Source organism: Ictidomys tridecemlineatus, chromosome 5 (assembly GCF_052094955.1).
Source record: "Ictidomys tridecemlineatus isolate mIctTri1 chromosome 5, mIctTri1.hap1, whole genome shotgun sequence".
NCBI lineage: Eukaryota > Metazoa > Chordata > Mammalia > Rodentia > Sciuridae > Ictidomys > Ictidomys tridecemlineatus.
The window spans coordinates 6322865-6892232 of record NC_135481.1 but is presented as its reverse complement, the minus strand read 5'-3'; the positions used below and the strand labels follow the sequence as shown (position 1 = coordinate 6892232).

At 44.4% G+C, this 569368-nt stretch overlaps 11 protein-coding genes, 2 long non-coding RNA genes, 2 other non-coding genes and 1 pseudogene across 31 annotated transcripts; 7 read left to right on the top strand and 9 right to left on the bottom strand.

Annotated features, from left to right (window-relative positions):
• Window positions 1-58649: 58649 nt before the first annotated feature.
• Window positions 58650-65692, bottom strand: Crabp1 (cellular retinoic acid binding protein 1). Its single transcript, XM_005316853.5, has 4 exons — window positions 65504-65692; window positions 64798-64976; window positions 62751-62864; window positions 58650-58932 (listed from the first exon to the last, which is right to left on the bottom strand). Exons 1-4 carry the CDS (start codon window positions 65571-65573, stop codon window positions 58882-58884), a joined length of 414 nt encoding a protein of 137 aa, XP_005316910.1. The 5' UTR covers window positions 65574-65692; the 3' UTR covers window positions 58650-58881.
• A 30989-nt stretch (window positions 65693-96681) lies between these two features.
• Window positions 96682-116139, top strand: Skic8 (SKI8 subunit of superkiller complex). Of its 3 annotated transcripts, none has more exons than XM_013360073.4 (11): window positions 96682-96772; window positions 99846-99896; window positions 100566-100593; window positions 102715-102820; window positions 103318-103490; window positions 109004-109152; window positions 109375-109468; window positions 110500-110593; window positions 113054-113146; window positions 113864-113942; window positions 115851-116139. In XM_013360073.4, the coding sequence occupies exons 2-11, from the start codon at window positions 99885-99887 to the stop codon at window positions 115938-115940; spliced, it is 918 nt and encodes a 305-aa protein (XP_013215527.1). In that variant the 5' UTR covers window positions 96682-96772; window positions 99846-99884; the 3' UTR covers window positions 115941-116139. The 3 variants fall into 3 exon arrangements, with proteins under 3 accessions (XP_013215527.1, XP_005316911.1, XP_040131989.1); XM_005316854.5 differs by having other exon boundaries at window positions 96712-96842; XM_040276055.2 differs by lacking the exon at window positions 96682-96772 and adding an exon at window positions 96855-96878.
• A 1007-nt stretch (window positions 116140-117146) lies between these two features.
• On the bottom strand, window positions 117147-161530 carry Dnaja4 (DnaJ heat shock protein family (Hsp40) member A4). 4 transcript variants are annotated; one of them, XM_078049161.1, is made up of 8 exons: window positions 161373-161528; window positions 132645-132783; window positions 126830-127010; window positions 124790-124894; window positions 123673-123900; window positions 122402-122632; window positions 119193-119293; window positions 117147-119096 (listed from the first exon to the last, which is right to left on the bottom strand). In XM_078049161.1, the coding sequence occupies exons 2-8, from the start codon at window positions 132774-132776 to the stop codon at window positions 118881-118883; spliced, it is 1194 nt and encodes a 397-aa protein (XP_077905287.1). In that variant the 5' UTR covers window positions 132777-132783; window positions 161373-161528; the 3' UTR covers window positions 117147-118880. The 4 variants fall into 4 exon arrangements, with proteins under 4 accessions (XP_077905287.1, XP_077905288.1, XP_005316913.2 ...); XM_078049162.1 differs by lacking the exon at window positions 132645-132783 and adding an exon at window positions 152744-152991 and having other exon boundaries at window positions 161373-161527; XM_005316856.5 differs by lacking the exon at window positions 161373-161528 and adding an exon at window positions 133139-133463.
• A 4618-nt stretch (window positions 161531-166148) lies between these two features.
• On the top strand, window positions 166149-221280 carry Acsbg1 (acyl-CoA synthetase bubblegum family member 1). 3 transcript variants are annotated; one of them, XM_040274675.2, is made up of 15 exons: window positions 166149-166445; window positions 186800-186898; window positions 187810-187910; window positions 202419-202639; window positions 203076-203164; window positions 203461-203581; window positions 212630-212710; window positions 212804-212953; window positions 213270-213446; window positions 214218-214399; window positions 215754-215984; window positions 216670-216887; window positions 218852-218991; window positions 219540-219786; window positions 220646-221280. In XM_040274675.2, exons 1-15 carry the CDS (start codon window positions 166315-166317, stop codon window positions 220729-220731), a joined length of 2274 nt encoding a protein of 757 aa, XP_040130609.2. In that variant the 5' UTR covers window positions 166149-166314; the 3' UTR covers window positions 220732-221280. The 3 variants fall into 3 exon arrangements, with proteins under 3 accessions (XP_040130609.2, XP_005316914.1, XP_040130610.2); XM_040274676.2 differs by lacking the exon at window positions 166149-166445 and adding an exon at window positions 183930-184082; XM_005316857.4 differs by lacking the exon at window positions 186800-186898 and having other exon boundaries at window positions 166153-166445.
• A 282-nt stretch (window positions 221281-221562) lies between these two features.
• Idh3a (isocitrate dehydrogenase (NAD(+)) 3 catalytic subunit alpha) lies at window positions 221563-241159 on the bottom strand. Of its 2 annotated transcripts, none has more exons than XM_005316859.4 (11): window positions 241032-241159; window positions 236171-236233; window positions 233492-233575; window positions 229222-229336; window positions 228340-228527; window positions 227728-227861; window positions 226670-226772; window positions 226516-226580; window positions 225355-225439; window positions 224291-224443; window positions 221563-223063 (listed from the first exon to the last, which is right to left on the bottom strand). In XM_005316859.4, exons 1-11 carry the CDS (start codon window positions 241056-241058, stop codon window positions 222980-222982), a joined length of 1101 nt encoding a protein of 366 aa, XP_005316916.1. In that variant the 5' UTR covers window positions 241059-241159; the 3' UTR covers window positions 221563-222979. The 2 variants fall into 2 exon arrangements, with proteins under 2 accessions (XP_005316916.1, XP_040132232.1); XM_040276298.2 differs by having other exon boundaries at window positions 236195-236233; window positions 241032-241153.
• A 10647-nt stretch (window positions 241160-251806) lies between these two features.
• Window positions 251807-257525, bottom strand: LOC144377691 (uncharacterized). Its single transcript, XR_013438676.1, has 2 exons — window positions 257316-257525; window positions 251807-253828 (listed from the first exon to the last, which is right to left on the bottom strand). It is a non-coding gene; the product is annotated as an uncharacterized LOC144377691 (long non-coding RNA).
• On the top strand, window positions 257256-277649 carry Cib2 (calcium and integrin binding family member 2). 3 transcript variants are annotated; one of them, XM_005316860.5, is made up of 6 exons: window positions 257708-257822; window positions 262313-262347; window positions 271728-271839; window positions 273495-273642; window positions 276351-276546; window positions 276962-277649. In XM_005316860.5, the coding sequence occupies exons 1-6, from the start codon at window positions 257772-257774 to the stop codon at window positions 276981-276983; spliced, it is 564 nt and encodes a 187-aa protein (XP_005316917.1). In that variant the 5' UTR covers window positions 257708-257771; the 3' UTR covers window positions 276984-277649. The 3 variants fall into 3 exon arrangements, with proteins under 3 accessions (XP_013214342.2, XP_040132233.1, XP_005316917.1); XM_013358888.3 differs by lacking the exon at window positions 262313-262347 and having other exon boundaries at window positions 257256-257822; XM_040276299.2 differs by lacking the exons at window positions 262313-262347; window positions 271728-271839 and having other exon boundaries at window positions 257684-257822.
• Window positions 277650-280521: 2872 nt separating this feature from the next.
• Window positions 280522-288118, bottom strand: Sh2d7 (SH2 domain containing 7). Its single transcript, XM_040275405.2, has 5 exons — window positions 287943-288118; window positions 286474-286563; window positions 283026-283191; window positions 282567-282767; window positions 280522-281433 (listed from the first exon to the last, which is right to left on the bottom strand). The coding sequence occupies exons 1-5, from the start codon at window positions 288116-288118 to the stop codon at window positions 280723-280725; spliced, it is 1344 nt and encodes a 447-aa protein (XP_040131339.2). The 3' UTR covers window positions 280522-280722.
• A 15826-nt stretch (window positions 288119-303944) lies between these two features.
• Window positions 303945-375229, top strand: Tbc1d2b (TBC1 domain family member 2B). Of its 4 annotated transcripts, none has more exons than XM_078049156.1 (13): window positions 303945-304365; window positions 322208-322361; window positions 330053-330221; window positions 343123-343286; window positions 346226-346455; window positions 347130-347513; window positions 352443-352553; window positions 354169-354362; window positions 356278-356772; window positions 360065-360182; window positions 365973-366104; window positions 368066-368187; window positions 371888-375229. In XM_078049156.1, the coding sequence occupies exons 1-13, from the start codon at window positions 304009-304011 to the stop codon at window positions 372081-372083; spliced, it is 2826 nt and encodes a 941-aa protein (XP_077905282.1). In that variant the 5' UTR covers window positions 303945-304008; the 3' UTR covers window positions 372084-375229. The 4 variants fall into 4 exon arrangements, with proteins under 4 accessions (XP_077905282.1, XP_005316920.2, XP_077905283.1 ...); XM_005316863.5 differs by having other exon boundaries at window positions 365973-366158; XM_078049157.1 differs by lacking the exon at window positions 365973-366104.
• A 2355-nt stretch (window positions 375230-377584) lies between these two features.
• Window positions 377585-424238, bottom strand: Adamts7 (ADAM metallopeptidase with thrombospondin type 1 motif 7). 2 transcript variants are annotated; one of them, XM_005316864.5, is made up of 24 exons: window positions 423863-424238; window positions 414508-414863; window positions 412649-412814; window positions 411215-411411; window positions 404525-404608; window positions 404086-404210; window positions 402622-402771; window positions 401291-401434; window positions 392785-392929; window positions 392035-392127; window positions 391500-391645; window positions 390108-390277; window positions 389655-389788; window positions 388672-388792; window positions 387207-387451; window positions 386756-386897; window positions 386161-386287; window positions 385536-385749; window positions 383835-385244; window positions 382781-382933; window positions 382198-382371; window positions 381963-382109; window positions 380789-380951; window positions 377585-377974 (listed from the first exon to the last, which is right to left on the bottom strand). In XM_005316864.5, exons 1-24 carry the CDS (start codon window positions 423960-423962, stop codon window positions 377832-377834), a joined length of 5049 nt encoding a protein of 1682 aa, XP_005316921.2. In that variant the 5' UTR covers window positions 423963-424238; the 3' UTR covers window positions 377585-377831. The 2 variants fall into 2 exon arrangements, with proteins under 2 accessions (XP_005316921.2, XP_077905281.1); XM_078049155.1 differs by lacking the exon at window positions 386756-386897 and having other exon boundaries at window positions 387170-387451.
• Window positions 424239-463770: 39532 nt separating this feature from the next.
• Window positions 463771-463843, top strand: Trnak-cuu (transfer RNA lysine (anticodon CUU)). The gene has a single exon. It is a non-coding gene; the product is annotated as a tRNA-Lys (tRNA).
• Window positions 463844-472321: 8478 nt separating this feature from the next.
• Morf4l1 (mortality factor 4 like 1) lies at window positions 472322-496148 on the top strand. 3 transcript variants are annotated; one of them, XM_021728834.3, is made up of 13 exons: window positions 472322-472521; window positions 477660-477706; window positions 479901-479968; window positions 483893-484006; window positions 485101-485187; window positions 486926-487006; window positions 489899-489924; window positions 490423-490511; window positions 491290-491391; window positions 492558-492646; window positions 493110-493282; window positions 493655-493739; window positions 495383-496148. In XM_021728834.3, the coding sequence occupies exons 1-13, from the start codon at window positions 472482-472484 to the stop codon at window positions 495465-495467; spliced, it is 1086 nt and encodes a 361-aa protein (XP_021584509.1). In that variant the 5' UTR covers window positions 472322-472481; the 3' UTR covers window positions 495468-496148. The 3 variants fall into 3 exon arrangements, with proteins under 3 accessions (XP_021584509.1, XP_005316922.1, XP_005316923.1); XM_005316865.5 differs by having other exon boundaries at window positions 472323-472521; window positions 483890-484006; XM_005316866.5 differs by lacking the exon at window positions 483893-484006 and having other exon boundaries at window positions 472333-472521.
• On the bottom strand, window positions 481217-481324 carry LOC120886990 (U6 spliceosomal RNA). Its single transcript, XR_005730166.2, has one exon. It is a non-coding gene; the product is annotated as a U6 spliceosomal RNA (small nuclear RNA).
• LOC110598504 (small nuclear ribonucleoprotein G pseudogene) lies at window positions 486503-486860 on the bottom strand (annotated as a pseudogene).
• A 37813-nt stretch (window positions 496149-533961) lies between the features above and the next one.
• On the bottom strand, window positions 533962-554872 carry Ctsh (cathepsin H). Its single transcript, XM_005316867.5, has 12 exons — window positions 554712-554872; window positions 550612-550643; window positions 549979-550084; window positions 548721-548791; window positions 547928-548032; window positions 545425-545511; window positions 544531-544586; window positions 541341-541422; window positions 540133-540201; window positions 537442-537548; window positions 535358-535483; window positions 533962-534410 (listed from the first exon to the last, which is right to left on the bottom strand). Exons 1-12 carry the CDS (start codon window positions 554800-554802, stop codon window positions 534335-534337), a joined length of 1008 nt encoding a protein of 335 aa, XP_005316924.2. The 5' UTR covers window positions 554803-554872; the 3' UTR covers window positions 533962-534334.
• Window positions 554873-554962: 90 nt separating this feature from the next.
• On the top strand, window positions 554963-566273 carry LOC120886302 (uncharacterized). The gene is made up of 3 exons (XR_005729184.2): window positions 554963-555431; window positions 562095-562230; window positions 565889-566273. It is a non-coding gene; the product is annotated as an uncharacterized LOC120886302 (long non-coding RNA).
• Window positions 566274-569368: the final 3095 nt, after the last annotated feature.

Genomic DNA, 569368 nt, shown 5'->3' with positions numbered 1-569368 from the left:
ATCATGGGGTAACATGAGAGCCACCAGCCCTTAGCACATGTGAAATCAAAGGGAACCATTATACATCCAAAGCAGGTAACTGTAAGTTCTGCACATCTATTCAAGAGAAATACAGATAGAAATTTTTGTCTTTTCACCAATAAGAGTAGACAAAACATTAAAAGTTTTTAGAAAGTCACTTAAATCTCTACTACCAGCAGGTAGTTACAAATGTTGATGTAATCTTGGCGTGGTGGTACATGCCTTTAATACCAGTTACTCTCCAGAGGCTGAGGCAGGAGGATTGCAAGTTCAAAGCCAGCCTCAGCAATATATCGAGGCCCAAAGCAACTTAGCAAGACTCTGTTTCAAAATAAAAAAGGGCTGGGGATGTGGCTCAGTGGTTAAGAGTCCTTGGGTTTAATCCCTGATTAAAAAAAAATTTATGTAGACATATAGTGCAGAATACTGTCCTCAGAACTGTGTTAAGATAGAAAATAAATAGAAAAAGCCTTATTCCTTGCTTCTTCTTCCTCCTCCTCCTCCTCCTCCTCCTCCTCCTCTTCCTCCTCTTCTTCTTCTTCTTTTTCCTGCACTGGGGATTGAATGCAGGGTGCTTTACCACGGAGCTATAGCTCCATTCTTTCTATTTTCTATTTTGAGCCAAGTTCTCAAAATTGCTGAGAGTCTTGCTAAAGTGCTTTAATCCCAAATCACTGGGATTAAAGGCATAGGCCATCATGCCTGGCCGTTATTGTTCTTTCTGAGGGAAAGGATGGAAATAGGAAATACCATCAGTAAAATGATATAGGAACATAAATTTCACAAATACTGTTTGCGTTGAATTGTACCCCCCTCCCCATTCATGTATTAAAGTCCTAACCTCTCAGGATCTGTGTATATGACCTTATTTGGAAATAAGGTGATTAGTTAAGATGAGGTCATACTGGAGTAGTCTGGTCCTAATCTGATGACTGGTTCCTTATGAGAAAACAAGCACATAGACACAGAGGGAGGTAGCCACGTGAAGAAACAAAACACAGAGAGAATACCACGATCCTGAAGGCAGAAATTGGGGTAATGCCTCTACAAGCCAAGGAGAGAGGCCTGGAACAAAATCCTTCCCACAGCCCTCAGAGGAACCAACCCTGCAAATACTGTAATTTCTGGCTTGCAGCCTCTAGAACTGTGAGACAGTAAATTTTTGTTTATGTTACCCAGTTTGTAGTACTTTGTTATGGCAGCTCCAGGTTACCAATACAAACACCTTCTGGGAACATGCAAGGTGGAGCAGAGAGAGTAAAGCGGAGCAGTCAGGAGACCTGGATCAATGCCAGCTCTGCCCCAAATTTGCCGTGTGGCCATGACCAAATGCATGAATGCATCAGGCTTCTGCTGTGAAATTACTCAGTGGAAGTAAATCTTGTAAGTTCTGGAATGACTTTATATAGTCTACGATTGCATATTTCTATTTTTCAAGCATATTCCTTTTGTCCATCCCTCTCATCAGAGATGATTATGGCGTCCTATCAAATTAGAATTCACAAATGTCTCTTGGTTTCATCTCCTTTACTGATGCCTTAATTTACGTTCTGATCATTTCCCACCTGGACCACTATATTCAATTAAACCCTATTAAATTGGTTTTGATCTTTAAAAAATGGTGATTATATGTGCTTCAATGTAATATTCATTTCCTAATTGATCTCCCTCTTCCTGCTTGCCTACCTCTCACCATTGCTCCAATCACCCTTTACAACCTCACCAGGTTATTCTTTCTCAAGGCAAATTTGATCATGTTTGCTTAAAATCCTTCAAAGTCTCCCGACATTGCCTTCAAAGAAATCAGACTTCAGCATCTGAGGCCTATTTGGGACTGAACTTTGCCTATCTTTCACTCTTTTTTGAAATAAACCTCATTCCTACCCAATACTGGACCCAAACAGAATAAGCTTCTCACTGCCTCAAGCTTCACGTTCACTAGCTAACTCCTGGCTGCCACTGGGAAACAGCAGCTCTTTTTGTTGTTGTTACTAGGGATTGAACCCAAGGGTGCTTAACCACTGAGCCACATCCCCAGTCCTTTTAGAAAATTATTTATTTAGGTACAGGGGATTGAACCCAGGAGCACTTTGTCACTGAGCTATATCCCTAACCCTTTGCCTCTTTTATTTTGAGGTAGGGTCTTGCTAAATTGCTGAGGCTGGCTTTGAACTTGTGATCCTCCTGCCTCAGACTTCCGCATGGCTGGGGTTACAGGCATGTACCACTACGCCCAGTCAACAGCAGCTCCTCTTGATATAATTTTGCTGCTCTCCTCCTTTCCCCACACCCAACTGCGCTCCCTCTTTCTTCCCTTCAAAGCCACCTAGGCTTCCGCTTTCCTCTTAGAACACTTAGTGCATTGTGCTGTAATTCCTGATTTTTCTGTTCATTCACTAAACTGAGAGCTCCCTGAACACAAGCACTAAGTTTTCACTTACCTCCCTAGCATATGGCAGTTGCTCCAGAAAGTCTTGTTAAATCAATGAATGGATGAGTGAATGAATTAAAACAAACAAACAAAAAAATGTAATCCTGCATGCAAGAATTTCCAGATCTATATAATAGGCAAATTAGATATAAACTATTTTAATTATGAAATGATTCATCTTTCAAAAATAATTTTTCTACAGCTGGATACAGTGGCATATGTCTATAATCCCAGTTTCTCAGAAGGCTGAAGCAGGAGGATCACAAGTTCAAGGTAACTTAGTGAAACCTTGTCTCAAATTTTGAAATAAAAAGAGCCAAGTATATATCTCAGGGGTAGAGTGCTACTAAATTGAACCTATAGCACTGCAAAAAAGTAAAAATAAGTTAAAAATAACTTTCTACATGAATTCTATAAATAGCAAGGTATCCTTGAAAACATGTCTTGAATTTAAAAATTCAATATATGAAAACTTGACCCCTGTCAAATGGCTGGGTTGGACACTTTGCTTGGTTCAACCACCAAACCTACATACCAGAACAGTGAGAAGAATGAGACCTGTCCTTCAGGAACTCATAAAAATATGTCAGTATAAGTGGTAATAAAAATAATAATAGCTAACACCTGCTGAACTTTTGTTAAATGAGATAATATTATGCAAAACACTTAAATCCTCAAAGCTGTATTGTACCAGTTAGGATGCTTTCACCTCCAAATTAAAAAAAAAAAAAATGAATGCAACTTCAACTGGCTTAAATACATGCCACTGATGTTACCAACCAAGGTACAGTCAGCCCTCGTTGAATTGAAAATATTTAAGGAAAAAATGCTTCCGTAAGCAACATGAACAGGCTTTTTTTTTTTTCTTTTTTCTTTTAATTATTCCCTGGTCAGGATTTTTGTGAATATTTGATATCAAATTTCCTGTGTCTTCTGCCCAAATACTCTCAATTTTCTTTGGGCAATTCAACCCTTCTCTAATTCCCATTCTCTGGACCACCATTGGACCAGTAATTGGTTCAGGAATTGGAGTAATAATTTACTTAGAAGCAACAAATCATGACAAAACTTTCTGGAGCTTCTAAGAAAGGGAACCTTTCCTTTCTCCTCTGCACATAATAGGAGTGAGGTTTTGACATCTAGAACTGCTGCAGCCATGTTGCACCACAGCAGTGAGTCTGGAGCTGTGGAGTCCACTTTGTGGTAACAGAATAAAGCCAAGACTGTCGACAATAGAGACAAGGCAAAGAAATGCTGGATTCTTGGTGTCATTCTTTTCGCTTCCGAATGAAGCTGGGCTGTTCTCTACTAGAACTTGTTCTTGTTATGAGAGCCAATAAATCCCCCTTATAGTGTTAAATAAAATTTATAGGATGCCATTGGCTTGGGCTCTGTGCCAGGCCAAACAGACCAAATCAAAATGGAGTTACTCATGCTGATGTTTCCACACCGTCAAGTCAAAACCAATCTTTCTGACCTTCCATGAAATCAGGAGAGAGAGAGAGAGAGAGAGAGAGAGAGAGAGAGAGAGAGAGAGAGAGAGAGAGGATAGCCAAATCCCCAAACTGCCATTTTTTGGTTATCATGATAAGGAAGCCCCGATGCTTTAATTTTACAAAGAAAGCAGTTCTGAAACAACCAATCCATACTTTGCTCTCTGTTTTTGCTTTCTTCAGCCCTTTTGTGCCTATAAAGCCTAGTTCATCTGCTCAGCTCATCAAAACAGTCTACTTTTTTTTTGAGAGACAGAGAGAGAGAGAGAGAGAAAGAGAATTTTTTAATATATATTTTTTTTAGTTTTCGGTGGACACAATATCTTTATTTTTATGTGGTGCTGAGGATCGAACCCAGCATGCCAGGCCAGTCGGTTACACCCCCCCCAACCCCCCCCCCTTATCGCTTGAGCCACATCCCCTGCCCCACTCAATCTATTTTAAAGAAGGAGCTATTTCCCAATTTTAGAATCACAAATAAGGCCAATTAGATCTTTAAATGTGTTGCAATTTTGTGTTTTGACAATAGTTTAAGTCAACTTAAGCTTTTGCAATTTTTTTAATCAAAAGAATCTAACTGATATTGCTATCTACTAGCTATGCAATTTGGGGCAAATTACTTAACTCTCTGAGCTGCAGTTTCCTTCAACTGTAAAGCGGGGTCAATAAACACTGCCTACTTGGATTATTATTAATAATAATTTTATTTTTAATTTTTTTGGCACTGCGATTGAATCCAGAGGTGCTTTACCATTGAGCTACATCCCCAGCCCTTCGTATTATTTTTTTTATTCTGAGACAGGATTTCATTTAAATTGCTTAGAGTTTTGCTAAATTGCTAAGGCTGGCCTTGGTTTGTGATCCTCCTATCTCAGCCTCCTAAACCACTGAGATTACAAGTGTGCGCCTCCATGACCAGCTGCCTACTTGAATTATTGTGCTAATTCAATGCATGTGAAGGGTTATAGTAGTGCTCAATTGTGTGTATAACAAATTATCACAAATTTAGTGGCTTAAAACAGCATGATTTTATTGTCTTATAGTTCTGAAGATCAGAAATTTGAAACAGGTCTCACTAGACTAAAACTAAGATATCAGCAAGGCCACAGTTCCCCTCTGAGGCTCTAGGGGAGAATCTATTTTCTGGCCTTTCCAGCTTCTGGAAGCTTCTCTCATTCCATGGCTTGTACTTCCCATCCTTCTTCAAAGCCATCAATGATATCACTCAGATTTCTGCCTCTGTCATCACATCCCTTTCTCTGACTCCTTGTCTCCCTCTTTCACTAATAAGGAAACCTGTGACGCAATGGAGCCTACTCAGATAGCCCAGGATAATCTCTGCCTCTCAGGGTTAGCTGATTAGCAATCTTTTTCTTCCATCTGCAGACTTAATCCCCTTGCCATTTAACCTAACATATTCACAGGTTGTGGGAACAAAGACAGGGACATCTTTGGAGAAGTGGGAGGAGTTATTTTGCCTCCCACGGGGTGTATCCTAGTATGGACTTGTACTTCATACTCTATTAATCATTTTCATTGCCTCTGAAATGAGATGTAGACTACTTCACCCCACGTGATGAGAATGGAAGAAGGTTTTTTTGGAGAAAACAATGTCTGAACAGAGTCCATTTTAAAATAACGCCTGCCATTGGTTGAAGAGCTCAGACACTGTCCAGTTTGAATAACCTATTTGCAATCCTCATAATAATCTTGAAGATAAATATGATTATTAGCCTTATTGTACAGATACAAAAACTGAGGTTCAGAGATGTGGAAAATATAGTCCTTTGTTAGCACTCATTAGTTGGTGGAATTAGAAGTCAGTTTTAATGAGAGCAAAAGAAAACAATAGGTCTAAAATGTGGGGCACCATAGAGAAGGCAGGCTCAGAAGGGGCCTTGTGTTGTGGATTCCCAGATGGCCAAAGGATTGTGCCAGGGGACCTAGAAAGATATTTGGAAAGAAAGTGTACAAGAATCTGGAAGAAATTTGGGATGATGTGGAAGCTATAATCCATTTAATTTACAGATTTTATAAATACTTTGAAGTGTCAGAACAAGAAAGAATATGTGAACCACCTAGCTTAATGTTTTATATATGGGCCCCATTATGAGTTATGTTTTATATATAACTCCCATTATGAGTTATGGAATGAGATAGTAGCAGAGCAGAAATGGGAGACCAGATTCTGGGCTCCAGCCCCACACCCTCTCTGGGAATGCAGGCAGCTACCCAGGTTCTGAACAAGGTGAACCCTGGGAGAAGTTCTGCATTCTCAGTTCTATGAGAGAAATTCTCTCCTCTCCTGCAGACCAGCAGTTTGTGCCGAGAAATACAAGTTACAGCGTTGGCTGCTGTTAGACACAGTGGCCTCTTGGGGGCAGCAGCATGAGGCAGTGTCTCAGAGATAGCTACAGAAGGAGGCTATAAGAACAATATCTAGCCTCTGTTCCAGTGGTAGTGAAGCACTCAGGGAATGATAAAGTAATGAAGTTCCCAACTGAACTGTCTCACATGATAATGAAAACAGGATTTGTTAAATTTTATTTTATTTTTTCCACTTAAAACACTCAAATGGTCCTTTCAGAGCAATCATCCTATTAGGTTAGATAAATATCTATTCTGAAGAGGCTGCCCACACTCAAAACATTACAGTCACTCTTTTTTTTTTTTTTGTCAGAAGGGCCTTCAGAGCTGAGGATGAACCAAAAGGATCAGGCTCGAAGTACTGTTCATTTAAAGCCCGTAAGATTAAAATCTGAATTTCCCCTGTCTCCTAAAAAATTCTACTCTCCCCCCACTAAGATATATCATCCTAAAATCAGGCATGGTGTTGCACTCAGGAGGCTGAGGTGGGAGGATCTCTTGATTCCAGGAGATCAAGAGCAGCCTGGGTAACATAGCAAGACTTCATCTTGAGGGGATATGTTTGCGCCTGGTCCTAGTCACCATCCCCTCTGTCCTGGGTTGCAGCAACTAAACTAGTCTGAACATAACCACCAAAAGAATTCTGTTACAATGGAAGCCAGCTCACATCATCCTCGGCTCAGAGCTCCACACTGGCTCCTGTCTCCCTCAATGTAAAGCTCAAGCCCTCACCAGGATTTCCAAACTGAGCTGCCCCTTCCTCTGTGACCTCATCTCTGACATACCCCTTGCTCACTCTGCACTAGCCTCATTCTTGGCTCTTTGCAGCTCCCTGAGCACCAAGCGCAGTCCATTCTCCAAGCCTTTGCACTCTGCTAGGAATGCTCCTCCCAGCCCCCAACATGGGCTTGCTCCTTCACTTTCTCTAGGTATCTGCTCTAATTTGCCCTGCTCAAGCATGCTTTCTCCAGACACCAAACATATATGGTGAACCCAATGCTCCTTATACACATTATTCTATTTTATTTCTCTCGGCAGCACTTACTATGATCTAACATGCTGAGCATTTAACTCCATTATCGTCTATCTCCAACTAGAATCTGGACTCCTTGAGGGCAATAACTTGGTTGTTTTGTTCGATATTGTATCCCGGTGCCTAGAATTGGTACACTATAGGTGCTCCATAAATATTTATTGAATAGGTGCATAAATCAAGTCGCCCAAAGACAAGTTCAAAGAAAGACTTGTCTCTCTGAAGCTCAAGTGGAGAATATTAGAGGAAAAACATCTCTACTGATTTTGGTGACACTGGCCTTTCTGACTTAAATGCAAGGGCACTTAAATGTTCAAAGAGAAAAGGTTCTTCTTTGCTGAGCGTGTACCTACTTTGTTGGCAGAAGTGAGGGTAGAAAATTGTTTAAGTTCAGCAAAAGCAGAAGCCAGACGACTGCGCTTCCTGCAGCCAAGAGCCTCACAGCTCTAGAGAAGACGTCTCATTCCTGGGGCAGTTGTCACATAACCTCATGTTTCCATTCTTAGTTTTAGGACTTGGAATACCTTTGTGTATTGTTAAAGCAAGAAACCTTGTTTCTGAAAATGTGATGGCTTGGTCCTGGCATGTAGAGACCTCTGGAGGTCAACAAAGAGTTTCATGGAAGGAATTGAAGTGAGCTCCTAGGTCATTTAGCTCAGAGCCTGCCACATCCTTCTCTTCTGATCGAGCTCCCTCCCACGGCCTATCTGCGTCAGGATTATGCCTGGCTTCCTGACTGGCACTCCACCTGCACCCCTCTGCCCTGCTGGGTTTCCAGAGGCACCAATTTTAATTACAGTCACTTTCCTGTCTAACACCTCCAGCCCATGCACAAAAGGCCAAAGTCCAATCTCACTAGCCTGATATTTGAGCCATCTGGCATCTGACTCCAGGGCACCTGTTTCCATTCTTGTTAATGTCTCACCTTCCTTTATCTTCCGGGTCATCTGACCTAGTCATCTAATAGGTCCTGAGCTTCTCCCCAGGCACTTAGGTTTCAGCTGTCTCTATGACAGAATGCCACCCCCACTCTCTCTGGCTATGCAAGCCACATATTTTGGTTTTTCTGAAATCTTCTCAATCTTCCATACCCAGTGGCATGGCTTCTCTCTCGACACAGATGACATCATTATCTGAGCCTACCTGTAGCTCTTCTTGAAGACCCAGGGAAAAGCTCCTTCAGTTCAGGAAGAGCTGAGCAGGAGAGCGGTTAGGTTGGAAGGACTCAGCAGGGCTACAGAGAACCCTTCAGCACCAATGCTTCACACCAGTCTCATCTCTAGAACCCCTCCCCAACCTTTTGACCTTTGGCCTTTCTAAGCCCCACCCTTCATATCCCACCTGCTCCCTATATCAAGGATTGTGTTCTGTTGTTGGCATTGCCCTTCCAGCCCCTCTTCTCTTCATGGAGCTCAATCTTTCACAGTATGAACATCTGTCTCCCAACACTGGATGTATCTATAGCATTGAACATTTTGTATTTTTCAAAAGCACAAAACCCAAGCACAAGCCCACTACTGCTTAGCTAAAGAAGCTGCTACTTGTCCCAACTGGAAGAAAAATGATGTCTTGATCCTTACTGAAAGATATTATCATACAGTGTGTATGCAACCTAAAGGATTTTCAAGAGTCATTTTGACTAAATAGAATTTCTACTTTAAGTGCTAACTCTAGAACCTTTCTCAATATATGGTGTAATTCCATTATGTTTATTTCTGAGATAAGTACAGATTTCATTTGGACAAAGAATGATCTACATAGGTAGAGACCTTTGCCCAAATGATCTCCTGAGTCCCAGGATGTCTTCCTTTGCAGGGGGGCGGGGGAGTCCATCTTGAAGAATTCAAGCTGTGGATCTGAGCTCTGTGTCAGAGCTGGGGGCTGGCTCCAGGATGCAACAGTCTTCTAATCCTCAGGTCTGAGAATCATAGAAAATGACTCATCAGACAGCATGAAGAAGAAGAGGGCAGGTCAGATTCAGCTTCTCTGTGATTTTTGAGGCAGGAATCTGATTGTGAGATTACATGAATTGCATGGGGACATGGGCATCTCTTTTTCTGGCATAGAATAGGATAGAGGTGGCATAATTCTGGAGCAGTAAGGTGAAGACAGTCTCCTGATTGTCACATAAATAATAGTTCCCTTGGTAGCCCAGTTCTGCAGTGTATTTTGTAAATTGTTCTCATAAGCTCAACCTGGACAGGCTTCTTTGAGCTCTTCATATCAACCATGGATCAATTTCAAAAGATAAAACCCACTTTAGTTAATTTAAGCAGGAAAATGTTTCACTACAGGGGCGCGAGGGACCTTCCTTGATAGAAGAGGTGAAAAAATCAACTAGAGGTAGAGGTTGCATGACTGACCCCCTAAATCCCCAAGGGAGCTGCTTCATGGGTCATCAGGAAGCCCCTGGCCCCAGAACCACACCATTGCTGCCACAACCCTCTGTACTGAGAAACTAATGTGACTCCATTTTTGAAAATAAATAATTAACAGCAGCTTCTACCTCAAGGCCTGTCCTAAGGAAGGGGGCATGACCCTTGTCCTTGGAAAAACCCACAGAGCCTTTCTAGGCACATACCCACCCTGCTGAATTGTTTGTTTGCAAATAACAGGAGAGATCTGTGGCACCAGGTGTCTGACTCAGTTAGGCTAGGTGAGGACCCATAGAAACCCCTAGCAACTACCAATCAGCATGAGCCAGGGAAAATACCTGGGATGCCAGATGACCCCCCAGTAGTTTATGGTGGTCGACAACATGTTGGGAAACAATGTAGTTTAGCACATACACCCCTCGTGGCTTAAACCAATCAGTTCAAAGGAATCCCCCTCTTGTACTAACCAATCATCCCTACCCAACTTGTTCCTGCCAGTGAATGTGCTAATCAATGTTAAGAGTTGTTGTTTGATTTTCCCCGGAGTATGGAATGATTTGCTGTGTGATGTTGTGATGCATAGAGTATCCCCCAAAACATATAAAATCTCACTGAACAAAGGACTGGAACTCATTCCCTGGGACTGCTGCGTCGGAACGGTTGTGAGTCCAGGCTCAAGCTTGCAATAAAGACTCTTGTGTGATTGCATCAGATTCGGCTCCTGGAGGTCTATTGGGGTCCCACAAATCTGGCATTACAGTACCACAAGTCTCCATGATTAGCAAATTGTCAATAATCAGAATGTGTATTAATCAGCTTCCTGACACTGTGAAAAAATATCTGAGATAAATTAAAAGGAGGAAAGATTTATTTTGGATCACTGTCTCAGAGGTTTCAGTCTATGATCACTTAGCTTTTTTGCCTTTGGGCCCTTGGCAAGAGAGTACATCAAGGCAGGAGAAAATAGCTCACCTCCCAGCAGCCAGGAAGCAAAGAAAATGAGGAAGGGGCTAGGGTCCCAATATCCCCTTCAAGGACACATCCCCAGTGACTAACTTCCTTCTACTAGGACCTACCTCCACTACCCCTCAGCCATACCACCCGCTGAGGACCAAGCCTTCAACGTATGGCCTTTGGGGAACATTGATGATTCAAACCATAATAGGATGCCACCATAATCCAACACCACAACCAAGGCTCTAGCTGCAGGCTCACTCTGTACCTGCTACAGGCTCTCTCTGTACCTGCTATAGGCTCTATGAGCTAATGCTTCTAGCTCTGCTTCTTGATGTCAGAAAGTTAGCAATTGAACATTGGCATTTCTGCAACAACCACTAAAAATTAGCAGACCTGGAAAAAGTGTGGCTTCCTCCTCTCCTTCACTTTCCATAAAAGCTCCTCTGATCAGCTAAACCTAATCACACTGAGAATCCTGCCATAAGGAGGAGAGAGAGCGAGGCATGATGGTTCATGCCTATAATCCCAGCAACTCAGGAGGCTGAAGCAATTCAAATTTCATCACAAGTTCCAGCTTCAGCAATTTAGTGAGATCCTGCCTCCAAAAAAAAAAAAAAAGGATTGAAGAAGCAGTTAACCACCCCAGGTTCAAATCCCAGTACCGAGAAAGGGAGGAGAATTTTAGCTTTCCAGCTTCTTGAGTGGAGGAAGGGACACAACAGAGAGGGTGAAACTGATGCTAAGCACCAATCCACCATTATATACTCATTTCTGTTACCATTAATTGGAGGAGACTCAGATGTTTATGAACCAAGAACCCTGGCCAGCGCAGGTTCAGTCTCGCAGGGAGTTCACCACATCTAGAAGATGCCTATACCAACGTGTGACTACTACAAAAAAGTTTCCTTTCATTCTGAGCTGAAACCCATGATCATCTGGCTTCCACCTGTCCCAGCCTTACTTTCTTGGACCAAACAGAATCTTGTGTCTCGGGTATGATAGAAGAAATAAAGATAGGTGGAAAGGAAACAATTGGGAGGAAAGAGGGACTGTAGCTTTAAATTTAAAACTCGAAAAGTACCCTCACCTTCACTCCTCAGGTCCAATAAAACTTGGAGTACTGTAAATCTGGTTAATTAGTGCTTCAGAATGTATTTTTAAACTAAAAGAAGCCTAGATGCTGGGCACGGTGGTGCACGCCTGTAATTCCAGCATTCAGGAGGCTGAGGCAGGAGGACTGTGAGTTCAAAGCCAGCCTCAGCAACAGCAAAATCCTGTCTCAAAATGAAAAATGAAAAGGGCTGGGGATGTGGCTCAGTGGATAAGTACCCGTGGATTCAATCTCTAGTACCAAAAGAAAAAAAAAAGAATTGAACTCATTAGGCCTATGCCACCCACTTACACTTCTCATGATCACTTTTACAAAGTGTCCTTTAAAATAAAAAGTCTAAGGGGCTGGGATTGTGGCTCAGAGGTAGAGTGACCGGCTAGCATACTTGAGGCACTAGGTTCAATCCTCAGCACCTCATAAAAATAAAATAAAGATGTTGTGTCCACCTCTACCTAAAAATTAAATATTTAAAAAAAAAGAAAAAGAAAAAGCCTTAGATCCCCTAAAACGTATCTCTACTCCTTCTCCCTCTGAATAGATGTCCTGCTATATTGTTTGCTTTCCTGAATAAATCTCTGCTTGTCCTCTTTTGACACATCCTGAAATTCCTTTATGTGGTGTCAATCAGGAATCTGCCAGGGCTGAGTTGGGGTCCCCTTTTCCCTTCTGGGGGATCTCCTCATCCATTGACATTTCCATTTATTTGCACTTTAGAGATCTGAGGATGGTGTTTTAGAAACTGATGCTCCCAAAACTGTGCTGAGCAGGAAGCCCTGGCTCCAAGGAAAGACGTTGAGGAAGCCAAGCACCCATATAAAAGTGAGAGAGCCCAGGAATAAGGAGACAGCAGGGGCTGTCACTGTCACCCCACTGAGAGAAGAATATATTCAGAGTATCTTAGTGAAGGCAAAAACCACAGCCAATTCGTAACTCCCAGGCCACTGAGAGGCTGTGGAAACCAATTAATTCCAAATGTATTATATACAGTGTGCTAAATTGGTCACCAGAGGGAGTCTAGATATAATAGGATCTTTGGCCAGAACCATCATTAGAACAGTTTATATTTGGAGAGCTTTTTCCTCCTTCTTTCATCAGAAGGGCTCCCAGCACCTTGCCACCACCTGTCTCATTAACGAACACAGGACCTCAGTGTGCCAGGCAGGTGGCCAGTCTCATTATCCCACTTTTTAAAGAAGGGCACCTAGAGGTCAAGTGACTTTTTTTTCACATCATTCTAATTAAAACCTTCTGTAGCTGTTATTTGCAAGTTCATGGGCTCCTTAAAAGCTTTGTCAGTGGTTTCAAAAGCCTAATTCACTTACTGACTGTTTTGACACTCCCATTAAGGAGTAAAAAATAAATGGAAAAGGGTAGTTTTGTCCTCATTTTGGTTATGTTTGAAGGTCAAGAATTTAGTTTAAAAGGAAGAAAGAAAATTACCTCTGAGGCAAGATTTATTTATTCACAATACTTCTGGTTTCCTACTTTGACTAAATATTACTGAATATACAAAGACTGAGAACTTGACCCCAAGACCCACAGCCTAGCTGGGAAGGACCATCAGGGTGGCCCAGAGGAAGATAAACCATTTCTGGCTTGAGTAATATGGAAATGCTTCACAAAGAGATGGCAAAGGACAGGAAAAACAAAACAAAGCAAACATTGGGCATCTACTCCCTCCTGTGGGGCATCCTGAGGACCTGGCCAAGGAGTCCTGGATGCCCAGATGGGTCTGGTGCCTGCTCTGTCCCCAGATTTCCAGCAAATGCTGGTGCAGCCCACTACCTTTCCACAAATATTATTTTGGCTTACACTAGTATGAGTCTAAGGTTGTTAAAGAGACTTTCTGGGCAAAAGCAAAGAGTGAAGAATCCTGGAAGAAAGGAGAACCAAGTGTTTCAGGGAGCTGGGTAGAGGAGAAGATTGGCAGTGCAAGCAAAGCCTGAGCTTTTGCATTTTCTTAATGTAGTTTGTTTTAAGTGGCAAGCATACTTTTTTTTCCCTCTCCTCAGTACTAGGGATTGAATCCAGGGGTGCTCTATCACTGCACTACACCCTCAGCCCTTTTTATTTTTAATTTTGATACAGGGGCCTCTCTAAATTGCTTAGGGCCTTGCTGAGTTGCTGAAGCTGGCTTTGAACTTGTGATGCTTCTGCCTCAGACTCCTGAGTAGCTGGGAATACAGGTGCTCATTGCGTGCCCAGCACAGACACACATTTCAAAAGTGTACTTCTACTATATAAAATGCTATCTTTCAAGGGCAATGGGCAGAGGACACACAAGATTTTCTGTACCTGTTTTGCAATTTTCTTTGAGCCTATAATTATTTTAAAATAAAGTTGTTGGTTTTTTAATGTGTTGCTATTTACTTGGCCACTGAAGACTGGTGTCTGAATCCCCACCTCCTATAAGGTGTGGGGTTGGGGAAGGTTCAACAGTCAGGGAAAGGAAAGGGCCAAGTGGGGGGGGGCATAAGCTGAGCCAAAACTACCCTGGAGGGCTTGAGGGGCGGAGGCAATGGGCAGGTCAGGAAGTGGGGGAAGTTCAGGAGCCTAGGGCAAGGATCAAGTTAGCTAAGTGTACCAGGCATTCAGAACCTGAGAGGAGGGAGGGAAAAGGGAAGGGAGGGAGGGAGAAAAGAAGGAAAGAAGGGCAGAATGGAGCATGAAAACTGCCTCCTGGGTCTACTGCTGTCTGAAGTTAAAAGTGCCTGGCACTGGGCTGGGGATGTGGCTCAAGTGGTAGCGCGCTTGCCTGGCATGCCAGCAGCCCAGGTTCGATCCTCAGCACCACATACAAAAAAACAAAGATGTTGTTTCCGCAGATAACTAAAAAATAAATATATTAAAATTCTCTCTCTCTCTCTCCCTCTCTCATTCTCTCTTTAAAAAAAAAAAAAAAGTGCCTGGCAGGTTTTGGCCCCCTGGCATGTGTTAACCCCAGCTGAAGAGGGCCAGGGGAGAGGTGAAGGCACAAAGATCATTTCATTTCTCCGTTCCTTTGGGCTGCTGTAACAAAAATACAGTAAACTGCATGGCTTAAACAATAGGAATCCAATTCTCACAGTCCTGAAGGATGGGAAGTCCAAGATCAAGGTAGATTCCAGGGAGGGCCTGCATTCCAGTTCATAGATGGCACCTTCTAACTGTGTGCTCACATGGCAGAAAGGACTAGGCAGCCCTCTGGTGATTCTTTAATAAGGACATTAATCTCAGCCTTTTTTTTTTTCTTTCAGTGCTGGGGGATGAGCCTTACACATGCTGTACCACCAAGCCACATCCCTGGCCCTACTGGCCTCATTCTTCAGGGCATTTCCCTCTTGACCTGATCACCTCCAAAGGCCCCACCTCCCACATGACCCATCAGTGGTGATTAAGTTTCAATGGGTAGATTCTGGAGCTGCACAAATATTGGCACAGCAGATAGGAAGAGCAAGAAATGGGTAAATGGGAGAAGAGCAAATCTTTGTCACTTTCTGGCTGTGTAACAGATACTGAGTCAATAGTCACATGTGGATTTCACTTAATCCTCACATAACTCAGTGACAGATGGCATCATCTTCAGTTTATAGACGGAGAAAGGAAGCTCAAAGAGGCAAAATGACACCTTGGGCCATACAACTAACAGGTGGCAAAGTTGGTATGAATGAGCAGGTTTGTTGGCTCCAAACCAGTGTCCCAGTGCCCCAGTTCCCCCCTCAACTCTAGTGGCACAGACTGTTCACAACATTCTGGCCTTATTTTGAATTACATCTGCATATCAGAGAAAACATTCAGCCTTCATTTTGGGGGGGATTGGCTTACTTTGCTTAGCATGATAGTCTCTAGTTCTATCCATTTACCAGAAAATGCCAAAATTTCATTCTTCTAGAAGGCGGAGTAATTTTCCATTGTGTATATATATCACATGTTTTTATCCATTCATCTGTTGAAGGACATCTAGTTTGGTTCCATAGTTGAGCAATTGTGAGATGAGCTGCTATAAACATTGATGTGGCTGCCCATATCCTTTTCTACCATTTATTGTTAGGAATTCTGATCTTTACCAATCTCGGGGTAGTTTTTTTTTTTTTTTAATCAGCTTTATTGAGGAGCTAAGAATGGAGCTCAGTGCTAAAGTACTAGCCTATCACCTGTGAGGCCCTGCGTTCAATCCATAGCAACAAACACACACACACACACACACACACAATCAGCTTTGTTGAGGTATAGTTTACATATGATACCCAAGATAGTTTTGACTCTATCCTGCTTGGCTTCTTACCTTAGTACAAATTCCCTCTTTGTGCAAGGCAGTCATGTGCCCTCTCTATCCCCACTAAGATCTCAGCCCCACTTGGATCTTTACTGATTTTAAGCCTCAGAGACTTTCCTATTCATGGCTTTACATGTACACCACCTATCTGATGCCCACACAGTTCTATGAGATGACTATATCACCATCCTAGGGACGGGGAGGCAGAGGACACACCAGCCAGTGGGAATGCTGAGTTTAAATTGAGGTTGTTTCAAGTCCACACCCCATAATCTTCTGACTTCCTCACTCAGACTTGTTGGAGTCAGACCACCAGTACTTACCTCCCAGCTCTGCCATCAATTGCTGTGAGACATGAGAAACTCCCTTTCTCTTTCCAGGTCTCTGCAATGTATGGCCAGAATTGCCAACTTCCATGAATTGGGTGGAGAACAGGGCAGGAAGTAATCTAAGACACTCTGGACCCCAGTCTTCTATTCTGGTCAGAGTGAACAGAGAAGCAGAAGAAAAGCAAATTCTTGCTCCCTGAAACACAGACAGTATTTCTCCAGGCACTCCCGGGTCCTGAGCTGGGGGGGGGGGTTGCAGAGAGAGTTCCCCATTTCAAGCATTTATCCAACATATGCAGGGCAGGCCTGCCTCATCAAGAGGCTTCCCTTATCTCAGGAACAAATTACAAAGGCAGGTGGAAGTCGTTATCCTTGTTGGGAGGAACAGGAACTTGCCCAGCGGCCTTGAAAGATGATGAGAATGAAAACCAGATTTCACAGGGTTATGGGAGAAAGGAAATTAGAGTTCCCACTTGGTTATAGAAATGGGGGTGCACATTTTTCAGAAGGAGAAAACTGAAGCATAGAGAGTCAAGTGACTTGCTCAAGGTCACACAAGCTTTAAGATCTGAACACAGGGCCTGGGGTTGTGGCTCAGCGGTAGTGCACTCGCATGAGCGAGGCCCTGGATTCAATCCTCAGCACCACATAAAAATAAATAAATAAATTAAAGGTATTGTTTCCAACTACAACTAAAAAGTAAAAAGTAAAAGTAAAAAAAAAAAAAATGTGAACATAGATCTCTGGAATTCCTGGTGCAAGGCTCAGCATCTCCCGTGACTTCTGCAGTGGGCCAATCTGCCTTACCCACGTGACAGAAAATTGGGGAAGCCCCTGCTGCTGGAGAGGAGGCAGTCAGTTGGAGTTAAGTCTTGATGACACTAATAGGATTCATCTGCTGAGCTTCCTAATTTAATTGGGCTTTTATTATTTGCACATTGATGATGCTGTTGCATATATTACCTTTGGATATTTGGCTAAAACGACTCTGTTTTTGCTCTACAATTTCATGGAATCTGCAGAGATGGAAATCTATAAAGGGGATACATGGAAAATTCCAAAGGTGTGTTTCAGCCTGGGAACACATTTTTTTATCCAAACTTTATGAAACATCTCCATTCTTTTAAGCCCTTCTCAGCTATCACAGCACATGAACTTTATTTCCTTAGGGAAGCTCAGACATGGTTCTCCATGCTGATTGCAGTTCTGGCTGTGCTCTGACACTGTGCTGGGGATGGTCTGTGGTGTTGAGAAATGGGGGAAGGCAGTGATAAGGAAAGACCAGCCTACACATTGCTGAAGATGGTTATCTCAGCCACCTTTTGTCATTAGTATCCCTGTCCTGGGTTACCCCAACCCCACTCAGAAAAAAGAATATAGTCTTTTTTTTTTTTTTTGTACTGGGGATTGAACCCAGGGGCACTTTATTACTGAGTTATATCTCCAGCCCTTTCTGATTTTTATTTCGAGACAAGGTCTCATTAAATTACTGAGGTTGGCCTTGAACTTCCAATCCTCCTGTCTCAGTCTCATTGGGATTACAGACATGTACTACTGTACCTGGCAAGATACAGGCTTTGATTGTAGTGCTAAACTAGGATGCAAAGGCTTTGGATTCCAAATAAATTGGATTTGAGTCCCAGCTCTGCCTATTAGCTGTTGCCTTTGGGTAAATTCACCTGTCTCTGTTCATTAACAAAGTATGAGCAATTATATAGGGCTGTTGAAAGATTAAATGAGATAACACATAGTGACTAGTTTATTATAGGGATTCAGTGAATGGTAGTGAATATGATTATTAAAGATGGTTCATCAAATATGACATCATCAGTTGCAGGGCACCATCACTTTATGTACTAATAAAACAGAGACACATTGTGATTAAAGTAATTAAACTATGGTATAAGTCTTTCTTATCATGTAGGATAAGGAGAGTTCATGAAAGAGCTCTTGCAGACTTAGACATCAATGCTTATTAATATGTCATGTGCATAAAATATTTTATACGTAAAAAGGAAATGTAAAGAAAATGAATGCATTTCAGAATGGTGCATGAATTACTTTTTGAGTTAGCATCACTAATTATCCTATTTTCCACATAACATTGTCCTCCAACTATCAATGGAATTCATGATTTATCTTTTTTTTTTTTTGTACAAGGGAATGAACCCAGTAGTACTTAACCACTGAGTCATATCCCCAGTGCTTTTTTTTTAAGTTATAGATGGAGACACAATACTTTTATTTTATTTTATTTTATTTTTTTTTTTGTGGAGCTGAGGATCAAACCCTGTGTCTCACATATGCTAGGCAAGCATTCCACCACAACCCCAGCCCCTCCCAGCCTTTTTTTTTACAGAGTCTCCCTAAGTTGCTTAGGGCCTCCATAAGTTGTTGAGACTGGCTTCAAATTCACAATCCTCCTGCCTCAGCCTCTTGAGCCCTGGGATGACAGGCATGCACCACCACACTTGGCAGTGATTCCCCATTTCTCAAAAAGGATCTTCCCTGCTGTTTTCAGGCTTTCCTCCCAAGCCACTGATACCCTTAAGTTTGATAGATGACCACATACTAACCATAATTGTAAGATGTATTGAGTTCCAAGATATCAAAATGTAAATAAATAAAATTGGATGTTTTAGAATTGCTAAAATATGATATGATGGTGTTACAATCAGACGTGAAGTGCACTGTGTAAGTGTATTTGAGGATTTTTAATGAATAATTATTAAAACTTTAAAGTTTGTGAAGAACCTACTTAAAGAATTAGGGTCTTCATTATCCTCATTCTTCATGGCAGTTACTGCTACATACTATTATTTCTAGTACACTTGTGTAACATTCTCCAGGTGCCATTCATAGACAAAAATGCTGAACATGAATTATTAACACACTAAACTCACAAAAGTCACATGAGGTAGGTATAATAATGACCCTCATTTTACAGAGGAGGAAGCTGAAGTACAGAGAGGTAAAGTAACTTGCCTGAGGTCATGCAGCTAGTCTGTTTCTAGAGTCTTTTTTCTTTAATAATTTTTAGTTGTTGATGAGCCTTTATTATTTATTTATTTATATGTGGTGCTAAGGATTGAACCCAGTGCCTCACACATGATAGGCAAGCGCCCTACCACTGAGCCCCAGTCCCATTCCTAGAGTCTTTTTTCTTAACTACTACACCAGGGTGTCTCAACTTTGGTGTTACTGACATTTGAGGCAGATGGATTTTTGTTGTAGGGGTTATCCCATACCTTTTACAATGTTCAGCAGCATCTCTGACCTCTACTTGTTATCCTGGGTTAAAAACCAAAATATCTCTAGACATTGCTGAATGTTTTCTGGGAGTGGAGGTGGGCGAATCATGTTAATTGAGAACCACTGCATTATGTCCCCTCTGGGGGAAACCAGATCCCAAGTCCAGCTCCAGAGTGTGAAGTTCAAGTCCAGAAATGATGTGAATAACCTAAGTTTTGGTCATGTGGCTGGTCGGCCGGCCTCAGGTGGCCTGTAGGAAGTTAGTGGCTATATCAGTGTTTGAGGGGCTCAAGTGATCCAGGGTTCAGGAAACAGGTGAGGCCAAGAGCATCTGGAAGATGTGTCAGATGTGTGACATGATAGGCTTATAGAGAAAGTGACTTTCCTTTGTCCCTCAAACCCATCTCACTCCTCTTGTCCCTCTTCAGGGACAATTACTATCATGAATATATTATGCATCTTTTCATTCTGTTTCTTAGCTCTTACCTTTATACGTGCATAGATATCTATGATAAATATATAGAACTGATTTTTCTAATTAAAATAATCAAATTAGGATTTGATTTTTGTAGTATACAATATTTTTCTGTGTTCACTTAATAGTACATTTTAAGATTCATTCATAATGATACATACACCTTTTTTCCCCAGATATTTTGTTGGTGCATTATAATTGTACATAATGGTGGAATTTGTTGGTATACATTCTACATGCATACAATATGACAATAATTCGGCCAATATCACTCCCCAGCACTTCCCCCACCCTCCCCTTCTCCCACTCGCTGGTCCTTTTAGCATTTTTAAAAATCCTTTTTGGTTCTGGGATTGAACCCAGGGCTTTATGCATGTTGAGCACATGCTCTACCCCAGAGCTACACAGCCAGCCTCATTATAGAATATTTTACCTAGCCATTTTCCTATTGGTGGATGTGTGAGTTGTTTCCAGTTTTGCATAATTACTAACATCCTGCTGTGAGATCCTTGAATATGCACACGTGGAACTTCTCTTGACATTATACTGAAAGATGGAATTGCAAGCTTGTAGGCAATGCAATTGAAAATGAAATGTTCCATTTCATAAGATACTGCCAAATTATTCCCTACTGGGTCTACATCAATTTATCCATGTGTTCTCTCACTAGTAATATACAAAGTTAGCCTTTTGTATTCTCTTTCCAATATTGTCTTTCTTTAAAATTTTTGCCAATCAAGGGAATCTATTCCATTGGGGTGGGTCAAGGATGTGAATAAACATCGTCCATCATGTGTGTCTCAGAAGGCAAAAGGCTGAAAGTCACCCAGTCTGTGAGAATTGTCATGTTTGACCACAAACATTATCCGGAGGTTTAAAAGTTGATGGATTGCTCAACAACTCCTCCGAGTAATTCACCTTAGCCAGTGAAACAAACTGCTCTTAAAACAAAGCAGTCATCAAATTCACTGCTGTGATGAAAGGACTTCCCCACGGACCTCATAAATGTGGTCTCAAGTCTGCCAAGCAGGTCGCTGTGCATGTTCCTTGGTGACACATTAACATCAAGCCTGGAGGTCTTCCCTCCATTCCACAAGGCTGCGTGTGGGCAGGGTGGACTGAGAGCCAGAGCTCCAGTACTCCCCACTTCCCAGTGCCTGACCAAGAACTGGTAAGGCAGACAGGTGAGGGTCTGCTTCTCAGTCTATTGGGGGTAAAGCCTGGGTTTGCCTGGCCACACTGCCTCTAGAGGTGAAGTCAGCCTGTCTCAGTCCCCTTCTGCCCTGGGAATACTTCCTGGCCTAGGCCTTTCAGACCTTCCTGGATCACCTATTCCCCCCCAGTTATGCATCTCCCCACCTCCAGAGTCTAGGGTGTTAAGAAAACATAGCCGGCACTCCTACCCTATTGCCTGGGGTCTTGGCAGCTGGGATCGCATCTGAACAACAGAGTTGACCCTTTCCTTGGAGATAAGGGAGGTTAGGATGAGGAACAGCCTACGCAAGGACTTGGGAGGTCTTTGAACACTACCAAGTGCCACAGTAACAGGTTAAGTGGGAGGTAATGTGGCTGAGTGTAGGAGGCTGCAGTTGGACTGTTCCACAGCTTTGTCTCCATTACTTACCTAGCTGAGTCATTTCAGGCAGTCTCCGCTTCTCTCTGGGCCTCTGTTTCCCCAGCTCTGACATTAGAGCATTGGACTAGATTGGCACATCCAAAACTGTACACTACAGAAGTCTCAAGACATTCTGTGAAAAAGGAGTCCTGTTGTGCATTTAGTCTGGAAACACTGAATGTGAAAAGTATTACCCGGATATCAGATAGAAAGGCAGCAATAAATGTTCTGAGACATTTTACTGGAAAGAAATTTAGTGTTTGTTTCCCAAACATCTTTGGATTTGGAACTCCTTTTCCTGTTGCATGAATGATACATCTCTGAAGTCAGGAATGTTTCTTGTAACTGATGTATCTTAGAGACTCTAAAATATGGCTTAATAGTAGCTAACCATGTTGGGTGACAATTAAATGCTGGTGCAAAGTATTTAATTTAATAAATCCGTATTTATGTAATTTAGTATTTTATTCATTTTTCCAGTAATCCTGCAAATTATGGACTATTATAATTTCTACTTTGTAAATGAGGAAACTGAGACACAGGTTAAGAAACCCATCCAGGATAATACCACTGATAAATGGTGAAGCTGGGACTTAAGCCCTGATAGTTGAACTCTTTTTGTTTTTTATTTTGAGACAGGTTCCTCCTTAATTTCTCAGACTTGTCTTGAACTTGCGATTCTCTTCCCTCAGGTTCCCAAATTTCTGGGATTACAGTCATGTGTCACCAGGCCCAGCTTGAAGCTGAATTCTTGAAAAGTTTATGTTGACCTCTCAGGTCTCTTTGGAATCTAATCCGAGACACAGTGACCATAAATGACAAAAGGCAAGGTCGTCAAAGGCCTTTTGAAAATACCATGTCTGGCAATTATCAAGAATACAAGCAATAATAAATGTTGCCAAGGATGAGGGGGAAAAGGTACATTCAAATATTGCTGGTGGGACTGCAAATGGGTGCAACCACTCTATAAAGCTGTATGGAGATTCCTCAGAAAACTTGGAATGGAACCACCATTTGACCCAGTTATCCCACTCCTTGGCATATACCCAAAGTACTTAAAGTCAACATACTATAGTGACATGGCCGCATCAATGTTTATAGTAGCTCAATTCACAATAGTCAAGCTATGGAACCAACTTAGGAGCCCTTAAACAGATGAATGGATATATATTCCATATACACAATGGAATATTACTCAGCTTTAAAGAAGAATGAAATTATGGCATTTGCAGGTAAATGGATGAAACTGGAGACTGTCATGCTAAGTGAAATAAGCCAATCACAAAAAACCAAAGGATGAATGTTTTCTCTGACATGTGGATGCTAACACATAATAAGGGGGCAGGGAGAAGAGAAGTGCATTGGATTAGACAAAGGGAGAGGGAATTAGAATAGGAAAGACAGTAGAATGAATTGAACACAACTTTACTATGTTCATATATGAATACAGAACCAGTGTAACTCCACATCATGTACAACCATAAGAATGGGAAGTTAGACTCCATGTATGTATAATATGTCAAAATACATTCTATCATCATATATAACTAGAAATAATGAGAGAGAGAGAGAGAGAGAGAGAGAGAGAGAGAGAGAGAGAGAGAGAGAGAGAGAAAACCATGTTACCAGATGCAGTGACACATGCCTGCAATCCCAGTAGAGGCTGAGGCAGGAGGTTCACAAGTTCAAGGCCAGCCTTAGCAACTTAGTGAGACCCTGTTTCAAAATAAAAAAGGGGCTGGGGATGTAACTCAAAGGTAAAATGGCCTGGATTCAGTATTAGAGAAAGAAAAAGAAAGGAAAGAAGGAAGAAAGGATGGAAGGTAAGGAAGAGAGAGAGAGAGAGAGAGAGAGAGAGAGAGAGAGAGAGAGAGAGAGAGAGAGAGAGAGAGACCAGTTTGAAAAAGTTATATCCAGTTAGAAAAAGCTGATTCATAATTGGGCAGAACCCTATTCTGGCACTGGGATTAGAAGCCCCTCAGTGCCTCCAGGGTTGGAGAGTGGTAGTAGAAGGGATCAGTCAGACAGGTACAGAAGCACAGCGACCTGGATCTGTCCTTCCAGCGCAGGTCAGGGGGGGAACCCATTCCCTGACCCACCTAGAAATAAGGCCTGAGCCCCAGATTTGGATCCCACTCTGAAGTTCACAAACCTTTTCCCCATCCTTACAATCCTCAGGAGAGGGGGGATTAGGCAATTTAGGGGAGAGTCAGTGATTTGGGGGAGAGATAAATGGGATCTCAGAAGACTAGGGAGCAACCTGTGATGAAGTCCTTCTGGGCGTGGTGTCAACCTCCAGCCTCCTCTCCTGTCAATTAAGCTTCCCTGGTTGACAGATTCCCAGGAAGGGGATTCATGATACTTGAGTCCCTTTTAGAGGATTGTCTTTAGGCAGATAAGGGAGCTTCAGCGACCACCCTTTCTAGCATTTTCTGTTCTCTCAGTGCCCTCCCTGAGTTTGAAGTCCAAAGCAGCTATTTTGGGAGGCATTTTGTGAACTTCTTCAATGACTATTGCAAGACCACATACTTTTCTTTCTGTCTGTCACTCTCTTGTGTCCTTCTCCAACCTTGTGCCTCCTCCCTCACTGGTTTCCTAATATCCTGCTTCCTAAAAATCATCCAAAACTCATTTCTGTTGAAGTATCTTTGACTGTTCCTCGTGTGCGGGGGATATGCTTCATTTCAAGGGAAAGATGCACTTATAATCAGGCATGTTTCTTCAGCTGTCAAACGTATAGCAATCCTGGGGGATTCTTGTTAAAAATGCAGCATCTGATTTGGTAAGTGTGGGTGGAGCCTGAGATTCTTGCATTGCAAGTTCCCAAATGATCCTGGAGGTGCTGGTTTGGATAATATTCAAGGTCTGCACTATAAGCAACAAAGATATTTAGGTTTGATGGAGTACATGGGGTCAGGATTTCTGGACTCCTTCAATACCACTTTTTTGGGGGGGAGCACCATGGATTGAACCCAGGGCTGCTTAACCATTGAGCCACATCCCCAGTCCTTTTTATATTTTATTTAGAGATAGGGTCTCACTGAATTGCTTAGGGCCTCATTAAGTTGCTGAGGCTGGCTTTGAACTTGCCATCCTCCTTCCTGCCTCAGCCTCCCAAGCCCCTGGGATTACAAGCCTGCACCACCATGCCTGCTTTAATGCCATCTTTTGGGAAGGTACTTAACTTCTAGCGTCAGTTTCTCTATCTGCAGAATAGTAAATGCTTGTTAGTAGTTAGTAAATATCCAAGTATTAGTAAACACCTAAAATAGTGGTACCTACCTAATGGAATTGTTAAAAGGATCAAATGAAAAAAATTCATACAGGGTACTTAGTCCAGAGCCTGGCACATAGAGGGATCTTCACTAAATGTTAATTAGTTCTTACTGTCAAAGGGAATGGAAAGGCTGGTCTAGTAGAAACCCAAGCGCCAGGAAGCTAGCAGGGAGGTAGGGAAGGAAGCCAGTTCCTTCTGATATCATGAAGGTAAAGACATTCTTATTTGGGCCTCAGAGCCCTTCGAAGGAAGCTCCCCTCCTAACATTCATCAATGCCTCCCTTCTGGTTTCCCTGGAAAGAATGGGAATCCCAGGTCTTGCTGGGAAATGTGATGTCAGGCCACAGGTCCAGCCTCCCCCACCCTGGCAGCTCTGTCTTCCCAGGAGTGTCCTTTGTGCGTTTTTCACTTGCTTGCAGCCACACTCGGCTGCTTCTCCTTAAATCATCTTCACATCACAGGGTGTTGGGAGCCTGCCTGCCTCTCTGGGGCTCCAGCTGTCTCCTGTGGAATATGAATAGTGCCTGTAGGGCTGTTTGTCTTGTTGCCCTTGCAATCTGCCTTCTGCGTGACGTCTAGGTTGGGCATGTTTGCAGGCTTGATGAAGCCATTATTTTTCTTGGTGACATTTTCTGGGAGCAGTCTGGATTCATGCAGAGCTGAGGATTCATGCTTGTGTCTGGAACTGTGTGGCCCACACAGTGCCCATTGTCATCTGTGTCTATTTGTTCCTGGCGTTAGATAATGACCTACCCACATTCAGACCAAAGAATCTCAGGGCACTGAAGCCCAGGTGTGGCCCTTGTCAAACTGAAAGGTACATGGAAACCCTCTGAGATCTTGTTAAACTAAAAATTTAGTAGGGGATAGCCCTGAGATTCTGCATTTTTAACAAACATTCAGGTAATTGGATGGCGCTGGTCCACAGGCCACACTTTCAGTAGCTAAGTAGTTCTCAAACTACACACATTGAATTACCTGCAAGTTTTGTTAATTTTGTTAACTGATTACTGGGTCCCCACCTCCCAGAGTATCTGATTGGAAGGTCTAGGGTGGGGCTTGATAATTTTTATTTCTAAGATTTCTGGTGATACCAATGTTGCTGCTGATCCTGGGACCACGCTTAGAGAACCAGTGTCCTAGTTTCCCAACCTCTCATTCACCTTTATTACTATTCCTTAAGATCTCTGGTTTTAATGGGTAACCACAATTTAGTCCTGCTGAGCACTTCTTGTCTGTCATTTCTATAGCTGGCAACACCCTGACTTAATCGATAGCCCTCTTGCATTCTTTATGGCCTCTGTTTTGAACTGGTCACTTGCCATGCTTCTCTTTCCGGAGGAATGCTAGCCTCAATTTCCCACTTCTGGCCTCTTCTGGTTCTTTCAGCCTGAGCCCAACATGACATATTCAGCCTTAGTCTTTGCCTCACTACTCTGCCACGGCCACACTCTCTCCTCTGACTGCCCTGTGCAAATGGTCCACTTCTGTATGCACCTTGCCCTAGGGCTTTTCCTCTTTTCCTGGATCTTCTAGGGTCATGAGGCAGCTGCAGGGGCCTGGCACATAAGGCTGTCCCAAAGGAAGCAGAAATCATGGTACTAATTAAACCAACATGGACAGGAGGCCCCGGAATTCAGGCGTTGGCCCTATCCCATATCCTCCATCCAGAGCCTCTCAGGGGCTGGAATGAGTTGGTTTGATCTTCTGAATTGATGCAATTAACAAGATGGTTGTGAAATGCTTTGTTAACTGGACTGGTTTCTGGGCATGGCCCAAAGCTAGACAGGACTCTGGCCGCCTTCCATACCCCTAGCCCTGCCTGCCCCCTTGAGCCTTACGACAGCCAGTGATCCTTAGGTCCCCAGGGCTAGTATGTTATTTCCAACTACCCTATACTCCTCTGCTTCCCCTGAAGAATCTAGTGACTTTTCCCTGCCAGCTCCATCTCGGTAAAACTTTCTTTCTTACAAACTGGCCTCTCTGGCATGGAAATCTTTTGTTTGCAATAGAGCAGAAAAGTTGAGACTTTTCTGGGCCTTGCCTGCCATCATTAAGTGATGGTCTGAGGGGCGGGGAGGCCATATCTCTCTAAGAATCTTTGGCCTCAAAGATGTAATTTTATCTCTCTTCCTTGTTATGGGTTCCCAAGTTCTTCACCATCTTAGGCACTCCTGTCTCAACTGTTCCAAGCCATATTCCCTGAGCACAGCACACTGGGAGAGCAAAGGTTTGATATCAGACTGCCTCTACCACTTTCCAGCTGTTGTGACCTTGGGCAAGTGACTTTACCTCTCCCAGCCACTGTTGCCTTGTCAGTAAATTAAGAAACATATTCCCCATCAAGGGACAGTTTGGGGAGTGAGAGAATGTGGTCGATTATCCAGCACAGTGACTAGTATATCGGGTCTCGCTGTTCACCCAACCCACCCGGCACTTCCTAGGGGCAGGGTATCAAACAGCTCAACTCTTTAGACAAGAAACAATGCAAGGGTGATTCTAAGCTGGCTTGGTTCTTTCCTGGCTCCCACTTGAGAATGGCAGGGTGGACTAACTCATAGCACCAGGGGCAAGAAACCTGAGGCCTAAGTCCAGCCCAGTCCTTTCCAGACTGAGTGACCCCAGGCAACTCAACTTCTATCTCTCTGCCTATAAATGGGACAGTTCAATTGTGAAACTCTAATTCTCTCCAGAGCCATGATTTTAAGATAGAGAAGATCCATACGCAAGTCAGGGAATGGAAGGTGGCACTTAAATGAACGTGTGAAGTTGCTAGAGCCTCCTTAATCCCTGCCTCTTGGTGAATGTTAAAAACCAAGACCTAATTCCTTGTACCCTAGGGTTGCCCTTCAGCGTTTCCACCTGGTCTCAGAAGTCTAGACCCTTCCCTTCTGAACCGTGCTGCTGGCAGTCTTGTTTTTCCTTTCTCATCCCAGGTTAGTTTCCTGATGAGCCTGACACGTTGAACCACATGTGGTCCAGCAGTGAAAGTTCCTGGGCCTGTAGGTGGTCCCTCCCCAGTGGGCTTGTAATCACTTCCCAGATTCCAAAGCCTCATTATATGAAATCCAAGCTGGAAGCCCCATCCTAGTCTGCCTTTCCCATCTTGGCTGTCAGCGGGTGCTTGGATTGTTTACAACTGTCTTGTGGAAAGATGGGAGGGTGGAGGCTCAGGAAGGTCTGTTTTCAGCAACCCCCTCCTTTCCTGCTTAATGCTGGTCCTACTGGAGTCTTATCTGAGAGCCTGGGATCTCTCTCTGGTGCATTAGCTGCAGGCCCACCAGCCTCCCTGGACTCAGGGTTGTAGCATCTGGCTGGGGCTGAACCCTCCCATTAGGGGTAGGAGCTGTGGCCCAAAAAGTGGGAATCGTCATGGAAGAACTATTTTCCAGCTGGTTCACAACGTCAGAATTGAACTTGAAATGGGTCTAGACATTCCTCTACCGTTCCTTCCATTTTCTTCCATAAAGGTTTGAACACCTCCTATAAACCCAGGGGCAAGGTGCTATAGGGGCTTCAAAAAATTATTACACATTAGTCCTGCTCTTAAGGTATGCAAACTGTTGACAGAAGCACCTCTCCATCATTTTCCCAGGCTGGCCTTGGAATTGCCAACTTGCAATCCACCTGTCTCAGCATCCCAAGTAGCTGGGATTATAGCCACCTGCCACCATGTCTGGCTTGGCTTCCAGTCATTCTTTCATGTGTTGGATAAGCAACCTGTCACTGGCTCCTCCTCTCCCTTGTTTCTCAGGCACAACTGGATGTTTCTGAGGGAACAGGGAATACTGAGACCAAAGAGATTCTGGTTCTTTCCCGAGACTGGTGCAAACGGGATATTGAGATGGAAAGATGTAGCCCCTGCCTTTGGGTTGCACAGGGCCTGGTACAATAACCACAACAACCAATATATGTGAAACAGATTCCGGTCAGTGCTTTTAGAAGGCAGAAAAGTGGGAGTTCATAAGAAGGAAGGATCCTCCCAACTTGAGCACCCCTGAAGGTTTCCTGGAGGTCATGAGTTGTGCCTGGGAAAACGAGGGGATTCTACAGTGGGAAATAGAAAGAAGGGAATCATAGGTACAGGCATGTGTGAGAAAATCCATGGAAAGATTGGAAAATGAAGGATGTGCTCAGGGAACAATCATTAGAAATCAACCAGAAGAGTCTCCTCCTTCTACTGAATAGCTATGTGGTCTTGTTTAAGACACTTAACTTCTCTGGGCTTTATTGCTTTGTGAACACAACGGGAAGAAGACAGAAACCTCCTGGGAAATCCTCTTCTTCCTTCCTTCCTTTCCTTTGGCAGTGAACAAGACAATGTCCTTGCCCTTGTGGAGTAGGGAGAAAGAGAGTAAAGAATAGGACAGATAGTGCTAAACGCCTTTGAGAAAAAGCAGCTAGGGAAAGAAGTAGAAAACAAGAAGGGGTAGGATAACAATTTAAAACAGATGACCAGGAAAGGCCTCATGGATAAAACAGCATCCATCAATTGTGAAGGAGATGAAGAAGGCAGCAATATGATTATTTAGGTGAAGAGCTGTCTTCCCAACGCAGGATGGCAAGTGCAAAGACCTGAGGGGGTTGCAAGCTATGTGTGTCCAAAGTCCAGGAAGGAGGGCAGTGTGGCTAGACTGGAGAGGAGTATATAAAACTGGACCTCTTTCTGCCAGGTTAAGTTCCACTGCATAATCAAATAGCTTGGTTGGGTTGGTTAATGGGAAGTAGTTTCAGTGCTGGCAGCAGCAGCTGGCAGAGAGCCTGGGAAACCAGGTTGCAGTGGTCACCTGGGCAGGTTGGCTGTGAAGAAAGCATCCTTCCTGACACACTGACTGGAGGGACTCACAGGAGCCCCTGCCCTCAACTCAGAAGACTTTGCAGTTCTCATTAAGTGTATTAGGATACAGCATGGAGCAGGCCCTGCACTGTAGCTCAGGCCTCCAGCACTAACACGGCCACCAGACTCACTCTGTGTTGGGTCTCCAGTAAGGAGGTAACACAATATGAGAAGGAAACTTTTTGGTTGTTTTTTTTTTTTTTTTTTTTTTTTATACAGGGGATTGAACTCAGGGGCACTCGACCACTGAGCCACATCCCCAGCCCTATTTTGTATTTTTTTTTAGAGACAGGGTCTCACTGAGTTGCTTAGCACCTGGCTTTTGCTGAGGCTGACTTTGAACTTGCGTTCCTCCTGCCTCAGCCTCCTGAGCCTTTGGGATTACAGGCATGCGCTACTGCACCCAGCAGGAAAAAACATCTGATACCCTAACTGGGTCTCCTTTCTCCAATCTCCATCATTTCTTTTGGTCCCTGGCATGGGAGGCAATTTCTTCCCCCCATTACCCTAGTCAAAAGATTCCTCTCTTGCTATTTGAGGGAAGAAAAGTCAAAGTCCTAGGAACAAAAGAGTCATTTTGGTTCTTTAGTCACAGATGTCTGGGAGTGGGGTGGGGGCCTGGAGATATTTATGGGACTGAGGATGAGGCCGTGGGGTTTTCAGCTCCCTAGAGAATAATGGAGATTATGATTGGGAGGTAGGAGAGAGGCAGAGGAAAATGAAAACTGTGGGTGCCGGGGTCGGTGGAAGGACTTTGTGCTCTGCCCCCTCCTGGTCAAGTGCCCAGTGTGAACCGGGAAGCAGGTGTATCTGTGGGGCTCCCAGAAAGCATCCCCAAGCTCCTGGGTGAAGCTCCATGCTGGCGCCCCCTTGTGTTTCTGTAGCTCAAGAATGGCTTGGGTGTGAACCCTGCATCCTAGGACCCCAGTGAACCCAGCGCACTGGGGACAGGGGAGGTCAAGGTCAAACTGGGTGCTGAGAGGAATAAATATTTACCAAGTAAAATGTTTATTATAAAGCACTTCACTTGAATTAAATTGTTTAGTCCTCACCACAACCCGGTAAGGTAGGTCCTTTATTCTCCCCATTTCATAGAAGGGGAAACCGAAGCTGTTATAAGATTAAATAATTTACCCAAGGTCCCAGGACCATAAAGAAGAATGTCTGGGATTTGAAGTCTGGCTCCAGAATCTGTTCTCTTTGCAGAATCTCAACTCTTAATGTTCCCCACACTTGTTCTCCATAAACCTCCCCAGAATTTAGGTACAATCCCAGATAAAAGAGTAAGGAAAAATTCCAAATTGGCTGAGATTAAATTTCTACTACCCTCTAGAATAGGGCTCACCAGGGAAATTTCTTTCAGTTTTCGATTAATGCACAGTGTATGGACTCACATTCTTCCTGTTAAGACAACTGCCCAATACTAACACATGGTTATTATTGTCTCTGCCCCTCCCCCAGTCACTGCCATCAAGCCATCTATGCCGGGCCACATTGGGATACTGAGCCACCACACCTAGCCTAACGACAAAAATACACCCATAGTTAAGACTATGACTTCCTCTTCTGTGGTAGAAGTATCCTGGGTCCCAGGTTGAGCCATTCCAAGTGGATGAAGTTGGGCACTTTTGACTGACTCCCTTGGAAGGCTCCTTTGGATTGGCTGGAGACGCAGATCACCCCATTCATTCATCCTATCAAGCCTGCAGTTCTACCCTCATCTGGAAAGAATGAAATCAGAACAGCAAAGACCATGGTCCCCTAATGCAAACCATTTGCATAGTCAGAAGGCAAACGGGATGTGATTCACATGGACATTCCAGCTTTTCTTTCAAGAGACCAGTGATTGGTGTGGAGAGGGTGCCACGTTTTGTAGAAAAGGGACCTTCCAGGCCAGATTGGATTCATTCTCCCATAACTGACCCTGGACCTTCTTGGGAATCTGGGTATGCTCGACTCTTGGTTCCCTGCAGATGTGCTATGTGCATGCATTTAAGAGGTCAGCGGTTTTAGAAATTCTAATTTGGACAAGTTTGACCACCACCTAATTTCTTACAGGTCATGATCCAAGATGCAATGGTAGACTTTATACACCAAAGGACACTGGAGGGAAACTCAACTTTTATTCCTGTTTCAGTAGATCAAAAGCTACTGAGGTTTTTACATTGTTTGACCTCCATGAGGTTACAGTGCCCCTGGGAGGTGAATGCACATAGTTATATAGTTTTGTTGTTTGTTTTGAGAAAGCAAGTTTTATTTTGTGGTTTGAATCACAATTAAAATTTTGAACAATACATAAAAATAAACAGAATTGAAAAAAGTTTTTGAAAGCTATCTTTAAAATGCTATACTCTTGCCGGGCGCAGTGGCACATCTATCAGGATTAACTTGATTCTTTGGGGTGGATGGCATCAGACTTGCAAGTAAGTTTACAGACCTAAGGGCTGTTGTTGCATTCTGAATTAGCAGAGCCCTGGCCTGAAGGTGGTTCCCAGTCCACTCCCTCATTGCCTTAACTGGGACAACAGACCCCACTCAAACAGCAAGCTGCTCTAGTCCTTGGGGCCCTTCCAGCCTGCTGGGCCATGAACTCTGAGGGTGGAGACACAGGCTCCCTGGCCTCCTGGTTATGGTTGTATGCTTCTCGGTTATGTGATTTCTAGAGCAGGCCACATGCACACCAACTGCACTTTGGGAAATCGCCCCAGGTCCTGGTTCACAGCATTGCCGGGAAAATGACAGCTCTGGGTCCACATGAAAGGCATTCTTGGAAAATGTCTCTCCACCCTCCCTCCTTCCCCAGCTGGAGAACTTTCTGCTGTGAATTGTTGCAGCAATTGCAGGCCTCAGATCAGTTTGAGAGGAGGGAGCTGGGTTTCATTTTTTTATTGTTCCAATGTGTGTGGAATCAACTCAATTCTCTAGCAATTTCCCTTCTCTCCATCTCTTTGTGGAATGAAGATGCTCAGAGAAGTGGAAGCACTAGACAGAGGTCCTTAGTTTCCCTGGATTTTCTTCTGCAAAGCTTCCCTGCCACATTCCAGACCCTCTAATATATACAGAGTGGGGTGGGGGTGGGGGAACTGCGGGTTAGGGTGTAAGCTTCCCCCTGCATTGAATCACTGGGAAATACACAAAGAGACAGCAAAAAAAAAAAAAAAAAAAAGGGGGGACTGTTTCATGCTTCTGACCAGTTCAGGAACAATAGCCATGGCCATTATTGACCAAAATGCTCCCACAGAGATGGACATGAGGAAAAGGAAAAATGCAACTTCATTTATTATTATTTTTTGGTGCTGGCAATTGAGCCCAGGGGTGTTTTACCACTGAGTTACATTCTCAGCCTTTTTATTTTTTTATTTTGGGACAACAGGGTTTTGTTAAGTTGCTGAGGACCTTGCTAAATTGCTGAGGCTGGTCTCAAACTTGCAATCCTCCTGCCTCAGCCTCACATGTCACTAGGATCACAGACCTGTGCCACTCCACCTGGTGAAAAGTACAGCTTTAACCTGAGGACTTCATGTGATATATATATATATATATATATATATATATATATATTTGTAGATGACAGTAATTCTATTTTATTTATTTATTTTTATGTGTGCCGAGGATTGAACCCAGTGCCTCACGCGAGCTAGGCAAGTGCTGTACCACTGAACCACAGCCCCAGTCTTTCAGGTGCTCTTAATGTCATGTTGTATTTATGCATTTGCTCCTGGGTGGATTTTTGTCTTTCCCGAGCAGCACTAAGGGGACCGGGAATCATAACACAGTACACTTTGGGTTTATCTTCCCAAGAACTCCAGCTCTGTGTAGTAGCATTCTCCAGTTGACATTTCCATGATGATGGTAATGTTCCGCCTCTGAACTGTCTATGACAATAGTCACCAGCCACCTGTGGCTACTGAGCACCTGAAATGTGGCTAGTGCAATTGAGGAACTGTATTTTAAAATTTCACTTAGTTAGCTAAGTGAATTTCAGTGACGTGTGTGTGGTCAGTGGCTATCATATTGGACATTGCAATAGTTCTAGAACAGTGCTACTCGGAATGTGGTCCAGTGACCAGCAGTACCAGGATGCCTGAGAGCTTATTAGAACTAAGCTCCAGTCCAGGCCTTTTGAATCAGATTCCTTTTAACGAGATCCCCAGATGATTCATGTGCACATTAACATTTGAGAAGGAGCCAAGAACAAAGGAGCTGGAGGTAAAGGGAAGAAGGGGAAAAAAAAAATTAGTAGACTGGAAGAGCCATCCCAAGGTCTCTGTACCCTTCACATGGAATACCCTCAGCTCTCATTTACGGCATAAGAACCCATACCTTGGACCCCATGCTAACAGTTTTGATTACAATGTTTTCTTTTGAGCCTGCAGCAATAGAGAAAAGCACTACAGGCACAATTAGAACCATCTCTGCCACTGGTAATGCAGTTTGTTCCACCCCCACAAAGTGCTCTTCGAGTGGAGATGCTGATTACCACCGCCTTTTCCATAGGGGAGCACTGGAGAATCTCTCTCTCCCTGGATCACGTTAGAATCTCTTTGCTGGAATTCTGCAAGCCAGGCAGCGTTCCAGAATTTAATTTTTAAATACATGTCAGAGTCTGGTGTAATGAAACCCATGCTGCATACCGATGAAATTTAACGTTGAAGCTGAATAATAAAATGTTTTATTTATGGGCAAATTTTACGTCTCCCTATAGGGAGATAAGTTAGTGAGCAAGCCCTTCCCACTTCTCCTGGGTCTGATGTGAAGCCAGCTCTTCCCCGACGCTGCAGGGAAATACGGGGGTGGGAAGAGAGGTGAGGAATGGAGCCTGGGAGAGGAGGCTTTATACTTACTAGCCTGTGGTACCACATTGCTGAATGGACGGCGATTCTCTTGGGTTTTGGGAGTTGAGGACAGAGAGCAGAAACTCCACAGGACCACCTTTTGAGCTCCACAAAGTCTCAGAGTAGTGCAGTGGGTTTGACGGGGAGGCTGCATTTAAGAAGTCTAGTTAACTCTAGAGAGACGGCAGGTACCTCCCAGACCTCATCTTCTAAGCTTGCTCTGTCATTTCAAGAATCAATCAGCAAACATTGATTGAGCTCATATTAGGTGTCAGACACTGTTTTAGATGCTGGGGTTAAAAATGTAGGGATCTCGTCCTCATGAAGCTTGCGTTCCAGTGGGGTGTGAACACAGACACATGTAAATTTCAGGAACTCAGTAGGGTTGTAAAGAAAATAAAATAGGGGGCTGGGGTTGTGGCTCAGTGGTAGAGTGCTCACCTCGCATGTGCGAGACCCTGGGTTCGATCCTCAGCACCACATAAAAATAAATAAGTGAAGTAAAGGTATTGTGTCCAACTACAACTAAAAAATAAATATATATATTAAAAAAAAAAAGATAAAATAGGTAGAGAGGGATGCCAGTGATCAGACAGCGCTTAGAGAAAGGGACTTTTTTTGTTTTTTGGCACTGGGATTAGACCCAGGGGTGCTTTACCATGAAGCCATATCCCCAGCACTTTTTATTTTTTATTCTGAGACAGAGTCTTGCTAAGCTGCTTAAGGGCCTCCCTTAGTTGCTGAGGCTGGCCTAGAACTTGCAAGCCTCCTGCCTCGCCCTCTGGAGTCACTGGGATTACAAGTGTGTGCCATCTGTGCCAGGTGGAGGATGGCATATTTGAGTTGAGTCCTAAAGGACTGGGGGAAGGTCTTTCCAAGGTTAAGGACCAGCATGGGCCAAGAGCATTTATGATTGTAGTCTCTAGGGGATTCAAGTAGGAGGCTATAGAGGGAGAGAGGTACTTAACATGCAGGACCACAGGAAGGGGCAAAGTGGGAAGCCATTGGAAGTCTTGTGTCTCAAGCACAGAAGCCTTGTCAAAAGTCACCCTGACTGCCTCGTGGAGAAATAACTGTGACAATGGTTGGGGGAGGACAGATGGGAGCTGGGAGACAGAGAGTGGCTGTTATGTAATAGGTGGGCAATGATGAAGCTGGGTAGGGGGTAACAATGAAGGCGTAAGAAGTAGTTGGATTCAGGATATGTCCCAAAAAGGAGCTGACAGTTCTGTCTCACAGATTGGATGCTTGTATGAGGGTGGAGCTCCATTGTCTGAGCAAATTTTACCCCCCAGGACTGGGGATGAGCTACATCTCAGCCCTTTTTATTTTATTTTATTTAAATTACCATCCTCTTGTCTCACCTCCAAAGTAGCTTTTGGTAGCTTTTTTGGTTTTTGGTTCCAGGAATTGAACTCGGGGCACTCAACCATTGAGCCTCATCCCCAGCCCTATTTTGTATTTTATTTAGAGAAAGGGTCTCACTGAGTTGCTTAGCACCTCACTTTTGCTTTGAACTTGCAATCCTCCTCCCTCAGCCCCCTGAGCTGCTGAGATTATGAACTGCCCAGTCACTCGTTCTTACTCCATACTCCCTCAGCCCACATCCAAACTTCACCAAGCCCTGACTTTCCACCTTGCGCTAGCCCTCCTCCCATCCCCACAGACACTCTTTTTGTCTGGGGCAGCCACTGTTGCATTCCAAACCATCCTGCACGCTTCAACCTGAATGACTGTCCTGTATAAATACAGCCACCTGACACTTCTTAAATATCTCTGATTCGCACAGTCTTCAAGATAAAGTCCAAATTCCACAACAAGGAATTCAGAGTTCTCCGCCCACCTCTCTTTCTACCACTGTACAGATCCTGCCATGCCTGCTGCCCTCCCCTTCCTTGTGTCTGTTGAAATGCCTGCACTTCTGCTTGCCATGTTCTTTCCCCTCCAATCCTTTAGGAGCTTGGTTCTGTGAGGCCTCCCCTGACCCATCCCACTGTTGGTGTGGTTCTCCACCATCTCTCTTTCTTTCTTTCTTTTTTAAAATTCTTACAATGCTGGGGATTGAACCCAGGACTTCAGGCATGTAGGCAAGTGCTCTACCACTGAGTCATACTCCCAGCCTGACCCTGCATCTCCTTTCCACTGTGTACCTACTCTTGTTCTCTGGCCCAGCTGTGTGCCCTCAGGAGACTATGGGCCAGGCTCAGTGTGGGTATTTTCAAACATCGACTATCATAATCTCCAACATGGACTCAAGGAAGAAGATCTGGTATTACCCTCATTTTTTCAGCCAAAGCAGTGGGGACCCAAGGCTGCTGAGTTACATGGCAAGAAAATGCTAGAAGCAGGATTAGAACCTTGATTCATCTGCCCCCAAGATTGCCATTCTTAGAATGCATGCCCTGCTTATGCATAAGGAGAGCCTGAGGGGTGTGGCTGGCAGAGCAGTGTATCCTACATGAGGGGGTAGGCCACCCAGGCTGCTTGGCCCCTGGTCCTGGGGACAGTTGGGAGCAGGCAGCACTTTGAAGTTGGAGAAGACAGGGCCTCCCTTTCTAGACACCCTATTACAACATGGTGCAGGCCTTCCCCACCCCTGCCTCTGATGATCTCAAAGCTGGGAGTGAATTTATTTATTTATTTATTGTTGATGAATAATAATTGTGCTTAATAGCAGGATTCATTGTGACATAGCCACTCATGCGTATGTTATAATTTGGTCAATTTCATCTCCCAGTACCTTCCTTCCTTCCTCCTGATCCCTTCCATTTTCTATTTTCTTTTTTTTCCCCTCTCACTTATGAGAGGACACATATGACTCTTGACTTTCTGAGTCTGGTTTATTTCACTTCACATTATGCTCTTCAGTTCCATCCGTTTTCCTGCAAATTACATAATTTCATTCTTCTGTTACGTCTGGGTAGAACTCCATTGTGTATATATGCCACATTTTCTTTATCCATTCATCCATTGATGGACACCTAAACTGGTTCCACAGTTTAGCTCTTGTGAATTGTGCTGCTGTAAAATTGATGCATATGCAGGTTATAGTACGCTTTATGATAAATACCAAGGAATGGCCCAGTTGGGTCAGATGGTTGTTCCATTCCTAGACTTTTGAGGAACCTCTGTACTGATTTCCACAGTGGTTGTACTAATTTACAGTCCTACGAACAGTAAATGTTCCTTTTTCTCTGCATTTTGGCCAGCATTTATTATTATTCATATTCTTTTTTAAAAACTATTTTTGGTACTAGGGATTGAACTCAGGGGTGCTTAAACACTGAGCCACAGCCTCAGCCCTTTTTAAAATTTTTTAAATTTAAAGACAGGGTCTTGCTGAGTTGCTTAGGGCCTTGCTAAGTTGCTGAGGCTGGCTTTGGTTTTGCAACCCTCCTGCCTCAGCCTCCTGAGCTGTTGGGATTATAGGCAGGTGTCACTGCACTCAGCTCCCATCTTCTACAGAAATCTTGCCAGTTGGGGCTGGGGGAGCAACTCAGTTCTAGAGTGCTTGCCTAGCACATGCAAGGCTCTGAATTCAATCCCAGCACTAAAAAATAAGAAAGGAAGGAGGAGAGAGAGTGAAGGAGGGAGGAGGAAAGGAAGAGAGAGATGGAGAAAGAAAGAGAGACAAACAGAAAGAAAGAATGCATGTGCTGCTACCTCTTCTAAGTACTAATCAGATTGGACCCATCTGGGTAATCTGATAATCTCCCCATCCGAAGATCATTAATGGAATCACTGACATCTCAGAGCCTCTTTTCCAAATAAAGTCACATTCACATGGTCTTGGGTGTGGACATTTTGGGAGGCATGATCCAGTCTACCAGAGTCACCATGCCCCCCAGTCTCTGCCATCCAAGGCATCACCTCTGCTAAGAGAGACTAACAATGTTCTGTGACTGTGGGGAGTTTTACAAACCTCCCAAACTAGGGTTTTGTGCTGAAAACAGTAAATATAGTTGGGATCAAGGAGTTGGGAGGAAGAACAGAGAAGCAGCTCTGGGTGGTCCAAAAGCAAGCAGGAACATGTGCAGTGACCACACAGCCAGGTCACCGTGACTGCTCTTTAGTAGCAGTCTTCCCTCTGGGCTGCAGCTTCATTTACTGTTGAAATCAAGTTGTTAAAAACAAAAAAGCATTCCTCTCTACTGTATTTTATTATTTCCATAGATAATAGGAACTAGTTAAGATTGTTGTAGTTATGTCCCCATTAGGTAATTAAAGTCTAAGAGCTCCACAAAACCCATTAAAGAACAAGCAGAAGGTTTGTTTTCCTCCCTCCATCTGAATATGGATTCGGTTTGCAAGGGCAAGTGGGGACACTGTGCATGTCTGCTACAGTTCCACCAGGGTGAATGGGGTTGGCAAGTTGGGCAAGGGTTTCATATCTGGGAAGCAGAACAGGGAGGCCAGGCTCCCTTGAAGAGTGAACAACTTGCACATCTGTACACAGCAGCCCTGAATTCCCAACTTCATCCACATTCTCCTCACTATATGTGAATTCGTTTCATAAGAGCTCAGGGTTTACAAGGCTTCAAAGAATCTCCCATAGTCACTCATTTGATTCTCACAACACCCCCGTGAAACTGGCCAATTTGGTATTATTGTTCCATTTTAGAGATGAGAAAACTGAGGCTAAAAAGCAAGAATTATATGCCAATATCATCTGGCAAGTAGGTGATGGGACTGAACACAGTGCCCCTTTCTTGATAGCCCTCAGTGCAAGGTGGCCCTGCACTGAGGCATGCATTTTATTGGGCAAGGTTTTCATCTGACCACCTACTGTCAGCAGCCAGACTTTAAGAAGCTTCTAAGAAAGCTCTCCACTTCCCACACCTCTCCCTGCCCTCTCTGATCCTACCTCTAAAATACTCTGCAAACATCAAGCCCCTGAGCATAATTGTATCTGCTTGCACATTATAGGTTTCAGGGCAGATAGATCATAAGTATTTATTCAAAGGAGTGAGGGAGTTAACATGCCCTGAATGGAGTTTGCTTTTAATGATTAATCATCATGTTTGCTGTGGGTCCAGACTAAGGGATGTCCCCCCAGGGTGGAAGCCTATTGGCCTTTCACCAAGCATTAGGGCCAAAAGCAAATGAAGCCCAAGCCCCACTTAGAGGAGGAACAGGCAGCCCCATCTGAGGGCTTAGAAAACAATTAGGCCCCTTGTTTTTTATGTGAATGGAGACGGGGTCTAAACAGGAAGCTGGAGTTTGGCCCAGGAGCACATGGGCTCTGCCACGCTGCTTAGCCACACCCCTGCTAAGCCTTGTCTGTCTGTGCCCATGAAGGGCAAGGGCTAGAGATGCCCTCCAGCATCCCAACCACTCTTTGTTTAAAATGCTTCTGCCTCGTGTTGGCAACAGTGCCCACCTAGAGATGAACAGGAACAACACTTACTAGACCAAGAACTGGCCACAGCAGGGTACCCACTGGAACAGTGACTCACAGGTAGAATCCAGGGGGTCTGGGACCTGGACAAGTCACAGAAAGAAAGGACATCTTGTTTTCTCTGCCCTGTAACTGAAATTCAGTCTTCCTCTCCCCAGCGAAGGCAGGCAACCAACCCCATGGATTGGGATTCTATCTCAACAAAAAACACCAATATTTTCATATCACATTAGAATTGTTGCACATATCCTGAGATATGGTTTACACCCCTCACTACTTCAGAATTATGGTAGTTATTACATACAATACTGGATCTTTTTTGAGGGGATGTGTGTACTAGGGATTAAACTTGGGGATACTTGAGTTTTATTTTGTTTTGCTTAACCACTGAGCCACATCACCATCCCTTTTTGATATTTTATTTAGAGACAGGGTCTCACTGAGTTGACTTAGCACCTCACTTTTGCTAAGGCTGGCTTTGAACTCATGATCTTCCTGCCTCATCCTCCCAAGCCGCTGGGATTACAGGCATGCCCCACTGCGCCTGGCACAATGCTGGATTTTAATCAATGGGTTAATAAAAACATACTACTATTGGGCTGGGGATGTGGCTTGCCTGGCATGCGTGCGGCCCGGGTTCGATCCTCAGCACCACATACAAAGATGTTGTGTCCACCGAAAACTAAAAAATAAATATTAAAAATAAATAAATAAATAAATAGATAAATAAAAACATACTACTATATCACAGTTCAAAACACATTTTGATAACCATATCTCAATATAATTGCTTTCCTTTGTAATACTAAGTGTTTTGTTTTATGTATTTAAAAACATTTTTCAGCCAGGCACAGTGACTCAAGATCCCAGAGACTCAAGAGGCTGAGGCAGGAGGATTGTGAGTTCAAAACCAGCCTCAGAATCTTAGTGAGGCCCTAAACAACTTCCCTCACCTAGGAGGGAAAGTCTTATTGAAAATGTGTGTATTTTGAGGGATTGAACCCAAGGCCACATATGTGCTTGGCAAGTGCTCTACCACAGAACCTAGTCCCCAGCCCTTTCAAAACTTTATCTTGAGAAAGGGTCGAGCCAGGCATGGTAACCTATGCCTATAATCCCAGCGACTTGAGAGGCCGAGTCAGGAGGATTGTTTTCAAAGCCAGCTTCAACAACTTATCGGGGCCCTAAGCAACTCAGCAAGATCCTATCTCTAATAAAACATTTTAAAAGGCTGGGGAATGTGGCTTGGTGGTTAAGCGCCCCTGGGTTCAATTCCTGGTACCAAAGGAAAACAAAAAGAAAACAGCAAATGAAGAGAAAAGGTCTTACTCAGTGCTCTGGCTGACCTTGAACTTGTGGTGATCCTCCTGCCTCAGCCTCCCCAGTGGTTGAAATGGCAGGTATGTGGATGAAAATGCAGATTTTCAGGACCCTGTCTCAGATCAAGTTCTCCAACAAGCCAACTCTGGGATAGAATTTAGAGTTCAGAGGGTTGATTAGAATTGGTTTTGGGATCAACACTTGTGGTTGATGTGGGGAGCAGATTTGGGTAAGTAAGGAGAAAAAATGTATGTTTATAGAGATCTAGGCTGACCCTATATGTTTGGAAGCTGGCATGACTCTTCAGAGTTGTCTGGAGTTGGGGAGAGGGACCAGGCCTTCACACCCCCATGAGCATTAGTCTTAGATGCATTCACCAAGGAAAGGGATTGTACCTTGGGCAAGGCTGCTGTCTCCAGCAGAGAGGCACAGGAGGCTGCCACTTAGGAATTTCTGCCAGCAGGCTCAGTCCTATTGCAGCTAAACACTGGGTGGAATCCAGCATCTGTCATTTCTAAAGTCCTCCTAATTGTTCAAACGCCTGGTCTGAAAGCCCTTGATCTCCGGTAGTCAGAGCTGGAGAGGGCTCTCATATCCAAGGGATTCATTCAAGGCTTTTCAGCTGGTCAGTGGCAGGGTCAAGAGGCTACTAATCTGGCCTTGTCCCCTTCTATTTTTAAATTTCATTCAACAAATATTTATTGAGATTCTTCTACCACACCAGACACTGGGGATATACTAGTGAGCAAAAGAGACAGGGTTCCTGCCCTCAGGAGACCTGCAGCCCAGCCTCCCATGATTCTCTCAGCTGGGCCTGCTTAGGCTCACCTGTTGCTTGTGGGACTGAGTTGGCACAAGTTCTCCGCAGAATGAGTTGGCAACATCTATCAAAGTAACTATGTCAATTCAGCATTTCCATGTCTAGATATTTATCCTGCAAACAAACTTCCATATGGGCAGAGTGGCACATGCACAAGGATATTTACCAATAAATTAATTTATCATAGCAGAAACCTGGAAACAGCCTGGATGTTCCTCAATGGGGACTAGTTGAATAGAGTGTAGCATACACAAAGGAATCCTTTGTAAACGTGGGGAGGGGGATTTCTCTCTATATTGACAAAAGAAAATAAAAGGAAAAAGAAGTCCTCTAAGTTGTACCTGTAAATAAAAATCAAAACAAGAGAAAATAGTAGAACCATGTGTAACATGCCATATGTGTGTGGAGGAAAAAAAGAAAGTGTACCTACCTGAATTCATGAAAGTTTTTAGCCGACTCAGATTTTTGAAAAAGAAGGAATTTAATCAGTCTGATTAGAAAATCAGAAGCCACTCAAGGTTTTCAGACAGATAATTTAATTCAGGAAATTGGTTAGACAAGGAAGAGGCAAGAACTGAGAGGCCAGATGGGGGAAGGCAGGGCAGCCCAGAAACTCACAGCTCAAGGCAGCTGCTTCAGTCATAAACTGAAGGACAAAGGAACGGGGCTGTTCCTGAAGCTGAGGGGCTGCAGTCACCCAGAGGATCTGGGACCAGGCAAATACATCCATCCATCCATGGAGGAGACACAGCTGCAACCAGAGAGGCCACCCAAGGCACACAGGGAGGGGAAGAGGGCTATTTTCCCTTGTAACTTTAGCTTTGACAGGTACCTCCCATCAGTTGAGCCCAGTCTGAAGGCAGTTGACCTTCAGGAAAGAGGTAGTCTGTAAAGATTGGCCTTCCGAGATACAGAAAAGAATAGGCAGAGAGAGAGAGAGAGAGAGAGAGAGAGAGAGAGAGAGAGAGAGAGGAGTGATTTGTGGGCTAGCAAAATAGTACCTAGAATAATAAAGCATATGTTCCTAAAATCCAGAGTATCTTTTAGACATGCCCATGGTAGTTGCCTCTGGGCATTAGAAATTGGGAAGGAGACCTCATTTATGTTAGGTATCCTTTGGCATTTTTAAATTTTGCATCATGAGTATATATTGCCTATTGGGAATAAGGTGGGTGCCTGTCATACATATATAGCACACTGGTAAGGGCAACATTATATTTCTTCATTGGAAAACATCTTCCTGGGGAAAACAAACACCAGCAAAATCTCCCCGTGCAGCTCCAGTAATTACACCCCCCACCCCAAAGACAGCACAGCATTTTTCTCCCAGGCATATTTTTCATGAGTGCCTTCTTCAAACCCTCCTCTGGACTGCCTTGTCCTGGAGAGGAGGAAGCACAGACAGAGAGAAGGCAGAGGGCTGGCAGAGCGTGTGCTGGAGAGGGGAAGAGGCTCCGCTCTCATCAGCAGCTGGCCTGCTGGATGATCTCACACCACATCTGTAGCCACTTAGAAAACTGCTGGCCGGAAGCCCTAAGCTCAAAGCCCGGATCCACGTCTGCCTGCCAGAGAGCGGGCTTACCACCTCCCTGAAGGAGCGGCTGCTGCCTCGGGAGCCACCCACCGCTCCAAACCCCACGAAATAGCACACACTGGTTGCCACCTGCCAAAGCTGGGACTCCACAAAGGAGGAAGATGGGGATCAATTGACAAATTCTGTGACCCTATAAAGAGGATGGATAGTAAAAGAGGTCCAGGGGCCACCTCTTCTCATTGAAAATCAACCCTATCTGTTGGACATAGTGGGACATGGCTGTAATTCCAGTGATTTAGGAGGCTGAAGCAGGAGAATCACAAATTCAAAGCCAGCTTCAGCAACTTAGCAAGGCTTTCAGCGACTTAGTGAGATCTTGCCTCAAAATAAAAAATAAGGGCTGGGGATGTGGCTCAAGAGGTAGCGCGATTGCCTGGCATGCGTGAGGCCCGGGTTCGAGCCTCAGCACCACATACAAACAAAGATGTTGTGTCCGCCGATAACTAAAAAATAAATATTAAAATTCTCTTTTAAAAAAATAAATAAATAATAAAAAAGGGCTGGGGATGTAGCTGAGTGGTAAAGCACTCTGGGTTCAATCCTTAAGACCTCCAAAATCAACCTTGTGGAATTCTAAGAAGGACAGGTGAGGCACAGGAAGTCTGACTTGCCCAGAGTCACACTGCTACTGAGTAATAGCGATAATTCAATCCAGATCTGGGTGGAATTATGAATCTGACTTTCTCACTATGCAGGCCACTCAGGGTCACGGAAGTATCAGCTGAAGGGGTTCTGCCTTTCCTTCTTGTCCCCTTGTCCCAAACCAGCCTTCAACATTCCTTGCTAAAACTCCCTGAGCCTCAGTTTTCTTGGCTATAAAGTGGGACTTCACTAGTGTACCTAAAAGCTTGTCAATGAGGGTAAAGCATCTGGCACATAGTGAGTCTGAATATATCTGAGTCCACCTCTTCTTCTCTGCATGCATCTCAGTTTCTGCTCACCTTGAAGCCTCACAGAATTGCCTAAGACTCAGAACATGGACTTCTCACACAGTCTCAGGCTGTCCAGAGTTTCCCCCAGAAGTCCTGGGAGCTAACTGGTCTTTGTGTCCGAGAATCCTTCTGCTCTAAATCCCTTACGTGGATCCTCTTGGCAGGCCATCGCCCCTCCTAACTCAAGCAGCAAATTCAAGTCAGGTTAACTCTCCCTGCTATTAACATTTCCATGAATGCCTTCCCAGCTATTTTCATCATTTCTGAACAATTTTCCTAAGAAAGGGAAACGCCCTCTCAGTTTCAGCCGTCTGAGAGGCGGGCTTTGGCAGAGGAACCTCTGCACATCTGGGGCTCTGCTCAACTCCCCAATACCTGCCTCCCCAGAGCACAGTGATCTAAATTTGCAGCCAGGTCCACCACCCAGGGGGCAGCTTGTTCCTTTGTTTGTAAGATGAGTCTCTCAGGTAAGCGCCCCAGGCCTGACTCCTGGCGCCAGAGCTCTCTTGTCTGCAGGGTGGAGGCCACTTGACATTCTTTGGTCTCTGGCTGATGTTGCCCATGGTTGGTACTGATGAAAGGAGCCTGAGGATAGCATTTATCTCAGCGGCTTAATTTCAGGTCATCATTTTTATGGGCTCTACTATGATCTCCAGCCTAGAGTATCCACTTTATCTTGTGTTACCTCCCCTAGGATCCTGTAGATGCTCATCTGGCTGGCCTTGTTACCTCTAACAGTTGGGCCAGCCAAGGGCTTCCTCAAGATATTCTTATCAATTGAAATCACAATCTCTCTCTCACACCCATCCCCTGTCTGCTAATTCTCCTGTGCTGGAAATACGGAGATAAAGGAGACACAACTCCTGACCCCCTATCTCCCTAGAACTTCATAGTCTAGCAGAGGATATAGGTTTGTAGTGGGACAGTCATAGCCCAATGTGGCCAGGGCTTTGCTGGAGCAATGCATAAGAAACTCTGGAAAAACCAGAGGAAGAAACATTGAAGTTTTCCCAGGGAAGTCAAGGATGGTGTTCCAATTATCACTTACTCCAAAACTCAAGGGCATAAAATGACCACATGCACTTGGAGATTCTGTGGCTCAGGAATTTGAGAAGCACTCTAATGCCTGGGGTCTCACCCAGGGTGACTCTAATGGCTGGAATTGACTTAAAGAGTTAGATGTCTGGTTGGGTGTGGTGGCATACTCCTGTAATCCCAACAGTTTGGGAGGCTGAGGCAGAAGGATCACGAGTTCAAAGCCAGCCTCAGCAAAAGTGAGGCACTAAGCAACTCAGTAAGATCCTGACTCTAAATAAATACAAAATAGGGCTGAGGATGTGGCTCAGTGGTTGAGTGACCCTGAGTTCAATCCCCAGTATGAAAAAGAAAAAAAAACAAAACCCCAAAAGAATGAGCTGTCTGGCTGGGTGCAGTGGTGCACACCTGTAATCCCAGCTACTCAAGAGGCTGAGGCAGGAAGATCTTAAGTTCTAGGTCAGCCCAGTAAACTTAGCAAGACCTTGTCTCAAAATAAAAAGTAAAAAAGGCTAAGGGTGTAGCTCTGTGGTTGAATACCCATGGATTCAAGCCCCAGTACTACAAATAAAATAAATAAAAAGATTTAGTTGTCTGGGCTGAGCTGCCTGAAGAATTGGGCTCAGGTGGGACTGTTGTGAAAGTGCCTTCTCCAGCATGGTGGTCTCAGGGTAGGTGAGCTTCTTACATGGTGACTCAGAAGTTCAAGAATGAGTGTTCCTAGTGAACTATGCAAGAACCATATGACTTTTTCCATAGCCAGAGGACATATAGCATCACTTCCAACACACTCTATTAGTCATTACAGTCATAAGACTAACCAGATTCAAGGGTTAAGAGCATAAAATTCATCTTTTGATGGGAGAAGAGGAAAAAAAAAACCATACAGCCATGTCTTAAAACTTCCACAAGAGATTTTCCAGAAGTAGTAACTCTTGAGTTTTGAAGACCGAATTGAATTTCAGTCTCCAAAATTCTTTGGAGAGTGTCTGAGATTGAAAGATAGACATATGCAAAGGCCCAGGAGCCTAAAAGTGAATTGCAGTACAGGAAATAACTCTCCCCAGATTTTGTAGGAGCTCAGCAAAGACTTTCTTCCTGCGGACTCACCGGACAGCCATGCCTGGCTGGTCTTCCATAGAGGGCTAGGACCCTGCTGTGGCCCAACTCAGGCACCAGCCCCTCAACTGAGGGTCCATTTAGATTAGAGGCTGAGTGGCAAATCCATGTACCAGTGGCCTGCTCCCACCCCCAGCTCCTGTGGCTGAGGTGAGCACTGAGGGAGATGCCACCTAGGAACCGCTTTGAATGTAGTCTAGCCAGTCCCCACACCCAGGTTTTCATCTCCAGTTCTTGATTTAGAAAGCCCTGAGGTCCGGCCAAAGCTTTCCTGGTTTTTCAAAGCACCAAAGGCTCTGTGTCTATTGGCTTGACTCCCAGCAGTTCTTTCCATAATAGTTCTTTTTTTTTTTTTTTTTTGATGGTAGGCATAAAAACTCAGACTAGATTAAACAAAAGAGGGGGGAATGATTAGTTCATAGAACTGAAATATTCCAGGAGTAAATCCTAGAGTTTAAACAATTCAGAATTTGATCTCTTTCAGTTTTTCATTTGTGCCTTTTTTGGTGTTGGCTTCATTTTCAGTCTCCTGCAAAGTAACGAGGATGGCCTGACAACTCGAGGTTTATCTAATCCTAATAGTCAGAAAACCCAGCCAAAGGAGAGTTCCTCTTCTCCGAATGCTCCAGCTGCAGTTGCCAAAAGAATTCTGACTGGCCCTTCCTGGACCACAGGCCCTTCTGAGAACTGTCACCATGAAGCTATGGTACTCTGATCAGCTATGACTGAACCAAGTGCTAAACTCTGGTAGGGGTGGTGGGTCAGCGCCACAGTAACAGCATAGAATCACTTGATTTCAGGGAACACGAGTTCTGTAGGAAGAAGGGGAAAGAAAGGTGTAGAAAGCAGACAAAATTAAGTTGTCATAGACTCACTAATGGGGTCACTGATACAGTCACACTGTGCATTTTGCAAAAGCAGGATGGGGTGCCTTTAGGGCCTGCCTAGATATGGTCCCTTTTTCTAATTCATGCAAAAATGGCTATGTGGACCAATGCAGGGCCTTGCAAAGTCTGACACACTTTCCCTAGTCCTTCGATATACCTAGAAACCCTCTCTGCATTCTTCAAGTCCTAGTTCAGAGGCCTGCTCCTTCATGAACTGGTTAGGATGAATCAGGAGTTTCCCAGGTACCTTCAGAATTATGGCGTCTGCCTCTATTGCTGGTCCAGTTGTCCAGTTACGCTTCCTTGTCTGTCTTCCTGTCTAGCTTCAGACAGATTTCATGAGGATAGAGAGTGTGTCCAAGCTGCCCTCCCACATTGGGCAGAAGAGATGCACAGTTCTGATTGGCTGTGTGGATGGGAAGAGAACAGGGTGGCTCTCCTGCTGCCCTACCTTTCCCCTAACCTTGCCCACAGAAGTCAGAAACAAACCAATGTGAGCCCTGCATGTCCACAGTGAGAGGTAGTCCCCTGCATCTTCTGTCTATTGCACTTTGCTCCCTCTGGAGACATTGTTCAATAGGAGGGGGCTTGAATGGTGCATTCACAAGGCCACTACCCAAGACTGGGCTCTAGAGATCAACAGTCCTTCTCAGGGGGCTCCAGGGAAGAGAACGTGACTGGGCTGCCTGGGCCTCCCTGAGGCTGCCAGGCAGTTGCTCTAGGGCTCAGCTCTAGTTCCTGATTAAAACCAGATCTGGGAGCTTGGAGCCTTTGGTGAAACTGGATACCTGTCAATGCAGGCAAAGGAAATATATTGTGGGAGGGAGGCTGGCCAGCAGCCCAGCAGTGTTGAGTTTTCCTTCTGAAGGCCCTCAGGAACCCCTTGCCATGTGGGGTGATGACAGCCTAAGAAACAGGAGCCCTGTGGAGAACAAAGGGGCACACCCACCTCTCTGACACTATCTTCCCCCTTCCCTTTCTCTGCTTCTTTTCTTAGGTAGAAGACCTGAGTTCAATCCCAATACCAGCTTTTATTCACTTGGAGTAAATTATTCAACCTCTTGGTGCCTCAGTTTTAACTTCTATAAAGTGGGAGTGAACACAGACCCTACCTAGTTGAATTATTGCAGAATTAAAAGCAATAATATATGAACAAGACTTAGCACAAGACCTGAAACAGAGTAAGCCCATTAAACGCCAGTTATTGCTGTGTTTTCTTCCTTTCTCTTTCCCTACGCACACACAAAAACTATTTGATCCCATTAAACCATAAACACAATCCTTGATAGTTGCAGCAAAGAAAACATTTTACGTCCCTCATGACTGATGGGGTAGAAAGTATTGGCTCTGGGATCAGAGAGTCCCATGTTGTAACCTTAGCTCTGCTGTTTGTCATTAGGGTGACTTACTCAAAGGACTTAGCTCCTCTGAACCTCAGTGTTCCTGTCTGTAAAATGGGGATGTCTGCAATGCTTGTCCTGCCTGTGGCTGGGGTTGCTGTGTGTTTCACATGGAATATGTGCTGGGGAATAACTGCTCAGTCTCACACCACAGTAATCATGATTTATGCTTCCAGTGTGTGTTTTCTTCTTGCTGTCTCCTTTTCTCTATTTTGGTCCTTTTCTTTCTTTTCCCCCATATCATGAATCAAACAAACTGCGGGGTCATAGAGGAAAGGCAGAGATGAAAGATATCTTTGCAACCATTGTTCAGTGACTATCGGAAGTCACCTGAGGTGTGCAAAGAGATTGATTCCTGGGCTCTAGCCCAAACCCAGACCATCAGAATCTCTTACTTTTTAAAGGAAATTTTGTTTGAAATTTAAAAAGTAATGCATACTCATTACAAATACATTCTAACGACCCAGAAAAAAATGAGAGTAAAATGGTCTTTCTTTAGAGATGACTGTTAATAATGGTTTGGTGTGTGTTCTCCAGGGTTTTGTGGTTTTATGCCCCTGGAATGAGCTGAGCATACAGTTTTAATTTTTCCCATTCAACTAGATGATCACTCATTTTTTTCTACTTATAACTTGGATATCTTTCCACATCAGTGCACATGTGTCTCCCTATTACGTCCAACAGCTGTGGAGAATTCCATGGTGTGGCTTGTTGTGGTTGACGTATCCATTTCCCTATTGATGGACGTTTGGACTGTCCCCAGTGATTCATATGCAGCTTACCCATCCTCTGTCTGAGTTTGGCAACTTTCCCTTTGCACAGATGGGCAGCTGGAGACCCAGGGAGGTAGTACAGCCAGATTCACAGAGCACATTGGTGGCACAGCCGGGACGTACATCCATGCTTTTGGCATGTTTTATGGTTGATCCATACCATCACATTCATACAAATGAATAAATAAAATGAGCTTAATATTTTCCCGAACTTTTTCTTGATAGTAGGGAAGACAAAAAAATATATTATTCCATATATTCTGAAAATTGGATCCTCCCCAACTTAGAGTTTTCACTTTGCATTGTGCTCTTTGTGAGAGTTCTTGACTCAGTACATTTTTCTTACACATTGTTTCTGAAGCTAACTTTCTTTTAATAATAGACTTTTAATTTTAATGCCAGAATGAAACCCCACTTCCCCTGAGGATGGCTGTTTATGAGAGATCTTGGTCAAATTTCCACTTTATAGACCCAACACCCCTCTTCACCATAATTGATGAGCTTTCCTCTTTTGTGGAAAAAATGGAATTATGAAATTATGACTGTCATCTATTTTTTTAAAATTAAGTAAATTGCTCCAAGTCCAGTAAGTAACTTTCCCAGAAAGATAAATCACCCAATTGTAACAAATATATAATGCTTGCAAAATCCTTGGGAGAGTTTGCTTGGTCTGGAAATTATGCTTTTATTTTTCTACTAACGAATGGGCCCTTAACCCTGCCTCCAATGAGATAATAGATGTTCGACTGGAGGTGACCTATGCCCAGCAAGTCATGTCCTCCTTGAGGTAGTTGCCCTAACTTGATGCTGAGTTGCAGACATATGTTTCCAGTCCATGCCCCTGACTCCATCTCCTGCCACAAAGGGATTGGCCAAAATCTGCCCAGATTTCTGGATAAAAGGAAGAGATGTGTGGGGCACACATGTAATCCCAGGAACTCTGGAGGCCAAGGCAGGAGGGTCACAAGTTTGAAGCCATCCTGGCTAACTTAGTGAGTTCCTGTCTCAAAATAAAAATAAAAAAAGGCTGGAGTAGAGTAAAATAATAATAATATTAATTATTAATAAAATAATAATAATAATAATAACTCTATGATAGAGTACACTGGGTTTAATTCCTAGTAACACACACACACATACACACACACATACAAGAAGAAGAGATATCACCCTCAGATAACTAAACACAGTGTTGTCAACAAAGGAATATTATTTAGCATTGTCTTGTGTGGAAGAGAAAGGAGACAAAGGAGTATAGAGTAACTTTGTTGTCCGTAACCTGCCTCTTGAGTCCTAAAACCCTGGCATCTATCCATATGCATGTGTGAGAGGGAAGATACTTGGGATTGAACCTAGTGACACTCTACCACTGAGCCCAGCTCTTTATATTTTATTTTGAGAGAGGATCTTCAGACTGTCCTTGAACTTGTGATTCTCATGCCTCAGACTCCTAAGTTTCTAGGACTACAGGCATGAGCCACCACACTCAATTTATGGCTTCTATCTTAAAATCAAAAACAGACTCCCCTCAAGCCAGGCATAGTGTTGTGCTCATATAGTCACAGCTATTCAGGAGGCTGTGACAAGGAAGGGTCACTTGAGTCCAGGAGTTCAGAGTCAGCCTGGGTAACACAGCAAGACCCCATCTCTTAAAAAAAAAAATGTATGGGGCTGGAGTTGTGGCTCAGTGGTAGAGGGCTCGCCTCGCACATGCGAGACCCTGGGTTTGATCCTCAGCACCACATACAAAAATAAACAAGTGAAATAAAGGTTTTGTGTCCAACTACAACTAAAAAATAAAATATTAAAAAAAAATACATTGGCCCCTATACTGTGTAGTTTCTGAATACTATTGTCTCCTAAAAGGAATGGCTCCTTGGAGAAATGGATTCCTGGTCAGGAGCAAGAAATGTACAAAATAAGCCAGGAGCATCATCATACTAAATGGCCAGGAAGTCATCAAAGATGACCAGGGTCTTACCAAGGACTCAAGGGCCAATAAGAAGAGGTTCCCATTGTCCAAAGATGGGCCATTTTTAGTATCAACTGGGATAATAATTGCAATGAATCCATAAATTCACAGTGACATTCAAAATGGAAAAAAAAGTGAAAACCAGAATAAAATACAAACATGCATTGGCCATCTCTAAAGAATACCAGGAGAATCCATTCATTGCTCTGAAAACTTGTAAAAATAGGGAAAGAATCAAGTATTGATCTTGTCTTTCCTATATAAACTGTAGCTCAGGATAACCAGGAGGGCAAGAATATCTTTTTAAGGAGATATTCCAGCTCATAAATGAAGAAGGAAATAGAAAATTCCCATGTTTTAACCTTCACTGAAATCACAAATCCAGGCAGTGCTCACCAATGGCTGCTAACATTAAAGAGAGAGAGAGAGGGACAAGCAGATGTCAGGAGTCTTCCTAAGGGCAGTGTGGCAGGCCACTACCTGTGAAATGGTCTTGTGAATAAATCAACCTGGAATCGAGATGAGCTTTCAGATCTGACATCCGATTCTCAATTAACCAATTTAATACATTAAGCAACACAATAGAAATGTTATTATCAAAATCCAGACTGTGAGAAGCTCTGCAGGACAACCAAACAGTATCTCCAACAAATACTTACAAAAAAAAAATAAGGCAGAGGGGGACTTAGAGATTAACAGAGACTTGTGGGACATAGCAACTGATCATAAAGTATGATTATCTCAATGCCAGTCTAAACAGGTTAAGAAAAAAAGCTAAGAGACAATCAGGAAAATTTAAACACTAGCAAGATATGTGGTGATATTAGGAATTATTGTTAATTTTTAAGATGTGATCATGGTAGTGTAGCTATTTTCAAGAAAATTCCTAACTTTTAGAGATACATACTAAAAAATTAGAAGTGAAATCTTCAAATATTTAGGACTTGCTTCAAAATAAATTGGAAAAGGGCAGAATAGATGAAACAAGATTGGCCACCATGGTTGTTGAAGCTGGGTGGTGGGCACATAGAGAATCATTATATAATTCTCTCTGTTTTTGTGTATTCTGGAAATTTTCTACAATAAAGAGGATTTTTTTTTCCTAAGATAGCAAAATCCAGAGAAGGAAATTATCTTGACAATGCCAAGCACCTAAAATAAGGACCCTCTGAGCAAGTCATTTCCTCTTTCTGGGTTTTATCTGCTCTTGGCTGGAGATGTTTATGAGAGAAGAGGCTCTGATGGATGGGATGAGCACAACTGCCCACTTGGCTTAAGGGTTTGGCATCAAAGTTGATTTTAAATCCACTCTGACCTCCATTTATCTGGCCCTTTGGGGAATTTGGGAAGATTCATTTTTCATCCAGTGACATCCTGCATTTCTTTTATTTTAGAGCACAATTTGCTAGAAATTGAATATGGCAGATATAGATGCAAGTGATGTTTTTGACAAGATCTGAGGACTTTACTGACACTAATGGGTAGTTACAGTAAAGTGCCAGGAAGGAGGGAAGATCCCTGGAGGGTACTCCCAGAGGACTGGTGCCTCCAAAAGGAGTGGGTTGGGTTAGGCTGGGGGTGTAAAAGCTGCATTTGCAGGCTTGCTACTCCACATTTCCTCTGATAACATCCTTGCAGTACACGATGAAATGTTGGCTGTCATGGTGACAAGAAGGGACTGAAGTAAGAGACTGAGAAAGCTACTGCCATGTGAATAGGGTCTTAATATCTATGAAATAGTTTAACATGATCTTTCCCTTGAGCAAGAGGACATTGTCTAATTCCAGAAGCCATCATCAAGACTGGGCGGCTTCTTAGAAATTAGCAAGCCAGACAGGTCTCTGTCCTCCCTTGTGCTACCTTGGTGTATCAGTTGAGAATGCTTTTAGCTGCAAGTATGGAAGCCACAGAATAGCAGGCTTGAACAAACATAGGTTTTCTTCTTTAAAAAAAAAAATATCACCTAGCAATACATCTAAAGAGAAGCAAGGGCTGCACTGTCTTAACGACTCTGGGCTGATAGCTCTGAGATTCTCATAGCCTTTTATTTTTATGGTCATAAAAATAGCTGAACCAGCTATAAGCATCTGTTATGGTTTGGATAAGAGGTGTTTCCCTCAAAGTTCATGTGCTAGTTAATGCATGAATAGTCACAGGTGAAATAATTAGATTTGTGAGAGTTGTAATCTAATCTTTAGATTAATATCCATTTAGATGAATAATTTGAATGGAATACTTGGTGGTAACTGTAGGCAGATGGGACATGGCTAGAGGAAGTAGGTCACTGGGGGCATGCTCTTAGAGATTAGAACTTGTCCATGGCCCCTTGTGTTCTGCTTCCTGGCTGTCATGAGCTGAGCAGTTTTTCCCACTACACTTTTCCACCACGATGTTCTGCCCCATCACAGGCCCAGAACAAAGAGTCAGCCTACCATAGACTGAACATTGAAACCAAGCCCCAAGTAAACTTTTCCTCTTCTAAGTAGTTCTTGTCAAGTATTTTGGTCACAGCAAGGAAAAGCTGACTAACATCATAATCTCATACAATATTCAGAGGCATTGAACAGAAATTAGCTTCTTAGGCTCTCCTGGACTATCAGGAATAAAAGGTCTTTTCCAGAAACTCTTACCAGACTTCTCATGTGTTTCTTTGCGCAAGATTGGGTCACATGGACAATCTAATTACAATGCAGGCTGGGAAAATAAGCATTGTTTTCCCTAGACTCTACTGTTGGAAGTGGGCAAGGGACCACCTGAGCAGAATTTCCCCTTAACTCACATTCTTCTTTCAAATGGGACTTGCAACTCTCTGCCAGATAACATGTAACATGTTTTGTGCTATATCACCCAAGGCACTACTCCTGCTCTTGGCTGGTGCTTGGACTGGGTACCAGTTTGCTCCCCTACATTTGCTTTCTTCAAGGCAGTCCATTCAGGAAGGCTTGAGTCTCAGAAAATGTTGGCTCTCTATTAGTCAGATAATCAGCACATGTTTACAGAGTACCCCCCATTTGCCAAGCATGCAGGGATGTGTAAGCAGCCATTCCCGGACCACACAGACTGGCTGACAGAATTTGATGGAAATCTAGAAAATGTGGAATGACAGCATAGGACCACAACAGAAGCCTGCGTGCACAGGGCAGGCTGTAATTGTGAGCCTCTGTGGGGAGCAGACAGCAAAAGCTCCTGCCTCCGGGGTCAGAGAAGATGCCTTAAAGGAGGTGGGTGCCTCTGAAGAATCAGAGACCTGGAGGAGAGCCTTGAGGTTTTGGACCTGTGGGGTTTCATGTAGTTAACATGCCTTCATTCATTTAATTTCTACACCAACCATGCCAGATTATTGTCCTTACATAGCAAGGGACCAAGGGTCAAAGCCTCTAAATTATTTCCTGAAGTTTTCTAGCCAGCCTGGTGGATGGCAGCAACCCCAATATACACTTACCTAGTTTATTTTCCCCCAGTCCCCCCTCATCTCCTTATCTCAGGCTCTACCCCTGATTAGAGAAGAGGGCATAAGACTCATGCCTGACCAATCCTTGAACCCCATTCCTTGGCCCAGGGGTGGTCATGCGACCTGTGCCAATTGCATAAGGGAATCAAGATGGAGTAGTAGGAGATAGATGGAGAGAAGGGCTTCAGAGGACTGTGAGTTCAGATTCTTAACCTTGAAGCCTAGTTCCTGCAACTCTTCCTTCAGTCCGGAAAGCTTCTCCAGCTTTCTCACATCCAGGGAAGTCAGTCTATTCCTTTAAACAAACCCCACAGCTTTATTAAAATATCATTCACATAGCACACAGTTCACCCTTTAAAATGTACAATCCAGTGATTTTTAGTGTAGTCACAAAGTTGTACAACCACTACCGCATCAGTTTTAGAACATTTTCATCATCCCCAAAAGAAACTGTATTGGCCGCTCCCTAATTCCCCCACCTCCCTGCCTTAGGGAACCGGCCTGGCTACTTTTCTTTAAGAATCTGCCTAGTCTCCACATGTCACTTACACGGAATCACACAATGTGTGCCCTTTGTGACTGGCTTTTTTCAAATAGCATAATATTTCCAAGGTTCATCCCTGTTGAAACAGAGTAATTTCTTTTTTGCTGGGATTGGCTGTGGTTAGATTTCTAGCACTTAACTAATGGAAAGTAGCTCCAGGATTTAAAGCCAGATCTGACAGACCTGTTCCTTCTGTTTTACCTGATGAAGCCAAATCATGGAGGACTTTGAATACTAGGCCAAAAATTTTAAACTTTCTGCTACAGACCATGGGAATTGCTGAGCAGAAGAATGAGAACAAGATTAGAACAAGTTCAGAGTAACAAGTTTAGTGAGATTATTCTGGGACAGTGATATTTTGTGAAGGTTTTCGTTCTGCATTACATATCATATGTGGTATATGTACACACAAATATTATAGGGCTGAAGATTATATCAGCAATTCCCCAAACTGGGTTCCATGGAGCACTAATGTCTCACGAGAGGTGTTCTATAAGGGAATGAGAAAAACTGTGCCTTTTATCTGGAAAAATGGGGAAGCGATAAGATTGAAGACAACCAGGCTGTAGTTGACACTCTCTGTCTAAATGAACTACTGATGCTGCCACCACATCTTGTTATCCAAATGTACCCACCCATGCCCACTGGCTGTCGAGCAAGTGAGATACTGCTGGTAGCCTCCTTCACTCTTGCTTTATTCTTCATCCTCTGTGAAGGCTTATCTGAAGGAAACAGGTGATCCATGTACCATGTCATAAAGAAGAATATGTTGGAAATAACCAAATTTCCAGTCAGAAAAGGAGAATGGCTTCTTGCATACTCTGCACAACTGGGCTGTCCTCCATACAGGGGTCACCACAGTATAGTAGGGAGAGATGGAGAAGACAGTGCAGCAGTGGAGGCAAGGAAGGGGTGTAGACCAAGATGTCTGAGGCCTCACTCAGTCCATCTGCAGTGGCCATGAGCATCCAGCACTCACGAGGCAGAGGCAATACATCTCAGCCTTATCCACCTGGCATGACCTGCTGTGCCCACTTTCTCTTATGTGGCCATCTTGGTCCCCTCACTTCTAAATCTAGTACATTCCCATGTAGGTGGTCCCACCATGTTACCTTCCTCCATACCATTTACCAACCCAGGATCTGCCATCCTTAGAGGCCCTGTTCCACCTCCCTCCCACAATGAGCACAGGTGACTCCTGTATCCCTCCACACTCTGCTACAAGACTCTCTGTTTTGTAGGACACTGAGTATGAACATGGCTATGTCTGGTAAGCAATCCAGCCCAAAAGGAGAAACCAGCAGAATGGAGGGGATGGTACGGTATCTGCACCTCCTGGTCTCAAGGGCTCTGGGGTAGAGTCAGAAGTTGAGAAGCTATTTAAAAAAAATTTTTTTTTAAGTTGTAGATGAACCCAATACCTTTCTTTAAATTTATTTTTATGCGGTGCTGAGGATCAAACCCAGTGACTCACATATGCAAGGCAAGCGCTCTATTACTGAGCCACAACCCCAGGCTGAGGAGCTCTTTTCACAAGTGACTTTGGGAAGTTCTGGACATAAGTAGAGGTTCTTTGTTGCCTGAGGAGAAAGGGCAGCCCAGCGTCAGGCTTCCTCCTGTCTCTGATGCAGAATTCAGTTCTACTTGACACACCAGGGCCTGGTAGCTTTGGGACTGTGGGAAGCAGTGGTGTTTCCATAAGGGGCACCAGAGCAGAGGCAGCCAAAGAGCCCCAAGCAGGCGCAGGGAGATGCATGAGATACCTCCCCAGAGTTCCAGATATAGGCAGTAGAGTCTTGGAGGGGGCCAATGTCCCCCAGGAGCACATTAGGGCTCTGGGCTGGGGAAATGTGAGGACTCAGGTAATGTGTTCTCACTCCCTCAGGTAGTGCGCCTGGGCCTTGTGTGCTCCACTAGAGTGTGAGATCTTTGAGGGTCTTCTAGCCTTGCCCAGCCCCAAATACTCTTGACCAAGAGTCCATATGTCTAGAATGGCCAGGAGAGAAGCCAGGCATACAAAGTAAATGAGGTCTCCCCAAGAGTGGGGAGCAAGAGGAGGCAGAAGGTTCAAGTTCCATCTAAAAAAGGCTTACTCTCTTGCCCTCCACATTCCAGCTGTATTTAGCCAATGTGTAAAATAGGTGAGGACTGATAGGTGGGAAGTTAGGATACTTACCTACTCTTTCCAAGCCACTTCTCCCCCAACCTAATTCACTGGAGCCATGATACTGACAGTGGCTGTGTTCTCTATTTATTGCCACAGCTCCTGCAGGGCAATCCATCTCCCAGATTATTGCTCCCATGGTTTGGTGACCTTGCTGCCCTCTATCTTCAGATCTAGGAGTGATAAGGGCTCATTCTGTTGCTAGTTTTTGGGCGCCTCACCGTCCTTTGTTGGTTCTTTTTCATTCTGACCTTGTTAATACCCATATAAATAGTCCCTCCTTTGTGAGTTCTCCTCAATTAAGCCTTTTGAATGTGCCCTTTCCTGCCTGGAATCACCAGTAGCAATTAATTCACTTAAAAACAACATGATGAGGTCCATTTGCAGCTGGATCTATGGCCTGGACCCCACCAGTCTGCAGGAGCCCAGTTTGTGACTGCTGATGCTCGCTCAGAGCTCAATACCTAGGCAGCAGGCTCAAGCTGAGAACACCATACAGATCGATGCAGTGCTGGGGGCACCAGTACACAGTAATTTGAAACCCAAGGAGCAGTCCCCAAAAGGAAAAACACTCAAGATGTGTCCAACCAGTTTAATGACTGATGCAACCATGCATTGCCAAACTACAGAGCACCAGGGGTACAAGAGGCACAGAGACCTTGAGGGGAACACTACAACATTGTCACAGGGAAAATGGGATCACCTAATGTTGATAGGAGGGAGGGTGGCCCACTGGCAACTCAGACCTATGACATATTCCTTGGGGAAACCTGCATCCTGTCCCAAAAGTGGGAACAAGTTGGCCGCCTTCACTCCCGGACATAAATTCTTGTGCAGACCACATCATCGGCGCCGAATGTCTGCAGAAAAGAAGAAAAGGAAAACCAATCAGTACAGATGCCTGTGCAAAAAATGTTTAAAGCATATTGCTAATAAGGCCAGTTACTGCCCTGTTAAAAACTGTTTGTAACAGGCATTCAATTTCCTGTTGTGCTGATGCTAAGTAAGCACTAATAGTTTGAGGTTCCTCCCCAAGCTCCTTAATGGCAGAGGCAACTGGGGTATTGACATAAGATATGCAAGTTTCCCAGCTTTAGTTTTGAAGTTATATCAAAAGGGGAAGAACTTCATACTGGACATTTCTGAAGGGGTTCCATCTTCTTTCAAACCACTGCAAGAGAGCAAGGGGCTTGGACAGCTGGGGTCACAGGGTCCAATACCAACAAGTGAGATGAGATTGCTTTGGAGACAGAATAGAATTGATTTCCAGGAAGCATCTATGAAGCCTGGGAGAAAGACTCCAATGTGTAACTACAACAGGCCTCTGTATCCACAAGCTCTATATCCTCAGATTCAACCAACCACAGATTGAAAATACTCAGAAAAACAATGCATCTGTATGAACACATACACACTTTTTTTCCTCATCATTATTTCCTAAACAAAAAAGTATAACAGCTTCTTACTTAGCATCTACATTGCATTAAGTATTACTAGTCATTTAGAGATGATTTAAAGTATACAGGAGGATTTGCATAGGGCATATGCAAAATAGTACCCCATTCTACAGAAGGGACTTGAGCATCCATAGATTTTCCAAAGAGAGTCCTAGAACCAATCCCCCAATCATGCTGAGGGAGAATTATAACACTCAAATCAAACCAATGGCAAGCTAGGAAATTGGTCTCAGCTGCAAAAATGCAGCACTGGCACCCTGATCTAGCTCTCCAACTCACAGATGGGTAAACCTAAGCCATTCTCTTCCTCTCTAGGCTTGTGCGGGTGGACAATAGGGAGGGGAGGACTTGAACAAAATTATCCCAAAGGTTCTTTCCATCTAAAATTCTATGGCTCTTTGTTAGTTTGTTTGCTGATGGGAAGACACGAATCATTGCGCAGACAGAGAACATTTTTCTTCTGGCTCCTGAAATGATATTGCCCATAAGTAAGTTGTCTCAACTTTTCCAAAAACTAGCAATTACTCACATGCCTGTTCTCCTGGGCCTCTCACAGGCAGTCAGAACAGAGAAAGCAATGTGTATGTTCAAAAACCAAAACCTTCCCAAGTCATTAGGCCTGATGTATGGGTATGTTTGTTTGCAGATGTAAAATTATCTGCTGAAAGGTCCTTATCTATCAGATTTTCACACTGGCCTGAGATTCAAAAGTTAAAATCACTGGACTAAGAGTTTAGTTTAAAAGGACTTTAGAGTTAAACAAATTTTTAAATCCACATAACAATTGTACAATTATGGGGTGTGTAATGCAGATTGGTCATGAAATGCTCTCAGAGAGCATTTGCTAGGGCATTATCCCAATACATATGCTTCATAACAATACGTCTAATACTTAGCAGGAAGCAAATGACCAAATGATCCCACTAGGGATCCTCTGATTTCACTTACCCACTCTGGACACCTATCCTCTTTCCCTAACAGTGAGGAACAGGGATGATTCTGTGTCCTGGGGGTATGTGGAGGTGGAGTTCCCATCATAAATCCACTTCTCAGATATTTGGATCCTGCAGACCATGTTGGTTTTCCAGAACTCTTTGAGCTCTGTGGCCATGGAGTATCAAGTAGAATGCCAAAATTTAGGAATCTGACTCTTTACCCATGTAGTAAATATTCTGGTTCTCTGAAAGCTCACTGAGGCTAACAAATGGCTTCAGGACACTAGAAGAAATCCCATTTCCAGCCCCATTTGAACTTCTCAGCCTGAAAACTATGCTTAGAGGTTGCTGAAAAAAATTCTCCATAAAATATTCCAGAGCAGTTTGAAGGAGTATACTCAGTTTTCAAAGAAACATAACTTACAGCTCAGGGGCAATTTATGGTTGGCACTGGGGGAGCTTATTTCAACTTAACCAGAATAATTTGCCTCTTGTTATATGGAGATTGCATCTCCTGATGTTTTGGATTTATTCATGATAATAACTCTTGAAACAAAAGCCCACATTTCAGATTCCAAATGTCAAGAATTAATGCTCCCTTTGAGGCTTATATAGGTTTGCTGAGCCAGGAAAGGATGCTGGGGTGGAACTATAGTGTGGGGGGAATGTGGGATTCAGAGGTGGTACAGTCCTTCTAGCAGAATTTGGTCTATGACTCTGGCTGCTCAGGTTCTGCAAAGGTTAATAAAATCACACCTTCTCAGAGCAAATTGATCTTACTTAACCCTTGGCTACACTTCCGAACCCTTAAAATCATTTGCTCTTTGCTGTCTCTGGTCCCAGTAAACCATATGTGCCTTTTCTCTGATGTTTCCAAGTCTCAGCCTCAAATTGCTCCCCAACCCCATCAAGTATTCCTTCCCTGGAAACATTAACCAGGTTGCAAATTAAGCCAGTCCTTTCTCTATGAAAGGAGAAAAGCATGCTAAATCATCCCAGCAAGACAAGAGGGGAGAGAGAGGAAGAGATATCAACGCAGCCTCAGTTAAAGCAATAGAGACAGTTCAATTTAGGGTCTTCTTGCAGAACAAACATGTAATTTCAGGGCTGAGAGGGACCTCAGGGACCAGAAATCAACTCAACCCCTAATTTTACAGCAGGAGTATTGAGCTTGGGAAGGGAAGGACAATGCCTAGATCACAGAGAGAGTCTGTTCTTTTCCCAGGACACTTTGCCATCTCCTATTCCCAGTATTTTGGGGTAACATTCACTAAGATGGGGCAGGTGGAATTTTAGAGGCGAGATGTTCATAAATGTCTGATGGAGAACAAAGAATGTAAATTTCTTGTTACTCAAAATGGCTTTTCCTTTTTCTAGTCTTGGGGGTGGGATGGTTGCAAAAAGTTTGATCAGTCCTGAAACACAAAATGCTTCCTTGGGGAGTAGCATGGGGGTGGTTTGCCTCCCAGCCTTCCTTTGTTCCTCTACCTTAAAAGGGAAGAAGGGTGGGTGATTAAACTATAGGGATTTATAATTTGGCCTCATCAGGTAATTTTGTTTGTCTGAGGGTGTTTGTATGTTTCTGCCTGCATACTTTTAAGGTTAGAGTTCACCTTCTCCAGTTCTAAAGGCCCTGTCCATCCACATTGTTACATTCAGACATTTCCCAAATTAGCATTACTTCTCTGTCTCCCAAAGACCAAAGGAGTTTGTGAGTCTGGAGGTAAAAAAGTTCTCTATGGCTTTGAGTGCTGATGTGATAAAAATTTCTAATACCTTTCCCAGCCAGCAAAAGCATGAGAATGGCGGGGTGGGGGGATCCCTTCTGTAGTAGGATCCTGGGGGACCTCACAAAGCCCAAGTATTCTGAGCCAGGGTGGAGGGGAAGTTGGCTTAAAAGAAGTCTTCCTCCCACTACCTCAGGGACAGTTTGGATAGTGGCAGGCACCCCAGCCTGTTTCTAGCCTCTATTTTGCCACTCCTCTCTCCTGCCAAATATTTAACGATGACTTCCTCTGACCTATGCTGTCATCTTGGGCTTTCTGCTCCAATTTTAACCCAGGGGTCTGGGGATGCAGCTCAGTGCTATGTAGAGATGCTTGCCTAACAGTGAGGTCCTCCACCCCAGGACTGCAAAATTAGAAAAAGAAAAATGAAAAAGCATACATTTTAATCCAAGGCAAAAGTCTTTCTTTGAATGAGAATATGAGAACAACATTTTTGTGCGGGTCACCTCAGGATTATCTGGGGAACTTTGGGATCATTTCAAGGTCAAAGGGCCCTCACCAGGATGAGCTCGTCGTTGGCCAGCTCGCGGGTCCAGTAGGTTTTGGGGCCATCCCCCTCAAGCAGAGTTTGCGTGCAGTGGATTTTGTTTTCGTTCTCCCAAGTGGCTAAACTCTGCAGGCAGGAAAACCATTAGTGACATTAATTACAGTCTCGGCAGCAGGAGCAGAGACAACAATGAGCACCGGAGAATAATTGCTGTGCAGAGAAGCAACACATGGTCCTTGTCACAAGCACATAGAATCTTCTCTGCTGAGCTACATAAAGTCCAAATTCAGAGTGCTGGTCAGGGATTTTATGGGGTATAAAATACACCTTGTATTACACACACATACACACAGACTCACTCAAGCAGCAAAGCCTTAGACATGACATACATCTCTAGGAATAAAATTCAGAGCACGCAATGATTCTTTTATGTCAAAATAGACTACCTCTTCAAGCAATTTGAATTTTAAAGGCAAGAACCTTCACGTTAGAACCACAAAATTTTACAATGGTTAAGATACCATGTTTGTAAGTACATCCATAGCCAGCAGATCAGGAGAAGGATTTCCTGTAGAGGTTTTGGGATAACATTTTCCTTTCTGTTTGCATTTCTCATCAGATATAGCACACAGCCTCTTGTTATAAACCTGGATGTCTCTGACAGGATAAAAATGCTTCCATTTTGCAATTTATAACCTTCTAGAAAAATTTTTAAATCAAACTGATCCAAAGATTCTTCATGCTTTTGGAGGGGAGGCAAAAGGGGGAATTCTTTGCAGCTTTCCCCAGTGTCTGCACAAAGTATGGTACAGCTGGGCTGGGGAAATACTGAATGTGCACATAATTGCTTTTTAACTAACACATGGGACATCTTCATCAGGCAAGGTAGGGGCTGGGGGATAAATAAAGCCCTTCTCTCACAGTCGTTTTGTGAACCTTTGATTTTTTAAAAAATCAGAATTACTCTCCCTGGCACTAGCTACCCTTGGTTGTCCCCAAATTAAGCCCTGTCTATTATCAAGCCTTCTCCCTCAAGACTAACAATCCTGTCCTGATCTTTGGTTTTTACAAACAATGTGGTGATTTGGACCTCATATCCCACCTGTTCCAAGCCTGAGCATCACTTTCAGACTATGTCAATTTTGAGGGCCAAAGATTGCCTTGTGCATCCTGCTGGGGATGGGGGTGGGGGTGGGGCTCTGGGTTTTTCAGTCCTTCTTCCAAGCCTGGTCCAGACTCCCTGGGCACCAGCTCCAGGAAGGCAAAGGAAACAATTCCTCACTGTTTGTAATGTTTTTACTTATTTTCATTTTTCAAAAACGTTGAAGAAAACCAGGGAGACAGATATTCTGTCACTCATTTAAAATAATAGGCAGCAGCAGTACTTATTTTTCCATCTGCTTAAACGAATGCAGTTTTTTTGCCCATGCAAAAAAGAAATGTACAATTGTTCATCCCTGGGTCAGTGTTTATAGAAATAAAAACCGTCTTGCCCTTGAGGACTTAGAGAGGGCACTTAGTCTACTCCCTCAGCCAGAACCTGCTGTTGCTTTTGGAAAGATTCTGCCTTTCCCTGGTTGAGGGCGGGGAGGGATACCGGAGTATTGGGACTGCTGAAACTGGATCCAGAGCTTTCCCAGACGGCCCAGGGACCCAAGGGGCGGGACAGGAGAGCTGCTGTTCCACCTGCGACAGGAAACATGGCAGCAGCACTGCCCTGGAGCCAGGCAGCCCCTGCAACCTCTTCCTCCCGGCGCGGCCTGCTATTGCGCGGAGGGTGCCCCAAACGGCTGCAAAAGTCACAGCTAGGAACGCTGAGCAGACCAGAGCCCGCGCTTTAAGCGTGCCCGTTAGCACCTCAGGGTGGTTCAAGGATGGGTTCAGAGAGGGGGTAGGACATTTTCTTTTAAGCCCAGGGCAACCAGGTTTCACAAACCCTCCTGCAAACAGCACGAAAGCACGCCACAGGCTGCTAAGAGAGACATATTTCTACGGAGGCAGGAGTCCATGGGCCGCCAGCGGGAACCTGGGAACACTTGCGCGGGCTATGAAACCTCACCCTGCACTTGCGTCCGTCCACAGTTTCCTCCTCGAAGCCTTCTCCGACCTTGAAGTTGATCTCAGTGGTGCGCACCGTGGTGGAAGTCTTGATGTAGAACTGGTCCCCATCCTGGCGGATCTCCACGTGCGGCTTGGACGCGGCAGCCACGGCCACCTTCCTCAGCATGGCGTTCACACCTGCTCAGGAAAGGGCGCGTGCACCACCGTCTCGGGTCATAGGATCTCACCATTCACCCCTCGTCCACGGACCTGTTGGGTACTTCCCGAAATCTCTAACTTTACCAGCCTTAAAATCTACCTGTCCTTGCCCTAGATTTCGAGATGAGAAACAGGCTAAGAAAGGTAAGTGGCTTTCCCCAAGTCACCCAGTGAATTCGCGGCAAAGCCTAGTCTCTAATTGAGTTCCCAAATTCCAAGCCCCTAACTTTCCAGTAATCGCTCCTCGCCATGATCTAGCGCGAAATAAAGGCGGAACCGTCGGGTTAGACGCCAAACATCCAGCAAACGTTTTCCTGAACGGGTAGGTCCCTGGCACTACTCACCTCCGGGAGGAGAGATGCCCATGGAGATGGAAGCGATTTATCGCTCGCTCCCTGGATTCTCTTCTGCCTGAGGTTCCCCAATGTGCACCCTCACTGGGGCCGGGACGCCGCACCTCGAAAGCCGCTTTTCCCCGTAGGGGAGCGCCCTTCTCCCCAGCTTACCCAGTGCCTTGAGGAGCTCGTCGAAATTCTCGCTGCTACGCATTTTCCAGGTGCCGGCGAAGTTGGGCATGGTGGCGGTGGCGGTGGCGGTGGCGGCGGCGCTAAGGTAGCGGCAAGCACGGACAGCGGCGGCGCAGCGGGCACACTCGGAGTTGCAAGGCGGAGACTGGCGCTCTGCGCCCAGCCGCGCGCGCCTTGAGTCACTGCAAAGGTGCCCCCCCTCCCGCTTGGGCCCCGCCCCTACCCCCCGCGGCCCCCACTCAGTGTGATCCCAACTCCCGCCCAACCCTTCCCCCACTCCGCCTTGGCGTCCCAGCCTCGGGTGGTGCCGGCCTGAAACGGGTTCTCCAACTTGGGGGGCACCTCCGTCACTCCCAGGCCACCCTCATTCTGTTTTAAATGAGTGATGGGAGGTTTGAAAAAATGAGACTGGTCCTTGTCGAAGCTTGGCCTTGAGAATTTGACATCATTCTACTTTTGCATATGTTTGAAATATCCATTCTATAAAGTTAAAATGGGTAGTGGGGGTCACTAAGGGAAAGGAGCCACTATCTTCCCTTTCAGTCGTGCCTTCTGAGTGTCACCAGACAGTCCGGTCCCCTCCCTTCCCGCGCGTGGGATCCTGTTCCGCATCCCCACCACATACCTCTCGCCTCTGCCGCGAGACCATAGGAGTGAGTGGCGGGAAAGCCCCAACCCCCAACCCCACCAGCCTGGGCACTACTAGGCTCGCGCGAGATTGTCGTTCTGCGTGCGTTCGTAGGGAAGGCCTTCAGGCCTTTGTCGTTCGCCCCAAACAGACTTTGGGTTGGGAGGGTGGACTGAACAAACTCCAGAACATGGGATAATTTCGTCCTGTTTTGCAGAAAAGCAAGGCTTTGCGTTCTGTAGTCAGGTTGGGAAGGCCAAGCGGAGGAAGACTCCTCCCTTCTTTTTCTCCCAAATATGTACCATTGCCAGGGAGTACACTTTCCCGTGGCTCTCACAGCTCTTCACTGAAGACCTCAAATTTTCCTTCCTGCCTTTTTCCACTGTTTCACCATCTGTACACCCCAGCCAAACTGCAAAACTCAAGATTCTAGAACCTGCTATGCATCTGTCCGTCTCTAAGCCATTGTCCATGCTGTGCCCTCTCCCAGCAATGCTTCTTTCCTCTTCAGGTTAATAAAACCTTTCTCATTCATCAAAGCCCATCTTTATGTAAAATTAATTACCTTATCAAATATGAATATTTTTCTTTGAACTTACACATCCCTTTTGGTTCTGCTCTTATTCAGGTCTTAACTCTGTTGTAATCTGAATTTGTAGAGGACAGTTATTGAAGTTTACCAACCTCTCCTCCTTTCCTCAGGCCCCATCAGGAAGGCTCAATAACTATGCATTGATTTGAGAAGGATGTAAGTGTTCCATGGCCCTCGGGTGGTGTGGGGGTAAAGATTCCCCAAGGGCCTGGGAGTAATCTGTGCTGAATGCTTGCTGAACAGGGCCCTGGACTTCTGGATGTGACTGGGTCTAGTCTCCTGCCCAGAGGCCCTAAGAAACTAAGAAAGCAACTGAACACAAGAGCATGGAAAGGGACGGTCACCAACTGGAAAGGAGTATGGGCAGGGCTGGCTTTATGCACATGCAACTGGTATAGTCACACAGGACCAAGCACTTAGAAGGCCTTGGTGATTGGATTGGAAAATGAAAAAGCAGGAATGATCTGCAATTGCCATTTTGAAATTCTTAGTGATTTTTGAAAAGGGATCCTTTTCGTTTTGCACTGGCAACTGCAAATTGATTTTTGAAAAGGGATCCTTTTCGTTTTGCACTGGCAACTGCAAATTGAAGTACCTGGTCTTCAATGTGGAAGGAGGAAGATGAGGCTGTCATGGAATCATACCTGCTTCACACAGGGTCTAGTATCTCTGTAGTTAGGGAACGTAACACAAGTGCCATACAGCTGAAGCAGGTGTCTGCCCCCATCTAACATACCTACAGCAAGGGGTCAGTCATCTCAAGCCAGAGTGGGGAGGTGCTGGGGGTTACTGGAGGGGGTAGCAAAGTTGGAGTTAGTACTATAATTAAGGCTCAGGGAAAGTCTGTGAAGATAGAGGGCTGTGGAAGAGACATGAAAGTGACTGGCAGGTCTTGCAGCAAAGGCACTTGGTGGACAAAGAGGGCAGAGGGAGAGGGAGAGAGTCATTGTAATAGAGAAGATGGAGCAAGATAAGCCAGGTGAAGGGTCTACCCCCCAGGTTGGTGCTGCCATGACAGGAGGGTAGTGGTGTTTTTGTCCAGGCACAAAATGAGAACAAAGGCAGAGGCAGGGTCCAGGAGGGAGGAGGGCACGGCCAGTTCAGCATTAGAGTGTGAGTTGGTCCTGGAGTCTTTGTGTGCCCACTATTGTAGTCAATGGAAATCCAGAGGTGGCCAGCATAGACAGAAGGAGTCAGATGTCTCAGAAACCCTAAACCTCATCACATGGTACATTGAAGGGAAGGTCAGGGTACCATTTCTGGTCTGGCTACCAGGGGAAACCCTCAGCCAAGAGGGGAACAAAAATACCACCATCAGAGTATTTCTTGGACCCAGCCCCAGGTTTCTCCTATTAGACAGAGGAGATCCAACTCTTGGCATGGACCTCAAAACAGACTGACAGAACCATCCCAAACCCTGTAAGCTTTCCTGTCTTCTTTCTTCTTTTCTTTACCTTTCTGTTTAGTAACTCTTTCCAACTACCCCTCTGAGCCAGGAACTGGGTGCCACTCTAGGGATAGTAACCAATCAAGATCCAGGTCCTATCCTGATGCTTGCTATTTAACTGGGGGAGAAACTTAGAACTCTGTGATCACTATGTGGGCTAGTGCTCAAGTGGCAGGTGCTTGGAGTAGATCTGGAGGTACTGAGAGAGATTGTATGTGTGTATGTGTGGGGGTATAATCAGAAGGAAAACACATGCAAGGACAGAGGTTGTAAAACAGGGATGTGTATGTTGGACCCTATATCTCCCAGCATGGCTAGATTGCATAACTCTAAGAGGGTAAGGTAGGAGGTGACGCTTACAATGTAGGCAAAATCACTCCACCAAGGACAAAGGGCTACAAATACAGTGTTCCAGACAGGTACAAAGGATTTAAGTAGGGTTGAGCCATGGTCCTGTTGCATTTTTTTGAAAGTTGCCACTGCTGCAGTATGGAGAATGGATCAGAGGGACCAACATATTTCTTAGGGTCACAGGGAGGAGGCTGTTGCCCTGAGTGAAGCAAGCAGTGGTAAAGTTGGCTGTGGACAGAAGAGGGTAGGCTAGAGAATGGCGGTTTTCTAAGACTACTCTGTGCTTTGAGCCAGACCTCACAAGAGCCGTGGGTAGGGGTGAGACTTCTAGAAATTGGATTCCTAGGCATGAATCTTGGGGATTTGGATTCAGGAAGTAAGGCATAAGGCCCAGGGAGCTGTGTTTGGCAAAATTTCCAGATGATTCTCCTTGTGCAACCAGGCTGGCCCGGTAATATTGTAATGTAATGTAATATTGTAATGACTGGTAAGGTGGGGAGGTGGGAGCAAGAGGCTACATTGACTCCCAGTTACTTCTCATTTGCTTTATGGGGCACACAGTGGTAGATGAGTTCTGTTTGGGGTGTGTTGTCTGGGGTGTCCAGGATCTAGTGGGTCGTGGGAAATGTAGTTCTAGAATTCTGGACTGAGATCTGAGTGGAAGACATATTTGAGAGTCTGCTCCGTCCAGCGAACAGTTGAAGACCTGAGTATGAATGAGATTTCCCAGGAACAGGACACTGAAAGAGAAGAGCAGGAGGCCAAGAGTGGAGCTCAGGAATCTTAACATTTAGGAGTGCAGTGCATCACGGGAGATGCAAAGGAAGTGGAAAAGGAGAGGAAAACCTGAGGGTGATATTCTGCCTGCCAAAGGACACATCATATATACAGAGATATGAAAAATTGTGCTCTATATGTATAATAAGAATTGTAATGTATTCCACTGCTGTCGTGTATTTTTTAAAAAATAAAATCAATAAAAGATAAAAAAAAAAGGCACATCATGTTTAAAAAGGGGTGGGCCAACAGTAACAAGTGCTCCAAAGTCATGGAGCAAGGCCACCAAATGTCCCCTGGATGAACAGCAGGACAGTTTTGGTTACTGTGGCCAGAGTAGTTTCAGGAGATGGTAAAATCTGAAGGAAGGCTGCTAGGGGTTGAGATTGGAAATGAAAGTGAAATTAGAATGAGAAAATGTAGATGTCTCTTTTGAAAATCATGTAGAGGATAGGAGAGATCAAAAGCTAGGAAAGGAAGTAGAATCAAAGGACCATTTGGACCACTTGTTTGCTTGCATTTCAGACAGAAGAGATTTGAACATTTCTGTGGAATGAAGGCAAAGACTAAAGGACGGGGGAAGAAGCAGGAGATGGACACAAGTGGGAGAGGTGGGGGAAGAGGAGACCCAGAGTGCAGGTGGAGGTGTCTGCCTTTCCAGAAGTTAAGGGAGTTCCTGCATATGTCCTCTTCCTGTGAAGTGGGAGATGGATCTTCTGCAAAGAATGAAACAGGTGCAAGGTGGAACTCTTGACAAAACCTTGGAACACCCCTTTCTGAAAAGAGAAGAGGTGACTCAGGATGCAAAGAGATGATGCTGGGCACCAGCCAGGGGTCCAGGGAGGTCTGGGACTGGCTCCAGCTCTCACCATGGAATATGCTTTTCTCCAGCTGCTCTGGGATGCCAGCACAAAGGCAACATGGTGCTGATCCATTGTGCCTGGTGGTGAACTGAGAGAAAAGTAGAGTAAATGAAAATGGTGGCAAGAGAAGGTCAGGGCTTAGTAGCTAGGGTTAAAATGGGGGAACCCAAAGGTCTGAACGTGCTGTGAGGTAGAATGACTGTTGTGCCCGGGCAGGCAGGTAGGAAGGTCAGAGATCAAAACACTGGAGTTTAGGATAACGATGAAGCCATGTTTAGGATGCTAATGTCACTGTGAATCTTAAAAAGGAATATTGGATGTGCAGAATTTCCTAAATGTATTGAGGACATATATGTGGAGTATATGGCAGAACTGATGTTTCATAGAATCCACTTCAGTCAACTTCACTGAGAGACAGTCGGAGCCATGAAAGTGTTTTTTTGTTGTTGTTTTTAATTTGTTATACATGACAGCAGAATGCATTTCAACTCATTGTACACAAATAGAACACAACTTTTCATTTTTCTGGTTGTACCCGATGCAGTCACACCATTCATACAGTCATACATGTACATAGGGTAATAATGCCTGTCTCATTCCACCATCTTTCCCATTCCCATTCCCCCTGCTCTCCCCTCACTCCCCTCTGCCCAATCTAAGGTTCCTCCATTCTTCCCTTGCCCCCCCCACCTCATTAGGGATCAGCATCCACATATCAGAGAAAACATTTGGTCTTTAGCTGTTTGAATTGGCTTAGCATGATATTCTCCAACTCCATCCATTTACCTGCAAATTTCATAATCTCATTCTCCTTTAAGGCTGAGTAATATTCCATTGTGTATATATACCACAGTTTCTTTATCCATTCATCTGTTGAAGGGCATCTCAGTTGATTCCACAGTTTAGTTATTGTGAATTGAGTTGCTATAAGCATTTTGATGTGGCTGTGTCACTGTAGTATGCTGATTTTTAAGTCCTTTGGGTATAGACAGAGGAGTAGAATAGCTGGGTCCCATGAAAGGTTTTAAGGACAAAAGTGACTTGGTCAGGTTGTGCTCTTTTCAGGGGTGGGGGGTTCTGGGCATCCCCAGAAATGCTCTGTCCCACTGTGCTACATCCCTCGTCCCTCAGATTATATTTTAAATAGACCCCGCTGGTATGAATGGAAGGTGACTTGAAGATTGAGAGTTGATACCTGAAAACCAATGAGGAGTCAAAGGGAGGAGAGAAAGAAGGTCTAAGCTTGAAGAGAGACCAGATTTGAGAACTATTTAGAAAGTAAAATTCATAGGAGGAGGTGGAAGAGGAAGAGAAATAGGTGCTGGGTTTCTAGGGGGAATCCGCATGGAAGGTGAGACCACCAACAGATGGTGGTTGTGGTTTTCTAAGGAGGATACTGAGGTCTGCCCTTGGATATAATAGCTTTGAGGTTCATGGGAGCAAACAGATAGAACTGTTCAGAGTGTGAACTCCAGTGTATCAGGAGGGAGCACCTTGGAAAGTCTTGAAGACAAGGGAGTCAATTTGTCACATTGTGGGACTTCAGATCTAGAGAGAGAGAGCACCTGGTATAGGGTAGTAATATGGATCAACACAACATTGGAATTCGGGAAGTTATTTCAGACTTCAGAGTGGACCTCTGATGGGGCAGTGGGAGGGACGTGCATTCCAAATGAAATTCTAATGCCACTTGGTCTGAGAGTTAGTTAAAGTGGGGGAACAGACTTGAAGCCCTTATTGCTCACTAAAGAAGATTCGACTGGTGCAAGGCACAGTGGCATACGCCTGTAATCCCAGTGACCCCAGAGGCTGAGGCAGGAAGATAACAAGTTTGAGACCAATCTGGGTAGCTTAATGAGACCCTGTCTCAAAACAAAAAATAAAGAGGGATGGAGTTGAAGCTTAGTGGTAGAGTGCCCCTGCATTCAATCCCTTGAATGGCAAAAAAAAAAAAAAGAGAAAAAAAGTTTCAACTGGCATTGGCAGGGAGCCAAAGGTGATTTCTTGGCTGAACACAACTAAACAGAGTGTCAATTAATTCTATGTCTGTGGGACTCTAGTGTTTTCCAGAGAGCCTTATGTTTATGCTGTATACCCAAGATGATATGTGCCATGTGCTTACATTTAGGATCTCAATATTGTTTTGGCTGGAAACACTGATTTTTGAGTCCCTGGAGCAAAAAGACTTTTGGAATATAAAATCCACATAGCAGGGCTGGGGGTGTAGCTCAGTGGTAGAGTGCTTGTCTAGCATGCATGAGGCACTGGTTTCAATCCTCAGCACCACATAAAAATAAATAAAATAAAGGTATTGTGTCCATCTACAACTAAAGAAAATATAATAATAAGTAAAAAAATAAAATAAAATAAAATCCACATAGCAGCCAAGCATAGTGGCACATACCAACAATCCCAGTGATCTGGGAGGCTGAGGCAGGAGGATCATAATTTCAAGGCCAGCCTCAGCAATTTATCAAGGCTGTAAGCAATCTTTGAGACCCTGTCTCAAAATAAAAAATAAAAAAGGGCTCAGAATGCAGCAAGGTGGTAAATTGAACCTTTGGGTTCAATTCCCAATAATGGAAACAAAAATTAAAAATTAAATCCACATAGTGGAATACTATGTGCCAGACATGGGGGTTCAAAGGTGAAGCTAAGGTCAGAGGTAAATTGACCAAGGTCAAGGAGGAGTAAAATGGGCCAGGAGTTCACAGGCTGGTGGGGAAGGCAAAGACATTGAGACAAACTTGGGACAATATAGTGATGGCTATAAAGGGGGAGGTACTTTGGAAGTTCAGGAGACGGGTCTTACCAGAGGCAAGTCTGAACTTTCCAGAGAAGATGAGTTTAAGCCTAAGTAGGGACCTGAAGGATGAAGAGGAGTTTAACATGCAGACAAAGGGGAAGGCATTCTGGATGGGACACTGCAGAGGGAAAGCAGGCTCCAAGGCCTCTCCCAGCTCCAGTAATCTGCAAGGAGCTCTTTGTAGAAGGGACTCTCCTTGGAGTCAGGTGACCTCCCCTAGGGATCCAGGGATCCCAGTCTCCTCTCCTCCCAATAAAAGGGTCTCTCCTCCCCAGCTGGCTGATGTGTCTTTCTCAGGGGAGGAGCTCCAGGCTGAAACTTCTCTCCAAGACCCCTTTGTTTTCCGGCTGGCCGCCTTCATGGACTCCATGTTGCTAGCTCCTCCCAGGCCACTGACCTGCCTCCCTGTCCAGGACATTTCTGCTGAGCTTTGCTACTTTTGCCTGGAAGCAAGCCAGGGCCTCAGCACCCCCACTCAGGGCTGCTGGCCTGGCCCCACGCCCTTAGGCAGGCCCAATTCATGCTAGAAGAATGGAGGTCAGAGTTCAGTCCCTGAAAGCTGGGGCTCTGAAGAGGGTCCCAGTGGGGGTCTTCAGGGTAGCTTTCTGTAGTGGGGGCTGGGACCACTGTGCCCTGCCAGGGACACTCTGGGAATCAGCAAAACAAGACAAGGAAAAGCTAGATTCCTAGGCAAGAGTGGCGTGCAGGCTGCGCTTGCCCTGCTTGGTGGGTTTCTTCTAGGTTAATGGAGTGGAAGAAGCACTGGACTGAGAGTCAGAGGGCAGTCAGCATCAGGACTGAAGCGATCTTGGGGACTGTGAAGTCCCTTAGTAGAATAAATACAAGTAGATAACACTTTTTGAGCTTTTGCTATGGGCTATGCACTATAGCGAGTGCTTCCTAAATAGTCATTCATTTATTCTTTATCACTGACCTATGAGATGGACATCTATTTGCAGGTGAGGAAACTAAGGTACAAGAGATAAGTACATGACCAAGAGCATTCAACTAGTAAGACACAGAGCTGGGAGGTAAACCCAGCTGGTCGAGCCCCAGATTCATGCTCTGACCAACCCACTCTTCTGGTTTATTATACAAAAGGGGACCTGGAGGCCTGGTCCCAGATAACAGTAGAGCAAGGGCAAGCCCTTGTCCCTTACTGCCAGCCTCAGAGATCTTGAGTTCATGGGAGACTTTTGGAGCCTGGGATATCTGGCCACCTGAATGCTAATGAGGACAATTCTCTTAAACCAGAGCCAGGAGAAAGGGATGGGGCAGACCTGTTTTCTGACCAGCTGGGCTTTAGTCCTGGGTCACCACTGAGTGACCTTACATCTTGAAGCAAGTCATAATCACTGTGAACCTCAGTTTTCTCCTATAAAATGGGAGTGAAAATACCAACCACACCTCTTTGAAAAGGTAAAAGGAAGCCAGGCCCATAATCTCAACTACTGGGGAGACTGAGGCAGGAGGATCATAAGTTTGAGGCCAGCCTAGGCAATTAAGCCATACCCTATCTCAAAACAAAATAATATTTGGCTGGGTATAGTGGCACACGCCTGTAATCCTAGTGACCAGGAAACTGAGGCAGGATGATCACAAGTTCAAAGTCAGCCTCAGCAATTTAGTGAGGCACTCTTCAACTTAGTGAGACACTGTCTCAAAATAAAAAATAAAATAAAAAAAGGGCTTGGGATGTAGCTCAGTGGTAAAGTGCCCCCTGGATTCAATTGAAAAAAAGAAAAATAAATAAATAAATAAACAATAATTTTTAAAAAAGACTGGGGAGGTAGCTTAGTGGTAGAATGCTTGCCTAGCATGTGCAAGGCCCTGGGTTTGATCCCCAGACTGGAAAATAAAAAGGCAAAATGAATAAGTGTGAAAACAAAGGATTGTATAGTTATGGCATTAGACTCTATGCTCAACTTATTCCTGGCTTGTCCACCAGCTCAAATGAGAGTTCTGTTTTCTTCTTTTATTTCACTTATTCACCAACCTTTTTTTTTTTATGTCTACCATGCTCCAGCCTTTACAATCCTCAAATACTGTATCCATTTTATAGATTTAGAAACTAAGGGTTGGAGGTAAAATGACCAGCTCAAGGTCACAGAGGAGTAATAGGCAGAGCCAAGATTCAAATTCGTGATTGTCTCAATCCAGGATCCAAGCTTCCTGAGAGTTGATAAGTAAGGCTGTTTTCCAATTCTGTGGGTGGAGGACCAGGGAGAAGGCAGAGCAGTAAGCAAGCCCTAATTATTGTCTTTTAGCAGATACAGTTACTGAAGAATGATCTAAGAGGTTTAGGAGCTGGAAGGAATGACTGTGCTGGGATAGACCAGGAAGAACTGGGAACTTGTCAACAGAATCCCTAGTTCCAGCCCAACCTGCTGAATCAAAATCTGCATTTTAGCAAGCCCCTCAGGTGACCTGTATCATATTTAAGTTTGAGAAGCACTGGTTCATAAACTTGGCTGCACAATGAAATCACTTGGGGATGCCAAGTGACTATCAATAGCTGCTGGGTGCCACCCCCATAGACCCTGACGCATTTACTCTAAAGTGTGGCTTGGACAATACAATTTAGAAAAGCCACCCGAGTATTTGTAATGCACAGCCTCTGCTGGTCTACTGTAGGTATTTATACTAACTCCCCTTCCCATCAGAAAACTTTATTAGCAAAGGGAAAACTAGAGCTGGTGGTTCCAGGTGGAACCCCTCCACCCACCACAACTCAGGCTGTCTATAGAGGGGACCTGTGCAAATGATCCCTGACAAATTAAAGGCAAGGTCAGAGCCCTGATTGGCTGGGTTAACAATGGTTCTAGTCCTTGGATTGTGGCATTGGAGTACTGGGAGGGACTTGGAAATTGAACCCAATGCCCAAAGAATCATGGCCTGATTAACTTTCACGACTAACATGAAATAATGTGTGTGAAAATATACTATTAAGGGCAGTACCTATATTAGACAGATGTTCCTGCTCTGTATACTGTTAAGAGCAATGCTTATATTGTATTAACAAATCCCACCATTATGTACAGGTATAATACACCAATAAATAAATGTGAGAAAAAAGAATGAAACTAGATAAAGAATAAATGGCTTCATGTTAGTTCTGGTGTGGTTTTGTCTCCTAATGGGAGGAAAGGTTTCATTTTCAGAATGGCATTTTGGAGTTACAGAAAAGGGACTCCAGACATGTGTCACAGTAGCTCTACTGTATTGAGCATACTACTGTCCTATGTGCCCTGCGTGATGCCAAGGTGCCTCTCATGCTCTTATTCATGAAGCTCCTCCACTGTCCAGTGAGGATGAAGGTGGTGCTGGCTTCATGGGAGCGAGGTGTGGAGGGGGTGCTCTGCAATGGACTTGGCTGTGGTCAGTTACATTAGTCAACAGAGGGGGGCTGGAGATGCTTTCCTTTCTAGGACATCCTGGCTATGGGACTCCAACCAGTGTGCCTGCCATTGTCTGCTCACTCCTATCTCTCCACAGCCCTGAAGTTTTTTTGTACCAGGAATTGGACCCAGGGATGCTTAACCACTGAGCCACATCCCCAGCTCTTTTTAATATTTTATTTAGAGATAGGGTCTCGCTGAGCTGCTTAGGGCCTCGCTAAGTTGCTGAGGCTGGCTTGAACTCAGTATCCTCTTGCCTCATCCTCCCAAGCCACTGGGATTACAGACATGGGCTACTGCGCCTGGCACCCCAAGTATTTTAAACATCTAAACCAAGACTGCAGCCATTAACCCGCTGATTCAATAGGCTGCTGCTGTTCATCCTCAGATCTTTGTTTGAATGGCTTGGCTTGAAGTTTGGTATTTTGCTCCATAGATATGTGTGTGTGTGTGTGTGTGTGTGTGTGTGTGTGTGTGTATGTGTGTGCGCGTGCGTGCGCGCGCATGCGTGTATTTGTATCCCTAGATGTGTGTGTTTGTGAGCTTGGTCTCTGGGGTGGGGTGCACAAGGTATGACTTGCTTCTGTCTGCTCTGTGTGTGGGACTTGGTGTGTCTCCCACATGTGTCTATGCCTCTGTGTGTGCAGAGGCCTGTGTGTTAGTGCTCTGTGGACTCTGAGTTAGGGTGACCAAAGGTCACAGTTTGCCAGGGACTGAGGGGGAGTTCCCAAGACATGGGGCTTACGGTGGTAAATGAGAAACCTAGTCCCAGCTAGTCCCAGTTTACCTAGTCCCTGGGTAAACTGGGACTAGCTGATTGCCCTACTTCCAGCGTAGGGTGACTATCTGGGTATAATGCTCTGTGACTCTCTACATATACCCTTCCTCTGTGTTTTCTTGTGCATGTCTGCAAGTTGTGGGTGAGTGCTCTGCATGTGGTTACTCAGAGAATGTCTCTGTGTGTCAGACTTGTACATCTGTCCCGTGCTTCTCCTGTGTGTGTATTTGACAGTGCAAGGGTCCTCTGCGTGTCTACATACACAGGTGTGTCTCGGTCTCTGTGTGTTTGAGTCTGCGTGCTCTGGAATGATCTGTGTGGGCCTCTGCACAGCACAGCAACCTCTCTGTATTCTTCAGAGCAGACCCAGGGCTTCTCTGGGTGGCCCTGTCTGGCTTACTGTGTGTCCTTGCTGTGGTTAAGCTGGTGGTCCTGAGCCTCAGCCAGATTCCCATTGATACCTCTTTCTGAATCCAGGCCCTCTCCACCCTCAAGCCCGATCCCCATCCAGAGTCATTACAATAGATTATTCACAGTCCAAATCCATCCTCTGTGTAGTTGGTACAACCTCCAAAACTCCTCTATGATCCTGTCTGTATTCATCTCAGACCTGGGGCTTCTCCTCACTTCCCAGCTCTTCCCTCCCAACACCCTCCATCCTTCAAGAGTTCTTTCTCAGTCTCTTTGTCTTTCCCTTCCACCCCCACTATCCCCCTAAACCCTATCCTTGAATCCTTCAATATCTGCTCTGTGAAAACGCACCCCTACCCCCATGCAGAATGGAGCATTTCCATCTCCCTGCCTCCATAGCCCTAGGTGGCTTATCACCACAGGTGACAGAAAGCCAGGGAGAAAGGGACCACTTCATTTATTGAACCCTTCAGGTGCTAGTCACTGGGCTGTGTTGCCATTAAATTTTACAACCATCCAGTGAGATAGGTGTCCTCATTGCAGCTTTTCAGTTGTGGGACTAAAGCCCAGAGAGGCTGAGGCACTGGCCAAAAACACACAGCTAGGAGGTGATGGAGCTGGTCCAGAGTCTGGACTCCTTCCACCAGGCCACCTCTTTGCTCCCTTTTGTGGGAGCATGCCTGGTGTGTATATCTGCCTACCTCACTCACCTGTGGGCCTTTTGCAGGCTGAGACTGCGTATGATTTGTCTTTACATCCCCAGCGCTCAATGCAGGCATGGATACCTAGTGGGCACTCCATAAAGGCTTCCTAAATGAATGCCTGCTCTCAAAAATGACAACTTCAGCTTTCATTAGTCTGATTTATATAAGTGCTGGGATCCTCCTGGCTGCAAACCTGGGGAATGGGTGGCTATAATTTATCAGAAAACTGTTCCAGCTTCCCTTTCAGTGCAAAAAGAGAAGGTAAATTTATGGCCAACAGCCCCGCACCAGCAAGGGCCTGCAATGTTGGATAACCCTGATCCTTGCTAACAGTGCAAAGCACGTGACAGGGAGGCCCTCCAAGTGTCCCCCACGTGGGCTTTGACCACAACTGCCCATCCACCTGCTGCCTGGAGGTGGCCACAGGGGGGTCAGCTGCCTCTCATCGATCGCCCTACTCAGGATGCCAAATGGTGCCTTTGAAAGTCCATAAAGAAAGAGACACTCATTCATCCCTGATCAATCACTTCTTACCGCCCCTTATGCGGCACGTGCGGGCGCAGCACAATGCCGGCTCGTCACGGGTGCTCAATCACCATTGCAGGATTAATGGCTTTTCAGATGAGCGTAATGCCCACCTCCTTTCCCCTCATCTCTCAGCCAGGCATTTCCAGGACAATGCTGCAGTAGCTGGAGGAGCCCCAAGCTCCCTGCAGCCCTCCTTAATCGAGATTGACGGATGTGGGACGTGTGGTCTATAGAAGCCCCTGGGCTCCTGCAGAACGCTGAGCCTGCTCCTCCTGGGGGTGGTGAGCTGGACAGCTGCCTCAGCCTTCCCAGATGTCCAGGGGAATCCATTCTCATCTGCCGATCAATGAGGCAGCTGACTGAGCCCTGAGAGCCCCACCTGAGGGGTCCCAAGCCTCAGGCCTCCACCAAGCCAGGTCATCAGAACAAATGGCCCCAGCTCAGGAAGGCCTTGGAGCATTAGAGGATGGGGACACAGGGGCTTGCTACTCCTTGTCCCCCCTTCTTCCTGAGGCTGCCCCCAGCCTGGGCCGTGAGTGATGAAGAGGGTTTTTCTGGCCTATGATGATGATTGTATTAGGGTTGATAACTCAAAAATTAATCATCATAATAAGACCTGCCGGGCTGCTGATCGAGACCAATGACTGCCCCACATTTTGGAGGCACCGCGCTTCCTGCTGGGCTGCGATCATGTCCTCATCTTCACAGCTCCCCAAGGCTCTGCAGGATGTGAATATTTAATTAACGTCCCTCTCCTGCTCGCTGGAGTGTTTGTAAATATGATTCATGGGCCATATTTTACCTCAGTTGAGGGCTCCCCGCCCCCTTCCACCAGCCAGCAGCTCGTGGGCAAATAGCCTCCTCTCACGTCGCCCTTCCAGGATTCAGCATCATTCCAGGTGGCTTTGGACCTGGAGACAGCCCACCTTCCCTTCTACAGTACCCAGGCAGAAATCAGAGCCCAGTTCCACCTTGTCTTTGGAGCACAGATCCAGCAGTTAGTTAATGGACCTTTGAGAGGGACCCCCCAGGACAGACACCTAACTCACACCAGTTGTTCACAGGGAGTAAGGACTGTCTCCAAGGGAAGAAGCACCTCCCCCAACCACACACACACACCTCTGAAACAAATATACATGAGAAAACTGGACAATTACAGTGAGGAGGCACATGCCAAGGCTCTGAAAGAATGACTTTGGACTGGGGAGCAGGAGCCCCACGTTCTCATCCAGGCCCTGCCACCAGTGTGCTTGGGTCATCTGGCCTCACTTTAAGCATCTGCATTGTGAATACCATAACACCCATTCTGTAAGGTCCACATCCAGATGCTGGGGAACCATAAAGTTCTACATCCACTGGAGAAATGGAGCACAGAGCCGGGAGAGCCGAGTTCTCTCACCATACAGTGGGGAAACAGGCCCTGAGAGGGAAAAGAACTTGCCTGGAAGCAGTCAGAGCTGGGACTGAGGGTGGGTCTGCTGCCTTTCACCTAGGGACTTTTTCTGCAGTAGAATTTGGAAATGCATTATTTTATTCTTTCATCTTGATTCTGCATTCGCTTTTTGTCACTGTAGGGAGAGCATTCCTCCCCAAGATGCAGTAGCCTGGGACTATTAGTGGGTTCTCCTGGGGTGCTGCACCTACAGTTGTGACAAAAGGCTACTGGGCTGTCTGAGGACATCCTCAGTCTTGGAGACCTTCCTGGAAGACTCTCAAGCTGCTTGGTACCTCCCTTACAACCCATGCAGGGCTGATCTTACATACATGAACAGGACTTAGGGACGCTGCTGGGAATGGATCTCTACTGGGTCTCCCAGTCTCCAAGTTACGCAGCTCAGACACTTGACTGTGGCCTCCCCTGTCTAAAGTCCTGGCTGTAGTGCCCCCAGCTTCAGAATCGAGCCCTCTCCCGGGTGTCAAAGGCCTTTATGATCTGGGTTGCTGGGTTGCTGCTTTCCACCGTGCTTCTTCCCTGCATGGACAACCCCTGAAAACTGCAAGCCTTTGTACATTCCTCTTGCTTTGTTCTGCTCTCCCCTCTGCCTGACAAAACTCCCTCCTCACAATTCAAAATTCAGCTCACATGACCCCAACTCTGGAAACTTCTCTGATCCTCCAGGACCACACCCCTGCCCTTCATCCCAGATCCCTGCCATACCACCTCCACAGTGCTCACTGTAGGTATTTATACACCTGTCTTCCCCCCAGTCTCAGAGCAGCACCTGGTCAGGTACCAAGTCTGGCTTATCTCCATGTTCAGAGCCCAGCCAAGGGCATGGCCCAGAGTGGGCATGGGTGAAGTCAGTGGGAGTGACACAGAGCAGCTGGTGTAAGCTGTGTTCTTCCCTCTCTCCCCAGGCCTTTGTCTGACTACTCCTCAGGGTTAGGAGATAAGGGGCTCTGGCAGATAGAGAGGATGGGGACTAGGGAGGGGAAGGGAGAGATGGAGGCAGAAAGCATGGTACATCTTGAGCCTGGTCCCAATCAATATAGCTAATCAGTCAGGGGTCCTGGGAGTTCCTGAGATTTGACCAGTTTAGCAGGCTCCCCTGTGGGGTAGAGCAGGGACTGAGTATGAGGTCTTTGATCATCCTGTGTGTCCTTCTTTCCCATGATGGAGAGGAGCAAAAATAAGATGCAAGGAAATTCGGTGGGGAAGCAGCTGGTATTCCCTCCTTTACCCAAATGGAAGGTTCTTCTGTGCCCAGGTGACCTCATACCCAGACTGAGGAGGCCTTTACCTGTCTCCTGCCCTCTGCCTGCTTTGAAATGCTACTATTATTGCTCCTGCCTTTGGCTCCTTCCCGATGAAGCTCTGATGCCTCTGTGCCTACCTGGCATGGAGGCCTCAGAGATGGGAAGAGAGGGTTTTCTAATGGGAGTGGAGGTTTCCCGGCCAAAGTCATTTCGTGGGGGGGGGGGGCACAAATGAAGGATAGCAGTGGTTTGGCTGCCTGTCTTCAGGGAGATCAGGCCCAGTGGTCATTAGAGCCACCCGCCCCCAGCCCATGAGGGGGGTCAGAGTCCCTAACTCATTAACCATTAGCCATCCATCTTGTCTCTCTGCACTGACACATCCATTGCCCCTGACAGCTGACACAGCTCTCCTGGAGGAGGCATTACCCTCCAGGAGAGGTAATGGGTGGGGGAAGGGGAGTAGGGGGGGGCAGGGGGGCGGTGGGGGGGGCAGGAAACATCTGTTTGGGAAATTTCTTTATTGTTTCAACCACAGAATGCTGTGGGGTGGGTTTGATGTGGGCTGCTTCACTCCCCTGCTGAGGTCTTCAGGCTCAGGTAGGTGCAACTCAGGAGGCTGAGGCAGGAGGATCACAAATTCAGGCCAGCTTCTGCAACTTAGAGAGACTCTAACTAAAAAAAAAAAAAAAATTTTTAATGGAGGATATAATTCAGTGGTAGAGCATCCCTGGGTTCAATTCCCATTACCACCACCACCACCACCAACACCACCAACAACAAAAACAAAACAAAACAGGCTGGGCCAGCCTGACCGGGCAGCTTAACGTCCTAGGCCATGAGTTCTTGTATGTCTTTGATGAAGAGTCCTTGGAAACCAAATTAAGGCATTGCCAACATTCTGGAGGGCAGCAGAAGAGATCAGTAGTGCATGAGCTGTTTCCTACTACCCAGACATCTGGTTCTGCCATCTGGATGGGGCTTTGTCTTGTTTTCTGAGTTTACATATGCTGGATCTCTTCTCCCCAGCCCACACCAGCCCTCAACAGTGCTCACTAGGTACCCCTAATGAGAAAGTTCCACTCCCTGGTCATATGTCATGTGGACACAGGGCAGTTTCTCAGGCCAGTGTCTGGAGTCTAAGAGCCACAGACTCCCAGGCTGGACTAGACTTGGGCACCTAGGGGAGACCCTCTGATCACATGTGCACTTTCCGTGCAGCTGGAGCCACTGAAGGCCTGTGAGAGAGCCCTTCCTCAGCCATCTTGCCCTGCTCACTCTGCCTTTGGGGTCCTATGGCCTGGGCCCATAGCTCCCATACAGAAATTGTCAGAGAGAAGTTGAGTGGCCTGTGTTGCCTCCACACTGAGTTTCCTGTTCCCCAACCTTTCTTGATGGAACATATTTGAGTTATTTCTTCATGCTGGTCTCCCTTTGAGGATATGTTCTGATTTTTTTTTTTTTTTAGTGTCCCTCTTCTTAAAAACGAGTGGTGTGTGTGTGTGTGTGTGTGTGTGGTGCTGGGGGTTGAACCGAGGATCTTGTGCATGCAAGGCAAGCACTCTACCAACTGAGCTATATCCCCAGTCCAAAATGAGTATTTTTTTTTAAGTAAAAGTAATTTGTAGAAAAATTAGGAAAATGGAACAAAGAAAAAAAATCCAGTGTTTGCATGTTTATATTTCCTTCTAGTTTCCTCCTCCACATCTGTTCAGGGGTAATCACATGGTAACACAATTATGAACCACATTTTTTCCTCTTAGTTTTATAGCATAAGCAGTTTCCATGTGGCTATATGATATTCACTCTACTTTTTTAAAATTAATTTTCAAAAATAATACATTGGGATGAGTCACTATTGTAAAACTTTTCATTCCCTCCCCCTAAATACTCTATAAATTTAATTCAAGCCCAATCAAAATGTAACAAGATTTTTTTCATATTTGGCAGATTGGCACTAAAATTTTTATTGGCAAATAAATATATGGGAATGACTAAGGCAATTATGAAAAGGATAAAGAGAGGAAATTATCTCATCAGATATAAAAAAATTATCATAATGTTTTAGTATTTTAAAGCCATAGAAATTGTGGCTGGGGATGTAGCTCATTGGTAGAACACTCGCTTAGCAGACACAAGGCCCCAGATTCAATCCCTAGCACCACAAAAACAAACAAACAACACACACACACACACACAAAAAAAACAAAAAACAAAAAAAAAAACAAAAAAACCCAGGAATTGGTTTAGGAGTAAACAAAGAGATCAATAGAACAGAACTGACAGTTCAGAAAAGTATCATCCATGTATACGTAGAAATGGCTCTTCAAACCTAATGCACTTATAAAATGGTCAAACATTCCAAAATTACATGTCTCCTCCTCCCCTTCCCTACCAGCTTCAGGGCCTTCATTGTGGACAATCCCATCATAGGGATGTATACACATTTGCTTAACACAGTCCCCTTTTTTAGACATTTAGGATTTCCCAGTTTCTTAACATGATTAGAAACACTACAATAAACATCTATGTCTCTGAAGTTTTTTCCCCTCCTGTTTTTGGATTATTTCCTTAAGGAACTGCCTTAGGAGTGTGATAGCTGGGGAGGGGCCATGGGAGGGCTCTTGGCAACTATGTCCAAAATGTTTTCCCAAAGAGTAGAGCCTGTAGGCCCTTCCTTCCTTCCTTCCTTCCTTCCTTCCTTCCTTCCTTCCTTCCTTCCTTCCTTCCTTCCTTCACTGAGTTACTAGGCTGGGCTATGTGTCAGGACTGGGGCCCTAGGTAAGGCACATAACATACAATTCATCAGAGAAGAGACCTGGAAATGAGGATCTTTAAAATCAGGCAGAAGGCTTGGGTGGTAGTGCACTTGCCTGGCATGTGTGAGGCACTGGGTTTGATTCTCAGCACCACATATAAATAAATTAAAGAATAAAGATCCATTTATGACTAAACATATATTTTTAATAAAAGGGCCATCTTAAAAAAAAACAAACAAACCACCAGGCAGAGTACAATTACCAGTATGGTAGCACTAGGAACAGCATACATCGAGAGTCCTCAGGAAGACTTCCCAGGGCCAGTGATGTTTAGACTGCACTTCCTTTTACAAATGGGGTGGGGTGGGAAGTGCACAGAGGCAGATCACAGAAGGCTCCAGATGCCAGGCCAAGGAATTAGGATTGTGTGCTGTGGCCATGGGGAGCCACAGAAGGTTGATGAGCTGGAGAGTAATGTGTTACTGGTGTTTAGGAAGCTTACCGGGGGGGGGGGGGGGGGGTCACCTGGGAGCAGCTCCTCCAAATTTGGGTCCTCCACTTCACATCTGTAATGTGCCCCTGACTCTGCCTGATGCTCTGAAATAAGATAGCCTCTCACACATCCAGAATGGGTCAGAGCCCCCATTTGACCTGCCCTCAGGAACCCGCACCTTGTCTTAGAGTCATCAGAGATATGTTTAACTGGATCTGTGCTAAATGGGGGTAGAGGTGCTGTGGGAGTTTTCCATATCAGTTCTCATCCTGGCCCTGCTACTAAGTCTGAAAGGGATCTTGGGGATGTCCCTGGCTTTCTTGGGCCTTGGGTTCCTTACCAAAGAGTGAGGTGTTTGAATCTGCTAGTCTGGGAACCATCAGCCTGCATTTATGACGATGCAAATGGACCCCACAAGACCAAGCATCAGTTTTAACGGGGGTGGAGGGGCCACTGGCTTAGGTGAAGCAGAAACCCCACCTGACTCACATGGCTTTCTGGGATTCCTCCTCACTATTGCCTCCTCTCAGCTGTCTCTAGTTAGGCCTGTTTGCTCTGTCTGCAGAGGCAGGCACAGGCTGCTTTCTACCCCACAAACACCCAGCCCAAGGTCTGTTCCAAGCCCCTTATGTCCCCCAGGCAGCAGAGGCCTAGCGACAGGCCTCATTCATCTTCCCCACTGAGGCCAGAGACAAAAGGCCTAATGTGTGTGCAGATGGGCCTGCCCCTCCATCATTGCTTACAACCAGTGGCTGATAATGTGCCTCCAATGAGTCCCCCGTGGCCACTCGCTGACCAGGGGGTGGCCGGGCAATGATGCATGCAAACACTGGGACCGGATGACAAAGCAGGGCTCAAGGGGAGGTGGAGTGGAGGGGAGAAGAATGATCACAGCCCCGTGGCGAATCCCATAACTCATTTCTGACGTGGATACATTATGCCTCTCAAAGACCACTTGCCCCTGGACACTGAGCTGCCAAATTAATTGACAAGGTGCCCCAGAGCAGGAACTCCCATCCCCAGGGACCTGGCCTAAGGAGCCATCATTATCTGGGAAGACAGAATTGTGCCCTGCCAGGCCAGACTTCAGTGCCCTTCTGGGCTGAGACCCTGGCCACGCAGGGTGTCCCAAGTATGTGTGATCAAGGACACTGGATCCCAGGGGAGCTGTGATGTGATAATCACACAAAACAAATAGGTGGTGGGGCTGAGGCCAATTTAGAACCCAACTTTGTTCTGCACAATTCTGTCTTCCCAGAAAATGATAGCTCCTTGGGTCAGGCCTCTGGGGATGGAGGTTCCTGCTCTGGGGTCCCCATCAACCAATCTGGGCTGGGGATGTGGCTCAAGCGGTAGCGCGCTCGCCTGGCATGCGTGCGGCCCGGGTTCGATCCTCAGCACCACATACCAACAAAGATGTTGTGTCCGCCGAAAACTAAAAAATAAATATTAAAAATTCTCTTAAAAAAAAAAAAAACAATCTGGCAGCTCTGGCTTAGGAATAAGGATAGAAGGGACCAGAGAGCAGGGAAGAAGAGAATTCCAGAATTTCAGGGAAGGTAGGTCAAGGTGGGTTACAGAGTAGGATGCCATTATCCATCAGGCTGGAGAGGAACGATGCAGAAAAGGGTGTGGCTTCATCATTCTGAGCTGTCTAGCCCACCTCCTAGCAGATCTTGCTGAAGACCCTCTATCCCTTTCCCACAGCCAGGACTTCTTGACTCTTTACAGGGTAGTCCTCCCAAGCAGCCTCAACCTGTTATCATGGGAATTTTAACCCCCTAGACCCAAAACAGCCTTCTTTGGCCCTGCTCCCCATGCCCCTGGATGCTTTTCTAGTTACATGTCCTGGAGCCATGTCACAGGGCTAGTTCACCTCCTTTAAGTACAGCTCTTCAGCACCCTGAGGCCCTGCTGGGCTATCAACTAAGTGCATCCACTCCTGATGCTGTCTCCTTCCTCCTTTCAAAAGGAGTCTCTGTGGAGGCTAAGACACTGAGGGCTGGGGCTTCAGAGAAGGATGCCTGGTATGGCACTGAATGACCATCTGGATTTGGAGACCCATAAGTGTGGGGGCATGGGAGGGCAGTGCTTGAGGAAACCAGATTGTGAGGTGTGTAGGGAGGGCTTCACTCCAGATCACAGCCTTTGAATCCCACAAGGACCTTGCCTGATCTTGCTTGCTTTGCATAGCAGATTCCCCCAAGATCTGGTTGCTGAGAGGGAGAGGTGCTGGGGGAGAGCCTATTGTGGGCTGGGTGAACATTGGAAGTTGAAGGAGTTCAGTACTTAGAGCCTGCTGTGGTTCTAAGACTCCTGCCAACTTTTACAGCGCCCCTGAAAACAGCTTGGCAATGAGGAATGATCTTGAAATGATAGCAGGGTGGTGGTGAGAAGTGGCTGGAAGTCCACCGTGGGGCCTGGAGTCTCATCAGCCAGTCCTACATTTGGCCATTCAACTGCAGCTTATATAGCCACCCTGGACAGGAGGTTTACACCTCTAAGGCAGCCCCTGCCCTGAGGAGTAGAGTTCTGCCTATGAAAAAGTGCCTTCTCCCTGTGGGTCCAGGCACTTCTCGGTGGCTAGTCACTAGGTTATGGCCTGGCTTGAGATCAGAGCCCATATGTGTCCCCTCCAAACCAGCTTCGCCCTGCAGAGGTCTGCCAGTGAGCTTCCCACCCTCACCGCCCAGGTCTCTGCAGGCTGAGATGTTATTGGGTTTTGGCCATTCCCTGAGGCACAACTTCCTCACTTCATCCCAAATACTGCCTTTTTGAGAGACCTCAGTCAAGAATGAGTGTTCAGAGAAGATGTCTGTAGTGTGGGGGCCTCTTTTACTTGATTCCTTGCTCCTGTTGATTCTGCAGGGAGCTGGAATTGGAAGTCAGTGAGGACCTGGGTCAGTTTGCATCCAGCTTTGTTCAGGATAACTCAGCTCTGCAGGCTCAGGATGAAAGCAAGGGAAAACCTGAGTAAACCCTCTGGCCTCAACCTGCTTCTTCACCTGCTTTTAGTTACTTGCTTTTCTGGACTTAACCTCTTTTATTTGCTTTTGTTTTGAGTTTAAAAATCACCTATTTTAGAGCTATAAAAATATGGTAACAGCTGATGAAATTTGATTATACATACAGACCACAGATTACTTACTAACCTCTAATCACCTATCCCCACGCCTCAGCCCATATATATCCCCAAACCCTATCCTCAGGGAGGTGGATTTGAAACTTGCTCTTTTGTTTCCACACTTGGCCACCTTGTGAATAAATTTTGTTTTGAAAAACTCGTCTTTCAATGAGTGGCATGCTGCATGGTGGCAAAACTGACCTGGCTCAGTAACAAGAACACCTTCAATAGCAACCAACTTCCTACACCAAAGTGCTGAGTTTCCACAGACATCTCACCAGCAGAGGCTCCTCACTGATCTCCAGCCTCCATACAGATACCCTGGTTCCTGGCCTTCCAATACTCCTCCTTAGGGTAGAAAAAGGCCCTTCAGAGTGTTCCCATCCCACCAAGCCTTCCCGCCACTCAAGAAATCATCTTCAAATACAAAAGAGCTGGAACTTAATTAGAATTAATCGTCCCACTCTATCAAGAGTAGATTATTTACAGTCATGGTCACTTAGAAACTCTCTTAGCCTGGACTCCTCCAAAACAGAGCCCATGACAAATATCCAAGCAGGGAGCTTATTTAGGGACATGATCCCAGGGAGTAGGAGTGAGGGATAGGGGAAAAGAAGAAGAGCAAGCCAAATCAAGGATGCATTGTTGAGGTGGCCACCAGTGCTGTACAGTCTTGTATCAGGCATCTCAAGGAGACAAAAGGTGAAACACTTGCCCATTGGGTAGATTCCCCATTGTTCAAGGCTGCCCCACTGGCAATAAATCCCCTATCCTTTGGGTGAATGTGGACTGGTTCCTAGGCTGGGAAGTTAGAGGTACAGATTGGTGGTGGTGGTGATAGTCGGGTGCCCTCAGTTTACATTTGGGCAGAACTGGTGGAAAACTGTGTAGAATAGATCCCAGGGTAATGGCCTGACTAAAGCAGAGAGGATCCAAAGGCACAAAAAGCATCCTATACACTACTTGCTGGTGACACAGGCAACTCACAGCCAAGGTAACAAGTCAGTGGAAAAACATTGCCAGTTGAGGACAGCTGAGGCACATCAGAGAAAAGCTGGAAGGGAATCCACAGCCAATGGCCTCATGATCAGACAGCTGAGAAGCTGAGGCTCAGAGAGGGATCAGAAAGAGGCAGGCTAGAGACTCCTTCTCAAAGCCAGGGATAGCTTAATGAGGCAGCGTAGGTAATATGCCCAGCTTTGTGCCTGGCACACAGTGCTCAGAAGTGGGAATGATAACAACAGGACCATCATGATAATGGCTCCCAGTGTGAGGATCTAAGTGTTGTGCTGCTATGCCACATAGCCTCCTAGGCACCTTGGGTATCACTGCACAGCAAGGTCTCCACAGGCTCCAATTCTTCTGCTCTCCATGTTAGCACAGCAGCAGTTAAAGAGTAAAGGACACAAGCTTGGTCGCCAGTTGGGGGTAGGGGAGCTTTGCAGTGAGGCTGTTCTAAAGCCACCTTTGGCTTCTTGAATTCCCTTTGTCCTTCAGAAATCCACTCAATACAGGGTCTCTGGAGCTTTCCCAGCCTTTCTGGCTTGGCCTTGGCACCTGTTCTTCCTGGCAGGAGTCTCTACATATGCTGCTACCAGAAGGGGCTTCCAGGTTCCACCGGGAGCCTCAAAGCAGAGAATTCTCTTCCTCGAGCTTGTTCTGGCCCCAGCTTCTGGAGTGCAGGCCCTGCGCTGCCCTTAGCCCTCTGACTGCCCCTAACTTTGTAAGTTAAGAGTCTCTACATTTTCAGCTCTCTCAACTCCAACTCTGTTATCACTGCACCAAGCTCTCCATGAGGACACCACCTGCTGGCAGGCTCCATAGTGGATGCAGCAGAGTATGTGTGCCCATGAACTCTGGGTCAGTGTGACACCGTCAGCAATGTCAAGACTACTCAGGTGTGCTGGAGCTCTCGAAGGCAGCTTACAAAAGCTGGCTGCACACATCAGTCAGCAGCATCAGGTATTAGTTGCTTGAATCACCCACCGGAGCTGTATTTATACCAAGAAAATTGGCAAATGCTATTGGCAAACCAGGTTTTGTACCCCCACCCCTCAAGAGCCTTTTATTAAACATTTACCAGCACACTATAGGAATCCCTGTTCTTCTTCCCTTTGCTTCTTTGAGACCCTCACCATGCATGTAGAAGCTGAGGCTCAGAGAGGAATCAGGAAGAGGCAGGCTTCTTCATCAGACTGACTCACCAACCTCTCCTACTTCATCAATTGTAGGCTGTAGCACCTCAACCCACCCTCACCCACCACTGCCATTCCTGCGACCTTTTGGGGCTGGCAGGCCCATAACTCTGGACTCCTTGGCCACTTTCCTACTCTCAGTTTTTTTGGTACCCTGTTTTTGCAGCCTGACTTTGCTGCTTCCTAAGGAAAAAGGTAAATGCCAACAAGGTTCAGAATGTTCTGGTATGGGCCCCAGTTACAGCAGAATATTGTACACTGCTAGGCTTGCCCAGTGCCCCCAAATCCCCAGCACGAGGCCTGGTTCCTCTAGCTGTACGGTTCCTGGCTGCTGCCCATATTTGAAGGGTGTAGCTACTGAAGGCTATGGAGAAGGGTCCAGACCCTGATAACCCATAGTACCTCTTTGGGTCATGCTCACTGAATGCTCAGGAGCAGAAAGGCAAGCTGCGTGGGGACTCAAGAGGCCTGGGTTCTAGTTTCTATTCTGCCACAGTTTTATCAGGTGCTTGGGATTAACCATGTGCAGTCTTTGGGCCACCTTTTCTACAACAATGAGAATACATAATTCTTAGACCTCTGACAGGGGGAGAATCAGATGGATGAGGGCTTTTCTAACCAGAAAGTCCATTCTTGTTGAAGGTGGCTTCAGTCCTGGTGAGATAGAGTCACTGTGAACTCGTTGGGGGCAGGGATTCCATCTGATTCCATTGATATTCCCAGTTTAGCCTCGCATAGGCCTATTTGGTGAACAATAGCAAAGTAGCCATGCACAGAAAGTGACTGCCAACCTCTGGCCAGCAGCTGGTGAATCAAATAACTGAACCTCACCCTGACCTGTTGCTGGGTACTAAGAACATCAGGCCCCTTGCCATGCCCATGAGTGGCAGCCCTTTAGTCAAGTGTGTGCTAGGCATGGGGCGCTTCAGCTGCCCCTCCAAGAGCTCTCTATCCTCTGTCCTTACCTTCTTTGGGGGACCTCACTGCCAGGATCTGCAGGAAACACAGGTGGGAATCTCCACAACTCAGGGGATGTGGGGTTCACTATCTCCTCACTCCAGGCTTTATGGGCACCATCACCCGAGCTTAGCAACCTGAGCTCACCCTGGCGGTACCTGGGTTCCTCCTCCTCATTTAGTGGGACAGTGGTCATCCTCACACATCAGCCTGCACCAGGGATGTTAAACTCAGATTGTTGGGCCCATTCTTTGCTTTTCTTGTTGGGTAGTTTGGGGATAGAGTCTGAAAGTTTTGTATTTTGAATAAATTTTCAGGTGATGCTGATACTGCTGGACTGCGAACCACATTTAGAAAACAACCAGGGGTTAAAGCTATAGTGTTAGGACTATGAGACCCTTGCTTATGGTTCCATAATGACTCCACAGGAGACATTCACTGCTTCTGAGGATCTAGAAAGGCTAGGAGGGCAGGTACTCCCATTCCTTCAGCAGGCACAGGCCAGGGGGACATGCACAGGCAGTGACTGCCACCCTCTGGACAGTGGTGGCAAAGCCCCTGGCTGATGGCTCTGCGTCTGTAGCCCATTTCCCTTCAGATACAAGCCTGCTGCTACTGCCCAGGGATCCAGGCTACAAGGTAAAAGGCCAGTCCCAGGAGGTTCTCTGGTTCAGTCTGCCTGGACCAGCTACAGAAAGGAGCCATGTGTCCCTGTGGTTTTGAACTAAGATTGCTACCTCTGGCCCTATAACAACACTGCCCTCACCCTCAGTCACCCCTTCCCTTGCTGGAACCTCCTGTTCCCCACCATCCTCTCCCCTAACACTGTGGAATTAGAAATGAAAAGAGAAATAGCCATCTGCAAATGCAGCTTGGGTTTCCATTCTCACTCTGTCTTTCTGGTTCAGTAACCGTTGGCCTTCCTTAAGGTCAGTTTACTCTTTTGTATAAAATAACAGTTAATCTCCATCCCACAGTATTAGCTCCAGTATTCTGTGTCATTGTTTTTCCCAGTGTACAAAGTTCAATCCATTCATTCACCACTGCAGCTCTGCTAAATTTTCCAACCAAAACAAAAATTTGGAGACATTAGGGTCTCCAAAGTATGTTTTCTGCATCCCAGGTGGTGAGCAAGATCACTCACTGGGGTGTGGGAAGATAATATCAGGCCTTTTGATTATATATATTTTAATCTCAAAAGTTCCATTTTTGTATTTGTTTTATAATGTACCTAAATATATTAGTAGAATAGTTCACATATATGATTTAAAAATAATATACACATATAAAAATGGATGATAATTTTTAATCAGTATGTGAGTCACTGCTTTTGGAGGGACATAATTTTCTATAAAGGTCCTTGTGAAATACCCAGAGTGCATCATTGCTTGAGCTATAAGTTTCAGAGAAGCACTTACACTAAACTGTCCAGCAAGCTGGTGAGGGAAAAAGAACTTGGGGCTTTCAGGGTTTTCCCTAAAGCTGGGCTGAATGTTTGTAGCTTCCTAGGCTAACAACTGTTAGGAGCAATAAGTTGGCATTTGAGTGTTTTCTTTGTGCCAGGTACTATTCTAAGCATCTTACATACGCTAACTCTTTTAATCCTCATATCAGCTCTGAAAAGGAAGTTACACTGTTATCCCCATTTTAGGGATGTTCCTGTGAGGTTACCTGTGGATGGGTTAAGTTACCCATCCAAGATTGAACCCAGGCATTGTGGTTAGAGCCTAAGCTGTATAGCCCTATGTGCTCAACCTAGAAACAATAAAAAGGGTCTGGGTTTGGTCTGTGTGGGCATGCATGAGAGAAGAAGGTGCTACTAGGTCAAAGAAAAGGGAGACACAGGGGACAGAGTGGCATCCACAGGAGAGAGACACTATGGGAGACACTGAAGTAGCAGAAAGGGAGGGAGAAGACAGGAAGGAGAATAGGGTGTCATCTGTGGGGGTCAGGGAGAGTACCTGGAATCAACTTCAGAAAGATGAAGGGGTCCCTAAAGAGGATCTCAGAAAAGTTCGTGTTAGAAGACCTTGAGACCATATAAGGCAGATGTCACCCAGGGAGCTCCCCTCCCTCTACCTGTGCTGAGCAGAAATTAGGACCAATGGGAGTTACCCATCTTGGATGGGTAAATTACATAACCTCACAGGGACATCTCCAAAATGTTAATAGTAACAGAACTTTTATTTTAGACTGATACCAGAATTAAAAGTACTTGTCAACTCTGACAGGAAAATAATTATGTCTTTATTTTCCTTAACTCCTAACTGGAATTCAATATTTTATCTAATTATAAATATATGCAATAAGCCCAGGAGTATTAGCAATAACTGACTTTATCACTAATACAAATCACAGATATTTTCCTATAATATTACAGTTGGTTATAGAAAATTCAAAATATTGTGGGCTGGGGCTGGGGCTCAGTAGTAGAGTGCTTGCCTAGCACGTGTGAGGCACTAGGTTCTATTCTCAGCATTGCATATAAATAAAGGAATAAAATAAAGGTTCAGAAACATCTAAAAAATTTTTTAAAAGAAAATTCAAAATATTGCTTATGCTTATTGCTACTTTGAAATTATAGGTTTAAATCTGCTACATTAACATAAAAGTACATATATTACAATTTTACAAATATTTTGATAACTTTTTTGTGGGGGGTATCGGGGATTGAACTCAGGGCACTCGACCATTGAGCCACATCCCAAGTCCTATTTTGTATTTTATTTAGAGACAGGATCTCACTGAGTTGCTTAGTGCCTTGCTTTTGCTGAGACTGGCTTTGAACTCATGATCCTCCTGCCTCAGCCTCCTGAGCTGCTAGGATTACAGGTGTACACCACCATGCCCAGCTTTGATAATTTTTGATATAACTGTTTTCCTTTGAAATCCTATGAGTTTTGTTTTTATGCACTTAAAAACATTATTCTGAGACAGGATTTATACAAAAGACATCTATGGCTCAAAAAAGGCCAATTATCCCTGCTTCATGATCCCAGTGCTAAAAGCTGCCAGTAAACCCCAGGTGCTTGGTGCTCTGGGGGCATATGGGTGAAAGTAGATGCTTACACAACTGTTTTAAAGGAAGATTTAGAGTTCTTATCAAAATTATAAAACTATACACTTGGAAAAATATTTTTAAATATGTTTTTAGTTGTTGATAGACTTTTATTATTTTTCTACTTATTTTTATGTAGTGCTGAGAATCGAACCCAGTGCCTCACACATGCCAGGTACTACTTACTGCTGAGCCACAGCCCCAGCCCCCATCTAGGAAATCTTTAGAAAGCTTTTTTTTTTTTTTTTTTTTTGTGTGTGTGTATTGGGGATAGAACCCAGGGCCTTGCACTTGCACATACTAGGCAAGTGCTCTACTACTAAGCTACATCCGTAGTTCTAAATAGCCTTTATGGCAATCATTTTTAAACCTTTTAGCCAGAAGCAGATTTTCCTTTGTGACCTAAGACCTGTATAAATGAAACAGTTTTTACAAAACATGACAAATTTATTATACATGATGCACTCTTAACAACTTTACAACTTTTATTTTTCTCAATTTGGTTTAGTTTGTTTTTTAAGATGATTAACTTAATTTTTATCCAAAACAACTTGATTCATTTGGAAATTAATAGTAGCCAATTTGAAAGCAAGTACACCAAAGGGGAACATCATGGTATATGAATAATAGATAAAAGTCATGAGTCATTTATTTTGGCCTGGGAGAGGTCACATAATAATTGGTCTATTTACAAAACCCAGAGGAACCCAAACATTTCACCAACAAAAATAACAGGCAGATTAGACTGGCAAAATTAAGGCAACCAGTTACACAGGAAGGCAGCGGATTACTAACTGCTAAAAGCTATTACTTTGGAGGACTTAAATTCTTTCTGTACTGGGCCCAGCCATTAGCAGGATGAGTGTGTGTATTTAGCTCCCTGGAACGTGTCTGAAAACACAAGAGTTCATTCAGCCATTAGGTCAATGTAAGGGGAATTACCTCTAGTTTGAAGGTGAACTCCCTGTCCTCACAATGTAATTTGTACATCCTTTCTTAAATTCAGGAGCAAATACCCTCTGGGTCAGATATGTTCAAAATGGTTACAAGGATGTCTTTTAGGAGGCACCACATAAGAATTTAGACAATTCAGAGTGCTCATCCTAACTCACTTTGTAAGCCATTGATATGCCAGTGATGTTCTAGGGCTGGATGAAGTTTCCATGGACAGAGTTGTCACCCAGAGAATTACTGAGGACCAGATAATGTGCCCTAGAAGATTTTAGAGTATATTTAGTAAATTCCTGAATATGAAAACAAATGAACAAGAAAAAAAACCAAAGAAAATCTCCTAAAAATAAGATAAATTTTATTTAGTTGTAAGTGGTCTAAACAGTTTTCTGAAATCATCATTGACCTCAAGATGGTCCTAATAATCTGGGTCCTGTAAAGAATTATCTGGAGAGAGATACTTAAGGGTATGCATTTACTGAGACCTTACTTTTTTTTTTTTTTTTTTTAGTTGCTGATGGACACAATGACTGTTTATTTTTTTAATGTGGTACTGAGAATCGAACCCAGTACCTCACACTGTGCTAGGCAAATGCTCTACCACTGAGCCACAACCCCAGCCTGAGACCTTATTTTTTTTTCTAAATCATTTTTAAACAAGAGAAGCTGTACTCTCTCCCCTCACTAGCTGAAACAGGGACCCTTCAGGCACTTCCCCAGACTTTCCACTCCCCCAAAACATCTTTTCCTTCCCACCCAGGGCAGAGACCAGCAAGCAGGAGCTGCGGGGCAGCTTCTTCAGGATGGGGAACGGGTCTCCTCCCTTCCATGTCATTGTTTAAAAATGCTGGCCACAGAGCTGAGGCTGCGGTCAGAGGTAGTGTTAAGTTGGAATTCAGGACACCAAGATGGTTTAGGCAGGTATAAGAAGGATGCCTCTGAGAGGAATCATGTCTCTGTTTGGGACAACTCCTGACAACCCCCGCTACAGGTTCGGTAGTTTAAAGTAACCAATGGGGGAAAGTTGGACAGATATTCTAATCAGGTATCATAAGGAAACCAATGGGGGCAGATGGGGTAAGTCTTCACCTCACAGCTAGGCATATGAAACACTAATTTCCAGACATCAGGCCTTGAGCCTCTCTCTCTTGCTCGGCAAGCTCTGTTCTACCTCTGTTCTTCCACTTTCGGCTTCAATAAAATCTGTACTTTGCCTGTTACTTGTGTGTGTCTTGCTTAATTCTTTGCTCGGGACACCAAGGACCTGGATACCAACTGGACACCCCACCAATAACAGCGGAGCACTTGCCAGCATGTGTGAGGCCCTGGGTTCTATCCCCGGTATGCAAAACAAAATTTAAAAATAAAAATGCTAGTCTCGACCTAGTAAATTGATACCTGACCCACTAATAAGTTGTGACTTGCAGTTCGAAAAACAGAACCCTAGAACGGATCAGGAAATTGCCAGAAACTAAGAACCTACGCTCCCAGGAGCAGCTTCCCAGCCTCCACCGCTCTGGGGAACTGCGGGTCTCGGCTACTCCTCTCCCCGCCCACCCTCTTCCGCGTTCCCCCAGAGGCGCCGCCCCGCGACTGCAGAGGGCGCTGCGGTGTGCACGCGAGCCCTGGGGCGGGGTGGGCAAGATGCCCCGCTCCTCCCCTTCATTAGCTCATCTCGGTGCGCCGCGGTCACGCCAAGCCTGACGTCAAACGTGCAGCCGGGCCGAGCTGCCGGTGAGTTGGTCCTCGAGGCTGTGGGGGCTGGTGGCTGTTGGGGCCGGAGACAGCTGGAACCGTAGGACCGGTGAGCGAGAGCGGGCAAGAGGCAGCCTTTAACCTGGTTTGTTCAGAGATGCTCCACGGAGTGGGACCCGTGGATGGCTCCCGTGACTCCATTTACCCCGGTAACCTGCGGTGTACGGGGATCAAGGGGAGAGAGAAGGCCCTCAAGTGGCCTCATCTTGCATCCTGAGAATGTTCTGTGCAGCCCGGACATTAGGACCAGCTTCGCTGAGGGGGAATTAATTTTTCCGTAGATGGAAGAACTGTCTTAATTGAAGTTTTGTAGTATTGGGCCACGCTCTTAGGGATTGGACACCTACAAGCAGAGGCTGGATTTATTCTTTACATATCGTATTGTATGGTGGATAATTGACGTGTCTGAATACCTTAATAGAGGCACGTGTAATGCTTTTGGAGCAATGAATATCCGCATGGGAAAATTAGGGGAAACTTTCCTGAAGAGATCGTGGCAAAAACCGCAATCTCCAACCCTGAAAAGATACTGGAGTTTAAAAAAAAAAGTGTTGTATCTTGGTAGCTTCTTCTGTATAGCTTGATTCTGCCTTTTGGTGTAGGAAAACTTCCTTAACCTCTGTAAGCCTCACTTTTCTTATCAGGAAAATAGAGCTGATAATAAGAATGCCCACTAAATGGGTTTATGAGGGTTGAGTGAGACGATCCCTTGTGTAGAACTTAAAACAGGGATCTGATTCATAGTATATCCTCAAATGTACATTCATTGACAGAATCACACCTTATCTTGGCCAGGCTGGCATTTTGGAAGTTGGCTTTCTGCAAGACTTCCTACCTTTCTTGTTAATGTTTCTCTTTTGTTTAATGTGAGGCTTGGACAGCAGGGAAGATAACAAGCTTGTGTTTCATTGGGCCTAGGGCTGGTGCTCAAGCAGAGGTTGCATGCTTTTTGTTTTAGCAAGATTTATTTGGGTTCTTTCTTTCTACCCAACAAGAGCCTTTCCTTGGGTCACAATTGAATAAAAAGCTGTCCACCTGATTAAGATCTCTGTTGGCAGGGATTATTTTTAAATCACTTATTTGATTTTTTTTTTTTTTGGTGGTTATTCTTGGAAAGTCTTTGGTAGCCTTTTTGGGTTTTCAGATTTAAAGCAAGTAAACTGAACTTTATATTTTAGCTGTGTGGTCTCTTAAGCTGTCTGTGGGTAAAATTGAGGGGGCCATGAATTTGAATGAGAAGAAAAATTGCATACTTCATTCCTTAACCTCTGACGAAAATTTGGCATTTTCTTCCATTTCAGATGTAGGCAACAAACCATAGTATTCTCAGTGTGACCTTTTTTGTGAATAGAAATTACATATACTTTCTTATCAAGCTATTGTAAAGTTCATCACATTTTGAAATTATGGTAGTTATTAGACTTGCTGCTAGATCTCGTTATGTAATGTGTTAATAAAAAAGCATATATGTTATGCTATCTTATATTTAGTTTTTTATTTTTATTAAATTATACTTCAACATGCTGTCATGCCTGGGTTCTGTACTTGTGAATTTGCTTGCTAAAATTTATTTGTAACCCTAAAGGAATCCTTGCAAGGCTTTTGTAGTCTTTGGAGGACATTGTGCAAAGTGGTAAAAAATTTGAGCCATCTGATGGACAGGTCTCAACTGACACTTTGCCTTTTTGTTTCAGCTGTCATGCTGTAAACAAGTGTCCTTTTTGCAGTCTTTGTTGCCATACTTTTCACATTTTTGTGTTTTTTTGTTGCTGTTGGTGGTGGTGATCCCATATCTAAAGTAGCCTGGAGCATTGTACTGAAATGACCAAGTTCCTAAGTGCAAAAAGGTTATGATGTGTTTAATGTAAAAATAATGTTTGTTAAATAAGCTTTGTTTGGGCATGAGGTCAAGATTAATGAATTCTAATATATATTCAATAAGGTGCCTTTAAACAGAACTACACATTAAAAACATAATTACATGTTGATCAGTTGACAAAGATGTGTCCAGAGGCTTCTAGAAAGGTAACCCTTGTGCTTTCTTAAGGAGCAGTAGTTTACTGTTAGCTAATTTAGTGTTTGCAATGACTTTATAGAACATAACTGCTGTGAATATTGAATACGCACCATATTTGTTTTCCTTTCATTTTTCATTTTCTGAAGTGCCATTTAGACTCAGGGCCTTAAGCATGTTATGCAAGTGCTCTACTGAGCTACATCCCCCCACATTAATTCTAGTTCTTTGTTTTTTCATGTATTTAAAAACATCCAGAGAAGCAGTATATAGGCTTTACAAGACTGCTAGGGGATCTTTAGTGCACAAAGATATTAAGAACCCTTAAAGTACCCTGTGAAATTAAATTTACTTAAAGTAAGTTAGGTCTGTGTTTAGCCAAGCTAAGTCCTTGAAGAGTTGGATGAGTTTGAGGAGACATATATTTCCCTTCAACTCTGTTCATAGTTATATGCCTATAGGCTTTTTTTTTTTTTTTGGCAGAGGGGATTGAACTCAGGGACACTTAATCATTGAGGCACATCCCCAGCTCCCCTCCCCGCTTTTTTTGTATTTTATTTAGAGACATGGTCTCACTGAGGCTTAGGACCTTGTTAAGTTGCTGAGGCAGGCTTTGAACTTGTGATCTTCTTGCCTTAGCTTCCTGAGCTGTTAGTGCCTATAGGCTCTTATAGGCATTTTTTATTGAGACCTGCCTGGACTGTAAGAACTTTACTATCTTTGGACTCCTTCATGTTTGCTTGCTGAGTTGGATAAAGTTTAAAATTTATTTTGGTTTTGTTTCTCAAAAGGGTAGCTAGGGACACAGACTGGTCACCTCTACAGTCAGACTTAGGGAAAAGAATCTATAGGATGGGGGTAGGTGTTAGTTGAGTCCCTGGGAGAAGGAAGGAATCTCCAGGGATCCAAAGAAAGGTGTCAGGAACTCCATAGCAAAGGGTTACTTTATTGCCTTGGTGAAGAGGAACCTCCTGTAACCCTTTTTGTCCTGATGATTCCCTACTTCACCTTACTAAAACCCTGGTGTTGTTTCCACAGAGCTGTCTGGCCTTTGGCCCTTCATCCCTGGTTAAGGAAATGACCAACCAGGTAAGGCCTATGTTGAGGGAAAGAATATCAGTTAGTCTACTCAGCAAGTTCAAGCCCAATAGGTTGGTAGTCAGGAAACTAGCATCTAATTCTTGACCTGTTCCTAAAGACCTGGGTGACCCTGAGCACCTAGTCACATAGAATTAGGTAGCACTAGTAAAATGCACACTAGTAAGAGCAGAATTGGTTTATTTAAGCATTTACTGTAGTTTAAAGAGGCATTGAAGAAACTAAACGATTTCATACATAGACACAGATCAAAACAGAAGATGAAACAGAAGAAACTTTAAGATTATGGACAAAGGTAACAGGTTATGCAGGTTGTATGGTCTTATTCAACTGCAAAAATTAAGCTACAAATCAGACTGAGCTTCCTGGTGATCAGAGCAGAAAATGAAAACATAATTTATTGGTCACCTGTTATTGGGGGGTGGCAGTAAGGGAGGGAAGAATATCAGTTCCTTTGGGTTCATTTTTTTTCTCATATGACTATACAAATATTGCATGAGCAAGAATCAGGAAGATTGCAAGTGGTCAGGGCCACAGCAGAAGGAGTAGCTGGTACTAGTCACTGCATCTGCTTTCGGGAGGTGGGGAGGAATAGGGAGGGAATGCGGGATATCTGAAATCTGACTATCCATTTAATGTGGCCTCTGTTCTTTTTTTTAGTACAGTATTCTCTTCAAACAAGAACAAGGTAAGCAATTCAGTGAGAGCCTGCTTGTTTAAGCAAATTCATTTGTGAAAAATGTGTTCTCCCTGGTTTAAGATTCTGTCGTGCCAACCAGGCATGCAGTTCCCAGGTGTATTCACATTGCAAAGGAATTGACAGAGGCAGCCAAGAACAAATATACTTAGAAACAAACAAAGCTGAATAATTACATTTTTTTTTTTTACATTTTTTTTTTAATATTTATTTTTTAGTTCTTGGCAGACACAACGTCTTTGTTTCTATGTGGTGCTGAGGATTGAACCCGGGCCGCACGCATGCCAGGCGAGCGCACTACCGCTTGAGCCATATCTCCAGCACCCCCCCTTTTTTTTAATATTTATTTATAATTAAATTTTTAAAAAGCAGCAGGAGTCTAGTGATAGACTGGAGAACTCTAGGCTGAGGAAAGCGCTCCCACTTGAGGAGAATGGAACTCTGAACTTCTCAGCTGCAAGGGTGGGAGAAAGAATTACCTGGAGCCTCAGAACTCTGTTAGTAACCACTCAGCTTCAGAGGTGGATTTGAAACCTGACCCTGAACTCAGAATTTGCCTTGGGGTCTCTATACAGGGTTCTCTACTTAGAAGTGCAGACTCAAGCAGTGAGATGAATTTCTGTCAAGGTCCCTGGAGTGTATGGGGAAGGTTGGAGCTATGCGGCTGTGGCAGGGATGGGAATAGGAGCGGGAGGCAGGTCATAAGTACATTCTGGGACCCTAGCTCCCATACAGGTCTTATTCCTGAAAAGGGAACAATGTTTATTCATGAACTAGTCACATGTCTCTTTTCTCATAGCTTAGATGAGTTAGGGAAAGGCTCAGGGATTTGTGGGATGCCAAATAAAAGCTCTTCTCTTAATTATTTTGAAATTTGAGCCAAAAGCTTTCTTCCTAGCTAGTTTAGGTAATTAGTTGTTTGTTGGGCATTTGCGAGTCAGCCACTTTGTATGGAGCTAATGCCATCCAGGTGGCAAGCTAACTGGTGAGGGTCAAGTGGGGGATTATAAAGTCCTGACTCTGTGTAACTCAAATACCTGTTTCAGTTTAATGCCCTTGTAGTCATGTTTTGGGAAGATGACCCTGGGGAATTGCTACCAGACATGGATAAAGCCTCCATCCGCACTTGTCACATTTATGTACCCATACCCTGTCTGCAAGCCCAATAATGTGGCCCATTAGATGTGCAGCTTACAGACTTAGATTTAAGGTGAACTTCAGTTAATAGATTGGGTTTGAGTCTTAGCTGTGCCCCTTTTTAGCTTTATGACTTTGGATGAGCTCCTAGGCTTCTCTAAGCCTCTAATTGCTTGTGTCTATAGTGAGGATGGTTTTAAAAGTACTTATTTCATAGGGCTGTTGTGGGTGAGACAACATTTATAAAAGGATTAATGTAATAACTGGGTTAGTAAGCATGACAGAGACATTCATGGTAAAAGACAGCTCATCTGTTTTTAGACCTATAATGTTTACAGTTGAACTGCTCATTAGTTTCTGAATATGTTTCATTAATATGTATCTCAGAAGCCAGGCACAGTGGCACACACCTGTGATCCCAGTAATTTGGGTGACTGAAGCAGGAGGATTGCAAGTTTGAGGCCAGCCTCAGGAACTTAGCAAGAGCCTTGTCTCAAAAAAATAAAAATGACTGGGGATGTAGCTTAGTGGTAAGCACCCCCGAGTTAAATCCTCCAGTACTAAAAGTTGGGGGAGTACCTCATATCAAGTTTAGGCCTTTTTTTAAGAAGTGGGGATGCTCCTCACTGTCTTTACTTATTTAAATAACTGTAAGTCATTCCAGTTGCTGTATGCAGGACAGCATGCTAATGAAAAGGATGTTTAATTTGGAGTCTGAAGACCTGGATTGTTCTGGTTCTGCCTTCACACCTGGTAAACTTGTGGTTCAGGGCAAGTGATCCTTCAGAACCTTCAGCTTTCATATTTGTCCCTACAACTCCAAAAAAAGTTTTATGGGAAAGTGCCTTATGAAACAGTAAAGTAGATAGAAGTGGATATAATCTCAGAACTACAGTATTATAGCTCCTTTTTATCACATTAAATTTAGAAGTTGCATGCATGGAAACTTTTTAAACAAAGCACTTTCTATTCTAGCCCATGATGATGCCATTTGGTCAGTTGCTTGGGGGACAAATAAAAAGGAAAACTCTGAAACAGTGGTCACAGGATCTCTGGATGACCTGGTAAAGGTCTGGAAATGGTAAGTACTCTTCCCCTAACATACAGCCTTAGAAAATTAGAGGCAAAACAAATTATATTGTTATATTGCTTGCATGTATGAATATGCAAATCCCACCATTATGTACAATTAAAATGCACTGATTAAATGTGAAAAAAAACATAGGGGTAAAGCTTTTGCTTTTAGGCTCCCAATTTGCAATCAGGGAAGTGTTAGCTTTTTTCTAGGCAAGAAAGCAATAGCAACATGGTAGCATAAAACAGCTACCATAAAACAGCATAAAAAAGAAAAAATAAGCTTAATTTTTCTACTTATTTTCCTATTTGGTACTAAAGCCTTATTAAACAAACAAACAAATAAACAAAAACCCCAAACTTAAAAACCTGACTGCATTTGGTATTCTGTGGTTCTGTATTTCATTGACCATTGATAATGCATAGTCACAGGGATCCAGAATTTCAGATGCCAGGTACCGTGTCTTATGTGTGAAGAAATCCATTTCTCTGTCCCCACTGAAGGCGTGATGAGAGGCTGGACCTACAGTGGAGCCTGGAGGGACATCAGCTGGGGGTGGTGTCTGTGGACATCAGCCACACCCTGCCCATTGCTGCATCCAGCTCTCTTGATGCTCATATTCGTCTCTGGGACTTGGAAAATGGCAAACAGATAAAGTCCATAGATGCAGGACCTGGTAAGAATTTTACATTTAGGGGAAATAACAGAGATCCACAGTCCCTTTTCATTATCCCTATCCTTTAGGGATAGATGTACTTAAAATTCAGAATTTTTCACATTTGAGAGGGCTATGGGTTATGAACTGTACATTATTTAATGCCCTCCGTGGGGTGGAAAGGGCTCTCAAACATGAATATCACTGCAACTAAATGTGAGTATTTATACTGAGAAAAACAGGCTTTACTGCCAAATAAATTTTGGTACTAAGGAAAGAAAGTCATAGTTTTCAGAATGTTTTGGGTTTCAGAATTGCTGGTTTATGATTCTAGACTCATATTTGGATGGTCTGGTGTTTCTCTATTTGCCATATTCTGCCTTGTAGAAGCCTAGAAACACAGAGCGCTGTGTCCTCATTAGTTTATATAATGGTGTACCTGGTTTCCAGTATGTGATAGAAATGAAACTTTTTAAGAAGCAGATTTGTCGATTTTTTTTTTTAAATACTGTGGGACAGCATAACAACCTTGATAAACATTATCAAAGTTGATGATAATAGATGGCTGGATCACTGTAGAATAAGCATTATGACATTTCAGGATTCCCTTCAGCTTCCGCCTCCTATTAACTCATAAATATCTGCCTGGCATTCACCAGCATAGCCTGTTCTGCTTTCAGTGGCTGGTGACTGCTGGAAGTGCAGATAGCTTGCCATGTCTCTGACACTCCCCTTTGTGGGTTGATTATAGAAGAACTGCTTAGGTTTCAATGGCATGATTCCCCAGTGGGTTTGCTAAGTAGCTACTGTAGGCTGCTTCTATATTGGAAAGAATGGAGATCCCAGAGTTTGTAAGGAGACTAGATGATTTGAAAATTGAGTGTGTTTTCCTTCAGAAGCAATATTTCTTGTCTCTGATTCTTACTGTTGGTGCTTTGCATGCCCAGTCTCTGTTTTGGGTCCACTGAATTAGTTTTCAGAGTGTGTGGACTGAAATATATATTTAGAAAAAGCAACCCAAAGTCTCTGACTTCCCAGATGGTTGTCTTGTCTTTGTGTGGGCCCTTACCCTACTTAATGTTACTTAGAGACCTTGGATTCCCAGATCATCCTGCAGAGTCTATTTGGACTGAATATAAGAAGCATCTTAAGAGAGGATGATGCCTTTTCATTGTGAGCACCTGTGCTTCCCACGAGACATGACACCGGTCACTGCATGGTGGTTGTGACCATGTTCATATTGCAGCTGAAGAAATGAGTGCTACCTTGCTTCCAAGTAAAAGGATGGCATATGTATCCAGCTTGCCCTCCCCGACAAACAGTACAAATGTTTTCCAAGGGCTGCAAGGTTCTAAATATTGCTGTTGTAAGCCTGATTGCAGTGGCACACACCTGTAATCCCAGTGGCTTGGGAGGCTAAGACAGGCTTGTGAGTTCAAGGCCAGCTTCAGCAACTCAGTGAGGCCCTAAGCAACTTAATGAGACCCTGTCTCAAAAAGCAAAAGGTCTGGGGATATAGCTCAGTGGTAAAGTGCCCCTGGGTTAAATCCCCAGTACCAAATAAATAATAATAATAAAAAATAAAGGTTACTGTTATGAAGATGCTGAAAAGAATAAAGGGTTTGGTTTGCTTTCTTTTTAAATAGGAATCTGAATAAAACTATACCAAGGCATTTAACAACAAATATTTATCTGGCCAAGTAACAAAAGCTGGTATTGCTGTTGACTAAAAAGCAGCTGAATTCATTTGAAGGACCAACTCCTTTGATAAGTCTAGGTCCAGTGAGTGTAGGGAAAAGGGACACTTAGGATATATCTATTTTGAAAATATGCATGAACAATGTGAACCCCCACAAAAAGAACAAAAAAAGAGAAGAGATAAATTCATTATCCTGAAGAACATAATGAGGAAGTAGAAAAAGCAAAGCTGAAGGGGAAGACCCTGCATTTGGTACTCCGCCAAGCCATAGCTTTCTAGCCACTGACCTTGAGGAAGAACAGAGGCCTCTCAACATCAGACATTCACAATTCCCACTACTGGTGAAGAAAAGCAACTCTTTGAGTGAGGAGGTAGAAATAAACATTGATTCTAAACATATTAAAGTTCAATCTTTTATCAATTAAAAGTTCAATAAAATCAAATAAATCAATTAAAGTTCAATACAAGGTTTGATTGAGGAATAAAAATTGTTCCTTCTATTTTGAAGACATTTGGTAGTAAGATTTGTGTATTGCAAAATAGTGAATAAGGGAATGTAAAAATAGTTTAGAAGAATCATTTTATTAAGCTTTGAGAGACAAAAATTAGGTTTTCTATTAGCCTTCTTTCCTATAAGCAGCTAATTATAATAAGAATAAGAAAACACAGTCTGAAATGAGCTTGACTATTAATGTTATACAGGAGCTGGCAAAGACTTGATGACACAAAGGTCTCTCAAGCCTTTTTTTTTTTGCATCAGATTGCCTCCACATGTGGAAAGAAAAAGAAAGCATAGTCTTTTTAGATTAAATGCCACTGTCACTTAGGAATAAAAATACATAGTGAAAAGCAGCCTATGTAGGCTGGGGATGAGGCACAGTGGTAGAGCACTCACCTAGCAAGGCCCTGCGTCTGATTCCCAGCACCCCACACACACACACACACACACACACACACACACACACACACACACACACACACACACCCCCCAAACACCACACTACAAAAGGGTGGGGGTTGGGAGGGAGTTGGTACAGGAAGGAAGCTCTTTGAGAGGTTGATTATAAAAGTTTTTTCAGGTCTTGGCTAATTGAGTACTTTTGAAGTAAATTTTGTTTTTGAATGAAACATAAGAAATCAAGTCAAATGAATGATTTTTTATTACTTTGGATGTATATATGGAAAATTTCAAGGAATTTTATTTAAAAAACACTCTAGAATGTAGCGACCCATCTGGTGTAAAAGCCTTTGTCCACCAAGAGACAAGCTCCCAGAGGCCTTTCCTCCTTTGCTGGCCTATGAGTTAAGTAAAGGGTAAGGGAGCTTACCTCACCCCACATGTGAGGAAGGTGGCTTGAGAAGGAACCATTTCCTTTATAAGTATTCTTCCTGGGAAGGGACCCAACTTCAGGGGTGGGTGTTCCCATGTAAGACTGGGATGGGAAAAGTGACCCAGGCAGTCAGTGGAAACTAGACTGTTTCTTGGCCTGTAGGCCTTGACCCAGTTCCCAAAGCTCTTTAGGATTGCCTTTGAAGGGCAGAGATGCCCATGTAGTTGGAAAAATAAATGCTAAAATGCCAGCAGTGGTCCAGATGGAAACACACAGCACTTGTGCTTATCCAGGCTCCACAAGAGTCTGGAGACCTCCCACATTGCTGTGGTTCAGTAATGCTTGAACCAAATTATTATTTTTTTAAATTAGAGCCTTTAGTTCTACATAGTGGTTGGGTTCATTTTGACAAAATCATACATGTATGGAATTTGATTTTAATTTGATTTTAATCCCTCCCCCCTCCCATTCTCCTTCCTCTATCTACTGATCTTCCTTTTGCTCATTTATTTATTTTTATTTTTGTTTGGTTCATTCTACTTATACATAAAGATGAAATTACCTGCGGTACGTTTATATGTGCACATAATATGATTTTGTTAAATTCATTCATTTTTTCCTCCCCTTTGTCAACTCTTTCCTCCCTTTCCATCTCCCTTTTTCTCTCCATCAGCCTTCCCTATGTCTTTGTGATATCCAGTCTTCCCCTCCTCCTTTCCCTTTGTTGCTGTAACTTCCACATATCAGAGAAAATATTTGATTGATTTTTCTGAGACTGGCTTGTGATGTTCTCCATTCATTTATCAGCAAATGCTATAATTTCATTCTTCTTTATGGCTAAGTAAAATTCCATTGGGTAATATCCCACATTTTCTTAATCCATTCTTCTGTTGATGGGCATCTGGGCTGGTTTCATAATTTGGCAATTGTGAATTATGCTGCTATAAACATTCAGGTGGCTGTATAGCACACTGATTTTTTCCTGGATTAAATGGGATAACTGGGTCATATGACCGTGCCATTTCTAGTTTTTTGAGGAATCTCCTTACTGCTTTCCATTGTGTTTGTACTAATCTGCAGTCCCACCAAATGTGTACAAGTGTATCTTTTCCCTACACCTCTCCAGCATTTATTATTTGGATTGAATTCTTAAGGTTTAACTGAGATGTGTAGTGTAACTTCAAAACTAATTGATTTCTTTAATGGTTCTTCAGTCTCTGTTAATTTGTGGTAACTATTTCATCATATTGCATTCTGGTATGTCTTCATTTTTTCACAGCTTAATTTAGGTAAAATTTCACCTGTGTAATTGCACCACGAAATTCACCACTTTAAATGTGTAGTTCACAGAGTAGATTTCTGTAGTTGTGCAGTTTTAGAACCTTGGTGCCCAAAAAAAGTTCCTTTATGTCCACTTATAGTCAGTCCATGCCTCTACCCTCAGCTTTAGGTAACTACCAATTTGCTTTCTGTTTCCATGGTTTTACCTTTTTCAAAATTTCATTTAAGTAGAATGTTATTCTTATATATCTTCACTGTTTCTTTAGCATAAAGTTTTTAAAGTTCATCCATGGTGTAGCATGGATGTGTTCCTTTTTATTGCCAAGACATGTTCCATTATAAAGATGTACCACATTTTGTTTATCCATTCACCAGTTGATAGACATTTGGATTATTTCCAGTTTGTGCTATTAAGAATAACGCTGCTGTGAACATGAGTGTACAAGTCTTGGTGTGGACATGTGCTTTCATTTCTCTTGAGTAGCTGCCTACAAGTAGAAATGCTGAGTATTATGTTAAGTGTTTGTTTTCAGTTACGAAACTGTCAAACTGGATTTCAAAGTGGTTGTCATTTTACCTTCCCACCATCGTATAAGAATTCTGGTTTCTCCACATCCGTTGATTTTGTCCTATTGATTTTTATTAAAAATTTAAGAAGCCTTTAACTAAATTTAAACTTGGTAAAGAATTAGCATCTTGGGCTGGGGATGTGGCTCAAGCGGTAGCACGCTCATCTGGCATGCGTGCGGCCCGGTTCGATCCTCAGCACCACATACAAACAAAGATGTTGTGTCCACCGATAACTGAAAAATAAACATTAAAAAAAAAAAAAGAATTAGCATCTTTACAACATAGTTTTATGCTGGACACAGTAGCACATGCCTGTAATCCTAGCACTCAGGAGGCTAAGAAGGGAGGATCACAAGTTCAAGGCCAGCCTTAGCAACACAGCAAAAACCCTAGCATCTTAGACCCTATCTCAAAGTAAAAAATAAAAAGGGCTGGGCATGTAACTTGGTGGTGAAGTCCCCCTGGGTTCAATTCCTTGTATCCCCACCTCTAAAAAAACAAACAAACAAACAAACAAAAACATAGTTTTCTGAATCAGGACACTGTTTCTCTAATTTAAAAACATTTGATCACCCCTTAGTTTTTCAAGTTAAAGTCAAATCTTTTCTCATTGTTTTTTGTTTTTTTTTTTTTGTCTTCCTTTTTCTCTTCAGTGGATGCCTGGACTTTGGCCTTTTCTCCTGATTCCCAGTATCTGGCCACAGGAACTCATGTGGGAAAAGTGAACATTTTTGGTGTGGAAAGTGGGAAAAAAGAATATTCTTTGGATACGAGAGGAAAATTCATTCTTAGTATTGCATATGTAAGGAAACATTGCTCTTTTTTCTTTCTGGTTCTTTAAGATTACACTCTTCTAGCTTGTCGTCCTTGGCACAGATTCTGCACTGGTCTTGTCAGGCAGCTATATCTTGCTGGTGTGGTTTGCCAGCCAGTTAGACATGTAGCCAGCAAGAGATTTGCTTGTGTTCAGAAGGGTAGATTAACAACATGGAATCTTACAGTGCTCCTTTCTCTGTATGTACAGAGTCCTGATGGGAAATATCTGGCTAGTGGAGCTATCGATGGAATCATCAATATTTTTGATATTGCAACTGGAAAACTTCTGCATACGCTGGAAGGTATAGCTCATCATCTTATTTTGTGCAGACTGGATTATCAGATCACAAAGGAAATATTATTCTTTCATTAAAATGCTGTTAAATGGGGCTGGGGTTATGGCTCAGCAGTGGAGTGCTCTCCTAGCACGTGCAAGGCCCTGGGTTCAATCCTCAGCACCACATAAAAATAAATAAATAAAGTAAAGGTATTGTGTCCATCTACAACTAATTAACTAAGTAAATAAATATTTTTTAAAGATGCTGTTAAATGGCAAATGGGCATTAGATTTACAAAATATTTAAAACTCAGTTGGAAAACTCAAAGTTTTAGACTTGTCATTATAGTTTTAACCTGGACATTTTAGTTCTTGTGACAGTGATAAGTGCTTGTTTTGATGAATTAGCTTACTTTTATATGTGTTGATATACCCCAGCCATATGAATGTCTTGTTTCTGACATTTTGGGTTCTAAAGAACTTTGTGATTGGAAGATAACTTCTTTTTGTTGATAATTTGATAGTAGATAAAAGTATTATGCCCACTCTTCACATTGGTAGACTCTGGGGAATACGACTGGGTAGCCAAAGAATGGGGTGGGATAGGAGGGAGATTTTATGAAATGTTCTTTTGTATTATTTTGAATTTTAAGCAAGTAGGTATATTATCTCCTCAATTTATCCTTTGCCCTACAACAAAAGATTTGGTAGGAAAATAACATGTTATTTGTTCAACCTTAAAAATCAGAAGCAATGCATATTTCCATGTTTGTCCATATTTTTAGGCTGAGGAGTTTTTTAAAGCAGTGTAATGTTGAGGCCCAATTGGTCAGAGAAAGAAACTAAGGAGAAATATCTCCAAGGGAGAGGCTAGAGATGTGGATGTTTCAAGAACTTGGGGAGGAAGGGCCCAGTCAGTACCTTTCTTTCTCTAATCAAAGCACCAGGGCAATTCCAGTTCTGTTACTAGTGGTCACTGAAAGGGACATAGTCAGTGGGAAGCTATATGAGGCGGCACTGCTTCACCAGATTAACAAGGGCCTTTGTGAATTTCAGGCCATGCTATGCCCATCCGCTCCTTGACCTTTTCCCCGGATTCTCAGCTCCTTGTCACTGCTTCAGATGATGGCTATATCAAGATATACGATGTGTAAGTTATCATGTCAAGACTAAAGATGTCTCACTTAACACCAGTGTCTGCTTAGGGGGGAGCTCCCTGGGAGTGTGCTGCTCCCTCTCCTGGTCCTAGTAGGGACGTGCTCAGGTCATATTAGATTCCTGGTCTTCCCAGTCTTTGAGCTTAGCATACATATGTCCTCAAGGGCTACATGGAGGAAAATGTGCATAGGATACCTGGTAAGATTAGATTGCTACTTTTTCTCATACAGCCAGGATTTTTTTGTTTTTTGAGGAGGGTTTTTGTTTTTTGGCTCACAGGTGGTTTTTTTTGTTTTGTTTTGTTTGTTTTAGTATATTTTTTAGTTGTGGATGGACAGAGTACCTTTGTTTTATTTGTTTTAAAGTGGTGCTGAGGATCAAACCCCGGTGCCTTATGCGTGTTAGGCAAGTGCTCTACCAATGAGCTACAACTTCAGCCCCTTGGCTCACAGATTTAAATTCTTTTGAGTAGATTAGTATGCAGTTGAGACAAAGGAGCCCTGGGCTTTAGCTGGTCTAGTGTGACAGTACAAAATTATAGCATATCCGTTCTCCAGCTGCAGACATTTTGGTGTCCTAGTTAAGGAGTTGGCGGTTTATAAACCATCACACTGATGGTCTAAGTGGGAGACTTTTCGTCTTGACTGCCAGTATAGAAGTGAGTTAATCTTTCTGTTCAGTTCATGGCTCTGACACTGTGAGACTGATGTTTTCTTCCATCATCCTCAGTCCCCACTGACATATATACTATACTGCAATATGTTCACTGTGTGTCCTTATTACTGTGACTAGGTATTATGATCAGCTCTCCCTCTGTGCTTCTGGTTCCTTGCTCCCCAAATGTGACTTTGCAATCCACTGCAAACATCTATCGCACCTGCAGGCACCATATCCCTGATCATCCGTGTGCATGTTCTGTATTGGGCCTGTGAGAGGTTTTCAAGAGTTTAACTTGAGGGTAGTGACACTGTTCCTTCTAGCCTACATCTGGCAAAAAAAAAAAAAAAAGAAGAAGAAGAAGAAAGTTGAATAGGAATACAGCTTTTGGTATTAGAACTTACTGAGGGTGCTAGTGTCCAGAGAAGAGGTCTCTCTAAAGTTATGCTTGGTTCTTAGCAGAGCCAGCATAAATAGCAATTCCTTTAGCTTCTGACTTTATGATTTTTAGTGCTTCTGTTGTATTGATCCTCCCAACAACTGGTGTGGTAGTAGCTCAGCCTTGTGTACCTATTTTGTTGAGGAATCCAGGCTGAGATGGTGATTTGCCAAGACAGTGATACTGAATGAAGACCCAGAAGTTTTTTTGTTTTTGTTTTTTAAAGAAACCCAGATCATGTAGGATTTTTTTTTTAATATCTTTATTTTTATGTGGTGCTGAGGATCGAACCCAGTGCCTCACATTACAAGGCAGGCGCTTTGCCACTGCCACTAAGCCACAACCACAGCCTGACCCAGAAGTTTTTATCCTCTATGGTCCCATTGCATGCCCTGAGGTTGCTTTTGCTGATAGCCAACTAAGGTCTCTTTCCAGAGGTGAAACTGCTGACCTCAGGCCTTAGAGTTGTTCTCCTGACATAGGTGATTTGGTTTCATGTTTTTCATCTTTTTGTTGATACTGGGGATTGAAACTTCGGCTTTACATGTACTAGGTTAAGTGGTCTACCACTGAGCTACATTCCCAGCCCACCCCGACTCGGCCTTTTTTTCAAAACAGGGTCTTGTGAATTTGGCTGGACTGTCTTCAAATTTGTGATCTTCCTGCCTCCCAAATTGCTGAAATTACAGGCATGTACTAGCATGCCTGGTACTTGTTTTTTTGTTGTTTTTTTTTTCCTGTCCTGGGATTGAACCCAGGGCCTTGCACGTGGCGGGCAAGCATTCTACCAGAGTTACACCCCCAACCCTTGGTTTCATTTTAAAAAGTAAAAATGGCTGAGTATTAGATCTGTCTTGTTCTTGGTTAGGTTAAAAATGGTCTGCTCAGCCACATTTGTTATAAAGAGTATATCTTGATACCTGGGTGGCCTCTTGTGGAAAGGGTCTTGGTATAGATAGGCAGGAAGGGGCCAGCCCTGCCACTGTCCTACAGTAGCTTACTCACCTCTTTCCTCAGCTTGGAGTTGACTTGCAGAGCCTCTGTAGGGTGGTTTTTAACTCAGTGGTGCATGATGCCACTTCATTGAAAAGGGATTTTGAGTGTGTGTGTAGTTTTGGGGACTGAACCTGGGGGTACTTTACCATCCCAGACCTTGCACTTGCCTTCCTCCTGCTTTACCCTCCTTAGTCACTGAGATTATAGGCACGCACCATCTCATTCAGCTTAAAAAAGGAAATTTTGATGTAGCAATATGTTCATTCCAATTCAATGAGCAGAATTAATATATTTTCCACTTCAGTGATTATATCCTAAAAATTAACATCTGCACTTTTTAAAAAATTTTTCCCATTTCAGACAACATGCCAACTTGGCTGGCACACTGAGTGGCCATGCTTCCTGGGTGTTGAACGTCGCATTTTGTCCTGATGACACTCACTTTGTTTCCAGGTACTTATGATTCTTAGCAATTTCTAAAATGCTAGGAAGGTGAAGACCATCTTTCTTCACAGGTTGCCATAAAATTTGAAGACTGTATGATCCTCTTGTTTTTCAAATTGCCTTTATTTTCTGCAGTTTTTAAAGTTTTTATTTAAGTAATGAAGGTAGTTGTCCTTAGCTGGAACAAATAATTGAATAATTAAACTTAGATTTTTCTTGTAAATCTAGGGTCTCACCTACTCTGAGGTGTATCTGTGTTCAAATGGTAACTTAAAATATGTAAATTTGTTTGTAAAATATTGTGCTTATAGACTCCAGTGGTGTTCACATTCAGGGTGACCAGGATGGTTGAAAAGCGTGAGGTGGGCAGCTTAAAGGGATTGCACAGCTTTAAGGCATTTGCAGAGGTATCCAGAACACCCTCCTTTCGAAGCTTTAACAGGCCTCCCTCACATCCAGAAATAGGTGGATATGCCTGAGATTCCTGATGACAGCACTTGATAGGAAGGCCAGGCAGATCAGAATTTTGAGAGAATGGACTGCCCTTTGAGGAGAGCCACCCACCCAGTGATGCTGAGACCCTGTCCATGTCCTGCATTGAGGGGGGTGGCTTCTGAAAATAGAAGAGTATGAGTCAGTGAAGGAATGTGGGATTTGGGGTCAAGTTCCTTTCAACTTCAAACATGTCTGAAACTGCTAATATTGATGTTCATTTTTTAAAAATAGTTCATCTGACAAAAGCGTAAAAGTTTGGGATGTTGGAACGAGGACTTGTGTTCATACCTTCTTCGATCACCAGGATCAGGTATGTATAATTAGCATCTCAATTCCTTTGTCTTTAGATGACTGGTATTGTTTGACCCCTGGGCCAAAGTTTTCTTTTTCTAACCTTACTGAGTTGAGAATGTTAGGTTCTAGCACCCATCTAGCCATGTCCCTGTCATGTCAGTTGGGGGCGGAGGCATCCTCTGCATAACCGGAATACAGGAGTCTGGCTACATGACCTTCTTTGAAATTGCAGTGGCAAGTGCCTGTGGCGAGCATGGAGTTTTCTTTTGGGTATCTCCTGGCCATGACCGACTAGCTCACGAAAGACTTTCTTCAGGAGCTTCCATTACTTAAACATAGTCATCATCTGTTGTTTCTGCAACTGTTCTAGATGTGATTTTATTTATTTATTTTTATGTAGTAGAAACTGGAAATTCTTAGTTGTTTTTCTTTAGTCAGAGTGCTTTTGTTTCAATCTTTAAAAAGAGTGTCCATCTTTATTTTTGCCAAGGTGAATATAAAATGCTAAAGGTAGGGGCTGGAAATGTGGCTCAAGTGGTAGCGTGCTCTCATCTGGCATGTGTGGGGCACTGGGTTCAATCCTCAGCACCACATAAAAATAAAGATATTGTGTCCACCTAAAACTAAATATATATATATATATATATATATATATATATATAAAAGGTATTCAAATGCAATATTTTTTTTTTTTTTTTTTTTGAGCCAGGGTCTCACTATGTTGCCTAGCCTGGTCTTAAACTTTGGATCCTCCTGCCTTAATCACCCAAGTAACTAGGATTATATATATGCACCACTGGGCCCAGCCACTGCTCTATCTTAATTGTGCACATGAATACCCTAGGCATCTGCTTAAAATGCAGATTTAATTCAGCAGGTCTGGCATGGGCCTGAGACTCTGCATTTCTAACAAGATCCTAGGTGAGGCCAAAGCTGCTGTCCCAACCACTTAGTAGAATGGTCTAGGGGAACCAGTTAGCATAAAAAAAATGGGTTCGTAGGAATATAAAGATGGTTTTTAATATATTTATTTAATATACTTTGAATGTTTTTGAATGTTTTAGATGATCCTTCTAGATTTCTCCTTTTAGAATACAACTTAACATAATTGTACATGTAATTTTATACTTAAAATTGTTTCCAAAGTTGAGTAGATCGAATCTTGATAATCCAGTCCTGGATTTGAACATTTTACTTAAAGAGTAAATCTACCTTGTGTTCCCTTGTGTGTGTAGGTTGGTGTGGTACTGTTGCAGAGGAAAGTGTTTGGAGTGGGAGTGAGGCAATCATGTGGCCAGTCTCCACCCTAAAATCAGGGCTAGACACCCAACTCAAGGCTAGGGTGACAGCCTGACCATCCAGAATTGCCATTAGAAAGTTATTCCTGATGAGAGAAACTCTAGCCACATCAATTCTGTCTGGGGAGGAGGTGTGAAGCCGTTAATTCAACACATAGTAAATAAAATCAATGGTGTACAATGTCATGTTGTCCAGTTCCTGGGTCTCTAATAACAAGTGAGAATTAGTGTCCCAGGGGGGTTTGGAGCACAGGAGGTAGGTGAGAAGCAGTTTACAGTTTTCCCTGTAGGCAGTAATTTTGGGGAGGTTGTGGGGCCTTTTACTTCTAGAACATAAATGTCTGTTGCTATGGGTTCCATTTTTGTGGCATTAGATTACCCCTGGATTCTGAATCATTGAAAGGACTGTAGGTTATTTTGGTTAGTATTTATAAATAAAATTTTCTGATATAGGAGAGGGGAGAGGAATGATAATTAAATTGCAGCCAGATGATGGTGCCTAAAGAAAAGGCTCCATTCTCTGGACTCAGAATAGTGGAAAGTAAGTAAAGATATGCACTCCTTAACATTCTTCAGAAAGAATAAAAGCATTAGAACTTTCTTTTTTCTTTTTTTGTAACTTATAGGTCTGGGGAGTGAAATACAATGGAAATGGCTCAAAAATTGTGTCTGTTGGAGATGACCAGGAAATTCACATCTATGATTGTCCAATTTAAACCCCAACATCTACAGGACTAATGCTGCAAAGAGAATGTACAGATTGATCATGACATTCCTTTTTAGGCACATTTGAAAGAAATATAGCATATATTATAGCAAAGACTTAAATTTTGTAGATACAGTATAAAATTTTCCTGTTTTATTGGAAATATTGTTCATACTTTAACATAAATAAAGCATTCTTAATGCAAAACACCCATGTTTGTGAACATCTTTTTTCATTTACCTTGTCACCAGAGAACAGTGAGCAGAACTAGCATTGTTAAATGCAAGTGAATACCTGTGTCTGGAGAGGTACGGGCACTTACTGCATTAACAGCCTAGAAGTGCAGGCCTCTCTTCCAGGGGGATTCGCTGATATGGAGAGGTACATAGCAGTGCACTCCCACGTGATGTCCTAAAGAAGCTGCTCTATTTTAAGTGGGGTCTGAAAGACACAGGTTGCCTGACTGGATGGGAACAGTCTATGGTTTTACCTACCTGGGGATCCTTCTGTTTGGTATATTCAAAATGCCCCTTGTCCGCCCCCCCTACCACCACCTTCTTATTAATTTCAGAGAAGTCTATAGCTTGCCAGTAGGTGTCAGAAGACAAGCTGTGTTCTTGTAGTGTTTGCAGTGCCTAAGCTCCAGACTGTACCCATATACCTGAACTCTGTTGCTGCCTCAGGGCCCTTGCCTCCGAGTACCAGGCTTTTCTCTTCAGCAGTCTGCTTGAGACTTGCTCTGCATGTTAATGGGGAAAGTTTAAGTAGCTAACATGCTGATGCCTGTTACTTTTTATTGATCATATCTTCATGTGCCTGTGAAGCCATGCACTTTTCCTCCACTCCTCCCTACTCCCTATTTTCGAAATGAAACTTGTGCTCTTTATTCATGGGCCCCTGCTCGCTCTCCCATAATCACATTGTCTTTGCCATTTTCTCTGCCTACATGTCCTCCCCAGGGCCTTCAGAGGTCTGCTCCCTCACTGGTTGGGGGCTGCTCAGATGTCGGCTCCCCAGAAAGGTCTTTTCCCTTTTTCCCACTACTCTAGCTCTTCACCAAAGCTATCACTACTCTACATCTGTACTCACCCTTACCCCCGAAATATAAGCCCCATGAAGTAGAAAACCTTGTTCCTTAAATCAGCAACACAACGTAAGCTGGCACTTAATCCACCATTCATTTGGGTGCTCAAGAAAAAAGAAGTAGCAAAACCACTTGTCTCATACCAGCTCAATTTTAATTTTAAAGTGACAAATGTACAGGTGGAATAAAATTTTAAGCAACACCCTCCACTTATATAACAAGGAGGAGCTGATTGTAATTTTGCTCCATCACCAACTAAACAGTTTTCTAGCAATAATTTATTAGGAAGTCACAGCGCAGAAACAACACCCTGGAGTCGTGGTCCATTTATAAACTGATTTTCACACAGGCTTAGTTGAAAGAATGATTTTAAGTCTGTCCTGGCCAATGGTCAAAGTGGGCATAGGGGGGCTCTTTTTGTACTTTGAGCAAATTATGCCTCATTAGCCAGCAATGTTCTTTGGGAGCCTGGTCTATCCAAGCTGGCTTGCCCTGTCTGCCTTGGGTCTGATCAGGCCTTTGACCCTCATAGGCGAGGTCCCTGCTCTGAGACAAACTCTCAAGTACCATATAACCAAATAAGGGTGGATCTGAGCCCAGCAGCTTAGAAGGTAGCAATTTTTATTCATGACTTGTAGAAAAGAAATGAATAGTAATGGCTAAAAGTTGAGGTAACTCCAATTCAAAGTGTAGTTTACCTGCCAGGAATAAAGTAATGACTACTGTTCCTCTAAACAGGCTATCATTTACAGTGGTAGTCCATTCAGACTAATTCTTAATAGAACTTAGTGCAGTTCTCAGCAAATGTCACTTGAGCAGGAAGCCCTTTGTAGTATGGCTGTGCAATGAAAGGAATGATCCTTTGGAAAGGAGCTGAATCTGGGAAATGAGGTGGAAAATACTGAGACATTCTATGCCTTTCCAGACCCTCAGGTCATCTAGGGTCACCAGACAGGAGAATGTGTTGTGCCATAGGGCCAAATGACCAGCATTCTCCCTTGGCTTCTGCTGCACTGAGGCTGCTGGGCACATGGAAGGGTTAGTTTACAAGTAAGCACTTTGGTGGGAGAACATTGCAAAAGTTGTCAACAGAAAATCATTAAAACCACAAAGAACAAGGTGCAGGGGTCACAGGCAAACAGCTACATCGGCACATCACTTAAAACACTGGTTCGTCCTCACTAGGGCCTGGAAAGCTCAGAAAATTTCCTAGATGATCAGACACTTAAGAGCACACAGCAGTAGGAACTAGGTGGGCCCTGCAACTTTGGAGTGCAGCCCACTCCATATGAACCAAGAATGGGAGCCAAGTCCAATCCACACGTGTGCTTTTATTCTTTAAGAGGTTCATCTGGAATCTAGATTCAGAAATGTCATATTAGCAGCCCTGAGATCATGCCCTCTAACTTTGCCAAGGGAGGGAAAAGAGAAAAATCAGAATAGAGATAGGCCAGGACACCCACTTCGTGCCTTGGGAGTTTGCTAGGGGCTGAGTGCTGCTCTCTGGGCTGTGCTTTACTGTGGAACCACACTATATCAAAGCCACTAGAAGCACAAAGTGTCATTGTGGTCACTGGCATCTCCAATGTCCTGGAAGTGTAAATAAACAGATTCCATATGCAGACTAGAGGTGATTTACACTTAAAACATTTAAATATAAATCAAGCTATAACTTAAATTACAACCAAAAAGAAAAACAGAAGAAAAAACCAAAAAGACACTCAGCAATGGAGAATGCTGAACACATACACAGGACACCCCAAACACGAGGCCATTAAAGCGATGCCATTTTTCATTGTGCCAACTTTACATTCATCACGTGCTACTCTGGCCAGGCTGCGCTGCATAGTGCCAAGTCATGCCACATCATGCCGTCTGGCACTGTACTCCGGCCCGGGGCCCATCGTCATCCTCCTCATAGGCCTCCCTGTGTTGGCGCCAGTTCTGCTCACTGGGATTGAACTCCTTCAGCTCCACCTGATCCATGTCCTCTGTGATCCTCACCTTCTGCCTGGGAGGGAGCAGAGCTTCCAGTTGAGGAAGCTTCTCCTGAGACAGCCACTGTTTTTCAGGGAAGACTACCTGTAAAGGGTAAGGGGCGACACAGGTGGTGCTTTCTTACCCTTTCAGGTAAGGCATTTAATATTATGTACTGTGAGGTAAAATAAGTGCACTTACTAAAAACTGTATGATCAAAGTTCCCTTTTCCAGGGGAGCTTTGTAGATGGGCATTCCCTCGTTGCGCACACATTTCAGGTCCCCATGCTTTATCACCTCACCTGCCACAGAGAAGGTTTAATTATCAAACAGGGAGACAGAGGAGGCCTAGATTGATTGGCCTCTTTTGGGGAAAGCTGGGCAGGCCCTAGAGGCCCTGCAGCTGTGGTGAAAAAAGAGGCTTCATTCAGTGGGCACTGGGTAAGGGTTTGGGGGTGGGACTGGCCCACTCTCGCCAGTTCTGGGCTCCAGCAGTATGTCAAGGTAGCAACATCCTGACGCCTCCATCTTAAGGTAGAGGTTAAAAAAGGGAACTAGAAGTCAAAACACCCCAGTGCGCCTCAGGTGGGGCTGATACCTTCCCACCTGCCTCTTCAGGTGGTCTGGACATCCCTACCATGAGCAGATGAGTGCTCCCAAGACTTAAACAAAGCTTGCAGCAGAAAGTCCAACCAGCCCCCACCACCTGCAGGTGACAACCAGGTTCCTGGGGAGGGAACTCCCAAGGTGGCTTTAGTCACTGCTGTCCCCCTCCTGGTTCCAAAACACTTGCTCCTCACTGGTGAGCTGGAAAGGTCTCAAATGCACCTCTGGTTCTTCCAGACAAGATTTCAAGAAGCATTCGGATAGCTCAGCATCCCACACCCAGCACCAAGCCTCTCCCACAGGTCTAAAAATGCTATTTCTCCCCAAGCAAGGAAAAGGAGAGGGACAAAAGGGCCTCTTGATCTCAGTAGTGAAAACAAAGAAATGTTAGAAAAAAACAGGGACAAGGTAGAGAGGAAGCCAAACTCTAATTTATTCAAGCAGCCTCCTCCCTTGGAAAACAGTAGGTCACAGAAGGGGACTACTCAAAAAGCAAAATCTCTTCCAGAGGAAATCTTTACAGTACATCATACACGTTTTTAAAAATACACTGTGCCCATGACTCTATCCTAGAGGTCACTCATGGTAGGACTCTGACTCAGACATGTCCCCCACAGTCACTGCCTGTACAGCACAGTGACCTCTTAAGCTCTGAAAGGCTGCTGGGTGTTTTGCATTCTTGGTGGTTGTGTTTTTGAAACACTTGCTTTGTCTTCTAGTTCCTATCAGGTCCCACTCCTTACTAGTCTCAAGCCCCAATTCCCACACTTTCTGGAAAGCAGGGAAACCAGTTAGAGAAGGAAGACACCACAGTCAGGCCCTTCCAATACTAACACCCTTGTGTAGCTCCTAAGTTTTTCCATCACTACAGATTTTTGGTGGTGCTGGGGACAGAACACAGGCCAGCAACCCCCACCAGCCACACACCCCTGCCCAATCTCCTGATTCTCAGCAAAGCTCAAGCCAACTCTGCAGTTCAATCCCAGAGGAAAGGAGGAAGATTAAGAGGAGGATATGAAGGAACAAGAAATAAGCCAAAGTAAGAAAAGGAAAGAAGAAAGAACACACACAAAGGATGAGAACAAAGAAAAACCAAACCCCCCCCCCCAATATCTCCAGCAGAAAGTTTTCTGGATATCCTGCCCCTCCTTATGCCTAAGCAGGGGAACTGCTTTCTTGGGATTTATCACTCCCCTCCCTTTAGGGTTCTGTACTCAGTAGCTTCACTTCTGTGCTTGGCTCCAAACTCCCTGGGCTGGGGTCAGCTGAGAGGCAGCAGGGCCCAGTGCCAGGGAGCTCTGGTGGGCTAACACAACCTTACATCGTCCAGTGTTGGCCAATGATGGGCTCTTCCAAAGTTGCACTGGGATGCTGCCTGCCAGCCTGGGCTCTCAGGAGGCCTGGAATCAGGGCCTCAGTTTTTCTCTTCAAGTTGGGGGGTCACCTTGGGAGGGCTATGGAATAGAACTATTATAAAGGAAAGTATTTAATTTTTAAACTCCACACAAACTTTGTATTATGCTGCAGCACTTTCTGCCATTTTCAGATGAAGTAAGTGTATGCATGTATATATACTCACAGAGAGCAAATGAAAAATCAAATCAAACTTACCTGTTAACAGGCAAGTTATATATGGGTGGGCCTTGTATTATTTTTATACAGATTTTTCTAAGTTTGACATTTTAAAAAAAAAGTATTTCAAAAACAAACACAAACTCTGATAAGGCTTAGAAATATAATTTCTAATTAATTAATAAGAAATATAATTTCTATATAATTCAATTTCATATTATCCCCAGAAAAGGAGGAACTAGAAAAATGAACGAGGGGAAAGGGATAGAAAAAGAGCACAGGGCCATAAAGAGGAGAGCATTCAGAGAGGAGAAATGAAAAATGGGGAGAGGCACAAAAGGTGCAGAAAGTTGGCCAGGAAGGTGCACTGTGCCCCCTCCACTGGACTGCAGAGTCTTATCACCAGCCACCACTGCCATGGACAGGCTTATCAACTGGGAACCTCCCACCCAGTCCTGAACCCACCCCACTACCCTTTAGATGGACACTAGCAGAGCTATGATGGCCAGGAGCAGACTAGAGCAGCACTGGCTTCTTCCTAGCTCTCAGCCCCTGTAGGCAGGTGCTATGGAGCACACGTGAACATCCTGATCTGCAGTGAACATTAACCCTCCCAGGAGCAGAGCACCCTGCTATCTATTTAGGTGCCAGAAGGCCAAGCCCAGCACCCTGCTATCTATTTAGATGCCAGAAGGCCAAGCCCAGGCCCTCAGGACCACTTCCCACCCACAGGTGCCTTCTTCAAGCAGCTTCCTTTAGCTCCCCATGGGTGTGTGTGGACAGGCAGATCCTGTGGAAGCCTCTGGGGATAAGCTGATTAGCAGGGTTTTTTTTTCTTTTTTTTTCCAGGAAAGTTCTACTTTAAAATGTCTCTCTATGTAATTGACAATATAAAAGCTAGAGGAACATGTGGGTCAATCAGCACCAATCCCACTAGATAGAAAAAGAGCTCCTATCATCAGTTTTGTTTTTTATTACACAAAAAATGTTCGAAATGTAGCAAATTCCAACTAAGATTTTAGACCCCCCCCCAAGATTCCTATTTGAGATTTCTTCCAGCTCTGAGGGCTTCCCCTCATCATAAAATTTTTAGTAATTAGTGATGACTTTCAAGTTAGAGAAAACAAAGTCAACAACTTTCATAACAAAAGTCAGCCTTAGATGTGAAACTCGGCTCATGCACTGGGTTATTACACCACCCATGCACAATGGAAACACATTGGCAACATTACCTGATTTGGATGTAATAACAAGGGTTCGCTCATCCAGTGTTTTTATCGTCTTCTTGAAGCCACAAAGAGCTTCAGAAAGCTGAATTTTCATTTTCATGATCAAGTCATGGCCTCGTCTCTGAAAGACACTATGATCCTTCTGATCAAGCACAATTATGACATCACCAGGCTCCAGCTCAGGCTCCTGATCTCCTTCTCCATGAAATAGTATCTTTTGCCCATCTTTCATACCTATGAAACATCACCCCTTTCTGATTAGCCATTTCTCATAAAAACCATGCTTTCTCAAAGCTTTTGAAGAAGGGGTGCAAAGTCCTCTGGGGGTTCTTTATTCATCAAATCTCCCAATCTTGAATGGGCATGGGGCAAGATGGGATACTGGGATTACCCAGAAAAGAGGGCCCTGGGCCAAACATGCAGCAGGAAGAGGACAAAATGAGGCTCTCTGTCTGGTTCACTCCCTACTCCCCAGCCCCAGGCCCTGTGATGCCAAACTGAGACTGCACTTGGAGCATAAGTTAATCACCCAACTTTCTGATGCTACACATGGTATATGGCTCTGGGGACTTACCGGGAACAAGGGAGCTAGCCTGCCCCTTTCTAATGCTTAGGTACACAGGCACAGAGTTCAGGCATGTTTAAATGAAAAGGCTTTAACAACACCTTTGACAGTCTGGGGTTGGATTCTTTGGCTTTGGGTCTCATCTCTGATATGTTTGTTGGATTCGAAAGCCACAGAACAACCAGAGAATACTTGGAAAACAGTTGGGACTGTAACTGGCCTTCAAATGATGGCAGAAGGTAAAATGAATAGCAAGGGAAAGCATAGTACTAGGTGGATCTGATACATCAGAAGGAAAGTGTGGGGAGAAGGAACACACAGCTACAAAGACTTCACAAGCTCTGGTGGCTAATGGGCAATAGAAATCATTAGGAGAAACATTCCAAAAATTTGCAAAGGAATGTTTGAGAAAGGCAGCAGAGACAACTAAACACATCTGGGGTTAAGAAAGACTTTCACAACATCAGAAAACCTTAAAAAGAGGTTGTCTTCAGCAAGAAAACTTTAGCGAGTTTCATGGGATGAAATAATGACAAGCAGGGTCAAGAGAAGATGACCTGGAAATAGGAGGAATTCTGATACACCCTAATATCTCTTAAATGTGTGACATGGCGTATCCCACATCTCTGACACCTAACCCATGTGCCCCATAATTGGCATTAGGTAGCACTTCCAGCCAGTATGGAGTGCTAGTTCTGTACAGCCTCACCTTTCTCCACGTGTACCTCGATAATCTTCTTCTCGCGGACCACCTTGGCACCACTGCAGCTTTCACAGCGATCCTTGGGGTTGATGCGCTCACCCTGGCCCTTGCACTCGATGCACACAGTCTGGATCTGCTGCACCATGCCTGGTCCAATCTGCTGGATGTGGATTTGCATCCCACGCCCCTTGCACAGTGGACATTTCTCCACTGATCCCTTCTTCCCACCAATACCTAGGGGTGGAGGAATGACTAGAGTGAGAGCTGTGTTCTTCCCTTATAGCAGTCCCTCCCAGCAACGCAGCAGAAGGGCAGTGACCCATAAACACTGGGTTGGGATTTTGACTCTTCACAACCATGAAAAGCAATGTGGAAGAGTCTGTAAGAGTCTAGCAAGCATCAAGTAATAATATCTAGATGATGATATCTAATCTCAAACAATTGTCATTTTGGCTGTGTCGATCCACATTTATTACCTTAGCTTCATCATGTGTGTTTTCTTAGATACAAAAACACTCATGCCCACCAGTGGATAAGGAGGTTGGGGCTACAGAGGACCGAAGGATGCAAGCTCTGCCAATGGGAGCGACTACCCAGCTCAGCCAATATTTTGTGTGACAACATGGGTCTGGGGACACCAGATTTGACTTGACTTGGAAATTCTGATTTTTAAAATTATGTCAATTTCATTTACATTTAACTAAGGTGCCCAATTTAATTTACATTTAACTAAGATGCTCAGACTATTGGATTTTATAAAATAAATTTTACTGGAACCCAGACATGTCCATTCATTTATGTACTCTAGCAATTGAGTGGAGTATTTACAACAGACTGTGTGACCCACAAAGCCTAAAATATTTGATATCTCACTCATTACAGAAACTTTGCCAACCCCCAGTTTAGGTGAACTGTCTTCATTTCAAAATGTTTGAAATAATTGTCAATATATTAAAAAAAAGTGCAGCTCCAATAAAACATTCAGGTAACCTGTTTGTAAACTCTGCTTGACCCTCACATTTTAGAAGATAAATTAGTTTTTCTCTTAACTATGATACAAGCTGACTTATTTCTAGATGCAAGGGATAAGAACTATGAGAATCATTCAAAAATTAATTTTTACCTTCACATTTCTCACAAATTACATTTTTCTGGAGGGCCAATTTCTTTGTGACACCATTATATAAATCTTCAAGAGTTACAGACAATTGATGTACCACATTCTTGCCTTACCAAGGGAGAAAAAAACACAGTTAGTAATATTATATGAAGTATACCACTGTATTAACGTCTACCCACATGACCCCTGATTATAAGAAGTCTCCCGCACTAATAGCTGAGTCTGGGCCATTCAAGGCTTCCATCATGGCATCCATTGGTCCTCTGCCAATTATAAGAAATAACGCCCTGTCTGGCTATGAGCTAATTACTCAAACATTTATAGAGATCAACAAAAAGACTTTCTAATACGAGGATAGGGAGAGATCACTAATTGAGAAACAGAAGGCAATGTTAACCCATGAAACTGGTTGACTGAGTCCTCCCCACAAAAGAAGACTTATCCTCATAGAGGAATGTGTGACAACCAGAGGCTCTGGACCTTTTGCTCTCTTGGGCACCAAGCTCTTTACTTTCCAAGCCCTTCTGTCAACTGGGGCCAAGTTGGAATTCTTTCCTCTGCCTAAATCCTGTTTCTTCGTTCAGGACCGTGGGCATCTGGTCCTCAGGTGGGAGTCTGTCTGCTCTCATGCTCTTCTAGTTCATGAGGCCAGACAGTAGACAGACCCTCCCTGCTGCCAAAGTTCTTGCAGTCACTGGGACAAGGTGTCCGGGTTTATTGGCTGTCAACTTTGAGAGATGACTTAATTAAGGGCGTGAAGTTTTTCATCTCAAGACAGTGAGAGAGCTGGACAAGAAAAACCCAAGGTTTTAATCACGTCTACACTGTCGATTATATGAGCAGGCAACATACCCAGAGGACAAGGGAGGGATTTTTTCCTAATAAACACTTTGTGATTTTCAGTACACTGTGTTCATGGAATTTACGCCCAAGCTTTTTAAAGCTCAAAGTCAATTATAACGTGAGAACAAATAAAGCTTCATTTTTCCAGGAGCCTCTCATTGACCAGAACCACACTTGTTGGAGCCAATACAGAGCTCATTTTTTCTGATTTTATTCATTATTGCAAAAGCTTAGTTATCTGGTTCCAAGATCCAAACAGACTGTCAGCAGTGAACTAGACAAGGGGAGGGGACTAGTTGTCATAGACTATAGATATCGGGGTGACAGCCCACACAGGCGGCAAGAAGTGAGATGTAGAGAAACAAGAGCAAACCCTGGAAATCCAAAACTGTGGCCTGCGTCCACTCAGTTTAAAGTCCCTCATTCACTACCTGGGGATCTGATTATTATATATTTTTTTTCCCTGAAAAGAAAGGCTGACAGTCTGTTTAATAAGGATTTTAAAACATAAAATGTGAAAACCCAGAAAACCCCCTGAGCAGACTGGGAAAATGAGTCCACACTAAGCACCATTGAGCCCAACAACCAGAATGAGAGGGCCCACAGGTCTGGCTCAGGTGGCAGGACCAAGAGACAGGGGATGGTGGGATGGTGGGTGGGCGGGAATTGACAAGACACTCTTGGTAGAGGCTTCACCAGCAACCTCAGGAGGGGTCATTTATGTCTCTCAGGCACTTTGGTGTCTGACTCCACAAGAGAGGCAGAGACAGCAAAATGAATTTGACACTCCCTACCACCTCATAGTGGAGACTGAGCTCAGGGGCACTCTACACCTTTGTTAAGTTATATCCCAAGTTCTTTAACTTTGAGTCAGGATCTTGCTGAGGCTGACCTCAACCTCAAATTTGTAATCCTCCTGCCTCAGTCTCCCCAGTAGCTGATATTATAGACCTACTTGATCTCTTCCTTTCTATCCACAACCCCATTCGCTCCTTCATATGTTGTTTGAAGAGTGTCAGATAAGTACTAAATATAATAAGGGATCCAAGTAGCCTACATATTAGACAAGTGATAAACTAAAGTTAACAATCCCCAAACACAACAATTGCACCATTTTAAAGCATGAGCCATACAGATTATAGCAACATGTACAAGTTTGGAAACTAAAAATTTTGCTTACATTTCTTTAAAAGCATTTACCTCTTCTCTCTCTAGCCATCCGTCCTCCACCACCAAAGAACATGTCAAATATGTCCATGGGTGAAGAGAAACTGGGGCTACCCGAGCCTCCTTCTTTAATTGCCTGTTCTCCGCCCTGGTCATAAATATCCCTTTTCTTTGGATCTGAAAGCACTTCATAGGCCTGGGATATGAGTTTAAACTTTAAAAGAAAAAAAGAAGAGAGAAATATTTTAAAAGAGAGGCAGAGAGAGCAGAGGTTTGAGTTGTTTTATTAAGCAAATGCACCACAGAAAATGTAAAACAACCCCAGGGGCCCCTTAGCTCAGTTCAAGTCCGAACATTCTCTGTTGGGACTCTGGTTTCATTCACTGCCTTTGCAAAGTGGGACACACAGGACAAACATTATGAAGGGACTGGTGGCAGGGACACTGTAGGAATATGGACAGAACGCAGAAGGGAGGAAAAGTCTCTTTCCCACTCTGGTTGCACCTGACAGGAGGAAATGGAACCTGGCTGGGTGACCCAAGACTGGCTAGAGCTTCATTTGTAACTAGGCACAGCCCAGGACTCCAAGTGCTATGATGGCCTTCAACTCATGGGAATCACTTAACTAGTTTACAAACATGATATTCAACCACAGACATCTGTGAGCACTTAACCACAGGACAGATTCTTGCTCTTCCCCACAACTCCCATTGACACTACTTCACATTTGTGTCTCTAGTACCCCACAGCAGACACGACACCCTATGTGTAGCATTCTTGCCCAAAATTTGTCACTGGAATTCAATTGTAAGGTAAGAACCAGGGAATTCTCCAAAACTAAGACAGGAAAATTAAAAGTGGGTGCTCCTGGAGTAGATTTTACACAAGGGAAAAAATGACTAAATAGGACATTATTGGAACAAGTGGGGGTAATTCTTGCATTTGGTAATTGTAAACTATAGATACCGAAAAGGACCCTAGGAAAAACATGCTGAAGTATTTAGTGCTGAATGGTTATGACATATGCAAAAATTTTAGCCAATAGTAATAACAATAAAAGAGAGACTAAACAAACATGGCAGCTTATTTATAACTGGTTGAGCCAGGTGAAGAATATGCAAGTGTTCACTGTGCATCTTTAAAATAAAATCAGAGTACTTAAACATGCATGTTCTATCCCTTCTTCCCAACACCGGCATCCACCATGGCTGAGCCTGTCTTCTCATGCCTGGACAGCAATCTCATCATCCCAGCTTTCAGCCTGTTTTCTTTCCTTTTTTTTTTTTTTTCTTTTGAGATATGGTCTCCTTAAGTTGTTTAGGGCCTCCCTAATTTGCTGAAGCTAACTCTGAACTCACAATCCTCTGCCTTCATTTCCTGAGCCACTGGGATTACAGGTGTGTGCTACTGCACCCAGTTTTCAGTCTGTTTTCTATCCAATCTAGTGAACTATATCAATCACAGGTAGGGTACCAAGAGCCAGGAAAAAACAGATCACCTCTGGAAGATCAGAGATCTGGCTCCCAAACCTCCCCAAGGTGGTCCAGGTCACTGGGATTAAAGCCAGTCCTTACTATCACCTAGAAACCCAAACACTTTACCTTTCTCTCCTCCTGCCCACCCCCAACCCCCAACTCTGCTTCAGCTTTGCCAGCCTCCTTGTTCTTTGTCACTACTCACAGCATGTGCCCCCATGGTCCCTTGGCTGAGCACAACCTCCCCCATTCACCTTGTTCAAGTCTTCACCCAAAGTCTACTTTCCCAGGGAGACCTCCCCAACAACCCAGCTTTAAAACTGCAAGTCCACCCTAGGTCCTCCTGACCCCTTCCCTGCTTCATTTCTCTACATGATATTACATTTCTACCATGTTTTGTTTATGCTGTACCCCCCAATGCAATGCAAGCTATGAGGACCAGGATTTTTGTTAGCTTTGCCCACAGCTGCATCCCTGAGCCTGCAACTTGCAACTATGTCTGCTATGTGAACAACATTTGATAAATATTCATTAAATGAATGGCTCAATTCTGGAAATTCAGAAATTAATAAATGAGGTTAAGACGTGGCCTCTGGAAACTACAGTTTAGTCTGAGAGCACATATCTCCTACAAAACATACAGGGGGAAGAATGTGCCATGAAGAAAAGAGTACAGAAATTGACAGAAATACTAGGTCATCCCTTATTATACAGATTCCTGGCCAAGATCTAATAAATAACTAATACATAATAGCCAATAAGTAATAGCTAACAAAAAAACTGGACAATTAAGTCTGATGGACAATTAAGCATCAGGCTGGGGTTGTGGCTCAGTGGCAAGGCACTTGCACTTGCGGGGCACTGGGTTCAATCCTCAGCACCCCATAAAAATAAACAAAGTAAAGATACTGTGTCCATGTATAACTAAAAAAAAAAAAAATAAAAAGACATCAGCATCATACACTTGGCATTTAGATATGTTAATTCTCATAGTATTTCTGCAAAGTTCTCATACACAATCATCCCTTTCTTTAGTTTACAAAAAAAAAGAAAAGAAAAGAAACAATTGAGGCATTGGGATAAGGTGCCTGGCTCAGAAGATCAGAAAGCAAGTAGGCCAGGCTGCCCCTAATGAGTTTCTGGGCCTGTATGTATAGGTCAGGGACTATGGAAGTATGCTCCACGGGAACTAGAAACACTCATCAAATACCTGGATACTCCCAAGACACTTGGATTTAATAGATGCATCTAAGAATGGGAAAGGAATGCCCTGTCGCTTAGGACACTGAATCAAAGGCCAGATGTCACATGGGAAGGGGCCTCCAGCTGACAGCAGTGAGCCCTCCTACCTACCCTTAGGGCACTAGCACTCCAGGGTCTAGTTTGGCTTCTGTCTGGACCTCTCCTCCCAGTAGGAGATTAGGGGTTTTGATCAGCTCACTTTTCAGACTATGGTCTTTGGCCACAGAATCTTAAAGGAATGACTATACAAACTTGGGAAAAATGGCCTTGAAGATGACACAGCAACTTGGAAAAGTACTTATGATAAAATTTTAAGTGAGAAAAGAGAGTGAAAAAAGTTCATGTACCAGGATGACCATGTATGATTACTCTGTGAAAATCTTCTTGGAAACCCTCAAAGGGTAATCAGGATGTGTTTTCTCAGTGGCTTTTCCTCTGTATTGTGAAACTTTCGGCACTGTTAGAGTTTTTACCTTGAAAATCTATTACTCAAACTCAGTGTTACAATGAAATTGATTAAAAGACCAAACTCATCTCAACAGGGTAACAGCCAAGAATACACCTCTTCTAAAAGGGACTATTTTGCTGACTTGCCATTCTCGACCCTGTCTTGCAGAAAATCAGCCACAGAGAAGCAAATACAGACTCCATGCAGAGCAAAGCATCTGACAACAAACACAGGCTGCCCAATGCTTAGCAACACAGGACAACAGGGCAAAAAACAAAGACCAACACCCCAAATGGCCTTCTCAGTTGGCCCACAGCAAGGTGGAAAAGGACTGGCTTAATCTATTTTTGAAGAGACATTAATAATACAGTGAGAACAGGTGAAAAAATAAAAAGATTTCACCTGTGGTTGATAAAGTGGACAAGGGCTACATATAGACTGCACCAAAAAACAAAAGGTCTGCACAGTGTACCCAGCACACAGTAGTACCAAAACAAGAGGTAGTTGGTGAATAAATGAATGAATGAGCCCTTTCTGGGGAACCTGACAGCAGAATTTCTATTAACTGTGTCCACAGTCTCCCCATCCCTTTTGAGTTCTAATCAAAAGTCCACTGGCCTCTCAATCTCCCTTCACTACAATTTCCTTTCCAACCTGTGCCTTTGTAGGTATCTCTCTTCTCCAACTTAGAATATTTTAAAATACATTTCTTCTCATGACATTGTTTATTCATTCAGCCAGGTGACAAACACTATAGCACCTCCATGGCACATCTAGAGGTAGTGGGTAGTTATCAAACAAGTTAATCATCATTATATGAGGAGGAGGATTGGGCCACTGCATCAATCTGTAAGTCAGAGACAGTCCTCTGGAAGATGACTTAGCTCAGAACTAAAAGAAAAGGTTTTATTCCCTTCATGAAAGGTAGTGAAGGGGCAGTATTCTTGGCAGTGGGCACATCAAAAACACTCCCCCTACCAAAAAAAAAAAAAAAGCCCAGAGGGACCTTGCTAGACCTCACTGCTAAGAGCCTCATTTATGTGACACTAATTCAGGGCATGGCTATAAATAAATATTAGTTTCAAACAAAGCAAATAATCATCCTGGGCAGGTATATTCAGGGTGAAAGCTATACACAGGTAAAGGGCAAGTCTAATTTTAGTTTTTAAAAAGAAGCTTCAGAACACCAAAAACACACTCATATCAAACAGCATATACACCACCACTGTGAGCACTGTGAGATTTGACCTGAAACCAGGGTCAGAAGGCTTTCCCTCACATTGCTATTAGTGAGATGGCTGAAACATGAAATTAGAAGCCGAGAAACCCTCCTTAAAGGAGACTGTCAACAACAGACTACAGTGAAATTAGAGAGCAAGTCTGTGAATCACCGACAGCATGTAGAAAGTCAGTGACTTTAAAAGCTACAGTAAGCCACCTAAATATAGACAAGAACGCAAGTGGGTAACAGACAAATGGTCTTACAGGGAAGCATTTTCAACTTGTGACAGCCACATTAGGCACATGTGGCTAAATATAAATATTCTATCACTGTTGCCACCCAGCCAACCTTCTTTAAGAAGCTTGCTCCAGCTTGGAATTAGGAATGCAGACAGGTATTTTGGTCTGAGCGTCATTTCCACAGGTCTAAATGCTAGTTGGGTGACTGGAGTTTCAAAAGTGGCCCAGCTGTCACTGCTATCAGCTACTACAAAGCACCCACTCCCAAGACCCACCAGGAGCATACAAAGTTTTGTAAGAAAATGACAAGAAGTGAAGGGAGAGATGGGAAGGCCAACAAGCTTTACTTGCAATGCCTGATCCTTCAAGTTATCTACACAGGTGGATCATATCCTCCTTTAGGAAAACAAACAGAATGTCCGTTTCTGCAAACAGGATGAAAAAGTTTAATTTAGATCTCTAATATGCACACCATTTTCAGCATATTGTTGGTATTTATGGTCAACTGTGGGTCATGTGCCACAGGAAACCTGAAATATGCATTTAGGTGAATGTGACAAACTACAGATCTCTCATCCTTAATACAGAAAAGGTGATTGACAGCTAACAGGCAGGAGGTAGGCTCATTGGCCAAACCCAGTCCATTATCAAGAAACTCATCCTTGGGGTTTGTGTATCCATGGGGAATATAAGCACAGCAATACTTCAAAGCCGGTGGTGCCCAGCAAGCACACAACTTCTGGGGATGCGTGCCTGTTTTCTGGGTTTGCGGCTGCCTCTCCTACAGAAATGTCCGCAAATCCCATGTGAGCAGGGCCCCCACGGGTCAATCCCAGCGCCTCCCCCAGGTCCAGCAAACATGGTGGATAGGGGCTCCACAAACACTTGTGGAGTGAATGGAGGAATGAATGAGCTGTGCAGTGGTTCAAGAGTGATACTAATCCCTCTGGCCCCTGGACCTCCCGCATCCTCAACCTAGCAAGCAGGGGCTCCGCCAAGTGCCCTCCACTGACTGCACCGCGTTGCACGCCTCGGCCTCGGGCCACCTCCCGCCTGGCCCCGGCCTGGCCCCGCTGCGGGTGGAGCGGCGCCTGGCAACAGCCTCCCCAACGCGGCTCGGGTTCCCCGCCGCCGTCAATAATTCACAGCCCAGAGTCTTGCAGGGTTGAATAATTCCAGAAGACCCCAGCGCCCCGCGCCGCCCCCTCGCGCCGCCCCGCACCTTCTCGCCCTCATCCGGGTTCTTGTCCGGGTGGTACTTGAGCGCCAGCTTCCGATAGGCCTTTTTGATCTCCTCTGGGGAGGCGCTGGGCTTCACCCCCAGGATGTCATAATACTGGGTCTCCTTCACCATCTTGTCTCTGCGGGGCGGGGCGGGCGAGGCCGGTTAGCGCGTCCCGGACGCCCCCCGGGCCCCTGGCCCGCGCCCCCACCGCCCGCCTGCGCGTCACGGTCACGGTCACGGCCGTCGCCCGGGGGCTCCCTCCCGCGCGCCCGCGCCGGGCCGACTTCCCCGCCGGGTACCGCCGCACTCGAGCCGCCGGCTCCTCCGCGGCGGGTTTTATTCGGCGCCGGCGGAAGGTTCCGCAAAGAGACAGTGACGCCACAAAGGCCCAGAACCTTCGCGGAGGTTCCGGCGGCGCCTGGGGCTCCCCAGCTGCGCGACTCGGCGGGTTCCCGGCCCGGCCCTCCGACGCCCAGGCCCCGCGCGCTCACTCGCTCTCCTCCGGCGCCTGCTCCTCAGGCGGTCCACCGTCCGACTCCCCGGAACTCCAGTTTTGACTGCCGCCGCGGGCCATGTTGGGGGACTTTGAAAGTGGCTTCGGCGTGGAGGCGGCCCTCCGACGACCTTCCCGCCGCCCCGAGGCCGCCCCCTTGCTCTTTCGTGGGTCCGTGGGGCTGGCGGACTGTAGGATTGCGTGGTCTGGAGGGCCGCGGCTGCGGAAACCTTGGGCCGAGCTGTTGGACTGGGAGAGCTGCGCCCTGAGGTCCCCACCCGACTTCTCCCCAGGGGTGTGGCCGCCCTCTGTTCGGTCATGACTGGGATGCGCCCTGAGTACTGCCTCGGATTGTTGCATTTTACGGGGGGCTGGAGCGGGAAGGGGTCCTCTGCCATGGTAGCGCCCCCTTTGCCAAGGGCCTGAAGCTGCTGGGTCCCCCTGTGGCATCTTCAAGGATAGAATAAATAGCCTTTCCAAATATATGCAGTGGTCCTTAGGTGGTCCCAGGTGTGAAAGGTGGCCTCTCTACTGTCCACAACTGGGAATCAGTCCCACAGCTGTGAGCAGTGACGCCCATCAGATGTGAGCAGCAGTGTCCCCCAAGCCTCCCAAGGATGGGCAGTGACCTCTCTTTTTCCAGCGGTGGGAGACCACCTCTTCCCTCCTCACTTGTTAGTGTACAAACCACTAAGGCAGTGGTTTGTACTGGGCTCAGTGTTGGGTATACAAGGAAGACTCGCAGCTGGACCCTGACAGTGCTGTACCACAGGAGACATGACCTGGCAGGGTGCTGTATTAGGTCCTCGACTTCTCTAGGCCGTTCTTAGCCTGTGCCCCAGGGGCCATGATGAAGAGCTGCTGTGGAATCATGGGTAGAGAGAGAAATAAGGCCCTCTCTTCTCTGGCTGGCCTTGGTTTCTGCAGGTTTCTTGGTTTCTTCCACTACCCGGGAGTGGAAGGCCCCTGCTTCCCTCACTGAAATCCCCTGGCCTCCTGTGGGGTCTTATAGCTGAAGCCGGTATTACCCCCTCTTACACGTGTACAATGGTAGTGACAAATGACCTAATGTGCAGAAGAAATCAAGCTACTAGTTTCACTTGTTGACTGTGTTGTTTTCCTTTGAAATATGCCCCTGTATAGCAGTTGCCTTTGGACAAAGACTCAAAGCTGTTCATACGGAATTTTGGATTCCATACTGATCTTATTACCTTCAGGAGTCTCAGCCTCTGAGTTTGTTTCTTCAGGAGCAGGACATAGTTATTGCCAACTTCTTGTCTTTCTCACAAGGCTCTTGTAAGGATGGTATAGAATGATAGCTGTGGAGGCTTCTAGGGAAACTGGCTGCTCAAAGGGATCACCTGGAAACTTCTTTAAAAATGCCTATGTTAATCTGCACCCCAGACTAATTAATTACTTAAGGGCATGTAGGGGCGGGATGCAGGCATCCTATTTTCAAAGCTCCCCCAGGTGGTTCTAATGTGTAGCCAGAGCTGAGAACCACTGTGCAGCCCCATGTACTTGTCCAGGTTCAGTACTGTGAAACAGAGTAGCATGGACATGTGGGAGAAAGGAATGGCTTAAAGGTGGTCAGAGCCTAGAAGCAGAGAATGGGGCTATGAACTCTGGGAGCAGCAAGACAGAGTTCAAACCGCCCACACACACACAATTTTTATTGGTGCATTATAGTTTTTTATAATGATGGGATTTGTTCTTATATATTTGTACATGCACATAATATAAAAATATAATTTTGGCCAATGTCACTCCCCTGCACTTCCCCCTCCCTCTCCTCCTCCTACCTCCTGGTCTCTTTCCTCTATTCTTCTGATTTCCCTTTGATTTACATGAGAAGTGCCCCCCCCACACACACACACACCTATCTTTTCTTTCTCTAGCTTCCACACATGAGAGAAAACATACAACCCTTGACCTCTTAGTTTGGCTTAATTCTGAAGGTGCAACACTATGAGGGAGTGGAAGGCCCCTGCTTCTCTCCCTGGAATCCCCTGGCCTCCTGTGGGGTCTTACAGCTGAAGCGGGTATGACCCCCTCTTCCACATGTACAATGGGAGTGACAAATGACTTAATGTCCAGAAGAAATTAAACTACTTGTTTCACTTGTTGATGGTATTGTTTTCCTCTGAAATATGCCCCTGTAGAGCAGTTGCCTTTGGACAAAAACTCAAAGCTGTTCATCGGGAATTTTGGATTATTTCACTTAACATAATGGTTCCATCTACTTTCCTGAAAATGACAAAATTTCATTTGTCTTTATGGCTGAATAAAATTCCATGGTGTATATAGACCACATTTTCTTTATCCATTCATCTGTTAATAGGCACCAGGGCTGGTTTCATAGTTTGGCTATTGTGAATTTCCAGCACTACTCTTCTTTCTAGCTATGTAACCTTGGGCAGGTGTTTGGGTGTCAGTTTCTTCAGCTGTTGAAAGGGGATGATATTAGCGTACCTACTTCAAGCGTATCAAGCACCTTGTAAGTAGTCTCAACACATGTTGATGAACTTTTTATTTTTACTTTTTGCTTTTGTCTAAGCTAAAAGCTGACATTCTCTCCTTGACCAAACTCCAGTTAGGCTCTTCTAAGCCTTCTTCTTGGTCTAGACCTCAATCTATATGTATGAACACTAACATAGTTTCTAATAGCTCAAGACTACATCTCTAGATGACTCTAGTACCCTGCCCCCTTAAAGTTCCTGCCTGAGAAAACTCAAGGCTGGCAAAAGAATTTACTGTTTGTTCCAGCCAACACCTGAGGATAGGCCTCTGTCTCCCAGTCTCATGGGACAGTAGAACCCTAACTTTGATCATTGCTAGCTAGCACATCCAGCTGGCTTAATATTAATTACACTAACCTAGCTTGTAATTTTTCATTTTCCTGACTCTGCTGAACCCCTGCTTGTCTCTCTTCCAGCTCTCTCATCCCCCTGTAAAAGACCCAGTGGCTTTTGTTCAAATAGAAGTTGAGCTCAGTTCAAGCTGAACTCTCTTCCCTAATGCAATGCTCATTACTGATGAAAATTGGTCCTTACCATTTCGACTAGTGTCCACTTTTGTTTATCTCTGACAAAGATTTTGGTGATCTAGATTGTTTCCCAGAATTCTACACAGGATTTGAGACATTATACAAAAATTTATTTATGTGTTTATTTTCGTGGTTACTTTAGTTTTTTTTTTTACTGTAACCTTTATTACAAATGACCTTTGTTTTGCAGTCACAGTAAACAACATAAAGTATAATTTTAATTTAGATTTTAAAAAGATAAATAAGCATATGATAGTACTGGTGGTTCAAGAATAAAAGCAAGCATAGTGGTACTCAAATGAATTTTGAGAAATGCTGATGTGGTCCTATCACTTCATTTTACACTGGGGAACTCTTAGATGAATAGGTAACACGAAACAGCATAGAATGAGCCTTGTTGCCTGACTCCTAGTGCTAGGCTCCCTTTCTGACTCAGGGTGATAGAATCAAAGCAAGCACAGAAGTAGGTGTCACCCAAGGAATGCTGGCATGGTTTTCCATGGAGTCTCCCAAAGAAAGAGAAGGCACACTAGGTAGGGAAGGGTGTCAGTAAGGACTTCTTGGAGGAGGAGCATGTACTTTATAGACCAGCAAGGTAGAAGTACCTTGAGCAGAGGTCGAGGGAGGGAAGCCATATTGAAGGGACAGCAGAATAAAGGCAAAGAGCACAGGGCTCAGATGGAGGAAGATTCTGAATTGGGAGGAAAATGAGGGCAGGTATACCAGAGCCCTGAATACCTTGGGAAGAATTTTGTTCCCCTTTTGTTGACTTTGGGGAGCTAGTGAAGGTCTGAGAGCAGAAGCTACATTCTCAGAGAGAGAATAACCAGCAGCAATCATCAGGGCCTAGGTGGTTGTCTCCTGGAGAGGTCTGAGCTGGTCATAACAAGTATGAGAGACTGTCCCAGAAAGAGGGTGTAGAAGGAGAAAGAGTGTCAGGGAGAAGCCTTGGGGAACACCTGCCCTTAGCAAGTGGGCAGAGGAAGAACAGCTAACAGAGAGGCAAGAGGAGAGCCTGGAGAATGGAGAGGGACTGAGACCATGCAGTGCCAGAGTGGCAAGAAAGAGCAGAGAGGACAGTACCTGGACAGCAGAGAGACCAGGGACAGTGGGGATCATGCTCTGAGGGGAGAACATATATAAGAGAGTATAATTTATTGGCCTCCAAAACAGCAGTGGTCATCCAGGCTATTATTTCAAAATCTTGAAAGATGACTTCTTGGAGAAAACCAACCTCTTAATGACTCAGGCAAATTACTTCACCTGTCTGAGCCACCATTCCCTGCTTTGTAAAATGAGGAACACCTGTTTCAAAGGGTAATTGTAAAAACAAATGAAGACAATGTGTCTTTACCAGGTACACAGAGCAAATCCTCACACAATAGAATTCACCAATTTCCCCACAGTGAGGTTTTTGGGCACCTGCTCTGTGCTGGGCACTGACAGTACAGTGCTAGATTAAGGTCATACTTGTCCTTGAGGAGCTTGCAGACTAGCCATGTCTGAGCACCCTGGGTGATCCCTAGTGTGGGCCAATTTTATCAGCACTTCAAGCCCTGGGAATTTCTAAGAATAAACATTGAAATAGTTGCCCAATTGTAACTAACCTTGCTTGAACAGCTGAAACCCAAGTGACCTGTGAAGCTTCTGTGGGTTTGGGCCTATTCTCTGAGAGGACCATTCCTCCTAAAAGTTGACCTTTACCCAGAGCTGCTGCCACCAGGGGTTGGAGGGACTTCTATTTGGGAAGAAAAAACTATGAAAGTGAGAGAGTGCCATGTATTTGGTCTTCATGGATAGAATTCTGAGGTTTTCTGGTCAGGTACCCCTCTCCTGAGTTCCAGAGTCCAGAGGGAGGATATCCAGCCCCTCCCAGTGTTTCACAAACAAATGCCTTTAGAGTCCCAACTCTGCAAGAGGCACTGTGGTGAGATGGGGCCCATTGCTGCCCACCCAGAAGGCAAGAATGAGTGGAAATAAAGCTCTAACTCCATGTTTCCATAAAGGAATAGTATTCTGTTGAGTTCTGGGTGGTTAGGGAGGTATTTTGGAGTTGGCAATCTTCATGTAGAATACTGGAGGCTTATTTTAACAAAAATCACTACATTGTTATAAACAGCATCTTTGCAAATTTTGTGTTCTATTTTCAGCAATGCCAGATTATAAAACATTTCTTGAGTCATTGTAACTCTTAGTTTTAATTTAGAGACTTTTTTTTTGTTCTGAGGCATAGCAAAATTCTCAAAGAAATACACTCAAAAATGACCATGAATTTTGAATATCATACTTGAACAATGTAATGGAATCACATAAGACAAAGTCACTATAGAGTCACTGTAGATATATTACAAATATTTTAATTGCATCACATAGTTGCTATTTTAAAAACAGCTCTATTAAAGTATAATCAACACACAATGAATTGCATATCAAGTATACCATTTGAGAAGTTTTGATATTCAAAAATACCTATGAAACCATCCCCATAATTGAGATAGTAAACTAGCCATTGCTCCCAAAAGTGTACTCATGAGGGAACTTACATTTTAAAGATGACCCACTGAGGCTTGTACTGGTCAGAAGCTGAGCCAGGATGACATTGTTAGGTTGTCTCCTACTGTGTTTGTTTGTTTCACAGAAAATAAGTATCTTGAGTACATGATATTAACTCTGCCACTTCCTAGCTGTGATTGCTTCAGTAAGTTACCTAACTTTTCCACCTCAGTTTCTTATCTATAAGAGGGTGCCTACCCTCTTACAACCTCATGAGATTGTGGGGAATATTGAATATTAACAATAAAAGCCTTTAGACGGCATTTGGCACAGCATTCAGTAAATGTTGACTACTGTTATTTGATACAAAGAGCTCTGTACATGAATCTGCCTAGAAGTATTATATTTAGAAATAAAAAAAGCTAGATAAGATGGAAGGCTGGAAAACTGGCTGAGACATTTGTCTCAAAGGTGCCACTGTTCAAGGATGCACTCTGCATGTGTGTATTAAAGCTACACTTAAAGGTTTCTTCAGAATTTTCTTCAGCCTTGGTCAGTCCTATCTCAACAGTAATGGTCTGTGTTAAGGATGGCACCTGGCAAGTTACAGACTGGTGTAGGTTAGGAGAGGAGAATTAGCCTCCCCCTCAGACCCTGGGGCTCATCCTTCAAAGCATCTCTTATTTTCCTCTTTCTCTCCTTCCCTATTACTAAAGCCTGTGGATATTCCTCAGAGTCTCCCAGACCTGTTTTCTGCTTTAAGTGATTCCTCAGCATCCTCTGCCTATCCCCCTCCAATCATTGAGCTGCATTCCAGATTATGGAATCTCCAGAAGTTCCATTCTGCTAAGTCACAGACCTGCTCTAGAATCTTTGATGGATTCCCAAGTAGAATAATCAAATCCAAATCCTTCCCTCAGCATGCAAGTTTCCCCCATCATCTGAGCCCAGCTCACCCTTCTTGGCTTCAAGTCCCACTCAGAAGCCTGTTTGCCCTGTCAGAATAGTGCAGTGCCGTTTGCCAGCCCAGGAGATAGGGAGAGCAAGTTTGGAATCTGTTCAGAAATAGAGTTGCAGCGGTCCTGTTATAATGATGGTGAATTAGCATCTAAAACTGTGTATCTAAATTGCTGGCTTTGAGTTGTTCTTAGAATGGAAACTATCTTTGGGAAAATATGTTGATAAACAGTTCAGAGAGGAGTTTGAGATTCTAAGGGCAAGGCCTTGGAAGATGATGGTAAATTACCTGGCAGGATGCCAAAGAGGAATCTGTTATTCCATGAGGGAAGAGAAAAATAAGAAACAAGGAGAAAAGAGCTTGTGGGATGAGCAGAAGCTTGAATTAGGTGGAGCTGTCTCCTTATTTCCACCCCACTTCATCTTCAGACTCCTCAACTCACAAATGTGTACACAAGTGTGTGCTCATGCGTGCATGCATTTGTGTGTGTTGTACCACCATAGAGGAGGCCAGCAGGGACCCTGAGTCCAAGTCCAGCCCCTGTTATCAAGGAAGAAGGAGTAAATCTCCCTGCACATCCAAAAGCAGGGGACTAACTCTGGGGAAAGTATGCTTTTACTTGAAAGGGACTACCATAATCCAATAGGGATTTTTAATTTTCAATTTTTAAATTTAATAGTATTTACTTAAAGTATAAAAGTAAAGTACACAACTTAAGTGAACTTCTCAATGACTTTTTATGCACATGTATACTCATTTGATCATTACCTGATCAAAATATAAAATATATCACCCTAGAAAGTTTGCTTAATATTCTGAGTTTTACCATCACAGACTGAGTTTGTTCCTGAACTCCAAATAAATGGAAACATACTGTACTAATCTTTTAATGTGGCTGATTTTGCTCATCATATTTTTGAGCTTTATCTGTGCTGGTGTCTGTATGTAGTTCATCATTTTGATAAGTATGATGTCAAATGAATACCACAATTTTGTTTATCCATTAACCTAATGATGGAGATTTGAATTGTTTCCTGTTTTAGTCTATTATGAATAAAGCTCCTTGTATAATTCATGTGTGAACATGTAGCTTCGTTTCTCATCTGTAAATACATGGGAGTGGACACAATGCGTCATAGAATAAGTCATAGAATAAATTAGTCTGTTTAACTGCTGGGTGTGGGTTTCTTCTCACCAAGAGTCAAGCAAGCAATTCTGCAGTGGACACTAGCTGGGTGTTCTCTAATTTAACGAAGTTCTGACACTGCCTACCCAAAGATAGCATCAGATCTGCTGCCTGGTTGAGGGCTCAGTCCAAGACTACCTCTTACTTAGATGTTCTTTGCAAGTTCAGGTTTGTAATCTGGGAAGAAAGAGATTTATAGCTCACTGGATATAAATTGGGGTTGCAATAACTCTTCCTTGTGTTTGATTAACTTATCAGAGTGGCTCACAGAATGCAGGGAAATACCTTATTGGTTTATTATAAGGGAAATTACAAAGAAAACAGATGAACCTCTGGATGGAAGAAACCCATAGGGTAAGGCATGTGTGGAGGGGCATAGAGCTTCTGCCCCCTTCTCTGGAATCTTCACAGTTTCGGTTACCCTGGAGGCCACTGGAGCCCTGTGTTTGGGGTGGATCTCATGGAGGTTTCATTGTGTAGGCATGACTGATTACATCATTGGCCAATGATGATTAACTCAACCCAATGGTATTGGGGGATTGTTCCCTCCCCATAGGTCAGGAGGGTAGGGCTAAAAGTTCTAACTCTTTAATCACATAGTTTGTCCCCTGGCAACCAATTCCCATTCTGAGGCTATCCAGGAGCCCACCGAGAGTCACCTTATTAGAACAAAAGATGCTCCTGTTGTCCAAGGAATCCCAAGGGATTTAGAAGCTCTGTGTCAGGGACAGGAGTCAAAAACCAAATATTACAATAAAAGGTTCTCTTAGCATCTCTATTGCTCAGGAAATTACAGGGGTTTTCAGGGACATATTGGGCAGAGAGCAATATGCATATTTATTATTTCATACCTGCTAGACAATTTTCCAAAATGGTTCTAACATTGCATGCTGCTACCAACAATGTACATGAGTTCCAGTTGCTCTGTACCCTTAGTAATATTGGTGATATCAGTCTTTTTCATTTTAGCCATTTCTGGTAAATGTATAGTCACATCTCCTGGTTTTAATCTGCATTTCCTTGAGAACCAACAACATTGAGCATCTTTTCGTGTACTTCTTATTTCAAATGCCATTTGGTTCGTCTCAAGGACTGGCAGTTGTGGACTAGGGTTCCCTAAAGACAAAACATCTCCAAATTGAGGAATTGAAGGTAAAATTTACATTTGCAGGCCTTATATTTCCTGTCCCTCTGGCTGCTTTTATCAGTTGTAGGTTGACGATGGGGAGAGTTGGACAAGTTGTCCTTGTGTATTTGAGGCCTTAACCTTGGTGATACTTTGCTACATCAAGTGCTTGAACTCCTCATGGCTCTTTTCCATGAGGCTTTTGGGCAATTCCACTTATCTGATATTCTGGCTTTTCTCCATTGCTGTACAAATCCTGTAATGGCTATGGCCACTCAGTTGTGGGGCCTGGGAGTGGGTAAGACTGCCAGAAAGGGCAGGGTCCTGAGCCCAATAATAGAGTGATATAAAAATTTGTTATTTTGACTACCTAGCACCAATCTTCTTTCTGAATAGCTTCTAGAATAATGGTCTCTTTTTTATCAGTATTGACAAATACTGCATTATCTTGCTCATATGTGAATCTAAAAACATTGAACTCAAAAGCAGTGTGGTTGCTGGGACTGGGGAGGATGAGCAGGAACAGAAAGAAGTTGGTCAAGGGTACAAAGTTTCAGTTATAAGATGAATAAGTTCTTGGATCTAATGCATAGCATGGTTACTATTGAATAATAGTGCATTGTGTACTTGAAACTTGCTAACAGAGCAGATCTTAAGTGTTCTCACTACAAAAAAAATGTAATGTGACAGATGTGTAAATGAGCTTGATTATGATAACCACTTTACAATATATATCAAATCATGCTGAACATTTTAAATAAATACACGTTTGATTTGTCAACTATACTACAATAAAGCTGGGGGGAGAAAAATTGTTTCTCTGTGAAGCAGGTGGAAGACCCCAGCAGGAGGAAGAGTCTGTCTCCGCATGCTGAGGTAAAGGTGCCAAACCCAGCCTCTCCTGTCTGAGGGCATGATTGGGCTTCCTCAATCAGATAGATGCTCTCTTCTACAATGTTGGATCCCAAAAGAGTGACACCAGAATCCAAGAAAGAATTGCAGACAATTTTTGGCAGATGGGATGGGGGTCGGGCGGTGACAGTGATGGGCCCAGTTGCTATGGGGTACCCCAGCCTCCTGTCAATTTTGTGAGTCCTCTAACAGTCTTTTTGTTAAGTATATCCATGTAACTGAATTCTGGCAAATAGAAATAATAGTATGGACCCCACTTTAGGCCCACAGTGTCCTTCTGCGTGGCCTTCCACTCTCTCTCTTGCCCTATCTGCTGGTTTCCTATTGATTGGTAACTTAGGAAACCATGTATTAAATGAGCAGAGCCACCTTTGGCTTGGTTCTCTGTAAGACTGTGTAAACGAGAGCAGCCTGCTGATCCATTTTTTGTTGCTATAACTGAATACCACAGACTGTCTCATTTATGAAGAACTGAGATTTATTAAGCTCACAATTCTAGAAATTGGGAAACCCAAGAGCATGATGCCAGTATCTGGTAAGAGCCTTCTTGCTGCATCACAGTGTGGTGGAGAGTTTTGCACGGCAGTGTGCCAGCTCAGGTCTCTCTTCCTCTTCTTATAAAACCACTATTGCCATTTGGTGTGAGGAGGGGCCAACTTTATGACCTCATCTAATTCTGTTTACTTCCCAAAGGTCCCACCTCTAGATGCCAAACACATGAATTTGGGTATTAATTTTTCAACACATGAAATTTTGGGGGACACATTCATATCCTAGCACTTCTACATCTCTCTACCCAGCCTTGTTTGGAACTTAGGTGAGCAAGGAATAAATTTGTGTTATGTAAAGTTGTTGTTATTTTGGGATTTTCCTAATAGAGTAACTAAGTATGCCTTAAGTAGTGTAGTTGCTTACAACAAAAATCTCCAAGTGATCAAATATACCTGGTGATCATGAATATGAATCTGAAGGATACACACACAAATGTTAACAATAGCAATCTCCAGATGCTGAAATGATGAGTTTTGTGTTCTTTTGCCTATGTGTTTCATTTTTTTCCACATAAACATATACATTACATATATATGTAATGAAAACATCATTATAGTGAACACATTTGGATTCTCTGAAAGTCAAGGTTAGAGGCACCATAGCATCCACATAATCAGTCAGAAAATCCAGAATCTATCAGATTTACAAAAGCAGTGACCCGCCAGGCGCTGTGGTGCACACCTGTAATCCCAACAACTTGGGAGGCTAAGACAGCAGGATCGTGAGTTCAAAGCCAGCCTCAGAATGACAAGGCACTAAGCAACTCAGTGAGACCCTGTCTCTAAATAAAATACAAAATAGGGCTGGGGATGTGACTCAGTGATGGAGACCCATGAGTTCAATCCTTGGTACAAAAAAAAAAAAAAAGCAATGACCTGCAGACCTCTGGAATCTTCTCTGAACTACCTGCCCTGCCTTCAGCAGTTTTCCTAGCTGTCCCTCTTATGACAAGATTCTTCTATATTTCCATCCTGAACCCCGCCTTGGAGTCCAGACTCTTACATCACGGGGCCCAGAGCTGAATAGAGCATGAAACTTTGGATCTCCTTCAGCTCAATAAGATTTCCCTGGCACCTGCTGTTAGCAGGTCTTCAAGGCACCAGGAGGGCTACAGAGAGTGAAGACAGGCCCCAAGGGCACTAATTTGTGCCCCTCCCAGGCCAGAGAGCAGCCCTTTAACTCTGTGATCCCTTCTAAGTCCATACCTTCCAGGGTCCCAAGGGCAGGGGCAGGCCTGAGTCCCCTCAGTAAGGTGAGCCTCCTCTCCCACGACGAGGTAAAGAAGGGGTCTACTCTCTGAGATTCTCCCAGACACCCCTGCTTTGTTTAATTTGGATCAACAAAATATCAAGATGATTAAATATCTTTTTTGGTCTGGTCCCAGCAAGGGACTCAAATCAAGGGCTTTGACAGGTACATCATCCTTCATTTTCACATTGCCCATAAGGGCGATTGTCGGCTTCTGTGAGAACATAGACTTCGAGAGGTTAAGAAACTTGCTCAAGCTCACACACAATTAAGAGGGGACCCTGCCAAACTTTAATCCAGACTGAATGATCCCAAAGCCCACCACGTTCTTTCCAGTCCACCACACACCTGTCTCTATAACCGAGGTCAAATAACTGGGTGTTTAGTAGTACAGCCAAATCATCACATGATCACTCTAACAAAAGGACAGGAAAATACCTCCAGTTCCAATAAAATCCTGGGCTTGCTCTTTTCTTCTCTTTCTCTTTCTCCCTCTCTCTCTCTCATAAAAGTCAAGTTGGATACAGTTGTAGCATTCTGCTAAGTTTCTGCAAAAATCATATAATCCAATACTACCCTCCCATGTTTGGGATGGAGGAAACTAGAACCCAGAGTGGGGTGAGAGCTTGTCCAGGGTCACAAAGCATCTTAGGCAGATTAAGGTTAGAACCTGGCCTTTGTAACGCCAAGTCAATGTACCCTACATCACACAGCCACCAAAATACCCCCAAGCATGTTTATTAATAATCTAAAAACTAGATATATTGTAATAGAATGTATTCATGGAAAATGGACAAATCACAAGTGTACAGTGTGATAAATGATCAGTGAACACTCCTGTTTAACCCATGCCCAGAGTTAGAAAGAGAACATTGTCAGCACTGCAGACCCTCTGTGCCATCTCCCAATCCTTGTCCTGTCCACTCCACCTACCCCCATCCTGACTTCTAACACATAGATTTGTTTAGCCTTTTTGTGAACATCGTGCACATAGAGCCATGTAACAGGCATGCTTCTGCATCTGGCTTCATTTGTTCAATATCAAGTTGGTGAGAATTATCCCTACTGCTGAGGTAATAGTCCATTCACTCTCAATGCTGTTTAGTGTTTAGGTTCCATAGTAGGAATATACCACATGTTATCTATCCAATCTACTATCAGTGGGTGTTAGGGTTGTTTCCAGTTTGGATTGTCATCAATAACATCTTGGTCTATGTCTTTTGGCAACAGCATGCTCATATGTCTCTGATTTACCCCTAGGAGTGGAATTACTGGATGAGTTAGGGTGGCACTTTAATGCCCCTCTTGCTTTCTCCCAGGACTCTCCCCTAATCAGTGTAGACTCCCACTTGGTACTTTGGAAAACCCTTTGTGGCCCCCATCCCTTGTTGCCTTTGAGACCTTCTGACTGCCCTGCTGAGAAAAGGCAGTGGGCATCCATGGCACAAATATTTTATAGCAACTACTACTGGGCTGTCTCTGCATGTTGGCAGAGAAGAGCTCCCCTCTAAGTCCTTCAGATAAGCTCCTTTTCAACTGGACAAAGGCTCTGCAGCTGCCAGTTGGGAGCTGTTTCTATTCAGGCTGCCAGTTAGTGATAATCTTCTCAGCTTGCACCCACCTGTAATCCAACATGGCAGTTGGCATGCCCTCCAGTGACACTGTAGCTCCACCCAAGGCAGGAGCTGCATCTCTCCTTACTTTCTCCCCATGGTCTAGTATAGCTCCTGGACCATAGAAGGTGCTAGAAAATGTTTGTGAAATTGAATCCAGCTTTCTAAAATGCCAGTTGAAGAATGTTGCTTGAAGCCCCAGTGCCCAAGTTATGCTCAGGCATTATGCCCTGTATTAGTGTCCTGTGGCTGCTATAACAAATGGCTACATGCACAATGACTGAAAGCAACACACACCAATTATTGCACAATTCCAGTACTCAGAAACCCAAATTTGGTCTCACTGGGCCAAAGTCAAGGCATTTGTAGCTTGCATTCTTTAGTAAGGCTCTAGGGCAGGATCCATTTCCTGCCTTTTCCAGCTTTTTGAAGCCTCCCTTGTTCCTTGGCTCATGGCCTCTTCCTTGCTTCCTAAAGCCAGCAGTGCAGCATCTTTAAATTTAACTCTGCTGATGGCCACTTCTCTCATGCTACCCCTCCTACCCCTGTCTTACTAGGACATTTGTGATTACACTGGATCCCTGGTCAGAATACTCATCCCAGCCTGAAATCCTTAACCTTATCCCATGTGCAAAGTATCTTTTGAAATGTAAGCTAACAATCACACATTTAAGGTAATAGAGATGATACCTAATACCCTAATTAATTAGGTGTCACCAGGGGACATAATTCTCTCTACCATAGTCCCAAACCTTTAGCCCAGCTGCAGCACCTCAAACCTACAAACTTGCACTTTCCATTCTGTCAGTCCATGTCCACACCCTCCTCTTCTGGCCTGCATGTGCCTCCTTGGTCCTGTCCATGCCTTGCACTTTCTATCTTGTTCCTAGAATTCTCATGGCCACAAACTCAGTATCTCCCATCTGATTCCTCCTTCAAGGACCCACTGAAAAGTCATGTTTACCAGGGAGCCATTTCAGACCCTCAGGTGAAAGTGCCTCTCTCCTCAGTGCCACATGCAGCCAGTGGCTCTGATAGGTAGCACTGCTTGGGTGCAAAGCCTGCTCCATCACTTCCTGCCTGTATGATCAACCTTAGGCAAGTTAACGTCTGTGTATTAGGTCCTCATCTGAATAATTAATAATAATAATAATAATATTAGTGGTTTGATTAAGTTACATGAGCATTAAATGAGAGAATGTGCATAAAATGCTTTAGTACTAAGCCTCATATTCAATAAAAGCTTCATTTAAAAATGCTAATATTTCCATCATTGTTGGTGTCAATGGCTCACTTCCTAGCTGGCTGTAACTCCTTACAAGTAGGCCCCCAAGGTGTCCACCAGTACAATCACAAGTGCTTGTTAATTTTTACTGGGGAATAGAGGGATGGAGAGATGGATTATGGCCACATTTACTTACATTCATGCAACTGACTGGGATCAGAGCATGCAACCAGTAGGGACACCCCCACCCCCCACCCCACCTCCCACTCCCACTCCACTCCTCACCTCCAACCCCCCATCACACTCCCCACCTCCCATCCCCATGGCACCAGGCAATTTAACTGACAATGGCAGAGGGAAATCTCCATGGAACAGACAAGGAAGTCAGAGAATGTAAGGTATCTGGCCTCCAGAGGAGCTGAGGGAAGCCAGATGGGGAGGAGGCAATGGGACATCTGCCCTTTCTACCTGACCCCATGCCTCAAAGGTGGCAGTTTGAGGACCTATGGTGTCCCTTCACATCACCTTCTTCGTCTTTCTGAAGCCCTGCAGTGAGACTCCTCTTTATAAATGGTAAAGTCCTAAGAGAAGCTGGTTATAGATGCTGACAAGGTACCTGGGAATGAGGTGACTTGTGCCCTTGGGGTCCTCAGAAAGGGTTAATCAACACTGACCCCACCTGTTCTCAAGGAGCCAGGATGGGTGGTTCTTCACCCCTGCGAGGATTTTGCTTTGCTTTCTTAGGGACAGGGGAAAAGCTTGTCTGGATTTTGCCTCTGAGAAACCCCCACAAAGAATGAAGCCCCCTGCTAAACATGGTGGTGCACACCTGTAATTCCAGGGATGGGGAGCCTACAACAGGAGGATTGCAAGTTCAAAGCCAGCCCTGGCAATTTTGCAAGACTATCCAAAACAAAAACAAACAAACAAAAAGATTTTTTTTAAAGGGTTAGGGATATAGCTCAGTGGCAGAACAACCTGTTTTAACCCCTAGTACAAAAAAAAAAAAATGCACTCCCAAAGTCCTATCAGGCAAGAGTGGTCTATTGGAGCAGCTAGATTTTTATCTGAGAAAAGGAAAAAAAAAAAAAGACTTTTAGATTCTCAGGTGATAATTTATTCAGCTTTGACCCTGCACTGTGAGTTCCACTGGGCCCCCTCAGAGAAGGCTTGTGCTCTGGTCAGTGCCACCATCTCACATGCTCCCCAACTGCTGGCCACAGAGCCCTCCTCTGAGCCTCCACAGCACACCATAGCTTAGGAGGTCTTGGCATGGGAGATGGGGACCTGGGCCAGAGGTCAGCCTTCCTGGGTCCTAGTTTCACATCTGTAACTGGCTTGCTGTGGGACCTCCGCATGCCTACCCGTCTCGACGTCCCCATCCATACTATAGGGATTATAATAATGCCTCCTGGCAGGTCTGATGTGGGCACACATGAAGTCTTAGACATGAGTGCCTGGCACCGTGGCTGTAGGTAACACCCCTCCCTCCTTGTTTTGGAAGTCCAGAAAATAGGCAGTCACCCTGAGGGTGAAATTCTCTGGGAACTTCCTTTCTTTGTCCTCTGGACATGAAGGAGCAGGAGGTAGAAGAAGCAAGGGTCAGCTAGAACCTGAGAGCACTTGGATCCACCAAAGATGCCCCCCTGCTTGCACACACCCCCCCCCCAGCCTGGTCTGAGAAGTTTGTCATTAAATAGGACATGGAGTTGAAGCAGGGGAGCAAATTCTCCATGCTTAGGTGAGCAGCTCCCAGATAGATGCACTGCTCTGCCCCAACCAGCCTTGGCCTTGGCTCCTGGCTCTCTGTGCCTTTCAGGACTCCTGCACCTTAGTGTCCCCGCCCCCCCCGCCCCCCCCCCCCCCCCCCCCGCCGTCCCCACCACCACCCACATTCATTCCTAGCCACACCCACCAGCCTAGACAGAGACTGGAGAGGTCCCCAGACTCACAGCAGACACAGATCACTTCTGGGATCACTGATGTTGGGGTCTGTGCCAGAGGAAGGCATTCCCAGGCCAGCTCTTAGGCCCACACACTCCTCTCTCTCTCTCCAATGCCACGAGCCCTTTCCCTCCTTCTGGCCAGGCTATTGCCCCTCTCTATGCCACAGCTTCCTCATGTTCAAAGTGAAGGCAGAGGGCTGGAGGAACTTTCTCTAAGCCTTTCCAGTGCTGACACTTTCAAACCCCATCTGGGATAAGTGCTCAGTAAGTTTTTGTTTAATCCATGTAGTCATTTGACAGATAGGAAACAGGTTTTGTTTTGTTTTTGTTTTTTTCGAGGCAGGATCTCATTAAATTGCTTTGGGCCTCACTAGATTGCTGAGGCTGGTCTCCAAGTTTGTTGATCCTACTGTCTCAGCCTCCCAGGTTACTGGAATTACAGGCGTGTGCTGCCACACTGCTTGGAAACAGGTTCTGAGTCAAACCTTTCCCAGGCCATAAAGACTGGAACCAGGTCCTGCTCACTCAGTGCCCTTTCTCCAACCTCTGACAACTTAAAGGGCAGCCAGTCAAGGGGTGCAGCCTGGGGAAGCACTCTCAGTCCCAAGGCTCTGTCACTATGCCATGGGAAAAGTCATCCAAGCCTCCATTCTGTTCTTGATGACCTGCCTCTGTCCCAGTGCCCAGACTTTTCTTGGGCACCAGGGTGCTAAAAACAACAAATGCCAACCATATATATATATATATATATATATATATATATATATATATTTTTTTTTTTTTTTTTTTTTTTTTTTTTGCTCCAGGAGGTCTCACTATGCTGCCCAAGCTGGCCTTGAACTGGGCTTAATCAATCCTCTCATCTCAGCATATTGAGTAGCTGGGACGACCGGCACATGCACTCATCGCCTGGCAACACTAACTTGTTGAAAGTTTACACACGGCTTTAAGTGCTGTCTGTGTATTTAACTCCCTATGACCCCACAGAATAGGAATTATTATGACTCCATTTTACAAGCAGCTAGCTTATCTTGGATTCCCTAGAAAATAATACCCAAGGCAAAGTTTATGTCCTAAGCCTTTCTGGAGAGTACAATTCTAGGGCACAGAGTGAGGGAAAAGGAGAATGAGGCAGAAAAGAAAGGAAAGCAAATAGAAGGTAGTGAGTGATGTTCAGAGCCATTCACCACTGCACAGAAAGCAGAGTCTTTTCTATGCCATGCAGGACCTCTGGACAGGTCCTGTGCTCTGACTGTGCTGCTGAGGGGAGAAAGGGAGGGAATTTACTGTTGTCTCTCTCCCATCTCTGTGTCTCCACAGCAGGGACCAATGCAGAGTGAGCTATGAGCAGGACTAGGAAGGAGAGCAGCGGGGGTGGGAGGGGTGGGAGTCTGTTCAGGTGGCAGACGACCCCTCACCTCCCGGGTTTCAGCTTGCTTGAGTCATTTAATTTTCCTTTTCACTGAAGCTGGTTTCAGCTAGAGTTTCTGCCCCTTGGAATTGGGAGTTCTCATTTTACAGATTTAAAAAATGAGGCTCAGAAAGATGAAGTGACTTGGCCTGAATCTAAAACCTAGTGAGCTCAGCTCTGCCCTGAACTGTCAAGATCCTGAGGACAGACTTCAGTGCGCCCAGTCTGCAGAGGGTGGGTGGGTATGTGGGCCTTGCTTCCTCCCATCTCGCTGCTCTTTCTTCCTCCAAGGCTTGATCCTCAGTGGTTGGTGGTAATCCCAGATCTGTCCCCACTGGCCAGACTCTCACAACCCAAGTTTTTCTGTCCCTGCACAGGGAAGTTCTGCTCTGTTGAAAGAGCTATGATCCTAGGAGAGGTCTTGGAGCTCCCCCAACGGCTGGGTTCACCTGGAGCTGGAAGAGACTTGGCTTCCTATCCTAGGACCTGAACCCCACCCAATCCATGTAGACAGGGCCAAGAGGACTAGAACGCAGCTGGGATCCGCGGGGCCCTCGGGACTCAGGGTGCAGTGCGGAGGCCCACCGGGGCATCCTGGGGGCAGCGAGAAAGCGGGAAGGCAGTTTCTGAGGTGCAGGCCAGGTGGCAGTAGAATGCCGAATTCTTGGGCAATGGCTGGATGGAGGCACTGGGCCAGCAGGGGTCAGCAAAGGCCAGTAGTTCTCCTGCTCCTCCTGGTCGCCACGGTAACACATGCGCAGAACAAAAAAAGTTACCCAGAACTGATGCTGGAAATACATAGCAGTGCTCCTCCTGCCCAAGCTCCAGAGGCACCTTGAAGAGAACAACAAACCCCAGTGCTGTTCAAAGCTGCAGGGTTCCATGGGTTTGAGGCGTATGCTTCTCTGCTAGATCCTGGTTCACCCACTGAAATGGACGCTTGCCTACCATTTAGCTCGTGGCACTTGGCTGACTCCCTGTCTACCTTCTCCAGTGATTGATTATTACACATTTTTGGTTCTGTCATACCTTCTGACCTCTAAACACGAGTCCCCTGCACCATGAGGACTTGAGCAACTCCACTCCCTTCTTCTTCCCACCCTTTCTCAGCAGTTCCTTTATTTTGAATTGTCAAAATTAATAACATTTACATTCTTTATTTTTAAACTTTTTTTTTATTTGTATGTACTGGGGATTGAACCTGGGGCCCTTTCCACAGAACCACATCTTTAGTCCACCCACCCCGCCCCACTTTTGAAACAAGGTCTCACTCAATTACTCAGGTTGACCTCGAACTTGGGATCCTCCTGCCTCAGCCTCCTGAGTCCCTGGGATTACAGGCAAGTGCCACGGCATCCAGCCATTCTTTACTTTAGGGAAAACAAAAAGATTTTTGACTAATTAAAACAAAAATTTTAAGTTTTCGGAGCTCTTTCTGTAGAAGATTCCATAAGTGTCCTATTATACAATATTATCCATCAAGAAGCATTTAAAAAATGACCTCATGTTAATTTCAATATACATTAAGAAGTGTATGTGTGTGTGTGTGTGTGTGTGTGTGTGTGTGTGTGTGTGTGTGTGTATTCATTCTATTTATTATTTCACAGATAAAATTGCCCGGGATAACTCTAGAGTCCATTTTTTAAATTTTAAAAATGAATTGAGGTGAGTCAGGCACAATAACTCATGCCTGTAATCCCAGAGAATAGAAGGGCTGAGGCAGGAGGATCACAAGTTCAAGGCCAGACTCAGTAACTTAGTGAGACCCTGTCTCAAAGTAAGAAATAAAAAGGGTTGGGGATGTAGCTCAGTAATAAAGTATCCCCTGAGTTCAGTCCCCAGCAGGCAAAAAAAATTTGAGATGAATAAGAATATTAAATGATGTACCTGTCAGGATACGGCAAAACTCATGAAGTTGCTTAAGAATTTGATTGGGAAACAGTGGTCTTGAGTCTTAAAGTTGAAAACCAGTGAGCACAGCAATCTTCTGACAGTATCATCCAATGCAGAGCAGAGCAGAGCAGACCAGACATTGGCAACATTTCCTTCTTGTGCAAGAAACAATGTAACAAATGGTGCTGGGAAAACTGGTTCTCCAGATGCAGGAGAATGAGATCAGACCCTTATCTCTCACCCTGCACAAAATCAACTCAAAGTGAATCAAAGACCTAGGAGTCAGACCATAAATTATGCAGCTTCTAGAAGAAAATGTAGGGTCAACACTTTAACACATAAGCACAGGCAATGACTTCCTCAACAGGACCCCTAGAGCTCAGAAAATAATGCCAAGAGTTCATAAATGATAGAATCAAATTAAAAAGCTTCTGCACAGCAAAGGAAACAAGAATGTGGAAAGAGAACTTACAAAATGGTAGAAAATCTTTGCTAGCTGCTCTTTTGACAGAGGATTAATTTCTAAACAATATTAAGAACCAAAAAAAAATTAACACCAACCCCCCACTACAAATAATTCAATTAGTAAATGGCAAATGAATTAAACAGATACTTCTCAAAAGAAGAAATACAAATAGCCAGCAAATGTATGAAAAAAGTGTTCATACATTTAGAGAAATGCAAATCAAAATTAAAACTGAGGTTTCATCTCACACCAGTCAGAATGGCAGTCATTAAGAATACAAATAATAATAAATGCTGGAGAAGATATGGAGAAAAAAGAATACTTTTACACTGTTGGTGAAATTGAAAATTAGTATAACCATTATGAAAATCAGTATGGAGTTTCCTCAAAAGACTAGACAGGAAACTACCATATGACCCAGTTATCCCACTCATTCGTGTGTATCTTAAAGAATTAAAATCCCCATAGTACAGTGATACATGCACCCCTAGGTTTATAACAGAGCAATTCACCATAGCCAAACTATGGAACCAGCCTAGGTGTCCATCAATGGATGAACAAAAATAAAGAAAATGTGATATATATGCACCATGGAGTTTTATTCAGCCCTAAAGAAAAATAAAATTATTTCATTTGCAGGAAAACAGATGCAACTTGAGAACATTGTGTTAAGTGAAATAAGTCAAACTCAGAAGGTCAAGGGTTGTAAGTTTTCTCTTATATGTGGAAACTAGAGAGGAAAAAGGAAAAGAAAGTTGGGTGCAGGTATTGCATGAAAATTAAAGGGAGATCAGTAGACTAGAGGAAAGAGACCAGAGATGGGAGGAGGGGAGTGGTGGGGGTGGAGTGCTGGGGAGGGATACTGACCAAATTATATTGTCATATTGTGCACATGTACAAATATGTAACAACAAATTCCATCATTAGGTACAACTATAATGCACCAATAAAATGACCACCACCACAACAACAACAACAAAAAAAACCAACCAAACAAACAAACAAAAAAAAAAACCAGAAAAATGAAGAAGAGAAAACAATGTGTCTTTCATGGAAGACAGGTGGATTCAATTGCCTTACAATTGATTGTTGTTCATAATCACGCCACAGTCACACCTATACCATGACTTATTTTTGAAATCTTTTTCTCACAACCTTTTTTTACGCTTACTAACTTGTTGAGAGCCACAGCCAAAGGGGCCCCAGCAAACTTCCAGCTGCCAGCAAGCTTCAGACTGCCCCAGCAACATCTAGCTGATTGGCTCCTCTGCGGTGATGTTCATTGGGCTGTTTCCCTGCCCTTCAGACTGCCAGCTGATGATTGGCTCACAGCTGCCCCAGCAACATCTAGCTGATTGGCTCCTCCACGGAGCTGCTCATTGGGTGACTTCTTTGGCTCTGCCCACGCAACCCAGCCAATTGGCCTCAAGAGGAGGAGGATTGTGGGAGGAAAAGGCTGGTGTGGGAGAGAGAGGCTTGTGGAAGCCGGTGGTGGCAGTTGGGCTCTGAGGGTTTTTCCCTGGAGCTGTTTTGTTTGGCGTTAGTAGTTCTAAAAATAAAGTTAGTTTCTTTTTGACAAGTGGCTCCTGATTTGTGCCAAGCCAGACTTCGGCATTTGGTGGCCCGTACGGACATTTTAAAAGGAATTGCCCCATAGGAGGAGGGTTTAACAAAACTAGGTATCAAACAAGTAGAATACCGGGTATTTGCCCACGATGCCGTAGAGGGAGACATTGGGCTAATGAATGCCGTTCTCAAACCACCATAGAGGGTACTCCATTATATTGGGCTAATGAATACCGTCCTCAAACCACCATAGAGGGTACTCCATTATCAAAAAACGAACAAGGACAAGGTGTTTATCCACAATATCGTGGACAAAGGCATCGGGCTCCGTTGCCAAAAAATGGACAGGGGGCCCCAATGCTCCGGGGCCCCAAACCACAAATATACGGAGCACTGGAAGAACCCAGCAACCCCAGCAACCCCATCAGGGTAGTGCCCAGCACATCAGATCCCTCATCAGACAAACCAGAGGGAGCGCAGGGTTGGACATCTGCGCCTCCACCAAATCAGTACTAACTCCAGAGATGGGAGTTCAAATCATTCCCACAGGGGTAAAAGGACCTCTTCCCAAAGGAACAGTAGGCTTATTATTGGGACGCAGCTCTTCTACTCTAAAAGGACTTTTGATAAGTCCTGGGGTAATTGATTCCAATTATGAAGGTGAAATAAAAATTATAGCCAGTTCTCCAAAGGGTATATCAGTAATTTCACCAGGAGATAGAATAGCACAGTTACTAATAATACCAAGCCTACATGATAAATTTTCCAGTCATGTTGTAGAAAGAGGTTCCAAGGGATTAGGCTCCACAGGTGTAGATTGGGCTATGCTTTCTTTAAATTTAGATTCTCGCCCCATGCTAAAACTAAATATTCAAGGACATGAATTTAATGGGCTACTGGATACAGGTGCAGATCTTAGCATCATCTCTCGTCAAGAATGGCCAAAACATTGGCCATTACAACAAGCCACTCAATCGCTTCGAGGCCTAGGAGTGGCGACTAATCCCGATAGAAGTGCAATGCTATTAGATTGGAAGGATCCTGAAGGATGTGAAGGAACTATACAGCCATATGTATTGGATCATCTTCCCGTAAATTTATGGGGACGAGATGTCTTAGATCAATTAGGTTTGACATTAACAAATAATATCAATCAAAATGCACCCACTATTATGGCTAGACAAGGTTTTAGGAAAGGAAAAAGATTAGAAAGACAAGAACAATGTATAGCAGCACCAATACAAATAGATCAAGGAACAGACAGACATGGGTTGGATTTTCACAAAGGGCCACTGAGACAATAAAAATTACATGGAAATCAGAAAGACCAGTATGGGTTCCTCAGTGGCCCTTGACTAAAGAAAAGACACAAGTAGCCCATGATCTGGTCAAACAACAATTAGCGGAAGGACATATACAACCTTCTGTATCTCCCCATAATACTCCCATTTTTGTCATCAAAAAGAAATCTGGTAAATGGAGATTACTGCAAGATTTAAGAGCCATTAACAATGAAATGGTCATTATGGGACCTGCTCAATCGGGGATTCCTCAATTGTCTGCTTTGCCAAAAACTTGGTATGTTTTAGTTATAGATATTAAAGATTGTTTTTTTTCAATTCCAATTCATCCTGAGGATAGTCCACGTTTTGCATTTACTATCCCTGCACTAAATCATGAAGGTCCTGATCAGAGATATGAATGGAAAGTACTCCCTCAAGGGATGGCTAACAGCCCAACTATGTGTCAAATTTATGTTAACAAAGTAATCCAGCCACTTAGAAATCAAAATCCTGAACTACAAATATTTCACTATATGGATGATGTGTTATTGGCACACAAAGCTAAAAACACATTGCTAGAATGTTATGCCACACTTACAAACTTATTAAAAAATTATAATCTAGAGATAGCAATAGATAAAGTGCAATTAAATTTTCCAATTAATTATTTAGGAGTTCTATTATCCTCAACCATGGTCCGTCCACCAAAAATTCAAATACGAGTAGATCAACTCAAATCACTTAATGACTTTCAAAAGTTATTAGGAGACATAAATTGGATAAGGCCTTATCTAGGTATTCCAACAGGAGAATTGGGACCTTTATTTGATATCCTAAAAGGTCCATCAGATCCAAATTCACCCCGAATGTTAACGCCTGAAGCAAGAAAGGCATTAAAAATCATTGAAACATATATGGAAAATATGCATTTGGATAGAATTGATATAAGTTTGCCTTTATTATTTATTGTACTACCAACAAAAAATATTCCTACAGGAGTATTTTGGCAAGAAGGTCCATTATTATGGATACATTTATCTTATTCTCCTAACACTATTCTTACTAGATATCCTGAGGCTGTAGGACAATTAATACTCAAAGGAATAAAAACAGCAAAGGCAGTGTTTGGAATTTCTCCCCATAAAATTATTACTCCATATACTATGAATCAAATTGATGAATTAGCTAATGAGTTAAATACTTGGGCAATAATAATGTGCAAATCTAATGTTTCATTTGATAACCACTTACCATCTAATCCTTTATTGTCTTTTTGGTCATTGCATCCTGTAATTTTTCCAAAAATGACAAGAAAAACACCTATCATGAATGCTCCAAATATATTCACTGATGGGTCAAATAATGGTACAGCAGCAATAGTTACACCTGATCAAACTTTTACATTTTTAGTACCCAAACAATCAGCTCAAAAGGTAGAGCTTAATGCAGTATTACAAACTTTTGTGATGTTTAAAGATTCTGTATTTAATTTATTTTCTGATAGCCAGTATATAGTTAATGCTATAGTATCCCTTGAAGATGCTGGTAGAATTTCCCCTTCTTCTACTGTTTTCTCTTTGTTTTCCACTATACAAAGTTTAATCTGGGACAGAAAAGATCCATTCTTTATAGGACATATCAGGGCACATACAGGATTGCCTGGAGCCCTTAGTTTAGGCAATGATTTAGCAGATAAAACTACACGTGACATACATATTTTCTCTGTACTAGAAGAAGCTATAAATTTTCATGAAAGATTCCATGTCAATGCTAATACTTTACAAAAGCGTTTTAAAATAACTAAGGAACAAGCTAGACAAATAATAAAACAATGTCAAAATTGTGTGACCTTTTTACCACAAGTTAATCTTGGAGTCAATCCTAGAGGATTGATGCCTAACCATATTTGGCAGATGGACGTCACACACTTGCCAGAATTTGGAAAATTAAAATATTTGCATGTTACAATTGATACTTCTTCTGGATTTTTGATGGGCTCCCTTCATGCCGGCGAAAAAACTAAAGATGTTATAGCTCATTGCTTACAAAATTTTGCCACTGTGGGCATTCCAAAACAGTTAAAAACAGATAATGCCCCTGGTTATACGTCTACTTCTTTTAAACAATTTTGCTCATCATTTGGCATTACTCATATAACAGGAATCCCATACAATCCACAGGGTCAAGGCATAGTTGAAAGAGCTCATCAAACTATTAAAATGTACTTATTAAAGCAAAAAGATGGAATTGGGAAGGGGTATATATTCCCCAAAGATAAACTTAAAATAACGCTTTTTACTCTAAACTTTTTAAATTTGGATTCATCAGGACTTAGTGCTGCAGAAAGGCATATGTGTCCAAAAAATGTACATAAGCCCAAGGTACTTTGGAAAGATATTCTAACAGGACAATGGAAAGGTCCTGACCCAGTAATTGTCTGGAATCGGGGGTCTGTTTGTGTGTTTCCACAGGAAGAACAGCAGCCGATTTGGATTCCAGAGAGATTAACCAAGGTTCTGACCCAGAACAACAGCCGATTTGGATTTCAGAGAGATTAACCAAGGTTCTGACCCAGTGATTGTCTGGAGTCAGGGGCCTGTTTTTGTGTTTCCACAGAGAGAACAGCAGCCGATTTGGATTCCAGAGAGATTAACTAAAGCGATTTCTACAGACCAAAAAGAAGATGATTTAGCTCAAATCCATAATAGCTGATATCCAAAACTCCAATTTGGCTATCCTTACATCTGCGACAGAACCAGGATGCTTTTTTCAATATCTATTTTATTATTGCCCTTTCCCATATCATGAAGTTCTATTTTATTTTTTTGAGCTCATACAGACCTAGGTTAATGTTTTGCTGATCAGTTCTATTTTTTTTTTTTTTTTGACTATAGAGTTTTTAAACATTGCAATAGAGATTTTACCTGTAAAAAGTTATAAGGCCTTTACTATTGTGTTATGTGTTGTATGTATTATGTTATGTGTGCACACTTGTGTTTTGTGTTATATGTTTGAATGTACGTATGTCCAATGTACATATTTCTATATATCATATATGATGAGCGCTCATGAAAAGATGGATCCAAATATTTTTTTTTTTATTCACGTGATTTAAATGGTTTAATTTAAATTGGGTAAATAACTGTTAAGAATTGTTTTAATATGTAAACAAAAAAGGAGGTTAACAGATCTGTTTGTTTACTCTCACCTTTAGTTTTCATTATATTTAATAATTCTCTTCACTATAATGTAAATTGTTAAGAAAATTGTTTTCTTTTAGTGTCTTCTGGAATGTTACCTAATTTTTTCTTTAGCCATTATTGCCAGAATTTCTATCTTCATCCCAGTGCCGATGAAGATAATATAAATTGTTAAGAAAATTGTTTTCTTTTAAGAAAATTGTTTTCTTTTAGTGCCTTCTGGAATGTTACCTAATTTTTTCTTTAGCCATTATTGCCAGAATTTCTATCTTCATCCCAGTGCCGATGAAGATAATATAAATTGTTAAGAAAATTGTTTTCTTTTAGTGTCTTCTGGAATGTTACCTAATTTTTTCTTTAGTCATTATTGCCAGAATTTCTATCTTCATCCCAGTGCCGATGAAGATAATATAAATTGTTAAGAAAATTGTTTTCTTTTAGTGTCTTCTGGAATGTTACCTAATTTTTTCTTTAGTCATTATTGCCAGAATTCCTATCTTCATCCCTGTGCCGGTGAAGACAAAGATAAAACTAATCTACAGTTTCTGCAATAGCCATCACTGAACTGCTTACAGAACTTACACTGAACTGCTTACAGAACCGTCAATTGACTTGGTATATCTTCCTCCCTTCTGCTTGTCATGATCATTCAGCTAAAATTTGGGGGTCAACAGAGGTGAGGCAAAGAACCTCACCCCCCCCCCCACCCCCCGCTGAGACCTCTCCACAGGTGTGGCTGTACTGGACCGGTAGTCAATGACGGGTAAGATCCAATTACAATGGTACCAACCTAAGACAGGAGGCTGACGCCCTGAGGTCAGCTCATCCGAAGACGGGTAAGGACCATATGTATTGGACAACCTAAGGCAGGCACGGTCCATAAGCCACATGCTTGTTGTTTAAACAGAGAGGAGATGTTGAGAGCCACAGCCAAAGGGGCCCCAGCAAACTTCCAGCTGCCAGCAAGCTTCAGACTGCCCCAGCAACATCTAGCTGATTGGCTCCTCTGCGGTGATGTTCATTGGGCTGTTTCCCTGCCCTTCAGACTGCCAGCTGATGATTGGCTCACAGCTGCCCCAGCAACATCTAGCTGATTGGCTCCTCCACGGAGCTGCTCATTGGGTGACTTCTTTGGCTCTGCCCACGCAACCCAGCCAATTGGCCTCAAGAGGAGGAGGATTGTGGGAGGAAAAGGCTGGTGTGGGAGAGAGAGGCTTGTGGAAGCCGGTGGTGGCAGTTGGGCTCTGAGGGTTTTTCCCTGGAGCTGTTTTGTTTGGCGTTAGTAGTTCTAAAAATAAAGTTAGTTTCTTTTTGACAAGTGGCTCCTGATTTGTGCCAAGCCAGACTTCGGCACTAACTGAAAGCCATCACCTCAGGTTGAGGCATCATCTCAGTCATACTGTATATTTCATGCAGCTCCCTTTTTAGTTGGAAACACTCCAAAAAAATTTTTTTTCTTTTTTACAGTGCTGGGGATTCAACCCAGGGCCTTGAACATGATAGGCAAGTGCTCTGTCACTGAGCTGCATCCCCAACCCAGAAATTGTTTCTACAAGGATACACTTATTGTGCCACACTGGGCAGGGCTCTGCGGCTCACCACTTTTACACCTGGGTTACAGGTCCTTCATTTGACAAATATTTATTGAGAGACTCTTCTGTACTAGGTGCTTCTTTGGAATCAGTGCCCTCCACCCCATCCACTGAGGATCCATCCAAGACCTTAAGCTGAGGCCTAAAACTTTAGAACCCTATATAGACTATGTTTTTTCCTATGCATATGTACTACAATAAAGTTTGATTTATAAAGTAGGCACCGGGTTAGGGATGTGGCTCAAGTGGTAGCACACTCACCTGGCATGTGCGGGGCGCTGAGTTTGATCCTCAGCACCACATAAAAATAAAGATGTTGTGTCCACTGAAAACTAAAAAATAAATATTAAAAAATTCTCTCTCTCTCTCTCTCAAAAATAAATAAATAAATAAATAAGGCACCATAAGAAATGAACAACCATTAATAATGAAATAGAACAATTATACTAATATATCACAGTAAAAGTTATGAGAGTTTGGTTTCTCTTTCAAAATATCTTACAGCACCATACTCACCTTGTGACGCTGTTAGGCAACAGTGTCTACGGGGTGAGATGAGGTGGGGTGGGTGACAAAGGCTCTGTGACATGGCATCAGGCTGCCAGGCTGCCACTGATCTGCTCCATGGATCCTCAATAAGCCACTCTGAGTGGTGTAATGAAATCCTGTCATCCCTCTCCCTCTGCCCGGGAGGTGAATCATCTCTTTGTCCAGCATATCTATACTATATCCACTATTTGCCTGTTTGTCACTTAGCCATCTCAGTCATCAGATTAATTGCTATGGCGTCACAGTGCTTGTGTTCAAGTAACCCTCAGAACAGAGCACAATTTCGAACGCATGAATTGTTTGTTTCTGAAATTTCCCATTTAATATTTTTGGACCATGGTTGACTATGAGTAAATAAAACTGGGAAAAGGGAAATCTAAGAAAAGAGGGGACGATTGAAGATAGAGAACAAAAGAGACAGAAATCCCTGCCTTTCAAGGAGCATGTGCTCTAGGACAGATAAATGACAAAACATACAGCATATTAGAATGAGATGATGGGAACAGGAATGGAGAAAAATAAAGAGAAAGTGGTAGGAGAGCTGGGTGGGTATGGTTCTTAGACTGGTCAGGGAAGGTGACATTTAGGTAAAGACTGAAGGAAATGAAGGAGTGAGTCTGCAGATACACTTGGAAGTGTGCCCTAGGCAGAGGGGGACCACCAAAAGAAAGGCCCAGAGGCAGGGGTGTGCCTGTGAGTTTGAGGAGCAGCAAGGATGTAGTGTAGCAGCAGGGGGGCCACTTTGGAGGGGCTGAGGGTGGGGCCAGATTGCAGAAGGCAGTAGCCCAAGCAAGGATTTCAGCTGTTATTCAGAGAAGGCAAACTTCTGGAAGCTTCTGGCAGAGGAACAGTGTAATAACAGACCTGAATTCTAAGAGGTCCTTTGTGGCCTCATCCCTGCAAAAGGGTCCAGGGCCCCAGTCTGTTCTGGTGGTTTACACAGGCCCAGGGCTATGAAAGCCAGTCTTTCGTGGCTGAAGGTGGGCAGGGACTCAACCCTCAGCATGCACTGTCCTCTGAGCTGATCCTTTTCTGGCTTTTCAAGGACTTCTCATTTCCCCTTGCCCTATGTGGCTCATTTTCCACTTCAATTCATACCCCACCCTCCCTCTTCTATCTCAAGCCCCATCTTAACTAATCCTCATCTAATGGTTGGAAGAAAATCAGGCTTGGCATGCCCATTTGTCACCAGAGTCCTCCGGTCCTGACTAAAGGAGAGCCAACAAATCAGGTCCAACCACTTGCCCCAAAAAACAAACAGGAAAGGTAATAGTGAAGATCATGGAAGGAACTTTAATCAGTGCAGGAGCACCAGGAAGACAACAGGACCCTTGTCCTTACCCTGTCTTCGAGGAGGTGGCAATGACTTTGAGGTTTTATTGAAAGGAAATCTAAGATAAGGAAGGAAGAAGGCAAGGGATGGAGGCTTTGCACACCTGGCGAAGGAGGTGATCTTGATCAGGTGTGGTCTGTCCACTAGCTCAGATTAGTCAGTGGGGGGGACCTTGTCTCCAACAAGAAAGTTGCTCCTGTCCAAAAGTGTTGCTGTTGCCTGGGGGTAGTTTCAATTGTCACAAGATATTTATCTATCAGACCTTATTCGGGAATCCAGGGTGCCTCAGAACAAAGCAGATGGATATAAAAGGAAGGCAAAAGTGCCAAATCTTTAATTCTACTTTTAGCTACCCACTGGACATTTCCAGGCAAAAGTGGAGTCTAAGTCCCTGTTATACATTTGCTTCACCCTAAGTTAGGCCAGCTATTTCTGGTCATAATTTTTTCTGCCTCGGTGTGGAGTAGAGAGGACTTAGGACTCCTTGGAGTGCCAATGGGAAGGAAGGAGGCAGAGAGGGTGGCTGAAAACCACGTGTGACAATGCTACAGAGAGCCCATCCCAGCAGGTGGCTCAGTCCAGACACCTTCTCAATCTTCTTCTGTTCAGTCCTCACCCACAACTTCAGCCCACCCTCATAATGACAAACCTCAGGTTCAGAAAGGTAGGGTCCCTTGCCCAAGGTCGTTCCATTCATAAACCAAAGAGGTAGGAGGTGAACTCAGGTCTGTGGGGATCTGTAGGAGGGACACTTATGTCCTGCTCAAAGCCAGAGTGGGCTAGGAGAAGACAGAAGCTGCAGTTATGAGGACAAGGCCAGATCAGCCAGCAGGGACGGAGCAAGAGGAACACACCCCCACCTCTCCTTCTAGCCACCTTCTGCTCTCCTGCTGCCACCCCACATTGGCCTAACTTAGCCAAAAGCCCGAGGCCTGTTTTCTGGTGAGGAGACCCTCATATGGGTCTGCTCCAGGGGCAGAGCCAGAGGAGAGGGTGTGAGGGACTCTGGGCCAACAGAAAAACCAGCAAGTTATTTATATTTACCTTCCAAAAAGAAATTCACCATCTTTAAAGTCAGCTAAACCAGACTCCCCCATTCCCTATCATTTTTGGCACCATGACCCAGCATTGACCTTTTGTTGAGATAGATGCACCCTTTGTCCTGGTCCCCGGGTGACTGCTGAGAATCTTGTTCCCAAGCCTCTGTTGCCAACGTGCCAATTCTCTCCTCAACTACCTGTCTTCTGTGGCCTTACTGGGCACTCTGTGGCCTTGTCACTTTCTTGGGTGATCTAGGGTCCTCACTACCCCCAGATCACACTGACCTTGAAGATCTACCCAAGGGAGGTCTTCTCCAGAGCCGCTTGGGTCTTTCTGCCCTTTCAACTTTCCCCTTGCCAGTTCCCAGGATCTGTAGGAATCTGAGGGTTGCCGGCAGAAGAACTTGTTCTGCCTTATCACATAGCTTCCCTGGCTTTCATCTCGACCAAGGCTTCTGAAAAGCCAGGAATTCAACATCCTTTTCCCTCTGATTCAGCTGCCTCTCACATGGTGGCACACTGGCCTATCACTCATCTTGATGGTCCTCTTGGTATAACCATGGCTCATGGGCAAATCTCTCTCCATCATCTCCTCCTGTCCAGTTGGAACTGGGAGTCACTTTGGCCAGATTCCAGGCCTCCACCCTTGTGACCCAAACAGTTTAAAAGGAAGCCCAGAAAGGGCCAGGGACCTTCCCAAGGTTGCAGGGAAGGTGTAGTGGTCTATGCAAGACTCAGGTCTCAAAGCAGACCCCAGGCCTCCTGTGCACACCTCTCCCAGCCCCTGAGCTGGAGGCTGGGCACCCAAGGAGGGCCCCTAGCTCCTGCTCTCTAGGAGCCCAGACTAGGGGAGGCAGCATTCAGGGGTCTGTGGTTTGTACCCTGAATTTTCTCAGACACAGTCCAGCTTTTTCTCAATCACTTGCCTTCCCCTGTTAAGACAGCACACTGTAACCCAGGTAGACTCACTGACCCTCTTGGGGATATCTTAGAGGAATCCCCATGGACATTTCTTGTATACAGTTGAATTGTGTGTCCCCAAAATTCACATTCACTCAAAACCTCAGAATATAATCTAATTTAGAAATAGAGTCTTTGCAGATGAAAGTAGTCAAGATGGGGTCATGCGGGAGGGTGTTCCCTTGTCCAAGGACTGGTGTCCTCACAAGAAGAGAAAACAGAGACCTAGACCCACAGAGGGAAGACAGACATGTAAAGAGAGAGGCAGAGACTGGACTGATGCCTCTATAAGCCAAGGAAGACTACGGGTTGCTAGGGGCCACCAGAAGTTAGGAAAAGCAAGGAAAGAATCTTCTCTAGATCTTTGCGGGAAGCCTGGCCCTGCTCACCCTGCTCACCCTGCTCTTTTCTTTTCTTTTCTTTCTTTCTTTCTTTTTCTTTTCTTTTTTTTTGTACCAGAGATTGAACCAAGGGGTATTTACCCACTGGGCTATATCCCCACCCCTTTTTTATATTTTATTAAGAGAAAGGGTCTTGCTGAGTTATTCAGGGCCTCACTAACTTGCTGAGGCTGGCTTTGAATTCACAATCCTCCTGCCTCAGCCTCTTGAGTTGCTGGGAATATAGGTGTGAGCCACCACACCTGGGCTTCTGCTCACATTTTGATTTCAGGCTTCTGGTCTCCAGAACTGTGAGAGAATACATTTTGGTGGTGTTAAGCCATCGTGTTTGGTATGGCAGACATAGGAACTAATGCGCAGTTAATCTTAGAGGGGAGATTTCTGGTATTCAGAGAAAGCCCCTGCCCTACATGAATTTCTCGCATGTATTTATGGCTGAAACCTGCTGTTAGCATTCCTCCTTCTCTTAGCTGAAGAGGCAGAACCATGTTTGTATTCAGGTGTCACTGGGTGGTCACACCCCGGGGTCTCTTCTCTCCTGTCCGCTTTAGTGCAAATGCTTCTGTGAACTCCATGACAGCCCTCGGTGTTGGTGATGTTACTTTCCTCCCCCAGTCTGGGCTCCCAGAGAGCCGGAGCTATGGACCCTCCTTGGGTGTCCAGCCTCCAGCTCAGGGGCTGGGAGAGGTGGGCTGAGAAGCAAACCCCCCCCCCCAGGGGTATACTGGGCTCCCAGGAAGCTGAGGTGGCAGTGTGGGCACCAGGGTACACAGGCACCCCAGGCTCAGTGTCTGATTTTGTTCTGAGAACCCTTTACTCCAAAGTGGCCCTTTTAAAGCCAGTGAGAAGGTTTTCTGGGGGCTCCCAGAAGCCCAGAGCCCATTGGCCAGACCTCCTGGGAGAACAGGGGCAGATTTGCATCAAAAAGAACACTGGCTTCATTGAAATTCTCCTCATCCTGAGTGAAACAAAACCACCAAGAAAAAGAAAGTTTTAGTCCTGAACAACTTTGCTGTTGAGGAGCATTCTGAGCTTCTAAAAATAGAGAGGAAATGGGCCCCTTTGGGTGACTCCAGGCCCCGCCTCCTCCGCCCCCTGCCCGCCTCCACTGCCCACTCAAGGCCAACCTCCCTGTCGTGGGAGACCCAGTTCCCTTCAGCAGATGCCCACAGCAGATGCCACAGAGTTCTGGAGCCGGACATAGCTGCACCCTTAAGGACCCCAGCATGCCGGATAGCGGAGAGGTCACACAGGAGAGCCTGCAAGGCATGAGTGTGAGGACCACCCAGGACAATTTGGGAACCAGGTAAGTTGGTGTTTGGGTCTCAGTGGACCAAGACTATGGGGCCAAGTTCTAGAGTCTATGCTGCTGTGTGATCCTGGGCAAACCTCTTCTCTCTCTGAGCCTCAGATTCTTCACTTGGGAAACAATGAAAGGAAGGGTCTGGATGATGGGTGTCTAGGATGGAGTAAGCACTGGATGCAGACTCTTGTCATTTGGAGCACTATTTAGTGTGTCTGCTCCCCTAGTGGCCAAGAGCGGTTCAACTGAGGAATGAATCACATCCCAGGGGTGTGAGCTGGGGGCTACAGTTACATGAAGAAAGAATTTTTAGTCAATAAAAATGTCTCCCTGTCTTCTTAGGGGAGCTTTGGCATGTGGGGTCAGTGAGGGAGAAGTTGTTCAGGGAGGAGCCAGAAGTTTCCACTCCAGTGTGCTGTGTGACCTTGGCAAGTCCCTGAACCTCTCTAGGTTGCGATTTCGCTGTCGGTACTTAAGTGCGGTCGGTGGCTGAAGTTTCCCTGAAGTTTTCCCTTCCAAGTTGTATGTCCTACTGATCTGCAATGCCAAGGAAGTGGATTCACTTTGTCAGGCCTTCGCCAATGCCCACTCTGGCCCATGCCCTGTCAATTGCAGGAGTGGGGGGATCCTGAGAAGACAGGACATAGTCCCAGCCCCAGGACTCTCCAGCCCAGCAGTAGGGAGAAAGGAATTCCAGGGCCACACAGATCTGAGACCTGTGTCTAGGGGAGGAGGGTGAGAAGCCTCTCTCTAGGGGTGCTTGAGATACGCCTTGAGTGGCCAAGAGGACCTGGACTATCAGAGAAGAGATGAAGAGCAGCAGGCCGGAGAACACCACAGCCATGGAAGACCCGGAGGCTGGAGATGGGAGAGCGATGGGTGGATGGAGGGTAGAACAGAGCAAGCGCCAGGATCCGAGTTCTCGGTGTTAATGGGAAGAAACTACTACCAGTGTTTGAGCTACAAGAATGTGGTCTCTGTTCTCTGGGGGTACGAGAAAGGCGGGAGGGGTAGAAAGGGAGTGAAAGTTGACGCATCATCAGAAACAGGCCCTAGCAAGGGCAGGCTGCCTGGGTCTCTGGACAACCTCCCCAAGCCAGCAAGGACTCCTGTCTCCTCCAAGAGCCCAGGACCAGCCCTTCCCTGGACATGGACCAGTTGCACAGAGAGGCAAGAGCCCCTGGAGGAAAGCTGACTTCCTCAGCCAGGGGTGGCTGAATCTCTCTGGGCACTGATTGTCTTCCACATCCTTCTCCCTGGGGGTCATGGGCTCAGAGAGAGCCTGGCTTACCCACCCCACCCAATGCTCCCACGCATGCTTCAAAATCTCAGTCCTTGAATATAACAAGGCCGCTTTCTCTTCTCAAGGTTCCCTGAAGAAGGAACCTTGAGAACGAGGGGCCACAGGGAGGTCAGGAACACAGTGTTTTTTGTTTGATTTGGTACCTGGGATTGAGCCCAGGGGAGCTTAACTACTGAGCCACATTCCCAACCCTTTTTGTTTTTTATTTTGAGATAGGGTTTCACTAAGTTGCTCAGAGCCTTGCTAAATTGCTGAGGCTGGCTTTGAACTTGCAATCATCCTGCCTGGGCTGCCTGAGCTGCTGGGATTACAGGATTGCTCCATTGCACCCAGCTCTTTGAGTGGTTTTTGAGGCTCATGTGCAGAAGAGTGGCACCTGATAAGGGCTGGCCCCTCCTGGGGAAGGCCATGCACTTGGGCTCCCAGACCCCCAGGGAGAAGGATGTGGAAGACAGCCAGAGGTCTAGGACTGTTTTGCAAATCTCACTAAAGGAACGTGGACAAACCTAGGACAGAGCCCAGCCTGGGGCAGGAAGGACTCCCTTAAGCGAGGGTAAATAGGTTCAGGACCCAGTGAGGGAAGAGAAGGGCCGAAGAGCCCAGGTTGGAATACGAATTCCACTACTTTCTTACCAAGTGACTTTGGGTACGTTGCTGAACCCTTTTGAGCCTTAATATCACCTTCTGCAAATGCAAGTAAAAGGCCTGACCTCCATGACAGGAGGAAAGGTTGAATGGACTGTATCCACTAGTGAATATTAAAGTGCTTCCAAAAACTTGTCACAGGCCTGGTAACCCCTGGAGCACCTCCCAGCTCTCTTAGCAGAAGGCTGGAAGGCACATACCTTGGTTCCAAAACAGTTCTGCTCCTGACCTGGGCAAGACACCCTCCTGACCTACTCTGTGACCCTGGGCAAGACACCCTCTCTGAGCCTTAGTTCCTCCACCTGTTAGTCAATGGGGCAGATAAACTTGCTCTGCCAGCCCTGCAGAGTTACTGCAAGGAAAGGACACTGAACCCTCACTAAGCATCATTCTAAGGTCAGAGGCACTTGCTGCTGCAGCTGCTGTGATACTTTCGCTTCCTCTGCCCCTGCAGGCCAAGTGTAGCAGCAAGGCTCCATTCCAGGCCTGCCTATACGTAGCTAGAGTCAGCTGCTTCTGGGGAAAGGTGAGCCTGCATCCTCCAACAGCCTGAGAGGGACTTAGCTCCCCATTCCTTCCCCCAGCACTTCAGAGCAGGAGGCTGCAGGTAGAGAAGGAAGTCTGGGAGCCAGAGGAGGATCTCTACCTTGGCCTGACCCATGTGAATTTCCTTTTGTGCCATCCCAGTTGAAGGGCTGGGAATGGGAGGAGCTCTAGAGAGAGGCAGACAGGCCAGAGCCAAGAGAGGCAGTACCTGCTGGGCCCCAGCTGGACCTATCTGGCACAGCTCACTCTGTGTTCTGTGCTCTTTGAGGCCTACCCATCAGGGACACTTGTTGACCTGGGCTTGGGTCTTGGGCCTGTTAAGTCATCTGTACTGAGCCTGGAGAAGCACAAGATGGAGGAAAGTCTTTGAAGGAAATTGAAAAGAGGACAGTACATCCGGGGTTTGAAAGATTATGGATGCCCAGAATGGCAGGCAGGGGGCACTGTGCTGGCTGAAGCTGTGCTATGGAGGAGTCATAGGTGATCACCAGACCAGAGAGGTTGGGTCTCTCTAGTCCTGGGTCTAGAGATGCTAGTGTGGCCAGGCTAAGGGCAGCGAGGCATGAGGATAGCCGGGGCCTGATGAAGAAGCTCAGAGAAGGAGTGGAAGCAGCAGAGCCTGGGAGAGCCTTATCTGGGGGACTCATAGTGGTGAGTGCAGTGTAGGCTAGACTTGGGGTGGGCTGGAGGCTGGAGGCCAGGAGATGGGAGCCCCAGGAGGGTCTTGCCTGGGTCTGGAAAGGATGACAGGCTCTGAACTGACCTACTCACCAGGGCTGCCTGCTGCCTGTCCCAACCTGCCTGCTAAAGACCGAGAGCTCAGAATGTGGGACACTCACAGGAGGCTGCTGCAAGCCCAACGAGCAAGGCCCTTCTCACTGGCAAAACCCTCCAAGGATGACAGAGTGAGCTCCCAGTCTCAGGAGTGTGCTATCCCAGGAGGAACAAGCATAATGAAAATGTATCCAAAAGGATATAGCTACTCCGACGGAACATGGAATACCAGGACCTTCTAGTTCTGGAATTCTTTCCCACTCCCACAACCCGTTTTCCCACGTTATATGAACATGATTGGCTTTTTTTCTTCATTATTTATTATCTTCATTGTTTTCTGTTTTCCTAAGAATAATACATTCATGTATTCAAAATTATTTATTGTTGAATAGGCAGGTACTGTGCTAAGCACTGGTGAATATCATAGAACATCAAGCAAATTCCTGCCATGAAGGGTTTTCAGACTTGCAGAGAAGACAGACATTAACAAATAATTATATAGCTATCTGTTTAACTATAATTGTGATAGGTACCATGAAGGATTAAAAATATGTGGAGAAAATGTAATCGATATTACTGAATTATACAAGTAAAATGGTTAAAATGACAACTATTGTTATATATATATATTACAATAAAATTTTTTTAAATGTTGGAATTTTTTAAAAAAAATTATGGATGGAATCTAACAGAGATCTGACTTAGTCTTGGGAGTTAAAGAAAACTTCCCTAAGAAAGCAACATTTAAACTGAGACCTGAAAGATACATAGATACTGGGGGCGGGGGGAGTTTCGTAGGAAGAAAAAAAGCCCATCATGTATAAAAGCTCTGAGGTGGGAAGGAGCTTGTAGTATCTAAGAAACTAAAAGCCCATTCTAGCAAGGTGTGGTGACACATGTCTGTAATCCCAGGAACTTGGGACACTGAGGCAGAAGGATTGCAAGTTTGAGGCCAGGCTGGGCAACTTAGTGAGACTGTTTCTGAAAATAAAAAATAAAAAGGGCTGGGGATGTAGCTCAGAGGTAGAATGTCCCTGGGTTCAATCGAAAGAAAAAGAGAGAGAGAGAGAGAGAGAGAGAGAGAGAGAGAGAGAAGAAGTAAAAGGCTTGTGGCCACAGGACAGATTTGGAACTATAAGAGCGACAGGAAGGTGAATTGCTGGGGTCAAGAGTGCCAGAATAAAGACATGGGCAAAACCGGAAGTCAGAGTTCCTGGGGCAAACTAGCCTGGGTTCCAGACATCCGAATAGATCTGGATGTCTTAAGGATACACACCAACCCAGGCCGGTCCTTACAGGGCTGCCTGGTTGTTGTCCAAGGGCAGCAAAACCCAAGTTTGCCTGGAGTCAGGATGCTAGACCTAAGCACTTTGTCCCCAGGCAAGCCCCTCTGAGTGGCAGACTCCAGGCCAGTGGGGTGTTTTAGGTCACAAAGTCCAAATCACTCTTTTACAACATCCACTTATTATCGATCTCTGACTTGAATCCCTTCAGGGAAGAGGAGCTTGCTACCTACTTTTTCACACATACACACACACACAAAATAAAAAATAAAAACCAGTTTCATCTGGGGAATGGGTGGTGGGAGGAAGTTCTGTCTCACACTGGGTCCTGGCTCTGACTCCTTTCAAAAGAGGCTGTGAAGAACACGCCAGACAGGACTGGGAAGGTGCTTAGGAAGTGGAAAGGGTCACCGGCCATGTGAAGGACATCTGGGGCCTTGTTCAGACTCTGGCCCCAAGGGGCTGTGAACTATGAACTCACATTTGCAGAGTTTACATCTGTAAAATGTAATGAATGGATTGTGGAGTTTTTATTCACAGAGTCCAATTTTTCATACAATGAAATGTACATATATTAAGGGTATTATTTGATGACTTTTGAGAAATGTATATATCCATGTAACCAAAACTGCAATTGAAATATGGAACATTTTCATCACCCCAGAAAGCTCCTTCATGTCTACCCCCTTCTTGCATGAGCAGCCACTCTTTTTTTTTTTTTTAGAAAAGCAAGTCAATTTTATTTTAATGTAAAGTATGATAAAATGAAATCATTTTTAAAAAGTATATAGACCATATCAAGAAAAAGTGCTAAACATAGAAATAAACCTAACAAAAGTTACACAATCTGTAGAGAAACTTATAAAAAATTCAATGAGAGGGTATTTAGAAAATTCTCAATAAATAGAAAAAAATATTTATTAGCAAGGGAATCATATGTTAACAATGGCATTTTTCTTAAATAATGCATAGAATCAATGTAATTATTATAAAAAATTTGCAGGAGTTCTCATTAATGTCTAGAAGGGGTTTCTAAAATATATAAAAGTAGCAAAACTTTAATCATAGCCACAATGCTTAAAAAGAGAAAAATAAGATGAAAACACGTTCTATTAGACAAATAGATATATTTGAATTAAGAAAATTGCATGATAGGGTCCACGTTGACCTTGTTTTAACAGAAAAAGATATTACTTGATGTACTTTTCTATTTCCCAGTTCCCTAGGGGAGATAATGAGTGCTGCCTGTGTTTGAAAAGGTTCAACTATTCTAGTCCTCCAGGGATGCCTCCTCATCAAACATCAGCTTAGTTATGTAGCATAACATTGCTTCTAGAGTACCATGTTAACCTTTATCTGTCCGTTTTTTCATATTTTTATTTATAGACTCTTATTCTATTTCTTGACATTATTCTCTTTCTAGATGAAACTTCTTAATCTATTTTTCCCTCATAGCATATTCCTGTCACTTGGAATTAGCAATGCTTCATGACCAAGCATTCGGGATTGTTCAGGGAGATGTTGTGTGGTGTGTATAAACCTTGCTATATTACCAAAAACCTAATTGCGATACTTAGATTCCTTCTAATCTATTAATTAAATGTGTGTTAGAGGTTAATTGTTCATTGAATGTCACATGGATAACAACCCAGACTGTCAGAAGCCAACACGCTGAATGAGAACATCTAATATGGTCACAGCAAGAGGCAAACTTGAGTATAACTTTCAGGGACATGGAGCAGTCACTCTTTTGAACAGCCACTATTCTGATTGTTCTCAAACATCACATGAATGGGATTGTAGAGAATGCACTTTTTTGGTCTGAATCTTTTCACTCATTTGTGAGAGTCATCCATATTGCTGGATGTTTCAATAGTCCATTATTTTGCACACCCACTGCTACCTTCTTTTTTTAAAATATTTTTTTTAGTTGTAGATGGACACAATATCTTTATTTTATTTATTTATTTTTATGTGGTGCTGAGGATCAAACCCAGTACCTCAAGCATGTGAGGCAAGTACTCTACCACTGAGCCACAACCCCAGCCCCTCCCCCTGCTACCTTCTTGCAAGAATATGTATGGTTGCATTTAGGCCCCACTTGGATAGTACGGGATAAACTTTCTTCCCCCTTAATCACATCTGCAAAATTCTCTCTTCTCTCCCTTATAAGGCCATATTCATAGGCCCCCAGAGATTAGGATGTGGATATATTGGGGTATATTTTCAACTTACATACTGGCTATGACTGGATACCTTAGTTCTCCGCCAGTGAGCCTCCCCAAAAGCTGCTGGAGTCCTTCCAACATGGCAGCTTGTGATGGATCTAGGGCCACCTAAGACTCTTCCTTACTCAATGGCTGGTGCCTGATCTGGGAAGACTTAATAAACTGGGACCTGGACCAGCTGGGGCTCCTTGACAACTCTATTTCTATGTGGTTTCTCCTTAAGATTTCCAATTTCATGCCTTCCAGGTAGATGGACTTCTGACAAGGTGGGTCAGGAATCCAAAACAGTTGGTGGGGGGGTGATGCTGGGGTTGTGGCTCAGTGGTAGAGTGCTCGTCTAGCACGTGCAAGGCCCTGGGTTTGATCCTCAGCACCACATAAAAATAAATAAATAAAATAAAGGTATTTTTAAAAAAAGGAATCCAAAACTCTGTGATCTAAGAGAGTCAGGAAGAAACATATATCACTTTTTATAAGTAGCTTTGGAAATCATATAGTGTTACTTCTTCCACATTGTACTTTTTAGAAACCAGTCCTGGCTGGGTGTGATGGTGCATACCTGAAATCCCAGCTACTCAGGACACTGAGGCAGGAAGATCACAAGTTCAAGGCCAGCCTGGGAAACTTAGAGAAACCCTGTCTCAAAAATTAAATAAATAAATGTAAAGTGCTAGGGATCTAGCTTAGTGGTAGAGCTTGCCTATGTTCGATCCCCAGGTCTGGAAAAGAAAGGAAGGAAGGAAGGAAGGAAGGAAGGAAGGAAGGAAGGAAGGAAGGAAGGAAGGAAGGAAGGAAGGAAGGAAGGAAGGAAGGAAGGAAGGAAGGAGAGAGAGAGAAGAGAGAGGCCAGGCATGGTGGCACACACCTGTAATCCCAGCAGCTATGAAGGCTGAGGTAGGAGGATCAAAAGTTCAAAGCCAGCCTCAGCAACTTATTGAGGCCCTAAGTAACTTATTGAGACCCTATCTCAAAATAAAGAAAAAATAAAAAGGGCTGGGGATATGGCTCAGTTGTTAAGCTCCCATGGGTTCAATCCCTGGTACCCAAAAATACATGTGTGTGTATATATGTATATTATACCATTTGATATAATCTCGTTAGGTCACTATGGCTTGATTCAGTTTTTTTTTTAAAATATAACAGTTTTATTGAGATATAATCCACACATCATAAAATTCACCCATTTAAAAAGTGCACAATTTAATATTTTTTAGTATATTCACAGAGTTATATAACCATCACTTTTTATCTTTGTGTTACAGGGGCTGGAACCCAGAGCCTATGCATGCTAGGCAAGCACTCTGCCACTGAGCTACACCTCAATCCCCATAAACAATTTTAGAACATTTTCATCATCTCCTAAAGAAACCCTATACCCATTAGCAATCACTTCCCATTTCCCTTCGACTTCCCTAGCCCTAGGAAACCATAAATTTACTTTTTTTTCCCCCCTTGCTATACTGGGGATTGAATCCAGGGGCTCTCTACCACTCACCTATACCTCAGTCCTTTAAAAAAAATTGTTATTTTTAGATATACATAACAGTAGAGTATACCGTGGCATATTACATATATGGAATATAACGTCTTCTAATAAGGGTCCCATTCTTGTGGTTGTACATGACGTAGAGTTTCACTGGTTCTTGTATTCATATATGAACATAGGAAAGTTATATTCAATTCATTCCACTGTCTTTCCTTTTCCTATCCCCCTCTCTTCCCTTCATTCCCCTTTGTCTAATCCAGTGAATTTCTATTCTTCCCCTTCCTACCCTCCCTTGTTGTGGATTAGCATCCATGTATCAGAGAGAACATTTGGCCTATGATTTTTTGGGACTGGTTTATTTCACTCAGCACGATATTCTCCAATTCCATCCATTTGCCACTGAATGCCATAATTTCATTCATCTCTATGGCTGTGTATATATACCACATTTTTTTTATCCATTCATCTGTTGAAGGACATCCAGGTTGGTTCCACAGCTTTTGTGAATTGAGCTGCTATAAGCACTGATGTGGCTGTGTCATTCTAGTAAGCTGGTTTTAAGTCCTTTTAGTATAGACCTAGGAGTGACATAACTGGGTCAAATGGTGGTTCCATTCCAAGTTTTCTAAGGAATCTCCATACTGCTTTCCCAGTCCTTTTTATTTATTTATTTATTTTATTTTGAGACAGGTCTCACCAAGTTGCCCAGTCTGGCCTTGAACTTGTGCTCCTCTTGCCTCAGCCTCCTGAATAGCTGGGATTACAAGCATGTGCCACCATTCCTGGATTTACATTTTATCTTTATAGATTTACCTCTTCTGGACATTTCATTTAAATGGACTGACATAATATATGATGTATTGTGGCTGAATTCTTTCAGTTAGCATAATGTTTTCCCAATTCATCCATCTTGTAGCTTGTAGCAATACTTCATTTCTTTTATGGCTGAATAATATTCCATTACATAGCATGTTTTGTTTACCTTTCATCAGTTGGTGGACACTTGGGTTGTTTTCATGTTTGGGCTATTCTAAGTATTGCTGCTATCGACATTATTATTAGACATCTGTTTCCATTTTTCTTGTTATACGCCTAGGAGCCAAATTGCTGGGTCATATGGTAATTCAAGGCATAACCTTTTGAGGAACTGACAGCTTGTCTTCTAAAGCAGCTACACTCCCACTGGTAGTGTATGAAGGTTCTAATCTCTCCCCACCTTGGATAACACTATTATCCTTTTAATTACAGCACTCCTAGCAGGTATGAAGTGTCTCTGATGCAGTTTTAATTTGTTATTTCCTGATGGCTGATGATATTGAGCAACTTTTAAAGTACTTATTGTCTGTATGAATATCTTCTAGGAAGAAGTGTCCATGCAAATCCTTTCCCCAGTTTTAATTGGATTATTTGTCTTGTTTATTATTATTACTGAATTGCAAGCGTCCTTTATGTACCCTAAATATCATTCACTTGTCATATATCCACTTTGCAAGTATTTTCTTGGCTGACTTTTCATGGTATCTGTGTGTGTGTGTGTGTGTGTGTGTGTGTGTGTGTGTGTGTGTGGTACTAGAGACTGGACTGAACCCTGTGACACTCTACCACTGAGCTATACCCCCAGCCCTTTTTTAAAATTATTTTTTTATTTTTTTAGTTTTGGGTGGACACAATATCTTTCTTTTATATTTATGTGGTGCTGAGAATCGAACCCAGTGCCTCATACATGCTAGGCGAGCACTCTACCACTGAGCCACGACCCCAGCCCACCCCCCAGCCCTTTTTATTTTTTATTTTGAGACAAGATCTCACTAAATTTGTAAGGCTGGCCTTGAATATACAATCCTTCTCCCTCAGCCTCCTAAATTGCTGGGATTACAGGTGTGTACCATAGCACTTGGTACTTTTCACATTCTTTATGGTACCCTTTGAAGTATATATGGTTTTATTTTTGATGAGGTCTAATTTATCTGTTTTTCTTTTATTGCTTGCACTTTGGTGTTATTTCTAAGAAGGCTTTGCTTAACTCAAGGTCACAAAAATTTATTTATAATTTCTTCTAATACTTTTACAGTTTTAGCTCTTACATTTAGATCTTTGTTAGCTTTTGAATTATTTTTTGTGTAAGGTGTGAGGAAGGACTCCCAACTTCATTTTTTGGCTTTTGGTTATTCAGTTGCCCCCACCTGTTGAAAAGACTTTCCTTCTCCATTGGATTGTCTTGCCATCCCTGTTGAAAATTAATTCACTGTAAATTTGAACTGATTTCTGCTTTTCTCATTCCATTCCACTCATCTATATGTCTACTCTTATGCTGGTACCTCTTTGCTTTGATTATTTCTGGTTTGCATTTTGTTTTGAAATCCTCCAACTTTGTTCTTTTTCAAGATTGTTTTGGCTATTCTAGGTTTCTTGAATTTCCAGACTAGCTTGTCCATTTTTGCAAAAAGCCAGCTGGGATTTTGATAGAAATTGTATGGACCTATAGATCATTTGGGGGGATATTACCATCTTAACAATATTAACTTTCTTGATCCTTATATATCTTTCCATTCACTTAATTTTTAAAACTTCAGGGTGGGTGCAGTGGTGCATACCTATAATTCAGCTAATCTGGAGGTCAAGATAGGAGGATAGCAAGTTTGAGACTAACCTCCACAATTTAGTGGGATCCTATGTCAAAATAACTGGATTTAAGACTGGAGATGTAGCTCAGTAGTAGAGCACTTGCCTAGCATGCATGAAGCGCTGGGTTCAAGCCCCAGTACTACAAAAGAAAAAAAAAAAGTAAAAATAACTGAGTCCAATCCCCAGTACCACAAAAGGGACATAAAATCTTTGATTTCTTTCAGCAATGTTTTGTTATGCTCAATTTAAAAATAATTTTTCTTTCTACTCTAATTTAGGTTAAATAATTTCTATCATTTTGCCTTCAATCTCACTAACACTTTCTTTTTTCAGCTTTCAATATGAAATCAACCCCATCTAGTGAAGTTTTCATTTCAGAGATTATACTTTACTTATACTTCCATTTTTATAATAAGATTCTCCTTTTATTCACCTATGTCTAGTTTTTCCTTTAATTCTCAAACTTGTATTAATAACTGCTTCAAAGTCCTTGTGCTGCCAGGCTTGGTGGCACATGCCTAAAATCCCAGTGGCTTGGGAAGTTGAGGCAGGAGGATCACAGTTCAAAGCCAATCTCAGCAACTTAACAAGGCCCTAAGTAACTCAGTGAGACCCTGAGTTAAATAAAATATTTAAAAAGGACGTGGCACAATGGTTAAGTGCCCCTGGGTTTAATCCCCAGTACACCCCCCACAAAAAAATCCTTATGCTTATTCCAACATCTGTGTCATAGAAAGATTTGCTTCTTTGTGTTAAACTGCTTTTTTCCTTAGTTTTGGTTCATAGTTTCAAAATTTTCAGCTGTCTAGTCATTTTTTGTTGTATGTTGATATCATAAATGATATCAGGACTACACTGATTTCAATAATTTTAAAATACATGCACATTGCAGGGCATGATGGTTGGTACATGGCTGTTTTGCCAGTGACTCAGGAGGCTTAGGCAGGAGGATTGCAAATTTGAAACCATCCCCAGCAATGTAGTGAGACCCTCAGGAACTTAGTAGGACCCTATCTCAAAATAAAAAACAAAAGGACTGAGGATGTAGTTAAATGGTAAAGCACCCCTGAGTTCAGTCTCCAGTACTAAAAAAACAAAACAAGGGGCTGGGGTTGTGGCTCAGTGGTAGAATGCTCGCCTAGCACATATGAGGCACTGGGTTCAAACCTCAGCACCACATAAAAATGAAATAAAGATATAAAAAAAATGTAAGAATACCTGGATTACAATGTCAATTAAAAAAAAAACAAAAGTGCACATTAAAATATTGCTTTAGTCACAGGGTTCTGCCTTTCTGAGTCAGTGATTCCTAGGAAATCCCATGTTGCTGGGGCATGTGGAGAAGCTTCAGGGGATCCACAGAGCTTCACTCAACCTTGGCAGTGCAGATTGTAGTTAAGAACATGAAATCTGGAATCAGATTCCCTGGATTGGAATCCCAGCTATCCCCATTACTAGCTGCCTAAACTTTAGCTCTTTTGGGGTGGTGGGTACCAGGATTGAACTCAGGGGCACTTAACCACTGAGCCACATCCCCAGCCTTTTTATATATTTTATTTAGAGACCGGGTCTCATTAAGTTGCTTTAGGGGCTTGCTAAGTTGCTGAGGCTGGGTTTGAATTTGCCATCCTCCTGCCTTAGCCTCCTAAGCCTCTGAGATTACAGGCACACACAACCATGTCCAGCAACCTTTAGCTCTTTACGTCATCCCTCCCTATGCTTCCATTCCCTTATACAATGGGGATCATAATCACTACCTCCCTGATAGGATTGAGATGACTAAATAAGTAAATACCATTTACTCATTTTATGTAAAACCACTGGGATAGTGCCAGTGCTCAATAAATGTGAGTTCTCAGTTTTGAAAAAGCGAAATTACAGTCCTCTTTAGACCTGTCTCCTGCTGCTCTGTGGCCCCATCGAATGCCCTTCTCACCTGCCCTGTTCAGAGACGCCTCTCACGTGTGTAGACCAGGTGTATGGTTTTCTTCTTTACCCTCTTCTGTAGACTATGGGCTCCTCTAGAGCAGATGAGCACACTGCAGGGCACAGTGGCAGAAGCCTCACCCCACCCTGCACCATGAGGTACCTCTGGAGCCTGAGGAATAACAGGCAGTGCTCTTCCTTCCTCTTGTCTCCCTGGAAGAAACGTGGAGCGTCACCTATCATCAGAGCTGGTATATAGACACTGTCCCCATCTACCCCCTACTTCATAGACGGGGTAACTGAGGCCCTAACAGGAAGAGGAACATGCCCAAAGCCACGCTTGTGTACTTCAAACAAACACGCCAACCAATGGGAAGATGGAGATCTTCCAGTCACCTTTGCTTTGGGCTGGAATTATGTCAGCTCTCAGCTTCACAGTGCCTTCTCTCTGCTGATCAAACCCACTAACTGGCAATTATCTGTGTCTATCACCAATACAACTTAAGAAAATGGCTTAGTTATGATTAATGCATGCAATTTGCCTTTACATAGCATTTTCCAAACATTTGATGGGGGAGGGTATGATAAAAAGGTCTAATGACGGGTGGTTGAAAGCAGGGGACTCTGAGATGCCTCTTTCTCTACATCTCCCCACTCCTTCCCGCCCCCTTCATACCAATCACCCAAAGGACCTGAGGCTCTTGAATATAGATGGTTAGATAAGGTCATAAGCTCCGGAGCCCATCTGCCTGAGTTTGCATCCTGATTCTGCTAAGCAAAAGACCATTCCATTATCTGTACCTGTTTCCTCATCTGTAACATAGAGAGAGTGACAGCATTTCATTAGAGTATAGTGAGAGTCAGAAGTGTCATTGTACATGCAAGGTGCATAGAACATCACCCAGTACCCAGGAAATGCAGGATACATGTTAGCAACCAGCTAGTATAAGTATTATTATTATTCCTGCCTGATTTCCCCAGCCCCCTGGGATTCCAGTAACACCAAATCTTCCAGCTTTGTCTCCATTTGGTACAACAAACTATCAGTGCAGGCCCCGAAATCATCAATCACAGACAGAAAACTGTGAGGCCCTTTGTCTCTGACATCTGAGGAAATGGAGTTGCAGAGAGGAGAAGGGACTTGCGCAAGATCACATGACAATCAGAGTATGAGCTAGAATCCAGAGGCCCAAGTGCCCAGAGAATTTTGTCTTGCGGCTAATCACATTGCTTGCTGACTGTTTTGGGGCTTTGTAGTAGCACTTGATGAATGATACATTTATTTCCTTAAAGCAGTCAGTGGGATTTGGCTTGAAGGGCTGGACCTGCCAGGCACTGCCAAGTGTGTTAAAAGTGAACTGTCTAACTAGACTGCCCCACCCACCAAGGCAAGAGCCGAGGAGAAGCTGGGTGAGCCTTTGGAGGGTGAAGCTTCTCAATAAACACTCTTGTTAGGACTTCCGTGGGCCAATGTGTTCCTTCTGGTGGACCTGTGGGACATGTCTTGGACCACTGCTGCCCTACCCTGACAGTTTCTGAGAGAGACCTTGCATCCCAGAAGATGACTGCTTCAGCCCACGGCCCTACCCCTTGTGAACCTCTGCGCCAGCCTCCCCCACTGTCCCACAGCCTCACATGGAATAATCAAAATTCACTTCTTGTCATCTGTCTCCCTTTAACTCTAATGTACCCTACCCCCAACCTGGGATTGATGATCCTTCAGTGACCTTGAATGCATCTGTGTTAATTGACCTTTCATTCCATCCTCTGTAAGCTACAGCCAGCTTGCTCACCTCTATCCCTCACATAAAAAAGCACTAAATCAATATTCATTGTAGGAAAAGAAGATCCTTAGGGAACTGTCAGTCATTGGGACAGGAAGAGATCATTCCCAACTCTGGGAGCAAGAAGTTAATTAATATTTTTATTGCATAGCATATAATTATGTTTTAGAAAGCAATGTCAGTCTCTAAATGCTAGTGTCCTGGGAGGTGATCAGTCAGGGCAGCTTCAGGAAGAAGCATGAGAGCTGGGGTCTCATATTGAAGCGTGTTGCTTCAAATAAACACGCCGACCAATGGGAAGATGGAGGTCTTCCAGTCATCTTTGCTTTGGCCTGGAATTATGACTGCTTCCCAGAGGAAGAAGGGACTGAAGAATTAGGAGGCTCTGCCAGAATAGGCCAGCTGGGGGGTTTTGCAAGGGGATAGAAGGGGACTTACATATTTCTCAGGTCTCCTGGCCTCAGAAGGAGGCATGTGCTCGCTTTCCAACTGTTGAGGTTTCAAAATCTCATCAATTTAGAAACTACATCCACAGGGGTCATCAAGCCATCCAGGGGCTAAGGCTCTGGATATGGAATTCCTGCTAACTTTGAAATGGAGACATTTATGCTGCCAATCTTTACCCATGACAAGCCAATCATGAACTCCACTGCTCAGCCCTCCCATTTGTTACCATAATGGGGCAAGATGGAGTGGTTGGATGAGTTTTATGATGGGTAAAGTTAGTGTAAAAGAGGAAGAACAATTTTACTTTGAGCTCTCCAGGACAGGGGAGAGGTCTGGATTCCTTTGAGGGTGACCCAACCAGGGTGGGTATGGATAAAATAGCTTGGGCCTCTAGAGCCCCAGGGGAATCTGAGGCAGGACGAGTCTCAGAAATGCAGGGATGAGGGCCAGGAGTGGGCTAATACTCAGGTGTCCTGAGTGGCGATAGACAGGGATCACTATGGGATTGGAATTTGTTCAAGGGCCCAATTCCTTTGAAGTAAGGTGCTAGCATTGACCTACCAGCTTCATGTAGCAATCTGAGGGCTATCCACCAGGGCCACTGAACAACAATCTCCTCTCCCCATTGCTGCCTCTAGGCCCTGCCCGATGACCTTAAAATGAGGATTTGAAATTTTCCCCAATGCCATCCTCCCCTCATCTAAACACCCACTCACCTTGGAGGCAGTTTAAGATTTGGAGTTATAGCTCCCAGGTGATAATTAAAGACAAGGTAGATGAGCCCCTCCAAGGGAGACAGGGGCCAAGCACTAGGTCACCCCTAGGGAACTCTGGAGTGGGGGGAGGAGGGGAAGGCAGGGCCACAGGGTGAGAAGGGGCTCTCCCAGGAGCAGAGGTCCTGGTTTTAGAAAGTGCTGAAAAGGGCCGGCTGCTGTCACAAATGTCCTAGACCCTGGAATGGAGAAGGAGGTGGAGGGGGCATTAGCCAAGGGCAAGATATGGGGACCTTTGTTACCAGAGGTGGGGCAAGATGTAAAGATGCAAATAATAAATAAGGGGAAAAGCTAGTGATGTCTTCTTGGCTTCAGAGCCAGTGGGGGAGACCTGGCTTTAAAACACCAGCTGTGCCTCTTACTGACTATGTAACAGGGAGCAAGTCTAGAGCTCTCTGGACCTCCATTGCTTCATTTGGAAAATGGGACTACTGATAAAACCTATTATGCTGGCCCTGGAGAGGATGCAAGCTGCCAACCACTTGACCTGGTGTGTGTCCTTGGAAGAGAGAAGTAAAAATGGCACGTGCACAAAATGTTCAGCTTCCCACCCAGCCCCAGAGGCCTTGGGGGTGGCTCCCAGGTGAATGGCCCAGCAGACGGAGCAATTTCTTCCAAGACTCTGCCAAGGATCGCAGCCAACAAACCACCTCCCTTACGCGCACTGGCAGGTCCCTGTCCTGCTTCCCGTCCCTCTTATGTAAGAGTCACACAGGTGGGCAGCTGGGACCTGTGCCAAGTGGGTCAGAGGTATCTGGGGCCACACCTTGACAGCCACCCCAGGGCGGTCTGGGGCGGGTCCCCACTCACGCCCAGCCCCACTGCCTCATCACCCGGAACCTGGGGCACCGCGGCGACTGGCTCCCAGACTTGCCATGGCTTAGCCGTAGGAGCAAAGGGATGCCGAGCCCAGTGCCTGCCAGCCTCGAGGAGGAGGAAGGTGAGCGCCCCGGGACAGCCAGACCCCCCTGGCTCTGATTCTGCCCTGAGTCTTCTGTGGGGTCTGCAAGCCAGAAATCAGGAGAGAGCTGCCAGAGGCCTGATTTTGAGGTAGTCCATCCAAACCAAAAGGAAGCCGGCAGGTGGTGGGGGCCATGGGGTCTGCCATGCGAGGTGACAGGAGGCCAGGGTGAAATCAAGCTTGCAGATGAGGCTGTGGCTATCGGAAATGCTAGTTAGTGCCGGGGCTGGCCCATGTGGCCAGGGCCATAGGATCTGGAGGAGGCACCCCTCCTCTCTTTGGGGCTTTTAGAATAGGGGAAGGTACTTAGGCAGCACCTTCCATTGAGAATTTTCTTTGGCCTTCTAGGACATGGATTCTTTTTTTACACCCTGTGCAGAGAGGAGAGGAGAACAGGCAAGGTAGGGAAGGGTGGTCAGAAGTCTTTGCAAAGCAGGAGTCCTAGAAATTTGATTTATTGGTGAGTGACTGGCCCTCTGGGAGGCCAGAGCCCCAAGGCAGCCACCTCCTGTGAGGTGTACCTTGTTGTCGGCCTGATCCTACAAATATGTGGGCTTGTGAGGCAGTAAATTAGAGCCAGGTGCCAGCCTCAGGAGCAGTGAATCATGTCCTGAAAGGAGGGCAAGTACCCCTCTCCCAGCCAGGCCTGGGGCCGTGACTCACACAGTGTCTCTATTGCAGGGCGGTTTGGTGGCACTGGGCCTCTCTGGGGCTCCTGTGGCTCTCCCCGGGGGACGCCGGGGGACATTCTCTGAGGTCCTCGCTCTCTCCCGGGTGAGCTTGAGGGCTGCAGCTGCCCCACAGGGATCATGCCAGAGGTGCTTCTGCTCAGGTCTGCCAGCTCCATCCTGAGGACTGTGTAAGAAATAAGGGTCCCTCCTCCCTCCCGCCTCCCAGCCCCCACCCTGTCGCCCAGGAGGAGGTTTGTGGCATAGCTGCTGGACCTCCAGACTGGGGTTTGGGATTTTTAACCTCATTCAGTCACCTCCCCATTTCACTGTGAATTTTCTTCTCATTCCTTAAAAAGGTCCATGAGCACCCACCAGTGACAACGAGAGCACCCTGTGCACTAAACACTTTTACTTTTCAGGTATCACCTCATCTCCTCAATCTAGTTAGAAAAATCAAGGCTCAGAGAGGTGCAGTGACTTGGCCACAGTCACACAGCTAATAAAGTGAGTTGAACCCAGGCAGACGGAGAGACTGGGGTGAATTGCAATCCTAGGTTGTTTCAAGAAAACATTTATTGAGTACCTACTCCATATAGAGCCATGGTGTGGCTGCTGAGAACTGAATGGGAAGAAAGAATAACAAAGAAGAAATGGGTCCTTCTCTGTAAGCAATTCATATGGAAAATGAGGGGCTCTCCGTGATTTACATGTCACACACAGAGTGATGGCTTGAGAAGGGGTAGGTCCAAATAATATTTACTAAATTCCCACAGCAAGTACTCATAGCCAGAAGACAGAGCAGAGTCGAGAGTGACCCCTGTTTCCAGGAGCATCCAAGCCCAAACCTGAGTGTCCAAGGGCCACGGGGGTGAGAGATTGTTGGGGAAGTCTGGGAGGGCTTCCTGAAGGAGGCATTGAAAGAGAGAGGCTGTGTGTCAAGACAGGACGAAGAGACGGGAGGGAGAACTGTGGTGTACCGGCTCTGCCACACTGTCCCCACACACTCCACACGTGCATTTGCTCAAGCTTGCCTTTGGATGTTGCTCCAGTGCCCCTGAGGAGGTGCTGAGGAAGCTGAGATTTGTTCTGTTTTTGTGAGGGTGAGCAGAGGTGCTCCCAGTGCATCCCTGTGTCAGGAATGAGCACGGAAGGCGTCCTCACCAAATGAAAGGGAGCCTTCACCTGCCCTTTCTCAGGGTCTTCTTCTCCCTCCTGGGATTTCAAAACCCAGACAGAAGCAAGTCGGCCTCCCCGGGCCCTTCTCCACCATTCTTGCCACTTTCTTACTTTAGATGGCTTCCTCCTCTGGGACACCTGCCAACTGCGGAAGCACTGCATTCCAGGAGGGTATGAGTTTCCAGAATGACAGGAATGAAGTGTTAATCGCCTTCCTTGACAGGCTCATTAGGGACCTCGAAGACAGCAGTGTCACCTCGCCTGCTGGGGCCATTTATGAGCCACCTGTCCTTGCGTGGGAAATGGCAGCAAAGAATCAGGAGAAGGGCCCCAAATGCTTTTAAGGAGCCAAAAGACAATAGGGTTTTGAGCAAAACTTGATGGGTTCCTGTCCTACCATCCCAGCGAGCTTCATTTGGTTTCTGCAAGAGGGGGTGGCAAGAAATGACTGCTAGGGTTAAAAAATAAAAAGAAAGAAAACCAAGCTAGCCTCTGCCAAGGACGACAAGGGAAGCTCAGGCAGCCACCGTGCTGGGAAGGGACGGTTCCAGCCGTGACGCCATTTGACCCACTTCTGTGGGCCAGGAAGTCAGCTCTGGGTAGAGCTCTGAGAGAGCTGCAGGGAGGGCCAGCAGGGAGGGCCAGCGCATGCTGATCCCCATGGTCCCCCTCAGAGGACCCACCTCAGAGCCACTGGCGGGCAGAGTAAGCTTAATTCTTTTGGGAAAATTAGGTTTCGATTTTCTCTTCATTGGGCACCCCAAATTCTGTAAGCATAAAGAGTTGAATAAGAGCCTCCCTGGGCCAGCCACCAGGGTAAGTGGGCAGTCCCTGTCACACCAAGGACTGATGGAGGACCAGGGTCCAGTGAGGGAAAAGGCAGAACAGGGTGGCTGGACAAGAACTGTGTCTGAGTGACAGATTTCGGGGCAGTGGGTGCCGGACACCAGGGAAGAGGCCCCCAGGGACAGGGGCACTTCCACCAGCCTCAACACTTGGCCCTTGGCTTCTTGAGGTGGCTGTCTTTTCATTTAGTCTTTGTTTAGCTATTTTTAAAACCAGAACCACCTTACACGAAGTTAATTAGGTGGGGGAAATGCTGCCTGTACCTTTAATGGTGAGGGTTTAAAAACACTCTTGTTTGTGACCAGGCAGTTAAGATGGTGGGAGATTACAGTCTCTGCTAATTGGGGAGTGGCCCACCAGCTGGTGATTTCAAAGGCCTATCAGCTCTAAGAACAGGGTTTGTCCTGCTGTCAGGCCCCATCTTTTGAAGATACAGGCTGACATAGAGCAAGGACATTAACCAAGTTCGAAGTGCCTTCCCTGGATGCTCAGCAGGGGACCCCAACCCCCTGGTGTACTGTCCCTGCATTTACCGGGACACTGCTCAGTGCTCCATGGCTGTTAGTTTGAACATTACAGGGTTCTTTGTCCCCCAGTGAGGACAGCTTGTCCCTGACAACCCTGGAAAGTAGAAGAGGTACCTGATGGTCTAGTCCCACAGCACTCCGAAAACGCCCCCTCCCTCTGCCCAGCACAGTGGCCTCGCCCAGAAACATGTGCCGTCACCCTGTCTCCTCTGCAGCAGGTTGCCATAACAATAGAAGAGCAGCTCCAGCCCTGTGGTCCCAAGAAGGGGGACCAGCTCGGTGCCCTATTCCTTCCCCTCCCCCGGTCTCACCCCTGCATAACCTCCTGATGTCTTTTGCTTTAAAACCTACCCCAGGTTCTTAAGCAGACTGCTGCCAGGTGGGCCAAGGTGTGTTCGGAAACTTAGTTTGCACCTGCAGTACCAGCAAGGAGTAAGGCTGAATGCACAGAGCAGGTAATGGGCCTGGCTTCCTGGGAACTAGTCAGGGATGGGGTTAACCCCACCCTGACACATAGATGGGACTCCCAGGAGCCAGGGACATATTCTCAGAGTTGTTGTGACCAGTTGCACAGATTGCCTGCTGCACAATTCCTGGGTGCTCTGTTTACACACTTGATGACTTTGTAATGTCCCTCCGGGTTGTGCAATCTTACAGCCCTATGCGGTCCTGAGGTGTGTACTAACACGTATCTGCTCATCCACCCAGGAGGTGGAGGTGGAGCCAGGTAAACAATAAGGGACAGTGAGGCTGAGATGATAATGGGAGTCTGAGCTGTGCTGGCTAAGAGAAAAGGCCCTTTATCCAGAGCCACCAAGAGAAATATGGGCCAGGGGCAAAGGTGAATGGCACTGGGCTCCAGCCTTCCCTGTCTATGCCTGTTCTCTCCATGAGGTGAACAGACATGGGGTGCACCCCTAAGCACCACTGAGAAGGTGAGGCCTTCATTTAGGGACCCACTTAGGACCCCCGAGAATCTCAGCAATGTCCTTGGCTCCACTCAGTTTCTAAGCAGGGCTGAGGACTAGTGGGTATTGGGGGGTGAGGGGAGAGTGCCAGACTCCAACGCCTTCCTTGTCCAGATAGGGACACTGAGACTCAGACAGATGTATGATCTTGCTCAGAGTCACACAGCATGTTAGAGCAGGGGGGGACTTGACTTCTTTTTCTACTGAGCCTTTAGAGCCTAGGGCGGGTGGCTGGGGAGAGCAGTGTTAACCTGGCAAGGACTGAAGTCTCCTCCCCTGGCCCCCGTCGGGACCCTCTCTTAGATGGTTCCTGGGGGTGCTGAGGTCTGTGCCGGGTCAGAGTCTGGAGCCCAGGTCATGCACCATGTTCTAATGACTGTTTCCCCAACCCCCACCAGCTCCCTGACAGACAGGCAGACGCTCTCCAGAGAGTCGTTAAGCCATGATCTTGAGTTCTCCACCCCTAAGAAGACCAAGCATGCCCAGCTGGACTGTCCAGGTGAGCTGGGCGGGGCAGGGCAGGCTGGAGGGAGGTTGGAACTACGCTGGGGTGCTACAGGAGGCTCTGCCGAGCACTGCATAAAACTGGGGGAGGGGCAGGCTCAAACCCTGCCATCTCCACATTCCCAGGGACCCCACCAAGCTCTTCCCTCATGGCCACTAATGACACCATCAGAGCCAGGCATGGCGGAAGAGAGTGGGGGAAGAGTTCTTCAGTAAGGTCGGGAAGGAGAGAAGCCAGGGGATGGGTACAGCCAGAGCTTCCTCCAGGCCAAATCACAGCTGCTGGGGTTGCTGGGGGACATCGGAAGCACAGATAAGCAGCACCTTGGGGTTTTGGCCTGGATAACTGGAGCACAGGGCTGACAGATGGGTGGAGGCTAGCAGGGTTTATTTTGAAGGCTGGAAAGTCACATGCTCTTTTAGTGACCTTCCTCTTAGATATGTACATCTTAAGGAAGAGAGAGTTATCATTTACCCTGAAAAGTTATTTGAAAGATAATAACAGGAACAATACAGTTTTTGTTCACTTTATTGGCTGCACAACAACATTGTAGCAACAACAGCTTTTTTTTTTTTTTTTTTTTTAAAGAAAAAGAAAGAGTAAGTGCCTAACACAGAGGGTCCCTCCTCCTGCTATCAGTGCTGCCCTGGGACCTTAACTCTTGCCCCTGGCCTGGGTCACCTCTCAGGGGCAGAGTGTTCCCTGTGTTGCTGGACTTCCTGGCTGGGGCAGCTGCAGGCCCGACTTTAGAGCAGGCAGGCTGACACCCCCACCCCAGGCCACCTGTCCTGGGTGGAAATTGGCTGCAGAGAAGACAGGTTGCCTGTTGGGTGCCATGTTTGGACTGGCATGACTTGTAGAATGTCCTGGAGCTCAGCGTGGCCATTTTGCTCACAGCTAGAGGACAAATGGCTGAGGAGAGTGGGCAATAGTGTTTGGAGTGAGACTCGCTGGAGAAGGGCCAGTTCCAAGGGTCTCTGAACCAGCAAAGTGATGAGGCCAGAACAGAGGGCCAGGGAAGCAGGGCAGGTATCGGGCCTTTGTTCTGAGTCCTCTTTCCTTGGGGTTTCTTCTGACCAGGTTTTCCTGGAACCTGGGATGAGGGCAGAGGACAAGGCCAGGGCCAGGCCTCCTCTGCTATATCTCAGCATCGTCATGGGTTAAAGGACACTGGTCACTATGCTCATTCTCAGCGAGGACACTAAGGTGTACAGAAGTATAATAATGGAGACCCTGGGTCAGGGCTTTGGGCACTCCATTCCCCAGGCCACTCAGCTCCTTGGAGACCAAATGCCAGTCCCCTTGCTCCAGCTGGGTTTGCTGCTACCATCAGGCAAGACGTCCTTCTCCCAGGCTGAGTGTCTCGGGGTGGGCTTGGTGGTCTGGCTGAGGGGGGAGGTGCCTTCCAGAGGTAGACGTTGCCTCTCTTGCCCCTCCTCAGAGGTGAAGAAGGAAGTAGGCCTAAGTGGGGACTCCCTGGTTTCAGAGAGTGGTTTGAAAGGCTTAGGAGGAGGCCAGGAATGGGCCCGGCAAGGCCCAGGCAGCCTCAGTGTCTATCTTCCCAGGATGTGTGGGACACCCCACTGACTTGCTGGCCTCTTCAGACAGCCCCACTGCTGGCTACGGTCCAGACACCCAAGACTCCCTAATCGCTTCCCTGGGGCACTCAAGGGGCATGTGTCAGTTTCAGGGGACGTGGGCACAGTGAAGCCCTGGGGCTTGGGGAGTGCTGGGTGTGAAGGTAGCACTGGTCTTCTTGTAACTCAAGTGCAGGAAGGGGGCTGATATGGCAAGCTCAGTGTCCCCTGGAGCCCCTGAAAAGTGCCTGGAGCAGCCCTGGGTGCCTCAGTTGTTCAATTAGAGTCATTGTCACATGACAGATCTGCAGCAATGGCACAGGAGTGGTCAGCTTTTAAACAGAGGGGCTGGAGAGTAGCTGGGCTAGGTTGGGTAGGCCACTGCAGAGGCAGTGGCAGGGCCACCTCAGTCTAATTTATTGGGACTATAGGAGACTGTCAGGGATGGCCTGGCTAAATGTGCACCAGGACCTCCTCTTGTGTGCTGGGCTTTGGGGACTGCTGAGCTAAACACACCCATTTCTGCCCCTGAAGAACTGCCAGTCTGAGGGCAGGGACAGGCAGAGGAAGGCAGGCCTGTGTTCTGGAAACTGGGGAGTCAGGGGGATATCAGAGATGAACAGGATCTCCAGGTGTCCTTGGAACCTTTTGTCCATCTAGGCCTGGGTCTGGGCTGCATGGTCTGCCCTTTGGGTTCAGCCTCTGGGGATGGTGCTAAGAAGGAAGGGACAGTCTGGGAGGAACTAACGGGCCTTTGGACACCATGGCTGTCAACAGGCACTGGGAGCAGAGGGTCCCAGGGGACCCTAGGTGATGCCCCAGCAGTGCTGAACAGCTCCTGGGCTCCCACAGACCTGGTGTATAGCCACATTCTCCCCAGTCCTCTAATGCAACCCTGGTGCCCTGGGCGAGGGGAAGGTGCTGGGATGGGGCTGCACAGACTGAATGCCCACTGTGTGCCAGGCCTGTAGTTAGGAGTCCTTGACCTCATCGTCTGCCCAGAAGTTCCAGGGCCCTGGGCTCTCAGTGCTGCTGGAGTAGGGGATGGGAGCAGTCACAGATTGAGAGGGAGCTTGAAGCTGCTCTTTCTCAACGCACTTTTCATAAGATTTAGAAAAGGCAACTTTCCATTTCAAAGACCTGGAGAGGGGCATCTGTAGGATTGGGATAAGGCTGAATGTCCTCTCCTGCAGAACTGACCCTTAGTAGGAAGAGCAAACTTTCATTGAACATTCACTATGAGCTGGGCCCTGTGCTAAAGGACTTTCTTAAGTCTTTCATTTTATCTTATTGCAGCTGTGGGGAAAGTACATTGGCCATTCATTTGAGAGAGTAAACAGCTCAGAGAGGCTTACTGATTTTCTTTGAGTCACAGAGTTTACTAAAAATGGAGCTCTTGCTAGGTTTGGTGGCACATGCCTATAATCCCAGCAGCTCAGGAGGCTGAGACAGGAGGATCATGAGTTCAAAGCCAGCCTCAGCAATTTAGCAAGGTGCTAAGTAACTCAGTGAGACACCGTCTCCAAATAAAATACAAAATAGGGCTGGAATGTGGCTAAGTGGTCCATTGCCCCCTGAGTTCAATTCCCAGTACTTAAAAACAACAACAACAAAAACTCTTAACTGGCCATCCTGTCTCTTTGGGAACTAGACTGACTGTGTCATGCACAGTATGGCCCCCTCCAGGTCTGGCTAGCTCCTGCTTCCATACTACCTGACTGCTGAGCTGGTGGCCTCTCAGAGGAGCTCCTAGAGTCTTGCCTATAGGAATCAGGGTTCACCTGGAGTCCTTGGAAGCTACGTAGTCTCCTTGAATTCCCAAGAAGCTTGAGGGTCTCTGACTCTGGGCCCCAGGCTAGGCTCCAAAGTTGCCCAAACAGCTGCGCTCCCAGGGAGCAGCCCCAGTGAGCCAGGCCATGGAGCTACTGGAATCTGACCTCCACACAAAGGCAGCCTTGTGCCAGGTCCTGGGACACATTTCTTTCTAGCCTTTCAAGGCTGAGCATGAACCCAGGCTGAAGAAGGGGAGGGGACCTAGGAGAGCAACTTCTGGGACCGGAGCTAGTAGAGGTGCTGCCCAGGGCCAGCTCTCCACCCCCAGTCTCCCTAGGAAATTCCAGCACACACTGGAGAGCACCGAGCTAAAGACTGGGAAGCCAGATGCTCAGCCCTGCTTGGTCTGCAGCCCAGTAAGGCTCTTGAAGGCCCAGGGATCTTGCTGTGCCTCCCTCTGTCCCTTGCTCCCATCCTCATCAATGTCCTAAGGGTATAAGTGGTGTCTCGGGCTGGAGCTATGAGCTGGGGAACCAGGAGGGAGCAGGATACTACCTTGTCCTTCGGGAGATCACAGTCTGAGGTTGAGGATCAAGAAGAGGGCTAAGGAACAGTAGGAGGCAAAGGACCAACTGTTGCTTCAGCCTTTGGTGGGGTGGGACTGGAGGAAGGTAGGAAGGACTTCCCAAAAGTGGGAGGAAACAAGGGTAGGTGATTCCTATTCTGTGAAATGGAAATGGATGGTGATCCATGTCCTGCCAGCCTCTGGGGATCCTTGGAGAGACCTTTCCACAGGGGTCAAGGAACCCACTCTGCCCCTGCCTGGACATTCTTCATATTCTGCTTGGTGTCTTCCACCCACTGTCCCCTTTTGTGACCCTGCCTGTGCAGGGAAGGTCTGAACTCATCTCCCAGACCTCACTCCTCCCCAGTAGGTGGACAATCAACCCAGGGTCTCCTCCTAAGTCTTCCTACCACAGGGGCAGCCCAGCCCATCTCAGCACCCCAACTCGGTGGTCCAGGCCAGGATATGTGGAACCATGGGGGCAGGCCATCAAACCTAGAACAGTGACCTGGAGGGTTATTTTGTCTATCCTCACTGTAATTCAGATGAGGAGAGAGGCCCGGGGATGACAAGGATCTGTCTGCTCAGGGTTACTGTAACTGTAGTGACCCAAACTCAGAGCTCTTGACCCTTCAGCAAGAAGGCTGGGGAGTGGCTGACAGCTGCAAGGTCTTCTCCCACCAAGCACAGAACAAAATCAGCAGCCATTCGGTCAGTACATTCTGTACCACATTGCTAAAGTCCTGACAGTTTGTTCTGTGCCAGGCTTATCCTTATCTTTTGTCATGTCCTAAGGTCAGTGTGACTTCTTTGTCTTCTATATTCCCAAGACTGCTTGGCATGGGGCTGTGCTGGTGCCAGAGTTCCTGTGTGGAGAGAGGCCCTCCTAGCCACTGGAGGAGGGGCTGTGGCATCTGGTGCCTTGAGAGAGCACTCTTGGAGAGAGATCAGTGCGTGGCCAGAGTGCCACCTGGTTCTATCCCTCCATCTGCACAATGCACTCCTTTGCTAAAGCTGTTCCCACAGACTACAGAAAACACCACCCCACCCCCAGCCCCCTACTGGCTTCCCTCTCTCTGAGCTGGTGTTTTTCTCCTTCCCAGCAAATTGAGTAATTTTTTTCTGCTGTGCAGATGCCTCCCTTCAGAATCCCAGAGAACCTAGATCTCTGCCTGCCTAGCTGTTCCCAGCATAGTGGGCAGAATGATTTAAAAAAAAAAAAAAGGCCAGGGTCCAGTCAAGTCAGTGGTCAACACAAGAGCAGGAGGAAGAGGAAGGTGGCAGAAATATAGCCTGGGCTTGGGGGAAGACCACCAGAAGCACTCAGACACTTGGTCTTGGTGGGTGAGGTGGGTGCCTGAGCTGTGTGCCGGGGCTGTGGTGGTTGGCACAGGCTACGGGCTAGCTAGGTTCCTGGCTGCATTTTAGACCTGATTTTGGTGTTTGTTTGTTTGTTTGTTTTGGTTTTGTTTGTTTTTTGGGTACCGGGGATTGAACTCAGGAACACTTGACCACTGAGCCACATCCCCAGCCCTATTTTGTATTTTATTTAGAGACAGGGTCTCACTGAGTTGCTTATGCCTTGCCCTTGCAGGGGCTGGCTTTGAATTCGTGATTCTTCTGCTCAGCCTCCCAAGCGGCTGGGATTACAAGCATGCGCCACGCACCCGGCTTTGGTTGCTTTTTGAAGTCAGTTCTGGTTGCATTATGGGAGCCTTGCTGGGTGCTAGAGATCTCGACTTGGTCCTGGTGGTGTTCTTGACTATGACTGCAGCAGTGATCTTAGTTTGGACATGGGACAGAGATGATGGTTGTGCCCCTATTGAACTTTGATGGGGGAGATGAGGGGTCCTTCAAACACTGACAACCCAACCTGATTTCTTAAGTCTTTCCTGCCCTAGAAGATCACTCACCCCTAGATAGATGGCCAAGAGAGGTGCCCACAGCAGAACTGGGCCGGCAGATGATGCCTTCCTCCTGCTTGATTCTGAGCCACCTACCATAGCCCATAGCTATACCACATTCACTGCCCAGTTTCTCCCCCTCCCCCCAATCACTGGACACAAGGCAGTTTCCAGGACCAATCTAGAACTTGTCCCAACCCTCCCCCTAATTTGCTGTGATGTTGGCCATCCATGCCTCCCCTGACTCAGTTTCCTTATCTGTGAAAGCACCATCTCCATGTACTATATACTCCCTGCCCTCACTTCTCAAGGATGACCCATCTCCTGAGGGCTCAGGCTGTACTCCAGAGGGGGTAGAAATATCACATGCTTTATTTTATTTGTGTTTTTGGCTAACACCTTTTGCAAGTCTAATGCTTACACCAGAGGCCAAATCTAGTAAGAAAGGCTAGAGAGCCAAATCTTGGGCCCTACAATATGCTAAGCCTCTTAGCCACACTATGTTGATGCAAATATTTTCACTTTCATCTACACACGTTATATGCTGTTTGCTTCTTTTTTACCTTGATACTGTACTGTGAACCTTTCTTAATATCATCAAGTATTTTTTTTAACATCTTATTTTACTGGCTCCATGGAAATCCATGCTATGGCCCTACCATAATAAATTTTACCAGTCTCCTCTTAGGCCCTGGGGCTGTAAAGATGCCTATCCCGACATTCTTAGGGTACTTGACTCTGGTTGTCTCCCTTGCATAACTTCTTAAAAGTGTGGTTCCTGGTTCCAAGGACAGTCTTTTTTCAAGTCCTTTGATATTCATTGCCAATAATCCCTGGGAAAGGGGTATCAATTTAGGTCCCACCATGCATGGGGACTGCCTGTTTGCCTGGCTATATCTTTATTGCTTCAGGTCTTTTCCTTCAGGAGAATCCTTGGGAGGTAGAGAGGTTGGTATGTGGGTTCAGGTGGCTTCAGGAAATGGGAGTTATCAAGAGGACAGGTAGGGAAGAAAAGAGGCTCAGAAAGAGACCAGTGGGAGTGGAAATATGTAGGCCTCCATGGTTGCCTGCTGGAGCAACATGGTTCCTCTCTGCATCGTTGCTACCCTCTGCTTCTCTCCACTCCACACACTATGCTCTGATTTCTACCACCTCTTTATCTAAGCTTGTCCCTTCTAATATCTGCAAGACACTTCCAAACTCTGTATGAGAGAGGCTCTGATTGTGTCACTCACCACCTACACAACACTCTTGCTGGTCTGCATTCCTGCATAGCAACTTCATAGACCTATGGCCAGGGCTTGGAGCCCTGAATTCACTCGTGTAGTTGGATAGCAGAGCCACTATCCAAGGCTCAGCACATGTGAGAGTCAGAGTCAGAGTCAAGGGACCCTTCAGATTGCTCTTTCTTACATTTGGCACAAGCTAATGCTTGAGCTGAGGCTTTCTAACTCATTCTCCAGAGATTTCTTCTTCATCCACAAAGTTGGAAGTTGAAGTGGGCACTGAGCATAGGCTCAGAGATGGGAATGCATGGACATGAGAATCAGGGAGGATGGGGGATTTGTTTATCCTCCCTTCCTTCAGTTCTCAAGTCCAAGGGCAGGCTCAGCAGCTGACACCAGAAACTGAGAGGCCAGTGAGTTGTGGTGGATTCAGGTCAGAGGGACAATGAACAGCTAGGGCCTCACCTGGCCCAACAGGATGGCGATTCAGCCTGGCATGTCCTGGCATGTGCACCTGCTCTGCAGGTGTCACTCACTGCACCTGGACAGCAAAATGTTTTGCCTCATGATCAGGCCATCTTCAGGGACAAAGGTGAGGCAGAGAAAGATGAGACACAGTCACTTGGCCCAGCTCTCCTGGGACTGGGATGGAAAGAGACCAACTCCTTCTTCTGTAAAGACCCTCTAGCCTCTACTCTGGGCCAGGCTGCTGCTGGCGATCAGGACCCTTGGAGGCAACCCGCCCTGGAGAGCTCCAGTGTGGCAGCAGAGGTAGCTGGACCAGGACTCGGCACTCGGTTAGACGCAGGCACCAAAGTCTTCCATGAGGAGGCGTGGACCCTGAAGCCCTGTAGAAAGTGACCATGTGATGCAGGGAAGGGCATTCTAGCCAGAGTCAGAGCACAGGCAAAGGCACAAGACAGGGAGTGAAAGAGACCTGGGAAGGCTGGCCGTGAGGGTGTGTTAAGTCCCAGAAAGGCAAGTGAACCGCTTTGGGGAGGGCCTGTCTGAGAGGCCATGGTGGATGTCACCCTGTGGCCAAGGAAAGCTGAGGAGGCTTTTGAGCAGGACAGCTCTGAATTAGAAAGGTCATTCCAGGTGCCTCAGGAGTGTTGAAAAGGCCAGTGGCTAGAAACCATGGCTGCCCAAGGTTACCCTGTCTGGACCCCCGCCCAGGACTTAGGCAGGAGGCATGATGGTCCTTTCCCAGAGAATGTGGGTGCTGGGGTTCACCGTGAAGATCACCACCTGTGGCAGCAGGCCTGATGAGAATGGGTGGATTGGGGCGACAGATTGTGTGGGCGACAGACTGTGTGGTTTGGATCCCAGTTCTGCCTGCACTCAGTCTCTCTGAGACCAACAGCTTTATCTAGGAGGTGACAGAAGGTTGTGGGCACACAACAAAATGGCACAAAGTCCACCTGACAATGGCAGGGGCTTGGTAGAAGTTGTGACTTTGCTAAATCCTTCTTGTGGAAAATACTGGGGCCTCAGGAAAGGGAGGGCAGGCCCTTTCCCATAGAGTCTCCGCTTCTGGCTGGTCTAGGGGCTTCAACGGGTCCTATTGGCTCCACTGGTCCTGTCGACAAGCCGGCGAAGCCAAGCTGCTGGCCAGTGAGCCTTGTTGCCTTGTTGGGGTCTTATAAGGGTCAGGGCTCTCACATCCATCAGGAAACAGCTGGGCTAAGATGAATGTGAGATGACTTCACACAAAACCCCAGGATTACAACAGGAAAAAGACAGAGCCATGTAGTTAATAGAGGAAGAAGATTAGATGAAGAACTATGTCCAAAAACATCCTTAAAATTTTAAACACACCGAGGATGTAGCTCAGGAGCAGAGCTCATGCTTAGCATACAGGAGGCCCTGGCTGAGACACCCAGCACCATTCTCCCAAAAGTTTTAAGCATTTTTTCTTCTGATACAGTGATACCAATCGTAAAAATCTAGCCTCTGGAAAGCCTAGCTCAAGGGCTGAAAACTGGAAAATAATGGGGAAATAGGTGAGGAAACCACTTGATATTCTTGATAAGTTTCAATAATAGCATATTATGCAGCCAAATGAACCTACACACATGAAGAGAAAGACACATGGATGTCACCAAAGCCAAAGAGGGACACTTTGGCAAATGGCCATGTTTGATTCAGTGCACATAATATTGTAAAAATATTTAAGAATTCAAATAAAATCATAATTAAAAAATATAAATGCACAGATTTCTGGTAACTCTTGGTCTCCACTCCTACTGGGCACCAATCCTACATCTGTGGAGCAACATCCCTTTTTAATGGGGCGCACACTCTCCTACGTGCTCAGTCCCCACCAATCTCCGTTGTCTCCTTGACACTGAGGCTGGTCAGTACAATTATCATCGCTCTTGTATTGTTGCTTTGTTTTCCTTTTTAAAATATTTTATTTCTTTTTTAATTGACAAATTAAAATTGTATGTATTTGTGGGGGGCCAACATATTTGGAAACATATACATATTTCCAAATATATTGGCCCCCCACAAATACATACAATTTGGATGTTCCATTGTGGAATGGCTGAACTGAGCCAGTTAATATATGCATTGCTTCACAGACTTTTTTTTGTAATAAGAACACAATCTATCCTTAGCTATTTTCAAAAATATAACATATTGTTATTAATTACAGCCATCGTGTTGTACAATAGATCTCTGAAACTTTTCTCATAATAGAGAAATATCTTGCTGTTCAGGGTTTCTATCAAAGGCAGAGAAACAAAATGTGGACCTTGATGGCTGTGCATCTCAAGGAAGATAGGAAGGAGCCTGTTTCTTTGTGAAAATAAAGACTGTGCCTCTGGTTTCACTTGCAAATCCTAGAGCACTTTATTCATTTATTATTTATTATTATACATTATTTATTATGGTGCTGATACAGTAGCCACCAAAACGTCTCATGGACATTTTGAGTTAGCTACCCTTGATTAATATGTTAATAGTATGACTCCCCCCTTTTTAACTAAAACACACACACACACACACACACAGAGCAGAGCTGGGGATGTGGCTCAATTGCATGAGGCCCCAAGGCTCCAAGCACACCCCCCAGTAATTTTATAAGTAAGTTATTTTATAAGTAAAAATAATATATTGTAAATATATATATGTAAAATATGCATATAAGTTAAATAAGTTAAATAAATATATTGTAAAATATATTTATTTTACTTATAAAATAACTAAAAAAATAATAACTGCAGCAACAACAAAATAAAACCTAGCTTTATATTTGTATAAGACAAACCTATAACTTTTTATTTATTTATTTATTTAATATTAATTTATTTTTTAGGTGTAGATAGACACAACACAATGCCTTTATTTTTATGTGGTGCTGAGGATCGAACCTGGGTCCTGCCCGTGCTAGGTGAGCACTCCACTGCTGAGCCACAATCCTAGCCCCGAACCTATCACTTTTTATATCATAGACTACTGAATTGTTTTATGTTTCTTAGAACAAGTATCATATTTTTATTAAAAAAATTTTTAAAAAAGATGATGAGGGGCTGGGGTTGTGGCTCAGTGGTAGAGCGCTCACTTAGCACATATGAGGCCATGGGTTCTATTCTCAGCACCACATAAGAATAAATGAATAAAATAAAGATATTGTGTCCAACTACAACTAAAAATTAAATATTAAAAAAAAAGATGATGAATGTTCAAGTTAAGAAATTTGGCTTGAGGGAGGATTTAGGACCATATCACAAGGCTTGAACTTACCTCTGCTGGTCTTGGCAACCCTGGGGAAGAGGTGAGTGCAGTGGTGCATGAGTTTCTATAAGTGCCTCAGAAGGAAATTACCTTTTCTAAGCTGAGCAGCAGGAAGACTTAGTGCTGAGGAAGGAAGAATTGGCAGAGGGGCAAAGACAGGATACAGGTTCCATGCACACTACCTGGGCCTTCCCTAGGGTTCTTGCACTGTTTGGGAGGTAAACATTCTTCTTCCTTTTTTTTTTAAAGCAGCTTTATTTAAGTGTAATTTATATGCCATCAAATTTATCCATTTGAATGTGCAATTCAAAGATTTTTAGCAAATTTATAGACTTGCACAATCATCACCAAAATCCAACTCTAGAATGTTTCTCCCCAAAAGGTCTCTTGCACTTGTGTTGGGGTCACTCCTCACTCTCACCCCCAGCCCCAAGCAACCACTAATGTGCTTCTGTCTTTTATGGGTACTTCATTCAAATGTAATCATATGACCCATCGTTTTTTGCATCTGGCTTCTTTCACTGGACATGTTTTGAGTTGCATTCGTGTTGCAGCCAGTATAGCTTTATTCCTTTTTAGCGTGTAATCATATCCCACTATAGAGATAAAGCACATTTTGTTTTCCATTCACCAGTCTATGGACATTGGGTTGTTAACATTTTTTGACTATATATAAATAATGTTTACATAAACAATATAATGTTTACATTATAGACAATGCTGCTATGAATATATGTATATAAGTCTTTGCAGGGATGTGTGTTTTTGTTTCTCTTGGGTAAATACCAGGAATGGAATTGCTGCAGTGTGATAAGTCTATAATGCATTGAGAAACTGCTAAACTGTTTGCCAACACGGCTGTACATCTTACATCTTCACTGGCACAAGGGCTCCAGCTTCAAAGCAAGTCTCAGCTCCAGCTTCTCCCTGCCAACCCCTTCCCATTCTCAGATCATTCTACCTGCTTACAGGGCTGCCAAGAGGAGAATGGCTTGTCAGGTCATGGCAGGGAGTAACAGAATCAGGGTTTGGAACCCAAGTTTCCCTGGCTCCATGGTCCTTCCTGCTTCCATCTTTGTGCTTTCTCATGGACTTTAGCAAAAAGCAGGAGTTGGAGACTCTGAAGCTGATCATAGGGTCTGCCCAGGTTGAGGTTGCAGGATGTAGAAAAAGAATTTGGGGAAGTGTGAGGAGGGATTGGAGGAGGGTCAGCAGCCCAAATGCACTGGATTCCAGCAGTGGCCAGCCCAGGGAACTCAGTCCCAAACAGGTAGGGGGTGGAGGATGTCTTCTACCAATACAGCGCTGTTGATGAATGACCTCTCTTTTGCCCTCCCCTGGCCCAATCTGCATTTCCCACAAACTGTCACCTTCCTGCCTCATATATACAGAGGCACACTGCCCCCACCCCTGCCTCTGGAGCTGGAGATTGTTGAACCCAGAGATGCTCTATCACTGAGCTACATCTCAGCACTTTTTATTTTTTTATTTTATCTTATTTTTTTAGGTGTAGATGGACACAACACAATGCCTTTATTTTTATGTGGTGCTGAGAATCAAACCTGTGTCCTGCCCTTGCTAGGCAAGTGCTCTACCGCTGAGCCACAATCCCTGGCCACTTTTTACTTTTTATTGAGATAGGGCCTCAACAAGTTGCTTAGGGCCTTGATAAGTTGCTGAGACTTGCCTTGAACTTGTGATCCTCCTGCGGAAGCCTCCTGAGTATCTGGAATTGTAGCCTTAGGCATATTCTCTTCTCTTATTTGGATCTGGATATGTCCCCTTGTCCCCAACACTTGGCCCTCCAGAAGAAGAGAAATGGTCTGTCCTACCTCTGACCCCAGATATTACCTCTTTCTGCCAACCTCAGAGTCTGCATGCAACCTGAGAGTATCAAAGAGAAGGGATGAGGGCATCCAGTCCTCTAACTTGGATAAAGACCAATGACAGGGCACCCTGTTGATGCTGATACCCCCGGTTATCTGTGGAGTTCTGCTTCCTCACATGCTGAAGTTTGAACAGTAGAGAAGCAGGCCGAGGCCAGCATATAAAGCAGGGCTTATTTAAAAAGGGACAACATAGACTTCTTCTGGGAGGGAGGAGGCCATAGCTGGTATCCTGGTATCCCAAAAAGCGAGAGTGCTTTGCCTTTTTTATAGACCTAGTTTTCCTTTGTTCTCCTGCCCTCTTCCCCTTATCTTTCTCCTTCCTGCATACTGACTAGGCATTTGACTTGGCCCAGGAATGCTCGGGTGGGCTGGCCAAAAGGTAGGAAACAGGTGGGCTGAAGGAGGAAGGGCAGAATGGAGCAGCCCAGGACACATTAATCAACAATTAATAGCTCCCTGTAGGAGGGGCAATTCCTGGGACAGGTTACCTTAGCAACAGGTTGGAGCAGGGGGAGATTCTTGATAAGGGTGGAGGAAGGGCTCTGAAGGAAGGAATATTTCAATCCCTCAGGGGACAGTCTCCAGCTTCCCAGGACTCACTCAAAATTGGCCTAACTAGATCTGACCTGACTCTATTTACCTATCTATACTGACTGCCTGTCTAATTCTGGCTTCAGGGCCACCTCCAAAATGGATAACTGGTGGGGGTCTGGCCAGCAGAAAGCAGTGCAACCCCATTTGTCCTGGCCAACCCTGCCCCTTCCTTTCTCTGTGGTCATGCTCAAAGGGTCTAGATCACTCATCCAATCTTCCTTTTTTTTTTAACTTTATTTTATTTATTTTGATGTGGTGCTAAGAATCAAACCCAGGGCCTTGCACTTGTGAGTCGAGCGCTCTACCACGAGCCATAACACTAGCCCCAACCTTCCTTTTCAAACAATTTGAAGAACTTGGAAAAGGAGGAAGAAGGAAAGTGCATTTATTGAGCACCAACTATATACCAGGGCTCTTTGATGTACACTATTTGTTTCAACCATCAAATTGACTCTGAGAATGGGATCTCCACCTTTCCCCTGAGGAAACAGACTCAAGGGTGAGATGCTGGCCTGAAATCTCACGTACTAAACTGCCAGTCTGTGTCCCCATCTGCCATACAGAGTAAGAAAGCCACAGAGGCTGGGTGGTGCCTCAATAAGTGTCCCAAGTATGGGCTGAAGCATCAGGCACATCTGTGTTGGAGTCCTGACTCTGCCACTCCTTGGTGTGTGACCTTGGGCAAGTGCCTGACCTGTCTGAGCTGCAGCCACCCATGTGTGAATGGGGCCTCTCCAAGCCCATCCTATGAAGCCTGGGTGAGAGGGCTCAAGAGAGGTGGAATGAGCAGTCTGCTGCTCTTACTTTCCAGCACTGAAGACTTTACATGTTAGGAACCAGGACCTGCTGGTCTCCAGCTCACCACCCCCAAGGTCCTTGGGATGCTCTCTCTCCTTAATGCTCTGACCTTCTGTCCAACTGAACCTGTCCCCACCCATTCCCAGAAAGCAAGAATACCCTTGAGCTCTGACAGTCCTACTCTTCCCAGACAGTGCAAGCTCCAAGGCCAGCCACCCAAACTTGAGAGGCAAACCCCTGCTGGGGTGAACGAGGTCTGGAAGTTCAGCGTCTCCTCTTCCTTGCTGCATCCCTAAACTCTGCTCATCTTTGAAGGTTGAGTCTGACTTCCTCCTCTAGCACCAGTAGGGCAGGGAAGTTCTTCCCAGGACAGGAGCAGTTCCCCTGGAGACAACCCCAAAAGGGCCTGACCAAGCTGTGGTCTCTTCCCTGCAGAAGAAGCACTATGGACGACTCGGGCCGATGGGCGTGTCCGCTTGCGCTTGGACCCCTGCTGCCCACAGCTTCCCTACACCGTGCATCGGATGTTCTATGAGGCCCTGGACAAATATGGGGACCTCAGTGCTCTGGGTTTCAAGCGCCAGGGCAAGTGGGAGCACGTCTCCTACTCTCAGTACTACCTGATTGCCCGCAAAGTCGCCAAGGGCTTCCTGAAGGTGAGGAGCCCCTCAGAGCATGTCCTTTCCTCTCCCCAGACCTGCCTTCCAGCTTGGGCCCTCAAAGGCCTCCTCCCTGACTCCCTGCCAAAGGAGGCCCTTAGAAGTCATAATCTTAAAAAACATCCCCATTCATTGAACGAATACGTTGTGCTGGGACCTCTACTGAGGATTTTATATCTATTGAGCCTTCCTCATGTACCAGGAACTCCATAAAGCTTTACATTTGATATCACATTCAAGGAGGCCTGGGAAGCCTCGTGTGCTGGGCTGGATTCCCTAGGAAAGCCCTGGGAGGGAGCACAAGGGTTGTTGCGTGATCCCCCAGAGGGATCTCTGATTGGGATAAACCTGCAGGGTCCCAGGGCACAGGGGAGGTGGGGTGAGGCCCCCTTCCCTGCCTGGCTGACCTATACTGTCTGCCTTTGACCTGGAGCTTGGCTTGGAGCGAGCCCACAGCGTGGCCATTCTCGGCTTCAACTCCCCAGAGTGGTTCTTCTCGGCAGTGGGCACAGTATTTGCAGGGTAAGTGGCTGGGTAGGGGTGGGTGGTATCTCCAGTGGGTTGGTGGTAGGCAGAAAATAGAAAAAGGATCACTTTCTCTTTTTAGTGGTCCCCCATTCCCAACATCCCTTCTCTCCCTGGGACCTTCCTCTTGTCCCCTCTCTGCCAGGGGTACCTGTGCTGAGATGACAAGGGAACCCTGGCTGCTCTGGCCATGGGAGCTCTTTAGGGCCGGGGGATACAGTTATGGGGAGTGAAGGCCAGGGGATGCCCCCTTGGCACCTGCCCAGATATGAATCCTCCCGGATCTCCTTCAGTGGCATTGTCACCGGCATCTACACGACCAGCTCTCCTGAGGCCTGCCAATATATCGCCCGTGACTGCCGCGCCAACATCATTGTGGTCGACACACAGAAGCAGCTGGAGAAGATCCAGAAGGTTTGGGGGAACAGGGAAGTGGGCATGGGGTCAGAGGCTGGCTGTTCTCATGGACCCCTACTCCAGCCTACCAAGGATGCTCCCCGCTCCCATCCAGAGTCTCCCCTGATCCTCAATAGCAACTCCGATCTCCCATGACCTACACCCATGCATGGAGCAAGCAATAGTTACCTACCCATTTGATAGGTCAGGAAATTGAGGTCCACAAAACTAAAGGGACTAGGTCACTCAGGAAATGAGTGGTCAGGTCTTAGACTAGGACTCCTGGCAGCCCACTGCCTCCCATAGCTGCCCCTTCTCAGGACAGGGTCTCCCCAGAAGGGGAACAAGAGTGGTGGGCAGTGGGGCCCTCTGCTGGTGGGAAGGATGTGTGTATGAGGGCCGCTCTGAGCTCTGACAGCTTGAGCAATCCTGTCTAAATGGGAATGGGGATGAGGGCTGCCACAGGGTGGGGGTGACGCCAAGTCAGAGCAAGCACCCCAGTGTCTTCCAATGATGGGCAATGGCAGGAGCTCGAAGTACCTCTTGAGCCAGCTGGATCTTTCCTGGAGCATTGACAATTCTCCCTAATTAATTTAAAGCCAGCCAGAGACTGGTTCCATCCCACATGCTCCATTCTGGCCTGCAGTGGCCTGGTGACGCCTGTGTGCCCCAGCTGCACCCAGAAGCCTGTGAGGTCCACCAGGTCTCCCTGCATTCCAGAGGAGAGTTCAGATTGATTTATTGGCTTGGCTCTGATTTTGAAGATGTCACCTGGGTCTCAGTCTCCCCATCTGTACCTGAAGGTCTAGTGGTCTCCAACCTTCCAGGATCACAGGATTTCCAGAGAGGCCAGGGTGGGTGCTTTCCCTCATCCTTAGTGGGAAGTCTCCTCAAATCCGAAAGAAAAAACAAAAACACAGTCTGGAGCCAGTCATTCCTAAGTAGATGTCAGCAGAATTCCTTCCCAGGACAGGCTCAGGCTATGATCCAGATCTTCAGGGCAATATCTCTTAGAAGGCACTGTCCATCTCCAAGAGTCTTTCCATCTTGCAAAACAAACTCTGTACCCATTAAACAGCTCCCTTTCAAAATAGTTAAAAAAGAGGATTTTGAAATGTTCTCACCACCGGAAATGCTAAATGTTTGAGGTGATTATTATGCGAAGTACCCTGATGTGATCCTTACACGATGATTACATGTATCCAAAAAGTACATGGTATAATTATCATGTGTCAGTTTTAAAATTTTAATTAAAAAAATAACCCCCCAAAACAAAAACTCCCCATTCCACCTGCTCCCATCCCCTGGCAACCACTGTTCTGCTTTCTGTCTTCCCCACTGACTATCGTTTTACAGTTGATTTATTTGAATCAGGCTCTAAAGCAGGCCCACACATTGCATGTGGGGTGTCTCTTAGGTGGCTATTAATTAAGAGCAAAGCATTGCCTTCCATTTCCCATGAACTAGTGTTGTCCCCAAATTAGCATTGCATGGGAACTTTCCAGAAATACAAGTTTTCAGGCCCCACCCAGGTCCCGTGTGGGGCTGGCCACTCACAGGAACATAGTTTCTTAGCATCTTCTACTCCAAAGACTTCATCACTGAGTCCATCAACAGCAAACACACCTATACCAACCTTGACCACTACCAGTCATGCTCACTGCTGCTTCCCTCACAGCTGTTCAGAGTACACACATCATTTCCTTCCCTCTACGAGGACACCATTTTTAACATTAGTTTGTATTAATGAAAATAGCTTTTTATTAATTAACTCAGTTAAGCATCTCACAATTGGCATCATTTTTGCTGGCATCTGCATCTTCAGTAACATCACCCCGGTAACCGTCCCACTTATACTTATATCACCCTACTCACCATAGACAGTTCTAGTAGTTAATACTTTAGGTTTTACCATTGCCATAAAACTCCACCTGCTGACCTTTAATCTTAAAATCAAACCCTACTCTAATGTCTCTAAATTTTCAAATCTTCTAGGATTCTTTCCAACAATTATCCACCACCTACCACCACTCCTAGATACTGGACTTAATTAATTGACTAGAAAAAACAACCCCCAAATCTGTCTCCCACATTCAAATTATAGCTTCCACCTTCACCTGTAATCATAAGGGACTGATTAAATTTTACTTCTTATCATTTATACTCTCTATAATCTTAGTCTCAACACTTTTCCATGAGTAATTTTAATCACAATGAAAAAATAACAAAGATCAACCAGCTACAACTATTACCCAACTTCCATAACTATACAGTGCAACCACACCCATAGAATCTTCATGAGTGAAACCAAGTTCTTCACCCTCAAACATAACCCAATCCTCTAAATTCTTTTTTATATATATTTATTTTTTAGCTGTAGTTGGACACAGTATCTTTATTTTATTTATTTATTTTAATGTGGTGCTGAGGATTGAACCCAGGGCCTCACACATGCTAGATGAGTGCTCTGCCACTGAGCCACAATCCCAGCCCCTAAATTCTTTTTTTTTAAATTTTTATTTATTTGTTTGTTTGTTTGTTTTGTGGTGCTGGGGATTGAACCCAGGGCCTTGTATATGCTAGAAAAGCACTTACCAACTGAGCTATAACTTTTTAAATTCAATAACAATTTCCATTTCTTGACAAATTACAATTATTAATAATTCTATTAAAAATCCCAACAACAGGGACTGGGGTTGTGGCTCAGTGGTAGAGCACTTGCCTGGCACATGTGAGGCACTGGATTCAATCCTCAGGACCACATAAAAATAAAATAAAGGTGTTGTGTCCATCAAAAACTAAAAAAATAAATAAATATTAAAAAAACTCTCTCTCTTTAAAAATAAATAAATAAATAAATGTATTGTGTCCATCTATAATAAAAAATATTTTAAAATATCTGCTAAATGGAAACTTTGAAAAAAAAATCCCAACAACAAAGCACCTCAAATTATCAAATCACACCCTCTAGTTTCAGGGTACCCTTCCATAGCTATAACTGTACTATACCCAAATATTACATTCCCCTTAAATAAATTTAAGAGACTATTAATTCTAAAAAAGACCACCAAAATATAACACAATCCCACAACCAATCCTCCCTGCACTAATAATTAAACCCAACCCACCATGAATTGGTGAGGTTTTGAAGAAGATCTTGTGAAAACCAAAAAAAAAAAAAGTATACTTAAGGGCTGAGGCTGTAGCTCAGTGGCAGGACCACCCCCTAGGTAGCATGTGTGAGGAACTGGGTTTGACCCTCAGCACCATGTAAAAATAAATAAATAAAATAAAGGCATGCTGTCCATCAACAACTACAGAAGAATTTTTTTAAGTATACTTAATAAAAATATAGTATGTGTCATTATTCTCCATGGAATCTAACCATGACTAATGACATGAAAATCATCATTGTTATTCAACTATAGAAACTTTAATAACTAACATTCAAAAAACCTACCCTCAAATCAAAACTATCAACCACTCATTCACTGACTTACCAGTGCCATCTAAAATCTCGGCTTGATGAAGTTGTGGCTCCTTCCTAGGAGTATGCCTCATCATGCAAATTCTCATGGCATTTTTTCTAGCCATAGTTATAAGTCCGATGCAATAACTACATTTTCTTCTATCACTCACATTTTCTGAGACATAATGTATGACTGACTCATTTGATTTCTACTTGCAAATGGAGCCTTCATATTGTTTATCTGTTTATTCCTACACATAGGCTTAGACCTTTACTATGACTTTTATACCTATTTTAAAACATTAAAATGTCAGCTGGGTGCAGTGACTCACACCTGTAATCCCAGTGACCTGGGAGCTGAGGCTAGAGGATTGCAAGTTTGAGGCCAGCCTCAGCAACTTAGTGTAGACACTGTCTCAAAATAAAAAACAAAAAGGGCTTTCAACCCCCAAAATCAAAAAGAAAGAAAATCAACATCATGACATATCAGAATTGTTCTTTATTCACAGTAAATAGCAACAGAATTTGTAGGCTACATACTACTGTAAGGATAAGTATCCTTCTGAGGGGAACCATAATTACTAATCTCTCAGCTATTACTTATATTAGAACTAGTTTAGAATGAATCTGAGGTAGATTTTTTTGTAGATAAAGCAACTCAAACACAATTCTTCACATTCCACTTCATTTTACCATTCATTATTACAGCCCTAGTAATAGTTCACCCATTATTCCTTTATGAGACAGAGTCAAGCAAGTTCTATTTCACCCCTGTTGCCCTATTAAAGATATTCTAGGACCACTGTGTTTAGCCAGTTCTGAAGCACACTGGAGGTGAGAACCTCTGCTGTAGAGGTGCTGCTGAAGCCAGGTCAGCCATCTTGCAGAAGGCTTCACCGTCGGGATGTGTCTTCTCTTGCTGTCCTTTAACTTGTTCTTGTAACCTCTATATTTCCTAAGGGCTAGCTAGATGTGTTTCAGATGAGAATTTTTGGGGCAAAGACATCCCCTAGGTGGCGCTGTGTACTTCATAATGCTGGCCCTCAAGCGACTCAGATGTCAGGTGCTAGCATTCTCAGTGATGCAGAGCAACATCTGGACCCAGGTGGTGATCACCTGCTCTTTCATTGCGACATTCCCCAGCAACCTTTCCCTAATGCTTTTAGCATCCACTGGTTTGCTTTGGCTGAACTAATTATTTCATGAGGGGTGGAAAATGTTGATTTGCTGGTGATTTGATTTGCTAATGCATCAGCCAGAATTATTCTCCAAAAGAAGAACTTGCTGTCTCCTGAGGCTCTTTGGTATCTGAAATACTGTTTGCACAGAGCAGGTGTGGTAGAAGAAATAATGGTCCATCTTTCGTATTCTATAAATATTAATTATGTTGAGCTGGTCTGTGGTTTATAATGTTATTCAAGTCTTCTGTATACCTATGGATTCTTCACCTGCTTATTCCATCAAACACTGAGAAAGGCGCTGGAGGTGTAACTCAGTGGTGGAGAGACTGCTCAGCATATGTGAGGTGTGGCATTCCATATCCAGCACAAACACACACAAGAACAAATTCTGAGAAAGGGAGTGTTGAAATCTTCTATTGTTATTTTGGATTTATGTATTTTTGTCATTCAGTTATACCAGTTTTCACCTCACAGATTTTGGAGCTCTGCTATTAGACATACACATATTTAGATTGTTATGTCCTTGATGAATTAACCCTTCCCTCTCCATTGTAATAATTCTGGTTCTAAAACTACTTTGCCTCAAGTGATGTGGACATTCCAAATTTCTTATGATTAATGTTTGCATGGATACATTTTTAAAATATTTTTTTAGTTGTAGATGGACACAATGTCTTTATTTATTTTTATGCCCGCTAAGGATCAAACCCAGTACCTCACAAGTGCAAGGCAAGAGCTCTATCACTGAGCCACAACCCCAGCCCTGCATGAATACATTTTTAGATTTCTTTTATTTTTAACCTAGCTATGTCTTGTAGGCAGCATATAACTAGGTTATTTCCTCTGTCTCCCATTTGCTCTTCTTTCCTTCTATTTTTCTTTTGAGGTCCTGGGGCTCAAACCCAGGGTCTCACACATGCTAAGTAAATGCTCTACTGCTGAGCTACAATATCCCAGCCCTGTTCTGTTTTCCTTTTCTCCCTTTTCCTGTTCTGTATTGAGTTTTCGTTTTGTTTTAGTATTCCATTTTATCTCCCTTGGCTTATTAGCTATCCTCTATATCATTGTTTGCTGTAGACCTTACAATATGCTTGCTTTTTTTTTTTTTCATTCCTGGGGATTGAACCCAGGGTGCTCTATCACTGAGCTACATCCCTAACCCTTTTTATTTTTTATTTTGAGAGATGGTCTCACTAAGTTGCTTAGCCTGGCCTCAAACTTGTCTCCTGTCTCAATCTCCTGAGAAAATATACATCTTTAATTTATCACATTATGATTTTCTTTTCTTTTTCCTTTCTTTTCTAGTTTTCTTTTTAGGGTAGGTATAGGTTTATCAGAGATTGAACCCTGGATCTCACACATGTTAATCACACACTCAACCCCTGGGCTACATTCCCAACCTCCATCATGGTATAATCTTTTTTTGGGGGGGGCGGGGTATACCAGGGATTGAACTCAGAGGCACTCAACCACTGAGCCACATCCCCAACCCTATTTTGTATTTTGTTTAGGGTTGCTTAGCACCTCAGCACTGTTGAGGTTGGCTTTGAACTCATGATCCTCCTGCCTCCACCCCCCACCCCCAAGCCACTGGGATTATAGGAGTGTGCCACTGCGCCCAGCTACTACTATTAAATATCACATCACTTCACATGTAATGTGGAACTCACAAAACATGCTGTTGTTCCTCTATATCTGCAGTTCAACCATCCTCATATGGAAAAATTGGGAAGGAAATACATCTGTACTGAATGTGAACAAATTTTTTCCCTTGTCATTATTCCCTAAACAATACAATTATAATAATAATAATAACTATTTACATAGTATTTACATTGTATTGGGCATTATAAATCATATAGAGATTATTTAAAGTCTGTGAGAGGATGTGCAAAAGTTACATGCAATAGCATGCCATTTTATGTAAGAGACTTGAGCATCCTTAGGTTTTGGTATCCTCCAATAGCGGGGAGTCCTGGACACAATCCCCTTCTGATGCAGAAGACCATAGCACTTCCACCTGCACCCCCACCGTCTTTATCATTATCCATGGTACTTCCATATAGCTTGTAAACCCCAATACATTGGTACTATTCTTGCTTTAAACAGTTGAATATCTGGGGAAGAGATTTTAAAAGAAGAGGGTCTTTTACGTTCACCCACATTTTTGCCACTCCTGACCCTGCCTTCCTTGTGCAGATCCAAGTTTTCATTGGATATCGTCTTCCTCCTGACTTAAGAACTGCCTTCAACATCCCTTGCTGACATTCCAGGCTGGATGTCAACAGATATCCTCAGCGACTGTTTGTCTGAAAAGTGTTTATTTTTACCTTCGTTTAAGAAAATAATTTCGTCTGGTATAGAATTCTAGGTTGACAGATTTCCTCTTTTCTTTCAGCATTTTAAAGATCTCAGTCCCATTTACTTGGTTTCTGGTATGAAGTCTGTGAGATCCTATCTTTGTTCCTCTCCACCGAATGTGCCTGTTTCTCTGACAGCTTTTAAAATCACTAGTTTTCAGCAATTTGGTTGTGTTGTGTCTTGGAATAGGTTTTCTTGGTGTTTATTTTGCTTGGGATTCTAGAATTGGTAGATTTAGAAATCAACCCAGAAATTTCTCAGACTTTTTTCATTTTAAAACATATTTTGGGGGGTGGGGTTGTGGCTCAGTGCTAGAGCGCTTGCCTAGCATGTGTGAGGCACAGGGTTCGATCCTCGGCACTGCAAAAATAAATAAATAAATAAACAAAATAAAAGTATTGTGCCCATCTACAACTAAAAATTTTTTTTTGAAAAAAAAATTGAGACAGACTCCAATTACATGGATGTTAGATGTCTTGATATTGTCTTACAAATAATTTTTCTCTTTTCTAAACTTCATTTTGAGGCACTATAGTACTGGTGTAGATAGCCTCTACCAAGGCTAATTTAGCCTCACACAGTAGACATGACCCTTCTGGGTCTCTGCTTAATGCCCCAGGAGGTCCCACATGACTGGTTGATGGAAGCTTGAAGAATTCCTAGGTGCCTCCTTGTTTGTCTTATCAGTTGAGTCCTTAGCTTCCTCCAGCCTCATGGATTTTCCTCTTATGTCTGTGCAAGTAGATAAGACTCGGCGTAATGCTGAGTCAGGACAATGCAGGACACTATGGTAGGGTAGTGTGTATACCCTTAGGTGATAGATGGGGCTATCTGGGCCCACCCAGCTTACCAGAGCTGGCTATGAACACTGCTCAAGAAGATCCCTAGAGATATTTCTGGAACTTTCTTTACATAGTTCTCTCCCCTCTGGTGTAGTGTCTCACACATTTGAGCCACCTTGACTTTTCTGAGCTCTGAAAAGCCATATATATATCATGAGTTCACAATGATAGTTCTGATTCAAACATTACACGGAAGGATTTTAACTTACTTTCTTTGATTTATTCTTGCATTTCTTTTATCTGACCCTAAAAATCCTACTTCCTAATCACATCAACTTAATTCTATGGTATATATCAAATAATTTCCAAATAATAATGTAGATATTATTCACAACAATAAGACTGCAGAATGAAGTATGGAATTCTCTTTTGTCCTTAGAGTGCATTCCACTAAGAAAGAAGAATCAAAGTGCGCCGTTTTAAAATCCCTTCATGTAATTCTCTGTGTCTGTGCTCATGTGCTCATGTGTGCATATGCATGATTATGTCACCAACTTGGTCTATAGTCTTAGTTTCTTTCAGATTGTTTTTTGACTCTTAGAGAATTGTTGTTTCCATCTTTTACATAATTTTGTTTTTCAAATGATTATAATATTTACATGATGACAAAATCAAAATTCTTTGAGGCACTCAAAAAATTCTTGCCCCCCTGCTTCTTACCACTATTTCTTTCTCTGCTTATACATAGTCTGTTAGTTTGGGGTTTAACCCTCCAGGGTTCCTTTTGACAACATAAACAAATACGTGTTTGCGTATATATATATATATACATATATTCATGTATGTTCGCGTAGTATTCCTTTCTTATACAAAGGTAGCATGCTACATGCTTATTGTACACATTCTCTTTGTTAGTAATATTTCAAAAAACCCACTCTATACCAGTGTTTAGCACTGTCCCTCTCTAACCTGTAGTTACTTAGTGCTCCATTGTGCAGCTAGATCATTGTATTCACCCAGATCCTGTATCATTTGGTGGTTTCCCCTGCCCCGGCCTGCCCCCACTGTCACTGCTTCCAAGTTCCCATGATGTAGATCTATGGACAAAGGGTGGCAATTGTTCTGCTGGGGTCAAAGATCAGAGATGGGGAACCCAGAGACTTTTGTCACACAGTGCCTGCCAAGCAGACTGTTGCTGTAGGAGAATGGGATTTCTTTTCAGAAAGTAACATTTTTCTTGCTGAAACCTGGTTTGCTTTCCCTGTCAATGCAGATCTGGAAAAATTTGCCACATCTGAAGGCAGTAGTGATATACGGAGAATCTCCTCCAAAGAAGATAACCAATGTGTATACGGTAGGGTAGTATGTATACCCCTGGGTGACAGGTGGGGCTGTCTGGGCCCACCCAGATGATCTGGACTGGTTGCTCTCCCCCACCTGGCCACAGATGGAAGAATTCATGGAGCTGGGGCGTGAGATATCCGAAGAGACCCTGGACACCATCATCGATGCTCAGCAGCCCAACCAGTGCTGCGTACTAGTGTACACGTCGGGCACCACTGGGAACCCCAAGGGCGTGATGCTGAGTCAGGACAATGTAGGACAGATGGCAAGATGGGTGGCTTGGGTGGCTCTGTCCCAATAACTTCTGGGGAGGTTCTCAGCTCAGGGAGCTGGGATAAGTAAGAGCCCACAGGTCTATGGTCCAGACTGAACACAGAAATGGGGAGGGGAAACAGTGAGGGGGGGCCTATCCCTGGAGGTTTGTTTCCAGGAACTGCAGAATGACCTGGGAGGGTAGCCACTCAGTGGGTCCCCAAAAAAGTAGCTCCAAGTCCCCAGCATGGCCACAGTTGTGAGCACTGCCAGAGCTGGCTGTGAACACTGCTGGGCTCCGTCTGCCTGCCCTCCAGATCACGTGGACAGCACGATTTGGCAGCCAGGCTGGTGACATCCAGCCAGCGGAAGTCCAGCAGGAGGTGGTGGTCAGCTACCTGCCCCTCAGCCACATTGCTGCCCAGATCTATGACTTGTGGACGGGCATCCAGTGGGGAGCACAGGTCTGCTTTGCTGAGCCTGATGCCCTGAAGGTCAGTCTGCCTCTCTGCCATGTGGGTGTCCAGTGCATGAGCAAGAGCATGCCTGATCCATACTCCAATCTGGGACCTTGCGTGTACATCTGTGGGTCTGCTAGTTCCTTGTGCATTTATTTGGCAGAATTCTCCCAGCTGCAAGTTGCATAGCCTGACTCAAGTGACCAAACAAATAGGGAAACTGATGGCTTTACAGTAAGTTGAGTCAGAATGGTTTGCTGGGTCTATAGCACCATCAAGGAGACCTCCTCAGAGGAGGATCATGAGATGATCACAGTGGCCACAGCCCCTCCCTGTATTCCCACTGCATAAACTACACCTATTCTTTGGATTCTTATGAATCCATGAGATTCATAAGAACCATGAGAGAAGTTTCCCAGAAACCCTTCAGCAGGCTTTCCTGACCCAGCATCTGGGTAGCCCACACAATGCCACATGTCCTCAGGACCATGTTCAATCCTAAAGCATTTGCTACTCAGAGAAATGAGATTATTAGATTTAAGTTAGACAAACAAAGAGTCACCAACCTCGGGGGCAGAAAGAGACCAAGGTACTTCTGAAGCACCTGGCCATCTGGTACCCAAATGACACCAAGTTTCTATTAGTGGAGTGTGAGGGGAAAACTGTTGAGCCACAGCCAATAGCCCATGCTGCAGGCTGGGTGTGGGTGTGTGCAGCAGCTGCGCTGTGTGGTGTGTGCACACCTGATCAGATGCAGGACCCAGCTGGCCCTGAACAAGAGGCCTGACTCTCCCAATTTGTGAACAGGGGAGCCTGGTGAACACACTGCGGGAAGTGGAGCCCACCTCCCACATGGGCGTGCCACGTGTGTGGGAGAAGATCATGGAAAAGATCCAAGAGGTGGCGGCTCAGTCTGGCTTCATCCGTCGTAAGATGCTGCTGTGGGCCATGTCGGTGACCTTAGAGCAGAACCTCACCTGCCCTACCAGGTACAGAGGGCCAGGGGATAGGAGCCAGCAGGGCTGGCTCACAATCTAGTATACACCAAAGATCCAATAGGCTTGTCCCAGCCCCAGGGGCCTGTAAGTTCTGAGGACCCCTGCGCAGAGGCCACATCAACAAGTGGGACTTGCACTCCTTTACTCATTGCAGCCCTTGTGGGGACAGTTGGCATCTTGGGTTCTGGATGGGAAGACTGTCTCCCTCTAAAGAGAAGTCCACCTTCCTGGCAGCAGCCTACCAGTCTCCTGAGGTCCCTTGACCTCGATAGGTGGGGATAGAAGAGCCCACTGTTATGAAGGTTCATCCTTTCCAGCCTCCCCAGGCATCCCACACGACCACTCAGACCTCTCCTTAACCCCCAACCTGTGTGTGTGAGTGTGTGTGTGTGTGTGTGTGAGAGAGAGAGAGAGAAGAGAGAGAGAGAGAGAGAGAGACTATAGCTTGAAGGCTCTACCACTGAGTCACATCCTCGGCCCTTTCTTTTTTTTTTTTTTTTTTCTTTTGAGATGGGATCTCGCTAAGTTGCTCAAGGCCTCACTAGGTTGCTGAGGCTGGCTTTAAACTCACAATCCTTCTGTCAGCCTCCCAAGCCTTTGGGATTACAGGCATGCACCACAGTACCTGGCTCTTTTAATTTTTTATTTTGAGACAGGGTCTTGCTAAGTTTCCCAGGCTGGGTTCAAACTTGCAATCCTGACTGCCAAGTCTCTGGAATTGTAGGCGTACACCACCGTGTCTGGCATTCCCACCCTTTCTGATTGCTTTTTAAATTCTCACAAAGTACTGTTACATGGGTAACATATAAATCTAGTGAGGTTTCAATTTTAAATAGCAATAGTTTCTGTTACTAGTATGTTTATGAAACAGTATCACGTTTCATGAGAATTGTGGACACATCTATGCTCCTACAGCTTCATTTATACACAGGAAGTGAATATGCGTGCAAATGTCTGTGGACCTCAAATAAGATCATACTTGTGTGTATAATTATACCTGTGTGTCTGTGAATATAGACTTAAAATCTCTGTGTGTGTGTTATAGGGTTGCAAATATGCATGCATCTGGATTGTTGCCTGTGTATCTGTATACAGCTGAACCTGCTTATCTGATTTCCTGGCTCAAGGCATATTTGCCCAAAACTATATGCATTTGCATCTTCATTTGCATACAAGGATATGGCAGGGCCAATATTCAAATTATTTAACAACAGGTTCAGCATTGACATCAACATTAGAATATACAACCAGAATGGCTGTGCCAGTATATACACATGGAATACACACCCTTTCACATGACTGTGTGTTCCCTTTCTTCCATGGACCATTCTTCCTCTCCCACCAGTGATCTGAAGCCCTTCACAACCAGACTGGCAGATTACCTGGTGCTAGCCAAGGTCCGTCAGACACTGGGCTTTGCCAAGTGTCAGAAGAACTTCTACGGGGCTGCCCCCATGACTGCAGAGACACAGCGCTTCTTCCTGGGCCTCAACATCCGCTTATATGCGGGTTATGGCCTCAGTGAGACCACAGGCCCCCACTTCATGTCCAGCCCCTACAACTACCGGCTATATAGGTGAGGTCCCAAGCTGCAACATGTACGCATGCCCGCATGTCCCTGATGACACCCATGTGTGCCTACCTATTGAGTGCCCCAAGAGCTGGCTCTTCTTTCCACACTGGACATCTGACCCCTGGGCTGGGAGCTTCCAAGAGCCAACATCATCATCTTGGGCCAGGCCCCTTGCTTGTCCTCCTTGGTGCAGTGGGGTCTTTTCCATTATGACATGTGGATCTATGGTTGAAAACAGCCTTAACAGCTCAAGCACCCCCTGAACAGTCTTCTCTTGATGAAGGAAGGTCCTTCCCCCATTGCCTCCAGTAGAATGGGGTGTATTGGAGGGGGTCCCAGGAGAGCTGATGGCCAGGCTCCCGTTGAGGTGGGAGCCAGGGGTCAGGGCTAGCCTTCCAGTAGGCAAGGAAGGCAGTCAGGGCTGGAGAGTGGTGTGAAGGCTTATCTACTGTGCTCCGATTCCTCCCTCCCTGGCCGGCCTATCACAGCGCTCCAAATTCTAACATTAGCATTTCATTCATTTATTCATTGAAAAACCTTTAGCTGGCCCTATCGGCTCTAAGTCCCCCATTAAAACCCCAAAACCCTGGCAGGGGATACCTGGTCATCAGTGAAGACTGAGAGATTGGGGACTTGAGGCTCCCTAATGGGATCCTCTGACCCCCTCCTGCCCACCTCTCCATCTCAGCTCAGGTAAGGTGGTGCCAGGCTGCAGGGTGAAGCTGGTGAATGAGGACACTGAGGGCATTGGAGAGATCTGCCTGTGGGGCCGCACCATCTTCATGGGCTACCTGAACATGGAGGACAAGACGTGTGAGGCCATAGACTCTGAAGGCTGGCTGCACACAGGTGACACTGGCCGCCTGGACACCGATGGCTTCCTCTACATCACTGGGCGCCTCAAAGGTGAGCCCCCATGGCAGCTGCAGCTGGGCACTGGAGGCCACAGTGAGGTATGGGAGAAATTCTGCTTCCACCATTATTCATACCTGCTACCTGCGTTGAGCCCTTATTACGTGCCACACATTTCCTGACATAATTTTACTCTATTTACTCTCCACTAGGGCAGGGACTATTACTATCCTGCCTTAATGAGGACATCCAGAGAGGTTAAGTAACTTACCCAAGGTCACCTAGCTGGTAAATAGTAGAGCTGGATTTACATTTCTGAGAGAAACAAGGCAAGGGCAGGTGCAGTGGTGCACACCTGTAATTCCAGCAACTCTGGAGGCTGAGTCAGGAGGATAGCAAGTTTGAGACCAGCCTAGCAATTTATTGAGACTTAAAAAATTTTTTTTTTAATTTTTTTTTTAAAAATGAAAATGGGCTGGGGATGGAGCTCAGTGCCTCTGGATTTAATCTCCTATACCCTCTCCCAAAAGAGACAGCAAAAAGGCAAGACCTTCAGAACATTCAAGGCATTAATCTTATGTAGTTTTATATGTAAACATGGATGTGATAGAGAATAACACATAAATCAAATATTAAATTTAAAGTGAAACATTAGACTTCAAAGAATTATCCTGTGGAGAAAGGAAATTGGAGATCCCTCCATGGAAAGATGTTTCCATCCTGTTGCCCAACTGGGTGTCATTCCCCTAGCACCGACAGGGGAATCCCATAGCCCCATTTCACAGGGGAAATTGTTGCAGGTAATAGAAATGCAATTTTTTTTGCATGTTGGCCTCATATCAAATGATTTTGATGAGTTCACATAGTAGTTCAGTACTGTGTGTCTTACTTTAAATTTTCTATGGACACAGTCATATCATCTGTATATAATAACAGTTTTATTTCTTCCTTTCATCCCTTGTGAATGTTTCTTGCCTTATTGCACAGGTTAGCACCTCTCTCCAGAGGAATGTTGAACAGAATTGGCAACAGTCAAGTTGGGGGTGTAGCTCAGTGGTGAGTGCATGCTCACATGCATAAGGCACTGGGTTTGATTCCTAGCACTGAGGGAGAAAAAAAAAAAAGTGATGGTGGTTATTTGTTTTAGTCCTGATCTCAGAGGGAAACTTCACAACATTTTATCATTAAGTATGTTTGCTGTGGATTTTTTATAGGTATTCTTGATCATATTTAAAAAGTTTCTTTCCATATTTCATCTGCTAAAGGTTTTTATCACTAATGGTTGGGCAAAAGGATGCTAGAAGAGCTCTGAGAAGGGTGAGGTCAGTGTGGCTGGGAGAGTTGGAGAAGGCTTCTTGATGGAGGCAACAGAGCTGGACAGATGGGAAGGGAGGAGGACATACCATGAGAGACACAAGGACAGCAAGAAGCACCATAGCAGGGTGGGTTTGGACTTTTGGAACTGAACTGGATTTAAATCTTAGCTCTACCACTTACTGGTATGTGATCTTAGAAAAGTTACTGAACTTCTCTGTACCTTAGTTTCCTCATCTGCAAAATGATAAGACAGCCTCCCTCTTAGTCCTATTGCGAGGATTGAGTGAATGACTGTTGAAGCACCTAGCACGGTGACTGGTGCGTGGTGAGTGCCATGTGAGTGATGGAGAGGTGGTAAAGCACAGGGAGGGAGGGGAACAACACCAGCTATTCAGAGGATGGGGTGGGAGGCCTGTTTAAGACCAGAAGGGGCCTGGGGCTGCACTGTCTGAGCAGGCAAAGTCTTGAAAGATGAGCTGAAGAGTGGGAATACTGGGTGGGCAGTTGTCCTCTGGGAAACTGCTGCCATCCCCCAGCAGGCACGAGGTGCTTTGGAGAGCCTGGCCCTGCCTCTTCCTCCAGAGGCATCCCCAGCAGTGCTTCCTGCTCTCCAGCCTCCCAGGCTGTGACTCAGGTCAGGTCACGTTTAGCCAGGGCACCTGGACTATAGGCTAGGCTGCAGCCTGGTCTTGCTTCCCCAGAATTGATCATCACTGCCGGAGGGGAGAATGTACCCCCTGTGCCTATTGAGGAGGCTGTGAAAATGGAGCTGCCCATCATCAGCAATGCCATGCTGATCGGGGACCAGAGGAAGTTCCTGTCCATGCTGCTCACCTTGAAGGTATGTATGGGGTGGACACTGCTCTGGAGGAGCAGCTGGTAGGTGCTCTGAGGGTTGGGCCTAGCAGAATCTGCATTCAGCCCAGGAGACATCTGGATCTCAAGGCTTTGTTCTGGAATCACTGCAGTCAGTGCCACTGGCATTCAGGGAGCAGTTATACACAGGTAAATTCCTCTGTCCCCAACAGGCCACTGAGAAGATCCTTTCCATGTTACCAGTGCATTTCATTGTGCAAAGTGCTGCTGCCCACCTGCATTCCTTGCAGCAAGGAATTCCCTGCATTCCTACATTCCTGGGCTCCCAGGGCCGCAGACAGGCAGGAGGATAGCCCTGTTTCACAGATGACTTCCTTCAGGTCTCTCTCAGATCACTGTCCCTTCCACCACACCACAGGGCCCAACCTGGTGACATCCAGCTCATTATAGACCCATATCTCTGAAATAGCTCACAGTGGTCCATACCTCTGCTTTCAGCAATAAGACCTCCAAGACCATGGGTTGTGTCCTATAGAGCAAGGCTTGGTCTTCATCTGTCCTCTGGCTTTTCAGTGCACCCTGGACCCAGACACCTCTGACCCGACTGATAATCTGACTGAACAAGCTGTGGAGTTCTGCCAGAAGGTGGGCAGCAGAGCCAGCACCGTGTCTGAAATCGTGGGGAAGAAGGACGAAGCTGTGTATCAGGCCATTGAAGAGGGGATCCAGAGGGTCAATGCCAATGCAGCAGCCCGGCCCTACCACATCCAGAAGTGGGCCATTCTCGAGAGGGACTTTTCCATTTCAGGAGGAGAGTTGGGTAGGTTTTTCTTTTTCGTTATTCCAGGGGCTGTGTGGGAAGACAGTGGCTATGGCAGTGCTGGGAAGTAGCTATGGGCAGTGGGTCTCAGACAAGGCTTTGGATGACACCATCTCTCTCCTGTGGGAGAACAGCGATTGCTCAGTGCACAGACTTGTGGTTTTATAGAATCTGTAGAATATCCAATAGGCCCTGTGTCTATGGGTTCCTCAACCTGTGAACTCAACAGGCCACAAATGAAAAATTTCGGGGGAAAAAAAATTATGTCTGTATTGAACATGTACAGTACATGCTTTCTTTCCTGTCATTATTCCATAAACAATACAGTGTAACAACTATTTACACTGTATCTGGTATTTTATGTAATCTAGAGATGATTTAAAATATATAGGATGTGCATAAGTCATATGCAAATAGTACATCATTTTATATAAGGACCTAAAAACATTTTCAGACTTAGGTATTCAAAAGGGGCTCCTAGAAACAATCCCCCATGATACAAAGGCATGTATTCATTTAAGAGACAATTGCAATAAATTGAGGATCTGGAATGGGTAAGGGGCATGTGGTTTACAACACTTTATTAGGCACTGGAAAATGTAGTCTTTTCCAACCTATTCCTGGAAGTGACATCACATCACTTCCTGTTTTTCAAGGTCACACAGACCTGGGTTCCCTGGAACACGGCAAGGGGTGTGATGCAGAGGGGGGCCCCACTGTCTTGGAGGTGGGATATTCAGCTGGTCCTCAATACCTGTCTGGCTTCCTGAGTTAGGGGACTCACTAAGTCTGCATCTTTGACATACACCTCAGTTACCAGAGCCTGGCTCTCATGCATTTCTTCCAATTTCTCTTTTAGGTCCCACCATGAAATTAAAGCGGCTCATAGTTCTGGAGAAGTACAAAGATATTATCGATTCCTTTTACCAAGTGCAAAACAAGTAATCAGGAGTCATCCCTGTGGTTTCTACTGAATAGATGGCAGGCTTTTCCAGCATTCTCCTGAGCTCTAGATTCTCTTCAATCTAGGCCTAGGAACTGTCAAAATCTATTATCTCAAGGTCAGGGTATGGCACTTTCATCTACAAATCTGAGAAGCCTCATGTGTGGATAGTTTAAATTCTGCTTAAGTAATTGTTTCATGTTCAGGTGACAAGTGAGATTGGTTCTCCTTCCAAAACTAAAGGGCTAATTTTTGGCCTTAGTTCCAGGCAGATTTAACAAGCTCACATAACAGATCAACCAGTGACAGGCTATTGGGGAAGAAGAATGAGGGGAAGACAGCTTGTGTTACTAGTGTGGGCTGCAAGGAAAGCAAAGTCATAGTTCACCTAATGGTCTGACTTACTCTGGAATCTTCTTGAACACTGCCAATTCCATTATCCATTACCAGGCACTCCTCTACCATGCACATACCGACTTGATGCTTAATAAAACTGCTGCTGTATTTAATGTGTAATTTGAATATTAAACTTTTAACATAACTGTCAACAAGTACCTGAATTTTTTTTTTTTTTTTTTTTGGAGGGGGTCAATTGAGCAGGCTGGACAGAGTAGTATTTAACCCACAGGACTATGTGCAACAGGCATGAGTGACCATTAGTGCACCATTAGTGCCCTGGAATAAACAAATACAGGGATAGGGTCAAGTGGAACCGCCAATTCTAATGTTAGCCTGTAGCCACCAGGCCACCCCTTCCATTCTTAGCAACAAGCTGAGCCAAAATGCCCTAAGGCACCTGACTAGGAAACAGGCAGAGAAGGCATACATCTCAATTGGTTTTGGAATTCTTTATTACTGTGAACCCAAGAGCCACTGATTATTAGCAATAAAACAGAGGAAGCGGCAGCTTAAAACAAAGTAAAATACACATAAGATTATAAGTCTGGTTACAAGCTTAAAAACTGACCCAGACAGGGATATTTGTTGTTAAGAAATACCCTTGTGACCTGGGTACATTATGCAAAGCCACAGGTTTGCAAATTTACACAAGAGCCAAGGGAGGACATGAGTTGCATTTGGTATGGGGCCAAAGGGTAACTATTCATGCTGTAGCAGAAGAGAGGGGGCTGGGGAAAGAAGATGCCTGAAGGTCATAAGCATGATTATGGCATGATTCTGTCAATCAGCTCGAGCTGTCAGCTCCTGTCTCTGCAATGGCATCTTTTACTGGTGCTGTTGTGGCAGAGGGCAGTGATTTGGTGCTTAGAGGGAGGCAAAGGAGAAGCCACTGAAATGCAAACTCAAGAGCCAACATCCCAAGTTCCTTAACTGCAGCCAAAAAAGGATCAGGCCACTAAGCAGTGTCACCTGGGCAGTACCAGTTAGAGTGCAGTCCGTTTCCAGACAGTGACATGCAAGAATAAGTGTGCACAATGGTTAGCTCCTTGGCCTGAACTCAGGATGTCAGTACAGGGGCTCATAGGCTGTGACAATTCATGATACATATGATGTGTCCAGTGAAAAAGAATTACTTTGCTTCACTAAGAGCTCTTGCAAAGAATATTAAATTTTAAGATTAACAAAATAATTGAATACACAATGCAGTTTTGGATTTGAACCCAATATATTATATATCTTATTAACAAAATTACATTGCTCATTATATATTTCTTCGATCTAAAATTTTTATTCATATTAATTCATGTAAAGGACAAATCTGTTATTTTCCATACCATCAAGGAATATATCATTTCACTATTTTTGATATGAACTTTCCCAAGAAGTTTCTCTTATCCCCATTTAGTTTTATGTCATCTTGTGCTATTATGCCAATATCCCAGTTTATTTTCATATACCAAAGAAAATAGGACTTTTGTTTAAAAAGTTAGATGTTTTCTCTTATTAATCTGTATCATAATATTTACAGTTGAAGAAAAATTATTTTAACTGAAGTGTAAAATGGTTAACAATGGCAAATGATACAGTCCACGTACAGTTTACAAAAAAGGCTTATCAGATAGACATTTAATAAATAAAAGAAATACTTGGAAAAAGTCCTTTGAAAACAAGCCTAGGGACATCACACCTGCATCCTTTGCACAGATTTTCCTAAGAAAAGGTCAGATCTAAAATGTACTCTGTCAAGGAACAAGCAAACCAAATGCACATATAATAGCAGGTATTCTAGAGAGAGGTTTATGCGGTGGTGTCCCTTGGGAGTGACTGCAGCTAGTGCCATCTGTAGAGGCATTAATTTAAATCTTTTACCCGGCGACAGATTTCTTCTGTGAAGTCTGAGCATTTTGCATTGCCTCCCAAATCTTTAGTTAAACTCTGAGGAAAGAAAAAAGCAAAAGTAAAAACATTTCCACATACTACACTAAAGCAAAGATTTTTTATTTAAAGCCCTCAGTGAGATGCCAACTGAGCAAGGAACTTGCCTGCTATAACTTGCTTAGTTCCTCATTTCAAAGTCATTCCATCATATGCCATCCACCCACCAGAAAGGCCTGGGAAAATCCAACTACTAGCATACACAAAAACACTAAAAAAATGAGATGCTCCTGCTACAAAGGGAGTAACCAAGAAAATCTTCCAAAATTTTCCCTTTGTTCTTACATTAAACCCTAAGAAAAATAGTGCTTGATCATGGATATTTAAATGAAAACAAATCTAAACAAGTGGTTTCATGAAAAGTCCTTGGGGAATTTTTAAAGTTGAAAAAATTTTAGACAGGCTCTGATCTATTTTTGGAGGCTGAGAAACAAATACCAAGGAAACACTTAAATGACTAACTCTGACATTGCACTCTTTGCAAGAAAAGTCTCTCATACAACCAATCTGTTTTCTAACAACTCACTCTCTTTACTATAAACAGACTTTGATATGTTTAATTATCTTACATCTGCATTCTACACAATTAAGAAGGTCTATTGTTTAAGTCAAGCATTTCTTTGCTGGGTTCTAGAACATAATTCTTCAAATATAGCTTCAGAAAAAAGACAACACCCCTAAAGTTACTGTCAGCTTATTAAAAACAAGCTTCAAGTTGAGAATGTGGTCCAATGGTAGAGCATTTATCCAGCATGCAAGAGGCCAGAGGCTCTGGGTTGAAACCCCAGCACTTCAAAAAAAAAACCAAAAGCTTGCGTTTCCTATATTTTGACTAAAATGTAATCTCAAATTATAAGATTTTCTTTCTTTCCTTGTTTCTTATTAATGGGGTCAGCTTTGACAACATTATGCTAAGAAGAAAAGGAGCTGGCCAAGATTACACAGTTAACAATAGGATACCTGGGCCTGCACCTAGCTGGCTCCCATTGCTCTTTCCATTGTACACTGTCCATCAATGCTCCTTAACCCTATTCAGATAAAATGTTCAGATCCTTACCTCAGAAAATGCACGTGTATGTGCACATTTCAGGGAGTTCACAGTTAGGATACCTATTTAATGTCAAATCTTCTGGTTCTCTTAAGAACTATTATGTGTACCCTTCATGCAGATAATGCACGTGGAAGAAATGCATTTTACCTAGCACAAGTAGGTCACATTACAGATACCTTTCCATCCTTAATTGTAGCAAAACACGCAGCCTCAATTCTTGCAGCATGGTCAAAAAGTCCCATGTGGCGTAACATCATCACGGCACTGAGCAGCAGGGCTGTGGGATTGGCCATGTCCTTGCCTGCAATGTCTGGGGCAGTCCCATGAACCTACACATCAAGAAAAGTAACATTAGCAAGAGAGAGACAAGAACAAGAAGCCCTTGGTTGAGGATGAGCTCAGTGGTAGAACACGGGCTTCACAGGCAGAAGCTCCAGGACTTGATCCCAGCATGAGTAATAAAACAAAAAAAAACAAGCTGCCTACTTCTGGGGAAGCTGGGGTCTCAATCATCTTTCCTCATCAAGAACAACAAAAAAAATTATTGAAAACTAGTATGTGCAATTCATCTGACACAGATCTTAGAAATAGGACTTGGGGTTGGCTCAGTGGTACAGCACTTGCCTAGTATATGCTGGGCCCCAGGTTCAATCCCCGATACCAATTAAAAAGAACCAAATCATAGAAATAAAAATTAAAGAATAAAAGGGGCTGGAGGGATATAGCTTAGTAGTAGAGGGCTTGCTCAGCGCATGCGTGAGGCACTGGGTTCCATCTCTAGTACTGAGGGAGGGAGTAAGGGAGGAAGGAAGGAAAGGAAGGATAGGAAGAAAGAAAGAAAAGAAAAGCCTTGGAAAAACAGAGCTACTTTTTTAATTTAATTTCAAAAAATATGGACCAACAATCTTTTTCCAGTCAATTTTTGGTAAAGTATTGTAAGTGAGGAAGGATATATAAAGATATATCTAGAGAGAAATGATCAAAAACAAGGCTATATAAAAAACAATATATAGGGGCTGGGACTGTAGCTCAGTGGTTGAGCACTTGTCTACCATGTGTGAGGCACTGGGTTCCATCCTTAGCACCACATTAAAAAAAAAAAAAAAATACACAAAGTGTCATTTTTTTTTTTTTTTTACATTGGCAAAACTCCCAAGTTAAAGCCTATGCATACAGATAACCCCTCCCAAATACTCATGCCAATCCAACCCCAACTCTGCTTATGTGTGAGGGTTCTTACCGACTCAAAGATGGCGACCCCGTTGGCTCCAATGTTGCCACTTGGGGTCACACCAAGACCTCCAATCAGTCCGGCACACAGGTCACTGGGGGCAGAAAAACATTTCAAAGGATATTTTAAAAAGAAACATCTCACCTCTAGCATTGAAATTTTAGTTTATAAATACTATTCACCACTAAAAGAACCAGGATTCCTTGGAGCAATGGCTGATTCCAGGCTAAGATTAAAAAAAGGCAGATAATTCTGGAGCAGCTTACTATGCCAGGAAGCAAAATGAGGCCCAAAGAAGGGCTGAGTTCAAAGGACCCAGGAGCCATGGGGAAGGGAGCTTCCCTGGCCAAGTGGGAACAATCTGAGTATCAATTAGTGATGACAGTCATGGACATGCCACTCAAGAAAACAGAAAACCACGAGTCCACACTGATATAAATAACTAAACAAGTAATAAATGAGAAGGAAAGTTTATCTTTATATTAAAATGCCAACTAACAAAGGTAGAAAGATGGGTTTGAAAGACACCATTTGGCCAACATCATATTTTTTTTAGTTATAGATGGACACGTACCTTTCTTTATTTATTTTATGTGGTGCTGAGACTTGAACCCAGTGCCTCACACATGCTAGGCAAGCACTCTGCCACTGAGCTATACTCCCAGCCCCAACATCATATTTATGTACGTGTGTGTGCGCGCGCACACGCGCTCGCATGCACACGCGTGCAAGAGAGAGAGAGAAATAGAGAGGGGAAGAAGAAAAAGGAGGAGAAAGGGAGGAAGTAAAAAGGGAGGCAAAGAGGCAGAAAGAGGAAAAGATTAAGTAAGGTAAAATGTTAACATCTGGGGGATCTAGGTGCTGACTATAAGGGAATTCTTTGTACTATTCATGTAACTTTACTAGAAGTCTGAAATTATGTCAAAAGGTAGTTGGTTCACCTCATGGCAGATCAACAATCACGCCCTCCTCACCATGAGGTTCTGCCTTAACACAGGCCCAGAAACAATAGCTCCAAGAGACCATGGACTGAAATATCTAAAACTGTAAGCCAAAATAAACCTTTCCTCCCTTGATTTATCTCAGGTATTTTGTCACAGCAACAGAAAGCTAACACAAATATTTATAAATTATAGGTAATAAAAAATTTTTAAAAAGGGGGAGACTTACCTAAGGATATCTCCGTATAAATTTGGCATAACAAGAACATCAAATTGGGATGGGTCTTGTACCATCTACAAGGAATACAATTATGCGTTTAGCAATCAAAAATTGCACACCGCGCACACTGTTCAAAGAAAGGAAAGTATAAATATATACTTACATTCAAACATACTGTATCAAGGTACATCTCATTAAATTTAATGTCTTTACAGTTTTCTGCAACTTCCCTGCATTTCTGCAGAAAAAGCCCATCTGACATTCGCCTGTATTTAATTAAATAAAAACTGCTGAAAAACAAAGGCTTGCAGAAAGAAAAGGATCAAATCAAAGAAGTAAATTATATGCAAGAAATTTAAGTTCCAAAAGCTAAGATGTCTGATTTCATTATGGCAAAATGGTTTCTTAGGCAGTTAATAAAATGCAAGTTCAAAATATTTTGGGATCCCTTTAAAAGCATAAAAGAATAAAAATGTAAAACAGTTTGATCATGATAGAGAAGATTAGATCTTTATAATATTAACCCAGCAAGATCTAAGAAATAACCATTAATATTATTAACTTGTATGTATGTGTGTGTATAGCTTAAGATTGAATCCAAGGTCTTAGGCATGCTAGGCAAGGACTCTACCAATGAGCTACATTCCCAGACCCCATTAATATTATTAAAATTGTTTTAAAGATTAATCTAATTTCATTATTTAAATGGTTTAACTATTTTGTAATTTCATACTTTTCTTTGTTAGGAAGTGTTTATATATTCAGAGATGGCCTTTAATAGCCTGGGCATGAGGATAATTTGAACTATTTAGAGGAACATATTAGATAGCATTAGCACTGACTATTTTAAGACCCTGAGCATGAGGCCATTTCTAAAACATCCCCACTATTTTACTTCTAAAGCATAAATAACATGGCCTCTGCTAACTGGACACAGCATCTGAGGACCCCAAATCATCTCCACCTTTCTCTTCGGGTAACCCTTAGTCCCTTCTTAACTTCCAGGATCTCAATTCTGTCCCTTGCCTTTTGCTCCTGTCATATACCCAGTGAGGCCCAGCAAATAGCAGATTAACCGAAGAGAAATGCTGGACTCTCTGATTGGTACAAGGTTCTTTTTCAGAGATACTAGATGGAAGAGCAAGGTGGAGAGAAGGATGGTTGGTCACTGCTCTCTCCTCAATAAAGCAAGATGGAGCATTGGCCCCTATAGGAACTCACATGATGTTGGCTTTGTGCACAGCTGTGACATTGCTCCGGTGATTGTTCCGGGCATACTCAAAGGCAAATTCAGCAATGCGCTTGCTGGCCTCCTCAGTGATGAGCTTGATGCTTTGCACAACTCCATCAACAATCTGAAAGAAGAAAAAGCCCTGAACACTGGAAAGGATGTGGCAACAACTCATTGGCTAGCCACATGTAAACCACATCACTGTGGCGTGCTTGCATGGGGTCGGCCAGCATGGCCATATCACACAGAAAGTATGTCAATGGAGTTACCATTAAACCAGGCCCTAAGGTAGGTATCAGCCCCAACTGTACAGAGAAGCAAAACTGAAGTACAGAGGTAGTCACCTGCCCAAAAGCATACCTGAGAAATGGGGAATGCCCAGATGCCCAGGCCTGTACCCTAAGCCACACCAAGCTCTGTTCCTCCTGGCCTCCATTTGAGTAGAGTCAACCAGAGACCCAGCACCAAGACAAACACACACAACTCCTCACATGGTAAAGTTGAGCTGTCTTTGGGAGACATTTTCAACTGAGAATTTGAACAATTGTCCCAAGTACACAGAAAGCAACTTAAGAACAGAAAAGTATCTGAAGTGAACATACCACATGCTCAATTCCACTGTACTCTCCTTCTGTGTTCTCTCGAATGGTGACAATATTTACATCAGTGTAAGGAGTTTTATACCCTTCAATTGAGACACATGGTCGAACGTTGGCATAAAGGTCAAATGTTTTACGCAGCAATAAATTCATAGATGGGTGACCGGCTGCTATTGGGGTCTTTAAAGGGCCTGTAATAAAGAATACCTAGATGACAACAGAATACATTCTAGTCTTACTATCCCACTAGAAGCCCCCTTATAAACTGTGTTCTGTCTCGAACTTTACCCACTCCCTCAGATCCAGGTAAGGAGGAACATATCCTCCCAGGAGTTTTCTAGAACATGAACTGCATTTCTCATCTTCAGAACATTATGAGGACAAGCACTGTATCAGCTGCTCAACATTATCCAAACCTCAATCACTGAACAAGGGTCATTCAAAAATGAAGGGTGAAAAACAATTCCAAGATAAGAAATTTGCCCAAGCTTCTCAGTCAGTAAGTGGCAAAATGAGATTCATATGTGGATCTGTCTATGGATTTACAGCCTGTGCCAAATTTCTATGTCACATGCTAGTAATTTTGAATCATGACCTTAAATGTGTATTAAAATAAAAATGTAGAAATTAGGCACAAGACAAATCTAGTTGAAGATAAACACATACTGTCCATTGGTATTGGCTAGTAATACTTCAATGTTTTTTCTGGAGTTTGAAAAGAATGTCTCAAAAAACAAAGTATCTTACTCCAAGGGTTGACTTTACAAAAGGATTGCTTTACTTTAACTGATGCCAGGTCTTATTTAGCTTATGTGCAGGAACTTTTGAAAATGTGACACCTGGAGCAGAAATCAATAATAACCATCATTTCTACTTCAGTGCTACCTTTCAGTCCCATCTTGTTCTTGTCCATTGACTCTTTGGCTTCAGGAGGTATCATCCACTTTCCTCCAGGTCCTTGAATGGCAGTGACATTCCGCTCCTCCCACTGAATAGGTGCCTAGATGCCACACCAGAGCACAGTGAACTGGAAAGACTCAATGAGACTGACATTCACACTACAACGATAAACTTCTATAACATATGATCTGATAAATAGACTTGGAATTTGGGGCACAACTGGTAAAAACACATACAATAAGGTCCAAATAGTTCCTGGCATGAGAACAGAGGTGTCATTCTCTAGCGTGCCCACAGGGAGTCTCCACATTATTCTGGCCCAGTCAATGTTCCCAGTTGCCATCTGCTCACTTATTTTCTTTACAAGGACTCTTAAGGTGGCTGTAATTAAAATATCCTAAGGAGTGGAGAATTGTGGTTCACAGAAACACTTTATAGTACTGATACATAGATGAACTTTGAAAATACTACAATAAGTGTAAGAAATCAATCATAAAAGATCATATATTTTTTTAATATTTTAAGTTTACAGGTGATGCTGAGAATCAAACCTCGGGCCTCACACATGCTAGGTAAACACTCTACCACTGAGCTACAACCCCAGCTCCAAAGACCATATGTTATAGAAGTTTATTCATATGAAATGTCCCAGAAAAGGCATCTATAGAAATAGAAAGTAGGGCTGGGGTTGTAGCCCAGTGATAGAGCACTTGCCTAGCACAGGTGAGGCACTGGGATTCTCAGTACTACGTAAAAACAAGTAAAATAAAGGTTAAGTTCTTAAAAAGAAGAAAGTAGATAAGTGGTCACCTGGGGCAAGGGAGGGGAAAGAATCAGGGATCAGGGTATAAAAATCTGCTCTTGGGTAATAGTTTTCTTTTTGGTTGGTCAAATCTTTCAAGCTGTAAACTGTAGTGAAGGACTGTAATCCCAGGAGTCTGAAGCAGGAGGATCTCAAGTTCAAGACCAGCCTCAGCAACATAGTGAGACCCTATCTCAAAAAATAAAAAAATAAAGGACTAAGGATATGTCTCAGTGGTAAAGTGCCCCTGGGTTAAGTCCTCAGTACCAAAAATAAATAAGAAAAATAAAAATTTTCCAAAATTAGGACTGGGAGTGTAGTTCAGTAGTAGGGCATTTGCCTGGCATGTGCAAGGCCCTGAGTTCAGTCTCCAGCACCCCCCATGCACACAAAGTTTCAAAATTCTGTAGATGGTTTCACAACTCTGTGAATACACCTAAAACTATCAAACTGAATTGTATATGTTTAATGATAGAAAAGTATGGAGAATAATACCTCAATAAAACTGTTTTTAAAAAATCAGAAATGTTATATAACCTAAAGGCACCAACTTAAGGTATAAACCAGGGTTCCCTTTCTTTCTACCCACATCCTTGTGTGTATGTACACACATATTCAACAACCAACACATCGAGCAAGTCCTAGGGACAAAAGTACAGAATAAGACAAGGTCTTTGTTCCTATAGAGCTTAAGAGCGAGTTGAGCAATCATATTGCAGTTTGCTTGGGGAATCTGTCACTTTATAAGCATTGCGTCCTCTGTTAGAATTTGTTTTTGCTTTTTTCCAAATATTTTTTAGTTGTTGATGGATCTTTTATTTTATTTATTTATTTGTATGTGGTGTTGAGAATTGAAACCAATGCCTCACATATGCTAGGCAAGTGCTCCATCACTGAGCCACAACCTCAGACCTATAGGAGTTTTAATTAGAAACATAGGAAAAAAAAATGTTTGTATAATTTAAGTGGATTTCATTGCTCAGCTTATAACTATTAGTATTATAATAGGCACTTATTTCATTTTATACATTATTTCACCTAGCATGTTTAAGGAATAATAATAAATAATAATATAGCATCAAGTTTCCTAAACCCCCAAAAGTATTTTAAAATATTTACCTAAATCTACGGCTGGGCTACCAGAAGTAGTAATACCCCATCCCAGTCTTTTTTTTTTTTTTAATTGATTTTATTTTTTTAAGTACATGACAGCAGAATGTATTACAATTCTTACTACACATATAGAGTACAACCCATCCCAGTCTTAATGAAAATACCACATTAGAATTTTTTTTTAAATACTCTTTCGGGGGTTGGGGGAGAGGTGCATAGTTCAGTGATACAGTATGTGCTTAGCATGTGCATGAGGGCCTGAGTTCAATTCCCAGCACCAAAAAAAGAAAAGATTTTTTAAAAGTTTTCTATTTAACTAAACATCAATTATATTCTCTGTTTTGACATGAAGGTATACCAAGATAGACAGGTAACTTGGCAGAACGTAAAGACCTTAATCCAGGCAGGGTTCAAAGTTCCACAAATACAGCAGTACTACTTTGAATAACTTAATATATAGTAGATTTTAAACTACCAACAATGACAGTAACAAGAGCCTCCACATTGGGTTCTCTGCCTGGCCTGCTGTGGCTTGGCCTCGATCACCTGTACCTATGATGGCCAGAGCCCTGGGGTTTCTAAACACCTATACTATGACCAGCAGAATGTGGTGGAAATCAGCAGATTGAGAATGCTTCAGGTACTGACCACTACTGCCTGGAGCTGCTGTAGAAATGAGATTATGAAAGTTACTTATGTTCCTGGCTGCTTCCTGCAGAATTCCAGTTCTGCTTTTGCACTGAGAGTTTTCAATGCAGAACTGGCTCAGGCTAGTTGAGGACTCTGAGAAAGTGTCTGAGAAACAACTGGACTACTATGAATGCAGTGTTAGAAAAAAAAAATGTGAAAAATATATACTGTAATAATCAACCAAAAATCAGCCTGTGACCATGGAGCTATGAAAGGCTATCAGAGACATAATCTAACTGATGGCTTAAGAAAATCATTGATGAAAGAGAAAAAAATATGGATGATGAAGCATATCATAAAATCCAAAAACTTGAAAGTTACACTAAAAACACTTAGACTCTCTTCCTTATTTAAGAAATATTGGGTATAAGGCATCTTCATGCAAGCCAGGCACAGCAGCACATGTCTGTAATCCCAGTGACCTGGAAGGCTGAGGAAGGTAGATTGTAAATTCAAGACCAGCCTCAGCAATTTAGCAAGGCCCCAAGCAACTCGGTGAGACCTGGTCTCAAAATAAAAAATAAAAATGGTTAGGGATGTAGCTCAGTGTAAAATGCCCCTGGGTTCAATCCCTAGTAAGGGGAAAAAATGTTTCTCTGGAGGACTATTTGAATAAAACTCAACAAGTGGAATTTGATATACTGCACCTCTCTTACAATAGAAAAACACATTAATTCCATTGTCTATGTATATTTAGTCACAAAGGAAAAGATTGGAATAATTTCATGGCACTGTTTCTAATTTACTTTTAGTTCATTTGTTTTATGAAAGTATACAAGTTAGGGGTCTTGTTTAGAAACAATAAGAACTGTTTGCTTAAAGATAAAAAGAATTATTGGGAGTAGCTCACAGAACAAATTCAAAGCTGCTATGGGACTAAGTGCCAAGACACTGCTGAGATTCTGCCACACACACTGCCATTGGCACCACCAGCTCAGATAGTATCTGTTGTGTCAGAGGACAGGAGGGAGCCATGCTCCAGTCAGAGCACAGGGAGAAAGAACGTCAAGCAGTAGAGGCTCAAGTTAGCACTAAGATTTATACACTGATCATCTAAAACTTAGATGTTTGGTACAGCTAGAAAATACATTTATTCAGGAATCATGAAGGATGAGATTATTGAGTTGAGAGCTTTATATTCCTAATATTTAATCTTTATAACCTTGTGTGAATATTTATCCATAATGATATAACAACTTATTTAAGGTAAGGCAGCTGCTGGTAAGAGCTGAAGCCCTAATTTGATTTTAGGTCTGACAGGTCTGGAAGTTTTTACTCTATTTTTAAGCCCACTGCTTCAGTCTGTCATTAAGTATTATCATGATCATGAACAAAACTATATTGGCAAAATCTATATTAGTGTAAATTATATTAACAATATTGTATTGAATATCCATTAAAGGGATATATATATTTTTAAAACCTAGTAAACACTAAGCTTCTCAGTGATAAGCACTGTGAAATATATCAAAAATAAAATGGTGGGTAACAAATAATGCTGAAACATGCATTATTAAACTAAAAATCCATGGAGACTAACAGACCTTACCAACTCTATGGAAATGTATGCAATTCATCCAAAGAGTTCATAGAAACTCTTCCACAAATTGCTATTATATAGATTTTTTTTTTTTTTTAAAGCCAACTTACTTTGGCAGCATCAAAAATCTTCATAACTGCAGCTGAAATTTCTGGGCCAATTCCATCTCCTGGAATTAAAGTTACTGTCTGAACCTGAATACAAGAAATCATTAAAGGAAAATAGTAAGAATTGATTTTTGAAGGGTTAAAAAAAAAAATCAGTGACAGAAATCCACTTTATAGGGGTGCTTCAGAAAGATTCAAATGCTGCTAAGAAAATAGACAAATCTTCCCCAAGACAATCAAAGTGGAGATAGGAATCAATAGACAAGATATTCCACAATTCTATTCTTTTTTTTTTTTTCCAGGAAGCAGGGCTTTATTCTGCAATATGAAGGAAACATGTTTTGCCCAGCTGCCCCAGACATAAATTGTAACCACTGAGGAACTGGGCAGCAATGCCCCTTGTGGACCCCTTGCAGGGTTCTAAAGACAAACCAGAGTCCAAAAATTCTTCCTTCCCTTAAACACACCCATATCATTACTTACAGAATTTACTTTTATACTGATATCAAAAATTATACTAAAAATTTATCATTAAACTAACTTTATTATATATTTTTCCCTCTAAAATTTCTTTGCTAAATATCTTCACTGTCCCGGTGACTTCTGCTTCCTATTTACTTGATGTATACTGTGTCCTTATCCTTCTTTAGGTTTTCTGCACATCTCTTAGCACCTCCAGTGACTCTCTGCTCAGATTTACTCTCCAGTCAAGGCTGCAAGCCCGCTTTTTGGACCTCAGACACCTCAAGTCTGAATTTGCGGTTGCTCCTTTTTCTTCCTGGTTCCTCATGGGGACTGCCATGCTTTTCTCCCTCACTTCCTCCTCTGCTGTGTGAGGCTGGGAAATCTGATTCCATCTTCCAGCACATTCTCTTTTCCCTGACTGTTCTTTATCTGAGTTCAGAGGTTTTTAACAACCCAAATCATGCTCTTTTAAATAAAACAAAAATAAATTAAACCACCAAGTAGACCTCCCAACTGATATTTCTTTACAGACAAGCTCCCAGACTAATTAATTCTATAAAACAAAGATAGCAAAAACATTTCAACAATGTTCTCACACTAAAATTTAGAGAGTTCCTCATGAAGACAACTTTCCTGTTCATGTAATCCTGGAAAAGTTCCCTCTGCAACTTCTTCAGGCTTACAAAGCTCTTTCAGACACATTTCTAAAATATCAGAGCTCTGTTTGACACTCAGGAAAAAAAAAAAAAAAAGAACAGGCCTTACATCAAGAAAGGGCCTTCACTTTTCTTAGTTCCCCTAAAAACTGCCTTCTTAATGGTTAAGTATAATATAAATGATAAGCAATGTGATTTGTAACCAATAAAAATAAAACATGAGCAGACCTGCAAAGCCTGAATTAGACCTAGAACAACAGTAAGTTTACTTATGATGTAATATCAATGATTTTATTTCAAATGTAGAAATAAAAATACATAAGGGGGGAAAATCAGAAGATTTTAATGACCCTCTCTTTCCATTTGGGAACTATCATTTTATTATTTGGGAACTTCATTTCAACAGGCTCCAGTTGCTTGATCTATATGTTTTTTGAAAGAAGTTTCTCTCTTTTGCCTTCCAATGATCCCTCCTGGGCAGGTGGACTAATTCTCAATTTTTCTATACAGTTGAAGAAGTTTTTTAAAAAATAAATATCTCCTCTTATTTTTCTTGAAAATAATCCCTTCCACCAAGCTAATATTTTTAAAGAACAGATAACTGAAAATTAAATAACAGCAGATAGCAATGATCATCTTTATCAGCTTTCAGAACATGTTTGAAATGCCAGCTTAGCCATCCTTGAGCTTGAAGTGCAAGCCTCATTCTGCATTTTTTGCATAAGCAGAGCCAAAAGAACCCTTTGGCTTCTTCCTGTTCTCCCAATGTCATCAGGCCATCAGAAAATTAGAATTTTCTTCCACAGCACAAAAAGTAAATAAAGGGAAAAAATGTACTATGGTCTTATAAATTCTTCATGGCATAAAATGTTATATGGGAGTATAGGAATTATGAAATTCAAATCAAATCAGATTCTATAAAAAGGGGATAAAATAAAAATGAACAGGAAATCACTGACCCACAGTCTCAGAATGTTCCAAAAATGTGGTATCAGTTCTGAAAGCACAGAACTCTAATGCTAGGAATTCTAAAAGCAGCAGATTTAATGAGCAATAGATGATCCACTAAAATGATAGTCTATAAAGACTGTATAAGGAAAGTATAAGCCTACAGGGCTTATAAGTATTTGAGAAATTCCTAATTGGCAATCTACTGTTTTTAGGGAAGCTCACAAATTAAAAATGCAAAGCAGGTTTTGAAGCTTCTCAACAATTTTCTCTCAATTTGCACTAGTTTTAAGGAAAAAAAAATTGTCTTACCAAAATGAGATTGTGAAATAAAGTAATAGGCTCAAGGGTAATTCTATTTTTATAACAAGGCTCCTTCAAGATATTAATGTGACAGGCTTACATAGCCAGCTGTAATATGATTCTTTTACATATGCAAGTGACCTAATAGGTTTGTGTATATGTTAGCCAATAATTTTAATATGCATTAAAAGCATGGTCAAATTTCCCTAGATTTAAATAAATGGAGATTAATGCTATATAATAGATGTATTAGAGCATCTTTCTTGAGAAACTTCTAAAAGGGAAAAATAAAAGACATAATTATACTCACACCACCAGCAAAACCTCTGGTCACCTGTTTTGGATTGTGGAATGCACCCAGCAGCCGAGAGACCTACATTAATATCAACAGAGAAATGTTATCCACAGAATTAAACAACATTTAGTGCTGCAAATTTGCAAATTTGGGCACTTCGCAGGAATACCTTTATCACATCTTAGCTCAATGTAGCTAGCTTGTTCAGATTTGAAAACCTAAATATTTCATGTTTTATCTGTAATCTGAGAATAAAACTATACTTTTTAAGCTCAAATACTGAAATTTTCTCTGATATGAATGGTTTTACATCAACATTCTTAACCTCCAGGTCAATTTAGGAGTAACATATTCTTTAAGAAAAGTACCAATAACTAGATCCTGGAAGGTCCTTATGAAATCCAAAGCACAACTCATTTATTTCACAGGTGGAATCATTGGGTCCAAAGGGTAGCAATATGCCTATAGTCACAGCAACTATCTGGCAAAACGGAAAACCAGAATCCAGTTCTTCTGCCTCATTGACCAGTGTATCTCCAACCATACTTTACATTTACTCTTCTCCTATGAATATTAGGAAGTTACACTTTATGCCAGGTGTGGTAGTGTACACCTGTAATCCCAGGGACTCGGGAGGCTGAGGCAGGAGAAATGCCAAGTTCAAGGCCAGCCTCAGCAATTTAATGAGGCCCTAAGCAACTTAGTGAAATCCTGTCTCAAAAAATAAAGCTGTGTGCAGTGGCACATAGCTATAATCCCAGCATTTTAGGAGGCTGAGGCAGGAGGATCACTAGTTCAAAGCCAGCCTCAGCAATTTAGTGAGGTCCTAAGCAACTCAGCAAGACTCTGTCTCCAAATAAAATAGAAAAAAGAAGGTCTGGGGATATGGCTCAGTGGTTAAGCACCCCTTGGTTCAATCCCTGGTACCAAAAAATAAAAACAAATAAAAAGAGCTGGAAATGGGCTGGGGTTGTGGCTCAATGGTACAGCACTTGCCTAGCATGTGTGAGGCACTGGGTGTGACTCTCAGCACCACATAAAAAATAAACAAATAAAATTATAGAGGCATTGTATTCATCTATAACTAAAAAAAGGCGGGGGGGCTGGTGATGTAACTCAGTGATTAAGTGCCCCTGCATTCAATCCACAGTATATAAAAAAAAAAAAGAATGAAAGAAAGAAAATACACTGTATGATAAAATCTAAGAAAGTTTATTCCTAACCACTTGATGCCTGTGCCATGCAGAGTGAAGATTTTAAATAACTTTATTTCTTCTGCTAATACAGATAATATGGTCACTATTGTTAATTTGGGGGGACTAGAAAAAGATACAAAAAATGGCACCCAGTAATCCCACCACTCCAAGACATCACCACTGTTAATGTCCCCCAATCAACATTATCATACATCAAAAATATAAATTTTAAAAGATTAATTCAAACTTTAATAACTCAATCTTTGAGGACTGGTAAAGTCACATTATAATAAAGGCATTAAAACTCACTAAAAATGCTAAATGTAACTTTTTTTCATGCTAAACACAAGAGCAAAGAGACATCTGTTACATCCTATCTTAGTCTTCCCTTATGGAGCCTGAACCTTTGTTGAAATATTGGCCCTACAAATGATGGGACAAACACCAATATTCAAGAAAGTGTGTATGAATTGTATTCTATAATCCTATATATACATAGTCGTCTCTGGATTGAAAATAAAAGACAGGGCCAAGTTGAAAGAATGGTCTATGCCAAGCTCTCAGCCAAATCATCATCCTAGAACATAAATGCATCTACCCAGCAGGTGGATTATTGGACAAGAGGCCAATTAAAAGCTATTCTGTAAAAGTTCTTCTCCCCACTCTCCACCTCACCACCTCATCCAGTAAAGAGAGAAAGACACACAAAATAGACTCACATCCTTGTGATACAAGACTTCAAAAACCTAACTTTAAATAAACCCCAAGAGTGCAAAGATTTTTTTTATGATTTGTTTGCTGTTGAATCTCCAGTACGTAGACCTTGCCTGCCTCATAGGAGGTGTCCAATAAACTTTTGTAAACACCAAGGCCAGCCTCAATCATATTTCTGATTCTATCCCAGACTTTTTAAAAAGTTTTTTAAAATATTTTTTTAGTTGTCAATGGACCTTTATTTTACTTATTGATACATGGTGCTGAGAATCAAACCCAGTGCCTCACACATGCCAGGCAAACACTCTGCCACAGTGCCACAGCCATAGCCTGTAACCCAGACTTAATACATGAAACAATTTTCCTCAATAACAGTTTTTTTCCATGTTTGTCACATTTCCTCCAAGCTTTTAAAGCAATACTCCATCAATAAAGACATTAGAATGACCTAGAACCTTCAATAAAATAAGAGTTTTTAGGGCTGGGATTATAGCTCAGTAGTAGAGCACTTGCCTCACAAGCATGAGGCATTGGGTTCAATCCTCAGCACCACATAAAAATAAATAAATAAAAATAAAGATAGTGTCCAGCTACAACTAAAAAAAAATTTTTAAAGAGTTTTTAGAGCCCTATCTCCTATTTTACACACACACACACACACACACACACACACACACACACACACACATATCTATATCTAGATATAGATATAGATCACATTATGTATTTTGATAAAACCTGGAGAGAAAGATTCTCAGATGAGAAAACTGAGGCCAGGCTTGCAGAGCCTTTACTGGATCCCTGAACTTCAGGCCCTGGGCCATCTTAATCCCTGGCTTCTCACCTCCTATTTAAACCTTAATACACCATCTTAAAAACATAATAGATACAATGTTGGATGGATGTAGGGCAGGCTCAATAAGTGCTTGCTAATGGCAACTCAGACATTATAGTATTTCACAGTCAGAAGTCTTTAGAACCCCTCTATTTTCTCTATGTGAAAAGCTTTTTTAAGGTACAGATACCCTTTTTCAAATAAATAAATTAAAATCCAGTAAAGGATCTGCTCTGAACCCTGCATTCAACTTAGCACTCCCACCTTCCTAGGGTCAACCTCTGAGGCACCAATCCCTAAAGGGAAAAACTGGCCCAGAGGTCAAATGACTCTGCCAAAGATCACACTGGGGGTCCATGTCAGAGAACTTCATCTTCTGACCCAGAGCCTGACGCTTTCTAGACTCCCAATATGAGAGTTTTTTTCTTGCAGATCACACTAAAAGCAGAACAAATTCATCAACACATTCATTATCAACAGTGTTGCTTTAGTCCCTCATTCTGAAGGTTTAGTGTACCTACCAAAGATGAATTAGGTGTTAAGTGCAAGCCCAGTGATTGAGGGATTGTTTTAACAGTGAAACAGAGGTTATTTTACCTTTAGAAGTAAATATAACAGCTACCATCCCAAGCAAATCCCAATCTGAGAAGAGTGACAAAGTCAATCTAGTTACTGAGCAAAAAAAACCCTGTTACTGATACCCACGAAGCACTGTGTTCTTGATGACTGCCAAGATAAATATTCTGATGGCTAAAAAAGCTTCATATTTTTGTGTTCCTTCTGCATGTTCTAGGTGTTTTCACATTCGTTATTTTATTTAAGTCTCCATCAACTTGGCTACACAAGTACACATATTTGGCAGATGTGCATATTAAGGCTCAGAGATGTTAAGTAATTTGCTTAGAGTCATGCAACCAAAGAATGGCACTGCCAGGATTTAAACCTAGGATTACTAAATTCCAGTGTAGAAATATTATCACTAAATAACAGTGTATCCCTGAACCTATCTTTAAACTTAAAAAAAAAAAGGAGAAAAATAGTAACAAGTTTTATAGAAAAATTAAGTTGCTTATGGTAGACTCCAAGGGGACCACCCATTAAGAGCAACAGGAGACAAATAAATCATGTTATTCCCTGTACTATAATAATTTACTATGTGACCTTGGCCACAGAGCAGGCAGAATGGAAGTGAGAGGGCTGGGGAGGTAGCTCTATAGCATCTGCCTACCTCGGAGCATTTGTCTAGCACGCATGTGTTGCTGGGTTTGATACCCAGTACTGGGGGAAAAAAAATTTTTTAAAAAGGTTGAAAATGTGAACCAAGACACTCGGGTTCCTCTCCCAGCTCTGCCACCTACTTCCTGTGTGACCTTGAGCAAATTTGTTAGGTTCTTTCCTCTGAAAAACCAAGGAACTGCGAAGATAATCTGAAATCCTTTCCAGCTCTAGCAACTGAGCTTTCCAGATCGCAAGATTCCCACTAATAAACAGGTAAAAGGAAGACGCTGTGAGTCTCCCTCTCCCAGGGTTCGAATAGTAATGCCAAGATGTAAATGCCCTGTGCCCTTTAAAGGGGAAAGACACAAGAGCACAGAGTCGGACTGGGAAGAACTCCAAGGAGGACAAAATCTGGCATGAAAAACAGCCCCGGGATTTCCTCACCTGGGAAATCCCACTTCCCTACGCCTGATCCTGCGGTTATCCTGCCGAGAGCCAAGCAGACCCCAGAAAGGCCTGAGCCGTGCTCTGGGGCTGTGGGTACCATCCGCAGGGCCGCAGCCAGGACCGCGGAGCCCAGGCGGGGGCTCCGTGACCTTCCCCGGCTCGCGAGGCCAGGCGGTGGCCCTGGAGAAGGTCGATGGTAATATCCGGAGCAGGGCCGGTTCCCCCCGCCTTGACCTTGACGTCGTCGTCGCCTGAGGCGCTGCTGTCCGGGTTCAGGGCTGCCCAGACCCTGGGTGCCGGCCACCAAGCGCCTCGCACCAGCAGCGAGAACAGACTCCCAAACTGTCTACGAGGACCGCGAGCCACCTGCCCATCGGGTCCCGTAAGCCGTCCTCACCCAGCACGCAGTTCGCCGGCCTGCCTGCTCTTGCTGCCAGCCTGCACATGCCGGCCTGCCAGCACTCACCTTGGAGATCCACGCGGACCCGGCCATCGCTTCAGCTTCTCTCACTGCAGCGACAGCGGTGGTAGTAGGGCGCGTGCGCGCCACCGGCCTCCGGAGCCCGCCCCGCGTGGCCCCGCCCCCGATGCCCCGCCCCTCCTCCGGCCCGCCTAGGTATTTCTCCGCACTCACTCCCTGCTGTTCCTATTGGCCAATCGCCGGGCTCGTCTCGCAGTGACGCACCGATCCAGGAACAGTTCTGCGACCCGGAAGCGGCGGGTCCAAGATCTCTGGGAAGCCACCACCTTTTTCATTCATTGATTCGCTGTTTCAGTAAGACGTTTGTTGTGCACGTACGAAGTGCCCCTTTTCTAGAGTTGGAGAGAGATCGCGCCTCTCACGCGCGGGAGTTTACAATCCGTGAACCGAGAAATCATTTACTCATTCCACAAATCATAATTTTTATGTTTAACAGCTTTATTGAGGTATAATTTATATATCTTAAACTATACCCTCTGGAGGTTGGACCTGTGGCTCTGGTGGTAGAGCGCTCGCCTTGCATGGGCGAGGCGCTGGGTTCAAGCCTCTGCACCACATAACAATAAATAAAATAAAGGTTTAAAAAAATGTCCTCGCTGTAAGTGTACAGTTCGATGATTGTTTAGTAAATGTAAACAGTTGAACGGCCATCATCACAATCCAGTTTTTGACATGGGAATATTCCTAGTGCCCATTTGCAGCAGTCCTTGCTTCCATTCTCAGTCCCGGGCAACGACTGATCGGTCCTTAGATTTTTACAGCTCTACAAATATTTCTAAGTGCCAACCAGATGTCAAGCACTGTTTTAAGTACTGGAGCTCATATTTCCAGTGGGAAAGACAATCATCCATCAAGTATCTCACAAATGTGCAGTCAACTATGGCTTATGATTCAAACCAATCGTGGAAGGCAGGGAAAGCTTCTCTGAGGAAATATCTTCCCCCTCATCCTTTCCCCACCCCAGGACCCTTAGCTGGGTGCCAAGGGTAACTGCGACCAGGTCTCCTCCTCCCACCCTATCCTGGAAAGGGTTCTATCAGGAGAGGAACTATCCACCTAGAAAATTAATGAGTGCATTGGAGAAGTGATGCCAAATACTTTCTTTAGATAAAATAAATTGCAGCTTAATCTGCGACCTAGTCTGAAAACAGGGCTGTCATCAATCTCTTCCCCTCAAACCCTGTCCTGCACCGAGCCCTGCAGTGTTCTTTTACAGTCCTCTCCATCCTCACTGCCCCTCTGTGCCTGACTATGTTTTGAACAGACTGTTACAACAGCCTCCTCACCAGCTACCTGCCCCTTCCAGTCCTTTCTCTCAGCCCTTTCCTTCAGGCACAGCTCTGACTAGGGCTTATCCTGCTTTTAAAAATCTCCTGACTCACTCTTGCTTTCTTCTGCCACTGCTGTCTTTTTCATCTTATTTTCCACTACTCCTTCCAGCCCCAAAGCTCTGTAACACCAGCCAAGTAGGACTGCTGGCCAGCCCCCAGCCCCCAAATGCTGCGGTGTTTCACCCTCTGCCCTTATGCTGATGCCATCCCCTCTACCTATGTGCCCTTCTGCCCCATTCTCACCTGCTGAAATTCCAGCCACTTGTCAAGACTCAGCTCAGCTGTTCGTTCCTTTGGGAAGCCCCCCAAGACCCATCCATGTATCTTCTCTCCTACTCAGAGCTCCTATACTCAGCTCCTATTTGTCCTGAGAACCCTACTGAATTATTTCCTGCTGTGTACCATCAAGCCCAGAGAGCACCTCTTATATCTTTGTTTCTGGAACAGAGACTAGTACACCAAGTGCTTACTGCTCGGTGATTATAAAACAAACATTGAATGGCTTTATCTAACCTCCATTTAATCTTCACAACAACCATATGGTGAAACTGAGGCACAGATAGTAAATTATGATGTATGTTGGCATCCACACTAGGAAATCTCCCAAGTACTGGAGCAATACTCTTGATTTTGAAACTTCCTCCAGGGACCTTTCAACAAAGGTTTCCAAGCTGAGTCCTTATGGTGTACTCTGAGGGTTCAAAGAACTAACTAAGATCCAACCCTGCCCTCCAAGTCTAGTGAGGGAGAAATTTAGAAGTCTCAGATGGTGACAGATGGCAGGGGAGGGAGGATTTAAGATTCCTCAGCTGATAGCATCTGACTCAGTCCTTAAAGAGGTAAAAGTCAGTCAGCTGTGGTGGTATATACTTGTAATCCTAGCTCCTCAGGAGGCTGAGGCAGGAGGATTGCAAATTCTAGGCCACCTAGGCAATTTGTGAGATCCTGTCTCATAAAACGGGAGAGAGAAAGGGGATATAGAAGAGACTGGTGCCACAAAGCCTTACAGGCAGAAAAGTGTAGAACCCTGAGAACTTCAGTTTCTCAATACTGAAAGGGACTAATTCCCACAACCAAGTGCTCTGCCTGGGGGCAGCTGGAGGATAGAGTTGGGATCTGTTTTCTGTGTTGGCCCTAGGCTATTTTCTGTTTTCTGTGTCGGCCCAAGATGCAGGCCACTCTCCTCTGAACAAGCCCTCTGCCCCCAACCCTTCACCATGTAGTGCCCCAAGACATCATCAGTAAGATAAGTTTGTACCAGATTATGGGAAAACTTGGCTACTCAGGAGAAGGATCTAGAAGGTAGGCCCTTATCTGTAACCACTACTACTCATTCTAGGTGTGCCATAAGAAAAAAAATTTTTTTCAATCAAGATGGCAATTTTTAAATTAAAAAACCATCAAAGTAGAATAAAATTATATAATATTTCTTTTTTCATTTTCTCAAAAGGCATCGAAATCATTTCAACAGAACTTGTTTGTTTTAAATATTTTTACTAAAAATATTAACAAAGGGTACATCCTTATCTTCATTTTAGGAAAAAATTCAAAAATAAGTAAGGGAGATATTAGGACCTAAGTAAATAAGTGGGCAAAGGACCTGAACAATCAATTCACAGCCAGAGACACACAAAGTAACTTAAAATGTGTTCAATCTTAACTGTAATCAAATGTGTATGAAATTTTTTAAATGGGAATCTTTTAACCCCTTTACTGGGGCAAATTAAAATTCTAATGTCACATATTGTCCAATTTGTGGTGACATTACTACACTCTAAGTTTTGGATGACCTTAAAATCTGCCACAATCTTTTTGGAAAACAGTTCAGCAATGTGTCTCAAGAGCCAATAAGTACTCTTACTCTTTTACCTAGTAAATCCATTTCTGAGAATTAATCTCTTGGAAAAAAAACAGAAATAAAAAAATCAGCACAAGATATTCATTAGAGTATTATCTGTAATTTTGAAAATTAAATAGAAGTCTTAATGATTAACAAAGGAAATAGTTGTATAATTTAAGTTAAATGAATTGAATGGAACACACAGTTCAAAAAGTGATTATTATGAAGACTCCTTGGCTTCTCAGTAAGTGCTTATGGTTTAATGTTTAGAAAAAGAGATTTTAAATTGATCTATGCTCTGCTATACCTTCTGTCTACTTGTGAGCAGGACTCTTCCCACAGTCTTCCTCCATTCAATAAAATCCAACTTCAGTCTCCTAGTTGCTCAGGTCAACAGCTTGAAGGTCAGCTCTATTTTCTTTTTCTTTTTCTTTTATTTCTCAGGGTCTCACTGAGTTGCTTAGCACCTAACTTTCTGCTGAGGCTAGTTTTGAACTTGAGATCCTCCTGCTTCAGCCTCCCAAGCCACTGGGATTAAAGGCAATCTATCATCATACTACATCCCCAGCCTATTCTATTCTATATTTTGACACAGATCTCATTAAATTGCTCAGGCTGGCCTCAAACGTGCAGTCCACCTGCCTCAGCCTCCTGCGTCAGTGGAATTATAGTTGTGTACCACTATGCTTGGATGTCAGCTCTGATTTCAAAATAGAGCCAGATTGGACATTTCTCCCTACCTCTATAGCTACAACTGTCACCTTGACCCAAGTCAGAGTTATTTCTTGCTTGAACTAATGCAGTAGATTCTAAACGGTTCCTGTTCCTTGAAACTTGCCCACTTATAGTCAGTCCATCCTCTGCCAGTAGGATCCTGTTAAGATGTAAGATAGAAGAGCTGGGAATATAGCTCAAAGGCAGAATGCTCTCCTAGCATGTGTAAGCCCTGGGTTCATTCCCCAGTAACACACACACACACACACACACACACACACACACACACGTGTACACACACACACACACACACACACACACAACCTGAGATACCCTCTTCTGCTCAAAACTACCAATAGTATTTCATCTCTCTCCAAGTAAAAGCCAATGTCCTGGTGGGTCTGGTGGTGCACACCTGTAATCCCAGCGGCTTGGAAGGCCGAGGCAGGAAGGATCATAAGTTCAAAGCCAGCCTCAGCAACTAGCAAATTGCTCTAAGCAACTTATGAGACCCTGTCTCAAAATTAAAAGTAAAAACAAGGGCTGGGGATGTGGCTCAGTAGTCAAGTACCCCTGGGCTTTATCTCTAGGACCAAAAACAACAACAACAACAAAAAAAAAAACAATGTCCTGACAGTGATCCATACAGCCCTAAATGATTTGGTCCTGCTACCCATTCTCTGATTTCGCCTCCCATCACTGTCTCCTTTGAAGTATACCTGCCTCCTTGCTATTTTGGGTCTTTTTTTTTTTTTTTTTTGTACTGGATATTGAACCTAGTGGTTTTCTACTACTGAGCTACATTCCCAGCCCTTTTTACTTTTTATTTTGAGGCAGGGTCTTACTGCTGGAACTGGCCTCAAATTTTTGATTCACCTGCCTCAGCCTCCCCAGTAGCTGGAATTACAGGTTTGCACATGTGCTAGCCTTGCTGTGCATGGATCAGTCCATGCTTCCACCTCAGATCCTTTGTACTTGCTATTCCCAAGCCTTGAAAGCTGTTCTGTAAGGCTTGCTCCCTCAGCTCCCTGCCTAGTACCTAGCAACCATGAAGCTGCTTTCTATGTATTTGCCTACTCTGGGCATTTCATATAAGAGGAATCATACAAGGTGTAGTCTTTTTTTTTTTTTTTTTAAATAACGTCTGGTTTTGTATTATCTTACAGTCTTTTAAATGTTTGGTTTTTAGTTGTAGTTGGACACAATATCTTTATTTTATTTATTTATATGTGGTGCTGAGGATCGAATCCAGGGCCTCACATGTGCTAGGCCTCACTCTACCACTGAGCCATGACCCCAGCCCCAATGTTTAGTCTTTTATGGCTGGTTTCCTTTACTTTGTATGTTTTCAAGATTTATCTGTGGCACAGCATGTATCAATACTTCATTCCTTGTAATTGCCAAATTACGTCCCATTGTATGGATATACCACATTTTATTTATCCATCAGTTGATGACATTTGAGTTGTTTCCAAGTGTTTTTTTTTAAACATTTATTTTTTAGTTGTAGGTGGACACAATATCTTTATTTTATTTTTATGTGGTGCTGAGGATTGAACCCCGTGACTCAAGCATGCTAGATGAGTGCTCTTCCTCTGAGCCACAACCCAAGCCCTGTTTCCAAGTTAGTTTTTATTTTTTGCAGTGCTGGGGATCAAATCCAGGGCCTCATACATGCTAGGTAAGCATTCTTCCACTGAGCTACACTCTTACCCCTATTTCCAAATTTTGGCTATCATGAATAATGCTGTAAAGAGCATATGATTTCCTTTTTATCTCCTCTAGTATTCCTCAGATTTTATTTATACAATAAAAATCATGTGTTCAAAGAATCCTTGCACCTTGACCTTGTGGCCGGGCATATATTGCCTGAGGCACAGCCACCTTCTATGCCCTATGTAGCATTAAAGCCTGGAATTGTACCTTTGCCTTGAGGAGTGAAGAGATGCCCGAGATAAGTTCATATCATCCAGTTTTTCCCTTTATCACAATTTTCTGTTATTGCTTGGCTGAGCTGGGCTCTGGGGAAACTTGATCCCAGTTTTCTACTGCAGTGACTACAGGTCAAAGAACAGATGCCCTGAATCTCGGTGTTTCCACAAACAGGGTTTGCTATGTGTTTCCTCAAGTAATCACTGCAGAGCACCTACTGTATCAGACGGGAGCTGGAAGCTGTGTGGTGTAAAGATGAAGGAGTTCATCCCCTACCTTGTAGAAGCCCCAGCCCTCTGAAGATCTGATATCACTACCAGAAGAGACATAAACCTTTGAGTTCCTTCCCCAGGTTGGTTCATGCTGTAAGGAAGTCATCAATGTACCCATCAAAGAGGTAGATTGATACTATGACTTTGCACTTCAAATTCTTCAATGTCATTTAGAGAACAATCAAGGCCTGCAGAGCAACTGTTCCTTAGCACTTCCACCTGGAAGTTCCAGGGCTCTCCAAACTTTCACCCTGAAAACAACTCTTCACTTTACTCCAAACCTGATCTCTCTCTGTGTTCCCCATCTCAGCAAAGGACCCCATCACCTACCTGGTTTGTGGCCCAAACATAACTCCAGGTATCACCATGAACTTCATCATTCATATTTGTTTGTTTGTTTGTTTATTGGTGCAGGGGATTGAACTCAAGTTACTTGACCCCTGAGCCACATCCCCAGCCCTATTTTGTATTTTATTTAGAGACAGGGTCTCACTGAGCTGCTTAGCGCTTCACTTTGGCTGAGGCTGGCTTTGAACTAGTGATTTTCCTGTCTAAGCCTCCCAAACTCCTGCAAAGGTAGGAATATTCAGAGGTAAAATGATTAAAGAGCTGTAACCTAATCTGTCAATCCTAATTTGAATGAACTGACTAGGGCATGGCTAGAGGAGGTTGGTCACTGGGGGAGTGCCCTGGAAGGGTGCATCTTTGCTGTGGCCTCTTTATTCCCTCCCTTTCTCTGTTTCCTGGCTACCTTGAGGGGACAGCTTCTCTCTGCCATGCCCTTTCCCCGATGAAGTACTGCCTCCCTTGGGCCCAGAGTAATGGAGTCAGCTGTCTATTGACTTGAGACCTCTGATACCATGAGCCAATATAAACTTTTACTCCTCTAAGTTGTTCTTATCAGGTATTTTTGTCACAATGATGTAAAAGCTGACTAAAACAAATAATTTGTCTTTCAATATGTAAATGCTCATGCCAATTCATTGGAAGACATGCCAAAGCACTTACATGCTTGCACTTACTTGAAAAAGAAATTTGAGTTTGAGAGATAAGATTCAGGTAATATTTTCTTTTAAAAATAAGAACTAAAAAAGTAGACTTTTATACCAAATCCCATTGACATCCACAAATGCAGATGAATACAGCTTAGTTGTATTATTATTCCACAGGTCAACTAAAAGTTCTCAAAATGATTTGCCAGCAGTTTCAAGGTTAATTTCTTCTTTCTAAATCATGAGTCACTGTGATTATTTGGATCTGGAATGTCTTGCAAAGTCTTGTGTTGAAACCATAGTCCCCAGTGCAGTAGGGTTCAGAGATGGGGGCTTTTGAATGATTGATCATGAGGGCTCTGAGCTCATCGGTGGGGACTAATTTTTTTTCCATACCAGGGATTGAATCCAGGGGCCTCTACTACTGAGCTACACCCCCTGCCCTTTTTTATATTTTATTATTTTGAGACAGGGTCTCACTAAATTGCCTAGGCTGGCAATTTGCAATCCTCCTGCATCAGCCTCCCACATCGCTGGGATTACAGCTAAATACTACCACCCTGATAGGTTAATCCAATTGATGGATTAGTCCATTGATAGTTGAATGGAATTCTGGGAGGTGGGATCTAGTTGGCAAGTAGGTCCCTGGAGGTTTGCCCTGGAAGGCCCTTCCTCCTCCCTTTCCTACTTCCTGCCTCACCTTCTCCTTCCTTTGCCTTCCTCCCTCCTAGAATCCTCTTGCTCCCTCCTCCTCTCTGTTTCTGTCTCTCTGCTTCCCAGCTGCCATGAGCTGATAGCTTTCTTTCACCACACACTTCTCCCTTCTGCCATGATATTCTTTCTTAACTCAGACCCAAAGATATGGAGAAAGCTGACCATGGATTCAAACCTCTAAAGCCATGAGCCAAAATAAATCTTACCTCCTCTAGGTTGTTCTTGTCAGGAATTTTGGTTATAGCAATGAAGTCATGTGTTCATCAATAATGCAGTTTTTCAAACTGATGTCAACTCTAGTTAAAGTTTGGGAAGAAGTAAAGTTTAGTTTTCCCTTGATTAACACAGTAGTTGCATTCCTGGGAAAAATCGGCATATGGTAAAGCCATGCCAAAAACTACTAAGTTTATTTGTAAAACAGTTAGGTTGCAAATGCATATTATTATAAATAAGTTTGTTACTTACACGAGTTATCTGGTTGGACTTTTCAAAGTCCTGCAGGACATGGGCATTTGCTACTATGCAGGACTGTCCCAGTTTTGCGGAACACCCAGCATTCTCAGACCACATTCACTGAATGGAATGAGGTCCATTCCACCTTCCTATCATTGCACCCACAAAATACCTCACAGAGTTCAAAACACTCCTTGTGCAGCAGTACCCCTTGGTCTAGAGGACAGATATTTAGACAGCTGTCATGTGAACTCCAGGGTCTGTGGGTACCCCAAGCCTGAAATTCCTAGGAACTAGGGGAGAAGAAACAGAGTATCATGGGTCTTAAAGCGGAGAGATTGTTACAAGCAAACAAAACTTAAGAGAGGCCAGGCCGGGTGTCGCATGCCTATTATCCCAGCAGCCTGGGAAACTGAAGCAAGAGGATCTCAAGTTGAAAGTCAGTCTCAGCAATTTAGCAAGGTCCTAAGCAATTTAGTGAGACCTTGTCTCTAAATAAAATATTAAAAAGGGCTGGGGATATGGCTCAGTGGTTAAGGCCCTTGAATTCAGTCCCGGATTAAAAAAAAAAAACTTAAGAGAGGCCCATTTTCCCATTTTCTAAGCAGAAAGAAGGGAGCCAAGCAGAAAGGACAGCATGAGCAAAAGCACAGAAGTGAATGATTGTATCTGGGAACTAAAGGGCCGCCAGCAAAGGGCCAGGTGGTAAGAGGTGGGGAAAACAGATAGAGTCTAGGCCCTCACACATCTGTCATGGAAAGCAGCTTGGACTCTGCCCTGGGGAACTAACGGGCTGCCATATGACAAGCCATGTATTTTACTTGTGAGTGTATTATTTTACTCAATGAACTCTACCAAAAGATTTGCCCTCTGAGGCCTGTTTTGGGATAGCATCCCAAGAGCTGCCCAGAAATAAGACCTGGAAATGTAATCCTGAGTAGTGGTTTGCATTCACCTGACCAGACCTGACTTGTCTCCCATTTGCTTACACCCCAGGACCTGACTTTGCTCTGTCTGCCCAGCTCCACAGGTCAAGTGCAGAGGTCGCTATATAGATAGAGATAAAGCTTCCCTCCAAGCAGATAAAGACTTCCAGCCTAACACTCTTTCTAGAGTAGCTGGGCCTCAGGCTTCAATGATAATGAAGTGAACACTTGAAAGTTTATTTCCACAGTAACTGGGGTGACAGAAGAACTCCTTGCTGCTTTCAAAAGGACATTGTCTATTTTCTGTGAAGCTGCCAGGGTCACAGTGAAAGATCCCCAAGTAAACCTGTGTCCCTATTCTCACTCTGTCATTCTCTAGATGTGTAAACTTGAATTTCCATTTCCTCACTTATAAACGAAGTTATTGATACTCCAGAGAGGGTTCTGAGGACTCTGATTAATGTAAGTAACACCTTATAACTTATCTTTTTCTTTTTTTTTCTTTTTGATACCAGAGGTTGAACCCAGAGGCACTTTACCACTGACCCACAGCCCCAGGGTCTTACTAAGTTGCTTAGAGTTTCATTAAGTTGCTGAGGCTGGCTTTGAATGTGTGATCCTCCTGCCTCAGCCTCCTGAGCTGCTGGGATTACAGGTCACCACACCCAGCATAATTCATGTTTTAAAATGCTGAGTGAGCAGAAGGTAGTATAATGGCAAATGACCTATGGAATATTTCATTCTCCTGAAAGATAAAGAAAAATGAATTAAATCAGAATCCTTGCTATGCAGACTTGTAAACAATCCTCCAAACACAAAAATGAGTATTTGATCATTTAGGGGCTAGCTTTGAAAAGCCCATGGTCATCTGAAGGTGCTGCATAGATAGTACATGTTAGGATGGAATGCTTTGGAAGCATAAGTATGGTCCTCACTGGTGGGTTTGGCAAAGGTGGGGGACTCATAGATAGATTCTTTTGTTCTTTTAGTGTGACCCAATGCCCCTTTCTAGCCAGCTCACTGGGATTCTATGAGTCTTTGGGTGATTAAGAGCCACTCCCAGTAATAGTGGATGCAACCTATTCTTAAAAATTGTGGAGATCAGCTTGGTGCAGTGGCACATGCCTACAATTCCAGAGATTTGGGACACTGAGGTAAGAGGATCAAAAGTCTGAGACCAGACTCAGCAATTTAATGAGACCCTCAGCAACTTAGCAAGACCCTGTCTCAAAATAAAAAATAAAATGGGCTCGGACTGGGGCTCAGTGGTAAAGTATCCCTGGGTTCAATCCCTGGTGCCAAAAGAAAAAAAGAAAAAACAAAGTATCCCCAGGGCAGTGACCATTGGAATTGTCTGAGAGGGAGTCAATTCATATAGTCATCAAATGAATGTCTAGGCCACAAATGGCTATGAGCACTTGAAATAAAGCTAGTTTAAATTGAGATGTATGCTTAACACAAAATGTACACTGAATTCCAAGACCATACTGTTGAGATGACAATGTTTCAGATATATCTGCTTCATAAAAATACCAGTGTAATCAATTCCACCTGTTTTTCCATCTTAAAATGTGGCTACTAGAGCGTTTAACATTTTTTAATTTTTTTAATTTGTTCTACTTAGTTGTACATGACAGCAGAATGCATTTCAGTTCATTATACACAAATGGAGCACAACATATCAATTCTCTGGTTATACACGGTACAGAGACACACCATTTATGCAATCATGCATGTATCTAGGGTAATGATGCCCATCTTGTTCCACCATCTTTCCTACCCTGTTAACCCCTCCCCACCCTACCCTTTGCCCAATCCAAAGTTACTCCATTCTTCCCATGCCCCCGCCCCCATCATAGATCAACATCCACTAATCAAAGAAAATATTTGGCCGTTAGTTTTTTGGGATTCATGACTTGAATTATTTTTCCATTGGTCACCCAAAAGGACATGGAGCCAGGCCTTCCTTGAGTTCACAGAACAGGTAATCTGATTGTTGGGAGCCTGCTTGGTAATAAGTGATGGTGAAGGGTACAGAATTCAGTCTGAGATTTGCTTGAAGTGTGTCAAGCCCACTCTTTGCAAAGTCTGAGGAAAGAAGCTATTGTCCTTTTATTATTATCACTTTTACTGTAGGTTACTGAGATCTGAAGCAAGGAAACCCCATTGTGCATGAAATGGCTTAGGTTATTTCATGAAAGATACTACCGTAATAGTCCAGAATACTGGTAAGGTGGCTTGGACGACATTGATACTGATGGAGTGCATCCAGGCTGCCCGGACAGACTGAGTATGTGGGGTAAGGTAAAGGGGAATCAAGGATGCCTCCAAGGATTTTTAAGGCACCTGAAAGAAGGGGGGTAAGGCAGATTGTAGGAGGTTTTGGGGGGAGATTGGCCCCCTCCCCCCAACAACAGGACAGCCACCATCAGGTTGAGGACCCATTCTAGGCTACTTGAGAACTTCTCACATTCAGGATCTCCTAGGGGAGACCAGAACAAGCCTAGGTGTCATTCAGGAAGGGATTTGTTTTGTTTTGTTTGCTCTGTACCAAACGGCTGGTCATTCAATCTCTCAGCTGGAAAATCTTTTCCAAGTTACACTATTTGGGGATGTAATTGAGTCACACGAGGTCCAGGAAGATATATTTTTGAAGCTCAGTGATAGAACACTTGCCTAGCATGTATGAGGGGAGGGTTTGATCCCAAGTAACACATACATATACACACACCAAAACCAACCACAACAAAACCCAGCAAAAAACAAAATAAACAAATGAGCAAAACCCAAAAACTGTCCTAGACCCTGGGGCTAAGATGTGGTCCCAGCCCTCCTGTAGCTTAGTAGTTGAGGAGAAATAAACCTTCCTCTCCCCATAAAAGAGCCAGTCTCAGGCTGGGTATTCATTTATCCACAAAATATTAAGAAATTACTATGTAAGGAAATTTCATGAAAATAGAATAGAGGCTGGTAAAGGAAGGGGGTCAGATAGGGAGGATGGGAGAAAAGGATGAGGTACTGAGGAATGAAATTGACCCAATTATGTTATATGCATGTACAAATATGTCACAATGAATCCCACTATTGTGTATAATTATAATGCACACAATACAAAACAAAAAGAACATACTCATAAATTATTCCTAAGAGAAGAATTAGATGAGTCATGATAGCAGGCAGGATATAACCAGCAGGAACCTTGAAGCTGATAAAAAAATAGAGGTAGGGGGCTGGGGCTGTAGCTCAGTGGCAGAGCGTTTGCCTAGCATGCACGAGGCATTGGGTTCAATCTTCAGCACCACATAAAAATAAACAAATAAAATAAAGGCATGTGTCTCAATCTAAAACTATAAAAAAAATTTTTTAAAGTAAAGGTAGACTAGCAAAGGATTTGAGTGAAGGACTGGTAAGTGGTCGCTGAGACAACTGGGCAGCTGGAAGGCAGGTTTGTTAATTTGCTTAGGAGATGTTCCTATTCAGACCTTGGGCCTACCGCATTCCATCTCTACCATTTCAATCCACTTATATGTATTTCAAGTCTTAGAAGAACAACTTGCAGATCAACAGTATTTCATCACAAAGAATAGCATGTGATTGAGGTCGAAGAACTGTGGAAAGAAAAAAAAGAGATTAATTTTTTAATTTAATTTTTATTAGATATATATTTTATTATATTATATTTAGTCAAACCCTTTCCCTCTTTTCAAGTACTCCTTGGAATACTTGGTAGCATTTATCTGTTTCCATTCCAAATTTAAAAACAGACTTCATTGTGTGAGTCAGAAATAAAAAAAACCTAACATTTTATGGAGTGTTTGCAAAGTGCCAGGCACCTCAGTGACATCCCCACCTCCCCCTTGTCACTGTCTTCCTGAGTGATACCATTGTAATACTGCAGTCAACCAGTTGTCTGCCTCCTGTAAATAGGGTACCTAACATGTTCCCTTGCCCTAGACAGTATGATCAAGGGGAGAGTCAGGGCTCAGATTTAAACCCACCCATTACCAGCAGTGTGACCTTGGACAAGTTCCCTTTTCTGAGACTATTTCTCCATCTATAAAATAGGATGATAATGTCAAACTCTACTGGCCTATGAGGTGTTTATAGAATAATCATATTCGGTGAATATAAAATATCTAACACAATCCTGGACACCAGATAGGTAATAAATGTTTCTTCTCCCTCTGTCCACTCTCCTTGCAAACACTCAGCCTTTCTCAGGGACCACACCCAACATCCAGAGCTGCTAATGCACAGGACTGGATGCAGAGAATGAGGTTAGAGCTTTGCGTTGCCACTTCCTAGCTGGGTGGTATCAGGCAGGTCATTTTGTGTTTCTCATCTGTAACATGGGACTTGTATACCCTGCCTTCCTCACAGTATTATAATAGCTCAGAAGAGTGGGCTTCAATTAGACCAAAGAAAACAGCAATTAAAAGGGATTTTTAAAAGGGAATTTTCTATTCAGGTTGGTTGCATTGACTGTCTCCCATGAGAAGAGAGGCTCCCAGGACTGAAAACACTTTTCCTCTTTGTAGAGGTTCTGGCTTTTCTACCTGGAATATATGGTATGTAAATGATCATCATGTTAGCAATTATTCAAGAATGTCCCCGAACAGGATCTGAACACACAGAATTCTAGCCTGCTCATGGGTATGTGGACTCCAAGATGGAAAGAAGAAAAACTTTTGTAACAGTTATCATGTTACGATAGGGCTTCAGTTTCCCCAACTCGTAACAGGGGAGAAAGCGGGAGTGCAGGTGGAGTCTTTTAAAGGTATCATGGCTCTACATTTCCACATTCTCTGAATTTCTGGGCACACATCCCACCTTCTTTCCTGCAGCTGAGGCCCCTACTGGATGTGTCTACAATGAATGAAAGCTGATGAGGCCGCCTTTGAAGGCTGATCAACAATCCCCTGGGATGCTTAATTGCTTCCTGCCCATCCAATAGCAATTGATTGTGCCTCTGAGGGACACTTGAGATTTCAACAGGGTGGCCTGTTTAGCTAATAGCTGCTGTTCTCACTGGAGGCTGGCAAAATAATGTTGGAAAGCCCTAACTATCAATCTCTAGTATTAAAGGAAAGTAAAAATACCAAGGATCATCTGCCAAACTCAGACTCGTTTCCATGGCAACCCAGAACCTTCAGCCTAAACTGAAGGTTTAAGGATCAAAATGTGGTTTAAGGATCAGTAGCCACAGCATCACAATGGAACTTGTTGAATACCCACATTTTTAGTCACCCCAGGTCTATTAAACCAAAAACTCCCAGAGGCATCACCTTCCAAGTGGTTTCAGAACCACTAACCTAAGAAACAAAACACATCTTTGTTTTTAAATTTGTTCTAATTATTTATACATGACAGCAGATTGCATTTCAATTCATCATTCACAAATGGAGCACAATTTTTCATTTCTCTGGGTTGTACATAATGCAGTCACACCATTTGTGCAATTACATAGGGTAATAATGTTGGTCTCATTCCACCACCCTTCCCACCACCATACCCCCTCCCCTCCCCTCAATCCCTTCTCCCCAATCTAAAGTTCCTCCATTCTTCCCTCTGTCCCCCATTATGGATCAGTAGTCACATTTCAGAGAAAAATTTGGCCTTTGCATTTTTGGGACTGGCTTATTTTGCTTCGCATGATATTCTCCATCTCCATTTATCTGTAAATGCCATAATTTATTTTCTTTTAATGCTGAGTAATATTCCATTGTGTATATATATATCTGGTTTCTTTATCTATTCATCAATTGAAGGGCATCTAGGTTAGTTCCATAGTTTAGCTATTGTGAATTGAGCTGCTATAATATGGACGAGTCACTGTAGTATGCTGATTTTAAGTCTTTTGGGTGTAGACCAAGAAATGGAATAGCTGGGTCAAATGGTGGTTCCATTCCAAGTTTTCTAAGGCATCTCCATACTGCGTTCAGAGTGCTTGCACCAATTTGCAGTTCCACCAGCAATGTATGAGTGTACCTTTTCCCCCACATCCTCACCAACAATTATTGTTGCAAAGCACATCTTTCAAACCATGAGATCTTGATCTCCTTCTCAAAGTCCACTGGCAGGTATAAAATAGTGGGTTGAACCAGCACCTAGAACCAGCCCAGGTTCTATTACTTCTCAGCTATAGGACCGCGGGCAAACTATTAAACCTCTCTTATCCTGTTTCCTTACCTGTAAATTGAAGCTAATACCTATAGTCAGCTGTTCATGAGGTAAGAACTAGCACACATATGGTCTGGATCTCTACAAGATATATGTACAGATGTTATTAAAATATTTATGTTTCTTTAGCCTCCCATATATTTTACTTTTCAATAATTCTGTTTATTCAACCTAGTATAAAAGTATTTAGGTATTGCCACTTCTTTGGATCTTCATTTACTTATGAGGGTTATCATGTCCTGTAAAACTTAATTAAATAAATGGGTATGCTTCTCTGCTGTTAATATTGTCCTTTTGCCAAATTAATTCTCAGACCCAGATTGAGGTATTTTTTGTTTGTTTTGTTTTATTTTGTTTGTACCAGGGATTGAACCAAGGGATGCTCAACCATTGAGCAACATCCCCAGTTCTTTTCATTTTTTATTTTGAGACAGGATCTGGCTAAGTTGCCTAGGGCCTCGCTAAATTGCTGAGGCTAGCCTGGAACTTGCATCCTCCTCCCTCAGTCTCCCCAGCTGCTTGGATTACAGGTGCACCACCATGCCGGCTTTTTTCATCACCCCCTGACATCTTCTGAGGTTCAAGTTTTGCAGTTGCTTAAAACCCCAAGAAAACGTACTGGCCTTTGTCACACTTCTCTGGATACAATAAGTTCTTCGAATTCTCTCAGGTATAAGAGAATGCCAAGCAAATCCTGTGCTCTTCCCTGAGGAGCCTAGAAGACCTGAGATGCCCTGCCCAGGCTGCGGCCAAAGGTTTGCGGGAATCGGGCCACGGAGGGTTTTGGAGGTCAGCTCCACTGACCCCACCCCACCCCCACTTCATCGGAGCCACCGGGCCCAGGAGAAGGGCTTGGCCAAGGTCGCCATGCAAGACGGTGGCAGAGTCGGGCTCCAACTAGGTCCCGGCACTCACCGTACAGGGACCCCTGCCCCAAACCGAGATGGTGTCACTCGCCCTTCTCCATCCCTGGAAGGGATTTCCCAGGCCCGGCGCCCTCAACCGCAGCGACCCTGGCCCTGCTGGCCGGAAGTCCTGGGTGGGCCCTGCAGACGCGCGCACGGCGGCACCAGGAGCCCTCTCGCGGCCACGCCGCCGCCTGGCGGGCCCCGAGCGCACGACAACACCGGAGTCCGGCTCCCGTCGCCTCCCCGCCGGGGGCGGAGTCGCTGCCACGCCGGGGCCGGGTCGGCGCCTCTGGCCCCCTGCTAACCTTCTCAGGGCGAGCCGCGGGGCGGAGTGGCGGGTCCGGCCGCCTGGGACGCTGCCTGCCCGGGGCTGGAGAGGGCCGCGGGGCGCGAGGCTCCCGGCTCCTGCGGCCGCTGATGGGAGGCGGCGCACCCGCGGGCGAACGACGGCGCCGCAGCCACCATGGGGAACAAGCAGACCATCTTCACCGAAGAGCAGCTGGACAACTACCAGGTGAGCCCGGCGCGCCCCGGTCCCTGAAGCGGCGCCCTCCGCCCCTCCTGTCTTTTCCGGAGACCGCGGGGAAGCCAGTTCTCTGGGGTTCAAATCCTACTCCTGCCTTCAGCGCGCAGCCTGACCTTGGGCTGGCGACTTACCCCTCGCGGAGCCTCAGTTTCCCCGCCTGGGGAACGACAGTGCTTTCCAGGTGGAAATTTGTGTCGGGCACACCTTGCTCCCTTTCCCTTCCTCTCTCCCCCATCCGGCCTTAATGCTGGGTCCAAGCTGGACCCAAGCCACCCCTCCCAGCGACCATGAGAGTTAGAAAACGTGAGCCGAAAGCCTTGTCAGTCCCCACAGTCCCAAGAAGGATTGGGAGTGGGGTTTTATAGCCCCAATTGTGGTCTTAAGTTGGGCTGTTTATCTGTTGGAGTCGATCCCTCTGGCCCCAACATGGAAATAACTGGAACAAGAAGGTAAGCCAGGTACCATTCTTACATGGCCACTTCTTTAATCTCTGTCAGCACCACCAATAGCACTCCTTAGATCCTTCTAGGTTCCAGTACCAGCTGTCAGGATCCAGGATCCCACTGTCCTCCCACCCATGTAAAAAATTCTTGTAGATGAAGCCCCTACCCCTGACTTACCAGGATCCCTGGCCAACTGCCCAGCTTACATCTGCAGCCTCAATTTCTCCAGGTCCCTTGCCTACTGACTGCACTACCACTACCTCAGAACAGTCTACAATCCCCCAACTGGCCATGCTCTTTCCTTCTTCCCTCCTTCCGTTTCTTTTCTGTACAGTTTCCTGGGCCTGAGACACCTGTCTCCAGGTGATCTCTCCCAGTCTTCAAGGCCTTACTCTGATACCTTCCCTGACTCCCCCAGGCAGGACTGACAGGACCTTGTTGTGACCACTGTCTTGGGAGAGAGGAACATAGTAGATACCTGGAGCTTTCATGAATATTTGTGTTGGCATGAAGGAAAGCGAGCTTGAAGTGTGGGTCCTTTGATGTGGGTGAAGGTAAAATAAGTGCCCCTTTGTCTCCTACTTATCAGTAACACAGATTTCTCAGTTCCTCTTGTGAGGCTCAGGAAAGAAGAGAGTATTTATGGAGAGCTAGAAGTATACCTGACACTGTAGTCAATGCCCTCCACGCATCAACTCACTTGACCATCACAGTGAGGTGGATCATTCGCTCCATTTTATAGGAGAGTAAACAGAGGCTAAGGAGCCTTGGACATTCAAGTCTCACTTCGAAATTTGAATAGCAAACCCAAGGCTGGCTTTCTTCATTTGGGATGAAGTGGCCTGGACCATGTGCCTTTTTGTCCAGAAGACACTCAAAGTTTAAGTGAGACAGACTTTTACCTCCAGTGTGGCCCTTGTGATAGAGGCAGGTGTGGAGTGTGTTCTAGGGAGGAGCGTTAGCAGGCAGGGGAATACCTGGAGGTAACTGGCTTTTGCTTTGTCTGCAAGATTTAGAAACAGTGCAGTGCTTGAACAAGCCCTTGGAAGATGGGTGCATTTTACTCAGCAGTGCATGAGGAGACATTCCAGGTGGAGGTGGCAGTTTGAATAAAAGCTTAGAGGTAGGCATGGGTAAGCAGCCCATACCCAGAAACAAAGAATGGTCTGGAGTGGGGATAGGGAGCCTGGGTTCCCACTCAGACCAGCCTATTGGGTTACCCATCAGAGCCAGTCCCAGTGTTGGGTTCTGATCCTTTGCCAGGCCTGGCTAGACCCTGCCAGGCGGGTGGGAGAAATGAGAGACATGAAATCTGAGAGGCCCCATCTCCTTCCCTCTGGCTGTCCAACATGGCCAGCCAGTGCTGGATGGGGTGACCCTGAGTTATAGCCACCTCTGCCCCAAGTGATCACCAGGTTTCTTGGGACTTCCAGCCTGACAGTCTTCTCTCCCTCAGGAAGGGTGCCTTCTTCCTAGTTCCCAGGTGTCATTGGTTCCCAAAGTTTAAGCTTCTGTCTAGGTCACTCTGAATTGTAAATCTATTCTCCAGAACCTTCAAACTCTTAAACAGGCCTCACTACCTTTCCCAGAACCCACCGCTGTTCTTCCAGCCATTCCAACTCTCCATTTTCCTTTAGCCCCCATTTTCAGTTAAGAACAAGTCTCTTTTGTGTCTCACCTGGGTACCTCTCCTTTAACCCCAGGGCCCGGCCCTGGTCCAGACCTCCTCAGTCTCCTGGGAATGAGAGGTCTAACTGCTCCTTCCTCACCCCTCCTGTCTGCTCCCTCCATCCCAGCCACTCACTGGCTTTTGCCACAGTTCCTTGGTTCTCTCACTCTTTCTCCCTCTTCCTTCTTTCCCCTTCTATCTCATCTCTTCTGTTCTGTTCTCTCTCTTCCCTTTTCCTTTCAGTGGACACTGTATATCATCATTGTAAAGCAAAAATTTTCTATGAAAATAATCCATGAACAAAGAGTTGCATTGACTGCACTGGCCAGTCCCCTCTTGCTGTGGAAGACCCTAGGGAACAATTTATGGAATATGGACTCCTGGTGCAACAATGCAGGGACAAAGGACAGGAGGGATCTTCTGAAAATTCAGGTCCCAGTGCTGCTGCTGGTCCAGGCACCCCATCTTAAGGACCATTGATGTAGAGAGATGATAAGAGCCCAGGTTTATATGGGAAGCTTTTGCATCTTTGCCAGTGGAATCCTTGGGTCAGGACCTGAATACTTCCTTTCTAACCCAGGGTCAATGAGAGAGGGGAGGGGAGGAGGGAGCAGACAGATCAGAAGAGAGGAGATCAGGAACCAGGACCTCTTCATTCCACGTCTGCCAACAACCCCCTCCTGGCTAGTTAGCAGAGTCCTGGCCCTTGTGACTGGCACCTTCCAACCTCAGAACCAGCCTGCAGCAGAGGGTCATCTGTACCTGGAAGGCTCAGTCAGGCTGCCTGAACCAGGTCTCCAGAGTATCAGCCCCCATGGTTCCCAGCCTCTCTGAGTCTTAGACCTGCCAGGCAGGAGTTTTCTGCCTGCTGGGTGGAAGGTGGAGCCACTGCTTCCCCAACCTGAGCCTTTCATGGCTCCCACAGAGAAGCCATTGCCAAAAGCAAAGCCAAATCCCCCCAGGAGCAGCACCTACATTTCCAAGAAGGGCAAGGCAGCATAGAGTCCTTCATCTAACTCCCAGAGAGCTGCAGGTTGCTCAGAAGGACAGATTTATTTGGCTTCATGGGACCCAGACATTCTTACCAACTGTCCCCAGCTGAAGGTGCCCAATGGAGCCCTTCCTGTTGTGGGCATCCTATGGGCATCATTCTTGGCCTACCTCAACATGCAATCCAATTGACCTGATGTCCAGAGGTTTCAGGTCTTATCCAGGCCAGCCTGGCTGTCTGCAAGCCTGGGCTGCAGCCATTCACCCTGCATCAGAGCAGCTCTGCTCAGCATATGGCCCCAGGAGGCCCTCCAGGCTCTGGGCTCTGCAGAGCCTAAGAGGCCTTCTTCCTTCATACTGCAACAGTGGACAAAGACACAGGAGCCCAACAGCGGAGGATACACATTAAAGGCCTTCTCCATTGGCTATTTTAGGAAGTGCTGGATCCTTTTTACCTCTTTGCTTCCCTCCAAAGCCTGGCATAAAAAACACCATCAAAGGGCTGGGGCTGGGGTTCAGTAGTAGAGCGCTTACCTAGCATGTGTGAGGCACTGGGTTCGATTCTCAGCACTGCCTACAAATAAATAAAAAATAAAGGTCCATTGACAAATAAACAAATAAATAAATAAATAGACACCATCAAAGATGCCAGTATTTTTTACCCACTATAGGCAGACCAGGCCACCAGGTAAGTCCTAGGAGGTTATAATCTGTAAGACCTCAGGAGCTGAGTGCTGCCCATCTGGGTAACCCACCTGGGCCTCCTTAGCAGCCTCCACACTTTCTTTTGTCCAGATTCTTTCAAGGCTCCCTGCCTACCCTCCTCCTCCACAGCCTCTTTCCCCAGTCCTCCATCCCTCCTCTTTTCCCACTGTGTGACCTTACCCATTTCTGTGGCTTCAGACACTGGATATATACTGTTGCTTCCTCTGTCCACATTCCTGGAATTTACTGTCTCCCCACATAGGGCTGCTTCCCATGACCATCCAGAATGCACAATGTACCTTGCACACCTCCATGAGGCCCCATCCTCAGGACCTGAACTAGTGTAATGTGGTGGCCATGTGCATCCTCAGTGGAGGTCAGAATTTTGTGTCCCAGCTACCTTCCCGTTCTCTCACAGCTTATTCCACTGGCCTTTAAGACAACCTGTGAACTCCAGCTCCTTCTTTACTGTGCACCCCAAGCATGTCTCACAGCCCCACTCTACCCATGCTTTGGCTTCCCAGGCAGTGGGCAGATGTGGGAGGGGAAATAGAGTCTCTTCTGCCCCCAGCACAGGGCTGTGTGGTGAGGACCTGTGGCTCAAGGGCTCTGAGAAAGGAAGGAGCCTTGGGCCGCACAGCCCACTGTGTGTGTATGTTTTCCCTCCACAGGACTGCACCTTCTTCAATAAGAAGGACATCCTCAAGTAAGTGTGGCTTCTTGTCCACCCTTTTGGGGCTGGGGCTGCAGCAGGGGTGGGGCCAGGGACCCCATGTGGGCTGACTGTAGAAGCTGGAGCTGAGAAAGAGCATCTATGCATTTGAGGCCTTAGCTATACCCAGCACCTACCTTGTGGACTCAAGAACTTCCCACTGTTCCCAAGGCCCTGATCCTCCTGCCAGGAATGGAGGGAGCATCTACTCATTACATGCTAGACTCTGGGGTGGGAGGGTTTCAGGTACATTTTCATTTAATTTTCACTGTGACTTTATAACAAGAAGATTCTGTTATCCCCTTTTAAAGATGGGACTCAGCAACTTGGCCCAAGTTACGTAGGCAGGGATTGGAGATCTGGCTTCTGACTTCAGGTCACTTGCTGTGTCCCTGCATCTTGGGGCCTACTACCACAGGTATCCCCTGTTAGGCCTCTCTAGTTCCAGCTTTGATGTCCAGAAACCAGGAATTTCCTTCCTTCCCTGTCCTTGCAGGTTGTGGGGGTGGTCCTGGACAGGAAAATGAAGGGGCTTGGGAGTCTCAGAGCCCCAGGACCAGACAGTGGAATCACAGAATGCCAGGAAACCTGCTCCATAGCCCTGGCTGGGCTCCTTTGCTCAGGCTATCAGGTGGCATTAAAAGCCAGAGAAGTCTCAGGATCACTTTCCTTGGAGATCGATGGACAGGCTGGGGCTGGAGTTTGGTGCAGCTTCTCAAGATAGCTGTTCTGTAGTTTGTCACTGCCCTAACCACTCTGCTTGGACAGGCAGTGCTCCTCTCTTCTCAGGCTGCCATTTCAACTTGTCCCCTGAGGGGGGTGAGGTGTATCCCACTTCCATCCCCTCAGAGAGATAGGGCTTTCCTTCCACTTCCCAGCTCCATGGCTTCAAGTCAGGTTTGACCCTGCCTGAGCCTCAGCTGCTTCTGGGAAATGGGATGACAGGACTGCTGTCGAGAGGCAGTAACCCCAGCGTGGTATCTGATAACTGGGATTTGGCCAGAGCTTGAGTGTTATGAGGATGAGGACCCCATTGGGACAAGATGGCTCTCAGAATGTAATCTTTGCAGCAGTTGCTCCTGGTGTTCTGGTGGCATCTTTGACCTTTCAGAGTTTTGACACAAAGCTTCATTTAAGCCTTGCCACATTTGTCCTCTGCTGTGAGGAGCTCCCAACATCCACTTTGTAGATGCCAGACCCAGACTGATTTTCCTTTAGGTCCACAACCATTTCCATTCTGGCACTGAAGCCCCTTCCCCCCAAGTCTTTGTGCTGACCATCTCTGCCCAGGGTGCCCTTTCTCATGCCATACTTCCTTCCAGACCCAGCTTCAGTCACTCCCTTTTCTGGGGAGCCTCCCGACTCCCTGCCAGCCCAGTGATCACACAGAGTTCTTACAACTTAATGGTACTCTGTGGGTTTGTGGGCTCAGATGCCAGCTTCCCTTGAACTTGTTGTCAAGTAAGACTTGGGTCTCTCAGGCTGCTCCTGGGATTGCCCCTGTAAATCACTGGTGAGGGCTGGAAGAGTATGTGGGTGAGGGACGGCTGGCCATGGAGATGGATCCAGCCTGAGGAGCAGCTGTCACAAGGAAGCAGGCCTGCAGCCGATCCCTGCCCTTCTTGTGGTTTTACTGAGAGCAGCAAGGTTGCCCCTGGGGGGACGAGGGAAGAGTGGCTCAAGGTTAGGAGTGGGAGTCAATATGATAGACCTCTGGGGGTGTTCCTGGCCTCTTTGCAAATGAGGGAGTCCAGGCAGTGAGAGTGCTTAGGGAGGACTGTCCTGGCTCTCTGCAGTCTCATCTGCCCACCTCTGCACCCTTTGGTACCCAGCCTTTATAATTCAACATCAGAGCAAAGGCCACAGCTAAGGTCCCAAAAGCAGTGAAGGACCTCTCCACACACCTAGACACACCCACCCCACTGCTTTGTCACTGGTGTATTCAAGCCCAGACTCTATGCTACTAATCATTGAGGACCCACAGAACTAGACTCAGTGTTTTTCCTATGAAGTGACCATGTGGGGAAGGGGAGGAACGAAGCCTGGCATCTGGTCCCTACGATGTGGCACTTTATGTGTCTCCTTGCCACATCTTCAGGGTAGGGACAGCAGTGTTTGCTGGGACTATTTTCTGGGAGGGCCATGTCAATGGTATTTTAAAGACAACTAAGAGCTACTTGGAGTTCTGTTGCCCACCTGTGTACCTTCAGGGAAGGGCAGTGAGATAAGGCAGGAGTTGGGATTACCTGTCCCTGGAGGAACCAGGCATGGCCACTTTGGTTCCTTTTTAGTATCAGCTTCTTTACTCTTCTCCAGCCTTCTCTCTGGGTACTAGTAGAGGCCAGTGTGACTGATTCCTATCCACCCAGGGAAGCACCCCCCCTACTGTTTACATCTCAAGTCCAGGCAGCACAACTAAGACCTGGAGCCCAGAAAGAGCAAGGAGCAATGACCTGCCCAGCAATGCACAGCAGGGCAGCAGCAGGGCCAGACTGACCAGGCCCAGCCTCTGCTAGTCTGCCCTCCTCCCAAGACCTCAGTGCAGCCACCCTGCCCCCACCCGGATGGTTTTCTTGGTAAGCTGCACCCTGAGTACTGACCAGATGGCGAGGAGGAAACCTGAGCAGGAGGCTCTTTGCAGCTTGGGGCCTAGCTTTCTGGCAGCCTTGGGTCAGTGACACGGAGTCACAGATAACCATAGAGCTGATTCTCTCTCTACTCCCTCCACCCCTACCCTGGTAGATCCAATTGCTCTCCAGGACACAGCTCTTCTACCCGCTCTCTGAGCCCAAATGGGCAGCCCACCCCATTGGGCCACCCATCCCTTCAGCCTCCTTGCTGTCTGTGGATCAGATGCTTAAAGCTTCAACTATGGCGTCCCCCGTTACACTATGCATGAGTGGCTTAGGTGTCCTTGTCCCCTGGGTATAGAGAAAGGCTCACCAAATTAGTAACCCCAGGTGTTCATCTTGTTGTTACTTTACTGTTTATTTTCTCAGCCTTTAAAAAACTTGTGTAATCTATTTTTAGTTACTTTTAATTTTTTGTTGCACATCTAATATAAATTACTGTAAAAAAATTAGAATATAATTTCTAGTATGAGCAAGGCCGTGGGTTTGATCCCCAGGAAGTAACACACACACACACACACACACACACACACACACACACACACGGAAAAGAAAAAGGAAAGCTAGTCAACAGAAGACAAAAAATGTACCTTATAATCCTAACCCCACCCATGAAATAATGTCTGCTAATATTTTGTTGTAAGTTGTGCCAGCATTTTCTTTTATGTTTATCAAAAAGTCAAACAATGTTGTTTTGTAATATGCTTAAAATTGTTTTTTTTAAGACAAATTGTAAGAATTTACAAGAGAGCTATGGAAAATATATGGTAGCTCTGCAAAAAAAAAATTTAAGATAGAATTTTCATACAATCCAGCAAATCAATTTATGGTATATAATCAAAAGAATTGAAGACAAGTTTGTACTCTCATGTCCTTAGAGCATTATTCACAGTAGCCAAAAAGTGGCAGCAACCCAAGTGCCCCTCAGCAGATGAATGGCTGAACAAAGCACAGTATATCCGGGGAAAAGAATGTTATTCAGCCTTAAAACAGAGGCATTGGGACACATGCAATATACTAGATAGACCTTGAGAACATCATGCTACATGAAGTAAGCCAGTCACAAAGAGATGTACCGTATACTCCACCTTAGCGAGGGACCCAGAATAGTCAAATTCATAGAGACACACTGTTGAAGGGTGGTTGCCAGGGGCGGGGAAGAGGGGGAAGAGGGGAGTTACTGTTTCATGGGTATAGAGTTTCAGTTTTGCAAGATGAAGAAAGTTCTGGAGATGGGTGGTGGTAATGTTTGCCTGACAGTGTAAATGTCCTTAATACCACGAAGTGTACACTTAAAAATGGCCAAGGTAGTCAATTTTATGTGCATTTTATTACCATTAAAAGTAATTTTAGGGGGCTGGGGCTGGGGCTTAGTGGCTGAGTGCTCGTCTCGTATACGTGAAGCACTGGATTCGATCCTCAGGACCACATTCAAAAATAAGTAAATAAAACAAAGATATTGTGTCCATCTATAACTAAAAAAAATTTTTTTAAGTAATTTTAGTAGTTAAGATGGTAAATTTTGCTATTTTAGCACTATTTTTTAAAAACTAAAAATAGCTAATAAGAAAGAAAACAATATATCAATACCCTCACCACCCAAGATAACCACTACTAACATTTTAGTAAACAACCTTCTTTTCTGTCTTTCTTTTTTTATACAAGCTTTTAAAAAATTATTAAATGGACTCCTACTGTACATTCTACTTTTTTCAGTTTACATTGTGTGAACAACTTTTTTGGACTTTGGTGCTGGGGATGGAACCAAGGGCCTCTTGCCTGGTAAGCATGTGCTCTGCCACAGCAACACCCCCAACCAACTTTCAAGATCATTAGGTATTCTTCTAGAACATTTTAAATAGCTGTGTTTACTGAGTGTCCCTTAATTGATTTAGCCGACATCCAGGTGACCAAGTTTTCACCATTTTAATTAGTACTGAGGTGACTATCACTGAGGCACCTTCACATAACTGCATATTGGGGATTATTTCCTTAAAATACAGATTTGAGGATCAAAGTAGAATTTTAAGACTTTTGAATTTTGCCCACACTATCGTTACAGGTCTTTTTGTCTTCTGACTTGAATAACCTAAGAGTCTGAAACACAGCTGCCTGCGGGCCAGCATGCACTGTAAATAAATGAAGCTGCCCAGTCTGGGCTCATTAAAATAGCAGCTGCAGAAACAGTTGCTCTTCAGTCCCAGCATAATTAGCAAATCCAGATGCATAATTTAAAGTCTTTTAATTTGTACATGTTGGTAACAAAATTCTAAATTTTAATTCAGCTTTTAATTTAATTACTTTATAGTACTGTGTAAAAGTAAAACACAGCATCATTAGAGTTTTGCCTTTCTTTATTATTATTATTATTTTTTTAAGTACCAGGGATTGAACCCAGGGCCTTTGCCTATGGTAGGCAAGTGCTTTACCACAGAGCTATATCCCTAGCTCCTGGTATTAACTCTTTCTTATTAGGAATATACACTAATTATCTTAACTACCTAAAACATTATACCCCTTGATAAAGTTTCATGTTTTTAGTATTCATTTCATATTAATTTTATACTTAGCTGGTTTTGTTTTATTGCTTCTTTAAAATTGTGAATTAGTGTTTTTGTTTGTTTATTTGTTTTTAGCAGTACCCAGGATCAAACCCAGGGTCTCACCCTTGCTAGGCAAGCACATTGCTACTGAGCTACATCCCCAGCCACTGAATTAGGTCTTTTTAATCATTTTTTATTAGGCTAATGTTGATATATAGGAAAGTTGTTACATAGAAAATCTTCTAAGCTCTAATTCAAATATAATTTTTTTTGTTTTCCAACAAGTAATGATGATTTGCCTCCTTCTTTCCAACATTTATACATACTCTTTTATTGTTTTAACTAATTATATTAACTAGCACTCCAGAGGGAACATGTTATATAATGATGGTGATTATAGGCATCCCACATTTATGGGTTTATTTCCAGTATTTTAAGTGTGATTTTTGTTTTTTTGTCGGGGGGTATTGGGGATTGCACTCAGGGTCACTTTGTCCTCTGAGCCATATCCCCAGCCCTATTTTGTATTTTATTTAGAGACAAGGTCTCACTGAGTTGCTTAGTGCCTCACTTTTGCAGAGGCTGGCTTTGAACTTGCAGAGGCTGGTTTTGAACTCACAGTTCTCCTGCCTCGGCTTCCCAAGCCCCTGGGATTACAGGTATGTGCCACCACACCTGGCTGGCTAAATATGATGTTTGATGTTGATTTACAATGAAGATGTCCTTTTGGTTCTGCTTCTAAGCAGAAACTACTTTGTTTCTGTTTTACTAAGAATTTTAAGATTCTGTTGGCAAAAAAAAATTAAAATAAAAAATCCTCATGCTTTTAACATTTTTAATTTTTATTAACAAATACTTTTAAAAATTTAAAAACTTTGCAACTGAGGCTGCAGCTCAGTGGCAGAGCACATACTTAGCATGCATAATGCCTTAATTTCCACCCCCATCACCAAGAAAAAAAATCAAATATAGATAAAGCAATAAGTCAACTTCCCTCTAACTACACTTTTCCATTTCCACCTCATGGGGACCTCAGTGTGAACATGTGGTGTGTACAACCACACAGTCATAAATGTATCTGTCAAATCGATCAAAATTTTTGTCTATTAATATCATTTATAGTCACAGATTTCCATGCATTGAACCATGCTTGCATTCTGGAATAAATCCCACCTGGTCCCAGTGTATTATTCTCTTAAAAACTGCTGGACTTGATTTACCGGTATGTTATTTTAAAAAGAGCTTTGCATCTGCACATGCAAGTGCCCTTGGTTCATTCTGGATGCTACTCACTGGGTTTTGGTATCACGGTTTTATTGATTCTTTAATATAAACTTGGAGGCCTTCACATTTTGCCTTATGCTCTGGAGCAATTCAAGTAGCACAACTATTATTTCTGGTCCTACATGTATGATAAGAGAAATATATAAATCATCTTGAACTCAGTACCCTTTATTGGGGAAATGGTGACAATGTTTAGATTACCTTCCAGAGTGATTTAGGATTTCAAATTCTTCTTAGGTTTACTTTAAAGAAAAAATTCTAACATTATTCATCATTTTAGGACAGATCTGTGTACTAGGGCAGAAGCTGGCTTCCCACCCTAGCAGAACCTCCTCAACCCTGGAAAAGCATTCCCAGCCCCTCTCCCAAACCCTCTCCTTCCAAGAAGCCCCACACATATCAGTCAACATGCTAATAGCTACAGTTGAGAGCCAGGATGGTTGTTTGTTTGTTTGTTTGTACCAGGGATTGAAGCCAGGGGTGCTTAACAAGCCTTTTTAAATTTTTGAGACAGTCTCACTAAGTTGCAGAGGGCCTTGCTAAGTTACTGAAGCTGGCTTTGAACTTGGCAATCCTCATGCCTCAGCCTTCCAAGTCACTGGTATTACAGGTATGTGCCATCATCACTCAGCAAGAGCCAGGTGGTTTTATGAGCATCATCCTATTTAGTTCTTACAAGTGTGACAATAGCAGGGTGGCCCCCATTTCTGAAAGAGAAATTTCTTTTTCTTTTTTAATTTGTTTTAATTAGTTACACATGACAGTACAATGATCGTTTATTTTTCAAAGGTTACTCCACTTACCCAAAGCCACTCTGCTGGTGAGAGAGTGTTTCCAACCTCAGCCTGACCTCAGGCTCCTGCTGCAGCCTGACATGAGGCTTTAAGCCAGCCTTCACATTTTACCTTATGCTCTGGAGCAATTCAAGTAGCACAAATATTATTTCTGGTCCTAGATGTATAAGACAAATATATAAATCATCTTGAACTCAGTACCCTTTATTGGAGGAATGGTGATTTAATGGAGATTTAAGCCGGCCCCCAGAAATAGCCGAGCATCATACTCCTGCACACATACTGTGTTTAGGTGTCAAAGTCAAGTGGGAAATATAAAAACTGAAAACACAATGGATCTGTCAATATATGGATTGCAAAACAATTTGTGGTTGTAGGGTTTGGGGACTGTTTTTCTCAATGCAGGAAATAGAAGCAAAGAAAGTCCTTGAGCACCCTCTTACGGAAAATCCCCACTTGATCCTGCCACCCTGGTTTTTGTTGACTCCCTCACACCTAAGGGATAAATTCTCGGGCCTTACCCACCTCTAGCTTCCTCCAAGCCATGGAGCTTCTTTGTGAATTCAGGCTCTTGTAAGAGGATGGGAAGTGGGCTTGTGGCATTTTGCTTTTCATTTGCCCTGGACAGTCTCTGAACCAGGTGTTGATGACATACATGCTTGCCAGAGTGGCTTGACTTGCAGGGGAAACATGGAGATCTGGGTTCAAGTCTCATCCCCACTTCTCACTGGTTGTTTAAGTAGGGAATAGGCATTTAACCCGTGAGCCTTAGTTATCCCACCTGAAAAATAGGAGGCTAATATCTACCTCTCAGGATGGTTTGGGAATTAAAATAGGAAAAATAACTCTCATAGCCTTAGCTCAGGGCCTGGCACAAGTCAGCACTGGGAGCTGAGTTCCTTTTGTGTGTGAGCTGGGGAAGTAATTAAATGCTCTGCTCAACACCAAGAGTTGGGTGGATCCCAGTGAGGTTCAGGTGGCTGTGTTGAAGGATTTGCTAAGAGAGGTTCTGAGTTGGGCCACTTAGAAGACCTAGGCTGACCCAGACTTTGAGGTGGTAGGGCAGCCCAGGCCCAGGCCCAGGTGATATGGGGCCATACCTGATCTAATCTCAGTAGCCTTGGGCCCCACCTTGTACAGTTTACCTACCGCAGCCCCTAGAGGACCACTTGTTTCCCCCAGTCTCTAGCAGCACTTCATTGAACAGTTCTTATGAATGCAATTGTACCGGCCTTGGGAAGGAGACTATACTCTGGAATGGCAGGGACCTGGACCAAAGGACACAAGGCAAAGGAGGCCTGGATAATGGGGACCTTCTAAGTGAAATGGTGTCAGGATACTTCTCATCCTCAAGGGTCCATGCAGCATGCTGAAGTGGTCTTGTGTTCCTGAGTCCAGGGCAGGAGATGGAATGGGAGCGTGTAAACTGAGCCATCAGTGAGGAGGGCTGGACCCAGGGCAATAAATGGGCTTGGTCCTGATGGCTCCCTGCTCTAGGCAAGTTGCAGGTGGCCCATTCACAGGGGCTTCCTGAGGATGTAAGGGCTGCTGGAGCTCTTTAGAGACCAATCCTGAGAGCTCATTTTGGGGAAGAGGGAACTGAGTCTTGGTTTTGCAGACCCCCCAGGAGTGGCAGAAAGAAGAGTGGTTAAGAATTTCTACTCTGGATTTCCAGTTCTGGATTTGTTTCCTGGCCTTCTACATGTCCTAGTTGTGTGGCCTTAGACAAATCACTCTTATCCTCAGCTTCATTTGCTGAGCTATAAAATGGGGTCACAATGCATCTTTATGCCCAATGATAAGGAGGATATCAAGTAAGGTGACGTGTCAAGTCTTAGCATATTGCGTGAAGCACAGAAGACTCTTAAGAGTCCAAAGGGGTACGGTCCCAGGGATGAGGGTGATGGTGATGGTGGTGTGTCGTAGAAATGGGAAGGGTCTGGACACAGTCTGATTGTCAGCATGGGGGTTCAGGCAGAATCTTCTTCCCTCCCAAGCTTCACAGTCTTGTGGGCAGAGCTGAGGTAGGTTTTCTGGGGCAGAGGCCCACACAGAGCAGCATTGGTCTACTGGGGGATCAGGGTGACATCCCCTCCAGTGCTTTTCCTCTGTTTCCCTCAAAGGCTTCATGCACGGTTCTACGAACTGGCCCCCAACCTTGTTCCGATGGACTACAGGAAGAGCCCCATTGTCCATGTGCCTATGAGCCTCATCATCCAGATGCCGGAGCTCCGGGTATGTGAGAGGCCTTCCCAGTTGGGCTGTGGGGATGGGGAATCTACACCTCTGGATGGGCAGCAGAGGCACCCAGCTCTGGGTGAATCCTTGCTGCACTCTTTGTGGTTCTGTGGCTCTGAGCTGACCACTGAACCTCTCTGTGCCTCAGTTTTCTCATCTGCACTCTTATGAATAAATGTGGGGAATCAATAGGGTTACTGTGGATCAGTGGCTGCCCTGCTGCTCAGCCTTTGGCCTGTGCCCACCTGCCTGCCCCTTCATGAAGTGGCCTCTGTACTTGACAGATATTATATCTGCCCTTTTAGACATTTTTTCTGTCTCTTCTTTGTCTGGCTGTGGCTTCTTGCAAGGTCAGCATGGGCATCCATGGCTCACTTCTCAGAACTGAACATAGCAAAAATCACCTGAAAATCTTTTCAGAATGCTGATTCAGGTTCAGTGCATCTGGGGTAAGTCAACATTTTATTTTCTCACTAGCTCCTGAGTGAGGCTGGTCCTCAAACCTCCCATACATTTGAATGGTTCATTTCATGAGTTCCTCACCCAGAATATGTAAAGTGCATTCCAACATTAAGGAGACATTTGGAAGCTGGATGTGTTGGCACACTGCAGTAAGTCAGCAACTCAGGAGGCTGAGGCAGGAGGATTGCAAGTTTAAGGTTTGCCTGAGAAACTTAGTGAGACTCTGTCTCAAAATAAAAATAAAAAAGGCCAGGATGTAGCTCAGAGTTAGAGCACCTCTGAGTTTGATCCCCAGTTCTAAAGGTGGGGGAGAAATATATTTGGGTACAAATCCACATGCCATGGTGCTTTGCAGATGACCCCTCTCCTAGGATGTGGGGTCACAGCATTACCCAGCATCCTCATGGGACTGCACCTGGCTGACTGGAATCATGAGAGACAATGAGCCCAAACCTTGCCTCTGGACAAGCACCAGCCTGGCCTAAAGAGGGGTGGGAGACCAGGCTCAAAGGGTCATAGAGAACATAAGGCACTCATGGGCAGAAACCATGTGCTCTGTCTCTGAGCTCTGGGCTGGGCACTGAATGGGGCCAGCCAAGTGCTAGCCCAGTTGTGATGGAAGGAACCCAGGAGTGTGGGACTCTGCACGATTTGGTATTAGAGAAAGGAGTCAGTGTACAGCCCCCCAGGGAGGCAGTACTGGGGGTGGTCTGGGAGAATTGGTTGCAGGCATGGTATTTGAACCATCTCTGTGACTCCCACAGCATGTCCTGTCCTGTTATCCAACCCTTTGGGGCTCCACTTCTGGCTCCCACCATCCTGGCTTGACATGACCTGAGCTACCCATGCCAGGGAATGTCTTCTCTTGCCAAGGACAGAACCCTATCCATAAAGGCAGAAGCCTCTGTGAGCTGCTCTGGGAAATGACACAAAGCCCTGCTTCTGCCTCCCATGAGTGCACAGAGGCTCTGCTGAGCTGGAGAGCTTGTTTAGTTATATGATGCGACTGATGGAATGCTTCTATGCTGGGCCTTGCATACTTTATATCCTTGAATCCTCTAGCACTAACTCTTTGGAGTAGGTGCTATTACTGTTCCCATTTTACAGATGGGGAAATGGAGGCTCAGATGCTTGTCTAAGGCCACACTGCCTGTCAGCAGTCTTCTGATTGCTGTGATTATTTTCCTCAGGAGAATCCCTTCAAGGAAAGGATCGTGGAGGCTTTTTCTGAGGATGGCGAAGGGAACCTCACCTTTAATGACTTTGTGGACATGTTTTCCGTGCTCTGCGAGTCAGCTCCCAGAGAGCTCAAGGCAAACTACGCCTTCAAGATCTATGGTAAGCAGGGCCTGGAGGCAGGGAAGTGGTATTCAGAGCCATCTGGCCATCCAGTTACTGCTGGCTCCCACCATGGGAGACACCAAGAACAACAAGGCTGACCTCTAAAGAGTGCTGGTCCAGGGCTGGGGTTGTGGCTCAGTGGTAAAGCACTCGCCTGGCACATGTGAGACCCTGGGTTCGATCCTCAGCACCACATAAAAATAAATAAGTGAAATAAAGGTATTGTATCCAACTACAACTAAGAAAAAAAATATATATATATATATATTTTTTTTTTAAAGAGTGCTGGTCCAGCATGGGGCCAGTGAGGGACACATTCTGCCTGAGAGCCATCCTCAGGGATCCTAAAAGCAGAGGAGGAAGAGACTTGCCCACCATGGGTTGGGGTTAGTGTGAGGAGGGAGTCACATGTGATGTCATTTAATGAGGGCCTAGAGGATTTGAGAAGATTTGTCAACTGGACACATGGGAGTGGTCAGCCCTGGCAGAGGGGGCAGCCTATAAGGACTCAGAGAAACAGGAAGGCACAGGACTCAATAAGATAAAAGAGGTTTGGGACATGGTGGGACTTGTGGCAGTGTGGGTCTGGAGAGGTAAACTGGGGCCGGGTTGTAAGGAGCCAGCCTGGGAGTTTGGGTCTAATGCTCAGGGCACCGGGCACTGCAGGGTGTCCAGGGGAAGGGAAGCTGTGTTTTGAAAGATCTCTCAGAAACTTTGGGGCGTGAACAGGAGCCATACTGAATCTGGGGCCCAGAGATGAGGTGTGGGTCCGTGGTGGGAAGGCTGAGCAGCAAGAGAGGCCCCCAAAGTGCCAAGGGTAAGGGGGCTCTTCATTTCACCCTAGCACAGCACAGCCCTCTGCCCCGTTGTCTCACTGGCCACCAGAGGGCGCTGGGCACTCAGGAGTCTGAAAAGGATACAACTTCACATAGCTTACATTGCTGTGTCAGAGGCAATGAGCCCGACAGGCCCAAGGGCATTGGTGTCAAATCCTCAGCTATCCTTAGATGGGGGACATTGAAGTCCAAGGAGGGGCTAGAACTTCCCTAGACCAGAGAAGCCAATGACAAATTTGTCCTTGGTATTTTGAGCAGCTGGTTGATTCTAATGCAATGGGACCCATGAGGGGATGTCTTCATTTTGTCATTATCATGTTTATTTCAAAGGATTTTGGTTTAGCTATATCTGTGCACTCACATTGTCTTTGCATATGAGAAAGACAGTACCTGCTTTTCCACCCTCCACAAACTGTGGCTTCATGGTTCATGTATGTAACATATAAAATGCTTCCCAAATTCCACCCATCATCCCTCCAAACTTAGACCCCAACATGTTGCTTCTGGGAAGGGTTTTTGTCCACCAAAGACGGGGAAGAGCACACAAAGGCCTCAGTTTCCTTTCATGAAATGGGCAGAGGAATCCAGCCAGCCAGCAAGTCTTTCCAGAGAACTGCCTGCGTGTCCCTCCAGTGGCAAAAATGAATCCCACGTGTGCCTGCTCTGGAGGCCATCACAAGCAAGTGCGGAGGTGGACAGTACAGGGTACTCCCGAGGGCTTTAGGCTCTAGTACCAGCACCCACCGGGGACCTCAGGCAGGTCTCATCCGATCCAACTCTGTTTCCTCATCTGTAGAGTGGGAATTCTAGGTTTACCTATCTAGTAGGTATCATTTAAAAACTAAATGAGGAAAAGCATGCTGTGCTCATATTGCAGTTATTCTCTTCCTCACTACCATTAATGTCAGTTAGCTTAGTAGGCTAATCTGCAACTGTGTCAGGAGGAGCTCAGTGAAGGGGACCCTTATGTCTAGAAAGCCCCTCTTGGGCAGGGGGGGAATTTGAGGGAAACTTCCCCCAGGTGTTTGCTGGGCAAGGCATCCCAGGCAGGAGAATCCGCAGGTGCAAAGATCTGGCAGTTGGGCTGAGAATGGTGAGGAGGGGTGGAGTTCATCACCATGATGATCCTTTGTGTAGCTCATTCCTTGAATCATTTTGCTGTTTGGGGCAGTGGTAGTGCCTTTTTTTTCAGTACAATCAAACCATGCTCTCTGTTCTGTGTATAAAGGCCAGCCAATAGCCTCTGAGGGGCTTCTGCATCTCCTGACTTGGTGTGTGTGTGTGTGTTTAATTGACAGGTGAAATTGTATGTGTTTATCATATACAACATGATGTATGACTACATGTTTGACTTGAAGCCTGCCTTAGGCAATGTGATCCCATTTAGAAAGCAGAGGTCTTAAAGTCATGTAGGCCCCAGTCAGAATCTCTGTTCCATCTCTGACTGTCTCTGTGATCTTAAGTCGGTCACTTGGCCTTCTTGAGCTTTGATTTCCTCAGCTCTAGAAGCCCACAGAGGGTAAGGCCAGAAGAGACATTTGGCCTGAGCCCAAAGTTCCTGGGGAGCCTCAGATTTGGAACCGTCTCTGACTGGGTATACATATAGTCATTGTAGGGTTTTGTAGGTACTCTGAATGTTAACTTGTTAACTGGATATTTAAGCCATATTTTATGGGTGAGACCCTCTTGCACCCCATCAGCTGGCACAAAGATCCAGTATCCCCAAAGTATGCCTAGAAATGCTTTGGGGACTTTAAAGGCTTGGAGAGGTCAGTGTGACCAGCAAGGAGAAAGGGGTGTTATAGGACCAGACCTGAAGGAACCCATCCCTGGGCTAAACATCTCCAATCCATGCCACCCACCCCACAGACTTCAACACTGACAACTTCATCTGCAAGGAGGACCTGGAGCTGACACTGGCCCGGCTCACCAAGTCAGAGCTGGATGAGGACGAGGTGGTGCTCGTGTGTGACAAAGTCATAGAGGAAGCTGACCTAGATGGCGACGGCAAGCTGGGCTTTGCTGATTTTGAGGACATGATCGCCAAGGCCCCTGATTTCCTCAGGTGCTGTCACCCCAGGGACTGGGCTTGGGGAGGGAAGATCAGAATGTTGGGGCCACATCTAGGAGGACTGGTCTTATGGTACTTCCATGGTTAATGATGTGCAGACCAGGAAGCAATAGGTTATCTTCAAGGCTCAGATCCCCTTCATGTTTGGCTGGCCTTGTTCTTTGAAGGACCAGACTCTCCTGGGAAGGATACAGACCCGGAAGGTCCTTCAGTTATGACGGGTGCTGGAAACCTGGAGGATAGCTGTTGGTTCCTCTGAACCTTCCTTCCCTTGGGGTGATTAATTGTGCCTCTGTGCAAGGCTACCCTAAGGAACTGGCTAGGGGTGGGCCAGTTCTTTTTTCCTAAGGAGCCTCTACCTGCCCCATCCAGGACCTCTCACCCTCTCCTTTCCTTGCTCTCTTTCCAGCACTTTCCACATCCGGATCTGAGGACACTGCCAAGGCTGTAGGACCTGGAAGCTCACCACCCAGCTCTGCTGCCCATACAGGTGTGGCTGCATGCTTCCCAGGAAAGGAACGGCAGCCTCTGGGGTTTACACCCATGAACATTTCCTGTGGCCCTTTCAGCAAAAAAGAAAGAAAGAAAGAAAAAAACCTTAATGAGAGAAGTGGGTTGTGAGGAGTAGGACCCTTCCCAGGGCTCCCAGTGGTCCAGCGCCAGGACACATAGCCCCTGAGCAGATCCTTCCATCCACACCTCTCTCCCCATCAGAAATGTCCCTCCTGGGAGGGGAAGGAAGAAAACCCAACAGGAAGTGGTGGGGTCTGACTTGACCATGTGCTGGGTTGATACCCCAGTCACCCAGAGCAAATACAAAAAAAAAAAAAGAGAGAGAGAGAGGTCAGGCTTTTAATGAGCTATATAATCTTCTTCCAAAATCCAAGGCTGAGCTGTGCCCCACTCTGGCCTGTTCCTCTTCCCACCACTCCCCAATGTGAAGCTGTGTGAGCGGTGGGTCCAAAGGGCTCTGTCCCTGTCTGTCCCTGAGTTTGAGCACCACCCTATCCAACCTCCCCAATGATGTGGAATTCTCACTGGTGTGTGCTGTCCACAGATTTGTGAACTCCTGATAGTAAAACACTCTGTGTCCCACACACTCGGTGTCTGCCAACATTAGGAAATGTTCAGTGGTACCTATTCTCCTGGTCCTTAAAATCCCACTGAGAGTGCCTTGCCTCACAAGGTTACACACATCTCTTTCGCCTCAGACTCTGACTTTTGTTTCAGTGCTGTGCCTTCGGGAGGAAGGCATATCACACCTATGCCTCACATTTTCCAGTGATCCCCACAAAGGACAGAGGAGGATTGTTTCCATTTCACTCATAACAATAATCTTGCTAACATTTGTGGACTCAGGGCTAGCACCTTTGCTTTCAACTCTTCCTCCCAGAGTAGGGATTCATAGCCCATTTTTCTGACGGGAAAGTTGCATAGCCAAGTGCCCCTAAGGATAGATCTTCCCTACAAATGTGCACTAAGCCAAGTCTGCCCAGCGTCTGGGGTGGAGAGGAGGGGCCCCTATGATCTTCCATCTGGAGATGGTTAATTCTGGTCTCTGTCTCCTCTGGAGGCAGTGCAGAGGGGGACAGCTAGCCAGGTGCTCACCCTTATAGAGGTGGGGATTCATGAGTGAGGAAGGATGTAGGACAAAACAGGAAGGATCTCAGGAACAGCTAGCCGGGCCTGAGGGAATGACAGAGCAGGAGACCTGAGTGCCCTATGTCCAGACCTGGTGTCTAGTCAAGACTCTGAGGGCTCCTTAGAGATAGGGCCACCAGGTTGTAGCTGGGTCTCATGGATGGAGTCTAAGATCCACTCAAAAGGTCAGTACTGGCTGAAAGCAAAAGGCAGGTGAGGAGGTGACCTGGCCACACAGGGATGGCTACTAGGTGTCCACTGGGTATTCTAGATGTCACCCATCAGTCCATCTCAGGCTGACCTCAAGCTGGACCCTGTCTTAACTAAGAAGTGTCTGCTCAAGCCCTGACCAGCTCTGTGGTGCCAAATGGCCTACTCTTGTCTAGGCCTTAGTTTCTTCATCTGTAGCACAAAGAGATTGGACTGGTGCTTCTTAGGATCTGCCCAGCATGCATGGTGAGGCTGGGATCAAAATAGGGGACAGGGAATAGCCAAGGAGCAGTTCTTGGGAGCCTGGCCTGCTCCAGGATTACAGCCATGGCCTGGAGGCTAGGTCTTTGTAGCCACATCCCTGGCTTCTTGTTCTGGTCCCCAGGGAACAGAAGCAGAGGATATGGCTCCTGACCGTCCCCTCCTTCCTACTGATAGGTCCTTGAGAAGGGGAACTGGTTTTGTTCTCAAGAGCAATTGCATGATGTCACTCAGCCTGTTAGGAAAATATTTGTCCTGGCCAGGGCCTGCCACATGTTTGGCAAGTGGGCTCCGTCCATCAGCCCAGGCCTCTACATGTTCAACTAAGAAATACGGTTGCTGGCCTCTGTCTTTGACCAGTACCCATTCTCTGGCCTTATTCCCTCCTCTGCATGGACCGGAGGCACTGGGAAAACAGGACACAGCCAGCAACTGCAGGTGGCTGGAAAGTCCCTCCCACCTCTTCCCAGGTAGGCATCCCGTCTGTGTCTCTGGGGCACTGGTTGGGCCCAAGGATCCGAGGGCCACCTGCAGGTGAGCTGAGGGCTTCACAGTAATCCCTGGCATAGCCTGGATACTAGGAAACCCACTGGATTCCAGGCCCTCCTCAGAATTTAGCCTTCTTGTCTGCGAAGAACAGCCTCCGGAGCTTGTCAGGCTGCAATAAAGGAGAAGATGCTGACACCTGGGGTCTCTGAACAGGGGAGGAAAGACCCTGGCTTAGGGACCCATCAGCATTGGCCTGGGGTTGGGGGTCCAAGCCCAGGAAATGGGGCCAGATTGGAATATTGATGATTGCTCCTACAAGCCTCTCTCAGTGCCTGAAACTCAGTTTGGGCAGAAGGATTCACCTGCCTCTGGTTAAGAAGAGGGAAGAGGAAGGAGTACCAAAAAAAAGAAAAAAAAAAAAGTGGAAAATAAAGCTCAGCTTACTCCCTGAGTGCTCTAACCCCAGTTCTGCACCCCAGCTAGGGCCCTAACTCTGCATTAGTGAGGCAGAATCGGGGAAGGGTTGATCCAGGGCCACTGGTTTAGGAGAAGACACAGGACAACAGCCAGCAGACGTGGGATGTGGCTTCTGAGGTCCTTAAAGGACTGCCCACTGACTGGCCCAGGAGGGTCAGGACCTCAGAGGTTGTTGTGTGGGGGGACGTGGGCTCAGCCTGCCCTGAGGGAGTTGCTGGAGGGGTTCCCTGGAGGCCTTTCACCTAAGATCTCAGGGTGTCTAGGGTTTCTATTGCCTGAGTCTGAGGCCATGCCCACAGGCAGGGGACTCTGTGATCCCACTGTTGCCAGGTATAGGCAGAGTGCAGCCAGAGCTGAGGGCACAGGAGGCCTCCTTTGCTTCCCTGGGAACCCTGGGCTAGCCCCACCCCAACTGCTTCCCTCTGCTCTCCAGATCCTCAAGTTTTCCTCTTCTTCCTTATTAGAAACCCTCAGAATTAACAGCCCTATTCGCCAAGAGCTTTCTCTGTGCTGTGTCCAGAGCACAAGAGGATGTGTAGCACTATCCTTGGGCAGCTGCTGCTGGACACAACCAGAGGATCTGCCCATTATTTTACAGAGCAGGAAACAAAGGTCCTGGATAGGGTTGCCAAATAATATATAATGCCCAGTTAAGTTTGAATTCAGATAAATAGAGAATAATTGCAGTTACTTGAGACATTTTTTTAAAAAAATATTTATTGTTTATCTGAAATTCAAATTTACTTATATGCTCTATATTTTATCATGCTGAATCTGGCAACCGTAGTTGCCAGGGAAGTTGTCTTGCCCAAAGTTACAAAACTGGTCGTGGCTCAACCATGATTAGAGCTAAGGGGCCCTTCTTCATTTCTCAGAGCTCCAAGGCCCCTGCAGTGGCTGAGAGAGGGCCAGAGAGCCTGGTCTGCTGCAGAGAAAGCTCTTAGATGGGCTTGAAGGCCCCATCTAACACTCAAATCAAGCAGCTGCTTTTCTTGGTACTATCTCCACCAGGTGGATGTCAGGGTTAGAAAATTGTGGGCAATGGAAGTGTCCTGACCTGCCAGTGCCTAAAAGTTTCAGGTCCCCTTACTATCACCGGGTGTTCCCTAAGATCAGGTAGCCTCCCATCCCACGCATAGAGCTCACCTTGTGTGTTCGTCCAGACTCCTTGCTCTTGGCAGCTGGGATTTGCTCATAGGTGTTCCCAGGCTCTGGAAGCTCTGGGGTCCCCAAGATCTTCTCATAGCCACAGTCTGCAGGCCTTGACAGTTTGCTATATGTGGGACTGGCCCCAGGATGTGGAGGCCTGGCTGGGCCACTCCAACAAGCTGGAATCTGCTCATAAGGACTGCCTCCTTGGTCTGCTGTCCCAATAAGCTCATAGGAATCTGCAGAGCTGCCCTGGGAGCAGGACTGAGCCTCGTGACCTTGTTTCAGAAACCCCTGCCTCCAGGTAGCAGCCCGAGATCCCAGGGCTTCAGAACTGGGGGCCAGGAGAAACCCCCAGGACGTGGAAGACATTGTAGAGCCCTGGTCGGGGCTCACCCCAGAGAGGGCAGGCCCTGGGCCATCAGGTCTATTCTGGTCTCCATCTGAAGGTCTCTTCAGAACCTCACTGCCTAGGGAGCAGGCCTGGCTGCTAGCTGGAATTGACCCATGCCTGCTGGATGCTTCTGTGCCCGGGCCTAGCCGTGCCTGGTTCATCTTCTTCAGGTCTGCGTAGATGATGTCACTGGGGCCTGAAAAAGACTCGTCCAGGAGGGAGGTACTCCTCTCAGGGAGGGGGGGTACCCTGATGGGGGTCTGGGGAGAGAGGGACAGAGAACCTCTTAAAGGGTACCCCATTGCTAGGATGCCCTCAGGTTAACTGGACTCTCTCAGATAAGCTGAGGCCCCTGTCTTGGCCTCAGTTTACCTGTTACATACCAGGGTTAGGATATGACATTCAGGGTCCCTGCCAGGTCTCGTGCTCAAGGAATACAATCTTTACCTTGACATTTAAGGCCTTTGGCCACCAGCTCAACTCCTTACTCAAGCTTAGTCTGCCCTGTTCCTTCTGCCTCCAGTGTGGTCCACTGGTCCCTCAGAACCCCTGAACCCATCTACTTACTGCTGTCCCCATCAGAGTTGCCCACCCCAATTCTATCACTGGTATATCCTTTCAGCAAATACTTAGTGAACACCAGCTATGCCAGCCAGTCTTGGGCACTAAGGGCTCAGTGGCAAGCAAGATCAGCCCTTGGGAGTCTATGTTCTAATCTGGACATGGGCAACGCAAGGCTCTATTACATAGTATAAGGGGACTTTATATACTGTATGCTACTACTTGATCACAGTATAATGTGGTGTCACCTCATAATCAGTACTGTGAAGAGCAAAGTTAGAATGGCAGGTGGGAAATTAAAAAAAAAAATCTTTTTTTTTCCATTTAAGAGGACCTTACTAGGAGGGGACATTTAAAGAGAATGGAGTGCAGTGAGAGTGTGAGCCATACTAAGGTCTGATGTATAGCAATGGAAATCTGAGTCCCTCCCATGGGGTGCTGTGAAGTAAGAAGTATTGGCCACAGACACCCCACTCTATAGTTTACTAAGGGATTTTAGGTATTTCATACCAATTCTCTCAGTGTAGCCTCACAAGAACTTCAGGAATAGTAAACCGAGATTTAGAGAGATTGCATAATTTGCCCAGAGTCATACAGTGAAAACAGCCAAGACCAGGCTTGAAACAAACCCCACTGGCAGGGGCAGGGGCAGGCCCTGGCATGGGTGAACCCCTGGCTGGTTCCAAGCTGGGCCTGCCTCTCTCCCAGACTGGTGTCCCCCCTCCACAGCTGAAAGGACTGCCAGTATGGCCTCTCAAGGCCTGACTGTGATGTGACACCCACATTACTGGTCTAGAGGTCCTCATCCTGAACGGCCCAGAATCCTCCTCACCTCCATGCTTTCCTCCTTGGAGGGGTTCCAGGGACTGACATCCAGGCTCTTCTTTGTGTGGAGGAAGGAGACCTGGGGCTTTGCAGAGGGGCAGGGGCTGGCAGCCTTGTCGGGGACCACTGTGGGGGATGCGGGTGGATTTTCCAGGTTGGTCTGGTGGAGGCCCAGGGTGATAGCATCATACAGATCATTGTCCTCTGGCTGGGGGCAGTGGGAACACAGCAGGCCCATGGTCACATACTCCCTGCCAGCCTTGACTGAAACATTCCCACCAGATTCCTGACTTCAGATACAATTTTGCCACACTCTCCCGTTTTCGGATAGGGACCATAACCCCACATCGAGTGCCCCTGGATGGCAGTAAATAGGGAAGGTGAGAAAAGGCATGTGTCCAAGTGACGGACGCCCATACCTGGGCACCTAGCCCCTCCACCCTCACCCCGGAAGAAGGGTGCTTACCCGGGGGCAGGCAGCAGCCAAGGTCTCCCCAAAGGGCTCGAGCTGCACTTCCTGGTAATGGCGCACCAGCTCGGCCAGGGTGCTGTGGCTGAGGGTGTCACCCGAGATGAGGTAGCGACGGTTTCGGAGCTGGTTGATAACAAAATGCCGGCAGCGATCGCTGCCCCTGCACACAAACACGGGTGGTCTGGGCTGCTGGCCAGAGGCATCCTGGCCTTGGCCTGGGGTCTGAACTCCAGGCCTGGGTGCAGGAGAGGGGCTCCAGCTATCTGTCCAGTGCAAACCTGACCTGGGGCCACCCTTTGGCCTTGGAGCCAGGGAGTGTTCCTCAGGGAGCTGGGAAGAGGTTTCCAAACCTGAGGACCTGGGAAATGCCTAAGCTCTTCTGGTGGAGTCAAGGAGGTCAGGGTCAGGACTAGGTAGGGCAGGTCCTTGGTGCAAATTTAAAGGGGAAACAAAATACTCAATCATCGGGAGAACAAATAATGCAATATTTTTTTTTTCTCCTGATACCAGGGATTAAACTCGGGGGCACTCAATCACTGGGCCACATCCCCAGCCCTCTTTTATATTTTATTTAGAGACAGGGTCTCACTGAGTTACTTAGCACTTCACTTTTGCTGAAGCTGGCTTTGAACTCTCGATCCTCCTGCCTCAGCCTCCTGAGCCGCTGAGATGACAGGTATGTGTCACTATGCCCGGCCAAATAATGCAATATTTTAGATCAAAATGAATGCAAAACTCCATAATGAACAAAATACCAACATTTTAAATAAATGTCAACCTTACACCATTACAACTCAGCCTCACCCTAACTGAAACCATGAGGTTTCATTTCCCACCACCACCCTCAGCCTAAAGTGTCCCACCCTCATCATTTTCCTTTTATATGGAAGAATAACTGACAGTGAAGTGTACATATCACAAATGCACAGCTGAATGAATTTCCATATAGGTACACACCCATGCAACTGCCATGTAGGTGGAGGTAGAAAAACTCTTCAGCCCCTAGAAGGCTGACTTGGGCACCTCCCTATCACTGCCCCCAAAGCAGCCACTGTTTTAACCCTACCACCATGATTCATTTTGCCCTTTATGGAGCTTCATAAATGAAATTATACAAAATTTCTATTGTGTCTAACTTCTTTCACTCAATATTATATTTTGGGGGAGGTTATTCATGTCTGTGTTGAATTAGTCCCCACCCCATTTATGTGCAGTTTTTCATCTAATGAAAAATCCACAATCTACTTATTGTGTTGATGGACATTTATATGGTTATATCTGGATCTGGGCTGTTATAATACAGCTGCTGTGAACATTCTCATTCGTGTCTTTGGAGAATATATCTACTCATTTCTGTTGAGACTATACCAAGGAGTAGAATCAATAGGTCAAGGGTACACCTGAATCTAGCTGTGCCAAATTGTTTTCTAACACTGTTGCCAAGTATGGAGAGCGCCAGGTGCTCTGCATTGTCATCAGTTATTGAGTATCATCTGTCCCTCCAATTCAGCCACTCTTTGTGGTTTTGTTTTCCCAATAACTAATGATACTGAACATTTTTTCATGTGTTTAGGGGCTTTGGGATATTTCTTTTTGAAGTGCCTATTCAATTCTTTTGCTTTTATATATTGAATTGTTTTGGTTTTGCCTCATTTACATATTCCAGATGAGTCCTTTGTTACCTATATGTATTTCCCCAAGACTGTGCCTTTCCTTCCCTGATAATCTTTTGATTGTCAGAAATTCTTAATTTTAAGGGGATCAAGTTTCTCCATCTTTTTTTAAAAATGTTTAGTGCTTTTTGAGTTCTGTTTAATCTTTGCTTATCCCATTTTCAAAGGCATTTTAATATACTTATGAAAAAAGTTTCCTGTTTTCATCTGGAAACATTGTTTTGCTTTTCTCTTTTGGATCTTTGATCTGTCTAGAATTAGTTAATTTTTGAACATGGAGGGAGATAGGCGTCATTTTTTTTTTCCATTTGTCTATCCCATCGCTCCCATACTAATTATTGAAAAAACAAGAATTGCAGTGGTGCCTCTGCTGTAAATCAGGTAACCAAACATGGCACACTCTCTGCACATTCTTCTGTCCCACGTGTCTATCTGTACTTTTTTGAGCGGCCCCTTTTATCTCTTTTATAAGTTGGAATTCTCCCCAAGATCTCATTTGGAGGAAAAAACTCAAAACAAAACAACAACAACAAATACCAGATGCAGAAAACTTGGAAACTGCTGACTTATATTTCAAAGTGCCTAGTATAGTGTCCTGCACATAGCTAAAAAATAACTATTTTAACAATGACTAACATTTCTTTAATCCTTATTATATCCCATGCACTATGCCAAGTACTTTTAAATGCATCAGTTTCTTGAGCGATTTTAACAATTCTTTGAAATAAGTAGGAGAACATTCCCATTTTTACAGATAAGACGAGAGAAACACAGAAGCAAAGAGACTCGAAGATTAGGATTTGAACTATGGGTGTCTGGGTGTGTGATAATTTGGAATCAGAATCTGAGGCATTTGAAGTTTGTCCTACAGCCCTGACCTCCTTCCCTGCCTAAGGAGCCTTTTCCCTCCTCTGCCTTTCTCAGCTCAACCTATTCTCAGGTCAGGATCCAGTGTCACCATCAATGACTTTGTCCTCGTCCCTTGCATCTTCCTTTCTATCACCAGAGCCCTACCCTAACCCAGACCTCAAGCATCCCACATACAGCCAGTAGCACAGGTCCTTACTCACTGTCCCAACACCTCCAGACTAGGCTCCTGAGAGACAAAATGGGCATCTGCCCAGATCATCCCTCTCGATCTACAGAAGTTTCTTCCTTCCTTCCTTCCTTCCTTCCTTTCTTTCTTTTTTTTTTTCTGTATCAGGGATTGATCCTAGGGGAACTTAACCACTAAGCCACATCCCCAGCCCTTTTTAGTTTTTATTTAAAGACAGGATCTCACTAAGTCCTTAGGGCCTCCATAAGTTGCTGAGACTGGTCTTGAACTTTTCATCTTCCTATCTCAACCCTCAAGCTGCTGGGATTACGGGTGTGCACCACCACTCCCGGCTTCAAGGCTGTCTTGAGATGCCCCTTCCCTCCACTCTGGGTGTTCCTCCAAAGAAACCACGAGCCCTGCTGTATCTAGCCCACAACACCCCGTTCTTTGCCTAGCAAATTGCTGTTCCTCCTCCTATTCTGGGCTCAAAGCTCCCCTCTGGAAGGCCTTCTCCAGCATCCCTTTGGGAGAATGTGCTCACTTGGCCCTGCTCCCCATTGAAGGCTGTGGCTAGTGCTGCTCAGAAAGTGTCTATTGAGCATGTGATGAATGAACAAGGGAGTAAGGGACACGGGGCTCAGAGGAAGTCAAGCAGTGGGGGCTGCTGGACCCACACTGTGCTGATCTGTGAGGCTGGTTCTGAGAGCCTGAGCCTGCCTTCCCCTCTTACCTGTAGGACAAGATGTAGCCGGCAGCCCTGTCACTGAGGCGGATGAGGAAGGAACCGAGAGCTTTGTCCCCGAGTAGCTGCTCCGTCTGCCTGGGCAGAGGACATGCCATTAGCTGGGGCTCCTTCCCTAATGGCAGCCTAAGCAGCTGACTCAGAGTCCTGCCTCAGAGTCCCTGAGGGATACACCCTTGGGCACCAGACCCAGGGCACAGACAATCCTTCAGCCCTTGATAGAGGACACCCTTGGGTCTTTGACTGGGTCTGCAGCCTCTCAGGACTGCCTGTGGTCTGTCTTTGCTTAATTGAGCAAATTCAAGACTCAATCTGAGACTTGATCAAGGTCCTGAGGCCACAAGGACCTCCCTCCTCCCTACTGCAGCCTCACCAGTAGGCATACTAGCTGCAACTCCAACCACACACTGTCCACCTGATGGTTGTGGATCAAGGACAGATCCATACAGCTGAAGATTATTAGGTTGGGGGGATCCCCCCCTAAGGACCACTGTGTGCAGTGGTGTGAGATGTGCACTACATAAGAGTTTCTGCAGGGAGAAGCCTCAAGCCTGGTCACAATAGCAGCTCACAGGGACTCACCACCCCCCCCTTAAGCCCCAGGCAGCTACAGATATTTCTACATGGTGCCAAGTATTTTGGAGGCATGATGGAAAATTCCAGCTGTTTTCTGGTTTGGCAGTACATCGACCCGATATTCCCTTACTCACTTTCTCATCAAGTACTTAACCAAGGGCCTGCTCTATTCAGGACCAGCTACGTAATCTGCAGGGCCCAATGCCAAACGAACTCGCTGGGCCCTTTGTTCAAAAATTATTAAGAATTTTAAGATAGTGACAGGAGATCATTGAAGAGAGTGGGGGTCTCTCTTGAGTACAGGGCCCTGTGCAAGTTGATGCCATGAAGCTGGCCTGGCTCTATGCGAGGATGTACCAGGACCTGGTGACTGGTCAAAAGTCTTATGCCTTCATCTGATGCTTTGGCTACTTGGAGATACAGCCCAATTGGAAGACCAACCCCCACATCTTGGCATTTATTCCTAAGGTATCAGTGCACTAGAGTTTGCCTGGGATATCCCATTTATGACAAATTCTCCTAGCTTAGTTACTGATAGTGCCAAGTTTGGGTGACAAATGATATAGTCCCCTAGCCATCCAATCAGTTATTCAAAGCTGGTCTGAGTGTGTTCTGCTCCCGCCTGGCCTTCTTTCACCCCAGCAACCCTAGACCTGAGTGATAGCCAATCCCCCTCCCCCATAGCCTCTCCCTCTGCCACAGAATCAGCCACCAAAGGGTGGAGTGGTCCTTAGTCTGTTCCCCCATCCTTCTCTTCCCCTAAGGTCCCTGCCTAGCACAGGGAGAGGGCAGGAACCAAAGATTCCTGAATTCTCAGGCCACATACTCAGCCCCAAGGGGCTGTGTGGGCTGTGTGGCCATGTGGACAGGGGCAGTCTTACTTGCGGGTGATGAATCCATGAAACCAGGGGGGCAGGGCCCCATTCTGCAGGATGAAGGGGGCTTGGGTCTCCATGAACCATTTCATGGCCAGTTCCTGGAGCTCAGCCAGGGCCTGGCTGTCCCTTGTCTCCTCAGTCTCCCTCCCCAGGCTGAGCTGCTTCAGGCTTCCCTCCATCCTGGCAAGCACCAAAGCCACAGCAAGGCCGGGTCAGTCTGTGGGCCTCTATATCTGCCTGTGCTCTGGCTCATTTGCCTGAGCTCCCAACCTCCCACAGTGCACAGGAGCCCCATTGTTACCTCTGGGCGGTGGCTGGCTCTTCTCTCTGATGCTTTGGGACGGGCACCTTGGCTGGCTGGAGTCACAGCGGGGAGGGCCACGGTAGCAACCCAAGATGGGTAGGGGCAGTTTCCTGGCCAGCAGATGAGCTGCCTCACCGGGTTTGGCCTTCTCCCCCTGAACCTCCAGTCTTTTTTTTTTTTTTTTTTTTTTTTTAAAGAGAGAGTGAGAGAGGAGAGAGAGAGAGAGAGAGAGAGAATTTTTTTTTAATATTTATTTATTTTTTTTTTAGTTCTCGGCGGACACAACATCTTTGTTGGTATGTGGTGCTGAGGATCGAACCCGGGCCGCACGCATGCCAGGCGAGCGCGCTACCGCTTGAGCCACATCCCCAGCCCAGAACCTCCAGTCTTTATCACAGCTAAAGACCAGACCCTGGCTGAAGTCCACAACACTGCCCCTGTTAACAAAGCAATGGATTTAAACTCTACATATCTTTCCCTTGTGGATACCCATTTGTATTTTGGTGGGGGAAGTTCTGAACTGATAAATTCTTCTTCCTTCCACTCAAGATTTATTGATTGCCTATCATATGCTATATGAATCTGGGCCCTGGGAATAAAGCAACAAACCACACAACACTCTGCTTATGGACCTACAGTCTAAGCATTCCAAGACAAAGGGAGAGGGAAACACCAGAGAGCACATGGGCCACACTTCTTAGGCAGAGGGTCCCTGGATGCAGTCAGCCTTGCCCAGGAGGCGACAGTGAAGGAGGAAGAGCTGCTGTTGCCAGCAAAGGGAAAACCATGAGACTACATTGCTACAGATTGCGAGGAACGATGGGGAGCTCATGTGGCTGTAACAAACTTGGCATAGTTGGGTCCCCAGAAGGGCTAGGCTAGGTCTTGGACAGGAAGTTTTGGAGCAGTATAGGGCCATGGGACCTTTGCTCATGTGAATATTCCTGATCCCTAATGTGCTTCTGAGTTTCACAGCAGAAATTCAGGCTAGGTGGACATGGAGACAGGAGATGTTGCAATCAGTCAGCCCCAAGACCTGGGTTAGAATCCTGCTTCCATCACACACCTGACATGGGAATTACTAAGTTGTTGCAGATACCTCAATGTACTCATGATGGGAATAATAAGTACTTTCTAGACTCTGGGGTCACTATGAGGACTAGAAGAGAGCATAATGGTAAAGAATAAAGAAACATTTACATAAATTCAAAAAAAAAGGCAGAATGAATCAAAGGTGATAGCAGTCAGGATAGTAGTTATCTTGGGGATGTAATGACTGGGAAGGGGGCAAGGAGCTGCTGAGTGCTGATCAGGTTCTGTTTTTGGATCTGGTTGGTGATTAGATGACTATGTTCACTGTATGAAAATTCACAGAGACGGGCACTCACAATGTATATTTTTCTATGTTCATGTTCTGCTTCAATGAAACAGTTAATAAGAAGGTGCTAAAACCACATTTCCATGGTTCAAATTCTACCTTACTAACTACATGACCCTTGATCAAATGTCATAAGTTTTCTGGTTTCAGTATCTTAATTTTTGAAATGAGGAGAATCATATGACCTGTGCATTCGGATTTCTTCTATTGTTATAAACGAAAGGCCTGAAGCTGTATACTTTAAAGAAGTTTGTTTAGCTCACAGTTTTGGAGACTGAAAGTCCAAGATTGGGTTGACCCATCTATTTAGACTCTGGCAAGGCCTTCTTGGCTACAGTAATCACATCATGGCAGAAGGCATCATGGTGGGGAAGTGGGCAAGAGGGAGCCATTGCATGGTGAGACAGAAAGCCAGGGACCAGGCTCACTCTTTCATAACAACTCACTCTCACAGGAATTAACTGGCCTATGAGAACTACTTTAATGTCTTCCCAGGGTAGTGCCCACCAATGACCTACCCACCTCCCACCTTTTAAAGGTTCCATCACCTCCCAACATTGCCACACTAAGGACCAAGCTTCAAACACATGAATCCTTGTGAGACAAACCATAGCAACCTGTTGTTAGAAAGGTTAAATGAGTTAAATCCTTTAAACTAGTGTTTGCAATAATGCAAGCAATTGGGATTAGCCACTGCTTGTGATGATGATGATGAGGAGGAGGAGGAGGAGGAGAAGGATATAAATATTCTAAAATATGTAGAGTGCACCCTGTTGGAACCTATCATTATTCTTATTATTACAACTTCATCATGGGTCAACTCAAATCAAGATAAAAATGTGTGTGATGCATACAGTTTAAAGGAAAGACCAGGACATGAGGCAAACCTGGGCAGCTGCCCCTGCCTCTGAGCCATGTTTTCCACATCTGTAAAAAGGATAATTATTTTTACCACACACAGCATGGGATGAAATACTGCAAGTAACACTCTTCACACAGGGGCAAGCACATAAGCACATTGCAAGTGTTCTCAGAGGGCCGGCTCCCAGGAACATCACTTTAACAAACAGTAGATTTCCAGACTTGATAATTTGACAATTTTAGGGAGGCATCAGAAGCAAACCATCATTCATGTTCTTGCTAATTGACCTCTCTTGCCACACACAAGACAGTGCTATCATGGTGTCAGAATGGAAATCCCAAGCTGGCAAGTTCTGGAATTCTCTAAAATGCATAGTAGGGAGGAGGGAGATTGTATCTTTATTTTCCCTAATCTCTAACTGAAACTCAGCATTTCCTTCCCTTGGAAGAAATAAACCACATTAATGTTAGCAGCACCTGTTACTTTGTCAGCAACTGAAATACAGATATTTGCATATTACATTATAGCTGTTGCAGACAGATACCTTTTTTGTTCATCATTACCTCAAAATTATAGCAATTTGATGCAATGATGGATTGTGTTCCTTAACACATCAATAAAGAAGCACAAAGGATTACTACATCAAGAATATTTTTATAAATCCTATTTTCACATAATTTATTTTCATTGTCTCTCTAGGTATTGTATTTTTTAATTTTTTTTTTAATTTTTTATTATTTATTTTTTAGTTTTCAGCGGACACAGCATCTTTGTTTGTATGTGGTGCTGAGGATCGAACCCGGGCAGCATGCATGCCAGGCGAGCGAGCTACCGCTTGAGTCACATCCCCAGCCCCTAGGTATTGTATTTTGTGCATTAAAAAAAAACTATTCTGGGGTTGGGGTTGTAGCTCAGTGGTACAACATTTGTCTATCATGTGTGAGGCACTGGGTTTGATTCTCAGTACCACATATAAATAAATAAAATAAGAGTCCATTTACAACTTAAAAAATGTTTTTCAAAGATAGATTCTGGGACTGCAGTTGTAGCTCAGTGGTAGAATGCTCACCCGTACTTGTAAGGCACTGGGTTCAATCCTCAGCACCACATAAAAATACAATAAAATAAAGGTATTATGTTAACCTACAACTAAAAAAATTTCTTTTAAAAAATCTATTCTGAGCTGAGAATGTTGGCACATGCCTGTAAATCCCAGCTCGGGAGGCTGAGGCTGAGGATGGCAAATTAAAGACTAGCCTGTGCAACTTAGCTAGACTTTGTCTCGAAAAAGCTCAGTGGTGGAGTGCCCCTGGATTCAATCCCCAGTTCTGCAAAAAGCAACAATAACAATAACAACAACAATCTATTCTGTGCTTACTAGCTATGTGACCCACGGGCTTCAACAGATTTCAAAGAGGTCCATAGCACAAAAGAGGCTGAGATGGGGGGGCAGGGTCCAACTCAGAGTTGGTTCACTGCCAAAGTGAGATCCTGGAAGTATTCAAATACAAAGAAATGTGCTTCTATAATTTTCCATGAGGTATTCTCTCTCCACCTCCCAATTAGGCTGGATACTTTTATGGGAAGAACCTGGTCATTTTCATAAGAGACAATGGCTTTGTGTACAAAAGGACACAGAACCCAGGATGGCTGTGGGCCAGGCAAATAAGGGGGAGTCTATGTTTATACTCCAAGGAAGTGTGGAGCTGAGGGGGGTGGAGGCCCAGGTTTGAGGGGAATTGGAAGCTCCATGAAGGACTAGGGGTAGAAATAGATTGTCATGGACAACACTCTGCATTCCATTGTTTAGTTCATTACACATGGGCAACTACTAGTGCTAGACCCTGGGCACAGAGAGGATGCTGGAATAGCCCTACCTACCTCCTCCTGGGGCCCAGAGGCTTAGGAAGAAGGATTAAGAGGCTTCAGGCTCTAGATCAGACTAATGGAATCCCAACTCCCCATTTGCAGCTTACATTTATCTCCATTTCCTCATCTATAAAAATGGGGGAGAAATGAAGCACCTACCTGGAAGGATTTGGTGATTCAGTGAGCTGATGCATGCAGTTCTGTGGCTGGGAGGCACAGCTGCACATGCTGGCCTCGTGATTCTCACAGAGCTTCATGTCATCCCCCCACTTGGGAAGTCCCCAGAATTTGATGTACTTGTCCTGTCTTAGTTCTTCCCTGTCTTGGGTTCTTCTCTCTTGAGTATCTGCTTTTTCTAGAGGACAAACAGATGGCAGTGAATTATCCAATGAACTACTCTCTCCTAAAGGCATTCAGCCTGGCTTGTCTTGGGAAACAGGCCTGAGGCATTCCTGGAAAGATGCTCAGAGGGAGTGTCTCTCCAGCCCAGTGTGGACAACCCCAACACTCTCTCGCTTCTCCTTTCGAGCCCATGCAGGGTGACCATGTTCATGATCCAGTGCTGCTGGCAGCTAGCCTCTTGGGTGAAATGCCAAAGTGGACTTTTCAGCAAATACTAGTCATGTGCTTATTTTAATGCATGAACACATTTTTTTTTTATCCTTAGCTGTTTTTAGTAGGTCTGAATTTGTTCCGTAAACCTGAACAGTGGAGAATGAATGATTCCACCTTCTTTATCTCTGCTTCATTCTTCACCCTATTGTGTCTAGAACAGTGTTTGGCACGGGTAGATGTTGAGTAGTTTTATTTAAATTATTATTTGAATAGATGATACATCCACATGGGTTTTTTTAAATATTTATTTTTAGTTGTGGTTGGACACAATATCTTTACTTATATATTTATTTTTATGTGGTGCTGAGGATCCAACCCAGGGCTTCACACGTGCTAGTCGAGCACTTTACCGCTGAGCCACAACCCCAGCCCCCACATGGTTTTTAAAAATATAAAATATAAAAAAGTATCTGTAAAAATATTTTTCTTCAAGTATTAACTCATTCCTGATCCTGGGTCTTTCCCACAGACCCTGTGTCTTTGTTACTTGTTTCTGGATTGTTCTTCCTGGTTTTGTTTTGTTATGTTTTTTAGTGTATATCCAAATAAATAAATATTTTCCTATTCTCCCTCACTCTTATTTTTCTTTTTTCTTTTCTTTTCTTTTTCTTTTTTTTTTTTTTTTTTTTTGAGACAATGTCTTAGTATTTATCCTAGGCTGTCCCCAAACTCCTAGGATCAAGCAATCCTCCTGCCTTGGCCTTCCAAGTAGCTGGGACTACAGGTACATGCCACTGTGCCTGGCTTTTTTTTTCCTTTTTCCCACATGAAATGTAGAATACTGTACAATGTTCTGCACCTTGCCTTGTAAAAAAAAAATTAACACATCTCAGAGCTCCTTCCAAAAAAGTACACAGAGGAGTGCCATACTTATTTCTATAACTACATAGTATTCTATTATATGCATGCATTTTAATTTTTGTAACAAGTCCCCCACTCATGATTACTTGGGTTGTTTCCAATCTTTTTTATTTCCAAAAATGCAGCCATGGATAACTTTATATAGACATGATTAAGCATAGAGCAAGTGCATCTATGAAGCACATTCCCAGAAGTGGGATCACTGACTCAAAGAGAATTTGCTTTTTTCATTTTGATAGATGTTGCCAAATTTCCTTTTTTAGGGGTTATATTGAGTTGTGCTCACTAAATATTGAATGAATGAATGAATGAATGAATGAATGGATAATAGTATTTTCAAGATCAGTCTTTTTGGGAACTCCCAGCACATAAGAAAAAAAAAAAGGAAGGGGTCTGGTTCTGGTCCAGAAAAATCACCAATTTTATTGTGATCCTTTTCACTCCTCAAGGCCACGGAGGGACTTCCTCTTGTCACTGTTCAAGCATAGCTGCTGGATAGGGAGGGTGGTATCCAGACATGTCTCCTTCAGCCATCCTTCCACCAAACACACACAGGATGTTGTGTTTTATTCACAGGACACGGGCCAGGTATTGAGAACTTTCCAAGGACCCCTAGTAAGGTCTGAGACCTTGGAAATAAAAATTAAAAAAAAAAAAAAAACAGAACAAAACCAGTGGTGGTTCCAAAATTCAAAAGGAGAAAATTATACAACTACAATGCATAAATGTGTAAGTAATTATCCATTCAGTGTCATCTTGTATCATCCTCATTTGGTATTCAGGAAAGTTTCATCATACATAAAAGTGTTTGGAAGCCAGATGACTTTACCTTGCCGCAGTCTGGCTGGGCACAAATCACCGAGCCGCCAAAAAGCACTTGTATTTTCAAACAGGAAACTTTATTGCCCGAACTCCACCAGCACTCCACGCACACTCCCCTCCCACCCATCTCTCCCCACTCTCTCACAGGCTCCTTGCCTTCCCAACTCGGATCCGTGAGAACTCAAAAGGTAGTGGGCGCCTGAGGCAGCAGGAACCACCCTATTCCCAGAGCCGCCCTATCCCCCCCCCACCCTATTGCCGGACAGCAGGGGTCCATAACATAACCATCACCATCTCAATGGCTCGCTGTAGTCACCTCTCAACCACTCCCTTCTGACAGAATGCCATGCGTCATCCCTACTCAGCTGTGGCCCTCAACATTACCTTATGAGAATTCTCCATCAAGCCAGAAGACTGCCAAGAAATCATTACCAATTGTAAATTAAATGAATTCCTCAAAGCCAAATAATTTTAAAAGCAAAATCATAAAAGTAATCCTTTCCAAAAAAGCTTAAAGCAAAAACATATTTTTCATGTAAAATGTGGCCATGTCATTTAAAAATATAGAGTTAGCCTTGTGTACCCCAGGGCTCCCCATTAGCATATCCAACCAACCACAACCAGAAAATGCAAAGGAAAAAATTGCATATGTGCTTAATATGTACAAACTTTGTTTGGTCATTATCCCCTAAACATTGCAGTGTAACAATGATTTACAAAGTGTTCACATCTTATTAGGCATTGTAACTCATCCAGAGATGATTTAATATGATGCACATATGGGAGGTTGCATATGGGTTATATGCAAATACTACACTATTTTATTTAAGGAACATGAGCATCCTCAGCTTTTGGTACTCAATGAGGGCCTTGGAATCAGTCCTCTGGGGATAATTAGGGACACCTGTATTGTTATGTAGTGAAATGAGAACTCCAAAGAACCTACCATGGTATTAAAAACATTGCCACATAAAACTCTCTCTCACCTTGGATGCTCTGGGCCTGTGGGTTCCTGACAACCCAGAGGAGCGGGAAACCATTTCTCAGATCAGAGAGGCACCCCCTGTTGGTGTGCCTCTCCATCACAGTAGCAAGATCAAAATGCAAACTAATTTCTCTATAAGTAATTCAGCTTCACTAGTAATCCTAAGTCTCATATAAAAAGGAAATTTTGCAGAATTGTGTGTTGTTTGCTCACAACAGTGAAGAAAAGATGCTCAGTTTTGGGATCAGTTTAGGGCTCACTGGGAAGATCAGGGGTTGAGAACCACACCTTGAGAAACCTTATTCTACAGTCTCTCGGAGGCCAGGTGGCTGCAGTGTGGCCCAGTGTGGCCCAATGTGGCCTGATGTTCATCGTAGCTTGAATAGCTGGGGCCCCAGGGTTGCCTCTCAGTCCTGTGCCTATTTTCCCTTTCCTCACTTCACAGCTGGGAAAATGGAGGCCCACAGTAAATCTTGAATGGATTTTGAAACTTTACCGTGTGCCAAGTACATCAAATACATACTCATAATTTCCTTTCATCTTTATAGCAGGCGTGCAAAGGTGGTGTGACTGTCTGCATTATTTCTGATTATAAAGACAAAGAAACTGAGGCTCAGGGCAGGAAATGATCTGATGTCAGTGACACAATCGCTTTACCTTGCCTCCCTACCTTCATGCTGCATCCACTTTCCACATCTTTGCTCCTGCCATTGTCCCTGCCACCCAGGTTCTGAAAGTATTTTAAAAATGCACTGACTCAATGGGCTGGGGTTGTGGTTCAGTGGTGGAGCGCTCACCTAGCACATGTGAGGCCCTGGGTTCTATCCTCAGCACCACATAAAAATAAATAAATAAAGGTATTGTACTAAAAAATAAGTATTTAAAAAATGGACTGACTCAAAATTAACTCATGTTTAGTCCACCTAGTCAAAATTCAAAACAAATTTTAAAACATCTCACCATCCACTACTGATCTGCTCCTTCTAGGTCTTATCTCTGCCTGTGGTCAGCATCCCCTGACTGCCTCCGGGGTTTGTTCCCCTGCTTCTCTTTGCCTGCGTAAGTACATTTTAAACTTCTTCCAAACCATTTTACCCAACCAGGCAATGCCTGAACTTCTGCATTTAGAAAAATGAATCTCTTCCAGCTTGCAGCGAAAAGCCCCATCTCCCACCCTGGACTCAGAGCGGGGTTCTAGCCCCTAATCTGTGTGTGTGTGAGAATAGGGAGATTGGGGTTGGATATGTGGTTGGAGGCTGGGGAGGGAGTGGTGAAGGCAGATAGAATGTGGTGTCTTGAGCATGGTGTCAGGCTCTGGAGACAGGGAATAGGAAGGACCTAGGGCCTCTACCACTGCAGCCCATTGCCTCCCCTGGGCTCCAGGCCTCACCCGCTCCCCAGGTGGTGTGGCTCCCCCTAACTCCTGTGCAGGCCATTAAGCCCATGTCAACCTTCCACCCTCACCAGCTCCCAGGGGAAAAGAACCACAAGGTATGTAGATTTGCCTGCCAATTTGGTAGGGAAATAAAGTCGTTGGAAGCCAGAGTCCACATGGAGGGGCCCTGAGTCCTGGCTTCCTTGGCAAGACTCCTTCCCCTGAATCTTCCCACCTGCCTGGATCTTCTCATAGCAAGGGCCAGGTCTAGTGCCCACAGGGGATCTCAGTGTTGCCCAGCACCAGCCAGAGACAAAAAGCAGGGGCTGGGTGGCTTGTGGAAGGAATTAGCTGCCATTAAGATTTTTGCCATGGAGCCAGCCACGGTCTCTGATGCCAGTTATGCTGCGTCCACTGTTACTGTGGCCCATTACAAAGAAACCAATTTGAAGTGCAAGCAGTTCTGGAGGTGCCTGGAGAAGTTGGGTCGGGGTGATGGACACGCTGACCAAATGTTGGTAGCCTTCTATGAAGAACCAGAGAAACCTAACAGTGCTTTGGATTTTTTAAAGCATCACTTAGGAGCTGCTACCCCAGAAAATTCAGAAATAAGAGTTGCTCCTCTTAGAATTGGCAGAAATGAAAGAGAAATATGAAGCTACTGTAGAAGAAAATAAAAAACTGAAAGCAAAGCTTGCTCAGTATGAACCCCTCAGGAGGGGAAGTGTGCGGAATAGGATTCTTGTCAGTTGAAAAGACACTGAAAAATAGGTTTTGTATGACTTGAATAGTTTGTATAGTATATAATCTTTCCTGAATAGATGCTACAAAACTCTTTTAATATGTTAAATTCACGCTTGAACTGTTATAAACACATATACTTAGAATCACCAATAAAAGCTCAATATAACTTGCTTTGGGTCTTAAAAGCAGAAGAATCCAAAGTGAATCCTGAAAACAAAAAATTAAACAGCCATCTAATTCATTACCCTAAAAGATATCTATTTATTAGTCTGATTAGGAATAATGATACTAGTTGTATTTTAGCCAAGGAAGATTAGCATAGAGGTATTCCTTGGTTTAGTTCAGGGTATGAGCATAGATAGAATCATTCTTGACAGTGAAGATGACAGTGTTTATATTCTCTTTAGGCAGCTGGAGAGATCTGTGTGACAAGATACTTTTGCGTGGGTTCCCACAAATCATCTTCTCTTATTTATATAGTACAGAATCAATAATTCTTCTTTGCCACCACTCTGCCTTAGATAACTGTGTGTGTGCCACTTTGGACTCTGATACCATGTTTTCCTTCTATGCAATCATACCCTATCTGATAATTTTGCCTTGCTTTGCTGTGTGCTTTTTATTGGGTCCTAATTGCATATTATCCTGTTTTTCAATTTGCCTAATAATGCAGTTACCCAGATTGGAATTTATATAATTTTAAACAGGATCACACTAATACCCTGCCTTACTTAGTTGCTTAGTTGAGCACAGAAGTAATATAAAATTCTGGTTCATGCACAAACTGGAATGAGAAGAGAAATGAGCCATATAACATGGGCAATGATGGGTTTAATTATATAGTGCTTTTTTTCCCCTCAAAGTATTTTTCTAATTTTGAATTCATTTTATCTTCATTATCCCTATGAAGTAAGTAGGGCAAATATGAAGGAAGGTTGGGCACTGAATTTTTAGGCCAAAGATTGATATTACTACAAACTATTCTCTAACTATAGAACCTTAGGCACTTCAGCTCTGAGATTCGCTTTCCTTGTCTGTTAAATGAGAAGAATGTCTGTGCGGCTTACCTCACAGGGTTGTTGTGAGAGTCAAATGAGAATGTATGTGAAAGATCTGTAAATGGTAAATTAATGAGAAAAAAAAAAAGGATTTTGCGATGTGTCAGGGACTTTGCCAAGTGTTTTCCATTCATTAGCTCACCTAAGCCTCAGGACAGCTCTAGGAGTTGGATGAAAAATTATGACCCACTGTACAGATGAGGAAGCTGAGGCACAGGGAGGACCCCTGACTTCTCTCTAGTCCCCCCACCAGCACGCTCATCCAGGATGTAGGCGTGGTGCAGGGTCCCCTTTCAGAGCAATGGAGATGGGCATGGAAAGCCAGTCCCCAGCTGAGTGTTTCCCTGTGAGAGCTGTTTGCTCTAGTCAAAGCACCTTGTGACTTACTGTCTCCTACCAACCCTCTAGAGCTCACCTATTTGCAGGTCCAGTGTCACCACTACTCCCCTCTTCACTTATCCCCCCATTAGGTCAACTTCCTTCACAAGTCTCTGGATTTAGCAAGGGCCTAGCAGGGCTGTATTGTGCCCCTACCCCAAGTAGCTAAGCCACCTCTGTGTCTCTCCCAGGGACAGAAGGCCTCCATTTGTGCCTTGGTGGTGGGGTTGGTGGTGAGGGCAGCAGGGACCAGGGAAGATGCAATGTGTCACCCCAACATAGTCAGGCTTATACGCATAGGCAGGCAAGTCCATAGTGTGGAGTGGAGCCCCCAGGAGCCAGTTGGGTTGTGGTGGCTGGGAAAATCAAAAGGTCTTGGGCTTGAAGACTTGAAAGAACAGAGCCTCCACTGACACAGAGAGATTTGGGAAGAATGACCCCAGGCCCTCACAGCTAGACCTCTTTTGACTGTTATGTTTCAGAGCAGGCAGGGGCAGGGCCCTAGGAGATCGCTTAGCTGTCCACCCACCCTATCAAAATACAGGTAGGAAATGGAGATGCACCAAGGTCACACAGCATTCAGACTGATTTCCTCTCTGGGCTGTAAGCTCATTTCATGGCAGGCAACCAGTCTTCTACAGATGCAAAGGTAGTGCCTAGCTGGTGCTTCTTCAGAGCCTCTGGGTACAACCCTCCCCTCTCTGGGGAAATTAGCCTAGGATGACTCACTGGCTCTGGGTTCTCCTGGGGTTTGTCCAAAGGCTGGCCATGTGGGAGTAAGTTCATTGCCCAAATTTCCCCTTTACAGTAAACAATGGCTACTTCCTCCTGGGTTGGCCACTTCCTTCTGGTCACTGGGTTCCTGAGAGTCTTGAGGGGACAGGGGTTCACATGGCATATAGGGCAGACCCTCTGACACTCAGGATACCTGCCCTGAACAAAGGAGGAGTGCACAGGTTCTGTCAAGCTGACCCTGGCCACTGGATGTTGAGTTTTAATCCGGGGGATCTCAAGAACTGCAAAGGTGACAGGCTATTTGCCTGGTCTGGATGTTTGTTCCTTCCAAAACTCATGTTGAAACTTAATCCCCAAAGTCATATGTCAATAGTGTGTGGAGGTGGGGCCTCTGGGAGGTAATTAGGTTAAATGAAACCCTAAGAGTGGGTCCCTAATCCAATGGGGCTGCAGCTCTATAAAAGAGGAGGAGAGACCTGAGCTAGGACTATTTCCCATGTGGTGCCCTGAGCTACCTTGACACTCTGCAAAGTGTTCCCACCAGGAAGAGGGACTTCCTCAGATGTGGATGCCTGATCTTGAACTTCTCAGCCTCCAGAACTGTGAGCCAAATAAACCTTTATTCTTTATAAATTACTCAGCTGGTGGTGTTCTGTGATAGCAACAGAAACAGGACTAAGACATCACCTAAGAAGGGTTCCAAGGAATGAAGAGTCACCAGAGATGGCTCAACAATTTCCATGAAGGTCAGGGGTATAATCTGGTTTGAAACTGGGAAAACTGAAGCTACATTTGTTTAGCACTTTATAGTAACTATAAAAAGTGTCCAAATTGAAGATGGGAGGACCTAAGAGAGCTCAGCTCCTGGCCCTAGGAATAAGAGGGTGAAATTGCAAAGGGTTCATTCATGAAAATACCAGCATCCCAGAGTAGCCCTAAAGAGTTGACGGGGTAAAGGGGTTGGGGAGGTCTGGAGGAGCAAGAGGGTGTTAGGGTTGACTCTGAAGACATAGGCCACTTCCCATAGCTCAGTGGGCTCAGGACTCTCCCGGGGACCTTCTGAGATATTGATTGCTGCTGGATTGGGGGTCTCTGTACTTTACACTCCCCCCCCCCAGTGCTAGGGCTTTAATCCCATGGCCTGCCCTACCAGTAAGCTACATTGCCAGCCGTACTTTGTACTCTTACAGAGGTCTCAGGCAGGCCTGTGACTACAGTCTCCTCAGAGGGGCACATTCTGGAGGGCAAAGGCCAGGCAGGGGCCAAATCAGTTTATCCCCAGGCAGATACTACAGTCTCAGCATCTGGGCCTACCAGCTTTTGAGGGGCCTATGAAATATCTGTGGTATATGTATTGGCTTCAAAACCAGGGGGAAAATCAAAATCAAAATTAATTCACATTTAATTAAATGTCTATAAAGTAGAAAATTATGTCCACTTCCTAGGAATCATAAAATGCTGTTACCCTGGAAAAGGTTTGTAGGTTGGGTTTTTCTCACTTGGCCTGAATTTCCATGTAGACAGGATAATTACCAAGAAATCACAGATAATCATAAATTTAAGTTAATAACTCATAGTCATATAATATCAAGAGCATAATATGGATATGACTTTGAACATTTTTATAGCAAAAATTACCTATATTAATTTATTGTGGAATATGGGATCACTTTAATATGTTTACTATGATGTGAGATGTGGCCTCCAAAGGGAAGAAGGCAGGGACTTGACAATACTAAGAAACAGCTGCAGCTTCTTGCCATTAGTGACCCAGGAGGGAGAAAAGACTCAGGTGCAGAGTCAGGCTGAGGCTCAGCTTGCCCACTGAGAAGCATAGACACCATCTTCAGGAGAAACCACAGGGTCCTTTGTCTGATACCATCTGCCAAGCCCCACCAACCCAGTTTTTCTCCTTGGGGAGGGGAGTTCATCCCCTCTGCCCACGAAGGATGACTTCCTCATGCCTTGCAGACCTCTGTCTCCACACGGTACTCCAAGAGACTTGGTTCTTTCTTCTGGGACCACACAGGTCATGCCTACCCCTACTTTCTCTCAACTCACTGACAATGGAAATGGATTATAATCTGCTGCTGCTCCATGGCCTCTTAGCACCTCAGCCACAGACCTGCTTCTCCCAGCTCTGCCCATTTTCATAGTTTTCAAGGTCAAGCAAGCCAATTGGTCACAGCCCCTCTTATCCACAGAGTGAGGCTCAAATTGAACCTCTCATCAAGAGAACAATCCATTTGACTCCTGAAGTACCACATTATCTGGGCTCCTGTGCATGCGGGCTGGTTTGAGCCCTCTCAGAATCTGCTGATTGGGAAAGTCATCAATGTTAATGGTATAATAATAGTAATAGTAATGATAATAACCTATAGGTACTGAGTGCTCATTATGTGTGAGGCACTGAGCTAACTAAACACTTCCACTAGCATTTCTAATGAAACCTTACAATAACATAATGTGAGATAGCTACTTTCATTATCATCATTTTATAAATGAAAAGACTAAGGCTCAGAGAAGTTAAATAACTTTCCCAAGGTCACACTTCTGGTAAGTGGAACATGTAGGAGACAAATCCCATCAGTCTGACTTTGGAACCTAGCACTAAACACTATACTGCATTGTGATCAAAGAGAGCCTCAGGAAGCTTACGTGGTGAGCACCCTCTCTGGCCAGCCAGCCAGATCTCTGACAAGTGTCAGAAAGGGATGTTCACATGGCAGCAGATACAGGGCCTGCAAATGGCTGTCTTGGGGGAGGCTCCAGTGCCTGCTCTTCCTATCTATCTGTTCCAATTAGGCAGTTGTTTGATGTCCTTGTCCATCTCAGGAAGCTCAGATTTCCACCATCTTTTAGTGTGTCTGTGTAAAACATGCAAAACTGTGAAGGGGAGACAGTTGATTTGACCTTCTCACAAATGTACTTACTTCTCTCTTTGAATAAAGTGAACTTTTGTACTAACAGTTCCCTCTGTCTGGAATGTTTTCCCCTCTTCTCTGGTTGCCTTGTTCCCTCACATCAGCATCATTTACGTTGCCACTAAGTGTCCCATCCTCAGACCTGCCTCCCCAGCTTAACCTATGGAGGTAACTTGCCACAACTCTCCTTCCCAAATTCATCCATACCTTTGCTTTGCTTTATTACAAAACAATACTTTTTGCCTCTTGAGGATGTTTTGAGAGTTCAAATGAATTAATACAGAGAGTACTGGTAAGGTTTCTTTGATTTTTGTTTGGTGGTGCTAGGAACAGAACCCAGGGCCTGCTGTATGTTAAACAAGTGCTCTACCACTGAGCTACATCCCAGTCCAGTGGTGTTTTAAGTAGTAATCATAATTTAAATGTCATCAAACCATTTGTTCAACATAACATTTATTATGCGAATCTGCTTTTTTTTTTTAATGTGTATATTATCTTCCTCCTTTACCAGACTATAATCCCCATGATGGCTGGGAAAGATTGGCTTGTCATAGCTATACTGCCAGTGCTTGAAACCTTACCTGGCACATAGAAGGCACTCAATAAATATTTGTTCAATTCAATGAACGAACTGAGATACAGAGAGGAAGGATATGCTTTGGCTTTCATTCAAGAACTCTACAAATATTTATGGAGCACCCACTCAGTAGCAGGCAACAAGCTTTTTTATTTTTCACAATATTAAGCCTGTGACTCCTGCAGGGCAGAGTTTAAAAATTCCATTTAAAACCCAACTTGTATATGGAGGTATAATTTACATAGAGTGCAATACTGTTTTGAGGTGGTTCTTGAGAAATGCATCCTCCAGTGGAACCCATGCTCCCATAAAGAAACAAACGTTGCTTCACCCAGGCAGGGCGAAGACTTGGACTCCCACGTTGCGTGAAAGCCGCCCCAACTCGGGGTCCGGCAGGGACTTGGCCTCCGCCGCCCTGCGGGGGCAGCGGCGGGCGGGGGCGGGACTACAAGTCCCAGACGTCTCTGCGCGCCCGGGTCGTGCGGAGGGAGCGGCGGCGGCGGCGGCGGGGAGGGGGCGCAGTGGCGGTGGCGGCGCGTTGGCGCGGGGGCTCGGGCGCCGACGGTGGGCGCGCGGCGGGTGATGCCGGGGGCCGGGACCCGGGCAGAGGAAGGTGGCGGCGGCGAGGGCGCGGTGCCGGGGGCCACCGCGGAGCCTGTGGTGGGGGCCGGGCGGGAGCCGGCGCGACTGTGCGGCTACCTGCAGAAGCTGTCGGGCAAGGGCCCGCTGCGCGGCTACCGCAGCCGCTGGTTCGTGTTCGACGCGCGTCGCTGCTACCTCTATTACTTTAAGAGCCCGCAGGACGCGCTGCCCCTGGGCCACCTGGACATCGCCGACGCCTGCTTCAGCTACCAGGGCCCCGACGAGGCGGCTGAGCCAGGCGCTGAGCCGCCCGCGCACTTCCAGGTGCACAGTGCGGGAGCCGTCACTGTGCTCAAGGTGGGACTGCGCGCGCCCGGCGGCCGCCTCACATCTCAGTCGGCTCCCTCTGTTCAGTCTGATGACTTTCCCTGCCACCTTTCTTCCCCAAAGGCCTCTTCCCATCCTTCTCTAGTCGCCTTCCTTTCCGCACTTCTCCTCGATTCCACCCTCCTTCCTAATCTTGCCCTTAACCTGAGTTTAGGCCAGTGGAGCTGGGGCTACTCAGTCCCTTCTTCCTTCCTCAGAACTTTGATCCATTGTGTCTTCCTGTATCTTTCATCGGTCCTCCTCCCTGTCCCTCTACTCCGACCATCCCTCCCAGAATGGTAGGCTTTCAGCTCCAGGGACTTCTTTATAACTTATCCTTTAACCGCTGTGTGCTTAGCTGCTTCTCTAGAAGTGCAGATAGTAATAGTATTTACCTTATTTTGGGTGTGTGTGCGTGTGTGGAAGGGGATTAAATGACTTACACTCAATGTTAGTGTATTTAGTGCTGCGGTGGACAGAGCCAGAGATGGCCCCACCACAGTCCCCTTCAGAGTGGGCGGGGATGCTCTAGCCAAGTTCACTTAGCTAGTAAGTAGCACAGCTTGTTTTCTTGCTTCGCTTGGGAGAGGTGGGAGGGGGTTGCTTCATGCCTTGCTCTTTGGAGGCTTCCTTAATCTTCACTAGAGACTGAGTGTAGAGGCGTGGCAGTAGTCAGGAATCTTGGTGCTGGGTGGCCTTCCCTGTCCTTGGGAATCCTTAGAAGGCCAGACTCTATCATCTCCTAGGCCCTGGCCTAGACCTGGGCTGCCTGTCTTAGGGCCTTGCTCCCTGCCTGCTTCCTTTGAGTCTCCACCCTCACTCCTCTTTCTGGCTTCTCTTCCGTATTGCAAGCTGGGCTTTCTCCAGAGCAGCAGGGCTGGGCTCTTTCAAAAGCAGCTCACTCAAAGCCAGCCAAATGGAGAGCAGAATGGGCAAGCACCCTGGCCTGTGAGCACAGGACCGTTCCCTGAGAACACTAGAACCAGCAGCAGCTGGAGTTGCTCCCTGAAGTCGTTCTTAGAGCTTTGACAACTCAGCTTTTGCCAATTCAAGCATCATCTGATTCCCATAGTCTTTTGGGTTAGTCTCTCCCATCTCTGAGTGGTAGCAGACAGCCTTTTTCTCCAAAGGAAGTCAACCAGAATTGCAGTTCAACCTGGGGTTAACTTAAGAGAGTATACAAACTTGGAAATGGCCCAGCAAGTTCATAGGAACTTTTGCCAAAGGTAGAGGCTTGTCCTCAGTGTACACGTGGACTGTCCCTGTGTCAGATAAATTTCCGGTGGAATTGTTAAAAAATAAAACTGAGTGGCCTGTTTCAGATTTTCTCAGATACGTTTGAGTCTTCTATCAGTTTTTTTTTTTTTTTCATTAAAATCTAAATAATGATGTCTGCCTAAGTGCGACTACAGAATCAGGTCTCAGGCTTGGATGAACTTGAACTTGCAGCTTGAGTCCACTGCTCACATGTGTTGGACAAGTTTTGCCACCTCTCTGTCTTAGTGTCTGCTTTGGCCTAGTGGGAATCTGACCTTCCTCATTGGGTGGTTGTGAGGATTTTGGAAAATGTTATGGAATACAACTGGTACACAGTAATTACCATCTGGCAGCCAGATGAAACATCAGATGGTGTCTTTGGCCAAATATGTAGTATATTCATAATGTTCATGTACTGGAATGTTATGCAGTAACGAACATAAAGGAAGTAGAGGCTGCATGTGTCCTTTTGAATAACTCATAAAACATAAATTGAGGAACATATGTTACAGATTGATACCATTTATGTGAAGATTAAGAAACAGTACTACCTATCATAAGGATATAGGCTGTGTAGGGAGAGGGAGAGCCGCCTGGGGGTGATGAATGTGTCCTGGATTCAGTGTGGTGGTTGCTTCTGATGGGAAGACTGGAGATGTGGTTGGGGATGGATGTCCTGAGGCTTCCATTGTTGCTTTACAGTGTTTTATTTCTCAGACTGGTTAATAAGTACACCAGTGTTTGCTATGTTCTGTTCATTTTTTTCTATGTTCAGACTATTTGTTTAAAAAAGGAAAATACATTTTAATGTGGACTACTGACCCACCTGAAATTCATTCATGAAATTTACTGACTTCATGAATATTCATGCATGAATATTTTATATGTAAAATTAGTCACAGAATTGGACAGAATACCTGAGGCCAAGTGCTGATTTGATAAAAAAAGATGGAATTGGAAATAGGCAAGGCTTTCCAAAAGAAAGCAACAGTTGAGATGTAGGGTTTTAGAATTAGAGTGTGTTTTGAGAAAGGTGAACTTCAGTGTATAGTAATTCTTTTTGAGCTGTAGGAGTAAAAATTTTATGGTGGTAAAAGTGAAAAATAGCAATTTATTATCCTTTTCACCTGAACTGATATAAGAACTGATTTCCTCGAGCATTAGTGCTTCATGTTAGGGCTGCCCAGCTACCAGGAAGACTGTGATTTCTAAAGAGCATCGTAGGTTAGTGAGCAGTTAGCCCTAAATGAACTTCAGCTAGCTGCATATAATTGCACAGATATCATTTCTTCTGATGGGTGAAATAGAGAAGAAAACCCAGCAGTTTGCTTATTGTAAGGTCTTTCTTCTTCTTCTTCTTCTTTTCCAGTACTGGGATCGAACCCAGGACCTCATGCTTGCTAGACAAATGCTCTACCACTGTGCTACAATCCAAGCCCATATGTTTCTTATTTTAAAGTGTTTTCAGTCTTTTCTGGAGAAGCTGTAGCTTTGTTGGGCTTTTCTGAAATGTTTTATTGCTTGAGGCTTAATGAAAGCTGATATTGGAATTTCTTGATAAATGTCACTATTCCTAAACTCAGGGATCTGGTCCAGTGCTGTTTTACTGATGAGGGAAAGGAGGCTCAAAAGGGAATGTGATTTGCTTGAGATTATGAAGCAAGACTAAGTAGGGGCTCTGAGAAAAGGGAGTGTCCCGAATGTCCAGTATCTAATTATATTATCTGACAAACCTCCTGCTTTTGGCTTTGATATCATTTTTGGTATTGGATTAGATATCTGCTTTTGGATTTGGATTAGATAAGGTGCGTGGTTTTTCCCTTTCCTAAATTTGATGTCTTTCCTTTTTATGCAGTAAGCAAGTACTAAGAACATTTTACTGCTCACCAAGAACGTCTTTACCAGGATGTATTGTTCCTTTTAGTGAACCCTTGGTAGCTGTTAAGGGTCTGCCAGAAGCTGACGCTTCCTGATTTCAGGGTGTGTGTGTGTGTGTGGGGGTATTGGGTGAATGTGTAGATGTGCTGGAGGCTTCTTAACAAGCTTTACTAAGATTGGTGGCACAGGGATAGGTGTGGAGTAAGCAGGTACTTAGGGGCAGGAGAGCATGTGAGAATGAAGGTAAAGTTTGAACAACCCTCTTCTTCTAGATCTTTGCTGTCTCTAGAGCAAGGAGAATCTTCAGACTAGCATCTGCTCCCTTTCTCGTAACATTTGTGCTCATGTGGGCATGTGTTGGTTTTCATGTCACGTAACTGAACAGCTATGCATCCCTATTCTTAACCCACTTTAGTGGGAAGGATGCACATTCTCTGGTGTTGAAACTTCTTTCAGTTTAATGACAAACATTTGTTAGCTTGGGTAATCATAATGTGTTCAGTACAAAATAGATGTGGTGAACCAGCCTTCCTTGCTAAACAGTTCTGGTAAGCTATTCTGTGCTAGGGCAGTTGCTCGGGGGTCTTGAAGCATTATTTAAATCCTTAAATTGCGGGGACTAAATTTTTCATGGCTTTTTGTCATGGCTTCCCAATTAGTAAGTTCCTTAAAAGCAAACACAGTATCATGTTCCTGATATCACATGGTCTTCCATCTCTCTTTGTTTCTCACACAGTCATTATTACAGGGAGGTCTCTACCCTGTTTCCTGCCCACCAGACACTAAGCTCCCTGAGAACTGCTGTTTGTACTCTCAGTTACCAAAACAGTACTGGCAAAAAAAGTAACTGTTCTTGTGAACTGTATGTGTTTTCCTCAAAATTCTTATGTTGAAGCCCCAACTCAATATGATAGTATTTGGAGGTGGGTATTGGTAGGGAGATGGTATTCAGAGGTAATTAGGTAATGAAGGTGGAGCCTTCATGAATGGGATTAGTGCCCTTGAAAAGACAACCCAGAGAAATGATCTCTTTCTCCACCTCTGAGGACACAGCAATAAAATAAGACCTTCTACTACCAGGAAGAGGGCCCTCACCAGGAACTGTAGGAGAATTTCTTGCCTACTAGGTTCATGCGTTTTTATGTTATGCTCTGACAAGCAGGTTTAAAAGAAGATAAATGCAAAGTTGAATTTATGTCCAATAGTTGCTTCTTAAACACCTTTGTTTCTTAGTCTCACAGATGCTGAGGTCTGTGAGGCTGGCTCTGGAGGGCTTGTGTGGTTGAGTCCTGTCCCCCTCTGCTGGACCTTCATGAATGGAATTAGTGCCCCCTCTCCCTTTCCTGCGTATTCCTGATGGCTACCTTCACCAACTTTTCTCATGGCCCACTTGCTTTGCTAATGTGCACGTTGCCAATTTCCTTTCTTTTAGAGATAAATATTTCTTGAGAAATGGAGGGAGTGGTCAAATGCATTCAGGGTAGAAGAGTACTAACTCTTACATCATTGAGGTTTCTGAGGAGATGGACAAGTCTCCTTGGTCACATGCCTTTATGCATTAGCTACTGGGTTGTAACCTTCCTGTCTCCAGTTGAACAGAATATAAAAAATAACCTTCACCATGAAAAGAAGAGATGAACCCTTCTGTTGTATGACTCTCAGTAGGAAGGAAAGGAGGTTTTTTTGTTTTGTTTTGGTTTTGGTTTTTTTTTTTTTTCCGTATCAGGGATTGAACTTAGGGACATTTGACCCTGAGCCTTATCCCCAGCCCTATTTTGTATTTTATCTAGAGACAGGGTCTTGCTGAGTTGCTTAGTGCCTCAATTTTTGCTGAGACTGGCTTTGAACTTGTGGATCTTCTTGCCTTAGCCTCCCAAGCCCTGAGATCACAGGCGTGTGCCACTGTACCCGGCAGGAAAGGAGTTTTGATTGGGAACTTTTGATTCTGATTGGGAAAGATTTTATAGTGGGAGCTTAATGACATTTGAATAGCATTTCTCTAAATCCTATCAGACCAGTTCTCAGCTGGGTTTTGTTTGCTTTCATAGAGTAAAATGCAATATAGAAATGTGAACTGGGGAGTGGTGATACTTCCAGCTGGCGTTTTATAAATCCTCTACCCAGGGTAGTTAGTTCAGTGAAGACCCTGGGCACTTGTATGCATGAAGCCTTTTGAGAGACCGGAAGCTGAGATGTCCGTTGAAGAGACTGTGGTTTTCATGATCACCTAGTAAGCAGTTGCTCAGTAGGTAGTACAGGAAACCCTGAACTGACCAAAGATTCAGGATGGTTTTGCTCCTTGATATGGTGTAATCCTTTCTCTGAGCATCTGATGTTGTGTCCTTGGAGCATAAACTCCATAAGGGAGACATTTTTTCTCTGTCTAGTTCTCTTCTGTGTCTTTCTTTAATGCTTAGAGGGATGCCAGGCACATATTAGCTGCTCAGAATATGTTTGTTGGCTAAATGAGTACTTTGAGCCCTCAAGTCTTCTTGGAGAGAGTGGGTGTGGGTGTGAGGTGGGTTATGTACTCTCATTTCATGGTCAAAGGGAGGTTTTCAACCTTCATCTATTTAGCAAGTGTTATCTTGCTGCAGATTCAGCAGTGAAAATTTCCCATTGATTTAAAAATCTAGTGTTAAAAAATTTTTAAATAGCTTAGCACCTGATATAATTGAAGAATTGTAAGAGCTTTGAAAAAAATCTTTGTAGAGAAACCATGTTTGTTAGTATTCAGCATTGGGAAGCAAATATCAAGTAACTGCTTTTTTTTTTTTTTTTTTAGGTTCTGGGAGAGGTCTGGTTTCTCTCCATAATAAATGAGGGGGAGCGGGGACATCTTTTATGTAAAATATTAATTTGTATACGGCTTAGGGCTAGGAGTCTGTGGTTTATATAATAATTTCTGTGAGCGCTGTGGAATTGGAGATATCTTTGTGACTGATTTTATCGAGAAAAACTCCCTTGAGAAGTTGGGGTAGGGAAGCTGGTAGGTTTTGGAATAATTGTGGAGCTGCTCACACACAGACTTAGTTCCTCTTGGGTCAGCAAGATGTGTTCCCAGTAAGATGAGAATCAGCATCTTTAAATGAGTTTGTAGGCTTGCCATTTGCTTAATTTCTGCAGAGATTTGTTGTGTGGGGGAACTGGAATCTGGTGGGAAAGGAGGGTTTGGGAGTTTGGATCCTTTGGGTTTTTCCCCTTCTGCCTTTTCCCCGGGCCAGTCCACTAGAAGGAGCAACCTTCCTTAAGCAGACTGCCCCCAGGCAGGACTTTGTCCTGATGACTGTTGGATAACTGGAGGTGGGCAGGCGAGTGTTATCAGGGATGTTGATCTTGGATTATGGGAATTATTTCCAGGCAGCAAGCCCAGTTTTCATTTCCCTTTGCAGTTCTCTGATGTTCAATGTGACTGCTTACAGAGAAAGTGGCCCAGGTTTCTTAATGTGATGCAGCCAACCAGCCATTCACCCCACAGGCCTTATAGAGCAAGCCTCTGAAGAGCATCCAGCAGGATTCAAGCATTGCCTCTGTCCTTAGGGAGTTTGTCCTTTACCTATTCTAGGTGTCAGGAGGGCATTATCATTAAGTGACTCTGAGCTGGAGGAAGTCATTTGTTGTTTTTGCTTTGAGGGTCATTATCCCAAAGTCAGAACTGGAAAGGACCTCAGAGATCAGCCTACCCTCCCCCTGCATGATACAGTGAGGAAACCGAGGCCCACAGCTAGTTAGTGACAACCCTGACACTAAACCCAGCACATGAACCCAGCAGTTTGATAATACTTGCTTCATATATGTATCTTAGTCTGTTAGTAGGAAGTTAGGTTATTCTGTTTTTAGTTATTATATACAAGTCATGTATCTGATTAGTTTATATTGGGTCATAGATTTAAGAAGTTTAGTTACATGAAGATTGGAAATGAATGGCATAAGTGGACCCGCTTGATAGGAAACCTTAGTGAGGATTCCCTGGCTCATCTCTTTGGGGTGGGATGTTCACCAGAGAAAGCAGGTCCCTGGTGATCAGCTGGAACATACACGCCAACCTTGGAAGGGAACCAGTTTTTTAAGCTTTATAGTTTACTCAGCTATCTCATGGATGCTGTCCCAGAGGTAGCATGCTGATATTACTTTTTTATTTCTGTCCTTTGAAAAGAACATCTCAGAATTATAGCTCTCAAATTAAGCTTGAAAAATAAGTCTCTAGGATGGTGTTAAAAATGCGGAATGTGGAGTTCCTGTCCTATAGATTACCAGGGTGAGCCTTGGGAATCTGTGTTCTCACCCAGCATCCCAGCTCTTCTGCTACAGCCCTCTATGGCCCCCTCCTCTTCTCTGGATCCTGAATGGTGGTTCTCTTTGACCCTGTGTGATGACAGCTTTCTAAGTGGACTAGAAATAACTAAACTGTGTGGGTGGAGACCAGTGAAGTGTGAACCCTTTATCCTTAAGGGAGCAGTCTGTGGTTTGTAGCTGCAGATCTTCTTTGCATACTCAGTATCTATGCTCCAGATCAATGGTTTGGGGCACAATTTTTTTTTTTTTAATAATCGGCGGCTACAACATCTTTGTATGTGGTGCTGAGGATCAAACCTGGGCCACACACATGCCAGGAGAGCACGCTACCACTTGAGCCACATCCCCAGCCCATGGGACACAATTCTGTATTGACTCTGAGGTGCCTGATTCCTGTGCTGGGGCTTCTGCATGGGTATTTAGAAGGAAGCTTCTGGAAGGAAATAGTGATTGTTTGGCATATTTGAATGTTTCTTAAGTGAATTATAATGAATGCCACCATCAAACAGTTGGTAAGTACTGTGTCCCCAGTTTTCACCCAAAGCCCATGGGTGACCAAGTGATGTAGGAGAACCATTTGACGCTCCCCTGACACTAAGTCTCTCTTAAAAGACATTAGAAATCAGCATTGCTCCCGCACACACCTTTCAGTTCAGTGAAAAGGTAGGCAGGTTTCTGCTACCAGACTCTGCTACCCCAGAGCCTCTGATGGGTGTAACCTTCAATCTGCCTTTCCCCACCCCACCTCCTAAAACTTCATAGTAAGTCATTCTTTTGTCTTAGTTTTAAGTTAAAAAACATGAAAACAGAGTAATGCAGTGTTGCATGTGTGGAGCAAGCAGAAGTAGAGCAGAGTTGTTCAGCCACTGAACAACTCTGGTTGGCTGCAAGAGTTTTTGTCCTGAGCTCATAAAACCCTGACCCTCCAGTATTGTGCAATGGCAGAGCTGATAAGGAGCCATAGGAATGTAGCCCTGTGGTCACTTGGAGGCCTTGTGCTCCCTTTCTCTCTGAAACAGAAAGCATTTTAACAGGCTACCACGTTTCCTGTAGGGAAGGGCTGGCCAGGGCCTTGTCCTTGCCCTTATCCTGCCAAAGTCCATGCCCATCCCTGGTGGGCAGCCTGGGCACAGTTGTCTTTACTGCCCCCCTTTCCTGTGAACTCACATTTGTTTTTCTTTGTTCAGTTGTAGGCTGTCTTCTAGTCCATTACTCATGGTTTCTCATCTCTAAATGGTTAAGAGCTTAAAAAAAAAAAAGTATTAGCTGAAGATAGGCTTAAGAAACGGCTTTTGGGGCTGAGGTTGTAGCTCAGTGGTGGAGCACTTGCCTAGCACGTGTGAGGCACTGGATTTGATCCTCAGCACCACATAAAAATTAATTAAATATTGTATCCATCTACAACTAAAAATATTTTTTAAAAATGACTTTTTTCTCCAAGTGTTTGCTTTTTAAAGGGGGCTGCTTGGGTATTAGAGCTGACACAACTCCCCAGCAGGTACATCCCAGAGTGGACAGAAGTATGGCATCTTCTCAGGGAACAGTTATCACCGGACTCACTGTGCAGGGAAATTGACTTGGGGCATGGGTTTTGCTCAATTTTTGAAAAGAAGTTAGGTTAGAATTCAGGATATTATTTTAATAAAATATATGGTATTAATTTAAAAAGATACAAAATGAGAATTTATTCTGTCCACTAGAGGAATGGAGGTTTGTGAAATTATATTCTGTCTTTCAAAAAGTAGAAGATCCAGTATTATTTGCCTTCTTGGTGTCTGCTGCCGAGCTGAAACAGAAGATTTCAAAATCTTCCAAGGGAAGAAATACATTTTTTTTCCATTGGTGCTGAGCCAGATCCCTTGAGATTGTTTCCAGCCTCGTGATTTTGAAACATTCAAAGAAAATTTGGAACCTAAAGTTATTTATCAGATCTGGGGTTGTAGTCTGTTTTTCCATCTGAATTTTGTATTATCAGGCTGCATACAATATACTTAACACTTTTTTTTTTTTTTTTTTGGTATTGGGGATTAAACCCATGGGTGCTTAACCACTAACCACTGAGTTACATACATCCTCAGCTCTCTTTATTTTTTATTTTGAGACAGAGTCTCAATAAGTTGTTTAGGGCCTTGCTAAGTTCCTGAGGCTGACCTTGAATTTTGGAATCTTCCTGCATCAACCTCTGGAGTTGCCAGGATTACAGATGTGTGCCACTGCTCCTGAGTTATAAACTTTTTTTTTTATTGTTTATGGAAGAAGTACCTTAGACATTTCTTGGAAATCCAGATATCCTTCCTCAAGTTTCAAAACAGGAATTCCTTCATTATGAGCAGCCATTGTATCCTTTTTAGAAATACCAGTGAGTACAATTATCCACGCAGTTGGCATTGCTCCCTTTGAGCTAGGCAGACTTAACCCTCCTGTATGAGTGTGTGTGTTCTCCTTTCTGTGGCCTGTCATGACTGCTGCTTATGCTGTTCTCCTGGCTTAAAAACATGGTGGGGCTTGACGCTTTGGGGAGGAACCCAGAGTTTATCCTCCTAAGTGGATGACTGAGGTGGCATCATATATAAAATGTTGGAGGAATAAGTAATTGGTTCTATAAGGGACACTGATGGCTTCATAATTGGGGTGTTCCAATTGGGTTTTGAGGGACAAGCAGCAGTTTGCTAGATGTGAGTTGGTGCAGTGGGAGCAGGGTTTTGCCTGCTCATGTGAGTGCCTGTCATGTGGGAGAAAGGTCATGGTTCTATGGAGTGTGGGTTGGCATAGGCTCCATTACTAAGCCAAATTGCTTAGCATTGGGCTTTAAGTATGGGACTATAAGACTTCTTTGTTGTCAACAAAACTGTTGATAACAACAGTTATCAACTGTTATCAACTGTTGATGTCAACAGATATCAACTGTTAGTCAACAGTTAAGATGCTATTGCAGAGGCCCAGGAGTAGGAGGATTAGGACAGTGCCAGGGGCTATGAGTGTGGGACACTGACAAGAAGTGCTCATGCACAGGAGTCCTGGGGAGTCTACTGTGCTGGAGCACTCTTGCTCTCCCTTCTTGTATGGCCTTGTTATTGCTTGCTGCAGTCTATTTTTAAATGTGTCCTTAGAGTAGAATTGTGGCTAACAGCTGCCAGTGGAAGCACCTTATGGCCTTTGCTCTCTCCAACTCAGAGATACCACACTGACCCCACTAATTCTGATGGAACTTCTTAATTCAGAGGAACTTCTGCACTGACGGAGGCACAGCCTCTGGTATGGGAGTTGTCTTTGCCCCCAAACTAACAAACTTAAGGGGTTTTAAATTGAGCCTTGCCATTGGTTGAGGCTGTTAGCATTTAAGTTTTTTGAGAAAAAACATAGAGGAACTTGTGATTCCTGATGAAGTGCTGAGAATGGATTTTGTTTTGGACACACACTCTCATCCTTCTCCCTGGTAGCAAACACTGCAGACCTGGTTTGGATTTTGACTGTGCAGCTGACTGTGAGATCTTGGGAAAGAGCGATAAGATGGGTGGTTGATACTTAACGAGTACTTATTGTGTGCCAAGCATTCTTCTGAGTTTAACCCACGTTAGTTCTCTTAATCCTCATAACAACACCATGGACTACATTCTTATTATTTCTGTCTTACCAGTGAGGAATCTGAGGTCAGGTTTAACTAGCAAGTGGCAGAGCTGGGATTTGAAGCCAGGCAGTCAGGCTCAGGGGTCTGTGGGCAAGTAGAGGATACTATTTCAGAGATCGTTATGAGGGTTAAATGACAGTATGTGTAAAATGAAAGCTTAGTATTGACACACAGTAATTGTTACTGAACAGTGTCTTATAATGTTATTAATATGCAAGTATAGATCATGGAAAAGTATATTATTTGAATTTTATTGAGAAAATTGGTGTAGATATTTATGGGTAGAAAGATATTTATGGGTGGAACAAAGCACACCAAAGTTTTGATAGAGGTTACTTCTGGAGATGTGGTTATGTTTATGTTATAGTTTGTTTTCCAAATTCTTCATAGCAAATGTAGGTTATTATTTGAAATAAAAGTCTGAAATGTATATTTTAAAATACAGAGATGAATAGTTGCTTACCAGCAAGCAGGACTTCTCTTGGTCCAGGCAGAGCCAGGAGCCCCTGCAAAGCTGTGGCGATATGGAATTCCATACTGTGCTCAGGAACTTGGACGTTGTGTTGTCTTTTACTCTGTTATTGTCCTTTAATTTCATTTATGGTGTTTTTAGACACACAAATGTTTTCTTTGCTTGCTTTCTTTGAGGGTTTAGAAAGGTCTTTCCGTTCCAAGAAAATAGAAATGTGAGGACAGCAGTTTCTTCTGTGTTGCTGGGGAGAAGTATCAGCCCTGTGAAAATCTGACTCCTCATGCTTCTCAGCCCAGAGCCAGCAGCCTAGGGCTGCCCATGGGAGAAGCAGCTGGTGGCTTATGGTTTGAAGTATTTGCCCTGCCAGCTTTGGATCTGGGGCTCAATCCTAAAAAGAGTGGTTTGTTTTTCTTACGCACCATGCTGCGGTGCAAGTGGTGTTCATCTTCTGAGTGGGAATCCCATGACTGCTGATGGTATTTCAGTGTTAGCTGTTCTAAAGATCTCTGCTAAAACTTTCCACTGTGAATTTCTCCTCTGCCACTTAAAGTAAGACCATCCTTCATTTCCTTACAATGTGATGAAAATCTAAGCAACTGTTATTGCAGGAGGTGGAAAGAGAAACAAATTATATAGCCATTTTCTTCAATTTATTTATATATATATAAATATATATATGTAAATATATATTTATATATATATATATATATTTGAGAGATAGAGAGAATTTTAATATTTATTTTGTAATTTTCGGTGGACACAACATCTTTTGTTTGGATGTGGTGCTGAGGATCAAACCCGGGCCGCACGCATGCCAGGCAAGCGCGCTACCGCTTGAGCCACATCCCCAGCCCCACTTCAATTTATTTAGTTCATTAATGGTTTTTATTCAGTTCATCAATTTATTTAGTTCATTAATTCATTCATCTAGTGGTTTTTATTCATTGATTTATTACATATTTGAATCAAATTTGAGTACATTTTCAATTATGACAGGTTTCTAACATAGGACATAATTCATGATAATGTTCTCTCTTTCTGAATGTTTGCCCAGTTGTCCTAATACCATTATTTAATAATTATTACTTACCCCAGTGGTATCATTGGAAATGTTACCTAAAATATTTTTTATCTATTAATCCTATATTTTGATTTGTTGATAATACCACTCTAATTATTATGGCTTTGTAATATGCTTAATTATTTGGTAGCACATCACCCATCATTATTTTTTTCTTTTTTAGTACTGGGGATTGAACCCAGGAGCACTTAACCACTGAGCCACATCCCCAGCCCTTTTTATTTTTTATTTTCAAACAGGGTCTCCCTAAGTTGCTGAGGTCCTTGCTAAGTTGCTGAAGATGGTTTTGAATTTGCAATCCTCCTGCCTCAGCCTCCTGAGCCACTGGGATTATAGGAATGTGCCACTGTGTCTGGTTTGACTGTATATTTGATGAGGTCATATAATGCACAAGGATTTCTTAATTATTTATCTGAGCATTTAATATTGATATATTTGTGAACATGTTTCTCATTATTCATTATTGTTTTCTCACTGGGAGCATCTCAGTGTCAGGAACTGAACAGGTCTCATCCAATTCTGTGTCCCTAGTGCTAACTGCTGAACCTGGCCAGGCTCAAATAAACATTTGTGAGGTGAATGAACAAACATTCTATGTACATGGCATTTTCCCTTTTGGATCATTTTATACAGATTTCTAGGAATGAGATTGTGGGTCAACTAAGATGAGTGTATTACAGCTCCTAAAATTGTACTGAGTTTTGATAGGCGAAGATTCTTTGCCAGGGAATAAACAAGCTTAGGTAAAGTGGTGGTTTGTGGAGAGTGTGGCTAGGTAATGTAGCCGATTCCCTGTGCATGATGCTGCTGGATTGCTCTCACCCTCCCCCCAACACATCTCCTACTGAGAGTGGTCCCTGAATGAGTGTGTGCTGAAATGAACTAACTTGTAATCAAATGACTTTATTGTGATGTTTTTCTGAGCACTACATTGAGAGCTAGCTGGGGTTGGAGGACAGGGAGATCCTTGGGTCCAAGAGAAGGAACAGGTGGCCAGGGCCTGACTCACCCAAACTTGAGCAGGCTTCTGGAGGCCTGGGGAGAAGGGCTTGTGGGAACAGCTGGGGTGTCACGTGATACCCAGTCCTTGTCTGCCCTCTCCATCCTTTGGGACATTCATTCATCTGTGTAAGAGATATCTAGAAAGGCTTTCCAAGATGTTTGGCTTGGTATCTTATATTGGAATTGGTGCCATATTTGAACTGGTATTTTAACATTTGCCATCATGATGGAGATCACTATTGTTCAATAAAAAATACAATGAGAGCTGCATATATACTTTAAGATTTTCAAATTGCCACATTAACAGGAAAAATTAATGTTAATATATATTTTATTTAATTTAGTGTATCCAAAATATTTCATTAAGTGACATGTGCACAACAGGGCAATCTAAACCAGGGAGAGACTCCTTTGTGATGACACATCTAAAATCAGGACTAAGCAAGGCCAAATTGCAGTCAGTTCCTCTTTTAGAAAGATACTGAAGGGAAAACAGAGAAGCTTTCTAATTTCTGTTGGTTTTGCTGTGTTTTGTTTTTTCTCATTCCTTGTCTTACGACTTGTGTATGTTTCTGTCTTTGGTTTCAGCTCCCTAAAGGAAGGTCCTTTGGGAGCTTCTTCCGCCTCCCAAATAGGACACCCAGAGCCAGCAGTCTGCCCCTAGCAGCCTTTCACTAGCTTATTGAAGCCTGAAGTTAGGGTTCTTCTAGGGATTTCTAGTAATTTGAAAGGTCTGGTTAAAAATCAATCTCAGTGTGGTTCTGCCCACCTCTTTGACTAGATATCTGCAGCATCATATGTCAGATTTTTTTTTTTTTTTTGTACCAAGGATTGAACCCAGGGACACTTAACCACCAAGCCACATCCCCGCCCATTTTTATATTTTATTAGGAGCAAGGGTCTCACTGAGTTGCTCTGGGCCTTTTTAAGTTGTTGAGGCTGGGTTTGAACTCACAGTCTTCCTGCTTCCGCCTCCCTAGTTGCTGGGATTACAGGTGTGTGCTACCATGCCTGGCTCATATGTCAGATATTGAAGGTATGTGATCTAAAAGTGTGTGTGTGTGTGTGTGTGTGTGTGTGTGTGTGTGCGTGCGTGCGTGCGCGCACGCACGCATGCACTCGGAAATCAGTGAAAGATGACTAAGAGGTTACTAATTGTTCCCAGTTAGATTTAATACTCATATTGAAAGGGGAAAAATTTTTTTTCTTATTAAAAAGCAGATTTTTCATGATGCCTACTTGCAAGAGATAGCTAGGGAGTTGGTAAGGGATTCACCCAGTGGGTTTATGCCAAGTTTTCTGAGCAGATTGTGCACCTGAGCACAAGTAGAAACACAGAAGCATGTGCAGGCTGGAGGAGGGGAAGTAGAGCAAGTGCCTGACGCCTCCTGGCTAGAGCAGAAGGTACACCTTGCCCTGTTCTTTTCCCCAGGACAGGCCTGGAAGGGCTGGGGCAGGGGAGCTGGTAGGATGGCCAGAGCACAGCCCTCTCTTCCAAACTTATACCTGCCTCTGAGCTGAGGATTAAATTAGCAGATGGGGCGGGGGGTCTCAGTGCTGATTCTGTTGTTGACTTCACTGAGTGACCTGAACAAGTCACTTCCCTTCCTGGGCCTGTGGAAGGAGGGAGGAGAACTAGGGGGGCTTGGGCTCTGATTTTGGATACCATAGTGTCTCCCGGTCCCCTCCTGTGGGGATGATTGAATTCTCTTTGCCCACCCCAGGGCCATGCCCAGCCCCTGCCATATATCCTGCTATGAGTTGCTGTTCCAGGTGGCTGTTTGTGGTCTCCCGTGTGATCTTATTGCTTCTGGGTCTGAGCTAAGCTCCTTTCCCTACCCAAGCCTGTCCCCTGCCCCCACCATCTTCAGCAGTGGTGGTATTGTCTATCCTTGCCAGTTCGTGTGGAGTCCCTGTGCCCTAGGAAGGCCTGCTCGTCCCTGGGGTGGGTGGAGGCCTCATGCTCTGCTCCCCACATCACTCTGTCTAGCCTTGGCCTTTGCAGATACTCTTCTCCCCTCCTGGAACTCTTCTTGTTCCGTGGTCTTTCTGGCTGCTGCCTGCTTCCTCTTTAAGAACAGGCTCCTATATTACCTCCTGACTTGTTCATTTATCCCTTTACTTATTGATTCAATAAGCAAGTATTGTACTGTGTGTCTGGCACTGGGCTAGATGTAACAGAAATGGAGACATTTTTGAGTTGATGTTTATTGGAGAAGATAGACATTAAGCTGCTACTTTGAAGTTTTCAAACCTGCAGGTGCCAGGTGTCCCTCCTCAGTATTCTATAGGTAGGCCAGTCCTACCTTACCCACTGCCCACTCCTAGCACTCAGCATATCATGGGAACGACTGACTTGCTTGCTTTTTCTTAGGCTGAGCTCCATTCCAACTACTTGACAGATGCTCAGTAGATATTGATTGAATGAGTGAGTGAAATGAGAGCTTGGCTGAGAGTTGGAAGAATTTTCCATACATACCCAGAGATTCTAGCATAGATTTTTTTTTCTGCCTTCAGCCAGGTATGCAGACATTACTAAAAAAGACCCCAGGTTTTAGCCAGTAGTGCCCAGAGGTTGTCCTGTGATTACAGACAGAAGCAGTTTGGTCCTAGATCTGTCACTTGCTATTAGTCCTGCAGAGCAGGTCTCTGCATTGCCTTGATCTAGGTACCACTACACCTGATTTTTGTTCATCACTGGATGCCAGTGTTGATGAGGTCAGGCCGTGCAGCCTTTCTTCTTCTAGGGGCTCCTTTGCCTGGGGTAGCTTGGAGACCTGTGACCCACACCTTCCATCTAGTTTGCTTATTTATAACTAGGTTCATCATTTTGGGTTCTTCTGTCTCTTAGTTGACTTTTTGAAAACATACTTATGTTGCAAATGAGATTCACTCTTAGTGGTCTACAGTTCTGTGGGTTTGGACCAGTGCTTGGAGTCATGTCTATACAACACTCCTGATGTGGGAGGGGTCCATCACCCTGAATTCTCTGCTGGTGCCTCATCACCACTCCCACCTCTGGAAAGCCCAGATTTGCTTCCTGTACTTGTAATTTTGCCATTTTAAGACGTCACATAGATGAAGTCATACAGTATGTAGACTTTGGGATCTGGCTTCTTTCACTCAGCAATGTGCATTTCATATTTTTTGCATGTTGTGTGTATCGGTGGTTCCCTCCTTTTTACTGCTAGGTAGTATTCTCTTATACGGATTTTCAGTCTGTTTTTCCACTGGCCAGATGAAGCGCATTATAGGTTGTTTGGGATTTTTGGTGATTATGAATAAAACCTCTATAAACGTTCACATATGAGTGTTTTATGTGAATGTTTTATTCCTCTTGGGTGTATATGTAGGAGGGGATTGCAGGTCACTTGGTAAGGGCGTGTTTAACTTTATAACAAGCTGTCAAACTGTTCGCTAATGTATCTGCCCCATTTTAGATCCCTACTAGCAGTTTTTTGAAAGTTCTAGTTACTCCATGCCCTTGTTAGTGCTTGGTATTGTCAGCTTTTTAAAATATTAATCACACTGGTAGGTGTGCTATCTAGTTTTTAATTTGTAGTTTTATCTAGTTTAATTTGTAATTTACTCTTTCAGATGCTGGCAGAATTTAAATGTCATTATTTCATGTGATTTGGCAAGGATACCACCCATATCTATATAAAATTTGATTTCTTGAGATAGAATTTTTAGGTGATCACAGTGAAAGAGAAGCAGGGTTGTTAATTCTTCCTAAAACTCTTTTTTTTTAAAATAATTTTTTAGTTGTAGATGGATACAATACCTTTATTTATTTATTTATTTTTATGTGGCGCTGAGGATCAAACACAGTGCCTTATATGTTCGAGGCAAACACTCTGCCACTGAGCCACAATCCTAGCCCCTTCCTAAAACTCTTTGAGGACTGTGTTATAGTGTATCATTCCCTAACATTAGAATTTTTAAAAAAAATTATTGTGTTAAAATCTTTGTTAGAACTATTTGCTTCACCAAAACAAAAGCTAGCAGTCTTGTAACTGAAATGTCTTTGCTCTCTTCTTACCTCATTCTTTCATATGGCAAGGTGCACAGTCTGTACTCAAGAGACAGACTTTTTTATTTTTATTTATTTATTTATTTATGCATTACAATTCTTAATACACCTTTAAGAGACAGACTTTTTAAAAACTCTTTATCTTATTGGTAGCTGTAACACATTATTTCCCTTTCCTCTTTCTAGGCTCCTAATCGTCAACTCATGACTTACTGGTTACAGGAGCTTCAGCAGAAAAGATGGGAATATTGCAACAGCCTTGACATGGTGAAATGGGACAGCAGCACTTCTCCAGTTCCTGGAGATTTCCCCAAGGGTCTTGTAGCCAGAGATAACACAGGTAAGGCGTAAACAGAGGGACTTGTCAGTTCTTTGGGTATAGCTGTTTGTACAGTAAGTCAAGTTAGCAAAGAATACAGAGGAATATAAGTTAGCAAGATGAATACAGAGTGAAAATCACAATGCTGATCCCTTTGAATGGGCAGCATGTCATAGTTACTGAGTGCTTCCAGGTATGGAGTCAAATTCAAGGTAATGATAACTTGGAGCCAGGCAAGGCCAGTGCCAAGCATGTTGCCCATGATGGGGCAGAGGCCAACATGTGCATAGCTGAAATTGTAGATGCCATAGAGTAAACCCTCAGTTCTGACATCAGGGCCAGACTGTTCCCTACTATACATGAAATGAAGTACTCAGGCCCACATGTTCATACATGGGCAGATTCACTAGTGTTCACAGTTTGTATATACTGGGAAGGTATTCTCAGAGCATTCCATTTGCAGTTTTCTAGTATTTCTTAAGAAGAATTTAACTCTCAGACATTGATTTTATTTTATATTGAATTTATACTTTTTGTATACCTGGCAGATTCATAGCATTTTTATAACTCAAAATAATTCCTGACCATTTGTAATGTAGAGGTAATATACTTTTATATTTGAATATCATAAATTAAAAACCCCATGGTCTTCTCATGACTTTAGGCTGTATTGAGCCCTTTAGAGAGAAAGGGACAGTTAGTTGTTTGCTGACCATCTCATCTTCCCACCTTCCCTGCTCCCAACAAAAACTGTACCAGTGGGACTGTTTCTATGGCCCCCTCTTATCTTGTAGGGAGAAGAGTAGGCCCAGAAAAAAACAGGATCCTGAACCTTCACATGAGGCCTATAAAAGCCAGGCTATCATACTAGCAGTTTTGAAGGACACAAAGGAGTGTACAGTAAAACTTAAGCCATTCAGGCTTGGCTCTAACTTTATAAAGAAACGTGGTTCATACTTCATAAATCCAAAGATCCTTCTGAGTTGCAGAACATAGGTCTACATTCAAGTTCCCTGTGGTGTTAGTTCATGTGCAACTATTTGTTCCAGAAACAAATGCCTTCTCAGACTTTAACAGTTCTCCAAATTTGCAAGCCTTGATTTTGCTAGTCACAGTGTTTGTCAGCAGGCTAACCTTCTGGTCATTGAGAAGTTACTACACTGTGTACCTCTGGATGTGTTTTCCTGAGAAACACATTGTTTTCATGCATGTTTTAGAACTCTGACTACACCAGGAAATGAAGTGATGCCTTCATGTTCAAGTTTATGTCCCTTTCTGTTTAGTTCAGGAGTCTACTCACTAAAGGTTAAGTGTTTAAAAAGCTACTGTTTTCATGTTTCCATGGAAAGAAGCTATATAATTCAGTTCCCAAGTGACTTGGGACACTTGAAGACCCTGTAGGGGAACTGGCAGCCCTTGTGATCATGGCTCATGCCTTTGGCACAGAAAGAACTCAATATGTCTCTGTTCATTTACTCTAGGGACATAAAATGCTTCTCTCTAGCAAAGACTCAGAGATGTTACACTGAAAGGAGGTAGCACCTAGTCCTAGTCTCTTTATAACACCTACTCTGCCTTCTTTCAAGCCCAAATGCTGAGGCTAGGGAGCCAGAGAAAACCTCTGAAGCCCATCTCTGAGTTCCCTTTGTTTGTTTTGGGAACTGTGGGAGTGGGAATTTAGAGTTTGTGCCATTTGACATTTATTTATTTATTCAGCAAAGTAGGCACCTCTCCTGATGTTTCTAGTCTAGCATGGTGGTCATGTAAAGAAAAGTGAGAGATTAGTGTGGGGAAGCGGAGAGCAGGGAACCCTGGGCCCATGCATGGGTTGAACATAACTTCAGGGTAACTGGGGGCTTCTCTGAGGATGTGAAGACCAGGATTAAACCAGATAAATAGAGGAAGGGAGACATGGCAAGAAAGCTGGAACATATGGCCTCCATGGAATTGCAGGTGAGTGTGGCTGCAGGGATCAGTGAGCCAAGCCTGGGGCACACCCAACACCCCCCCACCCCAAGACCTGGGAGAGCCTTGATAGCTGTCCTTGGAATTTTGGACTTTGTCTGATAAAGTACAATAGAGTGCCTTTGAAGGTGTATATGTAGAAATGACGGTAACTTTAGACTCCTGCCAATTTTCAGATAGCTTCTAAGAACAAATAATAAAACTTTAAGCCACTGGGCCATTTTCAAGACTTTAGTTATTGAGGAAGTGAAAAAAACCAAAAGAAGGAAGTTAAGAAGAAAAGGCTGTATTTTAGCTTCTTCATCATCAGAGAGAAGAACTGGATAAGAAATAGTTTATTATGTGGCAGTACCCTGTAATGCCCTGACACTTTGCTCATAGTGATCTCTTCAACATAGCTTAACTATGTTAACTAGCTAGAACTTATGAATGATCTTTGTAACTCTGGTTTGCATGAAAAAACAATTTTCCTGTTCTTATCTCCTAGTCAGCCTGTTGTTCAGAACACTTTTATTTGTAATCTATTGGGTGTTACCCATCAGGACTCTTCTAGCACCTAAGGGGGAAGATAGGGAGAATTTGCACTTTCCATGGATAGCCAGTTGAGTATCTTGGAAGGCGATCTGATCTAGTGGAAGAAGCCCTGTGGGCCTGGCTTGAGGATGTGGTTCTGATAATAACTGGTAGCCATATTCTGAGTAAGTCACTTTCCTTCCAGTACCAGAATGCAAACCTTGCCTGTGGGATGGAGTTTGTCCATCCTTCTTCATAGTTTTTCCTTGAGGACTAACTAAGGAACCAATTACTAAGTAAAGATTTATACACACACACACACACACACACACACTCATGCATACGTGTGGTGGTATAATTTCGAATGGATAAATGGGAAAATTGTTAAATTTCATTCAGCTGCATTAACAGAAACTTGACTCACAAGGACTTAGAGATAGGGATTTATTTGTGTCAATATGATAGACTGTCCATGGCTGGAATAGTAACTCACCAGTACCATTGAGAAGACCAGGCTATTTTTAACTCTGTGTTCTTCATCTTTAAAGTATACTAGCTCTCCTACTCAGGCTTCCTACTCCTGGTGGTGGCACCTATATCAAAAAGGATGATAGCTTTACCAGAAAATTTAAGCTTATGCCTCATTAGCTAGAACTGTGTCACATGGCTGGAAGGGAGTCTGAGGAGCCCAGTGTTTTAGTGCCTGACCACCCTCAAAATCAAGGTCTAAGTAAGAGCTGGAATGAGTATTTAATAGTGAGCTGACACTGTCACATAATGGCCTACCTTATTGGTTTTTTTAGAATTTATGTTTTCAGAGTAAGGGACTATTACCTGTGTGGTTGAATTTTCAGCTTTATGTCAATCAAGTATGAGAAAGTGAGATGACTTTGTAGTTGCTTCATCTTTTTTATCTTCCTTCCCTTCTGCAGCCTGACCTCTCAAAGTGTTTCACACCTCAAACACCATTTACCATTGTCTTCCATGTTTGAATGGATAGTTTCAAACTAATCCTTGAAAGGAACAGTGGTCTACCCGCTTTCATAACTGTTGAGAATGGGGTAGCCAGAATCCAAATAGCTCATTATAAAACGTGTCTAGCCAGATGGTGGTGCATGCCAGTGGCTCAAGAGGCTGAAGCAGGAGGATCACAGGTTTGAAGTCAGACTTCAGTCAGCAAGGCTGTAAGCAACTTAGTGAGACCCTGTCTCAAATCAAAAAATAAAAAAGGGCTGGGGATGTGGCTCTGAGGTTAAGCGCCCTTGGATTCAATCCCCAGTACCAAAACCAAAACAAAAAACATATGTCTATCCCATTGTGTTTACCTCATTTCCTACATGAACTAATAAATCAGCAAGTTGGGGATAATAAGACCTGGTTCTTCTCACAATTTTCTGAGATTAGGGGCATGAAAGCAACTAAAACTGCAACAGGCTGAATACCTGAATACCTGAGTGAATACAGATAATATTTCTTGCACAAAATTGTGTTGTAAAGATAGTTTGAGGGTTGACCACACATTTCCTGCCCTGCAGCAGCCCCATCGTGTAGTTTAACTGTCACACTTAGCAACTGTGTGGGAGCAGAAGAATGGTGGGGAGGAGCTGCCCCTTCACTCCTCAGCAGCTTGGCAGTTCAGGGCCTCAGGCAGTGAGAAGGAAGCCCCTGGCTAAGTGCAGAGCCGGCACTGGTGAGGCAGCAGCTATTGCATGGCATCCTTAGGTGAGCCTGGAGGCTGCTGCTTTGTCATCTTGTTTGTAAAATGCCATAAAATACCATTCGATTTTTTAAAGTGTAAGTCACAGTAATCACTAGTATTGTCTCCAAGAGGTCTTTTCTCCAGGATTTAATGGAGAAAGCTCAAGGCACCTTGAGCTCTTGGCATCCCCACTGTGAAACAAAGAGCTCTCTGACCAGGTTCCTTCTGGTTTGAAGTTTTTGTGGAAATCAGGCCATCAAAGAGTATGAGTGTGTGGGAGGAAGGCTGGAGGGAGATTTTCCCTTAATGGCCTTCTCGAGGCAGCATGGGCTAAAAAGTCCAGCTCTGTCTGGGAGGAGCACCTGGAAGCCCAGTGGAGAGGTTCTGAGAGGATACCGTCCAGAACAGGCTTAGGGTTGGTCCAGTAGAAAGATCCTAAGCCTGTGTCCCGGTGGGAGTTGGTACAGGTGAAGGTAGGGGTGGATTGTCTGTGGGAAGGTCCGGGGGCCGAAATGGAAGGCAAGAGAGCAGAGAGGTGTGGGAGAGAGGGGAGGGAAGCAGTGGAGTCACGTGCTCTTTCTGCCAACTCAGGGAGTCTGTCGAGTGGAGGTGGCTCAGAGGTGTAGACACTGTAGTCTAACACACCCTTGGAGTGGTCTCTTTGGTATCTAAAAATGTTAGAACAGAGGAGGCCTAAACACTGAACACCTTCAAGCACAGACTCTCCCCACTCAGCTGCAAGACAAAGGACACATTCTTGAACAGTCCATCCGCTTCAGAGTCTTCCAAGGAAATGTTGCCATGACCTGGTTTGTTTTCCCTTAATGGCCTTCTTGAAGCAGTTCCCTGAATGCTAATGTTAGTACACGTATTGAGGAGAAGCCAGCAGCTCTGCTTTCAGTCAAGTGAATCTCACTTGGTCTTTAAAAAACCAAAAATTAGACAAAAATAACAATAACAGCAAAAAATGTATTAAGCTAGGAAATAGCCTATTTTTTGAGTAATGAGTTTAAGAAATCGTTTCTGTAACCTGTGCTTCCCTGGTCCAGTGTCTTTCTGCACCCATCCCCCAGCCCCTGGCTTCCTCAGGAAGTTCTTCCAGGATGGGCTGAGTATTGCTGCAAGGTCTGGGGTTTTCTTGGTAATAGATGCTTTGCCACACCAGAGCATTTGACAGTCCGTGCTTCAGAGGGGTTGTGTGTCGCCTTGCTGCCAGCCCACACAGGAAGAGAGCTACACTTGGCTTGTTACAGAAATGAGTACAGTTGGTTGTGTTTATTTCCTGGGGTGGTTTAGTATTGTAATGCTCTGCCCATGTTGGGTCTGGGAAAGACCAGCCTTTGGGACTATATTTTACCTTTCTCTGAAATGAAGGGGTAGAGCTTCCTCCATTGCCCATGATTGACATACGCACTCACAAATGGTGCGTGCCCTGCTCTAGGAGCACAATTTGTTCTCTTTGGCCTGCTATGTTTGTTACTGTAGAGGTAGGTAATGCCTCTAGCCCTGACTCTGGGCAGTAGTGTCCTGACAAAGTAGCTGGAGACTGGGCAGGATTAGTGGTGTCTGGACTTTTTTCCTTTTGCTTATTGGAACCTCTTTTCCAAATGAAATATTAAGGGGAACCCTAGCACATAAAAGAGTGAGGAGAGGAGCCATTGTGGTTGGAGCTGAGAGTTGGACCCCTCCTTGTTCTCTCTTAGTCTCCTGGAACCCCAAGGCTCAGAGCAAGGGTCTGGTTACCAGGGATTCCATGTGTTGTGTGTTGACCTGGAGTGTGATTTTTTTTTTTTTTTGGTCACCTTTTAGGTGTGATTTCTTTAGGGCAAGAGCTCTGTCTCATTGATTGTTGAACCCAGTGCTCAATTAATACATGATACTGGTTTGAACTAAGATCTGTAACTCTGTGGTAGTTTGTAACTTCTTGCCTCTTGACTCAAGCCCATGATTCTTATGCCCCCAATACATCCTCTTGGCTTCTCCAGGTCAGAACTGTGCCATAAACTGTGTCGGCTCCCCTGGCCAGAGCAAAATCCCCATGAGATGTTCTTACTCATGTCACACCCAAGCACTTTCTCAGTGTGTTCCTGGCTCCCTGCCCATGCTGACATTAGCCAAGGTTAAGTTGGTATTCTGCCTACAAAGTGCAAACCCAATGTTCCCATTTACATTGATCCCCAAGAGCCAGTGCCCCCCAGGACTTCCTGTGCCCTGCTTTCTGGACCAGTGTGCTGTGACCCTTATGGAGGTCTGTCCTAAATGACTCTGGTTGGATGCCAGTCTGATCAGAAACTAATCTTCTTGGATATCGGTGGTCAGCAGTTCCATTCTGATTTTGCTTTTGCAGGAAAAGTGATGGTTGATATTGCTAATGTAGGGATGCTTTGTTTAGACCAAATAGATTATTGTGAAGTAATATTAAATTCTGTTACAAACATGCCCTGTTCTCAGTGAGGTTATATCATTTGGAAGAATACAAAATATTTGCAGTTGGAAATGTTTTTGGCAAACTTTGTTTTAAAAGTAATATTTTATAATGGGAAATTTTAAACAAGAGAATAACATCATCTCCATGTTTATGATGTAGTTTTAATAGTTATTATTTAATAGTTTTTATTTCATGACCTTTTTTGTTTCATCAATATCCCTACTCACTTAATTTTATTATTTTGAAGCAAATAATATTTTATTTGAAGCAAATATTATTATCTAAGTAAGAGAATACTGTTGTTTTGAAGTAAATCCTGGACATCTGTCATTTCATCCTTAGACATTTCCAAAGCATACATTTTAAAAGTATATTTTGAAACTTGTTGGTGCTTTAGCATTAGTGCATTTGCTTGTGAATTTACTGAACTACTATCCTGTGACGTTAAAATTTACTTTTCCAGTGTCACTATTTGCAAATATTAACAAGTATGTTAATAAATGTATTCCTCTCACTTTCTTAAAGGAATCTTAAAGGAAAGGAAGTAGAGTATAATCGGATCTGTGCTTTGCTTTTTTTCACATAGCAGTTTTTCCTGGGAATTGTTCCTTATCAGTATCGATGAGTGGACCTTGGACACAGTTTTATGCTTGAATTATCTACAAACTGGAGGAAAATCCTAGTCTTTCCTCCCTCTGGACCAACTCTATTAATATTTGGTGACTTAGCTGGGCATGATGGCGCATGCTTGCAGCCCTAACTGCTTGAGAGAAACTGAGGCAGGAGGATCACAAGTTCGACAACTTAGCAAGGCCCTAAGCAATTTAGCAGGACCCTGTCTAAAAATTTAAAAATAAAATAAAAAGGACTGGGGATGATTTGAAGCATATTACAACCTTTTGTTTTTTTGTTCTTGAACATGGATTGGCTTTGGATAAAATGGTTTCAGAACACCAAATGTATCCACAAATTATGTTCCTATATGGTATATATTAAAAATATGGCATTGTACATATAGTTGAGGTTTATATATTGTACATCAAGTTAGTGTTTTGTGAGGATGTCAGGTTTCTTTAAGTAACCGACATTTATTTGCCTTCTTTTCAGATTTAATTTACCCAAACCCAAATGCTTCTGCAGAAAAAGCCAGAAATGTCCTAGCTGTGGAAACGATGCCTGGAGAGCTGGTGGGAGAACAAGCTGCAAGTCAGCCAGCCCCGGGGCATCCAAATTCCATCAATTTTTACTCTTTGAAACAGTGGGGTAATGAGCTCAAGTGAGTCCTTGGAAGTAGCGTATGAAATTGAAAATATATTATTTTTGATAATTTATTATAGCATATGTTATATGTTTAGATATGAAATTATAAAACCACCTTACATTGATGAAAGTTCTTTGTCTTTTTCAATGTACTTTCCCATAGGTCATTTTTCAAAACTTGTAAATAGCCTGCCTGTTCTTATCTGATACTCTGCCAAGCATTGTCACACTTATGTTTTATTTTAATTGCTTGACTCTTTGAGGTAGGTCATATGCTTGATATTTCACAGACTCTAAAACTTGCTAAAGAAGTGTATGTCTAAGGTCACAAGGCTCCCAGACTGCCGAGCTAGAGCTCCTTGCCCCAGGGCCTTGCCCCTTTCCCAAACACCAGGGCTGGCCCAGGGCCTGTGCTCTGCATTTCTGTTCTCTCCTTGTGCATGGCGTGAGAATGGAGGTGATTTTTTTTTCAATTTGTTTGTCTTTAAAGAAAGCTTTATTGAGTTATAATTTATATACCATATAATTCACACATACAAAATATACAGTGTAGTGGTTTTTAGTGTATCTACAGAGTTGTGTGACCATTACCACATCAGTTTTAGAACATTTTCATCCATATTCATTAGTAATCCCTTCTTATTTCTCTAGCCCCCTCCTCTTTCTCACCTTCACCCCTAAACAACCACTAATCTTTCTGTCTCTATGTGTTTGTTTATTCTGGACATTACTTTTAATTGGTGTCATATTCTTTGAAACCTTTTGTGTCTGGCTTTTTTCATTTGATATAATGTTTTCGAGGTTTGTCCATGTTGTAGCTTGTATCAATACTTTATTTCCTTTTATGGCCAGATTATATTCCCTTCTTTGGTTATACCATATTTTGTTTATCTGTTCATCAGTTTGTCATTTGAGTTGTTTCTACTTGAATCCAAGGGCCTTCTACCACTGAGCTATATCTTCAGCCCTAGGCAATGTCTATTCAGATCCTTGGCCTATTTTGGGGGGTAGGTGGTACCAGGGATTGAATTCAGGGGCTCTAGACTACTGAGCCACATCCCCAGACCGATTTTGTATTTTATTTAGAGACAGGGATTCACTGAGTTGCTTAGCACCTAGCTTTTGCTGAGGCTGGCTTTGAACTCAATCCTCCTGCCTCAGCCTCTTTTCCTGAGGCTGGCTTTAAACTCTCAATCCTCCTACCTCAGCCTCTCGAGCAGCTAGGATTGCTCCCAGCTTGGCCTATTTTTAATTGCCTCATTTTTTATTATTGAATTATGTGTGTTCTTTGAAGGAAGTTGTATTTACTGCTTTTTTGAATAATCCATTCAGTAGCCACAGAACCTTAGGATCCTGGTTTAGGTTATAAAATGAGGATTAATAGAAAGTTGTAGTGACGATGTTTTGTGGGAGACCTGGAAACTTCTAGTTCTGCTGCAGGGCCCAAGGCAGTGGTCAGTATAAGATTGACTAGCTTCACTCCAGAGCCCTCGCTGGGTGTTCAACATGGTGGTAGGGCGGCCCTGGAAGCTAACATCCTAGGGCACACTGCTTCAGAAAGTGGCTTCTTTTCTCTTAATTACTTTCTTTTGTATCTTTGTGGTTGAATTCTGTGTGAAAAAGAAGTTAATATTCTGTGTGATTTTAGTTCTTCAGAGAGGTTTGTATTAGAACTGAGTAGAAAGTGGCAGGGGTCCTCAGACCTCAGAAGACCGGCATTTGAAAGGGAGACCTCCGCAGTGGCCTTGATTTCTCCTATCTGCTTGGGTAACAGTCCTGTCTTTCTGTTCCTACTCTGTGGCCTTCCATACACATTCTGCCATTTTATCCTCCTTGGACCAGCTCTGATCTCATGTCACCCTGCTTCAGAAGAGTCACTGGTAGCTTTCAACCTGCAGGGTGAGCCCCAAGGCTCCTTAGTCTAACACTTGAGGTTCTCAACAGGATAACAGTGGTCTGTTCCTTGGGCAGCTATTTCTCCAAATTCTTACTCCCTGAGAATTTGTGCTGCTTTCCTCTTTACTCCTGAATTTGGCTTCCCATATGCCCATCTGCCTGGTGTGTATTTCTCATCTTGATGGAGTCCCACTTGTCTCCATATACCCAGGGGAAGTGGGGGGAGGTGAGGTGGGGCTTTTTCTCCAGGGCACCTGCACTAAAGCAGCAATGTCTTCCTGTTTCATGCTTCTGGTAAAGAATGGATTCTATGCTTCAAAAAATGTCAGAAAACCGTGAAGAGCCCCTCCCTTCATTTTTCTGGTTGAAAAGCAGAGTTTTAGAGAGTTAAAATGACTTGTTCAAGGTCACACTATAAGTGTGTGGTAGAATTAAAAAGCATAACCAGGTCCCTTCATTGGGGACTCAGTGCTCCTTCCACCTTTCACTGTAAGACTGCATTTAGAGTTCTGTTGCTCTGCCAGCTTGTCATGCCTGAGCAGCCTTGTCTGACTTCAGAGTTAGATAGTGGAGACAGACCTGCAATACTGTGTGCTTACTGTATCCTCAGCTGACGGTTGTTATTGAATGACTTTACCTAGGAAAAGTCACACGTGTCACTTTCACAGGGGACAACTGACAAAGCATCTTCAGAATTAAACATCACTCATATTATCATCTGTCCATATGCAGTGTGGCATAACGAAGAGCCAGACACCTTGAGTTTAGTTCCCAGCTGGGCCACCTAGGAGCTAGATGTCTTGGCAAGTTACTTAACATTCTGTGCCTCCATTTCTCATTTGTGAGATGGGAATAACAGTCATGTACTTTATGAGATAGATTTGATGATACTGAGTTAGCACATGTAAACTGCTTAAAACAATGCCTAGCATGTAGTGGGTTGATCAATAGAGTGGCTACTGGGGAGACCCAGCTCATAGAGCTTTGTGGGACCACTGTATGTATAAGTGACGCTCATCAATTGCCATAGAGATCTTAGGTGTTTATGGGTAATTTTCCCCCTTTTTGTCTTTTTACTTGTTTAAATGTTTTGGGACTTGGGGGCATAGCCCAGTGGTAGAGCACTTGCCTAGCATTCACAAGGCCCCAGATTCATAGCACCACAAAACATTTTTTTAAATAATAATAAGTTTTGCTAATTAAAATGTCTTCAGTGCATAAAGAGACTACCCCCAACCCCCACCCGTGGTGCTGGAGATTGAACCCAGGGCCTCATGCATGCTAGACAAGTGCTCTGCCACTGAGCTAATAAAACAAAATCATTTTATTATTTCTAAAGTTATTAAAGTTGTTATAATAATAAAATGATTGTATCCCTGTGTTATAAACAAATGGCTCAAAAGTTACATTTATTTTTATGGATTCATAATGGCACTATAATAGAGCTTAGTCGGGGCTTACAGGATAATTGAATGTTTGTCTGTGCTTTCAATTTGTTTATCAGTAGAGTTGAAGCTATTATGAAACTTTCCTGATGAACCAACATTTTAAATTCCCTCTGTAGTGCCAGGGTCCACAACTGCACAAGACTAATGGCCCCAGACTGTGCTCCCCAGTTAAGCTGCAGACTAGCCCAAAGTCAACTGGGTTTGTTCCTAACTAGTTAATGCCTATTGTACCTGTTACTGTAATTATGTCATTTAATTAATTAGTAAACTCACAAAGTTTGAAAAGGAATTGTTTTGATGAAAAATAAGTTGTATGCTGGGTATGGTGGTGCATGCTTGTAATCCTAGTGACTCAGGAGGCTGAGGCTGGAGAATCTCAAGTTCAAGGCCAGCCTGAGCAATTTAGCAAAACCTTTAGCAACTTAGTTGATCTCCTGTCTTTTTTTTTTTTAAGAGAGAGAGAGAGAAAGAGAGAGAGAATTTTAATATTTATTTTTTAGTTATCAGCAGACACAGCATCTTTGTTTGTATGTGGTGCCAAGGATCGAACCCAGGCCGCACGCATGCCAGGCAAGCACGCTACCGCTTGAGCCACATCCCTAGCCCTGATCTCCTGTCTTAAAATAAAAATTTAAAAGGACTAGGAATGTAGCTTAGTGGTAGAGTACCCCTGGGTTCAAGCCCCACTAGTAAAAAAAAAAAAAGTCATATGCTTAGGGAAAATTTGATAAAGATGAGTCATTAAAAAAATTGCTGTTGGGCTGGGGTTGTGGTTCATCGATAGAGTGCTCACCTAGCACGTGCAAGGCCCTGGGTTCAATCCTCAGCATCACATAAAAATAAATAAACAAAATAAAGGTATGTAAAAAAATTGCTGTTAGGATGTGAGTGACATAGTTGTGAAAAAAAAAACAGAAAAAAAAATGTTAAAAGCCTACAAGAGTCTATGCTTAGATTGTTTTACAATCATAAGCCTTTGTTCCACTTTAAAAAAATTTTTTTAGTTGTAGATGGACACAATACCTTTATTTTAGTTATTTATTTTTATGTGGTGCTGAGGATCAAACCCAGGGCCCTCACACATGCCATGTGAGAGCACTCTACCACTGAGCCACAACCCCAGCCCATATTCCACTTTTTAAAAAAACATAAAACAGGAGCCTGATGCAGTGGTACACACCTGTAAGTCCCAGCTTGTTAGGAAGCAGGAGGAGCTTAAATATGAGGCCAGCCTGGGCAACTTAGCAAGACCCTATCTCTTAAAAAATAAAAAAGGGCTGGGAATGTGGCCCATTGGTTAAGTGCCCCAGTTCAATTCCTGGTACCAAAATAAAATTTAAAAAAAAAATGGAAATGGCTGGGGATGTAGCTCAGTGGTAGAGTACCCCTGGATTCAGTCTTCAGTACTACTAAATAAATAGGTAGGTAAATAGGTTAGTCAGTTGGTCAGTCAGTCGTTTGGTTGGTTGGTCATTCAAAGCAAAGGGAAACAGAATTGGAAAGGTCAGGCAGTGTTTCATGGTGTGATTTATCCAAGCAAATAAAGGGGACTGCTGTCAGTAGCTCCAGACTCAACGAAGAGTCCCAGCTGGACCACATCAGTATACTGGTAGATGAGTATGTGTTTATATGGTCCTATGGGTACATGTATTTTTTTTTATATATTTACTTTATTTCCTTTAATAACCTTTTCATTTGACCTACTAACTGTCCAGATCATATCAGATAAAAGAACTAGACCTCTTGTGGAATTCTGGCTGGTGCATGTTCTGAGTGTACATTCTCAGGGGTGGAGCGTGTGAGCAGGAGTGAGAAAGTGTGCTGGGAGTCCTGTGGCAGTTGAGCGTGTTGGAGGTGTGTAGGAGGTGTGTTTAGGCTGCCGCAGCATCACAGCAGCAAGCAGTGCTCTGTGACTGAGTGGGCCTGGGCTACACATCTGTCTCTGGGTGCCAGGCTGTTCCTGATGCATGACTGGTGACTCTCAGGGTCTAGCTCTACCTCTGTTTGGGAGAGGGGGCAATCGTAGCTAGTGCTATTGAATTAGATTTTGGAATCCCAGTTCTGCTGTTAGCTATGTGATGTTGAGTTGGTTATTTAACTTCTAAGCTTTATTTTTTCCATTGATAAACAGTGTTTATAAGAAGGAACTGCTTCATATGGTGTCTGGCTCATTGTAAGTGCCATGGTGGCTACAGGATTCAGTCCTCCAGGCATTGCTGCCCCTGCCATTTCTCCAACTCCTCACAGCCAGTAAGTGGAGTGGGTCTTCCCTTCCTTGTGTGTCAGTGGAGAAGGGGCCTTTTCCAGGGTGGGTGTGAAGCACAGTTGGCTGAGAAGATGTGCTCACCCTCCAGACCTGCCTCAGAGGGGTTTTCTGCTGGCCCTGCAGTATTCTGTAGTCTGGTCCTTTGTTTCTGCTTCTCTCTTGGCCCCTCAGGCATAGTATAAATAATTGTGTGCATGACTGCTGTTCCCAGGAATCAGAGATTTTCTGTCGAGGACCATGCCTGGTGATTTATCTCTTTATCCCTAGTGCACAGCAGCCCCAAACAGGTACCCAGATGTATGGTGAATTTGAGGAAGTTGTTCATGTCCGTAATGGTAAAGCTGTATTTATCTGTATTTTCCTTGTTGTAAGGCACAGTTCTATTCTTGCTAAGAAGGAAGGGGAATGTAGTCATCATGCAGCTGCCTCACACAGACATTTTCAAAGCCAGGCCTTTTAGTGAGGGAAGCATAAAGGAAGGTGACTAGCTTCTGGGCCTGCGGCATTTCAATGACTGCAGGAAGTTGGCTGGGCTGTGCATGTGTTGCTGGCATCAGCGCCCAGTCTTCCTGACAGCTCCCTGGGGAGCATGAGGTTATGCTTAGCAGTCTTCTTGATCTCGATTCCATCCACAGACTTCCAGGGACGTGCTCATCAAGGGCCACTGTTGCATGTCACTGATCCATGGATACACTGCAGTCATCAGGAAGTGATGACTTTCACTTATAGACTCAGAGACCTTAACATGGCTGGGATGTGTAGTCATCTGATTCAGCAAGGAACCCAGGCTCAGAGAACCTCTGTGCCTTGTCTGGGCCACTGAAGGAGCAATTGGCCCAGGCCATCTGTTACTTTGATTTGGGGTCTGGTTAGGGGTCTGTGAGCATTTTCTGCAGTCCTGGGTCTACCTATTGCAGGAGCTCTATTCTTAGTGGCCTGAATCAATTCATTCCATTATCTCAACCTTCCAGAAGCTTCTCATTGCTTTAGGGTAGAGGCTGTGCTTCTGAACATGCTGCTGACGGTGATGTTCAGGGTCCAGTGGTGCCTCTTGGTTCCTCCAGCTCACCTTTCAGGGGAACCTTGCCTCTTCATCCCCTTCTCCTTCATGGCCCTTGCCATCATTTAAAATTACTGTATTTCTTTGCCTACTTATCTGGAGTCCACCTCCCTTGCAAGGCTGGCAGCTCCACTGGGGCAGGGGCCCTGTCTGTCTTGTCCCCTGGGGTTTCTCCAGCACTTCACATAGTGTCTGGTACATGATGGGTTCCAGAACACACCCGAGCAAGGGTGATGAAGGAAGGGCTAGAACCCTTACTGGACAGAACTGCTCTGCTCTTCATGCTGCTTGAGGCTTGTGTGTCCCCTACCCTGTGCACTTGTGGGGTGCACTCTCCACTCCCATCTGTCTTGTGCCTTGCCCTTCCTTGTTAGTGCTTCAGGGCCTCTCATCGAGGTCCTTACCACTTGGCCTCCTGGGAATGGTGTTTACTTCTAATAGCATTGTTCACATTTTTTACAGGAAACCCATAGCAAATATAAAATGTATACTACTGGTGTGTGAGTAGAACTGAAAATTGTCTCTGCTACATTTAGTAGAATTAAGTACCATTTTCTCTGTCAGTCTCTTAAAATATGCTCTTCAGCTGGGCATGGTGGCACATGCCCGTAATCCCAGCGACTAGGAGGTTGAGGCAGGAGAATCATAAGTTCGAGGCCATCCTCAGCAATATAGTGAGGTCTTAAACAATTTAGTGAGACCCTATCTCAAAATTTGAAAAAGGACTGGGAATATAGCTCAGTGCTAAAGTGCCTCTGGGTTAAATTTCCAGTAAAAACAAACAAATCAAAATAAAATCTTATGACCCTTGAATTTGATTTCATGGCTCCTTCCTTTAATATCATAGCCCCATAGTGGGTCATCATCCACAGTTTGAGAAACACTGCTCTGGAGGACTGCCCTGAGAGTGTAGCCTGATGTTCCTGCCCAGCCACCTTTCCCAGTCCTCTTCCCCTCCACTGTGGGGCTGCTGGGAGGCTGCTGGGAGAGGTAGTTCCTCCATGCCTGTGAGGTGTGTGTGTCCTTTTTGGAGAGAAGCAGGCAGGCATGCAAGTCCTCTTTATTTGCAGGGTGCAAATAAAGGCTAACCCTGGTAGCTTTTTCTGCCCTGGAAGTCTTGAGGAGGAAGTGGCTCATTCATTAAGGATGTGGGTTGGGGAAGGCTGGTGAGGGAAAGTTTTGCTGTGAAGATGAGTTTGGACTTACATTGAGGGATGGGGAAGACCTGCCAGAGGGAAAGACCAGTGCAAGGTAAGGACATCAGAACAGGGTGTGTTGCACAAGTGGCACGAACTGTCATGCCAGGCCTTGAGGCACTATGGCAGGAGTGTGATAGAAGAGGAGGTGGACCCCAGGAAAGTCCTGGGTGGAGGTGGGGATGTTTCTCTGATGTGGCCTGTGGTCAGAGGGAAGAAGCTGAATTATGGCCCAGGGTAGTCTGCTTCCCTCCTGCCCTTCAGTGTCCCAGAAGTCTAAGCTCTGCCCCAGGGTCTCAGGTGGAGGTGCTGCTTGAAATGTGGTTCATGGAACTGTTAGCTTTGGAGAGATTTGATGAGCCATTTCCCAACACTTGTCTCAACTTTTAAATTCCGGATGATTACCAGGATTGAATATATTGTTACTGTTTTGGTTGGACTCTTCATGCAGAAATCAGTGTAAAACCTGTGAACCTGGAGAGGCTTTCCTAGGGATGGTACAGATTGCTGGAGTTGGTTTAGGAGCACTCAGGCTGCAGACTGCAGCCATGAAGGTGCTATTTTGCTCCTGGTGCTGACTTTCCACTACAGATCAGAGCAGCTCATTGACTATTGGGCAATACAGCAGGACCTAGCATGAAGTCTGGAAGGTCATTCAAGTCCCTTTCAAAGACTCCTCAAACCAGAGTAAGGTATTTAGGAGTAGGCACTGTTGAAGATTAACAGAAACCCAAAGAACATCATGTAAATGGACCGTGGACCCTACCATGCAGAGCACAGGCTGCACGCGTGGTCACCACCACGGTCTCTGCTGGGTAGCGTGGGTGGGGCGGATGTGTTTGAGAGTCTGTACTGTAATGACCCCCGTGTTGCACAATCACAGAATTGGGTTTCACTGTGTAAGCACTTCTCCGGGGATTGGTTATGTTGTGTTTCAGCTTAAAGAGCCTTTTGATTTGAACCTGATCTCATGTCTCTATTACCCAAGGCTTGGAGGTGGCACTGCACCCCTGAGGCTGTCCCTCAGCTGCAGGTGAAAGTGTGGCTTTGTGCAAGAGGGCCTTAAGACAAACTGGAAACTGTGAAACCCCATCAGGGGAAGGAGGGTGCATGGAAGTGCAGAGCCCTTGAAATCGCCATTTTTATCACCGGTCTTCATGCCTAGGCCTGTGTGTGACTCTACTGCTCTCATTTCTCCTTTCTGCATTCACCCTTTAAGAACCCAATGAACAGAGCAGGACATAGTTTGAAGCCTGGGCAAATGGCAAGGAAGATTTAACTCCTAAAACTGGTGGTGGCATAGTAACATGCCACTGGAGAGAAGACCATAGGCAGGGCCACTGAATCTTTGGGGTGTGGCAGGACTAGAGCAGCCAGTGCTATACAAAGTGATGAACCAGTTGTGTCAGAAAATGAACAGAAATAGATCAAGCCTTTGTGAGAGTTTTCCTTTTCTTCCAGAGAACCTGTTTTAAAATAGTGTTCTCCATAGTACTGTGTTGTAAAATTAGTTTACCACAATATCTTACTCTCTGGGTTACTATGGGAAATTGACTAGAACCCCCTGTATGATTTAATTGTATAACTAAAATCACAACCAGCCTTGAGGTTCCAAATCCCAACGAGGAAGCCGGATGCAACTAGCAAAGACATTTCCTTGCACAGGTCCCCTCCTTGGGGGCCAAGCCTCTTTAGTCCTGCTCCTAGGAGCTGGTCTATCTTCAACAGGCCCTGAGTGATTATCTCTGTCTTTCTAGCAGGTTTAGCTCTGTTTTTCAGTGTAGTAGTTGCCCCATCAGACATTAGACCGCATAGTGGCAAAGAGCTTTAGAATCTGAGTAGGCTCAGCCTGATCATGCCATTGGCCAAAGGTGTGGTTTAGTCCACCAAAGTCATTTCTGCATGTTCAACTGAAGATAGTGGTGCTGGTTCCATGTTCCAGTGATTTGGGTTAAGTAAGGTAATTCATGTGAACATGCCCTTCTCCCAGCTCTTCAAACTGCTCAAGTTGAAAAGTTGAATGACTTTGAGATATCTCTTTTTAATAAACACGCATCTCTTGGCCATTTAACAATGAAATATTGATCATTCCTTTCTTTCTCTTACAAATTAAATTTACTTTTTGGGGGGGGGCGCGGGTACCAGGGATTAAACTCAGGGGTACTCAACCACTGAGCCACATCCCCAGCCCTATTTTGTATTTTATTTAGAAACAGGGTCTCACTGAGTTTCTTAGCTTTCACTGAGGCTGGCTTTAAACTCTCGATCCTCCTGCCTCAGCCTCCCAAACAGCTGGGAATACAGGTGTATGCCACCATGCCCGACTTAAATTTACCTTTTAAAAACATTTTGGATTATTGGTTTAAGGCAATTTGATGTGCCATGGTACAGTTTTCTGTATGATTCCTGTGTTTTGTTAAGCTTCTCAGATCTATGGGTATATAGAATTTTCATCAAATTTGGAAACATTTTGGCCTTATTTATTCATATACTTTTTTGTTTCCCTCCTCTCCTTCAGGGACACCAATTACTTGTATATAGGCTGCTTGATGTTGTCCCATGCATCACTGATCTGCTCATCTGTCTCTTCTCTCTGTTTCATTTTGGGTAGTGTCTATTGTAGAGTCATCAAGTCTACTTATCTTTACGTCTTCAGTGTCTAGTCTGCTGTTAATCCTACCCAGTATTTTTTCAACACAGATATTGAGGTTTTTATCTCTAAAAATCTGATTTGAATCTTTTAAACCTCTTCCAGATACAAAACATTTTAGTCTTTGTTTCTTAGGTTCTTTTTAAAAAAAAATTAAGAAATATATATATTTTAGTTGTAGATGAACACAATACCTTTATTTTATTTATATGTGATGCTGAGGATCAAACCCAGTGCCTCACATATGTTAGGCAAGTGCTCTACTACTCCACCCGAATTTTACCTTTTAGTGTGCTAGATTTTGTTTTGTTTTCTTTTCCTATAAGTATTCCTTCAGGGTTATACAAAATGATATATAAGAGGAAAGGAGGGGTAAGACAAGATAATAAAAATGGAAGAAATGATTTACAGTAGAAGGGGTAGAGAGAGAAAAGGGGAGAGGAGGGGAGGGGAGGGGAGGGGGGATAGTAGAGAATAGGACTGACAGCAGAATACATCAGACACTAGAAAGGCAATATGTCAATCAATGGAAGGGTAACTGATGTGATACAGCAATCTGTATACGGGGTAAAGTTGGGAGTTCATAACCCGCTTGAATCAAACTGTGAAATATGATGTATTAAGAACTGTGTAATGTTTTGAACGACCAACAATAAAAAAAAAGTATTCTTGATCTTTGTTCTTGAATGTGATGAAATTATTCAGAAACAGTTTGATCTTCTTGAAATTTGCTTTTAAGTTTTGTTGGTAGGGTGAGCACATTTGTTAGTCTAAGGATTATATTGGTAACCCTTCTGAGCACTCTGTGAATGGTGAGGTTTTCCACTTTTTTTATTATTATTAGTTGTTCAAAACATTACATAGCTCTTGACATACATTTGATTCAAGTGGGTTATGAACTCCCATTTTTTCCCCGTATACAGATTGCAGAATCACATCGGTTACACATCCACATTTTTACATACTGCCATACTAGTGTCTGTTTTAACTGGTGGAATGAGGCACTTCTCTTGGCTTGTATGAGCCTCAGGGATTGTTCATCTTGCTCCTGTCAGGTGGTTGTTTCCCAATCCTCTGATAATTCTCTTATCCACGTACCCTGATCCATACTCAGCTGAAGGCACAGGAACCATCCAGAATTTAGGCAGCACCTCCTCAAGCAGCTCTCCTGTCTTGAGTTCTCTGGTCCAGCTGCTCTGGGACTCTTGCTCTGTCTTCAACTCAGGAGCTTCTGGGCTCCTCTAGGGCCTCCCCTATATTCTCCATGGCCTGGAAACCCTCTCTAGGCAGTAAGCCAGGGCAGTGGTGGGGCCCACCTCAATTATTTTTCCTCAGTGATCACTTTCCTGAGATGCATGATGGCCAGTGCCTAAAAACCATTTTTTCCTGTTTAGCTCAGTTTTTTAGTTTTTCAGGGGCATGGGTTAATCTAGTCCCTGTTATTCCATCTTCACTAGACAAAAATCCAAACCTAGTTTGTAAAACTTCTAATGAAATATTCTTAACATACAGACAGCTGTATAGCATATTGGTTACTTGGATTGTCATTATCCAGCTTTATAATTTTCTTACATTTGTGCTGTATTTTGAGAAATCAAAGTGTTGTAAATGCAGTTAAATCCTCTCTTCACGATATTGTTCTTCTCTTGCTTTCTACCCAGGTAACCAGTGTTCTGTAATTGATGGCTGTCATTCTTGTGTGGATTTTTAGAATAGTTTTACTATATGTATATGTTCTAAATAATCTCTATTAATAGTGTTATCATGAGCATTTAAAACAATTTCACGTGTTTTATTCTTTGGTTTTCTTTCCTTTTTCATCAGCATTAAAGAAATATTTTTCCCCATGAAAAGTTACATGTAGCTGTAACTGGGAGGTACATGTTCCACAAGAATAATAAGAATCTTGCAGTTTTGTTCACTATGGTATCCCAAACATCTAGAATGGTACCTGGTACATAATAGGCATTCAATAAATATTTGTTTAATGAATGAATTCATTTTAAGTGCTATATAGCATCTGATTATTTTTTTAATTTTTATTTTAGTTGTAGTTGGACACAATATCTTTATTTTATTTATTTATTTTTATGTGGTGCTGAGGATTGAACCCAGCGCCTCACACATGCCAGGCTAGTGCTCCACCACTGAGCCACAATACCATCCCACATCTGAATATCTTAATGCTATATAGCATCTTTCACTTAATGGTGTATTGTTGAATTCCACTACATGATAAAAGTATTGATTTATGTTCCCACCAGCAGTGTATAAATTTACCATTTCTCCATAATTTCACCACCATGAAGTATTATCTGATCTTTTAATTTCTACAATTCTGTATTTATGTTTTACTTTTTTCATGTTTTTAAATAGCACATTCCTTTTTTTTTCCCTATAGAAATTCAATGTCATCTTTCCGTCCTGGGCGAGGGAATAGTGACAGTCGGAGGACTGTGTTTTATACCAATGAAGAGTGGGAACTTTTAGACCCACCCTCAAAGGACCTGGAGGAACCCGTGGTACAAGAAGAAAGAAAGAAGCAGATGCCTGAGGGAAACAAAGGTACAACATGCTCCTGAGCTCTGTCTCTTTCTCTGCTGCCTTCTGTTAACCCTGTGACCGGGGAGCTACTTTATTGGTAGGTATTTCTAGAAGCGTAGGGCCCAAGAGAGGCTTGTATTCTCTCTGTGGGACATAAAATGTAAAGGCTTAAAAAATGAAATGCTGTAAGAAATAAATGACCATCTAGTCCAATGGCTGTTAACCTTTTCCAGGAGATAGAAGAGCTGGAAATCATGCTGTTTTTTATGGAAATATTAATTTAAAAAGCTTTATTTATAGAAATTTGAAGTTGTACTCAAATGAAGAGACTACAGTATTACGAATTCTAGTGTTCCCATTGTGTTAGCTTTCTGTTAGAGTAACAAATACCCGAGGTAAGCCAACTTAGAGAGTGAAAGGGTTATTTTGACTCTCAGTTTGGGAAGTTTTAGTCAGTTGTCTCATTGCTTTGGGCCTGTGGGAGCATAGCATGGTAAAAGTGTGTGGAATAATAAAACTGGATTCACTTTATGTCCAGGGAGAAAAAGTATTATAGGAGAAAGGGGCTAGTCTTATCCCACTAAGACTCAGTGGTCACACTCCAGTAACCAAAGACCTGCCACTAGGTCCCACCTCTTAAAGTTTCTACCACCTCCCAGTAATGCCAAGCTGGAGATTAAGCCTTAGCAGGTGGACCTTTGGGGATATTCAAGATATAAGCTATAACACCCATCACCAGTTTCACAATTTTGAATTTATAGTCTCTCTTATTCTTTCCTTGTCTCCACTAGGATTCTGTCTTTCTTGCACACGCCACCAGGCTGTATTATTTTAAATTCTAGACACTTGTAAATACTTTAGTAGGTATCTCTAAGAGATAATGACTCTTTTAAAAAAATTATAATTATAGCTTTATTATTACATTTAAAAGGAGTTACAGTAAATCCTTTATATTATTTAAGTCCCCAATTGTTCCATAAATGTTCAGTTTTTTCAAATGAAGATCAAACAAGGCCCACATATTGTATTCAGTGACAAGTCTTCTTAAGCCTCTCTTTTCTAGACTGCTCCCTTATTCCTTCCCTTTTCCCTGCCACATGTGTGGAGGAAATTAAATCTTCAAGCTAAGGACATCGCTACCTCTGGATTTTGCTAACTGTATTTCTTGGTGTGAAGGGATGATCATTTAACATATGCCTCCATTTCCTGCGTTTCCTCCATGTTGCTAGTCATAGCTAGAGGCTTGCTCAGATTCAGGATTGACTTAATTTGAACAAAGTACATTTTCTTTGAAGAGGGAGTACTGTTTACTTGCTGTTGCACCCCCTGTGGAGCCATACCATGTCTGGTCTTTCCTCTGATAATATTTCAGTTGATGTGTGTTTAGGGGTGTTAGTCTGATCCATTCCTAATAACATCCATCAGCCTTTTGCTTAATGATTGTAGCAGCCATTCATAATCTAGATTCACTAAGTAATATTAGTGTTTTAAACAAAATTACAATAAATAATTTTGAAATATTGCCTTATGCTTGATTCATCATGGGCCAGCAAGAGCAGGAGGCATAATTTCCGGAAATCTTTATGGAAAGACCAAGAATTTACTAAAGATAAAAATTTTTTTCTGTCCCCTGGGAAAGGGCATCCATGATTCACTTTGAGAAGGGGGCTTACTCCGTGTTCTGTAGAATCCTGGCATGAAACTCACCACCCATACAACATGATGCACTTGGCAGCCAGTTGAACACTAGCTGCCCAGTGCATGGCAGTTAGTGAGAATAAATACCCAGGACTCACTGTGACCTGGGAATGCTTCCTGGAAGAAGAGGGATTAGGACTGGGGCTTTGGATCATTGAAAATGAGCACTTTTCCTCTGACTTTTAGTAGAAACTGAGAATGAAACAGAAAGCGTGAATGTAAGCAAGATTGGGAAGGGCGATCAGTGTGACTAGTGCCTTGGGAGTGATGAGAATCTCTCAGCACTGCTGGAGAGGAACTGGCAACAGCTCTCTAAGCTTCTGCCCAGTCCTGCTTCCTTTTGAGGGGGAGCTCCATGAAAGACACTAATGTCTTTGGAATTTGATCTTGCTTGATTCGTGAGCATTTCCTGTATCAACTCTAAGAATCAACTCACTAGCTTATTGTCCATGTTATTTGTAGGAAGTGGGCTACCCTTCCTTATCTCCCCCTGCCTTGATTTTAAGCAAACTTTTTGATATTATTGTATCGAAACATAATATGCAGAAAACCTCCCAAGTTAGAGTTGCTCAATGAATTGTCACAAAGCAAACACACCATGTAACCAGTGCTCCTTAGGTGCTAGCTGCACTGTCTCCCAGGGTCCGCTGTTCTCCCAATTTTAGATAAATCAGCTTTTATAGTGTGTGCCCTTTTGGGTCTCCTATTTGTACTTTGACATGTATCTGACTTTGTATTTGACTTTGTATTTATCTACACTAAAACTTATTTGGATCCAATGATATTTTTTAAATACTCATTTTTGCTTAAAAGTTGTGGCTTTAAAATATATGTTTATAATTCTTAAAAACAAAATGCATTTTTTTTTAGCAAAAAACAGATTAGCAAAAATGGGAAGCCAAGGATCCCTAGCATGTCTTTTTTTTTTTTAAGACAGAGTTTCACTAAGTTGGTTAAGGCCTTGCTTCATTCTGAGTCTGGTTTTGAACTTGTAATCTTCCTGCCTCGGTCTCCCAAGCTGCTGGGATTACAGGCATGTGTCACTGTGCCCAGCCCTAGTATATCTTTTAAAGTTACCACTGGTAGTCTTCTGAGGAGGGATCCAGTGGGGATGTTTTAGATTATTCTATAGAATTGTGATTATTCTTTAGAATGGTGAGTACAAACTCCCTGGATGGCGATTCATGAGGACACTATTTTATTGTAGTTTCCAAATGGAAGACTTGACCTGCTCTTAAACAAGCAAATTTTATTTTATGTAGGAGTAACTGGCTCAGGATTCCCCTTTGACTTTGGCCGTAACCCCTACAAAGGAAAACGCCCTTTGAAAGACATAATTGGATCATACAAAAACCGTCACAGCAGTGGAGACCCTTCCAGCGAGGGCATGTCAGGTGGTGGCATAAGCAAGGCAGCCTCCGAGTTGCAGCTGCAGGTTCAGAGCCAGCAGGAGGAGCTGGAGCGGCTGAGGAAGGACCTGTCCAGTCAGAAGGTAACTGGTCTTCAGCCTTCTGTCTTACCCCACATTTGCTGGTCGAGCCGTAGGAGGAAAGCCTGGTTCACAGTCCATCTCCCAGGAGAACTCTTCACCAGAGCTTCGTGTTGCCATGGCACCATGCTGGGCACTGTGCTCTGCCCAGTCTTTGAATTTCCAGGGAGAGGGAAGGTCCCTTTAAAGATGTTGCAGGACAGTGCTCTCTGCACCCTTGCCCAGTTCTGCCCCTGAGGCTGACTCTCTAAACATGGCTTTAGCCCAGAGTTCTTTAACTGTTTAAAGAGTTTCCATGTCCTATTGAGCAGCGTAGTTTCTTTATGAGCTGATCAAACCTAATTAAACTTAACGGCTCAGCTGTTCAGTGAATCTCAGGGCACAGATTCTCTAATACTGATGAACATTTGCCAGGAACCATTGCTAATTACAGTATGCACTCCATTATTTCCTGTTTCCTATTATTGTTCTCCAGTCACTCTTCATGAAGTAAATATTTTTTCCTTTCTATTTTTGTGATCTTTCAAGAGGAAGTTCAATATTAAAGTGTTTCCAGTAAAGTTTCTGCATTTCCTCAAATTCCAGCGATTGTTCCCTGTAGCCTTGTCATGATTTCTGCTTTTCCTCTCTTCCTCTGCTCTCCCTGCCCTTCACCTGATCTTCCTCTCGGCTCGAAGGAGCTGGTTCGGCTGCTCCAGCAGACAGTTCGGTCATCTCAGTATGACAAGTATTTCACAAGCAGCCGACTCTGTGAGGGGGTCCCTGGGAACATGCTGGAGCTTCTCCATCAGAAGGACGACCAGATTCTGGGACTCAGCAACCAGCTGGAGCGGTTCACCCTGGAAAAGGAGAGTCTCCAGCAGGAAGTGAGGACACTGAAGAGCAAGGTGGGAGAGCTCAACGAGCAGCTGGGGATGCTGATGGAGACCATCCAGGCCAAGGACGAGGTCATCATCAAGCTCAGCGAGTCTGAGGGCAGCGTGTCTTCTCCCTCTTCTGGGCCCAGCTCCCCCTTGACTGCCCCAGTCAGCAGGGATCAGCTGGAGCTGGACAGGCTGAAAGTAAGAGCAGGGCCTGGGCTCTGATTGCTGGGATGGAGATTCAGAAACCAGTTAGCTTTATCACGTCACTCCAGAGGCACTGGCCTCTGTCAGCTAATTTGTTGAGACAGCTGAGCAACTGTGCCCTTTTTTAGGTTTAGGGGAGGCGGGGACAAGTGTAATAGAACTTACAGTCAAGTAATAATAGTTGTTTATTATTATTAATTAATAATAATAATTATTGTTTACAGCGCTGAGGATGGAACCTAGTGCCTCCTACATCTAGGCATGTTCTGTACCACTGAGCTCCACCTCCACTCTTGACATTCTAAGGAGCTTCTCTGAAAAATGAAACTTTTGGTCCAACACTATTGCCATTGCTTCAAGGAGCTAAGACTTCCCTTTCTATTTATTCCACCCATAGGACTTCATTATTCCACAGAACCTATTCATGTACCTTCTGGGTACATGAATACACATATAAATTTAATTTTTACCCACCACAGGACCTAACACAGGCCTGGGCAGGAGCATTGTTGCTAATAACTAGTATAGGGCCAGCTGGAGAGGTGGACCTGCTCCAGACAGGCCCAGGAAGTGGCCTGCTCAGGCTCTGCCCAAGGTGAGTGGGTCCTGACACCTAGAAGGGAGGACAGCATGTCTCTCTGGGCTAGCCCTAGGGTAGGAGGCTGGTTCCTAAACAGCAGTGACTCTCCCTAGTCACACCTAGGGTGGTGGCAAGCAGATGAGGTAGGAGGAGCACCCAGCTCTTATGGTAGGCAAGGGCAAATCTGCATATCATAAGGATATGCCTGCAGAGAAGCTTGGTCCAGAGGGGAGAACTGAGTGGTCCTGCACCACTGTCAGGCCATAGAAAGTGTCACCAAATCTTGCTGCTACTAGTTCTATTCCTGAGACCTTCGTTATAAAGGTTTCAGTTAGACAAATGTCCTGTAGGACACAGGGGAGAGCCCAGGTGACCCCAGGCAATTCTGTAGCTACCAGCCTCACTTGGCCCCAAAGTGCCTCTCACTCTCTTCTTGCAAATAATTTGGCTTCAAGGATGCTTGCCTGCACAAACAGAGTTTATCCTTGAAGGGCAAAGATTTGTTGCTGTCGAGGTTATCACTGAGCATTCACTTCTTTCCTTGCTATTTCTTTCGTATACTGGCAACAGGTTGAATGGGTGAATGGTGAGCAGGCCAGGGACCTTGAAGACAACTCCAAAATGGAGGTTAAAAACCCTGGAATAATAGTAGCATCACCGGAATGCCTAGATGATCTCCCATAGTGACCACATCTCAGTGACAGCATCCCCTGAATATGAGAGGCCCTGAAGATTTGTTAGTATAACAACAAAAACAATAAATTATTGTTAGTAAAACAATAAGACAACAAAAAACCCAATATCATTACTTTATACTTATGTACTAGAAAGACAGCCTCTTTAAAACAGAGGCCATGGTTACTGTTTCCAATAGAAGTCAATTTTGTTTATATACACAATTGTGACTGTCCTTGACCCTGACAGACATCAATCCCATCAATAATATACTTAGATAATACCAGTTGAAATTTACATATTGCAAGCTTGTCTATTTTTGTAGCTTGTAGAGACGGATGCTTGAGCATTGGGTTTCCAAGCTGTGATGGGCCATGCTTGGAGTGGAGGAGTGTGGGGGACAAGTTTTCCCAGGGAGCCAAGCCAGGCATGTGATTTGTGTGCCACATAACTGCTTCGACTCTGCATGGCTCCCTTTGGAGAGGACTGACAGGGTTTACCAGAGAGGACTCCCCCTCCCTTTCCTTGTTATAGCTTAATGGCTGGGATAGTTCCAAAACAGTTGTGAAATCTTTTTCTCCAACTTTTCTCAATGGTTTTAAAGCATGTGGTTCTAAAATTCCGCAACAGTGAGATTAAGTGGGGACAGTTTACGAAGAGGCAGGATTCTAAGTGGGAGAGTGACACCTGCCTGGGTAAGGACCTACCTCATGTTTCCTGACATAGTTCGGCCTGGGGCCTGTTAGTGCCATTGCCAGGAGCATCTGTCCCCCTGCCATGCAGAAGATATTCACGCCTAATCCACCTCTGCCATGCAAGAATTGAAAGGATTTGAGAGAGGAGGAGGGAGAGCTTAGAGTATTCATTTCAATATGTGTTTTCTCCTCATCCTGCAGTTCTAGGTTGTATGGTTGAAGAGGAAGTATTGATTTCTTCTTTGACCCCAAATTTAGAGCACCTAGGTGGGGAAAAAATAATAATAATATATATATAGCATATATAAATAGCCATTCTGTATTTTTATATATAAACAAGCATAAATGTTTGACATGTGTTTTTATATGTTTTTATATTTTTATTTTTAAGATATATTTGTACATCTTCTTATTATTGCTGTTACCAGTCATTTTTCTTATTCTGTTATCAGTGAATATGGCCTATAAAAATTTCTGTCTTTTGGGACTTACTGTTTTATTTTTCTTTCTTTCTTTCTTTTTTTTTTTTTTTTTTGTTGTTGTTGGGTATGCTGGGGATTGAACCCAGCTCCTCATGCATGCTAAGCAATCACTCCACTGTTGAGCTACATCCGCAGTCCTTACTAACTTTTATGTGGTCTGACACATGATCATGTTTTATTTCTATAGTATTTTGAGGTAGGGGCAAAATATTGGTCCTAGGATTTTGGCAGCCTAGTGACTTAAGTACAACACAGGGTATTCTAAGGGTTAAAGGAGGTGGTCCGAGTGAAGCCCAAGTACATAGTGCCTGGCACTTTGTGGGATTTTAACTGTCAGATGTTATTATTGCTGTGATCATCATCATCATCTTTGTAGAGGAATATCCTTAAAATAAATGCTCTGGATTTACCTAGACTTTAATACAAAGCATAATTTAAAGACATAGATGTGGGAGCCGAGTTTATAACTCAGTTGGCAGAGTGCTTGCCTTGGATGCACAAGGCCTTGGGTTTAATCCCCAGCACCACACACACACACACACACACACACAAAAAAAAAAAAAAAAAAAAAAAGAAGGATATAGGTGTAGCTCTCACCACCCTACCTCCTATCACTCACTGGGTCTCTGTCCATCATTGCCGAGTGTATTCTTAAGTTGCTGTCCAGTCCACCTGCCTTTGGTTGGCCTACCTTGTGGTAATGTGTTTGTCCACTGCTAAGGTGCTGAGAGAGAGGAGAACACCGTGATTCAGGTCAGAAAACAAAATCAATGGGCCTCCTTTTGGGTTTGACATTTGGTGTTTTGAAGACTTGACTTGCTGAGGCTGATCGGGGTGATGCCTGTCCAAGTGCAAGTGGCTGTCAGGGCTGAGCACACAGGTCGGGAGCCCACCAGGCCAGGCCCTCAGAAGCCTGCTTCCTTACCCAGATGCTTCCTGGATGGACACCTCAGTTCTTCTCATCATTTCTCTGGGAGAGAGAGATGATGAAAATAGCTCCCTGAGAATTGTGAGGTTTAAATGAGATCAAGAATGTCACACACTTCACATGGCACTTGTAACTCGTACCAGATGGTCCATAAATATCTGAAATTAAAGGGGCTATTGAAACTTTTTCAGTTCTTCTGCGTTTTAGGGGAGAAATTGTATATCCTCAAGGTAGTTTCAAGTTTGGAGGTTGGGGCATGTCTGTGGACATATCCCTGGAGAATAGCAGCTGTCTCCTTCCTGTGATAACACAGGGATCAGTCTTTCTTGACCACCCTGGCCTGCCCTTGGAGCTGCCTTGAACAAACTCTGTTCTGTGACTGAGGGATCAGAAATTCTTCAGGAACCTCATGCACCAACCTGTCAGGTTATAAAAGAGAAATAATTATAAACAGTTGGGGGCAGGGGACACATTTATTAAAGACTGAATTTATAAGGAGCATTTAGAAATCATTGCCTAAAAGGTAGTTCTAATTAATCTCTTTGTCTAGAAGCTTCTTCAGTTCATTGTTTGCTTTTATTATAATGGTCTGAAAGTTTTATAACATTATTTTCCTAGCATTTTACATGAAAACTCTTCTCCCCCTTTTTATTTGTTTTTGGACCTGGCAGAATTTGTTATTGGCTTGTTACATTCTCTTTTTTAAAAAAATAAAGATATTTTTAGTTGTAGATGGACAGTGCCTCACATGTGCTAGGCAAGTGCTCCACCGCTGAGCTACAGCCCCAGCCCCATTGTTACATTCTCTTAAAGACATAAAGTAAATATGGCAAAAGTAAACAGTTGGTGAACTAGGTGAATGGCATTCTTGGGTTTTGTTTTGTTTGCTTATTTGCTTTGTAGTGCTGGGGACTGAACCTGGCCTTGTGCATGCTAGACCAGTGCTCTGCCATTGAGCCACAGTCCTGCTCCTGTGGTACTTTTCTTTCATCGTTTCCATAAGTTTGAAATTTTTCAATACAAAAAATAGAGGAGCCTATTTAAGTGTCTTTTCCATTGTAGATTATAGTTCTTCATTATTTAGTGTAATTTTCAGTTAAGAGTTTTTATGCGTTTGTAGTCTTTTTAAAAATAAACTGGATAAGTAAAAATGAGAACCTGCCGAGAATCTGTTTAATTTCTCTAGTTTAAAAAGACAAGATTATAAGTGTTTGCCTTTTTTATACCACCTCGGTGAATATGAATAGATAACATAATTGCATAGGTTTAGGAGATAAGTCTTATTTACCTCTTGTTTATCTCCTGTCATCAATTGAGAAAAATCATCACCGTTAAGGAGCTGTTTTTCTCCCTCCTTGACAATGGTTAGGCAGGCACTGTTGCTGTCAGGAGGGGGAAAAAGATCAGTCAGAAAGTTCCTATTAAGAGCTTCCAGTTCCTTATAACTTGCTCTAACTTAGCAGAACTATTTGACTGATGAGACAGCAAGATGCTAATTACATAGGATAATTAGTCAACATTCAAGCAGTGTGAATTGATGGTCTTTGTTTTTTGCCCCAACAGGATAATCTGCAGGGGTACAAAACCCAAAATAAATTTCTAAATAAAGAAATTTTGGAACTCTCAGCTCTACGAAGAAATGCAGAAAGGAGAGAGAGAGATCTGATGGCAAAGGTGGGTCTAGATGAGCATATTCTATTATCTGATGGGAGGGAAAGTTAGGAAACCATTTTTAAGTGGTTGTGCTTTAAAACCATTTCAGCTGCCATGGTTGGAGTGATATGACCACTGGTATCAAAATGTATTTAAAATATATATTGTACATAGATCCATGTACTTTATCTTTGATGAGGCAAAGATAAATGTCCTTAGATGTAGCTCTCATTCACATGTATATAATTTTAATGGCATTTTCGGGGGGGAGGTTAATATAATCACCAAGATTAATTTAATTTTCTTAAATATTTATTTTTTAGTTGTAGTTAGACACAATAACTGTATTTCACTTATTTATTTTTATGTGGGGCTGAGGATCAAACCCAGGGTCCCGCACATGCGAGGTGAGCGCTCTACTACTGAGCCACAATCCCAGCCCTTGAATTTTTTTTTAGAGAGAGAGAGAGAGAGAGAGAATTTTTTTAATATTTATTTTTTAGTTTTCTGCAGACACAACATCTTTGTATGTGGTGCTGAGGATCGAACCCAGGCCGCACACGTGCCAGGCGAGCGCGCTACCGCTTGAGCCACATCCCCAGCCCCTTGAATTTTGATTTATGCTATTTAGTTCTGTATCTGTAAATCAGGGTGTTGAGGATAACTCCATTGTGAACCCACTGACTCTCCACTCAAAACATAATTATGGCTAGAAAGGGCTTTGTCAAGTGTAAAGAGACCACAAAACGTTCTATCATCAAATGAACTGTAGTCAACTGACACTTGTCCACAGATGTTATATATTTTATGTATGTTTTTGAGCAGACATCAAACATCTTCTCAAACCTTATTTCTGCATCTTTTCAAGGGTGTGTTTGATTTGTTGATCAGGTGGCACATGGGAGCTGGACAAAGATCACAAAGTCCTTAGATAGTTGCTGTGGCATGGGGTGGCCACTCATGACCAATGAACATGGTGGCACCAGCTTGACTCAGTAATTGGCAAAGGACATGGTTTCTGTTATTTGTTCAGCCCTGTGCAGGAGTGAGGTATATATTAGCATCCAGACCTTTGATTGTTAGAACCCTTCTGTGTCAGACCCCTAGAAGGAAGAGGAGGGCCACAATAGGTCTTTTTTTTTTTTTTAATGTTTTTAGGGGGCTGGGGATGTGACTCAAGCGGTAGCGTGCTCGCCTGGCATGCGTGCGGCCCGGGTTCGATCCTCAGCACCACATACCAACAAAGATGTTGTGTCTGCCGAAAACTAAAAAATAAATAAATAAATATTTAAAAAATTCTCTCTCTCATCTCTCTCTTTCTCTTTAAAAAAAAATGTTTTTAGTTGTAAGTGGACACAATATTTATTTATTTTATTTTTACTTGGTGCTGAGGAGCAAACCCAGTGCCTCACACATGCAAGGCAAGTACTCTTCCACTGAGTACAACCCAAGACCCACAGTAGGTTTTTAAAATATGATAGATGGCCTGTGGCATACATTAATTTCTTCTTTGTTACACTGTCTCTAGTTTATTTCCTAATAGTTTGAGCTGGTCATTATTGATTACTTGAGGTACCTAAGGATTGCTTTTCTCATGTCTCTATGTGGATGGAGGTAACCCCCACATTCTCTGCAGTATTCTAGCCTGGAAGCTAAGCTCTGCCAGATAGAAAGTAAATACTTGATATTGCTTCAAGAAATGAAGACACCAGTTTGCTCAGAAGAACAGGGGCCTTCCCGGGATGTCATAGCCCAGTTGCTGGAGGATGCACTGCAGGTTGAGAGTCAAGAGCAGCCAGAGCAAGCATTCATTAAGCCTCATCTTGTCAGGTAAAGGAACTAGAGACTGTTGGGGGTAATGCACCCCATTTCTGAAGTGTCCTTTTTCAATAGTAGCCACTCATAGGAACGTCTCATTTGATGCTCATGGCAAGTGTTGTTGGGTCAGCAGAACAGATAATATTACCATTCCCCTCCCAGTAATCAAGTGATAGATCTGGAATCAGCCCAGGTATCCTGCCTCAAGACTTTTTTCTTGTGAACCATGTCAAAGCCCACACCACTTTGGGAGGTTTCTGTTAGGAACCCTCTCCTGAGACAGTTATACCCACAGGCAATTTAAAAGCAAAGGGGGACTGGACTTTCTTTATAAGGGGAACCTTTTTTTTAAAATTTTTATGTTGTAGATGGACACAATACCTTTACTATGTTTGTTTATTTTTATGTGGTGCTAGGGATCGAATCCAGTGTCTCACACATGCTAGGCAAGTGCTCTACCACTGAGCTACAACCCGATCCCAGGGAAAGCTTTTTGGGAAACTTAATTCATTGGTCCAGAACCCACTAAGGATCTGATGCAAGCCATAGACACACTTACCTCCAAAAGTAATTGCAGCACACACACACACACAATTTTGCACATTCTTTTTGGAAATCACAGAACCTGGAAGTTCATGATGGATCTTGGATTAAGAATCCATTATAACCAATTTTCTGAAAAGTGGAACTTGTGAAATGTTGGAACTTGAAGAAATCTGCACATTCACTTGGGCCCACCCTCTTCTCCTGTTTCACCCTCTGCCACTCAGAGGCAGCAATGTGTTGAGTCTCGATTACCACAGTCTCCTTCCTGCCTGTCCTGTCTTCTCCCAGATTATCCCCAGGTGAAGCCTTGCTTCCATTTGGCATAATCTTTCCCTCCCCTGAGCTTACGACACCTGCCAGCATTGTTTGGGCTGCACAGATGACAGAAACACGCTGTCAGAATGTGATCGATGTCATTGTTGCAAAACACTTGTTTTGAGGTTGAGGCCCAAGAGAACTGCCTATGCTGTTGTGTGGTGCTGCTCCCTTGGGAGTGATTAACCTCTGCAAGCCTCTGAGCTGTTCTGAAGGAGTGAGGTACTCTTCCCATGTTAGGTAGCCACTGGGTATGTTTTTCACCTACTTCAGAGAACTTCATTGATGAGAGGACCACAGTACTTTATTATGCTCCTAAGTGGAGAAAATCTTTGCATTTTTCTTAGTTACTGCATCACTGTTCATAACAATCAAAGTACATGTTCCCAGGTACCCAGGCAAGAGAGTTACTCTAGGTGTAGAATAGAAGGGAGATTCTTGACCGAATGCATGTCTTCAACTCTGCCAAACCCAGTTCCCAAAGTACTTGAATTAGCTTCACACTCAGTGCATGCAAAGCTTTTCTGTTAATTTTCCGTTGCCATCCTAACAAATTACCACAAACTTAGTGACTTAAAACAGCACAGAGGGCTATGGTTGTGGCTCAGCAGTAGAATGCTCGCCTACCACGTGCGAGGATCTGGGTTCGATCCTCAGCTCACATAAAGATTAATAAATAAAAAATAAAGGTATCATGTCCAACTACAACTAAAAAATAAATAAATAAATATTTTTTAAAAATAAAGCAGCACAGATTCATTATCTTATAGTTCTATGGGTCAGAAGCCCAACATAGGTCTCACTGGATTAAAGTCAAAGTTTGATCAAGGGCTGCATTCCTTTCTGAGTGTTCTAGGGAACAGTTCATTTTCTTGCTCACTTAAGATGTTGGTAGAATACAGTTCCCTTGAAGCTGCAAGACTAGTCCCTGTTACTTTTCTGGCTGTCAGCTATGGCAGTTCCCAGCTTCTAGAGGCCACCTATATTCCTTATGATTTATATAATAATTCTAGAGGCCACCTATATTCCATATAATTTTCATTTTCCCATTTGTTTTTTTCAACAGCGAGTATGATATTTATGGGTTCAGGACTGTCCCTGATGATGACGAGGAAGAGAAATTGGTTGCCAAAGTCCGTGCATTGGACCTGAAAACTCTCTACCTCACAGAAAACCAGGAAGTTTCCACTGGAGTCAAGTGGGAAAACTATTTTGCAAGCACAATGAACAGAGAGATGATGTGCTCTCCCGAATTAAAAAACCTGATTCGTGCAGGCATTCCCCATGAGCACCGTTCCAAGGTGTGGAAGTGGTGTGTGGACCTTCACACAAGGAAGTTCAAGGACAGTGCTGAGCCAGGCTACTTCCAGACCTTGCTTCAAAAAGCACTGGAGAAACAGAACCCAGCCTCCAAGCAGATAGAGCTAGACCTGCTGCGAACTCTGCCCAACAACAAACATTACTCCTGCCCCACCTCTGAAGGCATACAGAAGCTACGGAACGTCCTCCTCGCCTTCTCCTGGCGGAATCCAGATATCGGCTACTGCCAAGGTCTAAACAGGTGAGTGTCAGGCACAGAAAGTTCCTGTTTGCCATTTATAGAACTTCTTGGCACCAGACACTGCCTGGCAGCTCCCTACCTCCTGGTTGGCCAAGAAAAGCCAGTATTTTAAAGGAAAAGTAATTTCAGCAAACTAGTTTTATGGTACAATATCCCTAGTTCTAGAATAACTGAGGGAAATAGACATACTTTCAGAAAGCATCAAAAAATACAAAAGTTGGTAGCTAGACATGGAGGCGCATGCCTATAATTTCAACCACTCAGGAAGTAGGAGAATCGTTAAGTTTGAGGCCAGCCTTAGCAACTTAGTGAGACCTTGTCTCGAAAATAAAAAGGGCTGGGACATCCCAGTGGTAGAAGCTATGCTTAGCATGCAAGAGGCCAGGTTCAATCCTCAGCACTAAAAAGAAAGGGGGGCAAAGAACATGAAAGTCAAATGTACTTGAAACATCATGGGATCTCATTTTTTTTTCCTTGTTAATCTCTTCACTTGTGGGTTTTGATCAGAAGAGTTTGATTTCATTAGTTGATAATGCATGCAGTAAAAACTCTTGATCACTCCTTATTTATACAGCATCCTTGTGATTAAGAAATTGCTCCAAACTGTTCGTCAGCAGATTGAAATTTAGCTCACGAAAGACCTAGACTTGCTTTCTTTTAGTTTAGAAACTCTCTGTAGGTTTTGCATACTTCCCTACTTTCATAAGCAAAGGACATGGGAAAGCCTCTCACCTTGTTTTAGAGATCTAGGCTCCTCATCCCAAGCCATGCTTTGGGAGGTGCTGAGGTCTGCTCTCCACAAAAGCTCCACAAAGCTTCTCCCAGCTCTGAAAGTTCGATGCTGGTGACTGCTTCTTACTATCTGATCTCACCTGGCTGTTACCCTTTCTGCTACTTCTGCTTCCTACTGTCATTGCAGTAATGTGTTTATATTTCTGTCTGGGTAGTGATAGAACTAACCAAGCTTCCCAGGAAGATAATATAAGAATGAAGGTGATGTATGCATTCTACTATCATGTACAACCAATTAAAACAAAAAAAAATTTTTTTAAGTGCTCTGTGTGTGTATTTGAGGAATTTTCCTGTAAGGCAAGTGCTTGAGTTAGAGTTTTGAATGCTGTCTTTGAGGCCTTTTTGCTCCTGATCCTTGCCAGTGCCAACCTTCAGTTGGGGCTGGGGATGTCCCTCAGTAGTGGAGCCCATACTTGGAATGCATAGGCCCAGGTTCAGTCCTTACCACCAAAAGAACAAACAAAAAACATGAAAATAAAATTCACTTGAAACAGCTCAAAGTCTTGTTCTTCCTTGTTGATCTCTTCACCCTTGGGTTTTGATCAGAAGAGTTTAATTTCATTAGTCGATAATGAATGGAGTGAAAATTCTTGGTCCCTCATTTATATAAACTATTTGCATGAAAGTATTGCAAAAAAGATTTTTAAACTGGACCACTACTTGATGAAGACCTAAATGAAGCCAAGTGCTAATAAAACAATCTTGTTTTACTTAAAACCAGAGTTCACATTATATACTTAATACTCAGTCTAAAACTTCCTGGTAGCTGAAAGCTTCTGAAACCAAAGGATCCCAGAGAGGACTTGAGTGTTCCTGTTTATCTAGTGTTGTCATTGATTTTCCCAAACATAAGTGATGCTTCCAGGTAATCAAAGCTTTCTCTGTGCATCTCTTTGTTAGAGCCTCTGAACTTAAACTGTTTCATTGGAATTTTTTCTTTAAAATGCTTGGTATGTGTCCACGCCTTTCTGAGTCTTCAGACTTTCAGTAGGAAAGTTTATTTAGTTTTTTTTATTTATTTAGTTTTTTTTATTTATTTAGTTTATCCTAGATATTTCAAACCTCTCATCTTTACATCAGTTAATTTGAGCGTTCTGATTTCCGAATCTTTACCCCCTGTGCTGGCATCCTCACATCTTCAGATCCTGTGGGTTTGGTTTCTGTGCTTTTGTGAACTGTTTTTCTCTTCCTCCATCTCCCAGTTGTCACCTTTCCAACCTCCATCTCCTTTATGACATCCCCTTTTCACCTAGCCTAGATCTTTATTTTTTTCTTTTAATTTGAGATGATTTTTAGTTTTATCTAAGAGGAAAAGAATAAATAAATAAATAAATATTTATTTATTGCCAGTGGTTGAACCCAGAAGTGCTTAACCACTGAGCCATATCCCCAGCCTATTATTATTATTGTTGTTGTTGTTATTGTTGTAGTAAATGGACAGAATGCTCTTATTTATTTTTTATGAGGATTAAACCCAGTGCCTCACACATGCTAGGTAAGTGCTCTGCCACTGAGCGACAGCCTTTTGTTTTTATTTTTTATTTTGAGACAGGGTCTCCACTAAGTTGCTTGGGGCCTCACTAAGTTGCTGAGGCTGCCTTTGAACTTGTGATCCTCTTGCCTCAGCCTTTCAAGTTGATGGGATTATAGGTTTGTGCCACCATGCTCAGCCGGAAAAAGCAAATTTTGATAAAGGGTTTTAAGGTTTTTGGGTGATGCACATAAACTCATATCATAGGCAGAAGTTCTTGGATTTTAGCTGAGTAGAGAGGGGCTTTTCTCTTGCCTCCTCCCCGAATGCCCACTTAGAGCCAGACCTAGGATTACCAGAAAGTGACAAGGTATAAATAGCTGGATCCAGGTTTCTGTTGCACCCATCTGCAGCCTTGATTCAGTTCCCTTAGAAAGCCCCTCACCAGGGTTCCTTTGTCTGCCCCCTCATTCCTCCAGAGTAGAAGCAAAATGAATGGAATCAGGAAAGTTGTTTTTAAAGCATTGTGTACTCTTTGTTACTTACATTCACATCTTTTTTTTATTATTTCATAAAAGGATTAGTTGGAACTTTGAACAATGGACTCAAAGAATTAGCTGTGTTAGCAAAATCTTACAATGAAAATATTTCCTTATATGAGGATGGTCAATTATTAGGAAACAATTTCATCTTTGAACAGAAACCAGATGAAAGGGTGAGGGGAATATAGCCTTGCTTCTCGAATCTTAAGAACTGCCTCACTTTCAGGAACACTTAATTTTTTAAATTTATTTTTTAGTTATAGGGAGACACAATATTTTTATTTTTATGTGGTGCTGAGGATCGGGCCCAGCGCCTTATGCATGCTAGGCGAGTGCTTTACCTCTGAGCCATAAGCCCAGCATCTTAATTATTTTTCTTTATTGGAGAACTAAGAATGGAGTAGCCTTGAGAGAAAATGCTTCAGCAGACGTCTCGGTGAAGACTGTGGCAAGGACCTGGCACTGATCTCACTCCTATTTGTTGTAGATTGGTGGCAGTGGCTCTCCTGTACCTGGAGCAAGAAGATGCTTTCTGGTGTCTGGTTACCATTGTGGAAGTTTTCATGCCTCGAGACTATTACACAAAGACTCTTTTAGGATCCCAGGTACTTTTTAAAATACTGTACTTCAGTCAGTCACCAACTTGTAGAATTATCACTGATACCCACCTTAAACCCCCATGGGGGGAAGCTTTGCATACATGACCTCAGAGACTGATCTCTGAAGGAGGCAGGTCACATCTCAGAGCCTGGACTGAGTGGTTGTGAGTGGGGCTGGGCTGGCTCCTTCAGGTCACTGGAAGCTGACAGAGAGTTGTCCTGCGGGCCTGATGTTACGTTCACTGTCCTGTGCTCTCTCCCCTGGGCACAGCAAGCCAAGTCTGATCAGGTGGAGGAGCCCACTGTGGTAACTTATGTCCTCCCAAGATGTAGATGCCGAGGAAGGATTAAACATTCCAGAAGTTTCTGTGGGGCAAGACCTGTGAAGGACAAGGAGCAATGCTGGGAAAAGCTGGGAGAACCTCCAGCCCAGGGGAAAGAAGGAGGATCAGGAGGAAGAGTCTCAGATGACATTGTGATCCTGTGCCAGTGGGGTGGCTCAAGCCAACCTCGGCTGTTAGAGGCAGTATGGAGTGGGCTGCATTAGTGGCCCTGCTATGCTCACTGGCTGGCTTCTGGGAATGAGTGCAGTGACCGCTGCAGTAGGGACCAGCAGTCACTTCCCACAGCAGATCTGAGGAGCGCATACTGGGCCCTCCACACCTGGATTTGAACACCAGGGGCCAGGCCAGGATATTATGGGCCTGTCTCTGCCTGGGTAATGTCCTGCTTTGTGGCTCAGGGCATCTCTTCCTCCAGCCCTTCACTCATGTCCCACCTTTGGCCCCTCCTGTCTCTTGGTCACAACTGCACCCATGTCTATGCCTGCTTTGTGGCATGGTTCCTCTCAGTGTGTGCCCAACCCTGGCCTGCCTGCTCACAGAGGCTCTCCTCACCCTTCTCCAGGATGTTGCAGGGCTGGTCCTACAGGCAGGTGGGAGGCACTGGTAGGAAGCTAGAGGATGGCAGGGGATTGTGGAAGGGATTTCTCCCCCATGATGAGTGCTGCCTCTGTAGCTTTTTCTCCTCTGGCCCCAGCTGTCTGTTAGGTCCTCCATGCAGAGCAGTGATCCCTCTATTGCTCTAGCCCAGGGATGTTCCTCCTCTTGCTGACCTCTGGACTGTCTCACTGTTGGCCACTTGGCCTCAGCTTTTCTGTGACTGATGTGACCAGCTCCTGGAATAAAATTCCCTGTAACAAATAATTAGATTTTTGTTTTTCTGGTTGGACCCTGATTGAGTTTTGCTTTGTATTTGTGTCTCTACCTTTGGAGGAAGAGCCTCATTATTGCCTCTAGTTACCACCTGACCTACCCATCCTTCTAGTTTCCCAAGCCAGAAACAAGCCATCCTGTTCCCTGTAACCCTGTGGTTACCATTTCTGTTGCTGCCTCCTGCGTGGCAGCTCACAGGTGTTCTCCCTTTTTGCCCGCCTCTCCACTGGCAGGTGCATCCTGTCTTCTACATCCTTACAATTGACTCCTTTCTCCCACAGATTGAGTTGTGTCTTTCCCCTTGGGGCCCTCGTCCTCTCAGGGTCCAGCGTAGATGCCTTTGCAAGCACCTGGACCCTCCTTCCATGCTCTAGCCTCTACCTGCCCACTGAGCTGCTGGAGGCAGCATTCCCTGTAATGACAGGACACTTGCTCTGTGGTCTGGCCCTCTCCTCTGTGCTTCTTATACATGATTGCTCTACCTAGAACACCACTCTCTGCTCACTCCCTAGAAAGCTCCTGCTCAGCCCAGCACACACACTGTCTCCTCTCCAGTGCTGTTCTGCCTTCCCAAGCTGTCATCAGAGCCCCACTTTGGTTCCCACTTCCCTGACACAGGCGTCTGTGACAGCAGTTACCTAACTGGATTGTCCTTGCTGGCCTGATGGTCTCCTAGCTCGTCAGGGCACCTTTAGAGCCATGGGCTGTCATTTAACCATGCCCAGCACCCCACAGAGTAAATGTCTGGACTTTACAGGAGCTACCATTGGGCCAGCTACAATTTGTGGCATTTAATGAGCCCCAGCCCTAAACACCTACACTTCAAGCCTCACCAGGTGGAAGCCTTATTTGGACTGGGTTTGGACTCAGCCCCTGAGGCTCTGGGCCTCAGTTCACCTGCCTCCGCCCACTTCCTCCTACAGCATCCTGGGAGAATGGCGAGAGGTGCTGAGCTCTGGCATTCCTGGGGGATGAGTTTTCCCACAGCTGCCTCCTCAAGGTCCCTGTTCCAGCTTCATGGATGTCATTGATGGACTCCAGGAGACACTCACCTGGTCTCCCTGTAATCACTTCATTTGCTAATTAACCAAAAGCTCTGCTTCTGTGGCTTGAGTTTGTAAACAAGGACATGAAGAGCAGTGAGAAGAGGTAGGAGTCTCACTCAGGTGGGATGAGGGGATCAGTAAAGAAAGTGTTATTTATTCACAGCAACTGAAGACTAATAGTTTTGGATTTTGTGTGTATGTGTGTGTGTGTGTGTGTGTGGTGCTGGGGATCAAACTCAGGGTTTCATGCATGCCTGGCAAATGCTCTACAACTGAGCCACATCCCCAGCCCGAGAGCTAATAGCTTTAAAGGTTCAAATTTAAGATCACATATTACTCAGTGTTTGAAAATAAGAGAAATGAAGCATTCTTAATCTCTCCTACTCCACTAAGGTGTAGTCAAGCACATTAATTAGGAGTGTGCGCTGGGTGTTGGGGGGGGGGTCACCAGTCAGAGCCAGGCCTCCCTCCTGTGAGCTGTGGAGCTTGGCCACATCACTTAACAACTCTGTACTTCAGTTTCTCCCTCTGTGAGAGGAGGGTAATACCTTTTCGTAGATAGTTTGAGGTAGACTTCAGATGATACATTTAAGGAGTTTAATGTCACACTCAGTACACTGTAAAAACTCAATAGAAGCTATTAATACTGTTATTGTAGGTAAAAGGGGAAGACCTACTTTAAGTGTGTAGATTTAAGATAAAACTTGCATCAGATATTCATAAATTCCCCCACCCCCCGAGTTCTGCACTGGCTATACAAGTAATAGATGCTTATAAAGAGAAGTTAAGTAATACAGAAAGATAACAAGAAGAAAATTAAAACCACCTGTTACCACTAACTAGGGACCACAGTTACCCTTGTGATATGTTTCCTTTTTCCTTCCCTTAGTTGAATATTCAAGTTCACATTAAGGCATGGCCAGTTCACATTAAGGCATGAGCATTTTCCTGCGTCACTGTGTACTTTCTAGTCTTAATGTTGGTGCCAATAATAGTCCACCAGGCAGATGTGTATCGTGTATTTAATCATCCTAGGCTAAGGGTGGGCTTCGTGTAAGGCTTCTCTTAAAATGGGGAGAAGCTGGTGTGTGCTGCCAGCCGTCAACGCTGTGCTTTAGGAATTGCTGCCCAGCTGCCTCCCTGACAGAAAGCATTGCCGAGCCCCCTGCCCACTGCTGCTGCAGCCAGCTGCTTGCCAGCTTTCTATGCTTTTGCCATCCTTGAGGGACATGTTGTGTGCCAGGACCTCGCTAGGCACTGAAGACACAGAGATGAATGATACAGTCATTCCACATCTTCCAGTGCTCAGTGGGGGAGGGTGCTAAAGCAGAGGCCTGGGCAAGCGTTCCCTGGCAGCCTGCTCTGCACCCAGCCCTCTGCCAGCCACCCAGCCATAAGTGAGGCAAGTCTGTCACCCAGTTGGGAGAAGAGAAGTTTATGAGGATCTCCCACTCGGAGGCCAGCTACATGTCCTCTCTGATGTCTTCAGCAGCCCCGGCCAGGCACAGTGAATCCTGGTATCATCACTTGGTCTCATGGTCATCTGTCCACCTCCCTTGTCATTTTACAGCTCCTTCAGAGCAACAGCTGGTCCCTATTGCCAGGGCCTTGAAGTGTGGACGAATGTGTTATAGTTGCTTGAACATCAAGAGATGAAATTACTCAGGGGTTGGAGTTGTGGCTCAGTGATAGAATGCTCGCCTAGCATGCACGAGGCACTGGGTTCGATCCTCAGCACCACATAAATGTAAAATAAAGATATTGTGTCCACCTAAAAAAAAACTTAAAAATAAGGTCAGGCTTCCTGTGGAGCCTCAGTCTGAGGTCTCAGGTGTCCTGGGGCATCATGTGCAGTCTCCCCAGCCTGGCCCTTGTTCCTGTGTTGTGGCCTGGGGGACCATACCTCTGTCCTCTCCATGCCTTGGGTCAGAAGCCAGGTTATTCTGAGCACCCCCTTTCCCTTCCTCTCTCAGCAAAAAGTGTTCTAAGTTGTACAGATTTTACCTCCACAGAGTTGTGAATCTCTCTCTCTCTATTCCACTGCCCTCCTCTGGTTTGGATTTTCGTCACCTGGGCTATGATCTGTGGCAAGGCCTCCAGCTCGGCTTCCTCTAGTACAGCCTCCCTGCTGCAGCTTAGGGCATGGACCTTAAAAGTGCAGTAACATCCATATTGTTATCCTGTTTAAAGCCTCGATGCTTTTCCACGCCTATTGTGTTTTTCTTTTTCTTCTTCTTTTTTTTTTTTTTTTTGGTACCAGAGTTTGAACCCAGGGGTGCTTAACCACTGAGCCACATCCTTTTTATATTTTACTCAAAGATAGGGTCTCCTCCTGCCTCAGCCTCCCGAGCTGCTAGGATTACAGGCGCTCACCACCATGCCCGGTTTTTTGTTTTTCAAACTGTGTATAAATTGGTTTAGTGGTGGATGATAACCTTTGTTGTGTGTCAGATAAAATTGATTAGGATTGGAAGCATCCAAGTGAATCCCACATAGGAGGTTTTAAGTATTGTTTTGTGAGACTTAAGTTTCTGTTTTATACACACATATACAAATATGTGTTGATGGGTGGTGGTTTAAGCCAGATGTTTCCATGTGGGTCACAGACAGGGAAATCCCCTGGCCCCTCTGTGTGATATAGTGGCCCTGAGACAAACTCTATGCAGCTGTGCTGCCTTGCCTGCCACCCTCCTGCTGAAAGCCTGACCTTGGCCATGGGTGCTTTTCTCCTCCAGTCTATGAGCTCCAGAATGCTCCATTAACACATCTTTATAGGCCTCTCACCAGTTATGGTGCTACTCCATAGGTCTGGCTGCCCCACTTGTCTTTAAAGTCCTCAAGGTCAGGGTTGAACCTTCTTCAGCCCTCTGCTCAGCTGCCCCTGGCCTGACCTGATTCTAGCAGCTATAGCCACCTATGGTTTGTCTGTCACACGATAAGTAGTTTATGTAAACATCATTTAATCCTCATAAAAGAGTGGTGAGAGAGATCATGAGGCACAGAACTATTTAGAACATCATGTACCAAAAGCCACGTGGCTAGTGAGTAGTAAAGCTGCATGACACCCACATTTGGGTCTCTCTGGCTGTAGAGTCTTGCTACTCCCACACCATTAAGCCTTTTGAATATTTGTTACATGGATGTGGTAATGTCCTAATTCCTCTTTGGCTCTAGACTATGTGTGCATGTGTGTGTGGTGCTGGGGATCAAACCCAACACCTCACCCACACTATAAACGCTCTGCCTCTGAGCTCCATCCCTACCTCTCAAGACTTATCTTAGTGCATTGCTTAGGACTCAGATGTATGGTTCTTTGGGACAGCCTGTTTTCCCAGGGCACTTTGAATATAGGAGCTGTAAGGAAGGTGTCAGTCGGTGGACACCTGTGTGCACCTCAGGCATGTGAGTTCAGCTGCCAGTGAGAGTAGTCCAGCTCTCGATGAGCCCTGCGGTGCATCCATTCTCAAGAGGTCTGCCCTTGCTTGCTTGTCCAGTGCGCGGCAGACGGAAGACATTTTTCTTTGTTTCCTTTCCAGGTGGACCAGCGGGTGTTCAGAGACCTCATGAGTGAGAAGCTGCCTCGATTGCATGCCCACTTTGAACAGTATAAAGTCGACTACACCCTTATCACATTCAACTGGTTTCTGGTGGTTTTTGTGGACAGTGTTGTTAGTGACATCCTTTTTAAAATATGGGACTCTTTTCTTTATGAGGGACCAAAGGTGGGTTTGCCCAGCTCAGCTGTTCTCAAAAAACAGGCTGTTGTCTGTGTTAGTGGTGGTGAGTGGCTGGTTCTCCTGGAACTCATGGGATTACCATGGCACCAGAGTGAGCTCAGTGTGGTGTACCACCAGAGAGCTTGGGAAACAGCAATTATTTGCTCTTTATCAAAAACAGCCTGGGTCTAGAGTGTGGCTCAGTGGTAGAGCACTTGCCTAGCATGTGCAAGGCCCTGGGTTCAACCCCCAGCACTTAACACACACATTCACAAAAAAACAGTCTGCTCTAATCACTGTGCTAGGCCTGGGAGTTTTGATGGTTCATGATCTGAATCTCATTATCCATCACATGATGGTGGTGTTATCTCCATTATATGGATGAGATAGAGGCCCAGAGATCTAATAAGCAGAAGATCAGGGAGCAAGCTCAGGGGAGCCAACTTCAGAGACTTCATGGCCACAAGCCTCCCACCTGGTCTGTTGTGTGTTCTAAAATCAGTTTTTAATTAAGTAGTACATTTACATATTAAACTTAAGTCATATAACTAAGGGTATGCAGAGGAAAGATCTCCCTGCTCCCCAGTGTCCTAGTTGCTCTTCTCAGTGTATTATATATCCTTCTCAGAGTATTTTATGCATCTCTAAAAAATTTTCTAAGTCACTGTATATTAGAGATAGTGACCTACCAGGGCATACAGGTCTGACTCATATATTTTTTTTAATAACTCTGTAGTATTTCCTTGTACAGATGAGCTGGAAATTTATATCAGAGCCCCTGACAATGGCCACTTAGGTGGTTTCCAGTCTCTTGCCACTTCAAACTGTGCTACAGGACTCTCTTGGCACTTTGTCTTTCTACAGTACGTGTGTAGGTGTAGCCCTAGAGGTAGAAGTGCCGGCCTATGGTAGTCCATCTGTAGTGCTGGCGGTGATGCCAGATCCTTTGCAGAGTGGCCTCACCAGTTTATACTCCTATGGCAAAGTTTGAGTGTATGTTATTACCCACCCTCAACTTAATGCCTGACATAGTGCACTACCAGTTTTATAATCAAGTCTGTCATTATTAAAAAGGTTTCTCAGGGCATAAATAGTGTTCCTCTTGGGCCATAGGTAAGGTTGTAAAGAGAAAGATGACCTATTTGAACCCTGTAAATACTGCTTTCTAAATATGAGAAAGTGCAGGTTGGTGCAGATCATCCATGGTCCTTAGATGTGGAAAAAGCTATTTGTTCCAAAGCTGCTCAAACTTCCAAGACCCCAGAAATCCATTCCCCCTAGCTTCAAAACAGTACCCCCAAACAAATCAATAACAAAAATTGCTTCTCTTTCATTATATTTAAAAGTCAGCAATTCAGGTCCCCATTCACTAGCTGAGATGGGAACTGCCTCTAAGGTGGAGATTTCCAAGACTCAGAATCAAAAAACCCTGGTTTTATTTTTGGTTTAAATTGATTTCTAGGTTGGGCTTGGTAGTAGACACCCGTAATCCAAGTGATTTGAGAGGCTGAGATAGGAGGCCAGCCTAAGCAACTAAACTAGGTCCTAAGCAACTTAGTGAGATCCCGTCTCAAAATTTTAAAAGGCTGGGGATGTGGCTCAGTGGTTAAGCACCCCGGGCTCAGTCTCTAGTACCAAAGAAAGTTGATTTCTAGTTCCAGTGTTCGCTAAAAGGATTCCACAAAAGTCTCTTTTGCTTCAAAGGGAGGTTTGGGCTGAATTATTAAAAACCACCAGAGAGTTTATTTTCCCATAAGAAAGGGCCTTACCCAGCCAGTGGAAGTCACCCCTATAAGTGTCTGCCCCAGGGCGGGTCATCTCCAAAGCCCTGGGAGTGCCCTCCAGTGCCAGACGTGTGCCTACAGCCAGGGTGTCTCTGCCTCCATTTATAGATTTTCCTGTCCTTTCCACAGGTGATTTTCCGTTTTGCCCTGGCACTTTTTAAATACAAGGAAGAGGAGATCCTGAAATTACAGGACTCAATGTCTATATTCAAGTATCTCCGTTACTTCACTCGTACTATCCTTGATGCGAGGTGAGTCCTCAGGAGACTGTCCAGATGTCAGGGGAAAGGGCCGCCTGTTCTCTGTCTCCTTGAGGGTATCCTGTCCTTGCTGTCTTCCAGCCATTGTGGGGTTCTGCATGAGAGAGGGAATTTCCTTCCAGTGAACAGGAATGGGAAGGAGGCTGGCCTTCCAGAGACTGGAAAGGAATTGAAATGAAGATGGTCTCATCCTCACTCTCACAAACACAAATCCCATCCAAAGCCATAGTCTCACATGGCTACAAGTATTTGCAGAGTATCTACTATGTGGCAGGACTGTGCCAGGCACTGGGGTTGATAGATGAGCAATAGCGCCTGAACTTGAGGCCTCAGTTGGTGAGCAATGTGATGAGGAAGCCCAGGCCTGGGAAGAAACTAGGCTGGGAAGGGGCAGCAGGGAGTGGAGGGGCGAGTCTGTCAGAGCTGCCCTCTGGGCGTGCACAGGTGGGGAAGCAAGTGTATTCTGAGAGCTGTGGAGAAGTTTAGCCAGGTTCTTGCTGGTGTACATGGGCTTACAGCTGGGCCATAGCAGAGCTGGACTGTCCAGGTTCCTGGAGATGGGGCTCAGGACTTGGATCTTCAATCTAAGTGTTGGGAAGTCACTGTAGCTTAGGCAGAAGGATATGTCAAATTGGGATGGGACTGGCCACTGGTAGACCAGGGAATAGTGGTTCTTTGAGGGGTCCGGGGATGAAAGGTGGTGGCCTGGAGAGAGGTGGCCCCAGAGATGGAGAAAAGTGATGGGGACAGATTGAAGAGAGTGGAGGAGGATTTGAACTTGGAAGACCCTGGGTTTCTGGCTTGGGCTGCCAGATGTCTATGAATGACCATGAATCATTTTGCTTCTGTCTTCCCCATCTACATGGTTATTTCCTGTTGGGGGCTGCCCTTGTCACTATGTCTCCTGGACAACAGTTGGTTGCTGCTCTGGTCCTGGCAGTCATATTGGCAGCAGAAGGTGGTGGCTGAGGACATACAAAGCTTTCTTGAGGCCATCACCATTGTTAGGCTTTTTAAAATAGTTTCAGCCTTGTTACCAACTCTAACAACAGTGACCTTATTTTATGAGAAAAGATATCTGAGTTGGGTACAGTGGCACCCCCCTATAATCCCAATGACCCTAGAGGCTGAGGCAGGAGGCTCACAAGTTCAAAGCCAGCCTCAGAAACTTAGCGAGGCCCTGAGCAAGTCAGCTACACTCTGTCTCAAAATTTAAAAAATAAAATTAAAAAAAAAAGAATTGGGAATGCAGCTCAGTGGTTAAGCCCCCCTGGGTTTAATCCCAAGTACCAAAATAAGTAGACGGATAGCTGGATGGATGGATGGATGGATAGACAGATAGACAGACAGATAAATAGGAAGGCTAACTGAGAATGATATTTGCCTTTGAAAAGACTGATGCTAAATCCTAGTTGAGCCTTGAGGATTCTTGTTAATCTCACATTGGTCAGGATTACTTAGAATGGCTGAGTGAACTTCCTCATGCCAGCAGTGAACTCTATTGAGAGCATTTTGGTTCCAGAGACGAATCTTGCCTAAACCTGGATAGCCTTGTGCTGGAATCCTCAGACCCCCTTCCTGTCACCACCAGGCCAAGCTGGGCAGCTCCCACCCATCTTGCATTGTCCTGCAGCGCCACCTGGTGAGCAGCTCTTGGTGCAGTTTTCCCTTTGCTTTAGAAAGCCAAGGCCTTCAGACCAAGAATTACCAAATGCATTATGAATGACAGCAGTATTGCTGGGGATGTTGTTGAAAGACTACAGATGTCCTGGCCCCACCTTTGTGCTGGAACCCCAATATTTTATAAGTTCCCCACACAAGTGGTTCCAGTGAGCACCAGTTCTGCAGTACATCGGTCATACAGAAAAGGAGAGAGGAGGCAATGCAGTGGCGCACACCTGTCATTCCATGACTGAGGAGTTCACAAATTCAAGCTTTAACAACTTAGCAAGACCCAATCTCAAAATAAAATCTAATAAAGGTTTGGAGATGTAGCCCAGTGGTAGAATGCTTGTCTACAGGTGCAAAGGCCTGGATTCAATTCCCTATACCCGCCGCCGCGCCCCCCCCCCCCCCCCGAACGAAATTCTGCAGTTCTGTAGCCAGTTGCATTCAGGAGCCATTGAGTTAAATGGTATTGACTTGTGGGAGTCTGTGAGGAGTTGAGTTTTATGGGTAGTGACTTGATTTCCCCTTGTTCCCAGCAGGGGCCACTGGGTCCAGTCAGATCCCATTTGACTGGAGGAGTAAGGGGAAAATGTTAATTTAGTACTCTCAATGTTCACTTTATATAATCAAGAAGGGGGACTTAGTCTTGGGCTTGTGGAACCTGTGGGCTCAAAGCTCCAGGAAGGAAGGGACTGGTCTCATGGGCTCCTGGTACCTGGTCCCTCACCAGCATTTCATTTTCCCCAGGGTTTTCAGTAGCCCCATCAGCAGGCTGAGTATGTGGCATGTGTCCTGGTCCTCACTTGGGGAGTCACTGTGTTTAGGCTTACCCTGACCTCTGGTGCTTACCTGTCCTGAAATGTACAGGGGAACTTGGCATTTGAATAAAGGCAACCTTTTCTCTCCTTCCACCTCCTTGCAATAATAATCCTCTGTATTAGAGTTAGGCAGATCAGAGGAGTAAGTGTTTTAAATATAAGAGGCAGAAATCCTAGGGCTTGTGTATTCTTAATTTGTACATCTGTGTTAAATGTGGCCCAAGCTGCTGAGCAGCAGCAGGAGCAAATGGTTTGCTTCTGGTAGAGACAGGAGGCAGTCCTTCTGCCATGACAGCTGGGCCCAGGATGCTGGGCTTGGCAGAAGAATAGGGTGTGGGAGGTGGTCAGCCCCTCAGTGCTAGAGCCTCCAGCTCCTCTCCTGACACAGTATGGCTGGCCCTTGAGGCCTGGAGAGCCATAGCCAGACCTTGGGACTGGTCTTAACTCTGTTTTTATAAAAACTATTGACTGGTGGTTAAAGACAAGTTATCACAACTTAAAACTCTTACCACACATGTACTTTGGATAATGATGTCTATCACATCCACTATCATTGCTAACCCCCTGTCCCCTCCTTTGCCCTCCCACCCCTCTGCCCTATCTAGAGTTCATCTACTATAAAAAGAAAAAAAAAACTTTTATCATAAGTCGGTGCCTCGATCTGGGGATAATGTGAAAGGCTCCAGCTGCCTCATGTTTCTGGTCAACGCTGGTCATGTTGCTGCCTGGGTCTGACCGTTGTCACCAAGTTTGCTTGTTCATCCATTCTGGGGGAATTAAGTCTCAGGACAGTCTTCCTGATTATCTGCCCTGTGTGTGGCCTGATGGGGGCACTCATTGCACCTTCCCTCACCAAGCAAGAGTCAGGTGTTATTCTCAGAACCAAGTAACACCCACACCCTAGGAGATGACATTCCTGTTATTCCATGTGTGGACAAGGAAAGAGGCCAAAAGGAGGTTGGTAGCTCAACTCTGCAACTCCCAGTCACATCTGCAGGGGAGAGCTGGGATCTGAGTCTGACAGGCAGGCAGGGCCTTTCACTCAGCCACTGTGCCTCCTTGCCTGTCTGCAGGACGTAGGCCTGGCCTCCCTGGGTGGCACACACCCTCCCTGCTCCCCAGCCTCTGGGTTTTGCTGCGGTGGGGGCTTTGTGAGCACTTGCCTGAGCACTGCTGATGCTCGTCTCTGCCTTTCGTCCTGCCAGGAAACTGATCAGCATCTCCTTTGGGGACCTAAACCCCTTCCCCCTGCGCCAGATCCGGAACCGTCGCACCTACCACTTGGAGAAGGTCCGGCTGGAGCTAACAGAGCTGGAGGCCATCCGAGAGGACTTCCTGCGTGAGCGGGATACCAGCCCTGACAAAGGCGAGCTGGTCAGCGATGAGGAGGAGGACACCTAAGTGGACGCCCACCCAGGATGCTGCTCTTCTTCCCTTCACAACCAAAGTGTGTCAAAAGTGTGAACTGCAGGGACATTTCTGCTTGTTTAAATGCCAGAATGTAACATCTGTGGTGTCTGGGAATCTGCTGGGCAGATGTCCAAAGCCAGACTGCACTTTCTTAGTTCCCATTTGGGGGCAGGGTCTCATCTGTTTACAGCCATCTTCATGCTACAACATTTGGCATTGTGATCATGCTTTTTGCCTGATTGGTGAATTGCCCCTCAGTTACCAGTTGGCTGTTTCTAAGAGCCTGTTTACAGCATCTGTCAGCTGTGTTGGTGTTTGACCCTGTGAAAACCATCCTTTGCTGGACCTCTCCCAGGTTCTTTTGTACATAGGAGGCAATTGTGTACATCACAGGGCTTCAGAGTTTGGCTGCTTCAGGTGGCATAAGGTCAATGTGAAATGAGGGACTTCCTTAGAAAAGTAGACACATTCCATGTTCAGAAACAGCCTCCTTAGAGAGCCCAAGAATCCTGGCTTCAGCTGCCAGCCATGCCCCACTTCTGGACTAGCTTTTGCCATCTCCTGCACAGCATTTTAAAACAGTAGCTCCCACCCTGCGTCCAGGAAGGCCTGGCTCTTCAGCCAGCCCCTTGCACTTCTCATCTCAGCTCGTGATTGAAAATCACTGGCTGTTCTCCCCTGCCTGCCATGTGCCTGACTGTCTCTGAGCTTCTGTGGAATGTTTTGCTTTGCATCTGGGAATTCTTGTAGAAGCCACTCTCCAAGTGTGACTCAGATAGGAGTCTAAGTTAGCTGCAAACTGCACCTGGCATGCCCCTGATTGAGGGAACAGAGGAAGCTTTTGGGGGATTGCTTTTCAGGGTGTTGGTGCAGCTGCTGGGTGAGCCCTACTACATGGCAGAAACCTCGGCCTCCCCAGAGGGGGGTAGTGCTCCTGATGTCCCTCACCTAGCTAGCAGGTGGGGGAGGCTGCTGCCAGGCTCCTTTACTTAGAGCTAAGGCTTGGGTGAGCTCTCCAACAGTCTTCCTGCCACCCTCGCCACCCAGAGCACCTTTGTCCTTGAGTAAGGATGTAGGGTCACTGTAGCCTCTTAATTTTGGGCTGCCTAGGCAATTTCTAGGGACTCGGAGCACTGCCTTTTTGAAGCCAGGAGAGAGGCTTTGAGCAAGGAAAGTTCTTTTTGCTTAAGTCCTGTGGACCATCCCTATTGTGCGGATGTCATGAGAGAATGTTTTCTGGCACAGTATTACTCCAACACAAGAGAAACAATTTTAAGTGGAATATTTTACACTACCTGGACACAAATCAGAAACAATCCTTAGTTGATACAAACATACTCAGACTAAGAATGGAAGCGATGCATGTTTAAGAAGTGCTTTTTCCATAGCGCATGGTTTTCCTGTTCATCTTTTACTGTCAACATCCTAGCAGTTCTGTGGCTGAGTTGGTAGTTACAACTTGGCTGTTTCTAAGAGCCTGTTTACAAGAGCAAGCTCAACTTCCTTGGCTTAAATTGCCTACTTTCTTAAGGTGTAGGGGGAACTGGTCCCTGTGTTTAGTCAAAACTCTTTTCTCTTTTCAGATACTGGGACTGTATTTATCATTGTGCACATCTTTAGAACAGTTGTTTGAAGCCCGGCTTCTTCAGGAAGCTGCCTGGGAGCAGGGCAGGCGTTGCAGTCTCACTACTGCTCTGGGGACTGCTGGGATCAAGTGCTGGAGAACCCTGCCGCCACCTTGTGAAATAGTGGCTGTCAGCTTAGGGGACAGCTGTGAGGAGGTGTTTGGGACTGTGGCTGGGGCCCCATGGATCAGCTTCAGCTGTCCTCATCTTTTAGTTCTCAAGTCAGTTCCCCCTGGAAGATGCCATCCCCAAACTTCCATGTACTGGAGCTAAAATGCTCCCTTTAGGAATGGTCTTATTTTATCCAGTTTACCCTGAAAAAAAATGTTTCTTAGAAAGCACCTGGTGGAGCACTTGCCTACCAAGCATGAGGCAGTGAGAGCGAGTCCCAGAGGAGATGGACTGGGGACCCTTTCCTGGGGTTTCTTCCTAGAATAAAGTGCTTAATGTCCAGGGGGCTGAGAAGGAATCGTTGGCCTGGTTCCAATTTGGGTCAGGAGGAGTGCCCTCCTTCCATAGCCTTAGGTCCCACTGATTTGAGCCAACACTTCCCTGTCCCTCCCTCCACTGAGGAGAGACCTCCTCCTATCTTCCAGGGCCCCAGGTCCCTCTACCTCCCCTGGCCGCCTGGCAAGTGCCCCTTCTGCACGCTGCTGTTCATCTGAACCTTTGTTCTATAGCCAGCCCAGGGCCCCTGTGTGGTGGCCCTTGCAAGCTGAAAGGGTGGCCTCCAGCTGGCTTGCCTAAATGTGGGTGCCAAGGTGAGGGGAGCACCTCACACCTAGTGGGAATTCCCAACTCTGAAATCGATAGTTCTTTTTTTTTTTTTAATGGGTTGAACCTGTTAATACTTTTGTATATTTTCACTACAGTTTATATTTTTATAGGATATTTTATCAAGGTTTTTCTAGAGTCTGTACATCTATTTTATATAACAAGTTCTATTTTGTGTGCACAACTCCCTTGTATGTATTTATGTAAACCTGAGCCTCCTGGTTGCTCCCTCCTGTGCTCCTTTTGCCTCCAGCCTTGACTCTCACTTTTGCTCAGCCCTTTCCTCACCCCAGGTAGCCTCAGTCGCTACCTGTAGTCACGCTGATAGCAGACTACAGATTGCTGGGAACGATTCTGGTGTCAACTGCACCAGAATATTATATTGATATAGGAAGTACTCTAGCCAAGTACCCAGTCTTTTTTTTTTTTTAACTAAATGTATACTGCACATCCCCCACCCGATGCTTTGCAGTATTATCTTCCCCCCATGACTGGCAGCTGGATCCAGCAGCTGGGCAGCTGGGCCGCTGGGTGGCTGGGCCTGCTGGGGAAGTCCCCGCAGGGGAGAAACTGGCTGTGAAGCCCCATGTGTGCCACTGATCATTCCGCCCCTGCTGGGCAGCTGGAGGAAGAGGGACGCTGCCAGGTGACTGTCCATTTATATCACAGCAGCTTCTATGCTGTCTTCAAGTTAAATTTTGGAATTATAAAGGAAAAAATAAAGTAATCTGTATAACATTATGCCTTGAAAGGCAGTTATATTTCCTTGTGACAGGGTCTGCCCCAAGGGCTTGGAGAGCAGGACAGGGGCCAGGGTGGGGACCTTTCCAACCTGCCAGCCTGGTGATTCTGGGTGTCCCTGCCCGTGGTTCCAGTGGGGTGGAACAGGGCACGTTTGTCAGCAGTGGTCACTCTGGGAGACCCTGAGAGGTTGAAGCTGAGGGCAGAGCCTGGGAGCCAAAGCGGAACGCTGTTGCTGCGCCTAATGAAGCCCCTGCCAGAGAGCAGGCGCCCTCTTCCCGCCAGCTGTACCGTGCCCTGCCTGAGTCATGGCTTGTTTGCCTCCTGTCTGGGCTGACAGCTCAGGCCCTGCTGCCACTGGGGACACCTCTAGCCATCACTGGAAAAACACAAAAATGATTAAGACCAAATGTCTTTCCATAAAGCGGGGAATCCAGCAAGATTCCCACATAGATCAGGCCAGGACCTGGGATGCCGCTTCTCCTCTGGGAACACGGAGATTCAGCAAGTCTAGAAATTCCTGAGGTCACAATAGTAATGGCAGAGCTGGGACCCCAGGGGTCTGCCACTGTGCCAGCCCCTATTCCCTAATCCTTATAAGAGGCTGCCACTCAGAGCAGTCTTGATTGAGCCCTGGGAAGCCATTACTCAGAGTGTGGGCCTCCTTGGGCCAGTAGGGCTGCTGTAAACACAGACAGGAAGTGAGCCTGACACTCTTCCACCCTCTGTGGTGCTTGGACTCGTGCATGCTCCTGGTGACTGGCTTTCCTGAATGACCTCTGACAGACTGCCCTGGGAGCCTGCAGGGGGCCCTCCGCCTGCCTGGTCAGAGGAATCAACTGCTAAGGGAAGTCCAGAGCTCAGAAAGGGAGATGGGGACCAGAGGCCTCCACCAGTCCTCTGTCACCGAGGTATGTGGCCTTGAGCCAGTCACTTCCCTCAGAGCCATGGGCTTCTCACCTGAAAATAGGGCATGTTCAGGACCAGGAGGTGTGAGCATGTGGAACTGAAAGCAGCTAAGCACACACCCTCCTGACCTCTAGGGACAGCTGCCTCTGCTCCCACACACTTCTCAACCCCTTCAGTCCTGTGACACTTAGCACTGACTATTTCAGCCCTCTGATATTGTTTGATGTCTCAATCCCCAAGGAGTGATTGCCAGTGTGTTCCCTCAGTCCTGAGTAGCCATATGGCCCACGTCCAGTGCCTTCATAATGCCACTTGCATGGCTTCAGGGCCCACTCACCTTAGAGGCTGGGAATACTGTATGCTGGAGAATAGAATGTAAGAAGTGTCCCCTCTCAGAACTTCAGTGCTCCAAACTTGGAGAAGGAGGCAGAACATTTTTCGGGAAGAGGACCAAACCCAAAGCTGGAGGAAGGGGAAGATACGGGCTGGAAAAAGGCATTTGTTCGTCACCTCCCTACCCCTGGCTTGGGCCCAGAACCCTCTTCAAAGCAACTTCATGCCCAGCTGCTCCTTGCTGTTTGTACCAGAGTCTTGCTCCATGGGATTAATGTTTTGTTGTTGTTGTTTTAATATTTTTTTAGTTATACACAGACACATTATCTTTATTTTGTTTATTTTTATGTGTTGCTGAGGGTCGAACCCAGGGTCTCACACGTGCAAGGTGAGCGCTCTACCAGCTGAACCACAACCCCAGTCCCAGGGGACCAGGTTTTATAGGTAGGGAAGGAGCACCCTGAGTCAGCCCTGAGTAGCCCAGTCCCATCTCTGAGCGTGGAAATAAAGGAAAGGGACAAGTGGGAACTAAGAAGGATGAGACTGGCCAGTCTGCTCTTCCCCTCTCCACAGGTTTGTGCAGAGGAATTAGAGGGTCAGGGAAGTGCCCACAGGAACCCCAGACCCCGTCACCATTATGGTGGGGTAGTCCTGTGGTTGACAAGGTAGCCTTTTTTGTTTGACAATGCTTGGGGCTCATCCCTGTGAAACTCATGTCTTTGAGGAACTTAAAGTGGGGGTCCCTGGAGAAAGGACTGGGGTGTGTGTGGGGGGGGGGCTGCTGCTAGCAGGAGGCAGAAGTAAGAGGTGTGAACAGGGACTCTCAGGACTGTGTCCCTTGCCCAGAAGACCTTCCTACTCCTATTACCCAAGCTTCTGCAGATATGCCCCCTGTAAGAAGCCACCCTCCACTCTGACACCAGGCCTCCCATGCCTACAGTAGGCGCCATTCTCTGTGTGGATTCCTTGGCTGCCGATCTGCCCTCACCCACCCTCAAAGCAGATGAAAATCTATCTGTTGAAGGTGGGAACAGAGTATCATAGAGGATCGAGGGTAAGAAATGGTTTCTACTTGAGATTTCCCAAATCCAAAACAAAGCCAAGCTGAGCTTTGGAACAGTAGATACTCATTTATATAAAACCATAATTATAAATGTTGCACAAATAGAATAAAAAAATACCTTTTTTCAAGGGAAGGGGAGTCCCCAGCGTGCTGCTGAGGACTAGGGGTCAGGAATAGCACCATTAGGGCGCGAGGGACGGGGCTCTTGACACAGCCCGACACGGGGCGCTGAGGTCTGTGCGTGGTCTGTCTGTGCATTCTGGTGTGCGGTGCGGGTCGAGGCTCAGGTCAGCATCATGCCACCCGCTGATGACCTCGGGAGGGGCCAAGTGGAGGACAGGAACGGCAGCACTGGGCACGGATGGTGGGCAGCTGGCAGCGGCCCAGCAGGCGCAGGGTCTCACAGAAACCAAAGGACAAGCGATCCCGCTCGCAGCCTGGGGATGGGGTGAGACCAGCCAGTCAAGGCCAAGGGGCGAGGCACCCAGAACCAGGCTCCACCACCTTTGTGCTGGGGTGAGGAGTGTCCCTGAGATTTTAACCTGTGCTGTCTCACCTGCCACCACTTCCACCCATCTGCCTTAAAGAGACTTCAGCAGACAACCTCAGAGAACTGGGTTCCCAGGTTCTGGACGTCCTCCCTTGGATCCCCAGTAGAAAGCCACCAACTGTTGTCCTTTCACTTGGCCTATTCCCAGAACTCTGGAGAACTGACACTGTTGAGTTCAGGTTTCTGGAGGAAAGGTCCTAAGATCCCATCCCTGACCCACTCAGGTGTCCATGAATAGCCAAAGAGCCTGCTCAGGACTGGGGGCCTCCAATCTGCATCCTTGCTCACCCTTGGTACCTGACAGATACTAGCACACAACTGAGTCTCAGATACTTATGCCAGCTTGCAATGTTCTCTGCCCCATGATTCTGTTACCCCCTCTCAGCCCGAGTACACCTGACCTGCCAGGTCTCTGTGACTACCTTCCCTGACGTTGAGCCATGTTTAGGCTGAGATTCTAGGTCAAAGGCCAGAACAGAGTCTCATCTTGGGCCAGTCCCACAATTCTCAGCTGTGCAATGAAGCCCCGAGAGGAGGCCTTGGTCAGGGCCAGACAGGCCATCAGTGGCCACCAGGAATTGAGAGCAGGCCTCCTGGGGAGGGAGGATATAGCAGCTGTGTTTGTCAGTGGGGATGAGGCTTGGCTGGGTCCCTACCCGGTGGCTATCAGAGCTATTTTGGGAAGTGGCTTAACTCCAGCCTCCTGGCCTTGCTCCCAATGCCGTGGCTGGTCTGCTGCTGACAGCCCCCAGCTGCTGCCAGGGCCTTGCTCACTCCAGCAGACTCCCAGGGGAGGAAGAGCAGGAGGGCAACAGCCACCCTGGGACATCCCTGGGCTTGGCAGAGGGCACAAGGCAGCAGGCAGCGTCCTCCACCCTGGCTTTAGGTAGTAACTCCAAACCACACATTTGCAGACCTGCATCTAGTCGCTTGTGGCTACCTAAGACCCTGAAACAGGCTCCTAACTTCTGAGGCTGTGATTCCCTCCTATCAATAACCCCCACCTCCACAGGCAGGCGGATGTGGCCATGCTGGGTCACTTATCTTGCCACAGTGACCACACACCCTGGAGTTTCCAGGATTTCCAAATGTCCTGCCATACCACCCCACAAACCATCAAAACATCCTGGGCATTCTAGGGACTTGGGGTCCAAGATACCTCCCAGGTAGTACCCTTCACTAGTTGCAGAAGAAAACTCTTCATTTGCCATGCATGACCTCCTCACACAACCCCCTCCTTGTAGCCCACCCCAACCCCTGGGAGACCTTGCAAGTCCAGAGCCTTCTGAGCCAGGCCTTTCCTTGGTTTTAGGTCCTGTGGAGCCTCAGTTCCTGCTCTATCTCCCATCTGATCCTCACCACATGGGATCATAAATACCCAACTCCTGGCTGGTTCTGAGCCCAATGTCAGGGATGAAGAGGAGCCATGGCCCTTTAGCCCTGAAGGCAAGTGCTGTGACGCCTGCACCCAGCTTGGGCTATGTCCAAGAGGTATCTGAGATGTTTGTGGATGAATGCTGAGGGTGGGTGAGAGCAGGGCAGGTGGATGCAGGGGACTGGCATTTCTGCTGGGTCTTGTAGCAGGAGGGCCATCCTGCTTTCTGGGGTCAGAAAGCATGGCAGTGGCTGCTCTGGCCCTAAGTAAGGGCTACCTAGGAGCCAGCTACTGGTAGAGAAGGCTGTGTTGAGCAAGGGAGAGTAGGTAGATACCCAGAGGCCCTGACCCTAACCCTGATGGCAGGTCCAATAGCCACAGACTCCATCCTGGGGACAGGGGGCTGAAGCCAATAGGCTTGGGGCACTGTTCTTAGTATACACAGTGCCAAGCCTCTGGGTTCCCTCGGTTGCCAGACGCAGCCCTGGGATTCTCCCTGACATTGCAACGGAGGATGACCGAGGCTGCCAGAGGGAGGAAGTCATTTTTCCCAAACACCCTCTAAGTGCCTTTGCAGTGTGGGCCTTTCACCTCCAGGCTCCTACATGAGGGTTGCCAGCCCCTTTACACATGAGGAAAGGAAGGCCCAGGGAAAGAATGGAGTCCAAGGCCAAACAGCTGGTGAAGGGAGCCCAGGTGCTGGGTCCAGGGCCATACTGTTCTGTGTTCCGGACTGCTGGGGGCAGGAAGGAAGTGGTGGTGGTTGGGGCGGGGGGGGGGGGGTGGTGGTGTCCAGAGCCACCTCTGGCCCAGGTTCTTTACCAAGAGGACCCAGCTGGCCAGGAAGGCAACAATGCTGGAAGTTATCAGGACCCTGGAGGGAGGTCCTTCCCGTGCTTATATTGCTCACCCCAGGCAGCCCTCGCCTGGCTGGGAATGGACAGTCCAGAGCTGGGCGTGAGGCTCCCCCAGGCCCAGCTTCCACACAGCCACAGGATATCCTGGCCTCAATGGGGAATAAGACCCAGAGCGAAAAAGATCTGCCTAAGGTCACACAACAACTTAGGAGCCAAGGCCACCCCCTCCACCCTGCTGAGGCTAGAGAAGCTATCTGCAGGATGCCCTGTGTGGCTGGGATTCCCCTTGGCAGAGTCCCAGCACAGCCCCAGCTTCAGTATGGCATCCTGAGGCCACACACAGCTCTTGAGCCCAGACTGCAGCTTCAGGCTCAGTGGAGCTGTGGGGGGTGACTGATGACTCCACTTCCCCACTGTCCTCCTCACGCGGCCCGGCCCGCAGCAGAGTGCAGGCAGTGGGGTCACTCACGTGGAGGCTCGACCAGCTCACAATCCTCGGTGCCACAGGGCCGGGAGCTCTCAGGCCAGGCTTCATGGCCACACTTGTCACTGTCTTCTTCAGGCAGTCCCGTCTGGGTATTGACACACTTGACTAGGCGCCGCTGGACACCACCGCCACAGGGGGCCGAGCACTGCATTAGAAAGGAGTTGAGTGTCCCTGGCCCAACCTTCACAGGCATCCCTGAGCAGTGCCTCTAGGAAGCCAGTCCTTCACCTGGTGCCAGATCAGCAGTGGGCCTAGTCCCATTCCCAGGGCCTACAGTGGCACTTGGACCTACTCCCACTTGCAGGATCTGCTTCTGCAAGGGGCGAGGGGGTCTAAGAGCAGCAGGGAGCATCCCCAAGTCTTTCAGGGCAAGCCCCTCACAGGAGACTTGCCCAAGTGGCCTGAGCAGAGTGGGCAGAGACTTGGACAATACAGCACAGTAACCAAGGAACAGGGGGAGGATCCGCCACAGCCCATGGGCAGCAGAAAGGTAGACCTTTATCAACCAGGGCCACCACACTGATTCAGGCTGTTAGCAGCTAGGGGTCTGGCCATTTAAAAAGCCCTAAAAAATAGGTTTAATCTGTGCCAACATTGCACCAGGATCTGTGTTTTCATTGTTATTACTTCATCTAATCCTTCCACAGCTGTGCCCATTTGACAAATGAGAAAACACTGGTTGAGCAAGGCCAAAACAGTCTGCCCAGAGTTACTTAGCAGCCAGTGGGACAAGGATCTAAACTCAGGTCCGCTGACTTCAGGGCTTGGCTCAGGGCCCAAATCCCTGAACTTCTCAGCCCCAAACAGGGGCTCCTTTTCTATCCCCTTCTGACACACTGGCCTGTGCTCTGTTCCCTGAATACCCTAAGGTCCTTGTTCCCGCCTCAGGACTTTGAAGAACATGGAGCTTTCTTTATCCTTCTCCTTGGCATTGATGAATCCTTGTCTCCACACAAAGTCCCCGTGGCCTGACATGACAGGACACATCCATTTTTCTCTTCATCTATTTCTCACTGGCAAGGTGCAAGGACTCTGTCTGGTCACCTCTGTCTCTGCAGTGGCTGCAAAGAGCCCAGTACCTGGCACACACCCAACAGCTCACACTCAGACTAAGAACCCAGCAGAGCCTGCTGGGCACTGCTCGGCCCCTGCTCACCTGGCCCCAGGGCCCCACCACCCACTGTGTGCAGGGGTGGGTGTTACACGGCCTTGTGGAGTTGGGTCTCAGCGCTTCCTCACAGAGGCCTGGCTCTGGGCAAGTCACCAGACGCTGCTGTTCTCCACCACCACAGGCCTCAGAGCACTAGGAAGACAGGGGAGGTGTCAGGCACGGTCAGGATCTGAGGGTCTGAGGGTGTCCCTGGGTCCCACCCCAGACTCCCAGGCCTCACCTCCCTCCAGGAAGAGGTGTACCAGCTGAGGCAGGGCTGGGCCCCACAGGGCTGGCGGGTGGGTGGCTTGGCAGGCCCAGGCTGGCAGTGGAAGGGCCGTAGCGGCCGGAAGTCCCGTGTATCCACACACTGCACGTCCCGCACTGAGGAACCTCCACCACAGCTTCGGGAGCACTGGGGACCAAGGTACAGGTGTGCGCACCCCACCCCCAAACACAAGACCCAGCAAGGAGTGTGGCAAAGCAGGAAGCAGATCACTCGCCCCAAGGAAGCGCCAAGGGTGGCCAGCCCTGGGCAGCAAGGCATGGATGGGACAGATAGAGAAAGGGACAAGGAAGAGTGGGTGAAAGGGAAGTCCAGAGGGAGGGGGTAAGTACAGAGAAAGGGAGCCAGCCAACAGGAGCAAAGGCTGGGACAGATTGAGCCAAATGAAGACACTGAAAAGACATTTGAAACAAAGACCATCAAGCGCACAGACAGGGTGGAGCCTCCCCTGCCCTCGTCTGGGAGCACAGACCCAGAGCCCAGGGCTCCACCCCACACCCTGGGGCTTCTGCCCTGGCTTGGTCTTCCCCTCACGAACCTTGCTCCAGTTGCCCGTGTGCCAGGCAGCACAGGGCCGCAGGTGGCAGCGGCGTGCAGGCTGGGGCCGACCAGCAGGGGCGCAGTCCTCGTCTCGGCCAGAGCTGCAGTGCACCAGCCTCCAGACAGCACCCAGGCCGCAGGTGGTGGAGCACTATGGGGCAGAGGCCAGTGAGCGCCAGGCAATCCCGCCCTGCCAGACACCCAGAGCAAGGGGGTTGCCGGCCTTCGTGAGTAAGATCTCAGTCAACCTGGGACACCCTCTCCTGGTTTCCTTCTGCAAAATGGACTCCTCCACCCTCCCTTCTAAGGTGACTGTGTAAAATCAAATCCCACCAGCAGCCAACTGGGACCTGCAGGCACCCCACATCAGCTATCCTGGCAAGGCTTGTTACTTCCCAGAATCACCAGCAAAGGAAGTCTGGGTTCCGGTCCCAGCAGCCAAATTGGTAGGCAAACCCTGACAAAGCCAGCCCCTTCCATCCCCTAATTAGGGATCTGAACAGGAGTCTGCTTCTCCTACAGTGACAATCTTGGGACCTAGGGAGAGGGTACAGGCCAACTCCTTTCCATACAGGGCTGGGCCTGGGAGTCATGAGAGGAAGTTTCCTCCTAACACAGCTATGTGAGCTGAGCTCCCTGTCCCCAGAGGCATGCAAGCCAGTGCCAGGATCTCCCCCAGGTGGAGCTGCTTCTGTGCCTACCACTGCTCTCCCTCTGTGCTGCTCAGAAGTAGGCCCTCTGGGGACTCAAGGCACAGGCAGATGGGCCTCCTCACTCCATTCCCATTGCTCAGATGGGAAACTGAGGCCTTATGGGGCAGACTGGCCACATGGAGGGCCCCATGGAGCTCTGCATGACAGAGCTGGGGCAAGGCTCCCCCACTCATGAGACTCTACCCACTACACTGTCAGTTTCCTAATCCCAGGAATCCCTGGCCTCTGGCAGGCAGGATAGACAGGGCTTATGCCCTGCTCTGCTCATTTCCAGACAAGGAAACTGAGTCCCTGAGGTCCTTCTCAAACTCCCAGCCCCCCTGACCCTGCACCACTTGCCTGGCTCCAGTTTCCCACTTGCCAGCTGGCATTCCTGGTGGGCATCAGGCCTGCGGGGGACCCCTCCTCGGCCACGGTAGGCTCCAGAGGCTGGGCCTCGGGGGCTCTGCTGCTGTCCACAGGACTGTCCTGAGTTGGTGTGGGCAGCAGTGCAGGGTTCAGGGGCACCTCAGGGCTAGAGATCTCAGGTTGGTCTGAGGGTCCTGGGTTCAGGACAGGCACCCAAGGCTTGTGCCTTAGGTCAGTAGGCCCTACTGGAAGGAAGGTCCCTGGCACTGCCAGAGTCTGCAGGTCTCTTGAGCCTGATCCTGGGGTTGAAAAGGTAGGAGTTCCCAGCTCCAGGGGGGTGTCCCTGCTCCCGATCCCTGGCATGGTGGCCATGGGAGGAGGAAGGGGAGGATCCACCCCCACAGTGGGCCATGGCTGTCTGTGCACAGGTCCTAAGTCACCCTCCAGAGCAGGGCCCCAGGCCACAGTTCCTCCTGTCCACAGCTTCACCATGTCAGGGCTAGGAGAGGCATGGGTAGTGTCAATGGAGGGCAATGGGGGTTGCATGGAGCTGGGGCTTTGGGGCAGGTGAGGTGCTCTGTGGCCTGTAGTTTCCTCCTCGTCCTTGGAAATCTCATTGGTCCCGTCCCACCATGGAGGGGGTGGCTGGTTCTGGCTGTCCTCCCCCACTAGGAACTCATTTGGGCTCCCAGAGACAGTAGGCGTCTTCGCATCTTTGACTAAAGCAGGGGATCTGGTCAAGATGGGGATCCCAAGGTCAGGAGCCCTGCCGGGAGCATCTTCCTGAGACAAGAAATTGACCAAGGGATTCCCAGGGTTCTGCTCCAAGGGTGGGGTAGGTGAGTGGCCAGCCTGGCTGGGCCAAGAGCCAGGGGACCAAGCTTCCTGAAACTCCTCTTCCTTGGATTCAGGAGGCTCTGTGTTGGGCAAGGGAGAATTGGTAGGAGGCTCAGCAGGAGAGCTCTGGGGTGGGGGCATCCAATCCCCTGTGCCCCCCAGGTCTGGGATGGGCTTCTCAAATGGCCCATAAGACAGGTCCTCGTGGAAATTAATGAAATTGTAGTCATAGTAGAAGTCATCCACAAACACAGGTCCCGGCAAGTCCAGCTTCAGGTCTTCCTCTTCGATGGCATTGCCCATGCCTGCTGGCTCGGGTGAGGAGGTAGGCAAAGAGCGTGGGGCTGGGTGATGTGGGATAAAGTTAACCTCACTGAAGAGCTCAGGGCTGGAGGAACCACTGCCAGAGCCTTCAGGGCCCAGTGCATTCAGAGACTGTGGGCAGGGTGGTAGAGAGCAGGTGGCTTCACTTGCTGGTCGCTGGGCCTCATCACAGGGGACACCAGTGTCATTAGTGCAGAGGATACTTCGGTGCTGAGTGCCAACTCCACATGTCACTGAACACTATAAGGGAAGCCAAGTGAGGAACTCAGGCTAGGAGAGGGGCATGGCAGGGTGACCTGCCCACTGCCCAATGTAAGAGTGGCAGAGATCTCAGCCAGTCCTCTCTGGCCCTTCCCAGCTCAAGACAATGGTTTGTGGCCATGGTTTGTCAGAGGCACCCTGATCCCCCAGGTTTTGGGGGTACAGGCTGTACCCTATAATGCCCAGGCTCCCTCCCACCCAAGTTACCAGACAATAAGTGGCCCCAGGCAGGCCATCTGTAGCCAAAGGCCAATGGATCCCCCTGCTCACCTGAGACCAGTGCCCTTCAGCCCAGGTGGCAGGACAGGGCACGTGGTGGTTGCATGAGGTTACTGCAGGGGGCCGGGGAAGATGTTCACAGGCAGAAGGTTCCAGAGCCCTCTGTTCATCCAGTCCCACGCTGCGAAGGCAGAGCACAGCCCTGCGGGAGAGGCCTTGAGGCCCACAGGAGTGGGAGCAGAGTTGCCACTCCCCTACCCACCACCTGTTGAGGGGTACACAGTTGCATCAGTGTGGATCAAAGAGATGGCATCAGGCTGGTGAGCAGGGAGGCCCCAGCTAGGCTTCTAAGCCCTTAGGGTCCAGCCAGGATCAGGTCTGAGTTCAGAGGAAGAGTTCCTGGAACTCCCAAGCCCAGGTGGGTGCCCAGCCCTCTTCACTCCTGCTACCCTCTCCTCCACAGGACCTGAGCAAGGCCAGGAGCTTGAGGAATGGGCAGGGATGTCTAGGCTGGTGCTAGCTGCCCAGGGGCACCCCAGGTCCAAGCTGGGATCAGGCTTCAGCCTTGGAAATAAGCCATGGCCCACCCCCGCCCTCTTCCCTAGGGTTTCAGGGCTCCCTGATGTAGGAGTCTGTAGCAGGACCAGAACACCTGGGGAGGGGGCACTAGGCTTACCTGGCAGGGCAGAGCTCCTCGTTACACTTCCTTTGGCGGTCATCAGGCCGACTCAGGGGGTCACAGTGTCCCTCATCCACAAGTCCTGCTTGACGCTCCATGCAGTACACACTCTGCCTCTGCACACCTGGGAGCCACAGGGGTTCAGCCTGTGCCTGGCACTCAGCGTGCCCCCAGCCCAAGCTGCCCTGCTCCCAAAGATAAGTCACACCCTCTAGGCCACAAACCTCCCAGAACAAGGGCTCACTGCCCATGTCAGGAGGAAAGCAGGACTCTGTCACCTCCTTCTCACTGTCCTCCCGGACTTCAACCTCACCCCCTCCCCTGAAATCCGCCCAGAAGACGCCCTTGGGGAGGCAGCAGAACGTGAAGTTTAGTGGGCTGGGTGCCCAGCCCCACTGCTTCCTAGACCAGAGGCCTGGGGCAGCTCAAGCAGCCTCTCTGATCCTCAGTGCTCTCATCTGTGATTGCCTTCAAGTCCTGGGGTGAGGATCATATGTGGCCACATGTGTGCAGACAGCCTGTGCCTGGCACATCCTAAGACTGCAGTGAGGGCTAGCCTCTGGGCCATGGCTGTGTCTGCCTCTGTTCTCACCTGAGCCACAGGTGACTGTGCACTTGCTCCAGGGCCCATAGTGCCAGGAGAACTCAGGCGGCAGCACCTCACTCTGGTCATAGGCCTCCCTGTGGATGGTGTACTCATAGCGCACCCCGGGGTTGCTTTCCTGGAACAGTAGCTAGAGCAGGCAGATGGGGGCCCTGTGAGCATCAGGACCTGCCACCAGAATAAGCGTCCTACGGGAGCTCATCCCAGCTACCTCTGTGAACTGGGGTTACACCAGGGGACCATTTTAGAGATGGTGAAACTGCGGTAGAGGCTCTAGCAGTTGGGCCTCTGTGACAGCCAGGGTGTTGTCCTGGAGGAGTAAGCCAGGCTCTGTGACAGCCCAGGGCTTACTCCTCCAGGACAACACCCTGCCATGGGAGGCCGAGCCCTGGGGACCCCCACCTTGGCTCCCCCTGCCTGGGTCTTGGGAGGCAGGCACCTGGATCCAGACAGGCTCACTGGTGGGACCTGGGGATGTGAGGTTCTCCCGGTTGCCCATGCGAGCATATGTGAAGGTGGTGCCTGCCACCTCGTAGTCCCCATTCCACTGGATGGTCCAGCCACCGTTGAGGAAGTACTTATCCGGGTCCTCGCTCCGCAGGGCCAGGAAGTTGGCAGCCTCGGCCACCTCCTCGATGAGGATCTCACGAGCACCGGCCGGGATCAGCCCCACATCCACGTAGCCTGTTGGCCAGGGGTTGTGCATGGGTTGTGCCTGGGTAGGAGGGCTGGCTGCCCCCAACCTCCCTCCACTTGCCCCTGCTGCTGCTAAAGATTCTACCATTAGCTTCAGATTCTGAGTTCTAAAAGACTGGGTCACCAAAGCCTCACAGAGGTCTGCAAATCCTGCTCCCATGGCCCATGGCCCATGGCCCATGACCTTGGAACCTAAACTGGTCTCATTGTCACAAGGCTGGTTCTAGCTCCGACAATTGGGGCCTACATGATCTAAAGCACCAGAATGCCTGGTCATTCCTCATGGTACATCCTCCTCATCCCTACACAGCTTGCATTTGTCCTTTTCCTTAAGGAACATCCCCTCAGGACACAGCACTACTCCAAGTACTGTGCCTGTGCATACACAAGGGTAACAATCCTAGAACACAGGTACTACTGTTATCTCCACTTTGCATATGAGGAAACCGAGGCACAGGGGGGTTAGGTAGCTTCCACAAGGGTCTGATGGGATGTGATCAGGCTCCAGTCTGTGCTATAATCAACCAGCTATAGTCTCTGGGATGAAATCTAAGATGCTTGGCCTGGCATTCAAGGACCCAGAGGCAGCCACCTCGCTCCAGGTTCTAGACAGGGCATGCATTTTCTTGCCTCTGGGATGATCCTCTAATTGGGATGACTCTCCCCATCTCCTCTGAGTCCTTTAGCATTCAACTCAATTCCACTTCTGAATAGGAAGGCTTCTCTGATGTCCCCAGACCAAGACCTTCCTCTTCAGTGCCCTCTCAGCCCACTGGGCATTGCTACACTACAGCTGTCCCAGTGAAGGTCTAACACCCTGTCAGGCTGTGAGCTCTCCACCTCAGTGTGGCCCTCAGCCATCAGCTGGCACACAGCCAGCACTTAAGCAGTGTGTGCAAAACAGACCCCAGGGTGAGGGCTGGTGGAGCAGGATGGCCTTTCAATCTTCATAAAAGAGCAAACTTATGAAAGGACAGAGGGCTACACACAAGCCTGACTGGCCCTGCCTGAGGTTCCTGGGACCAGACACTTCCCCATGAGGAAAGATATGGACACCTGGGCCGGGAACCCTGACTCCTGCAAGGATCCTGCTCCAGGCAAGCTTGCCATCTCTAGTCTGAGTGGGGACCACAGAAGCCCTGAGGATGAGGAAGAAGCCACCAGGTTAAGAACAAACCCCCTCCCCCAACAGCAGTCCCAACCCATACCCAGTCCCTCAGCCTCCTCGAAGGTCCCGCTCACGGTGTGACAGGTGGAGCCGTTGCCATTGCACACACCACAGCGGTCCTCCACAGCACCCGAGTCAATCTCGAAGTCACAGCCCACATTCTGCAACACATGACAGAGGAGGCCCCTTGTGCTGGGCTGTCAGCCCTCTCTGGTCTCCATCCCCATGGTTCTTCCAGGGTTGAGAGAAGAGAGCTTGGAAGGGGTCAGGAGTCCTTGCTCTGGGCCCTGGCCCACCACAGTTGTGCTGAGCCTGCACAAACCTCTTCCTGAGCCTTTGTTTTCCAGATGTGGGGAGATCAACCTATCCTTCAAAGGCATATTGTGAGCATGCATGAGCCAAGAGACAGGAAAAGTCATAAAAGGGTGCAGGAAGAGAGAAGCTGGTACACCATGGGCTCCCGACCAGTGTGCACAGGGATTTTCCAGAAACAGGATTCACTGTCAAAGGCACTAGTTTAGCACTTCCCTATTGGTCCACCTCTGATGCCCCCTGCTTAGAGGGCAAAAAGCCGGGGTAAGAAGGTGGCTGGGAAAATAAGCAGGGAGGAATGGCCACCATGGTTACTAGAAATAAAAACAGGAATTGTTACCAAAGACTGATGGCTAACTTTGCCAGTGCAGAGTCCTGAATGGCACAGGTACCACCTTGTTAACCCTTCCTATTGTAGAGGCCACAATTGCCTGGGCTCATCCAGCCAGGAGCAGTGGAGCTTCTGCCTAGGCTCTGTGCCATGCAGGCATGCCAGGACAGTGGTGGGCAGCCAGCGGGATGAGGTGGGAAGGTGGCAGTGCAGAGGCTGGGAGTGTGAGGTCATTAGGGGGCAGAGGCTGGATGCCCAATGGTACAGCCTGGGAAGAGTAGCCGGAGAGGGGCCAGGAAAGACCCAGAGAAGGACCTGGTGCCCGCCAGTGGGGCTGGGAACAGGTGGTCCTGGGAGACCCTCCTGCTATCCAGGCACACCTTGCAGATGCCGTTGATGCAGAGGTCACGGCTGGCCTGGCCCTGGTAGCAGGGAGTGCCATCAACCACAGCGTCCCGCAGCTTCTCAGCAAAGTACTCGTTCGAGGGCCGGCAATGCAGTTCACAGGGGTTCACTGGGGGCCCAAGTAGAGGACTCATCAGGAACAGCCAAGGCAGGTGTTATGGAGGCCACCAGAAAGACCCCTCTGCAACACACATCAGTGGCAGGCCAGGGGCTCTGAGCAGCACCAACATGCTAGAGGCTCTGGCTTGGCTGGCAGTTATCCGCACAGCTGCAGGCTGAGGAGCTAGGAGTGAGTAGCAGCCCCAAGGGAGGAGGAGCTGAGGGCTAAGGGTAACAACTGGGCCTCCTGTCTGTATCAACAGGTAACCTTGGACCCACATGTCTCCAGCCCTTTGGACCTCAGTGTCCCCACAGGCGGCAGGACTCACCATCATTGATCACAGGCACCCATGTGTGCAGCTGGCCCTTGTACAGCATAGCGTCAAAGTGGCTGCACTGGATGTGGCGGAAGGAGGGGTGGCCGGGGGGACAGGCCTGAAGGTTGCAGAGCCGGAAGCGCTTCCGCTCACCCACACAGTACTTGCCCTTGTATTTGGGCCTATGGGGAGAGCCAGGGAAGGAGCCACATGAGTACACCACCAGTGTCTGCTATGGAGCTAGATCTGTAACCCCCAACTCCACCACCTGTCTTTGCTCATGCTGCGCTACCCTCTCGAGCTGACCACCCTCTGGCCCAGATACATGCTCTCTGTTTGTAAGGAACTAAAGGAAGGTAGCAGCAAGAAACCTGGGTTCTGTCCCCAACCTGCTACGGACAAATGTTCAGCTATCCTCTGGGTTGCCTCAGAGGGCTGCTGAGAGGCTGGGACACACAGTGGACATGACTGACACCAGCCCATGAGGCCCAGCATGCAGACTTGCACCTGGTGGTAATATCCTGGGCTGGGTCAAAAGGAAGTCCCAGGAGCCCACCCAGCCAGAAGGCTGCCAGAGCACAGCACCTGAACTCCACCCCCATCTAGGCTAGGGTGACCAGCCCCACCTGGCTCAGCCAAGGCCAGGACATGAGAAGGAGTTACAGGCCACAGCTCTGGGCAGGCACAAACCTGGGGCTGGCTCTGACTCTCAGGTGACCCCACTGAAGAGGCTCATTCAGAGAAGCCAGCAGTCCCTTGGTGTGCTGGCCTCTGTGTCTCACTAAATTTTCATATTGACTCTGTTAGATGGAGAAACTGAGCCCGGGAGGGTGGTCACCCACCCAGGACACACAGCCATCCCTTCAGTGCTGCCCAATTCTTCCAGCTGCCCCAATCTCACTGCACACCCATGTCATACCTCTGATGTCACTGAGCAGCACCTGCTGAGAACTTGCTAGTTCATTCCAGGGCCAAACGCCTTCCCTGTATTATCTGCCTTTACCCCTGCCAGCAACTTCATGAGGTAGACACTGTCATCACCCCATTATACAGCCAAGGAAACAGGCCCAGAGAATGGTCAGGGAAGACCCTTGTATGAGGGGTCAAGGGGATTTGAACCTGATCCTTTAAGGCCCAGGGTCTAAGCACTAACCACTGCCCTCTCCTGCTTCCTTCCAGCCAGCTGTTGCTGTGCTGTGTGGCTTCTGATGAGTTCCTCCAGTTTCTAGGCCTCAGTGTTTCCTTCTCTGCAATGGTGTCACTCCTTGAAGTGATTCAAGGTGACTTAGATGCTCTTGACTTGGCCAATACAGGAACAATAAATAGTGAGAGCTAGAGGCTCAATTCCCTGCAATCTGCTGATTTTGCTTAGGTGCTTCATTCCCACCTGGGCCCAGTACTCACGTGGGCTGTGTGCATTGCCGCTCAGCGCTCTGCACACCCATGCCACAGCTCCGTGAGCAGACAGACCAGGCGCTCCAGCCGGACCAGCCACCATCCACAGCCTTGGGCCGGAAGCTCATGGGGACACACTCCCCATTGAGACACCACTACAGAGACACATGGAGGCAGAGCAACCCACCCCACCCGTCAGTCATCCTCACCCTAGTGAGAAGGAGGTGGGTGGGAAGATCTCGAAAGGCACAGAGAGATGGAAGGCATAAGAGAGGCCCTTACAGCCACCCACAACCCAGGCCCCATGGTGAAGCAGTAGGGAATAAAACAGAGCCCAGGGGTTGATTCTGAGCTGCAGATGCCTTGGAAAATCATCCAAACCTTCCCTGATACCTGTTTTGTAGATGGGAAAATGGGCCCGAAAGGGCTGGGGTCTGCTAAGGGCACAAGTGAGACTAAGCTAAGCCTGACGCCAAAGCACAGGCAGCAGGAGGTGGGCCTCCCCGCAGCACGCCCCACAATCAGGGCCAGCAGCTTCTCCTACCTTGTTTTCCCCACACCTGGTGCCGTCCACAGCTGCATCCAGCTTAGAGTGACAGGTGGTCCCCACGGAGCACCAGAGTGTGTGGCAGACATTCTGCAAGGAGGAGACATGGGCCATACCCTCACCAGCTCCCCAGTGCCTTCACCCATGCTACCCCCTCAGGTCCCCAAGGGTCCCCTGGGCACCCCTTTGTAGAGCTGGTGTGTCATAGAGGTCTGCAGATGTGATAACCCCCAGAGGTGTCCTCTTGCTCCACCTTCCCCCATTCCCCCTCAATCATGAGGAGACATGGGGTCCCTATATGGAGACCTCCAGGCTCAAGTTTGCTGCTCAGAGCAGTCTCCAAGTGTCGACACCACTCCCAGCCCCAGCCCACTCCTCTGAACAGACTCCCATTAGAAGTCACAGGGTCTCAGTCACACACCTCTGGCTACAACTTCCTGCAATCTTCCCCAGGACCCCCAAGTATAGTTTTGTTTGTCTCTCTTATGAGCCAGCTCCAGGGACACTGAGCAACTTACCCATGGTCCCACAGCTGGTAAATGGTTAACCCCAAATCCAGTCCTGGGTCTGTGGCCCACCTAACCCCAAGGCCTCTCTCACAAGTAGGTCACTTTATGTCTCACTGCACCAAATGGGGGCTGAGCCAGGCCAGGCAGGGTTTCTCCCAGGCTGGCATCTTCAGACTGGTGAGGGATGTCCCCTAAGTCCTACTGCCATCCCCCATTCCCACACCTGGCCCACACTCACATCCATGTCATCACAGAAAGCAGAGTAGGCCCCATATTGAAGACGGCACTGGTGGTTCACATCATAGAGGACACCAGGTGGCACTGAGGGGAAGTTGATGATATCATCGGCAGGAGGGTCATCCAGGCACAGGCCCCACCCACGACTGTAGAGACAGAACAGGAAGATGAGGTGAGGGGCTACCTGTGCCATTAGAGAGGCCTCAGTGGGGCTGGAAGGGCAGGTGAGGTGGAAATTGGCATAGCAAAATTGTAGACCCTATAGAAACACAACAGGCTCCCCATGTGGCTCAGCCGATCCCACAGTGATGGGCCTAGCACAACAGCCCTCCAGACCCCTGTATTCTCCAAGGACTCCAGCCAGCTGAGCTGCCCCCCACCCAAGGCCAGGCCTTGGCACAGCTATTGTCGCACTGCACTCCAGCTCTGCTGCTGCAGGCCCTCTTCCAGGTGTCGTATAGGTGCTCTTCCCTCAAAGGCCTAGATCTGCAAGCCATTTGCATGGCCTGGTTCTGACTTCCTGCAGCCTCAGCCCCTGGCCCTGACCCTGGAGCCAGGCTGGACAAGGTCTGGAGAACATCACATCACAGTTGTCACAACAGAGGGCCTCTAAGGACCCCACCCCAGGCAAAGACCTAGGTCATCTGTAGAAGGCCGGGTCTAGGAAGTAGCCCTCCACCTCCTCTCTCTCTGAGAGAGAGCCCAGAGGCTGTCCTGCCCACCTCCCCACTCCACTAGGACTGGCCTCCTTGCCTCTATTTCTCCCTATGGGCCTCTGCCTTCCTCCAGCCATCATTACCTGGCAGCAGAAGAGGGACTGGCAGACACGAGCAGGCACAGCCTATGTATGTCAAAAACTCCAGCAGATATGGTCAGAAGGTGTGGCAGCCCAGACACACCAGCAGACAGGAGCACACTGAGGTACAAGGGCCCTGAGGAGGACATCCCAGGCCTGGCTCAGCTGCCTTTGCCCCTCCTCACTCTGTGTGCCCCTTGTGCACAACTAGATTGCCCCTAAGGGCCAGTGGCCATCCTGCAGCCTCAGCTGGGTCCTGGGCATGAATACACTGACACAATAACCCCACTTCTGGGCTCCCTGCTGTCCTGGAGGATCAAGAGGAAATGCCCCGGGGCCTTCTGGAGACAGCAGAAGCTAGGAGAAATGTGCCAGGCTATCAGGGATGGAGCTGGCTCAGGCAGCAAGGACTTGGACAGAGGCAATAGACAAGGAAGGGCCTGCAGGATGGGGGCCTTGGCCAGGCAGGAAGCAGGAGCAGAAACCTTCCAATTTTCTGGCCTGGGAGGCTAAGGTGTCAGGTGTCAGGCTAGGGAGCCAAGATGAGCACAGAGTGCTAGTTGGGATGGGCAGTGTCAGGGGTCACCAGACTAAGAGCAGAGGTGGTAGATCCTGGGGTCTGGCAGGAAGACAGGAGATACCTCAGGATATGGAGAGGCTGGCAGAAGATGACAGGATGGAGAAACAGGACCATTGCTACCAATGAAGGTGTGGAGAGAGGCTTAGAGGGTGGCTGGAATACTAAAGTTCATTTTTCAGAGGTAGAGGCCAGGTAGCTGTGAGACCTGGTGTGGGTGGGTGGTCTGTGTGGAGTCCTGGCTGGTGACAGGGCCCTGACACCTAGAGCTGCAGAGAACTCAGTGGTAAACCCTGATGAGGGCCCTGGGGGTGTTCCTGGAACCAATGGATTCCTCTAACATGGGCATGGCAAATGAGCTGCTGTTGGACACACCCTGTGCCCTGATGACTACATGCCAGGCTGGCCCTGGGTACATGACTTGTGCCCTCACATTGCCCTTCTCAGAGCATCCTAGGCAGAAGGCCACTGTCCTTACACACACAGAGCTCAGAATGGTCTGTCACCTGCCCTAGGTCAAGGATCCAAAGCCCAAGCTGCCAGTGCCCACTCACTGTACCCACTCACTGTGTTGCCCCTGAGATACGGCTCCTCACAGATGACCCCTGAGCCCAGCCTCAAATACTTTACCCCAGAAACAAGTTCAAAACCATGCAGCTGAGGCCTGGCAGAGAGAAAGAAGTGTCCCCAAGTGCTTGCTGTGGCTCAAAGCTCCCTGGGCCTGCATGCTGGGGCAGTGTCAGCTGGAGGGACTGGGGCCAGCCTGGCCCTGGGACCCCTCTTTCCCTCTAGTATACTGTGACAAATGGATGTGGACTAGGGCACTTATCTGACCCTGTGGGGCATGAGGCATCCCTCACAGGACTCACTTCCCGATTCAGGGCCACAGCTGGGCCGTGGGACTGTTTGGGGAGTCAGAAACTGTTTGGGGAGTCAGAGTTCTGCTCTCTGCCCAGCTGTGGATGCTGTGTGGACTTAGGCTCCCCTGTACCCTCTTTGGGCCTCACGTCCTCATCTACAAGAGGCTGATCCCAAGCTACAGAAGAACAAATAGCAATGTCGACTTGGGAAAAGTTACAGGGATGGCCAGGAGCCGGCCCTTCCCTCCTCTGGCGGGCCCACTGCCAGGTTCCTCAACACTGCGGACTCACCCCCAGATCCCCACACCCGTCAGCCCTTCCCCTCCAGGCCCCTCCTTGTGCTAATTATAGCCGGGCTAGCAGCCCCTGAACAAGGTCACAGCGGACAATAAGTGGCTTCTGGAAGGAAGCCTCACTCTCACCTGAGATTGCCAAGAGCTGCCTACCACCTGTGGGACCTCCTGTGCATTCATTCTCTCCCCTTACTATCCCCAGGTTCTGGTCACAAAGCCACTGGACAGTGGGCATCATGGATGAAGTGAAGGGCCCACCCATGACTGGTCCTCTCTCTCCCTGCAGCAACCCTGGCTTTGAGGGCAGGGATGAACAGAGCCTCCCCTCACTGACCTCCAGTTCAAGTAGAGGCTCATGAACACCATGACCTCTGTGCTGACTTGCGGTGCCCATGGCTCCCATGGGCCTGCTGCTGGTGACTAGAGCAACTACCTATTGACCCCAAGGTCCCTCAAAACTCTTCTCAGTTCAAAATGACTCTTGGGGTTCCTCAGGTCATCTACTTTGGATTGGCTCCAAAAATCCCCAGACCCACTGCCAGCCCCAGAAGATTCTTCAGCACACCCCAGACCCCCATGTCTCTGACCACAGCCAGGGCCCTGCCTTCTACCAAGAGCTTCCTCCTTCCTCATTGACTTTGACTTTTAGTGGGCAGCTCCAGAAGCCTTCTCAGAAATCTATCCCTGACCCCAGGAGAGGTGGGTGTCCCCCTTTGCTTTCATACTAACCCCACAGGGCTGTCTGCCACAGCAATAATCGCCTCAAATTACCATCTGTCTGCCTCCCCCAGATGGCGAGGGCCTGTGCATAGACACAAGTTCGTCTCCTTCACCACTGTCCCCCCAGGGCTTTACATACACGAGTCTGTGGACACAGCAAGGGTGAGAGTCTGGATTCAGTTCTGTCTGGATCTAAGTGGCTTGGTAAACAGATATCTGCAGAGAACCGGGGGATGTCGTCATCAAGTCCCACAGGGAGAGTGCATGGTCTGCATGTGCCTCTGAGAACGTCCCCAAGCCCTGCAAACACTGCTTGCCCTTGCATTTGGCACCTTTTATGAATCTCACTCATTGGGGTGGAGCCTGTCTCCTGTCCCACCCTCAGCAAAGAAACCCAAGGCTGGGAGCTGGGAAACAGATGCCACTGCCCGTTTTGGTGTCCACATCTTCCACTTTCTCCTCAGACACCCCTGCTGCCTTACCACCCAGATGGGAAGGTGAAGATATGAACTGACCTTGGGGAGATGGCATTCTTCCTCTCCAGCACCCCCTACTCAGTGGAGCACGCAGCTCTGTCTTTCAGCCTCTGCCCTGCTCTTCCCAGTGTCAAGGCTCTGGCAGGGCCTGCTTGGCGCAGGCTCTCCTCCCACCCTCACCCCAGGCCCGGGGCCAAGTCCCTCATACATTCCAGCAACTGGATGAGGACAGAGACTTGCCTGTCTGTCCCAGAGCCAGGGTGCTGGGTGGCACCCTGGGTGGGGCAGCTGGGAACAAGCCTGGGGGGTATTTCAGAGGTGCCTCCTATCCTGATTTCCAACCGTTCTCTCATTCTCTGCTCTGAAGAAGGGGACACCCTCCTCTCCATCCCCAGGCCATTTCCCTAGCTCAAGTCCATGTGATATACCACTTGGTAATAGGGAGAAAGTAATTATAGCCGTTACCACTATTGACTGTTGACCATGTGGTAGGCACTGTGCTAAACGCTACATGTGTTTTTTTATTTAATCCTGATAGCAAATGCATAACCCAGACACATCATTATCCCCATGTTTGAGGCTTAAAGGATACTGTAACTTGTCTGCTCACACGGGAGGAAGCCTGGGCCAGAGTCCAGGTTCTAAAACACCCAACTACATTTTTCTCTGCTTCCAATCCCACTCCTCATTCTAGTAGGCCCTCCTCCATGGGAAGCCAGCATCCGTGCTTCTACAGTCCTAATGGGTCTGGTCACATTCCTGCTGAAAACCCACAGTGGAGAGAGCCTTCTGGAGAAATGTGGCCCATCAGGCGACAGATTTATGTCTGCCTCCTTCCAAAGTCCACAGTAACATTTAGAGAATAAACGAGACATAAATCTACACAGGCAGAGGATATAGGAGAAGTCGTGATGGCAAATAAAAGATGTCAACAAAATTCTGAAACCAGGAAGCACATGGTCAGGCAATGGCTAACTTGGTAGAACAATGAGAGCGGCTGCAGGTGGCTGCAGGGAGAAACCACAGAGAAGCAACACCTGGACAGCTCAGCATTTGAGGTCCCAGGGGCCAGTAGGACTAGGGATGGAAGCCCAGTTCAAAGTCTTTAAAAACTAATTGGTCCTTTATTCCCTCCCCACCCTTGGGTGACTAAGTGACTGTCACCAACTTGCCCCAGGGTCTGGGGTCACTCTCTGAAAAGGGTGAACTAGAAAGCTCTGGTCCAGGAATGCCAGACACAGATGAAGGTCCAATGCAGGGTCCTACAGGGAAAGGGGACAAGTAATAGTCCACACCATGAAAGGTGAGACACCCTACAAGTCCCTTGCCTTTTTGGATGCCAGAATGCTGCTGCTGGACTTAACACTCTCCCAGGAAAAGACTAGAAGATTTTTCTCTGGAGGCACTAAATCACTCAGGAAAAAAAAAAAATGACCTTAGATACTTGAGGATTTCCCAAAGAGACAGTTCCATCTCAATCAATCTGTCATGAGTGACAGGAAAGAGACCTGGCCAAGTCCGCAGACCTCCCAACTGGTATCTCTGTCTCCTTCCATGTATGAAATACAGCCAACATGTTTAGAGAACACCTTTAACATGAAAGGAAGATTTTTTTTAAATAACCCAAAGAAAAGAAAAGTATTTCAGGAAGAATAAAAAGAAAATCCATGTTACTGTAATCACCTCAGAAAGATAAGATATTGTAATTATGAAATAAGAACAGGATAATAAAAGAAATATTTAGTGAATATGAAAGATCAGAGGGTTAGAAATATAGCTCAGTTGGTAGAGTGCTTGTCTCGCATGTACAAGGCCCTGGGTTCAATCCCCAGCACTATGCACACAGTGAAAGAAAGAAAGAAAGAAAAGAAAAGAAAGAAAGAAAGAAAGGAAGGAAGGAAGGAAGGAAGGAAGGAAGGAAGAAAAAAAAGAAAGTTCAGGAAATGAAAAGCACAATAGAAAAATATTTTTAAAAAAACTAACACGGATTGTAAGTATTTTAATAGAAGAATAAATTGCTGCTTCCCAATTTATAAAAATAGAAAGATATCAGGGGGAAAGTTTAAAAATTAGAAAGTAAGAGAGAAAAGCTGAATACGAAAGGATTCCAGAAAGAAAAAACAGAGGAGAGATGATTACCAAGTAAATAATAAAAGAACATTTTCAAGAACTAAAGGACATGAGTTTCTAGATTTAAAGGGTCCACTGAGTGCCCCAAAATAAAAATAAACCAAGGCACATAGTTGTGAAATTTAAAATCACCAAAAAAGAGAAAGAGACAGAGAACCCTAAAAGCTTCCAGACTTCCTGAAGGGTCATATTCAAAAGCTTGGGAATCAGAACGATCCCCAAAGCAGGGCTGCAAATTAGAAGACAATGAGAACACCTCCTAGAAGCTGATATCCAATCAAACTATCAAGCAGATGAGAGGGAAGAATAAAGACATTTTGAAATGGGCAAATCATTTACCTCTATGCACCCTTTTTCAGAAAGCTGCTTGAGGATGTGTTTCACCAAAACAAATATAAAATCAAAAGGTAACTTCTCCCACTCTCAAAAAGTAGTATGGGATCCAGGAAAAAGGAAAACTTTACATGGCAATTTTAGGTCAGGCCTAAAAAAGCATTCAGTCTAGACTGGAAGACAGAGGGAAACTGGGGAGAAGGTCTAAGCAACAAGGGAACTTTGATCTGGTAGGGATTATCTTCTGGAAAACTGCACTCAGGCATTTTGTAGAACTATTAGAGGATGTGGAAAGCAAAGAAAATGAGGCAAAAAAGAAAAATTACTTGTTCTTAAAAAGAAATGTCATCTTGTTACAACACTTAGTTTAGAAAAAAAATTACATAGTTATTATTATGAAGGCACTTAACAAGGACTTAATCAAAATACGTTATCACTATAGTGGGATAAGTGGGGGGAGGAAATGTGTGTGCAGGAAATGATGCAAGAGGACGAAATCCCAACCCTCCAGATAATATCTTTAAAAAAAAATGAGAAATATCAGTCTAGAAATGCTTTTTGGAAATATGAAAGTAAATTCAGAAAAAAAAGCTAGAAGAGTCAACACTGAAAGTGGTTGTTTAGAGAAAAAATATTGGGGGTGGAGAGGGGTGGGCAGATGAGTTAAGGCTCTACTGTTGCCATCTTGAATTCTCAGTGTCTCTAAACTTGAGCTTTGTAAGCAAGATCATGCACAGGAGCATGTGCATGAGCAAAGGAGACATGCACCAGTGTCTGCGTCCACCATTCCTTGCCACCCCATTTGCATTGAGCATTTGCTTTGCTCATGAGCACAGAATCCCAGGAGACCCACAATGTATAGAGGTTCTGTGAGCTGCAAAGCCCAGATGCCAAGATGAGTTTGTTATGTCCAGGACTGAGAAAGGGGATCAACAGCCCCAGAGGCCACACTTTCCACATGAACCAGAACTTGCTTCCAATGCAGAAAGAAGTCAATGACAATCTTAAGAAACAGGAATAACAAGGAACCCGGTCTCCTTTCTTCCTTGGGTTAAGTGCCTTAGCCAATCACCACACTGTCAACTATGACACAGGATGACAGGAAAAGATGAGTTATTTTTCCTTTCAGGCTTTTTCCTCATCAGCAAGCTTGAGTATTGGGAGAATGTGCACAGATCATAGAGGAAAATAACTCTGAAAATAACCAAATTAGTTTTGTGCCGCATATTCACTGCTCCAGTAAAATACACTCTGAAAGAAGAACTGGGCAATTGTGTGGATATTGCATGTTAAATATTCTTTTCTTTTTTTAATTTTTTTTTCAGTTATACTTGGGACACAATACCTTTATTTTTATGTGGTGCTGAGGATTGAACCCTGGGCCTTGCACGTGCTAGGCAAGTGCTCTACCACAGAGCCACAACCCCAGCCCCTTAATTATTCTTATATATGTGTTTAAAACTGGCACTAAGCTGATGCTCTGGCACATCCTGTAATGCTAGTGGCTTAGGCAGCTGGCTGAGGCAGGGGGATCACGAGTTCAAAGCCAGCCTCAGCAATTTAGCGAAGCCCTAACAAACTCAGTGAGATCTTATTTCAAAATACAAAATAAAAGGGGCTGGGGATGGGGCTCAGTGGTTAACCCCTGGGTTCAAACCCTGGTACCAAAAAAATAAAAGAAAAGAAAACTGGCACTAGGGGCTGGGGATGTAGCCCAGTATGAGAGCACTTGCCTAGAATGTGCCAGACCCTGGGTCCAATCTCTAGAACTGCATGATCGCACTGAACAAAGTGAAGAGAAATAGTAAAATTATGCTATTAATTTAAATTAAAAATGTTCTCTTATTTAGAATAACATTAAATAGGAAATATAAAATATCTTTAACGTATTAAGAAACCATGAAAGAAAGGAAAAAGCTTTCTATTCTGTTCCCTTCATGGCACTTTTCCTGATTCTCACTGAACTGCGTGGCCAGCCCTGCTCACCCTCCAGCCTCTTCCCGCCCAGCAGTGGCTGGCTAGCCTCACTCACTGTCTTGCCGTTCCTGAAAACCACTGGGCCCCTCCGTGTCTGCAGTCCTGGCTGGCCTTCCTCTCACAGGGGCTCTATTCTCCTTCTACCTATATATTTGTGAGCTCCTGCTCATCCTCCAGGAGGCAATGTGGGCGTCCCTTCCAGCAGGACCTTGAGGACCCCCGGCCAACACCTCTCAGGTGCTCCTCCACACATCTCTTTACCCTGGCACTCTGCTGCCACTGCCTGCACCCCTTGCATTGCCTGCAACCTCATGAACAGGTGCCCAGGGCTGGGGAGGGACTTACTCGAGGAACCTGGTGATGTACTCGCGGCTGCAGTGAGACCAGGTGAGCGGAGCGGCGTCGTACAGGAGCTGTGGAGACATGATGAAAGGCTGTTTCCCAATGGGCTCGCAGTCATTGCCGTTTCCGTCATGCTGAATGCCAAAACTGTGTGAGAGCACAGGCCCCAGGGGCGGGTAAGCCCAGGGGCAGGAGGCCGCCAGGCCACCCCACCCCCCCAGAGGCCTGCAAGGTGAACAGTCCTAGTTCCCAAGGCTGGCTCTGCCACTGAAGGGCTGTGCAACCTTGGGATAGCCACACCCCCTCTCTGAACTTCAGTTTCCTTAATGCAAAACGTGGGTATGATAGTTAGTATCCCATGTGGTCCTCCTCTAGGTGCACTAACCTGTGCCTGAAATGAGAGTGGGGGGCCTCAGAATGGCTCTGCTCCTGCCCCCAGAGCTGGCCAACAATGGCCCTACAACTTTACTGGTGCCAAGAAGAGTCTAACAGAGGTCCCACAACCTCCAGGTCCTCATCCCAAGGCTATGTATTTGCAATCTGAGCTACTGTATCACAAAAAGGTTTCAACATCCTTGGGAAGAACACATGAAAAATTCTAATTCCTGAGCACCTACTATGTCAGGCACCATGCTAGGCACTTTCAGAGCACCATCTCACTCAGCCCTCATTATCACCCCCAGAGGGGCTCAGAGAGACCAAGGAACTAGCCAGCATAACAGCCAGGAAATGGCAGAATTAGGGCAGAGGTTTCTTTCTACCACAGACAGTTTCAAGGCCCTGCAGGCAAGAATGTCACCCAGAACATCTGAATGAATGACCCCAAAACTTCTCAACAACAAACTCTTAGGGAGCTTGCCCTGTGGCTTTCCAATCTTCCCCCAGAGGCCAGCATTCACCAGCTAAACAGCCCGGGCTCAGGTGGCTGAGGGCCTGGGCCACACAGAGACATGAGAGTCCCAGGCAGAGATGTCAGATAGAGGGAGTCTTGGACATTGCTGGATCCAACCCCTTCAGTCTATGGGGAGCTCACAGAGGTCAGGGTCACAGAGAAAGTAGAAATAGGGACAGAGTGGGGAAGAACAGCAAAACATGCAAGCACTAAGGGCAACGAGGAGGGACAGCCAACAGCCTATGATCTGGCCCTTCCCAACCCCCTTGAAATAAGACCAGCCTCAGATCAGTCCCAGGGATGCTGGGGCAGAGTCAGGGCTCCCGCCCCAGATAGTTTCCATTCCCTGGGATTCTGGGATCCCTGGGTGTAGAAGCCAGTGCTCCCAAGGTGGGAAGGCAGAGCTGGGTTTGTAGTGTGGCAGTGAGGGTAGGCATGGTACCTGTGTCCGAGCTCGTGGGCCACGGTGAAGGCCAGAGGGAGGCCAGTGTCCTCATTGATGTTGCAGCTGCGGTGTGGCTGGCACATGCCTGACACATGAGACAGGCCCAGGGTTTCACAAGGATGGTTCATGGCTGCACACAAGTCCTTCCTGCACAGAGAGAAGCAGCTTTTAAGCTGACCTGGTCCAGGGCTGAAGGAGGCTGAGGAAAGACCCATGCTAACCTGGATGGAGGAAGCCAGGATGCCCCTCCCACCACTCCAAAATATCAAGTCATCAGGCCAACATGGTGGCCACTTGGGATGGCCTCACTTAACTTAGCAGGCCTTAAGCAACTTAGCAGGTGCCCTTGTGTACACACAATCCCCTGGACACCTATCTGGGTTTGGGAAGCAGATGTGTACCTAGAACAGTTTTGGTGCTATTCCAGCAAGGGTGCTGACAGAAGTGGCCAGAGTCCAACAGAGGGAAAATAACCACCTGGAGCTTAAAAACACTGCCCCTAAAAGGATTAGCAGATGCCAGAGGTTGGGGAGAGGAGGGAGGGAGGCAACTGTGACTAGAAACTTGTGGCATGAGATCTCCTTCTGATGCAACTCCCTGAATCTGAATGGAGGTGATGGATACACAAACCTCAGTAGGTGATAAAACTGCACAGCACTGAACAGCACACACACACACAAGGTGAATGTAGCACCAATGAGACCTGCGAGAGTCTGCAGATCATATCTTTGTCAACTTCCTGAGTGGGATATTATATTTCAGTTATGCAATATACTGCCAGTAGGGGAAACTGGATGGAGGGTACACAGAGCCTCTTTGTATTATTTCTGATAACTGCATGGGAATCCACAATTATTTTGAAATTTAAGACCTCAGTTGGGTGTAGTGGCACATGCCTGTAATCCCAACGGCTCCAGAGGCTGAGGCAGGAGGATTACAAGTTTGAGGTCAGATTCAGGAACTTAGTGAGGCCCTAAGCAACTTACCAAGACCCTGTCTCAAAATTAAAAATTTATAAAAAGGACTAGGGATGTAATTCAGTGGTAAAGAGCTCCAGGGTTTAATCCCCAGAACAAAAATGAAAGAAAGAAAAAAAGAAGAAAGAAAGAAAGAAAGAAAGGAAGGAAGGAAGGAAGGAAGGAAGGAAGGGAGGGAGGGAGGGAAAGAAAGAGAAGAAAGAGAGAGAGAGAAAGAAAGAAAGAAAGAAAGAAAGAAAGAAAGAAAGAAAGAAAGAAAGAAAGAAAGAAAGGAAGGAAGGAAGGAAGGAAGGAAGAAATAGATCGATCGATCTCCAAGTGCTGATGCAATGCAGCCTTGGGCTAGAGTTGCAAGCCTCTCCTTAAAATAGGGCTCCCTAAGAGCAGGGCTGTGTCTCCTCAGAAGGCTTTTCCCCTGAGACTCAGAGAGTCCTCCGTCAGATGCAGCCCTCCCACCCCACGCCCACCCTCCATGTGTGGGTACCTGGTAAGCAGTATGGCAGTGTCGTGATGCAGGGGGTGGGAATCCCCCTTCATGTTGATGCTTTTCTGCCACTTGCAGAAGCTCCTCAGGGTGTTGTCTGCATGGTGTGTGATCTTCAAGTCCTCCTGGGGGCAGAGAGGGCTACTGCTCATGCCTCCCCCTGAGTTCCCACAGGGACAGGTTCAATTCTTCTCCATAGAAAGACGGGAGTCAGAGGCCCCAAGGGCAGTGGGAGGACACACAACAGCCAGGCCTCCAGCTTGACCACCCCTCCTGCTACATGTCTTGGGGAGACCTGAGACCTGACAGAAGGTGAGTCAGGAACCAGAAGGTGACAGGGGACACTGGGCTCTTCCACACAGGCCGGCTCAGGTTATGGGGCAGGAGGGCACTGGAAGCCAATGCCCATTGCCATGGGTCCGGATGGGGCACCTCTCACCTCCTCATTTTCTAGCAGGATCAGGCGCACAATGGTGATGTGGATGGGGTTCCCAATGCTGGGGTGGTGAAACAAGCCGGCCACCTGTCCAAGAGATGGGTGGGTCAGGCTGTAACCAGGACGTAGGCAACCAACACCCACCCCAAAACATGCAGGGGATGCAGGCCACACACACAGGTGCACAGAGCTGCATGCACAGTGATAGATGCACACGTACCAACGCATACCACACACACAAGCAGTACAATAACCCAGGGAGCACAGGAAGGCCTCCCAGGCCTCCTCCTAGCCCCGCAATCTGTCCTGAGCACCAATTTGGGATCTGCTTTCAAGTGCCAATCCCATCTCCACCCAGCACAGGCAACTCAGACCTCCAAGTGTTGGTTGATTGGCTCCTGTCAGGGCCCTGGCTCTGCCCTTGGCCGGAGACAGCCCTGTAGCCCCTCCTGCTGTGGGGACCAGACTCCCAAGAATGAGCCCTCCCTTAAGGTACAAAACCAGGGCAGAATGGGGTGGGGTGGGGGGCGGGACAGGGGTGGGTGCAGGCCTGCAAAGTTTCCCACTGCTCTGCCATCCTGTCCTCCTTGAGGCTGACAGCCATGGGGCCAAGGAGACAGGTGTGCATGTCTGCCGGAGGCCCCCATGGCTACATGGAGGATCCCTACTGAGTCCCATAAGAGAGGGTCACCCCAAGAGATAGAAGGTACCTTAAGGTGCAGGGGAAAGGGAACAGCCATCTGTTTTTTGTTTATTTGTTTGTTACTGGGGATTGAACTCAGGCACTCAACCACTGAGCCACATCCCCAGCCCCATTTTGTATTTTATTTAGAGACAGGGTCTCACTGAGTTGCTTAGTGCCTTGCTTTTGCAGAGTCTGACTTTGAACTTGCAATCCTACTGCCTCAGCCTCCCAGGCCACTGGGATTATAGGCGTGGGCCATCTGTTCTTTTAAAACACCCACAGAACAAGAAGCCAGTCCACAACTGGGGAAAGCTGCTGGGTTCCCAGTGGCAGAGATGGCAGCAGAGGTTGGTTATGAAGTGACCTCCAGCAAGAAATCTAGAAAAATAATACTCTTCCAGTAGGTGGAGCTGTGCCCTCGGGGCCAAGCTTCTGCCCTCAAGATGGAAGGAGACCCTCACTGTTATACAAAATTACGTATAAGATGGTGTGATGGGGAAGGAAAAAAAAGAGAGAGAGAGAAATGTATTACAGTAGATGGGGTAGAGAGAGAAGATGGGAGGGGAGGGGAGGGGAGGGGGATAGGAAGGGGATAGGAAGGGCAGCAGAATACAACAGACACTAGTATGGCAGTATGTATAAACGTGGCTGTATAACCAATGTGATCCTGCAATCTGTACACGTGGAAAAATGAGAATTCATACCCCATTTGAATCAAATATATGTTATATGATATGTCAAGATCATTGTAATGTTTTGAGCAACTAATAAAAAAAATAATACTCAAATGGACAATATGTTTTTAAAAATAAAAAACACGAGCAGGGAAAATAAACCCCATGAAAAGGGCACAAGAGCCCGTGATCATGGGGGTGGATGACACTTTCTTTTTTTTTTTTTTTAGGAGAGAGAGAGAGAGAGAGAGAGAGAGAGAGAGAGAGAGAGAGAGAGGGGAGAGAGAGAGAGAATTTCAATATTTATTCTTCAGTTTTTGGCGTACACAACATCTTTGTTTGTATGTGGTGCTGAGGATTGAACCCGGGCCGCACGCATGCCAGGCGAGCCCGCTACCGCTTGAGCCACATCCCCAGCCCTGGATGACACTTTCAGGGTCAGACATGGTGAAGAGAAACATGCCACATGCCACCATGTTCAGGCTAGAAACCCAGGAGCCCCTCACCACCCTTCTCCCCCACATCCAACTAATTCTGTCTCCTGAGCTTTGCCTGAGTCTATCTCTTCGCTTCTGGGCCACTGCCCAGAACAAGTGCCTGCATCTCTTCTCTGATGTGCTGCTACAAGTGTCTCTATACTTTGGCTCTTCCAGGCCACCTATAGACTGGTGGCTCAGTCACCTCTCTTTGAAATGCGAACCCAATCACACCATGCCTTCCTTAAGATAATGATCTTCACAGTCCACAGGGTAAGGCAAAAGTTCCCAGTCTAGTCTATGGGCCTTTTGGTCGGACACCTGCCCTCCTTTCTGGCTTCCCCTCACCTCATGCCACTCACTCGCTGCTTCCAACCACTCTTTCTCTCAGAATCCCATGACTCTTCCTAACACAGGGCCTTTACTCATGCTGTGCCCTCAGCCTGGAACAGCATCCTTTCTATCTCCCCTCATCTCATCTCTCACCCTATCTCCAGCCTCCACCCTCCATCATGCCATCTGGGGAGCCTCTATTCTATCTCCCAATAAATATCTGCTGAATGAATGAACGAATGAATTTTGGGCACTTGCTAAGTATTTCCAATGCATTATTATCTCATTTAAAAGAAACAGTACAGAAAGGTAGCAGAATACAACAGTTACTAGTATGGCATTATGTAAAAATGTGGATGTGTAACCGATGTGATTCTGCAATCTGTATTTGGGGTAAAAATGGGAGTTCATAACCCACTTGAAGCTAATGTATGAAATATGATATGTCAAGAACTTTGTAAGGTTTTGAACAACCAATTAAAAAAAAATAAAAGAAACAGTACAAAATGAGAAAAAGTACCCTGAAAAAAAGATCAAAAGAATAAGTCTTTCAGGGGCTGGGGTTGTGGCTCAGTGGCAAACCCCTTGCCTAACATCTGTGAGGCACTAAGTTTGATCCTCAGCACCAATAAAAATAAATAAAATAAAAGTGTCCATCTAGAACTAAAAAAAAAAAAAAGATTAAAAAAAGACTAAGTCTTTCAGAAACTATAGACAGTAGACAGGCAAACTTGGCACCAGCACCCAACAAAGTGGTTCCAGAGGACAAGGAGTTCCTGAGGGTCTGCTAGGACCTGCCTGACAAATGACCCATCCTGTCCTGAGCCAGGGCTGGGGAGAGCTTAGTACCACCACAGAGCAGCGCAAATAATAGTTCTCATTGTATGCCAGGAAATAAGGAGGTTAAGAAAGGCACTGGAAGACACTGTAGAGAGATAGGGTCATTACAGGTTGATCAACTCAACCAAGAAGTGTTTGCTAACAACCTAGAGTTAGCGTGGGGGATAACTGAACAGGGGAAGTCAAGCCCCCATTCTAGTACAGGCAAGAGAATAAGCCAAGGATGGGCAGTGTTCACGAAAATATGATCTGGAGGTTAAAGGTGACCACAAGCTCCCAGTGAGCAGAGAGTAAGACAAAAGCCCCTCAAAAAGGTCTGTGACCTCAGCAAAAATGAACAGAATTGGGAGTTAAAATGGGATGGAGGGAGATCTGTCTTGCTATGCTTGGAAGAGAATCACCTAAGCTCCAGAACTCAGGTCTGGATCTGACACAGAGAAGAAGGGGCTTACAGTAAAGAGGAGTAAGGCTGCCCTGGATGTGGCTGAGAGGCTGCAAGGTCACATGGAGCAGCAGTTAATGGTGACTGAGTGTTGCATGGATGGTCCGTGTGCCGGGAGATCTATCTTCATTATGCCATTTAACCCTCTTACTTCTAAAGTAGGGATAATTACCTCCATTTTACAAATGAAGCAACTGAGGCTTAAAGAGAGGGGGAAGCTGGGATCAGAACTGAGGGTGGACTGTTTCACAGTCCCTGTTCTTACTTCTTCTAAATTTGGAAAACGCTGCCTGCCTATTCTCTTGAAGATTCTCAGCACCCATATCAGTTTTGAAGGCTCTGAGAAGTCCTGCCCTTGAGAATTGTTGTTTTGTTGTTGTTGTTAGTTATCCGTGACAGTAGAGTATAATTTGACTTATTTATACAAAAATGGAGTGTATCTTATTCTAATTAGGAGCCCAGTTTTGTGGTTGTACATGATGTAGAAGAGACTCACTGTGGTAACCTTGAACCCAAGTCCCAGGTCCAGCTCTGTCACTCATTAGCTGTGTGATGTTGGCCTCACTGACCTTTGTTCCCTCAACTGTAAAATGGGATGAGCTTAGAAGACAGGTAGGTGTGAAACAGGAAACAAGTAGCAGATGTTCACAGGCTCCTGCCCCGAACCTACCAGGCCTCATAGTGGGAGCCCTCAGACAAGCCTGCCTCAGATGCTGGCTGCATGAGCCCCGTGGCCCTACCTCTCAGGCAGAATGCCAAGTATCCAGCACTGCAGAGCTCAGAGGGGCTCCCACTCTGCTGGACTCCCACCAGTGCTGGACTCTTCAGCTCAGGAAAGCCTGATATAGTCAGAGCAGGTGAGCATGAGCCCAGGACAGAGCTCACAGAGCCAATGTGTGGACTCTACGAAACTGAATAAAGGAGGCTGAAAGAGGCCAGGCCCTGGAGCAAAATGCCTGACAATGGTCACCCAGGGGATGTCGGGAGGGAACCTGTATGACTGGCTGGTCTTACTCTGCCCAAGACCTGGGCCCTGGGGAACTCAGAAAAGGTAAGTTGAGACAAACCTCATTCACTGATGGTGAACAGCCAGGCTCCTGGCTTTTTCAGACTGAGCCCCCCAAGTGGCGTCAATGGGAAGAAGAGGACCTCAGGGCCTCAGAAACTGACCAGGCCCTGCTGTCCAGCAACTGTCCTCCTGCAGCCTGCATTTCAGTGCTTTCCCCTCTTTGATAGACGACAAGCTAGATAGAGAGGCTTCGGCAGGGCCTTCAGGGCTGAGAATACCAGACAGAAGGCTACAGCTTTTACTGCATAAGGAACAAGAAGCCAAAGAAGGTGGCCACGTCAAGGAAGAACTGGCCCAGGGCTGCCTTTGCTGATGAACACTTGAGCAGCTCGGCAGGTAGAGAACAGCACAGCCATAGCCCCTCCCTTGGAGCCCCAGGCTTCCCCACTATGAATCGGGTGGTCAGATGCTAGATGGCTCAGAGGGCACTTCCCTTAGGGTTGTAGCAGGTGAGGGGCTAGTGCGGGGGAAGCAGCAGCACAGGACACTGGCCCCAGAGTTCCCTTAGACATCACCCAGCTGCACACATGCCCCTCACCTTGCTCCCCTCCACCAAACCTGGAGAAGAAACAGAAAAAAGGTTGAGTGGCAGCCTGCCCAGCAGGTGGCCTGCTCAGAATGCCAGAAGCAGAGATCTTTCTTCCAGGAAACTGCAGGAAGCAGCCTGGCAGCTGTGGGCTGTGGGCTCCCACCTGCCCACCTGGGGAAGGGGTAGCTGGGAGGGAGGGCCTGGCTCTGTAGGTGGCTCTGGGAATTCCTAGCCCCATTCAGCCACAGTGCTCTACCCAAGTAAGACTGGGGAGACCTGGGCTCCCAAATGGCTCCACCTGGCCATGCTGTGTGACCTGGCAAGTAGGTCACCTCTTAGGGCCTCTGTTATACCAACTGTCAAGTGAGGTGAGGTCAAGAGCAATGTCTCATCAACTATGGAACCACCCTAGGTGTTCATCAAAGGATGAATGGACAAAGAAAGTGTGGTATATACACACAATGGAGTTTTATTCAACCGTAAGGAAAAATGAAATTATGGTATTTGCAGGAAAATGGATGGAACTAGAGACCACCATATTAAACGAAATAAGTCAAACTCAGAAGGTTAAGGGTCAAATGTTTCTCCAAAGCAAAAGCTAGAGAGGAAAAAGGAAAACAAAGGTTGGGGTGGATCTTCTAAAATTCAAAGTGACATCAATAAAAAAAAAAAAAAAAGGAATCAAAAGGTGAGAGGTGGGGAGGGAGGGGGAAAATAGTGGGGAGAGATAATGTTCAAATTATATTGTTATATTGTGTGCATGTATAAATATGTAATAACAAATCCCATCAATATGTGCAACTATAATGCACCAAGAAACAAAAAGAAAAAAAATAAATAAATAAATAAAAAGCTGGGTGCAGTGGAGCATGCCTATAATCCCAGCAGCTTGAGAGGCTGAGGTAGGAGGATCATGAATTCAAAGCCAGCCTCGGCAGTTTGGGGAGGCCCTAAGCAACTCAGCGATCCTGTATCTAAATACATTTTTAAAAAGTGGGGAGGCTGAGGATTTGGCTCAGTGTTTCAATCCCAGGTATAAAAATAATAAAAAATAAAACACACACACACACACACACACACACACACACACACACACACACACACACGTGAGCGTCCACAGTGTTCCAATCCCACAAGGTACTGTCATCCCGATTTCACAGATAAGTAATGTGCCCCGAGGTCACCAGCTAGTAGACCACAAAACTGAACAGATGCAACTCTACTTCGTGCTGATGTATCAGGCAGGACCTGGTCTGATTGGGCACGTCTGTGTCCCCAGAACCTATCACAGATCTTGATACAAAGGAGAAAGGTGAGTGTTCAGGGCAAGGTAAGTGAACTGGCCAGGCACAGGGTTGTGGCTTCCCCATCTCCCCAAATGCCAGCTGAGCCAGTAAGATGGCATCACACCCTGTGTTGTCATAGCAGCACTCTGACTAGTACCTGAGTGGACAAGGACACAGTGGGAACATGCTGTGCAGCTAGATGATGTCTAAAGGAGCCATGTGGCCAGTGTCCTCTGCTGTTGTTCTCTCCAAGTGACCCCCTGCCAGCCTTCCTGCCCTGTACCCCCCTCTGTAATCCACCCCCAACAACACTCACTGTGCCTCCCCCATGCCACTGCCGCTGCCTGCTGCAGCCTCACCATGTTCATGATGGTCAGCACGTAGCTCTCCACTTGCGGCTGCCCGTGGTACTCCACCATTTTGGCATCAGCTACCACCAGGGTCTCCACCCACTTCTCTTTGCTGACAGAGCGCTGGTGCAGCCGCCTCGGTCGATTCCGCTGCCACTGATGCCGCTGCTCCCATCGCTCACGACGAGGCTCCAGCTCCGGGGACACTGTGGGCCCCAGACAGGTGGAGTTAGCTGGGCCCAGGACACATGTCTCTAAGACTTCTTCTTAGTGAGCTCTCTGGCACAGCAGGAACAGCACTGGGATCAGAGACAGAGACCTGGATGCCCCCCTGGGTCTGTCCTAGGTCTGTGATAGCAGATCACTGTGCTGTCTGCCTGGTCACTTCCCTTCTCTTCTGATCCTGGGATTCCCAGGATTATTCCCCTAAATAAGAATCTACATGGAAAGGTGATACTGGAGGCAAACAAAAATGTTAGATATAAGCTTGGTATGTACTATGCCTGGGAGCTGGGGATGTAGCTCAGTGATGAAACTCTTATCTAATGGGTATCAGGTGCTGGGAATTGAACCCAGGGCTGGGTTCAAAAAAAAAAAAGAAAAGAAAAGAAAAAAAGTACTATGTCTATTTGAGGGGAGCTCCTGGACCCAAAAAAGCTGGAGCCTGGGCCTCATCTCCCTGTGTCATGCCCTCCCCTATTAAGAGGTTAATGCATCCCAGCACACACAGACCCATAGCCTAACCTCCAGCCAGGAAAGACTGGCCAAGACCCAGCTGACCCCACTGAGGACCTGCTCCTCTGCCCTAGACTGCCCCAGAGCAAACCAGGAAGCATATATATGCAACTGGGGAAACTGAAGCTGAGAAACATGCCTCATGGGCATCTGTCCTGGCAACAGAGTCTCTGAGCCATGGGAAGCTTAAGGTTGGAGGGCCAGCTGAGCCAAACCCAAGCAGCCCTTGGTGGGCAGCTCCTTACCATGACGGAAGCTCTGCAGAGGCAGTGCTAGGTTCTGCACTCAGGTCCCTAATAACAGAGCTCAGTTATTCTGGAGTGGGAGCAGGGGAAGGAAGGGGGAGGTTTCTAGCCAGTGGCCCTGTTGAAGGTCCTGGTTATGGTCCTGCCTGGCCTGGACACTCGATGAAGAATGGTTGACAGAGCCAGAGGTGCCATAGGCAACAATGGAGGACGCAGAGAGAGCCCCAAAACGAGGGGGAGGTGAGGTGGGAGCAGACAGGATCAGTTCAGGGGAATCAGCTCGGGCAGGCCTGATGGACTGATGTCACAGACCTCTGGGACATCTAAAGGCTTGGGCTAGGGTGATATGTCTGTCCATCTGGGTCCCTCTGGGACAAGGAGATCTGGGCATGGGGATGTTTGAAGAGACTTCTAAAACGGCTTTCTGTGTCTCCCCTGCAACGACCTGTGAGGAGGAGCATACCTTGTACCCCACAGGTGCCTGGAGCCCTGGAGTCACCCTGTTCAGCTTGCCTCTCTGGGGCTTGGCGCTTGTATACCACATGGGGCTGGGCGTGGCCAGGCCGAGCTGGAACACCTTCCAGGGGCTCAATGAAGTAGTCCTCGTTGGAGAGCTGGAACACACCTTTCTGGGGGAGAAGAATGGGGTCACACAGGGAGGGCTGATACCTGGCTGCCCTTCCCAACCGCCCCAAAGGCCCATCATGCCCAGTTGAGCCCACACCATACCCACCACCTCACTCTGACCACAGACACGCAGCGCTTCCCTCCCACTGAGCCCTTGCTCACTCAGTACTCTGTGCCTGGAATGTCCTTTCTTGCCATTCCACACAACCAAAGGTTTCAAAGTGAAGCTCAGAGGCCCCACCCCCAGGATGCTGCTCTTCACACCCACACCATAAGGAGGGAGAAAGAGTCTGCAACCAAATCTGAAAAGATGGCATCTTCTACAGCATCCCACACAGCCATTTGGAGTGAGGCAGCCCAGGCCTCTGGGCTCTTCTACATGTTCTTTGCATGACAACCATCTCCAGCCACTGTGCCCCCCTCCCAGACAATCAGAGCTTCTGATCTGCCTTCAGTCCCCCCGAGACAATAAATCACCCCAAAAGCAGCTCTACTCACACCCACCAAGATGTCCACAGCCACCAGAACATTCTGTTCCCTGGGATCAGGGTCCACCAGAAAAGGAAGCTGGCAGAGGTGCTTTGGGCATTTCTGCTCAGCTTTCAGAGTCCAGAGAAGGGAGGGCAGTGGAAAGTACCTCAAGGCAGCCCACCAACTTGGGAAACTCAGGACTCCAACAGGGACAAAGGTGTAACAACCTTCCTTCGGAAGCACCAGTTCTACCTCCTGGGTCACACAGGCCAAGGAGCTGAAGTGCTGGAGAGTGCATCCATTCTAGGGACTGGAGAACTGGGTTTGAATGCAATCTCCACCTCCTGATAACTGGTAACCTGGGGCAAGTCCCTCTCTGAGCCTGTTTCCTCATTTGTAAAGTAGGAACAATACCCATATGCGCAGGCTTGACAGAATTAACCATATGTTAGAGGAGGGGCTAAAGCGCCACAAACAAGAAAACTGAACAGATGGAACTTCCAAGGCCCAGGCATTCTGCAGCCTGTGTTGCAGGCTGCCCTGTCATTAGGCCCGCTGCCTCCTCACTCCATGGCTTTTGCCTGAGTCATCTACACTGGAGCCCTCCAGGAACAGTGGATGGCCAAGAGGGTGCACGCATCCCCCACAGCTCACACTTGGGGGCAGGGAGGGGAATAGTGGGCACCTAAATAGGAGAAGAAAGGGGCCTTATGCTGCCTGGAGTGGGAGATGCTATACTTGGCCCAAAGCAGGGGAGGCAATTAAAGCTGCAGGTGGTAGAAAGCATTGTCTTCAAGCCAGACAAAGCCAGGAGGCTGAGAGGGGGCCTAAAGGATCTGTGAAGGAAGAGTCATAACTGATAAGCCAAAGAAGGATGAACTGATTGCTTAATCTCAACAAACAGTGGTACTTCAAGTGGGGTCTCTGGACCAGCAGCTTCAATGCCCCCAGAAACACTTGCAGAAATTCAAATGTTTGGGCCCCATCCCATGCCTACCCAGTTAAAAACAAGGTCTGCGGGTGATTCCAGCTGACATAAAACTTCACGAATCCCTGTCCTAGAGAACAGTGAGGCCTGGGCTGTCATTCTCATTTAGCCCACGAGTACTGAAGCTGGCAGAGGAAAGCACGGTGACCAAATCCACCAGGCAAACAATGGAAAGGCGGGAGGCGCATCCAGGGTCCCACTACCCAGCCAGCATCAAGCATGCCCTCAACACTCACCAAGCCATCGCAGGCGCTGATGGCCGCCAGGCCGCCCTCAAGCTCTGGGTCCTGCACCTCCCCAAGCAGGTGGCAGGCCTGGACATGGGTCCGGATGTGCGAGCGACCTAGACCGCCCAGCCTCCGTGTCTCACTGACGAAGCTGGGAGCCAGGAGGTATGGGTTGGCAGTCAGGTTGAAGCGCAGCTCGCGTCCGCGGTACTGAAGCTCGTAGAAGGAGGGCACATCGCTTCGCGCGGACACATCCCGCTTGCGCAGTGCACGTGGCCACAGATCATAGGACAGGAAGGAGCCCCCAGCGTCCACACGCACTGGGTGTACGATGTCGACGGCTGCCCAGCCTTCGGTTGTGCGCCCTGCAGGGAGAAAACCCAAGCAGTGCTTAGGTCTTGAGCGGACCTGGTCCTGGCTGGTCACCAGTGCAGCAAAGAGATGGCACTGGCATCAGAATGCCTGGATTCAAATACTCACCATGAGGAAGAGCATGAGGAAAAGATTAACATTAAACAGAGATGAGTGGTGGGAGGGAAAGGGAGAGAGAAGGGAAATTGCATGGAAACGGAAGGAAACCCTCAATGTTATAGGAAATCACATATAAGAGGTTGTGAGGGGAAAGGGGGGGGGAAAACAAGGGAGAGAATTGAACAACAACAGATGAGGTAGAGAGGGAAGATGGGAGGGGAGGGGAGGGGGGATAGTAGGGGATAGGAAAGGCAGCAAAATACAACAGTCACAAATATGGCATTATGTAAAAATGTGAATGTGTAACTGATGTGATTCTGCAATTTGTATTTGGGGTAAAAATGGGAGTTCATAACTCACTTGAATCAAATGTATGAAAGATGATATGTCTTGAGCTTTGTAATGTTTTGAACAACCAATAAAAAAAATACTCTCCATGCCTCAGTTTCTCCATCTGGATTATTGCAATAAATTCTGTGTTGTTTTTTTTTTTAATTCTGGTATTGGGAATTGAACCCAAGGGTGCTTTAGTACTGAACTATATCTCCAGCCCTTTCTGTTGTGGTTTGTTTTTGAGACAGGGTCTTGCTAATTTGTCCACTCTGGCCTGGAACTTATGATCCTCCTGCCTTGGCCACCAGAGTAGCTGGATCACAGACCTGCACCATCACCCAGGCTAGGGTAACTTCTTAACTTCCACTATTGTCCACCCAGGGAGCCCTTCATTAGCCAATTTTTAGCACAGCAACCAGAATTTATTCATTCAGATCATGGTCCTACCTTGCTCAAAATTCTGCAGTGGCTTACATCTCACTTAGAACATAAGACAAAGTTCTAGCATGGCATGAGGCCCTAGGAAAGGATACTTCTCCAATCTCACCTCCAAGACACTCCTTGTTCCCAATATTCCTTGAAGTCCAACAGGCCAGACATGATCCTGCTTTGGGATTTTGCATTGCTGTCCTCTGCCCCTGGAACATTCTTCCCTGATTTCCACAGGTTAAATCTTCACTCCCTTCAAGTTCTTGCTTAATGTATTTTCCTCAGTGAGTCCTCTCCTGACCACTTCAACATCCCAACTACTCTCCCTATCCCACTTCCCTGCTTTACCACCCCCCTTCCCCATAGCACTCTGACATACTGTATCACTTAACATTTTCATTATGCTTTTGTTTTTGGTGTGGGGATTGAATCTAGGGGCACTCAACCACTGAGCCAAATCCTCAGCCCCTTTTTTATATTTAATTTAGAGATAGGATCTCGCTGAGTTGCATCGGGGCTCATAAATTGCTGAGGCTGGTATGAACTGGCAATCCTCCTTCCTCAGCCTCCTGAATCACTGGGATTATAGGAATGTGCCACCACGCCCAGCCTTCATTATGTTTTCTATTTGTCTTCTCCCTCTTCTCCCAATGTAAACTCTAGAAAGACTCTTCATTCACAACTACATCATGTAAACCACAAGAATGGGAAATTATATTCCATGTATGTATAAAATGTCAAAATACATTCTATTGTCATGTTTAACTAAAAAGAACAAATAAAAAAATTTTTATATACTTTCGTGAAGATTTTAAGTGCTAGAAGTGTCTGGACTTGGTTGTTTCTCAATATTTGTTGAATGAATCTGTAGAGTGGGGATAATCATAGAATTTAGACTCTTGGGCTATTGTAAGGATTAAATGATCTAAACTACTTCACATAAAGCAGTGCCTGGCCCACTGACCGACCACAAAGATATTACGATTGTTGATTGTTATGAGTCTGGCAGATTATAAAATGTGCTCTCAAGTGCCTGAGTGTTCTGCATCACAGGGCTTCCTGGGATGAAGAGATGGAGAGGACTATCCAGGCGTGGCTCCTCTACCCTTACCACCACCACCATTTCAACTGAGCACCTCAGGATTCTTTTACATGCAAGAGCTCATTTGAAGAAAGGTAGAAAAAAAATCTGCAGACTTCTGCTCAAGCCCTTACAGTTTGAAAAACCCTCTCCCCGTGGCTCTGTCCTCTTAGACTTCAGGGTATCTAAAACTTTTTTTTTTTTTTGCCATGAACCTTGTCTCAGAACAATGTTTTGTTGTTGTTGTTTATTTGTTTGTGGTGCTGAGGATCAAACCCAGGGCCTTGCATGTGCTAGGTGAGCACTCTACTACTGAGCCACAAACCCCAGCCCAGAACAATGTTTTTAAATGGATAAAATATATAGGAGTACCAATAAAGTTTGTTATTATAAAAATGGAATATGGATAGGCCAGGCACAGTGGCACAAGCCTGTAATCCCAGCAACTCAGGAGGCTGAGGCAGGAGGACCACAAGTTTGAGACCAGCCTCAGCAACTTAGTGAGAGCTTGTCTCAAAAAATAAAAAGGGCTGGGGATGTCGCCCCATAGTATTATGCCCTGGGTTCCATCCTCAGTACCAAAAAAAAAAAAAAAAAAAGTGGAGTATGGAATTGTGTGGTCTTTTATTAATTCATTAAAAAAGATTTAATGGGGGTTGGGGTTGTGGCTTAGTTATAGAGTGCCTAGCATTTGTGAGGCACTGGGTTCAATTCTCAGCACTGCATATAAATAAACAAAATAAAGGTCCATTGACAACTAAAAATTATTTTTAAAAAAAGATTTAATGGCAAGTTTATCAAACTATGGTAATTTTGAAGCAGTGATGAACATATACCTTATTTCAAGATACCTGCAACAACTGTAATGAGATAAGAAATATATATTTTATATACATGTATATTTATAAATATATACTATATATAAAAACATTTGATATATATAAAATATTTTTTCTATTGGTATCAAAATCACAGGTACTGCTAATAATATTGGGATTTGTTGGTAACATCCATAATTGAAGAAAATGTTAAATTTCACTTGGTAGTTAGAAAAATTAAGAGGGTAATATCTTCCCATCCAAGTTCATGGATCCCTGGACTTTATGGTCCCTCAGACTGTAGACCCCAGGTTAGGATACCTGAAGTAAGTTCTACTAGACTAGATTTTAGGCAAGAAAGCAAAGGGAGGCTCAAAAAAGTAGAGAGACTAGTCTAAAGCCACCCAGCAAGAGTGGCAGAGCTGAGACTTGATCCCAAATTTCCCAAGTGGCTTCAATCTCTTCTATTACTCTATATTCTCAGCAGTCTGTCCCTTGCTCAGTTTTTCCATCACTAGTGTGAAGAAGTTGAATTAAAGCAACTTTTTCAAAACTTCTTTGGCTATCATTCCTAATCTTCAAAAGAAATGTTATGGGGATACATATACCAGAACAGTGCTGCTTTGGTGGAGATGTGGGAACCCTGGGCCCAGAGGGAAAAAACAGGAAACTCACCAATCTGAGATTTCTCCAGCCTAGATCCTGCCCAGATAAATTAGGTTTATGCCCAGCTCCTGGGATCCTGTTCATAACAACGATCCCTGGGACACACGACACCCCCCAGGGCTCTTTGCTGCTGCCTGCTGTGGGAAGGGAGGCCAAGCCTAACAGAGACTCCCTCCTGGCCATGTTGCAGATCCAAAGCCTCTCTTCATCTGTCTCCACATGTAGAATGCCCTGCACATGCCAATGGCATGTCCCCTACTAAAGATATCGCCTTCTGCCCCTTCTGCCATGGTGGTGCAAACCTTCTCTGAGAGTCACGGGCTCTGAATGAGTCTTTCCCACCACTGAGCTTCAGGGGGCCTGAGTGGAAAGATTTTCCAGACTTCCTGGACAAGAATTTCTTAAAAACAAAATCCCAGGCCCTATGCTGGACTCACTGAATCAGCATCTCCAGGAAACATAACTAGGAAGTTATGTTTTTTTTTTTACCAATAGCCTTAGGGAACTGTAACCATCAGGGAAGTTAGGAAACCTCCCACTGGGAGTGAACTTGATTGACCAGCAATACCCAGAGAGCTTTGAAAAACTACAGACACCAAGGACGCAGCCCAGAGAGTGTGATTCCACAGATCTGAGGCTCTGGAGTCTAAGATCTGTAGTTTCTGTAATTTTCGAAACCTCCCTAGGAATTCTGAAGGGGCCGTTTCAGGGGATGGCATTTGGGAGCCACAGGGCTGGATGATTTAAGGAGACTTACTGCTATGATATACTAGTAAGGGTGACTGCGATTACAACTCCACAACCACAGCCTGCAAACTTGTTTTTGTTAGTTTATTGATTTTGTTTGTTTTGGCTGGTACCATTATTGGAAAACTTTTTAATCAGTAGCTAGTGTTTAAAAATCACATGACTTTCTAAAAAAAAATCTCAATTTTCAGCTTTCCTTATCATCCACACATCCAGGCTTAAATTCCTATCTAGCAGAATTGGAAGTAGAGTCAAGCAGTGAGTCCCCTTCAGAGAGGGTCTGTGCTCCCCTATCTGCCACAGTCCTCACTCCTCCCTATTGTTCCCAACACTGTGGCTGACCATAAGTTGTCCTTTAGCATCACATTTGTGTTTTATTTTATTCAGTAAAAACTTAGTCTGTGACCAATATGGAAAAAACGAGAAAGACCTAGAGATCCCATGTTTCAAAACAAAATTTTGTCCCCACCAGCCTTGTTTGCTCATTGCTGTTATGAAATGCCTGGCTATAGCATCTGGTATGTGATCCTTGGTAACTAATTATGCAGGATTATTAGGTGCTCTTAAGTCCAGAAAAATGCAAAAGGCAGAGAAGTGGGCAAAGGGTACCATGACCCCCAGCCTGGGAAGGCCCAAGCAAGGGAGAAGATACCCCATAGGTAGACTGGGATGAAGAAAGGCTTCATCAAGGAGGATCCGTTTGAGATGTCCCCTGACATATGGGTACAAATTCAGCTATATGTAGAGAGGAAGGCATTGTGGTGGTAAGTACCATGTGGTAGACCTTCAGAGAAGTGGGGGAAAACTAGAAATGAAGAGAACAAGCAGCAAGAATCAATCTTAGCCCAGGCACCTGTTTTGTGAAATGAGACAGAGTGACAAAATAATACATTGACAAGAGCATGGGCTTTGAAAGTAGACAGATCAGGATTCGGGTCCCAACTGTGCCACTTAGTAATTGGATAAGCTAGGCCATTTCATCTCTTTGATCCTCTGCTTGGAGAACCCACATCAGAAATCTTAAGGAGGGGAGTCCAGGTAAAGGGTGAAAATGGCAAAGAGAAGGAGATTAAGACAATAGCTACATTCCAAGGCTTTAAGTGGTTCCTCAGCTGGGACAATCAAGCTGAAGCCGCCAAAGATGAGCTCAAGGTCAGGGGCAGCGATGCCAACCAAACCTGAAGTTCTCGACCTGAAGAACAGCAGCTCCCTGGCACATTTCTAGGCAAATAGTATTATCTTCAAATGAATGAGGGTGGAGGAGGGGAATAGGTATGTACCTAGAGAATCTGTACCCCGGAGGAAGAAATAGCTCCAACAACTCAAAAAAGTGTTCCTAGGGAGGGACACATGCCCTTGCCTCCCTGGGTAATGTACTGCCCTGTTGAGAATGTACTGTACTGTCCTGCTCTAGACCTTGGACAAATATTGCAAGACAGAAATTTCAGGTGAGTTACAAAAAAAGCATCCTTATTAAGTTAAAATGTGAACAGGGGCTGGGGGTGGAGCTCAGTAGCAGAGTTATCCGAAGTGCATGTGCATGCACACACCACCATAGGCAAAATGTGAACAGGGCTAAGTAGAGTTGTGCTGCAGGTAAGAGGCCTTAGGATCAGTGTGATCTGGACTCAGACTGCATGGATTTGAATACCCACTCCATTACCCACAGCTGTGAGACCATGGTAAAGTGACTCAAGCTTTATCCATCAATAAAATAGGGAAGATGTGGGGCACTGTGGTGCATACCTGTGATCCCAGTGGCTCAGGATGCTGACCCAGGAGGATCAAGAGTTCAAAGTCAGCCTAAGCAACTCAGTGAGACTCTGTTTCTAAATAAAATATTTAAAAGGGTTGGGATGTGGCTCAGTGGTTAAGCACCCCTGGGTTCATTCCCCAGTACAAAAGAGAGAGAGAGAGAGAGAGAGAGAGAGAGAGAGAGAGAAGATAATAATTATACCCCACCCTCTGGTTATGTGAAAATTAAATGAGTGCCTACAGCAGTGACTGGTACATAGTAAGCCTGAGGTATGCTATAATTCAAAATTAGTAGAAGTTCAAAAGTATACTTTGAAATTTCTTTTTCTTTTCTTATTTTTTCAGTCCTGGAAATCAAACTCAGGGCCCTATACATGTAGGACAAATGCCTGTCCGGTGAGTGACACCCAAACCCCTTAGCTAGTTCTTTAAAAACTTGTTTTATCTCTTTGCCTAATGGTTTAATATGTATTTTAACCAAAAAGAGAAAAATACTTCTAGGAGATTGTGACTTCTGTTTCAATAATTTTGTTTTCTGAATTTTTTATGATAATTTACACTGTTTTGCCATTAAAATATTTTTAAAGAGGGGTAGAGTAAGCAAAAAAATAAACTCAGTGTTGCCTACAGTTGACCCCAGCAGAGATCTTGGTGGTTGAAACTAGCACCACCCAGTGACAACGAAGGATAATTGCAGGTTCTAGTCCATTGAACACATAGTATGTACTGGGTTGCACAGAGCTGAGCCTGCAGCGCAGAAGCTCCCTGGGGAAGGCAGCAGGTGCTATTCAGCAGGACTGCAAGTCATGGCCAAGTCTGTTCTGCCAGGTCAGGAGGTCTGCTCTGATTGGACAGAGCTCCTGCCACACTGGGTGTTAAATATTTTGAATAGTATCCCTCAGTGACAGACTGTCACTTTGGAGCTTCAACCAGAGAAATGCCAACATTATGTTTACCCTCACCTCCATATCTGGAACCCAAGTTACAATCCAGCCCTTCAAATGACCTGCAGTGCCTGCCAAGGAGGAAAAATAACTGGAGGAGGATATGTGGTTGATGCATGCCTTCCCCTTTGAGTTCCCACTTCCATTCCTGGTATGCACAGAAGAGCATGAACACAGGACTTACACCACCAATACAGCATGTGGGGATGGGAAGAGATACAATGAGCCCCAGAAACCCATCAAGTCCCTCGTGGAAAAAGTCAGTATATATTTTCCTAAAAGTGGGCCCAAGATGTATCCTTTAATCTCAAAAGAGGTACCATTCAATGGCAACAGCCTCAGGCTCTTAAATCTTAAGCTCCAAACAAAATGACAAAGAGACCAGCAGACTCAGAATCAGAAATCATGAGAGAAGAATGGGGAGGAGACCATGCTACATATCTATGAGGATACCAGAGATAGACTACTAGGTGGGGGTGATGCCTAGATTAGTTGGCAGAGGGTACCTGGCCTATTTCCACTCCTAGACAACAGGTCCAAACTGCAGGACTCACCAAAGATTCCCTAATCTTACTGAATCAGCCTCACAGATTAATGGTCACTACTTGGTAGTTACTCTGCCCTATACTAAGCAACTGACATTCAATATCTTACTTAATCCTGACAAGAATCCTATGCAATTGACCACTCCCCTCTACCACTCTTCCCACAGATGCCAGGGCGCCTGTTCCGGCATCACTTTCCTGCTCCCTCATTCCCATCACCCAGCTCATTCTCATCAGCTCTGAGCAGCAGAATTCCTTCAAGCAGCCCAAGAGTCCAACCCCAGCAAGTCACTATACTCTTTCAGCCTGTTTTCTCACCCATAAAAGGTCTTTATCTTCTGTCTTGCAGAGTTGATGAGATGAGAAATAAGAACTAGTGATGGCACACAGTAGGTGTTTATAAAGGATTGCTCCCTCTCCACTCCCTGCATATTGCTACTAATTCAAACCTCCCTAAAACACTCTTTGGCCATTACCATCAATGTCTTTCCTAAACCTCTAAGATCTGGTTTAAATGTCCTCTGCTTTCGGGCCTAGACACTATTCTAGCTTCACAAGTCTCTCCATTTGGGGAGAAAGGTCACCCCCATCCCCAGAAAGAAAGCCTAATGTCTCAGAGCGGATGTCCCCAGGGAAGACCCCCACCCCCTCCACACCCTTCCTGTGCATCCAAAACTCAACCATCCTTTCAATCCCTCCTCCTCTACAAAGCCTTCGAATTGCCTGTCTGTCGGGGCTTTCTCCCCAGTACCCAACCGGCCCCCATCCGACCTGGAGTTCCCTGAGCACACGGCCAAGGTTCTCCTACACCCCCGGTTCCTAAAATTCCCAGGCCAGCTGCTCTGTGTGAGCCAGGCGCGCGGCTGCCCGGCAGGTCATCGCCAAACAAGAGTCTGGATGCGAGCCAGGGGTTCGTCGGAGGCCGGGCGGGCGGGGCGAGGAGAGTTAATCTAGGGCTGAGGAAGAAGCTCCTGCTCCCGCTACACTCACGGCGCCTTCACACTTGGGGAAGGGAGAGGCAGGAAATGCAAGGGCAGAGCGGGACGCGACCCCCAGCGCAGCTGAGAGCTGGGCAGGCTACACAGATGCGGTGGGCGGGGGTCGGGGAACGCGGCGGGGAACCCTTGAAGACCTCGGGGAACCCTTGTAGACCTCGGACCTGCGCCCTCGCCTGCAGCGTCAAGGCCAGCCTACTCCCCAGGGACCCAGACTAAAGAGAGTGAGAAGCCAAATCCTTCGCGGGTAAACCGCGCTCTGCCCACACCAGCAAAAGCTCTCCCGAGGAGATGCGCGCATCTCTGCACCCGCGGTGGGGAAGCTGGAGTCCTAAGAGTGGAAGGGACTTATTCCAGACGAAAATCTGGGTCGAATACTAAATCCAGGGCTGAGAAAGTTTCTCCGGAGACTTGGTTCCGCTCCCTTGCTGGTGGGACCCCCACCCCTGACACCAGGGGAGAGGGATGCTACCAGACACAGGCGGAGCGGGGTCCGCAGACATGAGTAGGGGCTAACCCGAGGCTGGGCGAACGGGGAGGATGGTAGGGCCAGGCCGGCCAGGGAGGTTCGGCCACCCACCTGGTGCGGGTCCGAGGGCGCCGGGCGCCAGAGCGCAGAGGAGTAGGAGGAGGGGACGCAGCAGCCAAGCAGAACTGCGGGGACTCGGTCGGCCAGGCATGGCCGGAGCTGACGGCCGCCGGGCGACCCCTCGCTCACGCTCTCGTCTGCCCGTCCGGTCCCAGCCCGGTCCAGGGTCCGACTCAGGACGTGCCCAGCCGCGTGCAGCTCCCGGCGTTTGGGCCCCGACTCTGGCAGGGTGGGCAGCTAGGATCCGTCCGCAGGCAACAAAAGCTGCAAGGCCCGCCCCCTCGGCAGGCTGCGAAGGCAAAGAAAAGACAAGAGAGCAAGAAGGAGAGAAAGAAAGAAAGAAAACTAGGGAGGGAGGGGGAGCCCGGCGCCGGCCCCCGCCCCGCCCCGCGGGCTCGCGTCCCCGCCCCTCTGGCCTCGCCCCGCCCTCCGACCGGCCTCCTCCGCCCAGCCGGCAGCCCTCCGCTTTGGGGGCGGGGCCTGGCACAGCGCCCGCAGCGCCCCCCGACGGATGCTCGACCGCCCACGGCGCCCCCTGGCGTTGGAATTGGGCCCGGCTCTCCCGCCTGCCCCCTCCAAGGCCCCCAAAAGAATCTGTCCATAATCTGTGCTGGTGGAGGCGGCCCTCGCTAGTTCCCTAGGCCCGGTTGTCCTGTCCCTCAGAGAAAGGGACACAGAGGGCTCCCGAGGGACGAGGGTAACACGGTAGGGCCGCAGGGCCTCTGGGATTCTGAAGTAGATTCTGCCCCAAAGCAGGTCTGGAGAGAGTCCTGGGCCCTCCCTGGTGGGCAGCTGTTTCCCACGCTAGGTGGGGTCCCCGCAATTACTGGTCTATGGATTCCTTTCCAAGCCTGTGTTTCCGAGGAGTGAAGCACAGGATTCAGCCTACAGTCAGGGGACTCCAATCTCTCCCAGGCAAGTGCCACAGAATTTCAGCAGGGGTCCCTGGGATCCTGGAGTCCAGCCAACCCCAGCCTCACATCCTGGGCCAGACTTTGCCTCAAACACTGTCTGTCCTTCCTGGCCGCTGCCCAGGCTCGGTTCCTGACTCCATAACCACCATGCTCTCCAGAGCAGTCTCTGGGGACCCCTGCCTCCCTCCACCTCCTGCCTTCACTAAACCTGGTCTTGACCCTCAACAATGTCATGGTCACCTTCCTACCCTTGGCCAGCCTTTTGGTAGGCCCCACAGTCTTCAAAGGCCCATCTATCTCCTTATTGCCCAATCTCCCTCATTCCTGGAAGCTCACTTCTGGCTCCTTTTGCACATCCACCTCATTACTCTTTAGAGGGACCAGAGTAGCTCTCTACCACCCACTTCCTTGACCTCATCTTCAGTGACCTCCAACTCCACCTCAGCCATCAGGTCTTATGACCATAGTGTAGGTTATGTCATCCCTCAAACAGCTCAACCCCTGAAATCTTGAAATGAGGTGCCCCACTCTCAGCTCTGACCCTGCTGTCTACCCCACTCCCTAAACTCTCACAATCAAACGATGTATTGTTCTTTCTCCAGTCCCTTGTCACCTTCCCCTTCTCAGCACCCATCAGCCTCTCCTTCCTTCACCTACTTCCCTCCCTAGTTGTATTTACTGCCTAACCCCTGGCCCCTATCCAACCACCTTCTATTTCTGCCCCCAGGCCTAAGAGCAACTGGTATTGCTGCCCAGTGACAGAGACCATTCAAACCACTACATCCTGCCTCTTGCCCTTCATCCTCTGTAACAAGTATCTGTTAACTGGCACTCACTCATTTTCCCTTTCTCTAGTCAGGATGGAGCAGGTGCCTTCCAGCAGTTTGAGAAAAGTGCTTCCACCAGGGCTCTGTGATCCTCTCCCCTCCTATCTTCCCAAAAGACTTGGTCCCCCTCTTTCCTTTGTCTTCATGGGTTCCTAACCTTCAATCTAAAACCTTCTCATCTCCCTTCTAGTAAAGATACTAATATATGTATGCCTTGGTGCTCAATGTCCCCTCTAATTTCCACCCTGTCTGTTCCCTTTTTCAGAAGGTTCTCTAGATTCCTCCTCCTCCTCCCATCTGCACCTGAGACTCCATCCTACATCTTGGCTTCAAAGCCATAGACTTTACCTTGACCTGTCCAATGCATTCTGGAGATGCCACCACTGGTGAATGTCTTCTGCACTCCACAGATCTTGAGCACAGGGGATACAGCTATGAACAGATGGGTAAGCTCTCTACTCACAGGAGCTCCCACTCTGGAGGAAGCCACAGGTGGCAATCAAGTAGCTAGATACAGAAATAGAACCAGCTACCCAGAGGTCCTGTAAAGAAAATAAAACTTGGAGTGACTAGGAGGTCTGTTCTCCACAGGTGGTCAGAGAAAGCTTTCCTAAAGATGTGGCATTTGAGCTGAAACAAGAATGACAAGGGGCAGTCATGTGAAGGTGAAAGGAAAAGATGGGCACAAACCTGCTGCACCTGTAATTTGTCCTTTCAGGCCTAGTTTACATGTCACCCTTCCATAAAGAAAGACCTTGACCCTCAGATTTTCAGAGTACCCTTTGCTACCCCTCTAGTCACACTAACTGCTGATGTCTGCTATGGGTATGCTAACCCCACAACTGTGGGATACTAAAGTTAAGCCTTGTTTGTGTTTATGATTCCAGGCCCCAGCACAGTATAGAGATCAAGAGGAGAGGTGCCCGGTACAGCGGTGCACACCTATAACCCAGCTACTCGGGGCCTGAGACAGGAGAATTGAAGATGTGAGGCCAACTTCAGTAATTTAGCAGGACCCTGTCTCTAAAAATTTACAAAGGGCTGGGGAGGTAGCTCAGTGGTAAATCACTCCCTGGCATGCACTGGGTTCAATCCTTTAAATGGGGGGGGGGGCTGGAAGAGAGGAGTTGAGATGGAACACACAGCACCCCCTGGCCTGTACCACAACCTGCCTCTCTTATACATTTGGCAAGCCGCCGAAGCTAAATGGATTAGAGGCTTTTTGGAAATGTAGCCCCAGAGTTTATATTTTTAAACTCCACAGATGACACAGTCCCTTTCTAATCTCATCTGTGTGCCAGGTCCTGGTCTGTACTTTGTTCATATCCTCTTGGGGCACCTTTATTTTAAACCTCATTAGGAACTACTCTAGACACCATGGGATACAAAAGAAGGAGAAGCCTTAGTCATACCCTCATGACATGAGTAATAATCCAACTGGAAAAACAAGACCAGTCAACTCCAAATATTGAGGGACAAAGTGAACATTTTAAACAAAGCAAGAGATTTTCTATTTTAACATGTTCATCCCTCATTTCTCCATCCCAAGGGTTATTACTATAAATTCCTATGAGTTTTCCCTTTAAGTCTTGACAGAGATTATTTTGTCTACTCACCAAGTGATTGGTATGCTATATAATCCCACATCTCCAGCAAGACTTAACATAGCTAAAACATTACCCAAAATGGATCAAAACTTTAAAAGAGCCAGGCACGATGGCACATGCCTGTAATCCCAGTGATTTGGGAAGCTGAGATAAGAGGATTGAAAGTTGAGGCCAGCCGAAGTAACTTAGCTAGACTCAGCAGATTAGTTGAGACCCTGTCTCAAAATCAAAAAATAAAAAGCACTAGGAACGTAGTTCAGTGGTAAAGCACCCCTGGGTAAGATACCTAGTACAAACAAAGAAATGTTAAAATAAATTATATTTATTCCGCTTCTATTCATTTATTTGCATATTGATAGATTGTTAAAAGGCAGGAAAACAGTGGAGCACTGTGCATTTAAAATTATAAATGGATAAATGACAATGGAAAAGGAGGCACACACACAAAAATACAACCGATTTGATCTCAACTTTCTTTTTTTTTAAATTTTTTATTTATTTTTTAGTTTTCAGTGGACACAACATCTTTGTTGGTATGTGGTGCTGAGGATCGAACCTGGGCCACATGCATGTCAGGCGAGCGCGCTACCGCTTGAGCCTCATCTCCAGCCCCTGATCTCAACTTTCTTATCTGTCTAATGGTGATAGTAATTCCCTTTTCTCTATTTATTTGACAAGTTGTCCTGAGCAGTAGCTCTCAATCAGGGAAGATTTTGCCTCTGGAATTTTGCAATGTCTAGAGACATTATTGGTTATCGCAGCCAGAGAGAGGGTGCCACTCTCCTGGGTAAAGTCTAGGACTGCTGTTGAATGACTGATTCGCAGCCAACAGTTTTCAAAAGTGCCAAGGTTGAGAAACCCTTGTCTAAGGGATTAAAGAAAGACTTTGAGGGCTGGGGCTGTGGCTTGGTGGTAGAGCACTTGCCTCACACACATGAGGCACTGGGTTTGATTCTCAGAACCACATAAAAATAAATAAATAAAATAAAGATATTGTGTCCATCTATAACTGAAAAAAGTTTTGAAAAAAAGAAAGACTTTGAAAGCACTTATCAGGTTAAATGGCTTTACTTCATATTTGATATTTTGTGGTAAAAGAAGCATGGAATAAAAATCCAAACTTTATAAACATTGAAAAGTAACTCTTCCCTCCCAAATTTGATCCTTCATCCCTCATTTCTTCATCCCAGGGGTTGTTACTATTTCAGTTTCTCATGAATGTGTCCAGAAAAATCTTATGCAGACCCAAAGACATATTTTACACACTTGGTAATATGTCTATGCTCTATTTGTTTCTGTTTTTTTTTTCCATGTAACAATATAACTTGGAAATGGCTGTATATCCTTACTTATGGATTTGTTGTAACCTTTGAACAACTTTATAGCATGTGGCATATTAACCAGAACGTGAACTCCATGACAGTGGGGAATCTGTTTGGCTTATTGATATATCCTAAACACCGAGAACAATGGCATATAGCATGTGTTTAGTAGATATTTTAATACTCAAATAAATGTTGTATTAATTATATTCCATTATGGGTATATACAATTATACCCATTTCCTGCTGATGAGTATTTTGGATGTTTCCAGTCTCTTGCTTTGACCGTCCACTGTACACATGTATGAACGAATCTGTAGGATAAATCTTTGATCTGAGGTTGCTGTTAAATACATATATGTGGGGGCTAGGATTGTGGCTCGGTGTTAGTGCGCTCGCCTAGCACAGGCGGGTCCTGGGTTCGAGCCTCAGCACCACATAAAAAAAAAAAGGCATTGTGTTATGTCCATCTACACTAAAAAAAAAAAAAAAAAAAAGTATATGTGGGGCTGCTGTTGTGCCTCAGCAGTAGAGCACTTGCCTAGCATGTGCAAGGCCCTGGGTTACATCCTCAGCACCACATAAAAATAAATAAATAAAATAAAAAAATTTTTAAAAACACATATATATATTTGTAACTTTGATAGACAAGGTATTGCCAAATTAAAGATTTTTGTCATTGTTGTTGGATCCTGTCCACCCCAGTAAATTGCAAGAATTGCAAGATAATTGGAAATGCTAGTTTAGGTGGCAGATCATTGAACAAGAATGCGCCAAAAAAGCCCCTCATAGGACAGGAACTGAGCTGAATAGGCGCTGCCTTGGCACTGATGGCGTGATTAGCTTGGAAGGGGCTGCCGAGCTGTCGGCATGGTCCTGGTTAGCCATTGTTCTGGAAGCCCTGGAGACAGGTGTTCCCAACCTATCACCATTCCCCAGGGACTTTTCCTGGGAATGCCACAGCTTTCTCCACAGCTAGAAAAGGCAGCCTTTCCCTACACCACGCAGGAGAATGCCACGGAAAAGAGCTGTGTCCATTATCAACATGGAAGACATCAGAGTAGTCAGTCAGCTGATGGGACAAAGGCCCAAGATTGGTTTTGACTGCCTCTCCAGTTGCCACTTGGGCTGTAAGAATGGTGACTTGATGGACACAAATTGTGGTACTGAATGTGCACTGTAACCCATGTGTCAGCATATGCCTTATGTCAGTGTCATCAATATTATCCTCATTTTAGAAATGAAAAACTGAAGCATGGAGAGGTTAAGTAATGAAGGCCTGGACTGGTCTAATTCCCGTGCCCAGGTCCCAGCCCTTCCTTTTAAAGTTGTTTCTAAATCTGTTGGACAGCTATCGGTGTGAGAGATGGACCACATCCCCTTCACTAAGGATTCATGGAAATCCTGGTGGCTCTCCTAAGGACCAGTTGCCAAGAGCCATGCTGATTTATAAGAGGACCCATGGTAATGGCCACCATGTTATTTCCTGCAGTCAAATCTTGCCTTTAGTCATGAACTCTCAGAGAGCAGGGCTCGTGTCTGATGGGTTGGTGCCTAGTAGGATCTCAGAAGATTGGTTATCTGAGAGTTTAACTGGGGCTGGCAGTTTGCTGCTATACACCATGCCTGACCCAATCTTACACCAACACAAACCTAGGCCTCTTAATGCCCCTAACTCTATAGCCCAGTTGTTGCTTTGTCTATTTTCTTCTTTTTCAAAATGTGTTTTTCTTCTTTTTCATGCCATTGTTTCAGCAATGGATGTTCCATTGTCTCCTGTCTGGAAATAATTTGAAAACATTTTATGCTTTTCTATTGTATTTACTGAGTGTTTAGAAGTTGTTTCTGCTCAATATTTATCCTTTAACAATTTTTCATGCATTTTATTAACTTTCATAATGAAAATACTTGTTCCAACATTTAAAAAGCAGAATCTGTGCTGGTAATAAGATTATAAATAAAATGAACTATATAGGTCATTTTTCTTGATTTTTCTTGTAGTGAATAAATCATTTCACTATTTTATTTATCCAACAGATACTCACAAATACTGCCTGCAGTGGCACTTAGATGAATAAAGATAGCATAAAACTTATTATGAAATTACCATTGCCAACATTAAAAATGGAGTTGGTCATATAATTTGGGGTTAGGAAAGATATTTTAGAGATGAAATAAACATCAAAATCTGTAGGGAGGAAAAAGTTCCTTAACATCGCTATGTGAAAACTAAAAACTTCTCCATGTCATAAAATGGCCAAAATCCAATATCCAAAATTAGGAGACCAAGGATAAAAGAGAAAACAGGAAAGATTATCAAATAAATACTATAGAAACTGGGAGTATAGAACAATGATAGAACATAAACTTAGCATCATGAGGCCCTGGGTTCAATCCCCAACACACACACACACACACACACAAAAGTGATTAAATTAAAAAAAAAAGTAAATAAAAGAATCTTCTCAGAACTGAAGCACATGAATTTCTAGTCTGGAAAGGTTTAGTGGCATCTAGCATAAAGAAAACCCACACTGAGGCACAACATCTTGACATACCAGAATTCTTGGATATTAAAGAAAATTGTTTCCAGAATTTCCAGAGAAGAGGGGGAAATGGTTTCCAAGACTGTAATTGGAATAGCACAAGAATTCTCTCTAGCAATGCTAAAAACTAAAAGCCAACAACAATGCCTTCAAAATTCTAGGGGAAATGGTTTCATCAAATTCAATTCCCAGACCCTCTCAACCGTGAGAAAATAGAATAAGGACACTTTAAGGCACTCAACCTCTTAGAACATTTGTTGTCTGTGCACCCTTTCTCAGGAAAGTTACTGAAGGATGTGCTTCACCAAAATGAAGAAGTAAATTAAGGAAGACCAAGGTACTAATAAGAAACAGACACCACAACACAAATGTAAGGTGAAGGAAGTCTCCAGAACAATAATAAAGAAAAATTTGAGAATTATAACTAATTAGTAAGCAGGCCAAGAGAACAACCAGTCCAGATTGAGGCAGGAAGTCAGAGATCAGAGAAAGTTTTCAAAAGAAAGGACCAAAAACAACCAACAACAAAAAATAGTGATGACCTGATGTACATCCAAGAATCTGCAGCCTCACTTGCAAAACATCTGAATGGCCAACTGCAATACCTCATGGTGGAGATAAGACCTGCAGGTGTGGTCCAGATGTTCTCAAGGTGAATTCCACATAATGATGCAATGCACAGCCAACTCTAGAGTTGTGATTGAGTTCAAGTCCCAGCTCTGCCTAGGATTAGCTGCGTACCCTTAGGCAAATGATCCTTTTGGATCTTAAACAATGACCCTTGTTACTTAAAATTAAATGAGATAATATTCATGAAAATGCTTTGTAAACTAGCACTAGTCACAGTGGAAGTTCTTCAGCAACCTCTTCCTACCCAGCTCACCATAATCTCATCATACTCCTGGGACCATCATGCTGACCTGTTAATACTAGTAGAATACACTCTGCCTACCTACATAAAGTGTGACTATCTGGACCAAAAGTAGGACATCACCTGAAAAACAGCAGACTCCCCAGAGCTTGTTAGACAATAAAAGATGATCCTCAACCCCACTGGAGACGTACTGAATCTGAATCTACTTTTCAACCAGATCCAGGGTGATTGATGGGTACATTAAACATTGGTCTAATGAGCCCCACACATTTCTCTTCCCACCAGTTGAGTCTCAGGCTTCCTACGAATTTCTTGGGTTTGTTCCCAAACTAGTTTATACTGCTGCTTCTATTATTAAATTTATAAAATTTAATTAAATAAATAAACCCAAATCTAGTTACAAAGGAAGAGCTGTTTCCATTAAAATTAAGTCGAGTGTTTTGAAAAAACACAACCAAAGAGAGTTAGTAGAAACAATTGTGAAGAATTAGAGCTCAGCATAGGAGACTTCTTTCTGGGAATGGTGTGATACCTGGAGTGTTGCCTGCTGGTGTGCACTGGGGGTTAGCTGTCCATTTGTGAGGCCTGAGGACAACAGATCCTGGTTAACCTTGAGTCAGCCCTGTAGCGCCTCTGCATATCCCCATCCCAGCATTACAAAGTTACTCTTCAGCTGACCTGAGTTTTCTTTTTTTTTTTTAACTAACATTGGTATGCTTATGAAGAGACTGCTGATTTACAAGAATTTTCTCGTTAAATCTCAAGCAACTCTATGAAGTAAGCTATTACTATCCCCAACTTATAGGCAAGAAAAACCGAGAGTTGGTCGCTTAAAGTAACTGGCAGAGCCAGGACTTGAAGGTAGATCTGTTTGTCTGCTGGTGCCAAGCTCACAACAATTATACTTCCCTGGCAGCAGATGCCAAGAGAAAATACAGATGGTGGAGAAATGTACATCTTTGCTAGAAATTAAAAGAATGCTGATTCAAGCAACCATGGAGCATTTCTCATTTATCAAGTTTGCAAAGGTTTTTGTTCTTTTGCTATATAATTTGCTTTACCAAAAGCAATACATGTCCATGGTTTAAAAGAGTCAGACATATAAGCTGAAAAACAGCAGACTCCCCAGACACACACACGCACACACACACAAATACTCTGAGGGAGGAAGGCACGCAATTCAAGAAGGCCTCTGAGTCAGCCACTTCACCATGACCTTGACCTTCTTTCCATTGCCTTCTGACCCCCACATTTCCTCTGCACTCTCCAGAGCCTTTGGGAATGTTGCTCTGATTTTCTATGATCTTCCTAGTGCAGCAAAGCAAGCAACTGAGTGGCTCAGACTGGGGAGAAGAAGACAGAGTTGGAGGGGGAATATGAAGCAAGAAACCAAAACGACACAATGTCTTTTGACATTGTCACCTATAATCTCACAATGGGGAAATTATTCCCAGGGGGAAAAAAAAACAGTACTGACCAAATAATTTGTACAAAACTATTTATAGAAGTGTTTTAAGTTAATCGTAGTAATAACAGCAAGAATTTTTTTTTTAAAGAAAAATAAATAGATCCCTAACTTGTGACTCTCTGCCACCAAAACTGCTTCCTCCTTGGTGAATCCCCTGTGGGCAGACTTTAGAAGAGTGGACATCAAAGCCCCTCAGGGGAAACTGGACAGGCTCTCCAGGTGCAGGCTTGGGTTAGACTCCTGTGGGACTTGGTGCAAGTCCCCTCTCTGAGCATCAGTTTCTTCCATTGCAGCAGGGATCTCATTCATGAGGAATGAAGGTGGTATTTCTGAAAAGCCCAGCCACTGGGCCTGGTACTCAGCCAAGGAGGAGCTACTTCCAAGAAAACACCTCAGCACCTGGCTTTTGTGCTATCCCCTCCCCTGACTCCAACTCCCTGGGCTCACATCCTGGAGTCCACATTCCAGTGCTTTTTGGAGCTCCAACCTCCTGGGGGCCCAGACAGGGAGGGACTCTCTCTCCCCAGAACCAGGACCCACTCTAAGAAACGTGTTCATAAGTGCTATGGGTGAATCCTTCACAGCCCAGCTCTAAGCTCCCCCACCCCGTCCCTTTAACCTCATGCGATCTCTGTCCCTGCACTGCCTCAATGTCCCTCCCCATCTGTGCTCTCCTATGACCAGTGAGTTCTAGGAGGTAGGACTGATACTGGCTTATCTCGGTCCATCACGATGCCAGCCAAATACCAGGCACAGAATGGCCAATGTCCTGCAGGCCTTCATCCATGAGTTGTTTGTGAACCTCTGGGGTGAACATGACAATCACATTTCCTGCTTCCATGGGACTAACTTTCTAGTGAGAGCAGACCAAAAGAAAGAAAGAAAAAGACAAAAGAAAAGAAATATAATATATATATTTATACATACACACACACACACACACACACACACACACACACACACAACACACACACACACATACATGTATCTAGATTCTAACTGGGACGAGTGCTATGAACAAAGCCAAGAAATGACATAGCAGTGAGGTGAGTGATCCAGTGGTGCACACTACCACCCCCAGGAGAGTCACACACACATGCAGCCAGATGCCACGGTGTACACACTGAATGTTTCCATTTCTATGAATTACAAAACCAGGCCAAATTACTATGTTGTTTGAAGTGAGGGCAGTAGTTCCCCCAGGAGGGACCTCAGGAACTCGGTGTATGTGCCTTTCATTTGTCTGTTTGTTTTTCAATGCTGGGCACGGAACCCAGGGCCTCATGCCTGGCACTTGACTACTGAGCTACATCCCTCAAGTGTCCTGTTTCTCCGTGTGGGTGCGCAGACCTAACATGGGTATATCTGATCTGTGAAAATTCATCCAACTGTACATGTATGATATATGGGCATGTATGGTTGGATATTCTCTAAAAAGTTCAAAATATTCTGTGTGATGAGAGGAAGACTTTGGACTGGGGTGGGTCTATGTAGTAGGATAGTCAAGGAGGACTTCCCCGAGGAGGAGGCAAAACAGACTGAATTTGCACTTCCATCCCCCTTTGAAATTGGGAATGGCTTCCTCATGCAGAGTGTGGAGCCTGGGAAGGCTGCAAAACCCTCCCAACTGTTTTATCCTATCGATTCCTCCATCTCTAACATTCTCTCTTTTGGTATTCTAAGTTCTAAAGAAAGCCCTCTGTAATACTTTCTCTTATCTTCAGTTAAAACAGAACATTTTTCTCTAAAAAGGAGATAAAGATGCTGGCCCCAGGACCTGGTTCCTTTTGATGTGACCAGGAGGCTCCTGGGCCTTGGAAAACCTGTGAAACTCCTGTCTTTTGTCCTAAGCCTCTCCTTCCCCCTCTTACATTTCCTCATCCAAGAGCTTTGTGGAGATGGAACCTCTGAAACAATTGTTCATTCCCTCTTCCTACAAAACTGGCTTTGAAAAAAGTTTCCTACCATTTTGACTTGAAATATTTTTGGAGCAGCAAGCATTAAAGTCCACCCTCTTCTTTCCCGGGTGGGATCTTGGGATCTTGTGTGGCCAGGTAACTCTAGCTCTTTTTTTTCCTTTTCTTTTTCTTTTCTTTTTTTCCCTTTGTTTCTTTCTTTTTTCCTTTCTTTCTTTCTTTCTTTTTTTTTTTTTTTGTACTGGGGATTGGACGCAGGAGCATTCTATCACTGAGCTACATCCCCTTCCTTTTTATTTTTTATTCTGAGATAGGATCTGGTTAGGATGCCCAGTCTGGCCTTGAATTTGAGAATCCTCCTGCCTCAGCCTCCTGAGTCATGAGATTAAAGGTATGAGCCATGACACCCTGTGAGGAGGCAACATTTGATCTCGGACCTGAAGAGTAAGAAAAAGTCAGTCTTGAGGCCAACGGAAGGAAAAACAGGAGCTTGGAGATCCTGGTTTTGCCTCCTTTGGCAAAAATGAAGTTCTTGAGGCAGGAAAAAGCTTGGCCCATGGGAAGGACAGCAGGGGCCAATGTGTGTGGAGCCCAGGGATGAAGTCAGAGAGGTGAGCAAGAGCGAGTGGCTAGGTAAGGAGTGAGGATCTCTTTCTAAGCAGAATGACTTGTCCTTGGAGGAGAGTTTTACCAAAGACATGCTGTGATCTAACTCACCTTCTAGCTGGTGAGGGGAGATATCCTGGGCTGAAATACCCCAAAAGTCATCCTTGAATGACCACAGACAAGAAATATGGTACTCTGAGAACATGAGAACTAGAGGGGGACTTGAAGACTGTTTTACAGATAAAACCAAGATCAGAGTCTCTTGATTTTACATAGCAAGTTAGTGGCCAAAGCAAAGAGACTAGAATTCAGGCCATTGGGTGCTCAGGGATACTATCCATTAGAGGAAGAACAATCCCCAGGCCCCAGTCTCCCCTGGATGGAAAGTATGATCTAATTTTGTAAACTTTCTATTAGATTACCAGCTCATCAGACTCCAGTTCAGCCTAGAGCCAGGGAATTCAGTTAATTTCCCCTTTTCTGACCACTGAGCACAGAATTTCACTTATTGTAGATTCCCTTCTCCTGGGCATGGGAGACACAGCCTGGGAGTGATGGGGAGGGTCTGGCAGTGTTGACTGACAAAGGAGACATGCAGAAGACTTGCTCTCTGGGTACCACCTCCCAGTTCCTGGTGGCATGTTGTACTGATGTTCCTATGAGAGGCAGGGAGTCACAGACTAAGGCCAATGAGGACTGTCCATCAAAGAGAAGGTTCAGAGAGAGCCTTCAGTGATACAGGAAGTAAGGCTAGCCTCCCAAAAATAGGGAAAGGGAAAAAAGGTTTTGGGGAGAAAGAAGGAGGAAGAAGAGGGGAAGAGGAGAGAGGAGAAGGAAAGCTTCATACCAGGCACAGATCTGAGAGATTTTCCTCATTAGCTCATGACCTGAACAAAGGGTTAATATCAATTCCCAGGACTGAGGCCTGGGAATTTTTTCTTCCTCTAATGGATAATATCACTGAGCATCAGATGGCCTGGGTTCTAGTCTCTTTGCTCTGGCCACTAACTTGCTATGTAAAATCAAGAGACTTCCTTCTGTCTCTGGGCTTGGTTTTATCTGTAAAACAGTCTGCAAGTCCCCCTCTAGTTCTCATGTTCTCAGAGTGCCATGTTTCTTGTCTGTGTTCATTCAAGGATGACTTTTGGGGTATTTCAGCCCAGGATGTCCCCTCCCCTCATCAGCTAGAAGGTGAGTTAGATCACAGCATGCCTTTGAAGTGAAGTCAATTGATATTAACCCTTTGTGGGGTCAATTAGTCCCCAAATACAGATGTGGTCAATAACATTAAGGGGACTGTGGTCTCCTCTTCCCCTGGGAACTCTCCCATCCCTCAATCCACCCTTCTTTCTTAGGCCTCCTGCCCTGTCCCTCCCTATCTCACTATGCTCTTCTGTTTTATTTCTTGCACTTCCCCTATATGAGTTCACTACATTTAGCTGCTTGTCTTTATCTCCTGTAGAAGATGCTCTCTGTGCACACTGCTCCATCCCTAGTGCTTAGCAAGGTGCCTGGTATGAAGACACATGCAAATATTTTGGGAAGTAAAAAATGGAGATGGTGAAGACCTTCCTGAAGAGGCAATGTTTGAGTAAAGGCCTAAGCGATAAGAAGGAAACAGCCTCACCATAACCTGGAGGAAGAGCATTTTTGGCAGAGGGAATAGCAATAGCAAAGGACTTAGGACAGAAGTTGATGCATTTGAGGAAGGGCCAGTGTATCTGGAATGCAGTAGGTGAATCTCAGAGTGGTAGGAGACAATGTCTACAAGGTGACCAGGGAGATCTCTACAGAAGGGGCATCAAAACTGGCATATATCGGAAGTGCCGTGGGTGCCTTTAAAAATATCAGGGCTAGGGGCCTGGGGATATAGCTCAGTTGGCAAAGTGCTTGCCTCTCATGCACAAGGTCTTGGGTTCAAGCCCCAGTACACACACACACACACACACACACACACACACACACACACACACATGCACACACACACGGGCCCTGGGTTCAAGCCCCAATACCACACACACAAAAAAAAAAAAAAAAAAAAAAAAAAAAACAGGGCTAGCTGGCGGTAGTGGCCCATTCCTGTAATCCCAGTGGCTTGAGAGGCTGAGGAAGGAGGATTGCAAGTTCAAACCCAGCTTCAGCAATTTAGCCAGGCCCTAAGCCCCTCAGCAAGATCCTGTCTTTAAATACAAAAAAGGACTGGGGATGTGGTTCGTGGTTAAGTGCCCCTGGGTTCAATCCCGGTATCAAAAATAAAAAACAAAACAGGGGTTAGATTCTACTCCCAGACCTATGAGACCTATTCATTGATTTTATTTTTACACCTTGGTTTAATACCTGTCATGAGAACTGTGGACCAAATCAAGGAATGGAGATTTCATGCCAACTGCAAAGGTTAGGCACTGAAGTGAGTTAAGCAGAGGAAGTACTGGGATGGACTCAAAAGCCACCTCCACTGAGAAGCCTTCCAGGATTTCCCAGGTTTAAGGCCCCTCCTCCCTGCAGATGCACGGGTGATGTCCATGTCTTGGCCTCACAACACTAGTATTTTAAGAATGTCTCCCTTCCTGGCCGCTCCTGGCTTAATCTCCTGTCAGTCCCTAGCCCAGGGGAAGGCAGACCCGCTGACCTTGGAAAAGGGGTCTCAGATGCTCGGAGACGTGAACAAACTAGGGGTGGAGGGGAACGGAAGCCGAGAAATGCCTTTGTAGGGTGAAGGGAGTTCAAGGAAGCATAGTCGGAAGACAGAGGGACCGCCAGCCCAGCTGTGCGGACTTGGGGACCCTGCTCGGTTTCGCGGCGGCTATTCTCAGTTGGCACAGGACGTACAGGTACGCACTGCCTCCAAAGGTGGAATTTGTTTGACACGCTCACAGCCAGCTCCTAGAGTCGGAGCTGCTCCGGGAAGACCTCGGAGCAAGGCCGAAGCTCAGGCGAATCGCAGAAGCTGTTTTTCCCGAGTCAGCAATTCTGGAGCCTCAGGTCTCAGTTCTCAAGCGGAAAGCCTTTAGGCGGAAGGTTCTTGGTTCCCAGCAAAAAAGGCAGGGATGAAGAAGCAGCCAATAGAAATATTGCTTGGAGGCTCTTGGGGCGGAGCCATGGGGGCAGATGGCCAATCGTCGGCCAGAGTAGCGGTTCCCCAACTCTTAAAAGGAGCCGCACCGACACTTTCCTATTTTTCCACGACCCATTGCAGGCCACCGGTGAACCTGAATGGACTCTTGCGGTTCCCACCTACAACAAAGGCATCCACCAAAGGCAGCTGCTCATCGTCCGAGCCATCAGGACCAGGCTCCCCTTCACCTGGCTGGAAGACGCATTGTCAGGGCTTACCCTTACAGTTTTGTGGGTAACGGGTCTAAGAGCCCTCGCCTGGCCTGGGGTCCTCGCAATCCCCACCGCCTGCAGCGCGTCCGGGGACCGGTGCCGCGCTGGCACTGGGGCTCTGATTGCAAGCACCTTACTGGCCCTTTGAGCTGTAGGGCTTGTGGGCCACGTACTGGTGCTGGTCTTGATGCAGTCCCACCAGCGGCGTGGCCCTTCGCTGCCCAAATGTTTCTTCCTCTACCCGACAGCCACCGACCTGCAGTTCTTGCTGACACTGCACTTCTGGGCGCTGCACTTCTGAGCGGCTTCAGCTGGTGCGCCAAGCACAAGGTGATGCTTGCATCGCCGTACTTAACTTGTACTCCGGCAGCTTCGTTCTCAGCTTTCTGAGAAAGTGTAGCACGCGGCGCACACAAGTCAGCTCCGTGTGCTCTTCGGGGTCCTGGCCGCCACGCCCATGGCCGTGTTCCTCACAGCCGCCTGTGCGCGGGATGAAAGTTTGTGCTTCCCGGACGGTGGTCCCGACTGGCTGGCGCTCTACCACCTGCAAAACACCCGCAAAGGGTCGCTGTAACCTTGATGCTTCCTCTGGCCACACTGGGCAACTGCTCCCTGTTGATGCTGAGCCCCCCTTCCCAAACTGCGCAGTTCACACTGGCTGTCCGACTTCCTGCATTCCGGAGTCACCCGCTTCTTGACCTGAATGCTGCTGGTCTTTGTGCTCTGCTGGCTGCCCAGCCAAGCGCTCACTCTCTGAGGTGCTGAATAAAATGCACGGTATGCCCTGGGACCGCACCTATTTTCTGGCTCAGGCCTACCTCTTCCTAGTCTCCACATGACTGAGGTACTCCAGCAGGTGCCCTGTCTACTGTACTCTGCTCTACTGTCCGCTGCACAGCAGCGACTGGCATCTGGCATCTGAGAGAGCTCTGCTGCCTGGTCATGCGCCCTGCGGATCTCCTAGCAAATGACAGTTGCGCTCTAGCAGCCCTGCTCTCCAACTAAACCTGAATCTGAGATACACATCACCTAATGAGACCCACCTATTGCTGTATCAGTACGAACAGGACCCAGACAAATGAGGCCATTGGGGTTACAGTGAAGAAGCAGTGTCTGATTTCCGGACGGGTACTCCGGGAACATTCAGAGAGGGAAGGTTCAGCCACTTGGTGGAGATTAAGACTGCGAGTTCTCCATTCACCTTCCATATAACCCAGGGGGAGTCCCTCCCTAGCCTCAATTCCCAGATTCTATAAGGAGGGTTGGGGACTAATTGAACCCTGGGGACCTGCCAGGTCTAGCATTTGGGTCTTTCTAGCACAGCCTCTGCAAACAGTGTGATCTCCATTCATCACCCTTAATAAAGTTCCTGCTGTGTTTCTCTTTCATTTTAGGAGGGAGTTGCAAGGAGAGGCCTGAGCCATTTTTGGAAAGCTGGAATGGAGGAACTGGGCTCAGAGAGTTTTTGGTGGCTGAAGATTCTGAGCTTTCATCTTTAAGGCCTGCCTGCTACATGTTTTTCCAGATCTTCAGGGCTTGGCTGCCCCCCAGCAGCACTGATTCAGCAGTATGCTGACTCTGAGGGGGGCAAAATAATCACCCTCTCCTGCTCCCAGGCTGTGTGGAGCAGCAGTGGTCTAGGTGGCCACAGAGGCAGAACTGGGAGAGAAGTCACGGGAAGCAGATTTCAATCCCTGTCTGTGACAAGTATTTCCCATTTTTGAGCACCTGGGCCTCACAAGATATTGAGTTCCCTGTCCTTGGATATACTCCAGCAGAGAGTTACAAAGAATGTTGGAAATAGAATTAATGCATAAGATAACTTGTGGAATGTGAAAGGTGGTTGCAGCATTCCCTTTTAGCCTGGAGATCCTGTAACTGAAATGGGACAGGTGGGACTATAACTTTAGGGATTGCATGGTATAAGCCTCAGCGGTCAGCATGGTCTCCCCCTGCTCCCTAAACACCTGAAGATAAATCTAAGGGCAAGGGATTTAAATCCCTTCTCTGGCAGGTACCACTAGATTCTCATATTGATACAGAGCCACATTAATGCATTCTCAACACAAAACTCCTAAGTGGATTAGATGGCCAGAGGTCAGATTTCATATTTGCATCCTTGAAAAGCCCTCATACATCTCACATCTATTTATTTTTATTTATTTTATTTTTTTGTGGTGCTGGAGATTGAACCCAGGGCCTTGTGCATTTGAGGCAAGCACTCTACCAACTGATATCCCTGGTCCACACCTATTGTTTCTAATGGAGAAAGACTTGATGCTTGAATGTAGAGGGAAAAAGCTATTGCCCCAATCTGACCAAGTAAGGAGTCTATGCAGAAACTTAGGTCCACCCCAAAGTCTGCAGATTTGCTTTACCAGAGCAGTCCAGAAGGGGGGCTGGTGACTGATGGAATAAGAGTCCCTGGGCCTATTATGTGAATAATATTATTTCTTTAAATTATCCAAGATGCAAACCTGGCATGGTAGTGCATGCTTATAATTCTACTTACTCAGGAGACAGGAAGATGGCTAGTTCAAGGCCAGCATGGGGAAATTAGCTAGACCTTGTCTCAAAATAAAATAAAAAATAAGGGCTGGGGATGTAGCTTAGTGGTAGAGCACTTACCAAGCATGCATGAGGTCCTGGACTCCATCCCCAATACCAAACACACAAAATATCCCAAATAGAAAGAATCTTAGTCCCTTCTAGTGCTTGTCCACTTAAAAGGAAACTGTTTTTTGTTTTTTTTTGAAAGTAGTGAATCAGAGGGGTTCACAAGTGTTTCCAATTTTTGATTATTTGTTCTTTTAAAAATGAGCCAATTGCCTGGCACTGTGGCCTACTCTTAGTCCCTTCTAGTGCTTGTCCACTTAAAAGGAAACTGTTTTTTTTTTTTTGAAAGTAGTGAATCAGAGGGGTTCACAAGTGTTTCCAATTTTTGATTATTTGTTCTTTTAAAAATGAGCCAATTGTCTGGCACCGTGGCCTACTCCTGTAATTCTAGAGGCTCAGGAGACTGAGATAGGAGGATCACCAGTTCAAAGCCAGCCTCAGCAATTTAGTGAGACACTCAGCAACTCAGCAAGACCCTGTCACTAGATAAAATATATAAAAGGACTGCAGATGTGGCTCAGTGGTTAAGTGCCCTGGGTTCAGTTCAGTCACTGGTACCAAAAAAAAAAAAAAAAAACAAAAAAAAAACCAATTACCAGGTGTAGTGGTATATGCCTGTAATCCCAGCAATTTCGGAGGCTGAAACAGGAAGATTTTAAATTCAAAGCCAGCTACAGCAACTTAGCCAGGCTCTAAGCAACTTGGCACAACCCTGTCTCAAAATTTAAATAAACAGGGATGGAGGTGTAGTTCAGTGGTAAAGTTCCCCTGGTTTCAATCCCCAGTACCCCGCCAAATTCTTAAAAATAAAAATGAGCCAGTTGACTGTGTGTGGTGATGCACACCTATAATTGCCTATAATCTCAGCTACTTGGGAAGCTGAGACAGGAGGTTTGAGAGTTTGAGGACAGCCTGCGTAACTTAGTGAGACTCTGTCTCAAAATAAAAAATAAAAAATAAAAATTTAAAAAGGGCTGGGCATGTAGCTCAGTGGGAGAGCACTTGTCTAGCTTGTTCAAATTCCTGGGTTCAATCCCCAGAAATACAAAGAAAAAAAAAGTGAAGTACTGATGCTCATTTCTCCCTCTGTGCAGAGGAATGTGTTTAGGGGAAGCAACAGGAGAAAGAAGGGGTCCCTACCCCAGTTTTCCTTTGTCTTCCTAAAGCTAAGCCCCTGAGTCAGGATGGACTGTGGGAGACCAACCTTGCACTAGATTGAGTCACACTCCGCGACTAGGTGCTGAGGCTCTCAGTCGCAGAAATGTAGCAGAGCTTTCCCCACTCTTCTTGGGTTCGAGGGTCGTATCTCGTGCATGGGTGTGTCTTGCAGCCCCATGGGTGAAGCTATGCTCACCTGTTCCTTTGTAATATGTTTAGGATAGAATTTTGCCCTGTTTAGGATAGAATCTTCCATAGAAGTGCCTTGTGTGTATCCGCTTCTCTTACTGTGCCCCTGGATGTGGCCTAGCCAGGTGTCAGTCAACCTGCTGACAGTGGACATCATGAAGACAGACTCAGCCCCCTGAAACCTGACCCCTTGACTCATTTAAATAACTTCTCCTCAATAAAAGGGGTCAGCGCATGTGTGTGCGCTCGCGCTAGAGCGCGCTCGCTCTCTCTCTCTCTCTCTCTCTCTCTCTCTCTCTCTCCCTGCGGACCCTTAAGGTCAGAGGAGCCGTCACAGCAACCCCAAAGAAAAAGGTACTTGTGTCTCTTGTGTGGTTATTTTGTGCCGCCCAGTCAGCCCAGTTCAACTGGAGTAAACCCTGAGCCTTTTAGTCGCGAGAACAGAAACCTGGCAATGGACCCTAAGAGATAAGAGTGGGACTCTGCCAAGAGAACATGCAGCCTATCTGGGGCTGCAAATACTCTGCATCAGTGATAAGAATATATTCAGTAGAAGCTTGAGCAACTGTCACTTCTAAAATCATTCTATTTAAAGAATGTTGAGAAAATTGTATCAATGACTCCACACACACGGTGGAGGGTATGACAAGCAAAGGCATTCAACTTGGAGTTAGCCCTTGCTCTTCCTGGCCTTGTGACCTGAGTCACTCGGTCCCTCTGAGCCTAGTGTCTTCATCTAGAAAGTGAGGCAGTTGAGAATTCCTTGTGCATTTACCAGGTCCATGGTTAATTTTTATCCCCTTGATGTTCTTTTCTAATTGCTCCTCACGCGCCAATTGTTTTGGGTTCTTTCTTGTCACAAAGCTAACATCCTAGAAAATATCACAGTTCATTGAACTCTTAGTTCTTGTGGATTGTTTCCTTTATTGAGAACAAGGGTGAGCTTTTACTGGCTCTTGTTATAAAAACATCAGTCTTGTTGTAAAAACATCAGTCTTTTCATCCAGAAGAGAACTGTGGATTTCACAAAGGGGCAAATCAAATATGCACATTGCACATCCTGGACAGAGCCAAAGTTCCTGAGGCTTCTCTGGGAAATTCCCTGGGGTGTGAAAATGAGATTCATTGTGTTCCCAGAAAGACAACCAAGAGGTGTCCCCAGCTCCAGCCAGAGAGTAGTGAAGAGGAAGCCCAGGCCCAGGGCACACTGGGAAGAATGTCTGGATAGAGAAGCTGGAAAAGTGTATAGTCAATGAACATAGAGAAAGGGACACAAAGAGACACATGCACAGAAGTGCAGAGTAGAATTACAAGCATATTTGATATTGTCATTCATCCCAGCACATCCCCGTCCCTTCACTTGCACGTGAGGGAGATTTAGACTCCTGAAACCCCTCCAAGTGGGTGGAAGTATAAACTATCAAACTTGTGCCACTAGTGGGGTGGCTGACTGGCTGAAAGATCATCTTCATCTTGCAGAAGTGACCCACTGTCCTTATGGCAGCAGGACCCCAGCGGCTCAGCCTGTCTAGATTTCCATGCAGTCACACAATCTGGCTGACTTGGGAGTTTTCCTCCCAACCCTAGCCACCTTTGCTCTTTCCCCTCAGAGCAGAGCAGCAGCTGAGCCTTTCTCTTTCATTCTACCTCACACCAGCTCCTCCATGGAACCCTGCAGGTGTTGGAGCTCCAACAGAAATGTTCTAGTTCAGCTGGGTATGGTGATGCCCACCTGTAATCCCAGCAACTCAGAGGATGAAGCAGGAGGACCACAAGTTCAAAACCAGCCTCAGCAACTTAGCAAAGCCCTCAACTCAGAAAGACCCTGTCTCTAAATAAAATACAAAAAAAAAAAAAAAAAAAGGCTGGGGATGTGGCTCAGTGGTTAATTGCCTCTGAGTTCAATGTACAGTACCAAGAAAAAGAAACATCCTAGTTCTTTTCTCAGCCTAGGGTGCTCTCTTTGGCTCCCTTATTTTCTACTTTATGCCCTATCCCCTGGCTGGACCCTGGGCCCTTCATCTCTATGATGGCTCTCAGCTCTCCACCCTCCTGCATCCCCATAGTTCCTAGGGCCCACAGACTGCCCTCCCTCGCAGTATTATGCCTGTAAAGTACCTTTTCATGTCTTCTCCAGTTATGAACCATCTGTATCTGATTCCTCTTTGTATCACATATACAGTAAGCTCCCAATAAATCTTTGATGAGGAAGTGAACACTACTCTTGTGTGTCCTCACTCTCCCATTTACTGTGTATCCTGTGGTCTTTGGTTCCTTCCCCCATTCCCTTAGACCCAGAAGAGTCCTCCAGAACCTCCCCTGCCTTCCAGAAGTCTGCTCTTAAAACCCACGCTCCTATGAAATGTGCCAGGTGACCTGAGCATCCAATTAATCTCCATATCATCTTTGAGAACGGGATCACATTATCATTCCCATTTCAAGAAATAGCAAACTGAGGCTCCAAGTAGAGAAATGGCATAGAGCTCATCGGCAACCTGTGCCTTTAATATGGGTTATCAGACTAGCATTAATCCAGATGGAAATGATACAAGTGAACATAGAAATGGCCGAAGGCTTGCTACTTTCTACGGATATTTTGACTTTTCTTTTGAAAACTATATCAATCCTGTTTAATTCCTTTGCTTTTTGCCCCCTAAGGAACCAGAGTCTCACCCTGTTGCCCAGGCTGGCTTCGAACTGCCTCAGCCTTTTGAGTAGGTGTGACTACAGGTAAGCACTGTAGTGCCTGGCTAAATTTTATTTTCAAAATTTGTCAAATTTGTATTAAGGCTATAGATCCATGTATATTTTATAATAAAGCAATGCTCTCTCCCCTCACCCTCAAGTAACTGACACTCTCGAAAAATGCTCCAGATACATCCTGCATAGCACTGTGGAGAACCCCACTTTGAGAAGCATGAACTTGCAAGATAAAGCCCAGAATTCTTAGCCTCCACCATAGCTTCTTTGTGGCCTCAGTCTCCTTCTCCAGCCTTCTTTGGTCATGCCCCCTCACACCCTGGACCGTGAGCAGGTCCACTTATGTTGTTCTATCTGCCTGGGGTTCCATCCCCCACAACTCCTTGCTCACTCTGAACCGCGACGTTCCATCATCCTGACTCTTCACCCCTAAATTCAGCATCCTGAACCCCTTCTCTTTCTCACCTTCTCACTTTCTTTTTTCTTTTCTTTTCTTTCTTTCTTTCTCTTTTTTTCTTTCCTTTTTAAAGTACTCAGGGACCAGACTGTGGATTGGGCCTACATGAAAAAAGGCTTCAGGACTCCTAGATGTGGCAGCCTTATCTGGGTAAGCTGTGCTGTTTCCATCATTTGTCTGCACTTTCTCTACTTCCTGAGTCCCCTCCAGTGTACCTGCCACAGGGTGCTGTGGAGATCCACATATATATGGCATATGGGACCTTGCTTCTCTGGTCTGTTTGTGTCCCCTCCATAACAACCTCTGGTCTGGAAAGGGTGTTAGAGGATTACTTGCTAAAATAAAAATGTGTGTAACCCTGTTTCCTTTCCTCATTCAGTTTCTTTGTTCTTATCATCCTGATTAAAAGAGATCTGCAAAATAGTTCTCAATCTCCTGGGAATAGAGTGAGCTCCACTTTAAATGCCTTTCTGTTATGACTGAATAATCATCTCCTAAGTACTGCACATTGTGAATGGTAGAAAGTAAGGCTGTGTGTGTGTGTGTGTGTGTGTGTGCGTGCACGCTCGCGCATGAGTGCTTGCACATGTGTGTAAGGAAATAGTAATAACAAAGGGAGACATGGCAGGGAAGGTGGCAGAGTGGCTGAGAGGCCAAGCTGCCAAGCTTTAATGTTCCAACAGGTTACATTAGGTCATTAGTAACATAGCTACATTATTGTTTATCAGTAAGGTTGTTTATTCAGTGGTTACATTTCACAGTTACAATATGCAATGTTAGGAGCTTTGTGAAGCTCTCAACATAGTCCATTGTCTGAAGTTACTGTTAGGGGAGCAGATCCAGGAGCACCACAGCTTGGTGAAGCATTGTAGTTATTAAGCAAGCAATTTTCTTTATTCCCAAGAGTTATGTGCCTAAGACCAAGGTGGAAACCCTCCTGAAGTACACTGCTACAGCAGCCAGGTATCCCATGTCTTTCACTCGGAAGTTTCCCAGCAGCCAGGCATTCTGTACCTTTGCACAGAAACTTCCTAGCCACCAAGCATGCCATGATCACGAAGCTTATCAGAGACCCCAATCCCAAACACAAAACCGCCACACATGTGGGGGAGCACTTCTACAGTGACTTCTCAGTCACTGTCCCATGACTTCTCAGTGCTGTCCCAGGGGAGGTAGTAACATAAGGGGGGACCAACAACAATAAAAAATTATGTATATATAATTAACAAGATGAGCAAGACATAAGTTCATAAACTAAAGAATATGTAAGTTAAAAGCATTCTTAGAGGTCCTATAAAATGACCTTGTTTTAGTGATGGGGAAATTTAGGTCTGGGGGCCGGGGGACAACTGTTTTAGGTCATACAGGAAGTTGATGTCACAACCTGCCTCTCTCAGTCAGACAGGGTCCCAGAAAAAAGGCAGGCCCACTCATCCCTGTGTAGGGTCCTCAGGCATCTAATTGGCCCAGCACTGAGCAGTCCCAAGACCCTCAGTGTTAAAACTGAGACAGTCCTGGGCAAACCCAAGTGGTGGTCACTGTTAGCCTGTGAGTCATGGCCTCTCTCCCCAACCTGGCTATCAAATCTCCCACACAACTTCCAGAAAAAAATGGAAAGACAGAGATACCTGGGACGCAGCTGTCACTGTCCTCGGGGCTTGCCAGGACCCACCACTCAGCCTGGCCTGGCAATAAGGTGGGCTGCACAGCACCTGCCTTGCTGGGGCACTTCCTGCTTAGTGCTCTGCTCCTTTTGTACTTCAGGAGGGTTTCCACCTTGGTCTTAGGCACATAACTCCTGGAAATAGTGCTCTGCTCCTTTTGTACCAAAGACACAATTTTTAAAAGTTCTCTTGTGGCTGTTTAACTTTGTTCCCCTAAACATTTCTTCTAATAAATACCAGGATCCATGTGGCATATATTTTGAGAGGCTCTGTATAGCAATAGGCTAGCATATTCTTTTTGTTGTTTTGCTGTTTGAGGAGATCCTGCTAGCTCTGTCCCTAAATTTTATGTGATCTTGAGCAAATTCCTGCCTATCTCTGGATCTTTTTTCCTCATGTGTGAACTGGGAAATGCTAGACTCTGCCTTGTTCAGTTGCTCTAAGAAGTAAGGGAGAGCCAGGTGCGGTGGCGCATGCCTGTAATCAAAAAGCGGCTCTGGAGGCTGAGGCAGGAGGATAGTAAGTTCAAAGCCAGCTTCAACAACTTAGGCGCTAAGCAACTCAGTGAGACCCCATCTCTAAATAAAATACAAAAGAGGGCTGGAAATGAGGCTCAGTGGTTAAGTGTCCCCGAGTTCAATCCCCAGTACAAAAAAAAAAAAAAAAGAAAGAAAGAAAAAGAAAAAGAAAAGAAAAGTCAGAAGTAAAGGAGAAAGAACCAGAGAGTGAGAACTCAACAAAAGGAATTTGTTGTCCTCTCTGGTCCTCAATGGCTCAGGGTTCAACTGGTCTCTTCTTCCTAGGTTTGGGGGGTTAGTGAAGACACTGAGAATCATCATGGATAAAAATTGAATATTTATCTCTCCTGGCCCCTGCACATCCAGAAATTAACTTTGCTGCAAAATATTTATGAGTTTCCATGCAGAGGTTTTTCTTCAGAGCCCTGTATCTCCTGAGAAGATTAGAACAGAGTAGAAGTTCCTATGGATGCTGTTAGGGTTTGGATGTGAGGTGTCCCCCAAAAGCTCACATGTGAAACAATGCAAGAATGTCCAGAGGAGAAATGATTGGGTTGTAAGAGTCTTAACCCAATCAGTGAATTAATCTCTAATAGGGATTAACTGAAGCGGTAGGGTGTGGCTGGAGGAGGTGGGAATTGGGGGCTGGCTTAAGGGTATATATTTGTATCTAGCAAGTGGAGTCTCTCTCTCTCCTTTCAGATCATCCTGTGGGTTGCTTCCCTCTGCCACACTCTTCTGTCATGATGTTCAGCCTAACTTCAAGCCCCAAGGAATGGAGTTGGCTGACTATGGATTGAGACCTCTGAAACCGTGAGCCGCCAAATACATTTTTCCTTCTCTATACTTGTGCTGGTTGGTCTTTTAGTCACATCTGTAGAAAAGCTGACTAAAATAGTGATCAAGTTTTCTGTATTCAGAGTTGCAATAATCCCTAATGGGGGGAGTTGGCCTTGGGCAGGTGGAGGTGGAGTGAATGGAAGGGAGCTGGACTAATAGGGACCTCTCCAAGTCTGCCCCTCACTTGCTGAGTGACAACAGTAAGTTCTCCGAACCTCTGGTTCCCCATCTACAAGATACATATATAGATCAGTGGTCTCCAAGGTTCTTTCTTGGTCTTAATTTTTTGTATCTGGGTTCCTATACCTGGCACTGTGCTAGGTATACAGCAGGCATTAATAAATGTGGCATTTGATGAATGTTTTCTATGAATTAATACATATGGAGCTAGGGTTGTAGCTCAGCTGTAGAGTGCTCGCCTAGCATGTGTGAGGCCCTGGGTTCGATCCTCAGTACCATATAAAAGTAAATAAATAAAAATAAAGATTTTTAAAAAGATATTTATTTATTTTTTTTGTGAGCCACCCAGCTGTTTGGCAGTTTTTGTTTTGTTTTGTTTTTAAAGAGAGAGAGAGAAAAATCTTAATATTTTATTTTTTAGTTTTCAGCAGACACAACATCTTTGTTTGTATGTGGTGCTGAGGATCGAACCCCAGCCGAACGCATGCCAGGCGAGCGTGCTACCGCTTGAGCCACATCCCCAGCCCTAAAAAGACATTTTAAAAAAATACATACTGAGGGGAGGAAACTGTTACGATGAGAACTTTGAGCCTTCCCATTCTCTTGCAGGGGGAGGCCACCACCCTAGGGTGGGATTCACTCATTAGCTCTCCAGACTTGCAGCACAATCCTGAGGTCCCAACTCCGATTTCCTCCTTCCAGTATAACAAACTTCTCTTGCAACTTAGCTCCATCCTGAAAATCACCAAGAGACCCTAACCCCTTCTGTGAAAACAAACTGGCTTGTAGTTCAAGGCTGCCCTATTTGATGCTGGAATTGGACCTCATCTCTATGTTACCTACAGAAGTGATGGTGGCAGAGACCACCTGTGAACCCAAGATGCTCAAGATCCTGATGGCAAGAATGATTTGTACAAAAGGGTGGTCCAGGGCTGGGGTTGTGGCTCAGCAGCAGAGTGCTTGCCTAGTGTGTGTGAGGCACTGGGTTCAATTCTCAGCAACACATAAAAATAAATTAAAATATTTGTGCCCATCTACAATTATTTAAAAAAAAAAAAGTGGTCTAGGCCTTTGCCTTTTGTGGAGCTTCTCTCCAGTGTATGCTTCCCTACATGGGCTTTCATGCAACTCACTAACTCACTGTACTTTAAGTTCTTGAAAAGAAGAGACTCAATTCGAAGACAGCAAAAGTTGGACACTCATGTGGTTCTTCCTTCTGTTCAAAGGTCAGTTCTCCTCGTATTCAGAGCTCTCACTCTTGAACTTATTTCTGTCTCTCCAAGAAACTGTCCCCATCTTTTGCCCCAGCTGACAACCTGCAGGTCTCAAATGGAAGGGCATTTCTTCAAATGGGTCTTCCCTACCCTCTAATCAAAACTAGGTATCCTGCTGTATCTTCTTTAGAGTTTTTTTGTTGTTGTTCCAGTATTGAGATTGAACCTGGAGTGCTCCGCCATTGACTATATCCCCTTATTTTTTTATTTTGAGGCAGGGTCTTAATAAATTGCCCAGGTTGACCTTGAATTTGCAATCCTCCTGCCTCAGCCTCCTGAGTCACTAGGATTATAGACATGTGCCACTGTGTCCAGCTGTCCTTTAAAGGTCTTTGTGGTTTTCCAAAATGATACTCATTTTCATGGATCTTTCTTTCTCCATGTGTTTATTGCAGATCTCCTCTGTCATGTCATGGGATCATGTCTTTTTCATCACGTAACCCCAATACCTTGTCATTTTTCATTTCTTAGTTCTTTTTTTTTTAAACTGAGGATTGAACCCAGGGGTGTTTACCACTGAGCTACATCCCCATCCCTTTTCACTTTTCATTTTGAGATAGGGTCTCACTAAATTGCTGAAGGCCTCATTAAGATGCTGAGGCTGGACTTGAACTTCTCCTGCCTCAGCCTCCCAAATTGTTAGGATTATAGGCATGTGCCACCATGCCCAGCCTTCTTACAGCCCTTATCATTTATTTCTGGTATTAATATAGTATCAGCTTTCCTTTGACCAGTATTAGCCAGGCACATCTTTATCTGTGTCTATTTTATTTTATTTTCTCTCCTTTTTTCTCTGTGTCTATTTTAGATGTTTCTGTAAAAAATAGTATATGGTTTGATTTTGTTTTAATCCAGACTGACAATCTTTGTCTTTTATCTTCCTAATCCTTCCTAATTTAGTTCATTCCCATTTATTATGGTTATATATAGTTGGCTATATTTCTATCTTATTTTATGTTTTATAGTTATCTTGTGTTTTTTTTTCTTTTTTTAAGGGATGGTCACATGGGCACAGTGGTGCATACCTGTAATCCCAAATCCCCAAAATTTGGGAAGTTGAAATGGAAGATTGCAAGTTGAAGGCCAGCATGGGCAAATTAGTAAGACACTGTCTCAAAATTAAAAATCTAAATTATTTGCTGTTGTCATTAACATATTCTAGAAATGTGAATTAAATCACATGTTTCTGCCAGATGTGGTGGTGCATGCTAGTAATCCCAGCAGTCTGGGAGGCTGAGGCAGGAGAATTGCAAGTTTGAGGCCAGGCTCAGCAATTTAGCAAGGTCCTAAGCAACTTATCAAGACCCTGTCTCAAACTCAAAAATACAAAAAGGCTGGGGATGTAGTTCAGTGGTGGTTCTGGGTTCCAATCCTACTGCCAATAAAATATGTTTATGAAAAAAATAAAGGGGTAGGAATATCTGTCTATGTTGTCCATGCTTGCCAATGTTTTGGCTGGGCACAAGATCACGAGCCACCACACACCTTGTAGATTCAAACAGCAATTTTTTATTCCCGAACTCACACCGGCCTCTACAAACACAGTTCTGGGGAAATCCAAGTTCTCCCGCACAATTCATGTCCCAAAACTCTCTCTCTACGAGAACTCAGCGGGAACTCAGGCAGCAGAAACGCCCTATTCCCCTGCAGCAATAATCTTAAACCTGGAACTTCCCTAAAACCACATTGTCTTAAACCGGGAACGCCTTAAATTTGTCTTAAACCAGGAAAACCCTAAACCCAAATTATCTTAAACCCGGATACTTCCTAAAACCTGCAGGATACACCCTAATCCTGGATCCACCCTGGTCCTTGAGCAGGGTCACCTTTCTCAAAGACACATGCAATGTCCAAGGCAAGTCTATTTAACATGGGGTACACTGGCAAGGAAATTTCGATGCGTCATTCCTACTTGGCAATGGCCCTCAGCACATGCTGGCTTCAAATCCCTGGGCTCAAGTCATTCTCTTGCCTCCGCCCTTCAGACTAAAGATAAACTCCACCAGGTCCAGCTAATTTTCTCTCTTTTCATTTGGACTTTTTTTTTTCTCTCTCATTTTGTTGCTTTCTTCTAGTACTTTGAAAGTTATATACTCTATTTCTATTTCTAGTCTCTTAGTAACTATCCTATAATGCTTAACAAGTCTCCTTTTTTTTTCTTTTGGTACCAGGGATTAAACCCAAGGACCCTTAACCACTGAGCCACATCCCTAGCCCATATATATATATATATATATATTTAGAAACAGGTCTCCTGGAGTTGCTGAGGCTGGCTTTGAATTTGCAATCCTCCTGCCTCAACTTCCTGAGCTATTGGGATTCCAGGTGTGCACCCCTGTGCCTAGAGCTGTTTGTATTTTGTCCAGCTTTTCTAGTGATCCTGGCAGGATGGTTGTTCTGCTCCAAACTAGTCCAACACAGCCAGAGGCAGAAGTTCTCAGAAGTCCTCAACTCAGTTTCCTAAAAATTTCACGTTTTTGATGTGAGGCTGCAGTGGGAACTCCAATTAGGAAACTGAGGGTTTCAGATTTTTTTTAAATTATTATTATGATTAAATATATATAATATTTGTCGTTTTGGCTATTTGTGAGTGCACAACTCAGTGACATTAAATTTAGTCCTGGCATTGTATAGTCATCACCATTGTCTATATCCAAAACTTACTTTATCATTCCCTACCAAAACTCTGTACCCATTAAATAATACGATGAGAATAGAAAGTCTGGGGGTCCATTTACAGACTATAATATTCAGCCTTAATTGGATCCAATTGTAGCCCTTCCCTTTTGCCCACTCAATTTTAAAATGAACCAACTGCATAGTTTGGAACTGCGAACTCCTCCAGAGTGAAGGGCAGCAGTGGTTGGGTTAGCCATATAAGCAGATGGGCTTTCGAGCCAGGTTCTGGTAGCAAACCCTTTTGCCAGAAGTAAGGCTCACACCCCCGACCCACCGACCCCACCCGACACAGACACCCCCCCCATACACATTTTCCTGCTCCTGTTTGATTTCTTGTGGCACCTTTGTTATTTCTAACAATACCACTCCCTGCCTTCCCCATCAATCCCCTGGATCCCTGGTAATCTCTAGTTTCTTTCTCTATGAATTTACCTATTTTTTTTTGTTTGATTGGTTTTTGTTTGTTTGTTTGTTTTTTGCAATGCTAGAGATCAAAACCTAGGGCCTCATACATGATAAGCAAGTGCTCCACTACTACACTATGCCCCGAGTCCTGAATTTGCCTGTTCTAGGTACCTCATCCAAGTGGACTCATATAATATTCATAATATTTTTTCTTCCATGTTTGGTTTATTTCACTTACCATAATTTTTAAAGATATACCCATCTTCTAACAGATATCAAAGCTTCCTTTTTAAGGCTGAGTAATACTCCACTGTAGATATATGCCACATTTGTTTATTCACTTGGCTGAATAATGCTGCTATGAACATTTGTGCATAAACGCCTGTTCTGATTATAGAGGTTTTTAATGGCTCTGTGGGGACATATTTCCTGTTTTGTAAAATTAAATAATTAGACGACTTCTAGGTCTAACACTTCAAGAAATGAATGGGCTCCTGAAAAGACTGAAGCTGAAAGGTCAAAGAACATACGTGCAAGTGACCTGCTTTCTAGAATGTCAGAGCTTCTCATGTGCCCACTGCCTTGGGGCCCCAGGCACTGTGTGCAGCAACCCTGCTGGCCAAGGCTTGGCCGGGCAGCCCTCTCTCCAGAGCAGCCCAGGGAGGCAGAGGACAGTTGCCCAGGAGGATATATTTCAGTTGAGCCGGGCAGCCAGGACGCTACTTCTCCAGACCATTTCTAATCCCCTGATGACTGGGCACATCTGGGTGGGGGTTTCTGGCCAGAGACCACTCTTGGAAGGGGTGTCTTTGATGGAGAAACTTCGTGCATCTCAGGCCTACTGTGGGAACCTAGAGCTCAGCTGATCCTCATTAGGCCCGAGATGGCAGAGAGGCCTGTCCCCACCATTGAGCCAGCCTGGGAGGTTCAGTCACTAGCTCCCAATCTGCTGCAAAGGTTGAAGACTGGCAGCCTGCAGGTTATAACTGACCAGTGGATAGGTTCCTTTGAGCTGGTGTAGTATTAACATTTAAAAAATATTTAGCTACCAAGATTTAAATTTTTTTCAGGATTTTTTTTTAACTTAAAATCCATATTTCTGGTTCCTTTCTAAATAGTCAGAAGAATGGTGGTCAGGGCTCACACACCTAGCAATGGTTGCCCATTTAGATCAAATGTTAAAAATACAACCTAAGGGCTGAGGCTTTGGCTCAGCGGTAGTGCACTTGCCTGGCATGTGTGAGGCACTGAGTTTGATTCTCAGCACCTCATATGAATAAGTTAAAAAGTAAAGGTCTATTAACAAATATATATATATTTGTTAAATCCAACCTAGCCAGGTACGGTGGTGCATACTGTAATCCCAGTGTAATCCTAGCAGCTAGGGAGGCTGAGATAGAAGGATTGCAAGTTCAAAGCCAGCCTCAGCAAAGTGAGGCACTATGCAACTCAGTGAGATCTTCTCTCTAAATAAAATACAAAACAGGGCTAGGGATGTGGCTCAGTTGTCAAATGCCCCTGAGTTCAATCCCAGCTACTCAAAAAAAAAAAAAAAAGAAAGAAAAGAAAGGGGCTGGGGATGTGGCTCAAGCGGTAGCGCATGCGTGCGGCCCGGGTTCGATCCTCAGCACCACATACCAACAAAGATGTTGTGTCCGCCGAGAACTAAAAAAATAAATAAATAAATAAATAAATATTTTAAAAATTCTCTCTCTCTCTCTCTTCTCTCTCACTCTCTCTTTAAAAAAAAAGAAAGAAAGAAAAAAGAAAAGAAAGAAAGAAAAAAAAAAAAAGAAAATCCAACCTCACAGGCACCACTGATCCCTCCACTTGTCCATCTGGCCTCTTTTAGCACCCTAATGGCAGACAGGCACCAGAGCTCTTACAACTAAAATCCCTTTTCAGCTAATTAAGAAGGGCTTCATACTAGCCCCCAAATGAAAAAGGTCACATTACTGAAAGCTTGGTCCTTCTCCCCCATGTCAATCCAACAAAGAGGACACATTTTTAAAAAAAGGAAAAAGAAATTTTATTGCTTTGTTAGCAAAGGAGAAACAGGGGACTCCTGTCCCAGAGGCTGTGATTCTGTCTATCAGGTGGGTAATTTAAAGGTTAAAAGAGGTAATTTAAAGGTTATAATCCATGCTTCTCTGTCTGGAGTTGTAATTCACTTGTTAATTTAGGAGATAGACATTTGTGAGATTTTTGGTGCCATCCCCAAGTCTGAATTACTTCATTCCTGTGGTTTGTGTGCTCAAGGACAGGTAACTCTGCCTGGGGTAGAGGAAGAAAGATAACCCTGTTTCCCCTGAGATTAGGAAACTGGAGAGGTTAGGGAGGGTGAGGGAGAGAAGAAGAGAAAGAACCATATCCTTTAGAAAATAAGTTGCAGTGACAGAGCAGCAGGGGCTATATTCATAAGCATAAAGTGAACCACATTACAGTCACATTCAAGAATTCGTCAGCCATCCAGGCATGGTGGTGTACCCCTGTAATCCCAGCAACTGGGGAGGCTGAGACAGGAGGATCGAAAATTCAAAGCCTGAACAGCTCAGTGAGACCCTGTCCCTAAATAAAATAACAAAATAGGGATATGGCTCAGTGGTTGAGTGTCCTTGAGTTCAATCCTCAAAAAAAGAATTTGTCAGTTAATGGGGCATAATGAACAAATGATATTGCAAGATTGTTTTATCCAAGTGCCAATTCCGCCATTCATTAGCTATGTGACCTTGCACAAGTTACTTAACCACTCTAAACTTCCATTTCCTTATCCTTATGCTAACAACACTACCTTTCTTCCAGGATTATAATGAGACCTACATAAAGGAACACATGTAGGGCTGGGATTGTGGCTCAGCGGTAGATCGCTCTCCTAGCAAGGGCAGGACCTGGGTTTGATTTTCAGCACCACATAAAAATGAAGGCATTAGGGCTGGGGATGTGGCTCAAGTGGTAGTGCGCTCGCCTGGCATGCCTGTGGCCCAGGTTCAATCCTCAGCACCACATACAAACAAAGATGTTGTATCTGCCGAAAACTAAAAAATAAATATTAAAATTCTCTCTCTAAAAGAAAAAAAATAAAAAAATAAAGGTATAAAAAAATTTTTTAAAAAATGAAGGCATTGTGTTGTGTACATCTACAAAAAAAAAAAAAAATCTCTAAAAAAAACCCTGCACATGTACAGCATTGGAACATGGAAAAATGAAACTGAGAAGAGGTACAGTACAGAAGAAGAGACTGTGGTTTGGGCAGTTAGAGGCTTGGAAAGCGCCCAGGAATGCATGTGAGGCCCAGCTCTACCACTTGCTGGCTGTGTGGTGCTGAACATGTCATTTAGCCCAGCTGAGTCCCTTTCGGTACTTGAAGTGCCTCTGCAGAGTGGAGGCACCACAAATGACTGCTGTTATTATTATGAAGTGCTTGCTCTATTCTCTTGGCTTGCTTCCAAAACATTCTTGAGCTTGCCGCCCATCCCTTCCAGAGCTGGGGAATGGATATTGATCTGAAAGACAAAGAGACTCTGCCAGCACAATGGCAGCATTGTGAGCTCACGGGAGCACAATTTCCTTTCTGTCCTTTCAACCTTGAAGGGATGCCATTTGGGGCCTGAGTGGGAAGGCGTGGGAGCCATCCAGAGCTCTGTCAGGAAAGTCAAAGAAGCAAGGAAGAGGAGGGACAGCCACACGGAATCCTAATGTGTCTGTCCTCTAGTCATGTAAATGAAGAATCAGGGGCTCAGACTGGAAAAGTGACTTGCCTGGCCCATAGAGCAAATCCGAGTGGGGCCTGGAGCTGGAACCACACAAAGGGGTCACAGGGAAGCCCAACTGCTTGAGGACTTGCCACCCTAAGGGACACTTCAACTTTGGACATTTGACCTTTTCTCTAAATGAAATTGTATATTCTATCATTAAACACACTGACAAGACGCAAAAGGCAAACATTTATTTTACTACTTAAATATTTAGGATAAATCTAAACTCTTAAAACCTTATTTTAGCATTATTCCTTCCATTTAAAATAACAGATGGAATTTACATACCACAAAAATCAGCCTTTGTTAAACTGTATAAGTTCACGGAGTTTAATATATATTTACATTATACATACATGCGTGTGTGTTTGTGTGTACGTATATGCAATCATCATTACTATCTAATTTTAGAACATTTCCTTCATCCTTTCCACAGGCTCTAGCAACCATTAACCTTCCTTTTGAATCTGTGGGCCTGTCTATTCTAGACATTTCATAGAAATGGAATCATACAACTTGTAGTCTTTCGAGACTGACTATTTTCACAAGCATAATATTTTATAGAATCACTCATTCTGTAGCGTGTATTAATGGTTCATCATTTTAATGGTTGAGTAAAATATTTTTAAAAATATTTGGGCTTGGGGCTGGGGATGTGGCTCAAGCGGTAGCGCGCTCGCCTGGCATGCGTGTGGCAAGATGTCCGAAGAAAACTAAAAAATAAATATTAAAATTCTCTCTCTCCGTCTCTCTCACTCTTTCTTTAAAAAAAAAAAAATATTTGGCTTTTTTTTTTTAGTTGAAGGTAGACACTTTATTTTATTTTTATGTGGTGCCAAGGGTTGGACCTAGGGCCTCATGCATGCTAGGTAAGCACTCTACCACTGAGCCACAACCCCAGCCAGATGGCTGAATAATATTATAGAATATTTTATTTATTTATCAGTTGATGGACATTTGGTTTGTTTTCACTTTTGGCAATGATAAGTAATGCTTCTAAGAACATTTATGTACAAGATTTTGTGCAAATATGTTTTCATTTCTTTGGAGTGTATACCCTGAGGGTTGAACTGCTGGATCTTATGGTAACTATATACATAATCTTTTTTTATCCCCCATGCTGGGGAGTAAACAGAGGGCCCTGTGCATGCTAGGCATTTGCACTATCACTGATCTACAGCCCTGCCCCCCCCCCAATAACCTTTTGAGGAGCTGACAATGGTTTTCCACCATTTGACATTCCCACCAATAGTATACAAGGGTCCCAATTTCTCTGCATCCTCAGCAACACTGGTTCTTCTCTGTCCTTCTGATTGCACCCATTCTAACCGGCTTGGCAGCTGTGCTCTTTCCCTTGCCTTTTAGGCTGCTTTCCTGTCCCCACTCTTGAAATGCCCGCAGATCCCACTGCACCCCTTTCCCTACAATCAAATCTCATGTGATCAGGAAGCCATCTCCTTGATGTGAATGAGATCATTGGAAGGAGCACATGGCAGGAAGCTACTCATTTAATGGGCACCCACCAAGGGTGGAAAACAAGGTCCTTGTCCAGCAAGCTCACGATTGGTGAGAAAGCCAGGTGATCTCAGTGCCAGGTGGCATGCACCATGCATGTCCATTCACAGTCCTCAGTACACTCCTAGGAGGTAGGCAGGCAGTTTTCAGTTACATGGTGTAACAAGCAGGGCCATCTGAACATTGGTTTCTTGGGCCAGTATCTCTTGAGTACTTCTTGTCCAATTGGTCATGACAGAGGGACAGTGTTGAGAAACATCTCGTGCCTTCCTGGAGGACCTGCTTCTTGATCTAGGTCTTCCGGGATGGAGTTGAGAAAGGATAATAGGGGTGAGCACCCCAAATTAAGAGAGAAGTGCATCTGGCTCTGGAGGTGTAGTAATACAGGCTTTGCTCTATCCAGGATTATCTGGTACATGAAGGAGTGGGCAATCCATGAGGCCAGCAAGGTTGCTGAGGGCCATTACCAAGTAGGAATGACGCATCGAAATTTCCTTGCCAAGCGTACCCCATGCTGCTTAGAGGACATTCGATGGGACATTGCATGCATGCTTTCATAAGGTGACCTTGCTCAAGGACCAAGGCGGATCCGGGTTTAGAGCTGATCAGGTTTGAGGAAGTAAACGGCTCCTTGAGTTTAAGGCGTTGCCAGTTTAAGATAATGGGTTTTAGGGAAGTTGGAGATTGAAGATTATTGGCACAAGGTAGCAGAAATTAGACCAGGCAAGACCTGGTAGGCCTCATCTGGGAGTCTGGACTTCATCCTGAGGCAAAGGAACAACCATGAAGTGCTTTAGGGGAAATATCAAAGGTTGTACTAGCTACAGAGGTCTCAACCCAAATCATGAAGGAATCTGATTTAGCTGTGATTGGTACACAGGTGTAGAAGGGGAGGGGACAGGAGTCCAAGGGTCTTCATAAATCTCATCTCAGCCATCTAATGATGCTACAGTTCCTTTCAATGAAATTACCTTGCTGAAATTTCAATTTTTGTGCTTTAGACTGGCCTAGACCCCAGCTCACCCTCTTCTCTCTGATTCAGACAGGTGAACTGAGAAGGCAAAGGAGTGCAAGAAGAAATGCTGGTGGAGATGGTGAGAGATACGGAGGCCTCCATGGTGATACCAGCCTTGTTCCCTCAGCCACCCATCCTCCACCCCCACCCCCCAGACTTCTCCAGGCCTAACATCTAGGAGAAATCAAGTTGAATCTCTTGGAAAGAAGAGCTTTTCTGTTTGAACCAACTCTAAAGAGGAGACAGGCCGCTAGTATTTTTGACCAGAGTTCTAGGTGAACAACAATTCCTTAGCTGTTGGCTAGGAGGCTCCTTAGACCCCTCCTAAGGCCTCCCCTGCTCTTACCCTTCGATTGCCTTTTACCCCCACCACCACCACCACATACTTTGTAGATGAAGAAACAGAGGCCTGCATTATGGAAGTGGCTTGTAATAAAGGTTAAAATTCCAAAGAAACTTGCTCAAAAAATTAAAAATAGAATTGCCACATGATCCAGCAATTCCATTTCTGAGTACATACCCAAAATAATCGGCACCAGGGACTTAAATGGATATTTTCACACCCATGATTATAGCAGCATTATTCACAACAGCCAAAAGGTAAACAACCCAAATGTCCTGATAAATAAACAAAATTGTGGTGCATACATATGCTAAAATATTATTCAGTTTAAAAGAAATGAAGTTCTCACCCAAACAACATGGATGGATCTTGAAGTCATTGTGCTATGTGAAATAAGCCAGATGCAAAGAGTCACACTATTGTATGATTCCACTTACGTGACTACCTAATGGTCAAGTTCGTGACAGAAAGTAGAATGGTGGTTACAGGGCCTAGTAGGAAGGGAAAATGGGAGTTATTGTGTAAAGGTTATGAACTTCAGTTTAGGATGATGAAATAGCTTTGGAGATGGTGGTGGTGATGGTTGCACAATAATGTGAGTGTGTTTAATACCACTGAACTGTACACTTTAAAATGTCAATTTTATGTTATATACATTTTACCACAATAAAAAAAGAAAGATACGCAATACACAGTTCCATCCAGGTATCTTATAATCAGAAGATTTATTCTGAATAATAGGATCTGTATAGCAATGTCTCTTTACTATTTTTATTTTTTTAGTTGTAGATGGATACAATACCTTTATTCATTTATTTATTTATCTTCATGTGGTGCTGGGGATCAAACCCAGTGCCTCACATGTGCTAGGCAAGTGGTGCTACTACTGAGCTACAACCCCAGCTCAGCAGTGTCTGTTTTGGGTCTTGGTACACAAAGAGTTGATTCAGTTTAAGTGGCTTGATCCTAAAAACATTAGGATCTGAACTGGGTAATTGGTCAGCTTTCCTTTTTTGGCTTGACTGCTAGAAACCTTTGGACCAGATTTGTAGTCCACCATTTTTTTTTTTTTTTTTTTGGTACCAGGGATTGAACCCAGGGGTGCTTAACCACTGAGCCACATCTCCAGCCATTTTTATTTTTCAATACTGGGTCCCCCTAAATTGTTTAAGGCCTGGCTAAGTTTCTGAGGTTGGTTTTGATATTGTGATCCTCCTGCCTCAGCCTCCTGAGCTCTGCTGAGATTACAGGCTTGTGTTTCTGCAACCTACTCATCTTTTTTTTTTCTTTTTTGACAGTACTGAGTACTAAACCTCCAGGATCTCCCCCAGGGCCTTGGGCATGCTGGGCATACTGAACAAGAACTCTTAGCCCTGAGCTACACATCCAATGCCCCATATGTATGCTTCTGTAATAATAAAAAGATAATGTTTTTAAAAGGTAGATGAGAGGGCTGCATATAGTGCTGCACACCTGTAATCCCAGTGATTAGAGAGGCTGAGGCAAGAGTCAAAAGGATGGCAAGAAAAAAAAAAAAAGGATGGCAAGTTTGAGGCCAGCCTGGGTAAAAATTTTGGGGGGTATTTTATTTTTGGTACTAGGGTTTGAACCAAGGGAAGCTTCAGCACTGAGCTACATTCCCAGTTCTTTTTTAGTTTTTGTTTTGAGACAGGGTTTTGCTAAGTTGCTGAGGGTCTGGCAAAATTGCTGCGGCTGGCCTCAAACTTGTGATCCTCCTGCCTCAGCCTCCTGTATCAGTGGGATTACAGGAATGCACTACTGAGCCCAGCTACTCTTGAGTAATTTAGTAAGATCCTGTCTCAATGCAAAAAATAAATTTAAAAAACTGATATGTAGCTTATTGATAGAGAGCCCCTGGGTTCAATCCCCAGTACAGGGGGAAAAAAAAACAAAAACAATTATATATGCTGAAAACCCCCGGTCAGTTGTATTTCAGAATTTCCCACCTTATTTTGTTATGGCTTCCTTGTGATACCATTCATCTTCTGCCTCTGTTCCCTTTATTTCCTGTAAGCTTGAATTAATATTTTATGCCGATGGATCCAAATGAAACATTTCTGTCTGGTGTTAATAATACCATTGATCTTAAGAAATGATTAAGATCTTAAAAAAATAAAGTAAAAAATAAAAATAAGTAATTACCATTGATCTCGTGGCACTATTGAAGACACATTATCATGTCGAGGATCAGTAAACCTCCGGCACAACTCGGATTAATTTCTGACCTAGGGTAGTGCCAGCCTGATCCTCCTTTCTACAGTTAGAATGTCTAGTCTTGCACCTAGTAACGCCGGTGGTGTTCCTGGAACCCTGTGGGACCGTGCAGCGCTCCACCGACTATGTAGCGTAAAGGTTTACCTGTAGTCAATACAGTTTCTTAAGAAAGTTATGCCAAAGGACGCTTTTGCTATACCTATTTTTCTTAAAAAGTAGAGCTCTCCAAAATTCACTGGGACCGTTGGAGACGGTGAAATGCAGTTCCTATTGGAAAAAAAAAAATTCTTTTTTTCGTTTTAGTGGGGGAGGTTTGGAATAGTGGTCCTTTCCCACCCTGAAGTTCTCTACCGGTCTGTAGAGTGTTTTCACTTTTCACTTGTCTGTACGCGCGAACCCTACCTACGTGTGGCAGCTTCTCCGTTAACTTCGGGGGCTCCTTGCTGTGAACAATGCGGCAGGGCTTGACCGCCACCGTCCGCCCCACACACATCCCAGCAGTCTCCAGGCCACCCGGTGGGGGAGGGCCGGGCTCTGCAGCTGCGCCCGCGGCCCACGGCTCCTGGAGGTGCAGGACCTTACGGGAGCCGGCCCTGCCGCCACGCGGGCCCAGAACACGCCCTGCCCGGGGCAGGGCCGAGCCCTCTGCGCGCGGGAATCTGGGAGGCACCCACGCTCGCCCGGCGGGAGCCGAGGACCCCTCCCCTAGGGCTGCGATGCCTGCGGGGAAACTTCGAGAGGCCGACCGCTAGAGGGCCGCGCAACATTTTTACTAAATATCAGAAGTTTGGGCGCAGAGAAGCAGAAATGAAACACGATTTTGAAAGTCGCGGAAAACTTTACCAAAAAAGGTTATAAGAAGATCATTTAACACATAATGTAACCTTTGGAGCAAATTAAAATCATCTGAATCCTTTGAAGGGATCCAGGAAGGGCCGTTACCTCAACTGCCCGGCTAGCTCAGTCGGTAGAGCATGGGACTCTTAATCCCAGGGTCGTGGGTTCGAGCCCCACGTTGGGCGGTAATGTTTCCTTTTGCCTCTTCCCAAGACCGATTTCAGTTTTCAACAATTTCACTTCTTATCAACGGTATTAACTGATGTCAGCCAGGAGTTCGTATTTAAAAAACAATTGAATACATAAAAAACTGCAAAGACTCCTCCCCCGCCCAACGGAACCATAAGAATAGAAAATTTCATCTCAAAATATAAAGACAATATGGTTTGAAAAATATTTGATACCGAGTAAGAAATACATCATTGAATGCCAAAGGTTAGGGGTTAAGAAGACATTAAATCAAAGAAATTATAGAGTTCATAGACATTACTGAAGGGATCTCTGTCAAAATATTGATTTATTTATTTTTTACTTAATGCTATGTGTGATATTGAAGATTGATTTGGAGAATAGCTCTTTGAATCTTTGTAAACCACTATCTGTTTTGGTGATGAGCTAATAAGTAGCGATTGTGAACAGACCCTTAGGACTTTCTTATCCTTTTTTGTTTTTTTAGACAGTGATTCCAATTGCAGATTTTCCCTTGGATCTTTTTAGAGTCTCAAAACGCATCTCCAAACAAACATCTTTTCCTTTCCTCAAATCAAACGAGTCTCCTTTCCTTCATGTTTTTCTCAAATAATTCATTTTCTTTGACAAAACTTTGCTTTCATGTCAACATCTGCTCTCCTTGTCCTAAATAAATAAAGTCATCCCCCAGCAATTCTCATTCTCCACCATTACCGCATACTGTTATCTTATACCAATTCAAAATACTATTTAAGACCTTGGAAGAAAGAAAAAAACGTGGAAAACGTCAGAATCAGAAATGAAGATCTCCAAATACCCTCATTATTGTGAGGCAATACTAAATCTCTAGGTGGTGGGAAGTGGTGTGGAATTGTTTCAGAGAAGCAAACCAGGTCAAAGAAGCAAACTGGTAAACTAATCAGAAGTCAATGAAAATATGTCTATTTAAAACAGATCAGTATTATGGGTTGAATTATGTTCCTTTCCCTTAAATTCATATGTTGAAGTCCTAACCCCCAGTATCTCAGGCTGTGGGGAAATAGCATTGTTGGAAATATATGTATTTAATTAAGATGATGTCATACTGAAGTAGGGTAGTTTCCTAATCTGACTGATGTCCTTATGAAAAAGGCAAAATTTGGACAAAGAAACAAATAGTCATCCACATTTGGACACATTGGATAATGTTATGGGAAGATCAAGGCAGAAAGTGGAGCAATGTTTCTACAAACTAGAGGAACACAAAAGATTGTCAGCAAAGGGGAGAGGCATGGAACAGAATCTTCCTCAGCCCTTAAGAAGAACCAGCCTGACCAACACTTGGGGTTTCTACCCACTTGAAGTATAAAACAATAAACTTCTGTTGTTCACTCAGTTTGTGGTACTTTTTTGTGGCAGCTGCAGAAAATGAAATACAATCAGCTTCTAGTTGGGAATTCTAGTTGATTTTTTATTTCAAGTTTATTTTATTATATATTGTATTAAGTAATTATCATGTTCATTCCCAGAAAGTCTTAATGAAAATCAGTAGTTTATTTTAATTTTTTTGTAGTTGAAGATGGACAGAATGTCTTTATTTTGTTTATTTTATGTAGTGCTAAGTATTGAACCCATTGCCTCACAAATGCTGGGCAAGTGCTCTGCCACTGAGCCACAGCCCCAGTACTCTATTTTTTTTAAAGAGAGAGAGAGAGAGAGAGAGAGAGAGAGAGAATTTTAACATTTATTTATTTTTTCTTAGTTCTCGGCGGACACAACATCTTTGTTGGTATGTGGTGCTGCTGAGGATCGAACCCGGGCCGCACGCATGCTAGGCGAGCGTGCTACCGCTTGAGCCACATCCCAGCCCCCAGTACTCTATTTTGATGTAGTTGTAAATTCAGCTCGAGTGCAAAGTGAGGATCACTCTCCTACAGCAATTATTTATTTTTTGCACATACCTCAGAGATACACCACAGCCTCCCTAATTTTTAGTTCTGAGACAGGGTCTCACCAAATTGCCAAGATTGCCTTAAACTTGTGACCCTCCTTCCTCAATCTCTAGAGTGAAGTAACTGAGATTACAGGTACGCACCCTGCTTCAAAATAACATTTTAAATACCTGATTCTGAAAGGAAATTTTCTTCTTACTGTTGGTTGATGATTTATTATGTAAGCTAGTGACTTATTTCCTTTTATACTAAAAATGCAAAGATATACCAAATCATTCTCCCATTCATTCTCCCATGGAACTCATGTTTGAAGACTTAATGTTCAATTAATCTATAAATCAAATATTTTAAGAAAATGTGCTAAATTTCTTCAACAAATTAATTGTAAGAAAGAAAGACACAAGCTTATTAATCAAATGAAATATATAGACCTTGTTTGGATCCTGATTTGAACCAATCACAAAAGAACATGTATATGAGATAATCAGGGATCTATCTGAACATTGATTGTATACTTAAATATGTAAATTTTTTAAAATGTTGGGTTTTTTTTTTGGGGGGGGGTACTGGGGATTGAACCCAGGTGTACTTTACCACTGAACTACTAGCCCTTTTTATTTTTTGAGACTGGGTCTCACTAAATTGATGAAGGCCTTGCTAAGTTGCTTAGACTGGCCCCAAATTTATGATCTTCCTGCCTCAGCTTCCCAAGTTACTGGGATTACAGGCATGTGCCCTGCAGGAATTATTAGTGTTTTAATGTAATAATGGTACTGTATAAGAAACAGATCTTATTGTGGCTCAGTGGTAAAGAGCTTGCCTAGCATGTGTGAGGCCCTAGGTTCAATTCTCAACAGCACATATAAATAAAATAAAGGTCTATTGACAACAACAACAAAATGTTTTAAAAAAGGGATTGGGAACTGGGACTGTAGCTCAGTGGCAGAGCACTTGCCTAGCATGTGTGAGGCACTGGGTTCAATCCTCAGCACCACATAAAAATAAACAAAATAAAGGCATCTGTCCATCTACATTTACAAAAATTTTTTTTAAAAAGGGATCTAGTTTTTAGAGATACATACAAAATAGTTTATGAATTAGATAGACATAATATCTGGGATTTGCATGTATGTGGTTTTTTTGTGGGAGAAGAATGAGGGATACTAATGAAACAAGATTGGTCACATGTTAATAACTGAGGAAGTTGAGTGACAGATACATCAGGGTTCATTATATCATCATCTCTACTTTTGTATATTGTTTAAAATTTTCCATTACAGTAAATAACATCGATTGTGCAAAAGCAAAAGTGTCTAACCTTCTTAGCCAGTGATCATACTTTTCATCACTGATAAATAGGAAAACCAGACAGCCTGTGCCTTTTTTTTTCACATTTTCATACATGTATTTTGTATAATGATGAGGATCTCCTTCCACCATCCATGCTATTCCCCTTCTCCCTCCCTTCCCCTCCCACCCCTATTCCCTATCTAGAGGTAATCTTCCTCCCATGCTCTCCCTCTCTACCCCATTTTGAGTCACCACTCTTATATCAGAGAAGACATTCGGCATTTGTTTTTTTGGGATTAACTTCAGTTAGCATAATCTGCTCTAATGCCATCCATTTCCCTGCAAATGCCATGATCTTATTCTTTTTTAGTGCTGAGTAATATTCCATTGTGTATAAATGCCACATTTTTTAAAATTTTTAACCTATTCATCCACTGAAGGACATCTAGGTTGGCTCCACAGTTTAGCTATTGTGAATTGTGCTGCTATAAACATTGATGTGGCTGTGTCCCTGTAGTATGCTGTTTTTAGGTCCTTTGGGTATAGTCCAAGAGGAGGAATAGCTGGGTCAAATGGTGGTTCCAATCCCAGCTTTCCAAGGAATCTCCATACTGCTTTCCAAATTGGCTGCACCAATTTGCAGTCCCACCAGCAATGTATGAGTGTGCCTTTTCCCCTGCATCCTCACCAGCACTTGTTGTTGTTTGACTTCATAATGGCTGCCACTCTTACTGGAGTGAGATGAAACTCACTCATAAATGAAACTTGCATTTCTCTGATTGCTAGAGATGATGAGCATTTTTTCGTATATTTGTTGATTGATTGTATATTCTCTTCTGAGAAGTGTCTGTTCAGTTCTTTGACCCATTTGTTGATTGGATTATTATTATTATTATTTTGGTGCTTATCTTGTTCAGCTCTTTATAAATCCTAGGATGTAGGCTCCCTATTCACCTCACATATTGTTTCTTTTGCTGAGAAAAACTTTTTAGTTTGAATTCATCCCATGTGTTGATTCTTGGTTTTAATTCTTGTGCTATAGGCATCTTATTAAGGAAGTTGGGGTCTAGCCCCACATGATGGAGATTAGGGCCTACTTTTTCTTTTATTAGATGCAGAGCCTCTGGTTTAATCCTTGATCCATTTTGAGTTAACTTTTTGCATGGTGAAAGATAGGGATTCAATTTCATTTTGTTGCATATGGATTTTCAGTTTTCCCAGCACCACTTGTTGAAGTTGCTATCCTTTCTCCAGTGCATGCTTTTGGCACCTTTGTCTAATATAAGGTAGTTGTAATCTTGTGGGTTAGTCTCTGTGTCCTTTATTCTGTACCTTTGGTCTACCAGCCTGTTTTGGTGCCAAGTACCATGCTGTTTTTGTTACTATTGCTCTGTAGTAAAGTTTAAGGTCTGGTATAGCGATATCACCTGTTTCACTCTTCCTGCTTAGGTTGCTTTAGTTACTCTGGGTCTTTTATTTTTCCAGATGAATTTCATGATTGCTTTTGCTATTTCTATGAGGAATGCCATTGGGATTTTGATCGGAATTGCATTGAACCTGTATAGTGCTTTTGGTAGCATGGTCATTTTAACAATATTAATTCTGCCTATCCATGAGCAAGGTGGCACTTTCCATCTTCTAAGGTCTTCTTCTATTTCTCTCTTCTTCTATTTCTGTAGTTTTCATTATATAGATCTTTCACTTCTTTTGTTAAGTTGATTCCCAGGTATTTATTTATTTATTTTTTTGAGGATATTGTGAATGGGGTAGTTTTCCTCATTTCCTTTTCAGAGGACTTGTCACTGATATACAAAAATGCCTTTGTATATGGGTGTTGCTTTTATGTCCTGCCACTTTGCTGAATTCATTTACTGGTTCTAGAAGTTTCTTGGTAGAGTTTTTTGGGTCTTCTAGGTATAGAATCATATCATCAGCAAATAGTTCTAGTTTAAGTTCTTCTTTTCCTATAGTTATTCCTTTAATTTCTTTTGTCTGTCAAATTGCTCTGGCCAGTGTTTCAAGGACTATGTTGAATAGAAGTGCTGAGAGAGGGCATCCCTGTCTTGTTCCAGATTTTAGAGGGAATGCCTTCAATTTTTCTCCATTTAGAATGATGCTGGCCTGAGGCTTAGCGTAGATAGCTTTTAAAATGTTGAGGTAAGTTCCTGTTATCCATAGTTTTTCTAGTGTTTTGAACATAAAGGGGGATAAATACTGGGGATGGAGCCCAGGGGCCCTCAACCACTAAGCTACATTCCCAGCTCTTTTTTGTATTTTATTTAAAGATAGGGTCTCCCTGAGTTGCTTAGGGCCTTGCTAAATTGCTGAGGCTGGCTTTGGTCCTCCTGCCTCAGCCTCCCCAGCTGCTGGGATTACAGGTGTGCACCATCATGCCCAGCTCATATGCCTTCTTATGTGATGCTATGAGAAGTGTGTAGCACCATGTTTAGACTATTCTTGTCAAAAACACTTCACTTAGACATAATCAAGTCTTTAGAACTAACTACATTTATACAAAAATACAAGAGAAATAGAAACTGATGAAGTAACATCATAAGTAAAGAATCAGATAAATTCAGAATGTCAGACATTTAAAAAAACTCAGTCTCTTCAGAAACCAAATTTCTGGAACACACACTAATACCACTATGTTTGTAGGCAGACTGTATTTGTGCCAAGGTGTCTACCTTGAGTCCCTGGGGTAGTCACTGAGGCCAATAAACTCCTTTCTCCAAATGTTTTGAAATGCATAAGATTACAAAATGAAAGTATAAAATAAAATAATTATGTTGAAATATAGCTACTAAGATACTTTAAAATATGGTAGGTACATACTTCATTATGAAGGCATTAAATAACAGGGGCTAACAGCAGGTCTAATAACAGTGATTTCAAAGTAGTGGCGAATGTAAATGATATTTCTGAGATACGTGCAAGAACTGTGATTTCTACAAGCGACAGAGTCACAGGTGCTGCTGATTATTGTAGATCGTTACCTTCATTTATAATGATAGAAAATGTTAAATATCTATTAGAATTTGGAGAAAATAAAGATGTCATTTTCCCCCCATTCAAGTTTATGAACTGTTTGAATTACATCCACGGCCTTCTAGAATAAGAACTTCAGGTCACCTGGTGTGGTGGTCCAAGGTTGTAATCCCAGCAGCTCTGGAGGACCACTGCCCCTGAAGCTCTCCTGGCAGACACCACTAGAGAGGCCACTGGAGGTGGCTTCACAGTCAGCCTTGTTCTCTCAGATTCCTTTTTCTTTTATGGTAAAAGAAAACAAACAAAAAAAACCCAATAGAAATGGGATAGAGAAAAATGTACACACCAAATGGTGGGTAAGTAAATGGGGTGAAATAAACAATTCCTCAAGTTTTTGCCCTGAATTCCATATTTCTGATTTGCTGCACCATGAAAACCTAAATATTTAAATATCACCTGTGTAATAAAAACATAAAGCCAAAAAAGTTAGCTTAAATATAAATACAGAAAAAACACCAAGAGGGTGCTAGGAGAAGGAAACTCAGATACTCAAACATCTTTATGGGAGGAACTGGGCAGATGAGGGATATAGGTGGGAAAACCGACTTTCACTTTTTTTTTTCTGGTACTGGGGATCTAATCCGGGGTGCTTTACCATTGAGTAAATACTCAGCTTTTAATTTTTTTTTTTAAATATTCTTCTAGCTGTTGATAGATCTCTTTTTATTTATACACAGTGCTGAGAATCCAACCCAGTGCCTCACACATGCCAGGCAAGCGTGCTATTGCTGAGCCACAGTCCCAGCCCCAGCTTTTTAAATTTTGAGACAGGGTCTTACTAAGTTGCTGAGAGCCTCACTAATTTGCAGGGGCCGGCCTTGAATCCCTGATCCTTCTGCCTTCACTTCCCGAGTCGCTGGAATTACACGTGTGGGCTACCACCCTCCTCAGCTCCTTTCTAAAATTTTGAATTAAGAAAGTACGTATTTGATACTCCAACTTTTTTTTTAGAGTACTGGAGTAGTTTTGGTGTGAATGGTCACAGAGGTTCTTCCCCTTTTTAGAATACTGGAAGGTCTAGTAGACACAAGCTGGTGTATATTCGACTGCAATAATGAAATGTTTTTTGTAGGCTTTTGAAGACAAAGAAGGAGTTGTGTTAAAAGGAGAACGAAGAAGAAATTAGTGTCAAAAAAGGAGAGGCATCCGAAATGGGAGGGTGCAAACATTCCCCCCTTCAGGGGAAGGTTTTTCTTGTTTTGGTACTGGGAATTGAACCCAGAGGTGCTTTACCTCTGTGTTCCATCCCCAACTCTTTTTATTTTAAGGCAAGGTCTGTTGCTTAGGGCCTTGCTAAATTGCTGAGGCTGGCCTCCTATTTTGGTCCTCCTGCCTCAGCCTCCGGAGCCTCTGGAATTACAGGCAAGCACAGTCACGCAGGGCTAGGGGGGTAGGTTTAGAAAAGCCCAGGTTTAGAAAAACCTGTGTAAAGCAGGTATGTAAGTAGGGAGCTATGAAAGCACTTAAATTCCCAACTCAAGATTGGTGTTTACTCCTTGTTGGCACAGTGCTAAGCCTTTGCTTGTAACACAGGGAGGAAACGGCCTGATATTTTGCAGCAGAGCCAACTGGGGGGGTTGTGGTCAGGGGAACAACATGAAGAAACCAGTTTGCATTGTGTGTACATCTCAGATAGACAGGATGGCAAAATAGGGGGCCGACCCACCAGGTAAGGAGCCCCGACCTTGGCACCATGCACGATGGCCTCTTCCGGTGAGCACTAGGGTGAGGGAGACGCAGGAGCCAACAAATGGCCACAAGCCCCCTAAAGAGCCAGGGGGTGGGCTTCCTGTACAACGAACGTTCCAGAGGCAGGCCTCATCACTGCCGCTAAAGCTGCCCTACGTAGACACCGCCGAGAGGCCGCCCTGTTCTCTCTGGCCACTTCAACACCCAAGTCTGTGTGGCTTTATTTTGTTGCGGGGACGCGCACCGGGTCTTTGCCGTTCTTTCGTCCTGGAGGGTCCAGTGCCTCACTCACCCAACCCCCACCCCGCCCTAACGACGCACACAATCAGCTCCGGGCTCCAACAAGCCGGAACGGCGTGGGGAGAGGCGACTCGAGGTGGAGGAGGGGCGCCCGGCCCTTCCCCCGGCTGCACTTCAACGGACTCGGAACTACGCATCCCGGCGTGCCCCGGGACAGCGCGGGCGCAGGGGCGCGTGCGCGGCGGGCAGCCGTTGGCTGGAGCGGCGGATGCGCGGGTCGCTGTGTTGTGAGGTCTACGGGCGCTGGCAAATCCGGCCCAGGATGTAGAGCTGGCTGTGCCTGACGGCGCGTCTGACGCGAAGTTGGGTGGGGTAGAGAGTAGGGGGCGGTAGTCGGGGGTGGTGGGAGAAGGAGGAGGCGGCGAATCACTTATAAATGGCGCCCAAGCAGGACCCGAAGCCGAAATTCCAGGAGGGTGAGTCTGTGCCCTTGGGAAAAGGCATCTAACGGCGCAGGGGAGGGAGGCGGGCTCGGGAAGGTCGAGGCTTGCGGGCCGGGCGAAGCGCGAGCCGCGCCCAGAGAAGGCGATGGGCTTTGCTTTGTGCAGGGAAAGCGCATTGCAGAGGGTGAGTTTAGTGCGTCATCTGGAAAAAGGTTTTGTGAAGCGAAAGCATAGCTACGGCTTCAGAGTGGAGAGGGAGCGCTTAGCGCGTGGCAAGGCCTTCGTGCATGTTATTGTTCTGAGGAAGAGGGCGCGGAGAAAGCAGTCTATTGTAGGGAGGCGACTGGGGCGCGATGGCGACGGTTAGGGGAAGTGATGTGGCGGTGTGTGTGGGGGAGCGGCGCCTGTTTTGCGAGCTCTCGCCAGTTGCCTGGCCTCGTGGTCGGCAACGGCTGGCGGTCCCGGGCCGTCTGGAGTACCCTCAACCCTCCTCGGCATGGTTGAAAGTTCGGTGGAGACATGTTGTTGTGGAGCGTGGGGGTTGGTTTGGCGCCCCGGGGCGGGAGAACTGCGTTGTAAAATGGCCGCTGCAAGATGGCCGCGCCATCATGGCCGCTGGCGTGTCGGCGCCGCTTCAGGGCAGATGCAGCGCCCCCTTGCACCGTGACCTCGCGCAGACCCGGTGCTAACGTTTACCTCAGTGGTGGGTGGGGATTAAGGGGGAAAAAAATCCCGAGGAGCGGGTCGGGCGTTTCCGTCAGTTTGGTGTTGCCTGGAGGCATCACTTTAGCTCACCCGAGAGCTCCGCGCCTAAATCCTAAGGTAAAGTGAGTGCGCTCTTCCTGTGCGGTCGCTCGTAAAAAAAATAATTAAAAGCAACTTCAGTGTTAAGGGCTAAGTCCCTGGTCTTAACGTGATTTTTAAAAAATACAGCAGTTTGACCAGTTGCAGTAATATTTGATTCACAATAATTGGAAAGCTTATTGATTATTATTTTGGATTTACTGACGTTAGAATCTGACTTCCAGTGAAGATAGCTCTTCCAGAGCTTCCAGCCCATCTATTTGGGTAGAGATTTAAGATTAAACTGAAAAGGAAGTAAAACTGTAAGCAAAGAGGAACGCTGTAAAACTGCCTTTCTCTATGGATGTACATGCCAGTTACCGTTAAGTTCTATGTCCAAACGCTTGCATAATTTTCTCATTTAAGATTTTTCAAAAATTTTTTGATATATATATTTTAGTTTTTAGTTGTAGTTGGACATAATCCCTTTATTTGTTTTTATGTGGTGCTGAGAATCGAACCCAGGGCTAAGTGAGATAAGTGCTAAGTGAGCGCTCTATGGCTGAACCCCAGCCCAGAGTTTTCAGATTTTTAATGCGTTAAAATTACTTCCACGAATCCTAAAACCCAAACAAGTATATTGAAACTATGATGTATTTAAGGGGCTTCAGCGGGTGTTTTCGGTGATAGGTGGCCATTAATATTTGTTTCTCTCATTTGGGTAGACTGACTTTTTATAGATTTCTTCATTCTTCTAAGTGATTCAGAACAAGGTTTTTGTTTTTGTTTTCTTTTGTTTTTTTAAATGGTATTGGTTTTGAACCCAGGGCCTCACATATGCCAAGCAAGCGCTTTACCACTAGTCAGTGGGTATAATGAAAATGGTCTGTGAATTTGAATGGGGAAAATATTGTGTTTATCATCTAGCTGAAATTTATTATTTCAATTATCAATTTACATCCTCTCCACAAAAGAAAACAGAAGTATTAGCTGTTCGTTTTTATGTTTCACTGTTACCTGAAACATGTATGAAGCTATTGCTTTTGGTATTGGATATGGAACCCAGGGGCCCTTTACCACCACTGTGTTGCATGTCCTTTAAATTTTTTTTTTTTTTAAGTTGCTGAGGCTGATGTGGAACTTGGAATCCTCCGCCTCATCTTCCCTAGTTGCTGGGATTACAGGCATGTGCCGCCGTACCTGGCTTATTATTAAGATGTTATTTATGCTCATTGCTTCAAAATTATGGTAGTTAATTGGCTTAGCAGTTAAATCTTGTTTACTGCATTAAATAAGGGACTCCCTAATATTAGAGAAAGCGATGTTTAAAATAGCTTTGAAAACTGCTTCAACAGTTGTTTTCCTTTGTAATTTGGTGTGTTTTATGTATTTATTAAAATATTCTGAGAGGTCATAAAGCTTCACCAGGCTGTCAGTACAAAAACTTAATAGCAGAATCCCTCCGGAGGGGCAATCAAGGGTGTCCATTTTGGAGGAAGGAAGTGCTTTAGTTCTAGAAGGATGTTAGAGTGAGGTGGAGAATAACAGCTAACCAGAATCCCTGTGCTGGTTATATTGGTGTAATTGGAGAAGAGTAGGAACAAAGACACCCCTGGGCAAGATTGTGAAAGCTATTTAAGGTCTTTTACATTTACAGTTATTTTCCAGGTATGTTTTCACTTGAAATTCGGAGCTGAGTTGTATAACCTTTGAGAAATTTTAAGATGTTAAGAGAATATTTTGAAAAAATATTTAGTGCTAACAAGATTATCTTGAAATGCTGTAGAAGAGTAGAAATAAGAATTGTCATAAAATGTCCCCCCCCCCAATTCTTTTAATTTTTTTATTTATGTGGTGCTGAGGACTGAATCCAGGGCCTTTTGTATGTAAGGCAAACACTGCCCTTAGCTACAACCCCAGCCCCTCTCCCCCCAAATTCTTATAAATGCAGAAGTTTTTCCTTACACGGTAAAATATATTTTCCATTAGCAGTTTAAGCAGAGTGACTTTTTTGCACAGAACTTGGTCTTCTACTTGAAGTTCTGTTAAAGCATAGGATAGCACTGTGTCACAGGCCTGTAATCCCAGTCACTCCAAGTGACTCTGTAGGCTGAGACAGAAGGATGGCAAGTTGAAAGCAGGTCTGGGCACTGAAGTGAGACCCTGTCTCAAAGTGAAAGGGTTTGGGATGTAGCTCAGTGGTAAAGCGCCCTTGGGTTCAATCCACAGTACCCCGCCCCCCCCCCATGGGATAAAAAAAATCGTGGACATCTAGTCATTGTTTGAGGGAAGACTGACTGTCAGGAATTAAGACACTGAGTGATGTTCCTAGAAAGTTCCTACCAGTGGGAGAATGGAAAACTTTGAATTTGACAGCATTTGGGCAGAATTATCTTTGTAGTTTGATATTGGAGAAAGTTTCCTATCTGATAACAGTGGGTTGCTGGTTCCCCAATCTTTTTGTCCATTGCCAAGAAAAATAGGCTTTTTTCTTTCTTTCTTTTTAAATCATGGTTTATACTCCTCAGGTAGCTGTTATGTTTTTTCAACTAAATATTATGGATAGGTAACTAGAGATCCAAGAGGGCCTCAGTGCAGTAGTTTTGGTATCAGCAGTCAAGATTTTTTTTTAAAAGTATGCCATTTCAGAACGCCTTGAAAATATATCTGGAAAGTGAAATGAGATCCATGTATGATCTTTGGTGCTAAAATTTATTAGCAGAGTAGTTTACCCATTTTGGTTCTTGTCCTTGGGATGTTGGAGAAGTTTTTGACTAATCTATTTCTTCACCTTAAAATTCAAGCTGGATATAAGCCCAGTAGCCTCTAGCAGTAATTCTTCAAAGAGGAACTGCACAAAGATTTTATGAGAATTTTGATTTGAAAGTGAAGTTACTGCAGAGTCTAATAAGAGATTCTATCTCTGGTGAGGCTTGAAATTAAATACATAGTTGAAAAATACTCTACAAGATCTCTGATTAATTTTGGGAATTCTTTTGTAGGATGAAATTCAGACTTCATAGCATGACCTATATGATGTTTCATATTTCATAATCTGTGACTTTCACATGTTTATCCTGTGTTCCAGGGGTAGTGAACTGCAAAGTATTTTTGATAGTGGTTAACACTTCAGTGCTTTTGTAGAGTTGTTTACACTATCTTCTTCGTGACTCTCCCAAGTAGCTCATTAGGCATTCTCTCTATTGCTTATGAAGGTAGTTACTGCAAGAAATCCAGGAAATTGTACAAACCTATTTGTCTAGGTGTGAGGGTCCTTTATTAATCTGTCAGTGCCTTGTACAATAGGTCACATACAAACCCAGATAACTGTATTGAGAAATATTAAGATATGTTGTGGAATTAACTATTTCAGATTGAAGGTATATCTATAAATCACGTTTTTCTTTTAAAGCTATGCTTTAAAAGCAATACCATGTAATTTTAAAATGGTGGCACCTATAGTTAACTAGAATTGGTCTAGTAGGTTATTTCAGTTTTTACAGCTAAAGCAGTTTGACCCTGTTGAATACTTTAATTGCCTCTGGATGTGTTGAAACCAAATGGACAGAAAATTGTGTGAGATCTTTCTGTTACATACCAAGTGTAATCTGAGGCAATTACCAGAAATATCCAGCATGATTTGTTTTTTCTGTAGAGATGTCTCATCCAATAGCACTCTTGAGATTTTATATGGTTTTATTATTCTAATGATGAGCTCAATATATAGTGTAAGTTCTAAAGGTGAGGATTTTGTCTATTGTTTTGTTCATTGTACATTAATGAACATATTTGAGGAATGAACGCAGATAGCTATGCCTTAAAATTCCAGCCAACTTGCATGCACATTGAAATTTCAATGTGTAGACTATTTTGCTAAGTAAAAGCATGGGAAGTAGAGATGTAGGTGGAGGTTTAAATTCCTAAAACTTGCAAAAATACATGAAAAAGCATATTAAAAATTGGATTCCTGGGGCTGGAGTTGTAGCTCAGTGGTTGAGCGCTTGCCTAGTATGTGTGAGGTACTGGGTTCCATCCTCAGCAGCACATAAAAATAAATAAGATATATATAACTTAAACAAAACAAAACCCTGGATTTCTCAATAATACTGTTAGAACAAATTGACCATCCTTCTCAATAGGTAGCTGCAGTAAATAATTATTTGCTTAGCGGTTGATGATTTAAATAAATTGCTAACACTAATTGTTTTGATTTATCTTATATGCCCTGGCATAAGTTTATGGTGAAGTTTAATCTGAAGTGTTACTCCCTTTTTTACCCATTTTTCCTAATATTGCTAGGATTATCATAATAAAATGTGATGGTTCTCAGATTTGAATCTATATATGGAAAGGGTTTAGAATTAATGGAATATTTTTCACTTTTACAGGTGAGCGAGTGCTGTGCTTTCATGGGCCTCTCCTTTATGAAGCAAAGGTATGAAATCTTCCTTTTGAGAAGTTGGCCAAAACTATTGGTTAAATCTGACTTCTAATATCAAATTTCAGTGTTTTCTTTGTTGGGTTCAGTAGGAGAGTTGCTTTTTTTTCCATCGATTGCACCTTCCCCCCCTTTTTTTGTTCTGGGTTTCTTACTATTTAGTGGGTCAAACAAGTTAAAACATTCTTACTCATGGTATTTTACCTAACTTACAGAAGACTCTTTAGATAAAGTAGCCTTTGAGGAAAATGATAGAAAGTGAAGGTTGATTGTGGGAGGAAATAGTATTATGTAGTTAATAAGGGAGGGCTGCCAGTTACTTTTATATACAAATATAATCTACTGAGTAAGATTGATATTTTGAGTGTTATTTTGAGCTGATTGTTTTATAAAAATTTAGCTGATTGTTTTGTGTTAAAGATAACTGACAATACTAAAAACAGTATACTTATTAGTGCACTGGCTTCTTTTAAAACCTGGCAGGTGTGCTCCCTCCTTGATCATTGTGTGCTCAGGTTATAAAAACCAGTATAGTACATTTAGCCAAAGATAAATAATGCATTTTGTTTAATTAATTTATTTTTGTGGTGCTCAGGATTGAACTCTAGAGTCTTGTGTATGCTGGGCCAGCACTCTATCATTGTGCTACACATCCTCAGCACTTTTTTGTGTGAAGAGGGGAGGAAGGCAGGTTTTTTTTTTTGGGGGGGGGTTGTGTGTGTGTTTGTTGCTGAGGCTTGAACCCAGGGCTTTGTGCAAGGCAAGCACTCTACCAACTGAGCTATATCCCCAGCCCCCTGCAGGTTTTGTTTTGAGATGCCATTTCCCTAAATTGCCCAGGCAGGCCTACAACTTGGAATCTTTCTGCCTTACCCTTCTGAGTGGCTGGGATTAAGGCATGTACCATTGTACTCAGTCAAAAAATGTTTCGTTTCTGATAACTTCCTTTTTTTTGGATACTGGGAATTGAATTAAACCCAGGGGCGCTTAACCAGTGAGCTACATCCCCATCCCTTTTTATTTTGAGAGAGTTTTGGTAAGTTGCTGAGGCTGATGTCAGACTTTCAGTCCTCTTGAGCAGTTGGGATTACAGGCTTGAGCTGTACCTGGGCTTCTGATAACTTTTTTTTTTTTTTTTTAAGTACAAATTTTTCCTACTAACAAATAAGTAGGGGATTGAACCCAGGGCCTTGCTTGCCACTGAGCTATAGCTGCAGTACAAGACACACATCTAAACACTTTAGTGTACTTTTTATAGCAGTAGTTTTAAAAGTTGAACATAGGGTTGCTGATGTAACTCAGTGCTTGTCTAGCATACTCAAGGCCCTGGGTTGAATCCCAGTACCACCAAAACTGAGTGGGGGGAACCTATATGCAATTATAAAAAATACAAAATAGTATGATGTTCAAAGGCCATTTCTACATAAATATCTGGTGAATAGTTTATCTTTGTGAAAATATTCTTAGCATAATTATAAATTGTCAGTTCTTTGCTAACCATTTTCACTTTTTGTTATTTGTGTTTTGAATGAATAGATAATATGTTTATAAAATTACTAATCCTGTTAAAGATTGATATTTTGAGTGTTATTTCTGTTTTAGGAACTTACGTTCAACTTTAAACTGGTTGGGTTTTCTCTCTGGCAATAAAATACTTCTAGCAAATAACTTTTTAAATGGCTATTGAATTAACTTAATTGTGGTTTGTTTGACTTCCTTTTGAACACTTTTAAATCCAAAACCAGATAATCATCACTTGTCAGAGTTAATGACTAATAATTGGTTTTGATTTGATTTTTTTTTGAAGGAATTTAGAGCTGTTTTTTGAAACAAATCAGTATATTGCCTTTCATAAGCTAATTAAATCATTTTGAAATGAAGTTCCTGAATACAGTTTTTTTTTTTAAAGCCCAATTACAGCTTTCATTAGCTGTACTTGGATAGCTTACCTTGCTTACCTAGCTCATTAATTTTAAATTTTGGGGTAACCTTTTATGCTATGGGCCTTTTGCCCGACAAAATTTACAATTTTGTAACTCAAGTTCTTTAAAATCTTAGTGTTTAGAGTCAATTTTTGTTAGTCAAAAAGTTTGTGTAGTTGTCCTTGAAAGATTGGATACTTCAAAATTATTTAGGAAGTGTCTCTCGTTTCTTAATATTTCTAAGTGAATTTGTCTTTTTTTCATTTCAGTGCGTTAAGGTGGCCATAAAGGACAAACAAGTGAAATACTTTATACATTACAGTGGTTGGAATAAAAAGTGAGTATTAGATTTTTAAAAGCAATTTTTGTGATGTTTTAATGTAATATAGTATGTTTTGAAGCAAGGGTAAGCCATTTGTAATATGAAGAAACTATTCGAAATGAGAGTTACTAGGCCTTTCATTTCATTTGTTTATTTGCAGGATTGAACCCAGGAACATTCTAGTTCTGACCTGTATCCCAGCCCTTTTTGTTTTGAGACAAGGTCATGATAAATGTCAAGGCTGGCCTTGACCTTGATCCTCCCATCTCAGCTTCATTAGCTGAGATTATAGGCGTGCACTGGTAACCATTTTATTTTATAATGTATGTGAGTTTTGGAAGAATTTCTTAGGTTCTAGTGTGGTGTTAAATAGTGGTTGAATGATGAGTGGAAGCAGCCCATTTTTTTACAGTTTGGTATATTTTAGGGTAGCCTTTTTTGGCCTTAGCATCAACCCAATGACTATATGTATATTTCAAGCAGTTAGACTCAGAACTAGTTGGGTTTTTCTGTTTGAAAAAGGAAACAGTATAAAAGTTGGTTTGAAAATGTGACAGAATTGATCAACCCATTTTTGTGAGGTTTAGAAATATGGTGGGGCCCACAAATAATTTCATTTTAATAAATTTATTTGGGCCTTTTATAATTTTTACTATGAGAGGTTTTTAATTACTTTTATTAATGATGTTCTTTGCTTAAAAAATAACATAACTAACCAGGAACTAGTTATTTAGGAGTTGTTTCTAGTAACTTAATGTTTTGTGTCATCTGACCCAGGCATGGTGCTGTTGCTTTGGAAAATTTCTACTAAATTTATTGGCACATTGACTTTGATCTTTTATACAGTCTTCTGTCCAGGTGACCAACCCAGCACCCTTCCCCACCACAAAGCTATACCTGTTGCTTATTTAAATTTTTATTTTGTTCATTTTTTTAAAAAAACATGGAATGTGGGCTGGGGATGTGGCTCAAGCGGTAGTGCTCGCCTGGCATGCTTGCAGCCCGGGTTCAATCCTCAGCACCACATACAAACAAAGATGTTGTGTCCGCCAAAAAACTAAAAAATAAATATTAAAAATTCTGTCTCTCTCTCTCTCTCTCTCTCTCACCTCTCTCTTAAAAAAAAAAAATGGAATGTGGGCAGGGATTGTGGCTCAGCAGTAGAGCGGGTGGGACCCAGGTTTGATCCTCAACACCACATAAAAATAAAGTCATTGTGTTGTCCATCCACACCTAAAATAAATAAATAAATAAATATTTTTTTAAAACATGGAATGCTTCACAAATTTGTGTATCATTCTTGGGCAGGGGCCATGTTAACCTCTTATATTGTTCTAGTTTTTTTAGTATATGTGCTGCAGGAGCAAACACTTAAAAATATTTTGAAATGGAGTCTTCCTAAGTTGCTGAGGCTGATGTTGACTTTTGGATTCTCTTGCCTCAGCCTTCTGAGTCACTGGAATCATAGGCATGTACCACTGTGCCCAGCTAAATTTATTTCATTAGGAAAAATTTTTTATATGTTAAATATTCTTTGTTAACAGGGAATATTAGACCTTTAAATTCCATTGGTACAGCTGTGGAAAGGTAGAAATCTAAAATGCATGAATGTACGTTCTGATAACTTTTTGAGTTTTCTTTTTTAAATGAGAAGGTATGTTTTATTTTAGTGGAATATGATTTACATACATTAGTGCACAAATTACACATGTAACCTACTGTATTAAGTGAGAAAGTTAGCATAGAAAAATTCTCTCATGTTAATGATAAAGTGTTTCTAATAAGTAGGCAATATTATTACTTGTGATCTTATTGACATTTAAAATACTGAGAAATTAGGAAAATAATGGAGAAAACTCTTTTGGTGTTTAGAATGTAAACTGATTTTAAATTGATATGCAGAAACGGGAAAATTCATCTTGATCCTGGTGTATCTCATAGCTTTCTCTCCATTTTAAAAAATGAGTGTTAAAACTGCATTTTAGTTTTCAGTTACTTTTTTGATATAATACTGATACTCAGTTAAATTGAGAGTGGTAGTTAATAATGAGACTCTCCATTCTCTATGGGAAAGAAAATGTGCATTTTGCGAGTGTGGGAAAGTTCAAAGTCCATTCAGGAAATCAAAAGCAAAGCAAATTTATGGGTAGAACTACTTTTCCCTACTTCTCAGCTTTTTTTTTGCTTGTTTTAGTTGTAGGTAGACATAATACCTTTATTATACTTATTTATTTTTATGTGGTGCTGAGGGTCAAATCCAGTGCCTCACATGTACTAGACAAGCACTTGACCACTGAGCCACAAACCCAGCACAATCTTGTGCACTTTTTTAAAAAAACATTTATTTTTTTAGTTTTAGGTGGACACAATATCTTTATTTTACTTTTATGTGGTGCTGAGGATTGAACCCAGTGACTTATGCATGCTAGGCGAGCACTCTACCACTGAGCCACAACCCCAGTGCCCAAACTCTCACACTTTTAAAGAACTGTTTAGGATTTGACTTTAATAGCTGTGAATGATTTTTGTGCTTAACTCTTTTTTCATATATAATATACAATAAAGTATATATAAATGTACTTTTCTTATGTAATAAAGTATTCTGTATAAAATTACACATAGATGTGTATAGTTCAATGACTGGATTTTAAGTGGCTTTTGTACTTCCTCAGAGATCGTGAAAATACCAACTACTTGTATTTCCTGACTTCACTGTTTAAAAAAACAATCATTTTTCCCATTTGATGGATTATAGTCCAGAAATAAATGAATGGTTGGTTTCTGTAGATGTTTTTTTCCCCCCACTTCAGGAAATTTAAAGAAATGTCATTATATGTCAGTTTTTTTTTTGTTATTGGTTTTCTTTCTTTCTTTTTAGTTATACATGACAGTAGAATGTATTTTGACATCATACATATACATGAGCATAACTTTCCATTTTTGTGGTTGTACATGATATGGAGTTACATTGGTTGTATGTGTGAACAATACATATGTGTTACATATGTGAACATAGGAAAATTATGTCTGATTCATTCTACTGTTTTCCCATTTCCATCACTTCTCCCTTGTCCCCACTCCCCGCAATAGATATTAGGCTTTTTTTCTCCCTGTCTCCATAGGTCTATTGAAGTATATTATTGTATTGGAGATGTATTTTTTGTGGTTGAATTTGGTATATAAACATAATTTTGAAAATTGATCTTTAAGGAAGCAGGTGGAAACTCTTAAATCCACTTTGAAAGGTGGAGGAGTTAATCAAATGCCCAGCAGTATGTTGTGTTTTTAATACTTTTTATATTCTGCTCATGGATTGTGGCTTTGAGAATTAGTCACAAGCTACCTTAGAAAATTCTGAGATTCTTTTATGCTTGACCTAAAAAATTTTTGCGCGTGTTTGGCCTCCATTTTTTTATTCTTGTGAGGTACTCCTCAGAGCAGAGGATGTTGTCCATTTCATTTTCCTTGGTTTTGGCAAGAATTTTCAGCTCTTAACCTATAAAGGGAACTAGTATGACTTGGCTTTTACATCAAGGTGTGTTCACTGTGTACATTTTGGGGGAAGGGATTTGTAAGTCTCTAAAATGTATGGCAAATAACAATTAGCTCCCTTTGATTTATGGAGAATTGAAATAGATATAAATGTATACTTTAAAAAAAAGATTTTTCATTTTAAAATGGTTTGTAGGCTCTCTTAAAAAATAATTCCACAAAACTTAAATCCCCAAATTGAAATTTTCTTAAATTTTAGTTTATGTATACTTTCACAAGCACAATAGAATACTAAGATATATCTAAATTTTCAAAAACCTTATTGGAATTCATTGACACAGACATTTAAATATTCCATTTGTAAATGAATCTTACTTAATAAAGCTTAAGCTAAATTCTGCACCTAGTTACTGAGATTACTTTGTACTATGCTATCTGTATCAGAAGTGCTGTGAGGCCCAGGCGCTCTGAAAAAACTTTGAAGACACGTGAGGATATTGTAGCCCTTTTTCCTGTTCCTGAAGGAGCTCCCTCAGTACACCACCCCCTCCTGACCTCTAGGTAAATGCATGTTTTAAAGTTTTCTCTAGGAATGGTGTTGAGGATTGCTTTTTATTTATTTTTCCTTTGGCTATATTCTATAAGAGGTCAGAGGTGGGAAATTGTTAAAGATATTGCTTTGAGAACACACCTAATTGTGTCACTAAAGGAGCTCCATCAGCAGGAGAAAAGGCTCACTTTGTTCCAAAAGTTCATCATTCCCTAAGAAATATTGTCCTTAAATGAACACCAGCAGAAGTGCCAGAATGCCTTGTCAACATTATAATAGAGTGATTCTATTCTACCTTTTAGTGTTTAAATAAATCCTCTGGTCAGCTTGGAAATTTGTGTATTCATATGTGAGTGAATGAAAATAGAGTGGTATAATCTGATAAATCATTGTAATACTTTAATGTACAAACTTACTTGAGTAATCTAGATGGTGAGTGTTGGTAGAGTTTCTAATGTGTTTCTGACATACTGTGTTTTTTGTCAGGGATACTGAAGTATTTTGCATGCTATCTCATAATAACCCTATGAGATATAGGTACTTAATATCTAATTATCCCCCATTTTACAGGTGGTGAAAATAAGTCAGAAAGCTGTGTGATTTAGTTATTACACATAAGTAGCAAGATATTGATTTTAGGGTTTTTTGTTTGTTTCTTTGTTTAGGTCAATTTATTATGAACTTTTTTTCTTTCTTTTTTTTTGGTGCTGGGGATTGAATACAGGGCTTTGTGCATGGTAGACAAGCACTCTACTGAGCTGTATCCCCAGCACCTATTATGAACTTTTGTTTCATCTTTGGCAGTTGAAAAATTTTAAGATATTTTCGTCCATAGGCTAATTGCTTAGACAGTCTTTAGCTATTTCTAAAACTGATTTGAATAATCTTTTAAATTTGGAATGCTGTTTCTCAGAATATGAAGTTTTCCTTCTTTACAAAACAACTTTAAATAGATTTTCATTTTAGTTGAGAATGGATTTGTAGTATCATTTCCCATTATTTCAGAAATCCAAGGACTTGCTTCTTGGATCTTTAAAAATTAATTGGAGGATAGAGTCTGAATCATCATGAAAATGTTTTGAATAATATCTTTATTCCTTTTCAGTTGGGATGAATGGGTTCCAGAGAGCAGAGTGCTCAAGTACGTGGACACCAATCTGCAGAAACAGCGAGAACTCCAAAAAGCCAATCAGTAAGTTTGTTTTGAGAAATGAATATAGAAGTGAAATGTCTGTAAATTAGATTTGGGACAAAGAATGAGCAATGGGAATCAATGTTGGCTGCCTGCCTGCCTATAAAATGCTTATTGGTACGTGTCAGTGGTTGGGTTATGCCTTTGACTTCAAGTAATCAGACAAGCCTTTTCTAGGTAAAGGAAATAGCAACCTGTCATTGTTTGCATCTGTCTTTAGAGGTTGGTTGAAAACACAGCTGCATGTAGTTGGGAATTGCTATAGGTATAAACTCATTGCTAAAACTACAGTAAGACTACTGTCTTACCTCTTGAGCTCTGTGGAAGGCACAGTTGGTGGGGGAAACGAGGTATTCCTGTTTTTACACATCCCTGGGAACAGGGCAGAAGGGATTTATTTATTTATTTTAGTTTTCGGTGGACCAACATCTTTATTTTTTATTTGTATGTAGTGCTGAGGATCAAACCAGCGCCCTGCGCATGCCAGGCCAGTGTGCTACTGCTTGAGCCACATCCCCAGCCCTCATTTACTTTTAAAGCTGAAGTGTGTACTAAAAATATTGGAATCAAATTAAAAGAAAACATTGGGATTAGTGAATTTTAAAACAGAAATAGAATTTTCAGTTATATGACACACCTATTACGGTCACTCTTTACTACATTGATTTTAATTTTGGTAGATATGAAAGAGCCAAATATTAGGCCTTACACTCTTTTCCTGAGTTTTGATTTTTGTAAATATATTGTCATTTGTTTAACTTGTTACAAACTTGGTTCCAGAAGTGTATAAGCTTGGGAACCTTGATTTGAATATAAATTCTAGATTGACATTAAGCTGGCAAAATTCATTTTTTTTCATAAATACTTATTTTTTTAATGTTTATTTTTTAGTTTTAGTTGGACTGAAACTATTTTATTTGTTCTTATGTGGTGCTGAGGACCAAACCCAGGGCCTCCCACGTGCTGGGTGAGCACTCTCCTGCTGAGCTACAACCCTAGCTCCGCCCCCTTTTTTCAAGTGTATAATCTAAATTTTATTATAATGTTGATCACAAATATGTACCCTTTAAAAACAGTAGCAAAAGAACCATCAACAACATACATGGAGAAATCCTTGCAAGTAAACACAATGTCTTAAGGTCTGGGACTCTGAGCATGCTGCCCACAGGCTGGAGGAGACATCTTCAGGTTTAAGGCAAGGGGAAACCTACAAAAGGCACAACCACTGGCTACCTCTGGAAGAATCTCTTAGTTATTTTCTTATTTTTATGATGGTACTTATTATTTTATTTTATTTTATTTTTTACTATTGAAGTTTATTTAACAAAAAGTTTAATATGAAAGTGTACATGACCCAATTTTCAAGTCATAGTTAAACAGGGCTTCTGGAGGAAGGACACAGATTTCTCTGCTGAACAGCCGTTATTTATACTGGTTCTAAGACTTCTAACATGATGATACTGTTTCCTCGTATTACCACCATTCCAATATTGTTCTGTTGTCCACTAGTTGCCATCTCCACACATTCATTTATTACAAGATTCATGAAGGGATCAAATCCCTGCAATATTCCTTGGACATGTCTGCCACCATTTAATTTCAATGATAACTTCTTGTCCATAAATTTTTTTCAGCTCGGTAGGTTGAGCCTTGCTCATATTGTCTACTCTTCAAGCTTAAAGCCGCTTTTTGGTACTTATTATTTTTATGATGATCTTAATTGTAATTATTTTTGAAGGGAGCAGTATGCAGAGGGGAAGATGAGAGGGGCTGCTCCAGGAAAGAAGACATCTGGTCTGCAACAGAAAAATGTTGAAGTGTAAGAAGCTCTTTGTTTTAATTTTGCATACTGTGTTATAATTCAAACTTAATGCTCACTATGTGTTAGACTTTATTGAAAGTGGAAACTTTTTGGCCAGGTATGGTTAACTCACATATGTAATCCAAGTTCCTCAGCTATTAGAAGGTTGAGATAGGAGGATTGCAAGTTTGAGGCCAGTCTGGGCAACTTGGTGAGACTTGTCTCAAAAAGTAAAAAGGGCAGGGGGTGTGACTTAGTGGTAGAGTGCCACTGTGTTCAGTTACCCAGTACCATCAACAAAAATAAAAATAAAAAACAATTTTGAACATGGTTAGAACTTAAAATCTAACCAAGACTAGTGTAGCCAACTTAGCAGGACTGTCTCAAAATAAAAAATTAAAAAAATTGGGAGCTCAGTGGTAAACTGCTCCTGGGTTCAATCCCCCAATATGGCCAAAAAAAGAAAAGAAACAATTTTTCAGAAATGCTTATTTTCTACTTCAATATTTTTCTTGGAAAAACAAGTCATTTTAATGAATGGTCGTGCACCCCCCCCCACCCCACCCCTTAAGGGTTTTGTATTTTTTCAATTTTTTTTTTTTTTTTACAAAAAAGTTGTTGATGGTGTGTATATGGTGTTGTGTATGCTGTGATGAGAATCACAAAGCCTCACACATGTGAGGCAAGCCTTTACCACTGAGCTACACGCTCAGCCCCTCATGCACTTCTTGTTAAAGGGGGGAAAAAACGTGCTTTCAAGTGTGATTTATCTGAAGAATTTCTTTGAAACCAGAGAAATCTTTACTCATGGTTTTAGAGTTAACAGTCTTTTTTACTAAAGTCTTAAGTGTTAGTGATAAAAGGTAATTATACGTTTTGAGGGCCAGTAGTTTTAGTATTTTATTGTGAGAATATAATTAGTTTGGCAAGGATTAGATGTTATTTTTTTCAGGGTGATTCATATAAATATTCTATGTTCTGGTTCTTTGGAAAGTGACTGTGTAGTGTAGTATTCATTTGATTAGTGGTTGAGTTCTTAAAAGGCATTCATTTTCTTTTTTTTAAATAAAAATGGAGTTTTATCAGTAAGTAAAACTTCGGTTTATAATTAATTCTTTATCACTGTGCTAAAAGTTGGTATAGAAATCAAGTGGCAGTGTGCCTAAGATGGGGTTTTTTGGGTTTTTTTTGTATTTGAGTACAAAATGTTATGAATGACTGAGTAACTACATGAGGTAAAGTTTTTAAATTCAAAGTTCTCATCCTTAAAAAATGGAAACCTTGACAGTTGTCTACTGGATCTTTTAACTACTGAAGCAGGAGGATCCCAAGTTCAAGGTTAGCCTGCCTAAACTTAGCAAGACTCTTAGCCTTAAAAATTTTTAAAAACAGGGAGGGGATTAAGGATGTAGCTCAGTGGTAAAGTACCCTGTGCTTAATCCCCAGTGCCACCCCTCATCCAGAAAAAGAAGCAATTAAATATGTTGGGGATTTTAAGGGTTATTATTATTCTAAGGATTCTTATTTTGCTTTGAGGTTTTAATGACTTTGGTGTCCAGTTTTGTGCTAGTACATCTTCAGTTTTTGGTAACTGTATATAGTTTTCTCTGAATACATACTAATACTTCCGGCTATTATAAAATACCTGGAGAATCAGATTTACATTCACTACTTTAGAAGTCTAGGTTTTTCATGTTTGGGTGCATGTTTCTCAATAGGGAATGTGAATTTTGTTGGCATTTAGGCTTAATGTAGTAGGTTGTGCTTTGGTGATTCATTTAGTGAGTCAAGAACTTAAACAAAATAGAATCTAATGGTTTCTGTTTTGATGATATAAATCAAATATCAGCAATTTATTGTATGAAACATTGCACATTTTGAGACACAAGTTTAGTTTACATGCTTCATTAATAAAAATGAGCAGGAATGTTGAAGCAGTAGTACATAGATAGCCCTTACTACTAGGATTCATTGAAGTACAGTTTATAGATTCTTCAGAGTTGAGATCAGTTGTGTCAATATTTTTAATTTTACAGAGAGTGAATAAAGATTGAATGTAAAATCTCTTTGTCTTCATCTATTGTTAGCATGTATAAGTAAATTTTATGTTTTATCTTGACTCAAATACTGTCCCCATAATATTGTATTATTATTAACGTTAACTTTACAGAGGCAGGGGAAAGCCTATACTTCAGATTTTTTTTAATAACCAAACGTAAGTTAATTTGATTTCTGGCAGGGGGATAACCCCAAGACCTATAGATCAGTAAAAAACAAGATTCAGGTGTTATGATAAGATCCAACTAGAAGTGATGTATAATTGTAGATTATATTTGTCAATGGTTTTCTTTGTGTTTTGGAAATAATTATGCAAAGAGACAAAACTTTTATAATTTGGCAGATACAAATAGACTCAAATTATGTTGCTATTATAGATAGAGATACATCAGTTTGATAGAGGAGGAAAGTATAGTATTGAAAATGAGGGAATATAGTTTTAGGGGAAAAAAGTAAAAGTTTAGATCACTGGACTAACATGATTGGTGTTTAAGGAATGTACAAATCTAAAATCAAAAATTAGTGTTTTGGAAAGGAAAACGAAAATAATTAAAGTATTATAGCTTTTAAAACTCCTTTTTTTTTTGGTGGAACTAATAAAAATTCTTAAACTTTTAACACACAATTCTGGAAGTATGTCTCCTAAAGCATTCTTGGCTTATTTTTTCCATTTTTGTGGAGGAAGATGAGAATTTAAACATCAATAAAAATACTTGTGTTTGAGCCCTAAACTATGATTTAAGTACCTCATCCATAAAGACAGTACTTTTTTGTGAATTTAATCACGATAAAGGGGAAGTCAAATAGTTTACTAGAAATAACTTTGTTTTTCTTTTTTCCCCCTCCTTTTAGGAAAACCAAAAAGAACAAACAGAAAAGTAAGAATATTAACTTTCTTTAAATTAACCTATTTTTGTCTTTATAGCATTTATATTTTAAATTCACTATTTTAAAAACTAACATTTTGAAGTAAGCTTAATATATCTATTAATGGTCTAAAATATGAATCTCCCTGGTAATGTTATAAATAGAAATGTACACAGTGGTAGAGGCCTAACTGATCCTTTTTTTTTTTTTTCCCCCACTGTGGAGAAACTTAAGGATTTCATTATTTTCATCTGCTTTAGTCTCATGTTTTTAATCAGTGGAAGATGGTGATATTATTAAGTATAGCCTGTACTAAATGTTTGGTGGAGATATTCATAAAAGTTGTTTCACGTAGAATTATGATTCTTAGATTCAAATAACAAGCCATGTGATGGAGAAATAATGAAGGCATGTTAAGAGTTTGTTTTCTATAGAGTTTCTTATTTTATTTGCTTACCTCTCCCCTGCAATCCCCCCAACCACCCTGCCAATCCCCACCCCTTTTGTAGCACCTGGAAATGGAGATGGTGGGAGTACCAGTGAGACACCTCAGCCTCCTCGGAAGAAAAGGGCCCGAGTAGATCCTACTGTTGAAAATGTAAGATTTTTTTAAGTTTTTTAATAGCCTGTTAGATTTCTAGTCTAAGTCACAACAAGAAGTAATCATAGAACTTTGGTTCCCCAAAGCATTGTTAACATGCTTAACTAATGAAATTTCCTATTTTGGGGTAAGGATATATTTGTATGTATCTTTGTTTCCATGTGTAGCTCTAGATTATCCCTACCTTCAATTTGTCATCAGTGTTTAAGACTATGTGTTAGATTGGGTAGACCTACGGGGTCACAATAGATGGTTTATTAAATTTCAGCATGGTTTAATAAAACCATGGCAAATACTATGAAATCCTATGAGTTTCACATATGTGTGCATGAATATAATAGTTTTAGGATTCCTACTTAAGTAGTATAGTAATGTGTTTTCTTGTTATATATAATATGCAAAGTTAGTGAATTTGTTAATAAGAGTTCTAATTGACATAATATTACTGAAGTTGAAGTTTCTAAGTAACAATAGTTACTAGCTATTAACTTACTAACTTACAAACATTGGTATGTTCTGAAAATAAGTACTTTGGGACAGATTTTGAAGACAACTTTTATGAATTAATGATGTTCCTTTATAGTTGTATTGGAGTGTTCATGTGAACATTAGCAATGAATGGGAAAACTAAAAACTAAGCCAAAATGCTCCATTTCCAAAAGAGGAAATTCACCAAGAATTTTTACCTTAACATAAACATGCACTAAAAAGTCTTTAAGAGTTGTTGTTAAGCAAAGAAAGGTTTTATTTTTATTTCCTCTCTTTTTTTTACTAGGAAGAAACATTTATGAACAGAGTTGAAGTTAAAGTAAAGATTCCTGAAGAGCTAAAACCATGGCTTGTTGATGACTGGGACTTAATTACCAGACAAAAACAGGTAAGTTGAAAACTAGACAGATTATAAGCTCTGTGCTATGTACTTGTGAGCACAAAGAAGATGATACTTGAATTTTGAAGCACGACTGATAAATAATATTTTATTTGAGAGACTGAAAATTACTTCAGAAAAAAAAGCACTTGGAAAGGAATAAAATATGTAATTATTTTATGACAATTTTAAAGAATGTTGGATATAGCTGATATTTGGAGGTTGCTGGGGCTGGAATTCATCCAGAAAATTAGGAGAATCTTTTTTTTTTTTTTTTGGTCTGTCATTGGAAAATGAAAGATCTGCACATAGCATTCTCTGTAGAAGAACCTGAATCTCATTAAGGTTCTAGGACTCATTTTCTACTTTATATGATGGGACTGTTGAGTAGAGAGGGACATGTTAAACCTCACAATAGTTACTTAAATGCAGAATGAGAACACATTAAGTGATTTCTTTAAACAGACAAATGGTGTAGGTAGGGCGAAGGTTATGGATGACTGATGATTGTGAGACTCAAGAGACTATAGATGATGTGGTCTTGCTCTGAATTCTGATTTGTTGGGAGGATTATACAGCTGCAGCTAAGCTGTCAAAATTTAAGCTATGGCTCTCCTACTTAATAGCCATGGCCTCAGACAAGCTCCTTGGTCATTTTGTGCCTTTGTTTTTAATACATTTAGTGGAATAATAGTCCCTACCTCATAGTATTGATAACCAGGACAAGAAAGGCAGTTCTGTTACTGCTTCAGAGTGAGTCTAGCACATAAAATGCTAACAGTTAATAATGCCTTCATAATATCATTGAAATGTGGTGTATTCTATATGTATGACCAGCAGATTTTCGGTTTTAGAGTTGTATCTTCAGGGGCTTGGGATATAGCTCAGTTGGTAGAGTGCTTGCCTCAAATGCACAAGGCCCTGGGTTCAATCCCCAGCACCCCCTCCCCCCAAAAAACCAAAGCTGTATCATCAGTAATGATAGTCACTAGCTTATGTAATTGGAGCTAAATATAATGAAGATTGTAGTTCTTAGCAGTGTTATCCATGTTTCAAGGGCTGAATAATAATGCCTTCTCCTATTTTGAAACTCTGTTGCATGAAAGCTTACCAGTATGATTTTTCACAGAAAAAGAATATTTTTATTTACGTAGATTTTTGTTTTGTTTGCATAGCTCTTTTATCTTCCTGCGAAGAAGAATGTGGATTCTATTCTTGAGGATTATGCAAATTATAAGAAATCTCGAGGAAACACAGATAATAAGTAAGAATCAACCCCTTTAATACTCAGAGAATCTTTTCTTAAGTATTTTTATTCCCAAATAATCTCCAAAGTTATATTTTTTGAATATTAGTACCATTAGTAGAATTTCACTGGTTTTATTCAGGGGCTGGCAAACTTTTCCTAAAGGTTCAAATAGTGAATATTTTAGGTAAAATTGAAGCAGTTGTATAGGTACTTATGGAATCATTTAAAATTTAACCATTTGAAATTATAAAAATCCTTTTATTTTGAGGGCCAAACTTGGCTTCAGCATATTTCTGAAACTTATTTTATGTATCCTTGTTAAATTTTTTATTTAAAAAAGAAAAAAAATCTCTCAGCACTAGTTTGTTGTCACTACTAGTTTGACCTTGAATTCCTTACCCTTGTGTTGGTTGGATTAATTTCTTTTTCAGTTTTCGGTGACCAGTTGTGGAAATAAATGGTTTTTGTTCATTTTCAGGGAGTATGCTGTTAATGAAGTTGTGGCAGGAATAAAAGAATACTTCAATGTAATGCTGGGCACTCAACTGCTCTACAAATTTGAGAGACCACAGTATGCTGAAATCCTTGCAGATCATCCTGATGCACCCATGTCCCAGGTGTATGGAGCGCCACATCTACTGAGATTATTTGGTAATATACCTTTTGGAAAATGTGATTTTATTTATTAGCTTTTAATAATTTTTTTGTGTTCCCTAAATGAGTGAGGGGTAAAATCATTAACATCCTAAACCCTGACTACAGGGGTTAGGGGTATGGCTGAGTGGTAGATTGCTTGCCTACCATGCAGGAGACCTGGGTTTAATGCCCAGCACCACAAAAATGGGAGGGACAAATCTGCACAGGTTCATTGCAATTTGAACTCTTGTCTAAAGGTTAAATAGCAAAACTTGTTTTAAAATCATGTAATTTTAAAATTTTGATGGTTGGATTTGCTCACATAATTGAACTGGGATTATGTTGCTGCTTTATATATAACTTTGCTAAATTCTTTTGTTTCTGTAGTACGAATTGGAGCAATGTTGGCCTATACACCTCTGGATGAGAAGAGCCTTGCTTTATTACTGAATTATCTTCATGATTTCCTCAAGTAAGTTTAAGTATGGTTGAAATTAGACGCAAGAATTGGTATGATATACTAAAAATTGGTGAGATAGGAGAGATTGATACTAATTGCTAAAAGAATGTAGATAGGTATTTAATGGAACAAATGATAGAGTTGGCATATAAGTGCTTAAATCTCAAACCTATTAAGATAATTTAAAAAATGTAGAGTAATATTTTCATATTCTGGTACTGTTGTGTATAAAAGAATTACCTTTAATTCACAAAGAAGACATGTTTTCTTTATTCAATAAAAGGATGAACAAACCAATGAAAAGTATGTCACAGGAGATTTATAGAAATGGCAGTAGTAGAAGGGATCATTAAAGCATATTCAACAGTGTAATAAAATAGGAATTGTTGATCAGTAAAGTACCTCTTATTACAGGTGTTTCCCCATTTCTTTAATCTCAGTTTAAAAGATTGAAGAAATGGGCTGGGAATATAGCTCAGTTGGTAGAGTGCTTGCCTCACATCCATAAAGCCCTGGGTTTAATCCCCAGCACAACAAAAACAAACAAAAGATTGAAGAAATGTAGAAAAGGGAAATACTGGTTGCTACATCTTTGGAAAGAGCATTTTTTATAACAGTGAATTTTAAACAACCAAGCAGCTGTTAAATGATGAGGTTGCTCCAAATACTGGTAAGGAAAGATAGCAATGTTGTCAGTTGAAGGAAAATTAAATTTTTTAGTAGTGGTGAGGCGTGGTATAATTCCCCTCATTTGGTGAGAAACATTTCAATTTTTGCAAAACATTTGATTTTCCATATATGAGTCACAGTTAATTATCTTGAGCCTACTGATAGGAAAAGTTAGTGTTTTTATTTTCTACTTTGAAAACTTCTATACTTGGATTTTTGCACAATAACCATGCATTTTATTTCAAAACAAAACAAAACATTGTAACTGCAACATGGACCTGGGGAATCCATGGCCTTTGTTCTGCCAAAGATAATTATCTTCTCTGGACCTTAATTACTTAATATTATGGTTCTTGGGGATCAAAGCCAATGTGCCTCTCTCATGCCAAGGAAGTGCTGTGTCACCCAGGTACACCCTCAACACTTTTTATTTTTTATTTTGAGACTTGGTTGTGTTAAGTTATATTCTTGAACCTGTGTTCCTCTTGCCTCAGCCTCCTGAACTGGGATTATAGGCATGTACCACCATGCCCAGCTTCAGTTTCCTTTGAAAGCAAAAATTTACTACCATTTGAAATTTCAGGTTCTTTTTTTGTGGTGTGAATTTTAAGTTTAAGCTTGATTTACTTGTAAATTTCTGAGTCTATACTTAAGAATATTGAAGGACTGAAAGCAATATCTACAGTATTCTTTTTGGATAATACTGCCATATAATAGGATAATAGCTGTTTCTTAATTGTTCAAAGTTGATGAAGACAAAAATTCCTCCTTGTTTAGAAATGAGGAAGGGTACTTTATTCTTTATAGCTGTATGTTGTATGATCTCTTTGCCTGGATTATAATTAATGTGGTTTTTCTGTGAAGTAGTGATTATTATTTTTAGTAAAATGTAAATAGGCTTATGTATATTCCATGTTATGTAGGAAGAGATTTGTATCAAGATAAGATTTTTAAAAATTTGTTAATGAATAATATCTAATTTTTAGGTACCTGGCAAAGAATTCTGCAACTTTGTTTAGTGCCAGCGATTATGAAGTCGCCCCTCCTGAATACCATCGGAAAGCAGTGTGAGGAGGTGTACTTCATTCACTTGTGTTTGGATCTCTGTAAACACATTTTTGTTCTTAGTCCTTCTCTTGTACAAATGATGTACTTTGAAGATGTTAGTGTATAACAAAATTGATGTTTGTTTTCTGTTTGAATTTAAACAGAGAAAATAAAAGGGGTTACTGCTCCTTTTTTCCTTTCTTTCTTTTAATTTCATTTCAAAGTTGCTACCAGTGTATTCAATGATGGACAACAGAGAGACATGCTGTAGAGTGTTTGCCTAGTTGACAAAGCTGCTTTTGAATGCTGGTGGTTCTATTCCTTTGACACTACGCACTTTTATAATATGTGTTAATGCTATATGACAAAATGCTCTGATTCCTAGTGCCAAAGGTTCAATTCAGTGTATATAACTGAACACACTCATCCATTTGTGCTCCTTTTTTTTTTTTTTTTTTTAATGGTGCTTAAAGTAAAGAGCCCATCCTTCGCAAGTCATCCATGTTGTTCCTTAGGCATTATATCTTTGCTCAAATTGTTGAAGAATGGTGGCTTGTTTCATGGTTTTTGTATTTGTGTCTTATGCACGTTTTAACATGATAGACGCAATGCATTGTGTAGCTACAGTTTTCTGGAAAAGTCAAATCTTTTAGGAATTGTTTTTCAAATCTTCAATAAAATTTTTCTTTAAATTTCAAAAAGCAATGTACTTGTCTGGATTTGTTTCAAAAATCTTTTGGGGGGGCGAAAAAAAGGACATTGCCTTCCTGGAGAGCAAAACCTTAGGAAATGAACATTTTGTATACTGTATATCTTTCTTATGATAGGTAGTGATTTTTTTTTTCCCAGGTGGGTATTTTATTTTCTGGTTTGATTTTTATTGAGTAAGATCTTAGCTTTGGCATCCCAAGCTAATCCATAGCAGCAGCATTCGTATTTATGGTCTTCAGAAAAGCTAGACATTTACATGACAGTGTCTCATTTTTCACAGATTGTTACCAGTTTTGAGCATTAAAGACAGTTTTATCTATGTGACAGCTTGCTGATTGTTTAAATTTAGGGTGTTTAATTTAGAAGTAAAAAGAGCAATATATAATATTAAAAATGGCAGATATTTTTCCCCTTTGATATTAGATCTGAAGTGGTTTTGGATATAGGTTTGAGAGGATACTTGTTACAAAGTATTGGAATAAGTTCAGAAGGCAAGAACTGTAGTAGCATATGAGGAGTGGGGTTTGAGAAGGGAGGATAATAGAGAAAAACAATAAAAGGGCAGTGGAATTTGCTTTTGTTATTCCTAGTCATAGTTATTTTCCAGCCTTCTTAACTTTTCCCTTTTATCACAACTTTACTGATTAACAATTAGGGAATGTTTTTCTTTGGGAGCAAAGAATGTTACTAATGTTAATCTTTATTCAACCATGATGGTCTTCATATATCTCTTATTTTTAATTTGTGTTAATGTGTGCCTTAATTTAACAGACCAATTTCCTGTAAGAGCAACCCCTCAAACCTTTTTGGTTTCAGGATCTTTTTTTTTTTTTTCAATATGTTAAAAATGTTGCTGTTCATGGTGGCACTCACCTGTAATTACAGAGACTCAGGATGTCACGGGAAGAGAATTGCAAGTTTGAGGCCACCCTTGGGCAACTTAGGAAGGACTGGGGGAATATAGCTCAGTGTTAAGTGTTCCTCTGTTCAGTCCCTATTACCAAAAAGTAAAAAAAAAATATTTCTGAGGTTTCTAAAGAGTTCTTGGTTCATATGGATTATATATATATATAAATTTACCACTTCAGAAATTAAAACATTTAAAACATAAGATTAGGGCCTGGGGATATAGCTCCGTTGGTAGAGGGCATACCTCACATGCATAAGCCCCTGGGTTCACCAGCACCACCAAAAAAAAAAATAAGAATACAGGTGCTAGGGTTGTAGCTCAGCAGTGTACAGCCCTTGGCTAGCAATTGTAAGGCACCGAGTTTGATCAGCACCACATAAAAATAAATAAAACAAATGTACTATGTCCATCTACAACTAAGAAAGAAATTAATTATAAAAGATTATGGACTTTCTTTAGCCATCTGAGTGGTAGTATCTGACCTGGAAAACTGTACATACATTATGGGAGAATCCAAATGATTTGAAATGATTTTTTGCCTTACAGATTGAAAATATCCCAGGGACCACAGGATCCCTGGACTACTCTTTTGAGAATCACTATATTATAATCTTTATAGAAGTTTTAAAATTTTTTATTCATGAAGCCCCAAGATCAGAATTTTCTTAATTCATTAAGTATCTCTACCCCAGTTTAAATATAGCTTTAGAATGGAGCACTAACATATTTGCCTGATAAAAAAGAAAATAATTGTAATTGTTGTTTTTATTGTGTTTTATTAGTAATTCTTAATTTGGCTTCAGAATATCTTGTATGGAAGTTGGTCCTGATAGCACATACCTGTACTCCAGTGACTTGGGAGACTGAGGCAGGAGGATTGCAAGTTCAAAGCCAGCCTCAGTAACTCAGTGAAGCCCTAAGCAATTTAGCCCCCCCCTACCGCCAAAAAAAAAAAAAAGTCTGGGAATGAGGGTAAGTGCCTCTATGTTGAATGAATCTCTGTCCCCCACCCCATCACCACACATGCACCAAAAAAATTCACAAAACTTGAGTGGTGGTAGTAGACTAGCTGGAATTATGTAGACGGGAATAATCCTGTGGTTGAGCATGGTGGCATATTCTTGTAATCCCGGTGGTTTGGGATTCAAAGCCAGTGAGATGCTAAGCAACTCTGAGACCTGGCTCTAAGTAAAATAGAAAATAGGGCTGAAGATGTGGCTCAGTAGTTGAGTGCCCCTGAGTTCAAATCGCAGTACCTTTCTACCCTAACAACAAAAAATCTGTGGACTAATGATTATAGTAAATGAAACATTTACCAAAAAATGTGGGGTTTTTTGTAAAAAAATTAAATATTAATACTAGTACCTTAGATATTACTAGATAATTTTAGAAAAATGTTTGTACTTGCTACTGTTTGCAATTTGGGCCTCAGCCACATGTAAGACTCTTGGATTGCTATCTTCACGCTGTAGTCTAGAATTTTTAGTCTTAAATGTTTTCATTTCAACCAAGGAGAAGGAAGGGTTTGTAAATAGTAGCTTTTATAATTTTTGTATTGTATATTTTAAACAGGAATTAAGGTTACAAAAGTTAAGTAACTTGCCTGTGGACATACAGCTAAGAGGTAGAGCTGAGTTTAAATGCCAACCCTTCCCAGACACACACACACACACACACACACACACACTGATTTACTGATGACTTACTGAACATTATCAGTTATCAGATGTGCTCTTTCCTATTAGCAGAGATTGGGCCAGATGAAAACTTCACATATCAGCCAAAAGCCTTTATTCCAAAATGGACTCATGGTTCTGATGGTGGAACTCTCCTGGTGGAAAATGAGCCATTGAATAAAGAGGGACTAGGCTTATGTAGGTTAATGAGCCTATCACTTTGGGCACTCAGGAATTTGGGGTCTGGTTTATTGATAATGCGTGTGTTTGAGTGCTCAGGAATTTGAATTTTGGGTTGGGGGTCTGTTCCGCATCTAGAGAAGATTTGCTTTGGGAGAGATTGACAGGTTTGATGAAGTTCCTTCTTCCCACCTTGGGCCAGCATCTGGAAAAGATTTATATGGCTTTCACTCCCTTTTCCCAGGCCACACTATTTGGGGTGGGGGTTGTCATTTTCCATATCAAATATTCCAGACTCTGAAGGGAAGAAATTAATTGGGCAATGCAGTCTCTAACTTCCTTCTAGGAGGGTGTGATGTGGTGGAAGGAACTTTCCTGTCAAGTGGATATGGGGAGCATGCAGAGGGGGATGTGTGGGTGAAGTTCCTGAGGCCATTGTGAACGATGTTAATTCTCTATGCTGCTTCAGGAGATCTGACAGCCATGGGAGGAGGGATGTTGTGACTGAGCTGACCACTTTATTAAGAATACTGTAAACTAAAAATAGGGGAAAAGAAAAAAATAATGGGGAGATTAAATGATCCGTTAGGTTAGGGGAAATAATTGTAGCGTAGATGATGAAGATTAATCAGCCTACTAGTGTTAGTATAATTCTATCGTGAAAGAGTCTAAATTGTTAGTGCTGTGAAAATAATTTTGGCATGTAATATAGCTAAGTGCTTTAGTATTCTTAATTAAGGCCTAATCAGATTTGGGGTGTTCTTCCCAAGAGTTCATGGACTTTGTTCCTTTGGATGGCAAGCATGATTAATCTTGGAACTTGTTTTTCCTGGTGGTTTAGTCATTGCCATCCTGCTCAACAAATTATGCAAAATAAGAACAGGAATTCAATTAACAGTATAGTTAAGGCTAGTAATCCAGCTACATGTGTAGGGTTGAGGGAGGAGATTCCTTCAGCTGAACTGTCCCAAATTCATTATTAAAAGTAGGTGTTTGGGCATTAACCATGGCCAGGACCTGAGATTATAATTTTTTTTTAAATATTTATTTTTAGTTGTTGATGGACCCTTATTTTATTCATTTATTTATATGCAGTGCTGAGAATTGAACCCAGTGCCTCACAACACGCTAGGCAAGTACTCTACCACTGAGTCACAACCCCAAGATTGTAATTTTGACAAAGCCAAAGAATCTATTACAAAAAGGATCAAGTCCCATTGGATGATTGTTTACACTGTGCCATTGAACTTCAGTGTCATTGTATTGAACTGTAGTAAGACAAAAAGGAGTAATATAATGGCATTGAAGTCTCTGAGACCACAGTACATCTTGTACTTGCTCTTGCCATATAACAATCTTTTAGTTGCTGCACCTCACTTAGAATTTCCTGATCAGTATGTACTTGAGTTTGCCAGGTTTTAGTATAATTCTTACGGAATTGCTGAAGATGATGTGTTGTTTGGACCTGTTGGTGTAAGACCACTGCTGCCACGGAGGCAGAGGCAATGAGGCCAGCAAAACCAACAATACCAATTATTAACTGTCATGACCCCTCGCTGGCAAAGGAAACACGACACAGGATTCTTCTTTCAGCAGTTTACTTAGGACCTTTGAATCATGAGAAAACAGGAACAAGCAAGGAAAGAGAGCAAGCGGTCGGTCTGCCCTAGCTTAAGTACCCAGCCTCGCCAATGAACTAGCACCAGGTGGAGAAGTCTAATAGGTACAGCGCAGCAGCGGAAGCAGGCCAGAGCCCAGCCCCACAGCCTTACAAGGAGTTGTTTACTTCTAACAACTCTAACCGCTAAGTCATCAGAAGCAGGAGGCCAGCGCCATTTTCAGGGTGCGGTCGCCGGCTCCCAACAGTTCCCCCTTTCTGTTTTACAAGCAACAGGTAAAAGTAGAGGTCCTACCTCCATTGTGCAAAAGTGGCCGTAAATAATGGCACACTCCTGAGGGGGGCCCTTCCCCAGGCGAGTCACCATTCTGACCGATGCCTGTTTCATGGAGGTGGGACTTCGACATCAAACCCACATGCAATAGGACATGCTTTTCTTGGGACTCAAACCTAGAGCTCCCAAGTGCAGTGCCTTGCCTCGCACCCTGTGCTGTGTCGATCACTTGAGCATGGTGAGCCATGCTTGAGGGAACTGTCCTGCCTCCAAAGCGGCAAAGGCTTGTATGAGCATAAGACTTTGCACCCGCTGCCGTTTGCACATACGAACCAGACACCACAGGCACAATCCAATGGCAAGTACTAGGACCACAGCCAATGCACCCATGCCTGCCCATTGCTTCAAGAAACTAAAAGACTTAAAACAACCATGATATTACATCTTTCACGGGAGCAATATGGACTTGCGTCTTATTTACTCTAAAAATTTCTTGTAGTCCATCCATGGGCAATAAACACCCATGAGTGAGTACTTGACTCAAAATGTCCACTTGGTCTTGTAGTAAATCTACCTGCTGGTTGAGAAGCACAATGCCATGATGTAGATATTAATTCATCATAGTCTGAGTCTCCATGGCTGTTGCAGCAGAACCCGAAAGCTTGTTCACAGCATCTGCAGTAAGCACAGCAGCGGCGAGAGCCGCGGCGGCAGTGGCCGCCGCAACAGCAGAAGCTGCAACGGCTGCCACAATGGCTGCAGTTATACTAAGGTCTTTTTTGTTTCTTTGCAATAATACAGGCAAATTATCATCATCAATAACATTCTTGTAGGTGGTTGTTAAAGAAAAGGTAAAGGTTTTGTTAGAATTAATAAACTGAAGGGGTCAATGAGCCCTGACATCCAGTCCAAGCTAGTGAACTAGTTTTTGTGGCTTTACTACGGGTCAACAATACCGGTTGTTGAGGAATAGAAGTATTGGCTCTCAATACCTTAGCAGGAAAAACACCATTGATTACAGTAGCATTACCATTAGAGTCCCAGGAACCGTCACTATCAAACCAGCCCAAAGATTGATTGGTTAACATAATACAAGGTATGGAATCAGAGTAATTAACATGTACAGAGAAACACAATGTGTCAAATAATGAAACAGTAGAAAAGTTATCAATAGCTGCTACAGTATCCATAGGCAAGGTTGGTCAATCCATGGTAGCAGAGCCATTAGTAGTGAAGAAAAAATAGAAGTACACCAGCCTGAGAAGTAACGGGCAATGGATATGGCCACGTCTTTACCACCGCCCAGAGGAGTTGTTCTGCAGTCCAGACGACCTCATGTCCGATCACCATCAGGAGAAGCATCAAGCACCTCATCTTGTTCATCTTTATTCTTCCTTCCTGAATGAGCTTGAGGAACTTTCTGCCCGAGGCGCTCTGGCACCCACAACGGTTCCATTCAGTCCTGTGGGAAAACACAGACAGAACCTCGTGCCCATGCCAGCACGGGATCAGGTCCATACCATTGTCCAGAAAGTACATCTGTCCACTTAACGTGCCCAAAGTTCGGGGCAGAGGGCGAACAGTGCCTAGTCGCAGCAGAGCGCCCTTGGATGTCCAAATTAAAAAAATTAATAGTGAATAGAGCCAGGGAGAGGCGCTCTTTCGGGGTGTGGCCTAAGCCAATTCCCCCTTTTTGTTTTATTAACATCTCTTTTAGAGTCTTATGAGCGCGCTCTACAATACCCTGACCTTGTGGATTGTAGGGTAAACCATGGACAAGCTGGATACCCATCTGGTTGCAAAAGGAAGAAAATTGTCCTGTATACGCTGGACCGTTGTCCGTCTTAATGGTCTGTGGTAATCCCCAGGCTGCCCAGGCTTCCAAGCAATGCGTGATAACATTTCCAGCCTTTTCACCAGACAAAGCAGAAGCATGGATAATGCCAGAACAAGTATCTACAGACACATGGACATATTTAAGATTGCCAAAGTCGAGAACATGAGTGACATCCATTTGCCATATAGTTAAAGGCCGCAAACCATGAGGATTTACGCCCACAGAAGAGGGATGATGTAAAATGATACAATTAGGACAATCCAATACAATCTGCTGAGCATCAGCACGGGAGATAGTAAAGCGCTACTGAAGTGCTCGTGCATTAATATGAAATTTACTATGAAAGTTTCTAGCTTGATCTAAGGAGGAAATAGGGAACACCCAAGAAGGACGAGTAGCAAGATCAGCTTGGGCATTGCCAGCAGAAAGAGCACCCGGTAGACCTGTGTGGGCTCGAATATGCAAGGGGTAAAAACAGGCAGAGCAATTCCAAATCAATGTTTGAAGATGGAGAAAAAGGGAAGACATTACTCCTGATGTGTGTATGGGACCCACTGCTTCCAACACCTTTAAAGCTTGAACTACATAAACAGAATCTGAGATTAAATTAAAAGGAAACGGACATTGTTCAAATACTTTTATAACAATTTGCAGCTCCACCCATTGTGGATTGCCAGGAGTAAACTGATGTTGGATAGGAGGTTGATCATTTACCACATAGGCTCCAATACCAGTTTTAGATCCATCTGTAAAGATATTTGCAGCTCCTGGGATAGGTGTAGAGGAAGTGATTTTAGGGAAAATGATAGGATGTTCCTTAACAAATGTAATAAGAGGATGTGAAGGATAGTGATTATCTCTCCTGGAAAAGAACATCGTAATATAGCCCAATTATCCAGGTTAGCACACAAAACTTGAATTTGTTGACACGTATAAGGGACAATCACAGACGTTGGAGGAAAACCAAAAAATTGTATACTTTATTGTATCCCTAACATAGCTAAAAAAGCAACTGCATCAGGATAATACTCAAGGGATTTTCCAGGGGATATACGTGGATGTATCCACAACAAAGGACCATCTTGCCACAAAACTCCAGTAGGTTGCTGTACAGTGGCAAGCACACATAATTGAAGAGGCTTATCCTCTTGAAGCCTGCAAAGGCTGGCATGTTATAGCCTCTTCCACTTTAAGCAACGCTGACCTGGCTTCCTCAGTAAGATGTCGAGGGGAAGTAAGATCTGAATCACCTTTAAGAATTTCATACAAGGGTTTTAATTCAACATTGGGAATATGCAAGTAGCCCCTAATCCAATTTATGTTACCTAATAATTTCTGAAAATCATTTAACGTATGTAAATTATCAGTCCTAAGAGTTACCTTTTGGGGTGTAATAGTTTCACAAGAGATACTAGCACCAAGATAATCAATAGAGTCTCCTGTCTGTACTTTATCAGGTGAAATAAGCAAACCCTTTAATTGTAGTAAATGTGCTAAATCAGTGTAAGCTGCCTCCAACATACATTTGATTTTGGCTGCCAGCAATATATCATCCATATAATGTATACACTTTATCAATGGATACTTTTGTCTGAGTGGAGCAATGGTCGCTCCTACAAACATCTGACACATTGTAGGACTGTTGGCCATGCCCTGAGGCAAAACCACCCATTCAAACCTCTGATCAGGCTTCTCATGATTACATGAAGGCAGAGTAAAAGCAAAACGTTCGGAGTCCTGAGAATGTAACGGAATAGAAAAGAAACAATCTTTAATGTCTATACATATCACTGGCCAATTTTTAGAAATTGTTGAAAGCAAAGGCAAACCTCTTTGAATGGGTCCCATGAGCTGCATTTGAGCATTAATGGCCCGTAGATCATGCAATAACCGCCATTTTCCAGACTTTTTCTTAATAATAAATATGGGTGTATTCCATGGAGAAGTGGAGGGTTTCATATGTCCCAACTTTAATTGTTGTTCTAAAGCATGAGCTGCAATCAATTTCTCAGAGCAGAGCGGCCACTGAGGTACCCATACCGGCTCCCCTGATTTCCAAGTAATGGGCACCTGATCCTCAGTGGCCCCTAAGAAAAACCCAGCCCATATCTATTAAGTTTTTGTTGAGATTCTAAGGGATGTCTACATCCTTGCAATTTTTTTCCTAATCCAAGACCTGGTCTATATCCCATGTCTTGCATTATCTTTTGGGCAACTGCTGAATATTTATTACTAAGTTGAAACCCCATGTCCTTCATAAGATCACGTCCCCATAGAGAGATTGGGAGATCAAGCACATATGGTAGAAAAGTGCCAGAATGTCCTTCAGAATCTTTCCATGATAAATGCCTGCAGCTGACTTGTGGAGCTTGAGTGTATCCTAAACCTCTTAGTGATTGATCTGAGAGTTGCACCGGCCACCCCTTTGACCAGTCCTTTAATGCAATTATGCTACGATCTGCTCCAGTATCTAGTAATCCTAAAATTGATTTGCCTTCTATAGTTAACTTTAAAGTAGGAAGGTCATTCATATCTAAGGACAAGTAAACACAATTCCCTCCGGTGGTTCCAATCTTATCACTTGTCCTTAAAAAGGAATCAGCAGGAAAGCGGGTATGTGAACTGGGTAAAATTAGCAATTGAGCAATCCGATCTCCTGGGGAGATGGACACAATGCCTTTTGGAGCTTCCACCATAACCTTCACTGTTCCCACCGTATCCGGATTAATAATCCCAGGGAAAACATGAAGGCCTTGTAAAATAGAGGAAGCACGCCCAATTAACAAACCCACAGTGCCAGGTGGCAAAGGTCCTTTGAACTCAGTTTCCACCAGTTGGACTCCCATTTTAGGTGTTAATACGAGTCTGGAGGTAGAACAGAGGTCCAATCCCGCAGCACCTGTAGTGGCTCTCTGCGATTCTTGGGATGACGCAGGGACGGCCATGACTCGTTCTCCATTGTCCCACTCTCCATTGCCCCATATATTTGTGGGCCCTGGGGTCGGGTCCCCCCCTGACCGTTTTTTGACATGTTTCTATCTTGTAAGGGCTGACCATGTATATCTCTAACAGACCTGCACTCATTAGCCCAATGCTTTCCCTTTTTACATCTAGGGCACAGGCCTGGCGGACGGCTAGCAGAATTGGACTCAATTTTAGATGCTCCCCTTTTATTAAGACAATCTCGTTTAAAATGTCCTTCTTGACCGCACTTAAAACACTTTCCGGCAACAGGGCTGGACTTATGAGAGAGCTGAAGAACAGCAGCAGCAAGGCCTGCATTAGTTAACGGCCCACCTATTTCTCTACAAACTTTCATCCAAGCCTCTATGCCTTTATTTTTATAGGGAGTAACAGCTGTCTTACATTCTTTAGTACATTGCTCAAACACAAGCTGCTTAATCAGAGGCATGGCTCTATCGGGATCACCAAAGATTTTTCCCGCAGCATCCACCATCCTAGCAACAAAGTCTGAGAAAGGTTCTGTAGGGCCCTGTATAATTTTAGTCAGATTGCCAGACACTTCTCCTCTATTTGGGAGTGATTTCCATGCACGAATACAAATGTTATTAATCTGTTCATATACTTCAGGAGGATATCCCGTCTGTTGATTGGCAAACCTGCCCTGCCCCAAAAGCATATCTTTATCCCAGGCAGGGCGTCCTGCCGCATGATTTTGGGCAGCCTGCTCTACTGCGCCCTCTAGCACAAATGCTCTCCAGTCCAAGTATTTGCCTGGGGAAACACAAGCGCGCACCAGACTAGCCCAATCTGAGGGGGTCATGCAAAATCTACCTGAGTAAGAGTGAAAGCAGCATCTATACCATAAGTGCGAACGGATTCTGCCAAAGTTTTAATTATTTTAAAATCTAAAGGCTCATGGTATCTTCCCCTATTAGCGTTCTGAAAAACCGGGTACGCTAGTCCCATGTCTGTATTAACTGTTCTCCAAACTTGTGTATGAAAAGTTCTCCCGGAGCTTTGGACTCCCCTCACATATGAGGGCGATGCAACAGGCACTGCATCTTCTTCTAAATTCTCAACCTCCTCTTCAGAATTAGATTTATCAAAATTAGATTTATCCCCCTTCTCACGGTAGGCTTTCATGCTTTGTGTCTCCCTTTTTTCCTTTTCATTTTTATCTTACATAATTGCTGCAACAATATATCAAGGTCCTCAGAACTCTCTGAGCCACTTGTGTCCTCAGGTGTTTTTAGTTCGATCAAGTCTGGATAAAGCTTTCTCCTATTTTTATTTTCAGGCTTTTTTGCCTTTTCACTACTCTTACTCTTAATACTCTCTGCCACTTCACTATATGACCCCTCAGATTTTTCCTCATGTAGTTGTTCAAGAACGGCCTGACCCTCACCCACAGCCTCCTGACATTTACTGTCTGTTATACATTCTCTAACCAATTTCCAAAGTGGTATAACGCCACCCTCTAAAGTACCTTGCTCATTAGCGAAATCTAGATCTCTCCCTAATTTGTCCCAGCTGGGAATCGTAAGACTCCCTGAAAAAACAAACCAAGGAGCCGCTATATCAGCTTCTCTTAAAAACATCTGCAAAGTACTCTGCTCCACCCCAAGTCCTTTTGAACATAGCAGCCCATCCAGGGCCAAAAAAATTGGGCTTGAAGAAGTAACACCCATAATGTTTTCAAAACTATGAAGAAAGTGAAAGTACAAAAGCCTCGCTCTCTCTTTATCTACAGAGGAGCGTCCCATTCTATTATTTTTCCCTGCTCTCTCTTTATTTACAGAGGATCATCCTGCTATTTGCTTGCGGATTCCCACTTTACCTGGGAACTTACCGGTGCACCATCCTGACTGCTGAAAGTTCTGGATCCTGGGTTCGAGGAATATTCTTCCCCGTTCTGGCCACCAACTGTCGCGACCCCTCGCTGGCAAAGGAAACACGACACAGGATTCTTCTTTCAGCAGTTTACTCAGGACCTTTGAATCATGATGAGAAAACAGGAACAAGCAAGGAAAGAGAGCGAGCGGTCGGTCTGCCCTAGCTTAAGTACCCAGCCTCGCCAATGAACTAGCACCAGGTGGAGAAGTCTAATAGGTACAGCACAGCGGAAGCAGGCCAGAGCCCAGCCCCACAGCCTTACAAGGAGTTGTTTACTTCTAACAACTCTAACCGCTAAGTCATCAGAAGCAGGAGGCCAGCGCCATTTTCAGGGTGCGGTTGCCGGCTCCCAACAATTAACAACTATAAACCCCTTAGCCTCGTGCTTTAAATGTCTTAGCAACTCTTGCATGAATGCTACTGAAGATGTTTCCTGCCATGGTTTTTTAAATTTTACAGGGAGCCAAGTAGCTACTGGTCTTTTGAGAATCATAACAGTTTGTCCTTGACTTTGCTCTATGGTTTGATTAATAAGTGCTGCAACATAAAGCTTTCATACGTAACATGACATGTATTTTGTGAGGCATCATATTGTATTTGAATACACATGCTGTTAGAATTCTTTATAAAAGGAAAATTAAGGTGGATAACAGTTTTTAATTTTCCATATAAGACTCACCATTCCAGACTGAGTTAAGCCTGTTTCCCATATTCCAGGTGATCCTGGAGCTGTTTAACCTTGTCTGATTGATTTACATAGAAAAAGCATTCTTCCCTCACTGGTTTTGTGGGACAGCAGATGCCAGGGAGTCCAGTTGATTTTGTAAAGTCAGTACCAAATCAGTAACTTGTTGGGTATCTGCAATAACCTGTGCTGTTTTTATAATGAATATAAAGGTTCCTAATCCTGCTGGTCCTGTGTTAATCCCAGTGGATGTTTCTAGCCACATGAATGGGAATAATTTGGGGGCTGTCCTACATCTGGTGTGTGTTGCTATTAGAATGGGTAGGCTTTGGTTGTAGGGTAAAATGTCAGTTTGAGAAGTAAGGAAAATTAAGGTACAGAGGCCAGTTTAATTTTGTTAGGCAGGGGCAAATATGAGCCTCACAAAAGACAAACCTCAGAAGTTTGGGGGCATCAGGTCTGTGAGACTGACACAAGTTCTATTTAAAAGAATTATTGTTTTTCTTCTAAAGTGCCCAGGTATGGCTGTATTTTTGGTTATAACTGTTTTTTGCTAGGTGTTTAAGACTAAGCTGGTCAAATTTACTTTGTTCCCATCTGCTGTTAAGAGTCAGCTGAGCCAGGTGCTGTGGCACACCCCTATAATCCCAGCAACTAAGGAGGCTGAGGCAGGAGGATTGTGAGTTCAAAGCCAGCCTCAGCAACAGTGAGGCACTGAGCAACTCAGTGAGACCCTGTCTATTAATAAAATACAAAATAGGGCTGGGGATGTGGCTCAGTGATGGAGTGCCCCTGAGTTCAATCCCTGGTAAACACCCTCGCCAAAAAAAAGCCAGCTGAGTTCCCGCAGTTATCACTCTTGGGGAACTTGAGAGCAGCTTCTTAGCTCTTTTAGTGCTATCTGCTAGGTAGGATGGATTAGGGTCTCCTTAATGAGGTGGCTTCCCTTGGAAGCATCAGGTATGTCTCTCTCCTTCATTGACCCTCCTCTTTGTAGCAGGTGCGCCGATTGGCTTTCAGTTCTCTAGTAGTCTCATTAGTCTCCGTGATTGAGAGGTTTATGTGGCCCATAAACCAAAGTTGCAAAGCCTTTTAGGGAAGTTCTCTCATTCCCTGGGTTCAGGCTGACTCAAGGTAAGAGCCAAATATTGGTTTTCTTGGCCCTTTTGTTTTAGCCTCAATCTTTAAGTCTTGATTGTCAACATCCAGCAAGCCAGTCTCAACCAGTTTTTTTAGAGTTCTGGGCTTTAATTTCATTGTCTATAACCTTATAATCATTCACCCCTTATATTTAATTGGGGTCTGTATTTGTCCTGGAAATTAGCCTTATATCCTATCTGTTCCTGTAGGTTATTATCTCTAATTAACTCAGGTCATGTTCTTGAAGCAGTACCTCTGTAAAACATTAATAGGCAACAATTATAAGGTTTCCAAGAAAAATACAAAATGAAATTAACAAGAGTAAAAACAATAGTTTGTGCAATAGCTATCTTGAATTTTGGCTGAGTTGTAAAACATCCTGTTTGAGATCATAGTAATCTATAACAAAAATCAATCTTTTGAACACAACTTTAAATGAGCTGAAGTTTGGCTTATTTTGGAGCCATTCTAACGTGCAGTAAGGTGGGAGGTGGAGAGCCTTATCTTAAGTGAAGGTGGGGCTTTTCGTTTATCTCCAGTAAGGTGTTGTAGTTCTGAAGTTTTTGCCTCTTTCTTAAATGTCATTTTACAAAGTTTGTATATATTGTTTACTGAGAATACATGAATAAAGGAAAGGCTGAGAGAGTTTTAACTTTCCTTTTGTGTGGAAAAGTGGCAAAATGTTTTTCATGTTATACAATATTACTTTTTTAAAGAGAATTTTAAAATTTTTTTTTAGTTTTTGGTGGATACAACTTCTTTATTTTATTTTTATGTGGTGCTGAGGATCGAACCCAGTGCCCTGCACATGCTAGGCTAGCACACTACTGCTTGAGCCACATCCCCAGCCCTACAATATTACTTTTAAACAGATCAGACTTTACTTATTATCTTTCAAAAATGCATTTAAGGGGCTGGGATTGTGGCTCAGCAGTAGAATACTTGCCTAGCATGTGCAAGGCCCAGGGTTCAATCCTCAGTACCACATAAAAATAAATAAAATAAAGGTATTGTGTCCAACTATAACTAAATATTTTAAAAATACATTTAAATTCCAATTCCAGTATGAAGAGTAACACAAAATTGTATAAATAACTTATTGACAATAGGTTACTTTATCCAGCTGTAATACATTAAATGACATGAATAAATATAAAACCAATTCATTATTTTTATATAAATTTGAGACTTTTGCTACAGATAATTTTAGTTTGGAGAGCATATATAGTGGCCAAGTATTCTCTTAAGCTTTGCTTGTAACTAAGTGTAACTTCTAAAGTACAATTTAGAATCCAATTTACGGTAACAATAATCAGGTCTGCCTGGGTTAACAAAAATCAAAGGATAGCCTTAAATCTCTTATACGTTTAGGAAACAATGTTAATGATTAGAAATTGACTTAGTCAAAGTAAACAGGTATAAGACAGGTCTTCAAATGACTTCAGCACAAGAATATTACTTTACTAGACAAAATACTTTCTCATTCAAAGCATTCCTTTTACCTTCTATTTTCTGTACTAAAATATATTTCTATAACTTCTTTTTATCTCTTAGTTCCATTTGCTTTCTTCTGGTGTTCTGCTGTCCTTGTATACCAGAGGCAGTTTCTTTGGGCACCTTAGTGCATCACTGTTTAGACTCCTTATCATATAACTGAATAGTTGTGTGTACATACAGAACTTCTTTCATATATTTTACCCCTGGAAGACCAACTTTAACTGTAACAATGTATAATTATCTAGAAAACCGTTTAAGAACCAGATTGTGACAAGTGAAACATTTTTCTCTTAAATAGGCCCATATCTACAGGTGCTCCATTCAGCCAAGATTTTTAAGAGACAATGTACTGGTAAGATCAATGTAATATGGTCCACATCCTAAGGGCTTGCCAGTAACAGACACGAAAAACGGACAAAACTAGGTTTGACAGGCGAGAAGATTTAAAATAGAAAATATGCACATACACATTTCTTCTGTAGCTTGTACAGGGAAGGGTGCAGGGCAAGTGGAGGATGGAGCCACTGCAGCTGGCTCAGACTCTTCTCCCTCATTGTTGGCATGATTCTTTGAATCGGAAGTCCAGGAATGTTGGCCTTGAGGGGGCCTAAAATCTGAGTCAGTGCTGAATTCTTGGGTTCAAATAAACAAAAGTATTTTATCATCCTCTTAATTTCCCCCCTTCTATGTAGAACATTCATGAAAGAATTTTAATCCTTAATTATCTTGCTTTTTATAGAAGACCAGAAACAAAGCTATCTTAAACTTTCCATTGAGCAACAATTTAAAGAACCATATTTATAATGTTTATCCCATTGATGTTAAATCTGATTTATCCATTTTTAACTTGGGTTACCCATGAAAACCTGCCGCAGTCTTGCTGGGCACAATTCAGGAGCCACTTGTCAAAAGAAACGAACTTTATTTTTAGAACCACACATGCCAAACAAAACAGCTCCTCAGGAAAACCTTCAGAGCCCAACTGCCACCACCGGCTTCCCACCAGCCTCTCCCACACCCACAAGCCACTCCACCTCCCACAATCCTCCTGCTCTTGAGGCCGATTGGCTGAGTCACATGGGCGGAGCCAAAAAAGTCACCCAATGAGCAGCTCCATGGTCTGAAAGGGCAGGGAAACAGCCCAATGAGCATCATCGCAGAGGAGCCAATCAGATGTTGCTGGGGCCGCTGTGAGCCAATCATCAGCTGGCAATCTGAAAGTTTGCTGGGGCCCCTGGCTGTGGATCTCAACATCTCCCCCTCTCTGTTTAAACAACAAGCATGTGGCTTAGGGACTGTGCCTGCCTTAGGTTGTCCAATACTACATATGGTCCTTACCCATTATCAGATGAGCTGACCTCAAGGCGTCAGCCTCCTGTCTTAGGTTGGTACCATTGCAATTGGATCTTACCTGTCACTGACTACCGGTCCAGTATACAGCCACATCTGTGGAGAGGTCTTTGTACCAGCGGGGGGTGAGGTTCTTTGCCTCACCTCTGTTGGCCCCCAAATTTTAGCTGAACGATCATGACAAGCAGAAGGGAGGAAGATACACCAAGCCAATTGACGGCTCCTTTTGGAAAAATTGTACCATTGATGACATCATCAGCAAAAATACCCCAACACTACCACAAGTCGCTGCACCAACAGATAGTTCACAATGCATACAGGTGAGTTCACAATGCATACAAGTGATACATAGTCCAGGCAAGTTCTGCAAGCAGTTCAGTGATGGCTATTGCAGAAGCTGTAGATTGGTTTTATCTTTGTCTTCACCGGCACTGGGATGAAGATAGGAATTCTGGCAATAATGGCTAAAGAAAAAATTATGTAACATTCCAGAAGGCACTAAAAGAAAACAATTTTCTTAACAATTTACATTATCTTGAAGAGAATTATTAAATATAATGAAAAGGAAAGGTGAAAGTAAACAGATCTGTTAACCTCCTTTTTTGTTCACATATTAAAACAATCCTCAACAGCTATTTACCCAATTTAAATTAAACCATTTAAATCACGTGAATAAAAAAAATATTTGGATCCATTTTTTCATGAGCACTCATCATATATGATATATGGACATACGTACATTCAAACATATAACAAAACACAAGTGTGCACACATAATATAATACATACAACACATAACATAATAGTAAAGGCCTTATAACTTTTACAGGTGAAATCTCCATTGCAATGTTTAAAAACTCTATAGTCAAAAAAAATAGAACTGATCAGCAAAACATTAACCTAGGTCTGTATGAGCTCAAAAAACAAAATAGAACTTCATAATATGGGAAAGGGCAATAATAAAATAGATATTGAAAAAAGCATCCTGGTTCTGTTGCAGATGTAAGAATAGCCAAACTGGAGTTTTGGATATCAGTTGTTATGGATTTGAGCCAAATCATCTTCTTTTTGGTCTGTAGAAATTGCTTTAGTTAATCTTTCTAGAATCCAAATCAGCTGCTGTTCTCCCTGTGGAAACACACAAACAGACCCCTGACTCCAGACAATTACTGGGTCAGGACCTTTCCATTGTCCTTTTAGAATATCCTTCCAAAGTACCTTGGGCTGCCTTTCTGAAGCACTAAGTCCTGATGAATCCAAATTTTAAAAGTTTAGAGTAAAAAGGGTTATTTTAAGTTTATCTTTGGGGAATATATACCCCTTCCCAATTCCTTCTTTTTGCTTTAATAAGTACATTTTAATAGTTTGATGAGCTCTTTCAACTATGCCTTGTCCCTGTGGATTGTATGGGATTCCTGTTATATGAGTAATGCCGTTGAGCAGAATTGTTTATCTGTTTTTAACTGTTTTGGAACGCCTACAGTGGCAAAATTTTGTAAGCAATGAGCTATAACATCTTTAGTTTTTTCTCTGGCATGAAGGGAGCCCATCAAAAATCCAGAAGAAGTATCAACTGTAACATGCAAATATTTTAATTTTCCAAATTTTGGCAAGTGTGTGACATCCATCTGCCAAATATGGTTAGGTATCAATCCTCTAGGGTTGACTCCAAGATTAACTTGTGGTAAAAAGGTCACACAATTTTGACATTGTTTTATTATTTGTCTAGCTTGTTCCTTAGCTATTTTAAAACGCTTTTATAAAGTATTAGCATTGACATGGAACTTTTTATGAAAATTTATAGCTTCTTCTAGTGTAGAGAAAATATGTATGTCATGTGTAGTTTTATCTGCTAAATCATTGCCCAAACTAAGGGCTCCAGGAAATCCTGTATGTGCCCTGATATGTCCTATAAAGAATGGATCTTTTCTGTCCCAGATTAGACTTTGTATAGTGGAAAGCAAAGAGAAAACAGTAGAGGAAGGGGAAATCCTACCAGCATCTTCAAGGGATACTATAGCATTAACTATATACTGACTATCGGAAAATAAATTAAATACAGAATCTTTAAACATCACAAAAGCTTGTAATAGTGCATTAAGCTCTACCTTTTGAGCTGATTGTTTGGGTACTAAAAATGTAAAAGTTTGATCAGGTGTAACTACTGCTGCTGTACCATTATTTGACCCATCAGTGAACATATTTGGAGCATTCATGATAGGTGTTTTACTTGTCATTTTTGGAAAAATTACAGGATGCAATGACTAAAAAGACAATAAAGGATTAGATGGTAAGTGGTTATCAAATGAAACAGATTTGCACATGATTATTGCCCAAGTATTTAACTCATTAGCTAACTCATCAATTTGATTCATAGTATATGGAGTAATAATTTTATTGGGAGAAATTCCAAACACTCCCTTTGCTGCTTTTATTCCTTTGAGTATTAATTGTCCTACAGCCTCAGGATACCTAGTAAGAATAGTGTTAGGAGAATAAGATAAATGTATCCATAATAATGGACCTTCTTGCCAAAATACTCCTGTAGGAATATTTTTTGTTGGTAGTACAATAAACAATAAAGGCAAACTTATATCAATTCTATCCAAATGCATATTTTCCATATATGTTTCAATGATTTTTAATGCCTTTCTTGCTTCAGGTGTTAACATTTGGGGTGAATTTGGATCTGATGGACCTTTTAGGATATCAAATAAAGGTCCCAACTCTCCTGTTGGTATACCTAGATAAGTCCTTATCCAATTTATGTCTCCTAATAACTTTTGAAAGTCGTTAAATGATTTGAGTTGATCTATTCGTATTTGAATTTTTGGTGGACGGACCATGGTTGAGGATAATAGAACTCCTAAATAATTAATTGGAAAATTTAATTGTACTTTATCTATTGCTATCTCTAGATTATAATTTTTTAATAAGTTTGTAAGTGTGGCATAACATTCTAGCAATGTGTTTTTATCTTTATGTGCCAATAATACATCATCCATATAGTGAAATATTTGTAGTTAAGGATTTTGATTTCTAAGTGGCTGGATTACTTTGTTAACATAAATTTGACACATAGTAGGGCTGTTAGCCATCCCTTGAGGGAGTACTTTTCACTCATATCTCTGATCAGGACCTTCATGATTCAGTGCAGGGATAGTAAATGCAAAACGTGGACTATCCTCAGGATGAATTGGAATTGAAAAAAAACAATCTTTAATATCTATAACTAAAACATACCAAGTTTTTGGCAAAGCAGACAATTGAGGAATTCCTGATTGAGCAGGTCCCATAATAACCATCTCATTATTAATGGCTCTTAAATCTTGCAATAATCTCCGTTTACCGGATTTCTTTTTGATGACAAAAATGGGAGTATTATGGGGAGATACTGAAGGTTGTATATGTCCTTCCGCTAATTGTTGTTTGACCAGGTCATGGGCTACTTGTATCTTTTCTTTAGTCAGGGGCCACTGAGGAACCCATACTGGTCTTTCTGATTTCCAAGTAATTTTTATTGTCTCAGTGGCCCTTTCTGAAAATCCAACCCATGTCTTTCCGTTCCTTGATCTATTTGTATTGTTGCTGCTATACCTTGTTCTTGTTTTTCTAATCTTTTTCCTTTCCTAAAACCTTGTCTAGTTATAATAGTGGGTGCATTTTGGTTGATGTTATTTGTTAATGTCAAACCTAATTGATCTAGGACATCTTGTCCCCATAAATTTATGGGAAGATGATCCAATACATATAGCTGTATAGTTCCTTCACATCCTTCAGGATTCTTCCAATCTAATACCATTGCACTTCTATGGGGATTAGTCGCCCCTCCTAGGCCTCGAAGCATTTGAGTGGCTTGTTGTAATGGCCAATGTTTTGGCCATTCTTGATGAGAGATGATGTTAAGGTCTGCACCTATATCCAGTAGCCCATTAAATTCATGTCCTTGAATATTTAGATTTAGCATGGGGCGAGAATCTAAATTTAAAGAAAGCATAGCCCAATCTACACCTGTGGAGCCTAATCCCTTGGAACCTCTTTCTACAGTATGACTGGAAAATTTATCATGTAGGCTTGGTATTATTAGTAACTGTGCTATTCTATCTCCTGGTGGAATTATTGATATATCCTTTGGAAAACTGGCTATAATTTTTATTTTACCTTCATAATTGGGATCAATTACCCCAGGACTTATCATAAGTCATTTTAGAGTAGAAGAGCTGCGTCCCAATAATAAGCCTACTGTTCCTTTAGGAAGAGGTCCTTTTACCCCTGTGGGAATGACTTGAACTCCTATCTCTGGAGTTAGTACTGCTCTGGCGGAGGTGCAGATGTCCAACCCTGCGCTCCCTCTGGTTTGTCTGATGAGGGATCAGATGGACAATGTGTCCTGGGAACTACCCTGATGGGGTTGCTGTGTTCCTCCAGTGCTCCGTGTATTTGTGGTTTTGGGCCCCGGAGCATTGGGCCCCCGTCCATTTTTTGGCAATGAAGCCCGATGCCTTTCTCCACAATATCCTGGATAAACACCTGGTCCTTGTTCATTTTTTGATAATGGAGTACCCTCTATGGTGGTTTGAGAACGGCATTCATTAGCCCAATGTCTCCCTCTACGGCATCGTGGGCAAATACCCAGTATTCTACTCCTTTGATACCTAGTTTTGTTAAACCCTCCTCCTATGGGGCAATTCCTTTTAAAATGTCCTGTTTGTTCACAATTGTAGCATGTTCTTGGCCTGGCATCTAAAGCCTGTTTTACTACAGTGGCCCCTGACTAAAGATGCAGCTGCCACAATTTGCCCTTGTTCATTAATGTCTCTGGCATCTAAAGCCTGTTTTACTACAGCTGCCACGACTTGCTCTTGTTCATTAATGTCTCTACATAATTTAATATATGTGTTTAAATCTTCATGCTTCCATGGTCTAATGATTTCTCTGCACCAATGATTCGCTTGGTCATAAGCCAGTTGTTTTATTAATGGCATTGCTTGTTCTATATTCCCCAAAACTCTGGTAGCTGTTTGAATAAGCCTATCTACAAATTTAGCATAAGATTCATTAGCTCCTTATATTATCTTAGATAATTGACCTTCTAAACCTCCATGTCCTTGTAAAGTTTTCCATACCCTAACCGCCTCTACAGCAATTTGTGCGTATACGCCAGGATCATATACAATTTGTTGATGCTGATCCTCATAAGGTCCCTTTCCTAACAACATATCTTGATTTCTCTGAGGATAACCAGCTGCTGCATTTCACCTAGCCATCTCCTTGCAAAATTCCTCATTGGCAACCTTCCATAATAGGTATTGTCCTCCATTTAGCACAGCTTTACACATATTAGCCCAATCTGCTGGTGTCATGTTCAAGTTGTTAATGGATTCGACCAAGCTTACAGTGAAGGGTGCTTGAGGACCATAGGTTGTTACAGGCTCTTTTAGCTGCTTCACTATTTTGAAATTTGAAGCATGGTGAATTTGCTGCCCTCCTACCTCAAATACAGGGCATGTTAATACTTGAGATCCTGTCTCAGGATCCCAACTATCAACTGCGGGGGTTGGGGGCCTCCCAGCATATGGAGGTGGCCTTGTTAGTTGGACATTTACGTCCTCTGGTGATAGAAAGGTGTTAGTAGCAGTCTCCTTTTTTAACTTTCCCCCTGATGGCTTTTTCTGCTCTAAGCTTTCTTCCTCTATCTTTGTCTGAACTGAAGGCTTTGGACTAAGCAAACCAGATACGAACGTCCACAATGGCAATGTGCCAACTGGCAGAGTCCCTGGGCTTTTCTTTTCTATTCTTTTTAAATCTTCACCATGATGGTTCCATTGTGATATATTTAACAACTCCTCTTTAAAAAGCCATGGGCTACATTTTTGTATTATATCAATGTATGCCCTGACTGTTCTTGATTTTACTGAGATGCCTCCTTCCTCTAACAATTTACTTAACACTCTTTCAGTTTGTTTTTTACTAATTTCTCTTTCAGTTTGTTTTTTACTAATTTCTGATCCTGTATTTCTACTATAATACAACCCAACAAGATGACGTCAAACAAAACTGAGACAGAATGAAATAAAAAGGGAACAACAAAAATTCATTATAGCCTTTCTATCCTCCTGACATGTGCATCCGTCCTTTCTCCCTATCTGTTCCTCAGACATAAATAGTTTTTCCTCAGATGTGAACGGTTTTTCTTCCTTCTCACTCATCTCCAGGGACAGGCAACTTAAAACAAAAGTGAAGCAAAACAAAAGAGGAATCTTAAAATGGCTACCCATCCTCTCGCCCTGCCCTCAGGGGCGAGCAGTTTACTTACCCTCAGTCGCTCCCCGTGCGAGCCACCAAATGCCCCAGTCTGGCTGGGCACAATTCAGGAGCCACTTGTCAAAAGAAACGAACTTTATTTTTAGAACCACACAGGCCAAACAAAACAGCTCCTCAGGAAAAACCCTCAGAGCCCAACTGCCACCACTGGCTTCCCACAAGCCTCTCCCACATCCACAAGCCTCTCCACCTCCCACAATCCTCCTGCTCTTGAGGCCGATTGGCTGGGTTGCGTGGGCGGAGCCTAAAAAGTCCCCCAATGAGCAGCTCCGTGATCTGAAAGGGCAGGGAAACAGCCCAATGAGCATCACCGCAGAGGAGCCAATCAGCTAGATGTTGCTGGGGCCGCTGTGAGCCAATCATCAGCTGGCAGTCTGAAAGTTTGCTGGGGCCCCTTCGGCTGTCGTACTCAACAAAAACCAAGTTTAGTTAACATTTTTAGTCATTCTTTTCTGTTGAAAGAATATACTAGAGGCAATGGACATTAATTACACTTTAAACATTTTATAGAAAAGAACACTCTTCATTATCTAGACATCTGGGGGAAAAAACTTGGGTTAGTGATTTTAAAGACATCATTATCTTCATTTGTTTATCCAATTTAAATCGAACCTTTATTTTTGTTCTTAGATTCTTATCGACCTTTATTTCATTTATTATATGCGATATGCGATGCTCAGAATCAAACCCAGTGCCTCACACTTGCTAGGCAAGTGCTCTACCATTGAGCCACTGAGCCACAACCCCAGCTCCTTAAATTGAACTTTTAAAAAATATTTATTTTTTAGTTGTAGTTGGACAGAATACCTTTATTCCATTCATTTATTTTTATGTAGTGCTGAGGATTGAACCCAGGTCCCCACGCATGCTAGGTGAGTGCTCTGCCACTGAGCCACAATCCCAGCTCCAAATTGAACTTTTAAATCACACGAATTAAAGGTTTTTGGATCCATATTTTTGAGTTTTAGTTTATGAGTGCTCTACATGTTGGTTTTGATACACAAACACATGTAGATAAGACAATACACAGAACAAACAAGCAAAGGCCTTATAGCTTTTTAAAACCTATTATATTGAGTCAACCCTTGTAAATTGACCTCTGAGCAAAGCAGAGTGCAAAAAATCTTATAGTTGGATAAAATAAGTCTGATCATTAATTTTAATTAGGTGTGCAGTATCGAAATCATGAGCTCAAAAAATAAGGAATTTTTTTTAAAGCGAGTCCTAGCAAAAATAATATAACTGTAAAGCAGCATGAGAGAATGAGAGAGGCAGAGAGAGAGTGTCCTGAAGTCAAGTTAAATGGTCAAGTTAACTTTATTCTTTAGTCCTAGGCTCTCTATTGAGCTTGCTGTTTGCATTCCAATGCAAGCCTAGGGCTTTTTAAATATCAGCCCCCCCCAACCAGTTGGTAATCAGGCCAGGTTTGGATGCAGAAAATTATGAAACATTATCCCCCATTACTTCTGAGGAATGAGGCAGTTGTTTTTTTTCATGTTTTTTTATTTTTATGTGGTTGGTGCTGAGGATCGAACCCAGTGTCTCACACATGGTAAGTGAGCGCTCTACCTCTGAGCCATGACCCCAGCCCCCCCACCCCAGGGTGCTACATACATTATGCTCCTTACTGAGACATGCAGCTAGCTGTTGGGCTGGTCAGGGTTAAGGGAGGACTTTTTATCAGCTAGTTGTACCCTTTAAAAATCTCTTCAGAAGGGGAATATTTGCCTGCTGCTTAGTCATTTATCATCTCTATAACCCGGGGCTCCTCAGATGTATTAGGGGACTTGGGAAGCTGGCTACACGGAGGGGAGGGGTGTTTTTCCCTGGGGAGAGTCCACCTTCCAGTTCCCTGCTGTCTATAGTGGAAGTGGAAATAGGGCTTGTTGGTGTATATGGTGATTGGGTGAAGGAAAAAGAAAGCTTGGAACCTCAAACAACCTTGCCATTGTGCAATAATTAATTTTTTAAACTTTGGAGAATTTCTTGATCAAAGGTTTCTTACTTGGGCCATTGATGCAGATTATCTAATTTGTATTGGGGCCAAATTTGAGTACTGAGCCTAAAGAGGCATTTAATTTTGAGTCCAGTATGGGAATTAGAGGGTTTTTAAATTGTTAGACACCCCAAGGAGGTGTCTCTGGGAACTGACTGGGTAGTTTCCATATTTGGAGAGGTTAGACGAAGGTGACAATGGAGGGCAAAGTGGCCTCTGCACTCTTTATGCTACCAATGTGCCAGTCCCAGACTGGACTTTTCTCACGAGGGCTGGGGGAAGCGTCTTTCCCTCAATCCCAGTGGTGAGAACATGGTCCCAATTAGCCTGAGGGTAAAGTCTCTACCCAGATGAGACAAACAAATGAGGGACAGGGTTCCCATTAACAAATGGGATCTTAGCTCTCTGAAGAAATGAGAAGGTGGGTGATGGATGCAGAAGCAAAATGGCAAGTAGGTCTCTGATCCGTGAAGTTTGCTGGGTGTGTAAAGAAAGGGAAGATTGGGGAGAGAAGGAAGGGTGTGGTAAAAGGGGTCAGAAAGAGGATGCCTTCAGCACCAAAACAGGATTTGATACAAATTCTTGCTTCATCATGTAGCATAGGCTGTGAAAACCTAGGGTTGGGATCTGGCAGCCAAAGTGGACTCGAGGGTGTGGAGGGAGGGTCTCTTTCTGTAAGGTGGGGAGGGAGGTGAAGGGAGCGTTCAGTCTGGGGATTCAGCCATAGCTGCATGAACTGTGGCTGGGGGTTCACCCAACCTCAGAGATCCTTGGAGGTGCCAGACACTTCCCAGGTCCTATTGGTCTTTTAACATAACTGCAGGGGAAGGGGAAGGAGAAGAGCTTGGGTGGATGGGGAAGGGCTTGGGTGGATGAGGAGGGATTAATTTCACCTTATCCTTGTTCCCTGTGGGGAACCAAATTGTTAGCACAAAGAGAACAGGCCAAACACAAACTTTACAAATCAGCCAAAAGCCTTTATTCCGAAATGGACTCGTGGTTCTGATGGACCCCTTCTCCTGGTAGAAAATGAGCCACTGAATAAAGAAAGGGACTAGGTTTATTATATAAGTTAATGAGCCTATCACTTTGGGCACTCAGGAATTTGGGGTCTGTTTTATCAATAATGAATGTGTCAGTTTGAGTGCTCAGGAATTTGAGTTTTGGGGTGGGAGGTCTGTGTTCTGCATCTGGAGAGGATTTGCTTTGGGAGAGATTGATAGGTTTGATGAAACACCTTCTCCCCACCTGCAGCCAGCTTCTGCAAAGGTTTCTCTTGGGAGAGACGATAGCTGTCAATGTATGCCTTTCTCTTTCACTCCCTTTTCTCAGGCCACACTATTTGGATTTGTCATTTTCCATATCCAATATTTCCCACCTGCCTCTTTCATATCTGTCATGGAGTATGCATTTTAGTTCCTTTTAGATTAAAACAATGATACTGCTGTCTTAAAACCAGTGATTCCATTGGGTAGTGTTTGAATCATGGACATGAAAGACCAGATTAGGTTAAAAAACAGTATCTCCTGTCTTCACATCACCATGCTCTTCCAGCTAGTTTTTTTTTTCCCTAAATTTGCATGCATGTGTTTAGTGGAAAAAATCCAGTTGAACAGATAACTATGAAATAAATATTGTATTTTTCCAGAGTATACATAATTGGTTTCCAAAGGGCTGGATACTTTGCATGGGACAGTAGAGCAGACTATATAAATTGAAGCAGACTATCTAGACATGTAAGATAAAATGTGATTTAATCTTGAGTGCATACTTGAACAGAAAAGGAAGGGACTAAAGAGCTGAAAACCCCTTTTTCTTGCCTTCAATCTAGATAATATAGGAATACTGTATAGAAAGTATCTTTATTCAGAGAAAGAAAAGAAAGAAACAAGAGGAATTTGAACACAAACCAGTATAAAAATAAATGGAGGGGCTGGGGTTGTGGCTCAGCGGTAGCATGCTTGCCAGGCTTGCATGAGGCACTGGGTTCAATTCTCAGCACCACATACAAATAACTAAAGGTCCATCAACAACTTTAAAATATTAAAAATAAACAAATAAATGGCACATTTATTAAGACCAGTAGTCCACTGAGAATGCTTAGAAAATAATGTAGAAATATAAAACGTCAGTTTGTAGACTTTGGCGGAGTCATGATGGGCCAGTACCAAGGAGGACAGAATAATGGGGACGTAAGTGAATAATATGAATGTATAATTCTGCTTTTTTTTTTTTTTAGAGAGAGTGAGAGAGGAGAGAGAGAGAATTTTTAATATTTATTTTTTAGTTCTCGGCGGACACAACATCTTTGTTGGTATGTGTTGCTGAGGATCGAACCCGGGCCGCACGCATGCCAGGCGAGCGCGCTACCGCTTGAGCCACATCCCCAGCCCAAATTCTGCTTTTTTTCTTGGAAGCATTTGCCAAGGTCAATGAGGGTGGCTGATAAGGCTCAGGGGTGCGTTTGACAATCCCACCTGAGTTAAAGGGCATGAATTTGAGTTATTTACTCAAACATGCAAATATAACATCCAGCAAATAACTACATATGTGAGACAACATGGAAAAGCATCAAGTGAAACCGACTTGAGAAACAGACTCAAGAGGTAGGTTATTAGATTCAATTTATTAAGTGCCCTTAATAATCTTTAAGGAAAGATATTCAGATATTAGTGTTAGAAGGTATATTAAAATAACTATGCTTACTATATATTCTGAATGGCGATTGAGAATTAAAGCTGCAAAGTTTAAAAAAGGGACATGAAATAGATAAAGTAGGAACTCTATAGGTTTAACAGATTAGACAAAGCTAAAGAAAAGAGCTGGAAGAAAGACCAGGGACACACAGTCACTTTTAGGGACAGAAACAAAAAGGTGGGAAATAAGGATAAGGGACAGAATGCAGTGATAAGCCTAATTGATAATGTATATGATAATTTCCATAGAAGGAGGAGCAGAAAAGAACAGAGCAATCTCCTTGAGATTGCCGACACCTTTGCAGGACTGATGAAAAACAGGTGTAAAGACATTCTGTGACTCTCAAGCATGACAAAACCACTTAAATTATTGAAACCTAATTTTAAAAGCATCCCAATTCAAAAGAATTGAAATTGACAATGCAGATAATGGAGGGTGGGAGAACAGATGATTAGATTTAAAAAGTTGAAATAATTGCAACTTTTTAAAAACTCAGTAAAAATTCTTCAAGAAATAAACACTTTCAGGCAAAGCTAGAAAAATGTCTCAGAAAATTTACTAACAAACCCAAAGGGGATGGGGAATACTAAAGAGTATTTCATGTACAATGTGGGAGATGCATGAAGACAAGAAACTCAGTGAAAACTATAAATTTGTGGATAAGTTGACTGTATATGCTTATAAAACTTGTTGAATTTAAAATGTATATGACATTAAATTATACTGTGATCACGACAAACAGAAGTTCTTTCATAGTCGAGGAAGAAGGCAGTCAGCATGTATTGGAATCTAGGGTGACCATTTAAAGATTAATAAGCTTGGGCTGGCAGTATAGCTCAGTGGTACACTCTATCCTTAACATGAGCAAGGCTGTGGGTTCAATCTCCAGCACCAAACAAATAATTCTCTCAATTATTCAATAATGATTATTATTATTTGCAGGGCTCAGCTGTGCAGTTCTGCTAGATTTGACTAGGGTTACTTGTGAGCCCATTTGTGGGACATAAACTCATGAAAAGGAAGGGGCCACTTTGATGATATTTTCTGGTGTTAATGTTGTAATATTCCTATCTTACTAAGAAAGGAGGAACAACAACATAGTGAACTTTGAATTTTGAGATCTCAGTGGCCACATTTAAGGGTATGGTTATGAAGTATTTACTGAGGAATCCACAGAGCTGCTGTATTTGAGTAAAATGATTCTTATTTTGTTCTGAGAACACCTCCATACATTTAAAAATACTTGAGGACTCCAAAAACCTATTTTATTTCTGTGGATTATATATGTTGATAGTTACCATATTTGAAGTGAAATTGAGAAAGTTGAAAAATATAAAGCATGCTTTGCTTTCTGGAATCAGTACTTAAACATGTTCAGTGTATCAAATTATAAAACTTTTCCATATTTTATAAGAATTCCCAGGGTTTTATTTTATTATTTATTGATTTATTGTGCTGGGGATTGAACAGATCCTTGTGCATGTGAAGGCAAGCACTCTACCAACTGATCTATATCCCTAGCCCTCCCAAGGGTTTTAACATCTCCAGAGTTAATTTTCCATTAGATTTTAACTTCAAAAACCCCACTTAAATGACTTCAAAGAGTAGAAGATGGAGAGGATACTGATGAAGGGAGGGTTCAGAAGGAGATGACGGAGAAGGAAGGGGACTGGAGATGATCCCAGGCATGGTCAAAGACTATGCAGACCTGGAAAAAGCACAGTTCTCAGTGCTGAGCTGAGATATTGGGAAAACAATGTGAAGATGCATTTTACAGAAATGAACTAAGGTTGAATGGGGAAAAATATAGAAGAAAAGCAGACGGTGAGATACCAGGCCTGCAACGATAGTTCAAAATAAGCATTGTATGTTTTACCATAAACGGGCATGTTTTCAGTTAAAATAATTTTTCTCCAAAGAAAATTTAGTGGTAAAAAAAGCATTTCTTCACTTTTTGTGAAGACAACTCATTCTCATATCTACTTCTGCATTCAATGTCTTGTCACACATTTCCAGTGAAGGTATATGAAGAAAATCTAGCGCCACACAGCGAAGGAAGTATTTTAGTAGATATTTCAGATCAAAGTGGATGTTTGAAACCATGAAACTAAAAGTGTATTCTTCTAGTTTCCAAAAAAAATTTTGTAGTTGTAGATAAACAGCAGACTTTTATTATATTTATTTTTTTATTTTTTATGTGGTGCTAAGGATCAAATCCAGTGCCTCACACATTTGCTAGGCAAGCACTCTGCCACTGAGCCACAACCCCAGCCCCTATTCTGTTAGTCTTTTTTTTTTTTTTAAATATTTATTATTTTTTTAGCTGGACACAATATCTTTATTTCATTTTTTAAAATGTGGTGCTGAGAATCGAACCCAGTGCCTCACACATGCTACTCGAGCAGGGCTACCACTTAAGCCACATCCCCAGCCCCTGTCAGTCTTAATGGTTACTTTTAGGGTGGACTATGAAACTACATAACATTGTTTTGTGTGTATGTGTCAGTGTGTGTGTGTGTGTGTGTGTGTGTGTGTGTGTGTGTGTGTGGTGCTGGGGATTAAACCCAGGGCATTGTGCATGTGAGGCAAGGACTCTACCAACTGAGTATATTCCCAGCCCTCACACTGGTTTTTATTGTTGTATTAAAATCCTTCAGCTTTTGAATAGTTTGCTCATGCATGGTTTGTAACAATTTGTAACAATGGACACTGGTCATTTGGAAAGCATTAGTTCACTGAGCTATGCAGACTTTCCAACTGTCGACATATCTCATTATACAATATGCAAGACTGAGGCAAGGATTTCTGGGAAAGAGTTAAGTTCAAGGACCTCATTAGATTCAGGTTGAAGATATTTGTATTTCATAGGTAAGTTCACCAGAGGGGATCCATAATAGACAAGGCTGTATGTCATTCCAGGTCATATTAAGGTCATATGTGAGGTTACTTGGTGTTCTAAGCACAACTCCAGCTCAGGCTCATCGTTGCCATACAGGTGAGTGAGCCTTCCCATGATTATAACTCCCAGCCCTGGAGCCCTTCCAGCTCATGCTGAATGGAACAGAGATGGGCTGTCCCCTCCAACTCTGACCCAAAGTGCAGATTTGTTTCAAACTCCTAAGTTGTGGAGTGGTTTGCTGTGCAATAATAGGTAACCTGAATGTCAGCTGCTTGCCATTACTGGTTGCTGGATTTACCAACCCCTGAAAGGGCACCATTACCAGAGGTTACAAGCCAGCAACCTAGTCACAGGTTAATTGCATTGGACCCCTTCAGACACAAAGGGAACATAAGTTTGTCTTCCCTGGAGTAAACATATTCTGGATATCTGGATATGGATTTGCCTTCCCTGCCTGGAATAGTTCTGCCAACACCATCATCTGTGGACTCAGGCATCTTTGTTCATGGTTCTGACATACCTTAACAGCCTGAGTGAATGGTGGGATGAGCTGCTGAAGACTTTGTTGTGACACAGGAGGGAGATCTGAAAGACTGAGTTTCTGAATTAGAGGATGTGGCATGCACTTTGAACGGTCCACACGTGGTGATCTTCTCTCAGAATACACGTGACAGGGAATCAATAGGAGTAGGAATGTCGGCTTTCATCACAAACAGGTGCAGAATGTTTCCCATTCCTGCAAACTTGGGTTCAGTTGGTAAGGAGGTTTGATTCTCAGGCAGAAATGTCCCCTCCAGGGAACATGTTTACATTGGATTGGAAGTTCCAGAGCCACTTTGGACTTTTTATTCCTCTGAATCGTAGGCCAAGAAGTACTGTACTGACTGGGATGATTGGCTCTGATTACCAAGGACGTCCACACAGTCTGATCAGGGAGGACTGTCTGGAACCCAGAAGATTATCTGGGATATCTCCTGGTTCTTCCATGTTCCTAGGTAACATTGAATAGAAAACTATGGAAATTAAAAATGACCAAGAGAAATCATTCCTTCAGGATGATTTTTGAGGTGACTTTATCTGTGAAAAAACAAAACCCAAACCAAAACAGCTGAGCGCTCGTAGAAGGCGAAGGAAATATGGAATAGACAGAAGGAATGTGAGCTCTGCCCTTATGACCAATGATGGAAATGAGGATTGTGGAAATTTAGTGTATTTTCTTTTGTGGGTTATAGAGTATTCAGGTGGAACTTTATTTGAATTAGAGAACTAGTTGGCACTGCACAATGAAGGGTGACTAGTGGCACTTTGTCATTTCCTTTTGTTGGAGGGGATGAGTGTCTTTTTCTTCTTTCTTTCCTCATTTTTTTCTCTTTCTTTTTTTTTTTTTATATATTGAGCTACATCCCAAGTCCATTTTTATTTTGAGTCAGAGCCTTACTAGATTGCTGAGACTGGTCTCCAACTTTCGATCCTCCTGCCTCAGCCTCCCAAGTTGCTGGCAAGCACCACTGTGCAGGCTGGGTGTCTTTCTTTGAAGGATAGTTGCATCTTGTTAGGCTACAGCATGGAGTGTTGCTATTAGAATACGTGTGGAAAATGTACATAGGCTAACCTCCTCAAGAGAGGACTAGGTTGGTTGTAAAGCTATGTGGCTCTGTGGCTGGGTTTCTTCTAGTGAGGATTCTTTGCTAGGTTCTGCCAGTAGGGGTCATTAGAGGGAGCCCAGAAACTTCCTTCCTGGTGGCTTGTTGTTGTGTCATCCTCCTTCATTGTTTGTTACTTCTAGTCTGTGTTTTGGAAGGAGAGGGGTGCACTCAGAGCTACCAGCACCAGCCAGAAACAGTTTTGCTCTTGTCCTGCCTCCTCGCTCTCTGTAGCTCATACGAATCACTTCTTGAGGGTGGAATTGCTCCAGCCGGGAGGCAGCAGTCTCTCCTCTTTATAGCTATCAAATCTCATTTTTTCCCAGTAGAGAAAGTATTACTAAATGGCAAGTGGACAAATCTTGTTTTGCTGAGGCAGGATATTTTAAAGCGCCAGGCAGAAGCAGTATTTGATTTTTGAAAACAATTATGGCAATATTCTTCTGATTGTTTCCCCCTGCCTCCCAATACTGGGGATCAAACCTAGGGCCTCAGGCATGCTAGGCAAGTGTTCTACCACTGAGCTATATCCTCAGCCCCTTGATCCTTTGATTTTTTTCGGAGGAGGGGAGCACTGGGGATTGAACTGAAGGATGCATAATCCCTGAGTCACATCCCCTACCCCTTTTTATTTTATTTTTATTTTAAGACATGGTCTTGCAAAGTTGCTTAGGTCCTTGCTAAATTGCTGAGGCTGGCCTTGGACTTGCGATCCTCCTGTGTCAGCCTCCTGAGTTTCTGGGATTACACAGCTCTCTTTTGATTTTTTTCAAAAGCTTCATGAAGTGTGAATTCTGGTTGTCTTTTGCTGCACTGACAGACTTTTCCATAACTTCTAAGTTGTGATATTGTGGGAGACATAATGGTGGAGAAGCAGCCGGCAGCACTCGGAGAGGAGAACTCCAAACTTTATTTTGCGCCAGCGGGCCCAGAGGAAAACAAAAACTCCAAATACTGAGGCCTGATCCACAATTTCTCACAATATTTATAGGTTACTTGCCATCATCTTAGACCCATCCTATCATTTTTTTTCCTCTTTTTAAAAAAATTCCTAATCTATGCAGCTGCAGGCCTTGTGCAGGGTCTCTAACATAAAGCATGCTCACAGAAACAGATAAGAAATGGCTCTTTTCACAGGCATCTATTACATTTCAAGGAGTAGCCAGACTCCTAGGGCAGTTATTTGTAATCCAAAAGGTAGGATCCATGGTTAATTAGGCTTCCTGGAGAAAGGCTGAGAGAGGGGAGGGGAATGCCTTCCCCAGGCATTGGTTTCTCACCCTAATGTTTTTGTAATTTCATTTCACAACCAGGTCTGGTTTTGCCCCCACAGTGAAGTCAGGGCAGGCGTGGTTGGGCAGCTCATCTTTGATGGATTTGGTATCAGTTATTGTGGCAGGAGCTGGAGGTCAGCTTCCAGGATGGGGCCTGCATTCCTACGTCGGGTACCTCAGTGCTCCTTGGCCCCTTCTTCCCCAACATAGCATCTCATCTTCTCATACTGTGACATGCTGGCCGCAGGTGTATGGGCTTCTAGCACAGTGTCACGGGACTCCAGGAGAGAGGGTTTCACCAGACAGAAAGTGGAAGCAGTAAGGTTGGGGCTTGAAGGTGCTATTTGTTTATTGGTCAAAGAAGTCACAGGACTTATTGAGTCAAGGTAGGAAACAAACTTTACTTCTTCGTGGGTGGAAGGAGCAGCAAAGAATCTGAAGCCAACTTGAATTCACCACAGGTGGAATCCTGACAAAACACTCTAGGACAGAGAGTGTCTATTTTGTCATTGAAATGTCTTGTCCTTTTCTAAAACTGGGGTGAAAGGAGTGGTAGGGTATTCCATGATGTGCTCAAATATTTATAAAAGATTCTATAAAGAAGGACTCACTGAAATGAAAAAAAAAAACAAACCCAAAAATCTGAAGTAACTTTAAAAAAAAATATTTTTGGTTGTAGATGGACACAATAACCCAGTGCCTCATGTATACTAGGCAAGTGCCCTATCACTGAGCCACAACCCCAGCCCCTGAAGTTACTTTTAAGGACCAGTAGGAGGGAAGAGCACCTTTGAGTGTTCCAGTTTTCAAATTCAGTCCTTTTAGAGCAGGATCATCATGGTCTTTAGTTTCTTGGTTCGTTGGCTGCTTTATTTATTTATTTTTTTGGTATTGAGTATTGAACTCAGGGGTTTTCTACCACTTTTTATATTTTTTTGAGACAGTATCTTGCTAAATTGCTAAGGATGGCCTCGAACTTGCAATTCTTCTGCCTCAGCTTTCTCAGTCTCTGGGGTTACAGGTGTGCACCGTCATGCCCAGCTCTTGGTTAGCTTTGGTTTTCCTGAGTAATTGTGACCTATTTTCAGTATGTGTGGTTACACTCAGCCAGGTGTTGTAAATTGTGATACTGGCTGCTACAGTCAAGGTGTTGATATGTAGAAACAAGACTGAGAAAGGCTTTTAAGAGGTGTTGTCCATCCTCTATCTCTAGGCATGTAGGTGCCAAGTGTCTGCAAGACCGTCTTGACTTCTCTTTTCCCCCTTAGGATGGAACCCACAAATGCTAGGCAAGTGCTCTGTTCTACCACTGAGTTACCCTCCAAGGCCCCATTTGTCATTTTGCAAATAGAGGACTTCTTTACATATTCTAGATGTTAGAGCCTTACCAGATAAGTGATTTGCAAACGTTTTCTCCTGTGGGTTGTCTTTTCACTTTCTTCATATTGCCTGTTGACACTCAAAGTCTTCCGTTTTTAATGAGATCCAATTTAGTTTTTCTTTCGTTATCAGTTCTAGAGTGTGTATGTGTGTGTGTGTGTGTGTGTGTTGGGGGGTGTTTGTTTTCCTTAGGATTTTCTATATATGAGCTATCACCTGCAAAAAAATAGAGTTTTACTTTTTCCAATTTGAATGCATTTTCTGTCTTTTTATTGCCCAATTTGCCAGCCTGGAACTTGCAGTATACTGTTGCATAGAAGTGGTGAGAACAGTCAGCCTTGTCTTATTCCTGACTTAAGAGGGAAAGCTTTCAGCCCCTACTATTGGGTATGATGTTAACAGTGGGTTTCTCATAGATGCCCTTTGTCAGGGGGTTTTCTAGTTTGTTGAGGAACTTTTTAAATTTTTTCTTTGCAGTGTTGGGAATGGAACTAGGGCCTTGTGAATACGAGGCACCACCGATCTATATTTCCCCTTCTCCCCTTCCCAAGCACTGAATTTTTTTCAATTGTTTTCTTTATATCTGTTACAATAATCATGCATTTTTAACCTTTTTTCCTCTTATTTCAGCATATTGCATCAATTTATTTTCATGTATTGAACCAATCTTATTCCTGAGATAAATCCCTTGTGGCCATGATGTATAATCCTTCTCAATACTTTGGTAGGTTTAGTTTGCTGGTGTTTATTGAGGACTTTCCTATCTATATTAATAATTGTGAGGTCTTTGTTTTTAATCTTGGACTTTAATTTTTTTTCTTAAACTTTTGTTTTCCCCAAGAGTGGTTCCTTGGTGCCAAAGATGTGTCCCATGAACCTCAGATCCCTAGAGGTCAGTGCAGGTCTTGCTATGAGGTGGGGTGTCCCGAGAGTGTAACTGAGCCCAACTGTAGTACCTGCTATACAGGCTCTCTTCTGGATCCTTGGGGTTCAAATGTATTTGGAATTTATTCATCCCAGATAGATGTCACCTTGTCCACTGCTCTCTTTAAAGGGCCCTAAGGTCTGGGCCATTTTGTCTGTTTCACAACAATCATGCCAAGAACTAGATGCCAAGGACATCCTTGCCTGTCCCCAGTGCCTGGCCCTGGAGCAGCCTTACACATGGCTGACACTCTGCGGGTGCTTGGAGAATGGATGAAAGGGAGGGACTCAGCTTTTGCAGTTTCTTTTACAAGAGACCATCATCAATGTCTAGGATTGAGAGCAGCAGACGTGCTGGCTACTTACAGAGAACAGAATGTCTGCTTTGAAGTCCCAGGTCTGTGCCGAAATCCTACTCACAATCCCTACTGAGCTCTAGATCCCTCAGGTGAAATTAATTTTGAAAATGGTTGATTTTCTTTTTTGGGGGTGTGTGTGTGTGAAAATTTGAATTTCTCTAAAGCCTCACTCAGAATCTTTATTTTAAAACAAATTACATAACTGGAATATAATAATGTTTCATACTGATACATTAATTGTGACAAGTGCACCATACTACAGTAAGATATTAATAGATAAAATGGGTTGTGGGGTATTTGAAAAGTATCTTTGCATAATTCTGTAAATCTTAAACTGTTCTAAAATAAAAAGTCTGAACGAAGAATATGGTGGGTGAAGGTTTAAGTTAAACTGTTTCCAAATAACTACCCTACTTCCTAGCACCTTTTCTGAATAGTAAAAAATCGACGTCTGCTACTGGCATATTGAATTCTCATTTTTGTAGACACTGGGTGATTAATCTTTTTTTTTTTTTTTTAAATCAAGTATTGAACCCAGGAGCGTTTAACCACTGAGCTACATCCCCAGCCCTTTAATTTTATTTATTTATTTTTATGTGGTGCTGAGGATTGAATTCAGGGCCTCATGTGTGTGAGGCAAATGCTCTACCACTGAGCTACAAGCCCAGCCTTCTCCCCAGCCCTTAATATATTCCATTTTGAGACAGGGACTCTTACTAAATTGCTCAGGGCCTTGCTAAATTGCTGAGGCTGGGTTTGAACTCACAATCCTCCTGCCTCAGGCTCCTGAGTTGCTGGAATTACAGGCATGTGTCACTGTGTCCAGACCCAATAAATCTATTCTTAACTGATATACTGTTTTAAGGGATGAGACTTAATGTATTTTAGTTTTTACTTTTTTGGGTATTGAGGATTGAACTCAGGGGCACTTGACCACTGAGCCAATCCAAGTCCTATTTTTTTGTATTTTAGTTAGAGACAGGGTCTCACTGCGTTGCTTAGTGCTTCCCTTTTGCTGAGGCTGGCTTTGAACCTGTGATCCTCCTGCCTCAGCTCTCTGAGCCACTGAAACTTGATATATTTTAATATGAAAAAAAAAATACATTCTTATTACTTACTTATAAAATCTTAATTATCTTGGCATTTTCCCTAGGTAAATATAAATAAATTTTTTTTTTAAGATTTTAGTTGGAAATGTATCAAGCTTGTGTTTTATTTCTGGCAAAAATCAACTTATTTATTTATTGGTACTGGGGACTGAACCCACCCTTTATTTATTTATTTATCTATTTATTTTGAAATAAGGTCTCACTAAGGTATTTAGGACCTCACTACATTATTGAGGCTGATTTTTAACTTGCAATCCTCCTGCCTCAGCCTCCAGAGTTACTGGGATTACAGGTGTGTGCCAGCAGGCCTGCTAATCAACTTATTTAAATTAATGATCCTGTTGGGCTTCATGTATGCCAGGCAAATGCTCTACCACTGACCAGCATCTCCAGACCCACATGTGAATTGTCTAAGCCTTGTCATGCACATAACATTTTTTCTTCCAAACAGTTTCAAAATTTTTGCTTTCCAGGAGGCCAAAGTAACATCAGGCAGGGCTTCAGTTATTAAGAAAGACTATGAAATGCAGGACAAAGAGCTGAGGTATAGGTCTGTAGAACTTCACAGGAAAGGAAGAGGAGGGCTGGTTTGGAGGTCACAGGAGCATTCAGGCATGTTCAAAGGGATTAGTAGCTGGGTATGGTGGTGCATGCCTGTAATCCCAGAGACTTGGAGACTTAGGCAGGAGGATTGGATTAGAGCCAGCCTCAGCAACTTAACAAGACCCTAAGCAACTTAGTGAGACCCTGCCTCAAAAATCAAAAATTTTAAAAAAAGGCTGGGGATGTGACTCAATGGTTAAGAACCCCTGGGTTCAATCTCTGGTACCCCAAAAGAAAAAGGATTAGTAAAGATGAAATGGGGCCCAGGGTCTTGAGGAGGGGTATGAAGCTGAGAGAAGGGAGGCCACACAGAGATGTACAGGCTTTCAGGCTGTTCTGGCTTTGCCAGATCCTGGCCCATTTCCTCCTCCCTCCCTCCTAAGGTGTAGGACAGTCAGAATTCCTAAATCTGCTCTTCTTCGTGCTGTGATGGACAGTATCACCGACATCCATACTGTGTTTCCAGCCAGAGACCAGGGCACCCTGCTGATACCTCCATCCTGGGAGACTGAGCCCTGAGGACCCAGTTTGAGAAGTGTCTGGTCCTGTATCCAGCACAGGCCTTGGCTCAGGGAGGTTGTCACTCGATGTTTATTGAAAAAAAGAATACAGAAAAGATAGTAGACTGAAGTGCTCTCTACATGTGGAAGTAGCCCCTCTTGAAAGAAAGAATATTCTCCATCCACATGGGTTTGAGTCAGTTAAAAACCACACCTAAGGCACATGGCTGGTGATGGTCATCACATCAAAAGATGTGAGTGGGCTTCTTGGGCAACGGAATTCTTCCTCCTTGTCTTTAGGTTTCCAGGCTCAGAACAGGAGTGAGGGTGAAAAATGGGGCCCTCTGGGTGGATCCCCCCAGAGCTTCCTCCAGGCAGGATTTCCATCAAACAGCGGGACACCAGTTCCTCTCCTTCTCCACCAACCGTCTCCACAGCTTTCTCTGGCTCACACCTGAGGGATGGGGTAGGAGGCACAGGCAGCCAGACCACACATGTTCTTCCCACGCTCAATGAGGAAGTACCTGGGCCGAGAGAGAGATCTTTCTAGAATGTCCTGCCACTCACCAAGACCTGACTCCAGGGATTAAGCCCTCTGAATTTATTCATGAAACAGTGGCATTGGGCTTTTTTTTTTTTTATCAACAAGAAATTACTGATGTAACCTTGTAAAAAATTTCTTTTTCCCTCTCCTTGGTCACCAAATGATCTCACTTTCTTATTCTGTCCATATCCTACTTCTTCCCAGAATTGCCTGTTGGCCCCCTTCCTAGCCCTGGCTAGGCCTTCACATCACCAGGACTCCTTGATTAAGGTAAGGACAGAAACTCCTTTTCAGAGGAATCTGAAAGGAGACACAGAGTCACATCAACATGCACAGACACCCAGGCCTCCTGGCTCCAACATTTTTTCCTTGAAGTAGGGACTGTCAAGTTCAGGGGCAAATTGTTGTCCTGATTTTTCAAAGCTGGACCCTCCCAAAGATTGGCTTGGTCCCAGCAGGGCTAAGCTGTTATCCCAGCAGTGGTTACTACTGAGGCTCTACTGAGCCAACTGGATTCCTATTACCTGTGTTAGTAGCTGGGGACCCAAGGGTAGAGGTCACATTCTCATGCTTCCCCCCCGGCCTGGCTAGGGCTTGGCTGAACAGCTCCTTTCTTAAAGCTGTAACTTTCTATTTATTTATTTATTTATTTACTTACCTACCTACCTACCTACCAATGAGTTACACCCTCAGCTCCCCTTTTTAAAATTTTTAATTTTGAGATAGGGTCTTGCTAACTTGCTGAGGCTGGCCTTGAACTTTATGGATCCTTCTGCCTCAGCCTCTGAAGTTGCTGGTATTACAGGTGTGTGCCACTGTACCCAGCCTGGAAGCCATGACTTTTGAGTTGGAAGAGATACCCACAAGGTCCTCCAACCTGAGCAACATGACCCCCACCCTGAACAATGGGACTGAGAAGCTACTTACCCATCCTTTCCCCAATGGGAGCCCCAAGAATTCTTCACGATCCAGTAGGGTATCCCATTCTTTTCTCCATACCCGACAGCCAGTACTGCATGGTTTACTTTATCTGGAGTTTTATGACAGGAAGTACTGGGAAGGAAATAAAAGAGAGTGGATACTATGGGAAGGACAGAAGCCACGGCTCAGTCACACCCAAGCATAGCTCTCCCCGTGTGCTAGGGCCATGTTTCCCACGGGAGGCCTATCAGGTGGAGAATGACTTCTCTTCACAGTGAGAGGGAATAGTTCTCAGTTCTTTCAGTCCTGCTGGTGCAAGGAGAGTCTCGGTGTGGCGCTGGCCCCTTTCCTCCAGTGTGATACCTTCTCTCCCACTAAAGAGGGAACAGTCCTCCTGCTGCACCTTCGGCAGCCAACAGTGTTGGACTAGAATTCAACACCACACCGTTTTACTACCAGTGCATTTATTTTCAAAGCTTCCCTGAGGAAATTCCAAGAATTCATGGGAAAGCTGCAGCGGTCACAGGTGGATTCTGCTAATGTGGAACTGAGGTTCGAGTACATATGGGCCAGGCCCCGGGCAGGTGCTGGGGTGCAAGCAGCAGGGTCCACCCTGCAGATGGGCAAAGAGGCTGCCTCTGAGCAGTGGACTGTGGGCTGACAGTGTGGAGCCCTAAAGAGGGACTCCAGCTCAGTGGGGTGGGGAGCAGGGGGGCCAGGAAGGCCTCCCTGAGGAAGCAGGGAACACCCATGAAACTTCAAACCCTTCCATGTGGCTGGGGTGGGGGTTGCAGGGGGAGCCAGGGGTAGGGAGGGAGATGTGACACACATGAATGTGGAGAAAAGGAAAGGGTCAGATTAGAAGGGTCCCCACAGCTGGGCTAAGACACTGAGCAAAGGGAGGCGCTGGAGTGCTTAGAGTTGGCATGTCAGAAGGTGGAACCTGGCTCCAAGTGGAGGAAGGGCCAGCATGTGTAGGGATATGTGTGGGGTAGGGGTGTGTGTCATGGTCAAGGACAAGCCAGTGAGGAGGCTGCTGGAAGGCGGGACATGATGGGCTGGGTGAGAGGAGATGGGAGGTGGATGGGAGGGGAGAGCCCAGAGGTGAGCAATGTTACAGGGACAGTGGGGACGACAGGAGGAGGGCTCACATGGCTCTGGCCTTCCTCCAGTGCAGCAACAGGGACGGGGCCCCTGCTGACTGGATGGAGACCTGGGCAGGAAGGGGCCAGAAGAGATATGCAGGCCCTGAGGTTTCCAAAGCCATCCAGGCTGGTATGTGGGGAGCTGGGTACGGGTCCAACCGTTCTCAGCAAACAGCTGGCCATGGAGCTACAGGAGTAGCTGAGAACTCAGAAGAGGGCTGACAGATAGCACTAACATTTTAGGGTGCCTGGAAAACGAGGGGACATGAAGGACTCTGGGGAGCAGGCAGAAGGTGGCTAGAGACACACACTGAACTCACTGCACAAAACAGGCAGGCTAAGAGGTGTGGGCAGGAGCAACCCTGCATGAGATGCCAAGGGGCCTGGCTTTCCCGGCACAGGATTCTGGTGCTTGAGAGCAGTTACTTTCTTATCCCTGTTCTATGTCTTCAAATTTTCTTTCTTTTTTTAAAATATATATATATTTTTAGTTGTAGATGGACATAATATCTTTGTTTGTTTGTTTATTTATTTATTTATTTTTATGTGGTCCTGAGGATCAAACTCAGCACCTCATACGTGCGAGACAAGCGCTCTGCCTCTGAGCTGCAGCCCCAGCCCTGTCTTTATATTTTTGAATGTGAGGTTTTTAACTGGGGTTTTTAACTTTCTTCCATAGATGAGGCTACCTCTCTGAGCTAGTGAGCACTGGCCCTCACCAGCCATGTGTCAGGGATCCCTTCTGATCTCTTCTCTGAGAGTCTGTGGTCCCCAACCCTGAGAGCTACATGGGGTCTAACTGAGGAAACATAAAATTCCCAGCATGGCAGATGTCATGAAATGGTCTGACCAGGAGTCTGGGCTGAGCCCAAGGCCCCTGTGCCAGGAGTGAGGAGGCCCCCCAGTTTGCTCCACCAGCCTTCTTGGCTCCTGGACCCAGCTCACCTGGAGTAGACACCACTTTTATACATCATGAAATCTTCAGTCACCTCAAAAGCAAAGCTCACGGGGTTGTATAGGGCCACAGCCTCCACCATTGCCTCCTCATCATTCTGCGGACAGACAGAGGATTGAGAGAAAGACAGCATGGTCTCTGTCACCTCCCCACCCCACTTTCAAAATATGGCCCTCTGACACAAGATAGGGGCAGGAGGTCAGACCAATATAGATGACCAGGAGGAAAGAAGAGGCAAAAATGCAGCCCCCAAGGGGCAGCCCCCTCTGTCCAGCAGAACCTTGTCCTTGGGCCCTGCCTCTTGTGCAGATTGCCAGGTTCCTTTGGTTTTCTATTGGCTTACACTCCTTCCTCCCCCAGCACGGGCTCCCCTGTGGCCTCCCCTCCCTTTGCTGGCTGAGTCTGTCTGGTCTTCTCCCCTACATCATACAGGACAGTGTGGACTTGCTCATCAGTCACTCCCAACTATTCACTGAGGCCAGGGGCTCTGAAGGCGGACATAGGTGTGACATACCCAGGCCTCCCTGAAAGCCATCCAATGGAGTTCTGCTGGTAGAACATAAGGTTCATAAACCAGGAACAGATAAGACCCAGACTGTGGTGGAGATGAGAGAGGACCAGCCAAGGGCTGTGTGCCTCCTCAGTGCCCTACCCCCTTCAATAGGAGGGTGAGGGTGGGGGGTGTCAAGGTGGCTTCCTGGAAGCTGTGGCTCCGGAACAGAGCTGCAGAGGCCAGGTGGGAGAGGCAGTTTGAAGCACTTGGAGAGCTTTCAACGACTCCCTATGCCCAGGCTGTCACCTCCCCACCCCCTTGCAACTCCATTAGCATCAGTGGGGTGGGGGATTCCTAGCTGCAAGAGTGTTTGAAGTGTCCCAGTTGGGAACAACTGGGTCAGAGTAAGTTAAGTTTAGGAGTTGAAATGAGGTTGGAGGCTATGTGAGCTGAGGCCAGGGCTCTGCAAAGGGAAGTGCAGGGGAGGACAGGCCCCCAGCTTCCCTCAGTCCAGGCTCCCTGGAGGTGTGGGCAGAGACCAGGCAGCAACAAGCAGCTTCCTTCCGCTACTGGAAGAGGCCTCACGACACCAGGCAGGTCAGGGAAGATCTGAGGCCAGTTGGACATGGGGCCTGTCCACATGAAGGTGGGCACCATTTCCACAGCTGCCCTGAGGGGACTGAACACAGGTCTGGCCAGCTTTTCAGGAACCTGAAGGTGTCACTGATGAGTCCTGGGGACTAGGCAAAAGGGATACTTTGAGCTCCTTGTTCACTTCTCAGTGGAATACTGTGGCTCTGCCTTGGTGGGTGTGTCAGACGAGCTGGCTATTAAACCCAGGGCACTCACCACTGAGCTACATCCCTATGATGCTCAGGTTCTGCACACCAGATCTGCCTACATCTTCATTCTTGTTCTGTTTTCTTGTCCTTTTATTTTTTTGAGACAGGGTCTCACTAAGTTGTTGAGGCTGGCCTCAAACTTGTGATCCTTTTGCTTCAGCTTCCCGAGTCACTGGGATTGCAGGTGTGCACCACCAGGCCCTGAGAACTGGCTCTTTTCTGAAGACAGTAACATCCTTATCCTGGGGTATGGGTTGTATGTGGTCAAAGCAATGAGCCCTGGTTCTGGAATGACATGATCTCAATTCAAATCCAGTTTCCAACTCCTAGCTCTATGGGCTGTGGGCACATCACTCTGATCTTCTGTTTCCTCATCTACAAAATGAAGATGAATAACAATATTCATCTTCTAGGGTTCTTTTGACTTTAACGGAGATAATGCATGTCTGGTTATTGGGTACAGCACCTTTAAGTGCTTCATAAATGTACACTGTCATTACTGCCTAGAGCTTGGCACGTGTTTCAAATGCATAGCTGCAGTTGTCATTACAAAGACATCATGTCTATGACCTGCATATATGTTTACTGGCACATGCCCCAACCCCTAAGGCTCTCATTTGTACAAATCACACCTGCCCACATCTATGAAGATATTTGATCACTCCTACACAATCCTCCCCTACTATATGCACCCTGGAGTCACGAGGGCCGTTCATTCACATTCAAGCATGTTCTTGCAAAAGCAGGGCACAGCTGCATTTCTCAATCCACTGGAGGTGAGGTGTGACTATGTAACTCATTTATTGCCATAATTGACTATTCTCTTTCCATCAGCCTGGGTCCTGTGGTGAGGTCAATAGGTCAGAATACAGTCCTGCCTATGCAAGAGACAGGTCACAGGAGTGAGACATACACTTTATGTAAGCCTTTCGGATTTGAGGCTGGTCATGACTGCAGCAGAACCTAGCTCATCCTGACTGACACACATTCATACTCCTCCTCAATCTCACACACACCCGTTCTGACATCATGCACATGGTCACACCCTCTTGTGCAAGGTGTGGATTATTGCTTGCATTTTACAGACAAGAAAACAGAACAAGAATGAAGATGTGGGCAGACCTGGTGTTCAGAACCTGAGCATCAGCCAGTCGGTGATTCCTTTTCCATCTTCCACCACCATCTTTCAGCACAGTTGAGTTAGAGTCAATGATAACTCAAACTCTTCAGTCAAAGTGACATACTGTCAGAGAGGCTGCCCTCCTGGGCCCACTGGCCACCTACAACTGTAGAGACCAGCCTCATCAGAATATATTCCCCAACTGAGAGAAGAGCCCAGTACTCACAAGTGTAATGTTGGCTACATCCTTGACAAATGCAATGGCCTTTTCTGGATGGAACTTGCACTTACTGTCCTGTTCAGGGCAGAAAGGGGCACAGAATATAAGTTAGGAGAGCCCTGGTCCAAGGCTGAGACTTCAGCCTCCATATATGCAGTTTGATAACATTTACTAGGTGTCCGAGGGCCTTGATGAGGGTGTCAGTTCAGTGTGAATTAGAGATATAACTGTCCTCAAGGAATTCAGAGTCTACGGGCAGGAAATAGCTCTGTGCTGGCTATGGGGAGAGAGGGACACACACAGTGCTTGGTGGGACACCAGGGAGGAGCCTGAGCCAGCCCAAGGAAGATCACAGAGAAATGGAGGCTGAGTAAGAGGGGAGGGGAGGGACCCTCAGTCCAGGAATCAGTGCTGACAAGAGGGAGCTGCAGAGCTAAGGTCACAGAGTAGGGAAGAGCAGGACTGTAGGGAGAGCAGGACCTTGTGGTTTAGAAACCAGCAAGTGGCTGGGCCTGAGCACAGGGTTTGTGAGGGGGAGGTAACAGGAGATAAGATTGGCTAGGGTGGGGGTGGGGAGGGCTCGAGGAGCCTCCTGAGAGTTCTGAACAAGGCAGGTGCATGTCAGAGCTGCATCTGAGGCCCAAGGGGAGGCCAGCCCAGTGACCCCATGAGGGAGACCAAGATCTGAGTGGGCAGTGGGGACACGGCATGGAACAAGGAAGCCTAAGTGAGAAGGTCTGTGATGGCCAGCAGCAGAGTAGGCCAGTCCCAGACAGGACCCCAGGTGGCCAATAGGTTCTGAGGAGGCTGGTGCTGCTCCTCGCTGAGAGGGGAAGCAAAGGAGGGGCTGTGGGTTTGGAAGAAAGACAAAGGGCTTGGCTGTGGCCAGCTTGGGCTAAGGTGATGGAAGGGGTGGCCCCTGGCGCACACAGCAGAGCAATGTAGAAGTAGCCTAGGAGAGCATGGTGGTCAGTATGAGAGACCGCCTGTGTGGACAGGAGGCAGGCCAGGAAAAACAGGGCAGGCAGGGTGGTGTGCGGAAGGGGTCCTGAGGAGGATGCTCAGGAAGCAGAGAGATAGTGCCACAGGGGTGGGGGTGACAAGAGGCCAGAGGGGAGTGCAAAGGGCTCAGACATTCTGGATCACAGCAAGAGGCTTGGGGGACAAGGTAGGAATGGAGATGGGAGAAGACAGCTGGGGCTACCTGGAATTACCTTGCCCAAGTAGGGGTAGGTGTCTTCTCCCATGATGCCCTTGTTGTACAGGATGTACTCGAAGGCCTGGCTGGGGAGGCCCCTGCAAAAAGCACACACAGGTAAGCCCAGGTAGAGCCACCCTGATGGATAGAGGTGGGGCCTGCAGAGCTGGAGCTTGTGTGATATTCACTGTGGCCTGGCTCACTGGGTCTTGGTGAGCGTGCCCTGGTGGCAGAGGAGGTCTCCTGAGAGGTCAGCAATGTTGCCCTACTTGCCTTGGCATAAAGCTTAGCAAACTCAGGTGAGTCCACTGGAGGTCCTGAGGAATGGGAAGTCCCTCAGGAAGACCTATGGGATCGCCCCAGTGCACCATCACCAAAAGCACCCTGCCTAAGGGGCAGCCATGTGAGGGGGGTGGTCCGCACATGACTGCCTGACCCTTGAGTGATGGGTGTTATTTCCCTGATTCAGCTCAGAGAGGCTGAACACCTTGCCCAGGGTCACAAAGCTGGAGTTAGGCTTTGGTTCCAAAGGTGAATCCTTTCTTCATCATGCCACCTCTCAGAGAAAATAAAAACTTAACTGCTGCCCAGCACTCCCCACTCTGATCCCTACTGTGTCTTCCTCTCCACAGCGTGTGCCACTGTGACCTGATCTATGACATGCTTACAGCCTGTCTGACCTGACCAGCTGAGTGTCAGCTCCAGTTCTGCAGAATGCTGTATCCCTGTGCCTGGATACACAGTCGGGCTTGATGGTAGCTAGTGCATGGATGAAGAAGAAAGTCCTGTTCCTTCACAAAGCAGGGCTGCAGCATGCCCAGGGTTCAGCGTGTTAGGGTGGTATGAAGTTAACCAGAGGAAAGAGATCAAAATGAGACTGAGCATGATGGTGCTGTGGCAGGCAGTGATGTCAACATCGCTGACCTCTCAGGAGACCTCCTCTGCCACTAGGGCATGCTCATCAGGAACCAGTGAGCCAGGCCACAGCAAATATTACACAAAAGGCACAGCCCTTTGCAGGAGGCTTGGTGTTAGTTGCTGCCAAAGCAGATAGTGGGGCAAGAGGTAAATGGATCAAGGACTTAGGAATAAGACCAGGGAACCCATGCCTAATAGAAGAAAAAGTAGGCCCAAATCTTCATCATGTTGGATTAGACTCTGACTTCCTTAACAAGACTCCTAAAGCTCAAGAAATAAAATCAAGAATCAATAAATGAGATGGAGGGCTGGGGATGTGGCTCAAGCGGTAGCGTGCTCGCCTGGCATGCGTGCGGCCCGGGTTTGATCCTCAGTACCACATACAAACAAAGATGTTGTGTCCGCGAGAACTAAAAAATAAATAAATATTAAAAAATTCTCTCTCTCTCTCTCCTCTCTCACTCTCTCTTTAAAAAAAAATAAATGAGATGGATTCAAACTGAAAAGCTTATTCTTAGCAAAAGAAAAAAATCAGTGAGATAAAGAGAGAGTCTAAGGAATGGGAACAAATTTTTACCACATGCACATCAGATAGAGCACTAATCTCCAGGATTCATAAAGAACTCAAAAATCTTAACACCAAAAAACCAAATAACCCAATCAATAAATGGGCCAAGGCACTGATCAGACACTTCTTAGAAGATGATATATAATCAACAAATATATGAAAAAATATATAAAAACATCTCTAGCAATTAGAGAAATGCAAATCAAAACTACTGTAAGATTTCATCTCACGCCAGTCAGAATGGCAGCTATTAAGAATAGAGGCAACAATAAGTGTTGGCGAGGATGTGGGGGAAAGGCACACTCTTACATTGCTGGTGGGACTGCAACAAATCTGGAAAGCAGTATGGAGATTCCTTAGAAAACTTTGAATGGAACCACCATTTGACATAGCTATCCCATTTTTCTGAGTATACCCAAAGGATTTAAAATCAGCATACTACAGTAATGCAGCCACATTGATGTTTACAGCAGCTATTGAACTAAAATGTGAAACCAACCTAGAAGCCCTCCAATAGATGAATGGATAAAGAAACTGTGGTATATATACACAATGGAATATTACTCAGTATTGAAAGAGAATAAAATCATGGCACTTGCAGGTAAATGGACGGAGTTGGAGAATATCATGCTAAGCGAAGTAAACCAATCCCAAAAAACCAAAGGCCGAATGTTTCCTCTGATAAGTGGATGCTGATCCATAATGGGGGTGGGGGTGGGAGCATGGGAGGAATGGAGGAGCTTTGGATATGGCAAAGGAGGGGGAGGAGAAGGGAGGGGGCATGGGAGTAGGAAAGATGGTGGAATGAAACGGCCATCATTACCCTAAGTACATGTATGAAGACACGAATGGTGTAACTGTACTTTGTGAACAACCAGATAAATGAAAAATTATGCTCCATATGTGTACTATGAATTGAAATGCATTCTGCTATCATGTATAACAAATTAGAACAAATAAATAAATTAATTAATTAAAAAGATGTGTTCCCATAGGGAAAGAAGTGCCAATGTGGTGGGGCTGAGGCCTGAAGAGAGATGCACCATGGGTGAGCAGGCAGACGGGCAGGCAGTCTGGGCTGGGAGCTTCCCTACCGGCCCCAAGGGCCTGGCTTTATGCATATTATGTTCTGGGAAAGCTGAACAGTCCCACATAAATATCTCAGAGCATAACACAGTGGAGAAAGAGATGAAGCTGAGAGTCATTGTAGAAATGGGAGGAAATTCCTAACAACCCGTTGTAGGGATGAGCCAGGAAAGCAGGCCCAGTGGAGGTACAGCTCCCTGCATGGACACATTGCCCTGGTGAACAAAGCTCCCTCACAGGCCAGTGAGCTAGGGCATCTAGCACTTCAGAGGACCTGTCTAAAGGCCAAACAGCTGTCTGTGTATGGATCTCCTTTCTGGAGGATGATGTATAACAATATTTTCTCGCTCCTTTGGCCACTTGCCCAAGAGGCTTTTGTGACTAGTGAGGCTGACTATGCTCGGAGAGAGCCAGGTAAGTTGGTGGAGAGAGGACGGATTTCAGAACTAGACAGGCCTGGGCTCTGATTGTAGCTCTGCTCAGATTGGCTGTGAGACCCTGGCAGTGTAAGGTGACCTTCCTCACTGCATGACGGACGGGGTTGTGTGACGCGGGGACAGCACATGCTAGATTTGATAGCAGTGATCAGTGGGAGCTGAGAAGGGGTTCCAGGCCCTCCTGGTTGAGGACTTACCCTTGGCAGCCATGGTTGTTGAAATTCTGGGCACAGTCCACCAGCTGCTGCTCTGCCTACAGAAAGGAGCACAAATCCAGTGAGCCCAAGGCCAAGAGGCTATGGAGGCTTTGGCATGAGGTGCCAGGTCTCCTGATCTTTGTCCAATTTTCACTGTGTCAAGATGACCAGATTACAAACTCCCCAAGGGCAGGACAATCTCTGCAATGTCAGCTCAGCAGGTGGCACATGTCAGGAGGGGCTCAGGAGCTGCCTGGCAATCAAGTAGGCACGTGAGAGGCAGGGAGCAGGCACTTCGTGGCCCAAGCCCCTGCTCTGCAGGCATGCACACAGTGGGATCACAGGGGCTCATGGGGGAGGGTGCTGGGGGAGCGGGGCAGAGCTAGTCAGAGACCCAGCCCCACCTTTCCTTGACTTGGGCCTTCATGCCTTGATGGTCTCGCCCTACACTTTCCCTCTTCCCCATGGGGGGGGGGACTGGGACAGCTTCCTCAGAGCTTATCACCTCTCACTGTTTGGGGTCAAGGGATAGATATGTTGGTAGTTGCTCTTCCCACTTAAGACAACAGAGGCAGCTTAGGAAGGCATAAAGCTCCTACAGGACTGTCTCCCAGGCAAGCTCTGCTTTTCTAAGCCCATCTTTGGTGACTGTCAAAGTAAGGAACCTGAGGAACACACAGAAGCACCCAGGAGTGAGCCTGCCACAGTTCCCTCAATAAGCCTCATTCTTTCCAGGAAAAAGTATTATTTGAAATTCTCATGTCAAACGTCCACAGGCTGCAACACCTAAGGTCCAACTGAAATAGCTCGGAAGGAGGCTGAAGGCCCAGGCACGGCCTCCAGCCCAGGCTGGGGGCGTCCTCCATAGGACTTAGCCCAAGGCTGACTTCTTACCAAAGACAGCATCTTCCCACTGGCGATGGCCACCGCAGACTCCAGGGCCCCTGTGGTGGAGAAAGTCCAGCAACTGCCACAGGCACCCTAGAGAGGCCAAGAGGGCAGAGGAAGTCAGCAACTGGAATACCACAAGAAGGCCCTGCTTCCTCCACTCACCCCTGTGGAATGCCCCAGGCCCTGAATGCCTTTGTAATTTACAGAGCCCTGCTCCAGGTTTGTCCAGCCTGAGCCTCAGAAGTCCTGAGAGGCAACCAAGCCTCATCGAGAAGCAGCAGTTCTGACTGGCACCACAGACTCTCAGTCTGGGCCACTCCTCTTATTGATCCATCCCTGCCATCTTCCAGGGCTGGGAGCCCCTTCCTGACCCCGCTCTACAGACTTCTGGCTTTCCTACTTTGGAGTCTTTTGCTGGCTCCTCTTCTCCATACTGTTTCCCAGCAAAGGGAGTCACTAAAGTTCTGTTTCTAGAACCTTCACCTATTCACCACCAATCTCATTCCACCTAGAGTCAGTTAACTAACTGTTTAACAACAGTTTCCTAAATTGTAGCTTCAGTCTCGACCTTTATCTAGGCCTACAGATCAAACTGACTTCCAGATAGACCTACTGGGGTGCTCCTGACATCTTAGGCAGGCTCTGGGGATCCTGCCCTACACATCACTCGAGTCGTCCTCTGCCACATTCATTGCTGCACCCCCAGGATGACTTGAGGGTTGGCTGTCTGCACTAGTGCCAGGCTGCTTGGTTCAGATCATAGTTTTGCCTCACACTAGCTGTGTAAGCCAGGCCAGTGACTTCCCCCACAGAACCTGTTTCTTCATTTGTAAAATGGAAGGTGCTAGATAAGGTCATGCAGCTACCCATTGGACTTAATAATGTTCATGGTGGTTATTATTTTCCTCTCAGGCTCATTTTTGTCTCTTCCTCTTCTTATTGGTTCTATGTTTCACATCCTACTTATGAAATTTCTCTTAAACTCCCTTCCTCCTGTCCATGTCATTGCCCCAATTTGGTCCTCATGACCTGTCTCCCTGGAAAAAGCTGTCACACTGGCCTCCCCCTCTAGTCTCATCCTCTCAGAGCTTTCCTTACACAGGAAGAGCTGGTCAGAGTGTCCTTGAGATGTTCAAAGAGGCGGGTTTGGACACACAGGGGGTGACCTTGTTCATTGCTGAAGGAAACACAGCAGGGCTTGGATTAGGCACAGAAGCCTGGTTTTGAGTTGCCTCTCACTTATCTTGGGCCTTGAACAAGCCACCCTCCCGCTCAGTTTCCTTCTCTGTAAAGTGACATCCCTCAAGGGGGCTGCTGAGCTAACAATGAATGCTGTAGCTGCTGTTTGGAATGACCTTGTTCCTGCCCCCTTAACCTGTGCCTAGAGGCCCAGGATCTGCTGATAGGAACAATCTGAACATTCTTGGTGGACCTCCCCTTCCATCTGCCCAAATGGTGAGCAGGAGTAGGTTTCCACACCAAATACTTGTTGTTCTGAATTGTCCTGAGATTCTCCAGAGGTCTTGGAGAAAGAGCTGCCACTGGTCATGAAGCTGAAGGCAGGCTTTTTTCTACTGCAGGCTGGGAGGGGAGATTGGTTTTGGCTTACAGGGGGCTGGTTTAAACAACCAGTTCACTTGGCAGGCTGCAGGACATGGTGAGCTTGGGAGGATGTGGAGTTCCTCCACATGACAGACTTGGAAAGTGAAAAACATTTCCCTTAGTAAGTTTCAGTGGAAAGTCAAGAGTTGCCTGAAAGAAAGACTTAACCTTGTATTTCCTGGAATCGAGGAGTTAGCATTCCTCTGAAGAGGGCCACTGCCCTGCTACTTTGAGGGGAAGGGCATGGGTAGGCAGACAGCAGAGGAGAGTTGGGTTGGGACTCCAGAAGAGAGCATGTGCAAGTTGGGGGAAGGGAGGGGGTATGCCCAGCCCAGTCCACTGGGCCCCAGGGGATGCTCTGCCCCACAGAAAGACCACCTCTGCTGTGGCCAGAGAACACCCAGGAAATGCTGGGTTTCATTCAGCTCACTGACCACCTGGAACCACCCAAAAGAGATAGGCATTCAGGGGAGGGGCTGCAGCCTGATGCCTTGAGGAATAGCTGCAGAACAGGAGGAGAAGATACATGGTGGTAGGAATGGAGTCACAATGTCCAATCTCTGTTGGGCACAGGGAACAAAATGTTTTGAGTGACTCCAAAGGACAGACCTGGGACACACAGGGGAGTGTGTGTTGCGCGCATGTGCTCACATGTGTGGGAGTAAACTTTAGCCCAATGAAGGAACATTTTCAGAGCAGCTCCATGAGTAACAACCTCCAGAGCAGCTTATATGAGTAACAACCTCCCCAGCCTTGCAGAGGAACAGACCTGGAGAGATGGTGAGGAAAAAGTAGAGGTGGGAATAAGCTTGAGTGGTTTTGTGGTTTCTCTGAGTTTTCCGTCCAGGAATATTGTCTATGAATGTGGCTTTTTTGGGGAAAGGTTGGGGATTGCCGTGCATACCTGATTTTTTACTGGTGAGACAAAATTTCCTTTTTTCCGCCAGTCCATAGAGGTTGGGTAGGGGCCAGTACCCCGAAGGTAATTACTTTTGGTGGCTGAGCAATTCTGGAACAAACAAATACATTATATTCAGGTAAAAAAAAAATCCCTTTTGTCAAAAAAAATAATGTAATTAAAATGAAATCATCAAGACGAGTGAGAAAGGCTATCACTGTGAGAACTGTCCCTCCCCTGTCTACAGGTACCAAATACTGAATGATATGTTCACTCTAGAGCCCAGGTTTGAGGAATTAGGAAAGGGTAGCAGATTTAGCAAATAAAAATATACCTTAACTCATTCAATTTGAATACCAGGTATAAAATTAGTTTCCCTTAATATCTTGTAAGTATGTTCCTTGCAATATTTAGAATATACTAAGGGCTCAGCTTGCTAAGGTGAGGTCAGAGATAAACCCTCTGGCTTCCTCAAAAAATATTGGGATGCCCCCAGCAATGGCTTAGAGGTGGACTGAATCTAGCTGGAAGCAGAACAGGTTAAAAACTTATTCCAAAGGTTTGAATGAAAAGATTTGCCAGGTGTGGTGGTGCATGCTACCCAGCTGACTCAGGAGGATCACAAGTTGAAGGCCAGCTTCAGCAATTTAGTGAGTTCCTGTCTCAAAACTAAAAATAAAAAGGGCTAGGGATATAGCTCAGTGGTAGTGTGGCCCTGAGTTCAATCTCCAGTACCACTGGGGGTGGGGGGAAAGGGAAAGAAAGAAATCAAGATTTGTTTGCAATGAATTATACCTACCTGCGGCTCTGACCAAAGATATTTTTGTTTTATCTCAGCAAAGCTCATGTCTGAAAATTGGTTCAGTGCCACTGAAAAAGAGAGGGAAAACCAAAACCAAACCAAACCAAACCAAAACAAAACAAAAAAACAAACAAAAAAAAAAAAAGAAAGAAATCAACCAAAATGAAGTAGAAAAACTTAGTGAGTCATTACTAAAGAAACAAAAAATAAAGAAACTTCTTCACTTGTGTTCTATTTTTGGTTGTTGCAACTTAAGTCCTTCAAAATTTTAAATTTAATATGATCCAATATAATAAGGGCAATGCTCCCTGTGCTTCAGAACCATTGGGGGAGCTTTACAACAGTATAGGTGTCTGGGCTGCACTCCAGAGATGCTGATGGACGCAGCTGGTCTAGGCCGGGGCCTGGGCACCCACGTTTTTAGATAGCCCACAGGTGAATATGATGGAGAACCACTACACCTGTGCAAATGCTTGCCCACCTGTGCCACAAGCAGTCTTCATAGCTGCCCAGGGAGGGGTGCATGGTCATCTGTACTGACAGCTCATGTTCAGCATCAGCCCCCAACCCACTGCAAAGTCACACGCTAGTACGGGACAGCTCCTGAGCCCAATATGGCTGAACTGCCACCATTTCTCAGAACCCCAGTAAAACTATCTGAATGTGTGTGCATTTCTAGTGATACAAACATGTAGTGAAGGATGTCCCTAAAGGCGGCCCATGAGCTCAGAGCAGTCTCTGAGAGACACTGCCCCTGACAGCTCTGGGTCTCTGGGATGGACCCTCAGATGGCAGGAATAGAGCAGAGGCTTCTTCTCTAGAGTCTCCTGTAAATTTCACACTACCTAGAGGGTACTAGCATTTCCCTAAATTTACAACTCTGTGTTTCTTTTTTTTTTTTTTACAGAGAGAATTTTTTAATATTTATTTTCTAGTTTTCGGTGGACACAACATCTTTGTTTGTATGTGGTGCTGAGGACCAAACCCGGGCCGCACGCATGCCAGGCGAGAGCGCTACCGCTTGAGCCACATCCCCAGCCCACAACTCTGTGTTTCATAGACAATAACAGTAAAGTCACAGTCTCAGGCTGGCCAAGGTTGGCCTCAGGGCCTGGGTATCAGCTCCCCACATCTCCTCATCATACCCTCTAATGACTATTATCAGCCTGTGTCACAAATGCTTTCTTTCCAGATCTGAGATGCTCCCTCCCGGCCTCCCTCTGGAGAAGCCTGAAGGAAAGGCACCCCAGAGTACTTTTAAATGTGTGGTTCCTATTGTTGTGGGCGTCGATCTTCCTCCAGTTGCTGACAAATGTCTGCAGCCTGTGGTGGTACTCCTCTGAGCTGTATTTCTTTTGGTGCTAAAAACAAAACAAAACAAAACAAAAAACATTAACAATAAGTCATGGAAACAGGATGCATGAAGGAGATTTCTTGTTTTCTGAAAGGAGGAATGGAGGTTTTCTTTCTGCCAAGATTCTCAGGACAAATCTTGTATCAGTGGGTGGCACTGGGTCTCTACTATCAAAATCAGTAAGTTACTGATGGCAAAAATCACCATTTTTCAAAAGTTTTTACACTAGTATTCTCCACCTGATTTTGCAGCCACTGTGCAAGGTGCTCTGAATACAAAAATAAATAAATAATGGAAGTGAATTTCAAGGTTTGAAAGGCTGCCAGCCATGTCTGTGACTAGGGACCATTGTTTGGAAGGAGTTTACTTAACTGCATCTTTGCTAGTGTTCAGCCAATCTGAACTCTGGAAAGACCCAGGGTGGGTTGAATGTGGAAAATCCCTCTGTATCGTTTCAAATCTGGTACAGTTTGGTTTAATAACAGGAAACTTTGTGAAATGAAAAACTTTAGAAAGAAGAAGTTGGGTACTGACCTGTACCATCCATGACTTAAAATGAAACTTCTCTGTAAAAGGAAAAAAAAAAAATTAGGTCTGGGCCTCTTGGTAATGTTGAGTTTAGAGCCAACTAGAACATTTTAGAACTGATTTGCATTTTAGAAAACTATGCTATATTTAAAATACCAAAAGTGATAAGATCTAATGCTGAATCCAAAAGGAACTCAAACTCTTTCTGCTTTGTATCCCAAATTAATTTTTTTTTTCTTTTCTCCTTTTTTTTTTTTTCAGTGCTGTGGAAGAATCTCAGGGCCTCACATATGCTGGGCAAGTATTCCACCAGAGTTACATCTCCAGACTCCCAAATTAAATTTGAAAAACAATATACTTTATTATTTTTTTTTTGTTAAAATGAAGATTACGCTATATTTTATTTTCAGAGAAGGAAATACTCAATGGCTAGCCTTCTAAAATAAATATATAAATTTATTGTAATTACAAATAATGTTCCTGCATTATTCTTCACTTTATGAGTTGATGCTAAAATTCATACAAAGAATACATGGTCAAGTATATCCAGACTTCATTATTTTTTTAAAATGTAGCTGGGGATGGCACCTAGGCCTCGCCCATGCTAAGTACTCCACTAAATTTCCCCCCAAATGATACACTTTTAATCATCGTTTATTTTTAATCACTGATAAACTTTTAATCATTGACACAGTTAAAAATTAGGATAAGTGTTTATCCTGGGTGGACTGTGAGCTATTTCTTATCATGCCGGCAATGTTTGGCAACGTTCTATTGCTTCATCAGAGTGCAGGTCATGCAAGATGTCTCAATTGTGAAAACTAATTGAAACGCATGCATAATGATTTGTGCACTTTTCTGTATGATATTATATTTCAATAAGAAGTTAATTAAAAACCCTATGCCCAAAGGGTCAGCACATGCTTTCTCAAGGGGGATAGACAGGAAATATTTTAGGCTTTGCAATCCATAAGGTCTCTGTCACAACTATTTATCTCATCTTTGTACCTTAAAAGAAGCCATAGGCAATGGGAAAATTAATGGGTCTAAAAAACTTTACAAAACAATAAAATATATAGTTTCACAGGAGGTGGGGATATAGCTCAGTGGTAGAGTGCTTGCTTGCCTAGCATGCATGTGGCCCTGGGTTCAATCCTCGGTACTGCAAAAAAAGGAAGAAAAAACAAAAACCCCACTGTTACATCATTCTTTTAAAGCTAGCCAATAAAATCCATATGCCTTGGGAGTTTGCTACTTACCATCAATAATATAAACAAACTTTTCTATAAGAATTGGATATTTTACATAGTTTCTTTTTCTCATTGAATGTCTATCTTTCCACTTTACAGTATTTTACCCTAAAGAAACATTTTTATTTTGAGTACTTTTAATATTTGAGTATTCTATTTTGCAACAACAAAATATATCAATTTAAATTTTTTTATTTCCTGAATATTATAAAAAATTTATTCTTTTTTAAAAGTTTTTTTAATATTTATTTTTTAGTTTTTGGCGGACACAACATCTTTGTTTGTATGTGGTGCTGAGGATCGAACCTGGGCCTCACACATGCCAGGCGAGTGCGCTACCACTTGAGCCACATCCCCAGCCTCGTAAAAAATTTATTCTTGATTGAATAATCATAGGGATTATGAGTACCCCAACTGATTAGATTTTCAAATATATTATACATTGTTTAATCTAAAAAGTAAAAAAATCTTTTGGAAATGTATTTCTTAATGAGATAAACTTTCATTACTTCTTCCTCCTCATGGATTAAATATTTGTGACTATTATCTACTGCTTGAGACAGGGTTCAACATTAATTCTGGTCTCGTTATTTTTGAAGTCAAAGGGATGGAAAGTCCTGATCAAATAAGCAGCTGGGAAAGAAAGGCAGAATCCTCCCTTCTTCACTTCAGTTTCCTTAAGAAATGAAGAACACCAAACTTGAAAGATTTGTGGCCATTTGTCTTTTTGTTTGCTACATCCAAGGGTTGGGCTTCAGGACAAATGCCTTTAGATGCTTTTCTTCAATTTTTGCAAAGGAGACATCTGGAAGTAAAGGGTCCGGAAACTGACTCCTTGAAACTGAATCCATCTGTGTTGATATCACTTGAAACAGCCTCTGTGTTCCCCTAGGAATTCACACCCCAGTTTGAAGGTCAGTGCTGCACAGCATTTAGATTTCTCTCTGTGGATTTCAGAGCTATTCCAGAAACCATTGTCCCTGAGAAAGAAAATGCATATTTCCCCACACATGTCCTACTTAGGGTTTCAGGGATCTACATCCTGGTTATGGGCTCTGCTTGCAGTTGGGGCCTTCAGAGAAAACAGAGCTCAATTCAGGACCACCATCTGCAGCAGGATGGAGTTCAGATTACTGACCTGTGCCTCAGGCAGATTTCAAAAGTAATTAGCAGGTGTGAAAAACCCCTAGGCTACTTTTCATTCTTAGGAAGTCAAGAAAATGCAGAACCTTAAGACAGGGCCAGAAAGATCAGCTGATAACCATGTCTCAATTTTACACAGATCCATTCCAACTCCCTTACCACTTTTCAAACAAGTATCATTATATGTGTCCTGCCTGGGAAGGATCCACAGCAGGAGTCAGGAAATCACAGCCTGCCACCTGTTTTTGTAAGCCCAGGAGTTTCAATGGCTTTTTATACTTTTAACCTGTTGATGAGGGTAGGGAAAGAACAGTGATATTTTGTACCATCTGAAGTTATTTTTTTAATCTTTTGAATTTTTAAATTTGTTCTTTTAAGTATACAGGACAATAGAATGTATTTGACATATTATACATACATAGAGTATAACTTCCCATTCTTGTGGTTGTACATGGCGTGGAGTTTCACTGGTCATGTATTCATATAAAAACATAGGAAAGTTACATCATTCTGTCTTTCTTATTCATTCTGTCTTTCTTATTCCCCTCCCCCTCCCTTCCCTTCATTCCCCTTTGTCTAATCCAATGAACTTCTATTCTTTCCTCCTGCACCTGAAAATCTTTTGAAATTCGGCTCAGCATCCATAAATGTTTATTAGAGCATAATCATGCTCACTCATTTACATTCTGTATGTGGCTGTTTTTTGACCTAGAACGCAGAGTTAAATGGTTGTTACAGAGACCAAATGACCCACAAAGCTAAAATATTTACTAGCTGGTCTTTCACAGAAAAAGTGTGCCAAGCCCTGCTTGAGAGTTAACTGCTTTTCTGTGCCAGCACTCCTCTACACAGGCCGCCTGCCAAAGAAAACCAAAGCCCTCTGCCGGGAAGCAGCTGGGTTTCCCTTAGGTGAGGACTGACCTGGAGCTGTGTGCCCGCTTGAGCTTCCACTTATAAATAGGCAGGAAGGAATGAGGAGATTCTGACCAGGCAAGATTGAGCCTGGGTGATCTTTGTCCCATTCCCAAGCTGGTCCTTGGCTACTCATCTCTGTCCCAGGGTGAAGGGGGCAGGTGGGTTTGTAAGCTCAGAGCCTGTGGACTGAGGCTGGGGCCAAGGGCAGCAGGGAAGGAGGAGGGCTAAAAGGAGGGGTGCAAGAGCAGCAGGATGCTGGTACAGTCGCAGCCCACCAGACACCATAGGATTAGGGGTCAAAGTGGACTAGGTGCTGCTGTAGCAGGAGTCACACCTCCACACAGCTCATTCCAACCCATTTTACAGATGAACTTTCAAGGCACCTTTGGGGATCCCCTATGTCTATGGGAAAGCCGCTAGAAAAGGCTGGAAAACCCCGCTTGCCTGTGGCAGGAGCACTTCAGAGTCCTCTGTGTCCCCAGTTGCCCCCGTTGGCGGGTGGAGGGCAGAAAGGCTGCGGGTTTCTTTGGTAGTCTAGGCTTTGACGCCGCCTGGGCAAGGGGAACCCTGGCCACACAGCCCATCTGTTCCTTTGGTCATGGAAGACACTCACCCTCCGAGACCACCTGTCTCCCGCCCTGCGGGAGGCCACCGCTTCACCCCTCCCTGATCCCAACACGCACAGCCAGAATCTGGGCCCTGTGGAACGCTCAGTGCCCCACCGCCCCCAAGTTCGGCGAGTTCTCGGGAGCGCGGAGTCTGGGACCCTCCAGCCCCTCGGCCGCGGCCCGGGCATACCTAAGGAGTTCACGGACAGCGCGGCGGCAGCGCGGGCAGGGGCGCCCAGGAGCCAAGCCCAGGCGCAGAGCAGCGGCAGCACGGCCCTCATCGCGGCGGCGCGGCGCGGCTGTGGCTCCAGGACCGGGAGGTGGCGGCCAGGGCTAAGGTCCCGGAGGCGGCGGGGCGGGGCGAGGCGGCGGGCGGGGCGGCACTGCAGGACCCAGTCCCTCGGCCGGCTCGCGGGAGGCGGGGCCACGTCGACCCCTGGCGGACTCGCGGCCGCTCCTTCCCACCCTTCCCACCATCCGGGCCACTGCGCTCCCCTCTCCTTTTCTCTGGAGGGAAGGGCGGATTGGACAGCCCCTCCTGGAGGGGTCCCTGCTCTGCCAAGCTGGGCTGGCACCGACTGGCGGGGGTGGCTCTCGAAGGACGGAGGCCTTAGCCAGACCTCTCCACCTCCCTGCCGGTTCCTCGTCCTACAACCCCGTGTCCCTGCCGGTGCCCACCTCCAGAGCGCCCGTCTGTCAGTCACCACATTCTCCAGACTACACCCCTCCCCCGCCCACACACCCTTCTTGGAATAAACTTAACAACCAGAGGAACTAACCCAAGCTCTGTGGTTGTCCCTCCACTCACGTCCAACAGGCGTTTTCTTCTTTTCTGCTGAGGAAGTCACATCCATGGCTATAGGATCATTTTCTTTATTTTGCAAAACAGAAGAAAGGAGGAAGCTGATATGTAAGAGTCTGCGTGTGAAATAGGATGGGGACACTTCAAACTAAGGAATGCTCACTGTTTGCTTTGTGGGGGAGGGAAGGTCAGGTCTTAATGTCCTCCACTCCTTTATTTATTGTTATTGGGGGGTGGGGTACTGGGAATTGAACCTAGGGCACTCTACTACTGAGCTACATCCTCAGTCTTTTTTTTATTATTATTTATTTTGAGATGGGGGTCTTGTTAAATTGCACAGGCTGTCCTCGAACTTGCAATCCTCCTGCTTTAGTCTCTGGAGTTGCTGGTATTACAAGTGTTCACCAACAACTGGCCTTTTGTTTGTTTGTTTGTTTTGTTTTAATTAGGATCTCATTCTTGTGGTTGTACATGATGTCACCAACTGGCTTTGACTCCCTGTTTTACATATTGGGAAACAGAGACGGTGGAACTAGATGGTAACTTTCCTAGCACTTTTGTAGAGAGAGGCTGATGTTAGCTTGGATCTACTGAAGACTCCCAATGTCTTTTGCAGCCTATGACACTTTGGTGGGGCCACAGCCTGCCCCAGGATCTTGGGTCAGAATCTAAGCTCTCCTGACCTGCTTTCCCTGAAGTTCTAAGCCCAGACTCTGCTTCAAAGGCACACTGGGGAGCAGATGTCTGGAGTCTTCTTGCAGCATCTGGTCAGTAAGTTTTGGTGTTACAGAGCTGGGGCCTTCTAAGAAACTGAGACAGCATGAAGGCTCCCCTTCGAGCCTCGATTCTTTCAATCAAGTCAGATTTCGGATGTGTTTCTCAGAGTAGCCGGTGTGAGTTTATTAGAAGGGATGGGAAAGGGGATACTTTCAAGGGAGAGAGTGGGTTCTGTAAGAGAGGAGAGGGATAGCATGCCTCTCCTGCCCTCCAGTTTTATTTAGGGTTCCGGGAAAGCTTCCAGAGAATCCCACCTAGATTTATTTCTTCTGACTGACAGTAGGATAACATCAGACTTTCAAGTTGCCACTGCTTTGACAATTCCAGGTCACTTTGGCTCATAGAACCGTTCTTATACATGTTATGGTTGGGGGAATTATCATGTCTCCCTGAGCTGAGTTCTGGTTTCTGGTCTGTATAAAAGAGTCCCAAACTTCCTGCAGGGTAACTTGTGTTCTTATCATTGGCATTATTTTGGGCCTGCATTTCTCCTGCAGATAACAGGTTGTTTCCTGAGGAATGTGTCATATCTTATTGACTTAAACCAGGTAGGCCTGCAGGTAATTTTTTTTCTTTTTGATAGTTGTAGATGGTCATAATACCTTTATTTTATTTATTTTGATGTAGTGCTGAGGATCGAACCTAGTACCTCGCATATGCTGGGCAAACTGAACTACTGCCACTGAACTACAGCCCCAGCCCAGTAATTTTTTTTTTCTAATGAAAAGACATGGGGTTAGCCTGGTGGGCCTAATTTATAGAACTAGTCCCTTAACCTCATGTTCCAACTCCTCATGTATATCTGTCTGCTGTCATTGGTAGGGCTCAGAAATGTGCATTTAAAGAGCCCCAGAAAAAGCTCTGTTTGTCAGGTATTCAGTATAGCACTGAATCTGTATAAAAATCAGTGATCCACTCCAGCAGACACCCTAACAATTTCCCATGGTTGGATTTTAGATTTTTCAACTATGATGTGAAGGTAATACACTTTCAACATAAGCTGCACTTTGAAGTTTGAATTTTGATCTTTCCTTGGGATGATGATATGCAGTACCAGAGTCTTAATGCTGGACAGTGGGGCTGCAGCTCCCAGTCAGCACTGGATTAGGAGGGGAAGACTCTGATGCTCTTCATTGTACTGTGTTCAATAATAACATAAGATATTCACAACTTTATTGTAAAATAGGCATTGTGTTAGATGATTTTGCCCAACTGTAGGCTAATATAAGTGTTCTGAGCATGTTCAAGGTAATGTAGGCTAAGCATTGATGTTTGGTAGGTGAGGCATATTAAATGCATTATTGACTTATGATATTTTCAACCTATGAAAGCCAGGAGGATCTGTGTTTTCTGATAGAGCAAAACTTTGTCAGTTTATGAATCTGTCCCTGTCTGGATGTCCTTCTGGGGGTGACCATCTCATCTGTGCTTGGGGTAAATGCCTCAGAAATGGCCCTGCATGGTTACTATTTGTAAAGTAAGTCACTGGCCTTGGGACCCCTCCGCAGCTGTCCAACCCCTCAGGTATTCTGAGAAAGCCTGGCCACTATATCTTCTTGGCTGCCTGGAGAGTGGCAGGACTGAGAGCCTTGCATATTTGACTTTGGGCCCGAGAACTGGTCCTGTGTTGGGTCCATAATGACCTTCCTTTGTGGATCATTCCAGAGGGCTCTTAAGCCCTTGGGGGTGATGAGATGTGGAGGACACTGGCCTGGTCAGTTAGGGACCAATGTTTGCTTCCTAGTCCTATAACAGATTCCTGTGTGATCTAGGCAAGTGGGTGCCTCCTCTGTGGGGCCTCAGTTTCCTCATTGGTAAAACAAAAGCCCCTGTCTTCCCAGTGGTTAACTTCAGTGACAGGTAAAATGCCTGTAGCATGGCACTGGAATAGTGACTCACCCCAAACACGGGCTTCTCTGAAGTTCAGCCTGTGCTCTCTGCCCTTGGCTACCTGCACCAACCTTTGTGGTGAGGTTTTTCTGCCCCTCTGGCTCTAGTTGGCCCTCCTTTTTTTGAGGGTTCCTTCTCTATAGTCTTGGTCCTCTATATCTTTGCAGAGGTTAGTCTGAGGACTGGTGCTGATGGCAGAGTCTGGGGGCCAGAGATGGTGGGAAGAATCTGAGGGTTTCTGTCTCCTGGTTTTTTAATCAAACACAGCCCAGGGCTGCTGTGAAGGGGCTTTGCAAATGGAATTAAGATTTATGTTAGGGGGTTTGGGTTGTGGCTCAGTGGTAGAGTGCTTGCCTAGCATGTGTGAGGCACTGGGTTTGATTCTCAGCACCACATATAAATTAATAAAGGTCCATCAACAACTTACAAAATATTTTTAAAAAATCTATGTATGTTAGCTGTCACCGTGACCAAATACTTCTGAAAAACAACTTAAAATAGGAAAGGTTTATTTTGGTTCATGGTTTCGGAGGTGTCAGTCCGTGATGTACCAGCCATTGTCTTCAGTCCTGTAGTGAGGCAGAACTGTCATGGCAAAAGGGTGTGGCAGAGCAAAGCTGCTCATCTTAGGGTGGGAAGCAGAGAAAGAGAAGGGGCTAGGACAAGATACAGCCCTTAAGTTTATGCTCTCCAGGACTCATTTTCTTTAACTAGGTCCCACTTTCTGCAGTTTCCAATATTTCCCAGTAGTTTGTTCAGCTTTGAATCCTGCAATGGATTAATCTAGTGATGAGGTCAGAGCCCTCATGATCCAATCACTTCCCCAAAGTCCCGCCTGTGAACATTGCTGCACTGGGTACCAAACCTGCAACCATGAGTCTTTGGGGGATACTTCAGATCCAAACCATAACAAGATCCAAATCAGCAAACTTTAAAAAAAGATCATCTTGGGGCAGGTGCAGTGAGTTGGTGCACACCTGTAATCTAATCGACTTGGGAGGCTGAGGCAGGAGGATCGCAAGCTCAAAGCCAGCCCAAGCAACTTGGTAAGACCCTGTCTCAAAATAAAAAATAAAAAGGGCCGGGATGTAGCTTGGTGATAGAGCACCCCTGGGTTCAATCTCCAGTACCATAAAGAAAAATAAAGGATTATCTTGGGTTTCAGTGTAATCACATGGGCCTCTAAAAGCAGAAGAGGAAGGGAGAAGAGTGAGAGAGATGAGGCAGAAGGTGAGGTCAGAGAAAGTCAGAGGAGGGAGGAGGGGGGAGGTGAAGTAGAGAGCTTTGAATCACGAGGGACTTTATGCACCACTGCTGGCTTTAATGAGAGCCACAGGACAAGGAAATTGGGTGGCCTCTTGGAGCCTGAAATGGCTCTAGCCAAAACTAGCAAAGAAATAAAGACCTCATTTCTACAGCTGTATGCACCTGAATTCTGTCAACAACCTGGATGAGACTGGAATCATTTTCACCCTAGACCCACAAGAAAGAAATGTGACCTGGGTGACATTTTTGATTTGGGCTTTGTGAGGCCTCAGAGAACCAGGCAAGTCCACGTGGACTTCTGAACTGTTAAACTATTGTGGGATAAATATGTGTTGTTCTAAGCCTCTAAGGCTGTGGTAATAGTTATGTGATAAGAGGAGACACCAACACAGGAGGTGAGTGCAGAGGCTGGCAGGTGCCTTGGGTGACAGAGGCTGGGCGTGGTCTAAGGATCTAGACACATAGCCAGGTGGCACATTCAGAGTCAGTGCCTCCCTTGGGGTGCATTGGATCCTGCTCCCTGGCTTCACATGAATGCACTTTGTTAATCTCCACTATTTATCCTCATTGCACAGTTTAGGTAACAGAAGCACATTGCCTGTGGCCACATGACCCATTAGATATAGAGCTGGAATTCGAACCCCTGGTCTACTGACTCCAGGCTTCTAGTCTACAAAGTAGGGGAATGAAAGAGCTCTAAGGCCTGCTTGCTTTCTAAACTCTCCAGGCCTAGAATTCCCTGAGGCCTCAGAAAGGGTCAGGCACCAAACTAGCCAGAGCTCCTGGATTCTGTGATCAATTCCTGTTTGCAGAATGCCTCTTCTTAACTCTTCTGGTCATTGTCCCCTGTCCCATATTCATTCATCCTTTTTTTTTTCCTTTTAAGAAAAATCCTCTGCTTACTTAACATCCTCCTCCGAACTTTACTCTCTCTCAACTGTTGAATACAAGTTTAAGTGATTCTCCAGACAAGAGACCTCAGCAGATAAGCTGATTCACTTCTCCCCTTTATTCCAGCATCTCATAATAAAAATAAAAATAATTGCAAGGACTGGGATTATGGCTCAGTGGTACAGCACTTGACTGGCACATTTGAGGCCCTGGGTTCAATCCTCAGTACCACATAAGAAAATAAATTAATAAAATAAAGGTATTGTGTCCATCTACAACTATGTATATATGGTATATATATTGTGTGTACATATATATTTATATTTATACTTATATATACAATATATATTGTACTAGGGATTGAACCCAGGCTGCTTAACAACTGAGCCACATCCTCAGCCCCTTTTAAGAATATTTTATTTAGAGACAGGGTCTCACTGAGTTGCTTAGGTCCTTGTTAAGTTGCTGAGGCTGTTTTCAAACTTGTGATCCTCCTCCTCAGCTTCTCAAGCTTCTGGGATTACAGATGTGTGCCACTGTGCCCAGGTACAACTCAAAAAATATATTTAAAAATTATTAAAAAATAACTGCAATAACAATGTAATTTGCATGGATTTTGTTTTTTAATGCTCATGACAACTCTGAGAAGGTTCTTATATATATAGTCTTTCTCAGATGAAGAAACTGAGACTTAGGTTAAGTAGACATGACGGGAAGTGGAGGAACTCTTTCCATACCCTTGTGCTGATTTTGTATAGTAGGTAGGAGAGGGTTGGTTAGGTGGTTGGGTGATGAATGTCTGGAAGGATGTGTGTATGGATGAATGGACAGAAGGAAGGATGGCTGGGTAGATGAAGAAATAACTTGATGGCTGAATAACTAGATGGTTTATTGGATGCAAGGATGGATGGGAGGAAGGGTGCGTGGAAGGAGAACTGGATGGATGCAGAGATAAGTGACTAGAGATTCTATAGAGTGAGCTAATGAATACAGAACCCAGGGGCATGATACAGAATAGAGGGGTATGTCAAAGGACAAAATTACAATTTAGTTCAAAGATCTTAATTGGCATTATTTTTGATTCTAGAATCAGATAACACTTTGTTCTGCAAAATAGAAAGAGAGTTCTAGGCAAGCAGAGGTGGTTCATGTTATAGATGGAGAAAGGTTGAAGAAAGCAGAAACAAAAAAACGAGAAGTGGATTGGACATTTCAATTACTTTTCTTGCAAGATGTGGGCGGGGAGACAGAGCAATAGAAAAATAACTAACAGGTTAACAGGTGGCTTCAGGTTACCTTTTTCTTTTTTTTTTTTTTTTTTTTTTTTTTTTTTTTTTTTTTTTTTTTTTTAAAGAGAGAGTGAGAGAGGAGAGAGAGAGATTTTTTTTTTAATATTTATTTTTTAGTTCTCGGCGGACACAACATCTTTGTTGGTATGTGGTGCTGAGGATCGAACCCGGGCCGCACGCATGCCAGGCGAGCGTGCTACCTCTTGAGCCACATCCCCAGCCCCCAGGTTACCTTTTTCTGTGTGAGGATGAAGGCAGAGGGAATGTCATTATCAGCCAAATGACACTGGCCAGTTTTGGAACTTGGACTACCACCTACGTAAACCTGATTTTGTAGGTCAAATAGACAGCTTAGTTTTAGCTTGATGAACTTCAGAGTGAGTGATTCAATTTTTATTTGGGGGGACTAGTGCAGGAACTTAGTTCAAAGCAATGTCTGCCTGTCTTTTCTCTTTAACAGGTGTGGGTCTGCATGAAGGAGGTTCAGCCACCCATGCTGCTTTGGTTGGACCCTAATGTGATCTTGGGTCTTCTGTTAGTTCCATTGTTGACTGGGTGACTTCTGCTTAGCCATCTGGGTTGCTTCCCTTGCTGTGGGTCAGAGAAGTCCAGCCTGAAAAATGTCCTCTGATTATACAAGGAGTTGTTTAACCCCCAGGAAATCAAGGAACATGGAGAACACCACCTCTTGGCCAAGCCTGGAACATGCTGCACCTATAACCCAGCTCAATGTGGAGACTTGCAGAGAAGCTCGGAGGCCGTTCTTACATCCCAGCCAGAATTAGCATGAAGTGGTAAGGTGTCCATGTGCAAGTGCATGGTTTGAGCCTAATTTTATTTAAAAAATGTGATATCTTGTTCATTATGGATTTTTGACTTTAATTTTTATAAAGTATTGCATTAAAATATGATAGCTGTAATCTCAGCCATTCCTGAGGCAGGAGGATTGCAAGTTTAAGGTTAGCCTCAGCAACTTGGACCCTGTCTCAAAATGAAATAAGAAGGACTGGGCTGGGATGTATCTCAGAGGTAGAACTTCCCTGGATTCAATCCCCAGTACTGGAAAAAAAAAATTGGTTACTGAGTTTTTGATACTCCCTTTAAATATGCACAGGAGTAATATTTCTTGCCTCTCTCACTCAGTTAGTCTTGGCACTATGATGAAGCCCAGTTTCTGAGCTCCCCTGCAAGCCCAGTGCCCCTGTGTGTGGGGGTTTAAAGGTGGGAAGGGTGGGAGCTTATCCTGAGTTGACCTCATTCTTAACATCTGGGGGAAGCAGGAGTTCTGGAGCCCAGAATATCTTTAACTCCAATTTCTTTTCCATAGACTCCTTCAATCTCTCATTATTCACAAATTCTCATCACTATACTCCTTTGTCTGGCACTTAGGCCCTCTGTGGTATATCCCTATTGTGCTTGTAATGTCCAGCACCCTGTGTTTCTTACCAGTTCCGGAATCTGCTTCCTGGCCTAAGCACAGACCTACCTCCAGCCCTCCTCCTGCTCCTCATTCTCCTCAGCGGCACCTTCCTCGCCCCATTCCAAGTTCCACCCTGGTTGAATGTCTCCTTCATGGAAACTTCCTCTTCCTGAATTCCTGACTTAATAATGTATACCACAACATATTTGATCTTGTCTGACTTTGGAGGGCTTCCTGCTGAGCTGACCAATTTTAGTTAGTCTGCACCACTTGGCTGCTAGCCTGAGTGGCCAGTGCCCATGACTTACTGGTGGTTAACTATTTCAGAAGTCACCTGCTGGTTTCCTGTATCTTTTCCTTCTCAGTGAAAGAGAGGAAGAAATATCCATGTGCCAGTGCTCAGAGCTTGCCCACCACCAGCCCAGCATTAAGAGTGCAGCAGTAGCTGTTGGTGTTGTTTATTCTCAGTAAAATGTAAAAGGCTTGGGTCATTGAATGTGATATTTAAAGGGCTCATTGAATCCTGGATGAACTAGGTGTATAGATGCTTGCACTGACCTCTCCAGAAGGTCTGCGGGTGTCTAGAGAAAGCTCTCCAGTGGAGCAAATTGGGTGCATAGAGTTTTTGGGTGAGTGCAAGGCCTAGAGGGAAAAAAAGAGAAAGGGGCTGCTGTGTTCCCAGGGAGGCTCAGGACCCAGCAAGACGGGGTAACTGGAGGACATGCACCCCGAATGAACAGAAGGGTATTGACTCCCCTTCCTGGCAACGAGAAATTGGCCTTGGCTATTTTTGGGTCATGAGTCATTTGGTCTGAGTGTGGGTAATAATTGCACAGTAAACATAAATCATTGCAGATGCTGCGATGGAACCTGATAAAGGTTTAACTACATGCAAATGGAATCAGGCTGAGCCAGAAGGGAGCCTGCAGGATTTCACCACTGGGGTGTTGTGTTATCTCTTGAAGACTTCCTGAGCCAGCCACTAACAGCCCCCTGCCAGTCCCCAGCCACCTAGCCGTGGCCTCTCCCACCTGCACACTTGTGGGGCTCCCTCTCTCCATGGATTCCTCATTATATCCTTGCTTAGCCCACCACTCAGACTGCCTTATCCGGGACAGCCCTGACCACTTTTCTTTCCACCAGAAACCCTGGGTTTCTATTCCTTCAAGGATCTCTGTGTATGTATGTGCATGGGTGTGTGTGTGTGTGTGTGTGTGTGTGTGTGTGTGTGTGTGTGTGGTGTGCTGGAGGAGGCACGTGGGAGGCAGTTGCTATACCACTGAGCTGCACCCCAGCCCTAAGCACCGGTTTGAGACACTTCCTCTATGAAACTCTTTCTGACCTATATCCTTTTTTCCTTTTTAAAAAAGTGAAGTGAAATTCACATGATATCCAATGAACCATTTTAAAGTGTAGAATTTAGAGTTATCCTATTAACTGATCTAAATCATCTCTGATCATGTTTTATGAATCAGACATTTACAATCAGCCCCCCCCCCACCAACCCCTTTCTCTCCTTTTTGTGAACCAGGGTTGAACCCAGGGGTGCTTAACCACTGAGCAAACTCCTCAGCACTCCCCTCTTTTATTTTTTATTTTGAGATAGGGTCTTATTCAGTTTCTTAGAGACTCTCTAGGTTGCTGAGGCAGGCTTTGAAACTTGTGATCCTCCTGCCTCAGCCTTCCAAGCTGTTGGGATTACAGGCATGTTCAGCTCTCTGTTGCGCAGGCTGGAGCTCAGTGGTTACTCACAGGCACGATCTCACTACTGATCAACACATGTTTTGAACTGATCAACACATGTTTCTGACTGGGCCAGTCCTGCCTTCCTTAGAAAACCTGATGGTCCCCTGCTCTAGGGAGGTCACCATACCAATTCAGAACTTAATATGGGCATCTCTAGTTGACGTAGTATATCATAGCCCTAAACTCTCGGGCACAATTCTGCAGCTCAGGTTCCCAAGAAACTGGGCTACAGACACATGACACCATGTTGGGATCTCACTATTTTTATTTAAGTGAAATTCACATAATACAAAATTAATCGTTTTAAAGTGTACAGTTTAGTGATGTTTAGTGCGTTCACAATATTGTGCAACCATTGAGAGTCCCATGAAAAACAGGACCCCTCAAGATTAAGGGAGCAAAAACTCTCCTAGGGTGGGGGCAGATGAGACAGATAGGGACACTCATAAAACGACAAATCCACCTTTACCTCCTAGCTTTTCAGCCATTGGAATACAGCATGTGCTTTTTCCTGCTCTTCAACCCTTAACTCATTGCCTGCTACCCATTAAAACTGTGATGTGTCTGGGTGTGGTGTCACATGCTGGTAATTCCAGTGACTCAGGAGGCTAAGATAGGAGGATTGCAAGTTGGAGGTCAGCCCTAGCAACTTATTGAAGCCCTGAGCAACCTAGCAAGAAGACCTTTTCTCAAAATAAAAAGGCTGGGGATGTGGCTCAGTGGTAAAGTTCCAGAACCTGAGTTCAATTCCTAGTATCAATTCCTGGCAGGAAAATTGCAAGTTCAAGGCCAGAAGTTAGGGATGCTTTACTACTGAGCCACATCCTCAGCCCTTTTTATTTTTTATTCTGAGACAAATTTTCACCAAATTACCTTAGAGCCTAAGTTGCTGAGGCTGGCCTTGAACTTGTGATCCTCCTACCTCAGCCTCCCAAGTTGCTGGGATTACAGGCTTATGCCACCAGGCCCAGCTCAAAATAAAAACATTAAAAAGCTCTGGGGTATAGCTCAGTGGTAGAGTGAGCTTGGCTCAGCCTCCCTCCACCGCCCCCCCCCCAAAAAATTTGTTCTTCTATATTTCCTCACTCTTTGAAATAATCTCAACAACTTCAAAAGCCAGGTGCATCATTAAAACCAGGGTGTCTTTGCCTGAAAAACCTCCAAAGGTAGACAAGAGAAGGGAACTGTTGAGGAGTCGCCAAAACAGCAAATTGCCAGGGACCTTCACTTGCCACTGGCCTGATTTGTGTTATCTTCTACTCCCCACCTTTGTGTTCTCTGAACAGCTGTAGCGATTCATGCTGGTCACAGTCAAGGGTGTTTATACAAGATGTGGCACCAACAGAAGGATGTAAGTATTTGGCTCCAGACTGACCGTCCTGCTCTCAAGCCTGAAGTGTTTGCACAGGAAAAGAAACACTTCTGAAACCGTGCCCAGGGCCAGTGAAAATTCCTTGTCTGTAGCCCACTCCTGCAGCCCTTAACCCTGAGGAACACCTAGCACCCTTCTTTGTCCCTGAGCCAGCCTGACAACCCTGTCTCCCTCCTCTCTGGAGCAGAGATCCCAGAAACCTTGCCTGTGAATTCACACTTCACTTACTTTTGTTTCTATTGACACCTTCGTCCTTGTTCCTGTCTCTGGTAATATCATCACTCTCTTTAGTTTCAAAACATTTCATTACTTCAGAAGCACACCCCAGTCCCTCCTCAATCTCACTCACATGCCAACCACCAATTTGCTTTCTGACTCTATGGGTTTGCCATCCAGAAGTGGATATTTCACATAAAAGGGACCATACAATATTTCACCTTTTGTGTCTAGCTTCTTTCACTCAGTGTAATGTTTTTAGGTTCTTCCAAATTGTAGCACGTGTCAGTACTTTATTACCTTCTAAGGCTGAATACTACTCTATTGTATTGATATATCACATGCTGTTTATCCATTCATCCATCAACGGACATTTGCGTTATTTCTATCTTTTGGCTATTGTGAATAATGTTGCTATGAACATGTGTGTACAAATCTCTTTTCAATACCCTGCTCTCTCTCTCTCTCTCTCTCTCTCTCTCTCTCTCTCTCTCTATATATATATATATATATATATATATATATATTAGTTGTTAATAGATCTTTATTTTACTTATTTATATGTGGTGCTGAGAATCGAACCTAGTCCCTCACACATGCCAGGCAAGTGCGCTACCGCTGAGCCCCAGCCCCAGCCCCTCAATACCTCAAAGTGGAATTACTGTTGTTATTGGTTTTTTTTTAGATTTTTTAAAAAATTATTAGTTGTTCAAAACATTACAAAGCTCTTGACATATCATATTTCATACATTAGATTCAAGTGGGTTATGAACTCCCATTTTTACCCCGTATACAGATTGCAGAATCACATCGGTTACACATCCACGTTTTTACATACTGCCATACTAGTGTCTGTTGTATTCTGCTGCCTTTCCTATCCTCTACTATCCCCCCTCCCCTCCCCTCCCCTCCCCTCCCATCTTCTCTCTCTACTCTATCTACTGTAATTCATTTCTCTCTTATTTTTTCCCCTTTCCCCTCACATTTTGTATTTTGTTATACAAAATATGTAATTTTGTATAACAATGAGGGTCTGTTGTTATTGTTATTTTTAAATATATTAATAAATAATTATTTAAACATTCCCAAAGTTATGTTTTTAAAAAAATATTTATATACTTTAGTTGTAGAGGGACACAGTACCTTTATTTTACTTATTTATTTTTTATGTGGTGCTAAGGATTGAGCCCAGTGCCTCACTTGTGCTAGGCAAGAGCTCTACCACTAAGTCATAACCCTAGCCCCAAAGTTGTGGTTTTGAATACAACAAATAACAATATAATTAAAATTTTAAGTATAAACCACATAGACAAAAGCATTTTGAAGTCCTCAGTAATTTTTAAGAGTGTATCAGGGTCTTGTCAGCTCCCCAGAATTTTGAGAACTGCTGGTCCAAGGTGATTGCAGAGATAAGAACTGTCCCTTGCCTGGAAAGGTAATTAGGAGGTGAACGTTGTCTTCACTTGGTGACCCTTTATAAATGAGAAGTGAGAGGAAGATGGGGTTGGGGTTAACTCTGGATTTCTGGCCTGCACAACTGAGAAGGTGTTCCAGAGGCCAGGTGTGCTGAGGAAGATGACAGATGGTGAGGTGTTGGAGGTGGCCATGGGCTACCCAAGGTGAGCCAGTTTAGCCTGCAACCAGCACTGGCTTCGTGAATGAAGGTTCGAAATGTGAGAAACCTCTAGGGAGTTATGAATTAAAGAGACAAGACTCTAATTACCTTTAAATCAGCTCCAGGATGGCTCCTCCTAGCTCCAGCCTCCAGCCACTTATTGTGGTAGTGAGGTTTACTGAAGAGGAGAGAGAGGGGGCGGGGGGAGGGAGGGAGAGAGAGAACACGCCAGGGAGTGGACTTTTATTGGGGAACAATTTCTGGGGAAAATCCTATCCAATGAAGATTAAGACGGGCAGCATTCAAGGTCAGGGGCATCTTCGGGGTAGTGGCCAGACATGCCCCCACACGGACAAGCCCTTGGACCTGAGAAGGGTGAGGAAAGCTCTGGACACAAGGATGTGTCTAAGTGCCTCTCGCCCAGCCAGGGAGGTAACTCAAATCACATGCGATGATGGCTTCCCACAAGCCAGTGTCTAGGTAGTTGGCTATGAGGGTCTGGAGCCTGTGGGGAGGTCTGGGCTGGAGCTGGAAACATGGGAATTATCTGGTTGGTGGGTTTTCTTTCTTTTGGGTCATATACTCATAGGGGTCGGGAACCGAGTTGAATGTTTGTCACCTAGGTATGCATGCACAGGAAATTAATAAATAATTGGCAGGTGGGTGGGTCTGGGTGGCACCTTCATACTTCCTGTACAATAACAACCTGCCTCCTCAGGCCCTCCTGGCCTAGCAGCCAGTGAGGCCTCTGTAGAGACACCATTGGAAGAGACTGTGATCTTTAAAGACAGCGTGAGAACTAGAAGCTGGGAGTGGGCCCCTGAATGCCAATAAGGGGTATTACACCAAAGGACACTAATGGGTCAGGTGCAAACTTTTCCCTGTGTGCTGACCTTCAAAAAGCTTCTTTATAGTGTTGGCAGGGAGGTGCCTAAAAAGCCAGCTAGCCACATATATACACAAATCAAAAAAGAAGCTAACCAAACCCACTGCCTCTCTTCCCAAGAACTAGCCTATGTCTTGGAGCAATGGTATTTCCTTTCTTGAACTTGAGGCGTTTTGTATACTTTTGACGTAAGTGCCAAGGAGCCCAATGTCAGTCATAATGGAGTCTGAGACCACAGGAAAATGTCAGTAATACTGATGCTGTCTTATTTACAAGTTGGATATTTTGTTCACTGTAGAGACTGTAAATCACCTTAGCTTTTAAAAGATAATCTCTTTGATCACCTACAAATACTTGAGGATATTCTTTGATCAAAATTATATTTCATTGAATTGTTGAAGCATTTCTGATTTTTAAAAATTTAACTGTATTTCATTTGGGAGCAGCAGAGACATTTATGTTATCACTATACTTGTAACTTGTGTTACAAGTTGCAATTTTCATCTGAAGTGGAATTTGATTCTTCTAAGTTGCCTTAGGCCATCATTGTTTTGATGTCACATACACAACATGTGAAGTATTTCTCATTTTAGTAGTGTTCCATAGAGAGGATAAGAAGTGGGCTGTTTTCTCACCCATTTCCCTGAATCTCACCCTATTGGTGATGTTCAATGCTT

What these genes read in the sequence shown, in the direction of transcription:
- Dnaja4 (XM_005316856.5), bottom strand. Translation starts at nt 133,221, where the DNA reads ATGGCCCGCGGCGGCAGTCAAAACTGGAGTTCCGGGGAGTCGGACGGT. An exon ending in ACCCGGATGAGGGCGAGAAG is followed by an intron (nt 127,011 to 132,644) that starts GTGCGGGGCGGC and finishes TTTCTTTTAAAG; the next exon opens with TTTAAACTCATATCCCAGGC. An exon ending in CTTTGATCATACAGTTTTTA is followed by an intron (nt 119,097 to 119,192) that starts GTAAGTGCACTT and finishes TACCCTTTACAG; the next exon opens with GTAGTCTTCCCTGAAAAACA.
- Morf4l1 (XM_005316865.5), top strand. Translation starts at nt 472,482, where the DNA reads ATGGCGCCCAAGCAGGACCCGAAGCCGAAATTCCAGGAGG. An exon ending in CAAAAAGAACAAACAGAAAA is followed by an intron (nt 489,925 to 490,422) that starts GTAAGAATATTA and finishes CCCCTTTTGTAG; the next exon opens with CACCTGGAAATGGAGATGGT. An exon ending in CGAGGAAACACAGATAATAA is followed by an intron (nt 492,647 to 493,109) that starts GTAAGAATCAAC and finishes GTTCATTTTCAG; the next exon opens with GGAGTATGCTGTTAATGAAG.
- Acsbg1 (XM_040274675.2), top strand. Translation starts at nt 166,315, where the DNA reads ATGCCACAGAGTTCTGGAGCCGGACATAGCTGCACCCTTAAGGACCCC. An exon ending in TGCCCAGCTGGACTGTCCAG is followed by an intron (nt 187,911 to 202,418) that starts GTGAGCTGGGCG and finishes TCTTCCCTGCAG; the next exon opens with AAGAAGCACTATGGACGACT. An exon ending in TGATGCTGAGTCAGGACAAT is followed by an intron (nt 212,954 to 213,269) that starts GTAGGACAGATG and finishes CCTGCCCTCCAG; the next exon opens with ATCACGTGGACAGCACGATT.
- Cib2 (XM_013358888.3), top strand. Translation starts at nt 257,344, where the DNA reads ATGGTGTCACTCGCCCTTCTCCATCCCTGGAAGGGATTTCCCAGGCCC. An exon ending in TCCAGATGCCGGAGCTCCGG is followed by an intron (nt 271,840 to 273,494) that starts GTATGTGAGAGG and finishes TATTTTCCTCAG; the next exon opens with GAGAATCCCTTCAAGGAAAG. An exon ending in AAGGCCCCTGATTTCCTCAG is followed by an intron (nt 276,547 to 276,961) that starts GTGCTGTCACCC and finishes CTCTCTTTCCAG; the next exon opens with CACTTTCCACATCCGGATCT.
- Sh2d7 (XM_040275405.2), bottom strand. Translation starts at nt 288,118, where the DNA reads ATGGAGGGAAGCCTGAAGCAGCTCAGCCTGGGGAGGGAGACTGAGGAG. An exon ending in GGCTACATCTTGTCCTACAG is followed by an intron (nt 283,192 to 286,473) that starts GTAAGAGGGGAA and finishes GTTTGTGTGCAG; the next exon opens with GGGCAGCGATCGCTGCCGGC. An exon ending in CCAAGGAGGAAAGCATGGAG is followed by an intron (nt 281,434 to 282,566) that starts GTGAGGAGGATT and finishes CTCTCTCCCCAG; the next exon opens with ACCCCCATCAGGGTACCCCC.
- Idh3a (XM_005316859.4), bottom strand. Translation starts at nt 241,058, where the DNA reads ATGGCCGGGTCCGCGTGGATCTCCAAG. An exon ending in CCAGAGGTTTTGCTGGTGGT is followed by an intron (nt 233,576 to 236,170) that starts GTGAGTATAATT and finishes TCTTGTATTCAG; the next exon opens with GTTCAGACAGTAACTTTAAT. An exon ending in TTGATACAGTATGTTTGAAT is followed by an intron (nt 226,581 to 226,669) that starts GTAAGTATATAT and finishes TATTCCTTGTAG; the next exon opens with ATGGTACAAGACCCATCCCA.
- Skic8 (XM_013360073.4), top strand. An exon ending in TATATCAAGATATACGATGT is followed by an intron (nt 110,594 to 113,053) that starts GTAAGTTATCAT and finishes TTCCCATTTCAG; the next exon opens with ACAACATGCCAACTTGGCTG. An exon ending in TCTTCGATCACCAGGATCAG is followed by an intron (nt 113,943 to 115,850) that starts GTATGTATAATT and finishes TGTAACTTATAG; the next exon opens with GTCTGGGGAGTGAAATACAA.
- Tbc1d2b (XM_005316863.5), top strand. Translation starts at nt 304,009, where the DNA reads ATGCCGGGGGCCGGGACCCGGGCAGAGGAAGGTGGCGGCGGCGAGGGC. An exon ending in CAGTGGGGTAATGAGCTCAA is followed by an intron (nt 330,222 to 343,122) that starts GTGAGTCCTTGG and finishes TTTTCCCTATAG; the next exon opens with AAATTCAATGTCATCTTTCC. An exon ending in TGGAGCTGGACAGGCTGAAA is followed by an intron (nt 347,514 to 352,442) that starts GTAAGAGCAGGG and finishes TTGCCCCAACAG; the next exon opens with GATAATCTGCAGGGGTACAA.
- Adamts7 (XM_005316864.5), bottom strand. Translation starts at nt 423,962, where the DNA reads ATGCCTGGCCGACCGAGTCCCCGCAGTTCTGCTTGGCTGCTGCGTCCC. An exon ending in TACATCACCAGGTTCCTCGA is followed by an intron (nt 392,930 to 401,290) that starts GTAAGTCCCTCC and finishes CTGTCTCTACAG; the next exon opens with TCGTGGGTGGGGCCTGTGCC. An exon ending in ACACGGGCAACTGGAGCAAG is followed by an intron (nt 382,372 to 382,780) that starts GTTCGTGAGGGG and finishes CTTGGTCCCCAG; the next exon opens with TGCTCCCGAAGCTGTGGTGG.
- Crabp1 (XM_005316853.5), bottom strand. Translation starts at nt 65,573, where the DNA reads ATGCCCAACTTCGCCGGCACCTGGAAAATGCGTAGCAGCGAGAATTTC. An exon ending in TGGACGGACGCAAGTGCAGG is followed by an intron (nt 62,865 to 64,797) that starts GTGAGGTTTCAT and finishes TCCTGCCTGCAG; the next exon opens with AGTTTAGCCACTTGGGAGAA. An exon ending in CCAACGACGAGCTCATCCTG is followed by an intron (nt 58,933 to 62,750) that starts GTGAGGGCCCTT and finishes TCTTTTCTGCAG; the next exon opens with ACATTCGGCGCCGATGATGT.
- Ctsh (XM_005316867.5), bottom strand. Translation starts at nt 554,802, where the DNA reads ATGAGGGCCGTGCTGCCGCTGCTCTGCGCCTGGGCTTGGCTCCTGGGC. An exon ending in GCTGTCCGTGAACTCCTTAG is followed by an intron (nt 550,644 to 554,711) that starts GTATGCCCGGGC and finishes TTCCTTTTACAG; the next exon opens with AGAAGTTTCATTTTAAGTCA. An exon ending in TCTCACCAGTAAAAAATCAG is followed by an intron (nt 545,512 to 547,927) that starts GTATGCACGGCA and finishes TGGCCTCTCTAG; the next exon opens with GGTGCCTGTGGCAGTTGCTG.